Source organism: Acinonyx jubatus, chromosome E2, assembly GCF_027475565.1.
Source record: "Acinonyx jubatus isolate Ajub_Pintada_27869175 chromosome E2, VMU_Ajub_asm_v1.0, whole genome shotgun sequence".
Lineage (NCBI taxonomy): Eukaryota > Metazoa > Chordata > Mammalia > Carnivora > Felidae > Acinonyx > Acinonyx jubatus.
The window spans coordinates 34859039-35435754 of NC_069396.1; the positions used below are offsets into that span (position 1 = coordinate 34859039).

General features: G+C 40.8%; 5 protein-coding genes, 4 long non-coding RNA genes and 1 pseudogene across 17 annotated transcripts in view; 7 read left to right on the forward strand and 3 right to left on the reverse strand.

The window, feature by feature from the left end:
• LOC128313215 (uncharacterized) overlaps positions 1-7975 on the reverse strand; it is a 12906-nt gene extending 4931 nt beyond the window's left edge. Inside the window, exon 1 of the long non-coding RNA XR_008293586.1 lies at positions 5449-7975. This is a non-coding gene — a long non-coding RNA (uncharacterized LOC128313215). The remainder of the gene's footprint in view (positions 1-5448) is intronic.
• The window catches only part of LOC128313216 (uncharacterized), a 26905-nt gene extending 5502 nt beyond the window's left edge, over positions 1-21403 (forward strand). Inside the window, exons 2-3 of the long non-coding RNA XR_008293587.1 lie at positions 1037-1137; positions 21037-21403. This is a non-coding gene — a long non-coding RNA (uncharacterized LOC128313216). The remainder of the gene's footprint in view (positions 1-1036; positions 1138-21036) is intronic.
• A 25277-nt stretch (positions 21404-46680) lies between these two features.
• SIAH1 (siah E3 ubiquitin protein ligase 1) lies at positions 46681-77492 on the forward strand. Of its 4 annotated transcripts, none has more exons than XM_027044423.2 (3): positions 46681-46815; positions 74912-74989; positions 75538-77492. In XM_027044423.2, exons 2-3 carry the CDS (start codon positions 74977-74979, stop codon positions 76386-76388), a joined length of 864 nt encoding a protein of 287 aa, XP_026900224.1. In that variant the 5' UTR covers positions 46681-46815; positions 74912-74976; the 3' UTR covers positions 76389-77492. The 4 variants fall into 4 exon arrangements, with proteins under 4 accessions (XP_026900224.1, XP_053066489.1, XP_026900225.1 ...); XM_053210514.1 differs by lacking the exon at positions 74912-74989 and adding an exon at positions 70944-70993 and having other exon boundaries at positions 46682-46815; XM_027044424.2 differs by lacking the exon at positions 74912-74989 and having other exon boundaries at positions 46682-46815.
• A 4926-nt stretch (positions 77493-82418) lies between these two features.
• LONP2 (lon peptidase 2, peroxisomal) lies at positions 82419-185474 on the reverse strand. The gene is made up of 15 exons (XM_027044422.2): positions 185128-185474; positions 178440-178674; positions 174470-174601; positions 173004-173126; positions 167658-167821; positions 166254-166348; positions 160574-160832; positions 151829-151970; positions 130757-130907; positions 127728-127854; positions 118621-118754; positions 96648-96790; positions 86524-86731; positions 85919-86109; positions 82419-82831 (listed from the first exon to the last, which is right to left on the reverse strand). The coding sequence occupies exons 1-15, from the start codon at positions 185358-185360 to the stop codon at positions 82610-82612; spliced, it is 2559 nt and encodes an 852-aa protein (XP_026900223.1). The 5' UTR covers positions 185361-185474; the 3' UTR covers positions 82419-82609.
• On the forward strand, positions 174738-181260 carry LOC128313232 (uncharacterized). Its single transcript, XR_008293622.1, has 2 exons — positions 174738-175178; positions 176424-181260. It is a non-coding gene; the product is annotated as an uncharacterized LOC128313232 (long non-coding RNA).
• Positions 182269-251053, forward strand: ABCC11 (ATP binding cassette subfamily C member 11). The gene is made up of 30 exons (XM_015084035.3): positions 182269-182827; positions 191762-191904; positions 193690-193826; positions 196817-196975; positions 201344-201491; positions 203641-203874; positions 208270-208443; positions 209294-209441; positions 209599-209747; positions 211077-211184; positions 214803-215063; positions 216284-216355; positions 218749-218873; positions 220713-220785; positions 222467-222670; positions 224180-224314; positions 224401-224497; positions 226237-226326; positions 228865-228968; positions 231447-231644; positions 233911-234137; positions 234258-234395; positions 235840-236026; positions 240512-240601; positions 241978-242167; positions 243538-243697; positions 246533-246611; positions 247284-247397; positions 250271-250435; positions 250563-251053. Exons 2-30 carry the CDS (start codon positions 191806-191808, stop codon positions 250653-250655), a joined length of 4158 nt encoding a protein of 1385 aa, XP_014939521.2. The 5' UTR covers positions 182269-182827; positions 191762-191805; the 3' UTR covers positions 250656-251053.
• An 8245-nt stretch (positions 251054-259298) lies between these two features.
• ABCC12 (ATP binding cassette subfamily C member 12) lies at positions 259299-353090 on the forward strand. Of its 6 annotated transcripts, none has more exons than XM_027044470.2 (30): positions 259299-259490; positions 278434-278602; positions 288299-288454; positions 292441-292588; positions 292877-293110; positions 294371-294544; positions 295002-295149; positions 298343-298491; positions 300906-301013; positions 303016-303291; positions 307446-307517; positions 309912-310036; positions 321923-321995; positions 323752-323955; positions 327370-327504; positions 327613-327688; positions 327772-327843; positions 330659-330748; positions 331464-331567; positions 333520-333717; positions 334493-334719; positions 338490-338627; positions 341272-341458; positions 345507-345596; positions 347467-347656; positions 348091-348250; positions 349273-349351; positions 350338-350523; positions 352039-352203; positions 352308-353090. In XM_027044470.2, exons 2-30 carry the CDS (start codon positions 278484-278486, stop codon positions 352398-352400), a joined length of 4176 nt encoding a protein of 1391 aa, XP_026900271.1. In that variant the 5' UTR covers positions 259299-259490; positions 278434-278483; the 3' UTR covers positions 352401-353090. The 6 variants fall into 6 exon arrangements, 5 of the variants coding, with proteins under 5 accessions (XP_026900271.1, XP_014939522.2, XP_053066336.1 ...); XM_015084036.3 differs by having other exon boundaries at positions 350338-350451; XR_008293584.1 differs by lacking the exon at positions 352308-353090 and having other exon boundaries at positions 348091-348240; positions 350338-350451; positions 352039-352064.
• Positions 353091-362225: 9135 nt separating this feature from the next.
• Positions 362226-377025, forward strand: LOC128313257 (uncharacterized). Its single transcript, XR_008293700.1, has 2 exons — positions 362226-362443; positions 376617-377025. It is a non-coding gene; the product is annotated as an uncharacterized LOC128313257 (long non-coding RNA).
• Positions 377026-424187: 47162 nt separating this feature from the next.
• On the forward strand, positions 424188-425701 carry LOC106985842 (dnaJ homolog subfamily A member 1-like). Its single transcript, XM_053210340.1, is given in 2 exon segments — positions 424188-425105; positions 425108-425701. Coding segments are annotated over 2 exon segments (1185 nt in total). The 5' UTR covers positions 424188-424294; the 3' UTR covers positions 425482-425701.
• Positions 425702-483891: 58190 nt separating this feature from the next.
• LOC106985843 (CYFIP-related Rac1 interactor B-like) lies at positions 483892-485184 on the reverse strand (annotated as a pseudogene).
• Positions 485185-576716: the final 91532 nt, after the last annotated feature.

Consider the following 576716-nt stretch of genomic DNA (forward strand, 5'->3'; position numbering starts at 1 on the left):
CACTTTTTTGGAATTTCTTAGCAAGGTAAAAAAAAAAAAAAAAAAAAAAAGCAACAAAACTGAACCCATGGAGAGGAAAAGGGGGCTAAGTCTAAATCTAAAAAATTCTCTATGTGAGCATCCAAGTAGACTAGGAAGTCTTTCAGTTGCCTCCTGCTGGGGCTGGGGCTGCCACAGGGAGAGGAGGGGAACCAAGGTGAAGGAGATGGTCTACTGGGCCAGAATGCACAGCATAGCCATCTCAGCCATATTCTCTCTGGGGATTGACTTTTTGCAACATCATTATTCGATTTCCATACGATTTTACAAGATGCAAGGTAAATATTGGTACAAGTACTTCTTTGCAAAAAGTAGTCATTTAATTTGATGAAATATGGTTCACGGTGATGGATGATGTTTGGACAAGCCAACTTCTACAAAGTCAACATTTATGAGACTCAAAGCAGCTTCCTCTGCTAAATAAAGCCATCCTGCCTCTGCTTAGCTTGAACATCCGTCAAAGAGAGTCAGAAACAGAAAGGGGAAGAGAAAGGCCCATCCATAAGCAGCTTGGAGTTGAAAAACCAAGGCTGAGAGCAGACACTCCCTGCCCCAGTAAACCCTCACCCATCCGGCTCTCCATAGTGGTTGCTCAAGAGTTCATGTTCATGATCAATCCCTCTTCTTGCTCTCCACCTCATGTGAAGGCTGAGCAGGGGGAAATATTCCTTTGCCACCCTCCTCAGGAAACTCTTCCTTCCTCCTCCTCCTTCCTCTCTGGCTAGGGATATTTGCTTTAAAGAAAAACACAATGCAAAAACATCAGGAAAGGTGTGGATGTGCAGAGAGAGGGGTCCTTGCTTTCTACTCCACCTGTTCAGGGGAAGGAGAAAGAGGGGTACAATGCTGCTTGCTGCTCACCACTCCCCCCCAGCTGTCTGCATCTGGCACCAGCATCAAGCCTGAGGCCACAGGTCAGGGAGCATCATTTGGATACTCATGGAACCAAGTCTGAGTGGCTCCCACCCACCTCCTCTACTCTGTCCCAACCCAACAGAACTTCCCAGCTTGTTCGCCTCCCAGGAGTGACTCAGTGAAGACCTGAATGCTCCCCTGACAGATTGTCATTCTCTCGCCTCTCTGCGCCCCTCCACAGTTGTAAGTTTCTCCTGTGCCCACGTGCAGTCTATACTATTTCTTAAAAATCAGCTTTATTAAGGGGGGGTGTAGGTGGCTCAGTTGGTTAAGTGTCTGACTCTTGATCTCAGCTCAGCTCTTGATCTCAGGGTCATGAGTTCAAACCCCATGTTGGGTTCCACACTGAGCATGAAGCCTACTTAAAAAAAAAAATCAGCTTTACAGTTTATATTAGAATTCACCCTTTTGAAGCATATAGCCTGTTTGTTTTTCAATTTAATTTTAATTATACTATTTTCTTCTCTATTTAGCTTACTCCTGATTCATACAATTTGCTGTCAAAAATAGCAACTCCTGGAGTGCCTGGGTGGCTCAGTCAGTGAAGCGTCTGACTCTTGGTTTCTGCTCAGGTCATGACCTCATGGTCATGGGATCGAGCCCCACATCAGGCTCTGCACTGACAGTACGGAGCCTGCTTGGGATTCTTTCTCTCCCTCTCTCTCTGCCCCTCCCCTGCTCATGTGCATGTGCACGTGCGCGCTCTCTCAGAATATTTTTTAAAAAGAGCAACTCCAACCTTACTATGCCTTTGAGTTTCTCTTGTTTTTTTTTTTTTTTTTTTTTTTTTTTTAACTGGAGTATAGCTGACATACGTTACATTAGTTTAAGGTGTACAACATGTGATTGGACAAGTCTACGTGTTACACTATGCTCACCACAAGCCTAGCTGCCATCTGTCACATATGATGCTATTACAACACCACTGACTACGTTCCCCATGCTATACCTTTCATTCCCATGTTTTATTCATTCACAACTAGAGATCAGATTTGACAAATACACACAGTATGTAACCACCACTGCAATCACGTTGTATAGAATGTTTCATCACCCCAAAGTCCCCTCCTGTCCCTTGCAGTCCTGCCATGCCCTCACTCCTGGGCCCTGGCGACTGCTGACCTGCTTTCAGTCCCCATCGTTCTGCCTTTTCAAAGTTTCTGATAAGAGGAATCATGCAGCACCTAGAGTTTTGTGGCAGTTTCTTAACCTAATGCTTTTGAGTTTCATCCATAATGTTTTATGTATCAATAGTCTTTCTTTTTTATTGCTGAATATGGATTCATTTTAATTTGCTTATTTCTTCACCAGCTGAGGACATTTGAGTGGCTTCTAGTCTGGGGCTATGAATGAAGCCACTATGAACATTGGGTACAACCTGTACTTTTCTTTATTTTGCATCTTTCTTTAAATTACATTTGTCAAATGAAAATTATTTAAAAAAAATTTTTTTTAGAGACAGAGAGAGAATGTGTGTGGGTGAGGGGCAGAGGGAGAGAGAGAGGATCTTAGGTAGGCTCCATGCTCAGTGCAGAGCCCAGTGGGGCTTGATCTCACAGATTAGGATCATGACCTGAACCAAAATCAAGAGTCGGACAATCAACCAACTGAGCCACCCAGGAGCCCGAACAGCATTTTAAAGTGAAACTTTCTATCACTACCATAAATGGAAAACCTTTATAGTCTACCATAAACCAACCAGATAAAAATAGGATAAAAAGTCAGTAAATTCTAGCTAGATCCTGTTGCCTGCAATGTTAGATTCTCTACAATTAAAGTGAGGAATAAGGACTTTTTTTCACAAGTGATTTATTGAGGGAGGAATCTTGATGAAGGGGGAGGGAAACAGAAGCTAAGCAAAGGTGTGGGTTCAGCTGAAGGCTAGCCTCAGCCTGCTCCTGTGGTGAGGTCTGGAACATGAATGGTACCTCGCACTTGAACCATCTTGACATATGAACGCTTTTGTCTCCTGCGTTAGTCATTGCCTGCAGAGTGTCCTGGGGTGGGGGGCGGTGGTAGAATCTCCTACCTATTTCCAGGTGAGGCCATGCCCAAGAGATGGCTGTAGCTGTGAAGTCTTAACAGCCAACACTCACAACAGCTGGGAAGTGTGTCAACTGGATAGAGAGGTCTGAGCAGGCCAACAGCATCTATTACACCAGCCAAAAGCTTAGACCTGAGGTCTTTAGAGGTTAAAGACCTATTGGCACCAAAAAGAGACCTTCTCTGTAATGCAATCAGATGATTGGAAAGTGAATTGAAAAGAGACAAGCTTGGGGCGCCTGAGTGGCTCAGTCGCTTAAGCGTCTGACTTCGGCTCAGGTCATGATCTCACAGTTCTTGAGTTTGAGCCCAAAATGGGGCTCTCTGCTCTCAGCGCAGAGCTCACTTCAGATCCTCTGTCCCACTCTCTCTGCCCCTCCCCCACTCTGCCACTCCCCACTCTTTCTCATGCATGGTCTGTCTCAAAAAATAAACATTAAAAAGAAAAGAAAAAAAAAAAGACAATCTTTCTCAGTCCCTAATAAACTGTCGCTTGATGCCCTGCCTGGTCCCCTTGCCACCTTCCTCCCTTGCCACCTTCCTCAGCTCCTGTATCCCACATGGTGTCTGTCACACATTGTGGGACACACTACTGTATGGCTTCAAATGGGGGTCTAGCCCCCATTCTGCCTGCTTAGCTCCCTTGCTCCTACCAGTGCTTCCCTGTTTCCTAGCTGGGTCATCTAGTAACCTTGGTTTGTTGGAGAGGTACTCATTATTTGCTCCCTGCCTTTCTATTGTTCTCTGTATTACAGGAAACTGCATCTCCCAGGTTCCCTTGCTGACTGGCTTCCAGCTAATTTTGCCCAACAGGAGAAGTTAGTGGAAGACTTGAGGCTTGCAGGAGGGGAGAATAGTGGCACTTCTCCCCTCCTCTTCTGCATTAGGGGGCACTTTCAGCAGTGGCTGTGTCTCTGCTCTGTTTCCACCTCTCAAGAGGACAGCCCTTACGTGGCTCCAGTTCCTGCAGGCAAGCCTTCCCAGCATGTGGCCAGCTCCCACAGGCAGCCCCTGCTCCCGTCAGGCTTCTGCCCGCCAGGACTAGCACTGACTCTGAACTTTCCCTCCTCAGTGGGCGGGGGGAGGAAGAGGCTTCCTGTTGTTGCTAATGCTTTCCTTTACCTTCTCACGTCTTCCATTTTCTCTCTCTCTCTCTCTCTCTCTTTTTTTTTTCTTCTTCCATTTTCTGTGTAACCAATTCCTGGTATTCAATTCCCTCTGTTGAAAGATCTAGAGCAGTTTATGGACCCTGACTGATAGGGAGAAGCAGCAAGACAGCAGTGAGCTAACCAAGTGTTTACAAAGTTACCAATGATAAGTTCTGCACAAATAGGCTGTCAGGATCATTTGGCTAGAAAGTTGCCCAAGGTTAAGGCCCCAGTTTCATCCCTTTGAAAACTCAGATATAATATAAAGGGAGAAGGAGGAAGAGGCACAATCCACTGTTCACAAGCCTCCAGAAATTCCCTGTGTGTAAAAAGTCCTGGCCTTGACCTTCCTCCATCCCTTACTTCTTCCTCTCAGCTTAGCGCTAGCCCTTCCTGGCTTCCCTGTTTATCAGGACTAACTCCTTTCTGCTGGCTCTTCAAAAACATTTTTATCTGCCCAGTGGGGCCTCTCGTTAACAACCACGGTATAAAGAAACAGAGATCACACAGTGGGACTTAATTTAGAGCCACATAAACAGATGGTTTTAAGAGACCTGATTCCCTCTGTTATTTCCAAATGGTGCCACTAGGGATGTGGAGGCTTGCGCGTGGCTCTTACTTAACAGAGGTAGGGGGAATTACCCTCCAGGTGGGAGAGTCAGGGATGGAGATGATGTGTCTTAGGGAGTAAGGCCCAGACTGGACCCCTGTGCTTTGCCCCCTCAACTCTTGCCACTTTCCCCTTAGAAATGGCATGATTAGCAAGAGGGCCAGAAAGGAGTTCGGGGAGGCAAGCCAAAGAACACAGCAGCCTGGTGCAGAAGCAGCCGTGGGTGCTGTGAACACCCTTTTGCTTTGGGCATCTTTGGCTTCACCGTCTCCCTTATTGACAGGGACCCTCCAAGCCTGGCACACAGGAGGGGCTCCAGAAAGCAGGACATGTTCCATGCCCTCAGAGTCTTCCCATTTGTGACATATCTTTAAAAAGAAAAAAATAACACTGTGTAGGTTTGTCACTGTCTATGGATTTCACCCCCAATTGGGCAAAGACAACCAGATGACATTGGACAGGGATCCCACCAGCAGCCCACCCTCCCTGGGTCTTGGCTTTCTGAAGGGCATGGCTGGTCAGATGAGGGATGGCAGTGAGGGACAGCTGCAGTATTGCCCCAGGCAGGACTTAACAAACAGAGAAATGGCAAATATAGGTCCAGGAGTAAGTTTGGGGAACATGAAGAAACAATGGACTAAGGCCGGGTTTCTTCCCTCTTTCTATTTCTGTAAGCGTTCATTGAATACTTACTGTGTATCAGACCACAGTGCTTGGCCCATCTCATGCCTTCGTTCATCTGATCTTCACAGCAGCCCCGGGAGTCAGGTGACCCTCACCAGTGAAGAACTGCAAGGCTCAGAGGGGTAAAGTAGCCTGCCAAGGTCACACAGCCACCTGGGGCTTGTGTTGCAAAAGCAATGTTCAGACTCCTCAATCCTGCAGGCAAAACAAACATCTGGAGAGGCCAGGTCAGCTGCTAGAGAGGCAGAGGGTGGGCCCCAGCCTGGGGACGGTGGAAGTGTGCCAAGGAGAGAGGCCAAAATAGTCAGATGAGAATCGAGGAGAGGGGGCAACTGACCGGGTGTGAGCTCTGCAAAACAGATGATTGCTGCTTTTGGAAGCAACAGCAGTGTTCCCCTTTCATCTGGACCTTTGACCTGGAGGCTGTCCCAGGAAACCTCACTTCTTGTTTACCACGGACCCGGACCTGATGAAGATGAAGCGCCTGCTATCCCCCTGAGGCTTACTGAGTGATATGGGAGACACAATATCAACAAGTAGGATCTCTGTCCTCAAGCCCACAGGGTAAAGAGAAGAGGGACATGTATCCAGATAGAAATTACCAAGCCATGCCTAACGAGAGTGCGCAAACTGTGTGAGACACAGAAAGGAGGGGAATCAGGAAGGACTTAGAGCAAGTGGTCTTTGAGGTGGACCCAAAAGGTGGGCTGGGCTTGCAATTGTTGGATTGAGAGGAAAAGCTAGCTCAGGCTGAGGAAATAGCCTGAATGCAAAGGTGCTCTGAGTAAAGGGGATGGGAATGGCCAGGACAGGTGAGGCGCCAGATGTGGCTGGAGCATGAGCTGTCAGGGCTGGTGCAGGGAAGATGAGCCTGGAAAGGTCATGCAGTAGGTTAGGAAAGGTCTTGCCTGCACCTCCCACATGCCCATTGCCTACCCTCAAAACACTGCTCTAGGGCAGGGCTCAGCCTCCCCAGGTTTCACTTGTGGAAACCAGGGATTGTGGCAATTCTTATGACTTCATACTTCCTTCCTCCTCCATCATTGGCAGGAGGTCTTCCTCAGAGGGCCCCTCTGTCCCCTTGAGGACAACCTATGCCATCCACAAGGTCCGATGACTAAGCATAAAATTGCCGTGTCCCCAAGGGAGAAGCCACTCCAAGAAGCATGGTAAAGGGAAAGGGGCACCAGATAGGGAGACAGGATATCTGAATTCCAGTGTGAACTCTGTCACCGACTGTGTGACCTTGGACTCCAGTGTAAACTCTTGTCACCGACTGTGTGACCTTGGGCTCTAGTCTGAACTCTGTCACCAGCAGTGTGACCTTGGGCAAGTCACTTCCTCCCTCTGGGTCTTGGTTTCCTTATATCTAAAGTGAGGAACTGGACTAAAGATTTAGCAACTCTTGGCATCCTTGAGTAGTTACCTGCGGCCCAGGGACACAGAGGGACAGCATGGAAGGGGCATGCATTCATTCTGTGGAATTGTAGGAAATGTCTGAACATAAGAGACTGCATTTGAAGCTCCGTTTTCTTTCCCAACTGATGAACTCTCGAAATGGGCCAGAAGTAGCAATTGTCTTGCAAGGCAGTTGCTCATAAAATTTCAACAGGGCAACTGGCAATCGAACCATAAGGGGACAGTAAAGTTAATTAATGCATACCAGGGACAGTTTCATTTGATAGCACTGGTAAAATAATCAATAAGATTAATCAGAAGTGGCTCAGCCGCTCAACACCAAATTCACAGGGGTTTTTTTGTTGTTGTTTTTCCATTTCTTTATCTGAATCATATAATGACTCCTTCCTTCTCTCTCATAAAATGCCCTATGTGAACCAGACACTTTCCTGGTTATCCTAGAAACTGTGCTCCTCAAACAGTAATTCTGGGATCCCAAATAAAGGCCTTTGTTCCTTTTTAGTTTCTCCTAACTTTCTTGGTTGATAATTTTTAGGTTGTTGTTTTTTGTTTTTGTTTTTGCTTTTTCTTTTGCTTTGTTTTGTTTTTGAGTGTTGACTAGGCAGCATGCCTTATGCCAAGGATGTGGATATAAAGTGCGTAAATTCGGGTCCCTGACATCCAGTGATGGAGAAAAACAAGTGAGATGCAGGGGGCAGAGGTATTGAGAGCAGCAGGCAACTGTAAGCCCTGGAAACTGCTGGGCTCAAAGTTAGACTTGCAAGTGTCCAGGAGAGCATCACAAAAGAACCATAGCTTGTGCAGCCATGTGAAGGATGGGTGTGTTCTGCCAGCTGGACAGGACAGCAAGGGCCTACCAAGCAGGAGACAATGTGTGGACAAAAGCAGGAAGGCAGGTGACAGTGTGTGGCATCCAGACAAGCACAGCTGTGAAGAGGGAGCAGAGTGAGGAGGGCCCAGGAGAGAGATGTGGGGCTGGCTGGAGGGCTCAGCAGGGCCTCAGGACCAGGGAAGGAGTGGCATGCTTAGGGCTGCCTGCTGGAACCGTTACTCTGGTCAGTGTCTGGTGGAGGCTGACTGATGCCCAAAGTGGATCCATGTAGATCCCTGAACAGGCCCCCTGCCCTCCCCTGGGGTCCTCACCTCCTCATAAGTGATCAGGCAGCGGTGACTCACCACAGACTGCTTCCTACTTGGGACATCAAAAAGGACAACAGGGCTTCCTCCTTTCTGTGGAAATTACAGAGGGCCTCAATAAGCGACGGGTGAAGGAAACGAGGACACACATTCTCCCAAGCTGCAGCTTGAGCGCACACAACGTTAAAACTGTTATCTGAGCCAAAGAGAATGAAAATTCAGGCAGGATGAATTCAGGACTCAAGGCCATCTCCCAGGGCCCACGCCTCTAGGCCAGGCATGTAGTAAACATCCAATAAATATTTTATTTTGTGTATATGCATTATTCCCACCAATAAGGCTTGGCAGCTTTATGAGGGTAAAACAGTATCTTTGCTATCTTTTATAGTCCCCACAACCTTTGGCTGCCTGCTTTGAAGTTACCCATAAAGGGTTCCAAGCCATCTGAGCTACTTCCTTTGGGGTGATTTTGACAAGCCACTCACCCTCTCTGACTCTGAAGACTAGGCAAGATCATGCCAGACCAGGGCCAATTATTATTGAAAAGATTATCAAGGGTGCATCTGTGAAGTGACTCCCACTCTTAGGCCCTCCATGGAGATTATTGCTGCTGCGATCTTGAATGGATGAGGAAGTAAGATACTTCCTCACTCTGGCCCTTGGTTTCTTCACCTGTAAACAGAGCCACTCAACTAGTTCTGCTTGGAACATCTCAGTGACCAAGGCTGTCGTAGACTCTAAGTCTAAGGTTCTCTCTTGACCAGCAAGAGAGCAGATGCAGGATTAAAAGCAAGAGATGGCTAATGTCCAGGAAAAGACAAGAGCCCCAATTAAGGGTCTTTGCTCCATTTTTATGAGGATCAGAAGGCTTACAAACATGGTGATAGACGTGCACAAAGAAACAATGAAACTGTAAACATTAACTCATGGACGTGAGGGAAAGGGGATCTTGAAGATATTCGGGTTTAGGGGTTTGGGTTAATACAAAACAAAGTCCTGGTGCCAGGCGGATGGGCAGATGGTTGTTAACAGCAGACAGGAAGCGCCGTGTCTGTTTATCTTAGCTAGCCTGGGGGATAGGACAGATAGAGCTCGTAACCTCAGAGTTAATAAGGCACCTTTTCTTTTGCTAATCAGCTCTGCTCTGGGCAGCTTCACCTGCAGCACAGGGGTCTATACCCCTATTTACCTGTTTACCTAATTTGGTCCCTCCTTCCTATGAAAGCAGCTTTCTGCTATAGTACTAAATTGGCGGGCGCTTTTGCCCTGAATACCTAATCTTGCTTACCTCATATACATTTGTATTGGGGGCCTTTGCCCGCCCCTCTATTCTGGGGGACTTAGCCCCCCTTCTCTATCCTTATTCTCCTAATCTTGTTTACCCAAACTTGGGTGTGAGCATCCTATGACTTTGTAATTGTTTATACCTTGTTAACCCATTGGTGCAAGCCCAGGGAATTTCTAAGCTTATCCCCACACAGGGCTCTCCGCAAGAGGAATCTGCTCGCTATGAGCCTCCCAAGTAATTCTCTTGCCCTAGGACCTACGGAAATGCTAGAAACATAGTGGACTTCAGTTCTTCAACTCTAAGACCTGGAGCAAGATTTCATGGATCCTTCCATGGAGGGGCCTCAGGGGCAACCCAGGAGCCTCTTAATTTCAGTACAAAATGCTTTAAGAGTATATTTTCTAGGAGGAAGGTCCATATAAAATGCCTTGTTAATTCACAAATCAGTCTACAATTCAAAAGCATCCCTGAGGATTGGACTGAGCTTCCACTACTCAGCACAATGTAGATTTTATAGAGCGAAATGTATGAACATTTGTGAATTGATATCATCACCTAGCTGTGTGTTTTGTCCAGGTTGTGAAGCAAATTAAAGTAACTATTCAACTTCACGGCAAACACCCAATAATTTTGAGATTACAACATCCTATTGTTTATTGAGTTTTATGCGAATTCCCATACTCCCCCCCCCTACCCATACTTCCCTGGAGCATAGTCCCTACAAAGGCTGGTGGGTATAAACTGCTTTTTAAAATATAAGGTTGGGAGATGCCTGGGTGGTGCAGTCAGTTGAACAACCAACTCTCGATCTTGATTTGGGTCATGATCTCGTTCATAGGATCGAGCCCATGTCTGGCTCTGCCTTGACAGCGTAGAGCCTGTTTGGGATTCTTTCTCTCCCTCTCTGCCCTCCGCCCCCCCACCCTGCTTGCACTTGTGTTCTTTCTCTTTCTCTCTCAAAATAAATAAGTTAATAGATAAATAAATAAATAAATAAATAAATAAATAAATAAAGTTGGGGTGTCTGGGTGGCTCACTCAGTTAAGTGTCTGACTCATGATTTTGGCACAGGTCATGATCTCACTGTTGTGAGAGTGAGCCTGGAGTCAGGCTCCAAGCTGGGTGTGGAACCTGGTTAAGATTCTCTCTCTCCCTCTCTCTCTACCCATCTCCTGCTCACATCCCCTCTCAAAAAAACAAAAACAAAACAAAACAAAAACAGTAGGCTCAGTAGAAAGAGCATGCAACTCTTGATCTCAGGGTTGTGAGTTCAAACCCCACATTGGGTGGGTATAAAGATTACTAAAAAAAAACAAACTTAGGGGCGCCTGGGTGGCGCAGTCGGTTAAGCGTCCGACTTCAGCCAGGTCACGATCTCGCGGTCCGTGAGCTCGAGCCCCGTGTCAGGCTCTGGGCTGATGGCTCAGAGCCTGGAGCCTGTTTCCGATTCTGTGTCTCCCTCTCTCTCTGCCCCTCCCCCGTTCATGCTCTGTCTCTCTCTGTCCCAAAAATAAATAAACGTTGAAAAAAAAAATTAAAAAAAAAAATAAATAAAACACAAAGTAATAAAATTAGTTTTGTTTGGAGCATCTTTGAGACTCTCCTAGAACTCTTAAAAGCTGTATATGCTTTTTAGAGCCTGTGTCAAGATCTTACAGCCAGGACCTTTCTAAAATCAAAAGATCCTTTAGGACTTTAGTGGGTCTGGGTGACTTTAGAAGAAATGGCAAAGAATCGCTCTATCCATGAAACATCAAAATTCTCTACTCAGCTCCACTTCAGCCTTTATGGATTGATTGCATCATACAATTTAGTACTTCTTTATTGAATAGGGTTTTTTTTAAGTTTTATATTATTAAGATAATATTTCTCATGTGGTAATAAGTTGAATAGCTCAGAATCACTGATAACAACAGTCTCCATTCCCACTCCTGCCTACATCAGAAGCAATGCCCTTAACTACTAGTGACTTCAGTTTTCAGGTGGCTAACACCACCTTAGGGGACATCTACTGACTCATGCCATGAAACACATGACTGTCCCTCACTCCCTCTACCTCCCCTCCACTGGGCTTCTCAGTGTTAAACTGTTCCAGTGTTACTTTTATTCTGTCTATTGGTTACCTTGGTACACTTATTTTTAATGGTTGTTTATCTATCTATTTATTTATTTATTTATAGATCACAAGTAGGGGAGGGGCAGAGAGAAAGAGAGAGAATCCCTAGCAGGCTCTGCACTGTCAGAAGAGCCTGACGCAGGGCTTGATCTCATGAATCATGAGATCATGTCCTGAGCCTAGATCAAGAGTTGGATGTTCAATCGGCTGAGCCACCAAGTCTCCGCAGTTACCTTGGTAAATTTAAATATTCAGGACTTTTTTTATTATTTTTTAAAAAATTACTTCTTAAGATAAAGATATCAGCACTCTTCACCATTTTTTCCATTCTCCTTCTCCTACCTTCCATACTTCTTCTTTTGTCTGGTACACTTAAACAGGAAGAAAAAAACAATCACATGTGAGGTAAGCACACACATTATGAGTACAGTGGGGTGATTTTTCATAAACCAAGTACTGTGTAACCAGAACCCAATCAGACACCACAAATATTCTTTGTGGTACCAGAAGAGTCTAAAGCTGCCCCAAACAAATCAAGTTTTCATACATGTTTTTATTTATTTTTTTAATATGAAATTTATTGTCAAATTGGTTTCCATACAACACCCGGTGCTCATCCCAACAGGTGCCCTTCTCAATCCTCATCACCCACTTTCCCCTCCCTCCTACTCCCCATCAACCCTCAGTTTATTCTCAGTTTTTAAGAGTCTCTTACGGTTTCATACATGTTTTTAAAACCAGTTTATATCCATCAGCATATGTAGGAACTAACTATGAGGTATGAGGAATACAGAGGAATTATGAGAACTAGCATAAAATTAGATAAACAATAGGGTTCTAGAATTTAAAAAATCACTGGGATTTGCCATGGAATGGAACATGGTTACCCTAAATTCATTTTGGTTTGCTTCCAGTTTGGACTATAATTTTCCCATACAACCATTTTTCTCCTCTCCCTCTCAGAGTTTCTGACTGGCTTGGGGTTTTTTCCTTGCATGATATGTCTTTATCATATTCTTACATTAAAAAAAATATCTCAACTAAAATCCTCCATTTTTCCAGAAGCCTCTGTCCTGAACCCCTCCATCTTTCTGCTCTGAGCTGAAATGGTTTCCTTTTTGGCAATACTGGGTCTTGCATTCATTGCTTTCCTGAGTTAAAGATACACTGCTTTCTGGGATCCCATTTTCCCCTACTTATTTATTTACACGACCTCAAATAGTTTTCTATGAGAGGGAGCACATGGGAGTTACATTTTCTGAGACCTTGCCTGTTTGGAGAAAGTTTTTTGCTTCACTCTCTTACTGGATAGATGTTTGGCTGGGTATAGAATTCCAAGTTCAAAATGCTCTTTTTCCTCGTAACTGTGAAAGTATTTATTATGTCCGGAGTTGTTGCTAAGCAGCAGTCAGAAACCAGACCAATTCCTGTTCCATTCCAGCTGACTAGCTTTGACTCTTTGGAAACTTTTGGGACTTTCTATTCCCTTCATATTGTTGCATTTCACTAGGATATATTTTTCATTCACTGTGGGCTCTTTCAATCAAAATTTGGGTCCTTATTCAACTCTTGGAAATTCCCTTCCTTTATTATTTCTTTCTCTCCATTTTTCCCTTGTTTTCTTCTTTCTATTTAGTTCTCTCTCTCTCTCTCTCTCTCACTTGCTCTCATAGTTTGACTCTTTATCAAAGTTTACTTTTTATCCTTCAATAATTCATCTCATTTTGGCAGTAATTTCTCAATCCTTAAAAGCATCCTTATTCTCCAATTGCTCTTTCTTCTTGACATCCTCTTCTTGTTTTATTGATGTAATATTGTTTTGAATCTCTCTGAGAGTATGCATTAGATGGTTTTTAAAATAGCATTTCTTTCTAATCTTTGAGTTGTCTTTTTTTGTTGGTTTGCTTGGGTTTTTAATCTTTGGCTAGTCCCTCTCATGCTGCTGCTTGCCTCAGAAGCCTAATAACCCATGACTTTGCCTTCATATTTAAGAAAGAAAGGTCATCAGTGGTGGATTCTGCTGTTGGTGGGAGTGATGGGCTATATCCTCTCCAGAGAGAACCTCTTTAGGAGGTAGTTGGGTGTATTAGTTTCCTAGGGCCACCATAACAAAATGCCGCAGACTGGGTGGCTTAAACAACAAATTTCTTTTCTCATAGTTCCAGAGGCTGGAAATCTAAGATCAAGGTGTCAGCAGGATTGGTTTCTCCGGAGGTCTCTCTCCCAAACTTGCAGATGACCATCTTCTCCGTGATTTCACATAGCCTTTTCTCCATGTGTACGTACTCCTGGTATCTCTTCTTCCTCTTCCAAGGACACCCCTCAGTCCTAATGGGACAGAGCCCCACTCCTAGGAATTCACTTAACTCTAATTACCCCCTTAAAGGCCCTATCTCCAAAGATAGTCATATTAGAGGTTAGGGCTCCAACATATGAACTGAGGTGGGGGAGGCACAATTCAGTCCATAAAAGTTGGGCATACATGCTGCTGCAGACTGTCAGATTTTGCTTCAGGGCTAACAGGAAGAAAATCAGCTCTCAGGCAGTTGGGCCCCAAATGTTGAATGAGCAGGTATTTCCTCTGAGACACTGCTGTGTCAGTTAGGAATGTTTTCAGTAATGCTTTTAAAAACACTCAATTAGCAGGGGTTTTATTTTTCCAGGTAAGAAATCTGGAGATAGATAGTCAAGTGCTGCTGCAACAGCTGAGCAAAGTCTTTGAGAATCCAGGCTCTTTCATCTTTGTTCTTTGCTATTTCAGCATTTTGGCTTTTTGTCATCATGATTGCAAGATGGCCCACAGCTCCTGGTGTCCCATATGCACTCAGGACAGGAAGAGTGGGGAGGGGCTGGCACCACCAGGGCTATCCAAGTTATTAGGGAAGCCGAGCATGGCAGAAGCTCTCTAACAGTGTTTCCCTTTGCCCAGATCTGGGCCACAAGCCACAGCTACAAGGGAGGGGGACCCTGGGAAATAGAGTGTCTGACAATGGAAACAGAAGCAATCATATATCTGTGCTGAGGATGGGCACACAGGCAGCCCCAAACAGAATTGGGGTTTGATGAGGAAGGAAGAAGGGGGAGAATAGTTTTGGGGTAGATAATGAGTTGTGTCTACCATGGACATCCACACCTATACCAGAAGTGCACACACTCCTCTGAGAATCATATACCTTCCTGCAACACCTGCTCAAGCAGAGTTGAGAGGCTTTCCTCTCTGCTCCTGTGGCCCCTGTTGTTGGCATTAATTCACTGGTCTGGAAACTGCTTAGTCACTGTTTTCCCTCAGGACTGTGAGCACCATGCAGGAAGAATTGCATCTGGTCATCTTGGGATTTCCTAGAGCCTGCAAAAAGCCTGATCCAGAATAGGGCCTTTGATACATATTGATGAAGGAAAGGAGGGAGGGAGAGAAGAAGGAGAATGGGAAAAGGGAAGAGGAAGCAAGGCAGAAACAAGTAGCCTTTTTATTCTTCTTCTGGCTCCTGATGACAATGTCTATAGATTTGGGGTTCTAGAGATTTTAGTAGAAGATGATCTAAATTGAACTTCATAGAATCTCAGATATGCAAAGAATACATGGCCTCTTTGGGTTTTCAGTGTCTGATGAACCCATATCCTACCAAAGAGTAAGAGTTGTGTCCAGGCTAGTCTAGCAAATGAGTTGAGAGCAGTAATTTCACACCTTTGAGGCCCATGTCCCTTCTCCTCCCCAAGATGTGCCTTGGTAAGAGGACCACTGAGTCCTGAAGATGGAAGAAGAGTCACCTGTGAGTGCTCACTGGTCTATAAGGCTGGGTATCTCCTTTCCCCGCCCTCAGGACTAGCAGCCCTTGAAGTATGACTGTGCACCTGGCCTCCACTACTAATACCCATGGCTTCGGCCATGGCGGCCTCTTCATCAGACACAGACCTCTGAGGGTTCACAGCTTTTCTCAGGCTCTCTGCGTCCCTCAATGGGACATAGGTTCCTGAATGCCACACCTTGGAGAGCCAAGGTATTCTGCCATAAGCTAATAGTTGCGGTTGCCTTTGACACCACAGCCTCGCCATCTCGCCAATGTCATGTTTAAAATGGTGCCAGAGGATAGGGTTCTCCTCGGGGCTGGCAGGCATCCCTAGACTATGTTCCAGGAAGGAGATCATGACCTGTGTTCTAAGGGTCCCCCATCCCCAACTGGATGAGCCTAAAACTCTTACCTCCTCACTTAAGGGACTTAAAATAGTTTAACTCCAATTGCAGACGTGGTTTCTGCAGGGAAAGAAGCCAGTCCACAAATACGGGAACATAAATATTATTTTTAAACATCACGCTGATACAAAACTGATCCACATAAATTTGCAGAGGAGAAATATTTAATATAAATATATAGGGATCTCACGTGGACCCCAAGGCAAGGAGTGAAGCAGAAATGGCAGGATATGACTGTTTCACCATCCCTTACAGTAATTAACACATTTCTCAGTGTCAAATACAGATGCTCAAGAGAGAAACTGATCGCCCAACTTAAGTCCTGACCAGGTACATACATGGCTTCTAGGGGACTACCTATATGACAGAGGACACTGTGGGGGAATAGTTTTTCTAGAAGGAGAAATTGTTTATGGGTGTGGCAGACACCTCTCAAATTGACTACTGTGATGGAGACCCAAATAACTGATGAAAAGGAACTTAGAGTTGTTCTCAGAGCAACACCTCATTAAGTAACAGAATTGCCTAAAAAAAGATGTGTTTGTAGCCAATATTCAGTACAAATATGTGTTTTCCAAATATTTTCTTCATAGGAAGATAAATTGACCTGCCATCTCTTCCATGTTAATTCTTTTGTGAGACATTTATATGTTCTGCCTCTCTTGCACACGAGTCATAAGGTGATAGTGATTCTTAAGTATGACACTAAAAACACAAGCAATGACACAAATAAATTGAGCTTCATTAAAAATATAAATCTTTGTACATCAAAGGACATTATCAAGAAAGGGAAAACACAACCTAAAGAATGGAAGAAAATATTTGCAAATTATATATCTGATAAGGGTTTAATATCCACAACATGTAAAAACAAAACAAACCCTCCAGAAACTTAACAACAAAGAGACAAACAACCCAATTCAAAAAGTGAGCAAAGGACTTGAATAGATATTTCTCCAAAGAAGATATACAAATGGCCAAAAAAAGCACATGAAAGGATGCTCAACATCATTAATTATTAGGAAAATGCAAATCAAAACCACTATGAGTTACCACTTCACACCTACCAGAATGGCTACAATTAAAAAACAAAAGCTGAAAATAAGTATTGGTGAGAATATGGAGAAATTAGAGCCCTTGTGCATTGTTGGTGGGAAAGTAAAATGGTGCAGTCACTATGGAAAACAGTTTAATATTGCCTCAAAAAGTTAAACTGAATCACCATATGACCCATAAATTCTAGTCTTAGGTAGGTACTCAAAAAAAAGAAAAAAAAATGGAAAGAGGGACTCAAAAAGATACTTATACCCAATGTTCATTACAGCCTTATTCGCAATAGACAAAAGGTGGAAATAACCCAAGTGTCCATAAACAGATAAATGGATACATAAAAGCGGCATATCCATACAGTGGGATATTATTTAGCCATCAAAAGGATTGTGTCCAAAATTCTCACACCTGCTTCATCATGGGTGAACCTTGAAAACATGCAAGTGAAACAAGGCAGATACAAAAGGACAAATATTATATGATTCCACTCACATGAAATATCTAGAATAGGCAAATTCATAGGGACAGAAAGTACATTAGAAGTTATGAGGATGTGGGGCACCTGGGTGGCTCAGTTGGTTAAGCATCCAACTTCAGCTCAGGTCATGATATCATGGTTTGTGGGTTTGAGCCCCATGTCAGGGTCTGTGCTGACAGCTTAGAGCCTGGAACCTGCTTCAGATTGTGTCTCCCTCTCCTGCTCACACACACACACACACACACTCTCTCTCTCTCTCTCTCTCTCTCTCTCTCAAAAATAAATAAAAATTTAAGAATTCTTTAAAACAAAAACGAAGTCATGAGGATGAGGAGAATGGTTTTTTCCTCAGTATTTACAGAGTTTCTGTTTGTGGTAATGCAGAAGTTTTTGGAAACAGATAGTGGTGATGGCTGCACAATGTTGTGAATGGAATTAATGCCATTTAAAAATGGTTAAAATGACATCTTTTATCTTGTATATTTTTCACCATACACACAAGAAAAGTCATGAGGATGATGGATGAGAATTCTCAGCACTATTTTGTGCAGAACTGCCTTGAACCCCTAAACATGGGAGCCAGGTCTGCTGGCATGACTGTACCATTAACTCTGTTTGCTTCTTTTGTGAGAAAAAAAGAAGAAAAAAATGTAAAGAGAAGGAAGAAGGACATTGTTATCTGTACCCTCTCTCATCTTAATTGGAATGGGGAAATATCATACTGTAATTACCATGACATATCATTGAAAGATATGGCAAGTGGGGTTAGTGCATGGCAGTGTTCTCCTTTAAGACATGTGGATGCTATTTTTTGTTTATTTCTGGTTGAAAATGAGAGCTTCACCCAGGTATATCAGCTAATGTGTATGTCCACATCTAAGGACGTATACATTATGTTTGGGTGGTTGAATTCCCTGGATGGAAGGAAACTCACCATATGACAACTAGAGTTGATAGACAATGAGATTCATGTCTGCTGAATGTTGAAGATACCATTACTATGTTCTTATAAAATGATTAAGTTTGACCCAGCAATTCCAATCCTAGTTATGTACCAAAGAGAAATGAAAATGTACATCTGTACAAAAACTTATATACATTCATAGCAGCATTATTCATAGTAACCAGAAAGTGGAAACAACCAAATATCCATCAACTAATGAATGGGTAAATAAAATGTGGCATAGACACACTATGGAATCTTGCTCAACAATAAAAAGGAATGAGGTACTGATACTTGCTACACTTTTTATGAACCAAAACACTATGCTAGTGAATGAAGTCAAACACAAAATAGCATATATTGTAGGATTCCATTCATGTGAAATGTCCAGAACAGGCATATCCAGAGAGACAAAAAATAAATTCATGGTTGCCTGGAGTTAGACGGATGGGGGAGTAAGGCAGTGACTACTACTGGGTATGGAGTTTCTTTTGGTGATAATAAAATTGTTTTGACAAATGGATTGCAAAGATCATTGCACAATTCTGTGAGTAGACTGAAAACCATTGAACTGTACTCTTGAAATAGGTGAGTTATATGGTATGTGAATAATATCTCAACAAGACTGTTAAACAAACATACAGACAAACAAACAGAAGTGATCTTGGCTGACTGGCCATGAGGACTAAGGGAAAGGAAGAGGTCCAAGGGTATTTCTGAGTCTATTCAACTTCACATATAATTCCCTATGGGTTATACAATGTCCTAGTTTTTAAAAAGTTGCTATTAGCATATCATTCCTAAGATGAAAACATATGCATTGAATTAAACAGAACCAAAAACCTAAATTACAAAAACTGCATGTAGTTTAAAACGAACGATTAGAGCTTTATTGAGATACAATTCACATGCTGTACATTTCACCCATTTAGAGAGGTGCAACCATCACCACAATCTATTTTAGAATATCTTATTTACCTCCCAAAAGAAACCTTATACTCTTTGGCAATCATGCCTCAGTCCCCTTACCTTCCCCCAGCCCTAGGTCAGCATCAATCTTTCGGTCTGTGTATATTTGCCTAGTCTGAACATTTTGCATTCAGAGGAATCATATAATACCTGGTCTTGTGTGATTGGCTTCTTTGCTTAGCATGATGTTTTCAAGGTTCATCATGTGTGTATAGTAATTTGTTTCTTTGTATTGATGAATAATACCCCACTGTACAGATATACCACATTTTATTTATCCATGTATCAGTTGATGGACATCTGGGTTGTTTTCACTTTGGGGCTAGGATGAATAAGGCTGCTCTGAACATTAGTGTACAAGTTTTTGTGTGAACATAGGTTTGTTTATTTATTTATTTATTTATTTATTTATTTATTTATTTATTGTATATATGTAGGACTGGAATTCCTGGTCATAGGTACTCCCCTTTTGAGGCACTACTAGACTGTTTTCCAAAGTGGCTATACCATTTCACACCCCTACCAGCAGTGTGGGAGGGCTCCAATTTCTCTACATCCTGGCCAACATTTGTTATTTTCTTTTTAAGATTTTATTTCTACAGAGTCTCTACACCCAATGTGGGGCTTAAACTCATAACCCCAAGATCAAGAGTCACCTGCTCTACCAACTGAGCCAGTGAGGCACCCCTGTCAACACTTATTATCTCTCTTTTTTTTGTGTGTGAAAGCCATCCAGTGGGTTCGAAGTGGTATCTCACGATGGTTTTGATGTATGTTTCCCTGATGGCTAACAATGCTGAGCATCTTTTTGTGTGTTCAGTTGACGTTTGAATTCCCTCTCTTGATTCCTGTGCCCTTCCTTGGCTTGTTTAGACACTTGTCATCTCTTCCCTGCCTGGTTTGCATGCCTCCTAACTGGTCTTTCCATCTTGCATTCCACTCCTTAAAATGCAGTCATAGACCCTATCACTTTTTCTTTTAATTTTTTTAAGTTTTATTTATTTTTGAGAGAGAGAGACAGAGACAGAGACAGAATGTGAGTGGGGGAGAAACGGAGAGAGAGAGACACACAGAATCCGAAGCAGGCTCTAGGCTCTGAGCTGTCAGCACAGACCCGATGAGGGGCTCAAACCCACAAACCGTGAGATCATGACCTGAGCTGAAGTCAGACACTTAACCGGCTGAGCCACCCAGGCGCCCGGACCCTATCACTTTCTGCCTAAAATCATGAATGACTCCCGATTGTCCACAGAACAGAACCCACACTGCTGAGTGTGGCATTCAAGGCCCTCCACACTATTTCCAACCTATCTTTCTATGTCCCATCCCTCTCTGTTTCCTCCTGGGAAACTGTGCTATGCCTTTGCCCATGCTGTTCCCTGTGTTTGTCATCCCTTTCCTGAAATGTCCACCTGGTCAGCACCTACTTGCTTACTTACCCTTTAAAACTTGGCTCAAATATCAACTTCTGCATGGATCCTGACAGGACCCGCAGGTCGCTGCACAACTCAAAGGGATGCCGTTCTCATTGTAATCTATGTCAGGGGCCAGCCAAGTAGAGCCCTGGGGTCAAATCCAGCCCACCACCTGTTTTTGTATAGTGCGTGAACTAAGAATGATGTTTGATGCTTTTTAGTGGTTGAAAATAATTGAAAAGTAGAATATTTCATGACTCGATTTCAGTGCTCATAAAGTTTGACTAGAATGCAGCCATGCTTATTTGTTTACATATTGTCTATTGCTGCATTTGTGCTACAACAGCAGAGTTGAGTAATTGCATCAGAGACTGTGTGGCCCACAAAGTATAAAATATTTACTATCCGGCCCTTTACAGAAAAAGTTTGCCAAACCCTAGTCTGTGTGAATGGCACCCCAGAGTTAGGCAGTGTGCAACCTGTGTGGATGTGCTCCAATAGCCCTGCGCCCAGGCTTCCCTGCAACTGTCTTTATACCTCCACCCTAATATCTATCACATGGTGTAATACTTTGTTTTCTTCTCCTGTAGACGCTGTGCTCCAAAAACTGAGTCTGGCTCTCTGAGTCTTTCACCTTTGTATCCCCTGAGTGTAGCCAGGGTCTGGCACAGAGAAGGACCTCCATCAGTGTCTGTGCCACTGCATTGCATTAAAGCTTTCCCAGACACTGAAGGTGAACTAATAAAACACTGAATGGTTCAGGATTAATGTAACTCATAAAAATAATAGCAGCGAGGCGCCTGGGTGGCTCAGGTCGGTTCAGCGTCAGACTTTGGCTCAGGTCATGATCTCACGGTTCGTGGGTTGGAGCACGTCATTGGGCTCTGTGCTGACAGCTTGGAGCCTGGAGCCTGCTTCATATTCTGTGTTTCCCTCTCTCTCTGCCCCTCCCCCTTCGCACTCTCTCTCTGTCTCTCAAAAAAGAATAAATGTTAAAAAATAATAAAAATTTTTTAAAATCATAGTAGCATGCTGGCAAAACTCTAGCTGTGTTGTTTCTGACTTTTAAAAACATTCGCACACCAGCATACTGTATGAGTTGAGCCTCTTGTCTCCTGGAGAAGCACTGCCTGGTGTATTTCATTGAATCAAAATACATTTCATTGAATAGAATATATGGTCGGTGTTGGTGCTGGGGTGTTGGAGAGGCTACAGCACCCCTATCCGGCTGGAGATAGCCCAGGCCGCACAGAGTTGAGAGTCAAGCCACTGGAACATGGTTCCAACTAGGGTAGGTTAAGGTCGGGAGGTTTGCCTGGCGAAATCACAGAGATCTGGGTGAAGAGGAGGCCTGGGCGGTAGAGTAAGAACCCTAAGTTGCTACACTCACAAACTATTTGTGGAATTCAGGGGAAAGGCGCCAGCCCATGCTTTTGTGCTGTGTACCTTGGAGAGATGGCCTCTGGCCTCCCTTGTCTCATTCGGTCCCTGAGAAAACAGATTTCTGAGGGCACAGCCCCAGAGAGGAGAGGCTGCTTGTTCATCATTGCGCTTGCATCTGGCCGGCCCAGGCCTCAGCACCGCCCAGCCTGTGCCTCTCTGTCTCCTGTAGGCTCCAGGAAATCACCAAGTCCCTGCTTTCAGCGAGGGCCTTCCACAGGCCTTCCTTTGTTACTCTCAGTTTCTCTTTAGCTGCCTGAAGAGTCCTACCCTCCCAACATGAATTAGAAGGCCTTTCGAGAACTGTCCTGTGTCTCCACCATCCACGTCCTCCTTCAGTCTCTGCTCCCATCCCTCACCACATGTCTGCAGCCAGCCCAACAGAACTGTAAAATAATAGCTAAGATTTACCATGTGCTTACCATGTACACTGTCTCATTTATATCCCATGAACTAGGTGCAGTCATCAGTCCTGTTTTATAGATGAAGGAATTGAGCACAGAGAGGTTAAATAACTTGCCTAGGGTCACACAGCCTGTAGGAAGTAGAGTTGGAATTAGAACTCAATGTAACTTGAGAAATCTTAAGGGCCTAACCAGTATGTTTGTCATCTCTTGCAGATGCCGTTTCTGTTCAAGTGTTTCAGTGGGCTATCCTTTGTCTGCCTCCCTATCTTTACACTTGCATTTCCCTTTTCCTAATGTGCCCTCCACCTTGCCTAACTCTACTCACTCTTCAGATCTCAGCTAAAATACCACCTCCTCTGGGAAGCCTTCCCTGATTCCCTGGTTGGTTTGCTGCCCAGCTGGTTGGTGCTATCCTATAGCACCCTCTGATCTCCTCCATGTCCTTAACTGACATAGCTGTTTATAGGCCTGCCTCCCCCACCCAAACTGTAGGCTCTATGAAGCCAGGGAGCATGTTTGTTGTGTGAACAGTGACCCAAACTAGGCACTTCACATGTATTTGTTGGATGAACAAATTTAGCAGTGAACTTCTCAGCAAAACCTTTACTGTGGGTAAGCCTGAAGGTGAAACTCAAATCACATTTTCAGGCTACTTGTACGATCTACATGTTTGGGTGGGGGGAGTGGCGGGTGGAGGGAGGAGAAAGAAAGAGACAGAGAGCTGGAGTCAGCCTATTGCTGGCGGCATTCACAGACCTGCTTTCGTTCACCTCCATAAATCACCAAGAATTAGTTGTATTAAGTTTATATGTTTTTAGCCCTAATCAAAACCACTGGCCCTCACCTTCAACCATGCAGCCATTCCAAGAGTCGTTCCATCCAGGCCAGAGCCAATAAGCAGCCCAGGGACGCACTGGCGGTCACGCCACCTTGCAGCAGGTGGAGCAAGGGCTTTTGACTCAACTTCAGGTGAGGAGTGAGGTAAGGACAGTGGGGCCACATGGCATCACTTGTGTAAAAAGGAGGGGCCTCCACATGGCTTGGTTCCCAGAAACAAACATGCCCTGGGAGACTGCAGGACAGGAGTGAAAGTATTCCTTTTTCCTTTGACATGGGAAAAAAAAAAATCCCTTTGAAATGCTGGAATTTCACTTAGTTTTTTACTATGGGCATGTGTTGTCTGTTTAAAAATAACCAGAATGTTGATTTTTACAATAAAAGTATGTAGTCATAATACTTGCAAAGTTCCTAACTCAGGGATCCTGCCCTCGGAGACTGCGAGGAGGCGGCCCTGGCTGCTGGCCCTGAGCACATTCAGCGGGTTTGGCTAACTGGGCAGCTCAGCCTCACAGCCTCCCCACTCCTGACACTGCAGTTCCTGCACCTTCTTAGAATGGCAGACTCTCTCAACTTTCTCCCCAGTGACTCACAGAGGGTGTTTCCCAGGCCCTGGTTGTCTGCTGGCAACCCCAGGCATTTTAGGGAAGGATACACCACGTTCAGGTCCCAGGTCTGGCCAGTTTAGACCACCTTGGTAAGAGCCCACATGGAAACATGGGGATTAGGAGGGGCTCTTGCTTTCTAGAGCTTCTTCTTTTTTTCCTTTCTTTTTTATTGTTTTTAAAACTTTCTGTATTATTTGAATGTGTACAATGTGTACGTGTTAACTTTTGCAAAGAGAAACATTTGAAGGCATAAACAGTGTGTGGTGAACTCGTGGTTGCAACCAGTCCCCGTTGCAACCAGTCTGCTGAGGACCAATCCTGTGTCCTGTGGGAGAGGCCCTGGCCCTAAAGATGAGTAGGGAGCTGCCTGCATCCAGAGGGCTTGCTTTTGATTCAGAAGCACAGCCAGGTTAGAACCAGTGCCTTAGGCAAGAGGGACCACTGACCACGGTGAGTTTTAAGTGAGGCAGGAGAGTACCGTTCATGGTCTGCTCGTGGTAAGCTTCTTTAAATTTCTTATAAGCATTCCAGACTTTGATTTTTCCCATTCCATGATGAGTGCCACCTCCCACCCTCCCTGTCTTTACCATCCCAATAAATAAATGAATTCACCGGATGCTCCAGCAGGACACAGAGGTGTATTTATCCTTTTCTCTCCGTCCTTTGGATTTCCTCTCCAGAAAGTATTTCCAGTTCAGCCTCTGCTCTCTACACTCAAGCCCAGACCACTCCCCTCTCCCATCACTGCTACAGCCTCTCACTGGTCCCCTGACTCCACTCTTGCCCCTCTGCCCCTCTCCATCCCTCTCAAACTTAGCTGCCAGAGTGCTCTTCCTCAGATCAAGTTGGTTACTCACTTGTCTCAACTCTCTGATGGCTCCCCAACACACATAGAATAAAATAGAAACTCTTTGCAGGATATCCCAGCATCGTCCCAGAACTCACTGCCTGCTCTTTCCCCCACATGCATTCCACCCTCCACATGGACATTTATTGGCAATTTTGTGGATGGATTTTCATGCAATTTCATGTCTTTGCATGTGCTTATTCTCCTAGGATCTGGATTTCTTCACAGTAATCTGTTCCTTTGCTCTCCCCAACCCTCTCCCAAAATTATATCCACTTGATCCTATCTATACTTACTAACAACAACAACAACAAAAAGTCAATATTTGATTTCCGCATCAAACCCTCCCCTTCTCCTTGATCAATCGATTAGGTCCACTTAAACTTGATAAATCACCTGGCTGACTTTTTTTTTTAATTTTTAAATTTTAAATATTTAAAAGCATTGGTTTCAGGAACAGAACCCAGTGATTCATCACTTACATACAACACCCAGTGCTCATCCCAGCAAGTGCCCTCCTTAATGCCCATCACCCATTTAGCCCATCCCCCTTCCCACCTCTCCTCCAGCAACCCTCAGTTTGTTCTCTGTATTTAAGAATTTCTTATGGTTTGCCTCCTTCTCTTTTTTTATCTTATTTTTCCTTCCCTTCCCCTATGTTCCTGTTTTGTTTCTTAAATTCCACATATGAGTGAAATTATTTATTTTTCTCTGATTTATTTCACTTAGCATAATACACTCTTGTCCCATCCACATTGTGGCAAATGGCAAGATTTCATTCTTTTTGATTGATCTGGCTGACTTTTTTAAAAAATTAAAGCAAGTTAAGCTCAGAATTCAAATTGGGAGATATCATTTGACAGCTCCTAGGAGGGATTTGAGAAAGGGTGTCATGCGTGCGGAGAGGGTGTCTTAGTGCTGAAGCACACTTCAGGAAGGCAACAGCAGCCTGACCTGCACTCTCTGACGTCATGGTCACACAACCACTACCGTGAGGGCTGGTGTTGAGCAGTGCGGGAGGTTTTCCCCCTGAGTCATCTACTCATCTGGTGTAGGGCCCTTGTATAGTAATGCTAGTTAACTAACCCCCAGAATATCACATCTACCACCCACCTTCGCTGAGCAGGCTAACTTCTTCGACCACAAATATATTTTTCAGCTGTTTATTCTCTAACCCAAAGTTTACATACTTGTTTCCAACAAAGACACACATTGTTACATTCTAATGACTCCACATTTGAAGACCTCTGGACAAGACTGGGTCACAGATGGTTTTGGTATACAGCTTGAGGTAGGTAATTTTCTGAAGGAGGCCAAATTGCTTTGATCGCTAAATAACAATTTGTTTTTAGTGGCAAAATTGGGCGAGGTGAGGCTTGTGCAATTGTGTCCTCACCCTGACTGCCTACATTTTTAGTAAGTTCATTTCCATCAGCAGAGACTGCCATGCACCTTGCTGAGCAGTTGTGTGCAGACATACGCCCATAATGGGCGTTTAGAGGAGCAGAGCCATGTCACGAACTTCTTGTATGAGTGCCAGGAGGGGGCAGGTCAGATAGAGGAGACTTCTGGGCTGACCTGGGAGCTCCAGTGGCTCACCCGTGTTGTCCATCCTCAAGCTCCGAAGGGCCTCATGGAAACCACCTCGCTGACTCTTCAGTCTCCACAAAACAGGAGCTCCCAGACAAGACGGGAGGGGGTTCAGGAGAGGGGAATGCACTCAGCTACTTTGCGGCCTTTTTTCAAGTTAATGTTTGCACCATGACCCCTGGCCTATTTCTGATCTGTTGTTACACGTTAGGTAATTAGTATGTGGAGCAGCCCAGTTGACTCACCAAAGTGACTGATAAACCCTCTCTCTTTGCAGTAAGGTGAAGATTTGAATCTACTTTGGGAAGAAAGGTATGTGAAGTCAGTTTAGAGTATTTCAGGCCATGTGGAATATCTCTTCTGAGAAGATCCTCCTACGTTCCACCTAATAAACACATTTGTCTATTTTGTTTTGTTAAAAAAAATGGGGAAAAAAAGGTCTTATTTTTACCTTCTAGCATTGTAAGAATCATTGCCCAAACTTAAAGGACCACAAATTCAATTTTTAAAAATTACATAATAGGGGCGCCTGGGTAGCTCGGCTGGTTAAGCATCTGACTCTTAATTTCAGCTCAGGTCTTGATCTCAGGGTCATGAGTACAAGACCCACATTGGGCTTAAAAAACAAAAACTGTATAATAAATAAGGGTCTGTGGAAATGAGATCCGATAGCCATGGAAGTTTCTCCAACTCTAACTTTTTAAAATGCCATGAATCCCAGAGATTTGTGCCACTCAAACCTGTTCAGCAAACTTGAATGAAGTTGACATACCAAAATGTAGGACTTAAGAATTCACTCAAATTAAAAGAATCTGTGACTTAATTGAACTGATGCCCTGAAGTAAGAATCCAGGTGAAGGACTTCTGTTAATCCTGCCTTCAGTAAACCAGCTGTCTGTGACTAGGGAAAAAAGAGCAGGTTTCCTGAGGTGGAGGCGTTTCGTAGATGCCCTGGCTTCCGATCTGCCCTGTTCCCTTTCTTCTATATTTGCCTTTTCCTTCACCGTGACTTTCAACCTTCCAGCAAGTCCCCATTCTTCCATTTGTCACCCTTGGATGGCCTTCTGTTTGGCAGCTTGAGTCCACACATTCACAAAAGCCGCCAATGAACTAATGCAGTCCACATTTCTTAGGTATTCAAGCCCAATCTGACTCTAATGTATGTGTCGAGAGGCAGCTCCCCTTCTCGCCAGCTAGGACTCTTGCCCAGCACTCAGACCTCTGTGCCCCTCCAGCATGCATGGCCCCTGGGGGTGGGAGGGGGGGGGGGGCTTGTCTCCCCGCCTAGCTGCTTCCAGCCACATGATCCAGGTTAAATGCTGCTATTTCCATCAAGATGTGCCCCCTACCCTGCATTCCTGCAACTTCCGGGGCATGCCTCACCTTTGCTTTTATTTAAATTATTTGTGCACAAGGTAGCTCCCTCATAACACGGTAAATGACTTTAGCGTAGGGAATGGGAGCTGGTACATTTTTCTATTTCCCACTGAACTTACTACAGATAGGAAAACAATATATATATTTTTAAATGAGTGAATTAAGGTTTGAAGAACTTCTCTTTGCTCTATTTAGGTCCAGTCATTGCTTTCCCCCAACAGAACAAAGAAACTAATCTCTTTATAAAATAAAGGAGGAGAGAGGACTAAGACTCCAAGTGTTTAACAGGCTCTGAAATTTTCTTTCCTTTTATTTGATATTGGAACTTACTTTTGTCATTATAATGAATTGTATTTTTTAGTATTTCAAATCTTTTTTAATTGTAAAGTCATATAGCTAATTGTAAAACAGTATAACAATATACAAGTACACAGTTACCCCTCCCCCAAACCATGTTATTCAGGATCATGGAAGGGAAACCCCATGGTGCCATCCAGTGCCTTGAACAGAGAGCAGTCAGCTGACACAAAGTCACAAAAGGATCAAGCAAGGTGTACAATAAGCTTCATGCTTTCTCCTCTTATATTTGGTGATGTTGCAAATTGGTAACATCTTGATTCTTATAAACATCTCAGTACTAATGAGATTCCCTTATAGTATTATAAATAAGTTTCTAAATAAACTCCCTGGCAATTTTCTATCCCAGAAAGAGCACAGACTTCAGGGTTGCTGTAACTCTGTGCTGTCACTGACGGCTGGAGCATGAGTGAAGCAAAAGTGTGTCACCTGGAGCAAAGTTTGGCTGTGGGCATCAAGAATATGAAAGGTAAAGGTTTGGGCCTTTACCTTACTTGCAAGTCAACTAGTTAGCCTTCCACAATTTCATGGATGTTGCAAGAAAACATGAGACTCCTGGGTCAGAGGCAAAGGACTTTATTACTCATAGCAATAGCAGTAGCTCTTGTGTCAGCAACGTCTTGTGTCAGTTCCCCAAGTCCTGTTCCCAGGGGTGATGTGGAGAGGACCAGGTGGCACTTGCAACTCACAGTGGGTTGCATTGCTGCATGTATTTGGGCATTCACATCTTTTATAATGGGCAGCGAGCCCATTTCCTCCATCTCCAGATCAAGCCATTATCTCTCTCTCTCAAGGCTGTCCAGCAAACCTGCTCTTTGCTCTGGAGGGAGGGTACTATCTCTATCTCCAAAGGCTATTCACTACACAAACACCCTTGAAAACGAGTGAGAACAAAGGCAGTTGTGCCTCTGTTCTGTTTAAGAGATCCATGGAAAATTGCCTCCAAAAAGTAGGCTTCCATTCCTGATGATGCTTTGAGTTAATCAACAAGGATCAGAAACAACAAATGGCAGAAAATCCAAACAAATCAAGTATTTACCATGTGCTCCTTAGTAGGGGAGCTAGGGTGGTCATAAAATAAATTAAGAAACAAATTAAAAGGGCTCTTTAAAGACATGACAAAGGCTGAAGTCAGATTTATTCAGTCATGTGACCAAGGGTAAGAGAGGTAGGCGAGGGTCAGATCATGTAGAGCAGGAGTTTGGATTTTATTCCAGTGTGGTGAGAAGCCATTTGGAAGTATAGCTGTTCAAAGGGGCATCTCCTTATGCTGGCATCCAAGGCTTTGGTTCATCCATGTGAATAATGGAACATTCAGCCAAAGTCAGTTAAAAACCCAGTTTCCAGGGGTGCCTGGGTGGCTTAGTCGGTTAAGCACCAGACTTTGGCTCAGGTCATGATCTCACAGTTTGTGGGTTCTAGCCCCACATCAGGCTCTGTGCTGACCGCTCGGAGCCTGGAGCCTGCTTCGGATTCTGTGTCTCCCTGTCTCTCTGCCCCTCCCCTGCTCATGCTGCGTGTGTCTCTCTCTGTCTCTCAAAAATGAATAAACGTTAAAATATTAAAAAAAAAAAAAACAGTTTCCAGTGAGTCCTCATGGAAAGGCAGAAAGATGTGGCCTCTGCCTGGAAGCAGGTGGTGCCCCCTGTATTTGCAGAATGGGCACCCAGAGAATAACTGTGGGACAGAAGGAATTGAACTGACATCCAATTTGCAAGTCCTGAACCACTGGCTTTTTAATAGTTGATCTTGTCTGGGTTATGGACCATGCACAGTGCTAGGGGAATGACCCTTTTGTCTCATCAAAGGGAAGTTCTATAGCCTAACATATCAGACCCTCTGGACTCCTATCTCAACCTAGCTGTGCCGCCCCTGACCAGTTACTTAACCTCTCTGAGTCTGTTCTGTCCTCTGAGACATGAGATAACGACAGAACCTATATCAGAGGGTTGTAATGAGGGTCAGAGGAGTAATGTGAACAGCTCAGCACAGTGCCTGCTGCAAAGTAGGGTTCAACTCATATTTTCAGTCAAGTCAAGAGAATGCAGTGGCCCAAAGATCAAGGTTGCTGGAGGACAAAGTCTGCAAGATGTAAACACAAAGCCAGACTCTGAAGGCCTCCCAGGGTTACAGAATGGCTTCATCTGTGATTTCTATCAGGTTTTCCAGGGCTGGTGACTTATAATAGAAAGTGGTAAAGACATAAAAGGTGATAGGGAGCAGAGTGGTATAAAGAAATGGACTTTGGACCCAGACAGACCTCAGGGTGAAGGCTGGTGTATGCCTGCCTGACTTTAATGACCTCAGTTATTATATTTCCCAAACCTAATTTCCTCATTTATAAAATGGGAGAAACAATTGACAAAACGGACAAATCCTACTTGAGTTTTGAGGATTAAGTGTTAATAAGCAGCTGACACATGGTAGCTATCCAGTAAATAGTAAGTCTTCTGAGAGCTTTTTTTTTTTAAATAAAGATTTGCCTCTCCACACAGAATTAAAGCTGAAAAGTTTCTAGAACAACACCTTCACTTCACAGATGGGGAAGCACAAGTTCTCAGTAGGCTGGTCGTAGGGTTCTTGTTCAGCTTCCTGGCCATTGCTTTGCCCGTGTGACCCAGCTTCCCCAAGTGAAGGGAGGCTATCTGAGATCCCCAACTAGGAAACGAGGTGGGGAAACCTAACCCAGCTGGGACTTTTGTCAGCTCTCCAGCAGGGCCTGCGTCAATTAGTTTAATGGACTCTTTTGTGCAGCCCTGGCCAGGGGGCAAGAGGGGACAGTATTTATTTGCTTTTTCCTTTCACTACCTTGGCTTCACCAATGCTCATCCTTATATTGACTTAGAGGCCTTCAGCATTTGGAAATCTATGCTTACCCATCCCTGTTACCGTAACAACGAGGCCCCTAATGGTGCCAGATGCATAATGTCCTACCTTGTTCTTTAATACCCAGGAAAAAAAAATGTGACCACTCTCAGATCTTATACTTTTTCCAAGGGGGAGAAAAAGCCCCCTCTGTTGTTAACATAGTTTTAAAATATCAAAAAAAAAAAAAAATTGGGGCACTTGGCTGGCTCAGTCGGTGGAATGTGTAACTCTTGATCTCGGGGTTTTAAGTTTGAGTCCTACACTGAGTATAGAGATTACTAAAAAAAAAATAAAATCATTTAAAAAATCCACCCCCCAGCCCCCTGACCAAATTATCTGGAAGCTGCTGAGCAAGGTACTTACCTACCCTGGCCGTTTGCTTCATGTCTCATCCTTGGCTGCTCTCTACCACGGCCTTCAGGTCTTGTAATACTTATCAAGCTGGCAAAGGACGCCTGGAAATCTGACAATTCTCCCTGTCATCCCTGTACCAAGGGTCCAAGTTCAATGGCAAGAGCTCAATTCTTCATTATACGAATAACTTCACTTTCCTGGGCCCAAAATTTAACAACTTACTGGGGATTCAACACCCTAAACGCATTTCACATAAATATTCAGTGCCTTTCCACTAACTCTGATTCTATCAGGTGGGTGTGGGCAGGAAAAGTTGCATCATTACTTACAGGAGGAAACCAAACTGGGTAGTGGAACCCAATTTTTTTGTTCTTTTTATGTTCACAAAATCATTTTGGTTGGCATGTTTGGCCAGCAAGAGGCGCTCCGGGAATTATCTGCAAATTGGAGCCTTTTAAATTCTGGAATCTCTTAAAGATAACCCTGACACAGTGATCTCTGTTTTTATATTTCTAGTCTGTTTTCATCCTGTAACTTCCCTTCAGGGAGTCTAAGAAAGCGTGAACTCCAAGGGAACAAAAATGGACACATATTCTAAGGAAGGTGCCCAAGACAGAATGAGGAAGGAAATGTTTGTTAAAGGTGTGGGTTAGGGTACCAGAGAGTCTGTGTTCCGGCATAGCCTTGATTGCATAGATGACCTCTTTAACATCCCTGCTTTGATTCCACCAACAACAAGACCACTCAGAGACATTGTACACATCACCAGCCTGAAATTGCCATCAGGACTCTAGAGTTAAGTCCTGTCTCCTTCCATTTTTCATCATACTTACTTCCCTGCCTTCCTTCACTGAAAACATTTCTATCACTTTGCTGTCTGTTATGGGAAAACTAGAGAAGTCACAATGCATGTGTGATTTAATGACAGAGACAACACGTACAAACAGCTAACAGAGAACAAAAATGAGGAGATGCTGGCCAAATTTTGTCTGCCTGCTGAAAGGGGATAGAGCATAAGGTTAGTCACAACACAGCTGGGAAGATTTTCCAGAAGGGGCACCCTTTGGATTGGCTCTTGCAAGACGTGAGGAGGTGGATTGTTAGAGAGGTGGCCTTCCTGATAGGGAATGCAATGAAGTGTAAGGGAAGGAATAATCAATTGGGAGTTAGGAGAACTTGGGGTTTGTCCAAGGTCTCTTGATGTGGGATCTATTTGAGGGGGTGGGGTGGCTCAGCGTCCTCAACACCATTTTCCAATGCTAACAATCTCTGATTAGGCTATGATTCTGCGATGGGTCAGGAATACAAGAAGGGAGGAATGAACCTCAGCTGTCAGCCAGCAAACAAACAGGGATCTCAGTCCTGTAACTGCAAGGGAGTGAATTCTGCCAACAACCTGAATGAGCAAGGAAATGGATTTTCCCCTAGAACCTCCAGAAAGGTAAACAGGCTGCCAACATCTTGGTTTTAATCCTGAGATCCTACCTGACTTCAGGTGGGATCCTACTTGTCTTCTGACCTACAGAACTGCAAGACAATGAATTTGTGTTGTTTTCAGCCACTAAAGTTTGTGGTTATTGCAACAGCAGTAGGAAAATGATGCACTACCTGTAACAGACCAGCTTTGGTCCTCCTCTGGCCATGCCCCTCAGGTGTGAGGAGTCTAAGAGACCAGAGAGAGGTGCCCACCTGAAGCTCCCTTCTGGACCATGCTTCAGTGAGTGGGGCCTTGGAATCTCTGTTCAACAGCCCTGTTCAACTCCTAAGGCTTTGGGCACCTCCCCCTACTTTCTCTCCTCCAGGGGATGGACAGAACCTTAAGAGAACACCTGCTTAGGCCTGTGTTTGGGAGTGGGGTGAGGCCAGAGCTGGGATACTGGGCTACAATGTCCACTCAAGCACAGGTGAGTCCCCTTGATGTAAGGCAGAGTGAGGGTGGGGGACATGTGGGGAGAAAAAGGGGTCAGGAGGAGGGCTAAAGGTTGAGCTGGCTCTCTCTATGCTGCTGTGTTCTGGTGTGGGACTCTGGGAAGGCTGCAGATTTTAAATTCAGATCATGTATTCCAGGTCTTTATGGGGACATATTTCCCACATAGGATAGTAGAACATATCTTCATAGTCTGTTAGCTTGATTTATACTTCTAAATACTTAGACATATGTCTGGGGCTTCCATCTGTGCCCTTGGTCTGTCCCTGCAATGATAGCAGCAGGCCTATTGTCTACCCCATACCCATAGTCATACCCTGCCTCCCATCCCAGGAATCTCCCCATTACCTTGTTTTATTTTCTCCAGAACACCTAATGCTGTCTGAAATTATTTATGTGCCTACTTGTGTCATCACCACTGCCTTTCCCCATTAAAATGTAAACTCCAGGTCTGTCTTACTCAATGCTGTTTAGCCAGTACTCAGATGAAGTAGGTGCTTAATATTTGTGGGATGAGTGGATGGGCAAATGCACTGAGGAGAAGGAGACTTGCAGGGGGGCAGAGGTGTTTCACTGTGTGTGGGGAATTTGGAAATGTGTGTCTTTGTGTAAGCTCTGCCACCAACCCTTCCCCACTCTGGAGAATTGGAATAAGAGTCCCTGTGGCCTCTTTAGGTTTTATGTTTCTAAGATATTCCAGGAAAGGGGGAAACCCTAGTGGTTCCTGGCCAAGAGGCTCCTATTGCTAACTTTATTAATTATCTATTGGTGTCTATCAAATTACCCCAAACTTAGCAGCTTTGAACAACATGCATAGATTATTAAACAGCTTTTGTGGGTCAGGAATCTGGGAGTGGCTTAGCTGGGTGATTCTGATTCAGGATCTTTCATGAAGTTGTGGTTTCATGGGCCTGGGCTGCCATTACCCGAGGGCTCACCCACAAGGCCATTGGCTGGAGGCGTGGGGTCCTTGCTGGCTCTTGGTAACAGGCCTTGGTTGCTGACCATGTGGACTTCTCCAGAAGGTCACTTTAGTGTTTTCATGACAAAGTGACTGGACCCCCTAGAGCAAGTGATCCAAAAAAGGGAGAACAAGAGGAAAACAAATGCTTTTTTTTCCCCCTGTGTTGGAAGTGACACACCATCGCTTTTGTCTTATTTGCTGGAAATGAGTCACCAAGTACAACCCATGCTGAAGGACTGGGGGATTAAGGTCTACTTTTTGAAAGAAGGTGTATTTGTAGATATGTTTTTATTTTTAATTTTTTTACTTTAAAAAAAAGTTTATTTTTTGAGAGAATGTGCGTGAGCATGAGCAGGGAAGGGGAAGAGAAAGGGAGAGAGAGAATCCCAAGCAGACTCTGATCTGTCAGCCCGGGGCCTGATGTGGGGCTCTAACCCACAAACTGTGAGATCATGACCTGAGCCGAAATCAAGAGTCAGATGCTTAAACAACTGAGCCAATATGGTTTTTTTTTTAATTTTATTTTTTATTTTTTAAAATTTACATCCAAATTAGTTAGCATATAGTGCAACAATGATTTCAGGAGTAGATTCCTTAGTGCCCCTTACTCATTTAGCCCATCCCCCCTCCCACAACCCCTCCAGTAACCCTCAGTTTGTTCTCCATACTTATGAGTCTCTTCTGTTTTGTCCCCGTCCCGGATTTTATCTTACTTTTGTTTCCCTTCCCTTATGTTCATCTGTTTTGTCTCTTAAAGTCCTCATTGAGCCGATATGTTTTAAACCATCGTACTGGCCGAGACAGGTATGTCTTACTTCCAGGTCTAACCTTCCTCTCTGCTTTTTTCATCATCACCTCTTGTTTGTCTGGGCCTTTGAATCTTTCCCTATTTTCTCTTTACGTTGCTTCTCCTATTTTCTCTGGCCACAGAAGTACACAGATTGCTGGCATTCTCAGAAGTCCCTTTCACTCCTAGTTGTTATCCCTACGTTCTAGGATGCATCTCCCAAGAGGGTCCCTCCTCCTCCTGCTCTCTCTCTCTCTCTCTCTCTTTTAAAGTTTATTTATTTATTTTTGAGAGAGAAGGAGAGAGAGCTCGTAAGTGAGGATGGGGCAGAGGGAAAGAGAGAATCCCAAGCAGGATTTGCGCTGTCAGCATCAGAGCCTGACACGGGGCTTGAAGCCATGAAAGGCGAGATCATGACCTGAGCCCACATCAAGAGTTGGACGCTCAACCAATTGATCCACCCAGGCATCCCCCCTCTTTTTTTAAAGTTTATCTATTTGTTTTGAGAGAGAGCACACATGCATGAGTGGAGGAGGGACACAGAGAGAGAGAGAGAAAAAAATCCCAAGCAGGCTCCACACTGTCAGCCTGGAGCCCGGCATGGGGCTCAAACCCACAAACCTTGAGATCATAACCCAAGCTGAAACCAAGAGTCAGATGCTTAACCAACTGAGCCACCTAGGTGCCCCAGCCCCCTGCTCTTTTGGTCTCGCTCCTCCTGCCTTCCTCTCTGAACATGGGCATTCCCTGATACCCTCTTGTTTCAAATTGACCTGTTTCCAGGGTACCCAGTCCCATCTTTCCTGCTCAGCATGCCCAGACCCATGCTAGTACACCAGGGCTCTGAGTATGTTACTCTCCCTGCTCAGAAAATTTTAAGAGCTTCCCTTGGTTTCAGACATAGGAATGGACTTTTCAGCTCAGCATCGCTAGTCTCACAGTATGTGAGGTTATGGTGCTTTGATGTTTAACCTGCAAGGGGCTTGAAATCCCAAGATCTGAGGTGAAATCCTACATGTGTCACTTACTCCTGATGTGACCCTGGGCAAGTTGCTTCACTTGAATAAGCCTGTGTTTTCTTGTCTCCTAAAGCAAAACAGCATTGTTTCCAATCAAGTATCTTGATTATTAAATTAAATAATATATATGAAGTATTTGTTCACATTAAATCATAAGCTACACTGTAGCTGCTATCATTATTATCCCATATAAAGGCGCTTAGCAAAAAGTGCATGGCACAAAGTAAGTGCTCAACAAATCAGTGCTTTCCCAAGGCGTTGCTTGAGTGTGTCCTGCTGGTGTTACTTTTATTTTAAAATGATTTGTTCCAGTTGCTTTTCATTTATAACAAGTGACAGGACTTCCAGATGTATATGTTAATGCATTTACTTTATATCTGAGATTGGCAAACTTTTTCTTTCTGTATAGGGCCAGAGAGTAAACATTTTAGACTAGGTCATGTATGGTCTATGTCACAACTATTCAACTCCACTGTCACAGCACAAAAGCAGCCATAGACCATGTGTAAATAAATGGGCACGGCTGTGTCCCAAAAAAACCCTTTATCATTGGGCACTAAAATCTGGATTTCATATAGTTTTCACAGGTCATGTAATATTATTCTTCTTTTGATTTTTTTCTCAACCATTTAGAAATATAAAAACTATTCTTAGCTGGTGGGCTATACAAAAACAGACGGTGGGGTAGTTGGTCTGTGGGGCCATTTTTGACCCCTGATACAGTGTTCATTATATTTACATAGGGGTGCCTGGCTGGCTCAGTTGGTAAAGCATGTGACTCTTGACCTTGGGGTTGTGGGTTTGAGCCCCATGTTGGGTGTAGACATTACTTAAAGATAAAATCTTAAAAAAAATTTACATAACACAGTGAGCTGATAAGGAATGACGTGGAGTAGAGTACAGATGATATGTGGATCTGGAGAATATTCAGACAGTGGTACAGGAATAATCTAAGTTGTGGCAACACATCAACAAGTGTTCAGCCCATAAAGCTGAACAATCTGGTTCAAAGCCGTCCATCTGTACTTCTTTGAGGGCCCAGCCAAACGGGGCTTCTATTTGCCCAAGCACACCTTGCACACGTCCCAGTCTCTTGGTATGGAATACCCTCTCTGAATTGGTTTTACTCACAATACTTCTGACACCAAATGTGTGGGATTTTTCCACTGGAAAAACCATTCCTGGCTTTAGGAGACAAGAAAACACAGGCTTATTCAAGTGAAGCAACTTGCCCAGGGTCACATCAGGAGTAAGTGACACATGTAGGATTTCACCTGAGATCTTGGGATTTCAAGCCCCTTGCAGGTTAAACATCAAAGCACCATAACCTCACATACTGTGAGACCAGTAATGCTGAGCTGGTCTGATACCAACTGGATGTCCCACAACTCAATTCAATTCTGACACTAACTCCCTGGAGCCAGCATCAGATTTCATAGGTTTAAGGGCTCAGTTCCACAAGGATGCCCCCAATTCAGATACCAGTTGCAAGGAATGGGTACCAAGGTACCCACACTTCTGTCTGACTCGGCTGAGAAGTCATGGCTTCCCACAACCCCTCCTTTCAGGTTCAGTAATCTGCTCAGATGGTTCACAAAAGTCAGGAAAGTGCTGTGCTCACCATTCCCAGTTTACTATAAAGGATATTATAAAGGATACAAAAGAACAGACAGATGGAGAGGTACACCGAGTGAGGAATGGAAGGGTCTGGAACACAGGTGCTTCTGTCAGGGACAAGGACCAAATACAATTCTTTTATATTTCTTTTTATATATTTATTTGTATATCATGATGTCACACCTTCCCATTAGGCTCACTAAAATCACATCCTTTAAAGGCTATATTAAATGCCACCTCTGTCAAAAACCTGCCAGTGATTCCTTCCTACCCCCTACAAATGCTATGTTCCCTTCTCTTCACGCCCTTTTCTCTCAGCAACAGCTTGTTGGCACCTCCATTATTGTATTATAGTTATTTGGCTATTTATCTTACTTAAAATCAAGGTTCTTGCAGTCTGGGACCTTGTCTAGCTAGGATCCCACAGTGCCTGGCACACAGCACGCACTCAGAAAGCATTTCTTGAGTTTTGTTTCCTTGAATTGAAAATGGGCTTTGACATTATTGTGTAACTGACATAATGGAGTGAAAGAGATTAGCTAGTCAAAAATATAGTAAATAGAGCAGGCCTGGTGGGAGGCTGAGGAGGGGAAAGGCCTTTGGAACATGGGGCTAACAGAGAGTCTGGCTCCCTCTGCAAGATGGCATGGCTGGTCTATGTTATTGAGACCTTAGGCAGGAAACGGGTCTGAACAGAGAGAAAAGTAGGGCTTCCTAGAGCTTCCCACGCATCTGAGAGGCTAAGCAAAGAGCACAGAGAAATTCAGTGGCTGGCTCCCTCTGGGCCTCAAGAGAGCTGAGGTCTGAGAAGGCCTCATGATACACATCACGCCCCAGTTCCGCGGAGTGAATCAGTCTCTGAAGCAATTGGCAATCAGCCTTAATCACGAGCCACATCTCGCAGGTTCGGTACAGACGAGCTTTGTCATTTCTCTGAGGGAATCACTGCCATTTCTCTTCCAGGCTCAGAGCAGTTCTCCCTGCCCCATCTAGGCCTGATGAGATGGCAATTTAAAGCGCTCCGATTACCAGGTTTCATTAGGTAAGAAGGACCGATTAAGCAACAGTGGCCCAAATAACCTTAGGGGTACAGACACTTTTTCAAAGCCAGCGGAAGTCTTGCCAAATTAAAGGATGTCAGGATGAGATACTATGAATATCAGTTTCCTTCTCTTGGGCAGTGGAGAGGATTAATTAAATGCTTGTGAAGTGCTTTGAAAGTTTAAGCTGTTAAGAATTATTGTTCTGTGTAATAGGGAAAAAATAGAATTCTTGGCTCATTAAAGCTGTAATGTTGTAAGCCTGAGTGCTTTTCTCAGGATATCTTTGAGAGCTACATTTTTATTAAAAGAAATAAAGAACAAAGAAAAGAAATGTCTATGAATACACATATACACCTGGAAAGTCAGTCGGGTTTATCAATGTTTCTGTTGATTAAGGGGTGAACAGCAAGAAGCTGTTTCTTACTGACTACCAAAGAGACAGTTATGAAGAATCAATTGTTCAAATGTGTAGGGACAGTCGCACTAAAATATTAGCAGGCAGGCATTTGCTTTCTCTTGAGGGACTAAAAGGCTGTGAGATTCCCTGCATGTAAACATGCAGCTCAATGAGCTTTGATGGCCTCTTCAGTCCTAACGTCCTGACTAAACCAGGAAGACATCCTTCTGCCTTCACTTTGTTGGCTGATTTGCCCTGGGACGGTTTTTGCTTTGTATCCAGATGTTCTGTGATATTTGAAAGGGTGCCATCCTAGTGGGCTGTCACTTCTGTTTCCATCTTTGTTGACTGAGGGCTTATACTTCCTTTTGTGTCTGTGCTAGCTTCCTAGTGCTGCTGGAGCAAATTACTCTAAACTCAGTAGCTTAAAACAACACAAATGTATCTTCTTACGGTTCTGGAGGTCAAGAAGTCTAAAATCAGTCTCACTGGGCTAATGCCAAGGTGTCTGCAGAGCTGGTTGCTTCTGGAGACTCCTGGGGAGAGTCTGTTTCCTTGCCTTTTCAGCTTTCTGGACTCCACCTGCTTTTCCTGCTCAAGGCTCTTTCCTGCCACCACTCTGATCTCTGCTTCTGTCCTCACATGTCCTTCTCTCTGACTCTCTTCCTCCCATCTTCCTGATTAAAGACCCTTGTGATTACAAGGGACAGTCCAGGATGATTTCCTCATCTCAAGATCCTTAACCCCATCTGCAGAGTCCTTTTTGCCCTGTAAGGGGACATAGTCACAGTGCTGGAGATTACTTGTGGGTGTTTGGGGGGCCATTATTCTGTCTGCCACAGTGCCCATCCCCTTGCCCCTTTCTGTTGTGTTCTCTCTACCCCAGCCAGGCCTGGCCTTAAATGTTTTACATGGATTAACTCATCTAATATTCACAACTACCCTGGAACAGAGGTCTCTTACTATAGATGAGGAAACGAAGGCAACAAGTTTAAATTACTTGTCGAGGGTCACTAATTTAGTACTCAAGTCTAGAATTCACAGACTTTGGACCCACACTGGGCTCCACGCTGGGCATGAAGCCTGCTTGGGATTCTCTCTCTCTCTCTCTCTCTCTCTCTCTCTCTCTCTGTCCCCCACCCCTTTTGCCCCTACCCTGCTCACGCTCGTGCTCTCTCTCAAAAACAAACAAAAAACTAAACTCACAGACTTTGTCTTTAAAGACTTTTTGTTGTCTTTATTGTCTTTAATTATAAAAGCAACACAATTCAGGTGATTAAAAATAATTCAAATGAAAGTCATTGTCCCTCTCCTTCACTGGGTCTTTATCTGGAACCCCCTTTCCTAGTGGCCATCTGCAACTTCAGTGTTTGTGGTAGTCACCACTACACCCTACCAGTTACACACATTCCTTAATTTTTTTTAAGCTTATTTTTGAGAGAGAGAGAGAGAGAGAGCGAGCATGTGGGGAAGGGGCAGAGAGAGAGAGAGAGAGAGAGATTGAGGATCTGAAGCAGGCTCCACAATGAGAGCAGAAAGCCCAACGCAGGACTTGAACTCACAAACCTTGAGATCATGACCTGAGCCAAAATCGGATCCTTAACCGACTGAGCCACCCAATTCTCTCTTTACACCTTAATTTTTTAATTAATATAGATAGTTGTATGTAGTTGTCCAGATAATATACCATAAACTTTTATTAATTATAAAATTATTAAAATGCAAATCCTGAACTTGAAAATAATTCATGTGTAAACCCTTACAGATCAGCACAACTTAGTTGGAACACACAGGCACGGAGCAAAGAGCAAAGCCTTTGGAGTCCAGTGGACTTGAATGTTAACTTTCACTCCACCACTTACTAGTGTCCTTGGAAAAATCACCCTTTCTTGAGTTTCAGTTTCCTCATCCTGAAATGCACCCTTCCTACATATTCCTAATTTTAAATTAAGTAGTGTGTAAATTTAAGCATGTTAGGAGTTCAACAAATGCTAGTTCTTCTAAGAAAGAAGGAAAAGATATCTGCTAATAATGAGTGAAAGCATGGACAAGAAAAACAGTAAATAGATTCCATCTACAACCAGTTTTTAATCACATGGTTCTTGTCTAATAGTCTCCATTTGCTTAACGAAAACTTTGAGGGCCCTGTGCTAGGCACTGCGTTCTTAATGGGGACACAGTGGTGAATGTGTCCTGTCCCTGCCTTTACTCCTTAGCACATAACAGGAAATCAACATATAATTTTTTAAAAGGGCTAAATCCTGATTATAAAGAAAAGATTTGGATCGTTGGAAATGACTATGTGTGTACTGGGGGTGGGGGGAGCAGTGAGGGTGGGCAGGATGTATAGCAAAAGCCTCAGGACGTATACTAGCTGCATTTCAATGATTTAAAGACTGACCTTTGGAAAATAATTGTTAATATCATGTTCTCCCACAGACCACCAGGTGCATATAGGCCCGCAAGATTTTCTAGCTTGTTGCAAAATTTATTGACTAGCTTGTAATCTTTTTCCTGAAGAAATAGATTAGATGCAAGGAGAAAGAAGTTGTGGGCTAATGCATTTTCTGATCATTTGGGCTTTCTGGAAGTTTCTACAGTTAGTCCCGGTCACCTTTTTAGACATTCATGGTGTATCTCCAATTTCTTCTCTACCATGTTTGGCAGAATTCATTTTGGATGCTGTTTAATACAGTCACTAACCCCAGACAGAGAATGACTTGCAACAGGTGTGTCTGATAAAGAAAACATTGTTTCTGCTCTGCTTCAGGCATGTCTGACATGTTGGGGACCTGCTTTCCTTTGCAAAGCTGATAGGAATCTATTTGGGAGGGAGGAGTGCCTCCCAGTTTCAGGCCAGAAAGCCTCTCCGTTTGGCTAGCAGCAGAGTTAAGCTTGGAAGGAAATGCTAACATGTCTTCAGAGCTATCCTGAAGGAACTAAGCTGAATGATAAATGGGTATTGATGGTCTAACATAAGAGGAGTTAGCAGTCATTTCCTGGGCAGGAGTTCTCTATGACTGCCTGGAAGCAAACAGGCCATCAGTGATTACAGAGTGATGGGTTTGGTCGTGTGAACTGGTCCATAGTAAAACAACTGTATTGACAACTTTGACATTATCTGAGATTGTGTATAATCCATGCAAAGGACAATTTGCTTTGACTACAGGACAGCCTGTGTGCCTTGATATTAATGCATTCACCAAATTAGTCAGTGAACTAGTAGAGGCTTGATGGAAGAGAAATTTGAAATATGGGCCTTCTAAAAATTCAGGGATTGCAGAGACCTATTCAGAAACCCACTAATTAGAGCAGCACCACGCAAGGACTAAACAAAAGCAGGATTTGTGCTTTGGGAAAAGGGCAGTGGTGACTGGGGGGAGGGAGAGCTATGCTAAGAGAGACTAAGGCTTTGAGCTTTTGGGAGCATTTGGAAAGTTACTATAGCATTGTATTGTATTGGAGGGATGATATGGAGTATATCTGAGTATAACATATAATATAACACAAAATATTTGTAATTTGACTATATATAATTTGAACTCATGTTTCTTAAATTAAGCACACTGGTATGCCCAAAGATCTGGCTAGACAGATGTGTCCAAGTGCTTTTAATTAATAGAACCGTTTAAAAATAGTCATGTAAGGGAATGTGGGGTGAGGAAGAATGTGTGTGTATGTGTGTATTTTTAGAGAATTCCCATGTGAAAGAAATAATGATAGCTAATGGTGAACACGATTCAGTTGTTAAAAATCATGGACCAATGTAGTAAAACACTTTCTACTTATTCTACTTGCTCCTACTTCATCTCTTGGGTAGAATCTCACCAGGCATCATGAAAAGAACAGTTGTCTTTGAGAAGATGCCAGTGAGTTGGTATCTGACCCATATTAAATATCAGGTTATTATGAGTTCATTTAAGATCCCAAAGTGTAGATGTGTCATCAGTGTCTTCTTTATTCATAAGTAGGAAAGAGGAAAGTCAAGTTGCTTAGTATCACCAGAGCAGTTACTAGGGGTCAGCTACAGGCCTAGCACTGTATGTTTCATTGGAGTAGATGGAATTACCATTTGATGTGATTTGAGGGGAACAGGATGTCTCCCTACCTTGAAATATTTTCCCTGCATGGCCTGAAAATATTCAGCACTCATCCTGAAATACTATCAGGTAGAGCACTAGTGGGGTTGGCTTTACAGTTTACAAAATGATTTTCTACAGATTAGATGTCCTGGAAGGAGAGTTGTCTTTTTTTATTTTTTATTTATTTTTTAAAATTTTGATATTGTAAGTAGACTTCACGTCCATTGCGGGGGCCCAACACGGGATTTGAACTCATGACCCAAGATCAAGACCTGAGCTGAGATCAAGAGTTGGAAGCTTGACCAACTGAGGCATCCAGGCACCCCTACAGTTGTCTTTTTATTCAGAAAAGGATGCCTAATTACTTCACAGTTGGGCTATTTTCCTTCAAATGTTTAACATTGATAGTAGTGATGTTTGTGTCTCACCTATCAGCTGTTCATACTTCCAATAGGAATGAACTAAATCAGACGGAGCCCCTTCTAGATCTGGTTAAGATTAGTACAGATGAAATTAATCAAATGAGATTAGTTTTGCATAACCAGGAAGCTGGAGAAGGAAGAAGTAATTTTGGCTCTTCTAGCTGAGAGCAGACACGATCAAAGCCAAGGAAAGCAAGTGCTAGAATTCCAGGGGCAGAGTTGCTTCTGAGTAGCTGAGGTAAAAGTTCCAACCCTTTGAGATTGCTGTGTGGTGTCTCCAGGGAACGCTTTGTCCTGGGAACCCCTGTGGCTTAAAAGAGTCCACCAGCTAATAAGGTGACTTCCCTCCTGTCAGCAGTGGGCCAGGTGAGACTGCTATTTTCAGATGGACAAAATGCTGTTGGATAGGAGACTGGTCAGGGACATAAGGGGGCCAGAATTTGATTTTGGCAAACCCGGGTGTGTGGAACTTTGGCAAGTTTCATATTGGCAAGTTTTCTTTGGTTAATGCCCATTGCACTCTTAGCACAGGCCAAGAGGTCCTGAGGAGCAATTTCCCAGTGTTGCTCCTCCCCCTTAGGGCCAGAAAGTGACTGCTTGCATCCTTTACAAACCAGTATGAAGCCACGTGACTATTCCCAACACATCACCTGTGAAAATGAAAAACTTACCTCCAAGCTGCAGTGAAACTGAACTCTGTTGACCTTATAACAACTCCCCACCTCCAAAAAAATGTGAGAGGAAACTGCAGTTTAAATAATGTAAAATTATATTTTATGTAAGTAATGTTGGGCATCTATACGTACATATCTGGTATGGGATTGTATTAACAGACAATGTAGGCTAATTTATGGGCAATTTAAAGGATTTTTAAGGGTTATTTTGATTACATATATTTTTCTTTATGGGTGGAATTTAGAACCTAATCCCAATAAGAAATGACACCTTGGCTCTTGGCTCTTCCTCACATCCTATCCTCCCCTAAATCCAACTGATTTCACTCCAGATCCAACTGTCTCTTGAACACCCTCCTGAACATGTTCTTTGCCATCTTTTGGTTCAGGCCTTCGTTTCTTTCTTAGACAGATGTGTTCTCCCTGGTCAGCCTTCACTCATTTTGGCCAATCTCCTTAGTTGAGCCCTACATCCCTATCATGTTCAGTTCTGGACATACCATTCTTTTTTGTGATTATGGCTTCCCATATGTTACCCTAGCTTGGAAGGCCTTTTCCATCTTCCTCTGGACAACTCTTACCCTTTAGCCAAAGCCCAGTTCCAACTTTATCCCTCAGTAAATCCTTTCTTGGCCTCACCAGTCTGAGAAGTATTGTCTATTACATAATTTGGATACCTTGACCCACAAAGCCAAGATCTGTCCTGATCTCACTGACTTCAGCATTGTCTATACCACATACCCATGACTTGTGCCCTCTCAGTCCCTTCTCCATCCCTCCAAGGGAAAAAAAAACCCACAGTGGAGATTGTTTTTCAGTTCCTGCAACTGGGCAGGCTTCTTAGCATGCAAGGCTTTCTGCTGAAAGGCTTTTCTCCTTTTCAAGTCTTCCAGTTACCCCACAATGTGGTTAATTCCTTCTAAAACTTCTGTTCTAACTCAATCACCTATCCTATATTATCTATCTGGCCTGTTATGTATCTTCTTGGCATCAGATACCTTTTTCTTTTGTAACATTTTCCACAGTCCTAGTGATATATTTGTGAGATTAATATTTGTGTACCTCATTAGATTGTATGCACTCCATGAATGCAGGGCTACTGTCTCTATTCTCAGAACTATTCCACTGCATCTGTCATTGATGGAATGAATGATTGAAGAATAAATGAGTTAATGTCTTCCTGACTAGGTAAGCTCCATGCATGTCCAAGCACAGTGTATGACAGAACATATTAGAATCACTATGTAAATACTTATTGTTGAATAAATGAATGATATAACATACCAATAACTGCACATAACTCAACCAAAGTTCTTCATCTGACTTTTGGGCTTTGGGGACAAGCATAACAGAAATATATTAGTATTATAGCTTGCAGCTAAGAACATGTGGTCTTTTACTTTCCCAACCTCAAGAAACACTGGATGTGATAATGGTTCCATAGAAAGAGAGCAGCCACAATAAGTATTAGGTTGAAAACAGAAGTAGAAGTATCAACACACAACAGTCTACAAATTTGTTGAGGGAAGCCAGAAATTAGCAGCTTACCCCAGTACCTAAAATAACTGTGTCTTTGGCTTTCGATCTGAAACTTTCAGTTTGTTCTCAGTAAAGTGATTGCATAAAAACTTACCATTCCCAAAGCTTTCCTATTGGTGAGGAGTTTGGAGATAATGGGGAGACTACTCCCTGGATATTTTCTAATACCCCATGTAAAAAGTACCTTCTTAGTTTTCGTATAGAATAGTATTTTTATGGAGCATCTTACATGGAAACCCAGTTTGTAAATGTCTCAGACACTGGCTTTTGCTCAGATATATGCATTGTACCCATCAAAGAACTGTTAATGACTTTTCATTTTTTATTTAAAAAGAAATGCAGTCCCATGAGTGGGACTTCCAGATGAGGAGACACATGGGGAAAGGCGTGCTTTCCACACTACCCACTTTTCAGCTAAAATAAGCCTTTGAAACTCATCCGGGTTTTGCTGAAGAGCTGCTCAAACCAAAGGGAGGGGCTTGGACTTCTTGTTTAGGGGTGGCGTCCCGGTCGGTGGGCGCCGCAGCCGGCTTCTTTTCCTTTGGCAAAGAGTGGAGTTGGGAAGGGTCGGTGGAGGCACTGCGTGAAACCAGCAAACCCGACAGGAGGGGCGGTAAATAGGGGCGAGGGCGCGGGACTACCCCTTGGGCCGCGCGCGAAACAAAGCCCCGCGGGGGACGCTCGACCACGCGGCAGGCAAGCGCTAGCTTCCTCCGGGCGGAGACGGTTGCAGGCGAGAGCGTGACGTGCCCGCGTTTGTCGGGCGCGCGCTGTTAGTAGCAGCAACGGTAACCGAGCAGCCAGAGCGCCAACCGCCACCCTCGGAGACCCGCACCACGATGCCCACGCAGCTCGCCGCCGGCCGGACGAGTGCCTCTGCGCCTGCGCGCCCGCGGGAAGCCCCGCCCCCTCCGGGCTGCCGGCGCGCGGGGCCGCGCCTCCTCATGGCGGCCGCCGCAGTGTGTGGTATTTAGCGGGGGCGCGCGGCGGGCTCGAGGACGCGCGAAACGACGGCGGCGGCGGCGGCGGCCAGGGGGGAGCCGGGACAGCCGTTGCGGGGCGCGCTCTCGAGCGGCGGCGGCGGCCCAGGGTGTCCCGTCGGTGCCGGCACGGGGAAGAGGCGGTGGCACTGCCCGCGGTGGCGGGAGTTCGCGGCAGCGACGGAGCGCGTTTGAGCCAGGACCGGGGTCCGAGGCGCGCTCTCCGCCCACAGGTAAGTGGGGCCCGGCCTGGAGGGAGGAGCCGGCCGCCAGGGGCTCTCCGGGAGGAGGACGCCCAGGCCCGGTAATGGCGGCGGGCGGGAAGGGCGGCGGGGCCGGGTCGCGCCACTCGGGCGGGGACGCGGGTAGCCCCTGGCGCCGGGCGCCTTTGTCTCGGCCAGAGCCCGGCCGCTCGGCCGAGCGCCGCCCCCCGCCCCTCCCCTCCCCTGCTCGGCCCAGCCCGCCGTCGCGAGCCGGCTCGCCCCCGCCCCCGGCGCCCCGGGCCCGGCAGGCCCGCGGTGGGGGTCGGCCCCGTGCGGTCGGGCGAGGGCGGGGAAGGGCCTCCTGGCCGCCCGGCCCGGCCCCCCTGCTCCCGGGAGGCGGGCCTGGCGGGGGGAGGCGCCGGGCGCTCCCCGCGCCCCGGTGCCGGCCTTTGTTGTCAAGGGTCCCGGGGTGTGCGGCCAACATGGCGGAGGTCAGCTGAGTGCGGGCAGTGGCTGGCCCTTCGCTCCGGCCCCTCCCGGTGCCGCTCTGGGCCCGGGGGCCGGCCGGGGCGACTTGGCCGTCCTTGGCCTCCTCTGCCTGCCCGCGACCCCGGGAGCGGCCGTCCCCAATGGCGCTGCGTTCTTGCTCCCGCTCCCGGCCTGAGCCTTCATTGTGCGGTGGGAAGAATGCAGCCTCCTCCCTTGTTTATGTCTTTAGAGAGGAGATCGCGTGAACGGCTTGCCAGGGATGCCCTAGTTTTTATTGTAAACCTTGGTTTTCCTAGGCTTCATTTTTCGGGTAGTTTGGGGGCCTTTCTTGAGTCTCTGAGATTATAACTTAGGACTGTGGGAAACCTGGGCCACAGTGTTGCGTAGGTTTTTCTTTTCTCCATTCCTGGAAAGATTCAGAATTTGTTTGCTCTGACATCCAGAGAAGTCCCAGTTTGTGTGTTCAGAAAATCAGATTGTGTAGCTGATTTGTCAAAGTCACAGAAGCCGTGAGTCTGGATATAGGGCAGCGATCAGACTGCCTGTTCTAGCAGTTGAACATTTACCATTTCCAGATAAGCGGCTGTCAAGGGTAAATTGTTAACTCTTTAAAGCAGTTGAATGTTGGGAGCACAGACTCGGAAGTCGTACTGCCAGCTTTGGTTCCATCCTGTCCCACCCGTTTGTGACCTTGGGCAAGATGCTTAACCTCTCTGTGCTTGATTTTCCTTATCTGCAAAATGGGTGTAATGACAGTATGTATGTCCAGTAGGATTGTTGGGAGAGTTGATAAGATGATAATAGGTGAAGGGCTTAGAGCAGTGGGGTTAGTGGTTAATAAATGTTTGCTGCTTGGGCTCTTGTTCTTTAATAATTAATGAGTTCATTTTGGCATGATGGATATGTTGGAAGTACACAGACCAAAATATGTGAGCTCACATTGTATGTTGTTAGTGCTTTGGTTTTTATTTTACTGCATTTTTTTAGTTAACCAAAATGAACAGAGGTTTAGATAGTAGATTGACAGGCACTCTGAGATAGTGGCATTTGGAAATTTATATAGTAAGGAATTTGGATAGGTCTTGTGTGGTCTGGAATTATAAAAAAAAACAACAAAGTGCTTAAGTGAGATTTCCTTTTAGCACTTTCACATTTATGGATCAGTTCACTTCCAAGGGCTTGTGTTAACTAACTTGGAAGAGTGGAATAACGAATCCTTTTGAATGTTAGGTGTCTATGGTGTTACCACCCCTTTTAGGCATAAGGGAAGAGCAAAGGGTAGTATGGTTATAAATGTAATGGTCTGGGGGCACCTGGGTGGCTCAGTCAGTTAAGTGTCCAACTTCGGCTCAGGTCATGATCTCAAGGTTCAGGAGTTCCAGCCCTGTGTCAAGGGCTCTGTGCCAACAGCTCAGCCGGCTTCAGATTCAGTGTCTCCCTCTCTCTCTGCCCCTCCCCTGCTCACTCTCTGTCTCTCTCAAAAATAAAGATTTAAAAAAAATTTTTTAAAAATGTAATGGTCTGGTAATTTTATCAGGGAAATATTGGTTCAAATTGTGGAGAAGAGGATATTGGTAGCTGTTAGGAGAACTTTATGATAAGTACATTTTGAGACCTAAAGTGGATTATACAAATTGTGTAATTTTTCATTCTGGAAATTACAGAAACTTGTGATTTGGAATGGTTAAGTGGCAACCCTAAAGTTAGTTTTGCCAAAATCTTTTCTTAGGTATATTATAGAATTGGTTCAGGTGCCCCCTGTTGGGATCTTTTCAGCATAATTTAGTAACATTTATTAATATTTCAAACTGAAGTACAGTATAATTAATAGATGTTGAACTTTTCAGGATAAGTAGTACACAAACTACAAATTCAGAAACAAACTTAATTCACTGTTCATTCTGAGCTTTGGGAAGCTCTTACAAACCTGATGTAGAGCAATATTCTTTAATTTCTGTAATTATAATTAGGCTAAAGTTAATTGATATTACAAAGGAAATATTTAGCCAAGACAGCAGTGACATAATGTGAAGACTAGGATTTTATTTTCAGTATATACGGTGTTCTGAAAACAAGTCTTACATAACCCTGCAAAGTGACCCCTTAAATTGTGTTTTAAAGCTTTGATTTATTTAGTTTCCAAAAGATTGGAGGTTTTTCTTTTTTTGCTTAAAGAGATGTTACGGACTTTTGGTTATGATTATGGAATTTCTGTACACATGTTGTAAATGTGTAAATTCTGAATATTTTTGATATACACCACCTTACAAATAAAATCAATATATGAAAGCCTCAGACTTCCCATCCCACCCTGCCTCCCTTCTTCCCCGCAAAACCAACTGGAGTTATTTTTTTCACTTTATAATAGTATGATCCTTAATCATTTCTTTTAAATAGTGTTTTTTCTAATGCCCTTTAAATTATTTGGTTTTCCATGGCTGTGGCTATAGTTATTAGAGCACCTGATGCATAAGGGCAAAATTGTGTTTTGTATTCCTATCTCCTCAGTGCCTAACACTCAATACTTATTTGTTTCCTGACCTACTCCTATCTATAATGCTGATAACCCATGTATTATCCTCTTGCCTGCAGGTAATTTTTTTTAATGAATTTTTTTTTAGAGCAGTTTTGCGTTCAGAGCAAAATTGAATAGAAGGTACAGAGATTTCCCATATTCACCCAGCCCCAGTGATATCCTTCCCCATTATCAACATCCACCACCAGAACGGTATATTTGTTACAATATGATCTACCTACATTGGCACATCATCATCACCCAAAGTCCATGGTTCAGTCTTGGTGTTCTGTATTAGGAGTTTTGACAGATGTATACTGAGTGCTGTGTATTCACCACTGTAGTGTACAGAAGAACAGTTTCTTTGCCCTAAAAATCCTCTCTGCTCCACCCACTCATTCATCCCTCCCCCAAGCTGATCTTTTTACTGACTCCATAGTTTTGCCTTTTCCAGAATGTTGTATAATTGGAATCATACAGCATGTAGCCTTTTCAGATTGGCTTCTTTCACTTGGTAGGATGCATTGAAGGTTCTTCCATGTCTTTTCATGGCTTGATAGCTCAGTTCTTTTTAGCACTAAATAATATTCACTGTCTGGTTGTACCACTTTATCCATTCACCTACCAGAGGACAACATCTTGGTTGATTGCAAATTTTGGCATTTATGAATAAAGCTGCTATAAACACCCTGTCAACTCCTTTGGGTAAATAGTAAGCCACAGGATTGCTGAATCTTATGGTAAGAGTATGTTTAGTTTTGTAAGAAACCTCCAAAGTGCCTTTTATAGTTGCATTTCCACCAGCAGTGAATGAGAGTTCCTGTTGTTCCACATGCCCACCAGCATTTGGCGGTGTTGGTGTTCTGCATTTTGGCTGTTCTCCTAGATGTGTAGTGGTATCATCTTGTTCTGATTTGCATTTCCCTGATGACCGGTGATGTGGAGCACCTTTTCATATGCCCATTTGCCATCTGTATATCTTTGGTTAGGTGTCTCTTAAGGTATTTGGCCCGTTTTTAGTTGGGGTTGTTAGTTTTATTGTTGAGTTTCAAGAGTTCTTTGTGTATTTTGGGTAACAGTCCTTTATCAGATAAATCTTTTACAAATATTTTCTCCTAATCTGCAGTTTTTCTTCCTATTCTCTTGACAGTGTCTTTCCCTTCAGGTCATTTTCCACTTTTATGTACCAAGGTATACTTAAAATTTACATGTCGAAAAGTAAAACCTTTATTATTTCCAACTGTCCAAGGCTCTTACCCCCTATATTCGGTTAGTCTTAAGGTCCTGACTTTTCTGCCATCTGGTTATCTCAAATATGGCATTGCTTCTCTCACTCATTTTCACATTTGCATTCAAGTCTTCTACCTTCCACGTGGTCTGTCTGCATTTGGTCTTTGCCTCTTCCCTTCAGTTCTTCCTATTGTAGTTTAAGAGAGCTTTCTAATGTAGGTGACTTACAAGAACTTCAGTATAAAGTCTAAAATTCCTTGATGGATGATAGTACACAGCCTTTCCTGAGTTTGCTCTGGGTACTTCCCTGCCATTTGCAATTATATACTTATAAGTGCCTATGTGCACCATATTCTCTCTCTCCCTGCTAAAGTGTGTAATCTCAGCCTAGACATCACTTAGCTGAGACACTGTTCCTGGACTTCCCACCCTGAGTTGGGTGTCCTTTCTTTATGTTCCCATAGCACTCTCTGCTTTGCTCCACTCTAACAAGTATCCCTCTGAACTGTGAGTGTTCTGTACTGCTTTGCTCCCCAATAGACTGTAATCTCTGTGAGGACTTGGTCTTCATCACTCTTGTTTGTCTAGAGTTTAGCATTGTTTCTGGCATGTAGTTGGTGCTCAGTAAATATTTATCGCATGACTGATAAACTAATACCTCACACTGTTCTTAAAATGTGCTAGAGCCATATCCTCCAACATTTCCTCTTGCCCTACCTGGTCAAGCTGGATTCTTTTTGTTTCTTGAACGCTTTCTGTACTTTAAAGCTCTGTGCCTTAGCTGATGATTGTACTTAATCTCTCAAATGTCTACCTGTGCAGCTTTGGACAGATGATTTAAACTCTCCAAGCCTTAGTTTTCATTAGCATGTGAACAGCCAATTAAGCACATTGCTGCTTCCCCCATCCCAGATATCCTAGTGCTAGAGTGGCAGTATAGTTGAAGGGTTAAGGAGATAGGGCTCTGAAGAATCAGATCTGGATATGTCTCTTGACTGTCACTTACTAGTTGTGTTTGTGACTCTAACCTCCATGAGAGCAGGGACACTGCCTACTTTTGTACCTTAAAAGCACATTGCCTATCCATAGAAAGTGCTTAAATAATTTAAAAAAAAAAAAAAAGTTTTTGAGTAAGTTACTTAATTTCTCTAAATATTACCATTTACATTCTAGTGAGGGAATAAACAGAATTACAGATTGTGATATGTAAAGATCTTCCTCCACTTACTATGGGGTTATGTCCTGATAAACTGTTTGCAAATTGAAATTGTTGTTAAGTTGAAAACACATTTAATACAGCTAATCTACTGAACATCATAGTTTAGCCTAGCCTACCTTGAACATGCTGAGAACACTTACATTAGCCTACTGTTGGGCAAAATCATCTAACACAAAGCTTATTTTATAATAAGGTGTCGAATATTTCATGTAGTTTATTGAATACTGTACTGAAAGTGAAAAACAGTAGTTATAGGTGTATTGATTGTTTATCCTTCCAATTGCCTGCTGACTGGGTGCTATGGCTTGCTGCTGCTGCTTAGCATCATGAGAGGGTATCATACTGCACATTGATAGCCTGGGAAAAGATCACAATTCAAAATTCAAAGTATAGCATATCGCTTTTGCACCATCATAAAGTGAAAAATCATAAGGGAAACCATTGTAAGTTGGGGTCCATCTGTACTATAAAGGAGTTAAAAGTGCTGAAGTAAAAAAATAATGGCAGTAGGAGGGACACCTGCTGTCAAAAGTGGTGACATTTAAGCTATGATACAAGCTAGCTCTTTGAATGAGGGAAGGGAGAACCTCTCAGAATGAAGGAGAAGCAGAGGTAAAGGCCCAGATGCTGGAATGAGCATGTACTTACTGTTCTAGAAGTTGAGGGAAAAGAGTGTTCCTGGAGCAAACGGATGATGGGGAGAGATGGCCAGGGATCAGATCCTGCAGAGTCAAAGCAAGGAATGTGAGTTTTTTTTTAGGGGTACTGAGAAGCCATCAGAAGGATTTAAGTAAAGGAGTAGTATAATTCACTTTTAACTTTTAAGATAGCTTTAGCTGTTGTTTGGAGAATTGATTGGTCAGACAGGCTCTTTCTTTATGACCTGGATTAAGGTGATGGCAGTGAAGATGAAGAGAAGTGGATGGATTTGAGATATATTTGGGAGACAGAATTAACAGGATTTGTTGATGGATTAGATGTGAGAGGTGAGGGAAGGAAGGAATTAGGTGGTTTCTGGCTTGAGCTGCTGTGTGGAACATGGTGCTGTTTACCAATATGGGAAAAACTAAAGGAGGGGATGGGACAGAAGGATAGCAATAAACTTCAAAGTTGTGATACGTTGGATTTGAGGTTCTCTATGAGACATCTAGAATGATTCGGTGCCGTGGAAGGGATATCAGGGGGATGTGGTCTTACAGAAGCCAGATGGGAAATATTAGAGCATGTTTAGGTGTTAGGGGGGTGGTCTGGTAGCAAAAGAGGGAGGAATTGATGTAAGAGGAAGGGATAATAGAAGGGGTGTGAAGTCTGAGTAGGTGAAGGGATAATAGAAAGGGTGTGAAGTCTTGAGTAGGTGAGAGGACAGACCCAAGTGCAGGGTCACTTTATTCTAATGTGAGGGAAGGAGGTGGTAAATCAGTATTTGATGGCTTCTCTGGTATTTTCTGAAGGAAACATGGGTGAAGCCATCAGTTGAGAATATTTGTAGTTAGTGAATACCGGATGGTGGTAGGTTAAAGGTGTAATAGAAAAAGACATATTGAGAAACCGAGCAGAGGGAAAGAGAGGAGAGATGCTGTGATCTATTAGCTAGTGAGAATGCCTGATGCTGTTTCAGTAGATTCTAGGAGACTATCTAGAGCAATAGTATTTTTGTTTCTTTTTTAATTTTTTTAAATGTTTATTTTTTTGAGAGAGGGAGACAGACAACATGAGCAGAGGAGGGGCAGAGAGAGAGGGTGACACAGAATCCAACTCAGGTTCCAGGCTCCGAGCTGTCAGCACAGAGCCTGACATGAGGCTTGCGTTCATGAACTGTGAGATCATGACCTGAGCTGAAGTCAGTGCTTAACCAACTGAGCTACCCAGGCGCCCCAGTATTTTGGTTTCTAAATGTAAACTTTTTTGTTGAAGTATAGCATAAATAGATAAAGCAAAGTGCTCAAACTATACCTATAGCTTGATGCATTTTCACAAAGAGAGCACCCTGTTGGGACCAGCTCTCATGTGTCCCAATTACTTTTACTTTTTTTTAAGTACCTTTTTTTTCTTAATGTTTATTTGTTTTTGATAGAGTATGAGCAGAGGAGGGGCAGAGAGAGAGGGAGACACAGAATCCAAAGCAGGCTCCAGGCTTTGAGCTGTCAGCACAGAGCCTGATGCGGGGCTTGAACTCACAAAGCGTGACATCATGATGTGAGCTGAAGTCAGATGCATAACCCAGGTGCCCCCCCAAAAAGTACTTTTTAAAATCTTCAGGGACTCTAGGCTGAATAATACAGATAAAATAGTCTGTTTTGGTTCAATTTATTCCTTAAGCTTGAGCCACAATGAGCAGAATGATATTGACGAAGACCTTTCATTAGGTCTGAGCTTGCCCAGTGGCATTGAACTTATTTGTGGGTTTTATTTTTAATTACAGAGGTTGTGGGGAGCACATGGGAGGAACTAGAAAGAGAAGGTTGGAGGGAAAACCTTTGGACAACTAATCTGTATTTTTGAGGTAGATATTGGCAGTGAGAAGTATTTTCTTAAAAAGTTAGAGGAATTTAATGCCAGTCTTGAATTTTATAGGAAGCATTATACTGTCCTTGTTATAGTTATTTATTATTGTCATGTTGACAAGCGTAGCTAGTGATGGTTGTTACAGTGAAATTTAATGTACATTGGCTTCTTTGCAAACACTCTGCCTTGGAAAGATTGCTTTAGTAGTTGGTTTAAATAAATTGAATAATCTCATTGTTCAAAACTTGCTTTTTTCTTCTTTGCGTTTTACCTTTTGCTCTTTTGAGTTTGGTTAAAGCTCAGGCTTTGTGTGTGTGTGTGTGTGTGTGTGTGTGTGTGTGTCAAGGACCCTTTGTCAGGGACAGCTTCAGATGTTTATATAGTTGTGAATTAATTTCTGCAGACTGTATTCTTTTGGTTTTATTAGGAGAGATGATCGAACATGTTATTTTGTCTTATAATTTTAAAATGGTAAATTTTTATAACTATAAACTAAAATACGTATATATGTATATGAAATATGTGGATTTTAAAAAAAATACTTACTTTGAGAGAGAGTGTGTGCACGTGTGTGCTCATGCAGGGGAGGGACAGAAAGAGAGGGAGAGAGAGTCTGAGCTGTCAGCACAGAGCCCAGCTCCGTGGCTTGATCTCACAAACTGTGAGATCATGACCTGAGCCGAAATCCAAAGTCGGATGCTTTACCTGGCACCCCTGAAATATGTGGATTTTTATGTGAATGGGGTGTTTCAAAAATTTTTTCCCTGTTAGTACCCATATATTTGAGTCATTTTAAGAAAGAAAGAAATCAAAGAAAAAAAGCCATCAAGGCAGGTAGACAGAATTAGCTCTTGGTTTCTCAGTGTTTCAATTTTTTTTTAAACTTTTTTTTTAAGTTTGTTTTGAGAGAGACAGAGGGAGTGTGAGTGGGCGAGGGGCAGAGAGAGAGGCAGAGAGAGAATCTCAAGCAGGCTCCTTGCTGCCAGCGCAGAGCCCAACCAGGGCTCAAACTCATGAAACTGTGAGATCGTGACCTGAGCTGAAATCAAGAGTTGGGTGCTTAACCGACTGAGCCACCCAGGTGCCCCTCTCATTGTTTCAATTTATATATGAAGTCACCAGCAATTTCTTAGCAGGTAAGTGTGGGGACACAAAATATGCACTAAAATTTCCCTTTTTATTACCAAAATAATATATGTGCTTTAATTTGAGGAATATATACAGAAATGCAACCCTAATCTTCCCTATGATCATTCATAATCCCGTATTAGACATTTTGGCATAGTTTCTAGTCTCTGTGTGCGCGCTACACTTTTTTTAAGTCAGCAGGAGATATTTTAAAGTTAATTTCTTTGATCTGTTGTAAATCCTTGTAGATATTTTCTTGAATGATTACCACTTGTCAGTAACTACATGTTTGAACTGTGTAATTCCAAATGATGATGTTTGTGCTTATAGTCTGTACCCTGCAGTTTTTGATATTTTGTGTACCTATAGTTCAGTGGTCCCATGTCTGATCTCTGGTTTCTGGTTCTAAACTTGACTTGCCTGTCTTCTCTCCTCCCTCACTTTAAGTCTTTAAACCACATTTTGCAGTTTGGATGCCCCTCCAGTTTCTTTTCTGTCTCGTTACATGGAAATACATGCATAGAGACAACAGCCTTGTAAGTGTATATATTTACTTCTTGTAACATAAATAGGATTATGTTATGTGACTTTTTTTTTTAACCCACTCATTTAAACAGGTTGATTCTTATATTACTAGATGAGTCCATCTTCTTAAAAACAAGGCAGCATAGTGTTGTGTTGTGTGGACTATATTTTAGTCACTCTCTTAAGATAGGGCTTGAATTTTCAGTTTATTTGCTGTTACAAACAGGATTTCTATAGGCATCCAGATACATACACCTTTGCCAACATGTAAATTAGAAGAGGGACTTGGAAGAAATTTCTGGGTGAAGAGTATACACTTACATTTTGAAACAAGCTGTCAGATCTTATTAGAAGCTTCCACGGTGGACATTTCCAACAGTGTAGTTAAGTCTCTTTCCCGACATCTTTGCCAATACTTGGAGTCAAATCTTTGAAAATAAATTTCTGTCCTTTCTTAAGTAACATATGCAATTTGTGACATTTCTTATATCAAGTCTTTGAACTTCTTTTTCCTTTTTTCTAGACTTTTACATGCACCTATAATTCAAAATAAAATATTCCATTAGCTTTGTGTTTTTTTTTTGATTTATTTTTTTAATGTTTATTTTTGAGAGAGACATGAGCAGGGGGAGGGGCAGAGAGAGAGGGAGACACAGAATCTGAAGCAGGCTCCAGGCTCTTAGCTGTCAGCACAGAGCCTGAGTGGGACTTGAACTCACAGAGAGCGAATCATGACCTAAGCCGACGCCAGAGGCTTAACCACTGAGCCACCCAGGCGCCTCTAGGTTTGTGTTTTTTTTTTTTTTTTTTTTGAAGAAAAATTCCCTGGCGTTACTTCTCTCCAGGTGTCCTTTGCCAGAGGCAACTATTTTTGCTGAGCTGATTATTTTTGTATTTACCATCTTTGTCTCTAACATGCTTCTATTGTTAAGTTTTTTTTTAATTTATTTTTGAGAGAGACAGAGAGTGCGAGCGGGGGAGGGGCAGAGAGAGAGGGAGACACAGAATCTGAAGCAGGCTCCAGGCCCCAAGCTGTCAGCACAGAGCCCAATGTGGGGCTCAGACTCCCCAACCATGAGATCATGACCTGAGCTAAAGGCGGCCGTTTAACCGACAGAGCCACCCAGGTACCCCTAACATGCTTCTATTGTTAAATCCAGATTTCAATTTTAGGCGTTATCTATTCAGTTCCTGTTGTAGATTTAACTTGTCTTCCTGCCTCTGTCACATGTACAGACCTTCCCATTTACATACTCCTTTAATTTAGTGACATCATAATTTTGTATTTGCGTTATTATTATGAAAGTTATTCACAAATTGAGCTATATAGTAAGCTGTTGTGACTTTTTTCCTTGTACCGTTTAATTGGAATTTGTATATGTCGCTAATATTTGTCCTTTTTCTTTTTTCTTTGTTTTCTCTGTGCTTACTGCTAATACCGCCCCACATTCCTTAGTACTTAAGTGTTCAGGTTGCTTGCTGCCTCATGTTGCCTTCTTCGCTAACGTAAAGTTGTCCTTGTCTGTGTTCCCTGTACCTTTCTTCTGGGTTAAGTCTTACTTAACTGTAGCCATGTTGTCCTTTTTCTTGGTTCATTCCTTATCTATGAAGGGCTTGTCCTCCAGGAGCCTCCTGAGAACATTTCCAGGGGAAGTTCAGTTTTGAAACTTTGCATCATTATTCTGCCCTCAACACTTTTAGGATAATTTGGTTGCGCATAGAATTCTAGAACAGTAATCATTCTCTTTGAGGATTTTAAAAAACATGGTGCTATTGCATCCAGCTTTGGATGTTACTACTCAAAGTCCAAAGTTCTTTTGCTTTCTGATTTATGTGTTCAGTCAACAAATAATTTTTTGAGTCTGTGTGCTAGGCACTGTTTTAAGTGTTTTGAGATACATCACTGAGCCTACCTTCCTACCTTCCAGAGTTGGGGGGGGGGGCTACTACAACGAGCATAATAATTCAATTGTGTAGCCTGATAGAGGGTAATACATTCTGTGGAAAAAAGTAGAGTAGAAAGGGAGGAGGGAAAAGGAGAGAAGAGGAAGAGGCTGGTGGAATGGGTGAGGATTAGGAGTGCATAGTGGAGGGTCAGTGGGCAGAGTGCTGATCACTGTTTGCAATAGAGGGGACAAGGTAGGCCTCATTGAGAAGATAGCAAACAAGCAAAAATAAGAAGGAGGTGAAAGAATCCGTTATTATGTACATCTAGGAGGAAAGTATGTTAAAGCAGAGGCCCCAAGGAACAGCTTAGTTTTATGGAACCAGGAGGCTAGTGCAGTGAGTGAGGGCGAAAGAAGTGGGAGATGGAGTCGAAGAGTGATCACCATATTATTTAGGGCCTTACAGGCTGTTCAAGATTTTTCTGTTACTTGGATAAGGGTTGCCAATGGGGAGGGTAGTGAGCAGAGGAGTGACATAACCTGATATAAATTTTAACAGGATTTTTCTGGTTGCTATGCTTAGAACATACTGGGATGGGTGTGGGAGACAAGGATGGGAGTGGGGAGACTGTTTAGAAGGATATTGTGGTAATTCAGATGAGTGATAATGGTCGCTTGGAATATATGATATGGTAGTGGTAGAGGTGGTGAGGAGTGGCTGGATTCCGGATATATTTTTAAAGAAGATACACTAAGATTTCCTGGTGGTTTTATTTATTTTTATTTTTTAAGTTTATTTTGAGAGAAAAAGAGAGGGAAAGAAGTTGAGTGGGGGAGAGGCAGAGAGAGAGGGAGACAGAGGATCTGAAGCAGACTCTGCTGACAGCAGGGAGCCTGATGCAGGGCTCAAACTCACAAACCACAAGATCATGACGCCAGCTGAAGTCAGATGCTTAACTGAGCCACCCACGTGCCCCCTGGTGGTTTTAGGTATATAGCATGAAAAAAAGAATCAAGGATGACTTCAAGGCTTTTGAACCGAGTAACTGGAAGGATGGAGTTGCCATCAAGGGAGGGGAAGGTGGTGGGTGGAATAGTTTGGAAGATAGGGAGTTCAGTTCTGTTCAGCACTTTCCCCACCTCTGCCCCCAGGGATATCTAGGAAGCAGTTGGATGTACAAATCTTGGGTTTAAGAGAAATCTGGAGGGGTTTTTTGTTTGCTTTTTTAGTCTGGGCTGGGCATACACATTTTTAAGTCCTAGGAATGTTGGTGGAATTTGAAAACTGCAAGACTGAATGAGATCAACAAAGCCAGGAACAGTGGACCATGGACAACTCCCAATTTGAAGAGTTTGGGGAGAAGAGCAGGAATCAGTAAAGGCAGCTGAGTTGCTGGTGAGCTAGGAAAACTATGTGTGCAGGGTCAGTGAACAGAGTTTATCAGGCAGGAGCCAGTGATTGATCAGTTCTGTCAGATGCTGGTGACAGATGAAAACTTGCAAATTAAATACAAACAAAACTGCAAAACCAGTGAAATTCAAATCATTTTACTAAAGCATTGGGTCCTGTCTGCTAAATTGAAATCTTGAAACAAAATGGCTTATAGAATTGACTATGGTTATGCTGTAGGTTCTTTTTGAGTTAAACATACCAAGATTGACCTGCATGGTGTGGTCACCATGTTTTGCATTTTCTTACCAGCATATAAATGCTTCAGGGAAAAACCATGATGCCACTGGGCTTTTCTTCACAGAAATGCATCAATTGCATTTGAGGTTCCCTTCTGCTTTTGTCTTTAGCCTGTCATTATTAGAGTATTGTAGTACCGACTTGGAGCCAGCGTGACCATAAATGTGAATGGGAGCATTCAGTTATTTGGCTACCGTATGGAGTCAGATGATTCGTAATGTGCTACTACTGCTTTTTAGATTATTAAAAACAGGAAAATAAAACATTCAATTTTTGTAGAGAAATGTAGATCTCCCCCTCTTCCAAGAATAGAATCTTAGGTTGAGGAAATTTTTTCTAAGTTTGTTTATTTTGAGAGAAAGAGCGAGCAGGGGAGGGGCAGAGAGAGAGGGAGAGGATCATAAGCAGGCTCCCTGCTGTCAATGCCCAGCCCCATATGGGGCTTGAACTCACAAACTGTGATATCATGTCCTGAGCCGCAACCAAGAGTCAGACGCTTAACTGACTGAGCCACCCAGGCGCCCCTTGAGGAAATTTATTTTATTTTTTAAGTTTGAGGAAAATTTGAGTATGTTAATTCATGTATTATATCCTTATGTGAAATAACAAATTATTTGGTTGGAGTTTCAAGTACAATGCTTATGAAGATAACAAATTATAACAATTTCAGTGAAATATGATTTAATTTGAAAAGGATCCATGAATTTTTTGATATGGCATTTCTTTCCCATAAATTCCATTGTTTTTCTACTCTTTTACTAGTAAAGAGCTACCTACCATATGTCATGTTAAGACTCTGTAATTATGATTTTGCCTCATTTCTTTAATATCTTCTGTCTCCCAAGCAGTGTATAGTTTTGTGTTTAGCTCAATATCACCAACTCTTTATAGATTACTGCCAATTTTGATCTGCTTTAAAATTTTTGGCCAGTGTGTGTGTGTGTGTGTGTGTGCGCGCGCGGGGCGGGGGGGAGGGTGGTTACCCTACCATATTTGTCAGGTGGAATGTGGAGTTGAATGGGTTGTATGTTCTAGTGTAGAACTGGCTAACATAGCTTAATGCCAAGACAGAGCAAAAGAGGAAACATCTATTGGAATGTGTGATAGTTTTACATCCTGAAAGAATATAAAACATAATCATGGTAGTAAACAACAGTTGTAGTCAAACTTGGACACAACTAAGTGAATATTGGACAGTTTTTTCTGGATGCTGTAGGGTTTGGTTGTATTACAGTAGTGATTGTCTTGTAATCATGACTGATACAGTTTTGATAAGTTCAGGTGTGTTACGAAAAATTTTGTTAGCAATATGTGGTATCAAATAAAAATGTTGAGAAAGCCTGTTTGACCCTCTTTTGACTCTCTTTCTGCTTACTCATATTTTTGTGCTCTTGCCTCACTTCTTGATACTTGGATTTAATGTCTAATTGTTAATGACAAACTCAGATTATCAGATTCTACCACTTTGATACAAAAAATTACAAAAGCAATACTTGTTAGGGCTAAAGGTTTAAATAACTTAGGGAAATTTTAATTTTTTGGCCAATTTTGTAAATATTGAAAAGGTGTGTTGGTTGCTAAATTAAATATTCTGTCCCAGTACGAGGTTTTCCAGTTTTGAGGGTTATTTGAAAGAAATGAGATTTAGGGACAAAGCAGACAATGTGGTTCTGTGCTTATTCTTTTTTTTTTTTTTTTTATCTTCAGTTTCCTCATCTACAGTATGAAGTTATAACTTACGTTATGAAGCTTAAATAAATGGTGTGTATGAAGCTGACACAGTGCCTGAAAAGTTGATAGGTGCCCAGTTTATGCAGCTTTGTTCACAGCAAACTCTAATCTTTATCAGATTTCAGATACCATCCCAAATTGAGGTTATGAAAATGAACACAGTAGTTTGAAACAACAGTTTCCAGCAAAATCCTGTATAATCCAGGTGTTTTTTATTTAGTGATTAATTGCAGGGTTCATGGTATGATTCTATAAACATTACCAGTGGTTGTATTGTTAATAATTTATCAAACATTACCGTGTATTTAATCTGTTAATGTCCAAAAATCTGTTGTTGTTGGTTTTATCATTGTACAAATGAGAAATTTGAGACCCAGAATATTGTAATTTTGCTCAATGTCAAAATAATTAGTAAGAGCTAAAGTAGGAGTTCAGGTTTGAGCTTCTGATTCCAGTCAAAGTCATGGTTCTTTTCATTATACATAGGCAACCTTCTTGAGGTATGTTATCATTAGGGCATTACTAAGAATTGAGGTTACTGTCTAGGAATTGATGGGTTTATGGAACTCTGATGTTATGAACATAAACATTTTGAAAAGTTAGAGAAGTGGTATGGAAGTACATCCATTTCTTTTTTCTTTTTTAGATTCTGTTTATAATGATAAAATTATTTCATACAGTGTTTCTTTTTTAAAGTAGGCTTTATTTCTTTAGGGCAGTTTTAGATTCAGTAGCAAAACTGAATAGAAGGTACAGAGATTTCCCATATTCACCCAGCCCCAGTGATATCCTTCCCCATTATCAACATCCACCACCAGAACGGTATATTTGTTACAATATGATCTACCTACATTGGCACATCATCATCACCCAAAGTCCATGGTTCAGTCTTGGTGTTCTGTATTAGGAGTTTTGACAGATGTATACTGAGTGCTGTGTATTCACCACTGTAGTGTACAGAAGAACAGTTTCTTTGCCCTAAAAATCCTCTCTGCTCCACCCACTCATTCATCCCTCCCCCAAGCTGATCTTTTTACTGACTCCATAGTTTTGCCTTTTCCAGAATGTTGTATAATTGGAATCATACAGCATGTAGCCTTTTCAGATTGGCTTCTTTCACTTGGTAGGATGCATTGAAGGTTCTTCCATGTCTTTTCATGGCTTGATAGCTCAGTTCTTTTTAGCACTAAATAATATTCACTGTCTGGTTGTACCACTTTAATCCATTCACCTACCAGAGGACAACATCTTGGTTGATTGCAAATTTTGGCATTTATGAATAAAGCTGCTATAAACACCCTGTCAACTCCTTTGGGTAAATAGTAAGCCACAGGATTGCTGAATCTTATGGTAAGAGTATGTTTAGTTTTGTAAGAAACCTCCAAAGTGCCTTTTATAGTTGCATTTCCACCAGCAGTGAATGAGAGTTCCTGTTGTTCCACATGCCCACCAGCATTTGGCGGTGTTGGTGTTCTGCATTTTGGCTGTTCTCCTAGATGTGTAGTGGTATCATCTTGTTCTGATTTGCATTTCCCTGATGACCGGTGATGTGGAGCACCTTTTCATATGCCCATTTGCCATCTGTATATCTTTGGTTAGGTGTCTCTTAAGGTATTTGGCCCGTTTTTAGTTGGGGTTGTTAGTTTTATTGTTGAGTTTCAAGAGTTCTTTGTGTATTTTGGGTAACAGTCCTTTATCAGATAAATCTTTTACAAATATTTTCTCATTCTCTTGACAGTGCCTTTTGCAGAGCAGAAATTTTTAATTTTAATCAAGTTCATGTGTTTGGTGTTGTTCTTGAAAAGTCTTTGCTAAACCCAAGGTCATCTAGATTTTCTCCCTTTCTAGGAGTTTACATTTAGGTCAGTGATCCATTTTGAGCTAATTTTTGTGAAGGGTGTGGGATCTGTGTCTAGATTCATATTTTGGTGTGTGGATATTGAATTGTTCTAGCATCATTTGTTGAAAAATCTGTCTTTTCTCCATTGCCTTTTGCTCCTTTGTCAAAGATCAGCACAGATCAGCACACTTATTTTAAAGTGAATTTTTAATCTCAGTTGTGAATTCTCTTTGTGAATTCATTTAAGTAAATGCATTCTACTTGTAGGGACACCAGGGATAAGTGAATTCTGGTTGTATACATATGCCATTCCTTCTCCTTGGAATCCTTCATGCTGTTTTACTTGATTTAGTCATTCCTTCAAGAAATATTTAAATTATCTAGTCTGGGCTTGGTACTGTCCTAGGTGCTGGAGACATGAGAGTGAACAAAACAAACAAGGCCTATTCTCATGCAGTTTCTCAGTGCAGAAGTTCTGAACCAAAAGTGAATGGTTCAGGGATCCTGGCAGTTCTCAAGGTCCTTTCAGGGTCAAAACTTTTTTTTCACAATAATGAGACATGAGAGTACAGTGGAGTTTCCCAGAGGGTACATGGCATGTGGCATCTTAACAGATTAAATGCAGAAGCAGATAATGAATATCCAATTGCATTTTATTGCATCAGACATTAAGAAGTGCAAAAATGTGAAACATAGACATTCTCCCTATGAAAATATTTTTCATAAACATTTAACGTGTAATGGATTTTTACATTAATTTATAATGATATTAAAATAAAGAAATACTTAAAAATTTATTGGATGGAATCTCTAATATAGTAGAATAATATATTCTAATATAATAATATATTAGAAATATGTAAATATCATACATATAAACCACATAGACGAAAAGCTCTTTTGGGGGCCTTAATAATTTTTAAAAAGTACTGAAAGTACTAAGTAATAATTTTTTAAAAGCAGTGAAGACTAAGTTTTTTTTTTTTTAATGGGCAGGTAGGCTTAAAGGGCTTAGAAGTCACAGGGTCAGCTAACTGCTTTTGATTCTAAAGCAATTATTGGCAATATGTAAATGAAAGGGTGTGACTATGGTCCAGTAAAACTGCTTACAAAAACTGGCAACTGGCTTGCAGTTGTAGTTTGCCAACCATTGATATAAAGTGTTCCTGATACCAAAAACCTTGAGAATTACAGTTGTGAGTAAAAAGTTGGTGGTGTAGTTGGGAGGGAATAGGGGAGAGAATAGACAATAAGTAGTTAGAATTTCATTTTTTTCACACTGTTTTAAAGTTTATTTTGAGAGAGCACATGTGTGCGTGTGGGCAGAGGAGGGGCAGAGAAAGGGAGAGAGAGAACCCCAAGTTGGCTCCATGCTTTCAGCATGGCTCCAACCCACAAACTGTCGAAATCAAGAGTCAGATGCTTAATTGACTGAGCCACCCAGGCACCCAGTAGTTGGAATTTCAAATGGAAATAGATACTGTGAAGACAATGAGAAGAGTCATTTGGCCTTTAGATAAATCGATCAGGAAAGGCGCCTTAAAGAGCTGACTTTAGTTAACTGGTTACTTGTTCAGGACTTGACTAGGTATCATCTCTTCTCCTTTTCCTCCACCTCTTGCTTCCTCCTTCTCCAAGTTTAATTTATTTATTTTGAGAGAGAGCACAAGCAAGGGAGGAACAGAGAGAGGGGAGAGAGAGAATCCCAATCAGGCTCTGTCTGGACTGTCAGTGCAGAGCTCAATGTTGGGCTCAAATCAAGAGTTTGATGCTTAGCTGACCTGAGCCACCTGGGTGCCCCTCATCTCTCTTTTTTGATCTCCCCTTGTTAATTAGGGATCCCTTTTGCATTGGGAGGCAAAGGAAAAGATAGTTTAATTAAGTATATATATTTTTATATTGAATGTTATTAGACTTAAAGATTAATTTTTCAAGTTGAATTATAAAATGTCTAAAGCATATTTGCTTTAAAAGGATTGAGGAAATTATACAGCCTAGCTTAGAAAATTGACCTAAGTTACGTGACATTAAGCACGTTATTTCTTTATAATTCTTCTTTTCTGAAATTGAGAGTTGGTTAAATTTCTTCCAAGTTTAAAATTTTCTGGTTTGTTTGGTTGCCATTTGTCTCCCTTCCCCATCCCTTCTAAATCTTCCCTGATCAGATAAGCTCCAGCTTCCATCATTTACTAATTAATTCTATGATCTGAAACCTTTAATTTGTAAATTTATTTTCTTATTCTTGAGGTAGGGGATAGATGCTTAATTTGGAAGTTCATTGAAATGGTTAAGTCACAGTTGTATGTAAACCTTTGAGGACAATACCTGGAACATACTAGGTGTTTAATAAATGTTTGGGGCAGCTGTTTGAAAGAAAATGGAGGAAAGTCTCTACTTTTCCTTATTTAGCTTGCTGACCCTAGGGCTCCACTGAGACTGGCAAGCTCCAGTGAGAGGCATGAAAATTAAAAATGAAAACTGTAGAGGGGTTAAGGAAGTACAAGAGCAGTATAATCCAGATTTATGTATCCATTCCAACTTTAGGGAAAGGACATGGAAACAGCTATTCCTGCCATCAAAATCTCTGTTCCCTTGTTGAAAAATGCTTTACCATATCAAGACATAAGTAATTTTATTTATTTATTTATTTATTTAAAATATTAATGTTTATTTTCTGAGAGAGACAGAGTGTGAGCAGGGGAGGAGCAGAGAGAGAAAGGGAGACACAGAATCTAAAGCAGGCTCCAGGTTCCCAGCTGTCAGCACAGAGCCCCATATGGGGCTCGAACTTACTAACTGTGAAATCATGACCTGAGTTGAATGAAGTCAGATGCTTAACTGACTGAGCCACCCAGGCACCCAAGACATAAGGTAATTTTAGCAAAATCAAATTCATGAATTAGAACTTAATGAGTTCTTTTGGAACGCAGTGCAAAAACAAAGATTGGAATTATGAGGGGAAAAAATATGTGATTGGAAGATAGATCCAGCAGAGAGAGTCAATATCAGAATTAGGTGCAGAAAAGAACCGAGTAGATGGAAAGGATTAAAGAATAATTGGAAGTCCACAAAGGTGAAAGATTTGAGCATTTGGATTGAAGACTCACCTAGCATTTTGTTCAGCAAGTGCTGATGGCACATATTTAGATGTTTTGGTGATAATTTCTTTCAGAGACCAGAGCCACCTGTCGGGGGACATGTTACCTGCAAAGGAATAAGAAAAATGGCATAAATTTTTCATCTACATCATTATATGTCATAAGACTGTGAGCAGAATTTAAGAATTTTTATAGTTCTTAGGGGAAACGGGTGTGTGACAAGAATGGTAAACTTGTGCAGTTTCTGTAAGAGCTTCAGATTGCCAGGCCCTGAGGCGGTTTCTGCAAACTTTCTTGAGGTGTGGTGGCTGTATCAAAAAATGAACCATAATTAAGGATTCAGGGGGAAAAAAAGATAGGCATTTGCCTTTTTCTTTTTTTTAAAGTTTTTATTTTAATTCCAGTTAGTTAACATGCAGTGTTATATTTCAGATGTACAGGATAGTGATTTAAAACTTCCATGTGTCACCTGGTGCACATCACAAGCACAGTCCTTAATTCCCAAGGATGGGCATTTGTTTTGTGATGTAATTGTGAGAAATGAAACCAGAATTGTTGCAGTTAGGTTTAAATGATTGTTTTGACACAGTTTTGAAGTTTCATACAATCTTTACCTTGGCAGGTGGGAAAGGGGAAGTTTTACTATTAGCCTGTTAAAAGCAGGCTTCCCTTGTTTTGCAAGATGTTAGTACTTTCATTCTTGATGTTAATAAATTGTAGGTTTGATATAAAATGAAAATATGATAATTGCTAGTAAAATAGAATTAGGATGTAGAACCAGGTGTCCGACAGAACTTTCTGCAGTGAAGACATGGTTGTACTGTGACCTCCCCCACGCTCCCACTAAAAGAGGATGCAGAGACCTTGTTGAGAAAATGGAAACTCTCAGATTGAAACTTTCTTAACTTTCAGCTTCCTGAACTAGACATCTTCCATCTTCTCTGTTCTTACCATGGAGAAAGTATTTCTTCTAACGAAGTCTAGTCACTCTGTCTTGAGTTTTGAATCCCTCGTCACCAAAAACTTTATTGTTCCATTTTTTGGGATTATCCTCTTTTCTGGACTCATCATTCACTATATCAGCATTCACTATATTCTGGTCCCTCCCATTTCAAAACAAAGAAAAAAGAAAAACAAAACAAAAACAAAAACAAAACCCAAGCAGATAACTACCCTGGACCTTTCAGCTACTTCTTAACTTGCCTCTTTCTATAGCCATGCTTTTTAAATTTACACAGCATCCTGTTCAGTGTCTTTTGGTCTGATTTACACACCGACCTTATTTCCAAGGTTGCTTTTGCAGAGGTCACCAGTAACTTCCATATCGCCAATCCACGAACACCTGTTCGGTCTGATCATATTTGACCTCTCAGCAGATTCCACATGGTTGACTGTGCCATTATTTTTACTACTTCTCACTGTAGATTTTTTATTGTTTATGTAATTGCACTTTGCCAAAGTTTATACTGTTTGCATTCTAATTTGTAATTCTAATGCCTATGGTTGGTGGGCTTATTTCCATGTTTAAATGGAGCCATTAACTAACTTTAATCCTTTTAAAAGATCACCATTTCTAAATTGCTTATTTTGATTCATTGCTTATTTTAAATAAAGTAACAAAGGTTCATGGGTGCTATATTCTATGAGTTCTTGAATGTTTAAGCATGTGTGCTTATTACCTTTATTTTTTTTTCTGATTACAGAAATAGTACAAGCTCCCTATAAGTATATAATAAAGCATAATTTATTCTAATATTTGTACATGTATCAATAGATCTTCTTCTTAAGTCTGTACCTTCCCTTGACTTCTGAGTTACTGCCCTTTCCTCCTCAGTTCTTTTAGGCTTTTGCTACTCATGTTAGCCTCAGCCAGCAATTGGCCACACCTACGGTTAAAAATTTAGGGTCTCAGGCCCAGCCTTGGCATAATTCTGATTCTGAATCAGAACCTGCATTTTAATAAGATCCCTAGATGATTAGTGGGCACAATAAAGTTTGAGAACTGCTGCAGGCTAAGGGCCACTGCCTCTCTTTAAGGAACCCTTCCATCTTTAAATCTTGGCATATGTCTTGTTTTAGGCGGGCTCCTCATCTCTGAGACTTTAGATGACATTGTATGTTAATCCTCCTCATCTGCACCCTGAGCTCTTCTGTCAACTGCTTTTCTGCTTAAACATCTCACTCCCACTTTGCATGTCTTCTGTTACTGCATTTCAGTATCTAGCACAGTGCCTAATGGGTTCTGATTCAGTATGTGATGCTTTTTACTGGGGTGGAAGTCTCAAAATAGAGTGATTTCAGCAGTAAAAAGACAGATGTGTAAAAAGACAAATGTGTACTTTGCTTTACACATTTGAATTAGGGTTTGCACTTTCTTCTCCATTTATTCGGCTGTATCACCTTTGTTCAGACTTTCTGTTTTTCCAGCAGCCTTTTACCAGGTCTTTGTCCTGGGCTTTCCCCATTTCAAATCACCAGTCTTACTAGACATATAAATAACTCTTCTTTTGTAGCAACAGAGTTTTCAGAGTTATCTTCAGGAAAATCGAGCTTTTAGGAAAATACATACAATTTAAGTTCCTCTTATTACTTTGCTACAGTTTTGGAAATTAAAATAGGTTGTTTAATTTTTTTCTTAGCATCATTGTTTTATAACAGTGTTTGAATTTTTTTAAATTTTTGGCCTTTTAAGCTGTTAAGTTTTTAAGGAGACTTGTGTTAAGTTTAATTTTGTCAATATGTGAGAAGTAAATCTTAAAAAATGATTTTTAACATAACATTTTCTGCATATACCCTTTGCAATGTCAAAATATAGAAAGTACCTCTTTTTCAAAAAGGAGTTGTAATTATAAAGAAAGGAGGAAAACACTTAAATGTTTGAATGGAAGAGTTTTATTTAACTCATTGATTCCTAACAGAGCAAATACATAATCTGAACCTGTACTTTATTTTTACAGTGAGTATTATTATATTTATTATTAATTATATCAGTTCTAGGAATAGTTTTTGGAGAAGTAAAAGAGGTATGGTGATATTTGCATCCTGTCTTTTTTACTAAATTAAGAATGCAAATTTTACTTATTTTGACAATTGTTTTCACTTCACCACTCCCAATCAGGCTAATCTTGATAAAGCGGTTTATTTATTGCCCCCTCTGAAGAAAAAAATGCCAAAAATCACACATCCATATCATGACCCAGCCGGTACCTCCCATGTATGTTGTGTTTGAAACTTGCTTTACAATAATACACTAGTCGTTTTTCCCTGTGTGACTACATTTCTCCATTTTAAATGTTTCCTTTGAAAAAAGTAACTGTATTAGCTTCCTGTTACTGCTGTAACAACATTTCCACAAGTGTTAGGATGCAGACATAGTTGAGAGGGGCATTATTTGCCTGCTGTAGTAACATTTTGTAAACTGCAAAAGGTTGTTATATATTAATTACTAAGCATGAGGTATGACTAATCAGAGAAATTGTTCATCAGCCCTTGATAAAAGGAAACTAAGATTCTCGCATGAAATTGATAATAAAAGTTTAAATCCAGGGGAGCCTGGGTAGCTCAGTCAGTAAAGTGCCCCACTTGGGCTCAGGTCATGATCTTGCAGTTCCTGAGTTTGAGCCCCACATGGATTGGGCTCTGCACTGATGATGCAGAGCCTGCTTGGGATTTTCTCTCTGCCCCTCCCCCACTTGTGTGCACACGTTCTCTCTCTCTCTCTCTCTCTCTCTCTCTCTCTCTCTCTCTCTTTCTCTTTCTCTGAAATAAGTAAACTTAAAAAAAAGCTTACATCCATCTACTTTTTATAGTATGTTAATGTGACAAAGTAATGGTTAAATGCTCTGAAATTACTGAGATAGCATTAAAGGCTGATTATAAAATATTTCGATGTGGATTAAAATTTATTTAAACTTTATACCAAACTGGGCTTGAGATGTAGGCTTTAGAAAGTATAGGTAATACAGGGGATGAATCACTGGAATCTACTCCTGAAATCATTATTGCACTATATGCTAACTAACTTGGATGTAAATTAAAAATTAAAAACAAAAGAAAGTGTAGGTAATAGGTCACTCTTGCTAAATTTTGTAACTTTTTAACTTTGTATTCTGTGGGTTTGTCTTAGTGTAATGTAGTTTTTGTGAAATTTTCAGCTCTATAAAACCAGTGTAAATATTCTACCTGGTTGAGCAATTCTATTAAGGTTTATTGTGCTAAAAATTAAATTGCAGTTGATCTTTGGCAGACATGGTTGATCACCTTTACAAAGTAAACGTATCTTTTGGAACCCACACTTTCTAGGTTTCTTGTTGATGAACTCAGGCGAGGCAAGAAACTTTGGGAGGTGTCAGGTGAATACTTACGTATTTTGGACTATGTACCATCTATGATATACATAAATACCCATCTCCCTTAGTCCAGACAAAAGCTATGTGAGGCTGGAAATACTGTCCCAGTTTTACAGCTGAGCAGGTGGTGAAGACTAGGTTTGAATCCCAAGTGTGTGTAGATGACTCCAGAATGCTTCCTCTTTTATTGTCCTGACTCACTTGTTGAGTGGTTTGTCTGTAGATTAATGGTTTTCAGATGGTGCTGTAAGGCTCTGTACAGATCCTTGGAAGTTTGGGAAAAAATGATTTTTTTTGTTTTTTTTCTTGAGGAATCAGTCCTTCCCTTTGACTTGTTTTTTATATTTGGGTTTGGAAAGAGTTGCTCTGCCTAAAACATTTGAAGCTTCCTTCCCTAGAAACCTGAGACCTATCTAGAATGAATATGTATCAGAAAATAAAAATGTAAGTAATAGTAATTTATATTTGTTAGCAAACAGACTGTATCTATTTTCAGTGATCTTTCTATTCCTAATGATGTTTTGTGTAGCTTAATGTTAAAATAAGTTTGAAGTGATCGAATGTACTATTAATAGGGTGGGGAAGTGATTAGAATTAAAATTTGATGTGGAAAGTGGGTAAGCTACAATTTACTGCACAGGGTTCTCTTCCCACTACCAGCTCCTGCCGTGTTTAAAGGCTGCCCTATAAGCATGATGTAATGACAGGTTAAACCCCTGAGTGTACTACCTGACGCAGTGCAAATCTGAGGCCCAGGACTTTATTGGGGCACGGGTAATGCTTCTTTAAAAACAAAACAAGCTTCTCTGTTTAATGAGGCCATTTAAGATGCTTTTCCCAGAGTGGGAAGAGAATATAATCTCCGTTTGGAGGTTGAAGAAGGAATTTAATATGGTTATGTGTGTTTACTACTCTCACTGTAGTTTTTTCAAAGGGAGAGAGGGTGTTTTAAAGTATGGTGCCAACAGGGGTAGAAGTGAAGTGAGTTAGAAATTGAGGAAATATGGTAGTTGACATCTGGTAAATAGTTACTGAATGAAGAGAGGAGAGTGCTTTCATTCTATAAACACTTAAGTGTTCACGGTTAACCAGCCACCGTGGTGGCCATATATTTCCCAAATACTCTCTGTAGGTCTTAGTTTGAAATCATACCAAATCGTTAGTATCTGTTTTGTTCTACAAAAAGGCATGTTTCTGCCTAAATGTAAGCTGGTGGAAATATGCTGAGGTGTGCACATTGTCTTTGGGGGTCCAGGGGTGGGTCTGAGTTGCACAGCGCAGTGTCCTAGAGCAGACCCAGAGAAGTCCTGAGCTGGGAGGGCGGAGCTTGTGGGCGTACCCACCGCGTCCGCCCCGCCCCAACAGCCCCGCCCCACGCTAGCTGCGGCTGGGCGCTGCGAGCCTGAGGCTCGTTGGCACTGTGGACTGGAGCAGGCTTTCCCAGCAGTAGGCAGGCCCCAGCCCCGGGCTCCGCGTGGATCTCCCCGCGGGCCGGACCCTGCAGTGACTCCAGAGCTGACTCCAAGAGCACGCTTGCTCCAGCCTCCTCGCATCCTAAGGCCCTGTCCTTCCCCGGAGCTGGTTAGCTAATGAATCAGGGGAAGACAAACTTCCAGGACCGACAGTTTAGGGCCCAGTAGAAGACGGCTCGGTGATGGCGCCCATTTTTGGAAACACAGGCGAATTTGAGCTCGCATTGGAGGTGTGGTCGATTCCTGTTGGGACGGGAAAGGCTTCATTTCTCGGCTGCTGCGGTAGCCTGTGCTTCTGAAGAGTGAATGGAGTGTTACAGAGCAGGGCACTTACCTTCGCTTCTTGAAAACTTGACATCGGACATGGTTAGGAACAGAAGGTGTCCAGGAGGAGCCTCTGTTACAAATCGTATTTGCTTCTGGGGGAAAGGCTGTGAGCTGCCTGGCTTCTCATGACCGGGAAGTCTACCTCACCTTTTCTGTACTCCTGGAGAGGCATCTTGCTCACATGTTTACCTGCAGCTGGGACAAGGAAAAGAAAAGGTATTGACATTAAGAGACTGACTGGGTTTGCTTAAACTATGAAATGGGAAAGTTGTTGTAAGCCAGTGGAATCTGGATCAGGGAGTGGCTGCAGCATAATTGAGCTGGAGTTTGCAGTGATGTTTCTTTTGATCTGCTGTACTTTTCTCTGTTTAAACCAAGCTTCAGGTTACGTCATCACTCCTGCAGGGTTGTCCAAAGTCCCTTTAGTCCTTGATTCCAACTGCAGGGCTGCTGTAGGGTCAGGATTCTTTTTGTTGGAATTGGGTTCTACCTTTGGAGTTTGGGGAGGTTTTAGCAGCTGCTGTCCTGTAATATCTCCATTCACGAGAAATACTGGCCTCACTTCACTTGTTTTCATGCTTTAGATATGGATTTAAATCCAGCTTTCTATGGTGTTTGGGAGAATAATAAAGATACATTGTAACATAAGCCTGAATGATTGATGGTCAGTGTATAGCTATTTTGCTAGGTCAAGAAATAAAGCAAATATTTTTCTTGCTTATATTTTCCTAGTTGTATTAATGTTGAATACAAATTGAGTTTATAGTCCCTTGATGTAATTAGCTGTTTTGGTTTAGGGATTTGAAAAGGCATTGGTAGATTAGACTGTTTTGTGCTCAGGGAACCACTTTCCAATTTTAATGTTGCTCACTTAAGTGAGCAGTATAAAATAGGCCATGAAAACAAGCATACAGCATATATAGGGGGTGTTTTGGCAATGCTAAGCCCATTGTTTCACAAGTGATGGAAAATGCACACAGATCATCATATGCACAAAGAATCTTACACCTGGGTTATACAGTGCTTCAGATGAGAACTGATTTCTGTTGTCCCTAAGTGCATGTGATAAGACACATTATGATGGAATTCTGCAGTTTTATAAACTCTTGAATTTTAGAATATTAACTTTAGTGACTGTGGGATTAATTTTTTTTTTTTTTTTTTTTTTTTTTGCCACTCTGAGCCCTCCATTGAGGTGTCTATCCTTGAGTAATCTGGAACCCCAATTGCATTTATATGGTCACATTGGTAACCAGCATTGGTTTTTCAAAGTTTAATTCTTTGCAACAGAATAATGATTATAATTGGGAAAACATTAAATTTCAGACAGTCAGTTTTCATTTTGTAGAAGTAAGGCTTATGCAGTTTCTAGGAATATACTCTTAGGACATCAGTAGACATCTTTTGTTACCCCTGAGATAAATAAGACCTGGTATCGAGCAAAGGTAGATTCATGGGAAAGGTATTTGCTTTATCTTTCATTTAGTCTGACAAGTTAGTTATATTGTTGTCATTTCTTCAAGATGACATTTATCTCTTTTTAAAAAAATTTTTTTAATGTTTATTTTTGAGTGACAGAGAGAGAGACAGAGAACTAGCAAAGGAAGGGCAAAGAGAGAGAGAGAGAGAGAGAGACAGAATCCAAAGCAGGCTCCAGGCTCTGGGCTGTCAGCACAGAGCCCAATGCAGGACTCGAACCCACGAACCATGAGATCATGGCCTGAGCCGAAGTTGGAAGCTCAACCGACTGAGCAACCCAGGCTCCCCGACGTTTATGTCTTGAATAATTACTGCTGTGCTGATAAATGCTTCCACAACACTGGTAGGGTACAAGGAATTCTTAATCTCTTGACTATACTGTCCCCAATGTTGTGTCTCTCTCTGGTGCTTTTATCTTTATTTACCTTCTTTTTCTTTTTTGACTCTTCTTCCCCTTTGCATACTATATGTGATTTATATTGGGGAATGGAATTAGACTGGAAAGATGTACTTTCTCTAAGTACCAGACTTAGAACTTTTGAAGATGGCCCTCCATTTCTCTTCTCTTCCCCCCACTTTTTGAGGTGTGGGGCACTGATCAGTGGGAAACAAGGTTAATACCTAGCTGATGTTAATGTTCTAGGGGAAGACTTACTAGAGGAAGATGGATGATGGGATGGCAGCAGACCCCCTCCATTCCCCAAATCCATGTCTAAAGCAGGTAACTGTTTACCATTAGGCGGTGTTAACCAAAGCTAGTGCCCTGGTGACCCTTTGGATCACTTGTAGCTCCCTGTAGCTGCTGGTGGCTGACTCAGAATGGGAAAGAAATAGACTGAGCAGGGGAATTGAACACAGAGACAGAGGGAGGAGAAAGTCCAGTCAAAACTGATCTGATTGGGCTTAAGCTACTTAAATGGTGTTTCTTAGTAGTTTATGGCCCAGTTTCTGTTTCAGCATTTATTCCATGTCGTCTAGTCCATCCAAGGAGATTTTTAATAGTTCTTAAAAAGGAATTCTGCATGTGTTCTGGAACATTTTGATAAAGAGCTTTGTCTGGTATACAACTCCTGATAATCAAAATGTGTAATTAGTGTAATTTATGGTTTTTAAATCCGGTGTCTGTGTTCCTTTTATCCTTTTGCTCACAGTACGTTTTGCATGAAACTTAAGTATTTCTGGCATGTAAACATTATTTATGAAACAAATGATAGTTGTAGTTATTTTTCTCCTGCCTCTTTTTATTTTTATTTATGGTTTTTGTTACAGAAATGAGCCGCCAGACTGCAACAGCATTACCCACTGGAACCTCAAAGTGTACGCCGTCCCAGAGGGTGCCTGCCCTGACTGGCACAACCGCATCCAATAATGACTTGGCGAGTCTTTTTGAGTGTCCGGTCTGCTTTGACTATGTGTTACCACCCATTCTTCAGTGTCAGAGTGGCCATCTTGTTTGTAGCAACTGTCGCCCAAAGCTCACATGTTGTCCAACCTGCCGGGGCCCGTTGGGATCCATTCGCAACTTGGCTATGGAGAAGGTGGCCAATTCCGTACTTTTCCCTTGTAAATATGCCTCTTCTGGATGTGAAATAACTCTGCCACACACAGAAAAAGCAGACCATGAAGAGCTCTGTGAGTTTAGGCCTTATTCGTGTCCGTGCCCCGGTGCTTCCTGTAAATGGCAAGGCTCTTTGGATGCTGTAATGCCCCATCTGATGCATCAGCATAAGTCCATTACAACCCTACAGGGAGAGGATATAGTTTTCCTTGCTACAGACATTAATCTTCCAGGTGCTGTTGACTGGGTGATGATGCAGTCCTGTTTTGGCTTTCACTTCATGTTAGTCCTGGAGAAACAGGAAAAGTACGACGGTCACCAGCAGTTCTTTGCAATTGTACAGCTGATAGGAACACGCAAGCAAGCTGAAAATTTTGCTTATCGACTTGAGCTAAATGGTCATAGGCGGCGATTGACTTGGGAAGCGACTCCACGATCTATTCATGAGGGAATTGCAACAGCCATTATGAATAGCGACTGCCTAGTCTTTGACACCAGCATTGCACAGCTTTTTGCAGAAAATGGCAATTTAGGCATCAATGTAACTATTTCCATGTGTTGAAATGGCAATCAAACGTTTTCTGGCCAGTGTTTAAAACCATTGCATTCAGTTTCACAGAGAATAAGGCACCCATCTGCCTGCCAACCTGAAACTTTTGGTAGGTGGAAGCTAGACACATGAAGGTAAATAAGAGGAAAGGCTGTTAAATACAGGAAACAGTTGCATGTAGTAACACTAATATATTTAAAAATAAGTCAACAGTAAACCACTGAAAAAAATTATATATATACACCCAAGATGGGCATCTTTTGTATTAAGAAAGGAAGCATTGTAAAATAATTCTCAATTTGTGTTGTAGATTGAGTGTACTGTTGAAAAATACCGGGTTTTTGTTTGTGTGTGTGCCTGCAAGTTTGTGTGCGTGTGTGTGCGTGTGTGCGTGTGCGTGTGTGTGTGTGTGTTTTTCTTTAACCGACAAGCCATGTTGCGTGGTCTTGGGCCACTGCTTTTCCCTTTGTGAGTCAATACATAGTGCTGCTGTGTGTGTATATTTTTTTGTGTGTATTTGCTAATTTTTATTAATTCTAGTTTTTCATTAAATAAATTTGACTTTCTTTTCTGTAATTCAGGTTTTTCCTCACTTTATTTTGTACCTTTTTAAAGTTAGTGTCTTTTTGATATGCATAATTGTTTATGGTAAAATTTATACATGTGTGTTCAGTACGTATTTTCCTTTCCCTCATTAATCAGTTCATTAGAAATATTTTCAATTCAACTCTTTTGTGAAGATATGAATTCCAGAAAGGAAAGGTAACATCAGAATTATCAGGAGGTATTTAAAGCAGTTATAAGATGGTCTCTGTCTCTGTCTCTTTTTCTCCACTTGAGTCATATCTTTGAACTTATTCTTTAAAAGGTTAGGGAATACTGATTTTTTTTTTTTTTAAATTCTGGAAAAAAAATCAGGCTTTTTTCTTCCAAATATCTTGGACAAATCACTTGTTTAAAATTTGTTCTTGTATTTATTGGTTTTGCAAAAGAAGGCATCGTCTTAGACAGTATTTGTAATCAAAAGCAAATCATTTGTTTAAAAAAAGGCAGTTTGCAAAAAATGTTTTTGGTCTTTTATAATTCTCATTAAAAGAATATCTGGCAAATTAAAAACTCTTAACGTGTCTGCTTTAGCTCTAAGTTTGGTTAAAATCCAAATAGTTTTCCCATTCAATTCTGTACTTCATAACTGAAAACAGTGTGCTGCATTTTGAAGTGTGATAGAATTATTCTAAGCAAAAGAATAAGTATATGGCCTCCGTTACACAGTCTTGTTTTTCTTCCCTCTTGCTTACATTTGTATTCTCACAATTCTGTTAGGAGACTAATTGTGATTAGTTAAAATGCTGATCACTTTTTCCCCCTTAAGAAAAAGAAACACAATAAAGATGAGTTAGTATTTCATAGCAAAATGGTTATGAGCCTGGGCTCTACAGCTGACTTCCAAGGACCTACATGCCGTTCTAGTTCTACTGTACTTATCAGCCATGGGACCTTGGGCCCCAGTTTCCTAATGTGTATGATAGGGTTAATTATGGTAGCTACCCCAGAGGGCGAGATGTGATACCAGTAAGTTAACCTAGAACAGTGCTTTGCACACAATAAGTACCCAGCAAATATTAGCTGCTGTTATTATGCCTTTAACCAGAACTGTATCTTTAACTTGCAAATTACCCTGAGGCACCTGACAGGATTCTGAAATTGCCTTCTGAATGGCCAAAGATCATTTTGTGTGGTTTTTACAGGTGCACTGAACTTAGAAAGTCAGTTAAAATTAATTTGGACTACCCCCTTATCCCACCACCAATTCTGGATACCAGAATTTACTTCTGGTAACCATTTCCAGGAAATGAGATTTGTGTAGTCTCTTCCCTCACATAAGCATTATTTTTTGAATTGGTTGTAACATCTGCTTGTATAGCCATTTTTGTGGTGAAAGGTCAACCACAAAGGTGTATCTTGGTCTATTCCTGTTAGCATGTTTTTAGAAAAGCAGTTTTCCCTCCTCATTTGATGTATTGAATACTTTGGTGGAAGTGTATCATTTTGTTTTTAAAATATTTTGAAGTGTTTCTCGGATTATGAAAGTAGTGTGTCCTCAGTGTAGGGTTTGGGGGTGAGAAAATGGCACATGCAAGAGAGAGATGTAGGCGTCCATTCAGAGATGACTGGGAACATTTTTATTTTTCTAGTCCTTTGTGTATTTACGTGTGTTTTGATCGTTTATAACCCCTTCATGCCCGCACACATAACACAGCCAATGCATAATTTTAGACACCATTTTGGGAAATGTTTGTGAGGATTAATTATAATTTTATCCAGTTTCCTGATGTTAGATACTGCTTTGTCCAATTTATCCATGTAAATCTTTTCTGGCTATTTATAAATAACCTGTGAAATTTCTATATGTTTCCTGATTCTATCCTTGGGATCCTTTTTTTTAAGATCTTGTTACTTTTTTTATCATCATTTTCTGGAGAGGTTTCAATGGACACAGAGTAGCAGTGTGTAGGATTTTCTCTTTCATTGTAACCTCATGTTTTGCTATTTTATGCAAATTAAGATAGTAAATTTTGTCTACTATAGTAAACAAAATGTAATTTGACAGCTATAAGGTTGATATCTTAATCTTAACTATATTTTAAGTCATCTTCATATTCTTGGTCTAGAGGGATGATGATGAGATCTATAGCCATTTCTTGGTCCACTTGAGATTTTAATCATCTTTGTTATAATCAGTGTTCTTTCTCCTATTAATGCCCTGCCCTGTCATTTGGTGTCTTGGTGTTTTCTTTCAGGGACTTGTATAGGGTGGGATAGGTGATCTTCTTAAACTTTGTTCTTTTGCGTTTATACATACATGTATTTTTTAATGTTTACTTTTGGGAGAGACCGGGGGACAGAGGATCCCAAGTGGGCTCTGCACTGACAGTGAGTCCAGTGTGGGGCTCGAACTCCATGAACCTGACATCATGACCTGAGCTGAAGTCTGACACTCAACCTACTGAGCCACCCAGGTGCTCCTCTTTTGCGCTTACATTCTTAAACTTGAATTTGTTCTGTTGGGTTGAATCATGGGCCAGTTTTATATGTTGATTGTTGGAGAACAGTTTTTTGTTTTGCTGATTTTTATTATAATGATTAGTTTTTTAAGGCCCACATTTCTTTCTGTAAACTACATGTATGGGAGTGGCTATAGAAAAATCGTGTCCTCCTGCACTTAATTATGGGAAAGTTTACTTCATTTTAGTGGTTCCTAATTGGAAAATACGAAGTCAGCCTACTATACCCTCAGCACTTGATTACCCCACAACATGGATGGCATCTAGTCCAGTGAGCTCCTGGTGGCGTAGACATCACTAGGCACGGTGTCCAAAGATGGGTGTCCGAATCCTGTGCATTTCAAGCAGCCACTACCAGAGATGGCACTGGAAATGAAACCCATTTGCATCCCACTCTTACGAAGAGAATTTGTGCTATGAGCAGAAAGCAAGTCTTGACTGATGTCAAGGAAGAGAAGGAAAGAAGGAAATCTTTGTGTTTCACTCAGCACACACACATTTTTGCCCCCTCTCTTACACTAAAAAAATTCAGGTAGGTTTAGCAGCCTTTAAATACCACTCATATAACCAGGAGATCTTATTTGTGATCACAGATTTATAAACTGTTAAATACTTTATGATCAGATGCCATTTTTCACTGTAATCTAAAGCACTAAAAACCTCTGCCCCTGATAATATGGTTAGTGGTCAGGTTCAAACAAAAGAGGCAGAATCAAGTAAAAAATGTGTATTCCTTATGTAGACCATATAGAATTTCTTGATTACCAAGACACCTAAAGCTTTATTTAGTTTTCGTACTTGAAGAGTTTTAAAAGCTCATACGTAAAAGGCATGCAGAGTACTGGTTAAATACATCCCAAGGCCTCTCTAGCCCTACTGAATTAGAATTTCTGAGTTAGTCAACATTTTCAATAAAAATCCCCAGCTGGTTGTGATAAAAAGGGTGTTTAGATAACACTTTAAACATAATGCTAGGGAAAAAAACCATCATTAGTCATTAGGGAAATGCAAATCAAAACCAAGAGATGCTACCTCACACCATGGGGATGGCTATTCCCAAGGTGGAAAAGTGGTGGCCAGGAGTGGAGAGACTGGGATCTGTGTGTATTGCTGGCAGGAATGGCAGATGGTGCAGCTACGGAGGAGAACAGTTTGGTGGCTCCTCACAGTTAAGCATGGACTCCTCCTAAGAACAGCAAGTCTACTACTGGGCATATACCCCAAAGAATTGGCCAGCAGGGGACATGGCTAGTCGTACACTCATTATTAGCAGAACTCTTCACAACAGCCAAGAGGTGGAAACAACCCAAAGTTTCAACAGATGAATGGGTAAGATGGGGCTCGTGCACACAGTGTCATGTTATTTGAAGAAATGAAACTTCTGATGCATGTGGTCAGCATGGATGAACCCTGACAACACACTAAGTAGGTCACATACGAAAGGTTACATAATTGGCAAATTCATGGAGAAAAGGGGTGGCTGGAAGACGGGAGTCATGGTTCAGAGGGTAGAGTTTAGGATCATGAAAAAGCTCTGGATAGTGCTCGCTTCGGCAGCACATATACTGAAAAAGCTCTGGATATAGATAGTGGTGATGGTTACACACCATTGTGAATATAATTTCCCTGAATTACATACTTAAAACTGGCTAAAATGGCATATTCATTTGTCACAATAAAAACAAGTGAATGAAATGAGAAACCAAAACCAATCCCAGAGAAACAAAGGTCATACTGTTGAATAATGTCCTACACACCTGGGTTTTTGCCATTGGCTCTTTAGAAAGGGGTGCGTGCTGAAGCAGGGGGCGCCGGGGATGCCCTACTGCTGCTCAGATGCGTACAAAGCTGTGTGTTCAGGACTCTTAAGGAAGAACATGGGTTAAGTCCCACTTTGTGTTCTTTTGCTACTTCTGGGTGTAAGGAGTCAGAGCGATCTGGGTATGGATCAGCTCCCTCTGGTTGCTGACAATGAACATTGTATTTTCCTCCCCCGTAAGGATGGCTGAGAAGTGTGAAGTCCTGACAGTGAGAGGATAGTTCGTGAAATGTTTTTAAATGCCCTGATGCTTGCTCTCGCACCAGCCATAAAGAACGCTAGATCTGGATGTGGGATTCCAGAACACATTACTGGCAGGTATTTAGGTAATTTGCAGACCCCATGCTCTTCTGAGGCATTCCCCAGTATCTACATGTGTTCCAGCATTCTGTTAACACAGGACTGTGAACGTCAGCATTGTTTGAACCTTGCATTCTCCTCAATCTTCACGGGAACACGGACTTCAGTACTATTGCTTGCATTTTACAGGTAAGGAAAAGCTAAGTAATTGGAAGAGCCCGACTTCCTTCTCCAGAGCCCAGATTAAGTCACAGGAGAAGGGACCATGGAAAGTACTGGATCTGGGAACTGGCACAGCAGACCGGGAACAGACGGGAAGTGACAAGAGTCAGAATACCAAGTTTGGGGACCCTCCCAGGGTGGATGGCTGCCTCTCTCTGGAAACCGGACTTCTTTTTAACATGATGTGTACTAACATGAGCCACCAGCCTGGTGTAAACGATCACTTTCTGACTGCCCCTTCCTTCAGCATTAGTGGCACCAGTACCAGGGTGTGTAGACCTCACCACAGCTTCACCTCATTGAATAGTTGCCACAAAGACTAATGGTGATATTTTCATCTTTGCCCAGTACCCCTTCTATGTTGTTTTTGGGATTTGATAATGTCTCCCGGTGACTCTGCTAAGGTCTATACCAATGGTTCCTGATGTTGACTGTGCATCAGAATCCCCTGCAGGGCTTCCCAAAGCAGATTTCTGGGCCTTCACCACCCAGAGTTTGATTCAGGTCTGCTGGTGGGCCTTGAGAATTTACATTGCTATCAAGTTCTCAGTAGAGATGCTCCGGTTCAGGCATCACACCGAGAACTGATGCTCTGTACCTCTCCAAGGCCAGTAATGATTCCACTGAAGACAAGAATTCAATTTTTATCAATCCGTTTATTCAATTAACATTTTTATAATCAACACCAGCCATTTGAGTGAGGTTACTGTCGTGATCATGTTCAAAGATTAGGGACACCTAGCCTACCTCTACTGGTATGAACAAAAACCTTTTCTGTGCCCTTTGGCACTTCATAACTTGCAATTCTGAAAAGTTGGGATTTGGGCCTACAGTTTGCTATTTAAGAGACCAGGTCTGGTCTTGACAATAAAGCCACCATCAAAAGCTGCATTAAGAACTTCATCCAGGCAGCTTGCTGTAACAAAACTTAAATCCTGTCGTACATTGCCCGGGATTTCTTCAAGGTCTTTTTCGTTCCTCTGAGGAATAATGACTTGCTTCAATCCTGCTCTGTGTGCCGCCAGCACTTTGTCTTTAATCCCACCCACCTAGGAGGAGAGAAGAAAGTTACTCAGATTTCTGGACATCCTCCGGCTGTGAAAAGATCCCTGACCCAACTTTTTTTCACAGCTATTTTAAAACGTCTAAATCATCTTCCATTTTGTTACAGCATGAGCTAGGAAAGCCATTAAAAAGGTTAATAAACAGTAAATTGTTTTACATTTCGTGTTCAGTCCTTTTAATGGGGGAAAATTCTAAATTTTCAGTAATGACCACCTTTTATGTCCATGATCCCTTTTTGCACTGGCAAGGTTAATATTTGTATTCCATTCTGTAATCAAAATCTTATCTATAGGTTCATTCTGAAAAAGCATTACATTATCTTGACCACAAATACCATTCCTATAGAGCTTAGTTGGGTGCCAGGATCTCTCCTTCTGTACAGGTTTAAAGCCATAACCTTTGTGCCACTTGATGAAGAAAATCTATCCCAAATGATCTAGGCACTTAGGTGGTTTTAAAGTATGTCCACAATGGTCCCTTCATAAAAGGTGGAGTCTAATCCCCCTCCCCCTGAATGTAGGTCAGGCTGAGTGACTCATAAATGGAATGTGGGGGAAGTGATGCTGTATGACTTTCAAAGTTAACCCATAGAAAATGAGAGTTGCTGCTGCTGCTAGATCGGTCTCTCTTGGATCTCTTGCCCTGGAGGTAGCCAGCTGCCATGTTTGAGATCACCCAATAGCCCCCAGAGAAGCCCTAAGGTGAGGAACTGGGGCTTCCTGCCAACCAGGACCAATCTGCTAGTCATGTGAGTGTACCATGTTGGAAGCAGCAGATCCCCAGCCCCAGTCAACCTTAAGATGACTGTGACTGGGTTGCTGTCTTGACTGTATGATGGGATCCGGAAGCAGAAGAGCTCAGCTAAGCCTCTCCTGAATTCCTGACCCACAGAAACCATAAGAATAACAAACACTATTGTTTTGGGTGGTGTGTTATACAGCAATAGACTCCAAATGCAGCTCTCAGTCATACCACCCAGAACACATAAGCCCTGGAGACAGCTCTCAGAGCCCTCCAACCACCTGCACTGACACTGGCTGCTCCAGGCCCTACTGCACAGCTGTCCTCCTCTTTCTAGGCTCTTCGGTATGCTGCTGACATAACACCTTCCAAGTACCTTCTTCACAAAGAATCTAAGACAAACAGACTCCTTGCATGTATGAAAATAACCATTTTACTTTCACATTTTATTGAAGGTGTATACGAGACTGGACTTCAAGTCATTTTCCATCAGAATTTTGAAGGGACCGTACATCTGGTGTCACAGGAGAATGAGAGAACTTTCTCCTTGGTTACCTGAAAGGCTTTGGGGACGACCTCTTTCTCCCAGCTGGTGTAGACCCTTTCAATCTGAAGATAACCTTCAATTCTAGGAAACGTTCAATTCCATTTTCTGTCTACTAGAATGCCTGATAGCTCAATGTTGGATCTGCCTGCTTTTTCTATTATTTTTTTCTGAACAGTTCTTTGACTAATTCTAAAACAGTTTTAAATCCAAGTTCTGTCTTATTCTCTGTTCTTGAATGGTCTTTGCCAGCGTTAGCAAGCCTTTCTCTTAAATGCTGCTGCTTTTCTTCTGTCTCATGGGACAGGTTTAAAACTGGAGGCTTACTCAAACTTTCCCCATGGGGCTGGGAAAGCCTGGACCTGGTTGAGTGCAAGTGGAAGAACCACTTATTCTATGGAGATTTCTATGAATCCCCTCATTTTGTTTCCCATTTCTTTCCTGCTCTCCTGGTCTGTGCTTTCTGGTTATGAGCCCTTGCTTTTCCCAGATTCCTGCTGGGACGACTGTCTCTATCTCCAATTGTTTCATCAGCCAGGATACTTTCTTCCAGAAGTTGGCTGAACTCAGCTGCTGACTCCCCGCTCATTTCTGAGTGCTTGTATTGCCTTCACTCTGCTTAGTCTACCATCTTGAACTAGGAGGTTGAAGAGTTCATGGTCTGTAAAGTATTTACATTTCCTATTACTAGCACAGCTAGTATTAACCACCGTTACTGTCTCTTGGAATGCAGTTAATTCCTGGGTAAGGTAGAAGAAAAGGGATCAGACATTCTTTTTGAGTAGACCTACTAATGTATCATAAGAATAGGGTTTAGAATATGGTTGAATTCCTGGTTGAATTTTAAAAACTGATATAAGTTTATTTTGAGAGAGTGTGAGAGAGGGTGCACGTAAGAAGGGGAGGGGCAGGGAAAGGGAGAGGGAGAATCCCAAGCAGGCTCGGAGTTGTCATTGCAGAACCTGATGTGGGGCTCAAGAGATCATGACCTAAGCTGAAATCAAATCAGATGCTTAACTGACTGAGCCACCCAGGTGCCCCAGTTTTGGTGATCTTAATTTGTGATTATGATCTACTTTCACCATTACCTCATAAAATAAAGGTGCTCTCAGAATAAAGAACATAAGTTTCTTTTCTCATTGTGCTATGAACCTGCCCAAATTCTGTTATAGACTGGTACTGGTAATTAATGACTTAGAACCCTAAATGTTCACTCAAGTTCTCTGCATTTTATGTGTTTTTAGAAGTAGTTTAGGGTATGGCGGGGAGCCCCAAAGCTCCATATATATAAAGCTTTTTGAGAATTTAGCCATTAGACAGGGCTAGTCTTTGTTATAGTTTCCATTTTATACTTATTTTTCTACAAATCTATCAACTACAGTAATCTAAATTATCTACAGGAGGTCTCACAGGAACTTAAAAGGTTGAAAAATTCGCTTAAAGTTTAAAACTAGCTGCTATCCTGTTTTACACAAAAGCTATCTAGTTAACAATTTGCTAACTACAACAGTCTCAAATTCTTCACCTCAGTGGCTGACATCGCCGATGACCAGACTGATACTTTTTTTCCCCTCATGAGTCTTCTTTCTTAGAAGGGAAAATATGGGGAAAATTGTCAGCTTTTCTTTTATTTCATCAATATTGAAAAATAGGAGCTAGTTACAAAGTATAAAAACTTAGTGTTTTTTTAAACGAAGGTATTTTTAGGAAGAAGGCAAACTACTATGAATTTAAACTTAAAATTAAAAAAATTGAAAACCATATAAATCACTTTCTTAAGACTTACTGGAAGAACGAGACCCCGCAATGTGATTTCTCCAGTCATGGCTACATCCGAACGCACCAGCCGCCCACTAAAAAGTGAGGCGAGACAAGTTACTATGGTAACTCCAGCAGATGGTCCATCTTTTGTGACAGCACCAGCTGGGAAGTGCAGATGGATGTCTGTGTTGTCAAGAAGATCAAAACTTCCAGAAGCTTAAAAAAGGAAATAAGGATTTTAATGTAGAAAAATTAAACCTGTTTTTTTTCCCTCTTAAAAAATAAAAAAGATAAAAATGACTGTTGTGGTTAAATGAATCCCTCAAAATATTAATGGGCAGTGTAATCAGAGTGGGGGTCTGGAAGAAGGATTTCATTCTACTCTGAGTGGAGCTGAAAACAAACCCTCGGAATTAGTTCCTAGTTTAGGCACTAGCCAGATAGTCCTAAAATGGGAACTAGAATTTTCTAAGGGCATTTAAGCAAAGGTTTATACTTTACTGGAGGTGTAACTGTTAATTTAAAGCTCATCTTAATCCTTGTCACAGAACTGTGAGATGCCTCCCGAATCACGATCCAACGGCTCTTCCTTGCTACGGCTGTACCTCTTGCCGGGGCTAGGCCGCTCACCATTGGTCAGATGGTATTTCTTCGCGTTGCTGCGGAGCCAGCTAATTGCGAGATGGGCAGACTCCTTCATGACATCTCCTAGCTGGCCAGTCAGAGTCAGCTGACCTTCGCCATCCATTCGGCTTGCCTCCACGAACATGATTTCCCCACCTAAGGGGGTCCAGGCCAAACCTATTGCCACTCCTGGTTGACTCAACCGCTCAGACACCTTGAGAGAAAGGAGAAAAATGATCAGTTCAGTCAACAACAGCCATTACTTCCCGGCTGGCTAATCACGTTACCAGAGCCTACTTCTTCAGTTTAAACTGAACTCAAAGCTTCAACTCAGAGTACTTATTACTTCACATGATTTGAAGTCACCACTTAGGATGTGTGGCTTTTCCTCCAGAAGAAAAACTAAACTTCCTGTTTGGCATTTATCAGAAACAATTTTACCTTAGAATATGTTGAATAACTTTAAGAGCCACATCTAGTTCCTGCCCTAATTTTGAAGGAACAAACCCAACTGTTTTATCTATGAATATTTTTATTAGGCTACATATTTATAAATACTCCAGAACCTACCTTCATTTGTTTCAGAAACCAGAAGCCCTTTCTCAAATATACGTTTAAGAACCATTAGCTCCAGAAGACGAGTGTGAAGGTAGATATTAAAACCCTTAGATCTTACTTCTCTGCCACTTTCCTTTCTCTGTTACTGCTGCAGAAACACTATAAAATATTACTTCATGATGCCCCAGATCCTTTTGCATGCGCTTAGAGGCCTACTGTGTGCCCTCACTGCCACTGTAAACTGAACGTGTCCACTTGCCCGAAACCACGAGCCAGGTGATGAAGCCAAACAGTTCATCCAAGTTATGAAAGCACATAAAACCTAACAGTACAGCTGAAACACAATCACCCTCTGAGCCTCCACATTTCTTATACTACAGAAGTTATCCGTATCAGGAATGGGGCACATGTCAACCCACTGCTAATGCAGATATGAAATTCTTCCACCAGAGGGAACATCCTCACTGAGAGCAGCAGGATCAATGATCTGAGTTTCTGGTTAAAGGGCTGGGTTGATGATTTTATTCCTTTTCCAAGGGGCTTAGATGGTGAAAATCTTGACTTTAGAATACTTCAAAATCATGTGAGGCATTCACGAAAGCTTTTGGGCACTTATATTTAGTGGTAAGCCGTATAGCATTATTTTAAAAGTTTGTTTCATATTTACAAATTTAATTCTAATTAACTTCATATTTGATAAGTGACAGAGATTTGGAAGTCCGAACTATAGTATTAATTGAGCCGATACTGTGTACTGGGTTTCACTTCTCTCCGCTTTGCATTTGTGTAAACCTGTTCTAGATTTACTTGAAGAGAAAGACAAAAGATCAATATGCAAAAGATCAGTGTTATTTAAAAAAAGTTCAACGTTTATTTTTGAGAGACTGAGACAGAGCACGAGCAGGGGAGGGGAAGAGAGAGAGGGAGACACAGAATCTGAAGCAGGCTCCAGGCTCCGAGCTGTCAGCACAGAGCCCGATGTGGGACTCAAACCCACAAACCAGGAGATCATGACCTGAGCTGAAGGTGGACGCTTAACTGACTGAGCCACCCACGCGCCCCAAGATCAGTGCTATTTAAGAAAAGTGTAGAAGCAACTATTTAGAAAAGTGTTCACAAGGCTTGCTTTCTTTCTAATACAAATCACTTCTCTATACCTTCATGAAATCTACCTTGGGTGGGAATTTGCCCACGGTTCCTGTCTTACCACATGGCTCTTTTCGAGAGCAGAGTGAACTTATCCTAGAGAATTATCCTCAGTGCACTGAATCATGTGTTAACTTAACAGAAAAAGCCATCTGGCAGAATTCTGTTAGCCATAACAAGAACTATCCCTTTCTTATAGCTCAATCCTCAAAACTCATTTGTCAGAATAATACCAAAAATGTCCCCACAGGGTCAGGAGTAAGGTGCTTGTTGATTACTATGTCACTTTGAGAAACCAAGCCAGTTTTCCAATATTCTCCATCTGCTGGGAGGCCTGGTACTTGGGGTTGAGGAACTGATGCATTGCTAATTGAAAGCATGGGGGGCAGGTAAGTACAGAAGGCCAAACCCGAATCACACAGGCCCACAAGCACTGTATTCTGACTTGATGGTAAGTGTTCTCATGTTAACCTGAAGATGGGAAAATGACAAATCTGTGATTTAACAAAACACAGGCGGGAGAACTGACGGGCTTGATTACCAGCAAACCTAGCACCTCTGTGATTTAAAGCTAATAGCAGTTATCGAAGAGGTAAAGAATCTTTAATTCTTAGACTTGGAATCATACTTTTTTTTTTTTTTAAGATTTTATTTTTTAAGTACTCTTTATACCCAACACCAGGCTCGAACAACCCCGAGATCAAAAATTGCATGCTCTACCAACTGAACCAGGCAGGAGCACCTGGAGTCACACTTTTTGAGGGCATGTGTTCTGAAACTGTAACAATCAAGCATCAGGTTTCTATTTTTCCCTCAGAGATGATGGGAGTTCAAGTAAATGTGAATGTAAGACACATGCTCCTTTTCTGCTCATTTTATTAACCTCTTCTTACACAACAATTTGTTTTCATTTTTTTAATTAAGAACATTTTTTAAATGTTTATTTTTGAGACAGAGAGCGAGCGAGCGAGCGAGAGAGCACATGCGCGAGAGCAGGGGAGAAGCAGAGGGAGAAGGAGACACAGAATCCGAAGCAGGCCCCAGGCTCTGAGCTGTCAGCAAAGAACCCTACATGGGGCTCCAACCATGAAGTCATGACCTGAACCGAAGTCAGACGCTTAACCAACTGAGCCACCCAGGCACTCCAATAATTTGTATTTCACAGCACTCCTTAAAAAGTGAATTGATACGGGGGCGCCTGGATGGCTCAGTCGGTTAAGCACCCAACTTAGGCTCAGGTTAATGATCTGGCTTGAGTTTGGGCCCCGCATTGGGCTCTGTGCTGGCAGCTTGGAGCCTGGAGCCTGCTTCGAGTTCTGTGTCTCCCTCTCCCTCTGCCTCTCCCCCATTCACGCTCTCTCTCTCCCTCAAAAACAAACATTAAAAAAAAAAGTGATTTGACACAATAATTTCAAAACTATGTTTATCAGTACTTTTCTATTACTTTCTAATTCCATTAGTAGTCTGTGGAATCATCAGTTATATTAGCCAAGATGACCCTCGGCTTGAAGTGGAGAATGCTTTCCCCCCACAGATGTCAAAGTGGAACATGAGCATCTCAAGTTCACTTCTGTCATTCAATTTCCCACCTGTATATTTTTGTGCTTCCATTATCCTGATCTGTTAACTGCATCTTGTTCAACAAAAATGATCAATTTCTTCTGTAATAATTGTGCAATCATGTAAATCAATCATCTAAATATGCAGATTGAAGAAGTGTTGAAAATATTTAATGAAAAACCTAATTAATGGTTGCATTCTTAACAGCTCAATGGACAGGAGTGTTTAAGGAGCACTTGAGTACTTACTAATCATGGCCAGTTTCCCACTGTTCATCCCCCTTGATTAACCAGAAAGAGTGATAATTGATTGAAACAGTAAATACGTACAACTCTTTGTGACTGTTCCAAGCCCAGATAAATGCTCACAGCTTTATTACCTTATTTACTACTGCAGCCTCATGAGAGGGATCAAGAGTTTTACATTCATTCAACAGTGCTTTACAGAGCATCCTGAGCTAGGCTCCATTACAGACTGAAGGGGCAGGATATCAAAGTGAATACCTCTTAGAACTGACAGACTACTTGAGGACATTAGATGAAGGCACAATTCTACTCCAGCACCGAGAGAGGATGACAGAAGACCTACCGAGTGCTTTCATCTACAGAGCCTTGAAGAGGCAGGAATCCCTGTCTGGGAGCTGGGACAAGGTTATGGAAGAGGCTGAGAAGAGTCTTAAAATATGAGTAAGAGTTTGCTGGGCAGAGAAGGGCCAGGAAGCTATCATAACAGAGAGGCCAACAGGCGCCAACGACTGGATAATTCCAGGGGCCTCCTTTCCAGGGACAAACTCAGTACCGCACTGAATGCACAACCCGAGCCCCCAGAGGGTGGTGGTCCATGTGCAGGCTGGTTAAGCAGTGACACACTGTCGACTGGTTTCTCTCAGACCTCAGAGAGCGTTTCTGCTCCCGCAGGGCCGTCACCGCAGCAGCTACCCATCTGCCAACTTCTTTAAAGTCTTTGTATTGAGATCCTAAGCCTGCAGTTCATGAATATTTGATTTTTCTCCTTGTAAATTGGTTTCCGTTGCGTTTACAAAAGGGAAGGTCAGATCCCGTTTGCTTTGGAGAGTGGCTGGGGTCCATGACTGTCCGCTCTCAAAGCCGTGTTAAATAGCCCCCGTCTGGCCTGATGCCACACTGCAGAGAGCTGGCTGCTTTCAGAGCCCGTCAGTAGAGCCTTTTCTCGGCATAACCCATCCGTGGTGAGCGCTGGGCCAGGCCGCGTGTGCAGCGTCGGTGCTGTAGTAAACAGCATGTTTAAATGTGGAACCAAGAAGTAATTTACCACTGCGATTCTTTTGGGCATTTCATTAGTGTTTACACTCTGCCCACTTCTAGCACCTGATTTTGTCTGTTTGAAAGATAAGCTGATGGAATCTCCTGGAATTCACCTTTGGATGCATTCTATTCAAGATGTTTTAAAAAATCTGCATGTCTATCTTCTTTCCTTTAATATTATTTTTTAAATGACCTTCAGATACGGACTTTTTGTACACCACTGCAGGAAGCCAATACTGAGGCTTTAATACAAAATATGAACAGAGTCAGTAATATTCAGATATCTAACACAATCTCAGGACTAGCAGGATGGACAGAACGTAGACATTTAAGGCACGGATGACTGGTTTTCTGAGGCTGAAAATTAAATTTACCATAAAGACTAGAGCTTACCTGTTCTTCTGTGTCACTACATTTACAATCTGAGAGTTTAAGACTGTAACCCCCCGGAGATATTTAGTCAACTGCAAGACTGGCCAGCTAGGATATGTACCCAGTGATGTGGAGGCTTCTCCTGCTTTCACTGGGGTGCAAATGAAAATTGTAGGATTCTCATTCCCTGTCCCGTCCCTAGGGTATTCATGTAACCAGTAAGAGTAATTACAACTGAGCTGTTATTAATGGCAATCTCCTAACTGACCAGATTAAATAAGATTAAATAGCTGTGATTTGATTCTGTACCTCGATGTGGCCCAGCCCGTGCTTCTGAGGAAGGACTCTAAAGTAGCGTGCCCCATGTCAGCACACATGGCATGCAGGCCACCTAGGCTGCTGCCGACACCTGCACCCATGCCTGCTCCTTCGCACCTTTTCTTCCAGTGCAGGGAGATCTTTCCTTTCCTTTTTTAAAGTGCGTTTAATTGAACTTGTTTCTTTAGGAAATTTCCTTGTATTGGAAAAGGTGACTATGATACTGTCCCTAAGTTTGAAATCTAGACTAAGTTCCCAGAACTCATTTTCCCACCTGTGTAGGGAATTCTAAAGGAATGTTAACTGTTAGTAAAAATGTGCCATCTTACTTTCTCCCTCACTGTTCGTTTGTTAGGTTGGTCACACCTTTGGTAGTAACATATTTTTGCAGATTCTTTTTGATGAGAGTAAGTAGTTAGGGGTGGTATAAGACTATTAATTGCAGGTATAAAATCAGGACTACAAAAACAGTAAAAACAACATTCTTTTTAAAATATATGTATTTTTTTGGTGATTGGGAATGGTCCTGTTAGTTTTTACAGAGTGCAGTGGTTGCAGGAACTAGCATTGTTTTTTTAGCATGTACCAGGCACTATGTGGGTGTTTTATATACATTACCTCACCAAATTCTAAAATCCACCCAAACACATACATACAATTACCCCCTGTGTCAGATGAACACATCACACTCGGGGAGGCTGGGCTCATCACCAGGTGAGGGACAGGCCTCCCTGCTCCTCTCTGACCTTCTTCCTCCTTCCTTTTCCTAAACCCCTGTTTACTGCAGCTGGCTTTCCCACATTCATTCCCTTCTCCCCATTTTCTGCTTTCAAACACTATTCTCCTTCCTCACCACCCCGCATCCTGCCATCATCTATGTCGTGCTAGCATCCACCTCCGGCTATCACCTACGGTGTCCTCAGAAAACAGCTGATGCTCTTCTGCTTCCTGGATTCTCTGAACACCTCCCCAGTTCCAACAACGGTTTCCTCACTGTAACTCAGCCACTCTCCTCTGGGCCCTTATCACTAACAGATACCACATCACCTCTGAAATCTGAATTTTAACCCTGCCATCCCTGATCGTTTTCTTCTCCTTCTAGTTCGCTTGTCCTCGAGACCATTGCTTCTGCCACCTTCACATCATACACTTGCTCTGTCCTAGCTTCAGTTCTCTCCTTGTGTGACAAATGAACCTGTGTTCCAACATTATAACCATTTTCTTGTGAGGGACTCACTATTTGTGCCCCTTTCCTCATTACCCCCACAAAGGCATCCTCATCACACACATGCCATTTCCTGCCCTTCACTCTCGGTCCCACCCCCAGCTCACCTTCCCAAAGACTCTGTACCCGCTGACCCTCTAGCAACACCCATCCTACTCTCTCTACGGGATCGCTGTTATCAGCAAACAGGGCTCCGTTTGGAAACATTCTTCTTGTGGCCTCCACACTCCCTTTGAGCCACCTCATTTCTCTGCAATCATTCACAGCTTCTGAAAAGAGTTGCCCACACACTAATCCACTTTGCTGTCACCTCCCACTCTTTGTCCAACACACTCCCAAATCGACCATGCCCACCACTCCCTGTGGACCGCCTCTTTCGAGGTCATGGACTTCCATGTCAAAGCTAATACACAAACAGCAAACACATTTGGATGTCCCCTCCTTCATGAGGGTTTGTTTGTTTGCCATGCTCCTTTTGTTTTCATGGCAGCATAAAACCTATTTCCCTCTTACCTGCCTGTTACTTCCGAACTTTTTTTTCCCCCCAGGGCTCCTCTTCTTCTCCATGACCCTAACTGTTGGCATCTTTAGGGCCTGCCCTGAGGCTACTTGCTTTTTTCTAGGTATACTTTTCCCTCTGGTGACCTCAACATTTCTGGGACTTTAAATATCCTCTCTTTTCTGACAGTTCTTTAATTTATACCTCCACCTTAGACCTCTCCTCTGAGGGACAGGCCTGCATGTCCACACGTCTCCTTTCCTGTGCCTCGGACATTTCACACTTAACATGTTCACAACGGAGCACCAGCCCTTGCCCTCCATGCCTGTCTTTCCCGCCTCAGTAGATGGCACCGCCATGCAAAGATCCTGTTGCTCCCACCTGATGACTGTTTCCTTTGTTCCCTGTCCATCATCCACCAGCAAGCCCGAGTCTACCTATAAAATGAGCCTCCAATGGTGCTGGAGCAGTGGACCTGACGTCAGTCCTGCCTGTGTGCCTTCCTTACAGTACCACCCTCAACCTGGAATTATGTGTTAACCTGTTCATTTTCGCTATGAAAGTATCATGAAAGGAGAGACTGAATCCTGCCTGTTCACTACTGTATTTGCCAGCAGCTCCTTAATGACTATTTACTGAACGAATGAAACTCTAGAAGAAAATGACAGACCCTAGACTTTTATCTTTATGGAGAACATAGGCATTTAAACCAAAAAAGGTGCCTTATAACACTGTGGGATCACCTCTACACATACTCCAACATTCTTAGTGTAATGTCTCTGCAGACTTTTTACCTGGGAGTGCATGAAGAGTGACAAAGACTGGCCACTGTGAATCCCCTGTGAGAACCAAGGCCTGCCCAGGTGCTGGTGCTCCATCTCTCTCACGTGAGAGACAGATCACACCTCTGGAGTCAGGCCTGAACCAAATCTCAGTTCTGGCAAAAGATGTGTCTTCTTGCAAGTTATTTAAACACTCTAAGCCTGTTTCCTCATCTGTTCTTGGAAAGAGGCCATAACTGAGGATTCAAAGATGTCTTATTTTTGAGAGGGTCTTCGGTGGTGCCTGATACCTAACAGATATACACAAAAAGTAGCCAAGAAACCCATCCCAACCTCTCCCATTCCAAAACACAGCACTACATTTGGTAAGAATATAAACAAAAATCTGACGTAGAGCAGATGGCATTTTTTTTTGGAACTGCCATACTTCAAGCCATTCTCTTTTAGCAGAGAAGGACAGGAATTAGCTTGGTCTGACACAGTATTGAAGAAGAGCAGAAAGAATACTAGACTTGCCATCAGCTGGTTGGAGTCTGAATACTGACTTTGCCATTTGTACCTTATGGATTTAATCTCATTTGATCTCTTCAAACTTCTTCCCTGGTGTAAAATGGAAGACTCCCAGCACAGTCATGGCCCTCAGGGACAACAAAGAGATGTTCCATAAATCTTAATCTTGGAGATGCAAAAGCTCAGGCAAGGCTGATTAAGAAGTTTGGAGCTGAAGGTCATCAGACCACTAGAAGCAGACAGAAACCCCAGGCTACAGGGTGAAGCCTCTCAAGTGTGGAAAAGATGAACGAAATGTTCCAAACTCCCAAATACCAGACCTACCATTCTAAGATGCTATTTATAAAGGCAAAATGGCCACTGGACTCTACCTTTCAGATTCATGTTGGTGAAAGTGCTCAGATGCCCAAGGGGAAATACAATGAGTTTCTCTAGAGCTGCTGAACAGTATTTGTGACATTTCTCATTTCTGTTCTTTTCCTCTTTTTTTTGGTCAAAGCTCCAAGAATGTCAACAATGCTTCCAAACCTAATAGCAGAAATGGCCAGGAGAGAAGGGTATATGCAACAGAAACACATATCGATATTTTGTTTTTATCTGTTGCTCTAGTTTAAATTCCCAAAGGACTGCTGGAACGTACTGTTCCAGAAAGCTTAGAGAAAAAAGCCCACTGGAAATGCAGGAGTCAGAACCTGTTTACATCTTTACTCTCAAGGCAACTGCATTCTCTCAGAACAGAAAAGCAGGTTTTGTTCACTTTCTCCACCAAAGAAAGTTTTGCTCCATTTCTTACAACATTTCAAAATTTAAATCCATGATAACTGAAGAATTCAAATACCCAATTTGCCTCTGATTCAACTGTTCAAGACTAGATTTACTGTTGAGAGTACAAATTTCTATTCTTGTAACGGAGTTTTACAGAGAGGCTCATTAGCTTTAATGCAGCTCAGAGTTTAAACAGATAAACAAGATGGGTTTGGGGACTATTTTTCCTTTCCTCAGTTTTAAGACTTGAGGAAAACCTTATCTACTCGTGATTTTAAAAATCAGATGAAGAGATTATCTTCTGCATAATTTATCAGATTTATTCTCCTGAAAATCTTGTTTTTCCTTAAACTGAAAGGAGGAGGTGATGGTAAAGCTTCTGAAGAAAGATGCTATGTTCAGTAGTGTAATAAAATTATTTTCTAGTAACTGACCCATAAATTAAGCTCACATAAGAATCCTCTGAAATGTATTAAAATCCCTCAGCAGGCATAGATTCAATACCTCTCCATCCAGCTGCCTCAACTCAGTCTTAGGGCTCAGGCCTTTCTGACTGGACACTCTGCTGTGAGGGACAGTTAGGGAGAAAGATGGAAATAGGGCTCGTGGCTCTGACCTAAAAGAAACTTAAAACTTATTAACAATGAAATGACAGATATTTGAAAGATACCATCTGGGTCTGGACAAAGATACCATCTGGGTCTGAAGCTAACGCTAGGCTCATGTTTTCAGATATTCTGTACTAGTCTGTTTGCCTACCTTTGTCTCCCAAGCCTTTGATAGCACACACAAAAAAATCCTTAATTAGGAATTAATAGGAATATAGAATTTCTAAGGAGGAAAGTCAGACACTGTTCATAAAATGGAACTAGAGGGCAGAGAATGAGCTCAGATCGAGTTTCCAGAAGAGCATATGGACAAGGTCCCTGGCTCTCTAAAAAAGCCTTATTATCACATAAAGCACTAAAATTCAATACCATAGAGAAAATAAGTTTCCAATCTCTGGACAAAATTCAGCCTCCCAAACCACCCGGTTCTACCTCTCTCCCAATCCATGAAGCAACTATCAGAATAAATTGGTGGGTATCAACAAAGGAAATGAGAATGATCACCTCCATTTCATACATTGGGGGCCCAAGGATGTCTTTCAGAGCATGGAAATCAATCAAAATCGGCATTTCGGGTGGTAGGGCTAAGTCCGTAGTGTCATTGATAGATTCAGGTTTTGCATCTTCTAAGATGTGTTCTTTACAACCTAAGAGAGAAAAATGTATTTAGAAATTCTCAGAGATCGGCAGCTTTGCAAATTCATTAGCAGTATGTATCAAACAGAAGCAAAGTAGACTTTAACAGATCAGTCACCTTTATGTATTTATTCAGGCACAAAAATTCACCTTGTGATCTGTAGAACTCAGGCAGAGAATCAGTCTTTCAAGAGCCCCTTGAAGGTGATGTAATGTGCTGTCTTGTTCATTTATTCAAACCTGTTTGTCCTCTACCCCTCGCACTCCATGTAAGCTCCAGGAGGGCACAACCCCGCCTGTCTTCTTTTTAACCATTATATTCTTAAGCCAGGAACAATGCCTGGCTCTGTTCAACTTTAGAAAACCGACACTGAAAGGCCAAATGCAACAGATTATTTTGTATAATTTCGTTAGATCAATGGGACACAAAGTTTCCAATTCCCTCTTCAGAGGAGTTCCATCAGGTGTCCCATTTCCTGATAGGCAGCATGAACTTGGAAATGACAGATCCCAGTATAAGCAATGCTTCTTTTTGTAAACACATAGTTCAACTCCAAGATTATCATTTTCCAATAAAACAAACATCATGGCAGTGCTAGGGTAAGAAAATATGAAGCCTGGTCTGAAATCCCTATAATGAAGGACTATTTCCTTTACCTGCCTAAGAGCCTTGGTTGCTAACAACTAGTCAGAGTACAGACTCATTTTGGTTTGAGCCTAGACAAACAAGGAGCAAGAGCCAACTGATCTATCAGACCACTTTCTACTGGTCTCTGTAATTCCAGTTTGAGGGAAGAAAAATGTTACTTAAGTCTGTAGCCAGAAACCTAAAATGAACAGATGTTTACAAAATGTATGAGGGGCCCCTGGGTAGATCAGTTGGTTAAGTGTCCAACTTCGGCTCAGGTCATGATCTCACAGCTCTGGAGTTTGAACCCCACATTGGGCTTGCTGCTGTCAGTGTGGAGCCGGCTTTGGATCCTCTGTCCACTCCCCTCTCTGCCCCTCCCAGCTGGCACTCTCTCCCTCTCTCTCAAAAATAAATAAAACATTAAAAAAGTGTATATAATATTTGACTGTATTCATCCTCATTTCTAGTTTTGCTTTTCCTTTAGCTTTGCCATACATAATTCTTCCAGTTCTTGTACTATCTCATGAAATGTTTTAAGGCATCTTTCTGGAAATGATTACTGTATGTAGTAACACACAACATACAGTCATTATAAAGTCACCACTGTCTATTTTATTTTTGTTATGATTCTTCCACTCTCATATCTCATGAAGTTAAAAGAACTGTCTCCTTTCCTTCCAAAAGTGATTCCTGAGTATGTTTAACAATATTAGACCCTAATTTTAGACTCTAATGATAACTGGAGACATCCTAGGATGTTCCTAACTGAGTCCCGTGCAGAACAACCTTGCTATGACCTTCACAGTGAATGGCTCTCTTGGTCTGCTCTTCTGCAGGGCCCTACGAGGGCTCCTCTTCAAGACTGAATCACGAGAGATACAGGACAGAAAGCAGACAAGAGCTCAGCTTTTCTGCCACTTGCTGGCTGTCAGACCGTAGGCCCAGCATTAAACCTTGAGCTACCTATCTCTACAGAATTTAGGAGAAAATCCTCTGTAGATCACAAAGTGAAATGCACGTGTTGTACCTGAAACCAAGTCTGGAGTTACATCTATTCTTATAGTCATTTCTTCATAATGTCATTTCATCTTTCAAAGTTTGGATTCTAGGAAGTTTTCCCTGATCTTTACAACTTCTCACAGCACTTTTCTGTCTCACTAACTGCAGTGATCACTGGGTTACTCAGCAGCTTGTGGAAATGGGAGGTTTTCTGCTCCGTGTGCAGCCTGTCTGAGCAGTATCAGTGACGAGGGTGGGAAGGTACTCCAATGGCCAGATGAGCTCCATTAGATTTCAAAGCAGCACAGAAAGCAGGTGTTGCTGCTTAAAATTAATGCACAGAAAGAAAAGCATCACCTGTGTAAGGTTACTGCTGTACCCTAAAAATGAAGGGTTCTGAAACTTCAGCCAACACACAGAAAGAGGCTGCGAGGCCCTTTTGCCTGGTGTGCCGCTGGATGGGCTTTCCTGAGATCTAATTACTGCTGCCAGCCTGGAACTCACGATCACAAGAGGAAGTCATACTGGATGGGTGAAAGCCAATCCACAATTACATAACCAATGCTTCAGGACATCCAATCCCTTTCCAAGTGGGGTAGTGAACTCAGGGCTTGGAGCACGGAGGGAGTGGCAATGGGGAGAGAGATTTCTAACACAACTAGGCCTTGTAAGATAAAAGATGACAATTTATTTCAGGCTTTAGGAACAGCAACTGCGTTATGAAGCATTCAATACACTTAGAACTAATCTGTGCTTGAAAATGTTCCGCCATTAGAATGCAAGCCTAGAGAACTAAAACTCAAACCAAAAAGATGGTACTGGCTAATCAGGAATGATAGGCCAGCACTGGATTTTAAGAGTCATCCACTAGGATCTACATGTACTGCAAAGTGAGAGTAAGGAACTACTGAAAATTCAGAGAACTCACACTTCTATTCCTCATTAAAACAAACAAGCAAAACATCATCTCAACAAAGACGCCATTGAAGGCATGAAGCCTGGGTTATAGATGAAAGCCCTGTGTCCTATGCATGAGCTTTCAAGCACTCAGCTCTAGTGTCATGTCCCCCTCCCTGCTCTGGCCAGGGGGATTAGTACCAAGAGAAGACTGTGGCAGGGTCCCAACAGTTCACTACCAGCCTTGCCCCAAGCAAGGTGGGCTTTTTAAGGCAAGGCAAACAGCAACAATAAAAAAAAGTTTAACCTCTGTTGCGTGCCCTGTCCCATGAGTGCTTCCTAACAAATGGCCAACAGTCACATGAAAGAGGATGGTTTCACCAAGCAGCAAAGAAATGTAAATTATAAAAGCAAGATACCATTTGCTGGCTACCAAATTAAACTAATGAGCACAGAAGTTTAAAAAATGACAAAGATCGGTGTTAAAGAAAGTGAAGAGGTCTTCCCAAACACCGAGCTTATGGAAATACAAAAAGTGATTCAATCTTTCAGAAAAGCCATTTATCAATACACTGAAAGCCTCCCAGACATCCCTACTCTCAGACCTAGTGGTCCAATTTTGCAGAAACCTATCCTTAAGGTCACAATCAGAGGTGCAGACAAGTGTTGTGTAGGCAACAGTTTAGACAACAAACCTACCTGTTGCAGCACTGGCTATAATTAGATCCAATATAAATACTCAAATTGGGAACATGGTTAAGTAAACTGTGGAACATCTATCCAATAAAATACTACACAGTCATTAAAATTGTATCCCAAGTGTTTTTAAGTAACATGAGAAAATTGTTTTGAAACAATGTCAATTTGAGGAAAGAGGAGGGTATCCACTCTCACAAGGCACAATTTTTTACCAATGTAACATAATATAAATATACCTGAGTGTCAGGCTCTGTGCTGACAGTTCAGAGCCTGGAGCCTACTTCAGATTCTGTATCTCTCTCTCTGCCCTCCCCTGCTCACTCATTCACTCTCTCAAAAATAAACAAACATTAAAATAAAAAAAATTGGGGCACCAGGGTGGCTCAGTAAGTTAAGCATCTGACTTCGGCTCAGGTCATGATCTCATGGTTCGTGGGTTTGAGCCCCATGTCAGGCTATGTCCTGACAGCTCAGAGCCTGGAGCCTGCTTTGGATTCTGTGTCTACCTCTCTCTCTGCCTTCCCCCTATTCACGCTGTCTCTGTCTCTTTCTCTCAAAAATAAACACTAAAAAATAAAATAAAATAATATACATGAGAACAAATGACATGATACAGTCCAAAATGTTAAACTTATTCCCTGAGTTATGAGATTAAGATTACATGATGAAATAAATGGTCAATAAAAATCTCCAATCCTGGCTCTGACTTCCTAGTTGGCCTTGAAAAACGTTACTTTACCTCTTTGTATCTGGTTTCTCTAATCTGTAAAACCCTAATAATTATAGTAACCCTCACAGAGTCGCTGGGAGAATATAGCAATATTTAAAGCCAAATATGTATAAATGGGAGGAAGTGAATTATATAGTTGGGAGAAATATTTTACACAGACTCTGCTAGGACTCGCAGGTCTTACTCCAGCTACTTTTGTTAGCAGAAGACAAAATGCAACCTAATTCCACCCAGGGCCCCAGAGATAGGGCTTTGACCACAGTCACAGGACAGCTGGGAATCACATAAATTTAACGTATGTAAGAAAAAAGAAAAAGATATCAAAACTCAAGATTCTTCTCTGTGCTATAACATATATGACTATTACTAAATAAAACTGTTCTAAAAGTGGGAGGGACCTGAAGTTCTTCTTGTTGATCTACTCTGCTCAGAGATGTCTCCAAGCTCTTCTTTCATCCATGTTATCAGCCTGTTTTAACAGTCTAATTCAGGACACAGCCAGGATGGTCAGGGAATAACCAAGAGTTTCACAGCATGAAGGCAAGAGATAAGGGAGGAGCACTCTGGGGCACGGCGGGAAATGCACTCCCTCTGCTCAACAGCGGCCCCCCTGCAGTACAACAAACAGACATGTGCTGTGGTGATGGCTGCTGGCAAAGCAAGAGTGCAGTGGGGGCTAAGCTGGGCTCTGGAGTTGATGTCACACGGTTATTAGGAAAGGATATTCTATAGCTACAAATGTCTCATGAGAAAGGATTAGGCTTTCCTGAGCAGCTGTCCCTGGGACACGATTGAGTGTTTCTTTCCACCCACTTTTCCTCTCTCAGAGGAGCATGACTTCAATGAAAGCAGGCCCAAGAGCCCAAGAATCACTGTGGGAAGGAAGGAGAGAGGAAGACATTAAGAGGGGAAGTAAAGAGGAAGAGTAGAGGGCTATCATACCTCTGGAAACACCAGTAGCTTTGTGTTAAAAAAAAAAAAAAAGTTTCTTATTTTCTGAATAAATCTTGTGGCAAATAGTGTCTCTTGAAAGGTGATCCAACCAATGGAAAGTAGCAGAGGCCAGGAACACAAAACAGGCTACTAACATCAACAGTTCCCCAGAATGTGGGGGAAATGAAAATCGAACAAACCACAGACAGCCGTAGGTTTTCTACAATCATCTCTACTGCAGACAGAACATTTTAGTTATCACTTATTCTCTATATCCTGCTTAGCTTCAAGTATGTACTACAATCTCAAGTGCCAGCTCATGAGTTCAAAAGCTACATTTTCTGGCATAGTGATAGTAGGAACCCTTTCATCTCGATTATGGAAGAAGTGTTCATTTTCACAAAGAGTGGGTTTTTAATGCTGGTGGGGTAGGGTTGGAGGAGGGAAGAATGGCATGTAGCAGAATCCCCAGGACCCAAAACACAGGGTTAATTCGTCAAAGAAATGAATATTACCTGTTTGTGTCATATTAATACAATGTCCATGGGAAACAGTTTCTTGAAAATGTGTGGGTCTCACTCTGAAGATTAGCAGAATTCAGGAAGAATCAGGAATTCAAGAAGCATAGGATAAAACCATGATATATAAAATTTCAAAGGCCAGGCAGAAAGTCAAAGATCTGGCTCAGCTCTCCATTTTATACTCAAGGAAACTGAGACCTTAAGTGCATAGCAAATCACAGACAGTACCAGGATTCCTGGCTCCTGGCCAAGGTCACCTTTTTGGTCCAGTCTAGAAAAACCACCTAAAGTTCAAGAGCTCCTTGACAAAACAAGGCAACCTGGTGGTAAATTTAGAGATTAGATTATTTTTTTCCTAACTGGAAATAATCAACCTAAGTGGTATTACAGACAAGGATTCTCTTTTATGAGTTTCATAAAAGAAAAACAAACAAAAACAACCTATGAAAGACTTGGAAATGAGTGGAAAGAGATTGCTGTGTATCCTGTCCAGTGTATCCTTCCAGCTGGTCTGTGTTTTACTGCTTTTAAGCTATTTTTCAATTCTGTATGCTATAGTAACCAGAAAGTAATGCAAATGATGCTCGTCCATAGAAACGAAAGTGAACTTTGTCATGTACAGGTACAGTGGATCCTCTCCCTTTCCCAAGGCGCTAGTTTTGCACATTTCAGCATTCCTGACTGCCTATGTACATACGTGTGTACTTTCTGGATCTCCACTGAACCAACTGTAACATGTCTAATTAATAAGTTAATGAAAATCTTTTGATGCATCATTTTATATTTATATGACAGTGATGATTTTGTTATTAAGAAAAGAGTAACAGATCTTCCCAGCAGACAACTCTTACCCATTTTGAGTAGCTAATATTTTTCGATTAAAAAGATCTTAGGGCCTCAGACAGATATACAGATACACCAAATCGCTTTAGGTACAAAAACATGAAACATCCCATTTTCAGTATTCTTCCCTTTGGGTAGATCCTTGGAAATATACAGTAGAGGTACAACCCACCTTCCTTACCTCCAAGACGCCTTGGAGTCAAGAAAGCCTGGGTTTGTGGTCCAGGTCTTTCCACCTGGTAAGCTCTAGGACTTTGGGAAATTCCCTTAACCTTTTCAAAACTTTTCATTATGGTAAAATGTGTATCACATAATATAGATTTTAACCATCCACAAGTATACAATTCAGTGGAACTAAATACATTTGCAACGCTGATATAACCATCACCACCATGTATACCCAAAACTACTTCATCATCTCTGTATAAACTCTGTGGCCATTAAATAATATCTCCCCATTCTCCCTCCCTTCTATTCTACTTTTCTGTCTCTATGAATGTGCCTATCCTAGGTAGCTCATTACATGGAATCACAGAATATCTGCCATTCTGTGTCTGGCTTATTTCATTTAGCACAAGGTTTTCCAGGCCTAGTTATGTTGTAGCATCAAATTTTCATCCTTTTTTCCCCACTGTATGTATCCACCACATTTTGCTTATCCAGTCATCTGCTGATGGACAACTGAGTTGTTTGCGTCTTTTGGCTATTGTGAATAATGCTGCCAAGAACACTGGTATCTGTCTGAGTCCCTGTGTACCACACCCTTTTGGATATACACCTAGAAGTGGAATTTCTGGGATATATGGTGGTTCCATGTTTAACTTTTTGAGGGACTGATGAACCGTTTTCCACAGCAACTACACCATTTTATGCTCCTTCCAACAATGCATGAAGGTTCTAATTTCTCGACATCTTTACCAATGCTTTTTATTTTCCTTTTTTTTTCTTATAGGCATGAAGTAGTATTTCATTATGGTTTTCATCTGCACTGATCTACTGACTAGTGATGTTGAACATCTTTCCATGTGCTTATTGGCCATCTGCCTATCTTCTTTGAAATGTCTATTCAAGTCCTTTGGTCATTTTTGAATTGGGTTGCTTTTGTTGGTTCAAGTTGTAGGAGTTCTTTATACATTTCTGGATATCAATCCCTAATCAGATCTATGATTTGCAAATATTTTCTTCCGTTTTTTTTTTTATTTTATTGTGTCTTTTAGTGTCCTATCCATATCACTGCAAAATCTAATGTCATGAAGATTTTCCCCAATGTTTCATTTAAGAGTTTTATAACTTAAGCTCTTAAATTTAGGTCATCGATCAAATTTTAGTTAATTTCCATATTTATTTTAATTTTGTATTAATTTTGTATTTATGTATTTGTTTTGTAAGGGCCCAACTTCATTCTTTTGCTCGTGGATATCATTTTCCCAGCACTATTTGTTAAAAAGACTTTCCTTTCCTTATTGAATGGTCTCGGTATCCCTGATAAAAATCAATTGACCATATATGTGAGCCTTTATTTCTGTGCTCTCTATTCTATTCTACTGGTCTATATGTCTGTCCTTATGCCAGTACCATACTGTCTTAATTAATGTAGCTTAATAGAAGATTCAAAGTCAGGAGGTGTGAGTCCTCCATTTTGATCTTTTTCAAGATTGCTTTGGGCAGCTGGGGCCCACGGCAATTCCTAATGAACTGAAGATCAATTTTCCCATTTCTCTGAAAAAGACTTGAAGTTCCAGAAGAGACTGTACTGAATCTGTAGACGGCATTGAAACGGTAGATCTTAACAATGTTAAGTCTTTCTATCCATGCTTCCATTTACTTAGGCCTTTTAAAATTTCTTTCCAGCAATGTTTGGTATCTTTTACCTCCTGATGAGATTTATTCTTAAGCATTTAATTCTATTAGATGCCATTGTAAATGGAATTTGCTTTTTCATTTTGTTTTTTCTCATCAGGTAAGTATAATCTTTAATACCCATCCCCTATTTCTCCCATCTCTGCCCCTACCTCCCCTCTAGTACAACCAAAAGTTTGTTCTCTATAGTTAAAAGTCTGTTTCTTGGTTTGTCTTTTGTTTTCTTCCTTTGCTTGTTTTATTTCTTAAATTCTGCCTATGAGTGAAATCATACGGTATTTATCTTTCTCTTATTTCACCTAGCAAACATGTTGTTGTAAATCACAAAATCTCATTCTTTTTATGGCTGAATAATACTCCATTGTGTGTGTGTGTGTGTGTGTGTGTGTGTGTGTGTGTGTGTGCGCGCGCGCGCATGCGCATACACCGCAACATCTGTATCCAATCATGAATCAATGGACATTTGGGCTGCTTTCATAGTTTGGCTATTGTAAATAATGCTGCAATAAACAAAGGCGTGCATGTACCCCTTTGAATTACTGTTTTTGTATTTTCTGGGTAAATATCCAATAGTGCAATTACTGGATTGTAGGGTAGTTCTATTTTTAACTTTTTGAGGACCTTCATACTATTTTCCTCTGTAGCAGCTTGCATTCCCACCAACAGTGCAAGAGGGTTCCTTTTTCTCCATCCACATCCTTGCCAACACCTGTTGCTTCTGTGTTTTTGATTTCAGTCATTCTGACAGGTGTGAAGTGATATTTCATCGTAGTTTTCATTTCCATTTGCTACCGTAAACAGAACTGCTTTCTTAACTTCCTGTTCAGATTGTTCATTTCCCTTATCATCTTAAGCTTCCACTTCCCCATCTGAAATGAGAGAAATCGTATCTACACTTCAAATGGTTGTTATAGGGACAATGGACATAGGATATATAGGAATAATGAAAGCACAGTGTAGCCCCTAAGTTTAGCCTAGGTTAGAATCTTGACTCTGACACTTACTGGCCTGTAAACCCTGCCTAGAGCAAGTCAGTTAGCACCATTTTCCCTAAAGCATTTGAGCACTTTGTCTCTGTGCCACATTTCAGCAATTCTCACAGCATTTTAAACTTTTTCATCATTATTATATGGTGGTCTGTGATCAGTGATCTTTGCTGTTACTATTGTAATTGTTTTGAGGCACCACAAATCACATCCATATAAGAGGGCAAATTTAATCGATAAATGTTATGTGTGTTCTGACTGCTCTACTGACAGCCATTCCCATCTTTCTCCCTCTCCTTGGACCTTCCTGTTCCCTGAGACACGGCAATACTGAAATTAAGCTAATCAATAACCTTACAATGGCCTCTAAGTGTTCAAGTGAAAGGAAGAGACACACATACACTTTAAGTCAAAAGGTAACAATGATTAGGCTTAGTGAGGGAGGCATGTCTAAAGCCAAGAAAGGCTGAAAGCCGGCCCTCTTGGCCAAACAGCCAAGTTGTAAATGCCAAGGAACAGTTCCTGAAGGAAATTTAAAGTGATACTCCAGGGAACACATGAATGATAAGAAAGTTAAACAGCCTTACTGCTGATATGGAGAACGTTTGAGTGGTCTGGAGAGAAGATCAAACCAGGCACACAATTCCCTTAAGCGCACATTCCCCCAGAGCCAAGGCTCTAAGTCTCTTTAATTCTGTGCAGGCTGAGAGAGGGGAGGAAGCTTCAGAAGAAAAGTCTGAAGCAGGGAGAAGTTGGTTCATGAGGTTTAAGGAACAAAGCCATCTTTATAACATAACAGTAAAAGGAGAAGCAGCAGTGCTGATGGAGAAGCTATAACAGGTTATCCAGAAGATCTAGCTAAGGTAATTAATGAAGATGGCTACAGTAAAAACAGATTTTCAATGCAGATGAAACAGCTTTCTATTGGAAGAAGATGACATCTAGGACTTTTACTGCTAGAGAGGAAAAGTCCATGCCTTCAGAGCTTCAAAGGACAGATGACTCTCTGCAGCTGGTAACTTTAAGTTGAAGTCAATGCTCAGTTACCACTCCAAAAATCCTAGGGCCCTTAAGAATTATGCTAAATCTACTTTGACTGTGTTCTACAAATAGAACCACAAAGCCTGGATGACAGCACATCTATTTACAACATGGCTTACTGAACATTTTAAGGCCCCTGTTAAGATCCACTGCTCAGAAGAAAAAAGATTCCTCTCCAAATACTGCTGCTCATTGACAATGCACGTGGTCACACAAGACCTCTGATGAAGATGTAGGAGATTAATGTTGTTCTCATGTATGCTAAAACAATATTCATTCTGCAGCTCATGGATCAAGGAATAATTTTGATTTCTGAGTCTTATTTAAGAAATACATTTTTGTGAGATTATAGCTGCCATAGATAGTGATTCCTTTGATGGATCTGAGAAAAGTAAACTGAAAATCTGGAAAAACTGAAAATCCATTATGGATCGTATTAAGAACATTTGTGATTCATGGGAAGAGGTCAAAATATCAACATGTACAGGAGTTTGGAAGAAGTTGATTCCAATCCTCACAAGTGACTTTGAGGGGTTCAAGATTTCATTAGAGGAAGTATCTGCAGATGTGTAAAGGGTAAGAGAACTAGAATTAGAAGTGGAGCCTAGAAATGGGACTGAATTGGTGCAATCTCATGACAAAACTTTAAGGGATGAGAAGTTGCTTCTTAAGGATGAGCAAAGAAAGGAGTTTCTTCAAATGGAATCTACTCCTGATGAAGATGTGGTGAAGATTCTTGAATGACAACAGAGGATTCAGAATATTACATGAATTTAGTTGATAAAGCAGCAGCAGGGTTTGAGAGGACAGGCTCCCAATTTTGAAAGAAGTTCTACTGTGGGTAAATGCTACCAAACAGCACCACATGCTGCAGAGAAATCATTAGTGAAAGGAACAGTCGTTGCCACAGCTACCCCAAACCTTCAGCAGCCACCACCCTGAACAGTCAGCAGCCATCATCATCGAGGTAAGATCTTTCACAAGCAAAAATTATGATTAAGATCACTGAAAGCTCAGATGATGATTAACATTTTTAGTAATAAAATATTTTTAAATTAGGGTATGTATATTATTTTTTTTGACATAATGCATACTTAACAGACTACAGGATAGTGTAAATATAACTTTTATAAGTACTGGGAAACCAAAATAATTCACTCGATTCACTTTATGTGGTGTTCTGGACCCAGGCCCTCAATATCTCCAACGTATGCCTGTACTCATGTTCTTCACTACTTGCAAATGAATCTTTCTAAATCATTGCTCTGATTACATCACTTCCACGTTTCCTCATCTTTACTGGCCTACATCACAAATTAAGCAAATTCCTAACTTCTAGAAGTTGTGTTCAAGATCAACCACAATAGATACCAAACCACTTTAAAAAAAAAATTTTTTTTTTTTCAACGTTTATTTATTTTTGGGACAGAGAGAGACAGAGCATGAACGGGGGAGGGGCAGAGAGAGAGGGAGACACAGAATCGGAAACAGGCTCCAGGCTCTGAGCCATCAGCCCAGAGCCTGACGCGGGGCTCGAACTCACAGACTGCGAGATCGTGACCTGGCTGAAGTCGGACGCTTAACTGACTGCGCCACCCAGGCGCCCCCCAAAAATTTTTTTTTTACATGTATTTATTTTTTGAGAGAGAGAGGCAGAGCACAAGTGGGGGAGGGGCAGAGAGGGAATGAGACACAGAATTCGAAGCCGACTCCAGGCTCTGAGCTGTCAGCACAGAGCCTGACGTAGGGCTCAAACTCACAAACTGTGAGATCATGACCTGAGCTGAAGTTGGATGCTTAACCGACTAAGCCACCCAGGCACCCCCCAAAACACCTTTCTCATTGTAGTTCCCACTATTCTGGAACACCTTTTAGGCTGAAGGGAGTGAACAGCACCCAGACCATAATTTGACAGTTATGGAGCAAAACCTTGTCTAAGAAACTGGGCCCTATGTTCCTTATCTGCAGAAGGAGAGTCAGCCTAGATGAGCTCTAATCTTGCCACACCAACTCATCACAGTGCCTTACACAATACAGCTCTTTAGTTATGCCTGTTGAAATAAATCTTTGTAAAATCTCTGGACGAATGACAAATCACCAAAACAATGATTACTTTGATCTGCCAAAAGATTACTGTTCTCAATGCTGACTTTCTGGGGTAAACATAAACATTTTTAATTAGTGAAGATTAATTATGTAATAATATTATTACAATCATGCTGGGCTCCTGAATTCTGAAGCAGGAACAAAATGAAATTCATTTGAACTGTTATTTGTGTGCATGGGTGCAGGAGGTGTGTTACTAGGTGTGTCAACAGCTAGTTGGCAGACAGGTTGCCCACGGACCAATGAAGGGGAATACTGTTTATATCTCAACTCTTTAGTGTGGGTATGTATATATGGATCCAGACTGCATTCAGGCCTAAATAGAAAGATTTGTATGGTTGCAGTTATAAAAACAACTAAGTTTTGTTTTGTTTTGTTTTTTTAACTGAGTCTGCTTTAAAAAGTGAGATGAGATGCTGAGATTATAACCGGCTTTGTCATTTCTTACAAGATAGTACAAGTATGTGCCTCATAGCTAAACTGACCATGGACACAATGCTTCTGAGAGCTTTCTCTTGGGAAGGCAGAAAGGGGAAAACAAAGTATCTTAAAAACAAATCAGAAAAACCTGAATATTTCCAACTGTATAATTTGTGCTGTCAGTTTCAGGTTAATCTTTTCCAGAAAACCATGCTCCCAGCCAGAGGAACTGTGCTAAATGCAACTGAGATTCAAGTTACTGACTGGGGCTGCCAAGGCATTTGTGCCTGCATATTTTCAATCTTTTTTTTTTTTTTAAAGGAATTAGTTCTAATGGAGAAATCCGTGGTTCAAATGCCCAGAAAAACCCTTATGCTAGCAACAAAATCTTTAACATCCTTTCTGCCAGTATTTAATTCATTACTTTGGGGATGATGATCACAACCTTAACATGACCAAATACATTTTCTTTCAAATTCACCTACTAAACATTTCTACATAGTAAATACTGAGATATTGATGGAAATTATGATTGTGAACCATTTCTCAATTTTAGAAGTAGTTATCTGTTCATGAAAACAAAGAATATTAAAATAGAATATCTGGAAAACATATTTTCCCATCTATTTATCCATTCCAATTAATTCTGAGATGTAAGCAAACGACCATTTTGTCTCAACTTACTAAAAGCAATTTCAAAAAGCTACAATATCTATAACAAAGCTTTCAATGATCAATTCAGTGCCTCACAGCACTTTTTTAAAAACTTTTTTTTAACACTTATTTATTTTTGAGAGACAGAGCATGAGTGGGTGAGGGGCAGAGAGAGAGGGAGTCATAGATTCTGAAGCAGACTCTAGACTCCGAGCTATCAGCACAGAGCCCTACGTGGATATCAAACTCATGAACTGCGATATCATGACCTGAGCCAGTGTCAGATGCTTAATCGACTGAGTCACCCAGGCACCGCCCCTATTAGCACTTTAAACACTGGCACAATGCTTGAAACATCTCACATCTAAAAATTATTTTTTATATATCTACTTCCTCCAATGGACTAAATATATTCATTAGAGGAGTTTTCCTTCATCTGCTTCCCAGGAACCAATCTAGAACCTGGCATACAGTAAATGCTAGCTGAATCACTGACTGAATGAGATACTATACAAGGGTCCAAGACACAGGGTCTTAACTTTGTACCAGACAAAGGAGCACGGACCACTGTCTCCAAGAAGGTTTTGTGCATGAATAAATCTCATTTCCTGTATTAGAGACTCAAAAAATAGTCTTGGGAAACTTTAGATTATCAGTTAAAATGCAGAGGCCATGTGTAATATTAAAAAAAAATGCTATTGTTATTAATATCTTGCAACTTAAAAGGGTGGTTTTGATCACATGAGACAATGAATGACACTTAAGGCCATGACATCTTCCTATATGATTCATTAAATGAAACAATGGCTTTTTAATTTGTTGACAATATTTGATTTTCCTGTCCCAAAATAGAGTTTAAATAACAAATATTTTGTCTCCTATCATACGTAAGTAGGGTTTTTCCTTCATTGCCACTTCCTTCCAGTCTACATAGGCAAACAAATCTTTCTTAAACCAGGCCAATATTGATGAGGGAACAATGAATAAATTAGCGTAAATGTCAGAAAAAAATATTAATATATCTTCATGACACTGGCAGTACATGCCAACATGATATTTTCATTTCAGCATTAAAACATCACTTGATTTTACATGTTTGGACACAACGTGCTGCCTAATATCCCTACAAATGCAAAGTATTAAGCATACAAACTCTTATTCTCTAGATTTCATTTTTCTTTTTTTCTTTTTTTTTTTTTTTTTGTAATCTTGGTTTGTAAAACCCAGTTAGCTGTAACAGAACCCTACAAATCTCCAAAGCTTTAGAACCAGCAAGCCAGGTGCCTTGGGACTAATACTCTCTCTTTAGTCCATCTTCCTCCACAGTTAACCTTAGTTCCTTTGACTATTAAAAAATTTTATTTGTCCTGAGCCCTAACACAATCAAAGGAAAGATAAGCAAGAACAGGTGAAGAAAGGCTTTACATACTGAAATGCAAAGCTGAATTAAAACTTCTAAGCCCTGTTTATGTGACCTGGATCTCAGATAAGAAATCAGCTCAAGTATGACGCGTGGATCATGATCAACGGCATGGCATGTGCCATGATTCAATGGCACAGACTTCAGTGTTGGCTTGGAAAAATCCTTCTGACAAAGAAGTTTCTTAGACTGTGATGGCTGCTAAATTGCTATAGCTGTTTAAATTGGTAAATTCTGTAATAAGAAGAAATATTCAAAGTTGTGTAACTTCAGGATTAGGAAAAGGTAGGGCCAATTTAAATCCAGTGTCCATAAATACTAAAACTGGGACTTGTTACAAGGTGCTCAAAGACCTCTTACCCATCAGACACAGGCATCTCCTCAGAAATGAAAAATCTGACTTCTCAGTATTAAAACAATCTAAAATAAATAGCCAAAGCGTCTGGTGTACAGTTTTCAGGTTCAGAGGCACACACCCAAACTATTCTCTCTTTTTTGTTCTAACACTAGCCAGAAAAGAAGATACAGGATTCCGGTTCAGACAGTTGAGGACGTTTACATGTGACTGGAACCAAGTGACAGCAAACTACTCAATTATCCTTGCTTCACTAAAAACAGCTAACAACGTTTTTATGTCCCCAAAGAAAACAAACAAGAACATCAACAAAATCCACACTGAAAGCTGACAAAAGTGGTTGCTAAAGAACCACTCATTTGCCTGCGAGTCTTATTAAGCTCTTCTCCCCCAAAGGCCCACCTAGCAGAGTAACACAGCTACTCTTAACTGTTTCTGCAGCACAGAAATTCCCACTCTCTATTAACAACCAAACCACAGGTTTTCTTTAGAACTCTGAACAAACTATCTCAACTCTCAGAAATGGGGGCTGTATTAACAGACATGAGATGTATAAAAGCCTTCTTTAAAATAAAGAAAAAAAAGAATCTGTGAGAGCTAGTCTTCAAGATGACCCCCAGCAATCTCCACTTCCTAGGTTTCACATGCCTGTGTGGTGCCGTCTCTCACTGTACCAGAGTTGGTCTGTGTGACCAACAGAATGTGGGAGAAGAGATGACTACATCAGATTATAGCTTCTGTTCTAGACTCTCTCTTTCCCTTTCACATATCACTCTTATGGGGGAAAGCCAGTGGCCATGTCGTGAGAGTAGGGAGAGCCTTATATGGTGACAGACTGAAGATCTGGCCAATAGTCAGCAAGGAACTGAAATCTGCTAACCACCATGGAGGTGACGTTGGAAGCACATCTTCCCTGAGTTAAGCCTTCAAGTTGGCTGACAGCTTGAGTCTAACCTCATGGGAGGTCTTGAGCCATAACTCCCCCAGCAAAGTTTAAGCTGTTCCTGGATTCCTGACCCACAGATACTGTGAGATGATAAATGTTTGTTAAATGCTTTAATCTACTAAATTTTGGTGTAATTTGTTACACAGCACTAGATAACTAATGTAAAATCCAAAAGATAGGGACAGTTCTTGCAACAAGTACAAGACGGCTCCAAGAAGTCAAAGACAAAAGAACTTAGCAAAAAGTTACATAAAGCTCAGAGGTCACTTCCTAAAAACATTACAATGTTTTCTCCATTGTACTACTTCAATTACAGTATTCTCCACTGATACAAGAAATGTATTCATGACATTCATGACAGCAGACGAGTGACGAGAGAATTGGTAGGATTCAGATTTACAGAGGACTGATTAAAAAAAAAAACAGCTGAAAGAATCAAAACACTTGATTCTCTTGCAGGAACAGCTTCCTGTTTTGGTTACAAAGGAGCCACACTTAAAATAACTATCATAAAGGATACTCAGGGCCTGAGAAGTCAATGGCAGGAAGCCACAACAAAGAACACTGAAGGTGGCCCAACAGAAGAGGATTCCTCCCGGAAATGGACCCGAGAAAGGCTAGGAGAAGAGCTAGCCTCGAGAATGAATGGCACGTACAGTGACAAAAGCACAATAAGCAAGGAGCAGGCATCCAAACTCCCTCAGCACATGGTTCTTCCCACGGCCTCTGACCCACTGGCTCCTGGCAATACTAAGCAGATGTGCTAATGCAGCAGGGTACCTGTCCTCCCCCAGTCAGTCGTGGGTGCACTGGGAGAATTAAAGTTAACAGATGAGGAGAACTGGTGCCGTAAAATTCAAATATTTTATCTTGACGCATTTTTAACTGTGAAGTTGTCTGGAAGGGACATACCAAAAAATTAAGCATATTATGTCTACCTTCTTCCACTTAATATTTGGTCGATTTTCTATCGTACCCAAGGCAAAGGTACCAGAGAAACAATACGTGTCAAAATACAACCCAGTCAAACAGAGATCCAAACCGAACTACAGAAATTGTCAGAGTCTGACCTGTGGTCAGCAGGGTCCTCAGGGAATCTATAATGGGAGGACAGGCATGTTTTCACGGACATCAAATCCTACTGCTTATGACTCATACCACCCAACCACTCAGCTTTTTCTCCCCCAACTTATAGCTTCTATTTTCTTGGGGACTGGGAAATAGCCAAGTTTATAAAGATGCATCAGCTAACAGAATCAAATAGGCAAGGCACAGTGTTTATCGGGGAATGTTGTGAAGGGATATGAATTGAATCAAACTAGACAGCTACTGAGAATCCTGTACAAATGAGATTTTATCATCAATTAGGTGAAGAGTGGTCGCCTGAGGGCACAAAACAAAGGTTATATAGGCTGGTAATTTCTTCACATTTTTTTTTTCCTGCCTACTTTGGGTATTACCACTATATCTATTCAACATCCTCTTGAAGGTCTCAGCTAGTACATCAGGGAAGACATGAAATAAAAGGTGTAATAACAGCAAAGGAAGAAGTAGAAACTGACATTATTTCCAATTTTGATAACTGATGGTGTACACAGAAAATCCAGAAGAATCTATAGTTAGAATTAATAAGTCAATTTGGCAAGTTTGCTGAATAGAGGTCAATGTAGTATGCCCACATGGTAGTAGCAGAAAAAAAATAGAAAATAAAAAATTAAAAATACCATTTACAATTATATACATGCACAAAGATCCAGCAACTAGGAATATATCTAAAGAAAGAATATGCAAAACCTCATCACTGAAAACTATTAAAACACTTAAAACATTTATTAAGACTTAAATCAAGCTAGTCATAAATTAGGAGACATGATAATATCAAATTGTCAATTCTCCCCAAACTGATTTACAGATTCAATGCAATCAAAGTATCAGGAGGTTTTATTTACTTATTTGTGGAAACTGACAAGCTGATTCTAAAATTTATGTGGCTAAAGGATCTACAGCGGCACCTGGATGGCTCAGTCAGTTGAGCACCTGAATCTTGATTTTGGCTCAGGTCATGATCCTGTAGTGTCTGGGTTCGAGCCCTGCACTAGACTCTGCACTGATGGCTTGGAGCCAGCTTGGGATTCTGTCAGCCTCTCTCTGCCCTTCCCCTGCTTTGCTAACAGCACAGAGGCAGCTTGGGATTCTTTGTCTCCCTCTCTCTCTGCCCTTCTACTGCTTCCTGTCTCTCTCTCTCAAAAATAAATAATCATTAAAAAAATAATAAAGGACCTACAATAGCCCAGGCAATCCTGAAGAACAAAGCTGGAGCACTTACCCTAAACTAGCTATCAAGACTGTCTAGGACACAGTCATTCTTGAACCTGTGTATGATGCCACCACTGGAAATTTCATCCCAGGCCCCAAGTACCCATTCACTCCTTACACGTTCCTAGAAGTGTTTATATGTGAGTTCTATAACATAAACACAGTATTCCTTTAAGTGATATTTTAAAAGCTTATTTATAATGGCATCTTATATACCTCATGAATAACCATTAAATCTGTGTTATTTCTTTTTTTTCTAGCTAATTTTTCAATTCTTTCTATGAAAGTAAGAGACTAGCATCTTGAGGTTAAGTTTAATGTAGCTTCACCAATAAATACTATTATTTTTCAAAAATAATTGAGAATGTTCCATATTCTGAAAAACTATAAGGATTGATTAGAACACAAATCATTTCCTGAGGATCATTTTTGAAGGGAAAATCTTACTAGATATTAAATGGACACATATGATACATAAGTACTGGAACAAATGGACATTTGCCTAACTCTTTACAGAGAAACATCCAAGTATGCAAAATTGAGTAAATCAGACATGTGTGTCCATAGCTAAAGGCAGGCAAAAAGGAGAATAAAACTTTAGCCACCTATTTTTTTTTTTAATCTCCCAACACAACCAATATCCCGGAAGGAAAAAAGTACAATTCAGAATACTACAGTAACATGCGAAAAACACAGGCAGTACTGCTTTTATGAAATAATTCCCATACTTCATGGGTAAGTGACCGAAACCATAAATATTCCTCCTCAAACGCGGATCAACTATAAATCTCACCAGGCTTTTAAATTCCGTTATTATTTGTTCCGTTTAACTGCCAGTTCAGACCCCACAAATACAAAGACAACTGTTCACAGACCAGTGTTTCTGGGCCTACTCCAGAAAGTGTGTTCGATACACTGGAGGTTTCTGCCTGTTTTGAAGCTTGTGGCCTGAAATTACTTTTCTTCCTGGCAGTAACTCCAAGTCCAGCAGTATTTTAACATTAAAAATAACTCCCTCACTGCATTCCTTGAAGTTTCTAAAACAACTGTTCTATTTTATACTCTGATGTTAAATAATTCATTTCTTAATGAGGAACTTTCAGTTATTAAGCTTGCACCATTTGAACTTTCTGGCATAAAAACCTAGTATTAACTCTTTTGTAGAAATGTTCCTTTTGGATTGGTTGAGCTGATAAACACTAATTTCAAGACACCTTATAATTATCTTACTAAAATCTGGAGGAGAGTCATTTATAGTAAACTCAAGGGTATCTTACAATATTTGAATCACTGTAGAGTCCACAGGCATCTAATGAGAACCACAACCAAAATCACCATCAAGAGACAAGTATTTATCCTAATTATGTATCTAGATGACCTAGGTAGTATCTTAACTACTCAAATCTGCTTAGTTATGTTATCATTTAGGGTTTGTTCTGTGAATCATGGATTAAGAAAAAGTAACCAAATAAATGTTGCCATGAAAAAATGCATGTTCCCATACAGTTCACAAGCTGTTTGAACAAGTTCTTGAATATTTCAGGGTTATCCTTAAATAGCTAATATGATCACAGACATTGTTAGAAATATGCTAATGGACATATATATAAACGTTAAGCACTGCATGACTACAGTAAGCTTCCTTTGGCCTGCAGGCCACAGCACAAAGGGAGTGTTGCAAGAATAAAAAGGAGGAAATTCAGGAGGATCTAGGTCTTACATTTAGAAAGAGAAAAAGGGGGAAAACACCTCAGTTCTCCACTGTCACTGTCAGCTACACCAGTGATTCATTCCATTCTTGATAGGTTACCACTCATTTAGGGCATTTTTTAAAAATTCAGATTTTTGAGGGGCACCTGGGTGGCTCAGTCAGTTAAGCATCTGACTTTGGCTCAGGTCATGATCTCACAGTTCGTAGGTTCGAGCCCCGCATCCAGCTCTGTGCTGACAGCTCAGAGCCTGGAGCCTGCTTCAGATTATGTGTCTCCCTGTCTCTCTGTCCCTCCCCTGCTTGCACTCTGTCTCTCTCAAAAATAAATAAACATTAAAAAATTTTAAAAGAAAATTCAGATTTTTGAAAATAACGGTCTGAACAAGTGTTTATCTTTAAACTTCCTCTCCAAGTCCTACTAAAATGACAATTAAGAAATTAAGAAAGTATAAACCCTTAAGGACAAAAAGAATTAAGACAGAAGACAACAGCTAATAAGAGATGCTGACAGTATTATGGAAAACAGCAGGTGAACAGGAAGTAACAAACATTTAACCTAGAGAAATGAGAAGCCTTAACGTCTGTGGGGGAAGGGGAGTTGTCCATACAATCCTACAAAAGCTAGGGAATTCGAAGTACCCCTGAAAATACTGATGGGTAATGTACAGTACTAACCATAAAAATGTTAAAGTCTGCGTAAGAAACAATTAGAGCTCAAGATCCCTACCCCTACTCCACAGAACCAGGGCACTATCCTCTCTAGTTGAACAGAAATGGGAAGTTTATGCCCTGGAGAAAGCAAACCAGGAAGGTTCTGGCACAGTAGGAGCAGGGGTGGAAGCATCATACTGGAAACAGGATGATTATATGAAAGTCTACTCTTTTGATGATAACATGTAAAATGTACTGTGCTTAGCAACACAAGGAAAAACAGGGAAGATTTTTACATCTGTTCCACTATGTGTCTCACAAATTACAGTTCTCCAACCACATTCATCAAACTCCTTTCTAGGAAGAGCTATGGAAATGGTAGGACATCTAACAAATCTTTTTACTATAAGAGAAAATTCCAATTCTCTTCTGCTCAAGTCATGTTTTGTTAAAGCAAGTTTTGGCAAGCTGCATGGGATGATGAACTGAGACCCTGTACAGGTCTGGGGCAACAAATTAAAACTTGCAAACCGGGAACCAATGGAAATGTCCACATTTGATTTAGTAATAGAACGCTTCTTTTTTTTTCCCATCACCACCTCCACCATTATTTAAGAAAAAAATAATTTAAATTACATTTTAATTGTATACCTATCAAAGAAAATGTGTAAGACAAACAAATTATTATATATAAAGCTCTTCCAGAGTACAAAGATCTACCCGTGAGGTATTTGGACAGCTTGGATTTTTTTAACTGCTGTAATAATTTTCTATGGTATAAATACTGAAAGACTCAACAACAGTGTGGATCAAAGGGAAAAAAGAGAACACCAGAACCCATACGTAAAGCTTACCATCATAAATCTGGAGAAATTTATGATACCCTTAAAGCATTAATACTGAGTATTATTCCAGCCTAAACTCTGTACTATTTGTAAAAGAGAATCCTCTTAATAAAATACATCAATGTTAAGTTATTACTTATTCACTGGACGTCTTTACCGGTGGAGTATTATGTGCCACTGCTCCAAGGACTATCCAACACCACCCCTCCACATCCAACTCTTTTTTGCCATGGCCTCCTCCCACCAAGCCTGAGAGTACCAAATCAAAGTCACAGACCTTCTCCCTCAGCCACATCAGAATGGTCCAACTTGGCTTCTTTATGTTGTCCTTCTGCCACCTTCACAGCAACAGCTCGGCAAATGGCTCCAAACTTCCTATCCAGAGAGCGAACCCCTGCCTCTCTGGTATACCTGTCATCAAAGAAAAATATTTTATTTTGGCTAAGCACCACCTGTAAAAATAGAAATAATATGATTAAAATTTATATGAAAGAGTGTACATTTAAAAGTTCATTACATTTTTTTAAGTCTTTTTATTTTATTTAATTAATTAATTTTTAATATGAAATTTATTGTCAAGTTGGTTTCCATACAACACCCAGTACTCATCCCAACAGGTGCCCTCCTCAATACCCATCATCCACTCTACCCTCCCTCCCATCCCCATCAACCCTCAGTTTGTTCTCAGTTTTTAAGAGGCTCTTATCTTATGGTTTGGCTCCCTCCCTAACTTTTTTTTTTTCCCTTCCCTTCCCCCATGGTCTTTCATTAAGTTTCTCAGGATCCACATAAGAGTGAAAACATAGGGTATTTGTCTTTCTCTGTATGACTTATTTCACTTAGCATAACACTCTCCAGTTCCATCCATGTTGCTACAAAAGGCCAGATTTCATTCTTTCTCAATGCCATGTAGTATTCCATTGTGTATGTAAACCACAATTTCTTTTCCATTCACCAGTTGATAGGCATTTAGGCTCTTTCCATAATTTGGCTATTGTTGAAAGTGCTGCTATAAACATTGGGGTACAAGTGCCCCTATGCATCAGCACTCCTGTATCCCTTGGGTCAATTCCTAGCAGTGCTATTGCTGGGTCATAGGGTAGATCTATTTTTAATTTTTTGAGGAAACTCCGCACTGTTTTCCAGAGCGGCTGCACCAGTTTGCATTCCCACCAACAGTGCAAGAGGGTTCCCGTTTCTCCACCTCCTCTCCAGCATCTATAGTCTCCTGATTTGTTCATTTTAGCCACTCTGACTGGCGTGAGGTGGTATCTGAGTGTGGCTTTGATTTGTATTTCCCTGATGAGGAGAGAAGTTGAGCATCTTTTCATGTGCGTGTTGGCCATCTGGATGTCTTTAGAGAAGTGTCTATTCATGTTTTCTGTGCATTTCTTCACTGGATTATGTTTTTTGGGTGTGGAGTTTGGTGAGTTCTTTATAGATTCTGGATACTAGCCCTTTGTCCGATATGTCATTTGCAAATATCTTTTCCCATTCTGTCGGTTGCCTTTTAGTTTTGTTGATTGTTTCCTTTGCAGTGCAGAAGCTTTTTATCTTCATGAGGTCCCAATAGTTCGTTTTTCCTTTTAATTCCCTTTCCTTTGGAGATATGTCAAGTAAGAAATTGCTGTGGCTGAGGTCACAGAGGTTTTTTCCTGCTTTCTCCTCTAAGGTTTTGATGGTTTCCTGTCTCACATTCAGGTCCTTCATCCATTTTAAGTTTATTTTTGTGAATGGTATAATAAAGTGGCCCAGTTTCATTCTTCTGCATGTTGCTGTCCAGTTCTGCCAGCACCCTTTGTTAAAGAGACTGTCTTTTTTCCATTGGATATTCTTTCCTGCTTTGTTAAAGATTAGTTGGCCATACTTTTGTGGGTCCAATTCTGGAGTCTCTATTCTATTCCATTGGTCTATGTGTCTGTTTTCATGCCAATACCATGCTGTCTTGATGATGACAGCTTTGTAGTAGAGGCTAAAGTCTGGGATTGTGATGCCTCCCGCTTTGGCTGTCTTCTTCAATATTACTTTGGCTATTTGGGGTCTTTTGTGGTTCCATACAAATTTTAGGATTGCTTGTTCTAGCTTCGAGAAGAATGCTGGTGCAATTTTAATTGGAATTGCATTGAATGTGTAGATAGCTTTGGGTAGTATTAACATTTTAACAATATTTATTCTTCCAATCCATGAACACGGAACGTTTTTCCATTTTTTTATATCTTCTTCAATTTCCTTCATAAGCATTCTATGGTTCTCAGCATACAGATGTTTTACAACTTTGGTTAGCTTTATTCCTAGGTATTTTATGCTTCTTGGTGCAATTGTGAGTGGGATCAGTTTATTTCTTTCTTTTGCTTCATTATTAGTGTATAAAAATGCAACTGTTTTCTGTACATTGATTTTGTATCCTGTGACTTTGCTGAATTCACATATCAGTTCTAGTAGACTTTTGGTGGAGTCTATCAGATTTTCCATGTATAATATCATGTCATCTGCAAAAAGTGAAAGCTCAAATTCATCTTTGCCAATTTTGATGCCTTTGATTTCCTTTTGTTGTCTGATTGCTGATGCTAGCACTTCCAACACTATGTTAAACAACAGCGGTAAGAGTGGACATCCCTGCTGTGTTCCTGATCTCAGGGAAAGCTCTCAGTTTTTCCCCACTGAGGATGATATTAGCTGTGGGCTTTTCATAAATGGCTTTTATGATGTTTAAGTATGTTCCTTCTATCCCAACTTTCTCGAGGGTTTTTATTAAGAAATGATGCTGAATTTTGTCAAATGCTTTTTCTGTATCGATTGATATGATCATATGGTTCTTATCTTTTCTTTTATTAATGTGATGTATCACATTGATTGATTCGCGAATGTTGAACCAGCTCTGCAGCCCAGGAATGAATCCCACTTGATCATGGCGAATAATTCTTTTTATATGCTGTTGAATTCGATTTGCTAATATCTTATTGAGAATTTTTGCATCTATAACTTGGCAGGCCAGAAAGGAATGGCAGGAAATATTCAATGCAATGAACAGAAAAAATATGCACCTGAGAATCCTTTATCCAGCAAGTCTGTCATTCAGAATAGAAGGAGAGATATAGGTCTTCCCAAACAAACATAAATTGAAGGAATTCATCACCACTAAACCAGCCCTACAAGAGATCCTAAGGGGGATTCTGCGAGGAAATGTTGCAAGGACCACAAAGGACCAGAGATATCACTACAGGCATAAAACCTAAAGACACCACAATGACTCTAAACCCATATCTTTCAATAATAACACTGAATATAAATGGACTAATTGCTCCAACCAAAAGACATAGGGTATCACAATGGACAAAAAAAAAAAAAAAACAAGACCCATCTATTTGCTGTTGACAAGAGACTCATTTTAGACCTGAGGACACCTTCAGATTGAAAGTGAGGGGATGGAGGACTATTTATCATGCTAATGGAAGTCAAAAGAAAGCCATACTTATATCAGACAAACCAGACTTTAAATTAAAGGCTGTAACAAGAGATGAAGAAGGGCATTATATAATAATTACAGGGTCTATCCATCAGGAAGAGCTAACAATTATAAATGTCTATGTGCCAAATACGGGAGCCCCCAAATATATAAAACAATCACAAACATAAGCAACCTTATTGATAAGAATGTGGTAACTGCGGGGGACTTTAATACTCTACTTACAGCAATGGATAGATCATCTAGACACAGGATCAATAAAGAAACAAGGGCCCTGAATGATACATTGGATTAGATGGACTTGACAAATATATTTAGAACTCTGCATCCCACAGCAACAGAATATACTTTCTTCTCGAGTGCACATGGAACATTCTCCAAGATAGATCACATACTAGCTCACAAAACAGCCCTTCATAAGTATACAAGAATTGAGATCATACCATGCACACTTTCAGACCACAAGTCTGGAAAACCTTCAAAAGCATGGAGGTTAAAGAACACCTACTAAAGAATGAATGGGTCAACCAGGCAATTAGAGAAGAAATTAAGAAATATATGGAAACAAATGAAAATGAAAATACAGCAATCCAAACGCTTTGGGATGCAGCAAAGGCAGTCCTGAGAGGAAAATACATTGCAATCCAGGCCTATCTCAAGAAACAAGAAAAATCCCAAATACAAAATCTAACAGCAAAACAGCAAAGACACCCCAAACCCAGCAGCAGAAGATAAATAATAAAGATTAGAGCAGAAATAAACAATATAGAATCTAAAAAAACTGTAGAGCAGATCAATAAACCCAAGAGTTGGTTTTTTGAAAAAATAAACAAAATTGATAAACCTCTAGCCAGGCTTCTCAAAAAGAAAACGGGAACACCCAAATAGATAAAATCATGAATGAAAATGGAATTATTACAACCAATCCCTCAGAGATACAAGCAATTATCAGGGAATACTATGAAAAATTATATGCCAACAAATTGGACAACCTGGAAGAAATGGACAAATTCCTAGGCACCCACACATTTCCAAAATCAAACAGGAAGAAATAGAAAACTTGAACAGACCCATAACCAGTGAAGAAATTGAAATCAGTTACCAAAAATCTCCCAACAAAGAAGAGTCCAGGACCAGATGGCTTCCCTGGGGAACTCTACCAGACATTTAAAACAGAGATGATACCTATCCTTCTCAAGCTTTTCCAAAAAATAGAAAGGGAAGGAAAATTTCCAGACTCATTCTATGAAGCCAGCATTCCTTTGATTCCCAAACCAGAGAGACTCAGCAAAAAAAAAAAAAAAAAAAAAAAAAAAAAAAAAAAAAGAGCGAGAACTACTTATTTTATTTTAGAGAGAGAGCGTGTAGGTGAGCAGGGGAGGGGGGTGGGAGGGAATAGACAGAGGGAGGGAGGGAATGAGGGAGGAAGAGAGAGAACCCCTAGCAAGCTCCACACTCAGCATGGAGTCCAACAAAGGACTCAATCCCACAACCCTGGGATCATAACCTGAGCTGAATTCAAGAGTTGGAGATGTTTAACTGAGCCACTCAGGTGCCCCAAATGTTCATCACATTTTCTTAAGTACTAAACTTCCTCACATTTAAAAATTCCTCATTATTGTTATTTCTTAAATATTCAGATGTATTTTCAGCTATAACTTTCCCCTTTATATAGATTTTATCTTGAATAATTATCCTATACTTAAAAATGAATCCTTGGTTCTTCAATTTACATTGCCAAAGTAAATCTGGCAGCAGATAAGACATCATTTACTCCTTGATGATATGTTAAGAGCTTTCTAAACCAAAATTTGTCAATTTAAGAAAATTTAAGATGAATTTATCATACTTGAAAAATTGCTGGAAGAATCAGAAAAATAAAACTTTTTTCCAACTAAAGCAAAAAATAATCATAAATAAAAATCTGGGTTTTTTAATGTTTATTTATTTATTTTTAGAGAGACAGAGACAGAGACAGAGACAGAGGCAGAGACAGAGAGAGAGAGAGAGAGAGAGAGAGCACGCATGTAGTGGAAGGGCAGAGAGAAAGGGAGAGAGAATCCTAAGCAGGCTCTGCCCTGTCAGTGCAGAGCCCTATTGGGGGGCTCGATCTCATGAACTGGGAGATCATGACCTGAGCCGAAATCAAGAGTCAGACGCTTAACTGACTGAGTCATCCAGGTGCCCCAACAGAAATCTAGAGTTTACTAGGAACTGAACTAGTCACCTCTATTCAGTGTATTTTCAGAGACTTCTAGAGAAAGAAAGTATGCTGATACAAGCACCGTGAATTTGCGAAGAAGATTCTAAATGTGGTTAAGCAGAGCCGTCTTAAAAAACTTATGTTAGATTTAAATTCTATAAGCTACTGCATAAAACATTATCTGGCACAACCATTTTTGGCCTCCCAACTCTGGATGGATTTGAATAGTATCAGGTAGAGAATATAGATTTATCTGAAAAACTGGATTTGATTAGGCAGTCACACATATATTCTAAACTTTAGGGAAGCAAATTTCAAAAGTTTAGGGGCACCTGGGTGGCTTAGCTGGTTGAGCATCCGACTTTGGCTCAGGTCATGATCTCACGGTTCATGTTTGAGCTCAGTGTTGGGCTCTGCGCTGACAGCTCAGCGCCTGGAGCCTGCTTCAGATTCTGTGTCTCCTCCCTCTCTCTCTGCCCTTCCACTGCTCACGCGCTTGCTCTCTCTCTCCCTCTCTCAAAAATAAATAAACATTGGGGTGCCTGGGTGGCTCAGTCGTTGAGCATCCGACTTCAGCTCAGGTCAGGATCTCATGGTTTGTGGGTTTGAGCCCCGTGTTGAGCTCTGTGCTGACAGCTTGCTCAGAGCCTGGAGCTTACTTTGAATTCTGTGTCTCCTTCTCTCTCTGTCCCTCCTCTACTTGCACTCTGACTCTATCTGTCTCTGAAAAATAAATAAATATTAAAAAAAAAATTAAAGACAAAAAACAATAGGGGCACCTGGGTGGCTCAGTCGGTTAAGTGTCTGACTTTGGCTCAGGTCATGATCTCACGGTTTCGTGCGTTCAAGCCCTGCGTCTGGCTCTGTGCTGACAGCACAGAGCTGGAGCCTGCTTCAGATTCTGTGTCTCCGTCTCTCTCTCTCTGCCCTTCCCCTGCTTGCACTTGGTCTCTTTCTCTCAAATATAAACATAAAAATGTTTTTTTAAAAATTAAAAAAAAATAAAATAAACACTAAAAATTTTTTTAAATTCAAAGTTCTGAGAAAAGACAAAAACTCTTGGCCAAACACTCTAAAATAAAACTCATTTGAATCAAAGGGATAGGAAGAGGTAAGCATAAAGTCCATTATTATACAACTGCATATAATTTCAGTAAGGAAGAAAAAAGAGAGGCATGTTAAAACTAAACAAACCAACATGTAAAAACAAAAACAAAAACAAAAACCCAATGTAGCTTCCTAGACAACCAGCTGATGAGCTCAGATTAAGGGGTCTGGACAAAAGATGAAAGAACAGGGATTGCAGAAGCTTACTGGGGAATGGCACGAACACGTAGAATTGGTACCAGGAAGTTCAGAATAAACTGCCAGAAATAATGACAACCATAGCAATACAAATGAAATACTGCCTTTTTTTTTTTTTTTTAAGGTGGTCAGAACAATAACAGGCTAGGAGCTAATGGAGACAATATAACATTAACAACTGATTGAAAGAAACTAGACACACTATCCCTATTTAGTATTTTTAAACCAGAAAGGGAAGAATGACCATTATCAAGTGAGAAGTGGCTGATGTTTCTTATCTATGATATGAGTATGAAGATGCTACCTATGCCAATTTCCAGAAGACATAAAACTAAAGATAATCAAGATAAAAAAAAATCAATTTGCTGCAATGGTAGCTGAGACCGACAACAAAATATACATAACTACAAACTCCTCTCCCTTTGGGCTTTATAAAATTCAACCCTATGAATACAGAATGAGACAGACTGAACTCAGAAATTCATATGAAAAACAAGTGAAGATGTTTGGTAACTGTAAGTGCAATATGCAAGAGAATAACCTAAGAAAGCTGTATCTTCAGATACAGTCATAAAATAATATAATCAAAATAAGAAAACCAGCAGTCTTATACCACAAATTGTTTGGGCTACGTCTGAAATACTGAGTTCCACTCTGGGTGTTTAATTTTAAAAGGGACATTGATTTCACAGACATCATCCAGAAGATGACTAATCAGAAAGGTGAAAAGTCTTGAAAGTGGGTCAAGAGGAAGCATAAAGAGAATAGGAATGTTTAACTTGAAAAAGAGAACATTTATGGGAAGTGGACCTGACTTTTTTTTTTTTTTTAATGCCAGAGGGGCTGTACAAGGGAGGAATTTATCCTTAGATTCCAGGTGCTTAAGGCAGAACTAGGAAAATATAGGGAGGAGAACATAAAGATTATTTTATAACCATTTATTTACTTACCAAAGAGTAGACAGCAGTGAGCCCTCTAGCACTGGAGGAGCTCAAGTAGGCTAGTTATACCACGAGGGAGGTAGGACTAGATGAGATCTGAGATCCCCTCCCCTCCTCCTGAACATTATGGGTCTCAGACTAGGACACACACAAAGATGAAAAATACATCAAAAGATGAAAAACTATATCCTAAGCTTGGTAGCTCACTAAAAAATAGCCAAAACTTGCTTGGAGTAGCAAATACCTACGCTGTTTTTAAATATATTAAAACTACTCAGAGACATTTCCTAATGTCCATAGCTTTTAACATTTGATGTTTTGGGCAAACAAGTTTATAAAAAAGAAATAGTTCTCGAAGCAACAATTGGGAAATACAAATAATGATTACTCTTCAAAATCATTATTATTTTGATCCAGATATTTTTTTTTTCTTTCACTCATATTTTACAGATGGGGAAGCTAGGAAAAAGGTTAAGTGGCTTGTTGAAAGTTACGCAAAGGCATCAGGGGTGTTATCTGGAATAATATTGTTGGAAGACTTTGGCATATAAATCACCTATTTTATTTCCCCTGGCATTATCCACACCATGAATCACAAGTTATGAAAAGGAACTCCCAGGTCAGATCTAGTCTTGTGTATAAATTTAAACAGACTTCCAAATAGACTTCCATAAGAAGGCTGGCTTAGATCAAAAAAAACAGTCTGACTGGCCAAACTCTAAGTCAAAGTTTAAAATGGAGAGATACTTTGCTTCTGCTAAAAAAAAAAGCAGTTACTGCGAGAGGGCCGCGTGAGGAGTGTTTGGCAGCTCAACACAATTTGCCAGATGATGCAATGGATCTGTAACACTGAGCCAGGAAAACTGTAAGAGGCTGTTGCAGATATAAATTCTCAACAGGGTATATTTTCCATTCAAACATGCAATCTATAAATCAGATGAAGCAATACTCTATTCAGATAATTTAGGTACTGCTGGCTACAGGCTTAAGCACTTGGTAGCTAACTTGGGAAAGCACCCTCTCTATTGTTCTGGTGTTAATTCCCAAGATGAAAATTCTAAGGATGTTTAAAATCTCTCAAAGAGAAGAAAAGAAAATCTGAATAACTTAAAATAGGTATCTGAAAGTAGCATCCCACCTCTTAAGAGAATTTAACTTTTAAGGTCCTGGGGCATATAAGGTGTCTCAATATTTTCCTTGTTTTTGGTTCTTAATTTATCAAATTAATCCCTTACACTGCTATTGTGAAAAAGTTGAAATTCTGGCTCAACTAAAGTCCTCAGCTATGAAGATACTCTAAATGCTTTCCCTATGAATTTCTGCCTAATACAGAGCTCTATGTAAATCAAGTTGTGGTAATGCTTGCTGGGAATCTGATGGGGAGAGAGAAATGGATGCTATGAGTTGCCAGTAAAATAATCTCCTTTTGAGACTCAAACATTACAGAGGCCTCAGGATGGCTGACTAACCTGGTGATGATGTCAAGAGTAGTAACCTGTGGGATCTGAATCTGCTGAGGAGTCAGCCCATGCTGTTCCAGCTGCTTTGGGATCAAGTGCCTGTGGGCAATCTCGATCTTCTCTTCTTGTGTATACCCTGGGAAAAAAGTGACCTTTGATTACAAAACGTAATCATTCACACAGCTTCCACGGTGCCACATTTTTTTTTAATGAATCAAATGCAGACTCAATGGATCTTCGATTCAGACTGAATTTAAGTGTTATTTCAACTAAAATTATAATCAGAATAAAGAAATTTAATCTCTAGCTAATAACCATTAATATTTCCAACTCTGTCCACAAACAAATAAAAAAAAACATTTACTGAGCATGGTTTGAAAGTCTCTTGATTAATAATACCTCTCTGTGGGAATGCAAGCTGGTGCAGCCACTCTGGAAAACTGTATGGAGGTTCCTCAAAAAACTAAAAATAGAACTACCCTATGATTCAGCAATTGCACTACTAGGCATTTATCCACAGGATACAGGTGTGCTGTTTCGAAGGGACACATGCACCCCCATATTTATAGCAGCACTATCAACAATAGCCAAAGTATGGAAAGTGCCCAAATGTCCATTGATGGATGAATGGATAAAGAAGATGTGGTATATATATACAATGGAGTATTACTTGGCAATCAAAAGGAATGAAATCTTGCCATTTGCAACTACGTGGATGAACTAGAGGGTATTATGCTAAGCAGAATTAGTCAGAGAAAGACAAATATCATATGACTTCACTCATATGAGGACTTTAAGAGACAAAACAGATGAACATAAGGAAAGGGAAACAAAAATAATATAAAAACAGGGAGGGGCACAAAACAGAAGAGACTCATAAATACGGAGAACAAACTGAGGGTTATGGGAGGGGTTATGGGAGGTGGGATGAGATAAATGGGTAAGGGGCACTAAAGAATCTACTCCTGAAATCATTGTTTCACTATATGCTAACTAATTTGGATGTAAGTTTTAAAAAATAAAAAATAAAATTAAAAAAAAATACATCTCTCAAAGAAGAGGAAAAATCTCAGTCAAATCTTATGAGGTAATTATCTCCTTAACTCAAATGCAAATTTTTATTATTTAAAAGGCAAATAATACATTTCTTTTCTTTAGCATAATTTGATACGTAACTGGAAAAATTTACCACATCAACAACAACAAAGACTTCAATTAAGTAAGTGATAGGTTCCAAGGGAAGAGATGCAAAGGAGCTATTTTCAGAACGCTGGCTATAAATATTAACAACAAAACAAAAAATAAGACATTTCCCTAAAATTTTTTTCTCTGTACATTTGGAATTATACATATAATTGATATAGTTAAAAGACTTTATGTTCTTATTTATTTAAAGGCCTTCTGAGCATAGACTTTGCCTTTAAATCCTGTAAGACAAAATTCTCCCTGAACTAATTGCCCCCTTTCCATTTAATAAGCAAAATAAAAAAGAACTGATAAGACAGCTTTTGAGTAGAAAAAGGTAGTAAAAAATGCCAAAAAAGTAAGAGATAGGATAACTGAATCTACAGGAAAAGAATGGCATCGTATGTGTCTACTTGTGCAGCAGCTGTCCTGATGATTTCACTTCAGATCATGTATCTTATGGATTCTCTGCCTTAATTGGGAGTTTCCAGGCAATTGGATCTCATTACTTATTTATTTTAGTCTTATAAATATGCACACAATTTTTTACTCCACCATATTTTAAAACTAAATATTAGAACTTGCAGCACTTACAGATAACTAAGAAATCCAATTATCATTCACTTGATAATAAAAATTTGTTTCAGATTATTATGAAATACATATTTAGATTCTATTTAGGATCAAAATATATTTAGATTCTTCTCTATTTTCATTTTAACAAATACCCACTTGTATTTCAATCACTTCTAGAAAAAAAAATACTTCTAAGCAATTAAAAGAAGGTGAAAACACTGGGGTTTATTTAGTGTTAATAACTGAAGGACTTTATTTTGCACACTTCAGTGAAGAAGACATGGTAAAAAAAAAAAAAAAAAAAAAGGTAACTACTTGACAGATCCAAAAAGAAGAATTTAAAAGAACCCTGTGCTTTTATGTAAAAGTGAGGCCAAATGCTATAAAGAGAAGTTCAGCTACTCTTTAGGACCTAACTCTTAACGAAAATAAATGATTACACTTTCTTCAACAATAAAAACTTCAAAATCTGATGGACAGAAAGCTAAATTGATCATGGAAAGATCTATTTTTGGGTTTTAGATACTCATTTTGAAAAAATAAATTATTGGGGTGCCTGGGTGGCTCAGTCAGTTAAGTGTCTGACTTCAGCTCAGGTCATGATCTCATGGTTCATGAGTTCAAGCCCCACATCGGGCTCTGTGCTGATGGCTCGGAGCCTGGAGCCTGCTTTGGATTCTGTGTCTCCCTCTCTCTCTGCCTTTCCCCTGCTTGCTCTCTCTCTCTCTCAAATATAAGTAAACAATTAAAAAAAAAAAAAAAAAAAGAAGAGTACACTTAGAAAAAGTAAATTATTTAAAATTATTTTTATGTATGAGTTTAGAAACAGTTTTAAAGAATGTCTTGTTTTCCAAGACACTGGAAAACATTCTTTAATGCTAAGTCTAAAACTGTTACACAAAATTTATTCTTGACATCTTACAGAACATACACGTAATCTTATGTCATGATTAAAACAAACAAAGTTTTGCTGTTCTAGACTTTGAATCTACATAAAAGCTGGTTTAATTTTTATTTTTTCATTTTCTTATTTTTAACTAGGCTCCACGCCCAATGTGGGGCTTGAACTCACGACCCTGAGATTATGTGTCACATGCTCTACAAGCTGAGCCAGCCAGGAGCCTCTGTATAAAAGCTGGTTTATATCACACTTACAACTCTGAAGATCATCCACTGGCAAATCAACTTTTTGTTCAAAACTCCACAGCACAACTTCAAGGGTTATGTTCAGAAAGGCAAAAAATATCAAATAATGATTTTATTTATGAATCAAGTACCTGGGACCTGAATGATCTCCATTCTGTCCAACAAGGCAGGTGGAATAGTAGCAGTTGTGTTGGCAGTAGCTATAAAAAGAACTTGGGAAAGGTCAAAGGCCACATTTAGATAATGATCTGTGAAGTTATGGTTTTGTTCAGGATCCAACACCTGTGAGAGAACAATAAACATTTAAATACAAAGTTCCAACAGAAAGCTGTATAAATTAAAACACATATGATGTGTTAGCAAGTTCAATATTTCTGCTCAATATAGTTAGTTTGAAAAACATGGGTATAGCACTAAAACCTGAGCACCATTCTTACATTCCTCACATTCTAAATAGTTTAAAAAAAAAAAGAAAGAAAAAAGAAATGTGTTCAATGTCAAAATTTTTGAATATATATAACTGTACAAGGAAGCAAAAATTACCCTTTCAAGCTCTGTTCTTAAATCTATTTATTAATGAGTGACTCTGTGGCCATAAATAAGTTACCAATCCTACAGAACCAGTTTCATTTGGTAACACATCCCCTCTTAACTGCTTTGGGCATATGAAGAAAATGTGTAGAGTATTTTGAAATTCTCAGGAATAGGTAAAATAATTAGTATACTTCTCAAACATTATCAGAAAATCTGGTTATAAAGTCTCTAACTGAAAGGAGAATTCTAAAGAAGAGAAAACTAGTAAAAATTACCATGCTACTATATTCTGATACAGCACAAGGAAAAATTCACTTTTTAAAAATGCCTTAAAGCAAAACTTGTTTTAAATGAGCAAAATATCAGTATCTCTTAGAATATTTTAATTGGAAAATTATGTAATTTATCAATTAGATTCTTAAAACATTGAACAACTGGGTATGAGAGAACATCTTCTTTAGGTTACTGTTCAAATGCTCCCAGTCACAGGCACTCACTGTGGAGAGGTCTACATAGGACTTTGTGCCTTCTACCTGTTGTAAACCTTTAGTATGTTATTAGTTTCATTTACACTAGACTAGTATAAATATAAACAGGGTTGACATACAACATATTCAAAAAGGAAGTAAATGGACTAAAATGTTTACCAATCACAATTTTACCACAGAAGCTGCTTTTTCTTGGTTCTGATTCCCTTTGTAGGCTTTACTTATTTTTAAACATATCTATAAGTTAGTCTTAATTCAAAGCCCTTTACAGAGAATCGTGAATTTGGTAAACACTCACTATTGGAAACTCACTGTTTATCTAGAATACAATTTTCAGAAAGTTCTACTCTTCATGTTTTCACAAGATTTAATAATGTTTAACATTATTTAAAAAAGGTCTTTTTTCAAAGATCATACTAATTGTGATCAGTATAAAATTGGTTCAGAGTAATCTTACTATCAATTATCTGAAAACTGTTAATCAAGGTATGGAAAATAAGGTAGTCTTAAATCTCTTCTTTAATGCCTCTAATTAAATCTAATACATACATGCTGGATAAATTTTAGAAATGGCTGTGGGACCTGACCAAGTGATTTTTTCCACTTAAAATTTAAAGACAAGGGGGTTTAAAGAAAGTAGGAAAATTAGTAAAGCAATAGTTATGAGAAGAGAAAACCAGTAATGCCCAATTTGCTTGCCTCCATCTTTTATTTAGGAAAACACAAAAGAATGTCGAGTTTAAATAGTGTCAGAAATACTGATGAACAGCCAGCTAAAAAGAATTTCTAGTAATCACTATTTAGATGAAATCTTCAGGTAAATTGGTGAGTCCATGGAGAGATAAAAATCACAGTTAGAACTTTTTAGCCATTAGGGGCGCCCAGGTGGCTCAGTCAGTTCAGAGTCTCACTCTTGGTTTTGGCTCAGGTCATGATCTCACAGTTTCATGAGTTCAGGCCCTGCAAAGGGCTCTGTGAAGACAGTGTGGAGCCTGCTTGGGATTCTCTCTCACCCTCTCTCTGCCCCTCCCCCCCCCTCAATGCTGTCTCTCTCTCTCAAACATAAATAAATAAACTTTAAAAAAAAAACAAAACAAAAGAACTTTTTAGCATCAAATCTCTTGCTTTTTTCCTCAACTTTAGAGCCAGGGCTTCCATGGACCAACTCATCCACATACAGGAGCTGTTTTCAAGAACAGCTAGAGCTGTTTTTTCTCTCTTTAAAAGGTTCTTCTACATCCATCCTAGGACTACAATTCCTACCTACACAGTATGACTGGTTATGGAAATAGCCATGATATGACACCTTATTCTTAGGATCATGAAATCAGAGGTGGAATAAACTATGGGGAGGGGTGTATGCTAAGAATTGTTCTTCAGCCATAATTTCTGGCAAGAGAAGAACTACAGATGTTTGCAGGCAATCCAGGAATACACTCCACTCATTAGAGATGACAAGGTAACTGTCACCTTCAGTATAATTATATTTTTAAAAAATCTGTATGTTTTAGAGATAAAGACTAAATACTTATGAAAAGACATGACGTCTGAAATTTGATTTAAAACAAATAGAAACAGTGGAGGAGAATGGGTAGGAATAGATAAAACAAGATTGGCCATGAGATAATTGTTAAACATGAATGATGAGTTTACATAATTCATTATACTACTTTAATTTTCTTATGGTTGAAATTTTCCACAACAAAAAGTAAAAATAAATAAAGTAAAATAAAATAGCTAAAATCAACCCTGGAAGCTATACGTAATTAATACTATAGAAATTAAGTGGTAAGGACAAACTTGAAAAAAATGTCCAGAATATTGGAGAAAAAGGCACTAAAACTATACAGGGGATAGGTATGTAAAAAATAAAGACATCTAATTCATAGCTAATTGGCATAGCTAAAGAAAAGGTCTCAACAAATGTAAAATACAGAATAATTAAAGAAATAATCATGAAAATATTCTGGAAGACTCAACACTACACATCAAAAAGCCATAGACTCCTCTTGTACAATAATAAATGACAGGCTATTATTATTGAAATACCACCTACAGAATTTTCAAGCAAAATTATGACTAGCTTAAAATCTTTTTAAAATCTTTAAAATACAGAATATATGTAACACATGTAAGATATGAAGCATACCAAATGAACACCCATGAATGAACTCACTACCCAACTACTGATGACATTTTGTTTAGACTAATGTCCACAAAAGTGGATGGTTTATAATGACCTACTAAAGTGCAAGTAGAAAATATTAGCCTATATAATCTTTATACACTATACATCTTTATCCATAAACACCAGAAAGAAATTATTTTTTTAATGTTTATTTCTGAGAGAGAGAGAGAGAGAGAGAGAGAGAGAGAGAAAGGTAGCGCACAAGCAGAGTAGGGGCTGAGAGAGAGACACACAGAACTTGAAGCAGGCTCCAGGCTCTGAGCTGTCAGCACAGAGCCTGATGCAGGGCTCGAACTCACGGACCCAAACTCACGGACCGTAAAATAATGATATGGGCCAAAGATGATGGTATGCTTAACCGACTGAGCTACCCAGGAAATAACTTTTTAAAATACTTAATGTACAGAATGGAAGTAATGCCCTCACTTGGCACAAATATCACATTTTGGGATATTCCAGAAGAGTGGAAACTCCACAGTGTGCAAGGGCTGGTTGTGTTGCACTCACTACCTGCTTGCACTGTAGTTACAGAGGACTGTAGTCCATGTAAGCCTGATTAAGTGTTTTTACAGATTAAAAATGAGGAGTAAAAGGAGTAGTTTTAAAAGATTTTTGCCAAGTATCATTAAATAGAGGCAAAGATGTGAACAAGAAAATGACAGAGACACTTTTATTTCCTGAATAAGCTTTGATAGTCACATCATGAAATAAAAACAATTATATAACTAGAATATGTTGTTTTCAATGAAAATGTAATTATCTTTTAAAATTTATTCTGTTACATATGTATGTACATAATATTAGTACAGTGGTACATACATGTTATATTATATGTATATTCTTTGTTATGCATTGAATTGTGTCCCTTAATGTGACTGTATTTGGAAGTAGGGTCTTAAAGGAGGTAATTAGGATTAAATGAGGTCATAAGGGTGGGGCCCTAATCCATTATGACTGGAATCCTTTATAAGAAAAGAGAGAGACAAAGAGACCAGGGAGGCAGAGGCACAGAGAAAAGACCATGTAAGGAACAGTGAGACGGCAATAGTCTGTAAACCAAAGAGAAAGAGACCTGAGGAGAAATCAAAACTGCCAACACTTTGATCCTGGACTTCCAGAGTCCAGAGCTGTTAAGAAAATAAATATCTGGGTTTTTGTTTTTGTTATTGTTTTTTTAAAAACCACCCAGTCTATGGTATTTTATTATCATAAACATTTGTTTGTCACATATATTTGTATATAGTGGGATATATTTTCAAAATTTTGTGAACAAAGCATATGGAGATTATTGGTGCAGACAACAAAGACACATTAGTAAATATAAAAGGCCTCAAAACATTACCTACAAACAAATCCTTGAAAAAAGTATTCCATCTAAACAATAGATTAATCATAAAAAAAGGATCAGAAGCGATGAAATCATGTAAGCACAGAGTTAAAACTAAATGTCTGAAACAGCACTTCTAGAATGGCAGTGTAAGGAATTATGAAGATCTGCTCCTCCCTAAAAGCAATGAAAACACTAGTAACAATTGTCAAAACAGGTTTTTGAACTCTAGAAATTAATTTGCAACAATCTGTGGAGCGTTTATTCATGAAAAACTGATGAATCTCAGCAAATAAGGCCAGCTCTGTGGTATTTTAACTTGCTTTTACTCTCATCCTCTTCTCCCAAATTAATGGTAGCCTTGAAAACCAACAGCCTCACAACCACAATAGCTGTGAAATACAGTAACCTAGCAACCGCTGTAGGGGGCAGAATAGGATTAGAACTCCCCAAAAGCCCTTTCCCAAGAGAATTGTCAATATTTGGCATGTTGGGCAGTTCCGTGGAAGAGCTCTGTTCTCAGGATTTATCTTTATTTGATCTGACTCAGAAAACACAATGTGTGAACTGCCCTATCCCTCGGGCATCTGTCAAAAACAACCAGTAGCAATTGTTCAACACTGCAGCTGCCTCAGGCAGCAATACCAGTTGGGGCTAACAAGAGGCTTATCAAAAATTTAAAAAGAAAAACTGGGGAATGAGATACTCATGGGGGCCTTTGAAAAGCTCGGAAGTTTTCCAGGGAATCCTGAAGGTCATGCAAATATACAGGACTGTAAGTATGACAAGAGAAATGGTTCTAAAAGTTCACCTATGGCAGACACTGAGGCTGTGTACAAGCAGGAAGTGCTAGCTACGACAGAGTTGTAAAGTATCTGCCCAAAGTTAAAGGCATGCCTCAACAAACACACACAGAGCCTTTGACAGAGTGGAAGACCTTTGGGTTTAAGCACTTAAGGATATCTGCCCAAAATCATTAGCTGACTACTAAAGAAACTGCACAACTTCAGCGGCCACATACAAGAAAGAATAGACTTTAAAAGAATGAGATCAGGAAAATCACTAAACAAATAGCAACAGTAACAACAATTCTTTGGTATGTGTGTGTGGGAGGGGGGCAGGGTCTTATATTATTTAAATATAATTGCAACACTTTATATGTTCAATTTCAACAAAGAAATTATGAGACACATAAAGAAACACTAAAGTATGACTTAATAAAAGAAAAAGAAAAAAAGAACAGTGAATAAAACTGTCCCTGAACAAGCCCAGATGTTGGACTTCTTAGACAAAGATTATAAATCAGCTATTATAAATATGTTAACAAAAACTAATGCAACAGCATGGATGAATATTTAAAAAAATTTTTTTAATGTTTTATTTATCTTTGAGACAGAGAGAGACAGAGCATGAGCAGGGGAGGGACAGAGAGAGAGCAAGACACAGAATCCGAAGCAGGCTCCAGGCTCTGAGCTGTCAGCACAGAGCCCGAGGCAGGGCTCGAACTCACAAACCATGAGATCATGACCTGAGTTGAAGTCGGACGCTTAACCAACTGAGCCACCCAGGCGCCCCCACAGCATGAACACTGAAGACAGTATGCAATGCAAAAGACCAATTATGAAAAGATAAATACTAAAGGATTTTCCTTATAAGGTATATAGATTAGACAAAGTTACAGAAACAGAGAGGAGAATAGTAGTTGCCAGCGGCTAAGGGAGAAATGCAGAATAGCTATTTAATAAGCACAGAGTTTCAGTTTCTCAAGATGATAAAGCTCTAGATATTGGTTGCACAATAATGTGAATATACCTAACACTACTGAAATGTACACTTAAAAATGGTGAAGATGGCAAATTTTACCAAAACTAAAAAGCTAAAGGAAATCATGCCGAAAGAATTATAGGAAACTATGAGAATGATGCCTTAATAAAGAGAAAATATCAATAAAAAGACAGGAATTATATTAAAAAAAGGAGCAAATAGAAATATGAGAGTTGAAAAATATAGTAACAAACAAAAAATTCACTATGGGGGTTAAATGTAAATAGCAATTTCAACTGCAGAAATTAGAATCAATGAAGATAGGTCAACTGAGTTTATCCAGTCTGAGGTACGGAAAGAAAAAGGAATGCAAAGAAATGAACATTGCCTCAAAGATGTATTGGATGCTATACAGACTACCAACATACTCATAATGGTAGTCTGAGACAAAGAGAAGAAAGAGAAAGGGGCATAAAGCATATCTGAAAAAATAAAAGCCACCACTTTACCAAATCTGATGAAAACCGTTAATCTACCACATCTAGATAGGCTTATAGTACATATATATATATACACACACACACACACACACTATATATGTGTGTGTATATATATATAATGTATATGTATGTATATATATGTATGTGTACATATATACATATGTATATACATATGTATATGTATATATATATAAAACAGATACTAAGTAGACTCAGATCCTACATCCATCACAAACTGTCAAAAGCCAAAGCCAAAGGTTAATCATTTAAAGCAATAAAATACTTCTTTCATGAAGTATAAGGGATCCTCCATAAGATTAACAGCTGATTTTGCATTAGAAACCATGAAGGAAGGAAAGCATTAAAACTACCCTCCAAAAATGAAGTAGAAGGGGTGTTTGAGTGGCTCAGTCAGTTAAGCTCCCAAATCTTGGTTTCAGCTCAGGCCATGATCTCACAACTTGTGAGATTGAGTCCTGGCATCAGTCAGCACAGAGTCTGCTTGGCACTCTCTCTCTCCCCCTCCCCTGCTCACTCTCTCTCTCTCAGAATAAACTTAAAAAAAAAAAAAAAAAAAAAAAGCATGGAGAAATTAAGGCATTCCCAGATAAAAAACACTGAGAGAATTTATAGCCAGCAGGCCAGACTATAAGAAATACTAAAGGCTAAATAAAGTAAAAGGACACTAAGCTGTAACCACAGAAACAAAGAACACCAGTGAAAATAATTACATTGGTAAATATAAGAGACGGTATAAACGTATTTTTTCTTTGTATTTCTGACCTCTTATTTGATTCAAAGGACTTCCAAGCCATAATTACAGTTGTTTCTCATTATTCATGGTTTCTGCATTTGCAAATTCACCTAATACCTAGAATTTACTTATAACTCCAAAATTAATACTTTGTGTGCTTCTGTAGTCATTTGCAGACATAGGACAACTCATGGTCCAAGGCATATGTTTCCAACTGAGGTCAAACAAAGTGATGCCCTGCCTTCTTGTTTCAGTTCTCATACTCTAAATAAGTATCATTCTTGCAGTCTATTTAGTGCCATGTTTTTTGCACCTCTATGCTTTTTGTTAGTGATTTTGCTGTTTAAAAGACTCCCAAAAGGAAGTATTGAAGTACTGTTTAGTGTCAGTAAGTGCAAGGCTGTGACAAGCCTTATGGACAAAATACATGTGTTAGATAAGCTTCATTTAGGCATGAGTTATAGTGTTGATGGTCATGAGTTCAATGTTAATTAATGAACAATATATACTATATAAGGCAACTTTAAACAGAAACACAGCTAAAACAAAGTTATGTATTGATTAACTGACAAACTGACTCTCAAAGAAGCCTATTTCTCCCAGGAGCAATAATTCAGTATTCACTAATTCAGTGTTTGCTACAATTTTACACAACATAACTATGGCAAAATGAGAATCAAGTCTATGGATAGGCTTACAGTATATATAGATATATTTTATATGACAATAACTTCCCAAAGGAGGGCAGAAGGAAGGGGGACTTACTGAAGCTAAGTTTTTATATGTTATTTATATGTCAACTTGGGGAGTGTTTTTGGATGAACATTTAAATCAGTGAACTTTTTAAAAAAATTTTTTTGTTTATTTATTTTTGAGAGAGAGAGACAGAGAGACAGAGTGACAGGGGAAGGGGCAAGAGAGAGGGAAACACAGAATCTGAGCTATCAGCACAGAGCCCAATGGAGGGCTCAAACTCACAAACCACGAGATCATAACCTGAGCCAAAGTCAGGTGCTTAACCGACTGAGCCACCCAGGTGACCCATACATCAGTGAACTTTGGCTAGACTGCCCTCCACCTTGTGGATGGGCTTCATCCAATCATTTGAAGGTCTGAATAGAACAAAAAGACTGGCATCCTTAAGCAAGAGAAAATTCTCCAACAAACTGCTTTTGAACTTCATCTGCCCATCATTTCTCCTGGGTCTTGGGCCTGCCAGTCCATACCACAGATTTTGGAATTCCCAGACTCCATAACTACATAGGCTGATTCTTTATAATAAATCTCTTTACATGGATATATCTAGATATCTATACATACACATACACACAGATATAGACAATCTATATCTAAGTCTTATCTCTATATATCCAATAGCAGGTAAAACTAGGAAAAGATCAACAAAAACATAGAAGACTTGACAATACTATAATCAATTAGACATAATAAACATCTAGAGAACAATCCATCCAACAGCAGCAGCAGTATACATATTCTTCTCAAGTGCACATGGAACATTCTCCAGGACAGACCATAAGCAAGGCTATTGAATAAACATATAAATTTCAAGGATTGAAATCATACCAAGTATAATCTCTGACCACAATGTGATGAAACCAGAAATGAGTAAGAAAAAAATTTGGAAATTCACAAAAATATGAAATTAAACCCTAAATAACCAAAAGGTCAAAAAGAAATCACAAGAAGAGTTGGAAAATATTTTGGGATAAATAAAAACAAAAATGTAACTTACTACTAAAACTTGAGATGCAGATAAAGTGTTGCTTATAAAAATATTCACAGCTGTAAAAGCTATGTTTAAAAAATTCATATCAATAACCTAACATTCCACCTTAAGAAAGTAGAAAAAGAATTGCAAACTGAACCCAAAGCAAGCAGAAGGAAGAATATAATAAAATTAAAGCAAATAAACTAAACAGTAAAGACAAAAACAAGTAAGAAAATCAAAACATCAAAACTTTGTTCTTTGAATAGTTCAACAGAATTGACAAACATGTAGCCATAGTGACTATGGAACCATATTGACTACAGGGAGAACACTCAAATTACTAAAATCAGGAATGACTCAGTTCACACTGCTATCACCCTTACAGAAATGAAAAATATATGTGTATACTATGAACAACAGTACACCAACAAATTTGGTAACATAAGTGAAATGGAAAAATTCCTAGGAAGATACAAACTATTGAAAGTAATTTGTATCAAGAATTAATAGAAAATCTGAACAGATCTTGACATTTCTATTAAATATTATACTAGAGCTTCTAGCCAGGGCAATTAGGGGGAAAAATGTATCTCTAGGCATTCAAACTGGAAAGAAGTAAAAATATCTCTACTTGCACATTATATGATCTGTATATGGAAAAACCTAAGGAATCCACAGGAAAAAAAAATATTAGAACTAATAAAGAAGTTCTGAAAGGTTACAGGATAAAAGACTAATATACAAAAATCGACTATATTTCTTTATATAAGCAATGAACAATTTGAAAAAGAAATGAAAAAAGTTCAATTTCCAATAGTATCAAAAAGAATAAAACATTTAAGAATAAGTTTAACAAAAGAACTGTAAGACTTATATACTCAAAACCCACAAAACATTGTTAAAATAAATTAAAGAAGACCTAAGTAAATAGGAAGATTCCTATGTTCGTGGATTAGAAGAATTACTATTAATATGGCAATACTCCCTAAAGGGATCTATAGATCCAATGCAATCCCTATCAAAATTCTAGTTGCCTTTTTTGTAGAAAGTGATAAACTGATTTGAAAACTCATATGGAAATACAAAGGACCCACTATGGCTAAGCAATCTTGAAAAACAACAAATCTGGAATATTCACACTTCCTGATTTTAACAGCTTCTACAAAATTAAAGTAAGCAAGATTATGTGATACTGGCATAAGGACAGAAATATAGATCAATGGAATAGATTTGGGAGACCAGAAATAAACACCTGCATTTACAATCAATTGATTTTCAATAAGGGTGAGAATACCATTCTATGGAAAAAGAAAAGTGTTCAATAAGTGGTGCTTGGGACAACTGGATATCCACATGCAAAAGAAGGAAGCTGAATCTCTATGTTTTACACCATATATAAATATTAGGTCAAAATCAACTGTAGATCTAAATGCAAGAACTAAAACTGTGAAACTCTTAAGAGAAAATGTTAAGAATAAATTCTCATAAAAAAAAAAATTCTTATGACCTTGGATTAGGCAATGGTTTCTTAGATATACCATTGAAACCACAAACAACGAAAGAGAAATATAGATAATTTAGACATTATCAAAATTAAAAAATTTTGTGCTTCAATGAACACCATCAAAAAAGTGGTAAGAAAGCCCCCAAAACTGGTGAAAATATCTGCAAATCCTGTACCTGAGAAGGAACTTGTATCTAGAATATGTAAAGAATTTAACAGAAAAAGACAAATAACCCAGTTAAAAATGGGCAAAGGATTTGAATAGATATTTCTATAAAGAAGATATACAAATGGCCAATAAATACATGAAAAGATGCTCAACTTTATTAGTAATTAGGGAAATAATAAAAATCACAATAAACTATAGCTTCACACCTACTAAACAAATGGATGGCTAAAATAAAAACGATGGATAATAACAAGTATTGATGTAGATGCAAAGAAATTAGAACTTTCAAACACAGTGAAAAACTAAAATGGTATGGTCACTTTGGAAAATAGTTGGTAAGTTTCTCAAAGTGTTAAATACAGAATTTCCATATGACCCAGCAACTCCACTCCCAGATAACAAGAGAACTGAAAACCTATTATACACACAAACTTGCACATAAATGATTACAGCAGCATTATACATAACAACCAAAGGTAGGAACAACCCAAATGTCTATTGACTGCTGAATATGTAAAATGTACCATGCTAATGCAAGATGTTAAAAAAGAGAAAACTGGGGTAGGGAGGGTAAAAGGTTATATGAGACTCTCGGTACTTTTCACTCAATTGTGCTATAAACCTAAAACTGTTATAAAAAAAAAGAAAGAAAGAAAAAGAAAAGAAGAGGGGAAGGCTATTAATTTAAAAAAAAGAAATAATATAAAAGTCAAAAATGGTTTCTGATCAAAATAATGTAAAAAATGAAATCACTTAAAGTAACCAGGTAGTGAGATAAGGATGTGGTGGATTACTGTGTATTATTTCGTTTTGATTTAATAAAGGGAGGAACAATATATCCTATTTCATGTATGATACTGATAGAGAACCTGAGATGTGTGATTTTTTTTAACTTAAAAGTATCACACGTGATATAAAAAACAGAATAAATGCCTTCTGAACAAAGTGTCCATATAGTTAATAACATAATTCAAAGAAAGTAACTAGGACTCCTTAAAAAGGGTACAGAAAACAACTAAACAATAAGATGACAAAAGGCTCCAAACCTGAGTTAGATAATAATACAAAAAAAGCCTACTGAATATTAGAGACTTCCAGATAGTATCAAAAGGTAATCTAAAATTTGATTATATGAGATACTAATAAAACATAATACTACAAGGTTAAAAGTTAAAAGACAGAAAAAGCTATGCCTGATATATATTAACAAAAAAGGAAGGAAGAACTGTACAAATATTAGTAACCCAAGTAGAAACTGAGGTTAGGAACCATGAATGGAACAAAGGGCTGTGCCTAGATAGCAGAAAATATCCATAATGATGATATAAACAAATGAATACTCTTAAAATGTAATTTAAAAAATTCATTAGAAATTACAAAATGAAACTGACAAAAACTATAGTGGGTAAGTTTAATGTATATCTTAATGTGCAGAAAAAAGACCTAAACCTAGAGAATAGCAATCTTATAACACTTACACACATATAACTGTTATAACATTGCTGTTCTTTAGGTGTATGTATAGTATGTGCAAACACATATGCATGCTTATACAAATATACACTTCATCATGGATATACATATATACACTTCAAAGGTCAGTATGTTACAAATAAACTGTCTTTCCTAAAATCTACAGAATATTTATGAAAATGGATCCTCAATAAACTCTAAAATTTGAAAAAATGAAGTTGCATACTTGGGCAATATATTATACATCAAAATTATAACAAAAACATAAATATTTAGAAATGTAAAACAATAATCCTTTAAACTCTTAAAAAATTTTTTTTTAATGTTTTTATTTATTTTTGAGACAGAGAGAGAGACAGAGCATGAGTGGGAGAGGCTCCAGGCTCTGGGCTGTCAGCAAAGAGCCCAACGTGGGGCTTGAACTCACAAGCTATGAAATCATTGTCCTGAGCTGAAATTGGACGCTTAACTGACTGAGCCGCCCAGATGCCCCAAATCTTTTAAACTCTTGAGTCAAAGTGAAAGTCAACATTTTAACTACAGGCTGTTTAGAATAGTAGGTTTTACAATACAGAGAGCCTGACTCCCTCCAGCAGAAATAATAATGGACCTTTCTCTGAAAATATCAACTGTTCAAAGAAATATGATCTATAGTTCCTGAAATTTGAGGAACCCATTCCAAACTTCTCACTGTGTGGTAAAGCTTACAAGGTGTCACCTTGCATGTGCACACAAAACTTTTAATAATCTTAATGTTATACATTATATATACAAAAGGACAACCAAGAATCATCAAAGATTGGAGGAAAGCCCTAACATAAAATACAGGGACCAAACAAACAAAAAAAGGCTGAAAGAGAAAGGGACTAGAATAAATGAATGTAGGATATGATGTCAACACACAAAATATAAATCGTACTTTTTATTAATACTAGCAATAATCAGAAATTGAAATAAAAAAATAAGCAAGAATTATGAAATAATTTGGGATAAATATGACAAAGTACAATATGCATGTGCTGAAAGTGCTAAAATGCTGCTGGAAAGTAAGGGAGACCTAAAAAAAAATGGAGAGATATGCAATGGACGAGAAGGCATGATATTTTTAAGACGACAATTCTCCCCAAATGAAGTACAAATTGAAATGAAATGTCAATTAAAATCCCAGTAAAATATGAGCACTGTTTTATAGCAAAGATTCTAAAATTTATATGGAAATGCAAAGCATCTAGAATAGCCAAAGTTTTCCTGGAAAAGAAAAGCAAGGTTGGAGAACTAACACTATATAATTTCAAGACCTAATATAAAGCAACAGTAATCAACTTGGTATGGAGGGTACTAGCATAAGCATGCATTGATGGAACAGCATAGAGAACTCAGAAATATAAAACACAGCCAGACAATCTATCAACTAATATTTGACAAAGGTATCTAGGGCAATTCAAATGAGAAAAAGATACTTCTTTCAACAAATAGTACTGGAACAATTAAGTACCCATATGTGAAATGGGACAAAAAACCAAAAACCAAAAACCAAAAACCAAAAAACAAACCTAAGAAAAGAAATGGAAATTTGACATTTACACCACACACTGAATACAAAAACTCACTGAGCATGGGCCACAGACCCAAATGTTAGAGCCAAAAATATAAAACTTCTAGAAGAAAACACGAGAAAATCTGTGTGACCTTGGTTTAGTAAAGATTTATTAATTACAATGCAAAAGAACACACACACACACACACACAAGAATCAATGAACTGGACTTTGAAAAACAAACAAAAAACTTTTTGGGCTCTCTTCCAAAGACGTTGTTACTAAAATATTTGAAGAGGGGCCCCTGGGTGGCTCAGTCAGTTAAGCATGACCTTTGGCTCAGGTCACGATCTTGTGGTTTGTGAGTTTGAGCCTTGCATCAGGCTCTGTGCTGACAGCTCAGAGACTGGAGCCTGCTTTGGATTCTATGTCTCCTTCTCTCTCTGCCCCTCCCTCTCTCTCTCTCTCTCAAAAATAAATAAACATTAATAAAATAAAATATTTGGAGAAAATATCTGAAAAATATGTAACTGACAAACGAAATCTGTCTAGAACATATAAGGAATTCTTACAACTCAATAATAAAAAGACAACTCAAAAGAAAAAAAAAAGAGCTAGACATTTTGCAAAAAAATACAGGATACAGGCAAATATCACATACAAAGTTGCTCAACATATCATTAATCATTAAGGAAATGCAGATTAAAACCACAATGAGATAATACAATACACCTACCAGAATGATTAAAATTAAAAAACTTACTGCATGTCAAATACTGGCAAAAATGTAGAACTGGAACTCTTATACACTAGTAGGAGAAATGTAAAATGGTACAACCATCATTTTGGAAAACAATTTGGCAGTTTCTTAAAAAGTTAAGCAGACACCTACCATTTGACCAAGCCATCCACTCATAGGTATTTATCAAAGAAAAATAGAAGTATACATCCATAGAAAGACTTGTACATAAGTATTCACAATAGCTTTATTTGTAATAGCGAAAACTTGAAAAATCCAAATGCTGATCAAAAAGGTTTATGGGTATACCAACTGTTTTTCTCTTGGTATTTTCAAAGTTTTCTATTTTGTCTTTCAGGATTGTTATTATGATATCTATCTATGGATTTCTTTGTGCTTATTTTACATGGAAATTTATCAAGCTTCACAAATGTGTAGATTTATGTTTTTCATCACATTTGGGAAGTTTTCATCCATTATTCCCTCAAAAACTTTTTCTGCTCCTATCTTCCCTGTCCTGTTCAATTAGGCATACATTGTTGTGCTTAACAGTATGCCACATTTCCCTGTTCATTTTAGCCACTTTGTTTTCCTGTTCTTCAGACTGCATAATTTCTAGCAACTGATCTTCAAATTCAAAGATCTACCAGTTCTAATCTACTGTTGATGCCCTCTAGTGAATTTTTTGTTTCAGAAGTAGAACTTCTATGTCTAATACCTTGATTATAATTATGGTTTCATGATTAATACACATACCAAAATTAAGCTGTACATTTTAAATACACCCACTTTACTGTATGTAATTATACCTCATTGACACATTAAAAAATTAATAAAATATATTTAAATAATAATTTTTAAATAGGGTCAGCTGCTTTAGTTTAATCAGAGGCAAACAGCTTACATCTCACTATGAATGCCTATTTCTACTTCTGTCTTAAAATGGCCCAAAGCTGATCAAACATTTTTAGAACATTCAAATTTCATTTATTTCTTTTTTGGCAAAACAGGATCATTAATATAAAAGAGATGTCTCTAAATTTGTAAATATTGCCTATTCATATAAAAAATAAGAATATATAATCAATTTAATACTGGTAAAATGTTTCCCCAAATGAACAAGATATTTTGAAAAGTACTTGCTCCTGAAAACCTGGTATATAAAAACTAAACCCAACTCATCATTATTTCTTAATTTATTAGTCAAATTACTATTTCTCAACAATTTGCTGCCTATACTTCTCTCAGGTGGTTTTTTCCTTTTCTTAGCTTACTACTGAATCCAGTAGTAGGGTCCTTGCCAAGACACATAGCCAAGATTTGGGCCACAGGTTTGTCTAATGATCCCCTCATAGAGCATCCCTGAGGATGGCCAAGAGAGGAGAAGAAAGTCTTGGTGATTATCAAGTCACAAATTCATAACAATAATTCCCTCAACCCACTCCAAAATTAATTTTCAGGTAAACTTGACTACACAATCTAATCACCACCAAACTCTACTAACAAGAGTGTTAAATAGGGTAGAAATGAGAAACAGTTAATTTTGGTTGCAAATATAGCTAAGGGCTGGAGGGCTGTGGACAGTCAGGTGGCAGCTTGTACATGTGTATGTGCTTGGGGGAGAGTGGGTGGGTAACAAGACAAAAAATGGGAGCAGGGTATAAAAAGAAAAATGCTAACATAGACATCAAGACATTTTTGTGTAACTTGCAAGTATGCCTTGGGCGCTGGTGACAGGGTTTGCCAGCACTAAAAAGAAATGATTAGTAGGTTTCCCTAATGTAGCTTAGTTTAATCATTAAATGGCAGTATCCCTCTTAATCAGAGATAGTAAAGAGGAAATGAAAGCTGAAAAAGGTGTCTTCAGCCACACCTCTCTGATAACATCAGTATTTAAGACATCTTTTACTCTGGTAGGTCTTAGAATTTACATTGTAAATACAGCATGTGATGAGATAAAAAATTAAGGTAACATCCAGAACCTCAAAATTTTCCTTAATAAAAGGAAAGTCCCTCTCCTTGAAATTCTTTGACAATAGTTGTAGAGCTTAGATTAGAAGACCCTAGGTCTGCTGTATCCAAGTAGTAAATCTACCAAACTCACTCTAATTACTAAATGGATCTAATTCTAATTAAGAATGTCAGTTTTAAAAAAAAAGCTTATTATGTCTAGATTAGGGACTTTTCCACTTTGGGGATTCTTTCTATCTATCTATCTATCTATCTATCTATCTATCTATCTATCTATCTAGAACTGTAAATACTGTTTATATAGAAAACTGGTAAAGTATCCATGCATTTTGTTAGCCCATTCACATTAAAAGTGTATTTCAGAAATACACATATATTTTATAACAAAGTCTGGATCTTGCATCAATTATAAATATGATTGTACCTACCTGATAAGAATTCTATAATTTTCTTTTGAGTCTAGTAATTACATAAAAGGACTTTCCTTGTATCTGACATTTTAATACTATTCAACAACAGACCTGTCCAAATTCTGTCTACCAACATTTGCTTATCAATTAGTTACATCTGTTTTTTATTCTTCCAATAAATTTTCAAGAGGTTATCTAAATTTTGAGTAAATATTCCTTTGTTGACAACAGTAACTGGAAATAGGCATCTCCACCATGAATAAATATGAAGCTGAGAAGAATCTATAGATAGAAAAAGCATATTCTTTAATTTATTTAGAGTAACCACTCTATACTTATTATGTTCTTTATATCTAATATATAGAGGCATAATATAAATTAGCTATAAAATAATCTCATATGACTATATCTTATAAATAATATCTAGAAATCATTTAAGAGTAGGCTTTCTATGTGGGAACATAAATCATACTCCTGGTATTTCCGGGTTCTCAGTAACATTCTACTTTAAATATAAGGTGTTTCTTTTTTTCATTTAGGTGGGTCTAAAGGTAATGGAAACAGAAAGTCGTTTTCAAACTGGATATAGATGAAACTGAGTGGACATTAAATTAAAATAACATGTATAGAGTACTTTACGGTTTCCAGAGCACTTTTACATATAACTCATTTAATTGTTTCAACAACCTCTGTGATAGAAGATGTTTCCACCAAGGACTGGGGCACGTGGGAGGGAGAAGGACATCAGGTACCAAGATACTCATTTCTTCTGTATATGTATCTTGCTTCACCCTATGGAATCCTAGTCTCAGGGCGCCTGGGTGGCTCAGTCGTTTAAATGTCCCATTCTTGATCTCAGCTCAGGTCATGATCTCGTGGTCATGTGATATCAAGCCCCCAGTGGGGCTCCATGCTCAGCATGGAGCCTGCTTGGGATTCTCTCTCTCTTCCTCTCTCTGCCCCTCCTCTGCTTGCATTCGGTCTCTCTCAAAATAAATAAAAAACAACAACAAAAAAGAACCCCAGTGTGTAAGGAACTGATGTTACTCATAACTAAACTACAGTATAAGTATGTGATCCCAGGTATCATTTACTTTGAGGTATCATTTGAGGCTTTAACACTTTTATTTGGAATATTAATAAATCAATTGCCAAAAAAGTGAATACCAACTTCTATATCAGACAATGAAATATCACTATGCCAGCTTCTTATCAAAGGTCATCTCAATCCAACAAATGTTACTAAATCATTACAAAGCACTACGGTGAAGAACTAAAACACACTGTGTAATAAATAGACAGGGATTAATTATCTCCTACTACTTGTGAAGCTGTCTTTTGGTGGATTTGTTTTAGGACTCCCACAAACAGTATACTGAGAAACCCAAGTATCAGGGAATTACTCTCAAATTCTTTTCAAAAGAGTAACTATAACTGTCTAATGAGAGAGTTGGCCAGATTACCTGAAAAATGCGCCAATATAAATTACACTGAAAGTCTAAAGTAATCATCTAAGAAGCCACTAAAACCTTCAATAATGTTCACTATTTTATTGTTTGTAGTACTAATGGGTAAACCAGTCATTGAGTCAGAACTGTTCTACAATAAAAATAGGCAAAACCAAACCAAGTGAAACTCTTATCTCCAAGTTCTGTGGCTTTTAAATATGGCAACTGTACTTTTTATGGTCCAAACAGGACCCACTTCTGAGACCAGAAGAGAGTGCAATTGATAATTAGGCATAAAATGGGATTGTCCCAGGCAAACCAGAATGTATGGTCTCCCTGCTTACAAGACACATGTCCCAGGATCATCCTGTTCTAAGAAGATTACAAAAACGAAAACCAAAAAAGGAAACAGGAAGCCAGAAGGAATTCAAAGCAAGGAAATAAACAAAAAAGCCAAACTCACAAAGCAAGTTTTTCCTCAATTCTACAAATCAGTTCGAATAGTAATATTTTACTTAAACCAGGGTAAGTAAACTGGGGGAGCAGAGGTAGTAAACTAAGGAGGACTGGTTAAATTATATTTATGAAGCAGTCAGGTCCCAGATCCCTTCCCCCATCCCAGGAAAACCTGGAAGTTTATTTTCTTAAGAACATAAAACAGCTGTTCCCTGCCCAGGTGACCCTGGGCACAGCTGAGCAGAGTATGTACTCTACTGAAAACAACAGTTTAGGTGCATGTATACATCCAGGATGCTGAATGCAGTGACAGTCCCCACTTTCTCCCCACTGCTTATTTCCCAGGAAGCTGGCAGCCAAGCCTTAATTCTAAAGGCAAGAGACTTAGGGAGCCCTCTCTGAGAAATTCGACCTAAAGTTACTGACATAAGAGATTCTTCAACCAAATGGCCCAGCCGACCCTATTGTGAAACTCGGTCAATAAACCGTCCTCAGATTCCAATCAGCATTCTGTTCCTCACTATTAAATACAAACAAACACAAATTGCCAGACATCTAACAGAAGACTCTAATATAAAAGACAGAGACCAAAAAACAAAACAAAACAAAACAACATATATAACAAATAGATAAAAGCAGCTTATAGAAAAGGAAAAAGAAAAAAATCTAGTAGGGTATTTCTCACAGAGATAAGAGGACATATTACATCCATGTAATGAGAGCAAGATACTATAAAAAGAACAAGCAGAGAAGTTAAGAAAAAGATCTTTGAAATAATAACTTCATAGAAGGATTACTAGATAAAGCTAAGAAAGTCTTCATAAAAAAATATAGCAAAAAACAAAAAAGATGACTAACAGAAAAGATAAGAAGATTAAAGATCTCAAATCCAATTGATAGGAGTTCCCCCCAAAAAATGAAGAAAAAAATCATCAAGAGAATTCAAGAAAATTTTACAGAAATAAAGGACAGGATTTTCCAATTCAAAGAATCTTCAAAGCATCAGCAAAAATGGAGAAAAAGAGACTGATGCCAAGGCAGATTACTGTAAAATTTCAGAAAAATGGGATAAAAAGTAGATCTTAAAAATTTTCAGAGTAAAACAAGTCACAAAAGACAAGACTTTGGTCTTATCAACTGCAACACAGGAAACTGGAATACAATGGAGAAATGTCTTCAAAATATTGCAGGAAAATTATGTCTAACTAGAATGCAAACTACCAATCAAGCATGAGGGAAACATATTTTCAGATATACAAAGTCTAAAAACATCTCCCACCCATGCAAGCTTTCTCAGGAAACTTCTGGGAGATTAACACCAAGAAAGTGAGAGAATAAAGCAAGAAAGCAGAAGGCATGGAATATAGGAAACAAGAAATTCAACATGGCGGGAAGTGAAGGGCGATCTGAACAAGACAGCTAGGTTCCATATGTGGACAACGACTAGCTCAGACTGGAGGAGTGAAGAAGATAAAACAGACGTAACACTTAGAAAGTGTGTCCACGTCTTGAAAGGAGACTTAACACAACTGCTGGAAGTAAACAGAATAAACAAGACAATTATTAACCCACAAAGATTTTTTTAAAAATGTACAGGAAAACAAAAAGGAGGGGCAGGAGAAGAAAAGTGATCAGTTTACCATTTGTCACATGGCTCAGCTGTGAAAAGCACTTACATACTTGTAATAATGTTAAGTATTTGACAGTGACATAACAAAATCAGGATACAATTTAGATTGGGAGACTGGGAGTATAAAAATGATATAGTAGGGGTGGAGGGAAGAGAGCAAGAAAAATCCTCATCTCCTACAGAGGGTAATCAACAAATGATGTCAGAAACTGTATATGGTCTAATTAACTAAAAGTTAAAGAGGTCAAAGTGTAGAAGCGGAAATGGGGGATCCCCAGGGAGAAGACAACTTGCTTGCTGTGTTATGTAATAATCTTCTAGAATTACTGGTCTCTAAACAAAAAGCATGTATAAAATTTAAAATATTTGGTAAAAAGAAAAAAGAAAAAAGAAATGAGAATTATTAGAAAAAGAAGAAATCTCTAAGACACTTCAATTTAGATATTAATTTGCTTTCAGATTTTAGTCCATATAACATTTTTTCCCATGACCACACCCATATCAATGTATATGCTACTGAATACAATTATCTGCTCTCAGATAACTGTGGTGATCACAGACCAGGAAGTTTCTGTATCTTACCTCAAGCAGAGCTGCTGCAGGATCACCCTGCAGACTTTTTCCTAGTTTGTCCACCTCATCTAATAGGAACACTGGATTGTTAACCCCAACAGTCTTCAAGCCATTGATTATACGACCAGGCATACTGCCAACGTAGGTACGCCTATAGAAAGCAGACAGCAAGTTAACAAGACATCAGGAGGCAAGAGGAGTATCATTTAGAAATCAAAACTCAGGCCTGCGAAAAAGTCATTTAGTTATCACAGTAACACAGCAAAGAGGTACTATATATTTAAAAAGTTCTTTGATACAACCAGGAAATTCAACATGGCGGGAAGTGAAGGGTGATCTGAACAAGACAGCTAGGTTCATTCAATTCTTGAATTGAATTCAAGATACAGCCAATGCTGGCTGTAAGTTACCCATAATACTGGAAGAATTGTAGCTCGTTTCTGCCATTTAGTGAAACTGAAAAACATTATACTTAAGCATATGATTGTGATTCTTACTTTTCAGGATTTCAAAATGTCCAAAGGAGCCTCCCCACACTCCCTCAACACAAGCATCTTTTTACACATTGAAATGGTTGTCCCAGGGCTAGTGAAAACATCATCATCTTCATGAAGGAAATCAGAATTGGTTCAAATGGCCACTCAAAACGTAGACCAAAAAGAAGAAAGAAAAATTCCTAATTCTTTTATTTTCAGAAGCAATAGTCTGTAATTATAGTAAGATTTGGGGTCAATAGTATGTATATCAAAATTCCATTAATTCTGGCCTTTTGAATAAAACTGTTCATCCTATATACACTGTTATGCTCAAGTTCAGCCAGATATTTTGTTATCCATTAAAGTATTAGAGGTTCCTTTATTATATTTGAACAAGAATCATCTACATAATTGTGACAGATGTAGAGGGTGGCATGAATAAAAACAAATATGTTTGTCAAACTGAAAAATGTGCCTTGTTTACAAAGCCAGCAAAACTTTAAGTAGCAATTTACCAATTTTAATTATAACCTTGTTGCCTAGGCCATGTGCAAAGCAGATGCTGTTTGTGAAAAGGCATAAAAGGGTGACTGCCTACAAGAAACTAATCAATGGTAAGTGTAACAGCAACAGTTATCTTATGATCTGCACAAAGCCGATTCCTGGAGCAGGCCTAAGTTTTACCACATGACTGGTATAAAGCAGGACAGAATAAATACAGTGACCTTTGAAAAGACAAGAAAGCCTTAAACATATCGTGGGAATGCCTTACATGGAGGGCGGGTGACCGAGGCCCTGGAACCAAATACAATAAACACTGTCCTGTTACAATAAGGAGTTGGCACATTCAAGATTTCAGAATGGGATACAGGAAGGACAAGACTCAAAATTAATAAAAGCCTCTCAAATTATTTCTCTAGAGAACTTATGAATTTGCCAGTATCCTGTGAATAAGTAGGTAAGGGAAATTAAAACAAAACAAAACACAAAGCCTCTAAGGGTCAATTTTACTGCATCAATGTCTTTCTTTCCCGTAATGTTTTTGACAGGTAGATTTCAAAAACAGGTACTAATGACCTAAAGTCATGGAGAGAAAAATGATATTCTAAGCAGGGACCTTTCTAAAGAAGCGGAAATATGGACACTAGTCCATAAACAACTTCTCCTAAACCTTCCACTGCTTTCCAGAGCCTACAGCATAAAGCCAAACTCCTCTGTCTGGAATTCAAGGCTCTTCACAATGCAGTCCCCACCAGCCTTCCTAACTTGCTGCCATAATGCTCTTGCATTATCCACAATCACAATCCTATTATACTCCTTATGTTTTTCAACTTTTGTTAATATGTTACCTTCCTGCCCTGAATACTCTTTCTACCTATGTAAATCCAGGAATTCTAAAAAAACTTTTCCTGACCACCTCTCACAAAGTGATCTTTCCAATAATGCAACATCTACAGCATTTACTGGCCCTACAATTCATCTGATGCAGTTACAACTTAGTTTCTGGGTACCTCCTCTAGAGAGCCAGTGAGCACTCTGATGACAGAGAGTGGGTCTTATTACAGAGTAGATCCGCTGGATATAGAGCTATCAGACTGTTCCCTAAACAGAAGCTTGTTTTTCCTATTTATTTGATGACATCAGGTCAACCATGCCAGCACCCGAAGTATCACCACTGCAAAGGCCATACAAGTCTTTGAATACTGCTTTGAACAAATAACTTGATCTAAGTCTCAGTTTCCTCATCTGGAAAATGGACATAGTAACTGCCAACCTCATAGATTATATGATTATGAAAGCATAACAGGTAAAGCACACAGTGTAGTGCCTGGCACACAGTAACCTTTCAAAAGATGTTCATTGCTGTTCACATCTTTCATAGCACCAAGCATACTCAATGTCCTTAGTGTTCCTCAATAACAGATGACGACATCCCCTGAATATGTAACACTAGTCTACAGGTCAAACAAAGAAGAGAACCATTACAGAGGGCCGATAAGCTGTGGAAAATATCTATAATGTGCTACATCCTTTACCAGAAGGTATAATAGCATGCAATTCACTGACTAAAGATACAGAATATACTTTGAATAAACCTTTGGAATATGAATCAGATGGTGGAAAGTGCAGCAATACACAAAATAAAAATGTTCTCTTTCAACATCACCCAATATAAATCACTACTTTTTTTTTTTTTTTACAATTTTTTGTTATTTATTTATTTTTGAGAGAGAGAGAGAGAGAGAGAGAGAGAGAACATGAGTGAGCAAGGGACACAGAGAGAGGGAGAGAGAGAGAGAATCCCAAGCAGGCTCCACATTATTAGTGCAGAGCCCGAAGCAGGGCTCAAGCTCACCTGAAACGGGGCTCAAGTTCACAAACTGTAAGATTATGACCTAAGCTGAAGTTGGATGCCTAACCGACTGAACCACCCAGGTGCCCCTATAACCACTTTAAAAAAACAAATTAGCATACCAAAATATCCTCCTGAGAAACCACATAAGTAGGAGATTAATGAAATTAATACTCTTTTACAAACTATTAACCTTTTTGAGGGCAAAATACATACTTTGCCATGTCCTTCCTCATGAAACAACATCTAGGAAGCAACATAGCACAATACAGGTAAGTTTGCAAAGAATGTATCTCTTCAATTACTTACTATTCAGCCTAAATACATGATTATGTAGAAGTTTTTTTTTTTAATTGAAGTACATGAGTTAATTTTAAAAATACATGAATTCATATTTTTCTTGTGATTGGTATAGGCAGTTCATAGGTTTATAAGGATTAGCATATGAAATACACAAAACCAAGTATCTACATGGTTCAAAAATTTAAGTTACAAGATCAGCATTTGTCATGTTCCAAAATATAGTCCGGTTTATGCTTCAAAAAACTACAGACAATATCCTCTATTTATAGGAGCTCCATGGTAAATCAATTACTTTACTACTCTGTGCCTGGACATCTTCAAATCTTAAGCCAAAAGGCTGGTCAGCCTGTCACTGCCACTAACAGTTTCTAAATATCAGGAATAGGAGTGCCTGGATGGCTTGGTTGAGCATCCAGCTTCAGCTCAGGTCATGATGTCAAAGCTCGTGAGTTCGAGACCTGTGTCGGGCTCTGTGAGCCTGCTAGGATTCTGTGTCTCTGTCTCTCTCAAAAATAAATAAACATTAAAACATTACTCACCTCTTTCCCGATACTTAAAGAAGGGGGGGAAACAGTCATTTTACCATCACCTTTTCACACCTACTCAATTAAAGAGCTCTAATGGGTTACGATGCAAACTACTGAAGTGACATTTACAAAGAATCTGTAATATAAAAATTGTATATTGTAATATTAAGTCAAAAGAGTAGGATTAGAATTGCTTTTTAGAAACATGGCAAAAGCTGCCCATTGAAAAGTCTGGCAAGAAATAAAATGTTAACAGTGATAATCTTTGTATGGTAAAAAAAATAAACAAAAAAAGAAAAACACATGAGAATTTTTTTCCTTTTTAAAAACTATTTCTAAATTTTCTACCAAGGGTGTATATATATATCTCTCCAACTGGGAGTAATAAGCCTTAAAAGAGATCCTAATGATTTCAAAAGAAGAACAGTCTTTAATATAGCATATCTAAACAAATCAAATTGTTATTCTTCCAGCAGTCATTCCTAAATCTTTTCGTGCACTCATTTGTATGGATGTACTCACTTAAAGGACCACAAGACTTACAAAATATAATTATGTTTTAATCTTACCTGAATTCACAAAGCATTTAGAGAGCCATGTTTGGCACTGTGCTATACAGCATAGAGTGATAAAAAGGAGAATAAGATATGCTAAAAACCCTACTGTAAAGAGCTTATACTTGTTCCATATTTATGTCTTATCTCTACAGCAACGTATTGCATATGCCAGAGGCCTATATTATTTATTCATTAAAAGAAAACAATAGACAGTAAGTGGTCAGTTTAGAGAAGAGTAAGATCATAACTGACTGCACCTATATTAATGGAGAAATCCTTGAATTGGGGCCTGAAAATGAAACTAAATTTTAAAGAGGCAAAGAAGAGCTACATGCAAATACAGGTTATAAAGAGTATGGTGAGCAAACCATACATGTCTGGCATACTATGCTAAAAATACATTAAAGGCTTGCCGCTTTGGTTATTTTCCCCTTGTGGAGACTAACAATGAAATAGCTAATTTATTTAAAACATCACCATTTCTGGGGCGCCTGAGTGGTTCAGTCGGTTAAGCATCTGACTCTTGATTTTGGCTCAGGTCATTATCTCATGGATTTGTGAGTTGGAGCCCACACTGGGCTCCATGCTGACAGAGTGGAGCCTGCTTGGGATTCTCTCTCCCTGTCCCTTTGCCCCTCCCCTGCTCTCTCTTTTTCTCTTTCTCTCTTTCTAAATAAACTTAAAAAAAATGTTTATACATACAAAAATATATCGATGTGTAAAGCAAAAGATTATTTTGTTCTCAACCTGTTTGAGCCAAAGATTCCTTGCAGTGATATAATTTGATTATCTGAACAAACAGCTGGCATACTACTTCCAAAGAGTTACTATCAACAATAACTTGAGATACAGCAATATTTCACCAAGAAACAACTTATGAAAAATGATTATGGAAACACGATTTCATAAAACTTCATCCTAAAAGAAGTTGTTATATTTAATTTCTATGAACTGATTTAAATTCTTTAAAAATGTAATATTTAAAAATATTAAGTTGTAAAAACTGATAGGAACAGAGCTTCCTAAAAGTGGACAGAAAAGTCTCAATGGAGACAGACCCAAATGAGAAATGTAGAGAAGACTGAAAAGCTGCATTAATAAACCTGACTCTTCTTTCTTTAAGGCACTCAAAATTAACAGAAACAAAAACAATGCGTCAATGTAAAATCAGATCACTATTTTTCAAGTTTAAGATTTAAATGTGAATCAAGTCTTTCTTCCCATCTCTCACTTCACTACCACTGAACTCTAAAAAACACATCTTTGTTTTTTAAGATCAGTTCCTAACTTACTAGCACCTTCCTTCACATAAACAGGTATTTCTAGTAAAAGGATAGAGTTCCAAGCATGGGAAAATAGAAAAAGTGAGTGACAAAATCAAGAGCACAGCAAGGAAGATAATATAAAGCAGCTCTGTTTTTTCTTGGCTATTTTAAGACTGCAGAACAGTGGTGCCTACTCAGAGGCTGAGGAAAAACAAAACTTTGCATGAACTCTAATTGTGAGCATGTGACCAGTACTTAAATGGCAAGACCTGGGTGTTTCCAAAATGTTTCAACTGTTACATGGAACCACTTGTTCCCACGAACTCCACCCCATGGTTGTAGCTATTAGCTACTGTTCTTCCTCCTCTCCTATTCACCTCCAATTCATAGCTCTGAACTAAGCCCATACTCTGCTCTCAATCTCTGCTCACCTTAACCCCACTCTCCACCTACTTCCAAACGGGCTTTCAAATACATATTTTCTCCAGGCTTTGATAATTTGGGAAGGTAAATGGGTAATAAGGCCCCAGTAGCACAAGGACAGGTTGCTGTAGTGTTTAATGAAACATCTGGTACAGTGATGGCTAGGCAGTACTTAGTAGCAGCCATAGTAGAATGATTCATAGACTAAACCACATTCCTTTTATTTGGCAATGATCACAGCCTCTGTGCATACGATACATTTCTAGAAAGCTTTATTTACACATATTTTTTTAGGCAAATACATATCCTCATTTTACAAAAGACGCACAGTAAGTTCAGTTTTCTTAATGATAGCTACACATGTGAAAGTATACTCATTGAACAAATTTTGTTATCTATCAATATCAGTAAAGACTGAAAACAGAGTTCTGCTTAAAACCAACAATGTTCACACAAAATGGTGAGAACTGTGACTTTATATACTGCCCACTAACACACATCACAGAAATACATTTTCCCACAATTCTGCTACATAAATTAAATAATAATGCTAAGAATAGGATATTTTAAGTACTATTTAAAAATCAAATTGGGGCACCTGTGTGGCTCAGTTGGTTAAGTGTCCGACTCTTGATTTCGGCTAATTCGTGGTATAGAGCTCCACATTGGGCTCAGCATGGAGCTGACAGCGTGGAGCCTGCTTGGAATTCTCTCTCTCTCTTTCTCTTTCTCTCTTTCTCTCTCTGCTCCTCCCCTACTTATGCTCTCCCTCTCTCTCAAAAATAAATAAACTTTTAAAAAGTCAGATTGAATTTTATAAAAACTCATTGACGCTGTTAAATGTAAACTTGTCCTCCTGAGAATTTAAAAGTAAGTAATAATTAAAGCTATTTTTTATTGAATGCTCACTGTGTGTCAGGCACTGAGTAAGTGCTTTCTAAGCCTTACTGAATAAGCAATACTAATGTGGCAAGAAACAGGACAAATTGCCCACAGGTCATGTGCTCATGACATTAATTCCATAAATTCCTCTCTAAATTCCATCAAATGCTTACACAATACAGTGCTACAGATACTAAAAAAAAAGAAAGAAACTAAAAAAACTTTGAATGCATGAATCAAGTCACTTGAGTGGGAAATATCTCCCCAAAGCTCTCTAGTTAAAATAAAAAAATTCCAGTCCTAGATTCAGTTTCTCCAAGATTGGTAGAAGGTGCCAATTTCTTTACAAAAGCAAACTACAGCCTCTAGTGGCACATGTGAGAATAAGCAAGTCTAGGTGACAAAAATATTGTTTGAAATTGCCAGAAAGAATGACCCAGATCAATTCTCTGATCTAATCGGCAGCCCTCATTGCTTATTTATTAAAATCTTGGAATGATTTTTCTTTAATGCATAAAAATTGTAAGTCAGAGAAAAAGAATCACTTTTCATGGAAAAGTTTCTAACAGTGTTTTCCACCTCGCCTAATGCCAATGATCTCGTGAATAAGACAAATGGAAAACAAGATATTATAAAAAGCATCATATTCTTTTTCCCCTACAATCCAAGTTTAATCCATACTCACCAAACTGTAAATATGCATTTAAATTACCCTTGGCCATTGGCAGTTGTTCACTGCCTGCACTGGCATGCTTTTCAAAGCCTTCATTTATAATTTAGATTGCTTTAACAACTTCAAGACTGATGGTATGACCTTGAGGAGAGAAGTTTTATCTTCAGTTTAATAACTTTCTATTGGAAGTTAAGCAGATTCTTCAAAAAAAATTTGGGGAGGGGGGCACCTGGGTGGCTCAGTCGGTTAAGCATCCAACTTTGGCTCAGATCATGATCTTGCAGTTTGTGAGTTTGAGCCCCACAATGGGCTCTGTACCAACAGCTTGGAGTCTGGAGCCTGCTTCAGATTCTGTATCTCCCTCTCTCTCTGCCCCTCCCCTGCTTGCACTCTGTCTCTCAAAAATAAATAAAAAATTTAAAAAACTTTTTTTTAAAATTGAGGTATCACTGATGTTAGTTTCAGGAATACAACGTTATATTCTTTTATAAGCATTCATGATTTCTACATTTTTAAATATTCTACATTTTAAAATGCATACACTATAGGTATATGTTTTCTCACAACTTGCAACTCTTAGGAACCCTTAAACCTTGAAACAGAAGTTCATGCTTTCCCAAAGCATCTTCTAATCTGAGCAACAGAGACCACAGAGAACATAAAACAATTAATGTAACATGCAAATCTGATTCTAGTAATGTCAGATACACAGACACAGTTCTCACAGTTTAATGTATTTTTATAGAAAGAGGGCCAAAAATGCAAGGACACATCTTAATAATTACCTTGAACTTTCTCATTATTCATATGTATACTGAAAACCAGCCTCCTTAAAGAGTTTAAACTGCAAACATAAATTTGTTATCAAAGATTTCGTACCTTCTCCTACCTCCCCCAGCTGTTGTACTTTATTTTTTAAACTCTAAGAGTTAAGGGTCATTATGAAATGCTACCGGGCCAAAGTGCATGTAAAAACACCGTAATATCTAACCATAACTAATTTATAATTGCACTCAAATGAGATTCCAGAAAAGGCGAGGCAGAGACTCACTATCCATTGTCATACAATTACCAAGGTTAGTTTGGGTATACTATTATGGTAGAGGCTCTAGGTTAGCTATAAATGTCCTACAGATGTACCATAAGTAAGTACTGTAAATATCCTTTTGATCCACGGTATTACAAATATCCCTTTGAGAAAAAAAATATACATACATATATTATGCCTTGGCTTTTGAGGGGCTCTAGTCAATTAAAACAGAGAACCAGAGATTGAGCTGAGAGAAATATCTTACCTGTGTCCTCGAATGTCGGACTGATCACACACTCCTCCAAGTGCAATCCTGTGGAACTCTCGACCAAGAGTCTTGGCCACTGATCTTCCCACACTTGTTTTACCAACTCCAGGAGGGCCAACAAAGCAAAGAATGGGGCCCTTCAGGTTGTTTTTCAGCTGTCTGACAGCCAGGTATTCCAGCACTCTTTTCTTCAATTTTTCCATAGCATAGTGATCATTATCCAGAAGAATCCGGGCTGCTCGAATGTCCAGACGGTCTGTCAAATAACCCAACAGAAGCACTTTTTGAGATGCTTGAGATACTTAAAAATTTTTATTATTTTTACAATATTTATTTATTAATTTTGAGAGAAAGAGAGCATGCACACATGCACTAGTAGGGGAGGAGCAGATAGACAGAGAGAGAGAATCCCAAGCAGGCTCCACGCTATCAGCACAGAACCTGACACGGAGCTCAATCTCACAAACCGGGAGCTCAATCTCACAAACCAGGAGGTCATGAACTGAGACGAAATCAAGAGTCAGAGGTTTAACCAAACGTGCCACCCAGGCACCCAGCACATAGAATTTTTAAATGCAAGAACTCCTTTCAAGGCTGAAAAGAGTCAAAATATGTTTTAGAAAATAAACATGACAAGAACAGAAGTGGATCTTTCTACATGAGTCTGCAGGGAGACCTGGCTTTTTTGCTTAAGAGAATTTAGTATCAATAGAACTAGTAAGCACTACATAATTAAAAATTCAAGGAATTAATACTCACTTAATTTTCTAGATACACATTATTTATATGGAGACATAATTTCTACATATTCTATTTGTGCTGGCATTTGTTCCTTCTTTTTTAAAGTTTTTTTTTTTTTATTAGAGAAGTAATGTATGCTCATTCTAGAAAACCCAATGACACGAATTAAAAAAAAAAAAATGAATACAGTTACCCATAATCTCATGTCTTCAAGAGAGCATCTCTACCTTCACTTTGGTATGTATTCTTGCAGGTTGTATGTATATGTGTGTGTATGTGTATATATGTGCTTTCAGACCGATTTTTCAAACTGAGAGTATATGATGCCTTCAAGTTTTGTTTTTTCACTTAATATATATTACAGATACCTTTCAGTGTCAAATGTATTTTTTAGTAATACTTTAGTGGTTACATAATATTCTATTATTTAATTATCCATACTCATTTAAATAATTCCCTATTGCTAAGCATTTAGGTTATCTACAAATGTTTACAGTTATAAAACAGGCTTTGCAGTGCATCCTTGTAATTAAATCCCCACATATATCCCTAATTATTTCCTTCAACTAACCTTCTATAGACAGAAATGATGGATCAAAAAAAAAAAAACATTAAGATGTAAAGAACTGTCACAGTCTCACCAGGAAGGTATGAATTAGGTTTGTTTCTATAGCCAAGCTTTCATCAGGTTTACTGATGTGCTTTACTACTTAAAATACTTATAGATTAAATCATTAAATACTCATGGATGCCAGCATGAATTCATCATCTGCATGACACCCGGGGTAATACATGGCTGCATAATCATACTGATGGTGAGAGGAGAGGCTGGGAAAGAGAAAACACACACAAGCCTACTCTTTCAATCCATTATTTGGAACTTGCTCTGCATTTTTCCTGCAGAGGAAAAAAAAAAAAAGCTTTAATGGTGGTTTGGTTCCCAAGTTAGTCTGAAAAAACCTAGCTAAGCAGTAATATATGTATTTTAATTACAGTACTGTTGCTTTTACTTCAGGCTGAGTGATTTGGAAAGGGAAAAAAAAAATTCTTCCCCCTTTCCTAGCTTCAGACTCCAACTAACAAACACATGAATAAATGACAGGAAGTTTTCCAACTGTTAGGCACTGCTAACCCAGACTCTAAAAACCTACCACAGCAAACACAAAAGAAAACTTCAGACCAATTCCATTTTGTATAGCTCTAAATATTAAAATGCTAATAAATCAGATCTATTAAGAATAATCTACTAAGTCCCAGTGGGATTTATTTTAGTTATGCAAAAAAGTTTAACATTATGTTATCAATATATTTATTACATCACCATGCATAAGAAAAACTTTCCATCAAAATGTCATTTTGTACCATTTTGTCACTTGTTATAATGTAACACTCACCCCTAATTAACATTTACTAGTTTAAGAACAGAATTCCATGCAATTTAGAAAAAAATGATGATACTCTGAAGGAAGTTTTTCTAAGAAACATGCCAAGTGAAGACAATTTTTAAAAGTTCCTCAAACTTTTAAGGAAGACAATTTCTATGCTATATAAATTATTGTGTCTTTTCTATATAGGATACGTTTTTTTCTGATTATTCTTTTTAATGGCTCAGAATACATGCTTCCTATTTTAAATAATACATGTAAAATAATACTTGTAATAATACATGTAAAAAATTTAAAACTTACCTGAACATATATTTCTCTATTTACAACTGAAAGACTTAAATAGTATCTACTGGCTCTTTCTATTCAAGATGGGAAAATTAGGAAACTTCTTTCCTTCAAATCTTTCCTTTCTGCTTTTGAGGATTGCTACTTAGGTAAGCTTCTCTTTCAAAAATTATGAAAGACATTTTCACGGTTTTATAACCACACTCATAATAATTATTTAAATCTAATTCCATACAGAAATGGTTTAAAAGTTCAATACACTTCCTTTTTTTTTTTTTTAATTTTTTTTTTCAACGTTTATTTATTTTTGGGACAGAGAGAGACAGAGCATGAACGGGGGAGGGGCAGAGAGAGAGGGAGACACAGAATCGGAAACAGGCTCCAGGCTCCGAGCCATCAGCCCAGAGCCTGACGCGGGGCTCGAACTCACGGACCGCGAGATCGTGACCTGGCTGAAGTCGGATGCTTAACCGACTGCGCCACCCAGGCGCCCCACAACACACTTCCTTTTATACCACAATTTATGCATCTTCAGTTCTCTGCTGGAATACTAAACGATGAAAAGTATTTTCACGTGGGGGTACATGAGTGCTATGCATCTCTAATGCTAATACACATCCAGCAGAAACTCTCTTGAGTTTCTGGCATGTGGGTGGCCTCCTTCCCTAGTTGTGAAAATAATAACAGCTTTGTCCCATTTTTATATTTTGTTTATTTCAGTAAAGGAGTCAGCACTCTTGTATTCAAATAAACATTTTGCTCCGAAACCTATACAATTATACTGTATAAGCTTGGTAAAAATTCCTGATTATTAATTAAGTTCAGTTTTTAAATAGGCAAGTGGAGAGGGGAGGAAGCTGGAAGCAACTCACTAAGCTACTAATGGCAATTAATCAAATCTGCAATTTTAATATTCAGGCCATTATACTGTATCTACTATATGCACCCTGCATTTCTCCTAAGTCATTAGTTAAAATAAATCCTGAAGCACAGAAAAATGTTACTGAGAGAATACCAAAATTTCAAAATAAGGCCCCTAGGATTACCAAGTTATCTAGATGCTCTTCAGACTGTGCACTCATCCTACTGTCAAGAAAAAATAGCAGGGTTTGAAAATTGTCACGACTGCATCAATGACAAATACCTATCAAATATGTATCAACATGGAAGCTTGGCAGGTGAAACAAAATGGCAGCAGTTAAACAACACAAAGTTGAAATGTAACTTTCTTTCCCAGGTCTAAACTAACAGGCAGCAGAGCCCTCTCCAAATCTCACAGAATAGGACCACTTCACTTAAAAAAATAGGCACCGAGTGAGCAGAAGCCTACCAGAAATAAAATGGACCTCCCCACAGCCCAGCTAGATCCAGACCAACAGCTGATCTCAAATTGATCATGTGGCACAAAGAGAGGCTGATTCAATGGGACCCCATGCTCTCCGGCATTCATCTCACTATGGAGTTTCCAAAAAATACAAAAAATATTTTTGAATTAAGAATTAAACCAAGAAACTCAGCTGCAGTTTGGTAAAGCACTTTCAACTAGAAGGCAATGTTGTTAGGCAAATATGATATAAGAAATAAATTTATTAGTATGGTAACATAACAGCTCTATATATAGGAGCCAAAAAACTGGAAAGAACCTCAATGTTCCTGACACGTAAACGCATACACAAATTATTAATCTATGCAGCAACATGGATGAACCTCTAATGTTGAAAGAATCAGAAAAAGCGAGTACATGCTATATCATTCCATGTGTGTAACAGTTTTGAAAATATGAACTGATCTATAGTGGTTGTTTGGGGATGAGGACGAAAAGGAGGGAGAGAGGGAGGAATCAGGGAAGCATGAGAAAATTTAGGAGGCGATGGGTATGTTCACTATCTTAATTACGGTGATGGTATTACAGATACATACATATGTGAAAACTTATCAGAATGCACATATTATAGATGTACAGTTTACTGTTTATCAATTATACCACAATAAAACTGGAAAGTAAAGCAAAATTGCTTCTAAAAAATTTCTTCTATAGTTCACTAGTGCAACCTGATTTAATCTAGTGAAAATTTACAGATTCTCAGAATTTAAGAGAGAACAAAGATGAATTAGCTTTTTAATTTTATAGACAAACATTCAAACAGAGAGAAAAACTTAGGAAAAAACCCAAAATCTAGAGAATGGGATAAACACAAAGTTACGGAGTATTCATGAAGGAATAATTAGCATAACCCAGAATGTAACTGCTTTCTACAACAAGAACCTAAGAACTGTAATATGATTGAAATCTAAGGGTAGTCAAAATAAAAGAAAGATGATTAGGTCAATTTCATCTTAGTACCTAGTCATACACATTAAAAATGTGTTAGATGATCCTGTCCAAAAAAATGATTAAGAAAGGAACTACTTTAACCTTAACATCGTCCTGGCATAGTTAATCTAACACAAAGGTGCTTTATTCTGGGCCCTCTTTGAGGGGAAAATTTTTTTTTTAAGTTATCAATACCAGAAAGAATGGTCCTCTGTAGGTTAATAAGCAAGTATTTTTTAATATTAAAAATTCAACATCCTGTAATCTGGCATGTATAGCATATCTTATGTGGGGGCACAAATGTGTGTTTTAGAGCTAACATTTAAAAAAATCTCTAGTGTCTTTTTTAAATGTAAGAATTTTACTAGCCAGGATAATAAATCTTTAAATTTTCACAAGTCAATCATACAGCTACTCCTATGCCAACAGCAGTTCAGGTAATCAATCCACTGTTGAATTCAGCAGACCTTGTATGTAAATTTAACAATAGAGCATCTAAATACAGTGTATTTCTCATCCCAAGATAAAACAGCAAATACACAGGAAAGAGAACAAGTCTAACGAAGGACAGAAGGATAAAAAGAGTTTAAATTTAATAGGTTTTTATATGAGAAAAATAAGATTCCAAATGGTACAACTGTTCTAGTACGTAACTATATGTAACTATTTCTTTAGATGTAAAAGTTTATCTTCTGATTGGCTATTGGTATTGAGAAACACTTACATCACTCTTATAGAAAATCCTATTTTCTCTAAAATCAGGCAAAAGGCACTTTCATGTAGCACCTTCTTTTCCTGTTTGATCCCAAGACCTAGATGACACAAGTTCACTGCCTAAATACATCTAGAACTACAGTAACAGTAAGATAATCAATGATATTTCAATAGAATCTACATGAGCTTTCTGAATGACAATCAGACTGCAAAGGCTGTTACTTTGTTGGCTTACCAGTTGTACTTTTGTTCCAAGGAAGTTCCACCATAAGTTCTAAATAATTTCTAGTCAGAGCATATTCTGGCATCGACTGAGGCATTTTTTTGAGTCTATGGGGAAAGAATACATAGCAAAATGTTACACAACATAGAAGAATTCCATAAAAAACACAAAAATCCAGCATATATATCTCCGTTTCTGGGTCAGATATATCATGAATAATTGATTTAAGAAATCTGGCAACATTAAAAAAAAACTAGTTATTTTGTTTTGTGAAGTACTTATGGAACAAAATTAAACAGATCCCTGCAAACTGGGCAAGTGGGGAAGGGAACACTATCTGATTCTATCCTGGAAATTCAACCTTATCAGTATCAGTATCTCGCAGGGGGAGTCTCAAGTCACACTTACCTGATTTACTTCTCACAGTAAGAGTTAAGTGCCTAATCATGCATAACACAATAATTATTTACTTTTTTTGGAATCAGAGATAAAATTATCTTGTAAAAACAAGCTAACATCAGATATTTAACTAAAAATACAACTTCCATAATATATGCAGTATTTAACAAAGTATTTTGCCCACAAAAGATGTTCCTCATTTATTAACCAATGCCAGTGAATATAAAATATCCCTCAACTACAACTAATCTTATCTGTGAACCCAGAGTCCAATCTTTTGTTACTGAGCATTCAATTAGGTTCATTATAATTCACTAATAAAAGAAAATGCAACAAAATTATAATGTTTCAAGTACATAAGGAAAAAGTTGGTTTTCTATTTACCCCTGAGATTATTCATGTACCCTATGATGTCATCAAGGTTTCTGCGTACTTTCTTATGCAAAGAGAAACTGACAGTCCCTGCCCTCTAGGGTTTACAATCTTCTTTCTAAAGAAGAAAAAAGTGACATGTGAAGAGCACAGTGCCAACTGAACATTGTGTCTAAACAAAGCACAGCCCATATTTAAGACAATGAAAAAGCAGTTAACAATAGTAATCATACTGACAGCATATGAGGTGGAAGCGATGTACCACTTAACACTCAGCCACTGAGAAAAAGATTAGGGAAGTTGATGTTAATTCAGGAGTATTAAGAATCCTTTAAAAATCAGTTTCCAGTTGAGGAATGAAGAGGGATAACCTGAAGATTCTACAGATCACAGCTCTAATCTGACAATTTGGAAAACCATGAAAGATAAGAATTGACAAAGGAAAGATAAAATGAGTGGTGATTTATGACTATACTAAATATAAGAAAAGGAGAAAGATCAAAGAATATAAAACAAATAACTCAGCTTTCAGTTTGTGATCCAAAGAAGCAGTTTCAAGTTTCCATGACCAATAATTTTTAATATTTATTAAAAGGAAAATGAAAGTGCCAATGAATGAATAGCTTCTTTTTAGCTTCAATTTACCTTTTTATCTCTTTGACACAGACTTTGTGGGCCTGCTCTGGCATACTGGATGTTCGTATTTTTTTCTCTAGCATGACAATGTCATCATGATCTTCATCCTCATCCTCATCTTCTAAGGCACCTGGGATGTGTGTAATCCTTCTAATAGGACGTATTGCTATAACCTAAAGTAGAAAGTAGAAGAGTAAAACTGTGTGTTAAAATAAACTGGAAACGAGGTACCTAGTTACACACAAGATTATAACTGGTGCCGAATAACATTTTCATGGTTAGGGTCTACATCTTTAGGAACTAAGTTCAGAATGATAACTAAGAGACACAAGCACATATGGAAGCAGCAGAATTTAAAAAGTGGATCAACATAAAATGGACATGATTCTTTAGTATATGCTTATATTACAATATAAGAAAAAATTCAAGAGCTGGCTACTAGAAATAATGAAAACATCTAGGAATTATTTTTCTTTGAGCTACTGTTATAGCCACTACTTTCTTGATTATATTACTACTTACCAATCAGCAACAGAATAAATTCCATTTTTCCTCCTAGATTACAAAATTTCTTTCTAACATCTTTAACGTTTCCACCATTGGCTCTGTTCTCTTTGTCTCCAATACACAGAAAAGTCTTCCTCCTTTCAAATACTTTATCTTACCTATATCACTTACCTACACACTATTTACATCCCTTCTTGCGAAGTTCTGCTTTTCCAACAAGTGGCTTTGACCACTACTTCTCCATCCTCATGAATTACTTCCATAATCTCTATTTTGTACTTTGGCCTTTATCTCCACTATGTTGAGAAATTGTGCTTTGAAATCCAATAACCATCTTCTGTGCCAAGTCAAATGGTTTTATTTTGTGTTCTCTTTCTCCATGATCTATATCATATTTTAAAACTTCTAAAATGCTCTTTTGAAATTCTCAACTCAATATCATGAATAAACACCAGCCATCACTGGAGCAAAATGATACACTGGTATTTAATTTAAAAGCCTGGGAATTTATTTTTTAAACTATTACTTATTTAATACATTCAAATATAAAACATTAAGAACACAAATAAAAATACAACTTTATAAAAACAAAAATATTAAATATATACTTTTAGCTACATAATAGCAGACAAAATATTTTTTAATGAAATATTAAATGAAAATAAAAAAAAATTTTAAATGAGAGTTTTAAAAAGCACATTAATTTTTTCACCATTGAAACAGAAGTACTTTTTTGTGCAGTTTTTTTCCCAGCTACAGGAAAGTGCCTTTCAACTCTTAAGGGAATAGGCAGAGAAAGTTTTAGGCTTAACTCCAAATATCACCCTCTGATTCCTACATTTTCAAGTAACTGTCACCTGGGTGATCATTTTCTGGAGCAATTCTGAACACTTGTCTCCTTAAGCAACGGTAACACTTAATAGATAAGAAGCTGCAGTTCTCTGTGTCTGCCAAGACAGAGTGTGCACTGGTTTGTCTTTCTACACAAAATGGATAACTAAATTAATGATCTGATCTCAAACCAGAAATAATTCACATTTCTGCTTTTTGTTTTAAACGGCATTATACCATTATGTCCTGAAACACAAACACCAGACAGGCTACTCCTGTTTCTGTCCTCGTTCTCCTCCAGCCTATTTTCTGCTCCTTTCCTTAGTCCCATCAGTGAGGAATCCTTCTTTCTCAATAATGTATTCTTTCTGATGAAGGAACACTTCTGAGCTGATGACCATCAAATCTAACATTATTCTCAACCTTTCACTTACTTTCCAACAGCCTTCAGAGAACTATCATTTCCACTCTTGTCCACATCAAATATATTTTCTTGATCTTAACTCTGCCCACACATAACAAAAGTAAAACTGACAGCTCAAGGTAGACTTCAGACAGACCTCATATAAATGTAATGTATGATAATGAATGTATCACAAATCAATGGAGAAGTGAAGAATTATTTATAATACTGTTGAGTTAAAAATCAGTAAAAGGTAAACTAAAAGTGGGTATTTGTCAAATCACTGGAGGATAGAGGACTCTAAGCTTAGAAGACAGAAAAAGACTTACATAGTTGGACTAAATGAAAACAAAAATTTTTATAAGTTAAAAGCAAAAAAGTCAGCTAAATTATGGTAAAACATAGTGATACAGTCCTCCTAGGAAACAATTTTGTAGTATTCTTAATACTATTTTTTTTTAAGTTATAGATCATTTCAGTGGATGCAGAAAAGGCATTTGTCAAAGTACAACATCCACTAGTGATAAAATCTTTTAACAAAGTAGGTCTGGAGTGAACATACCTCAACATAATTAAGTCCATACATGAAAAACCAATAGCTAGTATCATCCTCAATGGGGAAAAACTGAGAGCTCTTCCTCTACAGTCAGGAACAAGACAGGGATGTCCACTCTCACCATTTTTATTTAATATAGTACTGGAAGTCCTAGCCACAGCAATCAGACAACAAAAAGAAATAAAAGGAATCTAAATTGGCAAGGAGGAAGTAAAACTTGCACTATCTGCAGATGACATGATATTATACATAGAAAAACTGAAAGACTCTACCAAAAAGCCACTAGAACCATGAATGAATTTGGTGAAGTCACAGGATACAAAATCAATGTACAGAAACCTGCTGCATTTCTATACACCAAAAATAAAGCAGCAGAAAGAGAAATTAAGGAATTAATTCCATTTACAATTGTACCAAAAACCGTAAGACACCTAGAAATAGACCTAACCAAAAAGGTAAAAAGACCTATACTCTGAAAACACTGATGAAAGAAATTGAAGATGACACAAAGAAATGTAAAGACATTCCATTCTCATGGATTGGAAGAACAAATATTGCTAAAATGTCTATACCACCCAAAGCAATCTACACATTTAACACAATCCCTATCAAAATACCAACAGCATATTTTCACATAGCTAGAAAAATTTTAAATTTGTATGGAATCACAAAAGACTCTAAATAGCCAGAGCAATCTTGAAAAAAAAAAGTGAAGCTGGAGGCATCACAATTCCAGACTTCAAGTTATATTACAAAGCAGTAGTAATCAAAACACTATGGTACCGGAACAAAAACAGACACATAGATCAATAGAACAGAACAGAAAACCAGACATGAACCCACAACTATATGGTCAATTAATCTTCAAAAAAGCAGAAAAAGCTGTATAATAGAAAAAACACAGTCTCTTCAAAAAATGGTACTGGGAAAACTGGACAGCAACATATGAAAGAATGAAACTGGATCACTTTCTTATACCATATATAAAAATTAATTAAAAATGGATTAAAGAGCTAAATGTGAACCCTGAAATCATAAAAATCAGCAGTAACTTCTTTGACATCTGCTGTAGCAACTTCCTTCTAGATATGTTTCCTGAGTCAAGAGAAACAAAAGCAAAAATAAACTACTAGGACTACGCCAAAATAAAAATCTGCACAGTGAAAGAAACAATCAACAAAACTAAAAGGCAATCTATGGAATGGGAGAAGGTATTTGCAAATGACATATATGATAAAAGGTTATTATCCAGGGGCATCTAGGTGGCTCAGTTGGTTAAGTGTCCAACTTAAGCTCAGGTCATAACCTCACAGCTCGTGAGTTCAAGCCCTGCATCAGGCTCTGTTGACAGCTCAGAGCCTGGAGCTTACTTTGGATTCTGTGACTCCTCTCTCTGCCCATCCCCTGCTCACTCTCTGTCTCTCTGTCTCTTGAAAATAAATAAATATTAAAAAAAATAGTAATAAAAAATAAATAAAAAGGGTTATTATCCAAAATAACTTATAAAACCCCAAAACAAATAATCCACTTAAAACATGGGCAGAAACACGAATAGACATTTCTACAAACACATACAGATGGTCAACAGACACATGAAAAGATGCTCAACATCACTGATCAACAGGTAAACGCAAGTCAAAACTATATGAGAGTGCAATGAAGGTGATGGCCGGTGCTGCTCCCTGGCTGAGGTAGGATCCTGAGGACTCTCCAGTCCACTGAGGGCATACCACCAGCCCATCTAGCCTGCTGCACCAGGGAGGTGAAGTGTGAGAGCCCAAAAAAAACAAAAACAGAATCAAAAACAAAAACAAAAACAAAAAACCTCCAATGAGATAACACCCTACACCTATAAGAAGAGCTAAAATCAAAAACTCAAAAAACACCAAGCCATTGGTGAGAATGTGGAGAGAAAGGAACCCTCAGGCACTGTTGGTGGGAATGCAAACTGGTGCAGTGCAGCCACTGTGGAAACAGTATGGAGGTACTGCAAAAAGTTAAACATAGAACTACCCTAAGATCCAGCAACTGTGTTACTAGGCATCTACCCAAAGAATACAAAAATACTAATTCAAAGGGATAATTCAAAGGGATACATGCACCCTGATGTTTAAAGCATCATTATTTAAAATAGCCAAATTATGGAAGCAGCCCAAGTATCCATCCACAAATGAATGGATCAAGAATTTGTGTATGCATACACATATATACATAGGCATATACATGTATACACATATATATGTATACACACACGTGCACACACACAATGGAGTATTACTCAGCCATAACAAAGAATGAAATCTTGCCATTGGCAATGACATGGATGGACCTAGGGAGTACAACGCTTAGTGAAATACATCAGTCATAGAAAGACAAATACCATATGATTTCATTCATATGTGGACTTTAAGAAACAAAACAAACAAACAAAGGGAGGGGAAAAAAGAGAGAGAGGCAAACCAAGAAACAGACTCTTAAATGATGGTTAAAAGGGGGAGGTGGTGGGAGGGATAAGGGAAATAGGTGATAGGGATTAAGGAGGGCACTTGTTGTGACGAGCCCCAGGGGACTGTATGGGAGTGGCAGCGAATCACTGTATTGTACACCTGAAGCTACCATTACACTGTACATTAACTGGAGTTAAAACAAAAACTTTAAAAAAAAAAAGAAATGTAAGATGTACAACTCCCCCCTCCAATTATTTTCAAAGACACTCATCAGTTATTTAGCTTTTAAAATATAGAAAACATTGGAAACAACACACAATGTTTGGCAAAGAGAAATGGCTTAGTAAAGTATACCTTTCAATGATTACCCAAATTTACCAAGAACAGAAAATGAGAAAATATGTTAAAAACAAAATCCAGACATGGAAGAGGACTAGAAACACACACCAAATTCAAAATGCTATCCGTAACTTGGATGCTAAGAACCAATGAAATTTTTTCTTTGTTCCTTTCTTTATTCCATTTTTTTTTTTTTTACTTCAAAAAAACTGAATCTCACATCACATAAAAACAACTGGAAACACAAAGAAACAATTAAAGGACATATTTACCCTCTTATCATCATCTTGCTTGTGTTTTCTGGTTTTCTGAAGCAATTTCAGGCCTTCAATTTGTCTGACAAGCAGCGGTATGGTCATCTTGAACCGCTCCTCTAGACTCACAGCATCTAAAATCTAAGGGGACATGAGTCGATTAGCAGAATCTCTCAGAAACACAAGCTCCCAAAACAAGGCAGTCAGAGTCATGACTTAAATTATTAAGTAAGAAAGACAAATATCAATACTCACAGCTAACTTAGGGCCAACACACCAAGATTAATTCTATTAAATCACTAGAATCCTAAAAAAAAAGGAATCTTGACTTTTCATTTAAAAATGAGGCCATGTGTATTGTTCCAACAGCAAGGACACACATTTTTTTTTTAAGTTTATTCATTTGTTTTGAGGTGGGGAGGGACAAAAAGGGAGAGAGAAAATCCCAAGCAGACTCTGCACTATCAGCACAGAGCTTGATGTGTGGCTCAAACTCACAAACTTTAAGATCATGACCTGAGCTGAAATCAAGATTCGGACACTTAACCAACTAAGCCACCGGGCGCCCCAAAACACACATTTAATGTGAACTCTTTCTGGCATTATTCTCTTAAAACCCAGATAGTTGTCTACATATTAGGTTTAAACAGATTCTAGGTTGAAAATATTAAATTTTTACATTCATGAAAGAACACGAGTACTCTTAATCAACCTCTGCTAATGCTCTGAGTAACTAACACTTTCCATTCCCCCAAACATCCTTGCTGACGTCCACAGCCAGCTTACTCTCTGGTACCCCAGCACTCTTCTGCTCCTATCAGTTGAACAGAATTTTTGTGTTTAGAGTAGGTGTGTATACACTTTTCTTTGTTTGGTGCACTCACTATTATAATTTGCTAGATTTGCTATATAACTGTTAAGACATAAATGCATAAATTGATAAAGGACGTTTCAATAAAACTAACTTAAATGTTCTAGGAAGATTCAAAACAGACTACTTAAAAATACTATAAAAGTAAGTATGCAAGAAAACTTACAACTTTGGGGGAAAATGCAGAATCTAATGAGTGCAGAATGAGTGTCTTTACAACTCATTTCACTCTAAAGAAATAGAAACTGAAAATCATAGATACTGCATCACAGGGATGCTTTGTATAAGAAACATCATGAAGAATTCTAATAAAGCAGGCAATTCACAAAGAAAAGGTCACAGCTCCACATGTTTAAAAATAGACAAAATATATATTTACCATTTTTAAAAATTATTCTTCACTTTAACTTCTTCCATAAATTAACAAACTACTAGTACTGACAATGTGAATAAAAGACTTGCTTGAGTATATAAAAATATAAAGCAATCAGTAAAAGTCAATTTTAGGATAAGAACATTTCAACTACTGTGAATCTCCAGTATCTCTTACTGAAGGTCAAAATTTATTGTCTTGAATAAAAACAACTTAGTATTAAAGAAGGGAATATTGTACCTGGAGCTTCTCTTTGTTGCTTGTTCGAATAATTGAGGTCAGAATGTCTGGTAATGCTTCCCTTGGAAGACTATCTAAAAGGCGTCTCAATTTAGCAACTGCAGGGACAGACATATCCAACATTTCCACCAACTACAAGGAAAAAGAAGTCTTTTTAATGAAATTTGGTATTATTTGTGAATTTAAAATGTCAAGTTGCTATATAGGTTTAATGTTCAGGCCTCAGAGTCTTTGTTTTTGAAAGATCACTGATTACTAGAAATCTAGGCATTTTACTGGCCTCAGAGGAAAAGAGAGAAGTACATTCAAAATATCAATCAGAACTGAAAAGCAAAAATGGTCCTCAAATGTGTATAATACAAATGTTTAAAAGGTTTTACAAATTTGTGATTTTATTTTTTATTTTGAAAAAAATAAAAATCTACAGAAAATTTACAATAGTACAATATCCTTTTTCTCTCTAAGCGTATGCACACACACACATTTTTGCTGAACATTTTATTTATTTGTTTTAAACATTTATTTGTTTTTGAGAGGGTACGTATGCACAAGCAAAGGAGGGATAGAGAGAGAGACACAGAATCCGAAGCAGGTTCCAGGTTCTGAGCTGTCAGCACAGAGCCCAACTTGAACTGTGAGATCAGGACCTGAGCCAAAGCCAGACATCCAACCAATGGAGCCACATAGGCGCTCCACTGAACATTTTAGAGTAAGTGGCAGACATCATGACCCTTGTTCTTAAGAACAAGGGCATTCTCTTACATAATCAGTGTAATTATCAAATTCTGGAAATTTAACATAGCTGATGCTATTATGCTAACCAGTTGAAATACTGTTTTTTAGTAGAACACTTGGATTAAGTAGAATCTGAGCACTGACTGTGAATGGTTTTTATAAAAACAACTTCCAGGGTATATCCTTGAAAGAAATCTTTAGGTTACTGACAAAAATTCCACTTTTCTTCTGGGTACGTGGCAGGACTGCTCTTTCTCACCTCCTCTGAATACAAATGAGGCTATGAGTCTTGCCTTGATCCATGAAATGGGGGGCGGGGGGAGAGGGAGTGACAGCTCCTTCTGGGCAGAAGCATTTAAAACCACTGAGAGATCTGCCACATTTCCTTTTCCAGCCTCAGCATGTTTTGAGATGAATGTCTACCCCTCTTGAGTCCCTCAGTGACTCTAACAGGTAGATCACCACATGCTCTAGTTTTAGGCATAAAGCATGAATGAGAAATATACCTTTGTAATATTGTATGCTGAGATTTTCGAGTACTTTATGCAGCAAAACTTAGCCCACAGTGGCTAATTCAAAGATGACATGCCAAATCCTCATTTAGTAATAACTCTGGTACGATTTCTTAGGCCAGTAGTAATCAAATCTTTCTAAAGGCACTGTAATTTAAGAACCTATCCATTGCCTGCCTAGAATCAAGGGAATGAAAGCACAGTTATGATGAAGTTATTCAAGTGGGAGAAGTAGATAATAAAATTTAAAGACCCTTTCTCCTAAGAATTCATCTTAAGAAAATAAAAGTTAAAACTTATTTCGCAAGCACTTACTGAGCACAAACTACTTGTTAGACACAATTTACTGCTCAGTATGGGATGGCTACAGCAGGGATGAATTCGAGTTTGGTAGGGGAAACAGACCTAGAAGATAAATTTCAATACAATGTGATAAGCATCATATAAAGGACTGTGGAAGCACAGGCAAAGGAACACTAAGAGCCCACAGGAGTTGGGAAAGCGTAAAATCTGAAAATTCAGAAAAGGAAGAGCACTCCCAGCAGAGAGAACAGAAGGGACATGAAACAACAAACTGTGAAGCACTCTGATGAACAGTGTGACTAGAAGATGGTTAAAATGGGATTAAATAGAATTAGGAAGACCTTTAATGTTATCCTAAGAAATTTAAACTTTATCCCATACTCATTAAAGTCTTTTTTTTCCAGGGGAAAGGCAGGTCTAAAACTTCATAGAACTGATGGGTCAGAGAAAAAAAAAACCAGAAGGAGACTGGTCAGGAAGTTATTGAAGAAGTCTACCAAGGAGGGCTATAAAAGGAAATGTAGGAGATGAAAGAAAAGTATTAATTGGAAGCAACCTCAATGTCTAAAAAGAGGAAGGATAAAATTATGATACCCTAACTCAATGAAATTTATAAACATACTTAATATGAAAATTAGACATGGACAGGAAAACAAAACATGACTTAATTTGGACTGAGATCAGAAGACAAGCCAAAAATTAAACTAGATGCAGGATAGCAGTAAAATTATGTTTCTCTCTAAATATTCCTTTAATGTCATTATAAATCTTTACCTGTCTAAATTTTTTCTGTTGATTCAAAGTGAGGAGAAGTAAAAAGCAAAGTTCAATCTCTATGAAGCTGTGTCTAACAGAAGAATGAAGACTCAGGGAGCATAACCCAGAAAAAAAAAAAATTGTTTCTCCCTCTACCTCCTTCCTTTTTTTTCATTATCAGGTTAGTTAACATTCAGTATAGTCTTTCAGGAATAGAACCCAGTGACTCATCTCTTATATATGACACCCAGTGCTCATCCCAAGAAGTGCCCTCCTTAATGCCCATCACCCATTTAACCCACTTCCTTCCATCAACCCTCAGTTTACTTCTGTATTTAAGAGTCTCTTATGGTTTGCCTCCCTCTTTGTTTTTATCTTATTTTTCTTTCCTTTCCCAATGTTCATCTGTTAAGTTTCTCAGATTCCACACAGGACTGAAATCATACGTCTTTCTCTGACTTATTTTGCTTAGTATAATACCCTCCAGTTCCATCCACTTTGTTACAAATGGCAAGATTTCATTGTTTTTCATTGCCAAGTAGTATTCCATTGTGTATGTATACCACATCTTAATCCATTCATCAGTTGATGGACATTTGGGCTCTTTCCATAATTTGCCTATTGTTGATAGTGCTGCTATAAAAATTGGGGTGCATGTGCCCCTTTGAATCAGCATTTTTGTATCCTTTGGATAAATTCCTAGTAGTATAATTGCTGGGTCACAGGGTAGTTCTACTTTTAATTTTTTGAGGAATTTCCACACTCTTTTCTCCCTCCATCTCCTTCTTAACTGGCATAATCACTTATTCCAGTCTTCAAAATGAAGTTTCTTTGTTCAGAGTAGGTTGTACCTTTCAGTCCTCATAGAAATTATAGATTCAAGTTTTTTATCTTCCTATTGTGCACCATACTAAAAGTGTGTTGCTTCAAATGCCACTTCAGGTACAAATGCCAGACACTGTGAGCACAGTCTTTTCAATGACTAAGACCTTTAGACTCTGCCTGATCCTCACAGAGCCAGTAACAGCCACTAGATGACACCAACAGAAAGTAGAAGACTACATTTTATGATATATTTCAATAAGGTTCCAAATAAAATGGGGTGAGGGGAGGAGCTTTCTGTTCAACTGAAAGTTAACCAAAACACTCAAACCTAGAATTAAAAAGTCAAATATTTAATGCACCCCTAATATGTGCTTGCCTTCCAGCATTCTAGTTAATCAAGGCTTGAACCATTTTAGAAATCAGTCTACCATAGACTTCATCTTCCATAGTTACTGCCAATCTCAGTGTGGCCTTGACTTCTGAGCCAACAGTTATATAATTTGCTACCTAGATGTTCTTGTGACAAATAGCTTTTGTGCAATATTTTAATTTTTAGCATTATTTAGATTTAAGAACCATCTGGTTTGGAGGCACTGCAAGTTATAAGGAAAGCTCTAGAAATACTCTTTGAAAAAACAGACAGGGTTGGCTAGTATTTCCTAGAATGATTTAGGTACAATCACAGACACAAGCAAATTGAAATCAATATATTATATTACTAAAGCATTTAAACATATGCTGCCCTAAAACTGCAACCACTCAATAGATTCATCATGTCTTAGGGCAGCAAAGAAATTGAAGAAAATGGAGTTTTAAGGAAAAAACTAAAAGCAACTCACCTGTACTGCATATTTGTAAAACTGTTCTGATAGTTCTCCTAGCTCCTCCCTAGTTTTACAGGTGTTGGGAAATTCCTCAAGCCGGTCCAACTGTTCCACTTCGGCAACAGGATATGGCTTCTCCTTCAAGACCTGCACAATCTGGAAACGGCACAGGCCTGTAATCAGCAAAGTATAGTGGGGCTTGGGCCAGTTGCTGCCTACAACCTGAACCGCCAGGGCAGCCGTCCCAATCCTGAAAAACACACAAAACAGCAGCATTACAAATGTTCAGTGTGGTAAAACTGACCCTTGCCTCAAAAGGTTGCCTTTGTTGAGAAATCCTTTAAAGAACAAAGAACATCTGAAGTGGAAATGATTTCTCTAATTTAGCATCCAGCACATGGTCTATGAAGTCATTACCATGAGCAGGGGGGGCAAAGCAGGCCATCTCATTCTAATTACTACCTCCTTTAAGATTAGGTAGAAATTCCTAAAAATAAAAATGTAAAAGTAGTTGACAATTACATAGCTTAAATTCATTTTGCTAGGAATTAGGCAATATTATACCAGAATACTAGCATTTTAAACAGACTGAAATATAAACAGCATGATGTTAAACCAACCTAAGAAATCTGTTCTAATAACCAGTTTTGCTAACAACATCAAGCCAGGTTTTTTTACAGAATCAATTACTGAAACTTCCACTTATCTACCTTATCACAAACTGTCACCAAATCTGAAAATTAACATCTATGTCCATGAATATGAAATTTCTAAATGTGGGGACTAAATATTAGAGGGCACACACTGTCATGAATGATTAAAGTTATAAACCTAAACCTAAGTGGTAAACACCCCATCTAATACTAACTAAAAAAGTTCTATTTAAGTCTTAGCTCCTTATCAGAACATAGAATTCTGACCAAGTCACATATAACCTTAATTCATGGAAAGGAAGTCTCACCCAAACTAAGCCAAAATTATACAAAATACAAAGCTCCACATTCAGAAGACACGTCTAAATCCTAAACTAAAATTATATCTTCTCCCCTCAGCCACAGGAAGGGTTGCAATTTCAGGAAAGAAACGAAGTAAGGTGACTAGAACTCCCAACACCCTGGGGAAATGGTAATCCTGGAATATCGCAACTGCCCATCTCAAACATACTGAATCACACACAGTGTGAATATTTCAGTGAATTTGCTTACTTCTATACACTATTTATTCTTGACTACTTCCTTATAAATTATTCATTCCATAGATTATGTGGAACTTTTGGCTTCCCTCTGCCATTCAGTTTATTTTGAGTGATGTCCAACTTTCCTTCACCCTTTCAGTCATATCATGTGTACATGGATAAAAACTGATTCAAATGGTATCCAAACCCAAAAAATCAGGAAGATAATTTGGTGGGAAGAAAAAATATGATATACTTTAAAAAACCTAAGATAATTTGGCAAGTCCCTATTGTTTTATTTGTGTTGTGGCTGCTTTTCTTCAGTCATAAATGGTAGTAGGCTATACCTCCCACTTCCTGAAAACCAACTCAGATTGCCTGAGAAAGTTAGCAATACCTGAACTGATCAGAGACCAAAACTACAATTCCCTTCGGATGACGACCATCAATGCTTGCGCAATGCAGAGAGGTCACAGTTCTGTCTGCCAGCAACATTAACAGACAACAAACAAACTGGATCCGTGGCCTAAGGAGTCTGCAAACTGGAAACCAAGGAGAACCCAAAGTGATATGAGACAAGTCCAAACGTTCAGATTAGGAGATAAATTTTCATTATTTGAGCCATGTCCTTGATTAAAGTGAGACTAAAAATGAGTTTTCTTACAAAGCAAGCAGAATACTTTCACTAACTGTGAAAGGAAGATGTTTCAGACTGAAAAGAGATCGAGTTGGATTTATACAATGCCTCTCCTCCTAATGAGATAAAATATATAAAGGTTTTACATTCGTTAATTGGGTTTTACTTTAAATCACTTATAGCTGACTAGAATGTACCCTTTTTAAAGAAAAAACATGATCTGTGAAATGATAGGTGGTTAGAAAGAGTATCTGGTGAAAGACATTTTGGGTGGAAAGCTCTTGTGAAAAAGGACCATGTTTAATGTTATTTTAGACAAGTTTTATTGTATTGGGGCAATAGTTTATACATATATAGGTAATAAGTAAATAAAATATTTAATTAATCTAATATGTTCCTACTATGATAACAGGCTTTGAATTAAATCAGTCATCTTTCTAAATATTCTAGTTCTTCTATTAATATTTGCTTTATTAGGCTTGACCAAAAGGCAACATTCTGATTTTCATACATTCAAATGAGTAGTGTTCCTTCCCTTTAGGTAGTAGGCTCTGTAAATCCACACTTTAATTACTGTGATATTTTATAGTTCAAAGAATTTTTGAAAGTCCTAACTGGGACCTCCTTTCAGAGTTGTAAAATATTGTTTTAATCCAAACAAAGTCTGATTAGGATGGGTATGATTTATGTACTTTGAAAACGGACTTAGATAATTTAAGAGTTCCAAAAATATTTGAGAACTATCAACTGTAGTGGTGGGAAAACCTAAAAGCAGCACTACAGTTTTCTAAGATGAGTGTTGTGTAAATACCCATACTCTGGTTTATATGCCAACCACTTTCTTTTCTTTTTTCTTTTTTTTTTTACTTTAAAGCTCTCCACCTTTATTGGAATCTTCAATCTTCCAAATCTTTTTCTGTAATGACACTAGTTTAGTTCTGGCCATGTTGAAAGAATATGGGGCCTCCCCCAATCTCCATTTGTGAAACTTACATATAAAACTATACCTATTTGGGGAAAAATAATACCTCCAACATACAGCTTCATTGCTTTGTAGCCTTTCATAAGTATTATCTCATTATATACTGCCTTTCACTATTGTGAAGAAGGTAACATTATTTCCTTATTATAAATTAGTAACAGAGATTCAAAAGGGTAAACAGATTAATTATCCATGATTACAAAGATACTGCATAGGCAATACTGCATAGGGGGCCTGAATTAGGTTTTAAGACAAATTTTACTTTAAGCACCACAATGGACACTGTAAATTTGTACCAATAAGAAGTACAAATAAATACTTATTAACATAGCTTCTAAGTAGGTAAGATACTGGAAAGCACAGCTATTATTTAATATCTCCTGTTTACATCTTAATTACCCTTGATTCATCAAGGTAAGCATTTCTACCAAAACTCTGGAATCAAAAGTTATACTTCTTTGGGAAAGAACAACTGGGACATCTTTCTAGTTTTCGCTTGTCTTCACCCTACTTATCTTCTTGAATATTTGTTAATTTTGGGCAAAACTCATCATCATGATTAATAATTTAAAAACAAGAAGTCTATTAGGATAGCTCCAAGTTCTACAACAGACGAGACTTCTGCTGCTACAGGACTTTGGTTTTCACTCCTTTATTAAAACCTCGTTTCTGGGGGGTGCCTGGCTGGCTTAGTCAACAGAGCATGTGACTCTTGATCTCAGGGTTGTGAGTTCAAGTCCCCACACTGGGCACAGAGATTACTTAAAAAAATAAATAAATTAAGAACTTCATTTCTGAATTTAAGAAACGCCACTTATAGACACTTTCCATAAAAAGAATAACTGCAGATTAGGAAAATCTAAGTGGAGCTATCCATTACATAGTTGCTAACATAAAAGATTAAATTTTAAAATGTTAGGATCATCAGGTAATATTTCCTAAGAATACCTAAGAATGCTAACAGATAAAAATAGGAGTAATGCCTGGACAAAGAGTTGACCCAAAATAAGAAACTGTACATCTGCTATATATAAAGCATTCATTTCTTGTGAGACAAATGCCAGTGAAACTAATTTGCAGTCTCAGAGGAAGAAGCCAAAAAATGAAGAGGGACTGAGAAATCAGCACTCTGAGGAAGTGAAGTCACATATCCTGAAGAATGTAAGGCTGGAAGGAAACTGGATGACCATCTTGAAATGCACGAAAGGACAGGGTATAGGTAGTGCTAAGTTATAATCCATCTTCACTAAGGAAACAATGGCTCACTCAAGTCCAGTCAAGCAGGGTGCCCTGAGGCGGCATAAGAGCCAAATTCTAAGCTGTATGGATAATCCAAAGCTCCTCCTTTAAAAAGGCTCCTGTGTCAGGTAACATGCCCACATACTAAGATATAGAAAGGGACTGTCCTATTCAAAACAGTAAAGGAAGTTGTTCAGGTAAGTCAACATCTGGCTCTGCTACTTTGTGTGACAAGGAACACAAGGGAACAAATTATTTCTGCTGCTCCTTGAAGACTGAGGCAATGTCACCTGGATGGTCTCAAGGAAACAAGAGACAGGAGTAGAGCACCTGGCCTCCCCTTTGGGTACTACTAACATCTGGAAAAGCAGGTAACTGAGGAAGGACAGATTTATGTATTGAAACAGTAATGTTATGGGTAACTCAATATTTGCACTAGTGAGGCTTTTAAAATTTTTTAAAGAGTGTTGAAAAGTCATATTAGAGAAAAAAGACCTTGGAGGCTAATGCTAAGGAATGCAGTACAATCTTTCTAGATAGATTTTTCAAGTAGCAAACAATATTTCTAGGATAACAAGATGGTCCTTATAATGCTAGAATTCTAGGAAGAATCTTCAGTGTATGTTTTATAACGTAAATAAAACAATATTGCTATTAATTTAAAACAAAGGCAGCAATTTGAACATCAAGGATCATATTACATATCATCTGAATATATTAATGATTACTTCCAAGCAGGAAAATTTAGTTATTGATGTTTTGGAGGGATTTACATAAAAGAAATTTAAAAACATCCAAAATCTTCCCAGAATATACCAACAACCTAAAATATGACTAAATCTACTTTTGAAATTCAGTGTACCCATGGGTAATCACCATACATATGTACAGAAATAAAACAAAAAAATCTAATCATGAGCACTCTTCCCTCAACAAGCAATCAAATTGCCTGGGCAGAGAAAGCAAAAATTGTGGTATAACCACAGGTTTAAGGATGGGGTCATATGTAGGGAAAATAGAATCCAACACAATTTATCAGAGTTTAATGAAACTTGAAAAGTATCCAACTCCATGCAAGCAATAACCAAAGCAGCAGATCAGATGGAAGCCAAAATGTTTTTGGTGCTTGAGAAATGCAAGGTTTTTACAATATGGGCTAATAAGAGACTGTTACAGGTTTTTTGTTCGTTTGTTTTGCTTTGTTTTGGGAGAGGAGAGATATCAGTCTCCTCTCAGAGATGCAGACAGTTATGGACTCTCCTTTTAAACATATATATAGTCAAAAGGTTTTAGATAAAAATAAGGCATTCCTAACATTCTCAAAATCGTTCAGTCTGCAATCCCTAACTTTAAAAAGGAGTAACTGCAAGTAGGTAAACAAGGGCTCTAAATTAAAAACATCTCAAGAAGAGTTAAGGATAGGAGGCAGGGGCTGGGGAGGTGTGTTTAAAGAGAATAGCATTTGTTGAGCATATACTATATCCCAGCATTATCCAATAGAAATATAGTATGAGCCACATATGTAATTTTAGTAGCCACATTAAAAAGTAAAAAGAAATGGGTGAAATACTAAATTTTATTTAACCCCAAACAGCTAAAATGCTACCATTCTAACATTTAATTGATGTATAATTTATTAGTCAGCGAAACATTTTCCACACTAAGTTTTCAAACTCTAGTGTGTATTATATATTTAAAGCACATCTGTGGTGACTAACCACAAAATCATACTGGTTTATCTGGGACTCAAGGTGTTTCCTGGGAGACAGGACTTTCACTGCTGGAACTAGTTCAGTCCTCAACAAACCGGGACAATTGGTCACTCTAGTATCTCAATTTGGACGAGCCACATTTCAAGTGCTCTCTAGCCACATGTGTTTAGTGGCTACAGTACTGGACTACTATCAAGCATGGCACAAAGGTTATTTCATTTAGTATTCATAACACACCCAAGAAATGAATGCTGTTAGTTTCCAAAATACAGAGGAAGAAATAGGCACAGGTTGTGTGTCATAGTCACACAATTAAAAAAACAAAAACACAAAGTCACACAACTAAGGCCATGGTGTAGGGCAATCTAGTGGCAAGGCTGGGGTATCCGAAATGAGAAGCTATGAGAATATGAGAAAGTTTCAGAAAGGCAGACAAGGGAAAACGTGGGTAGGAACTGAGGGGAAAAGACAAGAGGCAGACAAATAGTGTGGAAGAGAGGTACCCCAAAATCAATGAAAAGGGTAGTGCAGTTTACGATAGCACAGGAAAAAGAGAAAGCGTGTGGAGTACCAAGTGTCTCACTTAAGAGGGTAAAAAAAAAAACCCAAAAAAACAAAAAAACAAAAAACCCACCACCACCACCAACAAAAACGACGAGGAGTAAGGGAGGGAAGGATAAGAGGAGGGGGCCCGGAAAGTTAAGAGCACTGGCTTAGGAGTCTGAGGATCTGGGGGGCGAAGGGGAGAACCTAAATTAACAGCGGCAGCTAATGGCATAGTCTTCACTACTTCATGGGTCAGACATCTGTCATCCCCATTTCACATGGGAGGTGACTGAAGAGATAACCAAACCGCGAAGGCTGCCCCTGCGCCCCGAGGCCGGACCGGGCCTGGGCCGGAGTCCAGAGAGGAGGCCACGCCGCCCGCCGCCGCCACCGCGGGAGGCAGCGGGGCCTACCTGTGCAGTGGCGGCAGGTCCTGCGCGTCGCTGGCCGGGTCGGGCGTGTTGGGGATGACCCCCAGGATAGTACTCTGCAACGACGTGCCCTTGAGCAGGCGGCTCCGCACCAGCTGCAGGTTGCGGGCCGAGTCCACGCTGGTGCGCATGGTGGAGCCGGGGAGCAGCACGCCCTCGTGGGTGAGCAGCAGCGGGAGGCGGCTGGGGATCTGGATAGGGCTCACCGACGACATGGCGACGGCTATTCGCGCTGGGGGGGCGTCAAAGGGAGCAGGACGCGGCAACCGGCACTAGCCCCACCGCCCCAGCCAAAGCTCCCAGCCGTCGGCGCGCCTGCGCGCCGCTGCTTCCGGCTCCGCCCTACGGCCCGCCCCCGGGCTCAAACCCCCGCAGCATCGCACCGCCCCCTCCCGGAGTCGCTAGGCTGGTGCGCGGCGTGAGTGTACAAAGAGAGGCGCACTCCAGCCCCGTGAGACCTTCGCTCTCCAGGCTTGCTCTAACAGTCTCTCCTGAGGCTCAGCCACAGGGCTGTCCCCGGTGTTGAAGCTAGAGAGAAGATCGTGTTTAAATTGTATCTACTTGAAATGTTTTTAATGTTTCATTCGAATTGGTATTAGATTTTTTTTAAACGTTGCAATAAAAAGTTCCCACCGTTCACTTATAATAATCAGAAAATTAACATCACTGTTATCTAATGAGTAGAGCTTATACAAATTTTGCTGGTTTTATCACTTATGTCCTTTTTCTGGTCCAGGATCCCAGAAAAATCACTTTTCATTTAGTTGTGATGTCTCCTTAAATGTGTGTGTGTGTGTATATACATATATATATATATACACACACACACACACATATATATGGATAGATAGATATATCTGTATCTATCTATCTATCTATCTATCTATCTATCTATATGTATTTCTTTTTTCTTTTAAAACCGTGATACTTTTAAACAGCATTGGTCCATTATTTTATAGAATGTCCCTCAATTGGGGTTTATCTGATGTTTTCTTGGCATCAACATTATACATTATTTTTGCAGAAAGACTACAGAAGAGATGTGGCCTTCTTGGTGATACATGATGATTGAAATGTATTATTAATGGTGATTTTAACTTTGATTACCTGGTAAAGGTAATATCTGCCAGGTTTCCCTATTGTAAGTTAGCATTTTTCTCTTTATAAGTAATAAATATGTTGTGGGGAGTTAATATTATGTGTATTAATTGTAATTCTGTAAGAAAAAGCTGCACATCTCCCTCATTATTTACCTATTCAATTTTTTTATGTTTGTAGGAGTTCATGGATTTTTTAATGGGTTATAACCCAGTAGTATCATGTGTTTCATTGCTTGAATTGTTTCAAATTTGGCCATTAGGAGCCTCTTCATGTTGGGATTTTACTTGGGTTTGGCTGTAGGTTGCAGATGGAAAATTTTCTCTGACTATGAAGTCCAGCACTGCTCTTAGAATCCAAGAGAGAATTGAAATTTCATTCAAATCAACAAACATTCACAGAAGAACTGCTAAGTGCAAGGCCCTGGGCTAACTGTGGAGAGTATGACATAAGACAGGTTTATACCCTCACGCATCTCTCGGCCAGGGGGACAGCCCCATAGAAGGCTGAGTGTGATACAGGGCAGGTGGAACTATATGTTTCTGTGTAAGCTGCAGATAAGGGAAAGCAGAAGGCAGGTGTACAGGCTGCTATGGTGGAGACAGAAATGCAGGAACTTGAACACTCCTGCCCACAGCTCTTTCTTTGACATTATCCTACCTTCTTTCATACACTCACTAAGCAATATTAGAATACCTACCAGGTACTAGATTCTACTTTAGGTGCTGGGGATACATCAGTGAACAAGACAGACAAGGTTACTGTTTTCATGGAGTTGAACTTCTAGTGAGGGAAACAAACAATAAGCAAGGAGAATAATTTCAGATGGTGATAAATCCTTTAGATGGTTAGAGAAGGGCTTTCTGGACAGATGACATTTCAACTGGGCCCCATGCTTGGAGAGGTAGCAATGCAAACCTCAGGGGGTGAGGGTCCAGGGATGCTGTTTCAAGGCCAAAGAAGCAACACAAAGACTTTGTGGCTGGAATGAATTTTGGATATTTGCAGAACCTTCTCCTGAAATTCAGTGAGAGTGAGGGTTTGTGGTATGGATAACAGAAGTGGGCAGGGTCAGGAGGGCAATGTAAGAGGAAAAAGATTCGTTAGGGAGTCTAGAAAGAAGTCAAGGTCTTACTTTAAGCCTGACATAAGCCACTGGCAGTTCCAAGTTGCAGAATAACTTTTCCAGTTTATGTTTTCGAGAGACCATTTTGGCTGCTGTATGCCGTCTGTGAACGCTCCGAATTTTACCCATCAAGTTATACTCCTAATTATACAGAATCCTATGAAGATGGTTGTGAGGTTTATCCCACTCTATTAGAATATGCTCAGGATTTTTTTTGAATCATTGGACAGAGAAGCCTGGCAGTTTTAAACTGAAATTAGGCAGTTTGCAGAGACCCTGAATGGCTGGGTTAGATTTTTTGAGGCTCTTAGGGTTTTAACAAAGAAATTTAAAAACCATCTGATAAACTTTGTGATAAATATCTCAGACACTTATGTTTAATGCTTTTAACTTGCACACATATACTCCTACCCCCATAACAAGAATAACACACAAAATTGGTATTCTATTCACATAATCACTGAATTTATCTTTTTTAAAAAAGTTTATTTATTCTGAGAAAGAGAGAGAGAGAGCATGTGTGAGCAGGGTAGGGGCAGAGGGAGAGCCAAAGAGAATCCCAAGCAGGCTCTGCGCTGTTGTTGCAGAGCCCATCTTGGGGCTTGAACTCACAAACCAAGAGATCATGGCCCTGAGCCAAAATCAAGAATTGGACACTTAACCGACTGAGCCATCCAGGTGCCTCAAGGATTTTTCTTTTTAAACAAATTCACACTGAACTATAGAAACTGCAGTGGGAATAGGTCCATGTTTAAATTGCTTGTTTGATGAATATTTTCTTTTAATCCTATGATTATATTCCTGTGATGGATGTCTCAGCCCACCTGGGAAAGCATCAGGACTCTAAATGTGACGTCTTTAGTGACTTTGTGGCTTTCCTGGCTCCTTCTTTGAAAGACTCTACATCTACATTGTTTATTTATCTATCAAAATATTTATTTATTATTTTTAAATGTTTTAATGTTTATATATTTTTGAGTGAGACAGAAGAGCATGAGTGGGGAAAGGGGCAGAGAGAGAGAGGGAGACACAGAATCCGAAGCAGGCTCCACTCTCTGAGCTGTCAGCACAGAGCATGACGCAGGTCTCAAACCCACGAACCATGAGATCATGACCTGAGCTGAAGTTGGATGCTTAACCTACTGAGCCACCCAGGCACCCCTCCATCAAATATTTATTAAGCATCCGCTGTATGCTGAGCACTGTGCACTAGATTCACAGATACATCAATGAACAGACAAACACGGTCCCTGGTTTCAAAGAGCTTGCATTCTAGTGAGGTAGGCAGAAAATAAATAAGCCAACAAAGAAAGAAATGGCCATTTCAGAAATTGATAAGTAAGGGAAATGTAATAGGAAACTATGTAGAAGGTGATAGGAGGAGGACTTCAGTGTTCAGTAGGGAGGTCTGGCAAGGTTACTCCCAGGAGGTGGTGTTTGACCTGAGACTGGAATGGTGAGAATGGACCAGCTCTGCGAGGAGCTGGAAGGAGAATGTTGTTGGTAGAGATTAGGACTGGTGCAAACATCAAGGTGGGGAAGAGCTTCCTAGTTGCTGGAACAGAGGAGAAGGCCAGGCACTGGGATGTGGGGATTCAGCAGCTGGGAAGATTTCCTCCAGAAGCTATTGGAACTAGCAAAAGGGAATAAACCTTGGCGCAGAGAAAGTTGACTAGCACAGGGTGTGAATGGACTGGAAAAGAGAGGTATAGGAGGAAGGTCTAATCATCTAAACCTCTTTGGGGCCTGGCTTGCAGGTGCCTCTGCTCCTTGCCTTGGGCACTTCCCTTACCCACTGGTGTATCCTCTGGCCTTAGACACTACATCCTGCTGGGTACGTGGGAAGCATAATGAGGAAGTAAGTCAGTTCCTCCAGAAAGCTCTTGCCACAGGTTACCTTGCTGCTGTGCACCCCCCCCCCCACTGCCTTGTTCCCAAACTGTTTCATCATATGCAAATGGCCCATGTCTAAACCAAGTTCCTAATCATGACTCTCCCATCCCCCCAAGAAATGGGGAGAATACAGGGCTGGAAACATCTGTTTCCTCTCTGTTTTTATTCCCATCACATCCTGGTCCCTACCCTGACCACAGTGGTGGTCTCGCCACTAATCAGAGTGAATATGCTTCCACTCTGGTTCTTCCCAAGAGGAAATTGGGAGGCCAATGAATTCTCAAGGACTGCCAAAGAAAGTTCTGGAGAGAATTCCGCCTGGCCAGTCAAGGAAACAGAGGTGGACCTCATCACATTGGAGGGTGGCCCATGCTAATGTGTGGCAGAGGTCCAGTTACGTTAAGATGAACAATTTGTGTTCTGCAAACATATATCCATTGTACACGTTTGCATTTCATTAATTTCCATTTGGTTTACTTTTCCCTGTTTTTAGTTTCCTGGAAAAATGCTGTGTAGAAAAGGGTCACACCTTTGAAATCCTCAGTGTATCTCTCTGCAGGTGTTTAAAAATAAAACAGATTGGCAGATCATACTAAGCAGAAAGGTGACAGAAAATCTGATTTATTTATTTGAGAACATGGTTCTTAGAGACCAAACAAAGAAATTAGGTGTGACCCTTTTCATACATCTTGATATTTCATTTTCCTCTTACTTATTAACATAAAGCAAAATGTCAAGCTGCATTCATGTTGGAGCTACGCTCATTCACCAATTGCAATGGTAGCTTGGTACAGACACAAACATTTATTGGCACGCCAATGATGCAGCCCCTTGCCAGCTCATGACTTGCAATCTAGAATTTGTTGCCTCCACTCCCTGCCTCCTGCCATTCCCTCCCCTGGAAATCTTTAGGTAGTAAATGAACTGTACTGCAATACACTGTGGTCTGATCCACAGGGACTTCTATTGAATTATACCAATTTTACTGTAATGTGTCTGTGTTCCAGGCTGGTTCATGGCAGCCAGAAATCTTGTTTCTTCCCAGAGTCTTAAACAAATTGTGTGACACTTTCTCTTACCCAAAACATGTCCTTCTCTCTCTTTGTTCATTTCCATCATCCCTGAGAAGATTCACTTATAGCGTCACATGGCAAGTATATCTCATACCCTGATGCTCCCCGTCTGGGGACCCTGTCTTGCATGGTCTCTAGCAGAATTCCAGAAATGGAATCCACCAGTTCTGGTTGTGATTTGCTGAAAGGAAGTGGGATGGGAGGGAATGGAATAAAGGCGTTTGGAAAATTCTTCTCCCAAGACTGGGTAGTGTGCAAGTCTACTTACTCGAAGCACAATCCAATATTTCAATGTCAAGAGCTGTATCTGAACGCTAAGACAGGCTCCATAATTTGCAGGATCCAGTGCCAAATGAAAATGTGGGACTCCTTGTTCCAAATTATTAAGGATTTCAAGATAGTGACAGTAGAGCCTTAGCTAAGCCTGGGCCTTTCTGAATATAAGGCTCTGTAAGGCACTGGTCATACCCCATGATGCTGGCCCTGTTGGTCATACTCTGGCCATACCCTGTTATATACTCTCTTTTTCCATTCCTTCAGAAATATTCTTAATTGCCATCCCCTCCCCCAACCCAGGCACATGGGTGTTCTGGAAGTGAGTCACATACTCAGAAAGGTAAAATGGAAAGCATTTTAATATATTTTATTATTTTTTTCTTTTTAATGTTTATTTTTGGGAGAGAGAGACAGAGCATGAGCGGGGGAGGGGCAGAGAGAGAAGGAGACAGAATCCGAAGCAGGCTCCAAGCTGTCAGCACAGAGCCTGACGCGGGGCTCAAACTCACGAACTGCGAGATCATGACCTGAGCTGAAGTCGGATGCTTAACCCACCGAGCCACCCAGGCGCCCCCGCATTTTAATATATTTTTAAAATACCTTGGGTTATTTAAGATTCCTAAATTATGTCCAGCTCCAATCCCCTGATTCTGTGAAAACTGAGAGTCAGAAAATGGCAAAATTGCATTTTTTAAATTTGTTTACTCATCCATTTATCCTTTATTTACTGAGCACCTGTGATCCTTCTAGCACTCTCCCAGTCTCCAAGGATTCAATAGTGAGCTAAACAGACATGTCCCTGTCCTTGTGAGGCTCTCTATTTAGAGCGGGAAATGAACTCTGAACAAATAACGATTCACACAAATATTTAATTACAAACTGGGGTAAGAGAAGAAGCATGGTTCTATGAGCAGGCTTGGCCCTAAGTTGTAGGGTTGGGAGTGGGTGATTAGAAAATGTTTCCCTAAGTGATCTTAAGCCTCAGTAGATGTTTAAAAAGAGGGAGCCATTCCAGGAAGAGGGAAGAGCAGGTGCTGTGTCAGTGGCCCAACCTTCTGCATGACCCCGGCACACTCCCTGCAGGGGGATGTCCCCCTCTCCTGACTGCTCAGGGCTGAATCTAAGCTGCTCTTACCTGCTGCCTTTTCAGATTTTCTGATTCTTGGAAAAGAAGGATTGGCAGAAGAGCTGAAAATGACCAGGAAGAGGATATACTGGGTCCCCAGGTCTTCTGGTGGCCTCGTGAATCTCGGCATGGACATGAGCAATGACATGGTTTCAGGACTCAGCTATGTAAGTAGGTCTCCTTTGCATCAAAATACCAGGAAACTGAATTGACAGGGTATTCTCAATGGTCATGAATTAGGTTAGAAAATTTTGTCCCATATTTATTCAACCTTGATTTCTTTTAATGGATCTCAGGCTTCACAATTAGATGAATTGTACTCCCTGGTCATGACACACCCTCTTGGTCTATCTATCTACCTATACCTATCTATCTATCTATCTATCTATCTATCTATCTATCTATCTATCTACCTATCTATTGCCTATTTATCTATGTATTTACTTATAATAATACAATAAGCACCTGTAAACCCATCAACAACTCACCACCTTGGACCTTAACAATCACATCCAGCTATTGATCTTCTCCCCGACTTCATTCCCCAGCTTTCCCTACCTGAAGTAAACACTGTCCCAGATCTTTTCTCATCAATCCCTTACTATGCTTCTAAAATACTATTATTTATCCTATATGAAGCCCTAAAGACAATAGTCTTTTTTATTTTAGTTGTTTCCCACTTTATCAATTTCTAAAAATGTTTATTTTTGAGAAAGACAGAGAGAGAGAGAGAGAGAGAGAGAGAGAGAGAGAGAGAGAGAGAGACTGAGCACAGGCAGGATAGGGGCAGAGAGCGAGAGATACAGAGTCCGAAGCACGCTCCAGGTTCTGAGCTGTCAGCACAGAGCACGATGTGGGGTTCGAATCCAAGAACTTGGAGATCATGACCTAAGCTGAAGTCAGCCACTTAACTGACTGAGCTACCCAGATGCCCCTGTTTCCCACTTTATCAAAAGGGTCACATGTAATGTTTGGGGCTTACTTTCTTACTTATTGATTTCTTTTTGGTAGGTTTACTCTCAGAGGGCAACTTGGTCTCACATTGTGTGGGTGACTAACTATAGCTCCCTTTATTCTTGTCTACACTGTGTACCACAGATAAAAAAATGGGGAGGTAGAGTGACCTGTCCAGAGGCACCCAGTGAATGTAGGGCATACCCAAGGCTGGGACTCAGTTGTCCTAACTCCTGGCCCACTGCTTATTCCCTACCCAGCAACCTTTTTTTTATTTAAAAAAATTTTTAAATCTTTATTTATTTTTGAGAGAGACAGACAGACAGAGTGTGAGCAGGGGAGGGAAGAGAGAGAGGGAGACACAGAATCTGAAGCAGGCTTCAGGCTCTGAGCTGTTAGCACAGAGCCTGACTCAGGGCTCGAACTCATGAACTGTGAGATCATGACATGAGCCAAAGTTGGATGCTTAACTGACTGAGCCACCCAGGCGCCGCTCTTTTATTTTTTTCTTTAAATTGAGGTATAATTGATGTGAAACTTACTAGTTTCAAGTGTACAACATTTATTCAATATTTACATATAGTGCAAAAAGGTCACTACAATATTACTTCCATCATCACATATAATTACAAACTTTTTTCTTGTGATGGGAAATTTTAAGATCTACTCCTTACCAGCTTTAAAACATACAAGGCAGTATTATTAACTGTATCAACCATGCCATACATTATAACCCCATGACTTATTTATTTTATAACTGAAAGTTTGTGTCTTTTCATCCCCATCACCCATTCTGCCCACACCCCACCCCTGATCTGTTCTCTGAGCTCTTTGTTAGTGTTGTTTTTAAGTTCCACATATAAGTGAGATCATACAGTGTTTGTCTTTCTCTGACTCTAGCAGCTGGATGTGGAAAGATCCATCATCCTTGGGTGGCCAACACTCCAGGACAGTATGAGGTCAGGAAACTGATGCTCTTTTGGTTTTTCTTTCCCAAGAAAACTTACACCCTAGAAGACAGCCCCTGGAGCCAGCAGGTGAGGAAGCCTGAGACACGAGGGGCAGCAACAGAGCTCCATTGGGGGAAGTATGATGCTGCCTGGAGAACCATGATTCCCTTCCGTCCCAAGCCACAGTGAGTTCTGAGGGGGAGGTGAGGGGCAGTACCCATTATGACAATGTTCCTCAGACACAAACACATACATCCCTCCCAAAGATGTCTGAACATTCATGTCACCACCACAGCCAAATAAGTCTAGAGCAGCCTGAGGCACATCAGAAGGCAGAGTCAGATCATTCATTCATTTATTCTTTCATTCATCTATTTACTCATCCAACAAAGATTCATTGAGAACCTACCAGACACTGTGCTAGACCTCAGAGGAAAAGTACTAAGCAAGGCAGACATGATTCTTGCCCATCATAGACCACGCATTGGGGAAAAAGACAATAACAAGTAAACTCATAAATAAACATGTGGTTACAAGCTGCTTGAAGACAGTGCTATGAAGTTTGGGGGAGGGGGGAGGTGGGCGGTGCTGAGGGACATTGAAACAGTGACAACTTGGTAGGTGCTTGGTACTTAAGCTGTGCTCTGGAGGATAAACATGATTTTACCAGGCCAAAGTAAAAGAAGGATGATCTGAGCAGAGGGAACAGCATGTGCAAAGGCCTGGCCTTGAGGTGAAAGGAATACAACATGATGTGTCCAGGAACTGAGGAGGCCAGCATCACTGGAATCATGTGTGATGATGGGCATGGCATGAGATGAGATTGCAGAGGGACATAAGTCTCCACAGGGCACATTAAATATGTTAGTCTTCATTCTAAGAGAAATGCGGAGCTGTTAAATGCCCTATGATGGTACCCTTAAACTTATGAGTTAAAGAAATTCAATGTATCCTTCTCCAGTAAATCAAAGTTTAAAATAACCATTCCCAAATGGCTTTCTGACTTATACAATCTTGCTTTCAGGGTCCTGCACAGAATCAGGTACATATTCATTTATTCATCGTCTACGGACAGGACCTTAACATTCTTCTAGAATGATTCTAGAATCATCCTAGAATTGTCACAAGGACTCTGTTTTGTATTAACAATCCCCTCTTCTCTCTCACATGTTTGCTAAGATTTTATCAACGAACTGGAGTTGTTTTCCTATTTTTTTTGAAAACCTGAGCTCCCATCACCACATCACTCCCACTGAATTGCTCTTATCTCCACCAAGAATAAATAATGTGGGTGCTTAAGTGCGCCCAGGCAGCCTCATTGAGAGAAACATTCTGCTTCTACCAGACCTTGGGCATAGTGGCACCAGCTCATAGATTCTTGCCCTTTCTCTGCAATCACACATGCCCCACGTATCTAGTGATACCTGGTACAGACTCCCACCTTCCTAGCCCCTTCTCTCTCCAGCATGTAGACAAAGGTGTGGCTAGCCTTGCCGAGAATGCACAGCCTCTGGGGCTGGTGGGTGGTGAGGCTGGGAAGGGCCAGTGAGTGGAGAAGAGGGTGTAGCCCAAAACAAAACAAAAGCATCCCGTTTGGCATTTTGTATTCTCATCTCTCGCCCCAAGTCTTTTTTTTTAATTGAATTTTCTTCATATTGAAACATACAGCATTAAAGGCAACTTTGGAAAAAAAGAAGTAGAAATTATATACAATCCCAACACCCTAGTCGAATCATTATTTCTGTATTTGTGAATCATTTCTAGGAATATGACCTTGTCATTCTAGTTTATTTACTTTTTATTCCATTTTTTATTTTTTTGAAAATTACATAAGCAAAATATAGAAAACATGAAACAGTGAGAATCTCTTTTCTTTACCAATTCTAATCCCTTTGTCAAAGTCAACCACTATTAATAATTTGAAATAAATGTATGTATAAATATATAAATGTGTATATATAAAAATGTAAATGCACATGTACATATAATACATAAGTATGTAAATGTGCATATACATAAATATATAAATGTGTATATACAATTGTTAATAGTGGTTGACTTTATATATATAGTTTTGTCTGCTTTCTCTCATTTCTTGCTTTTTTAAAAGTTTATTTATTTATTTTGAGAGAGAGAGAGAGAGAGCACATGCATGTTGGGTAGGGGCAGAGAGAGAGGGAGAGAGAGAATCCCAAACAGGCTCTGTGCTGTCAGTGCAGAGCCTGATGTGGGGCTTGATCCCACAAACCCTGAGATCATGACCTGAGCCAAAATCAAGATTCAAATGTTTAAGTGACTGAGACACCCAGGCTACCCCTTCCTTTTCTTTTTTAAATGTTTATTTATTTTTGAGAGAGTGAGCATGTGCGTGTAAGTGGGGCAGGAGCAGAGAGAGAGGGGGGGACAGAGGATCCAGAGCAGGCTCTGTGCTAGTAGCACAGAGCCTGATGCAGGGCTCAGACTCACAAACCGTGAGATCATGACCTGAACTGAAGTCAGACACTTAACTGACTGAGCCACCCAGTTGGTTTTTTTATGTAAGTAAAAATACTTTTTACTTTTTTTATGTACATAAAAATATGATAAATTTCTTGACCCACAAGTGGCCTTTTTTTCCTTTCTTACTATGCTCAGAGCTCATTTCATGTTCTACATATAGGTCAACTCTATTTGTGGATGCTTGTGCATTGTTTTCCACATATGGGTATACCCTATTTCTTTTCTTTCTTTTTAAGTCATTCCCCTAATAATAGGTGTTTTTGTTGTTTCTGTTTTTTTTTAATTATTTTAAGTTTATTTATTTATTTTGAGAGAGAGAGAGTGCACACAGCAGGGGTGGGCAGAGAAAAAGAGAAACAGAATCCCAAGCAGGCTCTATGCCAGGGCTCAAACTCAAAAACTGTGAGATCATGACTTGAACCGAGATCAGGAGTTGGATGCTCAACCAACTGCACCACCCAGGCACCCTTGTTGTTTCTGGTTTTTAACTATCACACATAATAGAGTAATAAAAAAAAAATGCTTTTTTTTTTTTTTTTTGTACATCCAGATGACCACACTGTGCTTTTTACATAGTATATAATTCATTCCTGCAAAATCTTGCCCTTGGCTTTATTTTATGTCTTTACAGCCCTTATCATATGGGCAACTATATGACCTGTGACCTCTCTGCTAGGTTTCCTGCCCCTCAGCCCATGGATGATGCTGGCCTCTTCTCCTACTTCACGTTGTCATGGCTCACCCCACTCATGGTCCTAGGTTTGCAGAGACGCTTAGATGAGAACACCATCCCCCAGCTGTCGGTCCATGATGCCTCAGACAAAAATGCTAAAAGGTAAAGTCTTATTGGGCAAACCACTGGGTTGGTTAAAGACCATATCTTGTGGGATTGGTGACCAAGGATGCTTAAGAGTAGCAGGTAGGGTCAGTCTTCAGACAACCAAAGAATATTGACTCTAGCAAGAGGTCTCACTATACTTCATGAACCCCCTGAAATGGTACTTACTTTATATGTATAGGCTGGAGACCTTTGTCTGGAGCAAGGATTCACATCTTTTACCTGATTTGCCTAAGGGCCCAAGACCCCAAGAAAGTTAGAAATTGCTGCCTATTGTCCCTTTTGCTTTTTCTTCTGGATCAGATGTTTACCTATGTCACTCATCATTAAATTTTGGGTTAGTGACCAGTCTCCGAATCCTTAAGTCATCACTAACTAGGTGTGTGGTTAAGGTTCCTACACAACCTACTTCACAAGGTAATATGAGGATTAAAGGGGGGGGACGAATAAACGACTTCAAATGTTCTATACTCATGTTCCTACCTCTAGCTACTTCATGAGAGACACCAGGTAGAGAATCACATTATCCAAATGTGCTCCAGGAAATGGTAGTCCCTGGAGAGCTTCCCAGAAGAGAGCATTCTGCGGTCAAGTGAGTCTGTGAAATGTGGCATACTTATTGCCAGGTCTCAGAGATTTGTTTACAAAGCAAATTAATGTACTTAAGTCACTGAGAAAACAGAAACTGGTTTAACTTTGACCCATTGCTTCTTGGAATTATTCAGTAAAGAAAAAAAAGTCTTCCAGGAACACCAACCTCTTGCATAATGCCAGATGTTGATCAGAATCTCACTGGCTACCCGCTATGATGTCAGGCAAGTCATTTACCCTTTCCAAGACCCTGTGTCTTTATGTATAAAATAAAGGATTATAAAATTTATCTCATGGTCCTTCACAGAATTGTTGTAAGAATCAAAAGAGATGGTAAATTCAATATGAAGCACCTGGAAAAATGCCTGGTGCGTAATAGACAACCAAAGTGTTTGTTTGTCCTTCTGTGACCATTATGAGCACAGGATCTCCTGATCTATGTCTATTCACTTAGGGCTCACTGATTCTGCCGTTTTTGTTCTATAACTCACATGAAAGTGTCCACCAATACTTTTTTACAAATCACTCCACTTTGGGATTTTTTTTTTTTTAAATAATTATCCACGCATTCACACCTTTACAGAGGCTTCTTTCTCTGTGTTCACCACTGAACCAGCAGGGTTCTGGGGTGCATCTTCCCTAGTCCTTCAGGAGAACTACTTTGACTTCTGTGAGGATTTGCTGACAAACTGCCAGCCATCAATCGTCACTACCACTCACATCAGCCACAGCAGCAGAGCCACCATTGTCACCACCATCACCTTCATTATTACTATCACAATTCGTATTTCTCATTTGCCCATCCAGCACCTCCCATGACCATTACAAAAGGGTTATGAAGTAAATAGGAAAGATGCCATTTCCCCCATTTACACTTGAAGAAACTGAAAACTCAGAGAAGCAAAATTATGTTCCTTGAATCATAGTTAATGAATGGAGGAGGTGAAGTTTGAAACCATGTCTTTTGAAGATTTTTTTCTTAATTTACCTTAATGTTTGTTTATTTTTGAGAGGGGGGGAGAGGCAGAGAGAGAGGGAGACACAGAATTGGAAGCAGACTCCAGGCTCCGAGCTGTCAGCATAGAGCCCGACACGGGGATTGGACCCATGAACCATGAGATCATTACCTGAGTCAAAGTCGGACGTTTAACCGACTAAGCCACCCAGATGCCCCTGAAACCAAGTCTTTTGAATCTGGTAATCATGGTGAGAAATTGATACAGTTGCTAAGAGAGTTGAGAGCAGGCTATGGGGAAACTTGGATTTGTTTAGTCAAAGTGGAACAAACTCCAGAGCTTTTTATCTCTGTGGATTGGGTTACATGTGGGGATAGAGCTGGAATGAAGGGAGGTGGCCCCAAAGTTTGGCCCATGAATAATGAAATCCTCTAACACATATGGGTGTCATTTTTGCTTTACTTACCGAGGGCCCAGACCCCCCAAGTTATCTGGCCCACACAGATGGGCATGGGATAGGAGAGTTGTTTTATAAATTCAGGGAGGAAAAAGCAGCCTAGAGTTTTGATAGCAGATGAGGGAAGGTAGGACAGGAAAATTCTCATGATGTTTGTTTCCTGGCTTTAGGCTGGGCACAAGTGTCCGTGGCTATAGGAATGAAGGGTAGAAAGTACTAGAACTGCCTGCCATGAGAGCCTTAGTGACATAACATGCATAAGCAGTGCTGCTCTCAGGCCCTGAGCACAAAAGTTGGCTCTCCATGCTCCTGCTCTGTAAGTAGTCCTGGAGCCCCTGGGCATAGTCCTTGATGTTCTCACTATGGGCAGTGGTCATTGCCTTCCAGAGAGTGGAACATGATGGAGCAGGAGCCAGGAAGTAAAAGGGCACGTGCCAACATGATGATTGCAGCTGAGAGGCTGGATTGTGGATGTGTGGGAGGCATCCTGGGCCACATTAAGACTCTGGAAGCTGTAAGCACCACAATGGCTATTTTCCAGTCACCAGCTCCTGTATCAAATATAATACAAAATAAAAGAGAAATATGAGAGAGTCAACAAAATTCTTAATTTCTGTCATGATAACTTCTTTGATGCTTTCTTGAAACATTGCTTTTCAATTTTTTCCTCCAAAGAAATGTTTTTGGTGTTCTTGTGTTGCTGGTGTCACACAAACAGCCTAGACATCATTCACTCAGATTGGCAAAATAAGGGCACATTTTTATATTTATTTATCTATTTTTTTAAGTTTCTCTTAAACTTGAGTTAATTAATTAATTAAAATGTTTATTTAGTTTTTGGGGGGGAGAGGAAAACAGAGAGGGGGACTGAGGATCTGAAGCAGGCTCCATGCTGACAACAGAGAGCCCGATGCAGGGCTCGAAATTACGAATCATGAGATTATGACCTGAGCAGAAGTCAGACACTTAACTGAGTGAGCCACCTAGGTGCCCCTAAGGGCACTTTCAGTTAGGTGGTCCAACATTGGGTCACCCTTTAGGGGGCTTTGAAATAAGTGGAGGTCATAGTTTTGGGTTTTATGAATCTTAATCTGTGTATAAAAAAAAGAGTGACATTATTCGAAGTCTTAGGCTATTTCCTCAACTAAATGTATTCCAGGATAACAAAATAGTTGGTGAGATAAAGTTATTTTTTATAGAAAAATTCAAACTACTACATACAGAAGGAATGCCAGAATTAGAAATCACAATTTTGCCAGCACTAATGGAAGTGGATCTAGGCAATGGTCATCAATGATGAGGAATGAATGGCGGTGAATGAGTCAGGCTGATACAACTTAATCCACTGATACCCTGAACATTACTAATAATGGGACAGCTGACCCTGTGTCTTCTAATGTTATGCAAAAGAGGTACACTACATCACCTATTAAATATTTTTGTCAGCTGACCTGAATTCTGAATTTCATTAAGCCTCTAGATCTAACTAAGAATTTAATAGATACAGAGCATAGAAGGTCATGTTAGACAAGACAGGGATGTAATCAGTCAAACCCAGAATGTGGGAAATTCTATGGGATAAATGACCCAATTTCTTCAACAAACAAATGGCAGAATGTGCAGAGAAGGGGAAACTGCTACAGGTTAAAATGAGATGCAAGAAATCTATCAGATTTGTGTTTTAAATGCAATGTGTGTGGAATGCCTGGGTGGCTCAGTCAGTTAGGCATCTAACTCTTGATCTCCCCTCAGGTCTTGATTTCAAGGTTGTGAGTTTAAGCTCCATGTTTTGCTCCATGCTGGGTGTGGAGCCTACTTTTAAAAAAATAATTTAATGCAATGTGTGGACCTTGTTTGGATCTTAGGCAGACTGACTATAAAAATGTGTTTTTGATGTAATTAGAGAAATTTGAAAAAGACTGTGTATTAAATGCCATTAAGGAATTTTATTTATATATGTAATTAATATATTCATATATAATAATTAATAGCTATAATAATTAATAATCATTAATTAATAACTATTATAAGGTCGCTGTAGGGTTTTTTAAAGGCCTTATCTGGAACAGATACATCCTGAAGCATTTGTAGATGAAATGATATGTCTGGGATTTGCTTGAAATTCTCCAGCCAAAAAAAAAAAAAAAAAAAAGAGACAAACAGGAAGAGAGAGGAAACACTAATGTCATATATCAATCATTCTTGAAATGGGAATGGGTATTTAGGGAGATTCCCTATGTCCTCTCTACTTTTGTGAGGTTTGAAAACTTCTGTAACAAAGCTCGCAGGCTTGCAAGACATATGACATGTGGGTGACATATGCAAAGAAACTTCACTTGGTTCACTTTTCCTCTTTTCAAGGCTCTGCCTCCTTTGGGAAGAAGAAGTCTCAAAGCATGGGATTGAAAAAGCTTCAGTGCTCCGAGTGATGATGAGGTTTCAAAGAACAAGGGCTATTTTGGATGTATTTCTGTGTTGCTGCTTCTCTGCCATGAGCGTGCTAGGGCCGGTAAGTGGCTGACTTCATGAGGTTTGGGGGACTCCAGGCTTTAGAAATTAGCACGTTAGGGGTGCCTGGGTGGCTCAGTTGGTTAAGCGCCCGACTTCAGCTCGGGTCATGATCTCATGGTTTGTGAGTTTGAGCCCCGTGTCTGGCTCTGTGCTGACAGCTCAGAGCCAGGAGCCTACTTCGGATTCTGTGTTCCCCTCTCTCTCTGCCCTTCCCCTGCTCACACTTTGTCTCTGTCTCTCTCCAAAATAAATAAACATAAAAGGGAAAAAAAAAAGAAACTGGCAATTTCAAGTCCACACCAGGAGTTGGGGACAGTTTGCCTCTCAACTGCTACTCAGAAGATAAAGAACTTTTGGAGGCAGTAGAGCTAGTAGTTAGGAATGTGAATTCTTTTTGTTTGTTTGTTTTAATGTTTATTTTTGAGAGAGGGAGAGAGTGCACATGCATGCAAGCTCGGGAGGGGCAGAGAGAGAGGGAGACAGAGGATCTGAAGTGGGCTCTGCATTGACAGCAGAGAGCCTGATGTGGGGCTAGAACTCATGAATACCATGAGATCTTGACTTGAGCCAAAGTTTAACCGACTGAGCCACCCAGGCACCCAGGAGTGTGAGTTTTGCAGCCATCGCTTGGGTTCGAACCTTGGCCCTGCCACTTAATTGCTGGGTGACTTTAGGTAATGTGTTTATCTTCTCTGTGTCTTAGTTTCTTCAAGGAACCCCAAGACACTCGTAGTGGTTGACCTCATGGAAACCTCCATGTATAAATTGGATGGCATAACATTACCTGCCTCTCAGGGTGAATTTAAATGAGATAAATATATAAAGCACTTAGAACACAGCCTGACTCAGTATGAGCTAGCTGCTTTGAGAAATGGCTGAGCAGCTCTGGGAATGTAGGTGGCAGGAACTAATGGAGGACCAATGTACCATGGTTGGGATGAACTAGCTTTATTTCCTGTCCTCCAGGTCTTCAGGCCAAGATTCTAAGTGCAGAGAGTAAGTCCCATTGTCCCAGCTGGGGTCACATGCTCACCAGTTAGCCAGCAGAGCATAGGGCTCTTTGACAATCTGGCCTGGACTGCATGCCATGGGACAGGTGCAAGTCTTTCCAGATGAAAATGGCAGTGCTATTACCAGCTAAGAGGAGAACGGATGTAGGTCAGGAAGGAACAACAGCTGATGACACACAGAGATATATGACTAGGTGACAGTGTGCTGGATATTCTTCATTTGTCCCTCTAGCTCCATCTTCCACCATTGCCCATGCTGCCCTGTGCCCCTAATGCATGGCCTGTATGGATCACATTAATGGGGTCCCCCTGCCCTCTGGCTTCTGGTTGGGTTGGACCAATGGAAGACTACAATAGGAGACTGCAGGGAAGGAGAAAGTGAAGGCAGGATATTTATTTCTCTGACTGCCTCCTTCCCTGACACTGGAGGTTGGGGACCAGACTTCTGGGAGGAGCCCTTTCTGTATGACTTTCTCCTTCTGGATTCCAGTGACCTAACTCTACCCTGTCCCTCCAGGTCTGGAAGGTAACAGTTCCCTGCTGTCACTAGCTTCATGTGTTCTGCCATTCCTTGTTGGATTTCCCAAATTCTGCCCACACCTTCATAAATAGTCACTTCATCAGCTCCTGAGTTACCCCTTTTAGGTGTGTGTTCTGTTTCCTGTCAGACCAAGCTATGAGGTGGCAGAGCCAGGATTCAGATCTGGGTCTGTTCAACTCCTGTCTCCTCCAAGGGGACTGTGAGCTTGAGAGCAAGGTTATGTTTCAGTTAGTTTTGATCATTTTTAAAAGTTTTTATTTTATTTTATTTTTGAGAGAGAGAGAGAGAGAGAGAGAGACACCAAGAGAGCATAGCAGGGGAGGAGCAGAGAGAAAGAGGGAGACCCAGAATCTGAAGCAGGCTCTAGGCTCTGAGTTGTCAGCACAGGAGCCCAATGCAGGATTCAAACTCACGAACTGCAAGATCATGGCCTGAACTGAAGTCAGATGCTTAACTGACTGAGCTACCCAGGTGCCACAGTTTGGGTCATTTAATTAGCTCCCAGTCTTGACCTGAGGACCTCACACACAGCCCATGTTTATTATGCCTGAAAGGATGGAGAAGTCTGAATAATTCAAACTCCTGTTTCCTTCTAGATGCTGGTTATACCAAAGATCCTGGAATATTCTGAAAAGCAGTCGGGGAGTATTGCCTATGGAGTAGGCCTCTGCTTTGCCCTCTTTCTCATTGAGTGCATGAAGTCCCTGTGTCTGTGTTCCTGCTGGGTCTTCAACCAGCGCACAGGCATCAGGTTTCGTTCTGCTGTTTTCTCCTTTGCCTTTCAGAAACTAATGCAATTTAAGTCTCTAACACACGTCACCACAGGAGAGGTGAGTGTCTGGGACTGGATACTGGAGACCATGCTTGCCTAGCCTTCCTCCAGACATCCCTGCTCTGGGGGTGGGGAGAGGGAGGAAAAGGAGTTAGAAAATGAGGAATAAAGAGAAAAGAAATAATTCCTAGGATGAATGTTGATAATCACCAAGAATTACCTCTGGAGACAAGAACAGGTCAACGGTAACCCAGGGGGATGCCACTTCCATTTAGAGGACTTGAAAGAGATTTATTGAACCCATAGTTACTGAGGTCTACTCTGTTCTAGGCCCTGAGGATACAGCAGTGAACAGAAAGACACCAATCCTCAGTTTAAGCACACTGGAAAGTGTATCCCCTCACCCAGCCTGGGGAGGAGGGTAAGGGAGGGACATGCTCAGGGAAACCAAGGGAGGAGCGATTGTAGATTATCTCTCAGCGTGTTAATTCTTGTCTGTGAAAGAGGAGTACTTAGAGCTGCCTGGTTACCAGTTCCCTGCTCTTGCTCTCCTAACAAACAAACAAACAAACAAACAACAGAGATTAGAAAAAGATGCTCCAATTTATGACTTTCAGTCATGGGAGTATTGGAACTTTATATATTAATTTCATGTTCCCTATTTTTCAGTTGCTTACGGTTACCTCGAGGAGCATGGATTGCTTTTATATTCAAACAGACATTTGATGGGACACCTGGGTGGCTCCCTCAGTTAAGCTTTTGACTCTTGATCTCGGGTCTTGATTTCAGGGTCGTGAGTTCAAACCCCACGTTGGGCTCTGCACTGGGTGTGAAGCCCACTTAAAAAAAAAAAAGGAAAACGAACAAACATTTGAATTTTTGGAACAGGCAGTGCTTCTTTGACTTCTTCCCTTTGCCATCTGGCATCAGCAACTGTCCAACCTCACCTACTTTTGTCTCCACTCCTCCATCCCCAGGTTGGTTTCTTCCCTTTGGCCAGGCCTGGCTTAACCTACAGTTCTCAAACACACCAGGCATTTCTACCTCCAGGCAACGTTTTTCACATCACCCCTGCCCTTCTATAATCCCATTCATCCTTCAAAGCCCCATTAAGGTGTCCTCTCCTTCACGACAAAATTGCTAAACCCCACTGTCTACTCCCACCAAGCACAAATCTGGCTGCCCCGTATGAGCCCCCTTCAAAGACATAAACCCTTTCAGATTCACTGCTCTATGCCTCAAAATGCCAATGTTTGAATTACACAGGACAGATGTCCAAAACAATGTCTGCTAAATTGACCACTGCCAGGTGGATCTTTTTCTAAACTCAATAGCAAACATAAGGTATTTGTTATCATTGTTACCATTATTCTTCACCATTTTTTTAGTCTTGGAACCTTAGGCAAGGTTCCATGCAGTCTCTCTGAAGCTGTAGAATAATAATAAGACCCGCCTTACAGGATTGTTGTCTCATTGGATTAAATGAGTTAGTACATACAAAGCATGTAGGAAGGGGACAGTGTTTTAGAAGTGTTAGATTGTATTACTAATTTCTGTTAGGCCTTGAGCATGGGGGCTCCCTGTTGTCCTGCATTTGACTGAAGTTGAAATCCATGGCAGTCCTTCTCCCTACTGATCTTGGGAGACTCATCATAGTAATTGCTAACTTCCACTAAGCCAGACGTTGACCCCAGGGCTTTACCTCATTAGCTCAGTCAGTCCTCTGACAACACTCTTATGTGGTAGTTTCTGTTATTGTTCCCATTGTCACAGAGGTAGAAACTGAGGCAAGGAGGGAGTAGGAAACTTGTGCAAGGTCACGTGATTGGTAAGCAGCAGAGCCTGGCTGCAGGGTCCAGGCTCTGAACCAGGGCACCTACCTGCCTTGCCAAGGAGACCTTCCACATTGAGGCCAGCTCTCTTTCCTTTTCCATGTGCCTCTGTTCCGAGCACCTGCTGTGTGCAAGGCCGATTTCCCCAAACAGCCTCACAGAACATAAGACAAGACAGCCCACTCAGAAGTGGAGATGGATGTAGCTGCTCACCTGAGGAATCCTAGAGTTGTTTCCATAAATTTTACTTTAAAAATAATTTAAAAAACACCTGCATATGTTCTCCTTGGGCACAAAATAGAATAGATGACTCCCTGGGCCCAGTCACTTCCCTTATGCCTGGAGGTGACCACCATTATCAATTTGGCTTGTGTCCTTCTAGACTTTTTAAAGTGCATTTAGGTACACATGCAAGTTACCCATGGAAAACATACTGTATCTTGGGTGTGTGTGTTTTAAGTTTATTTATTTATGTATTTTGAGAGAGTGAGAGAGAGTGAGAGAGAGCGTGATTACACAAGCAGGGGAGGGGCAGAGAGAGGGGGAGAATTCCAAGCAGGCTCTGCACCATCAGCACAGAGCCTGATGTGGGACTTGAATTCACAAACCTGAGCCCAGATCAAGAGTTGGATGTTCAACTGACTGAGCCATGTAGGCGCCCCTGTGTGTGTGTGTCCTTTTTATATAAAGGATACTATATTTTACACAGGGTTCTGCCACTTGGTTTTACCAATAGAAAATGTATGATACAATTTTTTGGGTGAGTTTTTTTTTTTAAGTTCATTTATTTATTTTTAGAGAGAGAGAGAGAGAGAGAGAGAATGAGTGCATGAGTAGGGGAGGGGCAGAGAGAGAGGGAGAGAGAGTCCCAAGCATGTTCCATACGGTCAGTGAAGAGCCCAAGGCAGGGCTCCAAATCACGAACTGTGAGATCATGACCTGAGCCAAGATCAAGAGTCAGATGCTTAACGGACTGAGGCACCCAGGTGCCCCTTGGGTGAGTTTTTATGTCAGGGGCACTACATTGTTTGTGTTGTTTTGTAGCTTTTCTTCCCTCCTCATTATGTCTTAGCTTTCCATGTTCACACATATAGATCTTCCTCATTCTCTTTCAGTGATGCTTACTTAGAATGGTGGCACTTTCTTTTTTCCCCATTTTTATTGAGATACAACTGACACATAACATTGTATTAGTCCAAGGTATACAAGGTAATGATTTAATATAGCATTAATATAGCATTTTCAATATGCCAAAATTAAGTGTTTTATATGCACTATCTCATCAGTTGTCACATCAATGCTATGGAGTAGGTTGTATTATTATCCCCATTTTACTGATAGGCAACAAGGCTTAGAGAGACTGGGTAATGTGTCTTTGGCTCCACAGCTAGTAAATGACAGATCTGGGACATAAACTCTGACCAGTTTGCTCCAAGACCCAATATTATCTGATACACCTTGAGTGGATGCTTTAGCTTTTCCCCACCAATGGACATTTAAGGTGTGTCCAGGGTTTTGCTGCTATAAGCACAGCTGTATTGGATATTCTTGCGTGCGTTTCCTCTAGCACATGCAAGTGTTTCTCAACAGAGAAATAAAATAGCCAAGTCATGGGGTTTGTGCAATTATTAACTTTAAAAGATACTGTGAAACTCCTTTCTAAAGTGGCTATACTAGGGGCTATGCTTCTCATACACTTTCATCCTTCTTTAAAGATTCAGCCTGGGGCACATCCTGGGAACTGGAAGGAGGTCAGTTTAAAGTTAAAAGGAAATCACATTTTAAGACATTCAGATTGCTCATTCTGAAAGACATTCATGATTTGGGTCCATAAATATTTCTTGATTTGGAATGTCAGCTTTTATGTTACAGCTGGACTGGGCAGTATATATTGGGGAGCAGGGAAGTGGACAGAAGATTCTATAGCAAAAAATAAAAAAGAAAGATAAAAAGAATTAGTTCCTGCCTTAAAAAATTCAGCCATTGGGGCGCCTGGGTGGCTCAGTCGGTTGAGGGGCTGACTTCGGCTCAGGTCATGATCTCGCGGTCCCTGAGTTCGAGCCCCACGTCGGGCTCTGTGCTGACAGCTCGGAGCCTGGGGCCTGTTTCGGATTCTGTGACTCCCTCTCTCTGACCTTCCCCCATTCATGCTCTGTCTCTCTCTGTCTCAAAAATAAATAAACATTAAAAAAAATTCAGCCATTATTATTAGTAGTAATGATTCATAATAATTCATTTATTAGAATGAATAAAATAGGCTAGGAGACTAGAAGCAAATCTCTGGGGAATCTGGATATTAGAAATAGTAGCAATAGTATGGTAAAATATAACTTTTATTGAGTACAGTCTATGTGTGCAGATCCTTTATATTTCATTGACGTTCTCACAACAACCATATGAAGTGGGTATAATTATTCCAGCTTCACAGGTGAAGAGGCTAAGGCTCAGAGTGGTATAGTTACTGGTCCAGGGTTACACAGAAAGTAGCAGGGGAGATTGGTGTTTCTGCCTTTACCACCTTGCCTCTCAAGCCTTGCTGTCACGGGCAGTGTGGCCCCTTGCATGGGCAGTGTGGCACCTGGCATGGTGATACCTATGCTCACGGGCTTGCTGTCTTACAGGCCATCGGTTTCTTCGCCAGCGACGTAAACTACCTGTTTGAAGGGGTGTACTATGGCCCCCTGATCTGTATCATCTGCTCGTTGCTGATTGCCTGCACTGTCACCTCATACCTCATTCTTGGACCCACTACGCTCTCCGCCACTGTTTTCTACCTCCTGATTTTACTAGTGGAGGTAATGTCTTTCTTTGACATCCATTTGATGTTGGATATCCCCGCAGAACTCCCAAGGCTCTGGAAGCTGGGGTACTCCTGAGGGGAAGTATTGACTCTTACTGACTATTCATTGCATTGTGGTTAAGTTTCAGCTTCAATTTCTGCCTCAAACCATTCTCTGACCACAAGGTTGGCCAAAGAAATAAGAGGTGAATACGACATGCCAAGTCCATCTTGTAGGCTTCTGGGAGGGTTTATCTGCCTCACAGACTTTCCTTAGTAGATATCCTCCATGTTAAGCTTTTGTTCCTTCTCTTCTACCTAGAATGTTGTAATGGACTAGCCTGGATAGCATTGAACATTTGTCTGAGCACAGTATAATGGGGGAAGGGAAGCAAATTTGCTGACAGATTCAGGTGAAATAAAATTGGGCAAAACAGGAAGTGACTCGTGTTATGTGTGCTCTGAATTATTGAAATCAATTGTTTTCCTCCCTCAGTGTAGATATTCTGACCAAAAGGTGATTGTAACTGTTGGCAGGTTTAGGGTTTCCAAAGGCAAAAGAGTAATATTTGTTTAGTTAGCCACAGTAATATTTGTTTAGTTAGCTTGGGACACAGGAGAGAAACACCCCTAGGATGTGGGAGGCAGGTGCTCTCAGGCATGATGGAGAGATTTCCATTGGAAAATCTTCAGCAGGGCCCTGGAATCTGTAGAGTCACAATGGATTCAAACAGTGAAGAATCAAACTCAGGTATTCAATCCACATCTGGATTTTACCTTTGGGCATACTACTGGTTGCCATACTTCTGCTGGGCTGAACTCTCCTGCCCTTGTCGAAAGAAGCTCTTGCTGCATTCTGACTGCAGGTGTTCCTGAACAGAAAGATTGTCAAGATACACAATCACACATCTGAGGTCAGTGACCAGCGCATCTGTGTGACCAGTGAAGTTCTCACCTGCATCAAGCTGATTAAAATGTATGCATGGGAGAAACCATTTGAAAAAATAATTAAAGGTACAGAAAATCTGGTTTTCTGTTCTGAGCCTTGGGATGTCATGGTGGGCCAAGCGTCTCACCTTTTGGGGAGTTCTTTCATGCTCTGGGGGCTGTTCAAAGCTCCAGAGAATGTTGTTATGGTTAATTCCAGTGCATTGGGTTTTTAATCTCTCAGACCTCAGAAGGAAGGAAAGGAAACTATTGGAGAAGTCTGGAGTCATCCAGAGCCTGACCACTGCAGCCTTGTATGTAGCCCCTACAGCGGCCACAACAGTAATGTTCCTCATCCACACGTGTTTACAAAGGAAACTCACAATTTCACTAGTAAGTGCTTGGGATGCTTTGTTTTCCTCCCATACTGATGGGGAATTTTCTTGGGTGTTGTTTCATAGACCATGCCCTTCAAAGATCTGAATGAAGATTTTGCAAATAGATAATTGGTGTTGATTTTGACTTTCTAGACTTTTAGGATGCTCAAACTTTCTTCCATCTCAACCTGTCTGAGAAACTGACATACCCTCAGTAGCAACTGTGGGAGTGAGGGATGATAAAGTCATCCGGGGATGCAAGGGAGGTGGAAGGTGCTGTAAAAGCCCCAATGATTCTGCTTACATACCTTGAGAATCCTAAATTAAGGAGTTTCTTCAAATCCAAAATGGAGCGCTGAAAATATGCTTTAAAAGGAAAGCTAGAGCTTATTTTGCCTTGTCTTTGTGGTCTGACCCTGGCCCAGAAAAGTAGCAGTTGCCTTTTAGGGGTGGAATCCCAGTTCTCTGAGGAGAAAAGTCAGGGTGCTGCTTTGGGAGAGTGGGAACCCAGATGGGGCTTGGGGCAGGACACTGCATCCAAAACAAGATAGGGAGCATTTGAGAGTCTGCAGCCAAGGACTTATTTGTGCTCCAGACAGCAGGCACCCCTAATTGGCCCAGGCACACCAGAGAAGCACCCCTGAAGGTCTGAGGGTGGATGCAGGGGCTTTTATAAGGAAAACTCTCAGCAGGAGTTTAGGGCCACACTGCACTCACACAGTGAAGGATGAAGAAAGGAGTAGAGGTGGGGCACAGATTGGAAGGTCCCCAAGGTACTAGGGGTCACATTCTGGGATCCTGAGAGCTGAAGATGGTCTGCTGTAGTCAGGAAAAGTCTCCAGGACAGAGTGAGACATGGATTAGGTTTGAAGTGCAGGGAGATTTTGAATATTAGAAAAGAATACAATATCTAAGGCAAGGAAGAATAAATATGATTGTAATAGCAATAATAGTATCAAACCTCATTGACAGTAGACAAATTCACATATACTTTCTTAGTGTTTCCTCAACTTTGTTCCTGTGCTCACTTCATGATTTTGGTACTATGCCAATCAGAACACTGAGCTTGTTGGGGGAGGGGACCTGACCGAAGTTTGCAGAATCACCCAGTACCAAGCTACACAGGAGCCAGGCCTACAGACATGGAGATCTTAAGATGAGTGCTCCTTCTTCACTTTTTCCATTATCCCCAAAATACTGGCTTGGCCCCTGCCAAGTGAAGGATCTGCCTGTCAGAAGCTGTAGGGTCTGGCTTTGTGGTTTCTGGCTCAGGGATGAGGCTTTAGGGAGCAGAGAGAGCAGAACAGGGATGTGACGCTCACCGCCTACTCCCCTCTTCATACAGGCCTTCACAGTGATAGCCACCATGAATCCCATGCGACTCTCAGTGTTCTTTTTGCCCTTTGCAATAAAAGGTCTCGCAAATTCCAAGTCTGCAGCAGAGAGATTCAAGGTGAGTTGTCAGAGGACTGTTTGCACGGCTCTCTGCTTGGGTGCTCATTTGCCTTCAGTCACCACGATGTTCCTCCTGAGCATGACCCGAAGCCAAGGCAGAGTCCAGTGTCAGTGGAGAGGGATTGGCTAACTCAGTGACCTCCCGTACGGAGGCTGGTGTGGGGGCTGGGGAGACTGATAAATCAGGCTCTGGGGAGATCTTAGGATAGTATACACAAACCAGGTCTCAGACAGGAGGTCTGCAGACCCTGTCCAGTTTTGTATAGGGTTACCCCGATGGTTTTGGTTAAAAAAAAATCATATTTGTTGTTTGCATTTAAAAACTGGAAATGTTATGTAAAAATCGATTTCTGGATTCCCCTGAACAATCAGAAGATCTGGGAACACCAGACCCACATTCTCCTGTGGCCACAAATGGCTGGAGCTGAAGTGATAGCTGCCCTATTGAGATGAGGCCCTCAGATACAGTTTGCCACAGCCTCCACTGTGTCCTATTGTATCTCCAACACTGGGGCTGTTTTTCCTACTATTTATCATCTTAGCAATGGTCTATGTGACTTCTTTACATAGTTGGTCTTGCACCTACAGCATCTGAGTTTAAAAACCCTAACCCAGGGGTGCCTGGGTGGCGCAGTCGATTAAGCGTCCGACTTCAGCCAGGTCACGATCTCGCGGTCCGTGAGTTCGAGCCCCGCATCAGGCTCTGGGCTGATGGCTCAGAGCCTGGAGCCTGTTTCCGATTCTGTGTCTCCCTCTCTCTCTGCCCCTCCCCCATTCATGCTCTGTCTCTCTCTGTCCCAAAAATAAATAAAAACATTGAAAAAAAATTGAAAAAAAAACCCTAATCCAAACTAATTTTAAAAAGCTTTTTTGTAGTCATCTCATTTATTTTATTTTATTTTTAATTTTGAGAGAGGGAGGGAGAGACAGGGAGAGAGAAAGAGAGAGAGAGAGAGAGAGAGAGAGAGAGAGAGAGAGAGAGAATCCCAAGCAGGCTCCACACTGTCAGCACAGAGCCCCACATGGGGCCCAAACCCATGAACCACGAAATCATGACCTGAGCTGAAATCAAGAGTCTGACGCTCAGCTGGTTGAACCACCCAGGCACCCCTAGTCATCTCATTTAAATGCATGTAGTTCCCAGCCTATATCATTGACTCACACATTTATTCATTTATTCAAAAAAGTAGTTATTGAACCCCTACTACCTGCCAAGTACTAAGACTAAGAATACTATGGTTAGCGTGACTGACAGGGTCCCTGCTCTCAGGGAGTTACAATCTGGTATTAAAACAAGACAACTAGCACGTGAATTAATGGTCAAAGGAGATAACATCAGAAGAGCTATGATGCCAGTAAAACAGTGTGATGTTCTAGAGAGTACGTGAGGGAGGGCTGGGGCAACTTTGGGTGGGCTGGGCCCTGGAAGGCCCCTCTGCTAAGGTGACTTTTGCTCTGAGTAATGATGACTCAGCTTCAGGAACAGCAAGTACAAAAGCCCTGAGGTTGGAATGAACTTGGCTTGTCTGAGTAAGGACAAGACAGTCCTTTAATGCCCCAGGAGCTCCACCCCCACCCCAACACCCTGACTTCTCTGCTGCTGATCAGGGCCCCCTGCTGCCTTCTCCCTACTGGCATGCTAGGCTCTCCCATCCTCCTCTCTATGCCCATTTTCACTTGTAGGGTGGGCAGAAATGAAGAAGCTACAGTCTGGACGCTGAAGGGTGGGCAGGAATGTTTGAGGAAAGAATGCCAGGAGAGACAGCTTGGAGGTCAGAGTTTTTGGCCAAGGATGGGTGTAGTTATGGTGGGAGAAGGGTGCAGAAAGGGTGAGGGTCAGGGCAAAGCTCTTGAACCCTGGGCTGCCCCTCCTGGAGACATTTAGGGGCTGGAGTTGCATAAGGCTGCCCCTTGGATGGGCACTAGCTCTCCAGGTCCCCTCACTCATCAGGGCGTCTTCAATTCCTTCTTCAGTCACTGAAGTTTTCTATCTGGCCATGTAGGCATTTGACTTTGAGACCCCCAAGCTGGAAGGGGGAGGAATGATCCCTTCCTCTTCCTTTGTGCCCCCTGGTGCTATAACCCACCTCCCAGCCTGCTATGCCCTTTGGCTTTTGAAATACGGGGTGCCAGCTTTCCAGGGCAGGGAGAAGACAGCGGTGAGCCCTCAGGGAGGACCCCTCCTTGCAGGTGGACACAGGTAGGAGGTGAGCCAGCTGCTGCAGCTGTGGAGACCTGTATCCTGAGGCTCTAGAGAGGGTGCCCCAGTGGGCACTGTGGTAGGGGTCTCCAGACCATTTTTTGTCTGTGCTGTTTGTTAAAAACAAACAAACAAACAAACAAACAAAAAACAAAACAAGACAACAGCAACAAAAAACTGAGAACTGAAAAGCACTGAATGGCATAAACAAAATTAGAGACTGAATATACTTAGAACATTTGGGGGTAAGAGGATCCCATGTTTCTGTTCGCATTTGTTCATATCTAGATGTGTTGTTGTCATATTGACTCATTAAACCAGTATATCACTCAAAATTTATTTAACAAAATTACAATATATGTAATAACAATTTTTTTGTAAGCAAGGGAATGAAAACCACAAAATTTGGGACAGTGGTTATCCAGTGGGGAAGGCATAGAGGGTTTGTCCACACCAAGCAGGGGAATAAGATGAAGAAGAACCCCACGGATAGGTAAAAGTTATGGATTTGGGGTTCAGTGGTGGACTTATGAATATTCATTAAGTTATTAAAAATACCTAAACAAGTAAGTGCCCAGCTGACTAACAAAGAGGTGCATGCAATTCCCAATGATGACTGTATGTCTTAACCCACATGTTATAATTAATCCAATTCAATATACTTAAGGTTCAATTATAAAAAGAGACCACCTTTTTTTCTTGTGAAAATAGCTTTTTGTTTGTCTTTGTAAAATACTCATTGTAAAAGATTCAGACAATGCAAAAGTTGCAGAGAATAAAAACCGCTCAATCTCCACTACCTAGAGATAAAACCATTGTCCAAAATGTCAAGAAATCTCTTTCTCGATCTCTTTCTAAGCAAATATCCAGGGAGAGATGTGTGAATATAACTTGACTGCAATAAGATTATACTTCCCACCCACCTCTTTTAATGCTAGAATTCATGTAGTTCGACTCATATTTCACAGTCAGGGAGCTGGAGACACAGGGAGAAGTGACCTGCTCATGGCTACACTTTGAAATGGATGGCCCTGAACAGTTTCCCACAGCGTGCTATGTGGGCAGACCTTCTTACTTTTAATAGTTATAAATGAAATTTAATTAGAAAAATGGCACATCTATATGATGATTCAGCAGCTGTTCTCACCCGTCCAAAATGAAACAGAAAAGAACTAAGAGTGCTGGCAGTTTGCAGGTATGAAAGAGTGGCCCAGTGGTCTGAAATTTGGAAAACCCTGATCTAGAACTCTCACAGGTAGGGCCCAGCTTCCTCTTAACTGGTGGTGGTTCTTTAAACTTTTACCGTTTACTAGAAGTTTATAAACCAGATCAACAGGCAGGCCGGCAAAATGGGCACACATTCCTATTAGACTAAAGAACTGAATTCATCCTTCCTTTTTTCTTTTGTCTCTACAGAAATTTTTCCTCCTGGAGAGCCCTGTTTTATATGTCCAGCCATTGAAAGACCCCAGCAATGCACTGGTTTTGGAGGAGGCCACCTTGTCATGGCGAGACGCCTGCCCTGGGATTGTCAATGGAGCCTTGGAGCCGGAGAAGAAGGGGCACATTCCCGAGGGGGTGACCAGGGCTCAGCCACCTCTAGGAGCCCTCAGGCTAGAGGACACAAAGGGCAGCCTAGCCCCAGAGTTGCACAAGTTAAACCTTGTGGTGTCAAAGGTAGCTTTATCGAGGCCACACAGGCAGGCCGGCTGCCAGACTTTTGGGGCCTAAGGCCCGAGCTTCCTGCCACCATTTCCTTGGCTAAAAACTGCCCTCTCTAAATCCCTCTTTTAAATACCAATTATTCCTGGAGGGCAAGCACAGGAAGTCTTTCATGCTTTAGTGGGAACCAATTGATCATCTACAATTTGTTTTCTGATAACAAGATCCAGAATACTATGCTATATGTTGGGAGAGAAGGGGAAAGAGACCAACATTTATTAAGTTGCTAGTATGTGCTGGGAACTACCCTACACGTTTCCATTTGGTTGCTCTGTGAACTCACCTTACCTGGTTTCTTCTCTGACTAACATTTGCAAGGGCTAGCTTCCCTTCTTGTCCAAATTACGCCTCTGTACCTTCCTCCTGGAAGAAACTAGGTGAGGCCCCACCCACATCTCTGACCTCTTCTCCCACTCATTCCTTCCATACCAGCTACACTAGCCCTCTCATAGCACTTTGGCAGCAGACCTTGTTCCTGTCTCACGACCTTTGCCCCTGATGTTCCATGGTTTGGAACCACCAGATCTTCCTGTGTCTGGCTCTTTCTTGTCATTCAGGTCTCAGCTGCAATGACAACTGCTTTAAGAAGCCTTTGCTGGCCAACCATCTATAATTTGCTTCGGTCACAGCAGCAAATTTCATTTTACTTAAATCACTTATCTTCATCTGATATTATTTGTTTGTTTGTTTGCTTATTTATTTCATGGTTTATCTCCCCTTCCCCCATCAGAATATGGAATGAGAGTTCTTTTATTCATTACTTGGTACCTAGGAGAAACTTAAATACCATTTAATGGATGAATGAATGAATAAGTGTATGTATGCATGAATTCTGTGAGGCTGACTTCTCTGTGCCCATTTTATACATGAAGAAACTGAGGCACAGAGAGGATAAATGACTTGCCCAAGATAATAGAGCAGAAAGGTACAGATCTGGAATTTGGGTTTGTTGCCTGATAGGACCACCTATCCATGAATTCCTCTCTGTCACTTGCATGTGACTTCCTTCCTTTGAGATTGTGACATCCTACCCTCTTGAGCTTTGCTAGTCTGAGAGGCCTTGGGGTGGATGTGGTTATTTTGTTTTCTATTTGTCATTTTGTGTTCAAACAACAGACCCACCCTGGGTGAGTAGGAGGGTTGTGCTGTCCCAATGTTCCTCCTTGGCTTTGCAGGGGACCTTGTTGGGGGTCTGTGGCAACACCGGAAGTGGCAAGAGCAGCCTTTTGTCAGCCATCCTGGGGGAGGTAAGTGACTTGTGACTGCATGCATGCCCATCCACAGGCAGCCCAGGGACTCCCAAGCTTGAGTTCCCCCAGTCCACCTCACCATCACTTTCTTGCTTGATGGGATCTGAGCCAATGCAATTTTTATAAATTGAGAGCAGTTGGGCATGCACCGAGGGGGAGGTGTGTTATAAATGTGCCTCCTTCTCACCCTCCAGGAGTGCTGCCTCTTAGCTCACCCAGAGATCTGCCCTCACCAGTTCTCTGTGCTTTCCCCACCCTGTTTGTAATCAGTCAGCTCTCAGGGTGATGATACAGGGTGTCCCAAAATTTAATATGATAATAAAAATCATCTCATGAAGCCAAACTCAGAGTGAGACAGGTGTCCTTTGTGAGAGGACATCAGGAGAGCAATGTGGAAGGAGGGAGGAGGAGGAAGAAGGAAGGAGGGGCAGGGGAGAGGAGGCCCTCCTGCATGGGATGGGACAGGACAGTCTTACACTTACACTCCAGCAGTGGAATTTACATGCCTGATGGGTGCCCCTGCCCCTGAGATCCAAACCCTCCAAGTCCAGTCTGCAGATACTCTTGAGGTCTGCTTAGTCTGCAGCCAGGCAGACATGTGCCTCAGCCTACCCTTCTTCCAGTTTCCAAAAAGCCCTAACCTGTTGGTTTAAAACAATTGAGATCACATTGCACACTTTTCACTGAACAACACTTTAAAACAGCCATGGCATCTGGTATGAATTTATGGCCATCTCCCCAAGGGGGTTCTCTTCAGTACTTCCCCGCTCAGCCCCAGCCGCACCCAGCCCTGGGCTGCTCTCTCTCTCCCCTCCTTTCTTTGCCCTCCTTCCAGGTTGTTGGGAGGACTCGCAGTTTCTTTCTTTATCTAGCTCTTCCCTCAGCTTTTCCCAAATGTTATAGTCAACATCAACACTTCCTTGGAATGTGGTCATATTGTCCATGGAACTCTCTCCCGACAGCTCATCTGTTCATACTCCACATTTGATGGCCTTGCCCCAACTTCTTGGAAATGGGGAAGATAAGATTCTACTTAAATAAAAAATAGTAAAAATAGTTTGAATAGTACTTTCATGCCAGGCCCTGTGCTAAGAGCTTCCTATTTTCTCCTTTAACTTGGAAATAACCTCATGAGGAAGGCAGCCATTATGGCCAGTTTATAGGTGAGCAAATGAGGTTCAGAGAGGTGACTGGTCCAAGTCACACCACAGGTGAGGGAGGAGCCAGGGTTGAGACCCAGGTCCACTTGATGTCAGAGCTTCGCTTTTCACAATGGCAACGTTTCCTTGCAGCCTCCATCCAAGGCCACCTTTCTGTGTGGCCAGTGGTTTGTCAGTTTCCTCTTGAAATGAACCAGTCACTTCCCATCTAATAAAGGGAGACAAAAAGATGTCATTTTAAAGTTTTGTTCTAATTAATTAAAGCCTGGTTCCAAATCAGAAGTAGGAAGCACAGGATCATAAAGAGAAAGGAACACAGGATGATGATATCTTATGCTGGGGTGGTGGGGATGGGGGTTACAGTCTTTTTTTTTTTTAAGTTTATTTATTTATTTTGAGAGAGAAAATGCGTGCACAAGTGGTGGAGGAGCAGAGAGAGAGAGGGAGCGAGTGAATCCTAAGCAGGCTCCATGCTGCCAGCACAAGCCTGACTCAGGTCTTGGTCCCACGAACTGTGAGATCATGACTTGAGCTGAGATCAAGAGTCAGACATTTAACTGACTGAGCCACCCAGACACCCCTCCCCCCAGCTCTTTTTTAAAAGGGCTTTTAAATTTACCAAACAGAAAAGCAGAAAGACACTAAACACCCATATACCTACCATCTAGATTCAACAGTTGATAGCATTTGCATTTTTGCCACATTTATGTAGAAACACATTTTGTGGAACTATTTTAAATTACAGAGATTGTGAGACTTTTCCCACTTAATACTTCATCGTGATGTCCCCCGAAAAAGGACTTTGTCCCATCTACACAGGATTACATTATCACATCTAATGACATCAGAAATAATTCTGTTGATATCCAGGGATGGTCAGAGATGACCTAGAACATTCCATCTCACCATGAAGACCATGGAAGCACCACTTGCTAGAGAATGGGACTGGAGAAATAAGAGAAAGAAAAAGTATGGGGTGGCTTCAAGGCAGACCTTGGATTTAGTCACAGAAGGAACTGGCCTGGTTTAGCTCTGGCTCCTGTCCCACATCCCCAGGACCTTCCCTCAGACTCACTGGTGGGCCTGGCAGGACCACGTTAAAACTCCCATTTACATTGGAGAGCCCCGAGGGTCCCAGGGGGTGGTGGGTCACTGGACACTGTGGCTGCTGAGCCAGACAGGGTCCTCCCCTGTTCCACCCGGTCCTGAGGCTGACTCCCTTTGCTGCAGATGCACTTGCTGGAGGGCTCAGTAGGGGTGCATGGAAGCCTGGCTTATGTCCCCCAGCAGGCCTGGATCATCAGGGCTAGCGTCAGGGAGAACATCCTCATGGGAGGCCAGTACGACAAGGCCCGGTAAGCTTCTGGGAGGGCCCCGGAGGGACACAGGTGCGTGGGGCTGGTTGGGGGGAGGGATCCCCAGCTGTGAATAGTAATTTGACAACTGCCAACACTTGCTATGTGCTCACTTCTATGCGTCAACATATTTCCTCCTTGCTGTGAAAGAAAGATTATTATCATATCATTTTCTAGATGAGTCAGTTGAGGCCTCAAGAGGTGAAATGATTTGCCTAAAATCACAGACTGTGGAGTATATGATAGAATCAGGATCTGAACCCAGTTGCTATCAGAAATTCCATGCTTACCTGTTATATTATAGGAGTCAAAATAACCCTCTCCCTCCAACAACGGTACTTTAAAACTTCATTTGTATTAATGAATTCCCCACCTCTAAGTCAAAAGGTAAAGCAAATAGGGTGATGAGGTTGTGGGATGTAGAAGAAACCAGTACTGGTGAGCCACCACCACCATCCTTGCCCTTTGTGGCCTCTATCTCCCGGTCTGGGGTTTACCTGCTTCAGACATGCACTTGGAAGTTAGGAGTGAAGTCTATTCACCAAAACAGCCCTCAATGCTATAGCTGTGCTTCCAACTCTGGTGGACCCTGGCCTCCTTTGACCATTTGCTTGATTTTATAATCTGCCCCCAGTAGCAATGTTGAGGGGGATGGATGTACAGGTGTACGAACTGGTCACCTCCAGCTGGCTGTCCTGTGGGCTCCTCAGTGTCAAGTCCAACACCAGCTCATGAGCGCCCTGCTTGCCCAACCCCCATCCTGCCTGCTTCTCTTCCCAAGTTGTCCAATGTGGTTTAATGACATCAGTGAACTGTGTACCCCAGCAAGACTGATGCCTCGTCTTTTGATGCTGCACATCTAATTTGTCACTCACATTGGACAATTCTGTCTCCTATATATCTCTTGTATTTGTCTCTTCTTCTTCATCTCACTGCCAGTTCTTGCCTGCTATCTCTTGCTTGGACTGTTCCCGCTGCCCCTGCCCTTGGCTCCTTGTCTCCAGTCTTCTGCTCTTTCCACCTTGTGTCCTGCCTGCAGGGCAGCCATCCCCAAACACAACTCTCATCTTGTCATTGCTCTGCTTTCAGACTGATATAGCTCACAGGGCAGTTTTTTTTAAATATATGAAATTTATTGTCAAATTGGTTTCCATACAACATCCAGTGCTCATCCTAAAAGATGCCCTCTTCAATACCCATCACCCCCCCTCCCCCCCCCCACCCTCACAGGGCAGTTTTCAGGTATCTGGTCCAAAAGAAATGCACCAATTCTTAGACTCAGCACTGCTAGGTGTTTAATGTATAGGTAGTATCACCCATGAACACAAAGGCCCATATACCAGAATGCTCATATTACACATTGTTAATAGTACCAAAAGACTATAAAGAACCCCAATGTCCATCACAGGGACAGTGGTTAAATAATTTATGGTGCAGCCATATAATGAAATATTATGGTGCCATTAAAACAACACAAACCTATATATGCTGCACACAAACATATTTGACCACATTATTTCTGAATGAATATGTAAAAAACTATAATAGTGGCCGTTTCTGAGGTAAGCAACTGAGAGTCAAAGATGGGAGAGGCTTGCTTTTCATGATATCTTTTGTTGTTGATGTTGTTCTGTTCAAATATTTACTAAATGCACATATCAGATTAAAAGAAATGAAGGGAGGAAGGAAATGCAAAAAGCCTCCCATGCTTTACTGTTAAATGCTGGATCAAGTCCAAATTTCTTAACATGGAGTGAGAGACCTTTCCCTTCCTGACTTGGAAAGGCTGCAGGGCCTGTGGCTGGGCCACCTGTCCCTTCAGTTCTCTGTCCTTTGCAGGTACCTCCAGGTCCTCCATTGCTGCTCCCTGAACCGGGACCTGGAAATTCTGCCCTTTGGAGACATGACAGAGGTGAGTGGGAGGTGAGCACCCCCTGCCTCTGCTGTGATGGTGCCTTTGTAATGGTTTTTCTGGGGTCCTCATGCTGCCTCCCTGGGTATGTAGAGGAGGGATTCCAGCCCTTCCTTCCCAAAGCAGCTCATGGCCCTGTAGCTGCTGCCTCAAAGCCTTCCCCACCCAGAGAGGGAATTGGGGCTCATCTTATAGTGAGAGCTGGCAACAAGTCTACCTTACCCCACAAGGATGGGGAGCTGACCTCAAACTCCACCTTTGGAGCAAGAGCAGTGGAAACTCTGTGAAGATGAGAAACCTCCCATCCATTCCTCTTTCCTTTCCCTCCGCTCCCTCCCTCTCTGCCCCCTCTGGCCAGCTCTTCCTTTGCCAGTGGGAATAACAGCCATGGCTTCCCAATGGCGATATGATTCACATTTTCGTGATAATTGACCGTCTTTCACATCTGTAGCCACTTTTAATCTGCATAAAACCTTTATAAGATAAAAGGACTATTATTGTCTTGATTTTATGATATATTAATAGCTCAGTCTGCTGATCACCAGATGCAAAATTGTAGCAACCTGAATGCATTGTCTTAAGTGAACCTCAGGTAACTCTAGGAGGTTAGTGCTTTTATTATCCTTCTTTTAGAGATGGATACCCTTTACCCTGTAAACCCTTGAGAGCATAGAGCTCAGTTGTCTTATTCAGGGCTATCTCTTCAGTAGAAAGAACAAGTTCTGGTTTGTAGAATGGCGTCAATAAGAGTATGGACCTGGTCAAGCTTGAGGTCTAGATGAGCTGATATGTACGAAATGCCGTGAATAGTGCCCAGCTAGAGCAGGCGTTGGTTTATCATCACAGCACAGTAGGCACTTAGTAAGCATTTGTTGAGTGATGACTAAATGCAAACTAAGCCTTTGACTGGGTGAAGCAGTCTGTCCCAGGGCACACAGTGGTGAACTAGAGGCAGAGCAGTGACAGGAGGTTGCCCTGCTGCTCTTTAAACTCTGCTTCTTTTCTACAGAGACCATAAGAGTTCATGGTAGAGCAGGGATGGGGACTTAGGCCCTGGCACCCTTGTCTGCAGAGATGACTGAGGGACTGGCCAGCCAGCAGGTGCTGGCATGCTAGTCTGCAAGGGGACCCAAAACATGCTGTCCAGTAACTCTGGTTGCCTGTTACTGTTAGTAACTCCTGACATAAGGTGTATAAGGTACTCCTTCTCTTGACAGCAACAACAGAGCCCCCTTCTAGCCATTGCAGCTCTGTCCTGTTGAGCAGCTGTACACCATGCAAACAGTCTTAGACAGAGAGGGCTGATGATGCTGCAAGTCGATAGTCGCTGTCAACAGAAATTTAAAACCCAAATAAGACATAAGGAGGTGCTCTTCCTTAGGAATAATTTGTTTTATTAAATAGAGTTTTAAAATGCCACCTTAGAAGTTGACAGGTTTAGAAACATTGTATCTAATTATGAGTTATAAAATTTTAATTAGCTGAAAAATCAGTTTCTTCATTCCCTATTAAGCAAATTTTGAAAAATATTTAAAAAAATACCAGGGGTGCCAAATCACTAGGTGTCCAGGAGCATGCACCGAAGAGGTTCATTGTGTCATATGTGCCTACCTGGCTAACTTTGAGCATACCTGGCTGGGCTTGTTCTCTGGACACAGTGCCTTTGGCTGTCTATTTGCAGATTGGGGAGCGGGGCCTCAACCTCTCTGGGGGGCAGAAGCAGAGGATCAGCCTGGCCCGCGCTGTCTACTCTGACCACGAGCTCTATCTGCTGGACGACCCTCTATCTGCTGTGGACACCCACGTGGGGAAGCACATCTTTGAGGAGTGCATTAAAAAGATGCTTAGGGGGAAGACTGTCATTCTGGTGACCCACCAGCTGCAGGTGATCACCCTTTCAGGGCTCTGGCCATGATTGATGACTAATGTAGATCTGCACATTTTCTTTCTTTCTCTCTTTGTTTCTTTCTCTCTCTCTCTCTCTCTCTCTCTCTCTCTCTCTCTCTCTTTCTTTCGAGAGCCAGGAAGCAAGCAGGGGAGGGGCAGAGAGAGGGGGAGACAAAGGATCCAAAGTGAGCTCTGTGCTGACACCAGAGAGCCTGATGGGGGGGGGGGGCTTGAACTCACCAATCATGAGATCATGACCTGAGTTGAAGTCAGACGCTTAACCAACTGAGCCACCCAGGTGCCCGATGCTCACGTTTCTGCCATTGATTCAGTAACAACCTCACAGCAGCTACCTCTTCCTCTCAGACTAGACCTCAAAACTTGAGGAGCATTGTAAAAAACTTGGATGTCTTCTGCTTTCCCCATGGAGAGGGTAGGCTGGTAAATGGTTTCTGTGGCTGGTAAAAATTGAAACCAAATTTTAAGTTTTCCTTCAGATTTGATGGATTGACTTCTGCTTTTGAAGTTACAAAGAAATCTTTCAGAGAAGAATTCCCCAAGTCTCATGTTCTTGGATGAAGTACAGTGACCATGCTAGGTGCTGCCTCTCATAATGCCTTTGCCCTAGATATTCCCATACTTGGTTCTGGCCTCAAGGCATTATTATTATTTCTCCCTCTACTTCTATTTTGGCCTATTTTTTTTTTGGTACAAAATATTTAAGACATAAGAACAGTTTATTAAATAGTCTAATGAAAACCCATGTTTCTACCACCCAGAAGACACAATTGAACATAGATCCCGTCTCTGATTGCATTCTGTCTCCTGCCTCTTGTCCTCCTCACTTTCCTGTTTGTCATTCCTGTGCAGGCCTCCACACTCTTACAACACATGTAAGCACCTCTAGACATGGTAAAGTTCCCTTTTGAATATTTTAAAGCTTTATATAATTGATATTTTACTTCCTGCGTCCTTTGGTAATTTGCATGTTTTACCCAATATTGTATTTTTGAGATGTCCCATGTTGATACATGCAGCTTTTTAAAATTCTCACTGGTGTAGCAGTCCAATATCTGCATACAGCAGAATTTATTTCTCTGGGATCGACATCTAGGTTGTTTCTCATTTTTCATTTTTACAAAAAAAAAATGCTTTGACGTACGTCATTTCATATGTGTCTTTATGTATGTTTGAGAGTTTATTGGGATTAGAGTTTTAGGCATCCAATTGTTGGGTCATAATGCTTAAATATTTAATTTTACTAGATATTATCATGTTGTCTTCCACAGTATTTGGACTAATTTACAACCCCCTACCTTGTACGAGATTCCCTATACCTGCAGTCATCACCAATGCTTGCACTTATGCAATGTTTTAAGATTTTTGCCAACCTGAGGGGATAAAATAATATTTTATTATGATTTAAATTTATATTTTCCTTATGAGTGGTGAAGTAGGATATCTTTTTGTATGCTTACCAAAGGCTCTATTTCTTCTGGCTCTTCAGTATTTAGCATTTTGTGACCAGATCATTTTGCTAGAAGATGGGAAAATCTGTGAAAAAGGAATTCATAGTGAATTAATACAGAAAAAGGGACGATACGCCCAACTCATCCAGAACATGCAGGGAGAAGCCACACAGGTGATTTCCAACCCGCCCTACACTCACTGCCCATGTAGAGGAGCACCTCCTGCCCCCTGCATTCATGACATGTGCTTTCTTCCCAGGACCCACTGCAGGACACAGCAAAGACAGCAGAAGACTCTCAGGTGCAAGGGCAAGCCCAGACCACCTTCCAGGAAGAGTCTGTCTATGAAAATGCTGGTAATGGTGCTGGGCAACAGGGCAAGAACACCTGTGCATCTGCCTGGGTCCTCTAGAGGACCTAGCATTTCCTCCTGGACCCCAGACAGGGCCATGTCTTTCACTGGCCAGGATCCTAGACCACGTGATCCAAGTAGTTGAGGGTGGTGGGGTTCAGACTGTGCTGGTCAGGAGGCCTGAAGATCTAGGAAGTAAATGTTGTGGGGGGCAGAGTTGAGAGTGTGCAGAGGCAGACACAGAGTGTGGGTAGCTTTGGCCTGGAGTGGCATAAATTTAACTGTAAGGCATTTAAACCTTCAATCATTACATATTTGTTGAAAGCAAATGTTGAAAACAAAGGTATTAGAAATCAGAAATGAGGGACACCTAGGTGGCTCAGTCAGTTAAGTGTCCAGCTCTTGATTTCGGCTCAGGTCAATGATCTCACGTTGGTGAGTTCAAGCTCCGTGTCAGGCTCCATGATGATAGTGCGGAGCCTGCTTGGAATTCTCTCTCTCCCCTCTCTCTCTGCCCATTCATTGCCTGTGCATGCTCTCAGAGTAAATAAACTTAAAAAAAAAAAACAGATATGAATTGGGCCCAGTCTTGGATATCCAGAAGCTCACAGTCTAGCTCTTATCTGAAACAGGGCAGCAGGGCAGAAAGACCTTCATTTTTAAAGTAAGACAGTTCTCAATTTGAATTCCAACTCTGCTGCTTACAAAGCTGGGTGATCTTGGCAAAGCAACATAACCTCTCTGAACCCTCATTTGCAAAATTTAAGGTAACTAGTGCTTACTTTGTAGTGTTGTAGTGGAGATAAAATGAGGTCATGTGTAGGGAAGCCCCAGGATAATGCTTGGCCTATTAGAGGCTCTTGTCACCAAAATCATCTTTAGCAATGAAGCAGCCCGATTTGGGCAGAAGAATAATTGGAAGATCACAAAATGAAAAGTTGAAGAATCACTCTTCAGCAATTTTGAGCCATAAGTGGCAGGAACAGGTGCAGAATCTTTTTGAAGAAAATCTACTCTAAATATTTTCCATAATAGTGTGATTTCCCTCAAAATTCAAATTCCAGGAAGAGAGCCCTTTCCCCAGGGGAAATTAGGGCATTATTAGAAGAAGGGAGAGCCTTAGGCAGAAATGACAGATACCCCCACAGTGCTGCTTCCTTTTGTTGCTACTGTCATCAGTAGCATCTACTGGGACTTCAGGAACTCATCTCTCTGCCCTGCTCTAGGACAAGAGTCTAGACAGCTGTTTTTTTTTTTTTTTGAGGACTTCTCAGAAGAATATTCCTGCAAAGCATCTTAGCAATCATCTATAGGCTTGCCAGTTGTCAGACGAGGAAACAGAGAAGTTAAATGATTTGCCTAAGCTTGCAAAGTATTGCAATGACCATTCTGGAACCCAGTTTTCTGGTTCCATATCATTGCTTTCTTCATTCTCTCCTGCTGCCTCTCCCAACCCATCAAGATCTTGGGAACCCCTGGACACCAAGGATTATTGAATGGCTGGGGTTGAAACCCCTTTGCAGGCTGTGGAATTCAGGTCAAAGTTACCTTTGGCAGAGTTTTCCAAGGAAAACATGCTGGTTAGAATCAGACTTGGATGGGGCACTGCAGTTGGAAGATGAGGTCTCTGGAAAAGGGTGGAAGTCAGGGGTGGAAGGCTTCATAAAAAGTCTTCTTGACCTTGGAAGGCCATGCAAGTGATTGAAAGACACATCATTTCCTTGTTCTCTTACTCTGACCCAGTGCTGGAAAATCAGCTCACAAGGAAGGAGAAGATGAAAGAAGGGTCCCTGAGATGGAGTGTCTACCACCACTATATCCAGGCAACTGGAGGTACTGTATGTCAGCTGCCATGCCAGGCCTGGGGCTCTCTCTCTGATTGGACCTGACTGGAATGTGTGCAGTCATGCAAAGTAGAGAGGCACAGAGGAGTCATGCCATTCACGGGTTTGACCTGCAAAATTCCAATCTCAGCCACGCTCAACTACCACCATAGTCAGTGCTGGAAGTTAAGTTTCGTATTGTGTTAAAATGTACCTGAGATTTATTTTAATCAGGTATGGTAAGACGTGCAGGCATGGAAATTATTGCCACAAAGGGAGAAGTTTATGTTCACAGGACCCTAGGAACAGGAGACAGGGTATGCCATGCAGGGCCACATTGGTCAGGAGGCAGAGGGAAGGCCCCAAGGCCTTATTGGGGTTTTTGTGGGAAGGAGTGGGTGTGACAGGGTGGGTATGCTGAGTAAGTTTAGGATTATATAATTTGAATAATTGGGGGGGGGGGCTCTGGGCTATAGGACTGGTCCCTAGTTATTTGGAACCTGGACCTGGGGTGATTTAGGGCAGGAATGTTGGTTGGGTGTGTGAGTTTGATGCAGGATGAGGTTGGGAGTGTGGCTGTGGGTTGGTTGATTTGTACATCCCAAGTGTGCTCACAGGGAGTCATTTGCTGTTTCTAGGAATCAGCCCTGGGAAGAGCAGTCTCCTTAAGATCAAGGCCCAAGCTGCCATAGCACCAAGAATGGAGAAAATAAGAAAATGTAGTTCATACAGTACTCTTTGAGTGTTTTTCAAACTTTATGTCCTGACCCACTAGTGGGTTCTGAAATCAGTTGAGTGGATTTTAAGCAGCACTGAAAGAAATCCGATAGAAGAGAATAGAAATTGTCTGCTTCCATTTCATACAGTGACATTGGTGAAGCCTTTATCCTGGTGTGCATTCAAAATACATTTCTGATGGTGGGTGGCAGGCAGCTAGAAGTTTCAAAGCTACTGCTTTATTAAAGGGTATACATTACCAAATTCATATAAATATAACTGTACAATTTTATAAACACAAAACCAAGTATATGATACTGTACTTTTTAAGTAATTTAAGATATTTGTGAGAGTAACTGGGACTCCATGCCAAATTTTTACTTTTGATTGAATTTGGAACCTAACCCCATGTAAGGTGTATCTTCTTTCTACTTGTCTCAAGGAGGAAGAGGTAGGCTGTGCATAGATCACCATCCCTATTCCTTCTACCATGGGTAGCCCTGCAGGGCATAACATAGTGCCTAGCCAGAGAGGGGAGCAGCAGATGCCTGCAAATGCATGAATGAATCCAGCAACCAATTGATCTGTATTTACAAAGTACTTATTATGGGCCAGGCACTGTGCCAAGCTCCAGAGGAGAGGGGGGATAAAGGCCTCCAAGGGCCAGTCATGGAATCTAGCTGGAGAATTATGACATCTGCATTACCCAGGTAGTAAGAAAGATCTCTGTGGCTAGGCACAGTCTCAGATGTCATCAAAGAAGGGGTGACACTTGAGTGGAGCTTAAGGAAGGGTTGAATTCAAAAGAAGAAATATGGGCAAGGGGTTCCGTGGCTGGCTCATTCGGTGGAGCATGTGACTCTTGATCTCAGGGTTGTAAGGTCGAGCCCCATGTTGGGTGTAGAGATTACTTAAAAGTTAAAATCTTAACAACGCACACAAATATGGGAACGGAGCACAGACTGAGCAGGTGGGGAGAGTGCTGGGGGCAGGGACGTCTACAGAAGGAAGAGATGCACCCTGGGTTTTCCCATCCTTGGCTTAAAAAATTTTTTTTTAACATTTATGTATTTTTAAGAGACAGAGCATGAGTGGGGGAGGAACAGAGAGGGAGAGAGGGAGACACAGAATCTGAAGCATCCTCCAGGCTCTGACCATCTGCACAGAGCTTGACGCAGGACTCGAACTCACAAACCCTGAGATCATGACCTGAGCTGAAGTTGGATGCTTAACCGACAGAGTCACTTGGGTGCCCCGCATCCTTGGCTTTTTTGAATCCAAGCTCTACCACTTGCCAGCTCTATGACCTTGGGCAAGTTTCTTCCCTTCTTGGATACTCAGTAAATGGGTGCATGAATTCCAAATTCAGAGATAATGTCTGTGTTTAGTACTATGCCTGGTGCATAGTCCATAGTAGCACATACCACATAAAAGGTAGCTGATGTCATTTTTAAGACTGAATCCTCAGGACCTGCATAAGGGAGACTACTCTAGAATATTTCTTTTGTGCCAGGCACTGGGTTAGGTGTTTGGCACACATTATCACATATCCTCTTCAGAGTGATCCCATGCGGCTGGTATGACTACCATCACAATTTCATAGGTAAAACAGTGGAATGACTTTTGGTACTTTGCTCAGGCTAACATAGCCTGTAAGTAGTAGAGTCAGGACTTGACTACTGGGCTTCCTAACCTTGGAAGTCCTCCAAGGTGTCCAAGGTGGATGGGGGTCAAGGAGATCCAAGGGATTGGGATGGCTGAGCAACTTTGTCAACCATTATCCTTCACCTTTTTATGGCACCTGTGTGTTACCCCTTTCCTGTCTCTCCAGGTTACATGGCCTCTGCCATTGTTGTCTTTCTCATGATGGGGATTGTCTTCTTCACGGTCTTCAACTTCTGGTGGCTGAGCTATTGGTTGCAGCAGGGCTCAGGGGTAAGTGTCATGGTGGGAGTGGGGTGTGTTTCTGTGGGCTGATATGGAGTGGAGCACCACTCCTTGGGCCCCACGAGGGTCAGAGCATGGGTCAGGGAACCCCATGGCAAGCCTGAAGCCTGCCATTGCCAAGTTGACAAATGAAAAAGCTCTAGAGAGGACCTCTGAGAGCCAGACGTGGGGCTTCCCTCCCAGCTCTGACCCCCAGTGTTCATAGAATGAGCGGTCACCAGTGCAGTCTCGTCAGGACAAAACCAAGAGGTTTATGTCCCCAGACAGGTCCTCAAGAATGCTTTACATTCCATGGAGTGATCTTTCCTTTGATAGCCCTTTTGCCTTCTCATTCTGCTTTATTTAAAATGTGCCTCTGGACTCCTTGTTGGGGGCTGGGAGGACACATCACAGTTAAACACAGCTGATGTTAGTGAAAGCAGGGAAAACACATTTTACTCAGTCACTACTAATGGCAGGGGAAAGAGCTGAAAGTCATCCGATTTGTGCACAGGTGATTTGGGTGTTTTAAAGGGAGAATGAATGTGGGGACTGAATAGAGGCAGAGGAGTGAAATTTATCCAGGGTTGGTGAGTGTGAATGTGATGAGGTCAGCTGTGTCCATTAGCTGGCAGTTATCAAAGTTAGGACTAATCTCCCACAGGGACTAGGAGACAGAGGCCCTATCCTTCATGGTGATTACATTTTAAAGACATGGTCCCAGGTCCTTGGGAGAGATGCTCTGAGTTGTAAGAGCTATGTATTCACAGCTGTAAGCACTTTTTAGTGAGGGCTCCGAGAAAGGGAGGTCAGGGGCATGCTGTCAGGTGTTGGCTAGAACAAATGGTAACTTTTCCTGGTGGTGGTTGAGATTCCGCAGGCAGGCATTTTGATGGGGGGCGGGGGCTGGGGTCCTCCTAGGGACATGCCTTAAGCCTCTAGAAGCCATGCTGAAGTTTGGTCAAGTCTCTTAGCACAGGGGTTTGGTTGGAATTATTTTGTGTTGAGAGACCTGCAGTTCTCAGCCATTATGTGCCTGCTTAATTCATTCATCTTCCCAACCACATTTGGAGGTGGGTTCTGTCTCCATTTTATAGAGGATAGTGTGAAAAAGAACCTTCCCTGGGATGTGAAGTCCCCTGCTGGGACTTGAACTTGGTTCTTGATTCCAAGCCATGTTTACCCAAAGGAGTACTTGGTTAACTTTTTAAAAATATTCTTTTTGAAATGTTTATTTATTTTTGAGGAGATTTATTTATATTTGAGTGGAGCAGTAGAGGGGCATAGAGAGAGGTGGGGGGCAGAGGATCAGAAGTAGGCTCTGCGTTGACAGGCTGACAGCAGTGAGCCAATGTGGGGCTAGAACTCATGAGCCAGGAGATCATGACCTGAGCTGAAATCAAGAGTCTGCTGCTCAACCAACTGAGCCACCCAGGCGCCCCAATATAGCACAAATTCCTAATCACCATAGAGTGAATTTATCAAGCCTTTTCTACCCTGGCAGCCTTGCGGGTGCCTGATTCAGATGATCTGCCTCCCCAAAGAAAGAAAACTCACTATTTTGCTCTATTCCCACACAATGCTTCTGATATCTATTGTGCAGTTTTTTTCTGAAAGCAACCAACTCTCTAATGCTCTGGACAACATCTGTGTGTCCTACAATTCAAGTCAGTCTGACACCACCTGGAGTTAGTGCAGACTCCCCAGGTTAAGCACTCAGTCCCACAAGCTTGTCCCTGCTTCAGATGCCAATCACGAGTCTAGACCTCCTATAGTTCTGGCAGACCAGGTGTCAACTGGGGGTTCTCATGACCTCCTTTTTGGATTTGATCATCTGCTAGAATGGCTGACAGAACTCAGGGAATACTTTTACCAGTTTATTATAAGGGACATAATAAAGGATAGAGATGATTGGCCAGATGAAACAGTACATAGGGTGAGATCTAGAAAGGCTCCAGGTACAGGAGCTTCTGTTCCTGTGGAGTAGGGGTGCACAACCCTCATGCCATGTGAATGTATTCACCAACCCAGAAGCTCTCTAGACCCTGTACTTTAGGGATTTTTATGGTGGCTTCATCTTATAGGCATGATCAATTATTAATTCAACCTCCAGCTCCTCTCCCCAGCCAGATGGAGGGTGGGGTGGGGTGGGGTTGAAAGTTCTAAGCTTCTAGTAATGGCTTGGTCTTTCTGGTGACCAGTTCTCCATCCTGACGCTATCTAGCCCCCTCCTCACACCAGACATCTCACTGGCTACGAAAAGACACACTAGCTACAAAAAGCAATTAGAGATTGCTCCAGAGACTCCAAGGGTCTTAGAAGATTTTATGTCAGGAATCAGAGTCAACGTCCAAATATTAGAACAAAAGATGCTCCCAGCACCCCTATCACTTAGGGAATTACAGGGATTTTAGGAGCTCTGTGCCAGGAACTGGGCACAAGACCAACTATATGTCTTATCAAACCACACTCTGTTCTCTTTTGAAGACCAATAGCAGCCAAGAGAGCAATGGAACAATAGCAGACCCAGGCGACATACTGGACAACCCTCAGCTGCCAATTTACCACCTGGTGTATGGCCTCAGTGTGCTGTTGCTAATCTGCACGGGTCTCTGCTTCTCGAAGGCCTTCACCAAACTCACGAGGAAAGCATCCACCGCCCTGCACAGCAAACTCCTTAGCAAGGTATGGGCTTGGGTATTGGCTGCTGTTGCAGGCTGAGCCCTAGCCTGTCCCGCTTTTCTTTCTTTTTTTAATTACTAGACTTCATTTTTTGGAGAAGCTTTTGGTTTAAGAAAAATTAAGTGGAAAGTACAGAGTTCTCATATGCCCCTTACTAATCTCCCAGTTTCTTCTGTTATTAACATCTTGCATTAGAGCAGGATGGTTGTTACAATTGATGAGCTACTATCAATACATCATCATCATCATCATCATCATCATCATCATCAGTCCATGGTTTATCTAAAGTCTTCTTTATTCTGTACATCCTATAGACTTGGACAAATATATACTGACATGTATCTGCCATGCAGCATCATACAGAACAGTTTCATGCTGTAAAAATCTTCTGTGCTGTACCACTCATCCCTCCTTTCCCCTCAAATCCTAACAACCACTGATCTTTTTTTACTGTCTCCATAGTTTTTCCCTTTGCAGAATATAGTTGCAAGTGCACGCTGGGCCACTGGGTGGGTGGGAGCAAGCCACAGAATGAGCTGGGTGCCTGGAAACTATCCTGCTGTCAGCAGTGTGATTCTAAAAGGTAGTGTCCCTTGCTGGAGGGCCGGGCACACCAATGTTGGCCTCTGTTGGCTGAATACTGTCACATATAGTGTTGCTTATAATTGTCCCAAGTTCCTTTTCAAGTGGTACTATTATCCTTATTTTACATACAAGAAGTCTGACATCCTTGTGTGTCCTGATGAGAATGTATTATGGTTAAAATACCAAACTGCCTCTTGGAAATATCATTGCTCTCCCCCTCACCAGATGTTACTATGTGCAGGTTCTATGGTGGGCATTGGGCTTACAGTGGTGAATGAACAATTCAGGTATGGTTCAGACCATCATGGACTTATAGTCTACTGAGGGAGACTGATGAGAAAATAGGCTTGTTGTAACATAGTATGTAAAATTACCTACTGGGTGGGAGCCCATGGAGTCCTAAGAACCTAACCCCAGCATGTAGGTGATGGAGGGAAGGATGGAGTCCAAGCAGCCTTCTTGGAGGAAGGGACCTCTCTGCTATGACCTGAAGGGTGAGTCACATTCAGCCAGCTTAAATTAGGGGTTGAAGAGAAGCAGAGCATTTCTGGGAAATTTTATGATGCAAATAATTATTATTTATTAATAGTCAAAATGCACTTTCCTTCTCCCTCCCTCCTCCTTTTATTCCTTCCTTTACTTTTGGCCTTAATAGATAGGATTAACTTCTATTTATGTTTTGTTCTTGTGTTACAGCTTGAGAAATACATGGGGAAATGAAGTGGTCAGTTGGTCAGTTGCTCAGTGCCACAAACCTTTAAGAAATGCCTTCTGTAAAGAGTGTGGCTGTGCTGGGGCAGGGTGGTTGGGGAGCCTTGGGAGGTCTGGTCATGGTGTTGCCATTAACTACTTGGGTGACCTTGAGCAAATTGCTGAGCAACCTTCCCTTCTCTGGGCTTCAGTTTTCTCATCTGCAAAATGAGGACATGAACTAGATGCTTTTGCTAGAGCCCTTCCAGTACGAAATGTTCTTTGATCTCCAAAGGCCCTCATGTCCACTGCTTTTAGAGACCAAGTTAGGACACCATCTTCAAGAAAGGGCAGTCATGCTTAAATTCTACCCAAGACAACAAGTCATGTGCAATCGCAGTAGTATTACTGCTACTAATCTTCGGTAATCCTGATGAAAATGGTCCCATTTGTAGAAAATAATAAGTGCTGGTATTAATGGAATGCTAATTAGGATGCAGGAACTGTTCTGAGACTTTTAGTGTGTTACTTCTTCCTCCCTCTCCCTCCCTCCTCCCTTCCTTCAATCCTTTCCTTCCTTCCTTCCTTCCTTCCTCTCATAACAGGTTTATTAATATATAATTCATGTAATTATAAAGCTCACCCTTTTAAGCTGCATATCTCAGAGGTGTTTTTAGTCTATTTGCAGACTTGTGCAATCTTCACCATAACTCAGTAAAGTGTTGTTATCATCCCCATTTTACAAATGAGGACATTGAGACTCAGAGGGGTTAAGTAACTTGCCCAAAGTCACACAGCAGTAGGTGGAGGAGTTTGCTAACACTGGAACCCAGGCAGATTGACTATGGAGCTCATGCTTTTAGCCATTGCTCTAAACTGCCTCCCTTGCACACCCTTTAGGCTGTATCCTGCATCTCTTCAGGGCTGAGTATAACTGACATCTTCATCAAGTTCCAGAACTATCTCTTGATCTGGGTTGTTTTTGTCACTACAGGTTTTATGCTGCCCCATGAGCTTCTTTGACACAACCCCAACAGGCCGACTCCTGAACTGCTTTGCAGGGGACTTGGATCAGCTGGACCAGTTATTGCCCGTTGTTGCTGAAGAATTCTTAGTCCTGTTTTTGATGGTGGTCGCCATCTTGTTGGTTGTCAGTGTGCTGTCTCCATATATCCTGCTGATGGGAATCATATTAGTTACTGTTTGCCTTATTTATTATATGTAAGTGGGTTCTTTGTGCTTGTGAGCTGGGTCTGTGACTTGGGATACCAGGCTGGTATGTAGAACTGGTTGGTCCCTGAGGAGGACTGCCCAGGTCACTCACTCTCATTCTTGATGCAGGAAGTTTAAGATGGCCATCAACATGTTCAAGAGACTGGAGAATTATAGCCGCTCCCCTCTGCTCTCCCATATCCTCACTGCTCTGCAGGGCCTGAGCTCCATCCATGTCTATGGAAAAACTGAAGACTTCATCAGCAAGTGAGTCCTGTGCTGTCATCTGAGGATGATGGGGCAGTGGGGACTGTGGGAAGCAGGAAGGTGGCGAACAGAGGATCTGGAAATAGTGTTCTCTTCACATTATTTTATTCCATTTATTTCTGAGCTTCCAAGACCTCATCTATAAGATGATGCATATAGGAATAAGAAATATAAGTGATGCAGGAAATATTTGTAAACCTTAAAGACCTGTGGATATTGCATACACATATTAATATAATTAATAGTAAGAAGTGTTGCTGGGTCAGCACTTCTTGCATTGTTCTTTTTCTTTCACTTCCAAACAGGTATCTAATTTTAATAAAATACACGAAGCAATAGCTTTCTAAATAACAGAATTTCCTTCACTATTCATAACTATAGGTTTGTATTCTAAATGCTTGTTGATACAAACAAAAACACCCTATGATTGATGTTGAGCCTTAATTGTATCATATGAACTTACCCATTTGTAAAGATCAATCACACATGATCTGCCTTGAACTATAAGAGGCTCACAGTCTGGTGGAAGACAGGAGACACATACACACATTTTTGTAATAATACAGGGTTAAAAATGACTAATAACATAGGAGAAAAGCAGATAAAAGTCCATAAGGGTTCAGGGGGAACTTTAAAAAAAGGGGGGATGCCTGGGTGGTTCAGTAGGCTAAGCTTCTGACTCTTGATCTCAACTCAGGTCATGATCTCATGGTTTGTGGGATTGAGCCCCACGTCAGTCTCTGCACTGACAGTGTGGAGCCTGCTTGGGATTCTCTCTCTCCCTCTCTCTCTCTGCCTCTCTCTCTCAAAATAAATAAATAAACTTAGAAAAAAAAAGACTTCAAGGGGGAAAGAGGTGGCATTGAGCCATCTGAAATGGGTTTGAAGCCTGGTAAGATTTGAGTGTGGGAGACAGTGTATGTCTGGTTAATTGGAATAATGGATGAACCATGGAACCAAGTCTCTCAGTGGGACTAGAGAGCACTCAAGGACTGTGCAGGTGCTGGGACTGAGGGCATCTTCAAATGATGCATTCATTCACCTACTGGGTGCTCAGAGCCACAGGGAAGATGGTAGTGAATAAGACAGACACAGCCCCTTCTCCAAGGTGGATAGATACTTGGAAGGGGTTGCTTCCCCTCACTCATGAGTAGATCCTGACATTTATTCACTCTTATTGTCCTGGGTAGGGAACTTCCCCTAACTGATGATCAAGGCCTAGGGAAGAGCCTGGGCTGATAAGTCAGTCAGAGCCTACTCCTAGATCTGGGGTCAGGTCAACTCCATGACCGAGAAAGGGGCAGGGAGAAGGCCCCCAAAGATAATTCAGGTTCCTTGGGTGGAGTGGGGAGCCGGATGCTGGAGGAAGCAACCAGTGTCCACTCCCAGGAAACTCTGGGTTAGACAAACACATGTTGTTTTCAGGTTGTCCTTTCTTTCTCAGGTTTAAGAGGCTGAGTGATATACAGAATAACTACATGCTGATGTTCCTGTCTTCCTCGAGATGGATAGCACTGAGGCTGGAGACCATGACCAACCTGCTGACCTTGACTGTGGCCTTGTTTGTGGCTTTTGGCATTTCCTCTGCCCCATATTCCTATAAAGCTATGGCTATTAGCCTCATCCTGCAGGTGAGGGAGGGACTCTCAGATAGTGGGGTTTTGGCTTGTGGCCTGTGGACAGACTCAGGGGTTCATGGGACTTTGATAACACCTTGGGTTTGGCCATTTGTGGCTTTATGAGTTGTGTGCTTGGCCTTCTGAATCTTCTGATTTCCTGTTTTCCTGTCACCTCTGAACTGGGAAGTCTATATTTAAAGCTATTTAATGGAATCTTAGAGTATTGGGATTGAATGGAACCCGCAGGCAGTCCAGTCCAACCCTCTTATTGTGCAGATGGGGACATTGAAGCCCAGAAAGGGAAATATTTGTCTGAATGTATAGAGCACTAGAAGTAGAGCCAGAATGGGGCACCTGGGTGGCTCACGCAGTTGAACATCTGACTTTGGCTCAGTTCATGATCCCATGGTTCCTGTGTTCAAGCCTTGCGTCGGGCTCTGTGCTGACAGCTCAAAGCCTGGAGCCTGCTTCAGATTCTGTGTCTCCCTCTCTCTCTTTCTGCCCCTCCCCTGCTTGTGCTCTGTCTCTGTCTGTCTGTTTCTCTGTTTCTCTTTCTCTCTCTCAAAAATAAATAAACATTAAAAAATAAAGAAGTAGAGCCAGGGTAAGAACCAAGACCTGCTATTTGCTGTCTGGTATGTTTTCACTTTACTATCATTCGTTGAGTTAGCTATCAGGCTTCCTTCAGTTATCTAAGGAGTCATCCAGTCCCTCCCCTGAAACAGATCTTCTCAGACTTTAAAGTGCACAGGACTTGAAGCAGAACACTTTGCCCCAGCCTTGCAGGAATGTTCGGCCTGGGCACTGGTACAACTGACAGGAGGACCATGCTCTAGAGCACAGCCTTGGGTTTTCAGAGTCAGGTCCTGGGTGGGTAGGGTCTCGGAATCTAATTTTAAAAGCAGATTCTCTAGGGGATTCTGATGTAGCAGCCTGCAAAGCTCCTGGCCTGAGTTCCTCCATGTCCACTACACTGGGGCATGAGAGGGTCTAGCTGGCCAAGTTCATGTCTGCAGGGTCAGTCCAGTGGAAGGGCTAGCCACAAGGGCTGTGAGGCCAGAGGCTGGCTTTGCAGCCACCTGGGGGAACACTGGTTACACAGTTCCAGCTCCCCGAGGGGGTGCTCATTAACTGCCTTCTCTATGGTCATGTGGCTTTCTCTCTAACTGGCTTTGGGTCTCATGTGTCCCAATGGTGAGGCATCTTTTGGGTATGCCAAGGGGCTCCATCTTGCTCCTTGTTGAGCCCCTGCAGCAGGTATATATTTGCATAAATATGCAGTCCTGTACATGCACAGCCATGCCTATGTGTGTGGAGCCTTCTGCAGGCACCCAGGCCATGCAGGTGGCTGTGCCGTGCTCACACTTGCAGACAGCTTACCAGTGCAACAACATGGAATGTACTGGACACTTGCACTGAGCTAGCACTTTGCTAGGTGCTTGTTGCACTTTCTTGCATTGAATTCTTACTACATTCCATGAGCTATAGCAAAATGGTTAAGATTGTGTGCTTTGGAATGTGGGTTCAAGCCAGGCTCTGCCCATTATTAGCTTTGGGGAAGCCTCTTACCCTCCTTGTACCTGGGGTTCTTCATTTTGTAAAAAGGAGATAATACAAGTTCCAAAATTACAGATTTGTGAGACATGTATAAACATGAGGATTAATGCATGTTGAACACCTAGAACAGTGCTTGGCCCAGAATAAATGCTCAGTAAATGTTAGCTGTTACTGTTCCTCACTTACAGGTAGGAAGTCAGAACTTCAGAGTTCCGTAACTTGCCCTGGTTCCCACAGCTGGTGAGAGATAGGTTTGTCCCTAGTGGGTCACACTCCTCTCCTCTCTGTCTTCCTCTCTCTGACAAATACACATATGTGCATGTGCACGCACACACACACACACACACACACACACACACACACATGCATGTGCCAGTGCAGAGTTGCCCCCAAACCTTCCAGAACTCAGGGAGAGGTACCACACTGGTGTCAAAGGGGATCTGGAGTCACCAAGGCCAGATATCCCTCCTGGTTCCTATATGACATGGGCCAGGGGGGCAAAGCTTGGGGCAATATTATCGTGTGCTGGCCCAGGCAAGAGGGGCGGGGTCTCATCTCTCCCAGGGTGCACTGTGCACATGAGGCACCTCTCAAAGGTCTCCCCAGCTTGTTCCATCACAGGAAACTAGTTAGGAGTTCTGCTGGAGGCCTGACTGCTTCAAAATGGCCCTGAATTTATTTTTTCTTCTCCACGTCTGCTGTCCTATTCAAGTGTCTCATCTCTATCCTAGGTAGCAACCTCGAAGCCTCCTCTCCTCCCCTTGAAGCCCCTCCTGTCTACCTCCTACATCTCACCAGATTGACCTTTAGTTACAGTTTTCCTGATGTCACTGTCTTGTTTAGAGCCCTCAGAGATTCCCTGTCTCCTTATGCTAAACCTAAGCTATGGGCCGTGCCCTCAGGCCCCTCAAATCTGGCCCTGTGACCCCAGCATACATCTTTCCTCTGGCCACACTGGTGCCTTGCTGACTTCTGCATGCACTCTCAATGAAATTATGTTCAAGCTTTGGGTGGCAGGAATCACACACCATGTTGCTTTGCAACCTTAAGAACTGTAAATAATTGAGATGCTCCTGGCCTCCAGCCAGCAAATGCTAGAACCAGTTCAAAATGGCCTTGGCAGTTTGGAGGCTTATTATGTGATGTATCCAGAAGGCTGGGGTAAGCTCTTCTTTGTTAATTTAGTGACCTAGCATGAATCCATGAGCATTCTATCTTTTTGCCCTGGCATCCACATCCTGGCTTCATCCTCAGGATTGTCTATTCAAGGTCACAAAATGGCTGCTGCAGCCCCAAGCAACATATCCTCAGCAAATAACCACCAAAAGTTAGAAAGGAGAAAACTTTTTTCATGTGCCCTGTTTTAAGAACAAGGAGCAGCTTCCCAGAATACTCCCATCTGACTCTTCCTCATGCTTCATTGGCCAGGATTGTAGCATGGCTCACACCTTAAACCTATCAATGACAAGAGGAATGGAGTTAACCAAGTCTCCCTGGAGCACCAGGCTGCCAGATGCCTGAGCATAATGGAGGTTGTGCTAGCAAGAAAGAAAAAAGGGACCGGCTACTAACAAGGCAACCAGCCATGTCTGATACACTGACTGGAGGAAAGGCAGTCTCCTTGGGCTCCTTTCCAACTGTCAGTGTCATTTCATTATGGCATCCACCTTCTCTGACTTCTAAAGGGCTTTCCTTCCCCTTCCCATACTCTTTGTTCCAGTCATAGCCGAATGGCATGCAAGGCCTTGAATATATCCTGCTACTTACTATTTTCAGGACTTTGTCCCCTCTCTATGGAGTGCCTTTCTCCACCCATTTTTAACCTGCTAAATCCCACCTCTCCTTAAAATGAAACTCCTGTGCCAACTGCTGCAGGAAGACTTCCCTGTGGCCCTTGTCTGGGGGGACCTTGTCTGGGGGGTTCCTTAATGGCTCCCCATAGTGCCTCCCAGGGTGAAGTACATCTGCTTGTGCTGGCATTCTCTGTTGACCCATCTGTCTCCCCACCTGACTGGGAGCTCCTTGAGGGCAGGGCCTGGGTCTGTTGCAGTTTGGGGCACAGATCCTGGCTTGGCACATGGCATAGAGCCCTCAGGGAGTGTGCTGAATGAATTCATAGTGAACTTATTGTCTAGCACTTTCTTCATGGCCTGTTTGCCCACATCTTGGACCAGGGGGATGGGGAGTATGAAGATTGGGTTCCCCATCTCAGCTCTACCTCCAGGTTCCAGGTGATTCTGTGTATGCTATTTCCACTTTTGGGCCTCAGTTGTCCTCATCTCTGGTGCTTCCAATTCCTGAGCATCCCTGAGACTCCTTAAAGGCAAGGCCAGAAACAAGGACTTGGGTGTAGGCAGATTATTTGAGATGTGCTCCTAAGAAACATGACTGAGGGAGCAGGAGAGAGAGAGGCAGGGAAGGAGAAACTCTGTTATGGGCAAGTGTCATTGAGATTGCTGTTTCTGGGTCACCACCTCTCAACTCTACTGGCACCTTCTGAGAAGCAAATAGGATGCTCCCTGGATTGTCCCCCAGAGACTGAGGGACAGGAGCCTTCATTTACTGGCTCCTTTCCCCATTAGTTGAGGGTTTGCCCACAGCACTTTCACTCCCCTGTGTTTTGGGGCTGCAACTGTGCATGGACAGAAGGGGCTCCTGTGGTGTGAGTGAAGGTTTTGAGCAGAAAGCAGAAATACACACAAAGGGTACTTGAGGTGGGATAGTGTCAGTGGTGTCTTGCCCAGAACTGCACGCCATCACGCAGCTAACCTCAGAAGTGGGCTTGGGGGGCACCAAAGGTATCTGCTCCACTCTTGTAAGGAAATTGTCTTAGTTTGAGAAGTCACTCAGGAGGGGTGGTGATGAGTGTTTTTTAGGGGCATTGAAATCCTAAGCACACCCCTGTCAGTTTCTTGACCTGATGCTTCTCCTTCACTCCAGCTGGCATCCAACTTCCAGGCCACTGCCCGGGTTGGTTCAGAGGCAGAGGCGTACTTCACTTCTGCAGAGAGGATGCTGCAGTACATGAAGGTGGGATGCAGGTCTGGGTTCGGTGTGGGGAGCTCAGGAAGTTTTCACACCCATGTCTGGGGTTCAGCTTCCATGGCCTCTGCAAGCTCCAGCACCCCAGGGATCCTGAGACTTTTTCAAGAGGCAATTGCAGCCCCTCCCCATCTTCCCTGGACCTGTGGATGTCATTTCTTAGAAACCCTTCCATACTCTATGGCCCATTTTCATCACATCCCCCACAGCTTTCCTGGATGTAGAGAGAATAATCTGCCCTTTTTAGAAATGAGAGTTTTGCTCAAGTATAAAAACAATAATAATGTCAATAATAATTGGTATTATTATTATTATTGCTTCTATTTGTGTTGGAGTAGTTAAGAACACAGGTTTTAGAGCCAGATCACCTGGGTTCAAGTCCAAGCTTTGCCACTTGAGTCAGCTGTGTAAACTGGGGACAGGTCACTGTATCTACTTCATTGGGTTATTACAAAGATTAAATAACACAATATGTAAAGCACTTAGTACAGTGCCTGGCTCACAGTAAAGGCTCAATATTTTTATATATAGATTATCTCATGGAACCACAAAACACTTTTATAAGGTTGATTGAATTATCATCCCCCTGGAAGAGGAAACTGAGGCTTGGCCAGGCTCAGCATCTTGCTTAAGATTGCACAGCCGGGGACTGGCAGAGCCTTTAAAACCAGTTCTCCAGCCCCTGTTAATAGGAGCAGAATTTGTGAATCATAGAACTTTGATTTAACATGAAGGGATGCTATTGTACATAGCACCTGTGGTGAAGGTCTGTGACTTGTGGATTGTGCTTCTTTTCCATCATTCAGGCCTCAGGACATACCCAGCTGTGCTTGATTCAGTTATGAGCTTGAAGTCAGGCAGTCCTGGTCTGAGTTCATAAGCTCTATGATCTTAAATAAGTCATTTAACCCATTTGAGACTCTATTTCCTTGTGTGTGAAATGCATTTAAAATTACCTACCTCATTGATAAGGATAGAGGGAGCATAAGTCTGCACAAGGCCGCTGAGCTATAAAACATGCCCCAAAGGGGTCAGTTAGCTCTGCTGCCTTTATTGTCACTGTTCTAGATTCTATTTCTTTAGAGCCTCACATAATAAATTAGAATAAGTTCTCTATGTTAATAACAGGGGGGCTAGCCAAATGGTCTCTCACTTTTTGGGGTTAAAATTATGTGCATGTCAGGTAAGTGGAGCAGGATGTTCCTCTTGGGGTGCTCCTGCAATTACACAGCTGGTGGCTTGAGCCCAGTGTGAGACAGGCTGGGGTGGGTTACACACCCAACAGCTGGAAGCCAGTGGGTCAGCAGGAGATAGGCAGAGATTAATGATAACTATTTATTTCTTTTTCTTTCTTCAAAAATGAGATGTGTGTCCCTGAGGCTCCTTTGCACATAGAAGGCATGAGCTGTCCCCCTGGGTGGCCACAGCATGGAGAAATCACATTCCAGGATTATCAGATGAAATACAGAGACAACACACCCATTATCCTTAATGGCATCAACCTGACAATTCATGGCCAAGAAGTGGTGGGCATCGTGGGAAGGACAGGCTCTGGTGAGTGGCATGTCCTGGGGCACCCCCTGTCCTCAACTTTGACCTGTGGGTGTTGGACCTATTTCCAGGCATGTGTTTACTCAGTGACCCCACAGATGTTTATTGGGCCCTCACTTTATACCATGCACTAGTAAACAGAACCCAGGGTCCTGCTATCATGGAAAAAGTCCTGCTTTTCCACTGGAAAAGATAGGTGTTAAGTCATCAAATTAGGAAATAAATAAGGTAATTACAGATTGTGATGAATGTCATGGAGGAAGTAAAAGGGTGCCATTAACAGAGTAATGGGGCTGAGCTCTGGTGAGCTACAGTGGCCTGGGCTCTGAGGCCAGCATTTTAGCTGAGCCAGGAAGGATGGATAGGGTGCAGGGGAGGAGTGTTTCAAGCAAGGGGCATTACAGGGCTCTGTTAGGGCGAAGAGCAGGTCCAGGAGTGAAGTCCAGGTCCTGCTTCTCCTTCCTTCTTACCATTCCTAGACCTCTCTTATCAGCCTCCTTCTTTGTCCTCTCCGTTATGACTTCTTTCCCTCCCTTCCTCTCTTATTACTTTTGGGAGGTCTGGTCTAAGTGTAGCTCCCTCCTTTTTTACATTGTTCAAAGACGCTCCTCAGACTTGATTCTTGCCCCACTCTTGTGTGCCTAGGAGCTGCCTCCTCCAGGTAGACCTCTAGGAAGACAAGAACCTTCATGGGTCTCCACTTCCTCAGGCCCCCTGCAGGCCTTGCACTCCTGCTAGGTGAAGAGCTTCTACCTGTGTTCTTTGGTGTGTCCTTCCCTTTCTACTTCTTGCCTGCAATTGGCCTGAGAGGGCTGCAGTCTGACGTAGAGAAGCTACTATGGGTCTAGGATGTGATGAAGAAAGGTGAGGAGGGCAGAATGTTGAACTGGAGAGGACTGTTCTCTCTCAAGGAAGCAGCCGCACTTAGCTCCTGCTGCTCGTTATGTGGGAGGATGTGGGACTAGTGTTGCCAGTTCTAGGATTCAAGAAGAGCATGCTATTTGAAATTTTGTACATAGGAAAAAAAAAAAGAAATTTTGTACATAGGATCTTTGGATTTTTTAAATGCTGGCAAAAATTTAGAAAATAACAGTAGCACTGTGTGTGTGAAACAGAATATATGAATGGCTGGATATACCCAGGGGCTCCAGTTGTGCCCTCTGATCTAGGCTGTAAGAAATCTGCTCATGGTTTGGGGCATTAGTTGGAGCAGAGACTCCACTCCTCTTCTGCTCTCTCAGGGCTCAGGATGACAAAGGATGGGCCATGGAGGGAAGCAGGTCAGGTGTGAACTCCAGGTGTGGCCTGTGCTGCTTCTAGTGCAAATCAGGAAACTGCCTTTTTAGTGCCCCTGCATATTTCTTGCCCAACAGGGAAGTCCTCCTTGGGAGTGGCTCTCTTCCGCCTGGTGGAGCCTGCAGCAGGCCGGATTCTCATAGATGGTGTGGACATCAGCAGTATTGCCCTGGAGGACCTGCGGTCCAGGTTCTCAGTTGTCCCTCAAGATCCTGTCCTGCTTTCAGGAACCATCAGGTAAAGCAGAGGATGGGGTCCTGGGAGGGGTGGCAGGACCAGGATGCCAGGGCTGGGCTGTCTTTGGTTAGCTGGTGCCCAGTGCTCCAGTTTTGGGGCCTCTGATCTCTTGGCAAGCTGGGCCACTCACTGGGACTCACTGAAATGTTCCTGAAGATTGAATGAAGCCCTGATATACACAAGAGCACTTTGTAAACTATAATGTGGTAAACAAAAGAAAGGCATAATTTTTAGTTTTTTAAAAACTGATGGGATTGGTCAGATTTTAGTTCACCATTAAGCATTTGCATTATGGCTACCACTTTATTCTTTTATGTCTAGATGTGGTTTATTCTCTTCTCTCCTCCCACTGGATAAAGCTGAAGGAGGCATTTAGGCTAGATGTTAGGGAACATTTCTTCACAGGATGCACATTCCAGGCAGAGGAGAAGTGAACAAGAATCCAGGCAGTTCAGTCAGCAAAGCAGATGGAACTGGATCTTTCAGCCTCTTCACCTTTCTATTTCCTCAGATGTCAACTCTGGGACTAAACTTTATCCAGATTCATACTCCTACTTAACAGTGCACATTAAAGCTATGTTGGAACATTAAGGCATGGAGATTGAGGAAGTCTAATGCATTAAAGATGAAGCTAGATTCATTTTTTAGGGATGTTTAAGGGGCATTATCAGAGGCAAGAGGATAAACTGACCCCTAGAGCTCCATTCAATCATTTATTCATTTACTCATTATTACTTCCTCCCTTTCTTCCCCTCCTTGCTTTCTTCCTCCCTTCTGCCTCTTTCCTTCTCTCCCTCCCTTTCATTTCTTCCTTCTCTCCCTCCCTCCCCTTCCTTCCTCTGTTCCTTCCTTCCTTCCTTCCTTCCTTCCTTCCTTCCTTCCTTCCTTCCCTCCTTCCTTCCTTCCTCCCTCCCATTCCTTTCTTTCTTCCCTCTCCTTCCTTTCCTCCCTCCCTTTCCTGCTTCCTTCCTTCCATCCTTCCTCTCTCCCTCTCTCCCCCCTCCCTTCTTTCATTCATTTAATTTACCTTTTCTGAGGCTTTCCTAGGTCCAGACATTGTACTAAGGCCTGAGGACACTTGGATGAATGATCACTGCCTGTACTCCTCCTGAGGAGTTCAGAATGTAGTCATGGGGTGGGTGGGTGGGTATAGAGACATAAGAACCAACAGATTATAATACAAGGGGATATTTACCAGATCAGAGATATGAACAAAGTGTGAAAGGAGCCCAGAAGTAGGTCAAATAGCCCTACTTGGGTGAATCCAGAAAGGCTCCATAGAGGAAAGGATATTTGAGCAGAGCCTTGAAGGATAAGTAGGAGCTTGTCTGGAAGAAAAAGGGGAGAAAGACTTTTTAGGAAGAGTGCATAGTATGTGCACAAACAGGGGACTTTAAAATGGTTGTGTTAGGGGAATGAGATAATATTTAGTGATAGATCTCTGTGTTAAGCTAGAACCTGGACAAATCTATTGTGCCTTGGTATAGGTGTAATAAAAATATGAATTAACATTTTTTGAGCATTTATATGTGCTAGCCCATGCTTTAATGTTCTGTCTCATTTAACTGTCACCCCAACCCTATGAGGTAGGCACTACTGTTACCTTACTTTATAGGGGAAGACACTGAACTTAGACAGGAAAAGTGACTTGTTTCAGGAGACACACAAGTAAATGGTAAAGATGAGGTATAACTCCAGGTAGTCTCATGCCTTAGCCAGTGATATTCCCCCCTTGCAGCAGGGAGAAGTGTGAACTAGAATAGAGGAGACCTGGGTTCTCTATCCATTACAGTTTCATCTATCTCTGAGTGTCTCTGATTCTAGCCTATCTCTCAGACTGACTTGTGGTGTGACCTTGAACAAGCATTTAACACTGATAAGCCATAATTTCCCCATCAACCAAAGGGGTATACCCATCCCTTGAGGGGAAAGGGTGTCAATGAGTCTGTCTATGAAAATGTTTTGGAGACTATCAAATATCATGCAGATAAGACATTTTACCTCCTGCTTTAATACAATCTAGCCCTACACACAAAATGTGTGTGTGTGCCAAAACTGGGGACAGATAAAGCAGAGATTAAGAATAGGTTTTAATCAGAGGTGCCTGGCTGGCTCAGTTGGTTAAGCATGTGACTTCAGCTCATGTCATGATCTCGCAGTTTGAGAGTTTATGAGGTTGAGCCCTGCATCAGGCTGACAGTTCAGAGCCTGGAGCCTTCTTCAGATTCTCTCTCTGTCTCTCTCTCTCTCCCTCTCTCTGCCCCTCACCTACTTGTGCTCTCTCTCTCTCAAAAATAAATAAAACATTAAAAAATATTTTGGAGAAAAAGAATAGGTTTTAATCAGGACTGAGTGGTTGCATAACGCAGGAGAATTAATAATGTTGCCTATGCCAAATGAAAGTGAAAACTTTAATGGGTATAAAGTCCAGGTAGATCCCAACCTGATGTTGCTTGGATGATCGATTAGGATTTTTTTCACTGCAAAAGACAGAAAAATCAACCCCACCACAGTGAGATACCACTTCACTCCTACTGGGATGGCTATAATGAAAAAAGAAAAAGGAACATAATGAGTGTTGGCAAGGATGTTGAGAAACTGGAACTCACGTTCACTGCTGGTGGGAATATAAAATGGTACAGCCTCTGTGGAAAACAATTTGGCATTTCCTCAAAAGTTAAAAATAAAATTACCATATGATCCAGCAATTCTTCTTCTAGGTAGATACTTAAAAGAGGTAAAAGTGGGACTTGAGCAAATATTTGTATATCAGTGTTATATAGACTGTTCAATGGTTGCATGTGGTTATGGAACACTTCTCTTCTTATACGGCAGATTCAACCTAGACCCCTTTGACCGCTACACAGATGAGCAGATATGGGATGTCTTGGAGAGGACATTCCTGAGCATGACAGTAAGTAGCTCCAAGACCCGATTTTTAGTTTTAGCCTGCCTCTTCAACAGCGGTGCCTGTTGGTCCTTTGGGGCTCATCTCGCATGATATTCCAGATGCTGCCATTTTGGGGCATAGATAAAATAATCTCATGGAGATGAGATGATTTTGGATTCCTAAATAAAGTCTGATGGCACTCAGACACTAACAGTGAACCAGGCATGTTCTAGGCTCAGGGGACACAGCAAAGGCAAGGTAGGTAAAGTGTTTGCCCTCCTGGTGCTTACATTCAATGGGAGATAAACACAACAAATAAATGGACACATGAGATACTTTCAGGTAGTAACAACAGTTACTTCAGTCAGGGAGCAGCTCTTTTATGTGGAATGGCCAAGCTAGGCCCCTTTAAAGATGGGGCATTTGACCTGAGATCAAATGTTGAGGGGGCAGTAGGGTACAGATCTTCAAGAGAACATTCCAGCACAGGAGCTAGCATATACAAAGACCCTGAGATGGTAGTGAGAGAGGCACAGATAAGGAAGAGAAATATCAGCGATTGGAGTATAGACAGATGAGGAGTGTTACAAAGTGTGATAGGGGAGGTCTGATGGGGTCAAGTTAGGTCTCACCCCACAGTGGCCTGCATGCCCACATGCCTATGTAGTCTATATCTCATTTTCCCTGATATTACAGATCTCAAAGTTACCCCAAGGACTGCAAGCAGAAGTTGTGGAAAGTGGCAGAAACTTCTCTGTGGGGGAGAGGCAGCTGCTCTGCATTGCAAGAGCACTCCTTCGCAACTCCAAGGTGAGACCACAGATGGCGCCCAGTTTGGGTAACCACACTGGCTATTTCTCCCTCCATCTCCACGGGACAGTGGGTGCTATGCTATACATTTTCCCACAAATACACAACAGGCTTCCTCATGTCACCGATTGCTAATCTGCCCATATCTTGAGTGTGGGGGGCACTCACGCTGGGCTCTCTCAAAACTCTGATACCCTGCAGCTAAGCTGAATGATCCACCACTGGAACTAAATCATGATGCATTTCCCTTAAAAAAGTTAAAGTTGAGAAGCTTATTAATTTAACAGTTTTCTATCATATATTCTTTTTAAAACTTGGGTATAAGACATTCCCTTGTCTTTTTTTTTTTTTTTTTTTGAGAGAGAGAGAGGGCACAAGTAAGCAAGGGGCAGAGAGAGAGAGAGAGAGAGAGAGAGAGAGAGAGGGAGATGGGGCCCACACTCACCTAAAGTGGGGCTTGAGCTCACTTGATGCAGACTTGAACTCATAACTGTGAGATCATGACCTGAGCCAAAGATGCTTAACCAACAGAGCCACCCAGACGCCCTCCCTTGTCTTTGTTAGAGCTGGAAATCAGATGATAGCTGTTCCAGAGCTAATTAATTAATTAAAGTTTCAGATGTAGAATTTAGTGATTCATCACTTACATACAACACCCAGTTCTCACCACAAGTGACAAGTGCCTTCCTTAATACCCATCACCCATTTAACCCATCCTCTTACCAACCTCCCCTCCAGCAACCCTCAAGTTTGCTCTCTATAGTTGAGATTCTATTTTCTGGTTTGCCTCTCTTTATTTTTTTCTCCCTATGTTCACCTGTTTTGTTTCTTAAATTCCACATATGCATGAAATTATATGGTATTTGTCTTTTTCTGATTGATTTATTTCACTTAGCATAATACTCTGTAGCTCCATCCATATCACTATAAATGCAAGATTTCATTCTTTTTGATGACTAATATTTATGTAAATATAAATATATATAAATATATAATATAAATAAATATAAATACATATATATATGTGTGTGTGTGTATATATATATATATATATATATATATGCCAAATCTTTTTTTATCCATTCATTGGTTGATGGATATCTGAGCTCTTTCCATAGTTTGGCTATTGTTGATAGCACTGCTATAAACATTGGGGTACATGTGCCCCTTCAAATCAGCACTTCTGTATCCTTTGGATAAATACCTAGTAGTGCAATTGCTGGATCATAAGGTAGTTCTACTTTTAACTTTTTGAGGAAACTACCTGTGCTAGTCAGGAGGAAATTTTCTCAAATTATGTCACACACAGGTACTCATATGTACACATATATCCAAAAGATACAAAAATATAGATTTGAAAGCGTAAATGTATCCCATGTTTATAGCAGCTTTATCAACAATAGCCACACTATGAAAAGAGCCCAGACGTCCATCAACTGATGAATGGGTAAAGATTTGGTATATATATATACATTGGAGTATTACTCAGCAATCAAAAAGAATGAAATCTTGCCATTTATAATGATGTAGATGGAGCTAGAGTGGATTATGCTAAGCGAAGTAAGTCAGTCAGAGAAATACAAATACCACATGACCTCACTCATGTGGAATTTAAGAAACAAAACAGATGAACATATGGGAAGGGGAGGGGTAAAGAGAGAGGGAAACAAACAATAAGAGACTCTTAATGATGGACAACAAACTGAGGGGTGATGGAGGGATGTGGATGGGGGATGGGCTAGATGGGGGATAAGGTATTAAGGAGGGCACTTGTGATGAGCATTGAGTGTTGTATGTAAGTGATGAATCACTAAATCCTACTCCTGAAATCAATATTGCACTGTATGTTAACTAACTAGAACTTAAATAACAATTAAGAAGAAAAGCTGGCAGAGCTCAGTGGGGTTGGAAGCTTGGGGGAAGGTTTCACAGGAAGAACTATTCCCCTCTTTCTAGCAGAGATGAAAGACAGAATTTGCAACATGCATGTAGCAATTTCTTAACTACTTAGTTTCTAATTTTATGGTTACTAGGCTACTGGTGCCAAAGTTGCTTTCTCTATATTGTTTCCCAAATTTGAGTCATCACTTTATGACTTTTGTCATATCTACATACAGTCTCTCCTTTGACTTATCTGCGATGCTCCCCCCCCCCAATTTTTTTTAAAACAGCCTTATTCTAGGGGCTCCTGGGTGGCTCAGTCAGTTGTGTCCCAACTCTTGATTTAAACTCAGGTCATGATCTGAGGGTTGTGAGATCAAGCCCTGTGTCCAGCTCTGTGATGAGTGGGAGCCTGCTTAGGATTCTCTCTTTCTGTCTCTCTCTCTGCCTCTCTTGCCCACTTGCATGCGCTCTCTCTCTAAAAAAAATAATAAAACCAAAAAAAGCCTCATTCTATACAGTAACAGTTGTGAAATCATATTTCTGTGCTAGTTATATTTTTCTAATGCATATAGTTAATAAAATAAAATAAAAATGTTAAAGTAAAGAGAATGTTTATCCATATACTAGCCACACCATCTCATGTGCCATCCGAGGGTGTGCATATGCCTCACTTTGGGAAATGCCGGTCTGTGTTAATTCAGGCAAATAGGAAGGCAGTTCATAAAACAAGAAGTTGTGACTGGGACATTTTCATTTTCAAGAACTTAATTCTCTGGTTACAAAAAAAAAAAAAAAAAAAAGCTCTTGGTCAAGACCTAACCATTCTCTTCAACATAATGGACAATTAGAGCTCAGAGTTGGTTTTAAACTCAATCCAAATCTTTCCATCTTTCACCTGAGGGACTCAGTGGATTAGTGGTAGACCCAGGTCTAGATCCAGGGCTCAGGGCCAGAGGAAGCTGCCTTCACCCCTGTTTTGTGTCCACCAGATCATCCTTATTGATGAAGCCACAGCCTCCATTGATGTGGAAACCGATACCCTGATCCAGCACACAATCCGTGAAGCCTTCCAGGGCTGCACAGTGCTGGTCATTGCACACCGCATCACCACTGTGCTCAATTGTGACCGCATCCTGGTCATGAGCAACGGGAAGGTGAGACTTGAGTCCCTGGGGCAGTGGGAGGACGGGTGCTCAGGCTAGCACCCCAAGGAGGCCTTTGGATCCTTCAAGGCTGAGCTCAGTGGTGTCCCTCCCCTCTCCTCCTTTCTCACTCTCCCAGGTTGTAGAGTTTGACAGGCCCGAGGTCCTGCAGCAGAAGCCTGGGTCTGTGTTTGCTTCCCTGTTGGCAACAGCCAATTCTTCACTGAGCTAAAGGGGACCGGTGACTGCGTGGAGGCTGATGGCACAGCCAAGTGCAGCTGTGAGGCCTGCTGTCTATGACCTTCTTGTGTAGAGATGGCTACTTCTCTTGAAAGCAGGGCTGAAACATGCTCAAGGGTGCTGGTAATGGGACAGAAAAGAAGATTGAGGGGAGCAAAACCTGGAATAGGCCACTCTGTGGCTCCCCAGACCTGAGAACGCCCGCACACCATTTGAGACCATGTGGACAAATCATCATGTGCCTCTTTTTAACTGATATGTTGAGTAATTTCATAATAATGTGAAACTTTATTATGGTTTCTGGATCTGTGTGAAAAGTATTGAAAATGCTGTATTGATTTTGTAAAAAAAAAAAAAAAACAACAAAAGAAAAAGTTACATTGTCTATTCTGCTTTTTTGTTAAGCTAGTACTCCATTCAGCTGCAGGGAAGAGAGATTCCCTCAAACTGACTTCTGGAAAAGGGACTTCATTGGTTAATGTAATGGAAAGGTCCAGAGAAAGTTCTAGGTTGGGAGCCAGTACCTAAAAGACATCTGCCCCGTGAACTCTGCCTCTTCTTCTCTCAGTGATACTCTTCTTTTGTGGCCTTACTCTTTGACCTTGTCTCTCCTCATGGTGGTAGCAAGGCTGCCAACAGCACTAGCCTCACGTCCTACCAGCTTAGCACCCTGGAAAGAAGTTTCCCCAGATGATACCAGGAAAAGTTTCATGGCTAAATTTCATTGGGCCGACTCGGGCCATGTGCTCATCCTGAACAAGTCACATGCTAGGCTGCTAGATACAGTGACTGCTCAGGCCCAAGTCACCTGTCCACACCTGGACCTGGGGATGGGGTCAGCTGCCCTGAATCATATGGACTGAGAATGGAGGGGGTTATTTCTCCAAAATAAATTTGGGGTGTTCTTACTACATGAAGGAGAAATGGATATAGAAGCTGGGCAGGCCCCAAATAGTAGTTGTCTACCATGTTTATTTACTGATTAGAGCATAAACGGGTGGAAAAAGGGTTAGTTTATAACATGTGCCAACTGGAAAAAAGATTACATATCTCCCCACTCCTCCAATAGCAAAGGTAATTATTTTCAACTTACCTCTAAGAGGAGCTCATTGGTGGGAGCAAAATGTTTCAAAGTATTTCCTTTTTGTTTTCAGATTACAGTGTTTGATTTGGTCAAAAGAAAAATTGACTCAGTGGGGCACCTGGGTGGCTCAGTAGGTTTAATGTCCAACTTTGGCTCAGGTCATCATCTTGCAGTTCGTGGGTTTGAGCACCGCATTAGGCTCTGTGTTGACAACTTAGAGCCTGGAGCCTGCTTCAGATTCTGTGTCTACCTCTCTCTCTCTGCCCCTCCCCTGCTCACACTCTGTCTATCAAAAATAAATAAACATTAAAAAAGAAAAAGAAAGGTTGACTCAGTAAGCAATTATATCCTGCTCTGTTTCTTGCCCTGGGGTGGGTAGTGCGGGTGTAATGATGTCCCTTTGCTCATGGAATTTGGAATCTTATGAGAGTGAACAGTAAACAGATGGTTCCAGAACTGAGTGGCAGGAGGCAAGGACAAGGTTCAGGAGATGTGCACAATTAGAGCAGGCTTTCGGGTAGAAGCAAGATTGTGGTTTGCTGAGACATGAAAACTGAACAAACATTTGCTGGGGCAAGGAAGAGTGTTCTAGGCAGAGAGAACAGCAAACAAATCCCCATGAGAAAGAACTGTGACAAGGTGATGCAATCTTTGGACCAGAGGACAAAGCTTGAGTCCCAGAGTTAGTGACACATATGCATCACCTTCTATTCCCTTCCTGGGGTTTTTAGGTAGCCCCTGCTTCTCTTTTTAAGGCCATTCCCAGGTGAGTGTCTTTTCTCTCTTAAAAATCCCTTTGCCCAGTTTATCCCTTTCTCCTCTGCCCTTGCCTTTATCTTCTTAGGCTCTGAAGAGTGCCTGGGAGCTCCTCTTTCTCCTCTCCATTGCAGTGCTGGGGTCACAGAGCTGCTCATCTGCAAGTTGAAAGTGACTCTATTTACCCTGCTCTGCCCCCTCCCAGAGCTGCTATGGGACAACTGCATGCACCACTTGTGAGAGGGAACTCCATAACCTGAGTGCCACTCTGCCATGCTACTTCCCTAACACCAGATTTAGCAACCATATTTTCCTCAAGTTAGCCAGCAGATGGCAGACTCTTCCCAAAAATGAGAGGAGAGACTGCAGGTTTCAGATATAGATCTACTGAAGTCCACCAGGGGAAGTGTGGACCCCTGAGGTAGAGCACAGAAGCAAGAGCCCATTTCCACTCTGTCTTCAGGGCCCCATCTTACCTTCCCCTGAAACAGCCTCTCTTCCTGGAATGGTTCTCAACCTTGGCTGAACATTGGAATGACCTAAGGAATCTTTAAAGCACTGATGTCCAATTGAGGTTTTGATTCATTGATTTAGAATGGAGACTGAGACTGGGGATTTGTAAAGCTTTAGGAATTTAACGTGCTGCAAAACTTGAGAACCACTGGCTCAAAGCAGCAATAAAACAGAGCTTTTTGAAAAATTATATGTGTATTTTAACAATATTGGTAATATTTTATTTTCTAAGCTGAGTGGTTAAGTATATGACTTTGTTACTGCTAGAACTGATACATGAATTCAGCAAAGTCAGGGTACAAAATCAATGTACAGAAATTCGTTGCATTTTTATACACCAATAATGATGCAACAGAAAGAGAAATAAAGAAACTGATCCCATTTACAATTGCACCAAGAACCATAAAATACCTAAGAACAAACCTAACCAAAGATGTAAAAGATCTGTATGCTGAAAATTATAGAAAACTTATGAAGGAAATTGAAGAAGACACAAAGAAATCGAAAAACATTCCATGCTCATGGATTGGAAGAATAAATATTGTCAAAATGTCAATACTACCCAAAGCAATCTACACATTCAATGCAATCCCAATCAAAATTGTACTGGCATTCTTCTCAAAACTAGAACTAACAATCCTAAAATTTGTATGGAACCACAAAGACCCCAAAAACCCAAAAAAATATTGAAGAAGAAAACCAAAGCAGGAGGCATCATAATCCCAGACATTAGCCTCTACTACAAAGCTGTAATCATTAAGACAGTATGGTACTGGCACAAAACAGACATAGAGCAATGGAATAGAATAGAGAACTCAGAATTGGACCCACAAATGTATGGCTAACTAATCTTTGACAAAACAGGAAAGAGTATCCAATGGAAAAAAGACAGTCTCTTTAGCAAATAGTGCTGGGAGAACTGGACAGCAATATGCAGAAGAATGAAACTAGACCACTTCCTTGCACCATACACAACAATAAACTCAAAATGGTTGAAAGACCTAAATGTGAGATGGGAAACCATCAAAACCCTAGAGGAGAAATTGGGCAACAACTTGTTTGACCTCAGCTGCAGCAATTTCTTGCTCAACACATCTCCAAAGGCAAGGTAATTAAAAGCAAAAATGAACTATTGGGACCTCATCAAGATAAAAACTTCTGTACTGCAAAGGAAACAATCAACAAGACTGAAAGGCAACCAACAGAATGGGGACAGATATTTGCAAATGACATATTGGATAAAGTGTTAGTAACCAAGATTTATAAAGAACTTACTAACCTCAACACCCAAAACACAAATAATCCAGTGAAGAAATAGGCAAAAGACATGAATAGACCCTTTTCCAAAGAAGACATCCAGATGGCCAACAGACACATGAAAAGATGCTCAACATCACTCATCATCAGGGAAATACAAATCAAAGCCACACTGAGATACCACCTCACACTGGTCAGAGTGGCTAAAATGAACAACTTAGGAAACTACAGATGCTGGCGAGGATGTGGAGAGACGGGAACCCTCCTCTACTGTTGGTGGGAATGCAAACTGGTGCAGCTGCTGTGGAAAACAGCATGGAGCTCCCCAAAAAATTAAAAATAGAGCTATCTTACAACCCAGCAATAGCACTACTAGGAATTTACCCAAGGGATACAGGAGTGCTGATGCATAGGGGCACATGTACCCCAATGTTTATAGCAGCCAAATCTTGGAGAGAGCCTAAATGCCCATCGACTCATGAATGGATAAAGAAGATGTGGCTTATATATACAGTGGAATAGTACTTGGCAATGAGAAAGAATGAAATCCTGCCATTTGCAACAACATAGATGGAACTGGAAGGTATTATGCTCAGTGAAATAAGTCAACCAGAGAAAGACAGATATCATATGTTTTCACTCATATGTGGATCTTGAGAAACTTAACAGAAGTCCATGGGGGAAGGGAGGGGGAGAAATAGATACAGAGAGGGAGGGAAGCAAACCACAAGAGATTCTTAAAAACAGAGAACAAACTGAAGGTGGATGGGGTGGGGGAGAGGGAAAATAGGTGATGGGCATTGAGGAGGGCACTTGTTGGGATGAGCACTGGGTAAGCCAATTTGATAATAAATTATATTTAAAAAAGTATATGACTTTGTTTTCTTTAATTCTTAAATACATATTTTTGGGCATCTGAACTATTTTGTAATAAAATTTTAGAAATTGCTATTTGATATTTCAGAAACAATGCAAAAATAATTGTCATGAGAGAATGTAGAACTTGGTTCCACTTCCTTATATTTATTTAATGGTTTGCTGTTATATGTATTTTCAATTACATCCCAGTGGAGAGGAGACCAGAGTATTTTTGGTGCCCAGGTTTTTTTTTCTTTAAATTTGAGTCCCTAATTAAATTAATTGATTGTTGTTGTTTTAAGTTTTTATTTTAATTCCAGTTAGCATACAGTGTAATATTAGTTTTAGGTGTACAATATAGTGATGCAACACTCTCATACATTACCCCGTGTTCATCATGACAAGTGTACTCCTTGATCCCCATCACCTATTTCCCCCACCTCCCCTTTGGTAACCATCAGTTTGTTCTCTGTAGTTAAGAGATAATAGTGTGGGCAGAGGATGGATGCACTGGACCCTTTGCAGAACTCCTAGTTCTGATAGCTGGTCTACCCTTACCGAGTTCTGGCCACTATTGCAGCAAGTGTGTGCAGTATCATTGCAAAACCATTTCTCATTACAGAGAAGAAAAGTACAATTTTCTGTTTTAAATGTTTATTTATTTTTGAGAGAGAGACAGAGCATGAGTAGGGGAGGGGCAGAGAGCGAGGGAGACACAGAATCTGAAGCAGGCTCCAGGCTCTGAGCTGTCAGCACAGAGCCCGATGGGGGGCTTGAACTCACGGACTGTGAGATCATGACCTGAGCCGAAGTCAGATGCTCAACCGACTGAGCCACCCAGGCGCCCCAATTTTCTGTCTTAATAATGATATTTCTTGCCAGATCCTTGGTTCCTGAGAGCTTTGTAATCTGAGCTGAATTCTAGCAATGATTGTACTGATCCAGAAGCTTCTGTTCCAATATGAGGGCCCCAGTCCTATTTGGCACTCATTGAAATGCTCCCCACCTCTTCACCTCATGATCCTGGGGTTGTGCCTGGTTCGTGATTTAGAGCTTACAGAGCATTACAGAGCATTCCACGGACATCATTTCCCACTAATGCATGCCATAAGGCTGTATACCATTAGAGATAGCTGAAAGTTTTCACTCTGATCTCCTTAATGATTAGTGAGAGGAAGGAAAGATGTATTACAAGATCTTCACAATTCAATCATTTAAAGAAAAAAAATTAAGTTGTTCACAATAAAGCCAAGTTTTCCTGGTCCGGAGAAGGAAGGGCCACCTTTCCCGTGTGTGGGCTTTTGTGTTCACAGGCTCAGCTCTGAGCCAAGGGGCTTGCTCAGGGCTTGCTCAGGGCTTTAAGATCTAAGTGATGAAGTGGAGGCCAGAACTCCCGTTTTCTGCCCAAGAGCATGTTTCATCCTTTCTTGGGGAGCCTGTTCATGCGTTTCTGCTTCACTAACCTATGTTTGTTTGAAATGCCCATTCAAATTCTAAATTACTTCCCAGATTCATTTGACATCAACCTTGTCTGGTCTTCCTCCTATAACTCTTTCCTTAGTTCATAAGGCAAACAAACAAAAATAAAAAACCCAAACCCCTTCCTTTGTTGTGTACTTCCACTGGACAGATTCCAACAGTGACCCAGAAGATAGGATGCTTATTTCTCCTGAGATCCTGCTAACTAAAAAAAATTATTATTCACAAATAATAGTTACCATGTATTGACTGTTTACAATGGGTAAGACACTGTATTCAGCACTTTCCTTACATTACCTAATCCTCAATTAACTTACAATGCTTTGAAGTTAGTGTTCTCATTTTGTAGTTGGAGAAATTGAAATTTAGAGGTTTGAACTCAGATCTGATTCCAGAGTTTCTATTCTTAACCACTCTACTGACTATATAACACTATAACACTATACTGACTCTGTAACACCATGCATTGATTTCTGTGTGTATATCTGTCTATCAATCTATCAATCATCTATAATCTACCTATACCTGTATATACACCTATATGTATGTATATATTGTAAAAAATTATTTACAAAAATGTTTTTGAGGTTGATTGAGCTTATGTCTTTTATTGTTTATTGAAGACATGTTGATAAAAGTAGAATAGGGAGAATTTCAGACAGAGATTTGCTTTGGAATAAAGAGCTGGGGAAATTCTCAAGAGGAGTGTTTCTGAAGTTTTCCATCCAGCACCACCATCAGTATTTGGGCACACAGACTCCTGATACATGCATATATATTTATTTATAAATGATGTGCAGCATATGCGTGTATATCACTGTCCCATTATATTCATACACAAAAGTACCATTTTAATAATGATGCGGGGAGCCACCTGAGTAGCTCAGTAGGTTAAGCATCTGACTTCAGCTCAGGTCATGATTTCATGGCTTATGGGTTCAAGCCCCACTGAGCTGTCAGCACAGAGCCTGGAACCTGCTTCAGATTCTGTGTCTCCCTCTTTCTCTGCCCCTCCCCTCCCCTGCTCTCTCTCTCTCTAAGATGAATAAACACTAAAAAAAAAAAATGTATAATGATGCAGAAAAATATGGAAAGGATTTCTAATATTTCCTTCCTGTACTTCAAAGGGTTCTCCTGCCCCCCTCATCCCTGGGCGGGGGTGTCTATGCCCTGCTCAGTGGCTGGCCTTCCAGGGTGTATGCGCTGCCTGGGACAGGGGCTTGTCTGCTCGTTTCTTCAGGCCCCCTTGGGCAGAGACTGCACACCCCCCTCCATCATTTCACTCTGTTGCCTGACAGGCCAAACAATCGTCTTTATGTAGTACCAAAATACTGTGTCCCAGTAGAGATCCATCTCTGCCAGACCTTCTACGAACTTGGAGAAAAACCACTCATCAATCTGCGATGAACTTGACAGCATTCAAATCTGTTTGGAAATTGTGAAAGTAAGTCTAGGCTGTGTTTTGGAGACCTCCCGGGGTGGTTGTGAAGATCAAGTGATAAAAAGGAAGAAGAACTTCAAGACACACAAAGGGCTCTACAAATGTCAAGTGATATTATTAGCAGTGATTTGCATTTATGGAGGAAGGAATGGAGACAAACAAGAGGGAATATAGACCTGCACAAAGGGAGCCTCTGCAAGGCAGCCCAACCCCGAGGCCAGGGAACCTTCCTTGGGGATCTATTTTTCTACAGGGCAACCTGTGTACAGACCCTCCCCACTTCCCACCTCCCTTTTGGGCACGAAGTGAAGTACCCTGTTGGGGGGTGGCAGCCTCCTCTGAGAACTATATCCCAGGAGGTGGAGGAGCCAGAAACAGCCAGCAGGGGGAGGGATTGACCAGGATAAGAGTAGGAAGAGGCTTCTCGCAGGGTTGGAATACTATAGTAGAATGTGACACAAAATCTGTGGGAGTTAGGTGGAGGAAGTCTTCTAAGGTGTCTAAATGATTCTTAAAAATGAATCAAGATGTGTTATTTCTGAATTCAGAGATTTGCCTGCTCCCAGCCATTCCCTGGCCACCATGGAATCCTTCAGCCAGCTCTGACCAAGGCCCCATGGCCAGGCACTTGAAGGATCTCAAGATGCTGGAAAAGACCTGCACCCCAGAGTTTGCAAAGCCGCGAGTGAGATAAACCGGAAATTTCATATGTAAGAATCAGCAGTCAGTGCCAGTTTCTGACTTACTTTTCTTGTAATTCAAGAAAAAAAAAAGAGGTCAAAACACCTTTTATGTTTGGTTAACTGAATGGAGAATACATGAATGAGATTTTCTCTGTTTTGAAGGTCAGATCCACGCCCCCCACGCCCCCCCATCTCTTGACCTCAGAGTTGCTTCATCTTTGCAGGATCTCAGAGAGGGAAATGCATGCTTTTTGGGAGAGAGGTCCTGACTGGGAGTCAGGAGACTTGGCCTCTGGTCTCATCCTTGCTCCAGGCCAGTCATGGAAGATCTCTATTCCTTATTCTCCTCACTTGTAGAATGGGGTTAGTGGGGGGCATTTTTTCTTTTATTGATACAAAGCTGTGATATGACAGGCTTGGAAGGGTGGCCTTGCAAGCACACTGCATGAACTTGGCCGTCAGTGAAAGAGTAGGATGGGGCTACAAGTCCATCTGGGGAGGGGGCAGTGCCCTTTAACATGACAGAGGGAATGTTGGCCCCTCAGAGTTCCCTCCATAGGCATGGTGGGAGCGACAGTTGAATGGGGCAGTTGGAGAGGAGGGCTCCAGACAGGTGGGACAGGGAAGCCAAATCTAAAGTCTGTGGAAAGAAGAAGACTCAGACAACAGGCAGCAGGCAGTACCTGCTGAACCTCATGAGTTTGGACCCTTCCTCCTCATCCATTCCTCCTCAGGACGCTAGTGTTTCCTGCCCAGGTAAAACTTCTCTCTCTAGCAATCAGCCCTGGGTGCCCTTGTCTCCATCCCCAGGACTGGCTGTGGTGAGTGACACCACATCAAACTGTGGCTGCCCACGCAAGAATAAGCAGGGACCGAGGGCATCCCAGAGCAGAGGGGAGGCTTAGGGCTCTTCCATTTTTGGACCCACCTGGTATGTAAAAGAAAAAGAAATGCCAAGCCAGGGTATCCAAATCTGTGATACACAAGAGCCTACACTGAATAAATGAAGTCTCTTAACACACCCATATACACACTGTAGTATTCACAATTTTATTACAGGACTTATTGTTTTAAAGAAACTTAAATTCATGGTGCATTCCTGTGTGGTTCAAACAGATCCAAAATGGGAGTTATCATTGTCCTTCCATGTTGTCAGAATATCTCTGTGATTGAATGGGAGACCTCACTTGGAAACATCATCACAGGCCACTGTGTGGGGCTTTCTGGAAATGAGAAGCCTTGGGCAAAGCCTCTGCCCTCATTTCTGCACCCCAGGCTTTGCATCCTGTCACCCTTGTGTGCTTTCTTCTGCTCCCTCTCAATTTCCTTCCTCCCTCTCCCAATAACAGTCCCTTCTTGGGGGTCTGGCTACCCACTTGAGTGCTGGGACAACTGGACAGAGTTTCTCCTCTGAGCTGGAGGCTGGTCAGGGCCTGGAGGAAGGGGCTATGGGAGCTGGGGAGAGGGCATGGGACCATTGGATCTTGGTAATTTTGGTGGCTTGAAATTAAGAATGGATTTATCAAGAAAGCCACAGGGGGCACAATCTCTTATCTCGGAAGGATTTTATGATTAACAGGGTATCTGCATTTGATTGATGCAGGGAGTCCTAAGGAAAGACTTCCATTATGGGCACCAAGGAAAACAGAATCCAGTTCTCAAACAAGAATAAATACTTGTTAATTTTCTGGGTTAGAGAGGCAGAAATGGAATTTAATTGAGCAAAGTGAGTAGGTGTGGAAAATATTGCTACTTGAAATGCCCTGTAGCTATCTTTTGCTCTCCCCCTTTGGAGAGCAAGGATAAGGAAAAATGAATCCACTATAAGGAAATTGCAGTGCCAATGTGAGGATAAAGGCAAAGTTCCCCAGATCCCTAGAGTCAGGGAGGCAATAAGGAGAGGTAGGGATTGCAGCAAACTAGAGCATGTCTGCCCTGCCAGAAAATGGTTGCTGCTGCTCAGTGTGAGGTGATTGTGGCCACACAAGCATACAGAGCTCTCTGATATTTTGTCACAAGCCAGGGCCTTTTTTTTTTTTTAATATGTTACCTGCTAATTCAAATTCAGAAAAATTAAACTGTGCAGACCAAATAAAGCGGACCTGAAGTTGTATGTGGTCCATAACCCACCAGTTTGTGTCCCCTGCTCTAAATGGAGACCTTCCTGCTTCTGCCTTGTCAGGCCCATTGAGGTCAGGTTGGGGATGTCTTGCCAGAAAGCAGAGGGATGCACCAGGGACCTTTTCCCATCCCCTGCCAACCCTCAGATGCTCTGAGTGGAGAAAAGCTGCCAGGAACAGAGTCATGGTGGCTGCAGGGGCCCTGGCTCGGCCGGGTCTCTGCTCCTGTCAGCTCCTATCAGGGCCCACCCCCACCCTCTGGCTGCCAGCAAGCAGATTTGCCACTCCAGGCAGCTCCTCGCTCCTGGCAGAGGATAGCATGACAGACGGGGATAGAGACGTTAGCCAAAGCAGACTTCCTGATTTAAAAAGTCTCATTTTCCCTCTGGGGCTGCCAAATTTAGCAAGGTGCCATTCTTGCTGCAATGCTTCCAAGCCGTCTTAGGTAATCATAACTCCACATTCCCTGTGGAGTGCTCAAGGAAATTACCTCCCAGCACCAGTTTCCTACGCACTCTGATTACTTGAACAAGGCCAGGGAGGCCTGGTCTCCTGTGTTTGGCATCTTGGAGTCCGGAACCCTTAAGACAAGCTGATGACAGCTTGCTGTCAGGATTCTTTGCCTTTAGGAAAGTGAGAAAAATTATAAAGGTCATAGTAAGCATTATTCATGGATGGTGAAGCCCACACTCTTAGGGAGAGGATCCTGATCATAGGGACTGGGGCCATTTAGTTTGGACAAGAGAGAAATTGCAGATGGGTTACTGGGGGTGAGCAGAGAGAAACAGTGATTGTTCTCACGCATCTGAGGGCGCATAAAGAGACATAAATGTAGCCTGTGTGGCACCTGAGTGCAGAGCGACTGTTGGCAGGAAAATCACTTTCAGTTCCACAGAAAGAAAACAATTCATTCCCTTTAGGGCTATTTCTTTAGAAAAGGTTTAACTTTTTGTTTTGAAATGATTTTAAACTACATAAAAATAACAATAATAACGCTAAGAAATTCTAACTACCCTTCACTCCGAATTGCAAATTAACATTTTGCCACATTTGCTTTAACATTCTCTGTGCATAATTATTATTTTTCTGACACATTTGAGAGTAAATTGCAGACATTTTGCTCCATTATCTCTAAGTGCTTTAGTATATACTTCCTAAGAATAAGGACGTTCTCTTGCATAACCATAATTATCACAATTATTAATTGTCAAATTGTACAATTATCAACATCAGAAAATTTTACTTTGATATAATACTGCTATGTACCCTACAGTCCATATTCTACTTTCCCAAATTGTCCGAAAATAGTGTCCTTAATTTTTTCTTTTTGGTCCAGGATCCAATGCAGGGTTGTGTATTGCTTTTAGCTGTCACGTCTCTTCAGTTGCCATTAGTCTGGAATGTTTCCTCGCCTGTCTTTGTCTTTGATAATATGAACAGTTTTAAAGAGTGCAGGCCAGGGGTTTTGTAGAATGTTCCTTTGGGTTTGTCTGATAATTTCCTCATGACTAGATTCAGGCTATCTGTTTGCTGAACTACACACGAGGGCCTTCTTGAGAAGTGACTAGGGTCTGTTGCCAAAGCTTGCTGAGTCATGGTCTGGTTGGCCGGAAGGAAATTCTCACTCAAGACACTGAGTTTTCTACAGCTAATGTCTTCTTGGATTCTTTTAATTCTTGGATTCTATGATTCTCTCTCCCCCAAATAATTTCAATTGGGTTTCAGAACTTGTAGTGGGCTCTTTCTTCTCTATCAGCTACTCTGCTTTCTACCTCTGCTTTGCTCAGACTAACCTTCTGTGCAGCCCTCAGGGGACTGCAGGCAGGGGAAGTGGCCCAGAGACAGTGGGAAGCCACATACAACTGGTCAGTGACCCAGCTTAGCTGTTCATGCCCATATTGTGACAGCAACGGGAAGGATAGGAAGGCGCTAGAAAGACTCTGCATGCAAGATAATGCCCATGACCAGATTTCCCTCCTCCTGTCTCTCTGGCCAGAGCTGGATTACATTTATTCAAGGAGCCAAGGGCCTATCCAAGGATGAGAGGCCAGTTTTCTTTACTTTTCTCAGTTTGATCATCCCTGAGCATCCCCCTCCATTGTCTTCCTGAAGCAAATCTGGAAAAGCTGAGGGGTGGGGGCGGGGCATGATGCTTTGGGTAGAGGAAGCTGTGAAAGACTTTCCAGTACACTGACAAAGGGAAGGCCCTTAGGGTGGGAGGGGGGACTTTGCCCTGGGTTGGGTCTATGCAGGGGCCAGGAGACTGATGTCTAGGAAGAGATCTAGAGCACTTCACTGCTGTTCCCACCGTTGTCTCTCTTGACTCTTGCCAGAGCCCTTGCCCAATGGTGCCCTTAAGAGCCCTACTGTGCAGGTGCCACACACCCCATATCAGCTGGATGCCTCACCTGGGCTTTCTCTCAAACTCTCTTCCTTGCCTCTCCTCTCTTGTCTAGCCACCAAGCTCCAGTGTCACTTCCTATAAGAGGTTCTCCCTAACTTCAGCCTCCTCCCACACTGTACTGATCTCTCCTTCCTCAGAACTTGGGTAGCACAGGTGGTCTGCATTACTCAGTGACACTGAACACAGACAGCCTGATTCCAGGGTTTACATTCTTTTTTTAATAATGTTTATTTATTTACTTTGAGAGACAGAGAGAAAGAGCATGGGGGAGGGGCTGGGGGAGAGGGAGAGAGAGAATCCCAAGCTGAGTGTAGAGCTTGATGTGGTGATCAATCTCATGACTGTGAGATCATGACCTGAAACAAAATCAAGAGTTGGGCCTCTTAATCAACTGAGTCACCCAGGTGACCCTCCAGGGTTTACATTCTTAAATATACAATTAAATATTACAAAGTCATGGGGCAATCCCTGTATAACTTCCAGATCTCACTGCCACCAGATGTAGCCATCATCTTGAAATTGGTGTATATTTTCTCACTAATTTTAAAAAAGTAAACTATTTTTTAAGGACAACTTTAGGTTACAGAAAAGTTGTGAAAATAATATGGAGCATTCCCCTGTTTTTGCATCTTACATTAATGTTAATACCTTACATATGTGTTAAGATTAATGAACAAATATTGACATACCATTATTGACTGATATCCATACTTAATTTAGCTTTCCTTAGTTTTTGCCTAATGTTCCTTTCCCCCCCCCATGATCCTAGTTATCACATTTTCTTAGGCTCTTGGCTATGACATTGTCTCAGGTTTTCCTTGTTTTTTGATGAGCTTGACCGTTTTAAGTAGTACTGGTCAGGTATTTTGTAAAATGTCCCTCAGTTAGGATTTGTCTAATATTTTTCCTATGATTAGACTGGAATTATGGGTTTTGGGGAGGAAGACAACAGATGTAAAGTGCCCTCCTCATCCCATCATATCAACATCCCAGTAGCAAAGAATACACCTAGTACCTGTATCTTAGTTTCTAATACTATTCTCCAATAAAAGCAATCAGAGTTACTTGGAAGAGTGGAATTTTCCTACAAATATAATTATCAGTAAATGAATATATTGTTTTGCAAGTATGTGAACTTTTCACAAATGGTTATCATAGTGTATGTATTTTCTTGCAATGCTTTTTCCCCTTTCAATTTATCACATGGAATATTCACATGGATTGATGTGTGGATTGACATTCATTTTTATTTTTTAATATTAATATACAGTATTCATATTAAACAACACACCCATTTTCCTATTGATGAATATTCAAAATATTACAGAGATGCTACAAATATTTCTATAGAGGGGCCACTGAGATATTTTTGCATGAGGTTCTGTCTTCTGTGGATTGTTTGCTCATGTTTTTCGAGATTGAAATTCAATGTTGACATTAGTGAATATGACTGAAAAGAGGCTAGCAGAGGTAGGAGAATTTGTAAATACAATAAAAAGAAGCATACAAAGTTTGTGGCTACTCTGTATGGGATTCCTTGAATAGACAGAATTGGTTCTGACTATTTATATACCTAAGGAGGAGAATTGCTGGCTGTGATAGTAAAATAATCTTGAACTTGATCAGATAATGCCAAATTGCTCTGCAAATTAATTGTACAATTTATACTCCTGTCAGCAGGGTTTAAGAGCTACTGTGATCCATATATATGCCAAGAGTTAAAAATTTCAGACTTTTAAATATTACTTATCTGAAGAATGAGAAGTAGCTTTTATTGTGATTGTGGCTTCAATACATACCTCCCTGATACTCAGAGATTGAGCATTTCTGTGCCTGTTTATTTGGCTCATTTGTGAATTGCTTATTTATGTCTTTATACTTAAAAACCATCTCTCGTAGGGAGCATATCATTGGGTCTTGCTTTTACCTCCAGTTTGACAATCTCTAGTTTTTAACTGAAGTGTTTACTCCATTTATATTTAATGTAAATATTGATGTGGTTGGATTTAAGTCTATCAGCTTGTATTTATCTTCCACTTATCCCTCTGTTTTATATTCTTCCGTTTCTCTTTGCCTATCTTTTTGGGTTAATCTACTATTCAATGCTCCATTTTATTTCTTTGATTGAATTCTTAGCTTTAAGTCTTGGTTTTCTTTTCGTGTGTGTATGTTTTTCCCTATAGCTGACACTATGCTGTGGTTTACATTTTATGTGTGTTATTGTGTGCTTATTTCTCCCTTTCTGGGGAGAGGAGTTGTACCTCAGGCTTCTTTCATTCTTATCATTATTCATGCATTTATTCATTTCATTTTTCATTCAATAAATTTGTGTTAAACATCTACTATATACCAGGGACTGTCTAAGTGTTAGAAATGCAGCTGTAAACAAGACAAATGTGAATCCCAAAGTCTATTTGGGGAAATAGATAAGTAAGTAGGGGAGTTTTCCCAGAGGAGAAAATATCTGAATTGAGCCTTGAAGGCTGAGCAGGAATTGGTCAAGTGAAGGAAGGGATGTTAGATTGTTCCAGGTTGTGGCAGTGGTGTATGCAAAGACCCAGAGACAAAAGTAATTGGCAATTTGTTCAGGCAGCAGTAAGACATGCAACATCCTGGAGTGTAGTGTTAGGTGGTGCAAATGAAAGGTGGACTGTGGAATACAGTGCAGATTGACAAACATTCAGGGAGTTCCTATTTGAATTAGGAATTTAGAGTTGGATACATTGTTTTCATGTCATCAATATTCATTAATTGAATGATAGAAGAGATTTTGAGCAGAATTACTGACTACAAGACATCTACCCCCTCCGGTTGTTTATAATTCCTGTTTCCACTTTGGAGGGTTATCTTTTTGAGGTGAAGGCACTTTAATTTTCAAATTCTATTGTAAGAAAGAATATATTATTCCAGAGGAGGGATTTTTGTAATATAAGCAAGGGTTTTCTAGGCTTATTGGAAAAAAAAGGGCGTGTTAGTTTCTCTGTATCCAGAGTGCCCCAGATGAGACAGTGCCACTCATTTTAACCTTACTTTCTCCATGGCTTTGTTGAGATATAACTAACATATAATACAACTTGCTGTATTATACATGGGGAGGTGTACAACACATGGATTTGATAGACTTTATTGTGAAATGACCACCACAGTAACATTAGTTAACACCTCCATCACATCACATACTTACCATTTCTCTTTTGAAGTGAAAATGTTTAAAATGTACTCTCTTAGCAATTTTCAAGTATATAATACAGTATTGTTAACTATAATCACCATGCTGTACATTATATCCCCAGAATTTACTCATAACTAGAAATTTTTACCCTTTGAATGACATGTCTCTATTTCCTCTACCACCCAACCCCTAGCAACCACCATTCTACTCTCTATTACTATGAGTTCATCTTTTCTAGATTCTTCATATAAGTGGATATCATACAGTATTTTTCTTTCTCTGTCTGACTTCACTTAGTGTACTTCCTTCCAGGTCCATCTTTGTTGTCCCAGTTGGCAAGATGTCCTTCTTTCTCAAGGCTGAATAATGTTCCATTGTATATGTACACTACATCTTCTTAATCATTCATCCATAAATGGACACTTGGGTTGTTTCCATATCTTGACTATTGTGAATGATGTTGCAATGGATGTGAAGGTACAGATATCTTTTCAGGATCTTGATTTCACTTCCCTTGGATATCTACTCAGAAGTGGGATTGCTGAATCATATGTCAATTTTATTGTACATTTTTTTTGAGGAGCCTCCATACTGTATTCCACAGTGGCTATACCAATTTACATTCTCACCAACAGTGTGGAAGAATTTTCTTTTCTCTATGTTTTTGCCAACACTTGTTATCTCTCATCTTTTTCTTTTCTCTATGTTTTTGCCAACACTTGTTATCTCTCGTCTTTTTGTTTTTTTATTTTAATTTTAATTTTATTTTTATTTTTTTTCAATATATGAAGTTTATTGTCAAATTGGTTTCCATACAACACCCAGTACTCATCCCAAAAGGTGCCCTCCTCAATACCCATCACCCACCCTCCCTTCCCTCTCACCCCCCATCAACCCTCAGTTTGTTCTCAGTTTTTAAGAGTCTCTTATGCTTTGGCTCTCTTCCACTCTAAACTCTTCTTTTTTTCCTTCCCCTCCCCCATGGGTTTCTGTTAAGTTTCTCAGGATCCACATAAGAGTGAAACCATATGGTATCTGTCTTTCTCTGTATGGCTTATTTCACTTAGCATCACACTCTCCAGTTCCATCCACGTTGCTACAAAGGGCCATATTTCATTCTTTCTCATTGCCATGTAGTATTCCATTGTGTATATAAACCACAGTTTCTTTATCCATTCATCAGTGGATGGACATTTAGGCTCTTTCCATAATTTGGCTATTGTTGAGAGTGCTGCTATAAACATTGGGGTACAAGTGTCCCTATGCATCAGTACTTCTGTATCCCTTGGGTAAATTACTAGCAGTGCTATTGCTGGGTCATAGGGTAGGTCTATTTTTAATTTTTTGAGGAACCTCCACACTGTTTTCCAGAGTGGCTGCACCAGTTTGCATTCCTACCAACAGTGCAAGATGGTTCCCGTTTCGCCACATCCTGTTCAGCTCTGTGGTCTCCTGATTTGTTGATTTTGGCCACTCTGACTGGCGTGAGGTGATATCTGAGTGTGGTTTTGATTTGTATTTCCCTGATGAGGAGCGACGTTGAGCATCTTTTCATGTGCCTGTTGGCCATCCGGATGTCTTCTTTAGAGAAGTGTCTATTCATGTTTTCTGCCCACTTCTTCACTGGGTTATTTGTTTTTCGGGTATGGAGTTTGGTGAGCTCTTTATAGATTTTGGATAGTAGCCCTTTGTCTGATATGTCATTTGCAAATATCTTTTCCCATTCCGTTGGTTGCCTTTTAGTTTTGTTGGTTGTTTCCTTTGGAGTGCAGAAGCTTTTTACCTTCATGAGGTCCCAGTAGTTCATTTTTGCTTTTAATTCCCTTGCCTTTGGGGATGTGTCAAGTAAGATATTGCTGCGGCTGAGGTCAGAGAGGTCTTTTCCTGCTTTCTGCTCTAGGGTTTTGATGGTTTCCTGTCTCACATTCAGGTCCTTTATCCATTTTGAGTTTATTTTTGTGAATGGAGTGAGAAAGTGGTCTAGTTTCAACCTTCTGCATGTTGCTGTCCAGTTCTCCCAGCACCATTTGTTAAAGAGACTGTCTTTTTGTCCATTGGATATTCTTTCCTGCTTTGTCAAAGATTAGTTGGCCATACGTTTGTGGGTCTAGTTCTGGGGTTTCTATTCTATTCCATTGGTCTATGTGTCTGCTTTTGTGCCAATACCATGCTGTCTTGATGATGACAGCTTTGTAGTAGAGGCTAAAGTCTGGGATTGTGATGCCTCCTGCTTTGGTCTTCTTCTTCAAAATTACTTTGGTTATTCGGGGCCTTTTGTGGTTCCATATGAATTTTAGGATTGCTTGTTCTAGTTTTGAGAAGAATGCTGGTACAATTTTGATTGGGATTGCATTGAATGTGTAGATAGCTTTGTGTAGTATTGACATTTTGACAATATTTATTCTTCCAATCCATGAGCACGGAATGTTTTTCCATTTCTTTATATCTTCTTCAATTTCCTTCATAAGCTTTCTATAGTTTTCAGCATACAGATCTTTTATATCTTTGGTTAGATTTATTCCTAGGTATTTTATGCTTCTTGGTGCAATTGTGAATGGCATCAGTTTCTTTATTTGTCTTTCTGTTGTTTCATTATGAGTTTATAAGAATGCAAATGATTTCTGTACATTGATTTTGTATCCTGCAACTTTGCTAAATACATGTATCAGTTCTAGCAGACTTCTGGTGGAGTCTATTGGATTTTCCATGTATAATATCATGTCATCTGCAAAAAGTGAAAGCTTGACTTCCAGCATTGCCAATTTTGATGCTTTGATTTCCTTTTGTTGTCTGATTGCTGATGCTAGAACTTCCAACACTATGTTAAACAACGGAGGTGAGAGTGGACATCCCTGTCGTGTTCCTGATCTCAGGGAAAAAGCTCTCAGTTTTTCCCCATTGAGTTTGATGTTAGCTGTGGGCTTTTCATAAATGGCTTTTATGATGTTTAAGTATGTTCCTTCTATCCCGACTTTCTCGAGGGTTTTTATTAAGAAAGGTTGCTGAATTTTGTCAAAGGCCTTTTCTGCATCGATTGACAGGATCATATCGTTCTTATCTTTTCTTTTATTAATGTGATGTATCACATTGATTGATTTGCGAATGTTGAACCAGCCCTGCATCCCAGGAATGAATCCCACTTGACCATGGTGAATAATTCTTTTTATATGCTGTTGAATTCGATTTGCTAGTATCTTATTGAGAATTTTTGCATCCATATTCATCAAGGATATTGGCCTGTAGTTCTCTTTTTTTCCTGGGTCTCTGTCTGGTTTAGGAATCAAAGTAATACTGGCTTCATAGAATGAGTCTGGAAGTTTTCCTTCCCTTTCTATTTCTTGGAATAGCTTGAGAAGGATAGGTATTATCTCTGCTTTAAACGTCTGGTAGAACTCCCCTGGGAAGCCATCTGGTCCTGGACTCTTATTTGTTGGGAGATTTTTGATGACTGATTCAATTTCTTCACTGGTTATGCGTCTGTTCAAGTTTTCTAATTCCTCCTGATTGAGTTTTGGAAGTGTGTGGGTGTTTAGGAATTTGTCCATTTCTTCCAGGTTGTCCAGTTTGTTGGCATATAATTTTTCATAGTATTCCTTGATAATTGCTTGTATCTCTGAGGGATTGGTTGTAATAATTCCATTTTCATTCATGATTTTATCTATTTGGGTCATCTCCCTTTTCTTTTTGAGAAGCCTGGCTAGAGGTTTATTTTTTTGTTTATTTTGTTTATTTTTTTGTTTATTTTTTCAAAAAACCAACTCTTGGTTTCGTTGATCTGCTCTACAGTTTTTTTAGATTCTATATTGTTTATTTCTTCTCTGATCTTTATTATTTCTCTTCTTCTGCTGGGTTTAGGCTGTCTTTGCTGTTCTGCTTCCATTTCCTTTAGGTGTGCTGTTAGATTTTGTATTTGGGATTTTTCTTGTTTCTTGAGATAGGCCTGGATTGCAATGTATTTTCCTCTCAGGACTGCCTTCGCTGCATCCCAAAGCGTTTGGATTGTTGTATTTTCATTTTCGTTTGTTTCCATATATTTTTAAATTTCTTTTCTAATTGCCTGGTTGACCCAATCGTTCTTTAGTAGGGTGTTCTTTAACCTCCATGCTTTTGGAGGTTTTCCAGACTTTTTCCTGTGGTTGATTTCAAGCTTCATAGCATTGTGGTCTGAAAGTATGCATGGTATGATTTCAATTTTTGTATACTTATGAAGGGCTGTTTTGTGACCCAGTATGTGATCTATCTTGGAGAATGTTCCATGTGCACTGGAGAAGAAAGTATATTCTGTTGCTTTGGGATGCAGAGTTCTAAATATATCTGTCAAGTCCATCTGATCCAATGTATCATTCAGGGCCCTTGTTTCTTTATTGACCATGTGTCTAGATGATCTATCCATTTCTGTAAGTGGAGTGTTAAAATCCTCGTCTTTTTGTTAAAAAAAATTTTTTTTAACATTTATTCATTTTTGAAAAGCAGAGAGAGACAGAGTGTGAATGGGAGAGGGGCAGAGAGAGAGGGAGACACAGAAACAGAAGCAGGCTCCAGGCTATCAGCACAGAGCCCGATGCGGGGCTCAAACTCACGGACTGTGAGATCATGACCTGAGCCGAAGGCGGCCGCTTAACCGACTGAGCCACCCAATTGTCTTTTTGATAATAGCCATTCTAACAGGTATGAAGTAATATCTTTTTGTGGTTTTGACCTGCATTTCCCTAATGATTAGTGATATTGAGCACCTTTTCATGTACTTTTAGGCCATTTGTATATCTTCTTTGCAGAAGTTTCTATTCAATTCCTTTGCTCATTTTTAATCAGATTTTTCTGTTTTGCCTATTTTGATTTTGAGTTGTATGACTTCCTTATATATTTTGTATATTAACTCTTCATCAAGGGGTACCTGGCTGGCTCAGTCAGAAGAGAATGAGAATCTTGATCTTCGGGTTTGGAGTTCAAGCCTCACATTGGATGTAGAGATTACTGAAAAAAAAAATAAATAAAAGGGACTGAAATTAACCCTTTATCAGATATGATTTGCAAATATTTTTTCCCATTCTGTAGGTTGTCTTTTCATTTTGTTGATTGTTTCTTTTGCTGTATAGAATATTTTTAGTTTTATGTAGTTCCACTTATTTTTGCTTTTTATTTTGCTTGTGCTTCTGGTGTCACATCCAAAAGATAATTGCCAAGACAAGGAAATTATCCCCCTGTTTACTTATAGGGACTTTATGTTTTTAGTTCTTATGTTAAAGTCTTTAATCCACTTCAGGTTAATTTTTGTGAGTGGCATTAAGACAGGAGTCCAATTTTATTCTTCTGCATGTGATTATCCAGTTTTCCCAACACCATTTATTAAAGAGAATATCTTTTCCCATTGAGTATTCTTGGATCCATTGTCAAATATTAGTTGACTGTATTTTCAAGGGTTTATTTGTAACCTCTCAATTTTGTTCTATTGGTTTATGTGTCTATTTTTATGCCAGCACCATTGATTACTGTAGCTTTGTAGTATAGTTTGAAATCAGGAACTGTCATGCCACCAGCTCTGTTCTTCTTTCTTAGGATTGCTTTGACTATTCAAGGTCTTTTGTGATTTCATACAAAATTTAGAATTGGTTTTTCTATTTCTGTAAAAAAATATCATTAGAATTTTGATGGGAATTGTGCCAAATCTATAGATAGCTTTAAATAGTATGGACATTTTAATGATATTAATTTTTCTGATCCATGAACACAAGGTATCTTTCCATTTGTTTTTCTCTTCAATTTCTTTCCTCAAATTGTTGTAGTTTTCAGTGTACAGATCTTTCACTTCCTTTGTCAAGTTTAGCCATGAGTATTTTATTTTTTTTGAAGCTGTTGTGAATGAGATTGTTTTCTTTATTTCTTTTCAGATATTTTATTTTAGTGTATAAAAACACAACTGATTTCTATATATTGATTTTGTATCCTGAAACTTTACTGAATTTGTTTAGTTCCAAGTTTTTCATTTAGTCTTTAGGATTTTCTCTATATAAGATAATATCATCTGCAAGCAGACAGTTTTACACCTTTCTTTCCAATGTGTATATCCTTTATTTCCTTTTCTTACCTAATTGCTATGGCTATGACTTCTAGTACTATGTTGAATAAAAGTGGTAAGAGTGAGATCTTTGTTTTGGTCCTGATTCTAGATGAAAACTTTTCAAACTTTCATCATTGAGTATAATGTTAGGTGTAGGCTTGTCATATATGTCCTTTATTATGTGACAGCATATTCTTTCTATACCCAATTGGTTGAGAGTGTTTTTTAACCATAAACATATGTTGTATTTTATCAACTGATTTTTCTGTATCTCTTAAGATGTATCTTAATGTATTAGATGTATCATTTCTCTGTATTTATTGAGATGATCATATGATTTGTATCTTTTATTCTAGGAATGAAGTGCATCATATTTGTTGATTTGCATATGTTGAAGTGTCCTTGCATCCCAGGGATAAATTCTACTTGATCATGGTATATGATTTCTTAATGTGTTGTTGGATTCAGTTTGCTAATATTTTGTTGAGAATACTTGCATCTATATTCATTAGGGTATTGGCCTGTAGTTTTCTTGTTATGTCTTTATCTGGCTTTGCTATCAGGATTATGCTTGTCTCATAAAATGAGTTTGGGGATATTTCCTCCTCTTCAATTTTTTGGAAGAGTTTGAGAAGCTTTGGCATTAATTCTTGTGTAAATGTTTTGTAGAATTCGCTGGGGAAACAATTTGGTCTGGGATTTTCTTTTTTGGGGATAGTTTTGATTACTAGTTCAATCTTCTTATTGTATTGGTCTGTTCAGATTTTCTATTTCTTCATTAAGTCTTGGTGAGTTGTGTGTTTCTAGGAATTTATCAATTTCTTCTAGGTTATCCAATTTGTTGATGTACATTTGTTCTAGTAGCCTCTTATGATCATTTATATCTCTGTGGTATCAGTTGCAATGTCTACTCTTTCTAATTTTATGAGTCTTCTCTTTTTTCTCTTAGTCTAGCTAAAGATTTGTCAGTTGTTTATTTTTTCAAAAAAAAAAAACCAGTTGTAGTTTCATTGATCTTTTATACTATTTTTCTAGTCTCTAGTTCATTTATTTCTGTTCTTTGTTTTATTTTCCTCTGCTAACTTTGGGCTTGGTTTGTTCTTCATTTTTTGGTTCATTGAAGTGTAAATTTAGGTTATTTACTTGAAACCTTTTATTTTTCTTAATGTAGGCATTTATCATTATAAACTTCCATTTGGGGACTACTTTTACTGCATCCCACAAATTTGGTATGTCATGTTTCCACTTTTATTTATTTCAAGATATTTTTAAAATTTTCCTTTTGATTTCTTCTTTGACTCATTGTCTGGTCAGAAATATGTTGTGTAATATACACATATTTGTGAACTTCCCATCTTTTTTTGTTATTGATTTCTAGTTTCATACCATTGTGGTCAGAAAAAATACTTGGTATGATTTCAATATTCTTAAATTTGCTAAGCTTTGTTTTGTAACCTATCATGATCTATCCTGGAGAATGTTGCATGTGTTCTTGAGAAGAAGAACACATGTTCTACTGTTTCTGGATAGAATTTTCTGTATATGTTTGTTAGGCCCACTTGGTCTAAAGTGTAGCTCAACTCTAGTGTTTCCTTATTGATTTTATGCCTGGATGATATAGCTAATGTTGAAAATGGAGTATTAAAGTCACCTACTAATATTTTATTATTAGTGTTTGTTTAATATATTTAGGTGCTCCACCATTAAAAGATGACTATAATTTATCTATCATCTATCTATCTATCTATCTATCTATCTATCTATCTATCTATCATCTATGATTGTTATATATTCTTGATTACTTGATCCTTTTATCATTGTGTAGTGATTTTGTCTCTTGTTATGGTTTTTTTTCTTAGAATCCATTTTGTTTGATATAAGTATAGCTACCCCTGCTGTCTTTTGGTTTCCACTTGCATGTTTCCATCCCTTCACTTTGAGACTATGTGTATCTTTAAAGCTGAAGTGAGTCTGTTGTAGGTAGCATGTAGTTGGGTCTTATTTTTTTCATTCAGCCAGCCACTCTATGCCTTTTTATTGAAGGATTTAATCTCTTTGCATTTCACATGTTTATTGATAGGTAAGGATTTATTAATGCCATCTTATTGTTTCTGGCTGTTTTGTAGGTCCCCCATTCCTTTCTTCTTCTTTTGCTGCTTTCCATTGTGAATTGACGATTTTCATAGTGGTATGCTTTGATTCCCTTCTCTTTATTGAATCTGCTGTAGGTTTTGTGGTTACCTTAAGGCTTACATAAAGAAATTTATAGATATGATGGTCTATTTTATGTTAACAACAACTTAATTTTGATCGCATACAAAAACTCTACGCTTTACTCTCCCCCTTTTATGCTTCTGGTGTTGCAACTTGTCTTTTTATATTGTTTACTTATTAAAAATTATTGTCTTTTAACCTTTATATTAGAATTGTTAACACACTACCATAATACAGTATTAGAGTATTCTGAATTTGACTGTATACTTACATTGTTGCATATTTTCATGTTACTAATTAGTGTCAGTGTGTTACATATTTTAATGTTACTAATTAGTGTCCTTTAATTTCAGCTTGAAGAATTTATTTCAGTATTTCTTGTTAAGGCAGGTCTAGTGGTGATAAACTCCCTCAGCTTTTGTTTGCCTGGGAAAGTCATTATCTCACTTTCATTTCTGAATGATAGTTTGCTGGTTAGAATATTCTTAGTTGGTAGTTTTTTGTTTTTGTTTTTGTTTTTTTTCCCCTGGAACTTTGAATACATCATCCCACTCTCTTGGCCTGTAAGGTTTCTGCTGAGAAATCACTAATAGCCTTCATGGGGTTCCCTCGTAAGTTAGAAGTTTCTTTTCTCTTGCTGCTGTTTGATCTGTGAAAATTTTATTCTAATGTGTGTTAGAAATTATCTCTTTGAGTTTGAGTTTCTTTGGTGACCTATGAGCTTCATGAACTTGGCTATTCAAATCTCTACCTAGATTTGGGAAGTTCTAAGCCATTATTTCTTTAAATAAGTCTTCTGCCTCATTCTTCCTCTTTTTTTCCTGAAACTCTAACAACTTGAAATTATTTCTTTCGATGGTATTCCATAGATCACATAAGCTTTCTTCACTCTTTTTAAATTCTTCTTTCTTTGTTCTCCTCTGACTGGAAAATTTCAAAGTTCTTGTCTTCTAACTTATAGATTCTTTCTGTTGTTCATACTCTCTATTACACTTTTCATTTTATTTACTGTATTCACTTTCATAATTTCTGTTTGGTTCTTTTAATAATTTCTGTCTCTTTTTGGGGTGCCCTGGTGGCTCAATCAGTTAAGCATCTGACTTTGGCTCAGGTCATGATCTCAGGGTTTGTGAGTTTGAGCCCCATGTCAGACTCTGTGCTGACAGCTTAGAGCCTGGAGGCTGCTTCAGATTCTGTGTCTCCCTCTCTCTCTGTCCCTCCCCAGCTTGCACTCTGTCTGTCTCTCTTTCAAAAATAAACATGAAAAAAATAATTTCCCTCTTTTTTTTTAAACTTCCCATTTTGTTCATGTATTGTTTTCCTGATTCATCTGAATTGTTTTTCTGTGTTTTCTTATAACTCATTGAATTTCCTTAAGACAGCTGTTGTCAATTCTTTATTGGGTTAATTGCAGATATACATATCTTTGGGATCAGTCACTGAAAGATTATTGTTGTCCTTTGGTGGTGTCATGTTTCCGTGATTTTTTATGTTCCTTGAAGTTTTGCATTGCTGTTTTCACATTTGAAATATCAATTACCTCCTCCAATCTTTACTTACTGCCGTTGGGAGATAAATACCTTCCATGATCCTTGCTAGGGAATCTAGAGCTTTCTCAGACCTTCTGTGGGTACACCTGATCCATGTTCTTGCTCTTTCTTGTGGCAGAATTCTTAAGCCTATATGCTTTCTTTCAATCTTGCAAAGCATCAGGTTGGGTGCTGACAGCCTCCCCTTTTGTTTTCCCAAAAGTGCAAGTTTGTGGTCTCTCCCTAGCCCATAAATTTGGTGTGGTTTTCTGTGCATACTCACTAGTTGTCTGTCAAAGCTTCCTTTCACTGCTGCCATTGGCAGCATGCACAGGGAACTGGCCACAGGATGGGTGTGTGTGTAGGTGAGGCATGTAGAATGCTGAGGGTGCCTGTGAACCAGTTGGAGGCATGTGTGAGTGAGGTATCCCCAGCAACTCATATCAGGCTTCTTAATTTAGTCTCTAATGCAGTTAATAGGATTCATGTTCCTTTAATTCCCTCCAAGAGTCCTACTTGCCTCTCTCCTAGCCTTTTCTTGCCCTTATCATGTAGATCAAAATTTAGTCCTCTGAATGCGGTGAGAGAGAAATGGGCTTCTTTGTCAGCATCCTGCACAGCTGGATGCCAGCTTTGGAAGCCAGCTCTCACTTTACCCTGCGAGAGAAATCATGGGCTGAAAAGATGTCTTTTGGCCCTAAGCTGTGCTGCCTTGGGGATGGGTGATGTGAATAAAGTCAAACTATTCCTCTTCCCCTCTCCAATTCATCCAAACTATTTGCTCCGATAGTATGTTGGAGATTCTCCACTGGGAACCTGAACTTCCCCAAAGGTTCTCTTGTCAATAGTGATTGTCTCAAGTGATATCTTCCAGGGGCTCCTGGACCATGGCCAAGAGGGTTTGGAGCCAGGTCAGGGGCCACTTCAGGGCACACAGCCAAGACCAAGGTCTGTACTTCCATTATCTGATACATGGCAGGGCAAGACTCCTGTGTTTCTTGGCATATGGTGCTGGATCCCACAGCTCCCAGAAGGGCACTTTTGCTTGTAGATAGACACCAAATTGTTGTTAGGAGCAGGGGAGACACGAACAAAGGATATCTTATTCAGCCATGATACTAGTGTCACTACTACATATACTCTTGAGGAAGTCCCTTCCCTTCTTTGGGCCTCTGTTTCTTCTTTTATACAATGAAAAGTTTGTAAAAGATTGAATCCAAGAACACTTCCAGCTTTGTCATTGGTTTATCAGCCATTAAAACCTTGATGGGAATTGGTTTATTTGATGTTTCTAGAGATGAAAACTTCCTGAGAAAATTCATGGGACTAGGACCCCCATGTATATATAATAGTGAGGCCTCTGGTTGCAAGTGACAGAAACCAACTCAAGATAGTTTGGGAAAAAAGGGAGAATTCATCCCCAACATATAGGGAGGGAGAAGTTATGGAACCCTAGGGAAAGAATAGAGCTGGGTCTCAGGAAAGAACTGAAACTAGGAATAGGAAAACCTTCAGGGATTTTTCTCTACCCATTAGGTTTAGGTGATTGGTAAATGGGGTGGTTGGTTTATGGCCTGGGCAGACACTCCAAAAGGTGTTCTCTCCACCTACATTGTTGGGTTTTTTTAGAGGCAGTGCCTCCAGAAGTGGGGGGAATGTGGGCTTGTCCAGATGTGCCTGGTCCTGAGGGGTGATCTCATTGAAAGTCTCTAGCCCTTGAGTATGGGGCAATGTGGTTACATAAGTTCCTAGGTATCTGAGAGAAGCAGGAAGAAAAAGAGGTGTGTGTGTGACAAAATTTAGTTTGTGTGAAACAAAATTTGTGTGACAGCAAACCCACCTTACTGGAGCTTTTTTGCTGGTCTGGGATTCAGTGTTGGCCACAGACTGGCTCCCAACAGACAATCCACAATAGGCTTTCTGCTCCCAGTCAATCTAAAATGGGAAAGAAGAGGCAATGAATGTCCTTGCTAATAAGGAAATCTCAGAGTGGAGTTGAGAGATGTGGCAGGGTTTCTGGCCACACCTTAATACCCCCCACCCTCATCTACCCCATAAATATAGAAATCTAACTGGTGAAAATAAGTCTGAGGGTTTAGAGCAAAGAAGCTTTTCTGGGTAGAGTATGAGTGGCACAGGGACTGCCTAGTCCCATTCCAGAGTGTTCTCATTTCTCAGTGACCTTCCTCATCTCTGTTGCAGAGTGAAAGCGTCCCTAGGCCAACATCTCAGGGCTCCAGGCTTCCATCAGGATGGTGGGTGAAGGCCCCTACTTTATCTCAGATCTGGATCGGCGAGGCCAGCGAAGATCCTTTATAGAAAGATATGATCCCAGCCTAAAGACCATGATCCCAGTGAGACCCTATGCAAGGTAAGCCAGGAGAAGGTTTGGAGGGCCAGGGTAGTTTCTAGCCCATCAAGAGAGTAGGCACTTGTCCTGTTCCCCCATGCTGCTGCTCTATATGCTTGTTCTTTTGTTATCCATCCATGCATCCATGCATCCATCCATCCATCCATCCATGCATCCATCCATCCATCCACTACTTCCTTACTCCTTTTGTTCTTTGGTGAGAGGGAGACAATAGCCAATGTTTAAGGAGAGCTTTCAATGTGCTGGGACCTGTTCAAGTACTTTATAAACATGGCCTCTTTCACTCTTCACAACCACCATGGAGGTATTGTTATTTTATCTGATGGGTGAAAAAGTGAGGCACAGAGAAGTTAAGTAATTTGCAGAAAGTTCATCAGTTAGCTTTTTCTTTGTAACACACAAACTTTCTGACTGCTAACACTTAAAAGTCTAAAACAATTGCCATTTAATTAGCTTACAATTTTATGGGCGGGCCAGCAACCTAGGCTGAACTTGGCTGGGTGATTCATCTTGTTTTGATTAAATTTACTTACAAATATCCTGAACAGCAAGGTGGCTGTGCTTCACAGAGTCAGTTGGCTGACAATGGGGCAATTGGGGCAAGTGAGTCACATGGGCTATCAACCTCCAGCAGGGTAGCCTGGGCTTGATCACTTAATAGTACAGTAGCCTGCCAAAAGGATGAGTTGAAAAGTATAGCATTTCTTGGGACTCAGGCTCAGAATTGGCATACCATTTTTTTCATAGCATTCTATTGGCCAAATTAAGTCACAAGTCAGCTCAGATTCAAGGTGTGGATAAATAGACTAAACTTACTGGTGGAAGCAGCTGCAAGTTCACATTACAAGGGGCTGTTATACAGATGGAGAGAGAATTGGGTCCATTGTGAACTGCAGGATAGTAACATATGCAGGCTGACTTTTAAGCTCACACTCATAACTATAACATTATATGATATGCTATTATTATATTAATCATAATATTTTAAATGCTGCCTCTTCTACATAGAAAGGGCCCTGTGTCCTGTCCTCTGAAGAGTAGAAGGCCAAGTGGCATCTCTATAGTGAGGTGACACGGCACTGCTCTCTCCTAGAATCTCTGCACCAAGGAATCACCTAGAGCCATCTAAAAGGAGAGGTAAATGTTGAAAGCTGAGGGAATAGGTTACCATAATTAGTCCCAGGCAGGAAAGTGCTAACTACCCACTGTTCTGGTTAAGTTTATAATTGCTTTGTGAACAGGCAATGTGGGCTGCTGCTTAAGAGAGAGATAGGACCTTGGAGTTAGCAAGCAGTGGGTTTGAATTCATGCTGTACCACTGTAAGAGTTTGGATGAGCACTTTAACTTTTTTTTTAATTTTATTTTTTTAATTTGCATCCAAATTAGTTAGCATATAGTGCAACAGTGATTTCAGGAGTAGATTCCCTAATGTCCCCTACCCATTTAGCCCATCCCCCCCCATCCCCTCCAGCAACCCTCTGTTCTCCATATTTAAGAGTCTCTTATGTTTTTTTCCCCTCCCTGTTTTTATATTATTTTTGCTTCCCTTCCCTTATGTTCATCTCTTCTGTGTCTTAAAGTCCTCATATGAGTGAAGTCTTTCTCTTGTCTGACTAATTTCGCTTAGCATAATACCCTCTAGTTCCATTTACGTAGTTGTAAATGGCAAGGTTTCATTCTTTTTGATTGCTGAGTAATGCTCCATTGTATATATGTACCACATCTTCTTTATCCATTAATCCATCGATGGACATTTGGGCTCTTTCCATACTTTGGCTATTGTTGATAGTGCTGCTATAAACATTGGGGTGCATGTGCCCCTTCGAAACAGCACACCTGTATCCCTTGGATAAATACCTAGTAGTGTAATTGCTGGGTCATAGGGTAGTTCTATTTTTAACTTTTTGAGGAACCCTCCATACTGTTTTCCAGAATGGCTACACCAAGCTTACATTCCCACCAGCATGCAAAAGAGATCCTCTTTCTCTGCATCCTCGCCAACATCTGTTGTTGCCTGAGTTGTTAATGTTAGCCATTCTGATAGGTGTAAGGTGGTATCTCATTGTGGTTTTGATTTGTATTTCCCTGATGATGAGTGATGTGGAGCATTTTTTCATGTGTCGGTTGGCCATCTGGATGTCTTCTTTGGAGAAGTGTCTATTCATGTCTTTTGCCCATTTCTTCACTGGATTATTTGGTTTTTTTGGGTGTTGAGTTTGGCAAGTTCTTTATAGATTTTGGATACTAACCCTTTATCTGATATGTCATTTGCAAATATCTTCTCCCATTCTGTCAGTTGCCTTTTAGTTTTGCTGATTGTTTCCTTCCCTGTGGAAGCTTTTTATTTTGATGAGGTCCCAATAGTTCATTTTTGCTTTTGTTTCCCTCGCCTCCGGAGATGTGTTGAGTAAGAAGTTGCTGCGGCCAAGATCAAAGAGGTTTTAGCCTGCTTTCTCCTCGAGAATTTTGATGGCTTCCTGTCTTACATTGAGGTCTTTCATCCATTTGAGTTTATTTTTCTGTGTATGGTGTAAGAAAGTGGTCCAGGTTTGTTCTTCTGCATGTCGCTGTTCAGTTTTCCCAGCACCACTTGCTGAAGAGATTGTGTTTATTCCATTGGATATTTCCTGCTTTGTCAAAGATTAGTTGGCCATACGTTTGTGGGTCCATTTCTGGGTTCTCTATTCTGTTCTATTGATCTGAGTGTCTGTTCTTGTGCCAGTACCATACTGTGTTGATGATTACAGCTTTGTAGTATAGCTTGAAGTCCAGGATTGTGATGCCTCCTGCTTTAGTTTTCTTTTTCAAGATTGCTTGGGCTATTCAGGGTCTTTTCTGGTTCCATACAAATTTTAGGATTATTTGTTCCAGCTCCGTGAAGAAGGCTGGTGTTATTTTGATAGGGATTGCATTGAATATGTAGATTTCTTTGGGTAGTATCAACATTTTAACAATATTTGCTCTTCCTTTCCAGGAACATGGACTCTTTTTCCATTTTTGTGTGTCTTCTTCAATTTCTTTCATAATCTTGTATAGTTTTCAGTGTACACATTTTTCATCTCTTTGGTTAGATTTATTCCTAGGTATTTTATGGTTTTTGGTGCCATTGTAAATGGGATTGATTCCTTGATTTTTCTTTCTGTTGCTTCTTTGTTGGTGTATAGGAATGCAACCGATTTCTGTGCATTGATTTTATATCCTGCCACCTTGCTGAATTCATGAATCAGTTCTTGCAGTTTTTTGGTGGAATCTTTTGGGTTTTCTATGTAGATTATCATGTCGTCTATGAAGAGTCAAAGTTTGACTCCCTCCTGGCCAATCTGGATCCCTTTTATTTCTTTGTGTTGACTGATTGCAGAGGCTAAGACTTCCAATACTATGTTGAATAACAGTGGTGAGAGTGGACATCTCTGTCTTTTCCTGACCTTAAGGGGAAAGCTGTCAGTTTTTCCCCTTTGAGGATGATGTTAGCAGTGGGTCTTTCATATATGGCTTTTATGATCTTGAAGTATGCTCCTTCTATCCCTACATTCTTGAGGGTTTTTATCAAGAAAGGATGTTATATTTTGTCAAATGCTTTCTCTGCATCTATTGAGAGGATCATATGGTTCTTGTCCTTTCTTTTACTGATGTGGTGAATCACATTGGTTGTTTCATGGATATTGAATAAGCCCTGCATCCCAGGTATAAATCCCACTTGGTCGTGGTGAATAATTTTTTTAATGTAATGTTGGATCTGGTTGGCTAATATCTTGTTGAGGATTTTTGCATCCATGTTCATCAGGGAAATTGGTCTATAGTTCTCCCTTTTAGTGGGGTCTCTGTCTGGTTTTGGAATCAAGGTAATGCTGGCTTCATAGAAAGTTTGGAACTTTCCTTCCATTTATATTTTAAGAACAGCTTCAAGAGAATAGGTATTAACTCTTCCTTAAATGTTTGGTAGAATTCCCCTGGAAAGCCATCTGGCCCTGGACTTGTTTTGGGGGAGATTTTTTTATTACTAATTCGATTTCTTTACTGGTTATGGGACTGTTCAAAATTTCTATTTCTTCCTGTTTCAGTTTTAGTAGTGTATATGTTTCTAGGAATTTGTCCATTTCTTCCTGATTGCCCATTTTATTGGTGTATAATTGCTCATAATATTCTCTTATTATTGTTTTTATTTCTGCTGTGTTGGTTGTGATATCTCCTGTTTCATGCTTAATTTTATTTATTTGGGTCCTTTACTTTTTCTTTTTGATCAAACTGGCTAGTAGTTTATCAATTTTGTTAATTCTTTCAAAGAACAAGCTTCTGGTTTCATTGATCTGTTTTACTGGTTTTTTTTTGGTTTCGATAGCATAAATTTCTGCTCTAATCTTTATTATCTCGTGTCTTTTTCTGGTTTTGGGTTTTATTTGCTGCTGTTTCCAGCTCTTTAAGACATAAGGTTAGGTTGTGTATCTGATACCTTTCTTCCTTCTTTAAGAAGGCCCGGATTGCTATATACTTTCCTCTTATGACTGCCTTTGCTGAATCCCAGAGGTTTTGGCTTGTGGTGTTATCATTTTCATTGACTTCCATGTACTTTTTAATTTCCTCTTTAACTTCTTGGTTAGCCCATTCATTCTTGAGTAGGATGTTCTTTAGTCTCCAAGTATTTGTTATATTTCTAAATTTTTTCTTGTGGTTGATTTCGTGTTTCATAGCATTGTGGTCTGAAAATATGCATGGTATGATCTCGATCTTTTTGTACTTGTTGAGGGCTGATTTATGTCCCAGTATGTGGTCTATTCTGAAGAATGTTCCATGTGCACTGGAGAAGAATGTATATTCTGCTGCTTTAGGATGAAATGTTCTGAATGTATCTGTTAAGTCCATCTGGTCCTGTGTGCCACTCAAAGCCATTGTTTCCCTGTCCATTGCTGTGAGTGGGGTGTTGAAGTCCTCTACTATTATGGTGTTACTATCAATGAGTTTCTTTATGTTTGTGATTAATTGATTTATATATTTGGGTGCTTTCACATTTGGTGCATAAATGTTTACAGCTGTTAGGTCTTCTTGGTGGATAGACCCCTTAATTATGATATAATGCCCTTCTTCATCTCTTGATGCAGTCTTTATTTTAATGTCTAGATTGTCTGATATAAGTATGGCTACTCTGGCTTTCTTTTGTTTACCATTAGCATGATAGATGGTTCTCCATCTCCTTACTTTCAATCTGAAGGTGTCCTTAGGTCTAAAGTGGGTCTCTTGTAAACAGCATATAGATGGATCTTCTTTTCTTATCCATTCTGTTACCCTATGCCTTTTGCTTGGAGCATTTAGTCCATTGACATTTAGAGTGAGTACTGAAAGATATGAATTTATTGCCATTATGTTGCTTGTAGAGTTGGAGTTTCTGGTGGTGTTCTCTGGTGCTTGCTAGTCTTTGTTGCTTTTGGTCTTTATTTATTTGTTGTATTTTTTTTCATCTTTTCTCCCTTCAGAGAGTCCCCCTTAAAATTTCTTGCAGGGCTGGTTAAGTGGTCACAAACTCCTTTAATTTTTGTTTGTCTGGGAAACTTTATCTCTCCTTCTATTTTGAATGACAGCCTTGCTGGATAAAGAATTCTCGGTTGCATATTTTTCTGAGTCAGCACATTGAATATATCCTGCCACTCCTTTCTGGCCTGCCAGGTTTCTATGGGTAGGTCTGCTGCAAACCTGATTTGTCTTCTCTTGTAGGTAAAGGACTTTTTGTCCCTTGATGCTTTCATGATTCTCTCCTTGCCTTAGTATTTTGTGAATTTGACTATGATATGGCTTGTTGATGGTTGGCTTTTGTTGAATCTAATGGGAGTCCTCTGTGCTTCCTGGATTTTGATGTCTGTGTCTTTTCCCAGGTTAGGAAAATTTTCTGCCATGATTTGCTCACACAACCCTTTTACCCCTGCTTCTCTCTCTTCTTCTTCTGGGGCCCCTATGATTCTGATGGTCCTTTTTAATGAGTCACTGATTTCTCTAATTCTTAAATCATGCTCTTGCCTTAATCTCTCTCTTTTTTCCTGCTTTATTATTCTCCATAAGTTTGTCTCGTATATCGCTGATTCTCTGTTCTGGCTCATCCATCCTTGCGATCATGGCATCCATTCGAGATTGTAGCTCAGTTATAACATTTTTAATTTCATTCTGGCTATTTTTTACTTCTTTTATCTCTGCAGAAAGGGAGTCTAATCTATTTCTGACTCCAGCTAGTATTCTTATTATCATGATTCTAAATTCTGGTTCAGACATCTTGTATCTGTGTTGGTTAAGTCCCTGGGTGTCGTTTCTTTGTGCTCTTTCTTTTGGGGTGAATACCTTCGTTTCATCATTTTGAAGGGAGAAAAGGAATTAATGAGGTAAAAAATTAAAATTTAAAAAACATTAAAATTAAAAAAATTAAAAACAAATAAACAAACTCACACACACACAAATCGAATAAATGATGCTAGATCCTAGGTGTGTTTTGGTCTGAGTGTTCAAAGTGGCTTGATAGATTAGAGAAAAAAGGGGAAAGAAAGAACAAAAAGGAAATCATTTCAAAATCTGAAAAAAATGAATACACGGAAGTAGACTAAAATGAAATGATGGAAGTAAAATAGAATTTGAAAAAAAATCACACAAAAGTAAAAATATAGTAAAAAAGTTGAAAAGTATTTTTAATAAAAATTGAAAATAAAAATGAGTTTTTTCCTCTTTCTGTATTCAAGAAAAAGAAAAGAGACAAAAAAAAGAGAAAAAAGGAAAAAAAAAAGAAAGAAAATTGAATAGATGTATCAGTGAACAAACTGAAATATGACTGAAATTACTTCATTTTCCCCTAGAAGTCAAACTATGAAGCGCTTTATAGTCCACAAACTAAGCGTGTGGAGAGACTTGTGTTCCTGAAGAGCAACGTTGGCCCAGTTGGGCGGGGCTTGGTGTAACGGCTCCGTTCTCCACCAGACGGTGCTGTTTAGCTTACTGGGGTGGATTGTTGTGGCGCTTGTAGGTGTGTATGCACATGCACGGGAGTGGTGAAAATGGCATCACCCAGCTACCCAGTCTCTAGTATCAGAACTCTGTTCTCCCCGATCAGCAATCATGCACCTGTCCTTTGTCTTTGGCTTCCATCCACTCCCTGCTTTTACACAGTCTGTGACCAAGCCCCAGGCTGCACCTCCCTCCTGAGTTTTGTCTCAGATGTGGCTGTTTTTCCAGATCCCTTACTTCTGAGGGACTGCAGATTTGACCCATTCTGCCCCTCTGTGGAAGGGTCTCACCGAGCAATGGCCAGGTGCCAGCCACACCCAGGAATGTTTGCGGGACCGTGCTGCTGCTGATGCCCAGAGACTGCGGCCGGATGCCAGACTGCCCCAGAAAAAGTTTGTGAGATAGTTTAGCAGCAGCGTTTCAGGGATTATGGAAAATCACAACACACATCTGGCACCAGCCTTCACCCTTAACGACCTTGTTCCAGCACCAGCAAATGTGGTTGTTCTCCCAGGTTCACTGGGACCTTGCCTTTGAGGGACCCACACGGCCTCTACCAGGTGTCCTCTCAGCAGGGGAACCAACTATCCCCATGTGGCCCTAAGACCTCTGGACTCCTGGAGATTCACCCTTCCCACCAGAGCACTGCCAGATATTGAGCTGTGGAGTTTCAGACTCTGTGCTCCCCCTGTTTATAGAGTCTTAATGGAATTTAAACCCTCTCCTTTCTCCTTTCTCCCTTTTTGGTTCAGTCCCTGTGGCTGTTTACACTTTTTCACTTTCTCTCCAGCTGCTTTGGGGGGGGTGCTTTTCCTGTACTCTCCCCCATCTCCATCCTCTCTCTGCATGCAAAAGTGGCTCCCTGCCCTCCACAGCTTCTCTCTCCCCTAGTTTACCTCTCTGCGTGAGTACCTACTGAGTTCTGTGGTTCAGGTTGTGCAGATTGTTGTGTTAATCTTCAGATCAGTTTTCTAGGTGTGCAGGAGGTTTAGTGTTGGTTTGGCTGTATTTCATGGATGCAAGATGCACAAAAAACTTCCAGCTGTTCTGCCATCTTGTCTCCTCTCCTCCAAGCACTTTAACTTCTTTATGCCATGATGTTCTTGTCTATGAAATGGGATCATTATACTCACCTTCTGCACTCCCACTTATTTGTTGTAAAATTATACAAGGTAATGCAAGACTGTATCATAAAAGCCATATTTTAGGAAATTTAATTACATGCTGGGTACATATTACCTTGTTAATAATATCTTAGCTTGGGTTCTCCAAAAGCAGAGCCTGAGTCAAGAATTTGGATGCAGGTAGCTCATTTAGGAGGTGATCATGGGAGCAGGAGGGAATATTTAGGGGAAGTGAGGCAGGGAATGACAACAGGTGTCATCAGTGTCACTGCTGTAGGAATGGGGACTGGATTCTACTACATCCTCCTGAGAAAGTGCACAATTTTCCACCCGAAGGATGAGGGAGTGCATTTATCCAGGGGTTCCTATACTCCATTAGTTAAGATTTGTCCCTGGGGGCATCAACCCCCTGCAATTTTGAGCTGCACTTATGCTTCTGAGAAGGCACTGAAACAGGTGGTGAAATGAGACACAGCTTGCATTTGAGATGGGACACTGTCAGCTTGAGCCTTAGCTTGCATGACACTGTCCCCTATAGCTGAGATCAGGGGTACATGTGACAAGAGGCTGTGACCCAGGACATCCTGACAGCATCTGCTACAAATATAGAGCTGTTGCAGGGTCCAGAATATACTAAACATTCAGTAACCAGTAGATACTACTTTATGTCTCTGACTTTGTTCTGTCTTAGATGGCTAACTTCTCAAGGGCAAACACTAGTTTTTTCCTCCTTTATTTCCTCTTCCTCTTCTTTCTTTTCTTCTCTTTTCCTCTAATGTTTGTTCTTTCTCCTCCTTCTCTTTCTTTTTCTTTGCTCTCCTTTTCCTCCTGTTCCTTTCCATTTCTTTTTTCTCCTCCTCTCTTTCCTCTCTCCCATCCTCTTTTACCTACTAGCTAATATTTATGTATCCATAACATTTTAAATGTATTAATTCATTCCATCATCACAATAAATCCAGAATTTGCCTCCAGCATTTGTCTGTTTAGGTAGCCTCCCCCCGACATGGTGGCATGTCCTATTCTGCACCTTCCCCATCTTCCTGAGAGCACAAGACATGCACCTGACTTCTGATAATCAGCTTATAGGCCTTAATTTCCTCATGACAAATGGATCAGGTACCCTCTTTCTCATGGTCATGAGGCTTGAAAATTGATAAATGTTCAACACTGGCTCACTAAAAAAATTCCCTGGGTTTGTAGCATTTATTGATTTTTATGGTGTGAATACTCCTACCATTGGCAATTTCAAGCCAATGTGATGCTGCTGAATGCAAAGTTGGGAAGGGATGTGCAGTATCACACTGTTATGTGGTATTTCTACCATACAGATAAAATAGATTTACATGATCTAAACAGCATAGATACTAGTAAAATCTAGTAAAATAATTAGGAAATTATGAGTTTCAAATAGTTATTACCTTTGTCCTTAAGATAATTTAGGACTGGTTCCAGTATATACCACTGCTCAAAGGGTAATGGGTGGTAATCATGGATTCTAAGTGTGGCTGTGGTTATTACTATAGTTAAGAACTCAAGTCAGGGACTCAGGAAAATGGCAACTATGCCCTGGAATGCAGAGTGTCTCATTTGTCTTAGGCTGGCACCCAACCCTGTGGATGATGCAGGACTGCTCTCCTTCGCTACATTTTCCTGGCTTACACCAGTGATGGTTAGGGGCTATAAGCATACACTGACTGCGGACACCCTGCCCCCGATGTCACCATATGACTCATCAGACATCAATGCCAAAAGGTACGAGGATTCACTTGGGTTACCTCAGGAGAGGAGCTCACCCTATGAGGAGCCCTTTGTGTGCACCCATTTCCTGGGTGTGGAAATGGACACCTCCAGGTCACTGGTGGCCCTCCTCAGTGGCTGCTCTGTAAAGCAGGATTGGGCTGACTCAACTTATTTGGGGAGGCAAGAATTGGGGAGATTTGGTGTGTAAAAAGGATTGATTGAGAGCTACAGCCTGAGGCTCAGGACCATGCTGGCTGGGTTGTTGGTGAATTGTAGGAGCACTACAGCAGGATGAGGGTGACCAGAATTTCACTTCACACTAAGCTGGCCAGACCCACCTGGGCTGCTGCTGCAGGCAGCTCTAGGCATTGCATTTTGCTTTAAAAATCATTTTTGGGATTTTGGGGCACTTGGGTGGCTCAGTCAGTTGAGCGTCCAACTTCAGCTCAGGTCATGATCTCACAGTTTGTGAGTTCAAGCCCTACATCAGGCTCTGTGCTGACATTGTAGCCTGGAGCCTGCTTGGATTCTGTCTCCCTCACTCTTTGCTCCTCCCCTGCTCATGCTCTGTCTCTCTCTATCTCAAAAATAAATAAACATTAAAAAATCGTTATTGAGCTTTTATATTGCAAAATATGTTTAGGTTGAACCAAATGAAGCCACCAATATTTGACAGTTTTGACTTGCAAAAAATGTAACTTTCATTGATTCTACCTAATTAATATTCATTCTAAAAATGTTAAAGCAACAAACATTTAAGAAGTGGAAGTATCCCCACCATACTCCAACTCTGCTCCCCAGAGGTCAGCATTGTTAAATGTTGTTGTTGATGTATCCAAAATTTTTTCTACTCTGATTAAGCACACTCTGTGCACTGATCTGCTGATCAGTACCTCTTCTTATTCCCCCTACTTACATGTCATGGGTTTTTTCTTTAAACACAGTGAAGCACACTATATAATATTTAACAGCTTTGCTGTTTTTAGTAAGCATTTACAAACACTTTTCTATGTCAGCATAAGTATAAAGACATTAATTCTTTCTACCATCTGCACTGACCTTTAATGTTGCTATGAATCATAATGTCTTAATGGAAAAATTCTCAAAGCCTTCTTCTGCACTTGTTTCTTCTGGGAGTCTTCTTATCTTTGGCCACAGGGGGTAAAGTGCAAGGCATTGCCTGAAGTGTGTGCTCACAGGGATAGGAGCTTTAATCATGGTCTTGCAATTGTTTCTACAATTGTGCTTTCCCTCATCTATGTGTTGTATACATTTAATTCAATGGAAGTTTCCCAAAATCTACACTCCAAAGCAAATTGCTAGTGAGCTCAGAGAGAAAGGGCTGGACTGGACCAGTGCCTGTGTAGTATTGGATTTTCCTCCTATTTCTCTGGACAGTACTTCCTGTCTGTTTTTAATGTTTCCTTCCATCTACCCAGCATCAATTTGGATCCTCTTCTCTTCCATTCTATGCCTGTTCCTAGGTGAACTTACCCACTTCAAAGACAACACCATATGCAACATTAACAACAGGCTACTTCAATCCATGCATCTCTTCCAGACTCTGAATTCATATGCCCCGCATCCAATTGGACAGCTGCACTTGGATGACTCACAAGCATCTTATATCTAAAGCTGTGTTCTTTTTTAAAATTTATTTTTATTTTTTTTAATTTTGTTTTTTAATTTACATCCAAATTCGTTAGCATATAGTGCAACAATGATTTCAGGAGTAGATTTCTTAATGCTCTTACCCATTTAGCCCATCGTGCCTCCCATCTCCCCCCCCAATAACCCTCAGCTTGTTCTCCATATTTAAGGGTCTCTTATGTTTTGTCCCCCTCCCTGTTTTTATATTATTTTTGCTTCCCTTCCCTTATGTTCATCTGTTCTGTGTCTTAAAGTCCTTATATGAGTGAAGTCTTTCTTTTGTCTGACTAATTTTGCTTAGCATAATACCCTCTAGTTCTGTTTACATAGTTGCAAATGGCAAGGTTTCATTGTTTTTGATTGCTGAGTAATGCTCCATTGTATATATGTACCACATCTTCTTTATCCATTAATCCATCGATGGACATTTGGGCTCTTTCCATACTTTGGCTATTGTTGATAGTGCTGCTATAAACATTGGGGTGCATGTGCCCCTTCAAAACAGCACACCTGTATCCCTTGGATAAATACCTAGTAGTGCAATTGCTGGGTCATAGGGTAGTTCTATTTTTAACTTTTTGAGGAACCCTCCATACTGTTTTCCAGAATGGCTACACCAGCTTGCATTCCCACCAGCAATGCAAAAGAGATCCTCTTTCTCTGCCTCCTCACCAACATCTGTTGTTGCCTGAGTTGTTAATGTTAGCCATTCTGATAGGTGTAAGGTGGTATCTCATTGTGGTTTTGATTTGTATTTCCCTGATGATGAGTGATGTGGAGCATTTTTTCATGTGTCGGTTGGCCATCTGGATGTCTTCTTTGGAGAAGTGTCTATTCATGTCTTTTGCCCATTTCTTCACTGGATTATTTGTTTTTTTTGGGTGTTGAGTTTGGCAAGTTCTTTATAGATTTTGGATACTAACCCTTTATCTGATATGTCATTTGCAAATATCTTCTCCCATTCTGTCAGTTGCCTTTTAGTTTTGCTGATTGTTTCCTTCCCTGTGGAAGCTTTTTATTTTGATGAGGTCCCAATAGTTCATTTTTGCTTTTGTTTCCCTCGCCTCCGGAGATGTGTTGAGTAAGAAGTTGCTGCGGCCAAGATCAAAGAGGTTTTAGCCTGCTTTCTCCTCGAGAATTTTGATGGCTTCCTGTCTTACATTGAGGTCTTTCATCCATTTGAGTTTATTTTTCTGTGTATGGTGTAAGAAAGTGGTCCAGGTTTGTTCTTCTGCATGTCGCTGTTCAGTTTTCCCAGCACCACTTGCTGAAGAGATTGTGTTTATTCCATTGGATATTTCCTGCTTTGTCAAAGATTAGTTGGCCATACGTTTGTGGGTCCATTTCTGGGTTCTCTATTCTGTTCTATTGATCTGAATGTCTGTTCTTGTGCCAGTACCATACTGTCTTGATGATTACAGTCTAAAGCTGTGTTCTTGATCCAGGGCCCCAACCTGATGATGCTCTTCTCTTCTTCCTCTTTTCCTCTTCTCAACAAACTCCATTCACACAGTTGATCAAGTCAGAAAGTTGGGATCCTTAATCCTCCTTCCCTTTTCTTCCACATCTAGTTCATCAGTGCATTATGTTGTCTCTGTTCATCTTTCCCAAAATCCACTTTTCTTAAATCCAGGCCACTTCTCCCGGGATGTCACAGTCTCCTGCTGTGGTCCCCTGCTTTATCCTTTGCTCCTCCCTATTATCCAGTAGTCTCACAGCTACCAGAATGATCTTTTAGATGTGTAAAATATCTTATCACTAGGGCTTAAAAACCTGCAAAGCCTTCCTTTGCTCTTGAAAAGAAACCTAAACTCCTTTCTCAGAACTACGGGTCCCACGGGGTTTGGTTCTGCCTCGCCTCCCAGTATCATGTCAGTCCTTCTCCTTCAGCACACTCCTGTCTCATTGCCTTTCTTTCAGATCTCTGAGATGGACAAACTCCTCCCTGTCCTAGGGAAGATTATTCTTGTCTTTCCTCTGTGCCTCTTCCTTTCTTTCTTTCTTTCTTTCTTTCTTTCTTTCTTTCTTTCTTTCTTTCTTTCTTCTTTCTTTTATCAGAACTGGTGTTGTGCCAGAGATGGGCACTAGGAGCAGGAAATGAAGGCCTGGAAAGTGCCCAAGTGTTAGATACCAGCCTGTGCTTGTGCCAAGGCTTTGCCCCCTGCCCCTCCTGTATCCCATCTGCCCTGGAAAAAGAAGAAAGGAGAGTCACTGTTGCTTGTGTGGAGCCACCACTGCCAGGGATGAGGGTTGTGCTGAGCACCTTTGCGAGGTTTGTCCATCGAAGTAGCTTCAAACAACAAGTGGAAATGTAAGTCCCTTTCCTCCTTCCTGTTCTTTCATCACAGATTTCGAATCCTTTGGGATGAAGAGGTGGAAAGGGTGGGTCCTGAGAAAGCCTCTCTGGGCCGAGTGGTCTGGAAATTCCAAAGGACGCGTGTTTTGATGGATATTGTGGCCAACATCCTGTGCATTATCATGGCAGCCATAGGGCCGGTGAGTGAGGGTGGCCCTTCTTCTGCCTTGTCAAACAGGTCCCCAGACTGACAAAGAATGTCATTAGCTACTTTCTCTATGAGCTGGTGGGTTTAGTACATTGTCATTATCTTTGAGCTCCTTGGGGAAAATTTTCATAAAGCTAATCCTTGTCAAGCACAGCAGCAACCACTGAAATTAATTAAAAAGTTTGCCTCATAAAATCAGTTTGCTGACATTATCTGAGGCTTCCCATACCAACCTCAACCTCCAGCGGCCCTCTCCTCTCTCCATTGTGCTATTTTACAGACGGTTCTCATTCACCAAATCCTCCAACAGACTGAGAGCATTTCTAGGAATGTCTGGGTTGGCATTGGCCTGTGCATAGCCCTTTTTGCTACTGAGTTTACCAAAGTGCTCTTTTGGGCCCTTGCCTGGGCCATAAATTACCGCACAGCAATCCGGTTGAAGGTGGCCATCTCCACCCTGGTTTTTGAAAACCTGGTGTCCTTCAAGACGCTGGCACACATCTCTGTTGGAGAGGTAAGCTGGTCCAGAGTTTAATTTTAGAAAACGAAATCCTAAATCCTGACTCTGAGTGAGATGTACTTCCTGGATAATGCATATGACTTCCTTCTATTTTTCCAATGTCCTGCCCATTATATTCCATATCCCTGCTAAGTGAAGTGAGGAAGACTCAAAACATGAGAGGAATTCAATGAAGGGAGGGCTCCATTCAAGCTGGAGAATTTGGAAATTCTTCCCTTTTCGAGTTGAGGTAGGGTTTCGGGATCACCTTACCCAATCCCTTTGATTGTTAGTGAGGACACTGAGGCAGTAAGGAACACGTCACAGGCATTTAAAGAAAATGAATGAACAATGGATCCAATAATTCTGATTGTATAGTATTTAGGGTGTCAAAGTCATAATAAAGACTACACTTACTGGACTTCAGAACTTATATATTCTCAAGCCCTTGAATCTTAGTGTTAAGATTCTTAGCATTTACACAATAAAATTTTCTTAGTCAAGGGAATCCCAGGTGGCATGAGGTAAGGGACTTGCTTCTTTCTTACAGTTGCTCTTTCAGTATGTCTAAAGCATCTTATGATGAACTCAGCTGCATAGAACAAGAAAATCCAAAATAACAGTAGATTAAGCAAGATGAATTTATTTCACTCTCAAAAGGAGTCTGGACCAGACCAATTCAGGGCTGGTATGGGGACTTCTGTATCTTCTTATCTTTCTTTGTCACTATCCTAGCACATGGCTCTCATAATGGTTCAAGATGGATTTTGGAGGTCCAGTCATCCCAACCATGTTTCAGATAGCTGGTAAGAGGAGGGAGAGAAGAGCAAAGATATATGTCCTCTAAGTTGAATTGCTTCCCTTTAAGAATTAATTCCCAAACTCCCATTTGACATGTGTTACACAGTCACATGGCCACATTCTTTCCACAAAGGAGGCTGAAAAATGTAGTCTTTTAGCTGGGCATGCTACTGCTCTGAATAAAGCAGGAAGAAGGAGAGATAGATAAAGGTTAGGCAGCTAGCCATTTCTCCAGTATGCTTTTAGAGGGCAATATTACTCTTCACTGGGACTCTCTGTCCTAAAGATCAGCCTCTCCAAGATCAGATCAGAATGGAACCACAAAACTTATCATGTTGGTCCCCTGGCAACACCCCTCTCCATTTAAGGCAGTTTTTCTTCTCTACTCAGACACCTCAACCATTCTGAAAGCCTTCAGTTGAGGAAATGTTTGGGTGACACTTCCAAAGCTGAACCTTTGTGCTTTCTTTCCAGGTGCTCAATATACTATCAAGTGATAGTTATTCCTTGTTTGAAGCTGCCTTCTTTTGTCCCTTGCCAGCCACCATCCCGATCCTAATGGCTGTTTGTGCAGTGTATGCCTTTTTCATTCTGGGGCCCACAGCTCTCATTGGGATATCTGTGTACATCATATTCATCCCCATCCAGGTAATGACAGGTCTTTGCAACTATAAACTGTTGTATGCTTGTATTGTGCACACATGTTCTCACTCAATTGGATAGAAGGCTTTATTTCCAGGGTGTGGACCTGAAGCCTGTGTCCCCATTTTGTGCCTACAGATGTGCTTTCTTTTGTTGGCATATTGCATTTTTTTTTTAAGAACTTGAATTTGAATGTGCTGGGGGAGGGAGGCATGGCTTTCAGTTTGTCATAGTCTCCAGCACTCTCTTTGCATACTAGCAATTCCTGTGTTTATATCACTTGCCTGATCCCCAGTGGTGTCCCCTGGTCCACATCAGCTACCACAACTCAAGGCAAGGATGACTGAGAATCTCAGTCCAGTTTCCCTTAGAACTTTCCCTGGCACTTATACTCCAATCTCTGGATTTTTAGGCCAACTGCAACTCAGCAATTCTCTCTGAACACTTTGTACCTTGATTTCAGATGTTTATGGCTAAGCTCAATTCAGCTTTTCGAAGATCAGCAATTTCAGTGACAGACAAGCGAGTTCAGACAATGAATGAGTTTCTGACTTGCATCAAGCTGATTAAAATGTATGCCTGGGAGAAATCTTTTACCAATACCATTCAAGGTAGGATGCGCAGGTCTTGAAGAACCACTTACCCTGTAGAATGTACTCTTCTAAGGAGTTCTTAAGGTTCTGGGGGCCAGGAATTCCAGAAGGGGGGATGTGGGGCCCCTCTAAGCTGCTTTTCAGGCTTTTTAAGGGATTACAAAGATTTTAATAGACCCAGGCTTCTGTTCTGGTGAGCCCAAGGACGTAGCAGGTGAATGACATATGGTTTAGCCTTTAAAAAGACATGTGGATGCTGATACTGACCAGTTACCTCTTACAAAAATAATACACTAAAACATTATGAAGAGAGGAAGAGCTACCTCAAGCTATTTCCTCAACTTAGAAGATGTCTACACACACACACACACACACACATACTCACACTTACATATATAGCTCCTTGCCTGCAGCAACTTCATCATGATTGAATGACCCCCTGACTCGATATTCTTTCCACAGATAAGAGGATACATATATAGCTTTTTTAAAAAAGATGATATTAAAACCATTTCAATCAAATATAAATGCAAATCTAATTGCAGGAACATTTACATAATTGCTGACATAGACTCAGGTGGTTGGCCGGTTAATGATCTGAACCACTGTTACAATTGACTCTCTGGATCTACAATTACACTTTTAGACCAGCATGTAATTGGGCCTGAAGCTGTATATCCGTGTTTTAAGGAGTGGCTTTAGAAAACTTGCTTCTGAGCTTGCCAAAGGAAGTGTCGCAGGTTGGGATGCTGGCAGCCCTATGCGAACTTCCTTGAAGACCCAGACACACTTCCTCACACATTAAACTCACTGTAGTAAAATGATTTGATTCCATTTGATTCCATTTGACTTCGTTCAATTTAATTTGACTCAATTTAACCCGAGTCAGTTTAATTCAATAAATATTCACGAACTTCCTACTATGTACAAGGTCATGGGAGATGAACAAAAGGATTAGAAAGAGTCCCTGCTTTTAAGATGATGGGAGTTTGAGCTAACTAAGCTCAATAATAGCTATAAGTTTGTTGGCTCTACCTTTAGAATATATCTGGAATCTGTCTGCTTCTCTTCATTCCATTGTCACTCTAGTGCAAACCAATATTCTCTCCCTTCTGGACTATGGAAAGAAGTTTTAGATGCAACACTTTCTTTTCTCCTTCCCCCTGAAATCCATTATGTTCTCAGAAGCCAGTGTGACCTTTTAAAAATGTCAATCAGATCCTGCCCTTCCCTGCTAAAAATATTTAGTGGCTTCTTATTACACTTAGATTATTCCAATTTAGGACTTTTGATTTAAATCAAATTCCTTTAAATGGCCTATTAGATCCAATGTGATCTGGCCCCTGATGACCTCTATCAGCTCATCACATCTTATCCTAACCCTTGATAACTCGTGTGAGCCCTGTGAACCTCCTATCTTCATTCATGCCTCATGATCTTTGCAGTTACTGTTTCCTCTGCCTGAAATGCTCTCGTGATGGATGTTCATGTTGACTTTGTGCCTTCTCTCGATGTCACTGATCAAAGATGCCTTCTTGACCACAGTCCTAAGCAAGTTCATTCCCTACCAGTTCCTTTAATTCACTTTATCCTGTTCATTTATTTCATATCACCCAACAAATTTGTAATGATAGAATTTGTTTATTTCTTTATTGTCTGTCTCCCTACTGAAAGAGAGCTAAAACGCTGTTTACTCCTATACTTTCCAACACCAAGCACAGCACCTGTCCTACAGTAGACATCAGGTTAAAATTTGTTGAATTAGTGAACATGGATTAACTATAGGTTAAAATCGGGAAAAGGCCATAAGGGAAATGGAGAGAAGCTCCAGGGGGTGAAGGGGTGAGCATATCAGGTTGGAGAGATCAGGAAAAGTGTCATGGTGGAAGTGGCATTTTTTAGAAAGGCCTTGAAGAATAGCAAGGATTCAGACACAAACAGAGCTGGGGAAGACCCCCAGTAGGAGCAAAGGCCTAGAGAAGGATATGCAAGGGTGTGCTTGGGGAAAAGGAGGTGTCTGCGTATTCTAGAGGTAAAGGGCATATGGACACCAGAGTTTTGGATTGCAGTAGAACTGGTTTCCAACTCTGCCTTGACTACTTAAAAGGCAAGTTACTTAACCTGCTATGACTTTCCTGTCCTTCCAGAGAGCATAATAGCCTCTTTTTTCACATGGTGATGAGCGTGATCTATGAGAACACTGTGCAATGTTCAGAAGAGCACTCAGTAAGAATGGCAATGGTGTCATGTTGCTAGTGTGAAAGGGTTTTTGCAGAAGAGTCTGGAATTAGAGTAAATAACTTTAAACACCAGGAGAAGGAGGCTTGAATTTAATTTGTGAGCAGTGCAGAGGCATGGACCCCAACTGGACTTATGAAAGGGAGAAATGCTCTTGGGCTTTTGTAGATGTTCCTGGGATACAAGACAGGAGCCCCAATCTGGCAGCCTTCAGGCTGGCACATGTGCTTTTTATTTAAAACTTTCAGTTAGTTCCCAACGTGTCCCACAAAATGTGGAAACGTGTCCCACAAAATTCCAGATCCCAGACTTTAGAACAGTTGAAGATCTGGTGACCCTGGATGCTCTGCACTGAGAGGTGGCTGCCCCTTTCACTGAGGCATGTGATCCCCATTTTGCCACATTCCACACCCTCCTTCTGGTCTTACTCTATGTCCACTCCCTTCATTTACATTACTTGCCTGGCATCTGTAGGCATCCAAGTGTATGAATCCTGACACAGATTCAGGATTGCAAGAGACCTCAGACACCATCCAATATGGCAGCTGACAGACACTAAGCTTCCAGTTTGTTCCCAGAGCTTTCTGTGCTTACTCTAATTTAAACTTCACTACCAGAGTCCTTAACACTCACTTGCAGGAGGATCAGGCAAAGGTAAATACATTTCTTCTCCTTCTTTTTTAATGTTTATTTATTTATTTGAGAGAGAGAGAGAGAGAAGAGAGAAGGAGAAGAGAAAGAGATAGCACTAGTGGGGAGGGGCAAAGAGAGAAGGAGAGAGAGAATCCCAAGTAGGCTCCACACTGTCAGCAGAGTTTGACATAGGACTCAAGCCCACAAACCATGAGATCATGTTTTGAGCCCAAATCAAGAGTCGGATGCTTAACTGACTGAGCCACCCAGGTGCCCCAAGGATAGATGCATTTCTTAGTGCTGCAAAATAAGTCCATCATGGACCATTTTCTATTTACAGATATAAGGAAGAGGGAAAGGAAATTACTGCAAAAAGCTGGATTTGTTCAAAGTGGAAACTCAGCCCTGGCCTCCATTGCATCTACCATAGCCATTGTATTGACATTCACCTGCCACATCCTCTTGAGACGCAGGCTCACCGCCCCAGTGGTAAGAACCATCTCTAGAGCTGGCCTCCTTCACATTCCAACACTGGACAGTGCCAGCTGGGAAGCTCCTCCTCGCCTTTGCCCAGCACTGGCATCAGAGTACTCAATCACAGAAGGGCCAGAATTCTACCATGACTTTTAAAAACAAGTGCTTGGACTGACAAGGAGCCCAGGAGAGCCTAACGATGACTTTCATCCAGTCTAAGTGCAGGGGCAGTAGTTAATATTGGAACACAATTTTACATTTGGAAAACAAAACTGAAATCAAATGATCACTGGGCTATTTTATTCATAATTATTCATACATATTACAATAAGGAAACTTTGTGGGAGTTTTCTGGGTGGGAGCAGTCATAGGTACTGGGAGACATAGTGTGGTGTTAGGGTCAGAATCCCCCTTGTTTAAATCCCAACTGTGTTACTATGACAGAGGGCAATTCATTCAACCTCTCTTGCTTGGTTTTATTATCTGTAAATGGGGTTATAATAGTCCCTGTGGTTGTGAGGACTGAAGGAGCTCTTTTATGTAAGGCACGTGGAACAGCGCCTGGTACATTGTAAATGCCATGTAAGTGTTTGTTGTTCTTATTAGCCTGATGCTCACCCAGCCCAGGATAATTTGGGCTGAAAGCCTCAGAGGGAGAGTTAGAATAAATGTGAGATACTCAGGTTTTTTATAAGGGGGCCTGTGCATTCAAAGGTAAAGAAACTGGGCTAGATGGGAAACAGCCCCTGGCTGAAATAAACAAACAGCTGAGATATTAAATCCAGTGTCTGAAGGGTAAGTGAATGGATGGAAGTCAATAAAAACAAGACAAAAAAAGAACAAAACCCAGAGAGAATGAAATAAGCAAGTGTGCTCACAGAGCAATAGTTGCACCAAAAATCATGGATCTTGAGGGGAAGGGGGATGTTTGAGAAGGCAAATGCTTTTGCTAGGGCATCTGTTGTGAGGCTGTCAGTCCTGTTACTGCCCTGTTTTTCTTTGTGAGGTGCTTTTATTTTTTCAGGTTCTTTACACAGAGTTTAGTCACACACTCTGGGGCTTGAATTCAGTCATGAACCCAAAGCCAGAATAAATGGCAATGACATACCAAAGTCTCAACAGAATGCTTCTCAATTATTGTGACTATGTTCTATGATCCCAAACAGAAACAATTCTTTCCTCAGGAATGCACCGAAGAAAATTTAAAACCAAACTGATTGCACATGGTTAATATTTTCAAAAATGATGATTTAGAAGAAATCTAGAGGAGGAACAAGATTCCCCTGAATTCAAGGCTCATACTTCTTCAAATTCAGAATCCCTCACCTCCTCTGTCAGGGCCACATCAGTAGGAGGTCAGCCCCCCAGGTGCTGGCTCACATCAGGCAACCTGAGTGTTCTGTCGACCAAGGCCTGGGCTTTCTGAGCCAAGATAGTACTCTGGGACTTGGGGGAGCTGAGTTCTCTTTGGAGATGGATTTGGGACCAGATGTGATGAAGGGAGCATTATTCATTGTCCCCTTACAGAACTAATGAGGATTAGTTGAAGCCCAGGGCTCTGTCCATGGGGCCCATTCAGCAGCAGGCAGGATCACTCTGTATTTGTTGATGGAAGTTGTGTTATTAATTTCTTAAATGGGTGGTTAGGGAGAAGCTGCTAATTACAAGTCAGGCAGATGAGAAGATGAAATCTGGGAGATGAGATCATGCACCCCTGGGGTACCAATGGAGCGAGGAAACTTGTCTTCATTGAGGCTGTATGATGTTAACCACCTACCAGGCAGGACTCAGTGAGAAAGGCCCTAGTGAAGAGGGAAGATGGTTTTTGGGAACACCAGTTGAACAGAGATTTTTACACTTGTCCCAAGTGTGTGGGGAGGCAGGGTGTTAAGGCCAGACCTCGGGGGTGGGAGAGTCAGAGGTCACTCTCCAGTAGCTAGCATGGGCCAAGCAGGTCCTTCCAAGAAATTTCTTCCTTCGTTCCTGGGGCTAAATATGGTATGGAAAAGGAGGCTCTAGCTCTGAAGGGTCAGAGGACCCTGAAGCAACTGGGGAAAGAGGATAATTTAGGACAATCCATGGGTTTTGAGTGAAAAGTCTAGGCCAAGTAAGGACGTGGATGGAAAATTCTAGACATTCAGTTAGAGACCTTACTCAGACATTATCACGTTATATTCTCTGGACTTACAGAGGCAAGGGTGTAGATCTTCCACCGTTTTGATGAAATTCCAAAGCAAAATAGATTAAGATGTTGCTATCCCTACTTTGCTAGACCATGATTTGGGAGTCATGAAATGAAAAAAATGTTCGTCAGAATTCCAATTATGTCACCGTTTCTCATCTCAGCAATTATAATTTCCATGGATAGAATGGTTCAGAGCCAAGGCAACACCTCATCCTAAACCTTCTACCTCTCTTTTGTTCTTCAGGCATTTAGTGTGATTGCCATGTTTAATGTAATGAAGTTTTCAATTGCAATCTTGCCTTTCTCGGTCAAAGCAATGGCTGAAGCCAATGTCTCTCTGAGGAGAATGAAGGTATAACTAATGCTGGGTGAGTAGGGAAGAGAGATCTTGTTTTTGGGTGGGAAAATTCTCAGATATGGGAAAGCTGTGTCAACCCATTGGAGGGCTGGGTCATTGGTTTGGAGAACATTGGGATAAGGCCCTGCATTCAGAGTTGGATCAATAAATGTGCATTAAGGAGGGTACAAGCAAAACTTTATAAGGTGGTCTGCCCTTTGATTAAAAATGAAACAGAGTCTCCATGCATGGAGATGATGTTCCTGATCCCCTACTCTTTTTCCAAGTCATAAATCTTAAGTTGTTCCAGGAGTAGGGTTGAGTTTGCACTGAGCTATTGCCCTATGATGCGTGCGGTGATGGTAATGATGAAGAGGGTAGTGGGGCACCACATTTATGCACTCAGTTGCTTTATTCATTCATTCATTCATTCAGTCATTCAGTCATTCATCAGAGATGTACTGTGTGCTTCCTATATTTAAGGTATTGTAGGAAATGCAAATAAAAGGAAGAGAGAGCTTTTACTCTCAAGAGCCTCCAGTCTCGTGTAGGACCAGGTATCCCAGTCATTGCTATACACAGTAAGGATATGTAACATGCAAGAAGGCATAAAGTGGTTTTGAAGTTCAGGCAAGGGAAGGAAAAGGAGGAGGGTGTTGAAGAGAAGAGAACAGCATGTTTAGACATGTGTGAATTAATTGAATGATTTTATTCACTCAGGCCAGCATTCTGGAAGTCACCTTAGGCATCAGAGATGCTTGTATCCCTTACTATTCACATTCAACTAATCAAGGGCCCTTTTGAGACACTTCCTGCTCACTGTGTTTCCTCAATTTTAAGAGGCACTGTTTGTAAGATTGAGTCGTAAAGTGGTATTATCAAGTCATCACTTTCTGAACAAAACCCAAGAAAGAACACCATCATATTAGCTGTATATATTATGATATCAGATAACTTAGACTAGAGAAACAATGCTATTTCTTGACTCCTCAACTTCTTTGTCCCTGCTGCCATCACTGAATTATCACGGTGACTTATGAACCAATTTCCCTTTTCTGTTGTTGTTCTTCTTAAATCCTCATTGCACTCAGCCCCCAGAGAGCTGTTGAAATTTTGGTCTGACCACTGATATTCACCTGCTTGAAACCCTTGAGTCCTTGTTCCCTCCAGGACTGAACCTGAGCCTTCCATCAGCAGGTCCTCAGTTATGTCTCCACCTGATTTCCTATCCCCTTCCTACCTTGAGCTCTATGGTAATCCTGAATTGCTTGTTTCATGTCCTCACCCTAATAAACCATGCTGTTGAATGTTTCCTTGCCTTTGCTAATGCCATACCTTTTGTTATAAGGCTCTCATCTCCTCTTCCTTCCCTCATTTTTGCCTGTCAGCACCTGTACAGACTCAGCTCAGGCACCAATACATAGACCTCAGGATGGGGAGCCAAGTGTCCCTTCTTTGGCAGTTACAGTGTTTTGTTCTTGTCACGTTTCACTGAAATGATTGTGTATGTTCCCATCTTCCCCTAGGCTGTAATCTATTTAAGGACAAGAATCATGCCTTATTCATAATTTCATTTCTTATGTTTACCACAGAATTTGGCACAGGGTAGACACTTGGCAAATGTTTTGTTGAACTGAGCTGAGTGGGTACTAGGAAGAAGGCATGGCAGAGGCTAAGCATGTGACCTTGGTTTAATAAGCGTTAATGCCAGGCAATGAAGCCACCACCCAAAGACTAGAAAAAGCTGATTACCTTGGGCATGAGGAAAAAATGTAGCTGAGATCAGCATTCTCCAATGTGGGTGACCCACATAGACTTTGTGGATAAAGAGGCATCTGTCCTAGATAGCATGAGCTAGTACACTATTTCTGCTGCAGCTTCTCCTAGGGGAATATCTTCCCTAAATATCCTAAGTAGAATTGCCAAGATTATGGTTTTGGGTCATTAGAAGATATATTGGGATGATTCTTGTAAATGCATAATGTCTGCCCAGTTAATTTTGTCTCTTTAATCTTAGAAAATTCTCGTAGATAAAAACCCCCCATCTTACATCACCCAACCAGAAGACCCAGATACTGTCTTGCTTTTAGCAAATGCCACCTTGACATGGGATCAAGAAACCAGCAGAAAAAGTGATCCAAAGAAAGTGCAGAACCAGAAAAAGTGTTTTCTTAAGAAACAGAGGCTAGAGACATACAGTGTGAGATCATCAGCCCAGGAAGTTGCTGGCCCAGAGGAGCAAAGTGGTAGCCCTACATCGGTTCTGCACAATATAAGCTTTGTGGTGAGAAAGGTGGGTATGTGTTCTATAGGTATACCTTCTATCTTTCCTCCTTGTATCACACAACTATACTTTATCAAGACCTAACATGATTTGTTTGAGCTGGAGGTGGTGTGGGGATGTCTCTAGACTGTTTTCTTTCCCCAATTTTAAACTTAAAAAAATTTTTTTAATGTTTATTTATATTTGAGAGAGAGAGAGAGAGAGCAGGGGAGGGGCAGAGAGAGATGGAGACAGAATCTGAAGCAGGCTTCAGTCTCTGAGCTGTCAGCACATAGCCCAGTGCAGAGCTCAAATTCATAAGCTGTGAGATGACCTGAGCCAAAGTTGTATGCATAACCAACTGAGCCTCCCAGGCACCCCTCCCAATTTTAAAACTATGTACATGGGTAATGAAGACATTCTCTTCAAGCTGACAAAACATGGTAGTTGTAACAGTACTGATATTTAAACTCCAAAGGAGCCAGTTGCAATTTTGAATGGACAATCTATTTCAGGTGGCTAGGCTCAAATTGGCTATCTTTTGTAAATCTTTTTGGATTTGTTCTTAATTTCACATTGGAGTACTATGATAGATAATAACTGACAATTATGAATACTTATTATTTACCAGGTACACAACTAACTCATTTAACCACCCCAATAAGTACCTAAGAGATAGGTACTATATCTATTCCCACTTTATGATTGAGAAAACTGACACAAAGGGAGGTTAAATAAATCACCCAAGATCATACTGCTAGCAAGTGGCAGAAGACAGCTTCACATTCAGGGCACCTGGCCCCAGAGCCTGTGCTCTTAAGCACCATGCTTGTTAAAAGCAAGTAAGATCAACAAGCAACCCAGCAAAGGAAGCCAGACAGAGCCTGTTGGCTTCTCCCCTCAGGAATGGGGAATAGAGTCTTTAGACAAAGCTCTACATTTAGGGAATGTTTGGCTTCTCTTGCATGTGATTCTCTTGCACTGGGAACTCAGCAGCAGTGCTCCTGGGATGGCAGTGTTTGCCGATTTTGCTGCTGAGGGCTCAGCATTAATTCTATGCCTAGTATTTTAATTTCCCATCTTGTTGACTCACCCTTTCTGGTGTGGAAGGAGAGGTTCCTACTATGGAAGGAGAGGTTCCTACTTATTATGCAACGCTAAGCTCAATAGCTGGTGTAGAGTAGTATTCAGTTGGCTGGGTGTAATTGATCTAGGTTCTCTGTTAAGTCCTACTGGGTGCAGCCCACTTTGCTTTCTCATGCCCTTCCCCCTGCTTATGATGTGCAGCACCTGGATTGTTCCAACCAGGCCTTTGGAATTGCTCCAGAGTGGCTTCAGTGAACTACTCTTGTGTTTTAAAGAAGCTGCCTTTTAGCCCCCTAGTGACCTTCCTTCTCATTATGTCAATGACTCTTGCTTGGGCTTGTGCATCAAGGACATGGTCAATGTTTTCTGAAACAAGTTGAAGACAGTGGGAACAACACAGTGTTGTGTGGATTAAGGTTATGCCTCCAGAACCTGATGTACCTGGGGTCCAGTCCCAGCCACTTGCCAGCTGTGTGACCTTGAGTATATTGCCTAACCTCTTGGAGCCTCTCTTCCTTTATGGGCTCAATGGATATTTTAAAAATAGCATGACTTCACAAGGTCGGTGTGAGGACTGAAAGAGATACTATACAAAAATGCTAAGCCCATAGTAAGTCTCAACTTATGTTAGCTATTGTCGCCTTTTTCCTCTCACAGCCAAAAATCCAGCTTAAGTGTTGCCCTTAAATATTCTAAATTCAGAGCACCCATGTTTTTTCCAAATTTAGTTCTAGGATTCCATTGGACTATAGTCTCCTTGAGGTCAGGGTGTGTATCTGTCTTGTTCACAGGTTGTGACCTTATACCAAGGCAAGTGCCTGGCATGCATTAGGCACCCAAAGGTGTTTTCTGAATGGACAGATGAATAATCAGAAACCCAGGGGCTGCAAGTCTCATGGGTTTTCTCCTGAAGACAAGGTTGAATCTAGAAGGCTAGAGACCTGGCCCCAGGTGGTGGATAGAATTCAAAAGAGAGTCAAATGCCTAGAATCTGGATCCAGACCCATGATCTCTTTGTCCCAAACTCTTTGTAATGCACCAATTCCTTAAAGACCTTTTAGTGGAATTAAAATGGATCAGCTTTGGGACACTTGGGTGGCTCAGTCAGCTGAGCATCCAACTTTGGCTCAGGTCATGATCTTGCGGTTTGTGAGTTCAAGGCCCAAGCCCCACATCGGGCTTGCTGCTGTCAGCGCAAAGCCCACTTGGGATCCTCTGTCACCCTCTCTCTGCCCTTTCTTTGCTTGTGCTCTCCCAAAGATAAATATATATGGATCAGCTTCACTTATCTGCAGCATCAATGATAATGTGGACTGCATAAGGCAGGGATCACATCTGTCTTGATCACTACTTTATCCTCAGTGCCTAGCATGATGCCTGCTGTTCCATAAAGTCTTGTCAAAGAAATTCATGATGACAGGAAGCTATCTTCATGTGCTGAAGGTGGCAGACAGGCGATGGGAAAGGAGCTGTATCTGGCTCCATCATGGGCATCTTTGCTCTAAGAGATCACGGAGAGCAGGTCTTAATGAGAATGCTCTTAGTTGTTCCATCTGCAGCACTGCAGTATTTGCTTGAACACAAGAGTGGTCACATGTCCGCCAAAAGTCTCCACATGGATTCTTGCTCTGCCTGCCCTGGTTTCCCTCCAGAGATCTACATGGTTTACTACTTCACCTCCTTCAGGTCTACTAAAATGTCACCTGTAGCAAATACTGTCAGTGACCCACCTGTGTGTCCTAGCCACCTTCCAACTGCCAAATCTGTATCTATGCCAGAGAGCCCTCCCCATCATCCAAAAAGCACCAGGACATTGACAGCCAGGGGAGCAGCTCTCAAACACTGTTGACTATACTTTACTCCCTCAGCCGTTGGAGTGGGAGGGATAGAACCACTCTAAGTTTCCCAGAATTTGTTAGCAGGATTGAACTTCATTTGCCTCCCATGGGAGCTAAAATAATTGTACACCCTTGATGGGTCACCTTCCCCCTCCCCTGACACCTCGCAAACGAACTACCTTCATTCAAATCTTTGATTCAGGGTCTGTTTCTGGGAGAACTCAAGCTAAGGCATTTACCTTTCTAGTAACGTTCCCCCCATCCTCATCTCCTCCCTACCTCCCCCCTACTTTATGAGTTTCCATGGCAGGTACCTGACATACTCCATATTTTACTTACTTATTTGGTTGACTACTGGTCCCCTCAACTAAAACATAAGCTTCATGAGGGCAGACCGAAATGGTTGTCTCTCATATTCATTACTCTGTTGTGCTGTTGCTACTGTCCAGAACAGCACCTGGCACTTACAATGATTTGTGGCAGAATTAATAAATCTGCAGCTGTAGAATAATCCATGAACCCAAAGTGTTGGAATAGAATAACTGCTTAGCAATTTCAGGTTATGCTTCAGTGTGGTGGAAGGATACTTTAAATTATTTTTTAATGTTTATTTTTGAGAGAGAGACAGAGACAGAGACAGAGAGACAGAGAGTAGGCTGGGGGAGGAGCAGAGAGAGAAAGGGAGACACAGAATCCAAAGTAGGCTCCAGGCTCTAAGCTGTCAGCACAGAGCCCGACTCAGGGCTCGAACTCACAAACCACAAGATCATGACCTTAGCTGAAGTTGGATGCTCAACCGACTGAGCCACCCAGGGGCCCTAAGTGGAGGATACTTTAAAAATTACTTTTGAGAAGCACTCAACTCTCTGTACTTCAAAGGCTACCTATGTCCCTCTGGGTTGTGCAGCCTTTAAGTTCTATTAGATTTGCTTTCCTGGAGTGTAAGCATGGGACAATACTCCTGTAAAGTCCTGTGTGTCCCAGACCAGCACAAGGCTGTTTTGCGTCAGTGCTTGTATGTGATTTCTAGAAGTCCTCTGGGCACTCTGCTGTGCTGTGCCAAGGAAAACACTTAATTAAGATGTAGGTTCCTGTATTGTCCAGGCTGTATATTGGGTTTGGGGTGTGAGACTGTAACTGCCACCTTTTAGAGCCAGCAGTGGCCCTTTGGCCAGCAGAGTTTGGAGGCAACACTTTCATACCAAGACCCTCTAAAAACTGGGGAAATGACTGTGTCTTTTTTTTCTGTTTCTCTGATAGGGGAAGATCTTGGGAATATGTGGGAATGTTGGAAGTGGAAAGAGCTCCCTCATTGCAGCTCTCCTAGGACAGGTAAACTGTGAAGACAGATCATTGACATGACACTGAAATGTCAGGCTCCCTACCTGCCGTGTTTGGGATCCTCTGAGAACAGTGGACCCAGTGGCTGGGCTCAGCTGCACTGGACACTGTGAAGACAGTTGATAGTGATTTTCAGGGGGTTAATGTTCTCAGTGGCTCCATGCCTCTTGTCCATGTATGGCTGAGCTTTTCACACACTCTTGGGTTTGTCTCCTAAGGACATGTGTTAAACACTGACTGCTTCCTTGCCTAGAACACCACCTTTGTCAAAGGAAGAGGAAAGTCATTAAATCCATGTTTTTTCCCATGACTTGGGCCATCCTGATTAGAAAGGCCAGTAAGTCAACTTGGTAGGGAAGGACCAAGAAACCTAAGACTCACCATGACTCTAGATCTGTTTTTCCCTTTGTCCATCTCCATATCCCCAGTGTCTGCCCACAGCAGCAGCTCAGTCAAGCCTTCTTTGATGGAGTGGCTGAATGCATGCATCAACTAACACAGCAATGTGCCCTCAACTTCTCTGCAGACCTCATGGTAGGCACAGGGAGGAGCCCAGGGGTCTTGTCCTTTGTCTGCTACTTCTAGCTGTGTGACCCCAGCAAAATGCCAGGCCAATTATTGTATTCACAAGGCTCTAAATTGATATAGTTTCTCATCCCAAATGAATGAATATTAAGTCCTCTTTCTTCCCACCCTGCTGTTCCTAGAGAGAAGCTTGGGTGCCTGTAGTTGGGAGAGGAGGAACCTCCGAAGAAATGAGGACACCAGGCTCAGAAGAACCTGCTAGAATAGGGTGACTTCTTTTGGCCTCAGCTGACTCATTTCTAGAAAGAGTGACAACTCCTTCCCTGTCCGAAGGAGGAGGTTGGGGGATTGGGGCAGAATCCCATGAGCTCCTAAGGTTACTTATGCCCTGGGATTCTGTTGTGTGTGCCTGTCATAAATAACCCTAGAGTCAGCAGGTGTGTTACAGGTGACCCATCCCAATTGTCTATTGAATAACATGAGGCTCTCCACAGAATCCCATAAAAGATGAGCCAACTTCTGCTCAGATATCTCCAGCAATGGAGAACTAATTATTTCACAGCCAGTTCCCTCTTTGGAGAGTTTTGATATATGGAAGTGGAGTTTGCCTCCTTTTAACTTCTACCCTTTTTTCTGCTCCTTTGGAATCTCTCAGAGAAAAGAGAATCTATCTCCCATGTAACAGTGGTGAGATTAGATGCCTCACCATAGTCACTGGGATAGGGGGTGGCAGGGTGGCTGATGAGTGGACTCTAGACTGCCTATGTTCAACACCTGCCTCAGCCTCATGCTCATTATTTAATCTTGGGTAAGTAACTGAGCCTCTCTGAACCTCAGTTTCCTTGTCCATAAAATGGGGCTTAGGAGGGTTGTGGTGAGGATTAAATAAGATAATGTATATAATAGTTATAGGATAATTCCCAGGGCCAATCATGGTGACCAGCATTTTGTATGCACTTAACCCAGTGCCTGGCATAGCCCCTATTTATTTTGCCTATTATTACTACCATTATTGTCATTATCTTTTTCTCTTCTCCAAGTCTAATGTTCTCTGTCTCTTGGGACATTCCTGAGGTGAAATTGTGTCCCATCCCTTGACCTTGGCTATCTTCCTTTCCTGTCCACAACACACAGCTGCTGCTGCATCAGCCCTGAGCACCACGGCATCTCTTGCATATGTCCTCTCCTGACAGCTTTGAACATGGCTTCACCACCAGCTGTCAGATGCCCACAGTGTGGTATCATCTTAAGCGCACTTATGTACTTGGGGTCACAAACTAGAGCACATGCAAGTTTTTAATTGGATTGTTCAATGTGCTACATGAAATTGGATTTCCACTCCTCTTGAAGAATGAGAAATTCTGGCTGCACCAGGCCTGCATCCTTGGCACCAGGCCCTGCACCAAATATGCAGACTGAATCGAGGCTGCTTCCTTGAGACAGAACACATCAGGACCACCATCCATAGCCATGTAGGCTATGCCCTGCCCCTGGGGCCTGGCTGAGGGGGGTGGGATGTAGCCAGTGCACCTGCAAAAGGAAGCCTTTGTGATGTTGAGTCCTCTCAGAGGCATCTTGTTCTGGCTGCACCAAGGTGCCATGTGGCCTCTCCAGCCTACAGCAGGACTCACCACTGCCTCTTCTGTGACATTCCTCCCTGGCCCCTTGTAGGTTTTTGACTTTGAGACCATCATTCTACACATCTGGTCTTTGCAGTATGTGGACAAGACATCTTGTTGACCCTCTTGCGCCATCATAATTAATGTTCATAGAATAAGTGGGTGGCAAGTGTGCAGTGGGTCCCTGAAGAGAAGTCTGTGAGGATTGGCTTCTGAAGGCATTCTGGTCTTGTTACTCCAGATGCAGTTACAGCAAGGGATCGTGGCACTCAATGGGACTGTGGCCTATGTTTCCCAGCAAGCATGGATCTTTCATGGAAATGTGAGAGAAAACATACTATTTGGAGAAAAGTATGATCACCAAAGGTAATATTAACTTTGAAAGCATGAGGCCCTTCAGTATTTGATTCCTTCTGCTACAGATGCCTATGCCATTGGTAATGATTGCTAAGTGGGTTCCTTTAATGAATTCTGATTAAACATTCATCACAGCCAAGTGGGTGTTGGTTTTTCTCTTCCTAACCCAAGAGTTCAGGAGAGGCGTCTTCTGCAGACCTGTGATTACACTCTAAGAAATGGATGGAATCGGCACTTCATTCCCAGCACACAGTAGCATATGTTCTGAGGTTCTCTGTGAGAGTGCATATGTTGTCTGACTGGAGAAAGATATATCTGGCAATTTGCTTTAGGCCAAGTAACAAAAACTGCTCAAAATTGTGAGCAGCAAGTACACAATTAATCAGCTCTGAAATTATTAATTGACATCAGTCAACCACAAGAATATATTTCTGTTAATGTCCTCAAAATTATCTAATGGAATAAAAACAAAGTTCATGTCATAATTTTTGTATACACTTTGTGCCATTATCTTTAAGCTCTGGAAAATAATAGCTTTCTATGGTTCTCTTCTGGGTTTGGTATGCTGCTGTGTACATTCTCTCTCTAATGAGAATTCTATAAACACCCATTTAGGGAGATCCTGGCATCATATCCCCATTTTACAGATGAAGAAGCTGAAGCTTAGAAGGAGAGTTGACCTGCCCAAGGTCAAGGCTATTGAATGGCAGTGATTGAGTCCTGAATGCCAGGGCAACATCATTTATTCTCACTGGTGTTTCCTGACATCTGGGTCCCCCTGAAACCTCCCTAAGCTCCATGATGCTGAAGTAAAGACCAGTGGAGTTGGCTTTCAAAATCTGGCTGTCAGCTTTCCAGTCATGGTCTGGACTTTCATATCTTATTTTTTGAATGCACAAGCTGTCCTTGCTGACTGACATTGGCCAGCATGTGTGAGTTCCCAGCAAGAAGTCTATTACTTCCTGTCATCTTCCCTGGCCATGGCATCCTGCTGCCAGGAGGCTCAAGAGTGGCAGGAAGTTCTGATCAGTGCAGGAGTCCTTGGCACCAGTTGCACTGCTCTGCTCAGCATTTCCTGGCCTGACTTTACCTGTGCCTCTTCCCTGCCCCACCTGGAATTGCTTTTCTTTCTTCAGTAGCAGGCTAGTAGGAGGTATTCCTATCCTTATCACTTAGAATCTCAGGGCAAATATTTACAAAATACCTGCAATATGCAGGACCATGAAGGATTATGGGGGACAGAAGGGTGTCTCAGATGCGTCATTGCCCCTCAGATGTTCAAGTCCGGGAAGGGGCTATAAGAGATGTATAGAAATAACAGTGCACCAAGAAGGAATGTGCCAAGTGGCAGGAGGCTGTGCTGGATTGTTCAGTGACAGCAGAAATCATGAGAGGGAAGAGAGGGTAGTGCTTGAATTGGGCCTGGTAGGGTGGATTAAGCATCCTTTGTATGTGGCATCTCTAGCAGAGGCTTTGCTCCTAGGGCAAACATAGTGGCTCTCAGGCCCCAGGAAGGAAGGAAGGTGAAGGGAAGCTTAAGAAGGGGGGTGGGGGTGTCAAAAGGATGAAGATGTGCTGAGCACTCTGAATCTCATAGTTAAAGATTGGCAAAGGTAATAATATTAATAGTAACCATCAATGATGGAGAATTTGTTATGCACCAGAAATTGTGTTAATGGATTTACATATGTGTTCTTGTTTCCTTCTTACAACACAATCAGAATTATTAGCACAATTTTATAGAGTGGAGAGTGAAGATCAGGGAGGTACAGTCACTTCTCCAAGGTTATCCAGCTGGATTCAAATGCAGATTGTTCTGGGGGTGCTTGGGTGGCTCAGTCTGTTAAGTGTTGGACTTTGGCTCAGGTAATGATCTCATGGCTTGTGAGTTCGAGCTCTGCATCGGGCTCTGTGCTGACAGCTCAGAGCCTGAAGCCCACTTTGGATTCTGTGTCTCCCTCTCTCTCTGCCCCTCCCCCTGCTTACTTTCTGTCTCTCTCTCTCTCCTTCAAAAATAAATAAAACATTAAACAAACAAACAAAAAACCCACCAAATGCAGATTGTTCTGATTTTAAAGCCCCTGGTTTTTCAAAAAAAATTTTTTTGAGTATAGTTGACACACAATGTTACATTCATTTCAGGTGTACAATATAGTGATTCAACTTCTCTGTATGTTATGCTATGCTCACCTGAGGTGTAGCTACCATCAGATACCATGTAGCTCTATTACAATATCATTGAGTAGATACCCTGTGCTTTACCTTTCATCCCCATGACTTATTTATTCTGTAACTGGAAGGCTGTATCTCCCACTCTCCCTTCAGCCATTTTGCCCATTCCCTCCCCCTCCAGCAACCATTAATTTGTTCTCTGTATTTATGTGTCAGATTCTGCTTTTTGTTTGTTTATTCAGTTGTTTTATTTATTTATTTATTTATTTATTTATTGTCTTTGTCTATTCATGCACCAACACCAGTCTTTCTTTCTTTCTTTCTTTCTTTCTTTCCTTCTTTCTTTCTTTCTTCTTTCTTTTTAAATATAAATTATTGTCAAATTGGCTAACATACAGTGTGTAAAGTGTGCTCTTGGTTTTTGGGGTAGATTCCCGTGGTTCATCGCTTACATACAACACCCAGTGCTCATCCCAACAAGTGCCCTCCTCAAAGCTGATCACTCATTTTCCCCTCTCCCCTACCGTCCCCCCCCATTCCACCCTCAGTGTGTTCTCTGTTCTAGGAGTCTCTTATGGTTTGCCTCCCTCCCTCTCTGTTTGTAACTATTTTTCCCCCTTCCCTTCCCACATGGTCTTCTGTTAAGTTTCTCAAGATCCACATATGAGTGAAAACATGATATCTGTCTTTCTCTGATTGACTTATTTCACTCAGCATAATACTTTCCAGTTCCATCCACACTGTTGCAAGTGGCACGATTTCATTCTTTCTCATTGCCAAGAACTATTCTATTGTATATATAAACCACATCTTCTGTATCCATTCGTCACCTAATGAGCATTTAGGCTTTTTCCATAAATTGGCTATTGAAGGTGCTGATATAAACATTGGGGTACATGTGCTCCCATAAATCAGCACTCCTGTATTCCTTGTAGTATCTACTTGTAATTAGTATCTACTTGTAATTCCTAGCAGTGCTATTGCTGGGTCATAGGGTAGTTCTATTTTTTTTGTTTTTCTGGTTTTTTTTTGTTTTTTTTTCAATATATGAAGTTTATTGTCAAATTGGTTTCCATACAACACCCAGTGCTCATCCCAAATTGTGCCCTCCTCAATACCCATCCCCCACCCTCCCCTCATCCCACCCCCCATCAACCCTCAGTTTGTTCTCAGTTTTTAAGAGTCTCTTATGCTTTGGCTGTCTTCCACTCTAACCTCTTTTTCTTTCCTTCCCCTCCCCCATGGGTTTCTGTTAAGTTTCTTAGGATCCACATAAGATGAAACCATATGGTATCTGTCTTTCTCTGTATGGCTTATTTCACTTAGCATCACACTCTCCAGTTCCATCCCAGAACTAGACCCACAAACATATGGCCAACTAATCTTTGACAAAGCAGGAAAGAACATCCAATGGAAAAAAGACAGTCTCTTTAACAAATGGCGCTGGGAGAACTGGACAGCAACATGCAGAAGATTGAAACTAGACCACTTTCTCACACCATTCACAAAAATAAACTCAAAATGGATAAAGGACCTGAATGTGAGACAGGAAACCATCAAAACCCTAGAGCAGAAAGCAGGAAAAGACCTCTCTGACCTCAGCCATAGCAATTTCTTACTTGACACATCCCCAAAGGCAAAGGAATTAAAATAAAAAATGAATTACTGGGACCTTATGAAGATAAAAAGCTTCTGCACAGCAAGGGAAACAACCAACAAAACTAAAAGGCAACCAACAGATGGGAAAAGATATTTGCAAATGACATATCAGACAAAGGGCTACTATCCAAAATCTATAAAGAGCTCACCAAACTCCACACCCGAAAAACAAATAACCCAGTGAAGAAATGGGCAGAAAACATGAATAGACACTTCTCTGAAGATGACATCCGGATGGCCAACAGGCACATGAAAAGATGCTCAACGTCGCTCCTCATCAGGGAAATACAAATCAAAACCACACTCAGATATCACCTCACGCCAGTCAGAGTGGCCAAAATGAACAAATCAGGAGAATATAGATGCTGGCGAGGATGTGGCGAAACGGGAACCATCTTGCACTGTTGGTAGGAATGCAAACTGGTGCAGCCACTCTGGAAAACAGTGTGGAGGTTCCTCAAAAAATTAAAAATAGACCTACCCTATGACCCAGCAATAGCACTGCTAGGAATTTCCCCAAGGGATACAGGAGTACTGATGCATAGGGGTACTTGTACCCCAATGTTCATAGCAGCACTCTCAACAATAGCCAAATTATGGAAAGAGCCTAAATGTCCATCAACTGATGAATGGACAAAGAAATTGTGGTTTATATACACAATGGAGTACTACATGGCAATGAGAAAGAATGAAATATGGCCCTTTGTAGCAACATGGATGGAACTGGAGAGTGTGATGCTAAGTGAAATAAGCCATACAGAGAAAGACAGATACCATATGGTTTCACTCTTATGTGGATCCTGAGAAACTTAACAGAAACCCATGGGGGAGGGGAAGGAAAAAGAAAAGAGGTTAAAGTGGAAGAAAGCCAAAGCATAAGAGACTCTTAAAAACTGAGAACAAACTGAGGGTTGATGGGGGGTGAGAGGGAAGGGAGGGTGGGTGATGGGTATTGAGGAGGGCACCTTTTGGGATGAGCACTGGGTGTTGTATGGAAACCAATTTGACAATAAACTTCATATATTGAAAAAAAAGGAACTAGAAGCAGAACAATAAAGAAATCCCAAAGCCAGAATAAGAAGTGAAATCACAGAGATCAGAGTGGAAATAAATAATACAGAATAAAAAAAACCCAGTAGAGCAAATCAATGAAACTAAGAGTTGGTTTTGTGAAAAAATAAACAAAATTGGTAAACCCCTAACCAGACTTCTCAAAAAGAAAAGAGAGAGGACCCAAACAGATAAAATCACGAATGAAAATGGATTTATCACAACCAATCCCTCAGAAATATAAGCAATTTTCATATAATACTATGAAAAATTATATGCTAACAAACTGGACAACCTGGAAGAAATCGACAAATTCGTAGACACCTACACACTTAAAACTCAAATGGGAAGAAATAGAAAATTTGAACAGACCCATAAGTAGTGAAGAAATTGAATCAGTTATCAAAAATCTCCCAACAAATAAGAGTCCTGGGCCAGATGGCTTCCCTGGGGAATTCTACCAGACATTTAAAGCAGAATTAATACCTATTCTTCTCTAGCTGTTCCAAAAAAAATAGAAATGGAAGGAAAACTTCTGGACTCATTCTATGAAGCCAGCATTACCTTGAATCCCAAACCAGACAGAGAGCCCACAAAAAAGGAGAATTACAGGCCAATATCACTGATGAACATGGATGCAAAAATTCTCAACAAGATACTAGCAAATCGAATTCAACAGTGTATTAAAAGAATTATTCACTATGATCAAGTGGGATTCATTCCTGGGCTGCAGGGCTGTTCAATATTCACAAATCAATCAATGTGATACATCACATTAATAAAAGAAAGGATAAGATCCATATGATCTTGTCAATAGATGCAGAAAAAGTATTTGACATAACAGATGAACATAAGGGAAGGGAAACAAAAATAATATAAAAACAAGGAGGAGGACAAAACAGAAGAGACTCATAAATATGGAGAACAAAACAAGGGTTACTGGAGGGGTTGTGGGAGGGGGTATGTGCTAAATGGGTAAGGGGCACTAAGGAATCTACTCCTGAAATCATTGTTGCACTATATGCTAACTAATTTGGATGTAAATTAAAAAAATTAAATTAAAAAAAAGCATTTGACAAAACACAGCATCCTTTCTTAATAAAAACCTTAAAGAAAGTTGGGATAGAAAGAACATACTTAAACATCATAAAAGCCATATATGAAAAGCTCACAGCTAATACAATCCTCAATGGGGAAAAACTGAGAGCTTCTCTCCTGAGATCAGGAACATGACAGGGATGTCCACTCTCAGCACTGTTGTTTAACATAGTGTTGGAAGTCCTAGTATCAGCAATCAGACAACAGAATGAAATAAAAGGCGTCAGAATTGGCAAAGAAGTCACTTTTCGCAGACGACATGATACTCTACATGGAAAATCCGAAAGACTCCACCAAAAGACTGCTATAACTGATACATTAATTCATCAAAGTCACAGGGTACAAAATCAATGTACATAAATCGGTTGCAGTTTTATACACCAGTAATGAAGCAACAGAAAGAGAAATAAAGAAACTGCACCATTTACAATTGCACCAAGAACCATAAAATACCTAGGAATAAACCTAATCATTTGTGTTTTTTTTTTAATTGCACATGTGAGTGAAATCATATGGTGTTTGTCTTTCTCAGTCTGACTTATTTAATTTAGTATAATACCCTCTAGGTCCATCCATGTTGTTGCAAATGGCATGATGTCATCCTTTTTAAAGACTGTGTAATATTTCATCACACACACACACACACACACACCCATCACACCCATCACATCTTCCTTTTCCATTCATCTATCAATGGATACGTAGGTTGCTTTGATATTTTGGCTACTTTGAATAATGATGCAATAAAAATAGGTGTGCATATATCTTTCAAATTAGTGTCCTTGTTTTCTATGGGTAAATACCCAGTAGTGGAATCCCTGGATCACATGGTAATTCTATCTTTAATGTTTGAGAGGCCTCCACATTATTTTTCACAGTGACTGTACCAACTTACATTCCGAACAACAGTGTATGAGGGTTCCTTTTTCTTCACATCCTTTCCAACACTTGTTACTTCTTGCCTTTTTGATTTTAGCCATTCTGACAGGTTTAAGGTGATATCTCAGTGGTTTTGATTTGCCTGATGAATAATGATGTTGAGCATCTTTTCATGTGTCTTTTGGTCATCTGTATGTCTTTTCTGGAAAAATGTCTACTCAGGTCCTTTGCCTCTTTTTTTAAATCAGATTGGTCTTTTTGGTGTTGAGTTGTAGAAGTTCTTTCATATATTTTGGATATCAATGCCTTATTGGATATATCATTTGCAAGTACTTTCTCCCATTCAGAAGACTGCATTTTTTGTTTTGTTGATGGTTTCCTTTACTGTGCAAAAGCCTTTTATTTTGATGGAGTCCCAATAATTTATTTTTTCTTTTGTTTCCCTTGCCTTAGGAGACATACCTAGAAAAATATTGCTACAGCCAATGTCAGAGAAATTATGGCCTGTGTTCTTTCCTAGGATTTTTATGGTTTCAGGTCTCAGGTTTAGGTCTTTAATCCTTTTGGAGTTTATTTTTGTGTATGGTGTTATAAAGTCCAGTTTCATTCTTTTACATGTTGCTGTCCAGTTTATTAAGCACCATTTATTGAAGAGACAGTCTTTTACCTGTTGAATATTCTTGTCTCCTTTGTCATTGATTAATGACCATGTAAGCAAGTGTTTATTTCTGGGCTCTCTATTTTCTTCCTTTGATCTATCTATGTGTCTACTGTTATGCCAATACCATACTGTTTTGATTACTACAGCTTTGTATTATATCTTAAAATCTGGAATTGTGTTACCTCCAGCTTTTTTTTTTTTTTCTTTCTCAAGGTTGCTTTGGCTACTTGGGGTCTTTTGTGGTCCCATATAAATTTTAGTATTATTTGCTCTAGTTCTGTGAAAAATGCTATTGGTATTTTGATAGGGATTGCATTGAATCTCTAGATTGGTTTGGATAGTGTGGACATTTTAAATTCTTCCAATCCATGAGCACAGTGTATATTTCCATTTATTTGTGTCATCTTCAATTTCTTTCATCAGAATTTTATAATTTTCAGAGTACAGAACTTTCATTTCCTTGGTTAAGTTTATTCTTAGGTAGTTTATTATTTTTTCATACAATTGTAAATGGAATTATTTTCTTAATTTCTCTTTCTGCTACTTCATTATTAGCTTATAGAAATGCTACTGATTTCTGGGTATTAATTTTGTATCCTGTAAATTTATGGAATTCATTTGTTACTTGTAGTTTTTGGTGGGGTCTTTAGGATTTTCTATGTATAGTTTCTTTTTTAAATATAAAATTTATTGTCAGACTGGTTTCCATACAACACCCAGTGCTCATCCCAACAGGTGCCCTCCTCAATACCCATCACCCACCCTCCCTTCCCTCCCAGCCCCCATCAACCCTCAGATTGTTCTCAGTTTTTAAGAGTCTCTTATGGTTTGTCTCCCTCCCTCTCTAACTTTTTTGTTTCCTTCCCCTCCCCCATGGTCTCCTGTTAAGTTTCTCAGGTATAGTTTCATGTCATCTGCAAATAGTGACAGTTTAACTTCTTTGCCAATATGAATGCCTCTTATTTCTTTTCCTTGTTTGATTGCTATGGCTAGAACTTCCAGTACCATGTAAAATAAAAGTGGCAAAAGTAAATATCCTGGTCTTGTTCCTGATCTTAGAGCAAAAGCTCTCAGTTTTTCATCATTGAGTATGATATTTGGTGTGACTTTTTCATATATGGCCTTTATTATGTTGATATATATTTCCTCTAAACCCACTTTTTTTGGGAGTTTTTATCTGAAGGATGCTGGATTTTGTCAAATGCTTTTTCTGCATCTATTGAGATGATCATATGATTTTCAGCTTTCATTTTGTTGAGGTGGTGTATTATGTTGATTGATTTGCAAATAATGAACCATTCTTGTGTCCCCAGAATAAAACCCACTTGATTGTGGTGAATGATCATTTTAATGTATTGATAAATGGGGTTTGCTAATATTTTGAGGATTTTTGCGTCTATGTTCATCAGGGATATTGGCCTTTCTTCCTTCTCTTTCTTTCTTTCTTTCTCTCTTTCTTTCTCCTTCCTTCCTTCCTTCCTTCCTTCCTTCCTTCCTTCCTTCCTTCCCCCCTCTTTCCCCCTCTTTCTTCCTCCATACCTCCCTCCTTCCTTCCCTCCCTCTTTTTTGTGTTCTTTGTATGGTCTTGGTATCAGGGTAATGCTAGCTTCATAGAATGTATTTGGAAGCTTTCCTTTATCTTCTATTTTTTGGAATAATTTGAGGAGAATAGGTATCAACTCTTCCTTAAATATTTGGTAGAGTTCACTTGTGAATCCGTGTGGCCCTGGACTTTAATTTTTGGTAGTTTTTAAAAAATATATTATTACTGATTTAATTTTGTTACTAGTAATTGGTCTGTCAAAAATTTCTATTTCTCCCTGATTTGGGTTTGGAAGATTGTGTAATTAATTCTAGGAATTTATCCATTTCTTCTAGGTTGCCCAATTTGTTGTCATATAATTTTTTGTAGTATTCTCTTAGAATCTTTTGTATTTCTGTGGTGTCCATTGTTACTTCTCGTCTTTCATTTCTGATTTTAATTATTTGGGTCATTTCTTTTTCTTGATGAGAGTTTATCAATTTTGTTTATCTCTTCAAAGAATCAGCTTTTTGTTTCATTGATATTTTCTCCTGATTATTTTAGTCTTTACATCATTTATTTCTCCTCTGAGCTTTATTATTTTCTTCCTTCTACTCATCTTGGGCTTTGTTCTTCTTTTTCTAATTCCTTTAAGTATAAGTTTAGATCATTTGAGTTTTTTATTGTTTTTTAGGAAGGCCTGTATCACTATATACTTCTCTGTTAGAACTACTTTTGCTGTGTCCCAAGGATTTTGAACCATTGTGTTTTCATTTTCATTTGTCTCCATGGCTTTTTTGATTTCTTCTTTGATTGCTTCATTAACCCATTGATTGTTAAGTATCATGTTGTTTAGACTCCATGGGTTTGTGTTTTTCCAGAATTTTTTCTTGTGATTGGTAGTTTTATACCTGCTGTAATCAGAAAAGATGTGTGCTATGATTTCAGTCTTCTAAAATTTATTGAGGCTTGTTTTGTGGCCTAATATGTGATCTATTCTGGAGAATGTTCATGTGCACTCGAAAAGAATGTGTATTCTGTTGTTTTTGGATAGAATGTTCTTTATATATCTCTGAGGGTCATCTGGTTTAATGTGTCATTCAAAGACACTGTTTTCTTACCCATTTTCAGCCTGAATGGTCTATCCACTGATGTACATGGGATGTTAAAGTCTTCTACTATTATTGTATTACCATCAATTTGTCTCTTTATATTCATTAATATTTGCTTTATGTATTTAGGTGCTCCAATGTTGGATACATAGATATTTACAATTGTTATATCCTCTAGTTAGATTGATCCCTTTATCATTATGTAATACTTTGCCATTATAATACTGACATAATTTATCATTATGTAATACTTTGTCTCTTACTACAGTATTTGCTTTAAAGTCTATTTTGTCTAATGTAAATATTGCTACCTTGCCAAAGCCCCTGATCTTAACCACCATATATACCACTCCTAAAGGTAGCACGTGGGCATGATGCTCAGGGCTATGCCCAGCTTCTGCTCCAGGGTATTGAGTGCTGCCAGGGGCCAGTGTGCCAGCTGAAGGGTAACTATTCATGATCTGCCTGCTCACTCTCTTGCTGGTAACCTTTATTGGGAAGGTGTGTCTTGCAAAGTCTGAGTTGTAAGACTTTCCCATTGTCATGCATTGAGAAAGAGGATCCCAATGATGGTGATGATGGTAATGATATCAATTAACCATTAAATCAATTAGTCAACTAATTAACCTTTGTGGAGGCAGCAGGCCTTTCAAGTGGTACAGAAACCTAGGGTCCAGTGGCTGGAACTGGCTGCTCCTTGGATAGGGCATGAGTTTGAGCTCCAGGGAATTCAGAGCAGGAACCAGTTCCTGAAGAAGCTATGTGGTGTACTCTGGTTCCCTGGGAGAGATTCTATCTAGAGTGGGGGCAGTCTGAGTGGGAATGAGGTACAGAGAAAACCCAGGGAGAAGGGTGTGAAATTTTCTCATAGCTTGGGATCTGGACATCTCTGAGTTCCTGCCTACTAACTTATTGACTTTCCTGGATCCCTTGCTCTCAGTCCCCCAAGGAGAGGGACTGGGGTCATGCCCAGTAAGTCATGGGATCCTCAGCATGATGGGGGATCCTGTCCTTTGCAGGATGAGTGGCTGATCTGAGCATCGTGGCTACTGAGAGTTGGTTAGGGTCTTGCCCATTAGAGTCCCTACAGGCTGGCCCAGGGCTAGAAAGTGCACAATGCTGAAGGATATTCCAAAGGGCTGGGAGGTCTAAGGAACTGAGATCTTATTCCTGCTTGGCCTCTCTGCTCCTCAAGCAGCATTCTCTGTGCCCAGTGTCCAAAAGTGTCTCAGGTGGAGAAAGGTTGCTTTCTCCAACCTTGTAGGAGTTACTGGTGGATAGAGGACCATCCTGGCGCAGATGTCAGAGTCATCATTAGTAATCACCCCAACATCCTACTATTATACCCTCCACTAACACACATCTCTTCCATTCATGGTCTTGTATCCTTTGGGAAGCCTCCCACAGTGACCTTAGCCCACACTTGTCACTCTCTCCTCTGACTCCCAAGAGCAGTGCTAGCAGTTGGTGCCCCCAGTTTTTTTTTTCAGAGGTTCCATGTGCATTGATGTCATCTTCCCCTCAAGGCAGGAAGCCTGTGAGGGGAGGGGCCATCCCTGACTCAACTCCACATAAGGAGTGTGGGGGATGCCTATGAGTCAAGGGGAAACTGTCCTTGGACATCAAAGATGAAGCAACTGGCCACCTCCCTGCCTTACCCCATTGACACCAGCAATGCCTTTCCAGGCAACCCAGGGAAGAAATTGTGTCTTTTGTTATCACACTGACATTTCTGTCCACAGGTATCAGCACGCAGTTCGTGTCTGTGCCCTCCAGAAGGACCTGAGCAACCTTCCTTATGGAGACCTGACTGAGGTGAGCAGAGCTGGGAGCTCAGCTCCACTGCAGTGGCATGGCAGCATGGCTGCCCAGGTCGAAAGGGGGAGGCTAACAGGCCCCAGTTCCATCCACATTTAGATGCCCTGGAGGACAGAAAGGTCCCAAGAAATGTGGGACCAGCCAGGTTATACCATCCTGAATTCTCCATCTTGTTTTATTCTTAGGGGATTATTACAATGGATGTGGTACCATTGTATGTGGGACCATACAGGTACCACTGTATGTGGTACCATTGTATGTGGGACCATACAGGATGTGGTCCACCTGTGTTGGGTTCAGCATTGTCACTCCTGGGGCCATTCCCAGTCTGCCTATTATCTTAGAAAATGTTTCTGTTGGAAGCTGCTTCCTTATCTCATGCGCTGGCTCTGTCCTCCAAAGACAGAGGTCCAGGGGTGATGCATTGTGGCTGGAGTCTCAAGGGCCCCTCCAAACATTACTCCCAGCTGCTTGTCCCAAGAGCTGCCTGGGTCCTCGGTGGAGTCTGCCAACTCGGGTGACTTGGGCGGGGGGAAGTCACTGTGCCATCTTCCTGTCTCCCGACCCCAGTGTGTCCTCTGCTTAGTCTTCACACTTTGCCAACCACCTAAAGGATACCAGAGAGCTAAAGCATCTTGAAGAAAGACCAGTTTGGAACACACTGCATTTCTCTGCTGGTGCCCTTAATGTGCCTGTGTCAAGGAAATGGTCACCACAGCCATCCTGGCCTGGCATTCAGGACCTCTCTTGCTGCAGTCCTGGCCCACCTTCCCAGGGTTTGCTTCTACTCATCCCTCCCTGCCCACCTAAGTGTGCACTTGCTTTCCAGCTTCCAGACCTCTGTTTTTGCTATTGTTACCACCCTTTGAGTTCTAACCCCAAATCCACTCCCTGGAGGGGGAGACTTCCCTTTCTTGAATCTTGTGGACTGATGTAATTTGCCCCAGAATACTTGGCTTATGCTTCCCAGTTGGCATTTGTTAAATCCTGCTTTGCACCTTTATTATGTGTATAACTGACCAGGCCTCCACTTTCTGCTAATATGTGAGCTCACAGTAGATGGGAGACTTTTTTGGTCCAGCTTCATGTGTCTTTCCCCAGTGCTCAACCCAATGCCTGGCTGAACATAATGGGGGTTCACTTTGGGGTCAGTTGGACAGAATAACCTATAGTAGGCTATCTACCTTTTCATCTCTTCTACAAATACTCAATGAGTGCCTGCTCTGGGTCAGGTGTGGTGCCAGGCCTTACAGATATAGTGATGAACAAGGTAGACATGCCTTCTGTCTTCGTAGAGCTTAGAAGTCCTAGTGGGGGTTGGGAGTTGATCCACAAGCAAGCAAATAGAGAACCCCCTTTTCCATCTGCTCCCAACCTCTTCTCCCTTCTGTTCACCTGTCCACTCTCCCAGATCTTTCTGCTCAACAGTTCCCTTTGGTGTTAGTGGTCAAGACATAGCCCCTCCCTATGGTATATGCACCGGAATGGGGCTGTTGTAAGGTAGGTCCCCCCCACTCAACATTGGAACGAGTTTTTCCCCTAGTTGCCACTGTCCACCAGGCTTTCTGCAGAAGCAAATCTTCTACTTCCCAAGGCATATGATGCAGTCCAGGGTCCTTATAAGGGGTGGATGAGCTGGGACATAGTAATGATCAGAAGAGTCTTGAGAAGCTTCAAGAAGTTCTTGCTCCCTGAGGACTGCAGGGTGGGGTTGGAGCCTAGAGATGGGCAGTAGTATTGCTCCTGTCTACAGATTGGGGAGCGGGGCCTCAACCTCTCTGGGGGACAGAGGCAGAGGATCAGTCTGGCCCGTGCTGTCTACTCGAACCACGAAATCTACTTGCTGGATGACCCCCTGTCAGCAGTGGATGCCCACGTGGGGAAGTATGTCTTTGAGGAGTGCATCAAGAAGACACTCAGCGGGAAGACCATCGTTCTGGTGACCCACCAGCTGCAGGTGACTGGGACTGGCAGGATCCATGAGGCCCTAGGATGGGTGTGGCACCTAATGCTCACAGAGTCTTCTCTTCTGCCTAAACCTGCCTCTCCCATCCGAGGTTGTCTTCACCTGGACAGGGTCAGGGAGGGAGCAAGATGTGTAGGTTACACTCATGATTATCCCAAGCCATCCCATCTTTCATATAGCCCTGCCCGATCCTCTCTGTGCATGGCTCCTATTGGTCCTAACTTTGGATTCAGTGGGGCTGAGCCCTTTCTTTACTAGAAGGTAGATTCTCCAGGAGCAGTGGACTCCTATATATGGGGTGGACATAGGGCACCTCTTCCAGTTCTGGACTACTGATGGTAGGGAGATGGAAAGCCAGGTGGAAACAATTCAGACTCATCCTTCCTCCAGCAAGGGCTGGGTGGGCTGGAGGCCAGGAGGTCCTGGGAATGGGATAGGGGGCCCAGATGTCCCTGGTATCACTAACCAGGGGGAAAGGCTGGAGACTTTCAGGCTAAGGCAAGACTCTTCTCCTTGCTCAGAGCCACTCTCTCAGGCTTAGGAACATGCATCTTGCTGAGGGGTTACTGAGCTTGCCTTGAATGGCTTGGCAGGTTGGGGAAAGTTCTCACAATGTCAACCTCATCGAGGGTTATGAATGCCTTGATGAATCAAAGGAATCCAAAACTCCCCTCCACTCTGAGACAAACCAGATTTCCCCATGCCTCTTCCTCTCCACAGTGAGACCCTAGAGGTGTGTGGTATGTTCGTGTATATCTGTGTGTATATACATGTGTACATCTCCTGCTGGAGGAGAGATCCCACAGGAGTGACCTGCATTGAGAGGACTGTTGGAGCAGAAATCCTGCCCTTTCCTCTCCTACCACCTATGGGGAAAATGTTCAACAGGGGCCTGGTCTGGGGGTAAGAAGCAGACCTCATGGCCTTTGCATGGGTAAGTCAACCTAGGGAAGGGGGAGGCAAATGAGGTTTCCATGGCTACAGGATGTTCTGGCCAAATTTTCTAAGATCTTCTATCAGTGTCTAGAAGGGCCAGCTTGAGAAGAGGGAAATTTTTTAAAGACCTAGGAAAACTGTTTCTTCCCATTGCTGTAGCTCTGCTTCCAGCCTCTTTGCTGAGGATTGGAGTTCTCAGAATAAACTCCAAGCATCTGAATTTTGGGTTCCCTCTGAGTGGGCTCGATCACCTCTGGGAAGCATCCAGTGGAGCTGGTACAGACAAGTTCCTCAGCTGGCCAGTCATCAGAGTGGAGGAGAAGGTTGGATTTCTTCTGGACACCCATGAGGCCAGTGGAAATGGGGTCTCGCCCAAACAGGGTGCTAAATGTTGTTACCACAGCTCTGCACCGTGAAGGTCCAATTCTTGGAGACCACCTGTAGTGGGGAGGGCTGTCTTCTTGAGGGGTTCTGGGTATCTGGAGGGGGACTTGTGGCCCCTGACAAATGTGGGCCATGGCTGTCCTTGTAGGAGTTCTGACTGGAGAGTCATCACATCAGACTGTTGGAGTCTTTGAACCTTGATGACTAATAGCATGACCCCAGGCAAGAAATATCTTTTCCCCAGGCCTAAGTCTCCTCAAAGAGTCTACCTTTCTCCAAGGTCATTGTCCCTCACTTTTTGAGTGTTGAAAAATGCAAGCATCCACAAGATGGCACTGGAGTCTCAGTCCAGCTGTCCATTGTTAGGGAAGAGGGGGCTCAGAGCCCCTGGGCTTTCTAGAACATTTCTCTGCTGCTTTTACTCTTGGGCCCATAGCCAATCCGGACGCTTCCCAGGGCTTGGGCTGGACAATTGTTCTTCTACTTGAGGAAACAAATGAAATAAGAGATGCGGTTGCCACTGAAATCTAACCCAGGGTCAGATTTTGTGAGTTTGCAGAACAAAGCTGCTCAAATCATGCCAGATCTCACTGGTGTGAACTGGGGAGGGAGGGTGCTCACTAGCCAGAGGACCTTCACCAGGAGCTCCCTTGGCTGCAATGTGGGCCCTCACAGGTAGAAAAGGCTTTGGGGCTGTTGCAGGCCCCATACCAAGGTCTCAATTTCCATATCTGGAGAATGGACTGGTAACAAAGCTGTCACTTCCTTTACTGGCTTGTGGGAGATTGAGAGATAAAAGACAAAACAAGATCAGGCTTTGAAAGGTAAGAAGATGCTGTATAAAGGCTAGATGTTATTTTCAGGAAAAAGAATCTCTCAGAGAGAGTCTCAACTGGACATTAAAAGCCAGTCTCTTCCTGCTTTGGCTGTCTGGGAAAGTGGACAAGAAGCTGAGTCATTAGTCCAAGGGAGGCAGAAAGGCTGGAGCTGTGCAAGCTGTCAGAATGGCTGTCATTTGGCCTTTTGGGCACCTTCCCCATTTCCCCAACACCCAATGGGGAGAGCAATGACCAAATGTAGCCGTTTCTCTCAAGCTTCTAATCAAGTACATGAAAAGCTGATTTGACCATGGTTAGACCCTGGGTACAGGGAAAGACTTCTGGCCTGTATTGCAAAGGCTTCTTTGGGCAAAACTGTCTTAAATCTCATAACATCTTGCCCCTGTATGAGGGACTTTCTGATCTTAGATGGGTTGACCTGACCCTCACTCCAAATGCGAGGAAACCCCTTTTAGCAGAACTCTTTGATTTCAAGAGTGATATGCAAATGAAGGGAACTCAAACCAGGAAAATAGAAGTGCTTTGGGCAAAAAATGTGGGATGCCATATTAAATGTAGTTATATTTTTATTGTACAGATAAATCTGGTGTAAATTCCTGAGGCCAGGGGGTATGGCTTGGTGGCTGGGAACTGCTCCATGTTCTGCTTCTCGTAGGCTAGATGAGGATGATGAGGTGGGCTTGTAACTTTATAGCAGCAGAGTAAGGCTGTTGCTGGGGTCACATTTCCCCTTTCCACCGAACTTCGTCTTGCAGTAACTTGTCAATTTTATATTCCAAATTCCCCTGCTCCCCGATCTGATTTCTTAGCATGGCAGCTCATTTAGGGAACAGTAGGAAAGGAAGAGTCAATGTGCATCATAGTGACAACCAGAGGCTCCCTTTGTACTCGTGACACCAGTGTTCACTAGATCAGTGCTTCTCAACTGGGGGCCATTTTGCCATTTAGAGGGCATTTGTCAATATCTGGAAACATTTTTGCTTGTCACAACTGGGATGGGGGGTGCTATTGGCATCTAGTGGGTTAGAGAGCAGGGAGGCTGCTAAATATCTTACTATGCACAAGACAGCCCCCCCCCCCGTTCTGCCCCAACAACAAAGAATCATCTGGCCCTCAGTGCCAATAGTGCCAAGGTTGATAACCTCTGCACTATAGGAACTTGGAACACCACTGGATGGGAGTTTGGCACCACACTCTTCTCTTATCAGGCAGAAGTTCACTATAGGTCACTTTAATATCTCTGCAGTTTTTGGAGTCTTGTGATGAAGTCATTTTGTTAGAAGATGGAGAGATTTGTGAAAAGGGAACCCATAAGGAGTTAATGGAGGAGAGAGGGTGCTATGCAAAGCTGATTCACAACCTCCGAGGGTTGCAATTCAAGGTAACTCTTTATACTGGGGTGCAAGAGATGGGGTCCCTCCCTTGCAGTCTCCAGCCTGGGAGAAGTCCTGTCATTTAGCTTTCAGAAGGTATGTCATTTTGTCTCCAGGATCCTGAGCACATTTACAATACAGCAATGGTGGAAGCCCTTAAGGAGAGCCCCACTGAGAGAGATGGAGATGCTGGTACAATCTGAGTTCGAAACGCTCTTCTCTTATTGCCCGTGGCTCATGAGCAGACACAGATCTCTCTTTATTTCTCACCTTAGTTTTGGATCCAGGAGATGGGAAAGATGAAGAAAAAGAACCTGAAACGGACTCAGAATTTGTAGACATAAAAGGTATTTGCTATTCATTCCCTCAGTTACATAGTCGTAAATATTGGGTGAGCATCCACCATTCTTGATAGAGAAATGTAGGCACAGTGTATGTCCTTTTGGGCAGCTAGGATTATACAGTTTACCATCATGTGAGCCTAGGGGTTCAACTGCCTGAGTCCAAACCCTGACTCAACCACTTACTAGTTTTATGAGTTTGTGCAAGACACTTGGCCACTCTGAACCTTAGTTTCTTAATCCATAGAATGGGAAAATAATACTACCAACTCCTGGTTCTTACAAAGATTACATGAGAAAATGCAGATAAAATGATTAGCCCAGTGCCTGACATACAGTAACCCTCAAGAGTAGTTATTACTGTTATTAGTTAGAAAGGTCAAAGCACAGCACATAGATTGATTAAAGGCAAAACACACATAGGAGCTGTTTCACACTCTTTATGGGAAGCGTTGAGAAAGGATTTTGCAGCCGTGAAAAGATTAGGACTAAGTATTCTTCTCTGTGCTGGGCACCACGTTAGTCTGCGTGGACAAAAATATGCCCCTTGTCTCAAGACCTTATGGCCTGGTGGGGGTCACAGGACAGGGGATAATCAGGGGAACTGGACTCAGGGTAATGGGGTTTTGGGGTGGACATAACAAGTCAGGGAGGGGAAACAAGTTACAGAGGGGAAAACCTTGGGACTGGTCCCCAGAGTTTTCCGGGGTCACTGTCGTAAGAAGGTGGGGACTGGGGGGATTTGGAGTTGAGGGCAGGATAGAATTCTGGGAAGGAAGAGAGGAGAGATGTGGGAGATAAGCATGGTGAGGGTATCATCAGGCTGCCTCTTCTCATCCCCACCCTGCATCCATTCAACACTTGTTGAGCATCTACCGGGTGCGCTGCCCAGGGCTGGGCACCAAGCAGACAGGGGTCTATATCCACCACTTCTTTCCTCAAAGTGCCCATAATGAGGTGGCTTTCCAAGTTAGAGCTCTGTTCCTCAATAATGTGTAGCTGGAAAAAAACCCCTCAGTGTATTTAATCAAGTTTAAGATACCATCCATTTTAAGATCACCATCGTTTTATGTACCACTTAGAAAGAAAAATCTTTGCCAATTAGACGATATGGCATACTACAGAATGGAAGTCACATCCTGATTTCAGAGATGTTAAAATGTGAAAAAAAAAATGTGTCTTTGAATTGAAATTTGGCACCATTAATGGTGCTTGTGACAAATGCATGCATGTTTGGAAAGACAGCATATTTTTATCGCTCTGGAGGCTGCCAAGGCTGAAGTGAGGTACTTGCCATCTCTTTCGTGCCTTCTCAGGAAAGCTCCAGGCTGCCCAGGATGTGAGCTCCTGTGAACAGAGTAAATCCTGCTCCTCTTTTCTTTCTCATTCCCCTTCTCTGGAGGGGAAATCGAACATGTGAAATACTCTGAAAGTTATAGGAAGGGAGTCAGTTAAAGGTGGCAGTGCCCAGCATGCCTGGCATCAGGGCATTTTTTAAAGCACAGCAAGGTGAACAGAGAATCAGCAACATTCCAGGCTGGGCTGGCAGGCTGCAAGGGGATTTGACCAGTTCCTTTTGTGCTCCAGGATGCTGTTCGTTATGCTCTGCCAACCCACCTGGGCATCTCATTTTACAGGCCCGGGGAGAAACACAACGAAAGTCAGGCTGAACATTTCAAAGAAGCGCAAAGGTTCCCAGGCAGAGGGTACAATAGTAGCTTTATTCATGGAGGCACCTTTGAGGTGTGACAGCTATCCCTCTCAGAGCAAGATGCAGAGGGTCTGTGTGCAGGGGCAGCCTCGGGTCTAGCTCTATTTATCTCTGTTTATAAAAGCTACGTATGGTGTAGGATTCTGTTTTGGAGCTGGCATTTTCATGCTTCTCTATGAAAAAGAAGAATGGGATGAGTACTTGGTTCTGACTGCTGGATGTTTAGCCAAACATCCCTATACCTCTGGATGTGGTTTCCATGAGAATTTGATGGTCATTTTCCCTTCCCTTTGGAAAGTGGAGAGGACTTGGGGCAGCCACATGGATGGAATCAGGAGCCCATGCAGTGGCTGACCAAGGAGATGCCCTGGGTTTCTTCTTTGAGGCATGAGCTTTGAGAAGACAAGAGTTACCTGCTTCCTGGTCACCCTGCAGTAACTGCTGTGGGTGCCTTTAGCACTTCAGCCCATGTAGCCTGACTCCCAGCTGTATTCCTTTGCCCAGGGGCTCTCTCTGGAAACTGCCAGCCTCAGGTCAAGCTAGAAGTGCTGGCAAATTAACCCCCCTGCAGGGAGGAGCCCTCATGCAGTGGCCAATGGGAGTTGTAGAAATATCCCAGATCCCTCTGGTCAGGTGAAAAGCCTGCTCCACACTGGCTCCGACATTTCTCTACATGAGATTAAGCTCCAGTTGTCCACAGGGATCTCTGGCTTGGTGATCCCTCGGTGAGATGCCTTTTTGTTGCTGCCTTTCCTTCCCTTTCCTACTCCCTCAAGCTCCTGAATAAGCTGCATGCACTCATACCCTCTTCTTAGAAACAGCTTCTGGAGAACTAGACCACAGCAATCCATATCCCAAGGCTGAGCACATAGTAGGTGCTTAATAAACATTTCTTGAAAGATTGAAAGCCACTTGTCTTACAGGGCTGTGATGAGAAAATAACACGAGAAAAAGTGTGTTGGGAATTTCAAAGCATAGGATAAATGGAAGGAGGGGGTGGAACTGCCCCCCCTTCTGATGGTGGTGTGGGATATGCAGGAGAGGTGTGCCTGCCCCTCTGGGCTCCTGCCCTACCAGCAGGTGACACAGGACTTGTGTCTGTCTCTGTAGTTCCTCTGCACCAGCTCATCCAGACTGAATCCCCTCAGGAAGGAACCGTGACCTGGAAAACGTATCACTCGTACATTAAGGCTTCTGGAGGTTTGATATAAAACAACGGGTTTCTTGATTTAATTTGCATTAAAAAAATCCGTCCTCAAACTGTTGGGTTCACATTTTATAATTTCCTTGACAATTACTTCTTTTATGCTGGACCCATTTGTCAATGCTTTTATTCCCCACTTCCCCCCCTCTCCTCCTCCCCAGGCCTAAAAATCTGAAGTCTGATAATACAGCCTTTTAAATGGAATCACCCTTTATCTCCATTAAAGCTGCCAGATGCTATTTATTGAAACTGAATGAGCAGCAGCATGAACCAGCCATGGTTCTTCTGCACCTCACTGCCTCATGACTGAGTACAGCAGCCATCCACTCATAGACTGCCTTCGGTGCAAGATTCCCATCTCAGTGTGCAAATACCTTAAACTTTTATTTCTTGTCTCTCCCCAGCAAGACTTTTTTTTTGTTGTTTGTTTGTTTTTTTGTTTTTTTTTGAATAATACCAAGTTGCTTCTATTAAGGTGCATTTGGTGGTTTTTGTCAATATATTGGCAATTTTGACCCATTTTCCAACCAGGGAGAACACATGTCCCCATTGGGGTTCAGGGTCTCAACACCCAGACTTGTGGTAGCAGCCTGGAAGGTGGTTGCCAGGGGCGGGGGCCCTGTTCCTGCAGGCTTTGAATTTCCCATCAGGGTTGGACCTACAGCAGACTCCTCCTCTGTAACTCTCTGGACCTCTCCCCTCCTCTTGTAGGGTACCTTCTCTCTCTCTTTGTGGTGTCCCTCTTCCTCCTGATGATCGGTAGCTCTGTCTTCAGCAATTGGTGGCTGGGTCTCTGGCTAGACAAGGGTTCACAGGTGAGTTTCCCTTTGGCCTTGGAGAATGTTGAGTCATTTGATGGATAGTAGGAACACACACAATGAGCCTGCCATTGCCCCTTTCCATGAAGTTGAGATCAGCTGCCTACACAATTCAAGTCCTGAAATCCCCTTTGATTTTTCAAGACAAGCAGGGCATCTAGATTTCTCTGTGCCACCTTCAGATTTTAAAGGATTAGCTAAGAAGATTGTGGTTGTGCCAGGCAAACTCAGCATGTCTGTGGAGTCATGCCTGTGTAGGACAGAGACAGTCTTGCAGCCTCCACCGTGAGGCACCTCTCAGGAGGCCCTGGAGGGGCCCAGGGAAACCTAACATGGACTTTAACCTTCCTGCCTCTGAACATATACTGGCATCTTATTGTTGACACTGTGGGTTGTCTGAGTGTTCCTTCTCTTTCTGTTCTCCAAAGTCCCTCCACAGGAAAGGGATATGCAAAAGCCAGATTTAGTCCCTGGTTGTGCTGCAGAAGCACCATGTATCTTTCTGAGACACTGGGTATCTGCCACCCAAGGCTCTTCTCTAGACCGCAGCCCCACCTGGGAAGGACTGATAAGTCTGCTCTTGCTGGAGCTTGCTAAAAACTCTCCTAGCTTTTGGCCGATGGCTTCTAAGCTTTCCTGGAGCCCCTGGGAATGCTGTGGGTGCATCCTCCAAGTTTACATTTTGGTATAGTGCTGTTGCTATGACAACCAAAGTGAGAAGGCACTGGGGAGACGTAGGCAGGGGAGAAGTCACTACAGCTCTCACAGAGGTTGGCACAGCTTCCTGGGGTCATTCCCAAGGGGAGAAGCCAGTGGGTGCCTTGCACTGTGCAGGAAGAGAGCCATCTCTGGAATATTCCCCCAGATCCTCACTGGCTCATGAAGAGCCCAAGGTTTCTGGTCTGGATGGAACCTCCTCCTAGGTGTGGTGCTTCCCCAGTGAGCCGGTGCCATTGGCTAATTGAGCATGCAGCAGTGATGGCAGACCCAGGTGTTTGCCTGGCCCCCCCAGACACTGTGGGCACAACCTGATGCATAGTGAAGACTCCTCAGTTCAAGCTGGGCCTTTAATCAATTAGCTCCCTAGGGATGCTTTTGCTTTTATGGGTGTTCATCCATCAGCTGTCACCTCTGGTTTACGTTTCCGCTATTGCTGTAATCAGCAAAATGGCATTTAGAAGAAAGATGCTTGTTTGCTCCCCAAAGGCAGTCCTGACTTTCAGCACATGGCTCAGAGAAAAATGGAACCGCCAATTTCTCGGGAGGAGGAGATGGCTTCTCCCCAGAAATGTTAGCAAAAATGTGTGTTCTACGCCCCCCCACCCCCAGCAGGATGGAGCTGCATGTGGTCTTCTTGAATTTTCCTAGAGTTCTGTGGTTCACCAGTCTCCCTCCTCCCCACCAGAGACTTCAGGGCAGTGGAACAATGCCTTCCAAGGTGCCCCTTAAGGAAAGGAAAGGGAGGGGGTTGTGGAGCTGGTCCATCCTACAGAGAGACCCCCCACATCTCCCTAAAGGCCTGGTGGCTTCTGCCAGGCAGGTTCCTGATACCCTGTCCTGTATGGGCTGCCTGAGGGCTGTTCAGGTAGCCTCTTGGCATCCAGAGTTCCTGTGCTTCTGTAATCTTCCTGGCCCAATATCACCTCTTGTCTCCTGAGGTGTAGTTAGCTTCTGGGACAGAAACTATCTGTCTGCTGTGCCTGCCTGGTTTGTCTGTTTTGCTTTTCCCACTGACTGTGCTGAGACTTATAAATCAGGTACCCCTCGTGGGCTGACCACCCAACAGGAGGACCCATGCAAAGTTACGAGGCCCTCAGAGGGAAGTGACCTGATTTCTTAGCAATTATGCACCCCTTTTTAATTTCTTCTCTCTGGAAGGATCCTCTGGGAAATTCCCATTTTCCTGACAGTTTACCAATTCTTGGTGCTTCTTCTGTTTTTCTCCAAAGATGACCTGTGGACCCCCGGGCAACAAGAGTGCATGTGAGATTGGCGCAGTCCTTGCAGACACTGGGCAGCATGTGTACCAGTGGGTATATGCAGGGAGTATGGTGTCTGTACTGATGTTTAGTATCATCAAAGGCTTCACCTTCACCAAGACCACACTGATGGCATCCTGCTCATTACACGACCGAGTGTTTGACAAGGTACTGCTCTCAGGGCCTGCAAACGAATCCAGTTTTTCAGTCAATAGCTTTTATTGAGCACCTATGATACATCGGGTACTGAGCTGGGCTCTGGGGACAGACATGATGCTCAAGATGATTACAGTGATGTCTGGGAAGCTTCCTAATATGTACTATCAACTGTGAAGGCAACTCCAGGGGCTGAGGGGATGTGTCATGAGCCCTCAGGCTAAACTAGGGGTGGAGACAAATGTGGTCAGGAAGGTTTTCCTGAGACCACTGCATTGGGACAGACATGTACAGGCCAACAGGACATCTCCAGCTCCAAAGAGCCCTGAGTACACTGAGGGCCTTAAGAAGTCCTTCTGGCTGCCTTCTCATTCCACTGCAGCAGTAGCCATCAGCCACTATTGCCAGGGCCCTGGCCAGAGCCCAGAGGTGTGGCTCATAATTTGAGGGCAGACAGACACAGGGGCACTTGACTTTTTATTGCTCCAGAGCACAAAATCCCACCCTCCTCCACAGGTACCCCAGGCTGCATCCCAGGCTTGGAGGAAGGCCCAATCTTCAGGGGCTTTCCCTGGGGTTCCACACCGAGGCTGAATCTTTCCCACAATCCCTCTCATTCATGGGGGCCACAAGAATGGGGAGCATCCTCACCTTTCCAGGATGGCCTGGTACACTGGGTTGGGCCCTGGAAAAATGCTCAGGCTGCTCAAAATATCCCAGCCCCAGCAGAGTGGCCAGGCTTTACTAAACTCACACCTCAACGTGGACTCTCTGACTCTATCCACAGATCTTAAAGAGCCCAATGAGCTTCTTTGACACGACTCCCACTGGCAGGCTAATGAACCGTTTTTCCAAGGATATGGATGAGCTGGATGTGAGGCTTCCATTTCACGCGGAGAACTTTCTGCAGCAATTTTTTATGGTGCTGTTTATTCTTGTGATATTGGCTGCTGTGTTTCCTGCTGTCCTTTTAGTCCTGGCTGGCCTTACTGTTGGCTTCTTCATTCTTTTATGGTAGGTCAATGCACTATTTAAAAAGGAGCATATGAAATCTTGACATATTTGGTTAACTCTGCACAATGACTGGGTAGTGTCAGGTGATGCTGAGTCCCTGCTATCTTCTCTCAATGGGGGGGATCATATTGATTTTTAGTGGTGATGAAATGCCAGGTGCTATGCTCAGTGGTCTTGCATACATCTGGCATTTTAGTCTCAGAGCAACTCTGAAAGGTGGGCATGAATGGGGAGGTTAAGTCTGTGGTCCTAGGCGAGGAAAATAGTAACCATGCTTGTTTTCTGTCTGCTGTTATGCTCTTGACCATGGGGCTCTCTCTGGCATCCTGCTGCTGGAGAAGAGAGGTAAGACCAGTCCTTAGTCACTCTGAGCTTTGGGAACTAGCCCCCACCCTAATCACTGATATGGATAGAGAAAGGCCTCAGGCAGCTAGGCACTGGGGAGTCCTACTGAGGCTGTGCCTCATTTCCACTTCCTCACCCACATTGGAGGGAAGCAGGAGGGTGGATTGACCCCACCCTCAAGGAACCCAGCTCCTCCCTGTTCCTGGAGAGAGTTGGAGTTCTCAGCAGACAGCATGGTGGGTATTGTGTAAGGCCAAAGGCTTGGAAATCAGAGAAATTTGCACCAGAGCCCCAGCCCTCCTGCAAAACTAGCTGGAAGACCCTGGGGAAGCCAGAGAAATACTGCAAGCCTGTGTCTTCATCCCTAAAGGTAACCATTAAAATATACATCTCACCTATGCCAGGGAGTCTTGTGAGGATCAAATGAGACTGCAGAGCTATAAGTGGCTTACAAATTAGAAAGGGAATACAGTTGACCCTTGAACAACATGGGTTTGAACCACACAGGTCCACTTATATATGGATCCTTTTTATATATATATAAATACAGTACCATACTATAAATGTATTTTCTCTTCCTAATGATTTTTTAAATAGCCCTTTCTCTTCTTTATCTTACTTTATAGTAAGAATATAGTATATAATACATATAAAATATGTGTTAATCAACTGTTTATGTTATCGGTAAGGCATCTAGTCAACAGTAGACTATTAGTAGTTAAGTTTTGGGGGAGTCAAAATTGTTATAAGCAGATTTTCAATTGCATGGGGTGGGGTGGGGGTTGATGCCCCATCTCTTGCATTGTTCAAGAGTCAACTACACAGTGTTATAGAAATGTTTTCATAAAATTCAGCAATATGTTTATTCCACTCCTAGATGCACAAAGTCTTGGGTTGGATGCTGAGGGTCTTAAAGAGGGTCCCCTAGTTGTAAGGGATTCAGCTCCCAAATCCTAGACCTGCCTCTACCCATAAGCAAGGTTGTTTTCATCCAGGGACACCATGCTCAGAGCTGAGTTTTTAGAAATATCTTTTTCACCAGTGTGGAGGATGGATGGAGCTATGGAAAGATCAGGACAGGGCTATGGGATGAGAGACTCTTGAAATGTATGGTCTGAATGAGAGTTGAGACAAGTGGCAGCAGTGGGGACAGAAAAGATTTATGAATCATTTCTGAGATGGTCTTTGGGGTTGGGGAATGGGAAATGCCAAGGATGGGTCCAAGATGGGGAGTGATGTGAAGAGCGATGTGAAGGTGATCTGGGAAGGGAAGTGATTTGGGTAATCAAGATTGTGGGCTCACTGTTGGATATTTCAAGTTTGTGGGTCAAGTCCATAGATGGTGCCAACAGATAGTGGGAAAGGAGGGTATATCGGGGTGCATCGGGGCTGGAGAGGTGGATTCTGCATCCTTGGCTTCTGTGCAGGAGCTGGTGTGACCTTGGGAACTGGACCCCTGGGCTCTCTCTTTGGTCTCCCACTGTCCCCTTGGTGACTCCAAGAAAGGTCACATGACCTCACTGTCCAGCCTCAAGGATTTATTGTGATGACCAAGTAAAATACTTTCTGCAAGTCCTTTGCAAAGATAAAGCATGTCTTGGACACCGCTTCTTAAAATGGACTCCTTGACCTGGCGTTCATTTTTGTAATCCCTGTGTTTGTCTGATCGTTGTTCCTGTCTGTTCTCCTGTTTTATACTGTTGATTTACTTAGCAAAAGGTTTTTCTCTGCTTTGCACCCCTACGTCTTGCTACAAAAATAGGCCAGACCAGGGCTGGTTGTGACTGAATCACCCAAATATTTCCAGCTAACTCACTTGAACTCTGAGCTAATGAGGTTTTCTTTCCTCTTCCCTGGGTTTTAGATGAGAGTCTGGAGGGCAGATTAGACTCACTGTCATGGGCCAGCCTGCCAATGTGCATGCCTGTGGGCAGTAGTCTGGAACTCTGCAGGGTCCTGGAGCTTCAACACCCAGGAGAGTATCACCCTGTGGAGGAGTTTGGTTCTAAAGTCAGCAGCTGAGGCTATGATTCAAAATTACCTTTGAAAATGCCTTTAGAAAACCATGCATTGGAGTTGACACACCAGATATTCCACCAGAATTGGAACAGATCATTTTTTCTTTGGTTGGGTCCCAGAAAGTGGTTGGCTTGTATTAGAAGCTACACTGTATGAAAATTCCTGGTCTTCAAAGACTGGACCCACATCTCCTGCAGCAAGACACTCATGCTACAAGACACACTCAAAACTGAGACCATAGCAAGGAATGGCTTACATTTCTGAGAGACATTTTTCTTTTTCTTACTTTTTTTTGTAGTTTCAAGTTTTTATTTAATTTTTTAAGTTTTTATTTCAAGTTTTTATTTAAATTATTTTATGTATTTAGTTAACGTATAGTGTAATATTAGTTTCAGGAGTAGTGAAACTACTATGTACGTGTGAACTATGTAAGTGATTCATCACTTACATACAATGCCCAGTGCTCATTACAACAAGTGCACTTCTTAGTACCCATCACCCATTTAACCAATCCCCCACCTACCTCCCCTCCAGCAACCCTCAGTTTGTTCTCCATAGTTAACAGTCAGCTTTATGGCTTGACTCTTTTTTTTTACCCCTCTATATTCATCTGCCTTGCTTCCTAAAGTCCACATATGAGTGAAATCATATGGTATTTGTCTTTCTCTGACTGACTCATTTTGCTTTAGCATTATACTCTCTAGCTCCATCCATGTCATTGCAAATGGCAAAATCTCACTCTTTTTTATGGCTGAGTAATTATCCATTGTATATATATATATACCACATCTTTATCCATTCATCAGTTGATGGACACTTGAGCTGTTTCCACAGTTTGGCTATTGTAGATAATGCTACTATAAACATTGAGGTGCATATATCCCTTTGAATTAGTATTTTTGTATTCTTTGGGTAAATACCTAGTAGTTCGATTGATGGATCATAGGGTAGTTCTACTTTTAACTTTTTGAGGAACCTCCATACTGTTTTCCAGAGTGGCTGCACCAGTTTGCAGTGTAAGAGGGTTCCCCTTTCTCCGTAACCTTGCCAACATCTCTTTCCTGTGTTGTTAATTTTAGCCATTATGACAGGTGTGAGGTGATATCTCATTGTAGTTTTGATTTGTATTTCCCTGATGATGACTGATGAGCATCTTTTCATGTGTCTGTTGGCCATCTGTATGTCTTTTTGGGGAAAATTTCTATTCATGTCTGAGACACATTTCTGAGACCCCATCTGTCCCTAGGATGGTTTCTCCCAGGGAAGAGTGGCAGGCCAACCCCTTCATCTTAGTTAGATGGCACCTGTCTGACTTAAACTTTGTCTTGAGTGCATAGTCAGACCTGCAAGTGCTAAGGGCAAGCCCTCAGAGACCCCACTTTGTAGTCTTCTTGATTTTCCTACAGCATTTTCCATGGAGGAGCCCAGGAGCTCAAGAAGCTGGAGAATATCAGCCGGTCTCCCTGGTTCTCCCACATCACTTCATCCATGCAGGGCCTGGGCATCATCCATGCCTATGACAAGAAAGAGGACTGCATTAGCAAGTAAGTACTGCACTGGGCCCCTGCTCCAGGTCTCCCCACTTCACATCTAACCCTGAATGGGTGGTCCTAGGAACAGATGGCCTCTTTGACTCTGAGAAGGGAAGTCTGGGCTGCTGGGGACTCACCATAAGTGAATTGCTGTCAGAATCCAGAAGGAGTACTCTAGGGTACTAAGCCTTTCTTCCTAGTATCTGGGGCCCCAAAAGTGGTGAGTTCATTCAACGACAACCTCAATGTGTGATTTTACATGTTTTACTTTATGCAGCAGAAGTAAAATGTGCACAATTCAGGAAAGTAGGAGAAAGCAGAAAAAAAAAAAAAAGAAAAAAAGAAAAAAGACAAAAAAATCACTCAAAGGTCCCTAACTACATCCTATTAATATGTTTATATATTTCCTTCCAGTCTTTTTTTAAAATTTCTTAAGTATTTATAATCATGTTTGTTTCATTTTATTTTTAAATAACTTTTTAAACATTATATATCTTATAAAATTTTTTTATTTTTATTTTTTTTTCTATTTTTGAGACACAGAGAGAGAGAGACAGAGAGCAGGGGAGAGAGGCAGAAGGAGAGAGAGAGAATCCTAAGCAGACTTCACACTCAGTATGGAGGCTGATGTGGGGCTTGACTCTGGGATCCCATGACTCTGGGATTATGACCTGAGCTGAAATCAAGAGGTGGACACTCAACCAACTGAGGCATCCAAGCACCCAGTAAAAATAAAATTTAAAGGCCATATTATATTTCACTTAATGGATATACACCTCTTTTCTTCTTTTTAAAGTGTGGGGACTAGATGAGTAAATTTCTCTGGAGTCTTCCAGCTCCAAAGTTCTAAAACACAGTATAAATTGTATCGACCATGTAGGCTCACTGTAGTAGCAAAGACTTCCAAGTTTTAGGGACTTAACACAATACATATTTATTCTTCCTCAAGTCACAATTTAAAGAGCATCCATAGGGTAGGGGAAAGGGATTTTGTTCCACCTAGGGCTTTTGCATCCTGAGGGCTGTGGGGGGTCTTCTCTATGATCCTCTGTCTAACTGGAGAATAAGGTAGGAGAGGTGGGTGCAGGATCCCATGGGAAATTTTTATGGGTTAATTCCAATGAAGATACTTATCATTTCTGCACATTCATTGACCAGATTTCATTCACATGTACTCACCAAACTGCAAGGGAGGCTGAGAAATGTAGTCCAGTTGTGTCCATAGGAGGGAAAAAAATGGAGTTTGGTGAATCTATAGCAGTGTATGACACATAGGTGTTCCACTTTGTTTTGTTTTATTTTTTTTCCATATTTTTCTGCCTTAAAAACCTAACACAAACTTCAAGTTTGGGTCTAATTCTTTTTCTCTCTCTTTTCCCACACTTTGCCACCCAGGGTCTCAGTGTAAACTTGGCATCTCAACTTGCCTTTAGTTCAATCAGTGGCTGTGCTCTTCCTAGTTTAACCTATATGTCATCTGTAGAGAGTCCTGCATCACACATTGACACTTCCAGTGTCCTGATCATGAGGAAAGACTCCTGTCCATAGAATTACTCATCAACTTACTCATGACAAACAAAACAGATACAAGGTTTGTCTTCCTGCAGATTTTTGTCCAAGGTTTCCAAGGGAATCCTACAGGGCAGCTGAGTCCTACATGATTGATGGGGTCCGCTTCTTTTTAATACTTTCTTTCCTGTCATGGACTTTCCAGAGGGCTTGGGCTTCTGACATGTATTGCTTAAAAAAAAATTTTTTTTTAATGTTTTATGTATTTTTGAGAGACAGGGTATGAGTGGGGGAGGGGCAGAGAGAGAGGGAGACACAGAATCCAAAGCAGGCTCCAGGCTCTGAGCTGTCAGCACAGAGCCCAATGCAGGGCTCAAACCCATGAACTGCGAGATCATGACCTAAGCCAAAGTCGGACGCTTAACCAACTGAGCCACCCAGGCAACCCCTGACATGTATTGCTTTTTAAACAAAGCCTTGGGGTCAAATTCCAATTTGATCCCGGCCTTCTGTTTCTTTTGTTCCTGTGCAATCTGACCAACCACACAGATAGATAAGACCTCAGATGACTTCTAAGTCACTTAAACCATCATCTGAATTTGTAAGCTTTATAGCTGTAGGATAGAAACACCATGGTATTTGGAAGAATATTTTAACTAAGCTCTGGGGAAAATAACTTTGAGAGAAACAGAAGGGGGAGGGTGCTACAGGCCCAGCATGGTTGGTCAGAGGTGCTTCTAGACAGAATCTTTGGAGGATCATTGGAACAGGATGAAGCAGCAATGCCCAGAGATGTTCATGACTGTGCCAGTGAGGGGTTTAAACATTGAAGCCCCTTTCCCAATAGGTCAAGGGAACCTTCAGTGGCAGTTGAATCTGATATCTCTCATGGTTAGTTGTTAGTTCAGCCCACTCAAAATTTCAGTCTGGGTCAAGTTGACCCTTGAGCCATGCAGGTTTAGTGGCATCAACCCCCCCACACAGTTGAAAATATGCATATAGCTTTTGACTCCCCCCATACTTAACTACTAATAGCTTACTATACCAATGATATAAAGTTGGTTAACACATATTTTGTATGGTAACCCTAACCCTAGCTCTGTGGAAGTACAACTGACTCCTGTTTTGTATGATTTTTTAATTTTAGGTTTAAGATGCTAAATGATGAAAATTCCAGCCACCTCCTGTACTTTAACTGTGCTCTCAGGTGGTTTGCTTTAAGAATGGATGTCCTCATGAACATTGTCACCTTCATCGTGGCCTTGTTGGTGACTCTGAGCTTCTCCTCAATTAGTGCTTCATCCAAAGGCTTGTCTTTGTCTTACATCATCCAGGTAACACCTAGTATAAAGTTAGGTTTGGCCTGGAGGCTCTGGCATAGGGCATTACTAGGGAGGATGGATGTAAGAGAAGATCCAACTCAAATGGGTGCAACAAACAGGGAGAGCTTACTGGTTCACATCACTAAAAGGCATGACAGTTGTGTGGGCTTCAGGAATAGTTGGATCATAGCCCCTGGCTTTGTCCTTGTTCTGTGATGACTTCCTTCATGGTTGTACAATGGTGACTGGCATTCTCTGAGAGCTGCAACAGGAAGGAAGGAGGAAGAAAGTTTTTCCTACCCTAGTCACGGAGCAAAAGCCTTGAGCTTTACTCTTACAGGATTAGTTTAGGCATCCCGGAACAAATTAGTGCCTGGATAGAATTGGGATGATTGGCTTAGGTCAAAGGATGGAGTCACACACCATCCTACCCCCAAGTCACAGAACTGTCCCATAATAGAGATCAGGAAAAGGATGCTGGAGAGGCAGCCATGATGTCTATGACAAATAATACTGACTTCTCCTTTTGTTTGCTTTGGTATTTTTCTTTTCAAGAAAATAACAGTAATAGGAAAATAATAGTAATACAGAATAATAATAATAATCAGGAAATGCATGCCATTTGAGGTACTATTGTAAGTCATGTATGTGAATTAATTCATTTATTCCCACAACAATCGATGAGATAGTTTCTGCCATAGTCCTCACCTTATACATGATAAAACTTAGGCTTAGAGAGATTTGTCCAACATCACACACTTGTCATGTGTTAGAGCTAGGGTTTGAACCTAGGTCATCTGGGTCTGATACCTGTCTGAGTGTGAATCTTGAGGGTGTGTGTGTGCATGTGTGTGTATGTGTTGGCCTAAGGATAAAGTGTCCAGCTACGTCTGGTTGGGAGAAAGATGAGGACTGGTAAACAGATGGGTCTATAGACAGACTACTGATCAGTATTTCTGTGGCTCCTTCTCACACCTGGAGCCTGTCTGAGTTCTGCTAGATAGAAATCTCTGTAAGCCCTGAAACACATTCTGCCTCCTTTCTATTAAAAGGCTCTTCTTCCCTTTTCCATCTTCCATAAATCTGTGACTCCTTCGTTCAGTGCTATCTCTTCCCAACCCTCTTGCCCTTAAAGTTCTATTCCTTTTTGAAAATCTCTCTGATATCATTTTAATGGCATTTTAGGAAGGGGGAAGAACAAAACTATATTCTCAGATCTTTATCTTAAGTGGGAAAGAATGAATTTTTCTTGGGTAGCTAGTTTTCCTCATTGATGGATGTTTTTACTTGTTGTTGCCTAGTAAGATATAAAGCAGATGATATTGAATATATCCCCTTGGTCCAAGTGAAACAGCTTTCCTCAACTGAGGGCATGCTTTTTGGGGGATATCATCAGCTTTCTGTGAGATTGTTTTCAAATATTCCTGTAAGACTGGAGAATTTGCACACACTGGAGGACTTCCCAGGGACTTAAAGGGATGATACCCTTGAATTTAATAAAATGCACATAAGCCCTTTTTAAGGGCAAGGTTCATTCATTCATTCACCAGATAGCCACTGAGAATCTACTGTGAGCCAGGAATTCTGCTAGGTGCTATGGATTCAGCAGCAAACAATCTGGACAGGTCTTGTTCTCATAGAGTTTATGGGATAAAAAGAGATATAACATGGGATGGAATAAATAAGTGCACAAGCAAATAAGTGAGAAGGTTTCAGAAATTGTTTATTATGAAGATAATAAAACAGGGTAATGTGACTGTCAATGGGGAAGCAACATGAGATTCTATAGTCAGAGGAGAACTCTGCTAAGAGGTGACTTCCAAGCTGGTACATGAATGACAAAGAACCAGCCAAATAAGATGGAAGGGAGGATGCTCCAGGTTGAGAGGCCAGAGCAAGGCTTGGGGTAGGTAGGAGCTGGGTGCATTTGAGGCATTCAGAAGGTCATGTAGCTTGAGCAGAGTAGAAAATAAGGTCTGAGGTGTTGGTGGGGAGAGACTATGTAAGGCTTTGTCAGCCATGGAATATAAGATTGCTTTTATATAAGGGCTGGATGATCCTCTTTGTGAGAGGCTGTGCTATGTGTTATAGGATGTTAGCCTCCATGATCTCTAACTAGGAAATCCCAGTAGAACCTCCCTCCTCTAAGGTTGTGACAACCACAAGTTTCTTTACACATTGCTAAATGTCTCCTGAAGGGCATAATCACCCAGGTCAAGAGCCACTGCTCTAAGAGAAATAGAAAGCCAGTGGTGTGTGTTAAGCAGGCAGGCAACAAGGGAACCATGCAAAGGGTGTGGACCTACACCACTGCCCCCTGCCATTTACCTGCTTGGGCCACACTGCCTCCTTGTTAAGGTCACTTGCTGCTACTCAGAGCTACCCAAATCCTGAGTTTGCCTGGCGGACTTCTTTTTACAAATGCTTCTGCTCACACAGTTCCTTAACTGCCCTAACAGAGGCAAACCTCTCCCCCCCAACCTCCATTCTGACCATTCTTTCACATCCTGTTTTATTGGCATCTTACCTTTTCTTGAAATGACGTGTGTCTTATCCTGCCAGCCTGCTAGAACATAAGCCGTGTGACTGTAGGGGTTTTGTCCATCACATTCAGCCCTGGAAAACCAGCCCTTCTGTGACAGGGCCTGGCCCACAGTCACTGCTCACCCAGTGAAAGAAGACCTGGTCCTGCCTTGAGCCCACTAGCCCACTTGTGACTGAAGCAGGTGCTGTTGGTGCACCAACCTTCCAGGGCAGCCTGGTTGGCCTCCTGCTGCTATGAGAAGGTGCCCAGTCCAAGCCCAGGGCAGCCTGCAAGTGTGGGGAATTCCCTAAGCCAGAAGTGGCCCCAAAAATTGTTGAAGGGCATCAGTGGGGATGTAGCCCAGCTTCCTCAGGACAACTCAAGTGTGTTCCATGCAGTGTCCCAGAGCTTCCAGTAGGATCGAATTTTGGGTACCTACAAGTGAACCTCTCATGACTTTCTTTCTGTTCTGTACGTCACTTCTCCCAGCTCCCACTGGTACTTTTGCGGTCCACCTCCTGGATTAATTTCCTAGGGCTGCTATAACCAGTCACCATAAGCTAGTGGCTTAAAATCAGAGAAATTTATTCTCTTACAGTTTTGGAGGTCAGAAGTCCCAAATCAAGGTGTAGGCAGGACCTTGTTCCCTCTGCATGCTCTAGGGGACAAGCCATTCCTTGTCTCTTCCAGCTGCTGGTGGCTGCTGGCATTCTTTGGCATTTCTTGTATTGTAGCAGCATCACTCCAACCTTTGCCTCTGTCTTCATATCTTCTTCTCTTTTGTGTCGTCTCTTCCTCTGTCTCTTATAAGGATACTTGTCATTGGATTTAAGGTCCATCCAGGTAATCCAGGATGATCTCAAGATCCTTACTTATACCTAAAGGTCTTTTTCTTTCAAATGAGGTAACATTCACAGGTCTCAGGGATTTGGATGCATACATATCTTTTTGGGGGACCTCCATTCAACCTGCTTACACTCCAATTTCAGGGTTGGCTTCTGGGGGATTCTGGCCTAAGATAGGTGACCTTAGCAAGCACATTCCCCACTCTGAGCCTAGATATTCTCATGTCTGAAGCAAACAGATGGGCTAAATGATTTCCTTCTAAACATGATGATCTGTGGCAATGGGATTTCAGTGGCTGCTTGTCTGCCTGTTGGGTAAATCAGGGAGGGCATGGAAGTGAAGGACCATGCCAGATGGCAGCAAGGGGTGGATACCCAGCAGCTCTGTGGCCCTGGGAGATTCCAACTTAGACCAAGAGTGATCAAGTGGTACTGTGGTGGGATGGTTCATGCCATCTGGAGTGTCAGGGAAAATGTCATTACCCATTTGGTTCTGAATGCAGAGGAATATTTAAAGGCAAAACACTGCAGTGTCTTTACTTCTGGGCACTTGACTGGGAATGCAGGCATGTTTTTGTGTGGCTCTGAGTGAGGCTGGTGAGGGGTAATTCACAAGGGCTGCCCCTGAGGGTGGGCAGCAGAACCCAAGGGAAGAAAGGGATCTAACTCAGCTTTTGCTTCTCTACAATAGCTAAGCGGACTACTCCAAGTATGTGTGCGAACAGGGACAGAGACCCAGGCCAAATTCACCCCCGTGGAGCTGCTCAGGGAGTATATTTTGGTAAGAAATTAGTGCATGCCAGAGGAAGGGCTAGTTAACTCTGGCGGAATTTATGCAGGCATTGATTTTTTGACATTGTGAAAGGGGTCTTTTTAAAAACTGAAATTTGTTGGGGTGCTTGGGTGGCTCAGTCGGTTAGGTGGTAGACTGTTGATTTTGGCTCAAGTCATGAACTCACAGTTGTGAGACTGAGACTTGCATTGGGCTTCAAGCTGAATGTGGAGCCTGCTTGGGGTTCTCTCTCTCCCTCCCTGTGCCCCTCGTTGTGTCATGCACACACATGCTTTCTCTAATAAAAACAAACAAGCAAACAAACAAATAAAATAAAAACTGAAAATGAACCACAACCCTCTTCTTAAAGCCCATATTTACCATACAGTCTAAAGTACTTTAAGTTGAGGAAGAGATTCTTTTTTTAAAAAAAAATTTCCTCAAGGGCAGTTTCTGCATACAAAAATAGAAATCAGTGGCTAACTTTAGTTTCTAACGATTACCATTTGATTGACTAAAATTGTAAATTGAAAAAAAACAATGGTTGAACTCTTCTTTAAAAGCTTTTATGTTCAACTTACAAATCCTGCTATTCTTTGAAAAGTCTAGACAAGTCAAGCAATCACTTTTAAGGGCCTTTGAATAGCATTTGGTCTCATTTACAAACTTAATTAAACTCTTTAAAACATTAAACTGCATTTTAAAATTTAGCACATTCCATTTCCTTCTTAAGTATCTCGATTATCTGATTTAACAAACAAACCTTCCAGAGGTTATATAAATCTAATAAATTACACTTATAAATATAGTAAGCTTTAAATTTGCATAACCATCCCAATGCTGTGGATGAACAGTAAGCTTTTAACTTAAAATCATGTCTAAATAAATTATTCAATTATACATTTTAAATTAGAATCACAGGCCCTTATGTTACTAATATTATTATACTTGAAACACAAAATATGCAGATTCCTTAAACTGAAAATACTGTTACAATTTTGCTTCTCTTAAATATTCTCGTTATTAATTCTAGATCTCCCAGGGGTTAAAAATATTCACTGTGTAGGAATACAGATATTTTATCAGTTAATTGTAGTTGCTTATCACAGACTTGGACTCGCCAGCCACCCCACAGGGCACACAGGGGCCTTACTTCTCATGGCTCACAGGGACTTCAAAACTTTAGAGGAGGTGGTGTTCTAACACAGCCAAGTTGAGTAGAGCAACTTGGCTTAGACTTTGCATTTCTTAGACACTTGCAGATACTGAAATTGTATCTGACTGAACTCTGCAAATCTCAAGATTTGGTCTGGATTTGCCACACAGCTTCAAGGTCACAATGCTGACACTTGCCCAGGCCCACATGGCCCCGTATGAGCTGTCCCTTATAGTTGTCCATCTCTCTATTCACTAAGCTCCAGCCACCTAACTTTTCTTTCTATTCCTCAAAGTGCCCAAGCTTGTTCTGGCCCCAGGGCCTTTGCACTAGCTGTCTACTCTGCCTGGAAGGTTCTGAACTCAAATTTTCTTATATCAGCATTCTAGGTCTCAGCTTGAATCGCACATCCTCATAGATGCCTTCTTCAACCCTTAAGTTACTTTTACTCTGCCTATCCCTTTCACTACACACATTGTCTTCATTTTTATTTTTTTTAATGTTTTATGTTTATGTTATTTTATGATTTATTGTCTTTATTTCTGATTTTGTTTCTTATTTATTATCTGACTTCCCCATTGGAATGTGACTTCTTTAGTGGGTTTCTTGATCTAGCACACCATCACGAACACCAGTACCTAGAATTGTGGGAATGTGTGAATTAATTAAATGAATGGAAAAGTGAATGATTGTTAACCTGTCATTGGTTATTCTGTTTTCCAGACCTGTGTTCCTGAATGCACTCACCCCCTCAAAGTGGAGACTTGTCCCTGTGACTGGCCCAGGCGTGGGGAGATAACATTCAGAGACTATCAGATGAGATACAGAGACAACACTCCCCTTGTTCTTGATGGGCTGAACTTGAGCATTCAAAGCGGGCAGACAGTTGGGATTGTTGGAAGAACAGGTTCTGGTGAGGACAGGGTTGTTTTCTTTGCATTTCCACTGGGGGTGCTGTTTGAGCCACACCAGAGGGCTGTGCGTATGTGTGGTGGGTTGGCTGTTTTTTTCTCCCTCTAATCTCTTTACTGTAAATTAGGATTTCAGGTTGAATGGGCGTGTGGAGTTGGAAACAAACACACACCAGTTTTTGAATTAATTAAATGAGAATCGTTCTGGTGAAACGAGGCCCAGAGGATGAGTCGTGTGTTAACAGCCCCTGCAGGAACGGGCAGGTTAACCATGTCAGGGCAGCTGATTGCCTCCACAGAGTGAGGCCTTTCTGTCTGCACAGTCATCTGCACTGAGCCATTTAACTGCATTACAAATTCCCCTGATTAGATACTTGGATATGATAGAAGTACAAACTGATGTTTGATTTGCTGTTCTTGCTTTTATTATTCCCAGGAAAGTCATCCTTGGGAATGGCCTTGTTTCGTCTGGTGGAGCCAGCTGGCGGTACGATTTTCATTGATGAGGTGGATATCTCCACTATAGGTTTGGAAGACCTCAGAACCAAGCTGACTGTGATCCCCCAGGATCCTGTCCTGTTTGTAGGTACAGTAAGGTAGCAGTTTTTGATCATCGTCCATTCCTATTTTTTAGGTAGTAAAATCAGACCAGCCAGGAGCTTTGTGAAGTGCCCACAGTGGGCCTAAAGGAAGCAGCCATCCTGAGGTGCTCACAAGCACTTCTAGTACCTGTTCCTGCTGAAGCCTTAGGAAGAACCAAGGACTAGAGCCCTGAACATTGTCTGTATTTTATGTGCCACATCACAAATAAGCAAGATGCTTACACATAGGGTGAGCAGATATCCCAGCTGGCCCTGGAGAGCCCTGGTTTGTGCCTGTGTCTCAGCATCCTATAAGGTTTAACACTGGCCACCCTCAAAAGTACCCAGTTAGCGAAATAAAATAAGTGGTTACCCTATGTATGTAGCCTTCCATAGGGAAGTGCACCAATTTATTCCCATTGAAGAATGAACAGAAGTTGTTCAAGTACAAGAACAGTAGGGTTGCAACTTCCATGGGGCTCAAGATCTGATGTCAAGGGATAAGGAGAAAACCATTTTCTCATTTAGTCCAGGGCAATGGCTCCTCCTCCAATGAGAAGGACATTTCTCATATTAAGCGCCATTTAGAATTATAAGAAAAATGCATTCCATGTCTTGAGATACCAGACCTACATGGGGCACCCTGGGTGAAGTCCTGGGAGCCACAGCTGTACCTCTTGCTTCTGAAGGTAAAGTGAATCCCCCCACCACACCCTCTCTGCCTATAATTTGCATAGGGTCAAAGGTCTTCTGCTGCCCATGGCCACTGTGAAGACCAAATGTGTCTTCCTGGGTGCCTTGCTCAGTGCTGTCTCTCCTGTCTTGGTAGTCTCTGCCCCATCACAGAGCTGTGGGGCTTTGCTCACTTGGCCTGAGATTGGTAATTTTATGTGCCATTGTCCTGGGCTAAGCACTGCTTTTGGGGCCATGAAAATCATCACACACACCACCCCTTGCTCTCTCCCACATGCTGCAGAAAACATACTCCCCCATCCTGTCCTCAGAAATCTGGCTCCCTGCTCTTTCCTTTATTGCAGGTACAACTTGGATCCATTTGAGAGTCACTCAGATGAGATGCTCTGGCAGGTTCTGGAGAGGACATTCATGAGAGACACAGTAGGTCTCTGGGGTTGACCAGGATGAGTCCGTTTCCCAGCACCAGGGCCCAGATTTGGATTTGACAAGACCCCGGCCATCATTTGGCCCGGCTTATTTGCTGATGTCACATGTGTCAGGAGAATGTGATCCTTTTTTACTCTTTGTTAAAAGCAACAATAGATAATATTTTTAGGCCTCTGAAATCATCAGGACAAGAGCTCTGCATGTATGATCTCACCTCACCTGGTCCTGTCTTGACTGCAGCCTTATGAGGTTGGAACTCCTATCCTGATTTTTAGAGGTGTAGCAATTAAGACTCAGGGAAGAAACATGTGAAGCTAGTAAGTGGCAGAATGGAGACTTGAACCCAAATGCATCTGACTCTAGAGCAGATGGGGCATCCTGCTGCTCTGCCAATAGCCTCCTTTGCTTATGGGTACATATAAGGCACAGGAAGGTGAGAGGGGGTATGGCAGGCTCCAGGAATGTTTCCTGTGAGACAGGGTCCTGTCCTAGAAGAGCTGTGGGTGAGTATGGCCACCTCGGCAGCATGGAGGGGATTTTCTCCCCCAAGACTTGGTACCAAGGTGAGCATGTCCCAACATCACTGTGACTGGATAAATCAGATGCTTTCGTACCTTTCCTTGATGACTAGAAAACTCCCATCCCATGTGTATTTTGTCCACAGAAATAGGAACCCTGGAAGCCATTTACACTTCATTTGTGTTTCTCTGGACCCACATGTGTACCATTTGTCCTATTTTCGTGAGGAGTCTACAGGGTTCTATGAATCATACTGTGATTTTAAATTATTAATGTCCGCCTACTCCCTGGTCCTTCCCTGGTGCCTGTTGGCAATGTTGAAATGATTGTTGTTTTGTACTTTCTCTTCCTCAGTAAAATAAAGCCAGCTGATGAATGCATGAGTGGGGCAATCAATAGAGATGATGCAGGACAATTTTATAGATCATCAGCATAAATGTGGCATTTTCTGTGTTTTATAGATAATGAAACTCCCAGAAAAATTACAGGCAGAAGTCACAGAAAATGGAGAAAACTTCTCAGTAGGGGAACGTCAGCTGCTTTGTATGGCCCGAGCACTTCTCCGTAATTCAAAAGTAAGGAAACAGCACGGAAAAATGGATTGGTCAAATTTTGGATATTTCCCGCAGCGCCACTCAATCCAGGAGGTAGAGCTATGCGTTTGTCTTTCAGCAAAGAGAGGACAATTGAGCCATTTAAAAACCGATCAGTTTCTTTTAAGACAAAGTTGTAAGGGGTAAAAATTGAAAAATAACAGTCATTTACAGCAAGAGCACCTGCCTCCTCTGGGCCTCCCCCTGGGAAGACTTGCTTAGGTATTCTCTTTGTCTCCTAAGTGCTCTGAGTATGAGAAATCTTTCTCTTGACTTTTTTTTTTTGCCTTGTCCCTGAACAATTCTGAAGCCTGCTAAACAATGCCCAGGACACTAAAGAAGGCCTTCAGAATGCTAAGATATGAGAATTGTAATGTTTATATTCATTTTTCTTAGTGACTTAGTCATCCTTGGTTACTGATTTCAAGGAAGGGATTGCTGTTGCTTTAGAAATCCCATTCTCTGAACCCTGACCAAAGTGTAACCTAGCCTGTGTGTTGTGTAGACGTGCTAATGGTAGGAGAGGGAGCTGGCACCATCATGCATTCCGTGCTGACTGAGGCACTATACGCTGCTAAGTGCTTTGTGGGTTATCTTTGCATTTCATGCTCATAAGAAAGTATAACCTCCCTTTATAGAGGAAGGCACGGAACCTTTGGGGGCAGGGGTCAAGTAATTTAGTCAAGGTGAAGCAGAGGTGAGCTTAAGCCCTCTTACTTCCAAACCAGCATGGTGGTAGGCAGAATAATTCTCTCCCCCTCCAAAGATGTCTGAGTCCTGATAGCTGGAACAGGAGAATATACCACCATTTCTACGGAAAAGGGGCTTTGCAGATATGATTATGTCAAGGATTTTGAGATGGGGAGATTATCCTGGATTACCTGTGTGGGCCTAGTGCAATCATGCATGTCTGTATAAGAGGGAGGCAGGAGAGTCAGAAATAGGAGAAGCAATGTGACAATGGGAGTAGGTATTAGAGCAATACCAGGAAGGAGGCACAAGCCAAGGAACACAGGCAGCCCCGAACAGCTGCAACAGGCAAAGGAACAGTTTCTCCCTCGAGCTGGCAAAAGGGATACAGCCCTGGCAATACCTTGACTTTAGGACTTCTGGCTTCCAGAACAGCAAAGGCAATACATTTTTGTTGTTTTAAGCCTCTGAGTTTGTGCTGATTTGTTAATAGCAGTGATGGCAAACTAATACGATCACTGTTATTATAGCTCACACTGACTCTGGTTAGCACAGTAGAGAAAGCCTCCTACCACTTTGCAAGATTAGAATAAACCACTTAGAAAACAGAAATAAAGAACATACCACCTTATTCTTCCAGCCAGTCCCTCAGAAGGAGATGGAGGTGGTGTGAACTGACTTTTATTTTGCTGTTGTTGTTCTGATCTTTTGAGACGGGCCCTTAGCTCATGACTTTTCAGCCCTTCTTCTTCTTCTTCTTCTTCTTCTTCTTCTTCTTCTTCTCCTTCTTCTTTTATAATAAATAGAGCTAAGATTGTGAGTTTCCCTCAGGTGCAGCTTTGGTCTAGTATGGCTTTTACCATGTGCCTTCCTCAACAGATCATTCTCCTTGATGAAGCCACCGCCTCCATGGACTCCAAGACTGACAGCCTTGTTCAGAGCACCATCAAAGATGCCTTCAAAGGCTGTACTGTATTGACCATCGCCCACCGCCTCAACACAGTTCTCAGCTGTGACCTCGTCCTGGTCATGGAAAATGGGAAGGTGCAGGAAGTTGTTGGCGTCCCCTCCACAGAGGCTTCAACGGTTTGGGCTCTAGGTGAGTGGCTATTTTCTGCCAATTTCAGCTCTTTTTCTCTGACTTTCAGGTGATCGAGTTTGACAAGCCTGAAGTCCTTGCCGAGAAGCCAGATTCTGCATTTGCAATGTTACTAGCAGCAGAAAACAAAGTCCGATTGTAAAGGTCTCACATCAGCTGATTTTAGAGGAGGAGGAGGATGCTCCAGATGAGTTGGATGAGCCTGCAAGAGGAGGGCCAGCTATCTCTGCAGGCATCATAATCCGTCCCACCCCTGACACACAGGCTGAGCTGGGGTGGAGGGTGGTTTCCTGCCTTACCCAAGCCATGCCTCCCAACCTCACTGGTTGGCTTGGACCTGGTTCTGGGTGGTAAACAGAGGCAGAAGAAGCTAATGGATTAAAAAACTGCCCCCATCTCCTAAAACTCCAAGGTGCCCATCAATGAATGTGTCCCCATCAATACCACCTCAGTGCCTGAGAATGGAAACTTTCAGTGTAAGTGTAACTTTCAGTTAAATCTAATCAAACAGAATGGGAAAATGCCGAAAGACGGAATTTGTAAAAGGTTTCCTGCCTTCTCATCAAAAAGGAAAAGCGCAGAGTTTTCTCCCCATTGAACTCCTCTTCGCATCTATTTTGTGTGTGTGATAAGCAGTAACTACAAGGTCTGTAGCATGCAAGATTGATTACATTGTTTGGTGAAAAAAAATTTTTTTAAATCATATTATATGTTCTATTTGATCTATTCGAATAACGAGGGAAACAAAAGGTTGGAGTTTCTGTGTAAATGACATTTTTATATCATCTATATTGGTCATTAAAATGCAATAGGAGATTAAACTACCCTGAAATGTTGCCTTGCAATTATTATACTGAAGATCTTACATTTTCTGTACTGTTTCCTCTCACAGACCCTCTTTGCTTTCTCCATTGACTCAGTGATAAAGCCTCACAGCATCTCCCAAATAAAAGGCTTGCTTTCCAACCTCAAGGTTTGCTATGTCAGAGGCAGGAAAGATATGTTCCCAGTAGCCCAGGAGACTGAGTGCTGTTAATTCACAGCAAGACTGAAAGGAAAAAAAAAAAAAAAAGAAATTCCAAAGGGCTCTTCTTTGCCAAGGGCACACTCACAGTCTGTTTCTCTTCCCTTAGGACTGAAGGCCCCAATGATGTTTTAGTGAGGTTTTCTGGACTCACCTCCCAACTCCTAGGCTGAACTCTAAATGTGGCACAGGGCAGCGGTGGCCAGCAAAGCTCCTATTTGACATCTCCCAATTGCCTCCCCTTCTTAGTCTTGGTCACATACCTTTCCCCATCTTTACAAACATGGAAGAAGGCAGTGCCTGGCATATATGAGCACTCAAGAATGAGTGGCATGAGTACATGAAGTTAATTACTTAGCTACAAAAAGGAGGAACAGAGATTGTATTTGAACCCTAGCCAGGCTGACCCCAGGGGCACTGTTCCTAACCCCCCTGCAAGAGGGACCTATAGCAGGGACAGTGATGATTTTCAGCATTACACACAGGGGAGAGTGACTCCTGGAAAGATGGCTGTTGTTTGCATGTGTAATGACATGGAATAGTCTTAGTGAGCACCCCCCCCCCCACACCTTACTGTTACCGAACTGTCACCAGGGAAAGACTATGTTGAATAATAGTTACCAACATTTAGCCAGTAGTCCTCAAAACACAGGCTTAGTTACTGAATCCTTGCTGTATCCCTGTGGGGTACATACTAGTGTTATATTACTGATGAGGAAACTGAGGCTCTGAGAGAGTAGAATGACCAACTCAACCCAGGCAGGCTGACTCTAAAATGTGGGTTCTTCAGTTCTACATAATATTGTTGGAAACCTGAGATTCTCCAGGTGAGAAGGAACCCAGTATTTAGTGTTGTAAAACCTCAGCATTGGTCAGCATAGACTCAGTTATGCTGTGTAACAAAGAGCCCCAGATCTCAGTGGTTTATTTCCTATTCATTTACATACCCATCATGGGTCAGCTGTGTCTTTGCTTTTTATCCTTTTTACTCTGTGGCCCAGGCTGGTAGAGCAGTCTCTGCCTAGCACCTACTTCTGCTGGTAGAGGACAGAGAGACATGACAATCAGAAGTGACACATGCCACTTCACCCATGTTCCATAAACAAATCACATGGCCACTTCTGAGTTCAGTGATAAGGAGGGTATATAGTCTGCCTGCAAGGAGGGGCACGATAAGCACATGGGGAACTTGTCCCTGCAGGAAGTTGTATAATCTATCTCTTGGGAGAGGTAGCAGATATTCTGAATAACACTACAACCTACCACAGCCTGAGTATGGGTCTTGGTTTTGCTCCTAAGTGGCTATGTGATCTGGAGAAAGTAGCTTGCCCTCTCTGAGACTCCATTCTCTCATCTGTTAAATTTGGGGTTTAGACTGGGTGCTAAGGTTCTTTTCAGTCTTGACTTTAACTACAGGAGGGGAAAAAAAGGTGGCTATGAAAACACTTCCTAAAGAGTAGAATTTAGACTTTCAGGGGAATTATAGTGAACACTAGCTGTAAATATTTTTGGGAAAGGTTATATTTGTAGGTTGAACAAAGTTTAACCAAGTTCTGAGTCTTCCTTAGTGCCTCCTTTGATGCTCTTTGGACATAAGAACTTCTTTGAAATGTTATTCTTGTATTATTTTGGTGGCCCAGTTCTATCTGCCTGCCTATTTAGTGATCTTCTATGAATTAGAACCTATTGAATATTTTTTCTTAGATGCCAGCAGAGAATAAAACCACTTACAAACATTATTATAAATTAATAACAAATTGCCTGTGACATGTTTCACAGTCAGTTGTGTCCTGAAGCCAATTGTGAAATGGCTGATCTGGAACAGTGGTGGACAAACAATAGCCCATAGGCCAATCCCAGCCTGCCACCTGTCTTTATAAATAAAGTTTTATTGGAACATGGACATTCTCATTTGTTAATGCATTACCAAGACTGCTTTCACATTCCAGTGGTAGAGCTGAGTATTTGCAACCAAACGCATGTCTCCCAAGCCAAAAATATTTACTAAACTTGGCCCTTTACAGAAAAATTTTGATCTTTCTTGTTTAGGCATTTGTGTGTGATACAATTCAGGTTAATGAGATGTGAGAGGAAGTCAGCTGGAGGTTGGGGGAGCAGGTTCTGGAAAGCATTCTTTCCCATTGCCTGGTGTATATGTGGTGTCTGAAGCTGTGGCAGCTGTGTTGTGACCATGGAGGAAGTGGAGAGATGGACAAAGCATAGACATATCCTTGCTTACAACATTAATCTGCTGATTTACCAACCCCAACCTCACTCTACCTCTTGTCATGCCAGAGAATGCATTTTACTTATTGTTCAAGCCAACTTGAGTTGGCTTGCTGTTAGTTGCAACCAAAAACATAAACAATGCAGGAGACAGAGATGTCTTTTTTCCTAGGACATTGTTGATTCTGACCAGAAAGAGAATCCGGGTCCCTGATTCTCACCTGTCTTCTCCTACTTTAAGATGTGGCCCAAAGGAGCATTAGGTCACATCCAAGCAAGGAGGAGTTTCCAATTCTCATCTCTCCCTGAAGATTCATGCCGTATATGAATATTTCCCTCAACTTTCCTCCCTGCTGCTTAAGATCAGAAGGACTCAGAAAGAACTCACAGATTTTGTTCTTGCTATTCGAGTGAACAGATCTGAAAATGGCCCAGAATTGTCGGTAAAAATGTGAAATATTCTCTGGTAAGAATTGGAATCTCTTTAGCAAGAACAGCATGATTTAAAATGAATTGAAAAGCTCAGGAGGTCAGTTTAGGGTCAAATGGATGATCAAAGAAATCACTTTTCTTTTGGCCCTGTGTAGAAGGTCACCTCTGGGTGAGGCTAAATCGGGCACTAAAGCCTTCAAATAAATACTGATTTCCATAGAGAAGGTCTGCCTGACTTTACAATGTGCAAGTTCATGGTTCCTGCTGAAAAGCTTTCCCTCTGGTGGGACAAGCATTAAAGGGCCAGGCTGAGTGTGTTTCCAGGGTTTTTGCATGAAGCATGGTGGTAAACAGGCTGATCTTTACCCCCAGGAGCCCGTGGAACTCTAGGCTCCCTTCACCTAGCAGAAATTACACCCAAAGAAACCTAAATTTGGTTTTACGTTTCTTTAAAACATTTTTTAAATGATGTCAAAATACATATAAAATTTACCATTCTAACTATGTTCAAGTGTAAGACTCTGTGGCGTTAAGCACACTCACATTGTTTGGTTCTTTTAATGTTTCTTTTTGAGAGAGAGGGAGCACGCGAGCTACCGGGTGAGGGGCAGAGAGAGAGAGGGAGACACAGAATCTGAAGCAGGCTCCAGGCTTTGAGCTGTCAGCACAGAGCAAGATGTGGGGCCCAAACCCAGGAACTGTGAGATTATGACCTGAGCTGAAGTCAGTCGCCTAACTGACTGAGCCATCTAGGCACCCCAGCACACTCACATTTTTGTGCAGACTTCAACACCACCCATCTCCAGGACTTTTTCATCTCCCCAAACTGAAACTCTGCCCATTGAACAATAACCTCCTATTCCACCCTCCCCCAAGCCTCTGGTAACCACCATTTTGCTGTCTCTGTGAATTTGACTACTCTAGGCATGTAATATAAGTGGAATCCTATAGTATTTGTCGTCTTTGTCACTGGATGATTTCTTTTATCATAATGTCCTCAAAGGCATATGTCGGATGTTCATTCCTTTTTAAGGCCATCCTAGTAAGTGCAAAGTTGTATCTCTTTTATCTCTTTGTGGTTTTGATTTGTCCCTAATGTTTAGTGACACAGAACATCTTTTCATGTGCTTATTATCTATTATAGTAGCATGTAAAACCCTTAACAGAAGACATAGTATTCTACCACCTTGCAAAGTTCCTTCTCTTAATACAGCATCTTGAATGGATATTCGAACTGTGTCAGAATCTGGACAGGAACTTTGAGAATGTAATTATTAACTTCGGGCTAAGCACCTTATGTATATCATATCATTACATCTTTAAAACAGCTCATGAGGTAGAAATGGTTCTTCCTGTTTGCTCAGGGAAATCATGCAACCTGCCCCAGGTTACCCAGATGGTAGGTAGAGGAAAGCCCAGAGCTGACTCAGTCCAATCCCTTCACTTCACAGATTAGGAAAAACTGAGGCCCACAAAGCCTAAAACTGGTCTAACACCATCCAGAGAGTGGTGAGGAAGGATTAGTATTCTAAATTCCAACTTAGTGCCATGTCTATGGCACCACATTGATTAATGCACAGACTGTTCTCAAAAAGGCCAACAGTGGCCCAGTTCTGTGACCTGAATCATAAAAAAATAGAAAACAACAGCTCTTTTCTCCAGGAAGCTTATAATATTACTGGGGAGATGACTTAAAAGTGCCAAAGAGAATACCATAAAATGCAGCAGCATGGAGTGTAAGGTTAGATGTGAGCTCATTCATTCTTTCTTTCTTTCATTCACTCATTCATTTACCTGATTCTTCACTCCTTTGATCCATCCTTCCATCAAGAAAAAAAAAAAGAAGTGAATGAAGGTTGGCAGAAATGAAGATGATTCTGGAAACCACCAATGGCCCTTGTAGGACAAGCATGGGCCATGAAGGTGATGGGGACTGGGGATGGTGTTCCTGGTTGGGGAAATCATCCAGAGACCTGGAGATAAGGATTAGCCTCATTGAGGGAGACAGCAGGCAACTGTCTAACTAGGGCTGACAACTGTTTGGAAAATTGTCAGGTACTTCACTGTCTGAATCTCCAAACACAGTTGGAGACCACCAATGGCTTGGATACAATTGGTGATGGGAGAACAGTTTGTTGTAGAAACAATTAGGGCAGCACTGGGAAGAGGCCATTAGCAATCAGGGGAGTCTGGCCAAGGAAAAGCAGGGCTTCCACAATCCCAATGCAGCAGAGCCAATAAGCTATGGGGGACAGAAATGGGTTGGTTCTGACACATCACTCCCTTTCCCAGGGCAGGATGGGCATCTCAAGAAGAAATAGCCAGTAGAAGAAATTTGCCAGTTGGTCACATGTACCCTGCCCCCATTAGTAGGACACTCTCTTCCAGGTACGCAGGGAAAGAGGAAAGCCAAGTTCTTTCTGCTGCCTCCATTTCACATGCGTGCCTCTTTGCTTCTGCAATTGGTAAATCAGAGATCATCTGCATAGCAGGATCATTTAGGAAATGATGAGGCCACTCTGTGCAGAGAGCACATTTGTCTTGGCAACCAAAAGGATTCTTTGGGAAATGGTCATAATGGTGCTACGACACTAATCAAATTCCTCAGTTTTCTCTGATTTTGGGATTTTAGAGCCAAGTGTCTTCAAGCAAAGGCAACATGTTAATATCTAAAATGACAAACTGAGGACAGGGGCTCATGGTACAGAGAAACAAGGCTGGGCTCTAGGGTTCTAGGAAATGCTGTCAGTACTCTGCCCAGGTCCCTCCTCTCACTTGTTTGAGCATGCTTTTGGTTTATACCTTTAACTCTTCTTCTCAAGACTGCCTTGGGCTACTGGAGCCATTCATGAGCAAAACCAGAAAAGCCTAGAAGCGAACCTATCATTTCAAGTTTCCAGGACTCCCAAATCTCTTGGGAGACCATCACCCACTCTATTCTTAGCCCAGGACCTAGGCAGTTCAGATGAGGCTGACACCACAAATTACCTCTAGAGTGAGGCTGGGACCCAGGCCAGGCTGATATGAGTCACATCTCCATGGTGCTCTGAAAGCTTTGGGGTGGGCACATAACCCAAGCTGGGCCAGTCAAGATCACACCCTGGAAAATGAGGAGTTCTCTTTCTTGGACAACAGATCTCTTTAGCTTCAAGCTTCCAGGTGCCATTTTTGATATCACAAGGAGAGGGCCTGCCTGAGAATGAAGCCAACATAGAAGAAAGCATAGCTGACACATGGAGAAGATGTTACCATGTGTTCTGGGCATTTCTCATCTCCTGTGAGGTAGCACAGTCCCTCTTGGTGGACTTGCTGCTGATGGTCTGCCTGGGGTGCTGACCCCAGAGCTTCTTAACCCCAGAGTACCCAAATGTCCCCGCTGTGTCAGGACCATGATGTGTTGTGCCCTAAATGGGAAGAAGGCCCTCACCAGATGGCCCCACCAAGCCTGTGGGGGAAGGCTGGGAACTAGATGCTTTTCCAGACCCAGGCCTCTCCTGGACACACCTCCCCCTGCAGATCAGTCCCTGAATCATGGTCTCACAGAGGGAGGTCCTTCTGCTACCCTATCTTACAAGCATCCGGAAGCACATAAATAATAAGGCACTTATTTAGTACTTGCCATGTGCCACTGTTTCACGAGTTCTGCCTGACGACCTCATTTACTTCTCATAAGAGCTCGATGAGCACATGTGCTTATTATCCACATTTTACTGAGTCACAGGAAGGCTTAGTTACTTGCCCAAGGATCTTGCATTTTTTAAGTGCCATTTAAGTCTTTAAAATGATTTTACATCTTTAATCTATTTTTATTGCCACAACAGTTTCCTGAATTAGAATTATTATCCCTCATTTAGAATTATTATTATTATTATTATTATTTTAGATGTGGGGCTCAATCTCATGACGCTGGGGTCATGATCTGAGCCAAAATCAAGAGCCAGACATTCAACTGACTGAGCCACCCTAACACCCCCAGAATTTTTTTACAAAGCATAAAAAATTGCAATAAATTGCTGATGGTCAAACTATGAGTCTTAAGTCAGAGTTCATTCACAAAATCCCAGAAGCTCAGAGTTGGCAGAGACTACTAAGGACATCCAATTCTGACTGCTCATCTAATGGAGGGGGGAAGAGGCTCAAAGGAGAGAGAGGTTTGCCTAAACCCAAATTGGGGTCTGGACTCTTAATCTCCCAGTTCTTGTATTATACTCTGTTCCTTGGAGAGTGTGTGACTCTCTCTCTCTCTCTCTCTCTCTCTCCCATTGTCTCTGTATCTCTATATCTCTGTTTCTCTGCCTGTATGTTTCTCTCACACATACACACACACACTGTACCAACTCCCCCTCTCAGAAAATACTCCCTTCTACCCTCACCCCGCACGCCCTACCCAGGATGTCTTCTCTCTAAATTCAGAAGGAGCAGAGGGTCTGTGCTAGTCCTGGTCCCTCTGATAAGCTAGACAGTATTTCATCTCAAACCCAAATGGCATTATTTCCCTCAGTATGTGTCCTCAGTGTCCAAGGGACTTCCAAGTTTCCCTCAATTTTTAGGGGAAAATAAGTTGAGGGGGGAGGTAAGTACATAATGAAGGGACCAGCATCATTTAGTGTGGTAGGGGCTCCCATGCGACATGGCTGCTAAGAAGATTCTGATCTTCTTCTGCCCCCACAGACTGAGAATCTGGTCTTGGAGAGCCAAACAGGAGGAGGATGGAAGTGGAGCAGCCACAGCCAGCAGGCCCTGTGTGCTATCACAGCACAGAGAAGACATGAGGGAAACAGCCAAGGGGAGTCCATAGTCAGAAAGAAAAACCCACACAAATGAAAACTATCAACTGCACTTGAGCTATAATGAAGAGAGCAGATCAGCAGAGGCAAAGCAAATTCCCACTGCTAGTCTAGCCTCTTCCCTTTCCCTTCCAAAAAGCTAACATGTGCGGGTTGATGGATATCTCCTAAGTCCAAGTCAGCAGCACAAGTAGAATTAATGAAGGCAATGGCATGGAAATGCATTGTATTAATATACCCAAGCAGAAAACAGATTCAAATGACTTTCATAAATGAATCCAAGCTAAGAACAGAAAGAAGATGCAGAGGACAATAGAAGGTAGGGGAGGGGTCTCAAGAAGGGGTGGGAAGACTTTGAAAATGATTACCAGAAGTTATTTATTGGAAGCCCTTGGTGGCATCAACTCAAGAGATGAACTGTCTGATTAAGCTACAACATGAAAACATGGCAGTATTCAAGGTATTGACACCAAAGAGGAGAATGAGGATGAGCAGAGGAAAATTTGAAAATCAAGAAAGTAATGAGCATGACTCCCCAAAAGTACATGTGCAATTGTATGCAAAGTGGAGTCCATGGGGGCAGAGTTCCACCGGACATTGATGGATGAAGCGACAGAGAAGCACTGTTCATTGAGCCTCTGCCACCTGCATTAGGATGGAGCTCTTCTAATAGGGACTATACTGGAGAAGGTCAGGGATCAGTCAGATCTGAGCAGTGGTTAACATTTCCAAGGAAAGATGGATATAACATGAGCATTGCCTAAGACTTCAGACCTCATAATTTCCTGTGAATTTATTGTAGCCAAGACGATGGAATCTCAGGCTGGGGAGTGTGGGTTTGTGACTTTCCCTCAAAGATGCCTATTTTCTTCATCTGGTGAAGAAAAAACGATGGTGGGGATTTTAGTTTCTACCTGTAGCAGAGTCAGTGGGCTCACCAACATTCCATCATGCCTCCCCCCCCCCCCATTCCTGGCCCCCTTGCTATCTGGGAGAGATTTTTGCAATTCTCTTACAATTTTGGTTAACAGGTTAAATGGAAGTGACACATGTCAACATAAACTAATACATGGAAGAGCAAGTGCAGAAACCCTCTAGATATCTCTTTCACTGTTTTTGCCACATTTAAGATGGTATTCCAGATGGTGAAGCCTCCACCATCTTGGATCCTCGGGTAAGTATGTGAAGAATTTCCCCTTTCTCTTCCTTTCCTACCATAGACCTGAATAGATCAGGTGGTATGAGTGAGAAATAAATTTCTGCAATGTTAAGTAAAAGATAAACCTTTGTTGGCTTGAGATTCTGTTAGAGTATTATGGCCTAGCATACTCTGACTAATACACTGCCTACTGGGCACCAATCGCTATCCAAATTGATACTTGCCAAAGCACTGTGACATTAGTAAGCTGTCATAGGATTCTATTATTTCAATTCGACAAGCATTCATTGAGTACCTACTAAGTTCCAGGCATTGCGGTAGGCCCTGTGACTACTGAGATGTGGAAGACCCAGGGTTTTTCCATTTGCCTGGGGAGACAAACTCATGGGCACATAATTATGATGTAGTGGGTGAAGTTTTACTGCATTGTGTTCAAAAGTACCATGAGGAAACCAGCAAGTGAAGTCCCAGAAGCTGAGGTGGGGTCAGGGTGTCAGGAATATCCTACAGAGGTGGTGTCTGAGCTGAGCTTTGGAGGAAGCAAATGGATGTATCAGGTAAAGAAGGCTCAAAGAACACTCAAGTCAGAGAATTTAAGAAGATTAGAACACTTTCCTTTTGCTTCTCTTTTGGACCAACTTACCTTTAAAATCTTCTCAGGCATTTCTCCTTCTTGACAGCCTTTCTCACCTCTGCTCCCCCTCCCTCATCACCCACCACCACACACAGAACCTCAACCCTAGGCTAGGTTGCATAGCCCTTCTCTCCGTTTCACTAACATTCCAGCTCCTGGAATTACAAAACAGCATTTTGTAATACACCACCATCTTGTCTTCTTCTCCAGTGTGTTGGAACCTTGATGTCAGGTTCTGTCACTGTATTCCCAGAGCCCAACAGAGAGCTTACTCATCATACTCAAAAAAGGTTTTTTTTTTTTTTTTTTGAAAAGTAAATAAAAACCGGAAAAGTGAACAATCCAATTAGAAACAACTCAAGGTTTCATCACAGGCCTAAGGAAATCTGGCTTCTCTCTGGCTACAAGCTCTAGGTATAATGAGGAGAAGGAGATTGGAAGGGAGGGGCTGCACAAGACAGGAGTCTAGGGACCCAGAGAAAGTATGGTCCAGCTGGGAAAAATCATCTGGGCCAGGAAAGGACTGACCTGGGAAAAATAATCTGGGCCAGGAAAGGGCCAACCTTTAAAAGCAAAAGGTGGGGGCAGCAATTCAGTGAGGTGAGGTCATGGAGGTGTCATGAGCTATTGACTTTGTTCAGTCATTAGTATGCATTGACTGTTGACCAAACAATAGCATCTCTGTTTCCTACGATTTCTAATTTCTACAGGAGCCTCTCTGGCTTTCTGGAGTTTCTGTTAGCACATGTAAGCATCTCAATGGTAAATTCCAAGTGTCACAGATGTTATTGGCAGGCTGAGGTCTAAAGATAATCCTGCATCTGGGAATCAACAGATATTTGATAAGCCCTTGCTCTGGATGAGGTGCAGGGATAGGAGTGGGGAAGACACCATGACACACTGGACCTGAGTTCTGGAGTAGTTACAGTCTTCTGGGGAAAGAGACATGTTCTACCCTGTCAATTGACTCCTCAGGGTGAGGGTGGGGTGCAGAACACCCCCAGCTAACATCAGACATCATAGTGGTCCAGGGACTAGAGCCAGGCTGGGCTGGTGCTCATGCTGGAGGCTTAGGATAGGAGAGAGCCAGAAGGGGGAAAAAGCTGTTTCCTATGGATAGCAATAATCAATACCAGGGAAGTCAGCTTCTGTGCTCAAGTTCAAGAAAGAAAGACGGGGCCAAAAATGGAAGAATTATTGAAAGTCAGAAGTCAAGAAAAGATTAAACAGTAAAAGACTAGAGGAACAGGATGAGAGGAGAAAGAAGATCCAAGACACTTAGCTGTGAACTAGGCTGAAGATCCCAATGTCCATTTTTATTGGTCTTTAGCCATAACTTTTGTGGGTGGATGGATTTATTTGTAGACTCAGTGTCTGGATGTACATCTATGTAGTGCTTTAAGCCAGGACCCACAAAACCCAGTCCCAGGGTGAGTTAGAGGTCAAGAGAAACCACAATTAAGAGTAATTTTCAGGGACACCTGCATGTCTCAGTTGGTTGGGCATCTGAGTCTTGATTTCAGCTCAGGTCATGGTCGCAGGGTCATAGGATTGAGCCCCGCATCAGGCTCTGCTCTGAGCTTGGAGCCTGCTTAAGATTTTTTTTCTTTCTCTCTGTCCTTCACCTCCTGTTCAGACTCTCTCTCTCTCTCTCTCTCTCTCTCTCTCTCTCTCTCTCTTTCTCACTCTTTCTCTCTCCCCCCAAAATTAAAATTAAAATTAAAATTAAAAGAGTAATTTCAAAGCAAGTACTCCCATCTTTGATTTATAATTTTTCAGATGCAAAGGAGGGCATTGTTGACCTTTAACACATTTCTGGTTTTTTTCTCTCACCCACTTTGCTCATGTGCTATAGCACTCCAAAGTTATTATTTTCCAAACCACCCTGAAAATTTTCAGCCTCAGTCCTGCCTCCCCAAGACCTCTTGTATTTCCCTTCTTCTCCCTTTCTACAAATTCTGCACTACTGAGTCTAAAGACCTGGCCTGTTGAGAGGTGCCCTTCTCAGATGATAGAGAGTGGGCTCAGCCAGAATGCTCATTAGTAGGTAGAGGGTCAGGGAAGACTGGGAAAATTCATCTTTTAAATGTTATATCCCATCGTATATGTAACAGACCACCAAATGCCAAATGTGAAGCAATGCTTGGTGGAGGCCCAAGGATCTATGTGCAGGCTCAGACAGCATTCCTAAGTCTTCTGTGGAACATCGTGGAGATTTCCTGGGAGAGCACTGTGAAGTGTCCCAGGGAGAACATTCCAGTCCTTCTAGGGAAAAATTAGATCTCCCAGTTCATGCTAAAATTTAGAGGAAGTCTCCCTGTGCCTCTGTGATGGTCCAGATTCTAGATGTAGGTTTGGCCCAGCATTTCATGCTTGATTTCCCCCCTCATTGCTTCCACATTCTCAACCAACATTATTAAATGCCTGTGCTTTGATGGTAGGGCACACCTTAGATTTTCCAACTATAAAATGATCCTATTTTATAACACTGCAGGCACCGCATTGCTTGAATGCTTCTCAGTCCTGGAATCAATCCTGCTCAAGCCAAGTTGTTGAAAAAAAAACTCCCCAGCCATTTTCCATTCATCTCAAATGCTGAATTTCCTGACATAATTGCCCAATCCTGGGGTGTCTCTGCCTCTTCGTCTCACAGCTGGAGGAGATTGGTACCATTTCCTTGCAGATAGAAGCAGAGCAGGAGGGTTAGTTCCCTCACAGACAGTGAAAATGTAATTTTTTCATGAATAGTGAATTTTCTAGGAATTAGCCTAATCCACAAAATGCACTTAAAGTATGAGAACAGGAATTCAAAGCAGGTCCTGTAACAACAGATGAACCTGTTTGATGACCACGTCAGCCACTTGCCAGCAGAATGGGCCTTTGAGAGGGCTCTGTCCCTGAGGAGTCCTAATCTCAGATATTTCTAGGTAGCCAAATACTATTTCTTAGCCAGCATCTTTCCTGCCTCATGCTTGCATATCAACTTCTCTCCTTGCAACAACACTGTGACAGTTGTGTGTGCTGCCCAGGAATTAGAACAGGGCTTTCCAAAGAGTATTCTCTGGAACCCTGGTCTCTAAGATGAACTGTGCAGAAAGGTTCCTCAATTCAATACATTTGGGAAAGACCTCAGGCTATGGAGATTTACAGTGCAGATTGACTGTGTCTTAGTTTGAGCTCGCCAAGAGCATTTACTAAGATAAAGATTCCCGATTCCTGGAAGATGCAGAACAGAATAGGAAAAGCAGTAAGGGTGAGTTAGAGAGCCAGCTACCACTGTGAACTGAAGTTAATCCCACTGGGGACCTTTGCAGCCAGACAGAACTCGGATCTGTCATCTCACCTGAGGGTGGTGCGGGAGAGCTGGGGTGGCTCCACACCACCTCCATCCCTCTTTATTTGAGGGCTCTTCCTCAGGAGTGTTCATTCCTTGGCATTTCTTACTTGCTTTGGCTGAGGAAAGTGGGCTCCAAGGATTAAACAAGGGCTTCAGGAACAGAAATGTGTGCACTGACCATGGAAGTAGGGCTGGTAAGCACTGAAGGAGGGAGAGGGAAGGATATGGGTGGATGCTGATGGCGTCTGCCGAAGATTGTCAATTCATACACTGTGACAAATTTTTGACAAACCTAGCTCAAACACTTAGCAGGTAGACATATAAAACTGGAGCTGAATGTGGTGCTTCTGTTATGAGAATAGCAGACTTTTCAACCAGGGGGAAAGAAGATACTGGAGAGGTGGGGGTAGGTCTATTTTTTTTCCTGACAAGTGCCTCAGCTCTTTTTTATTATTAATCTTGGATTTTTCTTTCATGTTCTCCACACATCTTTGGAAGCCCTTCTTTTCTGGAAGCCAGTGGACAGATTTGGCTCAGTGAAAGGAAGAAGTGTAGCGGTTGGACCAGCCACCCAAAGGATGGATGAACAGTGAACTTCCCAGTCCTGGACATAGTCTAACAGTTTAAGGATTCCCTGTGTGTGTGATGGGGAGGAGGGGATATTAAGTGTGGGGACGTTTGTTAGAAGGCCAGACATTCAGACTCTTGAGTTTGTGTTGTTTTAAAGTCTTCATTTTGATTCTTCCTCCAGGATTGAAGGGCAGGGAGAGAGAGAGGGAGAGAGAGAGAGAGAGAGAGAGAGAGAGAGAGAGAGAAACCAGGACATTTACCCCCTATATCTTTGCTTACTTGGAATCTCTAGCATTAGCGGTGTCTCTCAGTGTCCCTTAGGCAGCCTCAGCCATTATTTGGTTTTTACTGGAAGGCTCTAACTTCTGAACTTCAGACAAAAGATGGAAGACTCAATTCTGCTCCCCATTACACATTTACCTGCTCCCCATTACACATTGTGGGGAAATCTTCCCTTTTTACAGAACTAGGGTAGGAGGTGGGTCAGGGAGGGTAATGACCTGAAGTCCTAAAGTCATGGCCTGCTGTGGCAAAGGCCATTATCTCTCTTCCCTTACCACCAGGTTAGAAGTACCACAAGAAACTCAGCCTGTGCTGAGATTCTTAACCACGTCTCAAGCTTCCAGATTGCTGAGGAGGTGGGGAACTTTTTGCATTCTTAATTCAGAAAGTTGTGCTTGTCTATTGATAAGAAATAATAGTTGTCTTTTGTTCAAAGAGTCAGAAAAATGGATTAGCCCCTTGGGAATATACAGATTTGGTTTAAATTAATCTTCCAAAGATGTATGGAGAACATGAAAGAAAAATCCCAGATTAATAATAAAAAAGAGCTGAGGCACTTGTCAGAAAAAAAAATTAAAGAAAACAAGGAAATCTAATTCCCCAAATCCCAGGAGCGATTGCCTTTCTGCTCTCTGTAGTATTTTGTATTCTAACAGAGCAGTCCTGGGTATACAGTGTGTTTCCAGGACCCTTCTAATTCAGTTTACCCAGTGCCTTCTGATACCTCCCAGGTAAGAGATGCCCTTTTGTATTTTAATTTGCCCAATGAAACAAAGTTCTGTGCTGGCCCCAGGGGAAACAAGTGCATTAGGAACTAGGGAAGGAGGCTATGCTTGTCAACTATCTGTTTGCTCCCAGATCCACTTCCTGCATTCTCTATCCCATTTGCTGTCATTGGAAACTACATTTCCCAGACTCCCTTGCTCCCTGTGTGGGGGTGAGAGAAAAAGAAAAGCCAAGGTATTTCTTCCCATCTCCCTCTGCTTATTTTGGTGTCTCTGGTAGTGGCTGTGTCACCTCCACTGTTTCAGCTTCCACCAGGCAGTCCCTCCCAGATACTTCCCAGCAGCCCCTGTCAAGGTTTTAATTCCTGCCAGGAGTCCTGGCTTCTGGACTCTGTAGACCCATCTCTTCCCATTGTCCTTCCAGCCCTTAGGTGATGGTGACTTGCCACTGTTGCTAATTTTGGCTCACCATACTGTCCTCTGCTTGGCATCTTGGTTCTGGCATTATCTGTGCCACAGTTTCCCCAAATCAAATTGCCTCTGGTTTGGAAGACCTGGACTGACTTTTGCTTTTCTGACTAGACCGTCATTATTATAGTGGTCTGTGCTGTGGGTGGGGGACAAAAATTCCCTATTACCCTCCATTGGCCAATGATATGAGAAGATGATTCTCCTAATTGAGGAGTGTGCTAAACAGAAGCTAGGCTACAGAGAACAAGGATGTGGGTCAACATTACTATCACATAATAGTCATAGAGGCCTCTCAATGCTGTAGTTCCCACAATTAGTTCCCTCTGCCCTGACCCAGAACATTCTAGGATTGTTACTATTACTTATTATTATTATCCTATTTTACAAGTATGTAAATTGAAGGCTAACATGAAAGGTCAGCATGGGGTTTGAACACAGGCAGTCTGACTCTGGAGCTAGTACTCCTGATCCCTACTTTGATGTCCTGATGTATTCTCCACATGGTCCCCAAAATAAGCACTGCCCAAGGCCCTCTGTTTCTGATCTTCTCAGACCTGTCTTGGTTTCTTTTGGCTTTAAATGGAAGTTGGGCTGAAGAAGAAATAAAAACATGTCCGATTTTTGCACCTTAGCTTTCATTTGACTTCTAACCAAGACAAGTCTTTAATCAACTCTGCCATAAAATGGTAGAAACAGCCCCTAGGTCCTGATGCTAAGGCTGTAACTATGGGAACCACTTCATAGATACCCACACTCTTTCCAATACAGCAGTAACAAGCCATCCTCCACACTCTCTTACCATCTATAGGAACATCTGAGGGCATTTTCAAGATGCTGAGTGAAGTTAGGGGTAGGCTCCACTCACAGAATGGACAAAGCTCATTACTCTATGAGGGGGCGGAACCATGACACCAGCCTCATTAGCAAATTTCTCTAAACTGGTGACAACCATTGATGTAAACTTCTTTTTCTTCCAAGAGTGTTTCAGGCCATACACTAAAAGGCTATGCACCTACCCATTCCCTGGGAGCCAGGCCTCATTAAGAAACGAACTTAGTTGTGTCCAAAGGTTCTTCAGAAAGACAAATTAACTAAGCTTTTTATAAACTGTGGCCTTGGGGATGAGGAGGAACTGGGTTATTCCCAGAGAGTCTGCTCCACTGATGCAGGAAGCCTGTTGTCTTGCAAAGAGCCCTTGAATGGAGTGACTGTGAAGGAACAAGGCACCTATTAGGGGAGAAAAGAATTTTCAGAGACTGAACCAGGGCTGACCTGGTTTCTTGTTGGGGAGCTGTTTGCCTGGTGCTGCAAGTAGAATGCAAGAGGGAATATGTTTCAGGTTTGTGTCATCATCACTATCATCATTGTCCCCATCAATGACATTATCATCCTCAACCCCAAACATTACTTATTGAGTCAGTTATTACTGCAGCCAAATAAACTTGGGATAATTATGAAATTTGGGTCCACATCTAGTCTCAAGCCACTCAGTCAAATATCTGTCAACCATTTTCCTACTACTTGTGTTGTGCTGGACCACTTGTTCCCCAGCCTGTCTGCACGTTAGAATCACCTGAGCCTGGGCCTCCCAATAGACCAATAAAATCTAAATCTCTGGTTGTGGGACCTAGCATTTGTATTTTTTTTAACATTTACTTATTTATTTTGAGAGAGAGAGAGAGGGAGAGAAAGAGAGAATCCCAAACTAAAAGTGCAGAGCCTGATGTGGAGCTTGAACTCATGAACCATGAGATCATGACCTGAGCCAAAATTGAGTTGGATGCTTAACCAACTGAGCCACCCAGGCACCCCTGGATTTTTTAAAAAGTGCCCCTGGAGACTCTAACGTGCTAGGAACTATGAAAAGATAAAACAAAACAAAGAAACAAAACAAAACACCTGACCTCTGGGTACTTACTGCCCAGTTAGGGAAATGTATACAGCTAAATAACAATGTATGTGTTAACTAATGAAATAAGACAAAAACTCAAAGGGACAAACAAGTTAGGAAGATGTGGAGGGAAGAGTGGTTTTGAGAATTTGTGAGAGCTTTGTGGAAGAATTGGAAATTGAGAAGGGACCTAAGGACAGTCAGATAGCAGTTGGGTTATTCCAAGCTGAAGTGGCCCAATAGTCCTAGAAAAGGAGATTAAATGTGTTATATTCTGGGAGCAGTGGCTAGATCAAGAATACATTAAATGGTGGGTTACTACGAGAGAAGATTAAAAAGGTAGGTCACCAGCTGGATTGAAGTCAGCCTTGACTAAGCTGCACAGCAGATTTCTAGAACTTCTTCATCATGCATAACTGACATTTTGTATGAATTGAACATAGTATCTACAGTTAACAATACAGTTTGTGCACTTAAAAATGTTAAGAAGATAGATCTCATGCTAAACATTTTTACCACACACACAAAAAGAACACAAGGAAACAATTAGAAGTGATGGGTACATCTATTACCTTGATTGTGGTGATGGTTTCTTGTGTGTATGCATATGTTCAAACTCATCAAATTGTACACATTATATATATGCATTTTTATATATCAATTATATCACAATAAAGCTGTTTTTTAAAAAGTTTATTTTTGAGAGAGAGAGCATGCAGAAGGAGCAGAAAGAGGGAGAGAGAGAGAGAGAGAGAGAGAATTCCAAGCAGGCTCTGCATTGTCAGCATAGAGCCTGACACAGGGCTTGAACTCATGAACTGTGAGATCATGACCTGAGCCAAAACCAAGAGTCAGATGTTCAACTGACTGAGCCACCCAGAAGTCCCGATAAAGTTGTTTTTAAAAAGAGAAAGGAAAGAAAATGGCCTTGACTTTAAGCTAAGGTGCTTGGGTAATGGAGGAATTATTGACTTCTGTGTAAGGGAGTTCAAGACACAGAGATTTTAAATTTCTGTTCATTGGGGGTTTGCATTAATAATGTAATGAAATGTAATATGGACTGGAGTGGAACAGAACGACCTGCAAAGCTATTGCATTATCTCAGGAATGAGAAATTTGACCAAGACAAAGGCTATATAGAGAGAGAAAGCTAGAGAAGAATCTCTGGAAGAAGAGTCACTGGGTCCTAGTGACCAATGGGATATTAGAGTTCCTGGCTTGGGTGACTGATTGTGTGGTGGTGATATTAACCAAACAGGAAGGCAGCCAGCCTGGTGTAGTAGAGGCTCAAACTTTGGGACAGCTGGCCTGAAGTTCAGCTGCAGCTCAGTCACTCACTGAACAAATGAGCTTAGACTCTGAGATTTACTTTCCTCGTCCACATAGAGGGTTTACAATATCTGCCTTTATGTTAGCTGGGAAGGTTAAAAATAGTGTATATGTAATGCCTACCATAAGGCCTTGCACAGAGTAGCAATGCAGTTGGTGTTATTATTTTTAGTATCATTTCAAAACATAGGGGAAGATGTTAGGATAAGTGGACATTCTATTGAGTTAAGCTTTAGACATGTTATACTTGCAGGATATCTCAGCAGAAAAGTCCAATAGGCAGTAGGTAATATGGGCCTTGTGCTAAAGGGAGGGTCATCTACTTAGAGGTGACAGCAGAAATTCATGGAGGTGGATGAGATTTCCCAAGGAAAGTATATACAGAAAGGGGGGTAAAGAGTGGGTTTGGGTTTTATATCAGTCAGGACTCATTACAGGTGATAGAACCCTAACTCAAGTGGCTCAAGGAAAAGAATGGAGAAAGGAGGCAATTTATCGACTCTAGTTACTGAAGTTACAGGAGAAGTTTCACACATGGTTGCATGTCGAATGCAGGTGCTTGGAAGATGTCATGGATGTCGTGAGGATTCTTTTTTCTACTCTCCTGGATGGAATCATTCTCAAATTTGTTTTTGCTGTCTTAGGGCAAAAATGGCCCCAAGGCTTTATTCTTTATCTTAGAAATACCAACAGAAAAAAGGCATGTCTTTCTCAGCAGTTCCAGCAAAGGAGCCAAGACTGATTCTCTTTAGCTCATTGCTCTTGTGCCCATTCCTGAGACAATCCCCCTGACTTTATCTGACTTTACCTGAGTCTGGGTTACATGACCCCTTCGAGCAGAGGAATGGGCTCAGGACCACCAAAACAACATGAACTGAGAGTAGAGAAGGTGTGTCTGCAACAAAGGAAAACTGGAGGTGCTGTTAATCCACTAGAACAGGAGTCCACAAGTCAAATCCTCCCTCTTACAGTCCTTTTTTATAAATAAAGTTTATTTGGAACAGAGCCACATCCACATGTTTATGCATTATCTACAGTGGATTTTGAGCTATAGCAACAGAGCTGTGTCATTACTACTGAGACCATCTGTCCTGCAAAGCCTAGAATATATACTATCCTACTGTCCTTATAGACTAACTCACATTTTCCTCCACTATCTAGAGCTCTGAGCTTCTCTCTGTGGGTATAACCTCTTCCGAGTCTTTGTAATAATCCCTGGGGGGAATTGTCTTGATTATGATATTAAAATTTAAAGGATATCCTGGCCCTTTACAGAAAAGTTTACCAACCCCTGCACTAGAACCTAAGTCCATAAGAACCAGAACATTGTCTGTTAAATGTACTGCTATATACCCAGTGCTGGCAGAATGCCTGATAGACGGTAGGTACTTAATGAGTATTTGTGGAATGAAAAGGGAAGTGGATGCTGGGTTCAAATAAAGATTGTATATCTACTACCAAACAATAGAGAGAATCAACACTTAATGAGGGTCAGCCTGAGGGACAGGAGGGAGAACAGAAGAGAGGGCATTCTAGCAGGAGCCATGTCTCTGGAGCTACATGAGGAGAATAGCTCAGAGAATCAGGCCAACTGCAGGAATGGGAGAGGAGGCTCATGGGTCTGAATGGTAAGAGGGCTCTCAACATGCTGAGTTTCCCCAAAGCTGGGTCAGTGGATGCAGCATGTTGAAGGGTGGGTTGAAGAGGTGGAAACGGTTCAGGTTTGGGGACTTGAACAGATGCTGAGCAATGAAGGGTCATGTGGGAAGGGGACAATCTTTCACATTTAGGTTGATAGGAGGGGAGGCCAGCATTCTTAAAATGCCTGGGTCCCTCAGGAATGTCTTTCTCTCCTGATCATGGCTTGGAAGTGAACTTCTGAGAACCCATCCTGTCTGCTCTGATATCCATCCTTCAAACAGCTAGGAAGCATGCCACACAAGTCCAATATAATACATGGTTAAAAGGATCTGCTGTCCCTTTACTGACTAAGGGACATTTTTCTCCAAGATCTAAAGCTCTAGGCTTTTCCCTGTTGGTTTAACATCTTCTGAGTCTTTGTAATAAGCCCTGGGGGAATTGCCCTGTATACAGTGTTAAAATGTAAAGCAGGAAGTATAAAGGCTAGGCTTTCTTCTTTTTTTCTTGACTTTAATTCAAAGACCCCTTCTACTAACTTTATTGGAGTCTATTAATCCATGTCAAAATCACCCATCTCAGAGGTACAAACTTCCAGTTACAAAATAAATAAGTCACAGAGATGAAAAGTACAGCAGAGGGAATATAGTCAATAATATTGTAATAATGTTGCACGGTGACAGATGGTGACCACACTTAACATGGTGAGCAATGACTAATGTATAGAATTATTGAATCACTATGTTGCACACTTGAAACCAATACAACACTGTATGTCAACTATACTTCAATAATAAATTTTAAAAAATCATCTATCTCAGTTTCAGTTGTATTTAAATCAATTCAAACATTTGCAGAGTCCACTGAAGGCAGGATTCCCTCCCGAGGAATTCTTCATATGCTGGTTTCCTCTGTGTGAGTCTGAAGTGAAATAAGGCTAGTGAAAGAAGCATCCAGCAGGGTTTCAGGACTCAGTAGGCATTCACAAATCCATTTCCCCCTTCCAAAGTGGGCCTGGGATGAGGCTGGTGCTTCCCACTGGCCTTTGATCCTAGGAAGGGGAATTTCAGAGGGCTTTGACTATTTAGTCTCCCTTCAGGGAAAGTAGTCTTCACATTAATTCATTACCCAGGGTTAGACATCCAAGGATGCCCTTGGTATGCTGCTTCAAATAAGCTTTTGCATTTAGGTTTTCCTTGAGAAAAGTTTCTTAAGATGTCACCCAAGCTAGGAGTTTCAGGTTTCATTAAGTCATTCCCTGGGAAGAGAAAAGACATTCTGCTGCTAAGGCAGGGCCCTCTCTCAAGAGTGCCATTATGCCTTCTTACCCTGGCTGGTGGTGGCCTCTCGTGTGGTTGTGAGGATAAAAACACAGATTGTGAGCCCCTGGGTGAGGCCTGGCCTGCCTACCCCTCATTCTTTGACAGCTGATTCTTCTGGACACAAATCAAGTCAGAGATGGGCCCCGGCTTCACAAGACACACTGGGCCAGTGAACATGGGGATTTGCTGAGAGTCACTCCCCGTCCTCACCAATGTCCAGCTCTGCACCCCCCCCACTCCAGGAGCTTGTTGATCTGGATGCCTCCCGGCCCCCTCCCCCGGGACCTCACACAGTGTCAGTGTGAACCTAGGACCAACCTAGGCCCTAAGAAATAAAATTAATGAGGGTGAGCAGGAAGGGTGGGGTGAGAATATTTCAGGCTCCTACTAACGTCTGGAGACGTATTTAGAATTCCGTTTGGGGATCCTTTTGCAATCCTGTGTGTTCCAGCTTGCTGCCACTAGGGGCTGCTGTTGTCAGGGAGTAGAAACAAACCGAGAACTGTTTACAAAGGGAAAAAGAAAAAAGACAAAGCAATGATTATTTCAGTTCGTGAATATTTTTGTGGCTGGGGTGGTGTGCTTGCCCTCTGCCCCCATTTTGCAAGTATGTGACTCCTTTCTTACCGAGTGGCCCTGCCAGGACGGCCCCATTAGAAGGTCCCTTCCATTTGATCTGTAGGCTTTGTGTTGACAGGTGCAGGCTGCTATGGCTGATCCAGGGCCAGGCTGGACTCCGTGCTTCATCCAACAGAGTACCTAGAGAGGAAAAGCTCTTCTGAAGACATGGAGTGGAGTTGGGTTTTCCATTATAAGTTGGGTAATGAATATGGAAGAGAGCAAACTAGATTGGGAGGCAGGCTGTGATCAGCCTATCTCCACAGATTCTGTAGTTCTCCACAGGGCTAACACCAAGATAAGGAACAGCCAATGCTTCAATTTAATCCTGCATGACTTTAATGGGCACCTACTATGTGCAGGATACCTTACTCTAGTTCAACAGCATTTATTTAAGCCGTCGGAAGAGCCAAGTTAGAAATTTGTAAGGTGGGGTAGGGGAAGAGTTGAGAGGCTTTTGAAGACAGCTCACAGGAGCAAGGAAAGTAAGGAAAACCTGTAAATTGTATTTATTTAATTTACCAGGAAACAGAAACTAGAAGAGGCAAACAGTGAATTAAAGGGTAGGGTGTATGCTTTATTTATTTCTTATGGCTAAAAAGCATGAAAGCTGGAAAAATGAATCCCTGCTGAAGAATGATTTCCTCCATATTGCTAAAAGGTCATGGTGGAATTGTTTTATTATTATTATTGTTATTGTTGTTGTTGTTATTCTTATCTTGGACATTTTTTGCCAGTGTGAGCAATTGTCTGCAAAGGACATGCATTGTTACTTGTCAATTTAGCCTCAAAAGAAAACAAAACAAATAAAAATCCATTCCTCCCTTATTGGAAATAGACCTGAAATTGACAGCATTAATAATGGGATCTTCCTGCTGCAGAATTTTGGTCTGGGCTTGAGCACTCTTATGGTTTGGCACTTTAGGCCCCAGGAAAGGATTTTTTATGAGGGCAGAATCCAGGCAGGACTTCTGCATTTGCTCTCTGCAGCCCTCCACCGGGAGCAGACAGCACTGGAGGGAAACAATGACAGCCTACAGCCATCTGTACTAGATTTTCCTCATGCAGCCAGGCAGCCACAATCCAGGCATGCTTTGGTGTCTGCCCTGGCCCTCCAGACACAGTGGGAGATTTCTGGACATAGAGTCAGGACCTATGTGTAGAGGGACAGGGGAGCAGTCAGGGAAATGTGTGCCTACTCCTGAAACCCATGAATATATGGAAACTTCTTTACCCTCTATTGCCTTATAACAGTGTACAATGAGTATGTGGGAAAATGTGTGGAATGAGTCTGGTCCATTGTCTTGCATGTAGTAGGTGCTCACAAATGTCATTCCCTCTTCTTCTCCCTTCCCTATGGACTTGCTCCCCTGCATCAACCATTCCAAGGATTCTGTTGAGATTTCTGTTGGTGTTTCAGGAATGTCCAGTGTGGTCAGCTCAAGGGGGGAGGGCAATTTCCCCAGACTCTCCAGGGCCAAATAGGAGAACAGCATCCAGGTGGAGATCTGGATGGAAAACTAGTAAGTCAAAAACACACCTAATGGAGAGGCTGTTGGAGGGCGAAAGACCTCATTTTGCTGAGAGTAACAGCAAGGGGCTTTAAGTGTCTATGGATTCTGCGTGAGTTGTGTATTTTCTGCTTGTAAAGCATTTGACAGGTTTTTAAATGCATCAAACTGAGCAGATTTGTTGTGAAATGCAGCACACATGTGCTGAGCATTTTAGTAGAATCATAGCCACCAGGAATGCTTTTCTTCTGGTGTGAAAATATAAAGACAAATGCCTCCTCTTTCCTTTGATCACAGTTCCCAGCACAGAGATCTCTGGATTTACATAAATAGAAAGATTAATTTGTATGTCTGAAAATCACACTCTACCAGATTTCTCAACTTTGTCTTTTTTTGTTGAAGGCTCAGCACTCAGGGACTCTTAGAGATGGAAGTGACCTACAGTCATTATTGACACTAACCTGTCTGAGAAGTTTCATCTATATCCTCTCTGTCTAAAGGGTGGTCCAGGAACAGCAAGCATCAGCATCACCTGGAAGCTCACTGACAATGGAGAATCTCAGCTGCACCTCAGACCTAAAGAACCAGAATCTGCATTTTAACAAGACTTCCACGTGATTCACCAACAACTGGAGTTTGTGAAGCGTTGTTCTCCTTCAGCTCTGACAGTTGCCACCCACTTCCCTGGAAGAGAGCCAGCTCTTCAAAATTTTTCTACTCATTAGCCATCATGAGCTTTCTGAAGCATGAGCTATCTGAAGCAGCATGTAGTATGTCAGCCCCCTCTTCTCCACACAAAACACTTAATTGACTCACCCAACAAATATTTATGGTCTGCCGACTCTGTGCTAAGTGTTCGTGGGGGAGGAAAGAAATGTATGTGAAGAGAGTGGCTCTGCACCCCATTGCCCTTCCTTCTCCAGTCTCCTGATGTATTCAGGTGGTTCTCAGATGATATGGCTCTCTGACCTCGTTGTTATTCTTCTTCAATTCATCCCAGGTGTCAAAGTAATTCTTTTAGCATCAATTCATCAAAAAATATTTATTGAATCCCTCTTAAAATCAGACACATAAACAAGACCATGTATTTCTTTTTTTTTCTTCTTTTTTCTAACCATATGATCCAGCAGTCCCACTTCTGGGTATTTATCTAAAATAACTGAAATCAGGATCTTGAAGAGATACGAGCACTCCCAAGTTCATTTCAGCATTATTCACAGTAGCCAAGATGTGGATACAACCACAATAGCTATCAGTGGATGCATGGATAAAGAAAATGAGGAAACGTTAGAAAATGGAACCTTAGAAAAGAGGGAAGTTCTACAATATGCAATGACAGAGATAAACCTCGAGGACATTATGCTGGGAGGAATAAGACAATCACAGAAGGACAAATACTGCATGATTTCACTTACATGAAGCATCTCAAATATTTAAATCCAAAGATTCAGAGTGGTATGGTGGTTTCCCAGGGTTGGGGGAAAAAGGAAATAGGGAGTTACTAATCCACAAGTACAAAGTTTCAGTTAAGAAAGATAAAGAAGTTCTAGAGATCTGCTGTACAAGATTGTACTTGTCATTAACAATACTGTATTTATACTTAAAAATTTGTTAGGGGTGTAGATCTCATGTTGAGTGTTATTCACCATAAAATTAAACTTAAAAATCACATATTTCCAGTATAACAAATTAATAATTTAGGGGGACTTCTGTAGTCTGTACAGAATTGTCTGGAGTCTCTAGTGTGAGTTCCATATCTACTACTAATTAGCTGTGTGACTCGGGGGCAAATTCTTTTATTTCTCTGGGCATCTTCATCCTCAAGTGTGGTTACTGGACTACATCACTAAGGTCCCTTCACATTCTACATTTTTTCAAGATACTATGAAAAAGAAGAAAAAGAGACACTCTGTCACATCACATTGCTTGGTGAGCACCACTTCCTATCCGCCATATTTGTTGAGCTCATCCCTCCCTCAGTGCCAGCACATTCCTAGGCCCTGGAGAGGTAGCAATGACTAGAGCAAACAGTCTCAGCCCTCATGAATCTTCCATCCTAGGAGGGACAGACCAATGAGAGAGGGCCCATGAATGAGCCTCTTGTCTAGCAGCTCTAGCCCACGTACTGCAGCTCAGGCAGAGTGCTGCTGGAAAGGCAACAGGAGGAGAGTCAGGAGAGGATTTGCTTCTTCTATAACTATAGCCCTCTCAGTTTTTCATCTGTTTTGCAAGCAGACTTCTTAAGACAGAGGGAATGAATAAAGTAAAATAGAAACCCTTTGTTTTTTTGCCAAACTGACTCTTTCATTTAACACTGACTCCCACCACAAGAACTATGTTGCCTTTCCTGTGCAGCAAGAAGAGGGAAAGAGGAGAGAAGCAAAAACCTATAGCATTAGAGAAGCAGTAATCTTTCACTTCTCCGGCCGCATTTTTCACTTCTTGGGCCGCAGGAAAGAGCCCATGAAGTGGGCTCTGAGGTGTGATTTACAGAGGCTTGCTTGCCAGGCCACTCCACTGGGCGCTCTGGAAGCAAAGATCTGTTATAAAATGGAAAATGCATGTTTACAGGCTGCCCTGGTGCAGATCCGGGGGTGAGTGCTTAAGAGCTGACTCACTGACATTTCCCGGGAAGGTTCTTTCAAGCATCTCTGCTGCAAACAGTGAGAAACAGAGGATGGCCTTTCTATAGGATGCCTGCCATTCTGCTGGTGCAGGGAATCATTTGCAGGAGGAAATGATGCCTTGAACAAGCTTGGTGATGGAGAGGCATTTCCAGAATGTTCCCATACAAAGCCTGTGTCCTTTCCCTCAGGCAACTCCAGCTGAATGCAGACTTCAGTCCTAAAGTCTCCCAGAAGCTCCTCTGTTTGGCCATGAACCCACCATTCTGGAGGCTCCAGGAGCTTCTCACTGATTAGACAAAGACTGTTGGGTATCTGCCATACTCAGGATCTGCTCATCCTTAGCTGCATGGCCCAAAAAAGACCTAGTCCTCTTTGCTCCCTTCCCAATTCCTTGACTGGCCGTCCAGGGTCTCAGTGACCAAGTAGGGTACTGGAGCTTTGAAAAGATTATAAGCCCTGCTAACCCCTTTGCATCAGTTAGGGTTCTGGGATGCATATAACAGAAAGCAAATGGGAAAGATATAACACGTCAGAGTTGTTCTGTCTCAAGTATGGATGCCAGGGCCACTACTACTTCCACCATTGCCATGACAAATGGCTCATCGTGGGTCGTTTACTTTTAAATGGTTTTACTTTTCCTTTCAGCACTTTTTGAAGACTCAAGTTTTGAAGAGAGAGCATCTGCTCTAGCTATCCTGAGGTGAATCTGGCTCCTTTAGTTTTATAATGAAAGGTGATCATCTGGAATTGTTTTTCACCAAGACTATCCCCAATGGGGAGGAAAGGAAATAATTTCCCAATGGAAAAGCGGTGGGCCATTAGGGAAAAGAATGGATGGCATGTAACCAAAGCTGATGGATATCCATGACACAGTTGGTCCAGTGTCCATTTTGCAAAGGACAACGAAAAGAAAATCCAGAGGAAGATGTCTAAACCTCTTCCAGTCTTATCCTCTTTGTCTTTTGAATATATCAGAGGTATCACATATGAACCCCCATCTGGATTGGCATGTAGGGACCTGGTCCCAGCCCCACGATGTCCCAGCTTGATGTCTTTGTCTGTAAAATGGGGCTAGTCTTGTCAGCTCTGCAGTGTTGCAGTGAACTGAATGAGGAAACGAGTGTACATGTTTTTGAAGAGCAGAGCTCATCCTGTAATTGAGAGATATTAAGCTTGCTCTGAATAGGCCAGCTGTGCCTGATCACCAGCTTTTCATTTCCTCCTGTCCTCACTGCCCCTTTTAATTTGCGTTTGCTCTGATTTATTTAGTTGGTTAGTTTTACTCTGCTTTATTCCTCAGAGGGTTTGGCTTTCAGGTAGCAGAATTTCCTCCTTCATTCCCTGGCAGGCTGGTTTTTGCTCACATCTCTGCTTCTGTGATTTCATGAGGGTGTTTTTTCTCCTCCTTTGGGTATCACCTGCAGCCTAGGAAGAGCTGGAACAAGTGTGGAGCTTACCCTTCAATGGACAGCCTCTCCTTGGCACCCAAAAAGGACCAGGGTACATTTTTCTCATGCAGGCTCCCACAGAATTATTCCCAATCTCCTGCCCCAACACATTTTCCTATTCCTCCTCTTCTTCCTCCTTTACTTTTTTCTTCTGTTACTGCATTGCGACCACTTGGACCCAACAGGTTGAGGAAGATACTGTCAGGATCTGTCAGGTTTTTGGGGTCTTGGTATAACACACCTTCCTAATCTGCTCTACTCCAACAGGATGTAATTTGGCTATAAATGCTGTAGACTGAAATTCTCACTGGAAAGAACCACAGAAAAACAACACTCCTGAGTCTTCTTGAAAAGAACACCCAACAAAATACAGCCAATTAAGAGAGAAGTCAAAATAAAGAAGCAGGGGTGGAGAAGCCATGGAAAGGGGCAGGTGCTGAACAATAGAGTCACTTAAATGTGAACCAGAACTAAGTAAATTGTGAATCATAATTATAGAATAGACTAAAAATGTCATAAACCTTTAAAATTAAGAAAAAATAACTGACAAAAATAGGGGGTAGGCAGTGCTGATGTCCATATATTCCATAGAATGGAGTTAAGTAAATATTATTTGAAATCGATATATATATAAACAACACCTAAAAATTGATATACATAGCTAAAAAAAAGCTTACACATTTTTCAAATTTTAATTATCACTTTATTGTAATCCAAGGGGCTCTTTTAGGAATGAATACCTCTGATGGTACATTAACTTTTACTTGAAATTTATAAATTCTTTTAGTTTAATGCCATTTTTTTTCCTCTAAATTCGAGTACAAGGAGGACACTCATTGGAATGAGCAATGGATGTTATATGTAAGTGATGAATCACTAAATTCTACTCCTGAAACAATCATTGCACTATGTTAACTAACTTGGATTTAAGTAAAATTAAAGAAAAAGAAATAGTACATGTAAGGTAAAATATCTGTATGCTGAAAACTATAGAAACCATATGAAATAAATTAAAGAAGACACAAAGAAATGGAAAAACATTCCATGCTCATGATTGGTAGAACAAATATTGTTAAAATGTCTATACTACCCAATGTAATCTACACATTCAATGCAATCCCTATCAAAATAACATCAGCATTATTCACAGGCCTAGAACAAAGAATTCTGAAATTTTTATGAAACCAGAAATAATCCCAAATAGCCAAAGTAATGTTGAAAAAGAAAACCAAAGTTGGAGACATCACAATTCCAGACATCAAGCTGTATTGCAAAGATGTAATCATCAAGACAGTACGGTACCAGCACAAAAACAGACACATAGATCAATGGAACAGAATAGAGAATCCAGAAATTGACCCACAAACATATGGCCAACTAATCTTTGAATATCCAATGGAATAAAGACAGTCTCTTCAACAAATGGTGTTGGGAAAACTGGACAATGACATGAAGAATGAAACTGGACCACCTTCTTACACCATATACAAAAATAAACTCAAAATGGATGAAAGACCTAAATGTAACACAGAAAACCATCAAAATCCTAGAGGAGAAAACAAGCAACAACTTCTTTGAACTTGGCTGCAGCAACTTCTTCCTAGACATGTCTCTGGAGGCAAGGGAAACAAAAGCAAAAATGAACTATTGGGACCTCATCAAGATAAAAAGCTTCTGCACAGCAAAGGAAACAATCAACAAAACTAAAAGGCAACTGATGAAATGGGAGAAAATATTTGTAAATTACATATTGGATAAATGGTTGGTATCCAAAATCTATAAAGAACTTACCAAACTCAACACCCCCAAAACAAATAATCCAGTGAAGGAATGGGAAAAAGACATAAACAAACACTTTTCCAAAAAAGACATCCAGATGACTAACAGACACGTGAAAAGATGCGCAACATCACTCATCATCAAAGAAATACAAATCAAGACCACACTGAGATACCACCTCACACCTGTCAGAATGGCTAACATTAACAACTCAGGCAACAACAGATGTTGGCAAGGACATGGAAAAAGGGGAACCCTTTGCCCTGTTGGTGGGAATGCAAACTCGTGCAGCTACTATGGAGAACAGTATGGAGGTTCCTCAGAAATTTAAAAATAGAACTGACTTACAATCCAGCAATTGCACTACCAGGTATTTATCCAAAGGATACAAAAATGCTAATTCAAAGGGGCACATGCATTCCAAAGTTTACAGAAGCACTGTCAACAATAGCCAAATTATGGAAAGAGACCAAATGTCCATCAACACTGAATGGATAAAGAATATGTGGTGTGTATATACGTTCATACAATGGACTATTACTCGGTGATCAAAAATAATGAAATTTTGCCATTTGCAACAACATGGGTGGAACTAGAATGTATTATGCTAAGTGAAATAAGTCAGTCAGAAAAAGACAAATGCCATATGATTTCACTAATATGTGAATTTAAGAAACAAGATGAACATAAGGGAAGGGAAGGAAAAATAATATAAAAACAGAGGGGGAGGCAAGCCATAAGAGACTCTTAAATACAGAGAACAAACTGAGGGTTGCCGGAGGGGTGTTGGGTGGGGGATGGGCTAGATGGGTGATGAGCATTAAGGAGGGTACTTGTTGGGATGAGAACTGGGTGTTGTATGTAAGTAATGAATCACTAAATTCTACTCCTGAAATCATTATTACACTATATGTTAACTAACTTGGATTTAAGTAATATAAGATAAATTAAAAAAAAAAGGAAATAGCACGTATTGGATCATTCACTTCGTAGAAATGTATTTTACTTGATTTATCTGTCTTCCCATCAGCATACATGCAAAAGAAAAAGAGGTATTTGGAATGATAATGTTATAATTTCAAAAATATTCACATTATTTTAATAATATCTATTTCTAGGGGTTAGATTTGGTATAATTTTTTTATACCAAAATTTTTTATACCAAATTTCTTCTTTGTAGATTCGGCATTGCTTAAAATCTTTAGAATAAACACAAACTATTTTTTTTAGCCAAATGCAATCATTACCCTCAAAAAAAAAAAGCATCTTAAAGGAAAGGACTCTGTGTTCACTGAAAAATCTGCTGTATAGATGAATAATTTAAGATTAGATTCTTAGGATAGCATACATGGTTACTTATGTTTACATAAACTTAGTATATCTTTAAATCCCCCTAATTTATAGTTCAGATACATATTTATTAAGCTTAAAGTCTTCCCATTTAGACATTTTTCTGTATGTTAATATATGGCCATGACATTGTTGAAGTGTGACACACCTTGCTGCGCATGTTGGGGTGCACAGCTGGAGATAAACCTAGGGCAGAGGGTGAAGAACTAGCTCTTGTTCTAAAGGCAAATGAATTTATTATGATAAGTACTACCAGAGCAAGGCAAAAAGTGAATATACGATGAATTAATGGTGTGAGGGAAGAGCTGAAAGGAAAGACTCCTGTCAGAGTGACAGCAAGCTTAACATTGTGACTTAAGGCCCTCTTTTTATGCCTCCAGTTTGGGCTTGATATAGAGACAGTCCCATGCTTTAAGATTCTCTCTTGTTCAAGTTATTTTTCCCTGGGTGGCAATTTTTCTGCTCTCAATTCAGGGCGAGTGAGCTAAGAGCAAGTGTGTTGCTAGGAGAAGCCTAGCCTGTGGAAATCGGTGAGGATAGGCTGTTTTTCCTAATCCCTAGCCCCTACTAAGGAAAAGCCCTGGGGAGAGTGGATCATAGTGCCCTCTGTAAAAGTGGGTGGCTTTAAATTTGAACTGGTCTGGGAAAATTACATTTCTCCAAATTTATGCCAACATTTGGACCCAAGCTCAGATATTGCTGCCACCCAAAGCATTGATGTTTATCTAGGACCGTCCAAATTTTACCAAAAAACAAGGAATAAATGATCCAAGTACTACTGAAACTGTGGGAAATCGTTGAAATTGCTTGCTATAAAAAGAAGAAATCAGACAATACATGCATATATTTTTACTCATGGAGAAATATGTGGCTTTCTTTCGTATGTATTTTAATATACACTGCATCATATTGAATATTTATATAAATTCATCTAAAAAGGTCTGCAAATCTCATCTCAACAATGGTGGCCTTTAAAGGGGAGGGAGGAGACCAAGTTTGGGCATGGGGAGCAGAGACCTTAGCCATGGGACATCTGTGATATTCTCACATCCCTCTTCTCTCTTCCTCTCTTTCTTTTCCTTCCTTTTGTTTATCTTTCTGAGAAATAGAGTCGTACTTTACTTTCACAACTAAAAATTACTTTTAAAGATTTGGGAATATTATTTTCCAGAAAAGTCTGGTTGTACATTTAATAATTTTCTAGTCAAATTGTTTGTTTTGTTGTTTTAAAAACCAATTTCTGCATAATAGCTATGTTTTGTGATGCAGCTGATTCCATATGGTCATTGGGATGAATAAATATATCAAAGATATGTTTTTGTCTTGTTTTTTATCTGAATAAAAATTCTTGTTGGATGGATGGATGGTTGGATGGATGGATGAATGAATTGGGAGTTGGATGGATGGGTAGATAGGTAGATGGTTGGATAAATGGTTGGTTGGATGAATGGGTGGATGGAAAGATGGATAGATGAATGATAAATCTGGTATGAGAGACAATTACTTGTTAGATTAGGGATGACCTTGTGCACAGGTTATAAATTTGAAAAAAAAATGAGTTAAAATACATTCTTATTTACTTCTGGCCATAACTAAATTTGATAAAGGCAGTATTTCTTGTCTTTAAAAAACTCAGCCACATAAGGGATTGGATGATGATGTAAGTCTAATACTAAGCTGAAGCTGAGACTTTGTAGAGATGCAGTAGGGAGTAATAAACTGTTTCTTCTCTCTCAGTGAAATGAGAAGAAAACATACAAATGAACACTGAAATCGTTTAGGAACATAGCAGGGTGATTACAGAAGTTATAGGGAGGACAGTAGTGCCCAGAGGTGTAGCAAAGCAGTCAGGAAAACTGAATCTGCCACACAAAGATGGGTTTTATTCCAAAAGAGAGAACAGAAGGAGACAGTCCCTGGCAGCCAAGTTTGCTCTCCACTCCAAATATGATACTGGCATTAATAATCTTATAGAAGGAAGCAAGAGACTCATCCTCTCATGGACCTTCAGTGAGAGGAGACTAGAAAAGTCCATTTTTGTTTGACCAGAGTGAGAATTATGCTTTTTTCTAAATGATCACCACCTATTCACTTTTCACTTCCCAGCTCAGGGTCACTGTCCACTCCCCCCACCCCCCAGCAGGGTCTCTATATTTTTGCAGATATGGATATGGAGAATAATGAAGACTGAATGTGAAGCATAAAACTTTATCCTGTTTCCTTTACTAGCCTATTCTGCCCCAGCCTATCAGGGAAAACGAAATCTTTTCTCGAAGCTCTAGAAGGCTTTCAGCAGACATCTAGCCAGAAAATGCCTCCTGGCTCACACAGCAAAGAATATCCAGGGCCACAGCTTGAAAAACTCAGTGTTGTACAATGGCCTGAGGCTGGTTGGTTTTCCTGGAGCTGCAGGCATTTTCAAAAAGGGAATGCCAAGGCAGAGAAACTGACCTGGAAATTAGAGGGAACAAGAAAGAAATGTTTGCCTATTTCATACAACCATCTAAAGAGGGCAGACTGAGGCTCTGGGTGCAAAGAAGAAGAAAAGAGAGAGAGAAAAAGTCCTCCTCCCTCCCTACTCCCACCCCACACAAAGGCTGGCAATGATTGACTTTGAAAGTGCCATATACACATCTCTGCTTAAAACACATGCTGTCAAACTTGTTTTTCTGCGCCTTGAAAAATTCTGTCAAATGCCATAAGCCATTCTGTCAAGAAATCTCTTGTTTTTAACTGCCAGATCCTTTGCCTTGCCTCTTTCTTCTTCAAAGCATTAACCTTCTTTTTGGGCTTTCGGCCAAATATCATGGAAGAAATGGATGCTCTAGTTGGTCATCCCAATGATGGAATGTACTATTTCACAATACACTAAGCCACAGACCTCAAACTCAAATACCTACAGGAGCTGGGCAGGTAACATAAAAGAACAAAGCAGGCCTGATGGTAAAGTAGACTATCTTCATCCTACCAAAAAGGGGAACCTTGTCCTGAGCTCTAGCTAACAGTTGACCTGCAAGTCTGATGTTGCCAGATCTGCAGATCCATTTCATCTGTTTTAGGAGCAATTATCTTACCTTTTCTATTTCTCTGATTTTTATGTTTCTTTGGGGGCTGCTGTTCAGCTTGCAGTAATGCTCCAGTGGCAAAGCTGTGCTACCTCCTTCCCACACCCCATCTTTTAAGGAATTGTTTTGTTTTCCTCTTATTCCATGACTCTAAAATGTGATTTACCAGAAGTTACTTCTGGTAGCTGCACAATAGCTGCACAATAACTACACAGTTATCTTCTCCAAAACTTTTCCAGGAATGGGCACCTAGCCCAAGCTAAAATGATTCTAGTTCCTCACCCTCCTGGCCACAGTGATTGGTCCAGGAGGCCTGGTCATGTGACCCAAGTTGGCCAGTTAGTATTTTTTCTCTCTTTCTCCCTATCCCCATTTCTTTCTTTCTTTTGTTGGATCTTGGGTGAAAGAGTATTCTTTTCATCGTGAATCTGGGAGGGTATCAGCTAGGAAATCTTTGGTGGCCCTCACTTCAACCTTGTGGAAGAATCTAGCCTTAGGCAATTATGCAAATACCAGAAATCAGAGAGAAAATCCTGAGGGCAGCCAGGTTCCCAGCCTCTGTTGTCTCAGAGAGCAGCTCCCTTCCTATTATTTTCCAGGATTGATTCATAGAAGTAAATAAACTCTTTTTGCCTAGCCAATTTGAGTTGAGCTTCTGTCACTGGTAAGTCAAAAAACCCTGACAGTTATGTGGACTCTGTGGCTGGACTGCTTGGGTTCAATCTGCATCTGAGACTTGCTCTGTGATCTTGAGGAAGTTTGTTAAACTCTTCATCTCAATTTCCACAGCTGTAAAATGGTATCAAAAATAGAAGTTAAATTGTAATGTTACTGTAAAGATTAAGAGAATCAATACATATAAAGCATCCAGAACATAAATGTTGTCATCAAAGTGTGATCAAATGGCAAAAAATTATTTTGAGAAAGAGAGGGACTCAATCAGTCTGTTTGCAACTGTACCCAAACTGTCTGCACTTCTGCTCAAAGAAAAATTTGAAACCTAAAAAGGTGATTCCTCTTCTATCAGGTTCTCACCCTTCAAAGAAATGGCCGAAGAAAGATGTTTCTCTTTTCCCTTCCCAAAGAGAAGGAAAAAAAAAGAGCTTTATAAAATCACATTTATGTTATATCAAGAAATTAGAAAACAAAGTAGACAAGAACTCTAGAACAAGGTGGAACTCATTAATATTCTGAGAGGGACAGAAAGTTGAAGAGAGAGTAGAGTCATTATAACACATTTAAACACCCACTACAAAGAGAAGTTACTAATGGGTGAGTGTAGGTATAATTTAATGCTTGCATTTATGAGAAAATCCAGGAAATGACAGGCCTGTAATTTTGACTTCAGAGAAGAGGTAATGGAAATGCTGCTCAGACTTAGAGCAGCAGAGTGCTGTGCAAGTTATTATTTAATTAGAAATTGTAAGCACAGATTCAAACAAGGGAAGTACTCTCATTTTGCATGCAGTAGGTTCCTTGGCACCCTGAAGAAATGAAGAGGCAGCAGAGAAGGGAGCTACTAACTTCTTCAAGAGGACCTATCTGAAATGCAGTCGAGGGTGAGAATCTGAGGTCATGAGTCCAAGAATACCTTGCAACCTGCCTTTACCCTCAAGGCCCTTGGTGTTTGTCTCAAAAGAAACAATGTCATCTTCAAGAACAAGAAAGAGAAAAATAAAGTTGGGTAGCAATTTCCATGTTTTAGGAGCTGAACTGAGAAATGAAGGGATTAAATGGCAAAGGAATTTCAGTTTTGATAGGAGAATCAGCTTTCTGAAGTCTAATGATAAAACATTAGGTTGAGGCTATGGAGTCAGAGTGTGGCATCTCCCCTTTTGGAGATGGTCAGAAAGGGATGTCATAGCCATCTGAAGACAAGAAAAGTGAGTGAGACAGGTCCATTTAGGGTGACTTTATGGCTATTTTACTCACTTCCACTGTCTGCTCAACACAACATATCACCATGAGTTATACTGACATTAACAGATTGTCATGGAAAGTTTCAGCACTAAATCTTTTTTAAATATAAACAAAGATTTCATGAAAATTTCATGTTACCTGGGAAGCCCTCACTGTTAAAATGGTGGGAGAAGGCAGTTAGAGCACTGAAGAAACTCATGGCTCTGTTTGACATCACTGTTTTTTTCAAGGTTGAAGAGCAGCCTTTAAAAAAATTGGTTATTTCCCCCTAAATGGCCATCAGTGGACAAAAGGATAGAAAAGATGTGGTCCATATACACTGGAAAATGATTCAGCCATAAGAAAGAGTATATCCTGCCATTTGTGACAACAACATGGATGACCCTTGAGCACCTTAAACTAAGTGAGATAAGTGAGACAGAGAAAGGCAAGTACTGTATGATATCACTTATATGTGGCACTCAAAAAGTCATGAAGAAAAACGGAGAGTAAAATGGTAGCTACCAAGGGATGGAGAGGAGGATAAGAGTGATGTTACTTAAGGGCACAAACTTGCAATGAGTAGTAAACAGGTACAGTATAATGAATACAGATAGTACTGTATTATAATTATGTAAGGTGATTGATATTGCTACAATGGCAATCCCATCACAATATATAAATGTATCGAAGTAACACACAATGTTATATGTCAAAATTATCCAATAATTTCACCCACTATGTCAAATTTTTCCAATAAAAATGATTATTTGTAGGTCAGACATTTCCTTCTAGAGGATCAGAAAAAGGGTGGATCATCATCCCCAACATTTATTTCATTCAGTCTTATTTAAAAAGGTTGAAAAAAGAAAGTAAATGACAGATTGACCTGGAGAATCCATGGAGAATGCATTTTATGGGTCAGTTTAATTGGTCCTAAAACAACTTAGCCTGGTCACAAAGCCAAGGGCCCCATTACTAAAAGTATTTTTAAATTGTCTCAGAGGACACCACTCTTAATTCAGAGAATAGATTTGTGTCTCTTAGGGTCTGAAGGCTCATCCCATCGCATAGTTGTCAGTTTAATCTCCAGGCTATACCCACAGGAGGCAGCCAAGTGCAGAGAAGCAATATTATTTCAACCAGATGACACAGATTCTTTTCTCAACTCTGGTTCTGATTCTAGTGACCTTAGGCAAGTCACTTTTCCTATTTAAGCCATTTTTCTTTACTATAAACTTAAAGAAATAAAGAGTGGTTGACTTCTAATTTCCCTTTCAGCATTAAAGATCTATAGAATAAGTCCTTTCTTTTTTTTCTTTTTTTTTTAACGTTTATTTATTTTTGAGACAGAGAGAGGCAGAGCATGAACAGAGGAGGGGCAGAGAGAGAGGGAGACACAGAATCTGAAACAGGCTCCAGGCTCCGAGCTGTCAGCACAGAGCCTGACGCGAGGCTTGAACCCACGGACCGTGAGATCATGACCTGAGCCGAAGTCAGATGCTTAACAGACGGAGCCACCCAGGTGCCCCTAGAATAAGTCCTTTCTAGAAAGAGAAACTGTAGTGTGAATTCTATGAAAATGTATTTTGGGGGAAGCAAATTTAATAATGAATAAAATGCTGACTGAGAAGGCTGGACAGAGGAAAGCCAGCACCAGGATTGCTTCAGACCAGGAAAGAAGAGTAGAGCATGTTATGGGGGAACATGATGGCAGGGAAAGGACATTACAAGCCTGGAAAGGCAAAGGCAAGACAGAATTAAGGAAAACAGGGAGCAGAGTCAATGCAAATGGCATTGGGTTCTACCCCAATCTCTGCTCTGAGTTTCATCCTTCAGGCAAGTTTTAGATTTATCTCCTTGAAGCCTTCCCAGGCCAGTTTCATTTATAGTACTCTGGACAGGTCAGGTTTCTCTCAGAAACCATCAAGTAGCTCCTCATGGCCTGGAGAATAAAGTCTCCATATCCTGTCTCTAAAATTTGTCTTCTACCTATCTTTCTAGACCTCTCTTTAACCTGCCCCTGGCAAATGCTAAATACTTTATCCTTTCTGGACTGTTCCTGAATGTCCTTCCATTGTTTTCACTTTCTGGAAGGCCCTTCAGCTCCATCACTACTGGTGGAAATACACTCATATTTCAAGATTTATGGTACCATTCCTGACTTCAGGAGTATTTTATCCATCAGGCCCTCAGAGTTTTCAGGAGCCTGTTACAATGTTTGAGATCTGCAGTGGAGGTGAAAAAAATAATGAACCTCAAAATATGAAAAACAAAAAATTAAAATAATATTTTAAAAACAAATGTTGACAACAAAATATTGTATTTAATCTGAGAACTGGGTGCATTTTAATATGATTACCATGTCTTGGAGTGGAGTTTTCAAAGGAAAAAGTACTTGGGGCTTACAGATGCTTCACAAGAGAAGATTCCTGTTTAAACTAACACCTAGAGGGCTGTCCCCCACTCCTTCCTGCTTCTATAGTGCTTTGGAGATGTATCCATCACACCACTAATTCACTCTGCTGTATGTCCATGTGACCTGTGTTCAGCCGATGCTTCTTGAAGGCAGAAATCTCCACCCGGGGGTCCCATGAGCCTATAGGTCAATAGATAAGTTTTTCAGATCAGGAGATTTCACCAAATGCCTGGGGTGGTTTTTTTTTTTTTTTTTTTTGGATTCTTTAAAAAATTTAGATGCCGAAGCCACTCCAGTCTCACCTTTGTGCCAAGTTATAGGTGACCAGAGCAGAGTAGGCAGGGCATGCTATCTCTTGTTTGCCAAGCTCTCCTGTGCCCACTTCAGCAACTTACATCAGAACCTGGCAACTGTAGGCACTGAATCTGGGACTCCTTGTTTTATTCCTTTCTGGGTAATTCCTCTTAGCCCTCATCATACCCAGCACAATGTCTTGCATAGTTCAGGGGGTTAATATATATTTGTTGAACGAATAAGTGATTACAGGGTTTGGGGCTTGATGTCCTCAGATTTCACTGTCAGAATCAGACTTTGAGATGCACAAAGCAAACTTTAGCCATATACTAATAACATGAAACTATTTTCCCTTTTCCAGCTGGTTGAGGAGGGAAACTAATAACAAGCTATGTGGAGTATAATTGGATCATTTTACTGAAAATGATCACAGCAGTAGCAAATTATATCTGTATGATGGATCTCCAGCATTACTGATTTTTTTGGTCAAATTTTCAGGCAAATTATTGTCTTAATTCCAAAATGATGTATCCAAAGATTTGTTAATGCAAGAGTGTCAGATGCAATGGAAATTTATAATGAAATATCAACCGAAAGCAAGATAAATGCGTGCCATCTAGTGCTTCTATTTTTCTTTTATTAAACAAAATTAGCCTTCTCCCCTAAATTGAAAAATACCCTTTACAAGATGAGAAATTCAGCTGAAAATTCTAGAGAAGCTTAAGCATTTAAAGAGATTTAAAGCCATCATTTCAGAAAACTGAATTTTTTTTTTCAAAATTTCAAGTTTGCTTCTGAGATCCAAACTACAGATGTCAGGCTGGAGAAACATGTTTAAAAACAGGCTATTCCATAGTCTCAGCTGGGGAATTTAAGGTGGTATTTTCAGTGGCAGTTTGACCTGACCCATATGTACACTCTAGTACTGACACAACTGGTCTATGTCAATATGAAAGAGCATCTCAAATTTCCAAACAGACACTAAGCTCCTTGAGTGTACGGACTGTCTCTCACCACTTTGCCTGTCTTCACTTCCCTGCTGCAATGCTCTGTGCATAACTAGTGCATAACTAGTGCCAAAATATTTATGATTACTTGGCTAATAAACACGGCCAACCCATTTGCCATAAAAGGCAACAAACCTTTATTCAATTCTCTTGGAAAAGTAGCAAGTCCTAAAACATGGGAGAGCTATAGAAAGTGAGTGGATCTATAAGGAGAGCTTTTGTATTAATAACTCATGCAGGGAGAAAACTGCAATTGAAGAACAGAACACTGCCAGGGCTCTGGGTAAGGTTCTATAGCACTGTAGTGGAAATGTTACCACCTTGGTAATAAGAAATGAGATTTATATGTTGGCCAGTTGCACCAAATCAGATGTAGTTGTTCAGTTTCAGATAGAATGTGACCTACAAAACACTCCAGTCAAGGAAGCAATGAGCTATTCAAGTAGTAGAAATCTATTGTAACATTAATTCACATATCAAGAATATACCTGGTATTATCCTTTAAACATGATATGTGTTTCCATTCCTTGACCAAATGGTCATAGAAACCAATAGTAATTGAGGCCCAGATAGATAAAATGACATGGTAGATTCTATTATTCTTAAAAGAGATATTTTATCCCATCCACTTCGTCCAATCTCCACAGGGGGAGTAAACTCTTCAGCTTCTTTTCTTTTTTAAAGTTTATTTATTTTTGAGAGAGAGAGCATGCACATAAGAGGGGGAGAGGTGCTGGGAGAGAATCCCAAGCAGACTCCAAGCTGTCAGCATCAACTCAACATGGGGCTTGAGCTCACAAACCATGAGATCATGCCCTGAGCTGAAATCAGGAGTCAGATGCTTAGCCAACTGAGCCACCCAGGCACCTCCTTCTTCCTGACTTTGAGCTAGGCCATGTGACTTGTTTCAGCCAATGAGATATTAGTAGATGGGACTGGAAGCAGAGGCTTGAGGTATGCTTGAGTGCTTGGTATACCTGCTTGTGCTTCTGCTATTGAATGGAGAAGATCATGCCTGTGTGGCTAATGCCTCCTTAGTCTATGCCTTGAACTGAGATCTGTGAAGCAGCAGCACCCCATATGTCTGTGAACATATAAGTGAGTGGCCATTTGGGTGAAGCAATAACTGTGCTGTGGTGCAGCAAAAACTAATCGATACAGGTGTTCTACCTGTTCAAGGTCAAACAATTAGTGGGTGGTATTTTATGTAATTGTACCAGGAAGCTTGAAGATACACAGCATCTCACTTTTCCATCTTACAGAAAAAGAGAAAGAGCATACACTGCTGGGAAATATCATCTTGGGGACTCAGAAAGCCAGTGGTAGGACAGAGAGATAGAGGCAGGTATGGATGTCGATTCTAGAATTCTAGATCTAGGTACCTTTCACACAGATGTGCTCTGAAGGAGAGTCTACATACACTGCTTTGAAAAATTCTATCACTGAAGGGTTACATGAGGAAAACAATGAATTACAGACCCCAAAACTCTGTCTCCCCCACTCTACCTCTTTCTCTCTCTTACCCTTTCTTTTCTCCTACTCTTTCTCTTTCTCTTTCTTTCAACTTGGGGATGGAGACAGTGTGGTACAGGTGACAGTACACTGGATAAAGAGTCAATAAAATTACCTTCTGAGGCTGTCTCTGCCACTGTATCTTTGAGACTTTGGCTAAGTTACTTCACCTCTTGGAGCTTTGTTTTCCTCATCAGTAAAGCACAGTTGGTAATACTACCTGCTTCTCAGAGGCATGGATGGGATTTATGAAATAACAATTCTAAAGTGCTCACGACAGTGTTTGGCTCAAGTTCTGCCTCTAGAGAGAAGCAGATATCTTTTCCTTTTATAACCTCCTGCAGCAAAAAAGGTTATATACTTCCCCCTTCTGTCAGGTAAAAATGTGCAGAGCCAGCAGATCTTCCTGTCAAGAAAATTGGCACAGAACAACTTCCCTGGCTGAACTAAACAGGTCAGCAGGGTCCTGTGCTTCTTCTTCTATAAGAATCCTGTGTTCTAAAACCCTCAAGTGAGTTATTCTTCATAGAAAAGTGATGCCACTCGTTCTCTAATCTGGTCTTTTGACATTACTTCCTGATACACACATCGAGCCCCACTGTTTCATTCCTACAGCCTCAGTTATATTTGGACCTCCCTAATCACCTTTATTCAGCAAACATGTGCCAGAGGCAACTCTCACCTGTAAGGCAGACAGAAAAATCCTTTCCTTGTCCTCGAGTAGCTCATGATTCTTCTGGGGAAAGGACTTCAAGTAGGAAGTGTTCATTTATTCAGCAGGTGTTTACTGAGCCCGTACTACATACCAGGCTCTGGGCCAGGCCCTGGGAATGCCGTAGTGAATAAAACAATGTTCCTGGAGACATGTAGTATGGGGCAGCTTTGACCAACAGAAATGGAATGTGAGCCATATATATAATTTTAAGTTTTCGAGTTGCTATATTAAAAAAGTGAAAACAAATAGGTGAAGTTAATTTTAATAATATATTTTATTTAACCTAGTACACCCAAAATGTTACAATTTTGACACATAATCAAGATTTTTACTTTCTTACTGGATTATATGGTAATTCTGTTTTTAATTTTGTGAGAAACTCCCATACTGTTTTCCACCCAAAGAAAATGAAAACACTAATTTTAAAAGATATATGCACCCCTGTGTTTATTGTAGCATTATTTACAATAGCAAAGATATAGAAATAATGCAAGTACCCATCCATAGATGAATGGCTAAAGAAGATGTGGCATACACACACACATACACACACACATGCACACACACACACATACACACAGGAATATTACTCAACTATAAAAATAATGAAAACTTGCCATTTGCATCTACACGGATAGATCTAGAGGGTATTATGCTAAGTGGAATAAGTCAGTTAGAGAAAGACAAATACTGTATGATTTCACTCATATGTGGAATTTAAGAAACAAAAAAAGTGAACAAATGATGAAAAAAAGAGACAAAATCCACTGTTAAATACAGAGAACAAACTGATGGTTATCAGAAAGGGAGGTTGGATGGATGGGTGAGATAGATAAAGGGGATCAAGAGTACACTTATCTTGATGAGCACTGAGTAATATACAGAAATGTTGAATCATTATATTGTTACCTGAAACTAATATAGCACTGGATGTTTATGACACTTCAATAAAAAAATAAAGAAGTTAAAAAAAGATTTTTACCTTCTTTATTCATACTCACTGTTTGAAATCTGGTGTATGCTTTATACTTACAGCACATCTGGATTTGAACTGCCACATTTCAAGTGCTGGGTGGCCTTATGTGGCTGTTGGCTACTATATGTAGGACAGTGAGGGTATAAAGAAATAGGTGAGCAATGGGAGGCCATGGGCACTGGACTGGGAAGAGGAGTGAGGAGGGCAGGAAGGACTCAGAGAGCAAAGGTGCTTTCTGAGGAGGCAGGTGGAGTCAGGCTGCAGAGGTGGGAAGTAGAGAGAGAGATGTCCAAAGCAATAGCAGATGAGACATCACTGCTGTGCCAGGAGTCAGCTCAGCCAGGCTGATGGGGGAATATTGGAGAAGAGAGTGAATGAAAAGTGCTGGAGGAATTCCAACTCTGGAGTGGCAGAAATCATCCCAATCACAAGAAGCATTCTGAAGGGAGAAAAACTAGCTGGGAGTACAAAGAGCCTAAACATGTGTTTGGTCTCTGAACATTGACTCATTCTTTTCATTCATGAACAAATATTTATTGAATACCTACTATGTGCCAGCGACTATGAATTAGTGTTGAATAAGATGGTCCCTTCCCCATGGAAATCACATTTTGCTAGAGAGGTAGACAATAAACAATAAACAAGTGATAAATACAGTTTCTGGTAATGGTAAATTCATGATGGGGTGGGGAAGAAACACGTGAAATACCCACTGATAATGGACACAGTGTTATTTGGTGGTGAGCTGGATAGTCTCCATTTGCCCTGCAGATCCATTTTCCACCTTCTCTGCCTATCCCTGTGTCCTAGGAGGCTGACCTCTGTGGAGTGCAGCAGCAGACTTGTCCTCTGGTTCCCTGTTGGGTCTGGCCAATAAGGAACATTGACAGGAGCTACAAGAAGGGGAGGGAAAGGTTAATATCTCCCAGGATCCACCTCTGTTGCAGCTGGGACCACAGTTTGGGCAGTGGCTGAGTGCCTTTATCTATGACTCCAACTCTTGCCAGAACTGTTTACACCACTTTCTCCTCTCATCCATCCAAGCAAGGGATTGGTAATGGCTCTTGTCTGGTTCATTCTTGGGTGCTTCACTCTTCCATCTTGATTCCCATAACCCATCTGCACCTCTGCAAAACACACCTGAGTTAAAAAGTCTCTTCAATACCCACTCTGAGTGCTGCCACTTCATTCTTGACCAGGGAGGTTTAAGCTTTGGCTTGAAGGACAAAGGTCAGCCAAGGTGATATCTATGCAAGAGTGCTCCAGGCATAGTGGGTGCAGGAGCAAAGGGTGTGCAGAGAACAAACTAGGTGTGTCATAGGAACAGGAAGAAAGCCAGAGGGACTGACTCAGCAAGAGGCAAGAGAGGTAGGAGTGGGGATGGAGAGTGAGGTCAGAGGTACACAGGGTCTCTTGTGCAGGGCAGGGGATAAGGGAGGAACTCTGGGACTTACTCAAAGTACAGCGGAAATGTGAGGGAGGGTTGTGGACAGTAACATAACCTAACTGAGGCTTTTAAAAGACACAGCCTGTGCCAAGAAAAAGCAAACCAAACCAAAATTAAACCTCAAAAAGGCTGGGGACACATCAAAAAGTTACAGAAGACAACCTGAAAAATCTCCCAATGGCCAATTGGAACAAAATAAATAATAATAGTGTTGGATTATCACCCAAAGATGAAAATATATATACATAAGTCTACACTGACACAAATAAATGATTGAATAAGTAAATAAATGGAGAAAATCTGACTCTTCCTTCCAGAAGAATTTTAATTAATAAGTGGAAAGGAGTGAGGGAAATAGAAAATCACCATTAGAGCATCACAGCAATCACTGCTGCAGGCAAGATCCACCAATAAATGCTAAAATTAATGAGGGAAAGTTTAAGGAGAAACAGGATATTTGCATAGCCTCAAAGTATCTCCCTTCAGATACATATTAATTACTGTGGTGGCTTTAATATATATCTACATGTTCTTTGACACTCCTTCCTCCAGCAGGCAGAGCTTAATTCCCTTCCCATTGAATGTGAGTTGATTCTCTGACTCACTTCTAATGTGGAGAGTACAGAAAGGGAAAATAGTAACTTTACAATGGACACCACTCTGTGTGTGCTAGTGATGCAAGTTAGCATCACCAGCAAAAAGACACGTTGCTCTCCCCTAGCCCCTGATGTCTCTGTGGTATACTTTCCCAAATCTACAACATCAAAGTCTAATCATGAGAAATCATCAGCCAAGTTCAAATTGAGGGACAGTCTGCAAACCACCTGACCAACTTTTGATAAGTTCCAAGGTCATACAGGACAAGACTGAGGAACTAATCACAGATCAGAGACTAAGGAAACATAATGACTAAGTGCCAAGTGGTGTCCCAGATTAGATCCAGGAACAGTAAAGGAAGTCTGAATAAAGTCTGCAGTTTAGTCACTATTATTGCATCAATATTAATTTCTTAGTTTTGATAATTGTACTATGTTAATGGAAGATATTAACATTTGGGGGAGGCTGGATGAAAGATATATGGAAACTCTATTCTCCTTGCAACTTTTCTATAGAAAAAAGTCTAAGCTTATTTCCAAATAAGCAGTTAAAAAAAATACATGGTTGTATTAGTTGTGGTTCTCCAGAGAAACAGAACCACTAGGATATATAGCTTTATGATCTATAACTATATCTATAGCTATTTCACCTCTATCACCTACATCCATATCATCTAAATTTATATCTGTCATTTATATCTTCTGTATCTATGTCTATATAGACAAGGTATTATGAGGCACTGGCTCACAGAAGAATGGAGACTAAGCAGTCCCACAATCTGCTGTCTGTATGCTGGAAAACCAAGGAAAGCTATTGGTATAATTCAGTCTGAGTCTGGAGGTCCCAGAGTCAGGCAAGCTGATGATATAGTTCTTAGTCCAAAGGCAGAAGACTGCTGTCTCAGCTCAAGCAGCCAGGCAGAGATGGACAAATTCTCCTTTCCTTCTCCTTTTGTTGTGTTCAGGCCCAGGACATCAGAGAATGCCCACCCACATTGTGGAGGGCAATCTACTTTACTGAATCCACTGATTCAAATGCTAATCTCATCTGGAAACTGCTCTCACAGACACACCCAGAAATAACAGTTAGCCAAATAGCTAGATACTCTGTAATCCACTCAAATTGGCACATAAAATTAACTGTGACAATGGTCCAAGATGAAAATTCATGTATCAGCAAGGAATTTATATTTAGTCATATCCACCAGGGGATCACCTGAGAAATGTTAGTAGCATCATTTTTACCCTGCAGACCCAACTTCCCCAGCACGTCTGCTTCAATTAAGAGATCATCCTCAGAGCTCTTTAACACAGGGACAGAGGGATGAATCCATCCCCACGCACCTTCCTCACTCTCCATAATCCCATTGAATTCAGGAGCTCAGGTTGTGCCCCTTTGGGCCTTGGTGGTTCCATCTATACAGTTTGGGCTGTAGGATCTCTAAGGCCTTCTGGGTTTAGGGGTTCAACTCTGAGAGCAGATTTGCTGTGTGGTAATCACATCTCAAGTCACTGCAGCCAGGTAAAAAGAATCAGAAAACATGTTCTCCTTCTTGAATAGTGGGTTTACCATGGTAGGAGGCAGTTGTAACAACTCTAAAAATAACTAACACTTGGGGTGCCTGGGTGCCTCAGCTGGTTTGGCTCAGGTCATGATCTCACAGTTCATGAGTTCAAGCCCTGCATCGGGTCCGAGGTGACAGTGAGGAGCCTGCTTGGAATTCTTTCTCTCCTTATCTCTCTGCCTCTCTCTTTCTCAGAATAAATGAAAACGTTCAAAAATAACTAACACTAGCTAAACTCTTACTGTGTGCTGGGTACTATTCTAAGTACTTTGCATGTATTTACATACTAAATCCTCAGCACAGCCACCACCACCACCATCACCATCATCATCATCATCATCTCCACTTTATAACTAAGAAAGCTGAGGCACAGGGAGACAAAGGCATAGCTAGACTTGAACTCTATAAGGGCATGAGCTGTTCTGTGTTGCACAGAGCAGGGATGGGGGCCCTAGGGGAAATGATGAAGTCCTGGTGAATGCAGGGACACAGTCTGTCTCCTATCCCAAAATGGGGACGGCACCTGCCAGCTGGTGTCCACCTCCACTCTTTACCCAGGACTCTGAGGAGCTACGTTTACAGGCCTGGCCTGGATCCTAGCACAGAAACACAAGGGAAGAACACTTCAGCAACTTGCTGTCTCTAGAAGCAGCTTCCTTTCAGCTGTCTCCCCAGGCACCTGGGAAATATCTGTCTCTCACATGCACTACCCCTGCCTCCTCCTTATCTCCTCCCAGCCTGGCTTTTTATGGATGGTGTGCACTCATGCATGCACACAGTTCATTTATTTTCTTTCCTCTGTTGGTTTTATAAAAATTACAACTTGATAAATACTAATTGTGAAATATTCAAATAGCACAGACATACATAATGGAAGAAGTTAAAATGCCGTCTTCCTTCCCCCATGCCTCTGTGCCCATTTCCAAATCCCACTCTCTGGGGGTAGCCATGTAGTTGCTATGAGCAGGCATTTCTTAGGCACATTTTTTTTTTTTTGGCCAAAAATAGGGCCCATGAGAACCGGACTGTTTGTCTTGTTCACTGTTGCAATCCCAGGACAGGGTCCAGGTAGGTGGCCAATCATGTTTGTTGAATTCTGGGTTAATGAATGATTTATTCGGCAACTTACTTGTTTTTCTCTCCAAGAAACATAGCTATCTCCCTACGTCACTTTTCAGGGACTGTTGAGAATTCCACAATCCAGATGTACCTTAATGTATTTAGCCATGTCCTTTTGATAAACAGTTGGGTATTTTGCAGGGTTTCTACTACAAACATGGTGCAGTGAGCCCCTTTTTACAGGTTTCTTAGTATGTGTGAATGAATGCTTCAGTAAGGGAGAATCTCTGTAATGTAACTGCTTGGTCAAAGGGTATGTAGGGTTCAAATTATGCCCCAGAGATGTGGCAGGGGTGCAGAAGGTCCACAAGGGCTGCAGGTGCTGTGAGGCCACTGCTGCTTCCTGACAATGGGTTAAATCAACATCTCTCTGCTCAGGAGTGGGTTGCAGCTTAGGAGGAGAGCAAATTCCTCTTTCAGAGCCCTAGCCAAGGAAACTGGCAATCTGCAGGTGGCTGTGGGGCAGACAGACAGCAGTCTCTCTACCTGGGCATTTAGGATTCTTTCTTATAACTCACAAGGTTTTATAAGTGCTTGCTGTTTTCAAAATACCCTCACTTGATTAGCTTCTTTGGAACTTATAATCCCCATGATGCATGCTGGATAGCCAACATCATCCTCATTTTATAGAAGAGGTGAATGATAGCCCAAGGTCACACACAGGTCAGCAGGAGTAAAAACAACTGCGTGCAGGGACCAGTAGGGCATTTGGAACATATTATCTTCCTAAAGCAACTTTTTAAAGATGAAAATGTCCTCAGGTTATTTGATAATCACCTTGTCTTGGGAGGAATAGAAAGCGAAGCCTATATGATATCAAATCTGCAACAAACCCTGTTGGCCCATGAATGAGGGTCTACAAACAGCTCCACTGAAGGGACTCCACAGTTAGAGAAAAGTCTTCACAAAATAGAAATAAGGTCACAGAGACATCAATAAGAAATGAATGTCCTTTGGATTTTCTCAGTTTGAGTCTTAGGGAAGTTGAAGTATTGCTTCATATAAAGATACTTAAAAGGCTTAAAAATTATTTAATTTTGTCAGGGTTGACTCTCAATTCAATTCAATCAATTTATTTAATTTCCTTATCAGAGGGTTTAAGAACAAGATCAACAGCAACCACAAGAAAACATGGCCTAAAATGGACACCATTTTTGACTGAAATCTCTGAGGCATCCTCCCTCGTTCTTCATCCAAGAGAAACCCCAGAGTCAACCCCAGGGCTTCTGTAGGAGTAATTAGCCAAAAGGCCAGCCCCTTATGCTCAGGGTCTCCCTATTGGTAGTTGATAAGTGTGGAGCTGCTGAAGCCCTCTCAGGGATAGGCTCCCTGAGAATGAAGTTGGTGTGGTAGGCAGGAGGCTGAGAGAAGAAGAGACATAGCCCCTGAATCTAGCTGTTCCTGAAGTCAAACTGCTCCTAAACTTTCCAGCCAAGACAGTCAATAAATGCCATTTTTGTTTAATCTAGTTTTGTCCCCATCACTAAAAGACTCCTCATTAATATTTACAAAATGTTGAGCACAAGTAGAATAATAATTGTGATTTTTACCAGTAACTTTTTAATGAGGGTATAATTTATACACAGTTAAATCCAGATCTTAAGTATTCAGTTCAGTGAGTCTTGACAAATGCATGTATACTCCTATCAGACATGGAACAATGTCATCACCCTTGGAAAATAAATCCCTTGTGGTCCTTCCCTCTGTCCCCAACTCTCACCTTAAGGGAAACTACTCAGTAAAATCATACAGCATGTACTCTTTTGTCTGTCTTCTTTCATGCAACAAAACAATTTAAGGTTCATCTACACTCTTGCAAATAACATCCAACATTTTCAAACCCTTCTGGTTCATCAGGCACTGTGTATGGCACTTCATATTCTTACAATCCTTGTAATAATCCCACGGTGTGTTATTATTTCCATTTTACAGCTGAGGAAACTAAGCTTAGAGAGGTTAAGTAACATGCTCAGAGCACATTGCTCTTCAATGGGGCCATCAGAATTTAAGCTGCTGTGTCTGACTCCAGAGCTTGAGGCCCGAAGCACATGGCACTCTTTCCCCCGTGCTGGGGAGGTCAAATGCCAGGGCTCTGTCCCCCATGCTATGCAGGTCAGAGGCCTGGACTCTGCCCCCAGTACTGGGCAGGTCAAAGACAAGGGCTCTGTTTCCCACATTGGGCAAGTCAAAGGCCCAGGCTCTGTTCCCCCATGCTGAGCAGGTCATCACAGGTCATTAACCACCTTACACATGCCCCTTTAGGCCTCTGGACTGCTGCTTCATCCTGTTTTCAATCTCCTTGCTGCTGGCCTGGAATCTCAGCTCTCTTCCACTCCAGAGGGGGTCACCTTCACCAACCCTCCATGGGAGTGAACTTCAGGAAGAGAGAACCAGGTGAGTGAAGGTGGCACGGCTGTTCCAGTGAGTTACTCCTCCATCTCCGTCCTCTGAGTGATGATTGTGTGCAAAGCCTGACCCATAAATACAGTTACATTTCTGGGCCTGTCTACAAAAAGAAAGATTATCTATAGCTATAAAAAGGGTAAGGTGCAGTTAAAAAAAAAAACAAGTGCCACCCAGATAACCCAAATTAAACAAAAGCCTTTTCTGTCTAAGGTGACACCTGATCAAAATGGAATTTGGGGGCAGGTGGGGAGCGATTAGTCCTGACTCACAGATAAATTCTAGTGTGAGCCCATCAGACCCAGGGGGCACACCCCAGCCCAGGGGCTGGGAGCTGATTGGGTGACTAGACATTCAGCGTGATGAGGAAGGGGAGCAGCCAGGCTGCTGGGGAAGCTCTCTGTTCAGAAGAGCAAAGTCCCTGCTCTAGGTCCCATAGACTTCCTTCCCCACCTTTTCTAGACTCTTCAGCCTAACTTCCTTGAGATCAAGGCCAGGAAAAGATCATTTGGGTTCTCAGGGAAGGGTGGGGTAGAGAGAAGAGCAAGCAGCTGTTCGCACATGAAATTGGGAGGAAATCAGGCCAATTAAATTGAGAAAATGAAACAAGATGGGCAACGACCCTTTTTCCAGGTCTTAAAGGACAGAGTATTTCCTTGCTGTGTGATCTTGAGCAAGTTGCTTAACCTCTCTGTGTCACTGTTTCCTTAGCTGTGGCTTGTGGATAATAGTAGTACATACCCTATCAGGTTGTTGTGAGGCACAACTGAGTTAATACATATAACATACAGAACATGGTTTTTGATGGAATAGTAGGCACTCGATATATGTGCATGGTATTGCTATTACTTCTGTTACTAGGACTGTGAAAAGAACATTCTGGACTGGGAGTCCATCAATGCAGATTCTCTCATAACTTGCTGTGTGGCATTGAGCAAGTCACTTCACGTTTCCGGGTCTCAATTTCACCATCTGTAAAGCCAAAGGCCCATTCTAGCTCACATATTTTAGAGTTTACACTCCTTGGAAAGACAGCTTTCAAGCAAAGCCCTCCAGTTCTCCTTCCTGTCCCCCAAACCCCTGTTCATCCCCAATATCTGAACCTGTCTGGAGATGTCAGCAGACCCCCTGTATCTCAAGATGGAAAGCCGGGACAGCTACAAACCTAGTATGGAACACTACCTTTTCCCAGAGGGCAAATGCATCTGTTGGCTGCTTCCCTAAGGATGATGCTTTAAGTCAAACTGCCCAAGTCCTTGCTTGGCCACTGACCAGCTGCTTGACATTCCTGATCCCCAGATTCCTCTTCTGTAAAGTGGGGGTAATAGTAACAGCAGTCTCACACACCTATTTTGAAGAGTAAATGTAACCTTACAATTGAAGAGCTTAGTACCATACCTATTGCAAAGTAAGTATTCAACAAATATCAGCCACTTTTCTAATACCGTGCTCATCACCGACTCCTCCTTTCCTATCCCGGTTCTCAGGTGCAGGGATCAAATAATCTGGGAACATAGCTTCCTCCTTCACTGCTCTTGGGAGCTGTCTGTTTTGGTACCCTCCATGTAGACACATGCCCACATACGTTCACACAAGCACACTCACATGTACACCCACCCACCCATCCCTCCCTTGGTCACCTGGCTCTAGGGGCACCTGGATTTGGCTGTCCTATAGGTGAGGGCAAAGGCAAGGAGCTGGCATGCAGCTTCTGGCCTGAACACAATGACTTGTAGGCTAAACTGGGGTATTTCTGTAGGTTCACCAGCAGTTTAGACTGCTTAATAAACACAGCCTGCAAATCTGGAGTCGGGTAAACTGTGTGCTCAGACCCATATTTAAGATCATCCTTGGACGGCAGTTGGCAGTCAGAAAGCCAAGTGTATAATTTTCATTAGCGCACTGCAAGCTTCCAGGTTTGCCCAGGCTACAACCTTCTGGAATGTGTTTTGTGACTGTTCATGGCCTAAAAACAAATGAGCCCTGGACTTTTGCAAGGAAGGAAAAATATTTCATATGTGAGGATCTCTGAGCACCCCACTCTGTGTTCTCAACATACATGGCCTCATTGTGTGAATAATACCCTGGTCCAATCCACACTGGGGGTTACTCACCCTGTTTCTCTCTGACTAGGGTGCCCCCTCTTGCTTCACTAGGGCACACCCTCATATTCCTTCAGACCTGGTTTTATTTACAACTCTATTTTGTCTTGCTTTGAACTCCCAAATGACCATCCTTTTGTACACATACTGATTTCTACAGTCTTTAAAAGCAACAAACGCCACAATGGCAACAGCAATAATGATGATCCTTATCAGTAAGAGGCCACTTTCCATACACCAAGCACTGTGCTAGATGCCTTATGAGCATTTAATTCATGAGCAGTCCTTGGGGGCCAGGTACTACAAACAGTCCCACCGTGTTACTGAGGAAATGAGGATTAGAGAAATGAACTAACTTGGCTGAAATCTCCCCAGCAGTGACTGGTAATCTTGAACTTGAACCATGTGAGTCTGATGCCAGAATCCAAGTTCTTAACTTCCATGCATCACTGCCTTAAAGAGTAACGTGTGGTCTTCAGCAGTAATCTTCAAATCTTGGCTCATGACCCATGAAGTCATTTTAGTGAATCACGCACCCTTTAAAACAGACTACACTAGGCTACACCAAGGAATATCAAAGTGTATCATCCACATTACAGACAAGTATTATTTCACGACATTTTTATTTTAATTTGATGTGCACAGGTGTACTTGTACCTGTTTGTCATGTGAAGTGTGTGTCCTAAGTTAAGTCACAACCAAAACCAGTTTGGAAGTCTCTGGTCTGTGGAGTTCCTCCGGGAAAATGCTGGATGTTTTGAGTTGAGGTCCTGCCCTCTCTCCTCCCTACCTTTCCTGATTATAATAATATTAACAACAATGATTTCTTGTGGCTCTGATGGATGTGAAATTGCTCAGCAAATCATAAAATCATAGGAAAGTTCCAGGTTGATTTTTACTGTTGCGGAGTGGTTTTGTTCACATCTCTGGCGGTGGATGGAGATGGATAGGTGTTCCGGGACCGTCTTCATGGGCTCCAGGGAATCTCCCATTTCACTGCCCTGTGGCTGCTGCAGCCTGCCGGCCCTCCAGGTACCATTCCTTCCAATTAGAAGCTCAATGCCCAGAGGTTAGCTGCGTAGGCGGCAGGGATGGAAAAGCTTCCAGTCCTTTGGGAAGTGTTTCTATGAGGATTTAGTTTTTCAACCTTTTCCCAGACATTGGAGGGCTAGCCAGGGCCTAAACTCACCCACCCGAAGCTGGCTGTCAGCTTCCCAGGGAGAGCTGGGCCAGGAATCTGCTAGTCCCACCCCCAAGGCCTTTGCTGGCTGTCCTTTCACAGGTTGATTGATTCCTAAGCAATCTCAGACTTCACCATCAGCGCCAAGAATCACACCAGTCCTATGGGTTTACACAGGGCCTTTCTTCTAACAAGTTCAAAGTAATTTCTTGGATGTTGGGCTCATTTTTTCCAAGGTCACTGTGGAAGGTGTGGTTTCACTGAGAGTTCTTAATACTGGGGTGGGGAAAAAGGCCTTGATTACCTGTGCAGACTGTGGGCTGGGGTTGGATTTGCCTGCAGCACAGCTTCCCAAATCTTCCCATCTGACTTTTGCTTTCTTAAATCCTGTTTTTATTAGCACATCCCTAAAGAGCCTTTTTAGACATTTTTCCCTACTTGTCTTCCACTCTCCCCAACACATACCATAGATACACTAAGCATCTATTTACACGTGCTGTGTGGATCTCTGTGTCCCTTGAGGGTAATTTTGCCCTGTTGGGAATGAATGCTGTAGAGAAATAGTGTTGGTAGTACCTAGCCTCTTTAGATCTCAGCTCCTTGTCTGTATACTAATACAGGATAACAAGAATACCTCCTTGTGGGGTTACTGTAAGGGTTGAAGGCCACTCTGCAAATAAAGTGCTTAGCACTATGCTTGGCACCAAGTAAGCACTCATAAGTGCTATCTCCTAATTATTAGTAATAATCCTAACAGTTAAGGTGTATTGGGGAATTACTGTCTGATAGGCTTTAGAGCTTTTCATAAATTCAGTGACTTAGTTCTCATAGCAACCCTGTGAAGTAGGGACTATTATTGTCATTTTGCAGATAAGAAAATTGAGGTCCAGACAAGTTGATTTACCCAAAGTCACAGAGCCAGTAAGTGACAAAGACAGCATTCGATTCCAGGGAGTCTGGCCCCTAAATTTACACTTTTAATCATGATGCTGTATATATTAGTAAGGTAAGCATAATGTTGGTAGAAACATCAGGATTGATCCTTTAACTTTTTCAACAGTGGCAAGTGGCCTCATTGGTACTATGGCTTCAAATAGGTTCTGGCCCATGTGGTCATCTTAGAACTTTGAAGTAAATTTTTCTGATTCTTCCATTCCAGGCACAGCTGCCTGAATTACTGATAAGGATCAGTTATTTCAGTTGCCACTTCCCAGCCTAGGAAAACTACCCAGGTATCCCATACGATGATTACTCTCTCTTTGGAATCAAGATGGCACCAAGTGTGGGCTGCTGCTGTGGAGATGTGTGTTGCTATGGTAGCAGCTCATGCCTCCTTCCTACCCTCTCAGAGGTGCTCTGACACAGGCAGCAGTTTCTATGGTAACAAGCCAAACGGAGGGTCCATGAAGAAAGGACTGTGTGTGCTCTGACATGTAGGGAATTGAAAATGAATCCTGGGCACTTGGAGGGCTACCCTGCCACGTGTCAAAGGCAAACAGCATCAACACTGCAGAAATGGTCCCAACAAGTGGAGTATTAGAGATATCAGGGTTTCTTAGTTTATTCTCTTTACAATTTCACCTTTTGCCTTTCTATATAAGGACAATTTAAGACTTCAGAAAATAAGATGAAGAGGAGGAAATTGTGGCTGAGAGTGAATTCTCAGGGGTGCATAATTCAATTACTATGCAGGCAACAGACCCACAAATAAACTTTTAAACATGGTTCTAAGCCTGTCAGTGAAGTTTCAAAGGATGAAGGGATCACTGCTCTGTCCTATTTGAAGCTGTTCAATGCCCTGCTGCAGAAAGCACTTCCCACTGATTGACAGCCCCCACCCTGCAGGCTGCCGAGCCCCTTTAGAGCCCACACGTTTCCTGCTGCCAATAAGGCAAGGCTACTCCACTCCCTTCCTGGGCCATTGCTACCTGCACCCTGAGATCAGGCCACATATCAACACCCTGTCCTTTGCATGCTTTCAAGGTAACAGGAGGTGTGGGAGGAAAGCCAAATTTGTGTCAGCCCAGTATTCTAAGAGCACACTCAGCAAGGAGAGACCATTTGGCAATGGCAACTGTTTTGCATTTCTTCTTGGATCAGCTTATGAGATATGTGATGGGACAAGCTCCCTGATACTTATTAAGACCTTGCTATGTGTTAGGTATTGTTCGAAGCAATCAACGTCTATTGACTCATTTAATTTTCCCAACAACCTGATGAGATAAATAGTATTGTTATCCCCATTTTACAGATGAGGAAATAAGCACAGAGAGTGTGAGGAACTTACTCAAGTTCTCACACTTAGTAAATAGCAGATCTAGGATTCAAACCACTCATTAGGACCCAGAATTTAGGTGGTAGCCATGGGAAGAAGCCAAGTTAGTATACTCATAGAAAGCTGGGCAGAAAGTGAGCCTGCTGCCAGAAAAGGTGGGAACCAAAGTTGGGCCCTTTCCGTGACAGAAATCCATCTCAGGCAGTCTTAAGGAACAAAATAATTTTAGATGCTCAAAATACAAAGATGCCTGAGGATGCACAAACTGCAAGCACAATGAATCCAGCTGGTGCTCAGTCCCTCAGCCCAGCCCACCCTCCTCTCCATTGGCTCATTCTCAGACTCTCCCCAGGTGGTGGCAAGGATGGCTGTTGGCAGTTTCAGACTGATGTCCTGCCAGCTTAGTAATCTCTGGATAAAAAGGCGACCTATCCCCCACCATTTCGACCAAGTGTTAGAATTGACATTGTTAATGTGATTGGTCACATGTCAACCCCAAACCAATCATTTGGTTGATACTGTGCTCACATTGATCAAACCTGGGTTATATGTCCAACTCTGTCACAATGTAAAGGTGTAAAGAAATGACATGTTCATAAGGAGAGATCCCAGTTGAAAACCAGGCTGCTGTGAGCAGCAGCAGAAGGGATGGATGCAAGACTGGCAAAAATAGCATCTGTCCTTAACCCTTGCTCTCTGGTATATACATAGACATGGTGAACAGACACCCAGCAACCAAATCCTGCATCCACTGCTTTATAAGGTGCTGATATGAACCGATCTCTCCCCAAGAAGACTGGCCAGACAGGAGCAGCTGTGCCTAGCTGGTCTCTGCCAGGCATTCCCCTTTTGCACCGAGAGGACACCCTGCTCTTCTGATACTCTCCCTCACCTGCACTTGTACTGCCTTATTACCTTTGCTTTCTGGGTCTCTCATCTCCCTCTTTGTACATTCACCTCACTGAGCTCTTTCATCAGAAATGCTTCAAATCTTTCAGCCTCCCCTCTCTTCCCATCCTTCTCCTGGCACTTTCCCACTGTCATTAAAAACCAAAGTCTCAGCTTCTCTACCACCTTCTGAGTTCTCCTTGTGGCCCCAATCCATGCACATAAGATCCAAGAACTTTTCTGGGTGGCTATCTGAAAATTTGGAACATGAGCTTCAAGGAACTGAGATTCTGTCAAATAGAGCATCTCTTGCCGGGGTTTCTGTTCCTGAGGGAGGGCAGTTGCTGTGAAGCCAAGTTTTTCCTCTTACACACAGGCACTTCCTTTAGGTTCAGTCCAAGCCATCCTTGGTTGTACATTTACTTCATCCTTGGAAGTATATTTACTTCATCCTACGTTGATCCTTTGTTTCTCCAGATTCCCCCACAACCTCATGGTTACCTTGGCTCCTAAGACCTATCTCTTGCTGTGGCTCCTAGGGTCCCAAGGTAATGGAAATTAAGACACATTTGTTTGCCTGCAGAATCTTTGGTGATTTTATTGTCCTTCATTTTAGGGGAATGAGTGTACAGAAATAAAGCTGGCTTTGAAAGACCACATGACAGGAGAGCACTATGATGGACTAAATGTTTGGAACACCCTGCCCCCTGACATGATGGGTATTTAGAGGTGGGTCCTTCAGAAGGTCACTAGGTTTAGATGAGGTCATGAGGGTGGTGTTGTCATGATGTGATTAGTGCCTTTTGCAAGAAGACTGAGACACAAGAGCTCTTTCTCTCTCCATAAGTGTGCGCTGAGGAAAGGCCATGTGAGTCACAGAGAGAAGGCAGCCATCAGAATCTTGAACTTACCAGCCTCTAGACTGGGAGAGATAAGTTTCTGTTGTTTAACCCATCTAGGGTATTATATTTGTGGCAGCCCGTGTAAACTAAGACAAGAGTGTTAGCAACAGAAGCTAGCCTTGCTCCTTTGTTCAGAGAGCTCACTTAGACTATGACCAAACTTCTTGCAACTCAGTAACAAACTTCCACAGCTTAAATTTTTGAGTTCATGTACCAGATAAGGAAGAAATATAAATTCATTACCTTTCCCATATAAGGTAGTCATTAGTGCTATTTACTAGACATTTCTCATTCTCCTGATACAATGTTGGATTCTACTGCATTATCCCCTTCGAGTTAGGTGTGCACATGTGACACCACTTGTTCAATAAAATGTGTATGGTCTCCTCCAGGTAAACACTGTAAGAGCCAGTGTGGGGTTGATCATGCTGTCTCTTTCTCTCTTTCTCTCTACCACAAGAACCAGCATTAAGATGCAGGCTGCTCCTTCAGCTTGGATCCTGGGATGAGGACCCATGAAGCAGAATGCCCTCCCCTCCAATCTGCCATGGACATGTGCCATGACTGCCAGTAAGCCTGTATCAATATACATCACTGAGATTGGAAGTTGCTTACTATTGTAACATAACCTGGTGTGCCCTGACTGATGGTTATGTCCTATTACAAGGGGCTATAAGTGGATCAAGGCCTGAAGGCACAGTTGTTTAGTGGGTATTTCCCAACTCTAAAATATCCTCCTCTCTACCCATCAACTCTTCATATGGCTCTGTTTTTATCTTTCGAGTCTTAGTTCAAATGTCACCTTTTAAGGGCAACTTCCCTGACTAGAACATGTTAAGAGACTCTTCCCAGTAACTTAATACCTTCATCCTTCATGGGACTTGTCAAAAACTGATATAATCTTGCTTATTTGCCTCCTCATCAGAATAAAAGATCATTAAAGTCAGGAACTTTATCTTGTGCACCACTGCATCCTCAGTCCTTAGAATCATGTCAGGCACCTGGGAATTCCATAAAGTTTGTTAAATGAATGAATAAATAAATGGGAAAGAAAGTGACCAAGAAAAATCTGTATGTATGTAGGTATGTACGTATGTATATGTCCTTAAGAGTTATTTTGGTTTGGGGCGCCTGCGTAGTTCAGTTGGTTAAGCATCTGACTTCAGCTCAGGTCATGATCTTATGGTTCATGAGTTTGAGCCCTGCGTTGGGCTTTTGCTGAAAGCTCAGAGCCTGGAGGCTGCTTCAGATTCTGTGTCTCCCTCTCTCTCTCTCTGCCCCTCCCCCACTCATGCTCTGTCTCCGTGTCTCTCTCTCTCTCAAAAATAAACATTAAAAACTTTTTTTAAAAAGTTATTTTGGCTTAAGATGCATCTTAACAAATGGGGGCTTGACAAAGTTTGAAACTCTTCTCTTTCCTTCAACCTCACTGTTAGTAGTATTTTTATATCAGACCTCAACAGAATTGGAATAGCTCATGATTTTTTTTTTTTTTTTTTTTTGCTTTTCCCATTGCATGCAGTAACAGGTGTTCACAGAAGGGACTGGTAAGCTTCCTGTAAACCCCATGAGCAGGGTTTCTGGGCTTCTTAGAGGAAAGATTAAGATTGGGGAAGGGAGATAGCTACCACTGATGTATAATACAGTGACTTTATTTACAAAATTTCTAAATCCCACATTACAACACTGAATAAAAATTTTTGTGTCGTGTTTAGGTGCATGAGATAATTTTAGAGTTAAAGTTCAGATGCCAGATAAACATTAACCAAATGAGTAAATGAACAAATGGCAAATCCTAAGATGGCATGCAAAATTAAAACCTTCTGTCTCATACACAAATGACATCAAGAAAATCAATTATACCTAGAAAGGAATATCTTAATTTTCTAAAACTCTTCTGTAACATCAAAATATTCTTCAAACAAAATCTGAAACAAATTGATTATATCCTTTGGTTTGAGATTTTGTTTGAAGTCCTTAGAAGTTCTTATAAGATGCTAGAATGATCCTGGTCACTTCTGTCATGATATTATAGTCAATCACTCAGTGCACACAAATGGTCCCCCACAGATGGTGCCTCAGTCAGTAACCATCCAGTGTTAGTGTTTTCCTCACAGATGAATACCTCCATGCTCTTCACATTGCATCACTTGTCTGATATAATCCCTGCTCTAACTGAGCCAGTGGGAAAGAAAAACATGTAAATGAATACTGATAACCAAAACATCAAGCTTCTGCCCATTTCTTCACTGGATTATTTGTTTTTCAGGTGTTGAGTTTGGTAAGTTCTTCATAGATTTTGGATACTAACCATTTATCTGATATGTCATTTGCAAATATCTTCTATTCTGTCAGTCGCCTTTTAGTTTTGTTGATGGTTTCCTTTGCAGTGCAGAAGTTTTTGTTTTGTTTTGTTTTGTTTTGTTTTATATAGATGAGGTCCCAATAGTTCATTTTTGCTTTTATTTTCCTTGCCTTTGGAGATGTGTCAAGTAAGAAGTTGCTGCGGCTGAGGTCAAAGAGGTCATTGCCTGTTTTCTCCTCTAGGGTTTTGATGGTTTTCTGTCTCACATTTAGGTCTTTCATCCATTTTAAGTTTATCATTGTGTATGGTGTAGGAGAGTGGTCCAGTTTCATTCTTCCACATGTTGCTATCCAGTTCTCCCAGCACGTTTTCTAAATAGACTTTTTTTCCACTGGATACTCTTTCCTGCTTTGTCAAAAATTAGTTGGCCGTACATTTGTGGGTCCAATTTTGGGTTCTCTATTCTATTCCATTGGCCTATATGTCTGTTTTGTGCCAGTACTATTTTGATGATTACAGCTTTGTAGTAGAGGCTAAAGTCTGGGATTGTGACACCTCCCACTTTGTTTTTTTTTTTTTTCAACATTAATTTGGCTATTTGGGGTCTTTTGTGGTTCCACACAAATTTTAGGATTATTTGCATTTGAGAAGAAGGCCAGTGCAATTTTGATTGGGATTGCATTGAATGTGTAGACTGCTTTGGGTAGTATTGACATTTTAACAATATTTATTCTTCCAATCCATGAGCTTGGAATGTTTTTCCATTTCTTTGTGCCTTCTTCAATTTCCTTCATCAGTTTTCTATAGTTTTCAGCATACAGATCTTTTACATCTTTGGTTAGGTTTATCCCTAGGTATTTTATGGTTCTTGGTTCAATTGTAAATGAGATTGATTTCTTGATTTTTCTTTCTTTTGCTTCATTATTGGCTTATAGAAATGCAACCGATTTCTGTACATTGATTTTGTATCCTGTGACTTTGCTGAATTCATGTGTCAGTTCTAGCAGCTTTTTGGTATAGTTTTTTCAGCAGAATACATGAATAGACACTTTTCCAAAGAAGGCATCCAGACGTCTAACAGACATATGAAAAGATGCTCAACATCACTCATCATCAGGTAAATACAAATCAAAACTAGACTGAGATACCACCTCACAGTGGTCAGAGTGGCTAAAATTAACAACTCAGGAAACAACAGATGTTGGCAAGGATGTGGAGAAATAAGAATCCTTTTGCACTATTAGTGGGAATACAAACTTGTGCAGCCACTCTGGAAAACAGTGTGGAGGTTCCTCAAAAAGTTAAAAATAGAACTACTCTACAACCCAGCAATAGCACTACTAAGAATTTATCCAAAGGATACAGGAGTGCTGATTTGTAGGGGCACATGTACTCCAGTGTTTATAGCAGCACCTTCAACATAGCTAAATTATGGAAAGAGCCCAAATGTCCATCAACTGATGAATGGATAAAGAAGATGTGGTTTATATATACAATAGAATACTACTTGGCAATGAGAAAGAATGAAATCCTGCCATTTGCAATAACATGGATGGAACTGGAGGGTATTATGCTAAGTGAAATAAGTCAGGCAGAGTAAGACACGTACCATATGTTTTCACTTATATGTGGAACTTGAGAAACTTAACAGAAGACCATGGGGGAAGGGAAGGGGAAAAATAGTTTCAAACAGAGAGGGATGCAAACCATAAGAGACTCTTAAATACAGAGAACAAACTGAGGATTGATGGTGGGGGGGGCAGGGGAGAGGGGAAAATGGGTGATGGGCATTGAGGAGGGCACTGGTTGAGGTGAGCTCTTGGTGTCATATGTAAGTGATGAATCACAGTAATCTACTCCAGAAGCCAAGAACACACTGTACACACTGTATGTTAGCTAACTTGACAATAAATTATATTAAAAAAAAACAATAACATCAAGCTTGATGTTCTCCTCCAATCAGAGGAGGCTACAAGTTTCAGTGGGCACCAATGAAAAAATGGTTAATTGCCTTCTTACAGTCCAGGAAGGTTTTGAGAGATGACTAAGCTGAACCTTGAAAGACCAATAGGAGAGGACATTCTAGCTCATGAAGATGATTGCAAAAACAGAAGTGTATGGAACAGCATGATGCCTTGGAGCCTTTCTGGGAACAGCAGAATGTTCAGCATTCCTGGGGAACAGAGCATTTCCATGCTGCTTTCAATCTGCTTTCTTCAAGTTTTTATAGTCTTGCCAGCATATAGCATCAAGAACACACACTCACATATGTGCACACACACACACCATCATGCACATACAAACACGCTTGATGACATTGACCTAAAATACACGTTGTGTGCTTCTTGTGGTCATGAAGTCTATTTCAAAGGCTTAAGATAAATATAGCAGTCATAGAATTCCTTGAATAATCTTTTTGGTTTTGTTGTTGTTGTTGTTGTTGTTGTTGTTGTTAAGTTAACACTCTGCCCTCCTCCACATCTTTTTGTTCAATCAAGTAATGTAGCAGTGTCAGTTGCTAGTATCAGAACTTCCCAGCTGCCTGAAGTCCAGACAAGAGCTGACTCCATCACCCTCTTCTTGGAAATAATGATTGCAAGAGCCATCGTAGCACACACTTCACCTGACCAATGATCAGGGGTCATTTTGAATGACAGTTTTATGTTTCTTCATATAAACTCATACGCTTTAAAAAGATAACAACTGTCAGGACCAGTGATACAGATCTGTATGTCATCTCAGCATCCAAACAACAAGTTCTTAACTCCTTTTTCTCAGCTTTGTACTGGTAGGCTAGTGCCACAGAAGTCTAGAGATGTAAAATGGGAATATGGCAGTGAAACCCCACATGTTGAAAGCCATCTCTTGATGGGCATAATGTCCCTGCTACAGTACTATCATTTTGGTTATAGGTAATAATTCTTGCCTTGTTTATTTTTTTTTTATTTTTTTAACGTTTATTTATTTTTGAGACAGAGACAGAGCATGAGCGGGGGAGGGGCAGAGAGAGAGGGAGACACAGAATCCAAAGCAGGCTCCAGGCTCTGAGCTGTCAGCCCAGAGCCCGATGGGGGGCTCGAACTCAAGGACCGCGAGATTGTGACCTGAGCTGAAGTCGGATGCTTAACCGACTGAGCCACCCAGGCGCCCCTTCTTGCCTTGTTTAAATACCAGGCACTTAATTTTGTTTTCAGCAAACCCATGAGCAGAAAGTGAACTGGCATGGTCGGGAGAGAAGGAAATTTGTCAAATACCAAGATTTAAAGCTTGTTGCAGGCAAAGGTCAAAAAGAATACCTTGACACAAACAGCCTCCCAATATCTCCATCTCACTGGATGCCTGTTGTGTTTTAAAGACCCTCCAATATGACCAACTGAACTACAAGGACCTCTTAAAAATATATACTCTAACTACAGGCTCCTGGGTGGCTCAGTCGTTTGAGCATCCTAGTTCAGCTCAGGTCATTATCTTGCTGTTTGTGCTCACAGCTCAGAGCCTGGAGCCTGCTTAGGGTTCTCTGTCTCCCTCTGTCTCTGCCCCTACCCCACTCACACTCTGTCCCTCCCTCTCTCTCTCTCAAAAGTAAATAAATATTAAAAAATGTATACTGCCATTAAATTACAGATTTATTCCCTTGAAAGTTAACTGAGTAGGGTTCATAGTCTGGTGACTAAACCATGGCATCAGTTATTCCCTAGAAAAGACAAGGATCTGAGGAATGGAATGCATGTTTGGGGGAACACCTAAAAGTCAAAGGGTGCCAGAATGGGCTTTGGGAAAACACACCAAGGTGGTTATAGGAGGGTAATGCCAAAGGAAGTTATGGGTTCATGAATGAGACATACCTCATCTATTTTATAACTGTCCAAGTCCATTTCTAAGAATTTTGTGAAAAGCAGAATATATATTTCTATCATTTTTTCCCAAGCCTTAAAAAACTTCTTCCAGAGCAATTGGCCTTCTTGAAAAGGTGAATCACATTTTTCTAGAAGTGCTTACAGATGAAATCCAGTGTACATACATGTCCTTTGAAATAGAAAAAAAAAATAAAAAAGAAAACGAAAGGAACACAAGACCAGAATAAGAGTTTGTCCAGACCTGTACAGCCCTGAGAGGAATGCTCAGCAAGTTGACATCATCAGGGCAGTTCCTTCCAGCAGAGAGAGCTGGCGGTTTTACTATAGCACCCAGTCAGAACACTTTAATTGTTTTTCATGCTGTACAGTCTCACGAATCTTACCTTCCCTCAAAGTCCAGCAGCCAGCATCCACACGATAGTGATTTATTTCAATTCTGCTTTTATTAATAGCTTCTCATATTTGGTAAAATCAAGTAATTTTGCTGCCATCCAGAATGTTAATGCACTGCATGGGCAGCACAGCTAGCTTGTCAGGATGTTCTCATGGATACACACACGCACTTATTTAAAGCCAAAGGATTTTATAAAATTTCACTTTGCACTCTTAAAACACCTTCAACATTTAGCTCTGAAAAATAAATGTGTTTCCATATGCAGGTCTATTACTCCCCTCCCTTTGTTTCTTTTGCATCTTTCAAAGCTCAAATCACCTTCTCCACAGTATTTTACATATTCTTTTTTCTATTTTCACCTCTTTGGGGGGATTTTCATCTCAACAAGTCAATTCCCTTTAAATGGGTTTTGATGATTTTTATATTTTAATAGCATATTTTGAAAAGAAAGGGATTTCTCAGCTTGTGGATAAGAATATTAGACACACAAATACAAAATATTTGGGGATCTGAAGGACAAAGCTATCATTTGTGCTTGATAGGTTTTTTCTACATGGCAAAGAGAAATAGGCTCTTGAGTTTTCGTTATTGAAATCCTGTCTTTGTTGATTACTTTGCCTCTGCCTGAGCCCTTGATGAAAAGCTCCCCAAAGTGGGAAAATGTGCAGCCCTATCTCCATTATCATCCTCCTTCAGCTGACTTGCTGAGAGTGTGTTGCATGGATTGGGGACCACACTGTGTCCGTTAGAAGCCACTTCCCCCAATTTCAGCCACACAAAGGGATTTTAAGATACACCTGTGATCAAAGCCTTTTTCTCTTGTTCTTCATGAGACCTACATCTAGACAAAAGACCTCCCTCTCATACTTGTGCATCTGCTCAGGCTGCTCTGAGTTATCTGTGCCGATGGAGGGTGGCAGCAAGGCTGAGGGTCCCACATCATTTCTACAAGGCTTTGGAAGAAATTGAAGGAACTTGGTTCAGAGGATGCCAATGTATTTTCTGGATTACTTGGCCTAATAGACTCCATGTTATTAAATTAAGGTCACACAAAGCAGGAGTGGTCAGTGATGGGATCCGGAAGGGGCAGGGAAGAGTCAGCCTGGCGTTAAAAGAGTTTCAAGCTCAGTTGCAAAGCTGATATCCAGAAAATAATTGGTAGTCTGAATCCACAGCAGCGTTGACCTTTCACTCTGAGATTTTGCGGAGTTGTTTTTGTTTTGTACTTCTCAAGACCATTTTTAAAGTTGTGGTAAGATATACATAACAAAATTTGCCTTTCTAAAGTTTTTTAAGTGTAGAGTTCAGTCGTGTTAAGTACATTCATAATGTTGTGCAACCAATCTCCAGAATTCTTTTATTCTTGCAAAATTGAAACTGTGCACACTGAACTACTACCCATTCTGCCTTCCCCAAACCCTGGCAACCACACTTCTACCTTCTGTCTTCTTGGGACCATTTTAAGTGCCTATGCTGTTAGAGCTCTTTTAGCCATAAGTAACAGAAGCCACTGGAAACTGCTAAAGCAATAAAAGAAATTTATAAGCTCAAAAGAGTCCAAGAAAGTGTTGGGCAGTCGGTCACAGAAAGTTAGGCATAGCCCTCAGGAGCAGATGGAGTGCAGCCCTCAAATGCCACCAAACTTCTGCATCCCTACTTCCTTCTACACATCAGCTCCATCACCCCCTCTCTGCAGGGCTTTCTCTACATGTCAGAGAACATGGTTCCATGTTAACTACAACTACTAGAGATGCATTGGATTGACAACCTCTGTGTTTCCAATATAAATTCCCAGAAAAGAGGATTATTGAATCAAGTGGGTCAGAGGCCCAATCTTGGACTGATCAGCCATGGCCAGGATGATTGGTCCAGATTAGGTCAGGTGCCCACCTTTTACCAATCAACTATCACTAAGGGAGGAGCACATAAGATCATGACAGAACCCATGGGTAAAAGGAGGCATTGAAGGAGTTCCCAGCAGAAAGTGCCAGTGGTGCTGGGCAGATAAAGCAGAAGGTATCCACTAGCATGCCCTTCACTTCTTTCTCCACCAAATGTCCATGTATTTCAAAGCCATTTATGCAATGTTTTCTCTGTCCCACTATGACAAGCCTTTCCTAGAATGTACCCCCTTCTCTACATCTTACTTCTTACTAGCAATAAGAGATAATGAGCTTATCATCTGCATCCCTGGCACATATGCAGAAATATTCTGTCTCTCTTTCCAACAAAAAATTACATGTTAGGGTCTTAAAATGTGATCCTTCCCAATGTATTCTTGTACTTTAAAAAGAATCTAAAGATCAAAATCTTCTAAAGACCCATTGCTCCAAATTCACACCTCATGGTGGAATCAAGGCATCTGGTCACCTAATCTCCCTACCCTAAGCCCACCCAGTACTACTCCCTAGTTGGAACAGCCTCAAAGCTGTTGGCAAGAAGACAGAGAGGCTTTCTCCTCATTCTTGTTATTATCCTAATTCCTTTGTTTTGTGACATTTAACCAAGCAGTCTCCATCTGTGTTTTATGTTGGTCAGAATATGCTTGCCTGTAAAGAATTGTCTCTGCATTTGTTTTGAGCAGATTTACAGGCGGGCAAACACTTCCTCTTCATAGTATATTAGCTGAAAAGCAAAACCTACTGTGTCCTGGGAAACCTTCTTCCCAGTTGAGCAGGGCCATAAATCTGACACAGCAGTGTCCCCACAGGGATCCCCAGAGAAACTGCTCACTGTCCTCTCAAGGGAGATCACAGACCCTGCATAGCGTCCACATGAAGGACTATTTAAAATAACACCACTGAGCATGGTCAGTGTATTTAAAAGACCATTAGCGGGGCATCTGGGTGGTTCAGTCAATTAAGCATCCGACTTCGGATCAGGTCATGATCTCGCAGGTTTTTGAGTTCTAGCCCCACGTCAGGCTTTGTGCTGACAGCTCGGAGCCTGGAGCCTGCTTAGAATTCTGTGTCTCCTTCTCTCTCTGCCCCTCCCCCTGCTTGTGCTCTCTCTCTATCAAAAAATAAATAAATGTAAAAAAATTTTTTTTAAAAACCATTAGCCCCACCTGAGAGTCTTCAGAGACACTTCTGAGGTCTGCTGCTCAGTCCGAGGCTGTTCACAAATTTGAACAAAATCAGAGAAATGTTTTAAAAGTGTTTATTCTATATTTCTGGCCACAAGTATTGCCCCAGGCCTTTCTGCCTAAAAAGCAAGATGGAATCATAGCATTAAGAGTCCAGGAGTTTTCAATAGGAATCATACTTGATGATAGCCAGGGTAAAGGGGAAATTATTTATTGATCACATGCAATGTACTCGCAGGGCTGAGATTGTGCTCAGAAAGGCATAAGTTGTGATCTCTGCCCTCAGAAGGCTTGCAGTCCATTTCCCTTTATGCCACCCAAAGAAATCTGATTTTCTTTGAGGAACCATCCCTATTCCACTCTCAGATTGTGTGACTTTTTAGTACCTTCCTTCTCAAATTCATAGATAGTCACATGACTCAGGATTAACCATAAGGCTTTTCCATCCCTCTGATTGGTACATAATGGGACATATCACCCAAGGTTGGCTCATCAGACTCATTTTTTGAGACTTTTACTGGAATTATTGGGAAAAAGATTTGGACTTTCTGTTTTTTCTTAGGATGATAAGATGGTGGTCTGGAGTGTCTGCTGGTTATATCCTTCCTCATTTTATGGATGAGATAACTACAACACAGAAAAAAGTAAGTAATTTGTCTAAGGTTGTAGATTCAGCTTGAGGAAAAGCTGGGATTCAAATCCAGATAGAATGGTTCTAGAATCCATACTCTAATAGAGTGCCTTTCATGCAATCCACATACCTGCCATTACCAGCCAACAAGGAACTCTTCACACTCTCCATAGCTCTTTCTTCCAGGAGGATATCCTTTACGGAAAATTTTCCCAGGTCTGCCAGAAGCGATGATCTCTGGCTTTGGGGCACACCATGGGATAGTAAGGCTGATATCTGGATGAAGAAATCAAGGACTATGAATGTAGTATTCAGAAGACAAATATTTCACTAGAAAGCCTAGACTAAAGATTCTTGATCTTCTATGGGTCCTTGATCTCTTTGAGACTTTGATTTCCCAAAAAAAGCTTGTATGCACTTGAAAGGTTGATTATGACAAGGTTCTTCCTATTGCAAGTGACAGAAACCCAGTTTGAATCAACTTGGTTAAAAAGGCTCACATGACTGTGATAAGAGCAAAGATGCAACCAGGCTCAAGGGACAACTAGAACCAGGCTCAAGGCTTGTAAGTTTTTCCCCCCACTGCTTCAATGTGTTGGTTTTATTCTTTCCGACCCATAGTAAACAACACTGTTGAAATTGAGTCTCATTTCACGTTGACAAGCCACATCTTTGCCCCAGCTTTAGTTCAAAAATATCCTAGTAAACTATTCTAATTGGCCACGGGTTATGGAAGCAAAGAACTGGGATCAGCAGCAGTTATCAACCAAAGAAAAAGGGTAGTATCTTCAGAAGAAGAGAGGATGTGGGCAGACAAAGCAAAGATAACCTCAGGAAAGAACCCAGTGGGACATTGAAACTAGAGCCCAAAACTGTGTCTAAAAAATAAAGTGGAAAACTGAGAAGATATATGAATAATTCAGGGAAACACTCATCTCAGGCTGTTATCTTAATGGTTCAAGAGAAATGTTTTGACCAAGATTAATCAGTATGTGGTCTCCAAATTTCCTTTTTTTGGTAAAGAATTCATAGCATAACCCATATTACTGTGCCTCATCAAAGGGAAAATTACTTTAGAAAAAAAATATAGTTTCTTAGTGCTCTGTTAGCATGAAGTTTCGTCTGTTTCCACATTTTGTTTATTTTTTTTAAGTTTATATTGAGACAGAGAGAGAGAGAGCATATGCAAAACTGGGGGAGGGGCAGAGGGAAAGAGAGAATTCCAAGCAAGTTCCATCAGTGCAGAGCTGATGTGAGGCTGATTCCCACAAACCATGAGATCATGATCTGAGTTGAAATCAGGAGTCAGATGCTTAATTGATGGAGCCACCCAGGAACCCATGTTTCCACATTTTAAAAGAGAAATAAGAGATGTTAAATCAGATTGGTCTTGTCCAGGCTGTCTATATCCAATGTTAATTGTGCAGAATATTTAGGGAACGCTCAAGTAGGCTTTTAAACTCTAGTCTAAGCCCCTTTCAGTCTGTCCTCTGCACAGATGGGCAATGTTTTAGTGTTTAGTGTCTTAAAACACGAGTTTGTCATGATTCTCCATAAATTCCTAGTGCTCAAAACTACATACAGTGGGGATCCAATCTCCTAAACCAATCTCATCTCCAAGTACTGTATCTGGGGTTGCTTCCTCAGTCCTCCAAAGCTTCATGATTATTTTTACCTCTGACATCCATATCCTTCTTTCAACTTATCCCAAATCTCATCCATTGTTTAAAGCTTGGTTTGATTCCCACATTTGTGGAGAACTACCAAGTGTCACTTACCTTTCGTTTTTCAATTCATTGCCACATTTTGCCTGTTCTGCTCTGTATGTAGGGAACTAATCCATGGAAACTCTGCTTCCTAGGCTCCCTTGATAACAGTGCTAACTGGTTTCCAGGTACATTCATCCAATAGGAGGTAAGAAGCCAGAGGACATCTTTGAGGAGTGGCATCTCTGATAGTGACTCGGCTCCTCCATGGTCAACTCTAGCCTCTGCAGTTGCTAATCTCTGGGCTGCCTCACTAACCCTGTTTGTCTTCTCATATCTTCCAAGCAACTTTATATCCTTGTAATGAGTCTTCCATATTAAATTCTCTTTATTTGGATACCTGGAATAGATTCATTTTTCTTGGCTAGAAAAATTTTTTTCAAACAGAAAACCACCTCATAATCTCTCTCTTCTCTGCTTACCCATAATAAGCACTGCCCTATCAATTGTTCAATAATGTTACTTAACTTTTAAATAGTAGTATAGCTTGAATTATTTAAAATAGTACAAAATAATAGACCATAAAGAGCTTCTCATCCTAGATGCCCAGTCTTCTGTTTAAGTATACACTAGTTAGAGCATGTTGCCAGACTAGGAAAATCCTGGTCCTCTGTCTTCCACAGAAACAATAAATTAACAACAATATATGGACCATGATACCCCTGTGAATACTCTGGATACAGTTGAAGAGCTATGGCACTCAAGCCAATGTAAATTCAAGAAAGAATTCCAGAGTAAGAGGTAGAAAAATTTATGAGATTTTGCAAAACTATAACCTCTCTCTACCCAGCATAGCAAGTCACAACATTCATCCATACCAGTACCAGAGATCTTTCCTAGGGTCTGAAACAAAATGGTGGACTGTGCATCCAACTTTCTGGGTTGTCTGGGGGATGACTGAGGTATTGGTTTCTGTATTGTCTGACTTACAACATTGATGGTACTGGTGCCAGAGTTTGGAAGCTGCTGAAAACAAAGGCAAGCATTTCAGGACATTACAGCTACAGTTCTGCATGCATACATAAAGGGTTACAAGACATCAGAAAAGGTTTGAATGGTCTTAGAACTTCTACTCAGGTTAATTATGAAATTCTTCCTCTGCACAAAGCCAGTACTTAAAGATTTGGAGAGGTAGCTGCTTATTCAAATGCACAAATCTCAAAAAAAAAAAATCACAAGGCATACAAAGACACAGGGAAACAGGGCCCAAAGGAACAAAATAAAACTTCAGACCTTAAATGAATATAGATCTCTAAGCTGCTTGACAAAGAACTTAACTGTCATAAAGATGCTCATTGAGCTAAAAGAGAACACTGATAGAAAACTAAATGAAATTAGGAAAACATTGCACTAACAAAATGAGAATATCAACAAAGAGAAACTATCAAGAAGACACAAACAAATTATGGAGCTGAAAATTACAATAACTAAACTAAAAAAATTTTCTAGTGAAGCTCAATATCAAACTTGATCATGCAGAAGAAGGAACCAGTGAACTTGAAGATATGTCACTGGAGATCAGCTAGAGAAGCAAAAAGAAAAAAAGAATGGAGAGAAGTGAAGAAAGCCTAAAGGACTTATAGGATGCTAGAGAGTAGATCAATAGCTGTATGATGGGAATCTCAGAAGAAGAAGAAAAAAGAGAGAAAGGGACAGGACAGAAAGTTTATTTGAAAAAATAATGGCTGAAAACTCCCAAATGTTGGGAAAGAAATTTTCATTCATATTCATGAGTTCATACATATTCGAGAACCTCAAAAATTCCAAATAGGATAAACCCAAAGAAACAAAGAGAGAATCTTGAAAGCAGCAAGACAAAATTGATTCGTCATGTACAAGGGAGCCTCTGTAAGATTATCAGCAGACAACTTACAGGCAAGAAGGGATAATATATTCAGAGTGCTGAAAGGAAAAAAAAATGTCAATCAAGGATGCTGTATCTGACAAAACTGTCTTTCCAAATGGAGAAATTAAGATTTTCCCAGAAAAGCAAAAGCTGAGAGAGTTCTTTACCACTAGACCTGACCTGTCCTATAAGAAATGCTAAAGGGAGTCCTTCAAGTTAAAAAAAAAAAGATGGTAGAAAGCAGCTTGAAGCTGTATGAAAATATAAGGTTCTCCAATAACAGTAAATATATGGACAATTATAGTAAACTGTACTGTTGTGATTTTTGGTGCATAAAATTAGAGGTGAAAATCCAGCAAAAAAAAAAAAAGATATAAATCGATGTTAATAGGTATACAACAAATAAGACATAATTTTTGACATTAATGACATGAAGTGGGGGGATGGAGCTGTAGAGGATAGAATTTTTGTGCATGATTGAAATTATCAGTTTAAAATAGAATGTTACGGGAACTTTCTAGAACGTTCAGTGAAAAACGGAGAAGCGGTGGCTGCCCGAGCTGCGCCCAGCAATGTGCTCCTTCCCGCTCCCCCACACTGACCTCAGCCCCCTCACCAGCTGTAGAAAATGGTGAAAGAAACTACTTACTACATTTTGGGGGTCAAACCCAATGCCACCCAGGAAGAATTGAAAAAGGCTTACAGGAAATTGTCTTTGAAGTACAACCCTGACAAGAATGCAAATGGAGAGAAGTTTAAACAGATTTCTCAAGCTTATGAAGTGCTCTCTGATGCGAAGAAAAGGAAATTATATGACAAAGGAGAAGAACAGGCAATTAAAGAAGGTGGAGAAGGTGGTGGTTTTGGCTCCCCCATGGATATCTTTGATATGTTTTTTGGAGGAGGAGGAACGATTCAGAGAGAAAGGAGAAGTAAAAATGCTGTGCACCAGCTCTTTGTAACTTTAGAAGATTTGTATAATGGTACAACAAAAAAACTAGCTCTGCAAAAGAATGTGATTTGCGACGAATATGAAGGCCAGGGTGGTAAGAAAGGAGTGGTAGAATGTTGTCCCAATTGCTGAGGTACTGGAATGAAAATAAGAATTCATCAGATAGGACCTGGAATGGTTCAGCAAATTCAATCTGTTTGCATGGAGTGCCAGGGCCATGGGGAATGGATCAGTCCTAAAGATAGATGTAAAAGCTGCAATGGAAGGAAAATAGTTCGAGAAAAGAAAATTCTAGAAGTTTATATTGACAAAGTCATGAAAGATGGCCAGAAGATAACATTCCATGGTGAAGGAGACCAAGAACCTGGATTGGAACCAGGAGATATTATCATTGTTTTAGATCAGAAGGACCATGCTGTTTTTACTAGGCAAGGAGAGGATCTTTTCATGTGTATGGACATACAGCTGGTTGAAGCACTGTGCAGCTTTCAAAACCAATGTCTATTCTTGACAACAGAACAATTGTCATTACCTCACATCCAGGTCAGATTGTCAAACATGGAGATATCAAGTGTGTGCTGAATGAAGGCATGCTAATTAATCGTAGACCATATGAAAAGGGTTGCCTAATCATCAAATTTAAGGTAAACTTTCCTGAGAATGGCTTTCTCTCTCCTGATAAACTCTCTTTGCTGGAAAAACTCCTACCTGAGAGGAAGGAAGTAGAAAAGACTGATGAAATGGACCAGGTAGAACTGGTGGACTTTGATCCAAATCAGGAAAGACAGCGCCATTACAATGGAGAAGTGTATGAAGATGATGAACATCACCCTAGAGGAGGTGTTCAGTGTCAAACCTCTTAATGGGGCCAGTGAATAACACTGCTGGCATTTTATATGCAGTGATGAATGAGTGAAGGACTATAATCATAGCTCACTACTTGCTGTTGTTGTTATTTTAATATTCAACTATAGTAGTGTTTTAAAAGTTAAATGAAGAGTAAAAAATACAAAAGCTCTGACTTTGCCCTGTATGTATGATGACTTCAGTGTGCAAGATAAGTTTAATACTTGTAAAAAGTACTTTAAAAAATAATCTCCCCATGAGGTCCCAATAGTCCATTTTTGCTTTTAATTCCCCTGCTTTTGGGGATGTGTCAAGTAAGAAATTGCTGCGGCTGAGGTCAGAGAGGTATTTTCCTGCTTTCTGCTCTAGAGTTTTGATGGTTTCCTATCTCCCATACAGTTCCTTTATCCATTTTGAGTTTGCTTTTGTGAATGGTGTAAGAAAGTGGTCTAGTTTCATCCTTCTGCATGTTGCTGTCCAGTTCTCCCAGCACCATTTGTTAAAGAGACTGTCTTTTTTCCATTGGATATTCTTTCCTGCTTTGTCAAAGATAGTTGGCCATAATTTTGTGGTCTAATTCTGGGGTTTCTATTCTATTTCATTGGTCTATGTGTCTGTTTTTGTGCCAATATCATGCTGTCTTGATGATGACAGCTTTGTAGTAGAGGCTAAAGTCTGGGATTGTGATGCCTCCTGCTTTGGTCTTCTTCAAAATTACCTTGGCTATTCGGGGTCTTTTGTGGTTCCATACAAGTTTTAGGATTGCTTGTTCTAGCGTCAAGTAGAATACTGGTGCAATTTTGATTGGGATTGCATTGAATGTGTAGATAGCTTTGGGTAGTATTGACATTTTAACAATATTTATTCTTCCAATCCATGAGCATGGAATGTTTTTCCATTTCTTTATATCCTCTTCAATTTCCTTCATAAGCTTTCTATAGTTCTCAGCATACAGATGTTTTACATCTTTGGTTAGCTTTATTCCTAGGTATTTTATGATCCTTGGTGCAATTGTGAATGGGATCAGTTTCTTTATGTGTCTTTCTGATGCTTCATTATGAGTGTATAAGAATGCAACTGATTTCTGTACATTGATTTTGTATACTGCAACTTTGCTGAATTCATCAGTTCTAGTAGACTTCTGGTGGAGTCTATCGGGTTTTCCATGTATAATATCATGTCATCTGCTAAAAGTGAAAGCTTGACTTCATCTTTGCCAATTTTGATGCCTTTGATTTCCTTTTTGTTGTCTGATTGCTGATGCTAGCTAGCACTTCCAACACTATGTTAAACAACAGCGGTGAGAGTGGACATCCCTGTCCTGTTCCTGATCTCAGGGGGAAAGCTCTCAGTTTTTCCCCATTGAAGATGATATTAGCTGTGGGCTTTTCATAAATGGCTTTGATGATGTTTAAGTATGTTCCTTCTATCCCTACTTTCTCGAGGGTTTTTATTAAGAAAGGATGCTGAATTTTGTCAAATGCTTTTTCTGCATCGATGGACAGGATCATATGGTTCTTATCTTTTCTTTTATTAATTGATGTATCACATTGATTTGCGAATGTTGAGCCAGCCCTGCAGCCCAGGAATGAATCCAACTGAATGGGAAAAGATATTTGCAAATGACATATCGGACAAAGGGCTAGTATACAAATCTATAAAGAGCTCACCAAAGCCCACACCTGAAAAACAAATAATCCAGTGAAGAAATGGGCAGAAGACATGAATAGACACTTCTCTAAAGAAGACATCCAGATGGCCAACAGGCACATGAAAAGATGCTCAATGTCGCTCCTCATCAGAGAAATACAAATCAAAACCACACTCAGATACCACCTCATGCCAGTCAGAGTGGCCAAAATGAACAAATCAGGAGACTATAGATGCTGGCGAGGATGTGAAGAAACAGGAACCCTCTTGAACTGTTGGTGAGAATGCAAACTGGTGCAGCTGCTCTGGAAAATAGTGTGGAGGTTCCTCAAAAAATTAAAAATAGATCTACCCTATGACCCAGCAATAGCACTGCTAGGAATTTACCCAAGGGATACAGGAGTGCTGATGAACAGGGGCACTTGTACCCCAATGTTTATAGTAGCACTTCAACAATAGCCAAATTATGGAAAGAGCCTAAATGTCCATTAACTGATGAATGGATAAAGAAAGTGTGGTTTATATACACAATGGAATACTACATGGCAATGAGAAAGAATGAAATATGGCTTTTTGTAGAAATGTGGATGGAACTGGAGAGTGTTATGCTAAGTGAAATAAGTCATACGGAGAAAGACAGATACCATATGTTTTCACTCTTATGTGGATCCTGAGAAACTTAACAGAAGACCATTGGGGAGGGGAAGAAAAAAAAAGAGGTTAGAGAGGGAGGCAGCCAAAACATAAGAGACTCTTAAAAACTGAGAACAAACTGAGGGTTGATGGGGGAGATCAAACTGATGGTAGGAGGGAGAGAAGGGTGGGTGATGGGTATTGAGGAGGGCACCTGTTGGGATGAGCACTGGGTGTTGTATGGAAACCAGTTTGACAATAAATTTCATATTTAAAAAAATTTAAAAAATAAAAAACTCTCCCCTGGCATTTCTTAGAGGGCTTACCTTGTAATTCAATTCAGCTCTATGTACATGAAATAGTTTAGACTGAAAATGCTAGGTATATGTATTGACTTCAGTGTATGATTCTTAATTGTTAAGCTATGAAGTTAAAACTTGTGTTTAATTGGCAACCAGAAAAAGAAATTGTAGAGAAGTGTTGGCCTGTAGTTCTATTGAGATTCATTGTGATGCTTCTGCATTTATTCTATTGCCTCAACTGTTACTTGAAGATGGCATGCTGTGTAATTTGGCCTGTGGTATCAATGGTGGAAAGGCTAACTTTCTAAAGAAGGGGTTTATCATAATCTGCTGTTTGAGGGCTTGCACTTGTAGAATTGCATTCCCTTCTGCTGTGCCATCTTTTTTTTTTAATATATATATATCCTGGTTACACTTTTATTCCTTCTCTCTGGACCATGATAAGCTTCAGAGTAGTGACTTCGGGAGCAGGGTAACTTAGGGTAAAGAGATATTTACACGGAAAAGTGAATTTGCATGTATGAGCTAAGAAGGTGTTTTTTAGGTATGTTACAGGCTTACTTTAAACCATTTAACTTACACTCCAAAGTAACTGTAATTCAATGTTGGTAGTATAGCAAATTATGATGTATAGCTTTAATTGTATGTTTAAAAGTCATGCTCACAATCTTAAATCTGGATATCAGAATTAAGCAATTCTTAAAATGTATGAATGTCTCCTTAATATACTGATTACAAAGCAAAAAAAGAGTAGAATGTTACAACTTTAAGATGTTTTATGTGATTGCAATAATCACAATGAAAATATCTACAGAATATTTCTACAGAAATAGCTACAGAACATATCTGCAGAATATAAACAAAAGGAAATGAGAAGGAAATCAAATCATGTCACTACAAAAAATAAATAAAACACAAAGGCAGGGAATAAGAGAGGAGAGGAGGGACAAAAAAGTTAAAAGATATACCAAAAAACCCAACAAAGTGGCAATAGTAAGTCCTTCCCTATCAGTACTTTAAATATAAATGGATAAACTTACCAATGAAAAGATATAGATTGGCTGAATGAATTAAAAAACAATATCCAACAATATGATGCCTACAGGAGATTCATTTTAGATCTAAGTACCCATAGGTTGAAAATCAAAGCATGAAAAAGATATTCCAGGCAAATACTAACCAAAAGAGAGTAGACAGACAAAATACACTTTAAGTAAAAAATTGTTATATGAGACAAAGAAGGATATTATATAATAATAAAGTGGTCAATTCACCAAGAAGGTATAGCAATTATAAATATATATGCCCTAAACCTCAGAGCTCTTGTAATAGAAAGCAAACTTTGAGAGAATTGAAGGGAGAACTAGACAGTGACACAATAAAAGTATGTGACTTCAATACCACACTTTCAATGATGGATAGAAAAAAAAGACAAATATCAATAAGGAAAAGAGGATGTGTACAACACTATAGGCCAATTGGATATAAGAGACATGCAGAACCCTCAACCAAACAATAGCAGAATATACATTCTTGCCAATGCACATGGAATATCCTCCAAGATAGATCACCTGTTAGAACACACAATCATTCAAGAAGCTTAAAATCATACAAAGTATCTTTTCTGATCCCAGTGGAATAGATTAGAAATCAATGGCAAAAAGAAAGCTTAAAAATCCACAAATATGCAGGGGCACCTAGGTGGCTCAGTCAGTTAAGCATCTGACTTCAGCTTAGGTCATGACCTCATGGTTCATGGGTTAGAGCCCCACGTAGGGCTCTGTGCTGACAGCTCAGAGCCTGGAGCCTGCTTCGGATTCTGTGTCTCCCTCTCTCTCTGCCCCTACTCCACTCTCTCTCTCTCTCTCTAAAAAATAAACAGTAAAAAAATTTTTTTAATTAAAAAATCCACAAATATGTGGAAAATACAACACATTCTTAAATAATCAAGGAGTCAAAAAAAAGTAACAAAGGAAGTTAAAAAATATTTTGAGACAAATAATAACAAAACAACATACTAAAACTTATGGAATAAGGTGAAAACATAAATAAATTTCATATTATTTACACCCTTTTTGTGTTTTGTTTAATTAATCTGTCAAATTTCAAAAGATCTTGATCAAAGACTCCCAATACTAATATGGTTTTATCAAATTCTTTGTTACATTTCTAAATATATACATTATACTTATTTCGCTGTTCATTTGTTTGTTGTATAAAATACACATCTCTTACTTTCTTCTTTGTGTAATATAATTTTTATTAACAAAAATTATTACCCTTTTAATACTTTTGGCCCTCTGAATTCTCTGTAATGACTATATATTCATAGCATAGGCTACTATATTTGTTTAATGAATATTCTATAGATAGACATTTGAATTGTTTCCAATAGTTTCTGTCTTCAATAATGCTCTTCATCCTCAACCTGTTTAGTCATACTACTTCCAACTATGTTCTGGGGAAGGAGATTAAGAAAAATATACATCAATGCATTTTAAAACATTATGAGATGTTTTTATTAGTCAGTATCTTAGGGATGTGTGTGATGCTTTTTAAGATCAAGCTTTCTCCCCAGTTGATCTACCTCTATAGTTCTAGACACTTGGGAATCAATTTTACTACAATATTATTAAAACTAGAGGCAGCAAAATAAATTATGTTGAAAATCTTCCTTTAAGTTAGAAATTTAATACTAGTGATAAATGTACAGAATGTTTCACCAGATAACTGAGAGCAAACTAAGAGTATTCAAAACAGAAGAAATCTTGCAGATGGTACAAAGACAACTTTGACATTTAATTCAATAGCATAAAACTGAATGAGATCAGAGGGACTTTGAAATTACAGTTCCATATGGCTGCTGTTATAGAAAATCACCAGGGAATGTTACGGAGTTTGTTGAACACTACTATAATAAAAAATTATTATCATCCCAGGAAAGAGGAAAAATCATTGGTTACAAAGGTAGGCACTCCATTGCTGTAATTCAGATGAAATCACTGGCATATTTGTCACACTGCAAAGAACATCACCTCTAGCCTTTTCCCATCGAATTATTAATGGAGGATTGGAAATTATTTGATAAAAGGCTGAAAGGGAGCTACACTGAGCAAAACAAGTGCCAGTGACACTCAGAGAAGCAGGTGTTGATGAATAAAACATCGAGGTCATGGAATACGAGGTGTGTAGATGATCTGGACATACAGCTTGTGTGGACTGATTTGAGTGACACAGAGCATTCTGTGTAAATGTAAAGTAAAATAAACATAGGCTTCACAAAGGATATTTCCTGCCAGGGAATCTATAAATGATTTTTAAAAATATGACATTTCTTTTATAGTGATTCCTGTCTTTGAGGTGCAACTTGGGTCAATAAAGGATTCAAAATGTGAATAGAAATAATCCTGGAGGAAGTGTCTTCCATTCTTATATTCTAGAATAAAATTCAATTAGATCCTCCCCTTGAATCAGAGACCCCCCCATGGGTCTCCATACTGAAAAGCTATCATGCCTGTAGCACATCTATCAGGTGGGAGGAACAGTCTTAAAGAGCTATTAGGACAACATGCTGAAACTCTCCTGCCAACCAAATTATTCAATGTTCAATGCCTTTGGTGGAAAGACATCTCTGATCTAGTGAAATCCATGTCATTTTCTCTTTAATGTCTCTTTTTCTTGGAGGGTTGTGTTAGCAGTAGTTTATTTGCAAGGCTTATGTGGTTGTGGTACCCCTTTAAATTGTGGACTATCATCGTGTAGGTACCAGCTCAATGCTAAGGCAGTCCCACCATCCCCTGAGGCCAAAGTTCCCCAAGTACAAAGAATGGGTGAACTGGATGGACTGTAAGGGCTCTTGTGGCTTTTACAGTCAACATAAATAAGAGGCTCCACCCTGTATAAACATCCAATTCTTATTAAACTGAACATGTGAATAACAAGCTTTCTCCTCTATCCATTATCAATGTTGAAAACTCTTGAGATGCTTTGGTCAAAGGCTTTAGATTTAGTACAAATGTCCAGGTAACTAGTTCTTTTCAGCAATGTTAGCATTGCTGCATTTCTGAGCAAAAATAAAAACAGCATGGACAGTAGTTGACGATTCACTTTCCTGTGTGTAGTATCTCATTTAATTCTTACCAACTCCTATTACTCCCATTTTTTTGGTATTGACAACTTAAAGCACTTATTGATCGATTGAATCATTGTGATAAAAGAACTTAACATGAGATCTACTCTTTTAGCATATTTTTAAGGGTATAATACAGTATTGTTACTTATGGGCACAAGGTCATGCAGTAGAGATTTAGAACTTATATATCTTGTATAACTGAAATTTTTTACCCATTGATTAGCAATTTTCCTTCTCTCCCTGCCCACAGTCCCTGAAAACCACCAATTCAATCCTTTGCTTCCATGAGTTTACCCCCATTTTATATATGAAGAAACCAAGGTTCTAAGTTGTAAGTAATTGTCCAGATCATATATAACCAACAGGTGGAGAAGCCACATTGACTCCAAAGACCAATATTTCCATGATGTCTCACTACTTATGAAAGGAGGTGGACTGTTTCTATGTGTCAGAAACTGTACTAATGGCTGTAATGCATCACTTCCTTACCAAAAGCTTGTTAAGAAAGTAGTGTCATTGGCTACAGTTTACAGAGAACAAAGCACACTTGGAGAGCCAGAAACTCAGAGCTGGGGATCAAATCAAGGCAAGCTTTTCAATCATGAAATCACTGAGCATTCTGCCTCCTTCCCAAGGTGAAGAGAAAGGAGACAGTGCTACCTGTTCCCAAAGTCCCTGCAGGCATAGTATTTACATAACATTATCCCCCAAAGAAAATTGGTGTTGTTCTCTCTGACAGTGTCCTAAAGCAATGCTACTTTGGTACCGACCCTGAGGACACAAGGCTCCACTGAGGCTGAAATGCCTACCTTAAAAAAATTTTTTTATCTTTATTTTTTAGAGAGAGAGAGACAGAGTGCAAGTGGGAGAGAAGCAGAAAGAGAGGCAGACACAGAATCCAAAGCAGACAACAGGCTCTCAGCTGTCAGCACAGAGATCGACACGAGGCTCGAACTCAGGAACTGTGAGATTATGACCTGAGCCAAAGTTGGACGCTTAACCGACTAAACCACCCAGGTGCCCCTGAAATGCCCACCTTATAGCACTATGCCTATAGCTTTCCCTTCTGAATATAACAAATAGTCTATCATACCTCAAGGGGAAAAAACACAACAGAGTTTCAGAACTTGTAGGGAACAATAGAAATGGAAACACAAATGATCAAAGCTTATTGAAGAAGCCTGGTGTGTAAGAGGACTGTTCAGTCAGAAACAATGAAGACTGAGCTGGATGGTGGAGGTTGCCTTGGTAACCAAATCCTGCTACAAGATTTAGGGGGTTCCCCAAAGCCTTGAAAGAAAGCCTCATTGTACAGTCTCTTTACTTTTGAGGAGTGTGCCTTCCAGTTGCAACACTCTCCATATCAGTTGGCTACACTCTCTATTTTTCAGTCATTTCCAGCCTCATTCATTGATGACTCTCGTATTTGGCTCAAATCAGCTATCATTTTGCCATAATCCACGCTGTCAAGATCCAAGGTCCAAATAGATCTTTCCATCTATGAAATTTTAAAATTTAAGTAGGGTCACTGAATAACCCCCCACCAGAACTGTTTTCCAACCTCATGGAAACCTCCAACCATTGACTCTTACTTTCTTTCTCCCTCTCCAGTCTCCTCCTCCTCTCCTTATGCCAGCTAGAATCTAAGGACCATAACTGGTACCTAAATTTCCCTTATCTTTTGTCCTTTCAAAGCACCTACTTGACTCTAGCCCTCAGTGAATTTGACTACCACTTTCTCCATGGCTGCCTCTGCCCATGGCATTTTCTCTATGGTTAACTACTGCTGGGCACTAATGGAGAAAATTATACAAGTGGGCTCATGGTACCACTGAAAATTCATAGTCACAAATCTCAACTGTCCAGAAAGTCTACTACTATGTTTTCCTGTCAGTTCACACTCTTATTATTTTCAATATTGTTATTTATTTAATTTATTTTTTAAATTTACATCCAAGTTAGTTAGCATATAGTGCAACAATGATTTCAGGAGTAGATTCCTTAGTGCCCCTTACCTATTTAGCCTATCCCTCCTCCCCCACAACCCCTCCAGTAACCCTCTGTTCTCCACATTTAAGAGTCTCTTATGTTTTGTCCCCTCCCTATTTCTACATTATTTTTGCTTCTGTTCTCTTATGTTCATCTGTTTTGTATCTTAAAGTCCTCATATGAGTGAAGTCATATGATATTTGTCCTTCTCTGACTAATTTCACTTAGCATAATACCCTCTGGTTCCATCCACGCAGTTAGAAATGGCAAGATTTCATTCTTTTTGATTGACAAATTCAACCTTTTTTTTATTTTCTTAAATCTGAGTCCTTTGCTTCCTCATTTACTGTATATCCTCAAAACCAAATATGCAAATGTTCCTGCACTAGCACTATAGCACCTGTCCTTGGGGTCCTACTGAGATCTTCTTTACAGGTAGGCACACCCATTCCCCAACTGCTGTGGAAGTTGGCAAACTAATGGCTTATGCCTGCACCCTTTTCTGGAAGATTGCCCTTGGACTGTGGAAGCTGCCTCACCCAGAGATACCTGGGAGGTTATGCACTCCATTCCACTTCCAAGATGGTAACCAAGGCTAATGACTGACTGATGCAGCCCTCAAAGACAAACTCGGTGGAAACAGTTCACATGCCAGAACTTCCTGAGGGATCAGACTGAGGCTGGATTTCTGAATCCATACCTCTGTCTAGCTTTGGCCTTGCAAAATGCTGCTTCCCATACTCCCTTACACATTTTTCTTGAGAAAACTCCTTCAGTAAATCACTTGCACAGAAACCCCCATCTTGGGATCTGTTTCTAAGGAACTTGACCTAAGATACCCATCAACTTTTTTTCTCCTTTCCTCCTACTGGAACTGAGTGATCCCTGCTCTTGTTCAAGGCCAGTGCTTCCTCCTGTGTTCTGGACCCCATGCTGTTCTGTCTTAGCAGGAAATTTCAGCAATCAATAATCCTTTTTCTTTTTCTTGGCTCCTTTCTATTAGGACAAAAACAAACTCAAGCCTCTCCCATCTTAAAAAATAAATCTTCCTTCAACCCCATCTCCTTTCCAGCTACTGCATCCCTCTCTTTTCTCTTTCATAGCCAAACTACAGCATTAAGTTGTTGGAGTTTTTAAATATTTTTTTCATAGTTACATTTCTTCCTCAAGTGTAGAAGATAAAGGGTCCACATTACGGAAAGATTAGAGATTTTGAAGGACTCAAGATATGGCCAGAAGGAAGCCCTTTAAGGATGTGCCTATCATTCTACTTGTTATTTTGAGATTTTCTGGCATATGAGCTGGTGAATGTCCCATGGTGTTGTGTTTACTTGTATCTCCTCCATTCCCTTACCTCCTACTCTTTTTGCAACCCACTCCAATCTGGTTTCTTCCCCCTGCCACTTTCCTTCTGACCTCCTTGTTGCTAAATCTAATGGACACCTTTCAGTTTCCATCTTACTTGATTTCTGTCCCTCATTCTTTTTCTGTCTCTTTGTATTGCTCCTGCCTGTCTGGCTGCTCCTTTGGTTCCTTTTTCAGGTCCTCTTTCCCTCAACACCCATTCAGTGATGGTATCTCTCAGAAATCTGTCTGGATCTTTTTATTTTTTCACTCTCCATGAGACCTAGGTGACGCTATGCAGTCCCAAAGTTTTAATCACCATCTCCATGCAATGCATATCCAAATATCCAGCCCAGGTCGTTCCTCTGAACTCCAGACATATATATTCAACAGACCTTCCACATCTCCGTGTGGATACTTGAAATATGCCTTAAACAGAATATGTCCAGGATTAAATGCACAGTTTTTCTACCCAAACTTCTCCATTGCAAGCTTGATAGCCTTAAGAAATGGCACCACCACCCACATAATTTCTCTAGTCAATAATTTATGAGTCAGTTGTTAGTCCTCTCCAACCTCATTTAAATCAATGAAATGAGTCCTATTAATTCACTATATTCAACCTCTCTCAAATGCATCCCCTTCTATGCATTCTCCCATGACAGTGTGTTACTTTAGCTATCATTTCTTGTCTGAAGTATTGCAATAATCTCTGTATCAATAATCTATAATCTCTATATCAATTGGAGGTTAGTTGCAGGAAGTAGAAATCACTTTAGCTTTTAAGTATAAAAGGATTTAATGTAGAAAACAAGGAGCTTTCACAATCTTCAATGGACTGGAAGACTCTGGGTTAGGCTTCCAGAAATAACATCCATAACAACACAACAGAATGAACCCATCAGGGGAACTACTTCCCTACCAGTCAGGAAGGTGGAGAACTAGGGAACCATCACTGGCACTGTTGACCTTAGACGTGACCTAGGAATCACAAACCCAGTGAAGCTGCCTCTTGTCACCACTTTGCTAGTTTTTGACACTGGACTGCTGCTTCAGAGAAAGTCAATGTCCACAACTAATCTTGCCAGATGAGAGCACTTTCTGATGTATGTACATATAAGATGTATGTAATTGATGGAATCTTATTTGCTCCAGAACCTGAGCTATAACCTGGTCTTCTGCAGCCTCTGCAGTACAGGAAAGCATGTTTCATGGAAACTGAATTGTCTGGCTTAAGACAACTCCCATATAGCTGCCACAATCTTCCCATTGCACCCCTCATATCTTATCTTCCCCTCCAGCCCCTTTTTCTCTCTGCTGCTATAACAGTGCTTTAAAGGCAAAAGACAGATCATGAAATAATTTTGAAAACTCACTGATGAAGGGGGAGGGCACCAGGGTGGCTCAGTCAGTTAGGTATCTGACTCTTGATTTAAGCTCAGGTCATGATCTCACTGTTCGTGAGATCGAGCCTCACATCAGGCTCTGCACTGTCAGCACAGATTCTCTCCCTCTTTCTATGCTCCACCCCTGCTCTCTCCCTTTCTCTCTCTCTCTCAAAATAAATAAATAAACTTAAAAAAAAAACCTTATTAATGGTTTCCCATTGCTTGCAAAATATAATCCAAATTCCTCATTGTGGCCTACAAAGCCATATATAGTGTTTATCCTGTTTATGTGCCAGGCTTAGCACTTATGAGCTAAGTGATTTTTGTGGATTATCTCATTTAATACTCAAAATAAGTCTATGACTCAGATGCATTAACCTTAGAGAGGTTAAGTAAATCCTCAAGGCCACACATTTGGGAATCAGACTTTCTGTGTAGTATTGTCTCCATCAACATAGGCTCTGGCAAAGTCTATAGCCTCATCATTGCTTACCATTTGTGGGAAATCAAATAGTTATGTCCTGAATTAGGAGATTATAGGGAATGCATTGCAAAGCAGAACACTGCTTTCTGGCCTTGCAGGGAAGGCTGAGAAAAACCATCATTTTTAGCCCATGGAAAACACTGGAAAAGTCTTACAAGGGGGAATTACCCAATTTTTTAATTTAGGTAGTTGGTAGAGGACATTGATAGAAAACAGTAGAGACAGAAATCTATCATGATCTAAGTAACATTCCAACACATATAGTCTTTACAGCCAACTTCTTAGGAAATTATCCCCAGGTGGGTTTTAATTCAATTGGGTACTGGTTTCTGCCGGCTCCCAGTGGAGATCCTGTGGCCAGAAATGGCTAGACCAGGGATTTGGAGGGCATCACATTAGGCCAATGAGGAGGAAACCTCACACAGAAGCCTTAAGATTGGCAGCCGTGCTAGTCACTTAGGTGGCTGTCCCACGCCCAAGATAGACAGCTTTGTTTAAGGACAGGAATAAAGAGAGAGCATCAAGTTTCTGCATCCTATTGCCATTCTGGCCAGCATATTAACTTCCAGCCAAAAGGCAGGCTTTCTCTTCCCCATAGAGTAGCCACAGGCTAGAGGATTGCAGCCTGAGCAATCAACATGAAAGTGTTCCAATAAGACCATACTTCTCAAAAAGCCCCTGAAATGAGAGTAAAGGAAGAAAAGAGAAAGTATTTACCAAGTTTGCACTGGGCCAGAGTCCAGATGAAAAAGACTTGAAACCTCGTAGCAGTTTTACTCCTATCGGAATACCCCAAAATAGATTACAAATTGTCTGTGTAGTGCAACCCTCTTGATTTCTGAAGTCCACACAACATGATGAGTGGGGGAAAGTATTGTTTTTTTTAATGGCTTCCAATCCCAAGGGGTCATTTCATATCCATTTCCTATTGCTTCCATTATCCCTTAGTAAAGGAGCTTTGGATACCATTCTCAGCAACACTTCATTTCGATTCCTTAAAGACAGTAAAAGGGAGGGACTCATGCCTAGGTTGATGTCCAGCAGTGGTAACGACAGGGATGTATGAAACTCCCCAGTAGCATATCCCTCTTGTAAACATTGCTGCATAGTCAATGGTTTATGTCCCTCCCATATAGGTATTGGCTTTAGCAATCGGAAGGAATAGGGACAAGAGGAGGCGGTGGAGGGAAGTCGTCCATTGTAGGAGGTGCTGTAGGAGAGGTGGGTGTTAAGCTTTCTTTTGTAATTTGTTCCTTCTCTGGAGATATATGTAACTGACATAATACCATACAGACTAAATTCCAGGTCACTAAGATGGAAGCGGGAATTTTCTCTCCCTTTTCATGTTTTCTTTTAAGATGTCTTCCTATTTGTTCCCACAGATCTAAATCAACTGTACCATGGTCAGGAAACCAGGGGCCGATGTCTTGCATTGTTTGTAACAATTTACTTAATTGATCTTTTGTAACAGTACAACAGTACAACAGCCTTTAAAAGCTGCTGTAAGGTTTTTAAATATAATAGCTGTTCCTTTGTCATTTGTTGGCCCATAGTAAAGAAAGAGAAAAGAAATACTCTCACTCAATACTAGACACATTGGAAACTATCCCAAGTAGGTACTGATGTCCCTTACTGGGATGTGTTCTGTTTGAAGTCCCAATGGTTTCATTTTCTTTTCCTGAATGTGGTAATTCTGCCACCTGAAAATCTTCATATGGAAGCGATCACTATCACGTTGGGGTCACCATTCGTGGGTTTGGCTTTTGGCTTTGTCCAGCAAAGCGGAGGGTGGCAGAAAGGATTACTCAAGACTTTATGCAAGTCAAGAGAGGTGAGAGGGAGGCTAAGGGAAGTCTCCCTAAGCTGCTCTCAAGCTCGCATATTTATTAAGTATACATTTAGGAAAACAATGCACAGTTCGTCAGAGGCCTATGTATCAGTAAGAATGTATTGAAAGCTTGCCAAAAAAACAAGTTAAGGTATTCCCAAGACTACAAAAGAGCAGATATAGAAAACGGGGTGGAAAACAAGATATGATAACATGGTCTAAGGAATTTATGAGCACAGGCAGGACCCAACCCCTAGATATACATTAACTAGATAAGCGAAGTGAAGCCTGCTGTTTTCAGCAAGGCCAGAAAGCAGTGTTCTGCTTTGCAATGCATTTCCTATAATCTCCTAACCCAGGAGATAGCTATTTGATTTCCCATAACCACTGCCTTCCTCACTCCCTAAGATCAGCCCAGGCTGGCCATTTCCAGTCCTAGATGTTGCCTCCAAAATTTTGAACTTATTGGTCCTCTTTCTGGAACATTCTAGGTCTTTTTTTTCTCTAATTCATGTCTGCTCATCCTTCAGGACACAACTCAACCAAATGCCCCTTCCTCTGAGGAGCTGCTCCCGAACCCTTGGAGGATACTGAGTCTGATGAGAGGTACCCCCTCACATTTCCTCTGTTGTAGCACTTCACACACACACATGGAATTATCCACTAAATTATCTAATATTCCTTTATTTAATGTTTGTCTTCCTCACAAAACTGCATGGTGTGCCATATGCCTGTTATTATAACTCTTTCCTGGGTACCTAGAACTTTGCCTCCTATAAAGTGGGTACTCAATATTTACAAACTGACTGACTTATTAGTAAAGGGAAATAATATTTTTAATGCTTATTTATTTTCAGAGAGAGGAAGAGAGCATGAATGGAGGAGAGAGAGAGAGGGAGGGAGGGAGAATCCAAAGCAGGCTCTGCACTGACATGGGGCTTGAGCTCACAAACTATGATATCATGACCTGAGCTGAAATCAAGAGTTAGACATTCAACCGACTAAGCTGCGCCCCATGGGAAAGAATTGTTTAATTTTTTTCAACCCAAAACTTTCTTTCTTTCTTTCTTTCTTTCTTTCTTTCTTTCTTTCTTCTTTCTTTTTATTTATTGTTTCAAGTTTTTATTTACATTCCAGTTAGTTAACATATAATGAAATGTTAATTTTAGGAGAATTTAGTGATTCATCACTTACATACAACACCCAGTGCTCATCACAAGTGCCCTCCTTAATACCTATCACTCATTTAACCCATCCCCAACCCAAATCCCCTCAGCAACTGTCAGTTTATTCTTTATGGTTAAGAGTCTGTTTTATGGTTTACCTCTCTATCTCTCTTTTTTTTTTACCCCTATGTTCATCTGTCTTGTTTCTTAAATTCCACATATGGGTGAAGTCATATGGTATTTGTCTTTCTCTGACTTATTTTGCTTAGCATAATACACTCTAGTTCCATTCATGTTATTGCAAATGGCAAGATATATAGATATATAGTTATAGATATAGACACACACACATACACACACACACCACATCTTCTTTATCCATTGATTAATCAATGGACATTTGGGCTATTTCCATAATTTGGTTATTGTTGATAATGTTACTATAAACATTAGGGTGCATGTATCCCTTTGAATCAGTATTTTTGTATACTTTGGGTAAATACCTAGTAGTGCAATTGCTGAATCATAGGGCAGCTCTATTTTTAACTTTTTAAGGAACATCCATATTATTTACCAGAGTGGCTGCACCACTCTGGAATTTGCATTCCAGAAATTTTTAAATTTTTAAAACTCATTATCTGAAATAAGGGTGACAAAAATAAAAACAAACAGCTCAACAAAAAGTATGGACAAACTCCCCTGTAAAAAATGAAGAGTGACTAAGGGAATTAAGAGCTATCTGCAGACACCATTGATTTCCTGAGTCCATGTAGGTGCAGAATGCAGGAGAGATAGAAATGGGGCTACAATGTGATTGGGTCCTTGTATGCAGCCCTGGTTCTCACTCCATGCCTACCTTGAAGCAGGGCTCTGCTGTCACACATTCCAGAATTAGATCTCAATGAAGGAGTATTATATTTCCAAGAGGTTGGGATGAGGAAAAGGGAGGTTAGATTTCACACCATGTGGCCAAACTTCATGAATATTTCTTTTAAACATTTCTTATCCATCCCCAAAGTCCTCTCCAGCTACTAGCCTACTGATATACTCTTTCTTCTCCAGAATGGTCCTTCCCACAGCTTTCTCAACAATGCTAGTCCCTTTCTATCAGAGACTACCCACATTTTGTGTGTCCTTGTCGTCCCTTCTTTGGGCAGGGCAGTAAGATTCACTCTCTCAGCTTCTCCTGGGAGCATCCTTACACTCAACCCCTGCTCAATAAGAAAGCCTACTCCTTGGGATCCACTTTCTCTAGAAAGCAGGGTGGATTGTAAATACAGTGAGGACATTTGGAGGGACAATAAAATAGTATAACTTTGTCCCCAATAATTCTTTGTTCCTAGTCATCGTGAGCACACACATCAAGAACCATGCCTGATAGGTTCAGATCATAGTTTCTTTTGTGGTGTAGCAAGAATGCTCCCTCTTCTGCTACTAAGTCTGAGCCATGAGACTCAATACTCTGGAGAATAGGGTAAGTGCTTTCCAAAGAGAAAGTGTGAAATAAAACACCCTTTTCACCATAGTGAAGTATGGGAAGAAGTAGGGAGAAGATGTTAGACACATGCCCCCACTACTCTCCTCATTGGGTAGAAGTTTTGCTGGAGTTGTATAAATAACCTGATACACAAGGGAGAGCCAATATTATCATGAAGCTGTGGTTGGAAGGTAGCATACTTCAGTGGGCATTGCCTGGAGGAAAACTACACATACATGGCCACACCCAATGTGGCACAGGAGGATACAGCATCTCAGTTTGAGAGGGTCAGATAGAACAGGTTCTTTCAAGCTTGTCTATGGGCTGCAGGGGACCCAGAGTTCCTACATATTTTTGTGAAGGAGACAAAGTTACAGAGAAGACTATTGGTATAGCAAAAGCTTGGGTCAGGAAAAGGAAGCTGTCAAGGGAGGGATTTCAGTGAGGCACAGTGATACCCAAGCAAACACCAGTTCAGCCATCAGACCAGCTCAGCCATCCTACAGCATATGGGACCATGGACAGGTGTCACAACCTTCATGCCGGGAGTTCTCAACACTTTCTCCATACCCAGAAGTAAGGAAGGAGAGAGAAAGAAGAAATGGCCCTGAATTAACCAAATATTTACCCAATAGAGACTGTTCTAAACTAAAAGAGATTCTTTAAATAACTCAAGTTGGAGAAACCATTATTTGGCAAGTTTAAAGTTTGTTATCTGCTTCCTACTCTTTCCCCACCTACCCTCAGCAAGGAAGTCTGGAGACCTAGGGGTTAGGCAGCACCAAGGGCAGCTGACAATACTTAGAGGGACCTCATCCTTCAGGACTGAGACATAAGTCATTGGGATAAATCCCAGAATCCACATGGTCTCCATAGGGATTGTGGAGGAAGCTATTACAGAGCACACCTCCTGACTTTACCTGAGTAGTCTGGTTATTAATGAAATAGCATGCTCAGATTTCTTAGTGTAGTTGCTGTAGTAGCTGAAAGGTTGTAAAAAACAAAAACAAAAACAAAAAAAAAGTCCAATTACATTTTGAAACCCACTTTATTTCTAGAAGTGAGCCCCTGTCTCAGGATAGGATGAGGAAGGTAGCTGGATACTATTTCACATGGAGAACACAGTCTGCCAAAGACACCCAACAGAAAAGGACAAACAGGTTGGAAAACCATCAGGCTACAGCCTGTCTGCACAGCAATGAGTGAAGACAAGTAAAGCAAGAATGAAGATCCCAGATATGGGCTCAATTTGAATGCTATTGCTGTGGTCTTTTGTTGTGGTCTTTAAAAAATGGTGAGTGATGGGGTACCTGGGTGGCTCATTCAGTTGAGCATCAGTCCCTTGATTTTGGCTCAGATCATGATCTCACAGTTGTGAGATGGAGTCCCACATTGAGACTGTCAGCATAGAGCCTGCTTGGGATTCTTTCTCTCTCTCCTTCTCTCTGCTGCTCTCCTGCTGGTGTTCGCTTTCTCTCTCCCTCTCTCAAAATAAATAAATAATATTAAAAAAAATTTTAAGCGGTGAGTGATGGTCAGGAAGGGAGAGAGGGTACAGTTATGAAGGGCTGAGCTGTTGGAAGGACAAAAGTGCCAGGAGCGGCAGCTTTGGAGTGCCACTTCAGCTGTTTAAATGCTATGGTTGGTTGTACAGAATGATTGTTATCTTGAGGCCTAAATTCTGCTGATTCAATTGCTCTTATTTGGATTTTCGAATTATTCCTGACAAGATAATAAGTCTCTTTCAAAACATTAAATCGGATAAATCTCCCGGCTGGAGATCTCTAGTTCGATTTAATTTTCTGCAGATATTCTAAGGGTCTAATGAGAAATCAAAACGAAAGGGCTTAATTAGAATTCCTCTAATTCCCCAACACAAGGTTTTGAGTTAAAGAACTTGGAAGCAACGGCCACAGCCATGTGTTTCCTTTCTCTTGCTCTCTCTCTCTCTCTCTCTCTGGGTCTAGCTGAGTAAGTCCCACTCTTGACCTTTAGACCATCTTGTTAAACTTCACAGTCTATGGATGGCTGAACATTAATTACAGAGCTTGATTTTTGCTTGTTTTTGTGGCCAATTTTAATATACTCCCAGTTTTCTCTAGATCTATTTAAGGCTGCATGTTATGTCTTTTGCTGAGCTGCATGGACATAGCAAATCAGATGTGAATTTTCAGAGCTGTTATTCTGCAGAACTTGGAGATCTGTGAACTGAGACTTAAAAGTCTTTTGAAAAATAGTTTGCCAACGTTTATTTCTTTGATTCTCAGGAGCTTCCCTGGATAAGTGTCTTTGGATGTTGCTACCCTCTATACTAAGTAGTGACCACCCCCTTTATTGAGCACTTGCTGTGTGCCAGGCACTTTGCTAGGCATGTCCATGTGTGTTTCACTTAATACATCTCCACACAACATCCCCATGAGGTAGATGCTATGATTATCTTCATTTTATATATGAGCAAGTAGGCTTTGTGAGAAGTCATTTATCCTAGGCCACACACTTAGTAAGGAGAATGTATGTGGAGAGTGGGACACAGATAGGAATCTAGATCTGTGTGTTTCCCAAATTTATGCTCTCATTACCCCAAGAATAGACCAGCCAAATTATTAAAAAAATCGTTTTTAATGAAGTTTCAGGAGACCATGGTATGGCTTTAGATAACAGAGCACAATCCTTGTCTACCATCCGTGCATAGAGAATAATTCTTCAATTGCTTTTAGGGCCCTTTACATAGACAGACAATGAGGCAGGAGGAAGGAAAATGGGGTATAATTTCCTTACCAAAAAGTTGCTGTCACCCAGACAGGGAGAGAGATTGATGTGACAGTACCTATTTTCATGTTCCTAGGATTGCGAGAAAAGACAGAGAAGTCACATTAGTTGCTCTTGGCAACGTTCTTACTTCATTAAAGATGATATTGGCCATTTTAATAGTCCTGGGACAAATATATAGAGAGAGTGCTTCATAGAAAATCAAGTCAACAGACAAAAGAACACCTTTCCACTGGCTTTATTTTCTCCCCTGCTGCTACCTGGGCTGACAACTCCACCTCCCCAGATGGCAGATACTTCTGTAGCCTGATATTAATGGCCATCCCAGATTAATAGAACCAGGAAGGTAAAGACCATCCAGCAACTGCTTTGACTGGTAATTTGAAGTGTGGAGCTTGCTCTCGCTCTATTACTTCTTGACTTTTATCACCAGCCATGGTGATACTGCAAAAAAAGAATGCTCTGGTCTGGACACTCTTTCAGACTGGGCTTGCTCACAAGACTTCACTATAAATATAAAATGGCCTGTGCCCCTTGCTCTTAAATCCACAGGCAGGGAGCACATTGTGAATGGGTGGAAGGAGCTTACTTTGACTTAATCAGCACAAACACTTTCAAAATAAAGAAATCTGTCAGGAAATTTCATTTTAGGGGACAGTGGCTTTCTCATAAATGGGTGGCTAAGACCTTGAAGGACTCAGCACGAGTGTCCGGAGCTGTAAGAGCAGACTTTTCCCAGTACCTCTATTCATCTATGCTCCTTCCCCTCCACCATCTACCTTACAACCCAGTTTTCATCCTTAACTTGCTTTGAAGGCATTTGAGATGCAGTGAGTAAGTTAAGGAAAGTCACCTTTGAAAAGTTTGACCAAAAGGCCTAGAATTTAAGCTCTTTGGTGGAAAGAATAGCTTCCCCTTGTCTCCTGTATCTATCCAAGGAGCAGAGAATGAATACTTCAAATAGTAACATCACAGCAAGCAAGCAAGGACCTCTGAGGGAAGGCACTGTCATTTATGCAGGTGCCATGATGCTGTGAGTTGTGGTGTGATATTGTTGGCATTCAGATCATGGCTGGGTTAAACTCCTTATGAGCCATTTATTATTTATACTCCTGACTACTTTCCAAAAGATGTGAGGTAGCTTACAGCAAAAGACACATATCCTGTAAAAACAAGACTCAAATGATAAGACACTGATAAATATTAAAAGAGACAAAACAGAAAATATTATTATATAAGCCTAGAACCGTGACACTGTAACCTGTACCTAGAACTGTACACTGTACCTAGAACCACAACACTGAAAGCTTCACTTTCGCATCTGTACCATGAGAGGGTTGAAATAGTTCAGAGGTTCTCAACTCCGGCTGCACAGTAGCATCACCTGAGGGAGCTTTAAAACATGCATATGCATGGCTCCCTCTATATGTAAATTAATAACTTTTAATTTCCTAGTGGTAGATCCCAGACACAAGTTGTTAAAAACACCTCAGGAGATTCCCACGTGCAGCCAGGACTGAGATCCCTAGATGAGATGATCTCTAAAAGACCTCTTCAGAGCCATGCTTCTGTAAAGACTTTCTTATTTTGAGGGATACCTCACTTAATGATTCCCCAGAGCATGAAGCTCTTTCTTGCAGTCAGCTAGGTTAAAAAGAACAAGCCAGAAAGGTCCTTATAAATCATGCAAAATGAGCTGCCTGCTTATGCAGCTGCACGACAAAAATACCTCAGTGCACAACGTCTATTTCTCCCATCTTGTTGATGATAAACAGCACCCCTCTAATGCAGAGCATGAGCTGCATCATCTATGACCTCAGTCTACCTTTCTGGCTTCTTCCTCTTTCTACTGGTCCCTCTTACCTCACTTACACTCCGGATCCTTCCCTCAGTATATACTGAGAAGGAGCTGACAGCAGGTCTTAACCCATAAGTGTTGGCTGACTGAACATAGATAAAACACCAAATTGTTACTTCAGCTTGCATTTTGAGTAAACATTAGTGGAGCATGTATGTGGCAAAGGGTGGGTTAGGCATGTCCACTTCCTCATTTTAAATATTTTACTGGCATTTGTAGAAAAGAGAGGATATTACCGTTAAAAGAATGGCAAACATCAGCCCAGCAATAGGTTTGGGAGTAGACTAGGTATGATACCCCAGGGGGCCCACTCAACTAGCCTCTTCCAAGTGGCTTGGGGGAGGGGGTTGAAGATGAAGTCTAACAGATTGTCTTGTCCAGAGAATTTGCAGCCAGTGGCTTCTCCCAGGACGTGGAGCCCAACTTCTCACAAGCTGTGGTTGACCAGTAGGCTTGTGCTCCAGCCCTTTTCCTACATTCCTCAAATAATTTGGTCACATTACATCTTACCCTTCTGTCCATTGGCCCACAGATTTGTGTCAACATTTTGCATCTCTTGGATCACTTGAAAATAACATTATGATATCTATATCCTGACACTTCCATCCCAAACTGACTTCCAGTGAAATGGGATAAGTGCTATAAAATACTTCTGGTAAGGATAGAATAAACGTTAAGTGATAGGGGATTGTGGTTTCAGTATGGAATGTAAGCATATAATGCCTGATAAACTAAAAATAATATAACCAACAAAAATTGTGTTGTGAAGAGAGGAAGGAGACAAAAATATAAGTAGGTTAATCAGTTCATCTACCACAGTAAAGACCAAAAGTCACTTCAAACAGTAGAATTAACAACAGAGTGAACTCTTAAAGTTTTTATATTTTCTTGACCATAGAGAATCTTTTGGGAATAAATGGTGTGTGTAATAAAAAAGTGTTTAATAGAAGTTGCGAAATTCTTTTAATTTGCATCAGTTTCTTTGCCTTGTATTAAATTCATACAAAATAAAATGCAAATGTTTTTATTTTTTTAAAAAGCATGTATCTTCACAGATTTCTCTCTCTTGCTCCATATGTACATTCATACAGGGATTTCTGGAAACATGTTCACCAAGTGTTAATATTAGTCATTTCTAGGCAGTAGGAGTTTAGTTAATTTGTTGCTTCAATATTTGTTCTTTTCTGTCTTGTGTGCATTTTTTTTTCTTTTTACCTTTTGACCCCCTTCATCCATTTATCCCATCTCCTACACTTCACTTCTGACATCATCAATCTGTTCCTTTTATCTATGAGCTTGGGTGGGCTTGTTTTGTTTTGTTTTGTTTTGTTTAGATTCCACATATAAAAGAGACCATAGGGAATTTGTCTTTATTTCATTTAGCATGATGTTTACATTTTTGCCATGATCATGTACTATGTTTAAAAACAAAATCATGACTAGGGGAGCCTGGGTGGATCTGTAGGTTAAGCGTTGGACTCTTGATTTTGGCTCAGGTCATGATCTCATAGTTTGTGAGTTCGAGCCTTGTGTCAGGCTCTGCACTGGCAGTGTGGAGCCTGCTTGGAATTCTCTCTTTGCCCCTCCCTTGCTTGTGCTCACTCTCTCTCTCTCTCTCTCTCAAAATAAATAAATAAACTTTTTAAAAAGTTAAAAAATCATGATTCAAAAAAAGGTCAATCACTATGCGTCCATGATGACTTCAAGATAATTCTGCAATTATATGCAATACTTTATGTATAATATGTATTTGAATTATTTTCTGAAAAGTGTGGTTATCAGAAGTGCTGATGACTCTAGAATGTAATTCTGTGCCTTCTAAATTCTTATACCTTCAGTTTTTAAGCTTCTGGCCGATAATACAGTTGCCTTCGACTATCAACTAAATGCCGGGTACTGTACCAAATACTTTATATATACTGTCTAACTTTATATAGTGGGCATTATCAATTCCATGTTGATAAATGAGAATCAGGGATGCTCAATAATTCGCCCAAGGTCACACAACAATCAGAGATAGGACTTATTAATCTGAACTGAGTTCTATCTTGGTCTAAAGTCTATGCTTGCTTTACAGCATTCATCTACTTCATCAGATAAGTTACCAGAAGTCATTCATCTGCCATTATTTGAGAGTCTACAATGAGCTGGCAATGCCTCAGGTGCTGGGGACACAGCAGTGAACACTGGACAAAAATTTTCACTTTCTTGGAGCTGATATTTTAGGTATAGCTCAACACAGTTTTAAAAATATGTTTTTATTGTTTCATTTGGTCATTAGAAGAATCCTGTAATTCAGGCAAAGGATTTCCAATTTTATTGACAAACTAACAAAACCTAAGAGAAATTAAAGAGTTAACCAAGTTAGGTAGCTATTGGATGATGGACTCAAAATATCAAATCTGACAAGATACTAAGTTTCATCTTTAAGTTTAAAATATACATATATTTTATAATCTGACCATATCTTAATAGCAAATAGTGGTAGTGATAGAATACAAAAATTAGAGGTAAAGTTTGTCCTCATTAGTGGCCAGTCTCACCTGATAAAGGTTATTGGAATTGCAAAACAGATTTTTTTCTTATTTCACTCCCACTTTCCCTTTCAGGGTCCTTCTCTTGACTCCCATGTTCCTAATTTGTCACCCATGGTCCTCATCTTATTCTCAATTGTTTAAATCCAACTATCTGTCCTAAGTGCTCCGCTCCAACCCTTAAAGTTAGGAGTCAGCTGATAATACTTAGCATGTCTTTTATATGTAGTCACTGAATACTAGGGGACGCTGAGCATGAGCAAGGATGGGAAAGTATGTATGTAAAGATATGAGACAGGTTCTCTCCCAACAGGGAGCGATGCCTGTACATGCATTTTAAACTGGGATTTGTTAAGCCTAAATGACTTTAAGGCCTAAAAAATAGATCTCAAAGGGTGAATTTTTAGCTTTAGTTAGTTAAAGTATAACTGACATACAAATAGTTTCAGGTGTATGCTATAGTGATTTGACATGTTTACACATTACAAAATGATCCCCACAATAGTATAGTCACCATCTGTCACCATTTAAAGTTATTACAATATTGTTGACTATATTCTCTATGCTGTACATTACATCCTCATGACTTACTGTTTTTTTATAACTGGCAGTTTGTATCACTTTATCCCCTTCACCTATTTCACCTGCCCCCAACTCCTCCCACTCTGAGAATCAATACTTTTTTTCTGTATTTACAAGTTTATTTCTGTTTTGTTTGTTTGTTTTTTAGATTCCACATGAAAGGGAAATTATACAGATTTTTTTCTTTCTCTGTAGGATTTACTTCACTTACCATAATACCTACTAGGTCCATCCATGTTGTCACAAATGGCAAGATTTCATTCTTTTTTATGGCTGAGTGACACTCCATTGTGTGTGTGTGTGTATATATATATATATATATATATACACCATGTCTTCTTTATCCATTCATGTATTGATGGATGCTTGGATTGCTTCCATATCTTGGCTATTGTAAATGATGCTGCAATAAACATAGGGGTACATACATCTCTTTGAATTCGTGTTTTCATTTTCTTCATATATACTCCCAGAAGTGGAATTGCTGGAGTATATGATAGTTCAGTTTTTAATTTCTTGAGGACCCTTTATAATGTTTTCCACAGTGGTTACACCAATTTACATTCCCACCAACAGTGAATGAAGTTTCCCTTTTTCCACATACTCACCAAATCTTTTTCTCTTTTATCTTTTTGATAATAGCCAATCTGACCATGTGAGGTGATACCTCACTGTAGTTTTGATTTGCATTCCATGATGATTAGTAATATTGAGGATCTTTTCATGTGCCTGTTGGCCATTTGTATGTATTTCTTGAGAAAAAGTCTATTCAAGTCTTCTGCTCATTGTTTAATTGATTTGTTGTTTGTTTGATATTAAGTCATATAAGGTCTTTACGTATCTTGGGTATTAACTCCTTATTAGATGTACGATTTGCAAATATCTCCTCCTATTTAGTAGGTTGCCTTTTCATTTTCCCGATGGTTTTAGCAGAAGCTTTCTGATTTCATGTAGTCCCATTTGTTTATGCTTGCTTTTGTTGCCTTTGCCTGAGGAGACTGGTCCAAAAAAATATTGCTAAGACAAACGTAATAGAGCTTACTGCCTATCTTTTCTTATAGGATTTTTATGGTTGTAGGTAGTATATCCATGTCTTTAATTATTTTTAATTTAGTTTTGTATTTGGTATAATATAGTGGTCCCATTTCATTCCTTTGCAATGTAGCTGTCCAGTTTTCCTAACACCAATTATTGAAAAGACTGTCTTTTTCTCATTACATATTCTTACCCCCTTTGCCATAGATTAATTGACCATATGCGGTGGGTTTATTTCTGAGCTCTCTATTCTATTCCATTGATCTATGTGTCTTTTCATGACAATACCATACTGTTTTGATTACTATAGATTTGTAGTACAGGTTGAAATCTGGGCAGTTTTGTTATTCTTTCTCAAGATTGCTTTGGCTATTCAGGGTCTTTCTTATGATTCTTTGTTCTGTTTCTTTGAAAAAATTCCATTGGTATTTTGATGGGAATTTCATTGAATCTGTAGGTTGCTTTGAGTAGTATGGATAATTTAACACTATTAATTCTCCCAATCTATGAACCATGGTATATCTTTGTATTTATTTGTGTCATATTCAATTTCTTTCATCAGTGTCTTATAGTTTTCAGAGTACAAGTTGTTCACCTCTTTAGTTCAGTTTATTCCTAGGTATTTTATTCTGTTTGATGCCATTACATTTGGGATTGTTTTCTCAGTTTTTCTTTCTGAGAGTTTGTTATTAGTGTATAGAAATGCAACTGAATTCTGTATGTTAATTTTGTATCTTATTTTCAGATAGTTTAAATGCTATATTCCACTGAATCACTTATAAATTATCTGGGACCTTGCTATAAATTGTATATTCCCAGGTTCTACCTTTGATAACTCCACAGTTCTGGGGTTGTGGCTGGGAATCTACACATTCTCCAAGCTTCCCAGCGTTCATGCACCACATTTTTAAAAATCGTTGGTAATGGGAAGAGAGTGCCTTAAGCACCCACTCCAGAAATCTCTGCATCATAGCTTACCTATCGTATTTCTGTCAAAGCACCTATCACATTCTATTGTGATTGTCTGTGTCTGCCACCAGAGCATGGAGCTCATCCCTATTCATTTTTGCATCCCAAGTTCTTGGCTCATAGTACCCTACCTAGAGATACTCAGTAAATATTTACCAAAATGTGGCAATGGGCCCAATTCCACATTAGTCATGCACACACACACACCCACTGTATTCCCATGTAAAAAGCTGGTCCTAACTCTGCACCACTACAGGGTGTCTGGGATGAGCACCTGCTTTTGCAATATGCTAAGAAGGAAGATTTAAAAAAAAAAAAGAAGGAAGATTTCATAAACCCATAGTTGACCTGGCAGCTGAAGAAAAGCAACAAGGCACATTACAAGAAGGAAGCTAACTTGTGACACATTCCCATGCCTAACTATCAAATAAAGGCACAAAACCTCTAATAAATCAAGTATCTTGGTGAAGATCACATAGAAAGTTGCTTAGATTCAGGACTAAAACCATTACTGTTTTTCATTCCATATCAAGTCCTTACTGCTCTGATCAAACCAAGAAATCCAAATATCTTTTATCTTTTACCACTATCAGTAAACACATAATGATATATTAGTAAAACCCAATTTATCATATTGTAGATACAATAAATAGAACTAGAATTTCTACTTCTGCATAACAAAGGATCCTCTTGCAATTAATCCAGAACTTCTAGACTGTATCAGCACTCTTAATTAAAACAGAAAAATCTAGGGGCGCCTGGGTGGCTCAGTCGGTTGAGGGGCCGACTTCGGCTCAGGTCATGATCTCGCGGTCCCTGAGTTCGAGCCCCGCGTCGTGCTCTGTGCTGACAGCTCAGAGCCTGGAGCCTGTTTCAGATTCTGTGTCTCCCTCTCTCTCTGACCCTCCCCCGTTCATGCTCTGTCTCTCTCTGTCTCAAAAATAAATACACGTAAAAAAACACCCCAAAAAATCTAGTTAGGGGGATAAAGGTGAAGGAAGCCAAGAATAGTATGCAGAAAGAAAAAAAAGAAAGAGAGGAAAGAGAGAGGAATGGGGGGAGGGAGAAGGAGAGGACAGAGGTAAGGGAAGATGTATGGATGAAGGGAGGGAAACAAGGAAGAAAGAAAAGAAGGAGAGGAGGAGAGTGAAAGGGAGAGAATTCTAAAGCCACACAGATTTTTTTTTTTTTTTTGGAAACCAACTGCATTATACACAGGATCATTTTATGATATTGTTATTTTAACTTGCAAGCAACAAGCTTGGCTTAGTCAAGGGAACATCAAGCTATTTCCCACATTTTCTTCATTCCAATTTACAATTTATTGACTTTGGTAAGACAGAGAGTAACAGTATCCCTCATTCATGGCTTCCCTGATTCTTGTGAGAGCCTATGAATGTTTTTATGGTCAATACCTCTCCATTCTGGAAAGCAGTCTAGCAGCACAGTTTGTTTTTCGCCATTCAGTTTCCAGGCTTTTGACTGAGATTCCGGCACAATGCAGCCCTGATAATAGAACAGTTAAGGTACTTATTATGTCTCAACTGAGACAATCCATTTGTGAACATGCCAGAATTTGTTTTAATAGAACTAAATAAGGTCAATGCTATTGTGAGCCCAGAGAATCCCTACAAGTGCTGAAACTCTCTAAAATACTTTGCTCTGTATTTCACATATTTGGAAAGAATTTTAAAGGTCATCTAGTCCAATCTCCAAATTATGAATTAAGTACTAAAAAACAAAATCACTTTATCTTTTAGGGGACCTTGGTTTCTTCATCTTCAACTTGTCCTGTTGAAGTCTAAGATTCATTCTGGTTCTAACATCTTGTAAATCAACAAGAATATCTAGCAGCAGTAAGCAGCCACAGACATCCTCAAACACGGAATATGGCAGATGATAGAGCATCATCAAACAAATTGAATAAGAAAGGAGAACTATGGCTCTCTTCTTAGCTTCCAAATATCAACTTATAAGTGCTAACTTTGAAGTGTTTAAAGGAAAAATTCTAGATCCTGAATTAGTACCACAATGAAATTTATGCTTGAATGTTTTTTTGGGTGCCTGGTTGGCTCAGTCAGTAGAGCATGCAGCTCTTGATCTCAGGGTTGTGAGTCCAAGCCTCATATTGGACATAGAGCTTACTTTTTAAAAAAAATCTAAAAATTTTAAAGGAAGTGTGGTCTAGCCTGGAAGATACATCTAGATACCTCTAGAAAAGTAAACCTTTTCACTTCTTTCAGTATGGTGAAGAGTTAATTATAGGCATTGAAGGATAACCTTTTATTCCCATGATTTTATCTAACCCCTTACCAAATGAGCAACCTCAATAGAAGTGTCAAAAGGGTAGTAAAGTTTCAAAAGCTAAGGAAAAAAAAAGGGCATGTCTTCTGAGACTTCCACAAATGCTAATTACTCATAATGACAAGTCATTACCCAAATCCATTTCTGGAAAGTCACAAGGACTCTACAGGTCAAAACAAAAGTGTCATTTCAGGCTCCAGCAAGATACTCTGCCAAATTAACCCTCAGTATACTTATATGTGCTACCCTCTTTTTCCAAGGAGGGAGAAACAAATATAAAGGGAGGTTCAGTACCTTGGAGAGAGGAAACCAATTCGAAGTATACACATGGGAAAGCAAAGGCAGCTACTGTGTGCCAGGGGGATAGGAGCTTATATCAAGGATGTCCTGCAGCACAACTATAACTACAGGCACAACTGTGGGGTTCTATAGGGGACAGGACTCACACAACAGACAGAAACATAGCTATGTGGAATTCAGAGGTAAGGATCTGGGAAGGTCAGAGCTCTTTGGAAAAGGACAGGGAGGGGCTAAGAGACTTGGCTACCTATAGCAATGGATATTGTAAACAAGTGCTGGTTCCATCCAGATTCCTATTAATAAATTTATTCATTATCTAATTTATGTATTCAAGCATGTATTTGATCAACAGATATTTCCTGAGGATCTATTTCTTGTCAATCATTGTTCCAGGTTCTAGAGATACAGTGGTGAATAAGATGGATGATAGTGCTTGACCTCCTTGAGTTTCCAGAAATAAGATCAACAGTAACTAAATAAACACACAAATAAATATATATAGTTGAGGCTCACACTTTATTGAGTATAAGGAAGAGAACAAATAGGGCAGGATGAGAGATTTGAACAGGATTACTTAATCTAGTCAGCAGAAGGTTATGGATAAGAAGGCAGGGTCATCCTAGCAAATAGGAGCTAACAAGATCAAGAATATGGAATAGTAGAATTCCAAATGGAAGGTACATTTTGTTCAAAGCCTTGATGATAATATAGAAAATAGAAAGAAGTGACAGTGTGGTTGGAACCCAAGACAAGTGTGAGAGTGGGGAGAGCAGAGCCTGGAGAGGTGGGCTGGGGGAGCATCTGAATTATAGGCTAGTTATGGACAGGAGAGGGGGAGCAGAAGAAGATAGGAGATAGCATGTTTCAAAATTCACAGGCAACAATATTCAGCCATTCAAGACTCGCTGTACTCTCTTGCTAGAAATTCCCTAAAGTCTAAACCCTGACACCTGACACACAGTAGTTGATAAATAAATTTTCCTCTGCATTCCGGGACAGCAATTTCCAATTCATCTGATGTTAAGACACCTGATTTCTTCCTACAAGGGCCCTCAATCCCTTTCATAATCTTGTTAGTTATAAATCAGGATACAGTGTATCATCAAGAATATCAGAAATTTATGGCCAAGCAAGGGTGCAACTAAAATTCAGGATCTAGTTCTGATTCCAGAAGCAGAACCACAGAAATTATAATGCAGAAGGTTGCAGTGGGTGTATGTAAGGATTAAGCAGGGTCAGAAGCTTGACACATCAAGCCGAATTACCAAATCCATTTACAAGTCTGGAAGAAAAGCTGCCAGAAGAGTTGGGAAATGCCACATTACAAAGTTCACATGCTGAAACCAGCTAAGACTTAAGAAAGAAGCCAGTCCTTAAGGAAAAGGAATCTTTCTGACAACCTTGAACACCTACTGGGTTCCTTTTTGCAAGAATAAAAATGGTAATCTCTGCCAAGCATCATGTGCCTTGTACCACTGTAAACTCTGTGTGTACAGTCTCATTTAACCTGTACAAAAAATGATTTAACTTTATTTCCCCCTCTTGCAGATGAGGAAACTGAGGCTTAAGAAGATGAAGTGACTTGCCCAATATCACATAGCTTTTAGGAGAGAAAGAAACTAGGAGAGGAGAGACAGGAAGAAACAGAGAGAGGTTGGGCTGGATCAAATCTAGTCAGTGTTGCTCATGAGCCACCATCTTAGCAATCAATACTACTCTCAGATGAGTCTTTGCCTTCAAGTCCCTCTAAGATTTCCTGACAGCATACATATACATTATAAAAATTAAAAGCAAGTTTATATTCATTTGGATTTAAACTGAGTTGAGTATTTTTGATGCCCTTTGATATGACTTGAGAGAACTCAGGATCGAGAACCAGAGCTAGGGGCTTAAAAGACCCCACAGATGGGGATGTCAGGATGCTTCACCCTTGAGCTCTCCTTGGAGAATTCAGTGTCTCCATTATAGCTCTGCATGGGGTCTTCAGCCTGCTGTCAGGCCTTGGAGTGACAAAGGGAGGAGAGCAGGGCAAATTAGAATATACACAAGGACAAGTCTGACTTTTAATTCTGATAAAAAATCAAGACACCGTAAAAATTCTATTTCTGAAGATTTATACTCCACTTAATGCTGTGAAGACTTGAGGTGGCTAAAAAAAATCTACTTGGAAAGCAAATAGAATTATTGGATTGTGAAATTGAGAGCTATAAAATTTAAAACAATTTTATATGAAACTTTAATATTTTTTGTATTTCAAAGTAAAAGAGTCAGATAGTATCAAGTGAATTTGAATCTCATAGGTTTACGGACACAAGGAAGAAGAGGAGCACAAGGTTTACCTTTGCTAGGTAGCAGAAAGCCTGCCATCAGCAAGAGGTGACTGAGGTTAAACACCTGCTCTGGGCTGGGGCCTACACTTGACCCTGATTCTTGCTGTATAAGATTTGTCCCCTGGAACTCTCCTAGTGTCTAGAGGATCCTCCCCTTTCTTTTTCCCTATGGAAAGTCTGTTATGAGTTCTGTGCCTACTTCAGCTTCTTGGTGAACACAGTACCTGAACTTCACATTTAATCACACCCTGTGAGGTATTATCTTCTCATATTTTTGCTTTGTGTTAAGTTTCTTTTCCCATTTGAAGAGTAAGCTCTTTTGGTTCAAGAACACTCTCTGATGCTTCTCATGTTTTTCCCCAATCTCAAGTGAGTGGCAGCTTAGTTCAGTGACTAAGATTTGAGTTTAAATTCTGAATCTGTGTGATACTGAATAGGTTACTTACTCTTTTCTTCTTCCGTAAAATAGGGATTAAGTGGGCATAAATTGCTCAACCCAGCACCTAGCACATATTCATTACCCAGTAAGTTTTATTTATGATCATTATTCTTTATTGATTGGGAGGAATGTCTTCAGGCCCTGACACACAGCTGAGGCCCTCTTGCGAATGATCTCTGTGTTCTTAGATACCATTCCTTCACTTTTCAAGATTAGGAGCTGAGCCCTCCTTTCACCATAATAAGGAACCGCCACCACCCCCACCATTACAGCTCCTCTTCCTCTGATTTGAGTGTCTATTATCATTTCATTGAGATTCCACTTAGACAAAGCCTTAAAATGTGGAGCTGTAGAGGGGGTCTGGGTGTAGTCTGGGGTAGAGTCCTGCTCCATTAACATTCAATCCACAATAGAGGCCATTATCTTGGCAGCAAAATACCCCAGCAGTAGTGATGTGAGGAAATGGGGGTGGGTTACCAAAGCAACAGAGAGACTTGAGCTGCTCTGTTTCTATGGCAACAGAGAGCAGGCATGAGCACTTTCCTAGTTGGAATGATGGTTAGTTAGACTCTCACCAACAGCATGGGTGACTTATCAGATGAATTGCATTGCAAAGGGTGGGTTAGTAAAATGTTTCTCTTAGAATCTGGGCCAGAATGAAGCCCACAGCAGAAATCTTACCCTTCAAGTGGAGCCCAGACATCTCTCTCATCAGACTCAGTGTTCTCTCCTTGGCTACTGACCAATTAATTACCTCCCAATATCATCAATTCTTATTTATGGCCTGCAATCTCCATGAGTGGCTTTCTTGAATAAAATCTATTTATGGAAATCCAACTCATCAGGCACATAAATTAAACAGTAGACATCTAAGTGCCCAAGCAATTTTCCCTTTTTCCCCTCAATTTTAATTTATCGAGAAATACACTTACATCATTAAAAAGTAATTAGTACTTAAAAGCTTATGAGAAAAAAATAGCAGTCCCCACACGTATAATATCTCCTCTCTCACCCCAGTTTATAGAGGCAAGCACTTTTAACAATTTTAGCTGTATGCTCTTTATTTACCTTAATATTTGCAAATATTTTCATATTGAATACAATTTCCTATTAAAGTAAATAGATATAGCTCTCTAACATCCTACCTCTCTTAAATTCAACCTCCAATATGATTATCATAACTTTTGAATAAATCCATATGAAGTGTTTTCAACATCAAGGACACATATTGGCTCCCTGCTGAGTCAGTCAGGTGACCACACCTGGGTAAGGGGCTAGAGGCCTCCGTATTTGAGGTGCAGACCTCCATCCAATCCCCTGGGTCTGGTCTGGCCCATCTGCCCTCCACTGTGCCTGTAGCTGGAGGCTTTCTATTTAATTTCTCTAGGGAATTACCTCCTGCTTCTTGGCAACATGAGTGGAGATCTGGGGGCTCTGCCTGTCCCTTATAGATTTTTACATAGTTCCCAGTTTGCAGCTGCTTTTTGCTCACCTTTTGCAGTAAGCTGGTGCCTTAGATTCCTGAGCTTTCCTTCTTTCTTTTTTTAAATTTATTTTTGAGAGGGAGAGAGGGAGCAGGGGAAGGACAGAAGAGAGGAGACAGAGGATCTGAAGCAGGCTCTGTGCTGACAGCAGAGAGCCCAATGAGGATTTTGAACTCATGAACCTTGAGATCATGACCTGAGCCAAAGTCAGATGCTTAACCAAATGAACCATTCAGACACCCCTCGTGAGCCTTTCTTTAGGCACTTAGGTTTCACCTTCCTCCCACACCTACTTACACAATGGGAGTTCTGAATTACAGATGTCTTCTGCAATTGTCCCAGATGCAGTTGTGTTTCTAGTTCTTATTTCCTTGTTGTTTAGGGGTGACTGTAATAGAAGAGGGCAGAAACACCTTTTTGCCATCAGAAATCTGGAAGTTTTGTCAAAGCACTTGGGTGCTTGGGAGGTAGCACTCGGAGTGATTTGGGGATGAGGCTGGATTATATGAAATACCTTCTAAATCTTACAGTACCATTATTTTAAATGTATGACCATCTAAACCCATCCAGAGAATGATTTGGTTTGAAAATATTTTGGTTAAAAAAAAAAAAACATTTTCTGTTCTGGTACATTGTAACCAAAGCCAGGCAATTTTACTTTTTGACCAATTGAGTCTCTATCCTAAGAAAATAATTTAAGATGAGCACTAAATGAAATCGACTATTGCTGTCTTAACTATAATGGTAAAAGATGGAAATTACCTAAATGTCCAATGAGAAAAAAACTGATATGTGACTGCAATGGAATAATACATACAGCACAGAAAATATGTCATTGTATCAAGAAGCTGATTTTATGCTCTGGATACAAGTGTGTAAAATACCCATTATAATTTCTTTGTGTCACAAATTTCCCATCTGTAAAATGGGATAGTAAGGTGGCTACTTCATAGGGGTTTCATGGGGTTAGAAGGAAAGAATGCCCATCAAGTTTGAGTTCACACCTTAGAAATAATAAACTTGTAATAGATGCTATCTCTGACAGCTGCTGCTGTTGTTTCACAATACAGTGGTCTGTGTGTAAAGGTTCTGGGATCTTGTGGGTTCCATTTCCATTTTTTTTCTAATATTACTCATTAAATAAAAAATCAAGACACCCAAAATTACCTCCGTAATAATAAAGAAACACTTATATCATAATGAAATTGTTGCAAGCATTGAGATTCTCTGACTAAAGAAGTGTGGTCATGGGACCAGCAACATCAGTGTCACCTACAAAGTTGTTAGAAATGCAAAATCAGACCCCACCCTACACCTTCTGAATAAATAACTGGGGTGGGGCTCAGCAATCTATGTTTTAACAAGACCTGCAGGGGATTTGTATGTATTTTAAGTGGTTCTAAACATTGGCTGCACGCTAGAATCATTTTAGAAGCTTTAAAAATGAATGACTGGCCCCATCCAGATCAGTTAAATTAGATGCTTTACGCATGGTGCTCAGGCATTGGTAATTTTTAAAAGCTACCAGGTGATTCTGATGTGCAGCCAAGACTAAGAACCACAGCTGTAGAGAGGTTACTATACAGGCTGGCCAAGATAGATGGAAGGGGCAAGTAGCCTTACTCAAAACATTTAAAAATTATTCCACTATCCTTTGTTTCCACAAGACCCTACCTATTCTTAATGGATTCTAAGTCCAGAGAGACTGGGGTGATTAAGAAGGCTCTTCCTAGCCTTCCAGACATATTGATAGATCTTGGAGATGAAATAGACATAGAATTGAGAAAGGTTTGATGTGGTAATGTGAGCCAGTAGAACATAAGTCTCTTTACCTCTGAGAAAACTACTGCTTTATAAAGTCAGGTCTGGGTGCATTGGTCTCAAGGTAAAACTGATATTTTCTTAGGAGCCATACCAGAGACAGCCCCACATTTCCTGAATTTGCCCACCCAAACTCCCCCTTTGAGATTCAAGTTGTGTCCCAACAGAATCCAAGCAAACACCCTCCAGGAATAAATTCGAATTCTTGGTTAAGTTTCTGGGTTTAATCTTGGAGATATACTGAAAAATTTATATCAAGAAATGACAAAGAAATAAACATCCTTGATTATGTTTTCTTTTCCCTTTACTCCAATTTTCTCACTTGTTTGTTTTTATCCTGTTGAATCTTTCATATTTTTATAATTCTCCCCAAATTCTTTTTTAGAATTTGGTGGGGTATAATAAATAGAAGCTATAAAAACCAATCAATCATATTTTGCATTTTCTTTTTACTGAATACTTCATTTATTCAACCAGTAAGCATTTATTCTGCACATTTTAAGAAATTTCTACTGAGAACCTCTAGATGCACCATGAAAGCTGCCAAAGAACCACAAGTTTTAATACCTTTCCTTTAAGAAATTTACTTACTATTGTTATTGGATGAAAAGAAAAACACCTGAACTAAATAAGAAATAGTATTGATAAATTACTGAGCTAAATACAATCAAATGTGAGAGAACTAACTTGTATTGAGTGTTTAATACAAACCAGGCAGTGGGCTACATGTTTTCCATGTTCCAAATGCAACCCTATGAAGTGGTAATTAGGATGGTCCAGCCTCAGGGGTCAGAGAGCTCTGGAGTCTGCCAAAGCAATTTACTTAACCATTCTGTGCCTCCCAGGTAGAATGGGGATAGTAACAATCCTACCTCAATGGGTTGTCATGAGTTTCAAATTATGTAAAGCATGCAGAGCAGTGTTCAATGAATGTGTCTTAATTACTTAACAAATTTCAAAGCCTGACACATAGAAGCTATTTACCATTGTTAGATGGCATTTTAATTCCATTTAAAAGATGAGAAAACTGAGGTTGAGAGAGGTTAATGACATCATATTGTTATATAGCTGGATATGAAAACCTGTCTGTATTTTTCTTTTTGCTTGTAAAATCAAGTGCCAAAATATTTACCCTAGATCCCAAGCGATTTACTATTCTGTTTGCATTATAAAAATACTTAACAAAGCCAAAACCAAACTCTACATGGTCAGCTTTATTTATTTATTCTTGATTTTTAATAAAGGGATATGTTGTAAGAAAGAGTAAGTGCTTCCTCTGGTAACAGAGCTACTCAGGCTCACCACAGCATGACATCTAACCCTCTGTGGGTCTGTTCACCTCCCACCAAGGCAAGCTCACTTCCTTACTTCACTTTTCTCTCACTGAAACCTGCTTCTCTCTTCTCCCTCCTTTTCCTCTTCTTTCCTATCCTACATCTCCACATATTTCAAGGCCCTGCCCAGGTCCCTTTCTCTGTGACCCCATCTCCCCTCTGTTCCCTCCTTCCCCATTCTCAGAACCCATGCAGTCATGATCAGTTCTTATAACTATAGCAAGACTTTGCTCACAGCACAGAGCACCCCACCCATATTATCTCAATGAATTTTCAACCCCACCTTGATTTGGTGATCCTCACTCTACAGATGAAGAAACTGGGCTTAGAGGGATGGGTAAGAAACATGTTGGAGGTCTCACATCTAGAAAATGGAAGAGGTAACTCTAAACCCAATTCTCTCACCTTATGCTGCAATACTCACATTTCATGTTCATTTACCCTGGCCCTTCCACCAGACTGTGAGCTCTTTGAATTCAGTGAGCACAACAATGGGACACAGTAGAATCAAGCATTAGCAACTAACTGAGAAGTCAGATGGAACACTATGCTCTGATAGAGCATTCCTTCCCATCACACTCCCAGCTTGTGCCAGTGAAGAAGCCCCAGTGGACACTTACTGACACCAAGGACACTAAAAAAACCTTCATGATAAAGGGCAGAAGCCACAGAATCCCCCAGCCACAAACCATACTTTGAGTAACTCTTCCCTTTCCTCTCCATTTTTATCCAGAATCTGGACTTCTATTAGTCATTTATTACTTTGAAAATATTTATTTACTGAGCAGTTAGTATGTGTATGGTCACTGTGCTGGGTACTGCAACATAATGAGCAAAAAGAAATACAGTCCTTATTACAGTACTTAAAGGAATAGAGCCAAGTAATGACAAAGAATCCCACAAATCCATTTGGTAAGTACTGTGACTGCTCTGAGAGCACTCCCTTAGGGAGACCTGACCTGTCTGTGAGGTAAGGGGAAGCCTTTCTTGAGGGAATAATAATTGAACAGAGATATGAACAAGAGTAAGAGTAAGTTATCTAAAATAAGGGAAGGGGTGCAGAATGCAGGGCAAACAGCATATACAAAGCCTAGATATGGTGACCTCATAAACAGGCAAAGGGAAGACAAAGCAGGAGGTGTGGGGAGATGGGTCAGACCAAGAATGACCTTATGGATGTACTAAGGTTTTAAGTTCTTATCTTAATATCAACTGGAAAACCCTGAAGCTTTTTGAGCAGAGGGTTAACATGATTTAATTTATGTTTTGGAAAGCTTACAACATGGAAGTCCCTTTGGGGCCAGGCACAATGTAGAGCAGTAGGCCAGAAAGATGATGTAGGACAGAGTGATGGTGGTTCGGTGCAAACAAATGGACCGATGTGCGATATTAAAATGATAGAATTGCAGTGATTAATGATAGAGTGGATAGGAGAGAGTGGTAAAAGACATGTCAAGGAAGATACTTTCATTTTTTGTTGAAGATTGGTGGATGGAGCTGCCATTCATGAAGATGGGAATCGTGGAAAAAGACAAACTTCTGAGGGGAATTACTGACTTTAGGTTTTAACAGGCCGAGTTTGAGAGGCCCTTGACACATCTATGTGAAGATGTCAGGAAGGTGGTAAGGCATGTGGGTCTGAGATTCACAGGACGTGTTTAAGCTCTTCAAACTAGAGTTTGTGAGTCATCAGCCCATTGGAGATAATTGAAGTCGTGTGCAAAGACAAAATTTATAAGAAGAGATTCAAGAATAAGGGAGCTTCCTCAATATTTCATGAGCCAAAATAAAGTTGTAAAAAGACAGACATAAGGCTCAGAGTGATAGGAATAAAATCAGGATAAGGAAGGGAGCATTTTAAGCATAATTTCACAATGTAGAGGTCATTGGAGCCTTAACCTGAACTTTGCAGTGGAGTGATACCAAGAGCAATAGAAATGGAATCTGTTGTCATCAGTGATTTTCATGGATGTGAATGCCAGAAACCCCATGTTGCAGTCCCTGCCAAACACTAATAACCTTGGTCTTGGTATTTGAGTCCAAGCCAAGGTGTATGAAAGAAGGCTGGTTTCATCCAACCTATTTCTAGCATTCCAATCCAGCAGAAAAGAAAAAGACAGGAGAATTTGAATTTGCTGATAATCTTTGAACTAAAGGTCAGGACAAGAAAGGAAGTAATTATCTGCAGCTGAAATCAAATCTCTCCACTAAAGGTGGTGAATTCCCAGGTGAATGCAATGTGCACACCTAATGAAGAGTCCATCTGTTACAAGATGAATTGTGGCAAAGCTCTGGGAGCATCGCAGCATCCTATGACAAGACCACTTTGTCCCTTCAAGCATGTTATAAAGATTTGGGAAAAGCTTCATTTTGCACCTGACATTAAAGCACCATTAAAGGATTGTGAATACAATCTCAAAGACAGGTAATTCTGAGGATGTCAGGAGTCATGAACTCATCCTATTACTTTTAGAGGGACAGGAAACATAAAAAAAAAAAAAAAAAGAACAAAGCTCTGTTTAAAGAACAGAGAAGCCTAGGAATAAAAGAGGGGAAATTTAAGTGCATGTGGAATCACAGCTTAAAAATAGCACATAGTGTGTCTGGTGTCCTGTGAAGGAGCAAAAACCATGAGAGCATCTGTGCTCAAACATGCTGGCACATGATGTGAGAGTTGAGCCCTCTTTCCAAAATTCTGGGTGCTGGCAACTGCCACTATACTGAAGTGGGCAGAGGGCTCTCTGGCAGCCATGTTCCCTTCCTAGTGTGTTCTGAAGCTCCACACTTCACACCCAATTCATACAATGATTAGGCCTAAGAGTGCCTCTCCCCTTTAGGTACCTGGTGAGTTCATCACCCAACATGGAGGAAGAACAGATGTCCCATGGTGGTGGTAGGAGGGAGACAAGGTTTGTTGCTGCTTCACAATGAAGAATGACACAATGGCTGCCATTTATTTTTTACTATTACTGTGGGCCAGAGGCTGTGAAAAGTACTTTGTGTAGGTTATCTCTAATCCTCACATGAACCCTGAAAATTAGGCACTATTCACCTCCATGTTACAGATAAGAAAACTGAGTCCAGGAAAGATTAAGTGATTGTCCATGCCTGGCTCCAAGGTCTATCCACCTTGGACTTTACCTCAGATTTCTATCTGATTGTGGATACAGTGTGTAACATCTGTGTATCCATCCAGGAGGAGGCATTAGAAAGTAAACCCAGTGAAGGAGATAGCCATTACTGTCTGTTAATCCAGTATCCATGGTCCCTTTTGGGATATTGTCTTTCCCCTACTTGGATAGAGATCCAGACACCTGTCTTCCACCATAGAATCTGTAGGACTACACTACAGATAGGTCCTTCTGCAGATCTGTAGGACTACACTACAGATAGATCTCTCTTCCATTCCTCACAGACAAGGGTTTGGCTCATGACCTAAGCTTGTCCAACCAGTGTCTCTCTCCTGGGATAGTGACTCCTGAGCTGGGGAGCAAGGACAGACTCAGTCATAGAATTCATTCATTCCAGCAACAGAACTCAAGAGAGACTGCTAAGCACTTCCTTCTTGTTCCAAGCTGATTCCTTAACCACTTCTTATTCAATAAATTCTCTACTCCTTGCAACCAATTTTTGTTTCTTACAGTCAAAGAACCCTAACTGAAAAAACTTAGCATATAAAAGAGTTCTAATATTTTATAAACAAGAAGGATAAAGAATTTGGGAAAACATTTCAAAGAACATATTAAGAGAGCATGGGGCACATGGGCCTTTGGTGGGAGGTTAGACTCAGTGTCTGCTATGACCAATAAAATATGGCAGAAGTGATGCTGTGTCAATTCTAGACATTGCCCTTAACTGGCCTGGAATCTTCCATTATTTAGTTTTTGGAAAACTTACTGATAAGATAAGCCACCATGCTATGAAAGTCCAATTCACATGGAGAAGCCCTGTGAAATAATCCAGTCAATAGCCCCATTGGAGCTCTCATCTGCCAGCCAGAACCAACTGCCATCTTGGATGTCTAGTGCAGTTAAGCCTTCAGATGACCACAGCCCCAGTCTCTATCTGATTGCAACAATGTAAGAGATCCTAAGTGAGATTCACCTGGTCAACCTGAAGAAGTGTGAGCAATAATAATAAATTGTTGTTTTAAGCTACTAAGTTTTGGGTTAGTTTGTTATGCAACAATAGATAACCAGAAAAGAATGCTTAGAATTAGGATTGCTGGATGGAAGGAAAGGTGCTCTTATGATTTTGAGAGATACTGTCAAATCTCCTTGAAGGCAGTACCAGTTAACATATCCAACAGGGGTAGATGATAATAAAGATGGGATTCTGTAGCCAAGATCCTTATGCTTTTCTTTTCATAGCTATAAGAAATCAAGAGCACTCATGTATCACCTACTAGCACTCATTATTTCAAAATTCTTGTCAAGAAAAATGAATGGAAGAAAAGATATTTGAAAAGAAGGGCAGGCTGTTCCAAATTCCTTTTAACACCTTGCAATATATTTTTGGTCCATCACTCAATTTACCTTGGGTCCTGACAGTAAATCATACTATCATTTGTGAGTAGGGTAACTAAGCAGTGGCTTTTAATTAAATTTTATTTGATATGACAAATGCTTACTGAAGCACTCCTCTGTGTAAAGCACTGAGGGGCTGTAGAGATGGCTGCAATAGGAATGGAGCAGAGTCTGCGGCATCTCACATAAATAAATCAGGCCTCCTTCCTCTTTGCTGCAAAACTATAAGCCCAACATTGATTCCGCACCTTGATCCTAAAGCTGGGTGGTTCCTACATGTGGTTTTCCTTATTTACCAGCCTTTGTCTACTCCAGGAGACCACCTCCAGTCCTGTCTCCTTTCCTGTTAGCTTCAATTCTTACTCCTTTATGACTGCAGGAAGTAGGGTTTTTCCTCTTCCTTTTTTACATCTCAATACATGTCCAAGATGGTTCCATTATCATAGTGTGTGTGTGTGTGTGTGTGTGTGTGTGTGTGTGTGTATGTGCATGTGTGTATGAGAGAGAGAGAGAGAGAGAGAGAGAGAGAGAGACAGACAGAGAGGAGTTTCCAGATGCTCAGATTCCTGGATCTCTAAAAGGAAACTGGAAATTGAAATAGTTGAGACAAGGAAGAAGATGAAGTCAGTGGGAGGAATGAAGAGAAGAGAGCTGGTCCCCGTATCAGAGAGCAGATGGTTCCTTCACCCTACACCAATGACTGGGACAGTGAAGGAGAGAAGTCTGTTTTACACATAATAATTAAACAATGTTGCAGGACCTGGATTATAACAGGCTCTCTCCTTGACCAAATATTTGGCAGACTCCTCTGATCCCACTTTTCCTTGAGAATTCCACCTTGGCCTCTGTCCTATCTTTGGCCTTCTCAGACCTGGCTGAACAAAAAATCCTGCTCTGTCATTCTTGACCTTTGATATCTGATCAAGTCCTTCATCTTTCCACTTTTGATGCCTGCTTTTAGCAAGAATCCTAGGAAGTCAGTTTAGCAAGATCCACCCATCCCTTAATGTCTCCTCTTATTAATTTTCCATCCATTGACCCTCTCACCTTTATTGCAATACTCTTATTGCAAAAGTCTTGAACAGTCTTCCTTACCATTTTAATAAGTGTCAGAATAACCTTTTCTTTAACTACACATTAAGACTGTGGAAGGTCTTATGCCCCCTAATGTACCTGGCAAAGTTTGATTTATCCTTGAATTCCAGTGTCACCTTGTTTTCCATTTTTCTCTGAGGACCCCATACCTCCTCCAACAGAATGAAAGGTTCCTGCAGTTTTAACATGTGTCACATGGCATTATGGTTGATTTTTTTTTTTTACATTTCTGTCTCCACTGCTATGAGCACCTAGAGGGAATACTGTATCTCTATGTTTTTGTATCCCCAGAGTCCATCACAAGCCTCACCCAGAGAGGAACATCACTTCAAGATTGTTAACTGAATTGCTTCACTGTAGAGTCAAATCCTTAAGATTTGCCGTTGGCTGAATGTTTGCATCCGCATAAATTTACATATTGAAACCTAATGCCCAGTGTGATGGCGTTTGCAGGTGGGGTCCTTGGGAGACAATTAGGTCACGAGGATGGAGCCCTTTTGAATGGGATTAATGCCTTTATAAAAAGAGATACTAACTGGAGAAATTACCTCTTTCTCTGCCTTGTGAAGACAGAGCAAGAAGGAAGCCATCTTGCAAACCAGAAAGAGAGCTCATCAAGAACAAAATTGGCCAGCTCATTAATCTTGGACTTCCCAGCCTTCAGAACTGCACGGATTTCTGTTGTTTAAGCCATGTAGTCTATGGTATTTCTGCTATAGTAGCCTGAACTAAAATAGGCTCACAGTACTAGGAGACTTTTCTGGGCTTAGAGAGGAATAAGTGGGGTTCAAGGAGGATGGAAAATATTCACTTAAGCACAGAGCAGTGAGAGGACACCACTGAAGCAGGGGCAGCATAAACAAATGCAGGACAGTGAAATAGTCATCATGTGGGGTAAATGGCATAATGTGGCATCTAGAAACAACAACTCACTCAAGATTTGAACAGTTTACTGTATATAAATTATAACTCAATCAAAAAGAGTATTTATTATAAGTTTATTTCCTGATAACAAGTTGAAGAAACATGGCCAGTTGTCAAGATGGACAGCAACAAGGACGTGGAATGCTGGCAAGATCACAGATCAAAGACATCTTACCTCTCCACACCTCACTTCCCTTGGATCAGCTTTATTCATTCCATCTGTACATGGTCCAGACTGGTCATCCCAACTCACCACCACAAGTCCCTCTCCATGTCCATAAGACCTTCCAATCTAGCTCTACATCTAAGTAGAGTCTCCATGAGAGCCCCCAGACCCCCTCCAGGTCCAGTCAGGTGTGGTATGGGAAGGGGGACATCTAGGGCTGCAGAAATCTGCTCCCATGGTGGTAGAAGGGCAATTTTCAGAGAAGGGAGTCTAGGCAAAACAGGAACTCCACAAGTGTATCAACTATAGGGCAGCTGGACCAGAATAGAGGGTTTGTGTTGAAAAGAATTTGGGATGGGGTTGGATTACAGAAGTTGAGCAGCGAAGAAGCCATAGGGTTATGTACAGTATCTTTTAGGCAATGGCAAGCCTGTACTGTAGAAATACTTTAGTATTGGGCTTCAGTCTCCCTGGGGAGGGGCTGGGGTGGTGTATCCTACAACCCCTCCTAGAAATGCCTTCCCAGGGAAGACGACCAGAGAGAGCAAGCCTATGAGATCCAGGGCTCAGTTGCGGAACTCCATTCTATGCAAAGAAGAGCTATTGTGAGCAGTTTAATGACCTGCCTCCTCTCATTATAGAGGCTACTCTTCCTCACCTGCCAGAGAAGTGGAGACCTCCCCATTCCTGACTGCAGTGGCAGCTGCACATCAAGATTTTGGACCTCCAGATTGACCTGTGCCAACTAGTCCTAATGGTCATTTTGAGAAGTGGAACAGACCTGTCTCATATTGAAGGCCCCACGCTGGGAGGTGGGGTGTATACCCCAGCTACCTCTCTTGGCAGAAGGGCATTAAAGCAATACCCAGAGGAGGGCACGAAGCTGGTGTAGTGAGCTGACAAAGACTAATCTGAGTACCTTTGTACAGGTTACAACTCTTCTGGTTACAATTACTGATCCTCCCTGGAGCTGGCATTGGCCAAGAGGAGAAAAAACAAGAATACAGAAGTGTCTTATAAAACCCACTAGGTTTCAGGGACTCAGTAATTGGATCCCTGTAGGGAGCTCAGGGTGTCCTATCTATTTTTTCAGCATGCCCACTTTATTCTTTTTCACCCTACTGAATAGCTAACTCCCCTTTCCTATCCACAAGGCAGAACAGCAGTCACCAACAGTCCCAAATTCACATGGCCTACTTTCAACAGAGCAATCAACTGAACCTGCCATCTCTTAATTTCAGTCTGTGTTTATTGGGGAGGACCTGACCGGCCAGATAGAACTGGCCACTGTAGATCAACCACCAATGGTAGCCTTCAGTGTGTGGCCATGCTATATGAACATGATTTCTCTCACTGGAAAAAAAACTGGGGTGCAGAGCAGACAGTTATCAGAGAAAGGGTAATTACATGGCAAACTAGGAGGCACCCCAAGTTTGTTCCCTATGCCCTCACTGTGTAGGGACCTAGTACACAAAATCCTATTCTTTAATGTCACCTGATGATTATTCTGTGTTTCCCAAGCTTCAATCACTCACAAACCATCTTGATAACTCTTGCCATCTTTAGTACCACCGCTCCTATTATCTACATAATTATTTATTTATTTATTAAAGTTCATTTATTTTTGAGAGAGAGAGAGGAAGAAAGCATGGGTGCACATATATGTGTGTGAGTGGGGAAGTGGAAGGGACAGGGAGAGAGGGAGAGAGAGATTCCCAAGCAGGTTCTGCACTGTCAGCACAGCCTGATGCGTAGCTCAAACTCACACCATGAGATCATGACCACAGCCGAAGTTGGATTTTTTAAAATCAACTCACTTGTTTTATTTACTTAAGTAAATTTTGGCCTTGGCCTGAGCAATAATAGTCACAAAACTCGGTTTGGTGTGTTTCTAAAATATTTTTTCCTGCACATATCATAGTAAGTGCATACCATTAAAATAAAAAAGGTTTGACCATAAAATTCTTGAAGTGATTTCACAACCCCCCGGTGATAAATGAACCTTACTTTGGGACTCTTGACCCAGAAGGTCCTAGAAAAGGGAATAGCAAAGGACGGTGGTTCTTGGAGCCAGACAGGCCTGAGTTCAATTCCTTTTCTGGGTTATTCAATCTTTGGCAAGTCACAAAAACTCTGTAAGACTCAGCTTTTGCATTTAAATTTTTTCAGCTGATTTATAATTGACATATGACGTTGTGTAAGTCTAAGGTGTACAACATGTTGATTTGTTAGCTACCACCTCTATCACATTACATGATTATCTCATATGTCATGAAAAAATTTAAGTTCTAGGCTCTTAGCAACTTTGAAGCATAACAGATGGATGGATAAAGAAGATGTTGTGGGGGATGCCTGGGTGGCTCAGTCAGTTGATACGCGACTCTTGGTTTCAGGTTAGGTCATCATTGAACCCCCGAGTTGGGCTCTGTGCTGACAGTGTGGAGCCTGCTTGGGATTCTCTCTCTTCCTCTCTCTCTGCCCCTCCCTCACACATGCTCTCTCTCTCTCAAAAATAAATAAATATTTTTTTAAAGATGTTGTATACATATGCAATGGAATATTATTCAGCCATGAATAACCTTGCCATTTGTGACAACATGAATGGATCTTGAGGGCCTTATTCTAAGTGAGATAAGTCAGATAGAGAAAGATAAGTACTTTCACTTATATGTTGAACTTAAAAGAGCTAAACTCATAGAATCAGAGAAAAGAGTGGTGGTTACCAGGGGCAGGGATTGGGGAGATGATACTTGAGGTTACAAACTTGCAACCAGAAGATGAACAAATTCTAGAGATCTAATTCACGTTCTGGAATCTCTATGCTGGAGATACTCAACATAGGGAGTATAGATTTTTGCATTTGTAAAGTGGGGATAAACAATACCCACCTCAACCAAGTGCTAGAAGGCTTAACGGTAGTGAGGTTTAGGAAGTGCTCCAGTGCTCCGTGCATGCTGCAGGAGCTCAAATCCACTAACGCTTTCAGGGGTATGCATGGCTCCTGAAAGACCACCATGGCTAGCTCTTCTTGGCACCATCTTGTACCCATACACCTCAGAAATCATCTCTCATCCCGCAAGGTAAACCAGGCTCCTGGATGAAATCCCCCCAAGAGACACAGGAATGGTAGCCCGGTGTAGTGGTTAAAGTGCTGGAAGTCTGCAATGCCAGATTTCAATACCAGTTCTGCCGTTTATTAGCTGGGTGACCTTGGAAAAGTGACTTAACTTCTCTGAGCTCCTGTTTCTTTGTCTATAAAAATGATGATAATAATACCTCCTCCGAAAAGATTTTTGTGAGGATCAAGGGAGAAAGAGCAGGCCTTTCATCTCCCTTTATTCTGTGTAACCACAGCAATCACCTGCCATTAGCCACCATGACTGTGACATTCCTATACATGCCTTGACAAGAGCTACTATTTCAGGGACGTGACAAGCTGAGCTGTCTGCTGGAGAGGGACTCCGTGGGAAAACAGGCCTGACCATCAGCTTCATGAGTTCTGACAGTAATGTGTCTAGCAATGAAAACAGTCATCATTTTCCACAGCAAAAAAAAGAGAAAAAAAAGCATCTCCCAAACCTTGGTAAATGAGAAATAATTCATGCATGAAGAAAGTCATTCCAGGGAGATATTATTAAAATTCTACCCTTTCTTGCTATTAGAAGAACAAAATAGGCAGAAATAACTAGGGGAAAGGTGTGGGGGGGATTATTTTCCCATATCTGCAACTTCAAAATAAATATAAAATGGCTTCTCTTTCAATTTTGAAGTGATGTCCCTTCCACTTGGGACCAGATAGAAAGGGAAAGGAATGGGAAGACTCTGATGTACTCATGGGGGCTCTTTCAAAAATGTTATTCTTTATAAAGCCACAGGGGAGGTGAGATTCTTTTTCTGTTCACATGCAAAGCTGACCCTCAAGGGGTTGCTTGGGCGAGGTTGGGGGTAGAAAACGCAACAGGAAGGGGTCATGTTGGGGGGGGTACCTTTAAAGAATTTGGGACTGGGACCCTACATTTAAATCAGGACTGCAAACGTGTATGCCAGCAGGGCTAGGCAGGTAATTTAGATAAATAAGTGAAGAACATAACCAACTGGAGAGTCTATTCTCTATCTAAAAGGGGACAGCTGTTGCTCAACTCAGCCAACTCCTTATGCTAGAAAATGGGCCCAGAATTGCCAGATCTTCTGTTTCCAGAAAAGCCAAAATTCTGGGTTTTTATTTTCAATTTCTTTTTAGTTCACAATTTAAATATTTTGTTTAAATGCTAAATTGGCCCAATAAAAACTTCACCCCACACATTTGTGGGCCACATTTGATCTAGGGGGAAATGGGGTATGACCTCTGATTTAAATATGTTTTCCTTAGCCTACTCTCTCGATCACAAGGGTGTTTCTAGACTGTTTTGCTAGTGAACAGTCACAGGTGTCTTTCGAGAAGCACTGTCTTGTGACCAACATGCACAGTTTTGAAGATGTCTACCCCATGTCATTAATGGAGGAAAATTTACATCCACACCTGCCTACTAATCTTCTCCAGAACATTTGTTCCTCAAACTACTCCATCTTTTGAGTAGGATGTGTTTTCAGCCAGGATGTTCTCTTTGACACCAGCATAATCTACTGTGACATCGCCTGCTTGCTTGACAAACGACAAGACAGGGACTTGACTATTGGGCTGGATTCCCAGCCACAGGCCAGGCCTATTGCTACCTGCACATCTTCTGGGGACACCGGAGGGTGCTGGCCACCCCTCATGCCCCTCCCAGGTTGCCTGATACACGGCTCTGCCAGGATGTCATAAATACAAGAGCTATATTTTTCTGTTTTAGTCATTTAAACATGCAGTCTTGAGATGGCTGCAGCCTCCTCAGAGGGTGATATGTTTTGACATCCATATTTGGGGCTGACATTAAAAAGCTCCTGGAGGAATAGCCCCGATGTGAAAACCCTTCTGAATGGAAGGTACATGGTGTGCAAATTGCTTCCTGGCTCAGCTTTTCATAAAGACTATCTCACTGAGTGTGAGACACAGGCATCATACAGAATACAAGCTATTTGAGGGCCCCATGTGCATCCACAACTGTAACAGTAAAGGGGGTGGGGGGTAGGAATGCTTATTCTTAGGGTCCTTACTAGTGTTAACTGAGAAAATCTATGTAATACGTATGGTTTTACAAAAGTAGATCAAACATCAGCTCCATTCAGTTTCTTATTTAGGAAACTAGATCCCCAAATCATTAGACAAATGGGGAGGGAAGAATTATATTGATTATATTTTAAATATCTTAAATATTTAAATATGAACACTTCAAAATTTATTATTAGATTTTACATAAGTATCTTTTCATAAAATCAGAATATCTTGGACTTGTCTAGCCTTATTCATTAGGAAGTTATCATAGTGTTATTTCAGTCGTTCTCACATAGTAACAGCTAAGCATACACCCTTGGGGGTGTCACTCACCTTGTCCAGGTTTCAGTTTGCTTATCTGTGAAGTGGGATAACTTAATGCTCCAATATGTGGGATCGGCCTAGAAAGAAATCTCTGGTAAACTATGTGAAAGCACTTTAGAGAATATGGAAGGCAATATATACAGTCAAGGTACCAGAGTGTGATCCCCCTAGTCCGAGAGCCCCCCAGTACCCTGTCCTCTTACACCACTGGTGTGATTCCAGCCCTGCTCCTCACAAGCTAAGGTTGAGTCCTTCCTGCTAACAAAGCAGATGGTGAGGCAGAGGGTGTGAGCCCTGCACCTCAGGGCTATAACAGGCCTGGCAAGGTGAGCACTCAGTGCCCCTCTGTTCCCTAACCCCCCTGGGCCCCTCTCTGTCTGTCACATCCCCATCCAGCCTCTCAGTGAACCCTCTCGGCTTCCCCTTCCAAATGAGTTCCACCATGGCCTTCTCACTAGTGTGAGTGAGAAGGCCATCCTTCACAAGTGTCTCCTCAGTGGTCCCTGATTCCACCTTTGCCCCTACAGTCTACTCCCCACACAACAGTAAGACACATTTAAAAAAATTTAGTGGCATAAAGCAACCATTTTATTTTTTATTTATTTAATTTTTAAAGTTTATTTATTTTGGAAGAGACAGAGACAGCATAAGTGGGGGAGGGGCAGAGAAATAGGGAGAGAATCTCAGCTCTATGCTGACAGAGGCTTGAATCCATGAAACCATAAGATCATGACCTGAGCTGAAACCAAGAGTCAGATGCTTAACAACTGAGCCACCCATGCATCCCAGACACATCTTTTACAATGTAAGTCAGACCAAGGCCCCCTCTGTGTTCTACTGGCAATCTTCCAGTGGTCCCTTTCCTCCCTGAAGACAAAGCAGGTCCTACTTGGACCTCATGGGTTTGCCTGAGCTGTCCTCTGCTCACACCAGGTGCATAGACCACGCAGCACCTTACATTTCACCTTCACACCAGCGGCACGAGGAGCAGACTCTGACATCATTTTACAGAGGAGGAAACTGAGGCTCAGAAAAGCAAAGTCATGGGGCACCTGGATGGCCCAGTCAGTTGAGTATCAGACTCTTGATTTCAGCTCAGATCATGACCCCACAGTCTTGAGATGGAGCCCTTGCATCAGGTTCCACACTGGGTGTGGAGCCTGCTTAAGATTCTGTCTCTCCTTCCTTCCCTCTTCCCCTCACCAGCTATGCGCTCTCTCTCTCTTTATCTCTCTCTCTCTTTCTGTCTCTCAAAAATAAAAAATAAAAATAAAAAAAGAAAAGAAAAGTCACTTGTCTAAGGTCACACAATGAAGAAGTGATGGGGTCAGAATTTGAATTCAAGCATCCCTTTATGCTGATCTTACTTATTTTTACCCTATTGTGTATGTTTTATAAATCACTTCAAATCCATATTGAAATAATCAGGGAAGGAAGGGAGGAAGGAAGGAAGGAAGGAAGGAAGGAAGGAAGGAAGGAAGGAAAAATTTGAGGCCTAGGACCAGCCATGTCTCTAAAGCAAGATCCTTTGGAGGCTTGGAGGCTAAAAAAACTATTAACTTGGTAAAAATCATTCCAAATATTATAACTTGGGTTTTTCCTCTGCTTCAGGAATTTCTGTAGACATACAGAAAGAGGGCATATTTCAACCAGCAGAAAAGTCCTGACTAACCAGGCTAGCATTTGAGTTAACTGCACAGAAAATGTAGTTGAGCCATCAGAAAATTGTTTTAATGTCTGGAGTTTCTTCTATTGTGCTGCCGTTAACATGATGCTAATGAAATGTAATAAAATGTGGCTTGAAAAGGAAACCCATCTGCTCTGAAACTTCAATTAATATGATTAAGATACAGCTTTTACGCAATAAACTTGCATCTGATGCACATTCTGCTCTTTATGGATTATTACAGCAGCACTATTGCAGTCATATAAAGTTAAGCTGTGCCCAATTAACATTTGCAGCCAGCTCTATAGCCCAGAGCCTTGCAGCCGGGTTGGGGGAGGGGGAGAGGCAGTGTCTTGGACTTGACCACTTCCCAGAATGGTACACCACCTCTATTCTCAGTTCCTCTGGACAGAGCAGCACCTGCTCTTCTCTGTCTCCTGCTACTCTCCCTTCATGGTATCTGACAACATGGGTTGGGCAGGGAAAGTGGCCATGACAATAGTCTTGTCCTGGAACTCAGAGAGGTGACTACCCTGTTCCAACTACAAGGGGCTGGAAGTTGCTTGGTAGGGACTGCCCCCTTTGCTTTCTTCTCTCAATATTCTACCATCAAAGTCAACAAGTTTTTCTACTTTTCTACACATCTTTTCTAGTTTTTCTACACATCTATTAAGTGTAAGTCACAGGGGGCAAAGAGAAAAGATACAAAAAAAAAAAAAAAAGGACAGACCTGATCCTCAGAACACATGGAGAGGTTTCTGGAGTGAAAAATGAGCCACTGAGCACAATGACATGGGTGGGGCTAGAGTATAATGCTAAGTGAAATAAGTCAGTTAAAGAAAGACAGATACTGCATGACTTCACCCATATAGGGCATTTAAGAAACCAAGCAAGCAAACAAAGAAAAAAAAAGACAAACAAAAAACCCCCAGACTCTTAAATATGGAGAGCAAACTGATGATTACCAGAAGGGAGGTGGGGGTAGTTTAAATAGGTGATGGAAATTAAGGAGGACACTTCTTGTGATGAGCACCTGGTGTTGTTAGGAAGTGTTGAATCACTATATTGTACACTCGGAACTAATATTACACTGTATTTTAACTAAAATTAAAATTTAAAAAGATATTTCTGAGGAAATAAAGCCTCTGCACGGAGAAGAAAATTCCTCAGAGAAGAGAGAGAATAACACATCCATAAAACAAGAATAGTATGTCATTAATAAACAAATTAATAAAGGAGTATTTAGAGGGGGGAAAACCACTTGGGGGGTGGAAGGGATCAAAAGGTACAAGCTTACAGATGGGAAATAAATAAGTCATAAAGATATAATGTACAGCATGGTGACTCTGGTTAATAATACTGTATTTCATATTTGAAAGTTGCTAAGAGAATAAATCTTAGAAGTTCTCATTACACACACACAAATTCCACCACTATGTATGGTGATGGATGTTAACTAGATTTATTGTGATCATTTTGCAATGTATACAATATTGAATCATTATGTTGTATCTCTGAAACTAATATAATGTTTTATGTCAATTATAACTCAACTTAAAAAACAAGAAAAAAAATGGGCCACTGTGTAAAATCTTATATGGATCCTCTGCTCACCTCTGTCCCTCCAAATTCCAGCAGACTTCAGATAGAGGAAGTGGAGAGAAGCCCAGTCCTCTTTTTCCTTCAGTGGCAGAAAGGTACTGCTAGAAATAGTAATGGACATCTACCTCAGGTGGAGTTCCCACAGTCTGGGCAGGACTGACCCCATCCTGCTCCTCTCTTTCCCAGGAATGGACAACCAGGGCAGTCCATGCCACTTACCACAGTAGTCAGCTGCACTTGATCAAATCAGACTTGTAAGAATCAAGCCCAGGACTTTCTTTGGTGATGATAGGAAAAGTACTTTCCTTCACTGTGACTGCTAAGCTGGAGAAAGTGGGCCAGAAGCTGCTGGGGGCTATGTTTGCCATTAAGGGGAGTTGAGGGGAAAGAAGGCCCTCAGAGGAAGGCAAAGCCAAACTATAGGGAAAAGCAGTCTTGATGACACAACTTGAGCATTTACATCCAGTTGTGACTAATGGCAGCTGATCTCTTGTCCTGCCTAGTTGTAGGGAGCGTGAATTCATCTTTTATAATGTAGTTTTTAAAAGATTTTCTTAATGTTTATTATTTTTTAGAGACAGCAAGTCAGGGAGAAGCAGAGAGAGAGGGAGACAGAGAATCCTAAGCAGGCTCCACACTGTCAGCACAAAGCCTGATGTAGAGCTCAAACTCACGAACCATGAGATCATGACCTGACTTAAAATCAAGAGTCGGATACTTAACCTCCTGAGCCAACCAGGCACCACTTAAAAGGTAGTTTTAAGTTTTTTGTTGCAGCTGAAGGAGTTCTAGCCAGTACAAAGGCAGATACCACAAAAGTACTAGAATTTCCAGGGCCCTGATACTGGTGGAGGGATCCTAGGGATGTTGCAGAACTGAGCTGGGATATCTCAGAGGCCAGCTGACTTCTGTGGTTAGTGAGGTCTGCAGAGGCTGCAGACTCACAGAGCCCACCCTCTTCTTTATTCCCTCCCTTCCCCACTCCTTCCTCTTCCCCAGCTCTCTCCCATGGAAATGTCCCATCAACCTTCAAAACTGTTGCAGGGAACTCGCTCCAGTTGATCTACACTTTGTGAATCACTGTGACCTGTGCGCTCTCACCTGAGTTACATTTTCAAGAAGTTCATAACCTGTGAACCCAAAGTAGAATTGGCTGCCTTCCTGGGCTGAGTTTTGCCCCAGGAAATATTTCAAGGAAGGACAATGAGGAAAGCACTATTCAGTGTATCAGAGGTGTTACTCTCCAAATTAATAGAGGTGGTGCCTGTGGGACCTTACGCTGAGGGCTGTGTCCTGGATTCATGGTTCCTACAACTACCTTAGATTTTACTTCCAAGCACACATTGATAGGCCTCAAAGCTGCGTTGGACAGGAGGATGTAGAAATGAGGAAGGAGAGTGGATACACATTTCTAATACTAGATAGACCTGGAAACAAATCCCAGTTTTGCATCTTATAACAGGGTGGCCTTAAAAAGTTACCTAACTTTCTCATGTCTCAGTTTCCACCTTGGCAAAACAGTAGTGTCTTCATGGGTTTGTTTTGAGGATGCTATGAGCTATATTGCTTCTCTCAGGCTTAATAATACTAAGCTTTTTGTAAACTTAGCTTTTATATTCCAGGCACCAAGCTAGGAGTGTTGGCATACTTCCTCATTTAATCATCACAAAACCCTTGTTAGGTAGATATTATTTTTCTTGTTTTTCAGGCAGAGGCTGTGCCAATTGGACAGTTAGTTGCAAAAAAAAAAGATTGGCTTTCTTAGACAAAAATGGAACTTAATGAAAACATATTGGGGATTCAAAGAATCACTGGGAAGTCACAGAACCAGGCTTGGGGGTGACTGGGAACCAAGGTCATGCAGGACCTGTCTGGCCCACACTCCTAATTGCATGGGCAAGGATAACACCTCCAGATGGTCCCTCTAGTTTTTACCAATTGGCAAGGTCATATAGAAAGGAGCAGCTGACTGACTGAGCTTACATCAGTAAGCTGCCTGTCCCCTGGCTAGGATTGGAGGTAGAGGGAAATTAGAGAAAGGACTGGACACCCCTCTTTCCCTGGCAGGAGGTGGGCAGAGGAACTATACTTCATCAAAAGTACACAATGGGATATTAGCCAAATAAGGCTATTAACAGGTTAAAGAGTGTTTGTTTCAGGACAACCTACAATTCTAGAGGATCACTGGAGAATATAGTTTTGGGACTATTAATGTCTTGGTCAAGTATTCTCTCTGTCTTTCTCTATTTCTCCCTCCCTCACCCCCCGCCCCCGCACACACACATGTACACACACACAGACACACACAGTTTTAGTAGAGACTGAGGATTTGCACCCATGTCTTTTGACTCATGGTCCTCTTTTTCTACTCTTCTAGAACAGAATCTCGTAAGTGTGAGGGGAGATATGGTGGGCAGAAGCACCAAAAAGAAGTGGATATTGAATATGGAAATTAGATAAACCTCACAATTGCAGAGGGAGAACCAAGGTTCGTCATACTGGACTAGCTAAGAGGAGGTAGGGAAGCTGTGTGAGATGGGCTGGGAGGGGATGGTGTCTTCTCCAAAGAAGGGAGGAAAAAAGAGGAAATGCTGGGGATGAAGTAGGCAAGCATGAGAAGAAGATCACTCTTGGGGTTCCAGGTCTGGACAGTAATATACCCTCACGTGCTCCCCAGGAGAGGCTAGGATGCCAGGACAGGTTGCCCTTGGGGTGCTGAGTCAGCACGGCCTGGCTGAGCAACTCCTCCAAACACAGGAGCTCATAAATCACAGCTGACAAGGCGGGGGCTCTCTGCTGTGCACACATTTTGTTTCAGGGACAGATGGTCACTGGAGCATGCATGTGTATTTTTTGTAGTTGGGGAAGTGCATGTGTATCCTGGAGTGGTTACTAGTCTAGAGAGCTAAAGTAAACAAGGAGATTGTTTCTGCCCCCACCCACCATGGACCACAAAGCATTTCCCAAACTAAAGCTATTAGAATATTAATTGTACTATTATTTAATAATGTTGTCATTTTACTTGAAGTCAATTTTTTAATCCTAATAAATATATTTTTAAAAGAACTTTTAGACTTTCATTTCTGGTCTAGTATGTAGACAGCTTGAAAACTGTTACTATGCTCCAGTAACAAGTAAAAAGCTAAACAGATTTAAAAAGCAATAGCTCCTTAGATCTGTCAGAAAAGTGAGGTCACATGGCAGACTGAAGTCCCTAAAGTTAAAGAGACGGACAGCGAATACAGAAAATCATAGCTTACTAGAGCAGAAACTTCCTTGGGAACCAGGACCCAGTCAGGAAAACCTGAACTATAACTGACATGTTGCTGGGAGCTCAGTGTGAAAAGTTCTTAAAAACTCCAGGAAGACCCAGTCATGGGGGCCTCCACACTTTTGTGAGTTTTACCTCTAAGAGCTCAACCAAGTTCTCACAGTAAATATTGGAAAAAAAATGTCCTCATGCTCCCAGAAGAGGGAGAAGGAAAAGAACCATTTTGAAATATGCCAGAGCACTTTGTTTTGTTTTGTTTTGTTTTTAACAAGGTCTACCCTAAAAACAAAAACAAAAAAACAATAACAAAATTTTAACAAAGCCTAAACTATTGGGGTTTTATCAGAGCCCAATCAACCTGGGGGAAAGGAAATACTCAACTCCAGCCCGCTCTAGCCATCTTGTCCCACCTAAGGAGGAAGAAGGGACTGAGAAGCATTTGTAAAGTTTCAAGTTCAAAGGCACAAGCTCATCAAAAGACTGAAACCAAATCAGAAGAGTACAGAACACTTACTTTCTCTCCCCCCCACAATATTAAAGACCTATTTACAACTGCTCCTTTACAATGGACAGAGATTGTCAGAAAGAACCAAAAAACAATACCCAATTATATGTTGTCTATAAGAATCCCACTTCAAATATAAAGACACATATAAATGAAAAGTAAATGGAAAAAGATATACCATGCTAACACTAATCGAAAGAAGGCTGGAATATCTATATTAATTTTAGACACAGCAGACCTCACAATAAAGAAAGTTATCAAGCATAAAGAGGGGAATTGCACAATAATAAAGGATCAATTCTCCAAGATTACATAACAATTCTTAATGTGCATGCATCTAACAACAGAGCATCAAAATGCATGAGGCAAAAACTGACTGAACTGAAAAAATAAGATGAATCCATAATTAAAGGTGGAGACTTTAACACCCCTCTATCAGAAACAGACAGATCCAGCAAGTAGAAAAATCAGTAAGGGGATAGTAGGACTCAACAACACCATCAATCAACCAGATATAATTGACATCTATAGACTACTTCATTCAAGAAGAGCAGAATACATATTCTTCTCCAGTTCAAATGGAACATTAACCAAACTACACCACATTCTGGGCATAAAGAACAGCTTAACAAATTTAAAAGAAGATAAATCATACCATGTCTGCTCTCAGTCCTCAACAGAATTAAACTAGAAACCAATAACAAAGAGATATCTGGAAAAATGAAAAGTACTTGGAGGTTAAGCAATACAATTCTAAATAACACATAAGAAATTAACACATAATAAATAACACAAAAAATTAAACATATTTTGAACTACATGAAAATGAAAATATAACTTATTAAAATTTGTGAGATGCAGCAAAAGCAGCACCTGGAGGGAAATTATAGCATTGAATGTATAAAAAGAAAAGAAGAAAGATAAAAAATCAATAATCTAAGTTTCTTCTGTAGGAAATTAGAAAAAGGAGAGCAAATTAAGGCTCTTAACCAAGAAGAATAAAAGAAATAATAAAAATTAGAACAGAAATCAAAGACATTGAAAACAAGAAGTCAATAGAAAATAATCAACAAGACTAAAGCTGGTTTTTGGAAATATTAATAAAATCAATCTTACTAAAAATAAGAAAAAGATGATACAAATTATGTATACCAGAAATTAAAGAGGAGGCATCAGTACAGATCTCATGGACATTAAAAGAATAATAAAAGAATATTATGAACAATTCTATGCCCACACATTCAATACCCTAGATGAAATGGACCACTTTCTTGAAAGACACAATCTTCCAAAACTGATATGAGAATAAATATACAATCTGAATAGCGTATATCTATTAAAGAAGTGGAAACAATAATTATTAATATTCCAACACAAAATACACCAGGCCCAGAAAAGTTCATTGGTGAATTCTACCAAAGATTTAAGGAAGAAATTATAGCAATTCTCTACAATCTCTTCCAGAAGATAGAAACAGAGGAAAGACTTCCTAATTTATTTGGTAATACCAAAACCAGACAAAGATATTACAAAAAAGAAAACTAGAGACCAATATCTCTCATGAACATAGATGCAAAAATCCTAGACAAAATATTACCAAGTGGATTCAACAATGTTAAAAAGAATTATATACCACAACCAAGTGGAATTTATCCTGGATACGCAAGCCTCGTTCAACATTGGAAATCAATTAATGTAACCCATCACATCAACAGCATAAAGAAGAAATAGCACATTATATTATGTATAAAAAGCATGACAAGGGGCGCCTGGGTGGCTCAGTCGGTTGAGTGGCCGACTTCAGCTCAGGTCATGATCTCGCAGTCGGTGAGTTTGAGCCCCGCGTCGGGCTCTGTGCGGACAGCTCAGAGCCTGGAGCCTGTTTCAGATTCTGTGTCTCCCTCTCTCTGACCCTCCCCTGTTCATGCTCTGTCTCTCCCTGTCTCAAAAATAAATAAAATGTTAAAAAAATATATTAAAAAAAAGGCATGACAAAATTCAGCACCTATTCATCATTTGAAAAATAACTCTTGGTAAATTAGGAATAGAGAGAAACTTCCTCAACTTGATAAAGGTCATCTACAAAACCTATAGCTAACATTTTATTTAATGATGAGAAATAGAAGCTTTCCCACTAAAATCAAGAATAAGGCAAGGATGTCCCATCTTGCCACATGTTTTCAAGATCATATTGGAAGCCCTAACACAGTAAAACAAGAAAACAAGATAAAAGGTATGCTGATTAGGAAGAGAGAAATAAAATTCTTTGCTCACAGATGACATGATCAGAAAATCCAAACTAATTGACAAAAAAGAAACTCTCCCAGAAGTAATAAGTAATTATAGCAAGGTTGCAAAATAGAAAGTTAATATTGAAAAATATATTTAAAGATTGAAAAATGTTGAAAGTCAATTACTTTTCTATGTACTATTAATGAACAAGAGAAATTTACACATTACCATTTATATTAACACTCCTTCAAATAACTTATTTATTTATTTTAGAAAAATGAAAGCTGATTTTTATTTTATCATCAGTAGCTATTCTTTAAATATGAACATACATATCTAGTATTCTACACATCACAGTTTTTAACATTAGTTTATGAAGGTTAAACATACAACATAAATCCTTACAAAAAAAGTCAAATGCAAACTTAAAAATTTAAACAAAAGTCTTACTAATTTAAACAAAATTTGTGTTGGGTACCATTTGTACAACACAATTAATTTAAACATTTTCATTTTGGCTGCACATGAAAAAAGCGGCAGTAGAAAATAAAATGACTGAGGATTTTCAAATAGCAGAATAAGCAATTTTGCCTTGAAGGAGAACAATATTAAATACCAGTTTTCAAAAAAAAATCCACATTTAAAAATATGTAGTTCAAGTCACAATATTTTTCTCAGTAGAGGCCCCTGAGATGCATAATTAACTGCCTTAGATGGCCCATTTGAAAGGACAATGTCCCTTCAGAGTATAACATTACTGATTTGGGCACAGAAAAGAAGTCTTGAGAATGAGAACATGATTAAAAAAGAGGGAAGAGGAATAAAAGAAAGAAATAAAAAGCAGGAGTAAAGTACATGAGATCAAAATTGCAATCACTAAAAACTGCATTCTCAGCCACTGCAGAATACTGTCTTCTATCCACAGCAGGCGCCTGCCCCAGAGCTGCTATTGCAGCATGGATCCGATTTGCTTGGAGATAGCCTCGTCATTCAAATGTTTTGTTGTTTACCTGAGAGCATTTAGAAGACTTTCTACACTATTGGGGTATTGGTCCTTAAGAACTTTGATACAACCTTTCATATCAATTTTTGAAGTTTTGGCAAATGCTCCCACTAAATTGTATGTGTCATAGAGTATTATGACACCCAACATTACCCTCAAGCAGAATGACACCGTCTCTTCGTTTGTAAATCTGCTTCTGTATTCTGGTGTTTCGAGCGTGACTCTGCATACACTAGCCGTGGTGCTTAGACAATCTGTGGTATTTTCTTTGGTAAATTTTTATTTTCTGATACAAATTTTGTTGTGGCATCATTTAAGGTTTTCAGCATTGAGACTGCCCCAGCATAAAACAAAGACAGTCGATTTGCCAATTTATTATTTACTTCATTTTCTCCTTTTGCTGCAACATTATTAATCCTCATAAGACTCAATGTTCTTCTATAATACAGAAATCATTCTGTATGGAGGGATTTGTCATCTTGAGTTTGTCCAACTGGAGTGTGAAGAGTCTCCGCAAACTGTTTAGCAAGAGCCTGCTCTCGCTCTAGATGCTGGGTGGAAGAGTATGGGGTACTTGTCAAGGCTCCCAGAAGATCTCTTAGTGCTTCTTCTAACCTCTAAGAAAATTCGTAAAATTTCTTTAAAAAATTTTTTTAATGTTTATTTTTGACAGAGAGAGACACAGAGCATGAGCGCGGGAGGGGCAAGAGAGAGCAGGAGACACAGAATCTGAAACAGGCTCCAGGCTCTGAACTGTCAGCACAGAGCCTGATGCGGGGCTCGAACTCACAAACCACGAGATCATGACCTGAGCCGAAGTTGGATGCTCAACCGACTGAGCCACCCAGGGGCCCCCAAATTTCTTTAATTTGCGTACTAGTGGAACAACTGCACCTCAAGCCTTCTCATCTGCTGGATGCTGGGTTGCATCTCGTATTTCATGGCCACCTCCTCTATGTTATTGCAAATCTTCCAAGATACCTTCTGCATCTTTTAATACTACATTCACCTGATTACAAATTTCCTTCTCAAACTCTTTAGGCTGGGCATTTTAAAACTCAAGGAAAAAATTTGACCCCTGCTCAACATCTGTGCATGTCAAAACTTTAAGATTCCTCATGTTAAGGTACCTCTTCTACTGAAAGAAATCTTCAGCCAGTGCTGGTGATTCTGTTTTTGTCATTCTATCAACTTGGTAACCTTGAATGAATTATTCAAACTCCAGGCCTCAGTTTCTTGCCAAGCCACCAGCACTCGCATAAAAGGAGGACACTTGCCCACACCACCTCCTGCTGTGTCCCATCCCCCTCAAATAACATATTTAAAGATAAATCTAACAAAATATGTGCAAGATATATACAAAGAAACTACAAACTCTGATAGAAGAACTCAAAGAACTAAATAAATGGAGAGATATTCCATGTTCATGGATAAGAAGATATTGCCAAGGTGTCAGTTCTTCCCAACTTGAACCATAGAGTCAATACAATCCTGATAAAAACCCCACCAGTTTTTGGATATCAACAAACTGATTCTTTCTATATGGAAAGACAAAAACAAAATCAAAGAAAAATATCCAACCCAATATTGAAGGAGAAGAACAAAGTCAGAAAACTGATACTACTTGACCTCAAGACTTACTATAAGGCTACATAATCAAGACAGTGTGGTATTAGTGAAAAAATAGACAAATAGATCAATGGATCAGAATGGAGAGTCCAGAAATAGACTCATATACATATTGTTAACTAATCTTTGACAAAAGTATAAAGGCATTGGAGAAAAGATGGTCTTTTCAACAAATGGTGCTGGAACAACTGGACCTTCACATACAAAGAACTGAATCTAAACACAGACCTTACATCCTTCACAAAAATTAATTCAAAATGGATCATATACCTAAATGCAAGATTCAAAACTATAAAACTTCTAGAGGATAACATAGTTTTCTCCTAATCTAGATGACTTTGGCTTTGGCAATGACTTTTTAGGTATAACACCAATGCACAATCTGTGAAAGAAACAAATAATAAGCTGGATTTCATTATAATTAAAAACTTCTGCTCTGCAAAAGACAATGTCAAGGAGAATGAGAATATAAGCCACAGAATGGAAGAAAATATTTGCAAAAGGATTATAAATACCTGTTAGTCAAAATATAAAGAATTCTTCAAAACTCAATGATAAGAAAATGTGCTCAATTAAATAATGGGAAACAGACCCAAAGAAATACCTCACCAAAGAAAATACACAGATGCAGGTAAGCATAGGAAAAGATGCCCCACATCATATGTCATTAGGGAAATTCAAATTAAAACAATGAAATTCCACTATACACCTGTCAGAATAGCCAAATCTAGAACACTGTGACAACAAATACTGGTGAAGATGTGGATCAACAAGAACTCTCATTCTTTGTTGGTAGGAAAGCAAAATGGTACAGCCACTTTGGAAGACATTTTGGAAGTCTCCTATACTACTAAACATACACTTTCCATAAGATCCAGCAATCAAGTTCTTTGGTATTTACACAAATTACTTGAAAATGTATGTTTACATAACAACTTGCACATGGATGTTTATAGCAGATTTATTCATGATTGCCTATATTTGGAAGCAAGAAAGATGTCCTTTCATAGGTGAATGAATAAATAAACTGATACATTCAAAAAATTGAATATTATTCAGTGCTAAAAAGAAGTGATCTTATGAAGCCATGAAAAGATATTGAGAAAACTCCAATTCATATTATTAAGTGAAAGAAACCAATCTGGAAAGCTACATAGTGTATGATTCCAACTATATGGTACCCTGAAAAAGGCAAAATTATAGAGACAGTAAAAAGATCAGTGGTTGCCAGGGGTTGGGGAAAAGGGAGGGATGAGCAAGTGGAACACAGAGGATTTCTAGGGAAGCAAAATTATTCTGGATGATACTATAGTGGTGAATACATGTCATTTTATGTTTGTCAAAGCCCAAGGAATGTACAACACCAATAAAAAGCTCTCACATAAACTATGAACTTTGGGTGATAATGTGCTAATGTAGGTTCATTGATTATAACAAATATGCTATTACATCAAAGGATTTTAATATTAGGGGTGGTTATGTGTAGTGGGGCAGGGTATATATGGGAAATCTGTGTACCTTCCACTTAATTTTGCTGTGAGTCTAAAACTGCTCTTAATAAAGTCATTTAAAAAGAGAAAATTTATTATATATATTCTGTAAATGAAAAATCATTATTAGCTATGAACAGAAAATAACTCTAGCTTCCTTTATTCCTTGCTTCCTTTCCTGAAAAATTCAGTCCAAAAGTCAGCAGGTGGTTCCAAGCAGAGTAAGTCTGTGTGGATTGTGGAGCAGCCCACTGTGAAGTGTCACAAATATCAAGAGGATAACATCCCTGCAACATGGGATGGGATACCAGAGTCTATGCATGGAGGCAGTGGTGGTGATGACCCAATGCAATGTGTCGAAGCCTGGGAAGAGTGAAGAATTTATCCATACATCGTAAAGGGGTGCATGTAAGGTAAGATGGATAGGGTGTAGGGCAGCAAGTGGGATGAAGAAGACAACTGTGTAAGACAGTATGGAGTTTTAGAACTCTAGCTGGGTAAAGATGGCAACCATGGGGTAGGGTGTCAGGTCCAGGAAAGATGAAGAAGAAAACTGTGTATTGAGGGGTGATGGTAGCAGCAGCCAATGCAGGATGTTGGAGCCTAGCAGGGTCAGAAGGATACATGTAATGGAGATACAAGAGGTATTAGTCAGTGTAAGATGCCAAAGCCCAAGTAGGGTGAAAGGGCATCTGTGCATGGGACAGTCATGATGATTGGAGACTGGCTATATATAAGAGAGTTGCTCCAAGAATTAAATAGATTGAAATAGATGGATGGTAATGGGAGCCAGTTTTCTCATTGTTGGAGAAGGGAGTTATAAATATAAAAGGGAAGAAAGTGGAATGAAACCTGAGGTGTTGGATTGAATTTAGTATGAACTTATGATAGTAGTGAGATAGAGAGATAGAAGAGTTAAAAATAAACAAGTAAACAAACAAACAAACAGAGAGGGCTTGGGAACAATGACATCCCAATACCAATGAGCACACATAATACCCAGACCTTGGTTTCTAAATACCATTCTCCACTAAAAGTAACCAGAACTCCTTAGGGAAATGGCTGATTCTAGGGCTATGGCTGAAGATCCTAGAGAACCTTGTGGTGGGAAGCAAGGAAGTGCTCAGAGAATGACTGGACATGTCAAAAGGAGAAAGGACATACTGGAGAGCTTCTTACTGACCAAACCTGAGACAATTTGAATACCAAAATAAATAATGATCTATAAGAGATTAGAGCCAATAGAATAAGATAGGATTTTATGAGTATACACAGACATAAATAATTTCATGGATAGAAAAAAAGTTTTTTTTTCTCTCAGCAAAAATGTTCATATAATAACAGAATGAGAAATTCACTGTTTGATAACCATCAGAGTAATGATTAATTCATCCAAGAAAGATCAATGGATGCTAAAATTAGTCCTTAAAATGTAACAAGGAACAGGATATTTACATAATATCAATGTATCTCCCTACAAAATACATTTATACAAAGTGTATAAATTACAAAAGATAAAAGAGCAGCTTTCCTTACAGTGGAAAAACTGGCAGACATCACCTTAATTAAGTAATCAGAGTTAACATTAGCAGTAATGGGACAAATCAACACATGTGCTCTCTGAGAGGATGCAGAGAGGAATGATATATCACCTCTGTGATATTTTGCCAAAGATGCATAATCTGGATCTAATCATGAAGAAATGTCAGACAAATGCAAATTGAAGGACACTTTACAAAATAACTCACCTGGGATCTTTGAAAGTGTTGAGATCATGAAAGTCAAGGAAAGACTGACAAACTGTTTCAGACTGAAAAAAAAAAAACTAAAGAGATATGACAACTAAATACAGTGAACTTAGACTGGATTATTTTGCTAGAAAAGATGTCTATTTTTGGTGCAATTGGTGAAATATAATTGAGGGCTGTGACTTATAGGATAATTGCATCTTGGCATTAGCTTCCCAATTTTAAGGGTTATATTTGTGGTCATGAAGAGAATGTGCTTGTTTGTAGGAATTATAGTCAAATATTCAGGGGTGATGAGCTTCATGTCAACAACTTACTCTTCAATAGGGAAAAAATATTATGTAAATTTCTTAAACTTATCTGTACATTTGAGGTTGGTTCATATTAAAGGTTATTTTAGTTTAAAAAGAAAGTGACTATAAAATAAGTACAATGAAAACAAAATGTTAAATACTACATTGGGTTGCCTGCTAAGGGCTGGGAGCCTGAAGTCTCCACTCTCTTTTTTAAATGGAGATTAACAAGTGTTTGGTATTAAGGACATGCTGATTAGGGGTGCCTGGGTGGCTCAATAGGAGCGTAGGACTCTTCATTCCAGCTCAGGTGAGATCTCATGTGAGATCAAGCAGCCTGCTTGGGTTCTCTCCCTCTCTCTCTGCCCCTCCCCTGCTCACTCATGCATGTGTGCACTGTCTCTCAAAATAAATATTTTAAAAAGGACATAATTATAAACAGATACTTTATTCTGCCATAAAAGAGTGAAAGAAATTAGAAAGGAAAATAACTTTCTCTTGATAGGTTTGAATGTTATATAACCTTCTGTGTTTACTTAAAATCATTTCCTATGTCACTGTAAGTGTTTGGTCTATTCTTTAGGAAACACTGGAATGCAGTGACCCAAATATATACTTAATAAATGCTGAGTAGATGTATAAGGGTAACCTGCTTCTTCTTTTTTTTTTTAAAGAAGCACTATTTCTTTAAAATAGAGGAATGTGGGCAAAAGAATATTGTTAAGAGAAAGCCCCAAATTATCTCTAGACTTCACCCTATTAACCAAGGTAATGTTTAGTCTCCTTTTGTTAATACTCAATCTCTGAAACCCAGAGTGTCCATAGAATGTTTTATAGAGCCCCAGTCCCCAGTATTCAGCAGCCTATTGACATGTTCACTTATATATCCTACCCATATCACAATGCTTAAATATTCAAAACTAAGCATTTCTTTTTCCTATCTCTATCCCAAGTCTCAGATATGTCCCCCTTCCCCTCATGTCTGCCTTAGTGAGTAACACTCTCATACAACAGTTTTTCAAACTAGGACACAGGGCATCGTTCTTGACACCTCTTTACTTCTTTTCACTACCCAGTAGACACTCTCCATAACTGAGTCCTATGAGCCTACCCTAGAATATATCATAGATGCACCCATGTTTCCCCAGAGTCACTGCCTCCATTCCAACCCAAACTCCTGACTGGCCATTCGACTTCCATTCCTGCCCTCTCCAATTTATTCTCCAGACTGCAGCCAGAGCTAATCTTTTTAAAAGATAAAACTGATCTTGTAACTCTCTTCCATAAAATCTTTCAAAGCTGCTCTAATGTAATAGCCAGCAGCCACATGTGATTATTAAATTTAAATTAATTAAAATTAAATAAAAGTAAACATTCAGTTCTGTGTTGCACCAACCACATTTTGTGTGTTCAATAGTCACCTGTGGCAAGTGACTGCCATATTGAACAGCATAGACTATAGAACATAGGAACATTCAATTGGATAGTGCTGCTTCAAAGGTTTCCCACTGCTTTTGGACAAAGTTCAAACTTTTGTGAATATCTACAAGGCCCCTCTTGACTGGATTTTAGCTCCTTTTCCAACTTTTTAAAATGCTTCTCCCCCAACCAGCCACCATACTCCAGTCATGTGGGATTTCTTCTCATTTCCTCAAATGGACAAATGGCTTGAGAGGGAGAGGTGAGCAGGGGAGAGGCGGAGAGAGAGGGAGAGATAGAATCCCAAGCAGGCTCTGCACTGTCAGCACAAAGCCTAATGTGGGGCTCGAACTCATGAACTGTGAGATTAAGACCTCAGCCGAAACCAAGAGACAGACACTTACCTGACTGAGCTGCCCAGGTGCCCCCCCCCCCACACATCAAGAAACATTTTTAAAGCAGTTTTAGGTTTACAACAAAATTTAAGAAGAAGGAACAGAGATTTCCCATATACCCATGCCTCCATATATGCATAGCCTCTCCCATTCTTAACATCACATGGTACAATTTTTTTACCAAGGATAAAGCTACAGTGACATGTCATAATCACCTAAAGTCCATAGTTTACCTTGGGATTCACTTTTGGTGATGTACATTCTATTGGTTTAAACAAATGTAAAATGTATAACAACATATCCACCATGATAATATCATACAGAGTATATTCACTGCCCTAAAACTCCTCTGTGCTCTATCTATTCATCTAACTCCCACTCCCTGGCACTGATCTTTTTACTGTCTCCATAGTTTTGCCTTTTCCAGAATGTCATATAATTGAAATCATACAGCATGTAGCCATTTCAGTTTGGCTTCTTCCACTTACTAAGATGCACTGAAGTTTCCTCCATGTCTATTCATAGCTTGATAGCTCAGTTCTTTTCAGTGCTGAATAAGATTCACTGTCTGGATGTGCCACAGTTTATGTATCCATTCACCTACTGAAGGACATCTTGGTTGCTTCCAAGTTTTGGCAAATACAAATAAAGCTGCTGTAAAAACATCCATATGCAGGTTTTTGTGTGGACATAAGTTTTCAACTCCTTTGCGTAAATACCAAGAAGCATGATTGTGGAATGTATGGCAAGAGTATATTTACTTTTGTGAGAAACTGCCAAACAGTCCTCTAACGTGACTGTATACCTGCTTTTCTTTCTCTATGTCATTACCATATTCACAATGGTGATACGTTTAACTCTGTGTTTATGTAATGTCTACTTCCCTAATTCTGTAAAGAAAGACACCCTAATTTTTGCTTACCACTCTATTTCCATTGCACAACAGTGCCTGGCACATAAAATTTACTCATTATTTTCTGAACAAGAAGAAAGTAATTTTATAGCAATGTAATGCTATAATCTACAGGTCTCTTTGGGGAATTAGGCTAGGTATAGGGTAGGTAGTAGAAATCAGGAAAACAATTTTCCACACATTTTCCTACCTTACTACTTCTTAACCATGAGTTCTTGTTTCCAAGACTAGTTTTTTCTACTGAGGCAGTCCAAGAAAAGACTTTCTCTATTCTCTTGTCTTCATAATTCAGCATTAGTTCCTCATCTGTGAAATGGGGATACATTTTCTCTGCCTGATATCTGGGGCCACACTAGTAGATCTCTTTAGAGACATTTCTGCCCCAGCCTATAATTGTGTAATCTCTGTCTAGAAGGCTGGTTTCTCCCATAGGCAAATTTGTGACTAAGTAGCTTACTGCAGAGGTTAATTGCACAGAAAATGTGGTTTGCGGACCATCAACTTTTTTCCCTCCCATGTTTCTGCTATTAGGCTGCAATAAATGCTTGACTTAAATAAACCCTAAAAATATCAAGAAGGAAAAGAAAACAAGGAGAAATCTAATACCTGAAACACCCATAATCTGGACCATTTGCTGTGTAAAAGGGAGAGTTGATATTGCCCTAGAGAGAGAGAGCATGCGCTAATTGGAGGCATTCCTACACAGCATGATGAGTGAAACAAACCATCTCTCTTATAGAAGTACCCACCCCCTGGCAGGAGAGAGATGGGAGATAGGTCTCCTTAACATCACAAAACAGCAGAGCTTGAGGGAATTTAGCAGACCTCAGGTTCAAGCACAAATGTTCACATTTGCAGAAGCAAGCCCTGAGGACTTGAACTCAGGTGTTTACACTTGCAATCCAGAGTCACTAAAAGGCAGCATTGCCACAGCACCAGATAATAGGGGGTTAAAGCTGATTGTGCATAAAGTCTCTTCACTGGCTCCTGCACCAAGTTTTCTGCATTAGGAGTGACAGGAAAGGTATATATGATCATGATGCTGTCATCAGGATGTCAGGGGAAAGGTTCAATCCACACCCGCCCTGAGGCCTAACATCTGAATCTTGCTTTGGATGCTCCATTTTTAAACTATACACCTACATCATGTCCTGAGTCAGCAAGACTTTTCTCTTACTCCTTTCCAAATGAGTGAGGGACTTAGGATCCTCATTTGGCCACAAATTCCTTCCTCATTACATATTTAATGCAAGGACCAGTTCTTTCCCTCTATGCCTTCAGGACTCTTAATTTGATGCCGGGGCCCAGGGCAGGAAAGTGACTCTTTCCTATCACCGTATCCATCCAACAGAATGATTGCAATTTACCTGATTTCCTACTTAGAAGCAGAGGATAGCCAAAGAAAAGACATTTCCTTCTCTTCCCTTCTCCCCTGGAATAATCAAGTTAGGCACTGGGGCTGGGGAAAGAAGGGGCTTGGGCATGGAGAAATAAATATCAAAATAACTTTTTTTCTTTTTAAAAAACATTCATCTATTTTTGAAAGAGAGAGGGAATGCATGCATGAGAGGGAGGGGGCAGAGAGAGAGGGGGACAGAGGATCCAAAATGGGCTCTGTGGTGACAGCAGAGAGCCTGATGCGGGGCTCAAACTCACGAACCGTGAGATCATGACCTGAGTCCAAGTCAGATGCTTAACTGACTGAGATGCTCAGGCACCCCTCAAAATAACTTTTTTTTTTAACTGAGATCTCATTCAGTCTGCAAATAATTCTGATACAAAGTGGAAAATTGTCACAGTTTCAAAAATATGGTTTGGGAATCATGGTCAAAAAAGTCCCTGATAAAAAGACCACACATGAAAAATCACTAATTAAACATCCTCTCTCTCTCTCTCTCTCTCTCTCTCTCTCTGTCACACACACACACACACACACACACACACACACACACACACACAGTTATTCTTACAATACATTGCAACCTAGGAAATGCCTTCTCCATTGAAGAAATCTAATGATTTTTCTCAAAAGAAATATACTAGAATACATGGGCCATGCTGAAGGAATAAAGATATCCTAAATTAAGCACAGTGTGGTCATGAATTCAATTCTACCTTCCAGGGTCACTGGCTATAAACAGACAACTAGTATTCTTTATTTTGCTACATAAACAGTGGCTTTTCATTGGATTTCCTGCTGCTAGTCTCTGAAAACCATTGCCTAGGCCACCAGCAAGGCTGCTAATTGAAGAGCTGAGCAGGTTTTTCCCCAAAAGTCAGGATGACATGGTGAAACTGGGCACATTGCCTCTGCTCCCCAAGCATCCTTTTGGAAAGCATGCTCTTCTAAACAGAAATGAAACTTGCAAGGCGCAGCAGACAGAAGGCTGAAGGTCAAGTGATAAATTCCAAGTGTTAAGACATGCTTTACTAACTAATCTTCTATGTTCCACCATGTCTCTGTGTATGTGAGGCAAAGCTGCCGGAGTGAAGAACAGAGATTCACAGGCTCAGGAAGAGCTAAAGAATTTGGGCCAGAACTGGAGGAAGGATGCTCTCTGACTAGGACCTACTTACTACTTGTTGAACACTTGCAACGTGCCAAGTAGATAGATAAATGATAGATAGATGGTACCAGATAGACATGTAATATTTAATTTCACAAAGTAATATACATTTATATATATGCATATATGTACATATTTGTGTGTGTGTCTGTGTGTGTATATATACTTATAAGAAAATCAGACTTCAGGAAAGTTGACTAAGTATATTGGTTTGTCCCCACATCAGAACTTGAGAAAAGATTTGAGTGTAGTTACTTTATTTTAAGGTGATCCCAGTAAACAGGAGTAAGGGAGTGTAATATGAGGAAGGGAGAAAGAGCCAACAGTGTTATTGAGCTAGTTCCTGCTGTGCAATGGGGCTCAATCCCACTACAGAGTCTTTGAAGAACTGTGTAGGAATGTGCCTCAGAATTGTCCCTTCAAAGAATAAGAGGCTGGGCATTAATCTTCTGGAATCTTCTGGCATTAAACTTCTGGAATGTTCCACATTTGAGCTGAAAGAGGTCCCCTAGCTTTGGAGGAGACCTTTGAGGCAGGAAAACTGATAGGCTGATTCAGCTGGCCTTTGAGAGAAATGTGTTCTGTATGTGTGTGGATCTGTATGTATGGCCATAATTACAGCTGAAATCAAAGCTGAGTGGAAATGATGCCAGTCACAAAAACCTGTTAGAGTTTCCAACCCGCCTGACTTCAAGACCCATGATCTTCGCACTCTATCATGGTATTTTTCTAGGACTGGGCATCAGCAGTGCCAGGACACCTTGTCTATTCTAGGTATTCATCCTGTAGCCCATTCCTACAGTTCTTACTCTTAGGTAGAAGTCAAGCCTTAGTTGAAGACAATACATTTTCCCCATGCCAGGAGTTCTTAAGGTTTGAGAGAGGATGCTAGAACAGCTCTTCTGAGGTATGCTAAATACATAGGTAATGAACTCTCCATCAATAAGATGTTCCATAAGCCCAGGGTGAATGACAGAAAGTCATAATGTGAATGTCTGCACCAGATGGTGAATTAGATGTTAAAGGAAATTTCAAGATTAAATTCCAGTTCCAGGATTCTACTCCACTTTTTCATGGGAGATTCATATCTATGCTTATATGTGCACATATGAATTATGTAAAATCACACTTATAAGGGAGCAAATTACAGTGTTTCACTTTTTTTTTTATCCAACAATATACCTTATGGATTGTTTTAGTCAGTTTGGGCTTCTATAACAAAATGACATGGACTGGCAAGCTTAAAAAACAAACATTTATTTCTCACAGTTCTGGAGTTTGGGAAGTCCAAGAGCAAAGTGCCAGCAGATTTGGTGTCTAGTGAGAACCCACTTCCTGGTTTGAATATGGCTGTCTTCTCATTGTATCTTCACATGGCAGAGTGCAGAGAGAGAGGAAGCAAACTCTCTTCTGTCTTTTTTTTATCAGGGCATTAATCTCATCATGTGGGCTCCATCCTCATGACCTAATTACCTCCCAAAGGCTCCACTTCCAAATACTATCACATTGGGGATTAGGCTCAATATATGAATTCAAGGGGTGGGGGGTGGGCACATTCAGTCCATAACACAGCTTAATCACTCTATATCAGCTTGTATCTATCTTAATATTTGGATATTGGCTCACTGTATAAGTAGTGGATGACTTATTTAACCAGGTCCTTCTTACATTTACATGGTTTCCAGTGTTTTGCTTCAGTGAACATCTTTACACATATATCTTTTGTGAGGTATATCTTAGGATAAATTCCTAGTAATTTCTGGGAAGATTGGTATATGCATTTAAATTGATGGATATTGCCAAAATTATCCTCCAAAGGGTGTCATACCAATTGATAATGATGTAAATATATGGCAGTGTGATATGAGGAAGGAAATATGTCACCAAAAATATGTCTCATCAATCTTTTGAACTCTAGGGAGACTTCTTTTTATTCTGATTATTTTTTACTAAGTGAAAAATGTTAGGAATTGGCATGAAATCATTGCTAGTCTTGGCACTGAAAATCACACATATGACCTTCATTTAGTGTCTGAACACTATTTCAGTTGTCTCTATATCCACCATCGTACCAGTTCTCTTTCAGTGTGTAAGAAACCACTCCTTAGTGGCTGGAAACAATAACTATTTATTTAGCCCACAGTTCTGCAGGCTGACAATTTAAATATGGGCTCAACTGTTTGTTTCTTTTATCCTGGATGAGCTCACTCATGTAGGTCATGCTATGTCAGCTCATCTCTGCTCCACATTGTCTCTCATCTTCCTGGAGCCTAGTTCGAGCTTGTTCTCATGGAAGCTAGCAGGATTTTTAAAGTGAGAGTGGAAACATGCAAGATGTCTTGAGGTTTAGCCTTAGAACTGGAACAATGTCTCTTCCATCACATTCTCTTGGTAAAAGCAAATCCCAAGGCCAGCCCAGACTTTTCCCATTGACCTTTTCTGATGGAAGAAGCTACAAATTCTTAACTCTAGAATGAAGCCATGCATGATTATCTTGGGAACTTCTTTTGTTTTATAAATGAAGAAATGAGATTCACAGTGGATAAGTGACTTTTTCAAGGTCACACAGCTTTTAGAGGATATACCCCATTACCTGTAGTGGGTGAATACAAGTAGACAACACAGTAAAGGAATAAAATCAGTGAGTCAATCCAATGAGGGGGGCAAGATGAGTTATTGGTGCTGAGAATAATGAAAATTTCTGTTTCATTTCCTTGCCCAGGGAAAGTCATGAAAAACTGCCCAGTCCATACTTCAAGCCACATTACTGCAGCTTTCCCTCAATGAGCCTATTCTTTATTAAGAATTAAATGATTTATAGCACAAAACCTGTAATTATAGGCATATTTTAAAGACCTCTTCAAGACAAATGGGGCAGGTATTGAAATTCTCTGCTATGAGCCAATTTGGGTTTTTCAAAACAGAAAAAGGACACAAGGGATAGCAATTTTCAGTAAAGTTGTCATTTTTCATTAATATACCAAGAAGAATGTGGCAGTTCACTGCATGTAATTCGTCTTTGTTCTTTTGCATACATTTTGATGAGCTTTCTTAAATTCCCTTGGTAAATAGCAGATATTATGGGATCTTTATTAAAACTTGGGAGCAGCTAAGCATAAAATGAAATATGACTAGTTTCCAACAAGCCCAACATTACCATTAATAGAAATGTTTCACCAACTCAGGTTGCACTTGTAGATTTTGCTGAGTTATATTTTTATACTTTACAGTTCTGATTTGAGATTAAGAAAAACAAGCTACCCCCATTAGACAGAGTACATAATTCATAACAAGAAACAACAAAGATCTTTTATATTAACTATTCTGCAGAAACTACAGCCTTCAGCCACTTTTGCATCTAACCTCAGTGTTGAAAAGGTGTGCGTGCCCAGTGTAGGCATGTTTTGCCTTTTTTTTTTTAATTTAAAATTGTATCTGACACCTGAATTCTCATGGTAAAACTTAATACAACGTACAAGTAAGAATAAATATTCAAAGTGACCTTCACCCCTACATTTCCAGCCCCATGCACTTCAAATACAACTCACCTCCTAAAAGGTAACCATGATTTGCAATTTATTTTTTTATTTTATTTTCTTATTTTATTTTTTTTGTTTTTTATTTGCAATTTAGTATATAACTTTCTAGATATTTTTCTATCTATGCCTTCACATTTGTAACATAAACATGCTTTTTTGTTTTACATAACAACACTCTTCTTGAAACTTTTGTACTTAAACTCACTTTTTCACATTTAATCATATGACATAGAGAACTTTTCATGCTATTATATATAATTGTACATTTCTTTTACTGCTACATAGTATTTCATAGCATGGCAGGATCATAATTTGACCATCCTGCTATTGAGGACCCTATAGATAATTTCTGATCATTTTTTTACTACTATAAGTAGTGCTACAGTGAAAATTCATGTGCGTGTATGCACATGCACCAACGCTTGAGTGTTTCTGTAGTATAACTCCTTGAAATGGGATTGCCTGGTAGAGGCATTAGGCATGTTAACGTCAATAGATTTTTGTCAAATTGCATTCTGAAAAGGCTGTACAAATTCTGTTCTGAGTTCAGTGCAGACAAGATTGGGCTCAGAAAGCCCTGGAGTCAGATAGGCAGATTCACATCCAGCCACCACCACTTTCTAGGTAGATTCTTTTTGCCTCAGGTTCTTCGTGCCTCCATTTACCCACTGCAAACATAAGACTTATGCACATCTTTAAAGGGTATTTGGGAGTTTTAAATCATAACGAATTGAAATGGAAGTTGTGGTCTAGGATGGGTACTCAGCTTTCCAAAAAACTAGTAATGTAGTTTTGAATAAAATATGCTCCAGAAAGCCAAACTTTATAGTAAGCCTGCCAGGGGATTTTGATGTAGTCTTTGGACCGCATTTTAAGAATCAACTCATTACTAGGTACGTCCCAATTATGCTGATGAACCATTCCTGCTGAAAAGAATCCACTTCATATATTCAAATAGACAATTTCCCCTCCTTATTCCCAGCTGTTTGTCTTTATGCTTTACAGTAAGAGAGAGTGAGTAAGTCAGAAGCAGGGATTGGCATATCTGTATGTGTAATTTCTTAACCAGGCCTAGAAACCCCATAGACTTTGAGATATTTTTTGTTTTGAGACAGAGAAAATTTTATACTATAAGTTTATAATAATGATAATTGGTCTTGGAGAGAAATAGCCCTGCATTAAGCTGCTGAAAATGCCATATTTAATCAAATCTAAGATGCTAAGAAAGAAAAATGTTGTCATTTGTAATTGTAAGATGTCTTCTATTGTAAATAGCATCCTAATTTCAGAGATGTTAAAATATGAGAAAATCTTGGTCTTAGAATTGATGAAATATAGAGATTTGTATGGGCTATTTTACATGCAAGGAGAGAAACACCAAATTATGCACAAGTATAAAAGATGATCACCAAACCGTCTTCTGAAGGAAGGAGTCCAGTGGAGGCCCCTTGTTTGCCCAGCACCCAGGTAAGTCTGGGTATACACACTGGGGAGTAGGCAGAAATGCTTGATGGAAGATAGAGAAGTATAAAATTCTTGGAGGAATACCAGGAAATGGAAGAAAGGTGAGGATTCCGGGCACTGCATGAGGAAGAACAAGAAGCTTTAAACACACAGACACATGCACATGGGTACATACACACACATGCCAGCACACGCATATTCATAAATACACTCAGATATATACAGAGTCCCTTTGTAATATTCCTTAGGTGTGGGAAGTTCAATAAAAATCCCTCTCTCATTCCCCTTGCCAGATCTTCAATAAAGTTAGCTTTGCTCATTTATACTCTTCAGGTGAGTGGGTTCTTTCAGGATATTTAGATTTTGTTTCCATCTTGGTGGTAAGCAAAGACAAAGAAATTGCTGTCGGCTAGTTATCAGCATTGGGTTTTAAATTAATTCATAGGTGAGGAAACTTCATCAGAAGAGCTAAGTGGCTTGTCTGACATCATTTAATGTATCTGAATCCCTGTTAGACAGAGTACGGCACCCCTTGAATCCCTTCTGCTTCCAGATGTTGTCCTCCTTCCAAATTTAGGAAGTTGACCCTTCTGTAGGCTATATCTAATGTTTTGTTCATTAAAAGTGACTGTTCATTAAAAGTGGGGCAGAAACTTCTGGACTCCAAGAGACCCAGGACATTCAGTAAGTTATTCTGCTGCTCTTTTTTTTTTTGTGTGTGCTCATACAATATTACATAATTTTTAGTCAGTCACAGTGGCTGCAGTCCTCTGAGATTTCTCTCTCTTTTCTCCCTATTGTCCATACAGGTATGTCCCCCCTGACCCTGGATTAAAGGTATGGGTAGTGATGGAAACAGAGTTTTGCTCACAACTGACTATCGTGTGTGAAGAAGGAGCAGCATTTTGAGCACTCTTCTGAGCCTCCCTATGCTAGAGGACAAATGACTAGCCCTAGTGAGAGTCAAGTATCAGTCTAGGCATGACTTCTCTGTGAATGGACATAGCACAGTAACTTAGATAGGCTGAAACTCCTGGTGCTTGGGTGCCCTCAGTTTAAGACTCCAGATCCATTGGTACTGATAGTGTGGTTCTCAGCATTCATCCCAAAGGAGCCAAGCCATCAAGAAAACCTGTTCTACCTTTGCAAATTAGAAGGAATACTTAATAGTTCACATGAGGCAAATACAAAACCTGTAAACAGCTCTTTCAGGTTTAACAAGCTGAAGACTTAGCTGAATGTTTTCTGCAACTTGACTATTAGAAGTGACATCCACACAATAGAGTGTCACTCTTCTTAGCAGATCCTTTGTTTTCTCTGCTAATAAATGCAAGTGTCACATGGAATCCACTTTTTGTTTCATTTTCTGCAGCATAATGTAGAACTAAATCACCAGCACCCCAGTAGACTGCTAACATACTGTCACAGGATGAATAGGGTCTCTGCAAAAGGACGCATTCCTCTGCGTACTGAATCCATTTTCTCACTGGGAAAATGGTGGAAGGAACAAGAAGAGTCATCTATAGACAGTCACACTAGTAGGTCTGTGCTGTTTGTTTTGATCAACATTATTGAGGTATAATGTACATTCAAAGGATTAGATCCATTTTAAGTGTTCAGGTTGGTAATTGACAAAAATATGCACCCACATAACCATGCAATCAAAACATAGGGCATTAGCATAACCCTAGAAATTTCCCTTCTATCTCTTTGCAGCTAATCCTCACAAGCAGCCCCAGAAAATCACTGATCTGTTTCTTTTGCTGTAAATTAGATTTCCCTTTTTTTATAGTTTCATATAAATGAAACCATGTCACACATATTCTTTTGTGTCTGTCTTTTTCCCTCAGCATAATGTCTGTAAAGTTTCTTCCTTTTTTTGCTAGCATTGCATGAATGTATCACAATTTGTTTATCTGTTCATTAGGTAATGGACATTTGGATTCTTTCCAGCTTGGATTATTATTATTAAAGCTGTTATGAGCTTTTGTGTACAACTGTTTGTGAGAAGTACGTTTTCATTTCTCTTGGGTAGTTATCTGAGTGGAATTGTTGGGTCACATTGTAAGAGCATGTTTAGCTTCACAAAATATTACCCACCTCATTTCCAAGATGCTTGCACTACTTTGTGGTTCTATATCAGTACTAACCCTTGGGAATTTCATTCTTTTTAACACCTCCTAGTGGGTGTGAAGAGGTATATCACTGTAGTTTTAATTTGCATTTCCTTGGAGACTAATGATATTGAACACATTTTCATGTGCTTTTTGGTCATTCTATATAGTATTAATTCAAATATTTTCCTTTTTTTTTTTTGAGTTGTATCTCATTATTGAATTGTAAGAGTTCCTTATATATTCTGGATGCAGCTACTTTGCCAAATACATTTTACATATATTTTAGCCCAATCTGTGACTTGTCTTTTAAAATTCCTAAGGCTTTTTTTTTTTGAAAAGCACAGATTTTTAATTTTGATTAAATCCAAAGGTTTTTAAAAAAAAATTGTGTAAAAGCATAGCATGCCTAAGAAATCTTACCCCAGGGTTGTGAAAACTTTCTCCTATGTTTTCTCATAGAATTTTCATAGTTGTAGCTCTCATGTGTAAGTCTGTGATCCATTTGGAAAACACTTTGGAGTTTCTTATAAATTCAAACATATATTTTCCACATAACCCAGCAATTCCACTCCTATTATTCAAGAGCAATAAAAATATACACCACAGAAAGACTTGAATACAAATATTCACAGTAGCTTTATTCATCACAGCCAAAAGCTATCAACATGCCAAATGTCCAGCAGTAAGTGAATTGATAAATAAATTATTTGTTATATCCTCATGTATATATTCAGCAACAGAAAGGAACAAATTACTTGTAAATACAATACTGAGGAATCTCATAGTTGGACTTAGTGAAAGAAGCCAGACACAAAAGATTAAATACTATACTATTTCATTTATGTGAAATTCTAGAGAAGGTAAAAATAACCTATAGTGATAGAAATCAGATCTGTGGTGGTAGATAGGCAGTTAGGATTTGGGCAGAAGGAGATTAGGAAGAGGTATGAGGAAAGTTTTGGGAAGATGGAAATGTTCCAAGTTTTATTTGTCATGATGGCTATATTTGTCAAATCATTGACTTGTATATTTAAAATATGTGAATTTTATTACATAAAATTTTATCTCAATAACACTGACTTAAATTTGACACTTCCTAAATTTTGTAATTGTATCAGTCAGGGTTCTCCAGAGAAACAGAACCAATAGGATATATACAGAGAGATGTATATATGAGATTTAATACAGGAATTGTCTCATTTGGTTATGGAGACTGACAAGTTCCATTATCTGCCATCTGCAAGCTGGAGAACCAGGAAAGCTCAAATCTGAAGTCTCGAGAATTGGGGAGCAGTTGGTATAAGTCCCAGTTTGAGTCTGAAAGCATAAGAACCATGTGCCCTGAAGTCCAAGGACAGGAGAAGATGAGTATCTCAGCTCAGGCAGAGAGAGCAAACTCACCCTTCCTCTACCTTTTTGTTCAATTCAGGCCATCAGTGGATAAGATAATGCCAACCCACATTGGGAAGGGCCTTCTGCTTTACTAAGTTCACCAATTCAAAAGCTAATGTCTTCTGGAAACACCCTCAGAGAGGTACCTAAAAATAGTGTTTCACCAGCTACATGGACAACTCTTAGACCAGCCAAGTTAACACATAAAATTAACCATCACACCTGTTTATTTGGAAGAATGCTATTTAACACATCTTCCTTTTTAGCCCTCAAGCTCTATTAAAGCCAAGAACCATGTGTATTTTGCTTACCACTGAAACTCCAATACAGTGACTAGCAAATGGAAGGTATTCAACAAAGATTTGTTAAAAGGAGGAAAGAGGAGGACCTTATCATCTTATTCAGGAGAAACAATACAAGTAGTTAAATAACTGAGTGCAGAGTTGAATTCAAGTAAAAGGGAATAGGAGATCTGGGACAAGAGAATAAATCTGTGTGTTTTAATGCAGTTGAAGAAGACACTTTGAAATAGGTGAGTTTGAAAAATTAATAGAATTTGGAAAATAGGAGTATAGGAGACATGGAATTCCTGGTGGAGAAAACATCATGAATAAAGACGTGGTGGTAAATGAGTAACAAATACGAAGGGAGCAGAGCTTCATGAATTTTCATCTCTCTCCCAGAATTTGCAGAAGAGACTCATCCTGCTACCCTAGACCCACACCGCAAATCCAGACCACTATCCTTCTCTGTCAACCTGTGCTGTGCGACCCCCCAGGTTGCTGCTGTAACAGAACATCCCACCCATGCTGAGAGTAGGATGACTTTGAACCTTTGTGCTGATAGTATGTGAGGCGCTGGTGCTTAATGGAAGTCCCAGGCTTGGGGCATGCAGTAAATGGGCTTCAGAGGGAGCATCTCGGGTCTTCTCCTCACTACACACACCGGAGACAGCAAATTACAAGCTGAAAATTCATTACATTTGTGAAAAACCTGAATTTATTTAGACAAAAGCAGATGGAGAGGATGGATAATCTCGTTACATTTCAGCACACTACACTTTATTCAGAAGAAATGAAACATAACGCATTATGTGTTCCTTTTTTTCCATCTGCTTTCCCTTCCCTAAGTTCAGGTTTATTATTAATATAATGAATTCATCTTGCCTCCCTCTCAATTCCATTAGCCCGTACTCCTAATTAAGTTTTGTTCACATTGTCCTTTTCAACAGCTCAGAAACTCTCTTTCAATGTAGCTATTTTCCCCAGACCTCAAATCATTTCTACAGATGAACTGCTGCTACCAGACATATGAAATGTCTTAATCAAATTATAATTTCTCTCAAATGTTAAGAAATTATCTAGGGCTTCTGTTTCCCAAAACAGATCTGACTGACTTGAAGGACAGATTCTTCAAAAGACTGGGACCAACTCTTGACTTGGGTTGACTACACTTGACCCAGGGAAGGGGAGAGGGGAGTCATCTTCCTTGGATTTCCAGGGTTTTGACCTTGGTCAGCTCACTATTAGCCAGAGCACTACTTTTCCCACTCTCCCCCAACCAATGCACTTTTTCCTCCAAATTTAATGGGTGCAGAAATTCTCTCAAGGAAAGTTCAAGCTTCAGGGACAGTAATGACAGATGAAAAGATTGTAAACCAGTGCTTAGAGGGACGTAGTGACTCAAAGACAAATCCCAATTCTGCCACACCTACTAGGGTGAACCTAGTCAAGTTAGTTTGTGGCTCCATTTTCTCAAGTGTCCAACAGGACTAATGAATCAAACCTACTTTCTACAATTACTGGGAAGAGTAGATGTAAGAAAGTATGAAAAGCACTTATCACAGTGTCTGGTACATGAGTGCTAAATAAATATTAGTTGTCACAACTATGGCAGTCATTATGACCAGGTTACTACACAGGGTAAAGTTCAGGTCTCTGGCATTTGACCCCAACTTGTGCCTGCACACTCACTTCTGCACCCAAAGATTTAGAAAGTCAACCTATAACTAAAGGCACAGCCACTTACACCAAACATTAAAGAGACCAGCATTTCTCTCTTGGGTCAGTGCCACAGTCCATCCAACTGAGGAGGTCCCTCTGATAGGTTTACTGAGGGAGATTCAAGTATTATGATGATCCTCCTCCCAGAAGCCAAATCCCAAGGGAATTACTCTCTTCTACCTTATTTCAACCTCCCTCCAAAACTTTATGGTTTTGCTCAGAATCTCTATCTTGGGGCATTGTATTTCTCAGACTGATAACACTAGGTTAGGCTGGTCTTTCATTTCTTTTTGTATCAAATCTTCAAACACAGGTTCAGGAAGTCTGCTACTGGCATTGTGAAAATAGGCAAATAAGATCTGTTCACCTCTCTTTATGGAACTAGTATATGGATCACAGAGAAGCCATCCCTGCCTCTGGTCTTTCATTCCAATTGACCCCGGGAGTTCCATCACTGACTTCTGAAGTTGCAACAGCCCCAACATTGCAGCCTTGATTAATGAACTTTCTTGGAACTCTTTAGTCACTACCTGTCTTGTGCCTCAAGCAAGACACCTCTCTGACCAGGTGCTGTTCTTCCTCAAAGCAGGGGCAGAGCAAGCTGCCCACTGACCTGTGAGGCCAGTCGCCCCTGAAGTCAGGGAACAGGAGAGTCACTCTCAACTTTATTACACCATTGAAAGGTTCCAGAATGAACCCACATAAACCACTGCTTGCTGGACTGGCGAGTGAGTTTTTTATGACTCTGTTGTTGGGCTCCTAGGAGAGAGCACATTTTCCCAAACTTAAATCTTCTAAATTGGAGTTGCCACCTTTAAAGGGTGAGCTGACCCAATGTCTTTGGTGGTCAAGGAAACTTCTAAGTGCAGAGGAAAAATTAACACCTTCCTTTTCACTCACTGGATGAAAAAGGCCATGTGTAGGTCAGAACATTGGCTCAAATAAAATTGTTGAAGTTGTTTGAGTTTATTTTTAGAGATAGAAAAATTGCAAAATGCCAGTCCCTTCTACTTCCTCCCGCTGCTGAGGTCTCTCACTCATCCATCAAGTAGCTGTGTGTTGGCCTCAGAAACCTCCAGGATGAGCCTGACTTCACCCCCACCCCTACCCCACCCCCCCAGGAATTGTCTGGCCACATTGGTCCAGAAAAGCCATATGCCTGCAAAAACCTTAGCTCCAGAAGGCAGGGAGCATGGACTGACTAAGGCAGGACAAAACATCACAGTCACTTCCCACCAGCACCTGTTCCTCTCTGCCCCCAGGATGTGCCCTCAGGCAGGCCAGCCCATTGCTCAGCAATAGCAGGCAAGAGCAGCACTGGGTGCTGTGGGAAGTAGAAAAAAGATGTAAGAATGTCTCTGACCTGGAAGAGGTGCTGTAAGGTGAGGATCCAGGGCACAGTCCTATGGAAATGACTTGAAGCTGCAGAAAATGATACAGCATGAGATCTGGGTCTCTGGAGCCAGACTCCCTGGGTTTGGATCCTGTATGTGCATGAAAATTGTGTTACCTTGGGAAGTTGCTTCCCATCTAAAACCTCATGAGGTTATTATAAGGACTAAAAATTAGAATATGTATAATGTTTGTTACACACTTGGCTAAAAGCTCTTATTGGAAAGCTTAATCATCTCACATCCTTCCTCCACCAGCTTCCTACCACAGAGGGAACAAGATCCAGTCATGCCTTACAAGTGCAGGCCCTGCACAATCTCACTCTGCTATCTCTGTAGCCTCATGTCCCCCACTCTCCTACTGTTCACTCAGCCCCAGGCACACTGACCTTCTTGTTGTTCCAATACAGAGACTTCCTCCCACCTCAGGGCCCTTGCTTGGCTGTTCTTCATCCAGATTGCTCTCACCACCCCACCCATCCCCCATGTTCTCTTGGCTTATTCCTTAACTTCATTCAGCTAAGCCACCTCTTCCATGATCACTTTATCTAAAATAAAAACATGCTGTCCCTGATGCTCTATCCCTTTACCCTCCTTTTACTTTTTTCATAGTACATCCCAACCTGAAATTATACTGTTTATTTATTTTGTACTATTCACTATAGTATCCTTAGAGTTGAGTCTAGAAGAGTATTTGACAAAAAGACTCTTGATGAGTGTTTGTTAATGAATGAGAAATAAATGATATGTAAGTACTCGATAAATGTTAGTTTCTTTTATTACTCCTGCAGCAGGTGCCTTGGCTATCCTGCTTCCCATTGCCCACTACATCTGGTTTCAGCCACAGGTGGTGGATGGTCTTATGGCAGCCCTGACTTGTCTCTTGCCGGCTCTCACCTCAAGCACTCACAGATTTTCATTCTCTCCCAGGGTCTTCTCCCATACTCTGGGATTTCACTAGATCAGAACACAAGTGTCGACCCTGGTATGAGATTAGTGCCCCAGGGGCAAAATACAACTAACAGAGGCAGTAGCCTTTACTGCTCCCTTCACCCCACATGTCAGGCAGACATCCCTGGAAGGTGTTCTGCAGGTTATTTGGGAGGTTCTGGTGGAATCCACCCCAGTGCACATAACAATGATCTCAGTCATACATTGTCATACTGTCTTTTCCTTATCTCCTGTCTTGCTCTCACTAGTGCCTTACATGTGATCCCTGGGATCACCTCCCAAATGAAGCACCCACTCCCAAGTACTTGCCTCAGGCTCTGCTTTGGGGAGAATACCTGACATGGAGTCTAAAAGTGCCTTCAAGTGGGACACACAGAACATGACCAGGCTGTGGTAGATAAGCAGAGAGGGCTTCCTGGAGGAAGTGAGCTCTCAATTTAATTTCAGAGAAGAGGAATATGAATTGTCAAATCAAAACAACAACAACACAAGTGAACAAACAAACAAAAGAACCCTTTTGGGCTGTAGAGATTGAACTCCCAAAGACTTAATACCAAAGAGCAGACCACAGACCACGAGGATTTTTCCTCTGGGAAGATAGTAACCATGGCTGCCAGTTTTCATGCTTTTCCATCTTCAGCCCTTCTTCATAGAGACAGAATTTATAAGAATGCTTTTGCCTTCCTAATGAAAATTTAGCCTTTCAGGTCTTATTAACTATAATGGGGAAAAAATACCTCAATCTCTTTTTTTCTGGAGGTAAGAGCAATGATATTAAATGATCCAATTTACCCATTTCTAATACCACTCTGGTCACTAATGAAGATGCATCTGCAGCATAATGTGTGGTTCACACACAGGGCATCACTGCTCAGACAGAGAGCATATTCTATGGAATAAGGAAACCGTGGATGCAAATTAAATTTTTGTGAATCAAATATTGCTTTTCTCTTGATTCACAGGATTGTTTAAGAATCATAGTTTCTAACAAGCAGGGCCTACGTGGAGGGCTTCCCCCCCTACTCCACCTCTCCTCACTGCCAGGTGGCTGACGGCCCATAAAGGAAATGCATGCACAAGGGGAGAGCACCTTTGTCAAGTTTGATACAGTAATCAAAGCAGTATGGTATTGGCATAAAAACAGACACACTGACCAATGGAAGAGAAGAGAGAGACCATAAATAAACCTACACATATATAGTCAATTCATTTATGACAAAGGAGGCAAGAATATACAGTGGGAAAAGAACAATGTCTTCAATAATTGTTCTTGGGAAACTGGGATTGCTAGCTACATGCAAAACAACAAATAGTGGTTCACTATCTTACACCATATATAAAAATTAACTCAAATGTATCAAAGATTTGTATATAAGACCTAAACCCATAAAACACCTACAAAAAAAGTACAGGCAGTAAGCTCCTTGACATTGGTCTTAGTGGCATTTTTTTTTTCTTTTTGGATCTGACTCCAAAAGATAAGAGAAACAAAAGCAAAAACAAATAAGTGGGACTACGTCAAGCTTAAAAGCTCCTGCACAGTGAAGGAAATCATCAATAAAACAAAAAGGCAGCCTACTAAGTGGGAGAAGATATTGTCAAATCATATATCTGACAAGGGGTTAATATCCAAAATATATTTTAAAAACTCATGCAATTCAATGACAAAAAACCCCAGTAATCCTAGTTAAAAAATAGGCAGAGGGTCTGAATGAACATCTCTCCAAAGAAGACCTACAAATGGCCAACAGACACATGGAAAAATGCTCAACATTGCTAATCTTCAGGGAAATGTAAATCAAAAGCACAATAAGATATCACATTATACCCATAATAATGGATATTATCAAAAATACAAGAAATAAGAAATGTTGGTAAGAATGTGGAGAAAAAGGAACTTTTGTGCACTGTGGTAGAAATGCAAACTTGTGTAGCTACTCTGAAAACAGTATGGAGGTTGCTCAAAAAGTTAAAAATAGAACTATCCTATCATCCAGCAAGTTCACTACTAGATATCTATCTGAAGAAAATAAAAACACTAGTTCAAAAAGATATATGCACCTTTATGTTCATTGCAGCATTATTTATAATAGTCAAGATACAGAAAGAACCTCAGTGTCCATCTTTGGATGAATAAATATTTCTCGAACAACTATGCAATGCCAGGTACTGGTATATAATTGTCACCTTTGACTAGCATTCTGTAGTTGCCTCTTAATGTTACATGCCTTATCTCATGTAATCGCCATAACAACCTTATTCCTATCCCCACTTTACAGATGAGGAAACAGATATAAAGAGGTTAAGTTCACAGGCAAAGTCACATAGCTACTAGCTGAGGAGATGAGATTCAGCCACGTAGACCCCAGAGCCACCTTTTTTGCCTAAACTCTAAACTCCCTCCCAAGGAGAGCAACTAAAATTCAAACCTGAGTATTATGATTCCAAAACCTAAGTTTTTGCTACTATGTCACCCGGTGACATAAGATTCACAAATGATATTATATACTTAGATCTGTTTATACTAAATATAGAGTTGTGGCTGCATTAGTAGATGCTCAGAACATAACTAAAATGGTATCCGTCATTTTCACAATTGAAGTCATCTGCCTGGTCTAAGGCCCATCACAAGTGAGAATTCTGACACCATGGTGTTTATGCCTCCTTGTTCCACTCACCCTAGAGGCATGCTGGATAAAAATTAAGACAAAATCCTGGGAGAAAAGCCCAATACATATGAGTCAAGAGTATATACCAAAACTTTGACCTGCTCGGAGACACTGGCTTGCCAGAGGGAGTCCAGTATCATAAGAGCAAGGCATGAGATATGAGGCAGCTTCTCAAACTCAGGCTGTATGCACTTGTCCCTGCCTCAGATGAATCTTGCTCCCATGAGACGTCCAGCTGCCTTTGTGGTTCTGGCTTTAGTGGGAGCTCTGCATATACTCCTCTTAAAATTAACATCTATATAACAAACCCCAAATGAGTATCATTTCAAATGCTAATATGTGAGGTGAACAAAATAAAGGAGATGAAAAAATTCATCTGTATATATTTATTTGTAATGATACATGATGTCTGGTGTTTCAGGGAAGCCATTTTCTAAAAGGAAGGCTACCCATTATAACGTGAGTTGTCGGACAGCTGACTCAAAAGCTGAAGAGGCATGGGATTTTTCTGCATATTAAATGCACAATCAAAGAGCCATCTGCCCCAGATGATAGTGATGGAAATTGACAGACAATTCCATTAAGTATAATCTTCAAATTGAGACTTTCAGGAACAGCATGCAAGAAAAGGGTATGTTAAAGATTTATTATGCTTATAAAATATTTTTGTATAATTATTCAAAACAGACTGAGAGTAAATTATTTCATGAAATGTACTTGAAATGAGTGTGTACATTTAGGCCTTTAAAGTGTATGCATTTATTAAAGAGCTCTTAACATCCTGCTATTTTATTTGGCATGCAGTTTTTGTTTTTAAACATCAGTTAAGTATGTCTTTGTTTAGAGATATTTTTCAAACATTTTTATAGGAAATGGAAAACAAAATATGGCTGCTAATTTGGTAAAATTACATCTGGAAGGACAATGAACTCTGGGTGTGTGCTCTACCTATTTTATAAACGGTGCTATATCAAACAGTGGAGGCAGTCCGTATATTTTAAATATGATGGGAAATAAGTAAGACAGGAACTAGTATCTTTATATATTATTTATAATGCCCTAATCTCATGCTTTCAGGAACTTCTAGTCACATTCCTGTGCCATAATTCAAGCTACACTTCATTCACTTTCATATCTTCTTCTTCAGTGATCTTTCTCATCCCTTTGTGTCTCCAGGCAGATTCTGACACTTCTCATTACCTCATCCATTCCATCACTTTGTTTGATCTTGTAGGACTTGAGGGTACTGGAGCCTATTTCTCCTTCCTCTGAAGAGCTAGCTCTGAAATATTTGGATTTGATATATACAATTATACTCTTGAATCTGGTCCATTGTGTGCCTTCTGAGAGCACGTCCCTTTTCATGGAGGGAAGACCAGTGCCAAGGAAAGAGAAGTGCTGTGTGCTGTTCCTGTTCTATGGCCAAGCAATCCTTAAGAGTCTCTTATACCCTTCCTGTCTCCAGCTCTTGCATTCTCGAGAAAAGGAGACACAGTTCTCATGAATCTGTCTTCTGGCAAACCTCTTGGAGGCTTACCACTAGCTATTAAAATAAATTCTCTTAGAATCAAATATCAGCTTAACTAAGAGAGAATGAAGAGGAAATGTGAATTAGGAGTTGTTGTACCACCAGAGTCAGCCACGAAGAGTGAGCCAGATTATTAATATTTTTTGTTTAATATTTAACAAACCAAGGTTCTCCACTTGCCAAAACTACTCCCTGGGTATAAATCTGGCCCAGATGGAATGAGAGGTTTCTTTTCCCTACTGCAGAATCTGATTTTTATTGTCCTCTTTGCAGTCCTATAAATTGTCCTATGCTCTAAATTTACTCTCTTCTCCATCCCAGTATACCAAACTCAACCTGTCCTTCACTTTGTCCTTGAGTTAAATAAATACCCAGTCATTGAAATAGTTAGGAGCATTTCCTACAGAGCCAGCAAGTCCTTTGCTGTTTTTTCCTCCTCTGTCTCATGGTGACTTCAGACACAGGGAAAGAATAGGAGCTTGTGACCAAATCAGAAGGTTAGAGCTGATAGAATCTTTGTAGATATCAGCTGGGAAAACTGAAGCCCAGAGGGGAAATGACTGAGCCAGGGTCACATGGCCAGCATGACCTGGGGCATATCTGCCAATATGGATGCATTAACTCTGGGATCTGGCTACCAGAGATCTAAGCTTGGTTCTACCACTTGCTAGCTTAGTGTCTTCTTGGAGTCTCAGTTTCCCTACCCATAATTTAGGGATAATAACTGATACGTACCTGCTATAAGAGTTCTGTGGTATAATATAGGAATATAGGAAGAATCCAATCACAGTCCATGATTATTATTAAATGTAGAGTGACTATCCATTTCATTAAAAAAAAAACTCTTTACCCAAATGTTGAACTCAATTTTCCTTTTTACCACCATGGGATTTAGCATACCCATTATAGCATTCTGCCTATAAAATTTGAGAATAATTGCTAAAGCAGCAATCTGCCATTCCTTCTGCCCCAGGTATTCCCAAATACATTAAATAATGTTCTTTCTTGCCCTTGGCAACTTGACAAACATGCAAAAAAAAATGGGATACAGTCAAGGAAGAAAGGGAGAGGGAAATGAACTTCATAGGAGGGCAGTAGACAGAATGGGGAGGGAAGGAAAAAGAGAGCTCTACAGGAGCAGACAGAATTCCTTTCTGCCTAGAACTTAAGAAATCATCTAATCCATCCACTCACAATACATTTGGGGAAACTGAGGCACAGAAAGGGGATGCATCTCCCTGGGGCAAAGGTAGAATACAAACTCAGGATACAGTTTTCCAAATGCTCTTCCCTCTGCCTACAATGCTTCTCATTCTGCACCACTGTCCCCATACCACTCTCTTGCCTAGTCAATGCCTATAAATTTTAAAATCTCAGCTCAAACATCCCTTCTTCTGGCAAGTGTTCTCTGACTTTCCCGCACCGCTTGATCCAGGCCCCGCTATGCACTCTCATAGCACCTGCTAACATGTTTCTTCCCCACCTCCCTATTCTCAACCCACCACACAGGACTGGTAATCTGCACTCCATAAACACATGAGTCAATTAGGGAGCAGGAAACACAGAGCATGTGCTCCACGTAGGATGCTTTTTACTACATCAGAGAAACATCTCCATATAATTCATTCATAAAGCAACAGACAGAAATAGTTTCCATTGATGCATCTTTCAATAGCAAGGTTCACATAGGATTCATTAAAGGAGAGTGTTAATTGTGATGTTCCCTCCTGAGAGTCAATGTGACTCTTTTTCTCTACCCAGTTCCTTCTTTCAAGGCAAGCAGTGCTAAAGAGAACAAGAACTAATAAGCAAATCCATCAATTGTTCTAGAGCTGTATTTTTTTTTCTAACACTTGCTCTTATCACCCCAGACATACTTTATGTGGAACAAATTGATTAAAACATAAAAAGAGGATTCACTTTCTGTTAGGCTCTGTGGTATGTAGTTATTGGGATGTAAAAAGATCCAAGTGGCTTAACTAAATCCAAAAAAATCCATCTCCTACTGTCTTATCTTCAGCTGTAAAGTTTAAGCTCCTTGCTGAGAAGAGCAGAGGAAGAGAACTGACATTTATTGAGTTTCTACTACATGCTAAGCACTGGGTAAGACCATGTTCATCATGATTATTCAGCTTGAATATTGCTCAACAAATATTTCGATATAGGCACTGTCATAGGGACTGGGGAGTCAGCAATGAAAAAACTAAAGTCCCTGCCATCGCTGAGTTTCCAGTCCAGTAAGGGGAGACAGTAAGCCAAGGAAAACATGATATCATGTCAGATAGGAATGATTTCTATGTAGAGAATTGAAGCAGGTTGAAGACACAAGAGTGATGGGAGATATTTTGAGTTGAGGGTGTCAGGAAAGGCTTTCTGAGGAGGAAGCCCTGAAACAGTGGCCTGAATGATGTGAGCAGCAAGTCTCATGACTATTGGGAGGAAGAGCATTCTAGTCAGAGGAAGCAGCCAACACAGAGAGGTCCTGAAGTGAGACTATGTTTGAGTGCTGGAGAAACAGGGAGCAAGGCAATGTATGCCTAAGAAGCAAGACAATAAAGATTTAGAGACGTGGACAAGGGCCAAATCACGTTGCCATGTTAAGGACTCTGGACTCTATTCCAAACTTCACAACAGTCTTTGGAGGGTTTTGAGTGAGGGCATGCCATGATCTGATTTACTTTTGACATGGTTGTGTGTCATTTAATCTTTGAAATAACCTTAAGACAGAAGTAGCATTAACATCACTTTATAGAGGTAGGATTGCGGGATGGGGAGATTAAATATCTTACCCAAGTTGGTACTGTTTGTTAATGGTAGATTTTCGACTCCAACTCACAGTTCTCAACTCAAGGTTTTTCACACCTTCCCATATAATCTGAGGACAGGACCTGTGTCTTGAAGGATTTTGAAACATGGTCAAAGCACCCAGCACAAAGCCACTGCCTGGTGGGTATTTCCTAAATGAATGCAGAAGACTCAAACTACCAAATTCCTGAGAAAGCTGGGTGTTTGGGTCATTGAAGAGGTAGATAGGGAGAATAAAGGGATTTTTACAATCAAAAAAGAGAATGAAAAACATTAAGATGTGCTTATCTGTTCTCTATTTCAGGCAATACCGTTCCATGGAAGAACATGATTTTTTTTCAGGGCTTCAGTGTTTACTTCATTTGATATTTAAACTTCTGTCTTCTACATACAGTTCTGTGTATGCGCGCGCGCGCGCGCGCACACACACACACACACACACACACACACACACACACCAGCTTTAAACAGACAATTGCTTGCTGTTCAATCCAAAGGTCTACTGGAAATGACATCATTAAGATTTGAGTTTGCTCCTGATGGCTATTCACACACATCTATCACGTCTAAATGAGTAAACCATGACTGGATGGTGTGCCCTCCTTTGTCCATCTAACCCACCATAGAGTGGCTCCTTTTCCATCCTTTTCCCAGGGTAACTGAAAGAGAAAAGACCATTTTCAGGTGAGTACACATTATACATCCCACCTCTGACTCAAACCCACACTGAATACCCCAAGGCTAGTCCCTCATAGTTGTCCCTGCAATAAAGATGAAGAAAAATAACTCCTGGGGTTAGGAACTGTCCTTGGTGCAATGCTAGTGAGCTAGGCTGGCTGCCCTTGCTCCCAGGAGACCATGGGCTTGTCTGGGGCAGGAGGCCAAACACATTCTCACACAAACATTAAATGGAAATGTGGAAAGGCACCAAAGGAAACGAACCAGAAATTCTAAGAGCTTCCAGCAGGGCCCTCACCCAATCTGGAGTGAAGGCATGGAGTGTTCTCTGATGAATGGCTTACAGAGCACAGGAGGGCATTAAGAAGATGAAGAGAAGAAAGGAGGAACAGTCCAGGCTGGGGGCTTTCTTGGAGCTCTGAAAAGGGCAGCATCAAGGGATGCGGGAGGAAGTGAAGAGGGCTATTGTGACTGGGTACAGAGACAGCACAGGAAGACTTCCAAAAGGAGGCAGGGACTTTCAGGGTTTGATCTCAGCATTACCTTTGCCCAGACTGAGTGTTGACAAAGCCTCCAGGTGAGACAGCACAATAAACAAGCAAAAACAGGTTCAGGGAAATCCCAAAAGCTTTTTGGGGCATCTAGACACAGTGGTTCTCCAATCCCGTAAGGAGACAGGGGGTGGAGAGGAATTTGCAAAGAAAGCCATTAATAGCACCTCCCCAGGGAGAGGATCTCCAGGTGAGGCTCCCAGGGAACCTGGCCATGAATAGTCGTTTACATCCCAGGGCTCCTGGATGAAATGAGAAGCAGTCATTAGCACAGCAAGCAACCCTCATCCTTCCTTCTCCATAATAACACTGTCACCAGAGGACGGAAAATTACCCTGATGTCTCTATATCTCTAAATTGCACTTTGGAGACAGACTGCGTAAGGCAAACAGACCCTGAGTGAAAACCTCCTGGCTAGACTTCCAAGCCAAAGACTAATAAATAACCCTGAAATATACAATCTGACTGCAGCTTTGCTCTGTAGCTCGTGGCTTCTGCCCTAGGGAGGACCATGAATTGTGGGGCCTGACAGAAGAGTCAGAAATGTGGTGTCTTCCTGGTGGGTGGAGGACCTGCAAATTAACCCCAAGGTGGTGCCTTCAGAACAAATTGGCCCGTTTAGGCAAAGACTAACCTCTACTAGAGGAGCAGGCATGGAGGCAAGGCCCCCCGGGCATGAAAGGATCAACTCCAGCCCACAAAGTGCAGGATGAGACATCCTGCCTGAATGAGGGAGCTCTGTGAATCACAGAATGGAAGATTTTTAGCAGTGATTGAAAATGCTCATTAGGGGAGAGCCTGTGCAGCATTAAGTGAGCCCAATTGAAAGGTGTGAAATTTTCATAGTCTGTGTTTTTCTTTCTCAGTCAAAAACACTCTCAATTTGCCAAAGCACTTTTGCAATCATTTGTAAATTGGTCTGCCAGGGTCTCCGTGAGAATGTTAAATGACAAGAAAAGAATCAATATCTCATCGCTGACTTGAGAGTAGGCATCCGTGTAAAAAACAAGATGCAAAGCACCATAGAAGGATACAAAGATGTCAGTCTTCTGGGATGAAAAATAGTTAAGCAAAAGGTGCCAAATGCCAAGCGAGAGAGAAGGATCTAAATAACTAATGCAAGTAAATCCAGCATAAGGCACCTATAAATGTTGAGGCTTTTTTTTTTAATTTGATTTTGTCAGGCACTACTGAGAAGAATTACATCAAATAAGGATATCAAGAATAAATTGACTCACTGCAAAAAAATGTGATGTAAATTATAGAGAAAACACATGAACAACTTTGGAAACAGGAAATTTACAGAGAGTTAGGACAAAATCTGTTTCCTGGAAGAGGCACTGCTTTTGGGGTGGGGGCTGCTATTTGGGAGTCAACAATTGTTAACATTTGTTGGGTGTTAAGTACATACCCTTGTGGGTTTTTTGTGAACATTCAACAAACCCTATGAAATATGCAGATTATTATCCCTGTTCTGTCAATGAAGAAACTGTGGCACAGACAGGCTAACTATCTTATCCAAGGTCACACAGCAAATCAGGCCTGGGATTCTAGTCTCAGTCCCAGACTTGTTGCTATTCAAATCTACTTTTCATAATTTCCTAACCATTTGGCTCAGAAGAAAGGGAATATTGGAGGGACTAGCCGACATTCCCACAAGAACAAGAAAGGAATAGTTAGATAGCTTTACCCAAGCAAACTGTTTTCTGAGGGGAAAAATGAAATGCCTTTGTGAAAAGACTGGCATTGTTTTCAGGCATGGACATCACTGAGGCTTTTTCCTTCCCCTCCATGCCAGTGTAGAGGCTTCAAGATTCTGGCTGGAACTTCAAAGATAATCCTTTGTTTTCTCTAAATGCAGTTATATTTAGCAAAATAAATATAAATTGGAAAGCAAGAGAGAGAAGTATTACTTATACATGTTCTTCTCAAGCTCCTTTAGGAAAAGGAAATCAGCATAGTAATCATTTGAAATATTTTTAAATAATTGCACAATAACAAGGCAAGAAGCCAGAACATCCTCTTCTTTTTCAAGATACTATGACTCCTTCTGCATTTCTACTTCTTGGGATAACAAACCATTGTCTCTTTTTATTTCTCTTCTATTTTAGAAAAGCTGTACAAATGCCTCTCAAGTTCATGTCATACTCTTCTAGCAAATTATCAATGTCTCCTGAAATATTTCCTCAAACACTGTGAAGGCTGGTAATCATATTCTTCAAAAATAAACAGAACTTTTTTCTTTCTTTTTGGTTTATGGTTTTATAGCACTAGTGTCTTCTTTTTCCTCCAAACAAATTATGAATAAACTTCTCCATGACCATTTACACATTTTATATCAGAGGGAAGGTCTGGAGTGATTATTGACACAATTCAAGCCAACAGCCTCTACCAGTAGATGCCAATGGTTCTGTTTTTCTATGTAGTTAGCAGCCACATTGCTTTTTTTAATGGCTCTTTTGTTATGCAGACCTGCTTGGCAGTAAAGAAGGGCATTAAGTCAATTAATTGTGTTTGGATGCTGTGGGTCTTGTATTCGGTGAGCCAGCAGAGGATTATAAACTTGGCTGGGAGAAAAGGGTCTCAGAGAGGGGGAAAGAGGATTAGGTAGTTTTCTGGGGAAGGTACTGAAAGACAGCCCACTGCCCAAGTGACCCAGGTGTGAATTGAATGGTGATGGGGAGAAGACAGACCTGCCAGAAAGAGCAGCCCTGGCTCCATGGGGATTTTCCTTCCAGCCAGCAACTAACTCAGTGCCTCCTTCAGGAGATCATGGGACACTCTCTTTTCTGGGTCTTTCTCTTTTGTTTCCTTAGCCATTCAGAAAACCTTCTCCTTCACTCCCTCCTCTCCTTTTCTCCCCTCCTCACCTCCTCTGTCTCTGTCTTCTTCTCTCTTACCTTTCTTTTATCACTAATGTTTTATAGGATATACTCCAATTGCCTGGCATTCCCCCCCTCCCCTAGGAGTTAATGTGCAATCTTTTGTTCTTCCAAACTGTTTTTGTTTCCAAGAGACAAAATACCTACCTTGTGTCATGTTCTCTTGTGTGTGACTAATGATAACAGAACAGTTATGAGCTGTATATATTTGTATTCTTGGAAAGCTTAAATTAGTACCATTTTTAATATAATAATTATATTAGCATAAATTGCTTCTAAAACAAAACATTTGAAAGCAAGTTAAATGGCTTAAATTATAGATGTCCAATGACTACTAAACCATTATAAAATAAAGATTTGTAAGTCTCAGTCCAAACTGTGGCACTATTTCTATTACTTAAATGTTTACAAGATGACTTCTTCTGCCTTCTAAGAACTAAAGCATATCTGAGTGGGAAGAAATAACAAATGTCATCAAGGCCAATCAGTGCACCTGTTCTCATTTCTAATATTTATTTTCTGTGTTTTCTCTCTTGATATTTTTGATATAGCAATTAATATTAGTCATAAGATAAAAGGCTTTTTTAAGCTATAGATTATTGACATAATTGAACTAACTTTTAATAAACATTTACCTGGTGAATGAATGAATGGACGAGGTAGTTGGGTAGATGAATGGTGGCGGACAGATGGATGTATGGTGAGTAGATGGCTGGCTGGCTGGCTAGTAGATAGATAAAGGAGGATGGATAGGGGGATGGATAGACGGATGATGGATATAAGCAGACTCTTCTAGTCAAATCAGATCAATTAAGGAACACTACCATTAGGTTTGTTCGTTGTTCATCAAATGAGTCCCTGCTTTATGCAAGACAAAAAGATGGTGGGTGTTTTGACACAATATGTAGGAGACATCATCTAAGCCCTTAAAAAAGCTGCACTCGAATTCAGAAATAAGACAATATATAAGTTACAATACAATTTTAATTAAATGCAAAATTAGGTGGTATAAATTGTTCAGAGAAAACTTAGGTGGAAAAAGCAAAAAAGAATTCCAAGTAAAGAATGAAGTATTCAAAAAAAACAAAAACAACAAAAAAAAAGAATGAAGTATTCAGGGGAAGCCTTATAGAAGAGACCTAATCTGAGCAAGAGTTTAAAGGACAGATTAGGTTTGGACAAGTGGGGAGGAAAGGATATTTCTAGGAAGTAACAAATGAAATTTGGTGGCACCAAGTCATTTCTCTTCTACCGGTAGTTTTCCTGTTTAAGGGCTTTCAGCAGGAGGCATTATAACCTTGTATTTTCTTTAATTGTACACTCAGTCCCTAGCACAGTATCTTGCACACATTAGGATCTCAGCTGATATGGAGTGAATGAATGATGAAGAGATGAATGAAGAGCTATACCCAAAGTCCCCATCCAGGATATGATCCCTTGTTGGGATTCTTGACATAAAACGAAGTTCAGCTATACCCTAGCTAGCATGGATTATATTTGATTAGACTCTTCCTGCAAAGAAGAGCCCTGAAAGCAAGTTTACAATATGGATTGACAATAGATAGATTAAATAAAATTTGTTCTCAGTAATAATGGAAACAAATATTTTGTTTTACATTTTTCCAACAGGAAACCTTTCATATTTTAGATGAATAGAAAAAGGCCAAAGGGAAAAATAGAGCCATGCTTTGACACAATCTTAATTAAATAGCCTCACTCCCAGCTTCTTAGAAAAATCAAATCTAGTAATATTTTGCTCACGGATTGTTCTTCAAGAGGATAATAACAAATCACTCCACTGGCTTTAGCCTTGCAACTGGCAATGTGCAGTAATTTAATTAGCTGATGTGCTGTATCAGCAATTTAGAGACCGCAATTGACTACTCAGACCTAAACAGGAAGCTTGACAGGGAAGTGGTAGGAAGTAATGTGGGGAATTTGTTAAAGACTTCAAGTGTTCTTAAGTAGTTGAACCTTGGATTCCCTAAAGTTTATTTCTTCTTGAAGTCCCTTTGAGAACCTTTAACTCCAAGACTGGAGAGAAAATTGAAAAAAGGAAAGAATATTGTAGTCTCCAAGAAGATCCTGGCTGCCTCAGGTTCTTGGCATTGACCATACCTTCTGTTTAGAAGGTTCTTCCCACAGCAGCCGGACTTCCCTCACTTCTTCACTTCCCTCTGGCCCCTGCTCAAATGTCACCCCAATAGAGAGATTTTACTAGGTCATCGTATTTATTTTAACATTCCCTCTCCTTTCTCTCCTTCCTGATCTCCTTTATTCTGCATACTCCTATACTGCCTTATGTTTTTTTCTACAGCACTTATTACCACATGATATAAAAATTTGTTTGTGGTGAGTTACCTCACATGAGAATAGATGGAGTAAAGACCTTGTCAGTTGATGGTTGTATTCAATACTTAACCTTCACTCAAGGCTAGAAGGTGCACAGAAAGCACTAATAACTGTTTCAGGACTAAAGGAATAGGTGCCTCATTAGCACAGTAGGTAGCGCTTCAGTCTCATAAGGACTAAAGGAGTGAATTCATTGCATTTTTGCCTTGCATAGTTAATCTCTTTACAGTGCTAAGTTGAAAGCAATGGCTCTAATAAGACTTGAAGTTAACATTTCTTGAATACCTACTGTAAGTGAGGCCCTGGGTTAGTCACCTCACATTCATTAGCTCATCCAATCTTCACAACAAATTTATACCCTTTTATAGGTGAGTTCACTCCTGCCACACAAGAGGAATTATATTTATGATCATCCTCTTAGTAGCCCATGTATGTTGAAAGTAAAGAAACTACTTGGACTGAGTGATGATGATAAGCTGACATATAAAGTACTCACTGTGTCTGGGCACTTTTCTGAGCACACTACATTATACTGTACATCGTTAATTCATTTAATGTTCACCAAAGCCATATGAAGTAGCTCCTGATATTGTCTCCATTCTACAGATCAGGAAAATGAGCCAGACAGAAATAACTTGTTCAAGGTCACACATTCAAACACAATGTCAGACTCCAGTACTGGAATCTGAGTCAGCTCCACAGATTCACAAGGACTTAGCAGGTGCTGTCAGAAGGGGTTTACAAAGGATCCAGAGACCAGAGCATTACTTTTCCCTGAATAAGCTTATATGATATTTACAGAAAAGTGTTCATTGAAGAGACCAGTAAAGGTGGAATCTTTTACCAAAGGGGATTTTTATACCTAATAATCACTAGATAAGTGAAAAATTCATGCTCCATGGAGCTAAAAATTCTCTCCCAAGGGGAATGGAAAAAGCAGTCCCTAAAATAAATAAATAAAAACAGACATGTAAGATAATCTTTATGCTAAATAATGTACATGACATAAAACACAGGATCTCCCAGTCCCTTGCATTTAGCTCAAGACTTTTTTTTAAATGAGTTTCTTTTACTTGCATCTAAGAAATTTCTTTTTCCACTTGAACTGCTGCAAAAAGCGCTAGTCAAAAAGAAAAGTTAGTGGGAATGAATTCAATAATATTTAGGGAGAAGTGAAATTAAATATTATTTGATGTCTCAATTCCTGGTTGGCCATACATAAGTTCCTGGCAGGGAGCTTACTTAGCTAAGCCTCAGGAAGCATGTTCAATGGGTTGTGATTTCACACACACACACACACACACACACACACACACACGATGAGGGAGGAGAGATAGAAGGGAAAAAATAAAAAGTCTGAGTTCTCTAGTAGCATCAAGCATGTGGCTCAGAGACTATAGCTCAGACTTTGTGTCTATATTCATGTCACTCAGCCTACTAGAATCTTAATAACTTAAATATTAGTAGTTATTTGTTGAGCACTTTCAATGAGCCCAGAACTATGCTAGGTGCTTTCTGATTATTATATCATTTAAATTCTCACAAGCCTGTGAAAGAGATGAAGAAATTGGGGTCTAGAAAGGTGAACAAGATTAACCCCACCTTACAGCTGGTAACAGGTGCAGCTGAGATGTGCACTGTGGCAGATCTCACTCAAGAATCTGAGTTATCAGCAATGCCACAGTAGTGGTTAAGAATCCTTTTGGGGTAGCTTTAGCTCTCTTTAAATCCTACTCCCAAACCTCACAGAATGAGGTCAGATGAGAAACAGCTTTTCAAAATGAAGAAGTGGGCTCTTGTACCAGAATAGGTAATACTGGGAGAAGTGACAGATCCTTTCCAGCAGCTGTCAATTATGCAAGTCATAGATTTGTTTAGCAGGTCACTGGCCCTGAAATGATTGAAGAATAGTCAAGGGACACCATCCAGTTGTGATGACCTCCTGATAGTCCTAGGCATGGGTGTTCCATCTCAAGGCACAACAACCCTAAAGACAAGCCTCATGCTGCTCAGTGATGCTCAAGGCCACTTCTGCAGTGAAAGGAATGGCTTGTCACCTGACTTCTTGAGCATCACCAGAGATGTGATCTTGGAGGACACTGGAATAAGAAATAGCTGCTACAGAGTCTTTCTGTCATTTCACTTTTGGGATAATTCAAGCATATTGTCTCAGGTTGAGCTTCTCCAGAAACAAATCCTGAGATGATTATTTTTTCTAAAGTTCATTTATTTATTTTGAGAGAGAGAGAGAGAGGGAGAGAGAGATTGAGAGAGAAGGAGAGGGACAGAGATAGAGGAAGAGAGAATCTTAAGCAGGCTCTGCACTGTCAGCATGGAGCCCGACATGGGGCTCAATCTCACAAACCACGAGATCATGACCTGAGCTGGAATCAAGAGTCAGATGCTTAATTTACCGAGCCACCCAGGTGCCTTGTGAGATGATTATTTAGTACAGTCACTTATTTGGGAGGTGATCCCAAGAAAACCAGGAGGAAAGCGAAGGGAAGGGAGCCAATGTGGAGTGTTTATGATCAGGTCCCACTGGGGTCAGCTGGGATTCAATCCTGCTGAGGGCCTCAGACATCGCTTAGATTGTGCCTCAGATTCAGGGTATTTATCCACCAATTCCTGTCCATCATATTTTGAGAGCTGCTCCCAGGGGAAGCCCCCTGACATTTCTGGCCCACCCTGTAGGTATGTGGAGAATGTTCAGGTGGCCAGAGAAACCCCAAGGAAAAGAAGGACAGGTCAGAACAGTCCCAAGTTGTCTGGCTGGGGTGTGTGAAGACAGAACAGGCCCAGAGGAAGCAGGCCAGGTGCCAATGATGCCTGCCATAGGCAGGAACGGAATACTAGTTCTCTGCTATGCAAAAGGCAACAGACCGCATGTCAGCGAGAAACTGTAAGAGCTACTTAGCTCCAACCAATTGTTGGCCATGCAAGAATATGGACCTAGTGTTTAAGAGAAACTACAAATCTAAGTTTTATTTGAAATCTTTTCATTTTCAAATATATCGCTAATTAAAAAATTTAAAAAACACTATGCAGGCTAAACAAAGCTCATCTGCTGGTCCCAGTTTATAACTTCTGATACAATAGGTACCTGTCACCTTACAAGGCCTTTATCACATCCCAGGAAAAAGCCCATTTTGAGGGAGGTTCCTGTATAGAGCACATCTCAGAGTTGTCCGATCTATTGATACAAAGCTTTGTCTTTTTCCCCAAGCCAACCAATTGTTTTGTGACACTACCACCTCCTGCAGGTGAGCCCCCTCATCAGAAGGATGGCAGCCTTAGATCAGGAGCTTCTGAAAGAATGAAGTTTTCCTATTCATTTTTCACCCACCACACAAAGATGGGAATTCTCAAGGGCAGTGACACCATCAATTGACATCTGCTTTCATAGCCTTTCAACACTGTTATTTTATTTAAGTAGGTGCCACTCCCAGTGTGGAGCCCAATGCGGGGCTCAAACTCATGACCCTGAGATCTGATCTAAGCTGAGATCAAGAGTCAGACACTTGACTGACTGAGCCACCCAGACTTCCCAACACCATTCCAAAAAGAAGGGTTCAACAATCATCATGTGAATAATAAACATGACAGTTGTAATAAAAATTATTTTCCAGGCACCTACATACCACCATGCACCTCTTTAAATTTTCAGAGAGGCCATGATCAGGGAATGAAGGCCAGACTTATTCACTCATTCAACAGATAATTATTAGTGCCCACTGTGTTTCAACACTGTTCTGGGTGCAAGGCTGAACAAGATGGTTGAGCTCTCTTCTCTCATGACACTTACATCTTACTCAGAGGAACACACACCTACATTGGAGAAGTTGAGAAAGCATCCCCATTAACTACCTATGGGACCTCCTTGATCAGGAGAGAGTAACACCCCCTGACCTGTTCACCCTACATATCTGTGTCTAGTTCAGGTGAGGTCATGGGTGTGGAAGGAGTTGGGAAACTGAGGACAATGGAAGTATGTTCATCACTTGCCTGGTCTATCTCCTCAGCCTCTCCCAGGTATACCTTCTGATCACACAGGAGGAAGCCTCTCCCAAGTATACCTTCTGATCACACCCATTGGGTAATGTCTCCAGGGTTTACCCAGAAGTTACACCTGGGTTAGACAGCTGCTGTATCAGTGTTTAACATTCACAAGACAACTGACTCCCCTCCATAAAGATTCACTGTTTGACAGCAAATTAAGGTATTTTACCCTAAAAATTAGTTTTGGGGAAACTTCAGGCTTGGGTTTAGATTCTTATAAAAGTGGGTTTAGGAAATTTTAAAGGTATTCAAAGATGAGAGTCTGGAAGTGTCATCTTGGCCAATCCCCATTTTACACCTGGGAACATTGAGGTCTGGAGAGAGGACCTGACTTGTCAGAGGTTGCCCAGCTGGTGAGAGCAGAGAATAGGACCAGGACTTAGTCCAAAGCACTCTCCCCCGCAAATGGAAAAAATGACCTTCTATGTGAAACATCTCACTCATTTAGTACATTCCTACTGAGCACCTTTTGATACACAGTCCTTAGGTAAGCACTCAGGACAAGAGATTTCTTAAAATAAGTTTCTCTGGTGCTTTTGCAGGGATTCTGATTCAGGAGCTCCAAAATGGGGCATGAGAACCTGTATTTATAAAAAAATGCCCCTGAATTATTCTGGGAGCCAGGCAAGCTGCAATACCAGCCTATCTTAGGATGTGGTTCTTATCCAAGCTAAACATGACCATCTTAAAGCACACATCCCTGGGACCCTCTCAAGTGACACTTCATAACAATTTCATTTTATCTAGATTTTCTGGGTGAGCCTGATGCACACCATGTGCCCAGGAACTCCTGACATCATAGGTAAGACCACTGCTACAGAGGCCATACATCTGGATTCAAATCCCAGCTTCCCAATTACTGGCTGTGTCACCTGGGGTAAATGCACTTTTCTGTTGCAAACCACAAGGAGAAAGGCAATGGAACCTGTCTCTGAATGCTCTTGTGAGGATTAAATGAAATGATTCACATTGAGCCCTTAGAGCAGCGTCTAGCACGTGGCACACAATGAATGTTAGCTATTATTTTATTTTATGTAGTCTGACAAGCCTACACTTAGCCAATAGCTAAAAACTCCATGTGAAGCTACAGTTCCATGGCCAAATGAAGACAAGTAAGGTTGGAAGAGAGCATGTAACCAAAATTTAGTACTAAGCCAGAAAACAAAAGAGCTCTATACATATGGACTTTCAATATTGAACAAAGAGAACCTATTCTGCATTGTGAAGACTTCCCTTCTCCACATCTAACTGCCAGTCTTTCTGTGTGTCCCCCCAACTTAGGGATGTGATCTACTACAAGCATTCCAGTAAAGGAAATGTTTGGAGTAACCTTTGCACTCAAGGCAAGGCACACATTATGGACTTCTCAGAAAATCCTCAAATCTTTCAAGGTTACCCACGAACACTGTTGAAGTGACAGGGATGCTCTGAATCAGGCCACTTTTTTTTTTTTTTTTTTTTTTTTTTAGCAACTGTCCTGATCAGGGGTTACTGAGAACCATCCATTTGGTGTTCTGCAAAGAGACTATTCCATTTCAGGGAATAAAATTATTTCAAAGGAGCTAAGAAAATAAACACACTTTTCCTGTGTTAAAGCCTCTGCCTTCTTTGAACTTCTCATTTTTAGAATATCTCCACTGATAAGGACAAATGCAATTTTCACCATCAGTGGATCTGAACAGACAATTACATTAAGGCAAATAAGACAGGGTGAGGCCAATGATGTAAATCACATTGTGTGCATCTAATGTGCAAACAAACCCTCAGATAAAAATGAACCCTCAAAAAGCAGTCAACAATTATTATTCTTTTCTTCATCTAATCAGGATGCAATTTGCATAAACATTCCTCTACCTACCACCTCCAGAAAATCATTTGCTGGCATTGGAGGTCTGGGGAGAAGGTAGAATTCAGCCAATTTGCAAAAGATTTTTTTCTAAGGAAACTGCTCAACCCCCTGGGAAGGTCTTACACAGCTAACAAAGAGAATGTCCTCGCTATTACAGCATTTCAGGCCCACAAGTCTTCCCCTTCGGTCCACCCCACAACCCAGTGAGCTTTATAAGAAAGATCTCTTATCTTTATAATGGAAATAAAGCCAAGGTCAGGAGTGGTCTCACAGTAAGTGGCAGGACCAGAATTAGAGTCTTACTTTCCACTGGACCAGGCTAGGGCTGTCTCTAAGTCCATGCCCAGGGGATGAGCATTAGCTCATCTAGTAGATTCTCCCAGGCCTGATGCTGCTCTGACCCCTCAGCACAGAACCAAACAATGCTATAGAGTTAAGCAAGGAACTTGGAAAGGGGCAGCAAAAACTGCACTCAGCGTCGCTAAGATTTACATTTTTGCAAGTGGCGTTTGAGCGAGCCAAGCGGGGGAAGCAAAAGGTCAAGCTCACAGAATAAACTCGTGTTGAGCTTTTGTGTTGCCAGAGAAAGGGAAAGAAATGATATTCAGGAAAAAGAGTGTCAGGGAAACCACGGGGAGGATAAGATGGAGCAAAGCATGAATGCACAGGCAGAGAAAGGCAACTGCCTGCTCTTTAAAACTCCCCAGTGCCTGGCATGAGAGAACAGAGACCCAGGCTGATATGCTTCTGAAAGGAAGCTGGAAGCTCATGGGGTATTTTTTGCAGGGCTTGCAGGCATGGAAGTCAGTGTTTGATGAAGTTCTGAGGTGCCTAGCAAATGCTGGGGTGCACCAGTGTCACACAGAGTGTAGTCTCTCCACAGCCCATCCCACTGCTTGGCCTCCAACATGCTTCTGCATCTGCTTGGTTGCTGAGGACACTTTTGCTGCTTGTCTGTGGAAGGGCCAAACATGAGGGTGCGCATGGGACAGAGGGAGGAAGGAATTGGGGGAGAAGTTTCCAGCTTCTTGGGAGATTTGGCTTTCCCAGAGAATCCATGAAAGGGTTCAGCCAGAGCAACCATGCTTTCTGCGGCTTTGTGTATCATCCCCAGCTTTAAAAAAGAAGAAGAAGAAGAAGAAGAAGAAGAAGAAGAAGAAGAAGAAGAAGAAGGAGGAGGAGGAGGAGGAGGAGGAGGAGGAGGAGGAGATGACAAAATGGTATCTATCATTTGTGGGGGAAAACAATAGCTTACAAACAACTGCCTATATTCTTACTAATGCCCTTTCCAACTGTAAGATTCTCCCCTTTCCAGCAAAAATAGGTCTGCTTCATTCTTCAGGAGAAGTGGGAATTAACATATTATCTGGGATTTTACATGATACTTGGAAAACATTGTTTAAAAATTATGCATTTATTTTAAAGTGCTATCTCATGTTTATAGCAACTGATGCTGGTTCTGCATTTATGATAGTGATATGAAATGCCATTTAAAGGTGAGTCACTTTCATTATTCAGTAATTATTAAGTAACAGTATGCATTGGACTTGGAGTTGGCAAAAAAGCATGCAGTCTGATTCCCAGCAGCTGGGGACTTGCTGTGCTCACCCTATCCATGGAGTGAGCTCAGCACTGGCATGGAAGCTAGCAGAGTGTCAGGCAGTCCACCCAGACCCACTGAGAGTCCTAGACCAAGTCACTGTGAAACAGTGACTACCATGTGAGAATTCACAACTGGCCACTGCACACCTCCCATCCCAAGGACAGGGACAGGTTAAGACATGAGTCACAGGATGAGATAGCAAAGTCAAAGATCCTGCCCACAAAGGGTGGAGTATGGGACATTGTGAGAGAAAAGAACAGATACCAACCTTTTGTGAGCTTACGTCTAACATATATTCTGCCTTCTAGCCAGGCTGGTCTAGCACTGTCCCATAACCATGCTGTTTATTTGCATCCCCATACTTTCATGTTTTCCTGCCAGAAATGACCTCTGCTCTCCACTCTGTCTTTCAGAACTCACATTCTACATTCTCCCTGAAACCTTCCATGACCATTCTAATACTACAAATATTCTGGTGCCTCCCTTTGGCATTTTCCATGCACTTATGTGTATTGCTCAACCTGCTTTCCCCCAGCAAGAAATGCACACTATTAATGATATGTTAGATGACTTAAGGGTAAACTGACTCAACCTCAAATAACATTAAATCACAGAGTGAGAAAGTTGATTCCTTTTTGTTTCTATGTCAGTGCATCTGATTAAGTCAAAAAGAAAGTCTTGGTGATACTAATATGGTTTTAACAACACTTGCTAATCTTCCTTTTTAACAGAGAGGGAGCTCTGGATGAGAACCTTCATCTTGCATTAATATCCATCTAGAACTTAATAGCATTATTTTGTTTTTATTGTATCTGTTTTTGTTTTGTTTTTTACATTATGTCTGTGTTTAATTAAAGCAAAGTTATTCTGCTTTTTTTGCTTGGAATCATGATTTCTAAATCAATGTATTTAAATAAAATCTAATCAATTTGAAGAAAATATTGTGGTAGCACATAACAATGCATTTATACATAAGGTGCCATGTGGACATGGAAAATATTTGGGAGTGCTATATCAAAGACTGAAATTTGGAAAACACTGTCAAATTTTTCCTGTGAACATCTGTTAATCTTCACATGGCAGGGGTCAACCAGAATGAGCATAAGTTAGAACTTGGCACCAGCCTGTCCTGGCCTCTTGATCCATTCCTTCATCACCTAGACACCATGGTCCACAGAATGTTCTCTTTCCAGTTCCAAAAACACCTCACTCATTCTTCTGTTAGGAATAATTAGGGTGCAGGTGACAGAAACAACCACCACCAACAAAACACAAACTGAGAGACAACAAATATACTGGAAGGAGAATAGGGACTTATAGAAACAAGAGATAGTTTCTAATTAAGGCAGCCCCTGAAGACCAAAAAGAGGAAGCACAAGAATTTCTGGAAGAATGAAGCCATCACTAACATGAAAGAGTCTTAATGGACCACACATCAGTGTGTCCCTCCCTCAAGATTCATAGCCTGGTGGTGGGTTCTAACTGGCTGAGCACAAGTCACAAGCAAGCCAGTGCACCATCTGCCAGAGGGAGGGAAGAAGAAAAACATTTCCCTCAGCTTCCACAGCCAGAGGCAGGGCACTGCCTCCTCCAAGACCATACTCAGTGGGGGAATTTCTCCAGCACAGGAGGATGGCTAGAAGCTGAACACCCCAAACATGGCAAATGTTCATTAAGACACACACACCCCCTTGCCTATGCTCTGCATCTCATCCCTGTCCCACTTTGTAAAGTTCCTCTCTCTCTCAACCACCCTTTCTCTTGCAAGTATATTTAATTTCTCCCTCTGGTGGCCCTTTTCCTTTAGCCTATAAACATGTTTGAATCTCTCCCATCATTAAAAATAACTCCTTTACCAATTAACTGCCTATAATCTATTATCACCTAATCTTTCCCTACCAAGAGTTGAAAAGCCATTCACTCACCACCTACACTTCCTCACTACCCACTCACTGCTCATGCCCTTGTAGTCTGACTTCTGCCTCTTTCACCCTGGAACTTCCCTGAAACTACTTTCCAGAGTCCATGATGAACTTCTAATTATTCAATCTAAAGAGCCATTTCCAGTCTTGATGTCTCCCAGGCATTGATCACTCTCTGCTTTCCTGAAACACTCTCCCACCTTGGCTCGGGGGCACCTTCATCCATTTCTGCATGGAGTAACTGTGCATTAGTCATCACTACACACCAGAACAGGCACTGAGGTCAGAACTGGGGACTCACTAATAAGCAGGATACCCAGAGTCCGGCCCTGAAGCCACTAAGAATTCAGTGGGAAGACCAGTAAACAGGCCAATGTCATAACACTTGACATTGAGGCGGCAGATTGGGTTGTTGTCCCCAACTTTTCACTCTCTTCCTATAATGGAATTGTATGTATGCCCATGTGCTTTGCCTTATGAATATGTGCTGTGGGTATTCCCTGCCCTCTGACTTTGGGCTTGACCATGTTGTTTGGTTTGGCCAATGGAATATGAGCAGACATGAGGAGGTAGAGTCTTTAAATGTGCTCACACTGCTTGGCTTCTTGTACTTCTACCACCTGCAGTGATAAAGAGGGTGTCTTCGAATGAGAGATATGAAGAACACATCTTGCCAACTTCAGTCTGTAGCAAAACTGCCCTAGATAACACCTCTACCCATGAGTAAGGAAATTTAATATTTCTGTGACTTGTTGAGGTTTGTCAGTTTGTTATACAACCTTGTAGTAGAAACCTGGCCCTCTGTGTGAAATCACTGACCCAATGGGAACACAGAGGTGGAACCCAACCTTATTGTGGTTGATCAGGGAAGGAAGTGTTGATAACTAAGATGAACATGTAAAAGCTGGTCAAGGGAAAGTTGAATGGGGGATGAAGGCAGCAAATGCACTGAGATGAGGGAATTCAGCAGGCTTGAAACATACCCATTGTTTGCTTTGGCTAGAGCACGGACTGCAGTCTTGTCATCTACTTCTCTGGGCAATCTTAGCTAGTCCTGTGGCTTCCTTTATCATTTTTGTGCTGACTTTTAAAATATATCTCCAACTCAGACTTCTCCAACTGCCACTTCAAATGGGGCTCTCAACAGACAAATGAAAGGTTGCTCAACATCACTCATCATCAGGGAAATACAAATCAAAGCTACACTGAGATACAACCTCATACCAGTTAGAGTGGCTATAAATAGACAAATCAGGAAACTACAGATGCTGGCAAGGATGTGGAGAAACGGGAACCCTCTTGCACTGTTGGTAGGAATGCAAACTGGTGCAGCCATTCTGGAAAACAGTGTGGAGGTTCCTCACAAAATAAAAATAGAACTACCCTTCGACCCAGCAATAGCACTACTAGGAATTTACCCCAGGGACACAGGAGTGCTGATGAATAGGGGCACATGTACCCCAATGTTTATAGCAGCACTTTCAACAATAATCAAATTATGGAAAGAGCTTGAATGTCCATCAACTGATGAATGGATAAACAAGATGTGGTTTATATATTCAATGGAATACTACTTGGCAATGAGAAAGAATGAAATCATGCCATTTGCAGCAACATGGATAGAACTTGAAGGTATTACGCTGAGTGAAATAAGTCAGTCAGAGGACAGATATAATATGTTTTCACTCATATGTAGATCTTGAGAAACTTAACAGACCATGGGAGAAGGGGAAGGGAGAAAATAGTTACAAACAGAGAGAAAGGGAGGCAAACCACAGGAATTCTTAAATACAAAGAACAAACTGAGCGTGGATGGTGGGCTGGGGGAGAGGGGAAAGTGGGTGATGGGCATTGAGGAAGGCACTCGTTGGGATGAGCACCGGGTGCTGTAAGTCAATTTGACAATAAATTAAATAAACTAATAAATAAATTTTTTAAAATGGGCTTTCATAGATACCATGTCCTAAGCTTTCTTTCTCAGCCCCCTTAGGTCTGCTTTTACTGTGCTCCTAATCTCATCAATAACCATCCCAGCCAGGGGCCTTGGCCAGAAAGCGTAATCTCATCTCACAGTTACTTACCTCTCACCCAAGCCACATCCAATAGAGGATGAGGTTCTATTAAACATGGGTCTTTATCACCCACATTTGCTCCTCACTTTCCACACATCTTTCCACTGCCAATATTCATAGCATTGGTGGACACTTTTACCTTGTTTCTGATTGTTACAGGTGGCAAAACTATCAAATTGAGGGTTTTCCTTCTATTCTTAGCTTACTATGATTTTTTTTATATAAAACACATAGGTGTTGGTTTTATAAATTGTTTTTTTCCCCCTGAATTGATTGAAATGATCACATAGTGCTTATTCTTTAATCAGTTACTGAAGTAGATGTCTTGGGGCATTCATCAACCATACTTGGTCATGATGTAGTATACCTTTAACTCAATGCTTAATTTCATGGAGGGGTAGGTTTTGTTATCATTCCTGCATTGATTTCCTCCCAGCCAACAACTCCAGCTCAGACTTTTTACATGCATGTTCATGGCCCATATAGACTTATGTCATTCATTCTTTGTAAGATTGTATATCACATGAAATATTTTAATAATACTATGATAAATTCAGACAATAGGTTAGAACCTTTTATACCATTTTCTATAATCCTGAAAGTGTGTGTATATGGTTAATGGCCACTGCATATGAATAAAAATAATGACAGAAATTACCCATTCTTTAATGACTTAGTAGAACTCACTTACTACATTATACTAGTATACTTTTAGGGATATATCTCTCATTGCCTTCCCAATTTCTTGCATGATTATTTGTATTCTCAGGTATTTTTTTAAATCTCTACTCAATTTGATCTTATTAATCAAGTTTCGTTATTTTCTATCTCATTAATAGAAATTAATTTTTACTAATTTTATTTAGCCTTTTAACTTTATTGGTTTATTTATTGTTTTTTATAACTTCCTGTGTTAAATATGAGTTCATTAATTTTCAATATTTCTCAGTTTCTAGTGTATGCTCTTAAAGCTACACATTATCCTCCGAGTACCATACTGGCCATCTCCCATTGTTTTTTATTTGTAGTGCTTTCATTGTCATTCATTAGAAATGGCTTGTAAACAATTTGGCAAACCATTTCTCATTGTTTTTGGCTACTTTTGGGTATTGACATTATGCAATAGGTAAAACTTTTTAAGTTTCCTATTGTAATTTTAATTGAGATTTTATAATTGAGAGTTTTTAGTTTAATTGGGAAGAATTCATATTAGATTTCCTAACAGTATGGTATGTATTGGGGCTCCTGGGTGGCTCAGTCGGTTAAGCATCTGACTTCAGCTCAAGTCATGATCTCACAGTCCATGAGTTCAAGCCTCGTGTTGGGCTGTGTGCTAATGGCTGGGAGCCTGGAGCCTGCTTCAGATTCTATGTCTCCCTCTCTCTCTGCCCGTCCCCTGCTCATGCTTTGTCTCTCTCTGTCTCAAAAATAAATAAAAATATTAAAAAAAATTTAAACAGTATGGTATGTATCTCATTTATCTAGGTCTTCTTTAATGTCCTCAGTAAATTTTAGTGTTTCTCTTATGTAGAAACACTAAATATTCGGTTTGTTCTTGCTTTTGTGAATGAGACCCTTTCCCCTTTATGTTTTTGAATTGTTTTTTTTTTTAATTTTTTTTCAACGTTTATTTATTTTTGGGACAGAGAGAGACAGAGCATGAACGGGGGAGGGGCAGAGAGAGAGGGAGACACAGAATTGGAAACAGGCTCCAGGCTCTGAGCCATCAGCCCAGAGCCTGACGCAGGGCTCGAACTCACGGACCGCGAGATCGTGACCTGGATGAAGTTGGACGCTTAACCGACTGCACCACCCAGGCGCTCCTTGAATTGGTTATTAATGATATAAGGATAACAATTTTTGTGGTGTTTGTATTTGACCATATTACCAAACACTTTTGAGAATTAATAGTTATTTGGCTTATTATCTTGCATTTTCTTCCAGGGAAAAGGAAATCAAACTATCTGCAAACTATTGTTCAAAGCAAGTGCTCAATAAATATTTGTGAATTTTTTTTTAATCCCTAAGCAAGTTTATTTTTTTTTTATTTTTTATTTTAATATATGAAATTTATTGTCAAATTGGTTTCCATACAACACCTAGTGCTCATCCCAAAAGGTGCCCTCCTCAATACCCATCACCCACCCTCTCCTCCCTCCCACCCCCCATCAACCCTCAGTTTGTTCTCAGTTTTTAACAGTCTCTTATGCTTTGGCTCTCTCCCACTCTAACCTCTTTTTTTTTTTCCTTCCCCTCCCCCATGGGTTCCTGTTAAGTTTCTCAGGATCCACATAAGAGTGAAACCATATGGTATCTGTCTTTCTCTGTATAGCTTATTTCACCTAGCATCACACTCTCCAGTTCCATCCATGTTGCTACAAAAGGCCATATTTCATTTTTTCTCATTGCCACGTAGTACTCCATTGTGTATATAAACCACAATTTCTTTATCCATTCATCAGTGGATGGACATTTAGGCTCTTTCCATAATTTGGCTATTGTTGAGAGTGCTGCTATGAACATTGGGGTACAAGTGCCCCTATGCATCAGTACTCCTGTATCCCTTGGATAATTTCCTAGCAGTGCTATTGCTGGGTCATAGGGTAGGTCTATTTTTAATTTTCTGAGAAACCTCCACACTGCTTTCCATAGCGGCTGCACCAATTTTCATTCCCACCAACAGTGCAAGAGGGTTCCCGTTTCTCCACATCCTCTCCAGCATCTATAGTCTCCTGATTTGTTCATTTTGGCCACTCTGACTGGTGTGAGGTGATACCTGAGTGTGGTTTTGATTTGTATTTCCCTGATAAGGAGCCACGCTGAACATCTTTTCATGTGCCTGTTGGCCATCTGGATGTCTTCTTTAGAGAAGTGTCTATTCATGTTTTCTGCCCATTTCTTCACTGGGTTATTTGTTTTTCAGGTGTGGAGTTTGGTGAGCTCTTTATAGATTTTGGATACTAGCCCTTTGTCCGATATGTCATTTGCAAATATCTTTTCCCATTCCGTTGGTTGCCTTTTAGTTTTGTTGGTTGTTTCCTTTGCTGTGCAGAAGCTTTTTGTCTTCATAAGGTCCCAGTAATTCACTTTTGCTTCTAATTCCCTTGCCTTTGGGGATGTGTCGAGTAAGAGATTGCTATGGCTAAGGTCAGAGAGGTCTTTTCCTGCTTTCTCCTCTAAGGTTTTGATGGTTTCCTGTCTCACATTCAGGTCCTTTATCCATTTTGAGTTTATTTTTGTGAATGGTGTGAGAACGTGGTCTAGTTTCAACCTTCTGCATGTTGCTGTCCAGTTCTCCCAGCACCATTTGTTAAAGAGACTGTCTTTTTTCCATTGGATGTTCTTTCCTGTTTTGTCAAAGATGAGTTGGCCATATGTTTGTGGGTCTAGTTCTGGGGTTTCTATTCTATTCCATTGGTCTATGTGTCTGTTTTTGTGCCAATACAACGCTGTCTTGATGATGACAATTTGTAGTAGAGGCTAAAGTCTGGGATTGTGATGCCTCCCGCTTTGGTCTTCTTCTTCAAAATTGCTTTGGCTATTCGGGGCCTTTTGTGGTTCCATATGAATTTTAGGATTGCTTGTTCTAGTTTCGAGAAGAATGCTGGTGCAATTTTGATTGGGATTGCATTGAATGTGTAGATAGCTTTGGGTAGTATTGACATTTTGACAATATTTATTCTTCTAATCCATGAGCAGGGAATGTCTTTCCATTTCCTTAAATCTTCTTCAATTACCTTCATAAGCTTTCTATAGTTTTCAGCATACAGATCCTTTACATCTTTGGTTAGATTTATTCCTAGGTATTTTATGTTTCTTGGTGCAATTGTGAATGGGATCAGTTTCTTTATTTGTCTTTCTGTTGCTTCATTGTTAGTGTATAAGAATGCAACTGATTTCTGTACATTGATTTTGTATGCTGCAACTTTGCTGAATTCATGTATCAGTTCTAGCAGACTTTTGGTGGAGTCTATCGGATTTTCCATGTATAATATCATGTCATCTGCAAAAAGTGAAAGCTTGACTTCATCTTTGCCAATTTTGATGCCTTTGATATCCTTTTGTTGTCTGATTGCTGATGTTAGAACTTCCAACACTATGTTAAACAACAGTGGTGAGAGTGGGCATCCCTGTCGTGTTCCTGATCTCAGGGAAAAAGCTCTCAGTTTTTCCCCGTTGAGGATGATGTTAGCTGTGGGCTTTTCATAAATGGCTTTTATGATGTTTAAGTATGTTCCTTCTATCCCAACTTTCTTGAGGGTTTTTATTAAGAAAGGATGCTGTATTTTGTCAAATGCTTTTTCTGCATCGATTGACAGGATCATATGGTTCTTCTCTTTTTTTTTTTGTTAATGTGATGTATCACGTTGATTGATTTGTGAATGTTGAACCAGCCCTGCATCCCAGGAATGAATCCCACCTTGATCATGGTGAATAATTCTTTTTATATGCCATTGAATTCGATTTGCTAGTATCTTATTGAGAATTTTTGCATCCATATTCATCAGGGATATTGGCCTGTAGTTCTCTTTTTTTACTGGGTCTCTGTCTGGTTTAGGAATCAAAGTAATACTGGCTTCATAGAATGAGTCTGGAAGTTTTCCTTCCCTTTCTATTTCTTGGAATAGCTTGAGAAGGATAGGTATTATCTCTGCTTTAAACGCCTGGTAGAACTCCCCTGGGAAGCCATCTGGTCCCGGACTCTTATTTGTTGGGAGATTTTTGATAACCGATTCAATTTCTTCGCTGGTTATGGGTCTGTTCAAGCTTTCTCTTTCCTCCTGATCGAGTTTTGGAAGAGTGTGGGTGTTCAGGAATTTGTCCATTTCTTCCAGATTGTCCAATTTGTTGGCATATAATTTTTCATAGTATTCCCTGATAATTGTTTGTATCTCTGAGGGATTGGTTGTAATAATTCCATTTTCATTCATGATTTTATCTATTTGGGTCATCTCCCTTTTCTTTTTGAGAAGCCTGGCTAGAAGTTTGTCAATTTTGTTTATTTTTTCAAAAAACCAACTCTTGGCTTCGTTGATCTGCTCTACAGTTTTTTTTAGATTCTATATTGTTTATTTCTGCTCTGATCTTTATTATTTCTCTTCTTCTGCTGGGTTTAGGCTGCCTTTGCTGTTCTGCTTCTATTTCCTTTAGGTGTGCTGTTAGATTTTGTATTTGGGATTTTTCTTGTTTCTTGAGATAGGCCTGGATTGCAATGTATTTTCCTCTCAGGACTGCCTTCGCTGCATCCCAAAGCGTTTGGATTGTTGTATTTTCATTTTCGTTTGTTTCCATATATTTTTTAATTTCTTCTCTAATTGCCTGTTTGACCCACTCATTCATTAGTAGGGTGTTCTTTAACCTCCATGCTTTTGGAGGTTTTCCAGACTTTTTTCTGTGGTTGATTTCAAGCTTCATAGCATTGTGGTCCGAAAGTATGCATGGTATGATCTCAATTCTTGTAAACTTATGAAGGGCTGTTTTGTGACCCAGTATATGATCTATCTTGGAGAATGTTCCATGTGCACTCGAGAAGAAAGTATATTCTCTTGCTTTGGGATGCAGAGTTCTAAATATATCTGTCAAGTCCATCTGATCCAATGTCTCATTCAGGGCCCTTGTTTCTTTATTGACCGTGTGTCTAGATGATCTATCCATTTCTGTAAGTGGGGTGTTAAAGTTCCCTGCAATTACCACATTCTTATCAATAAGGTTGCTTATGTTTATGAGTAATTGTTTTATATATTTGGGGGCTCCGGTATTCGGCGCATAGACATTTATAATTGTTAGCTCTTCCTGATGGATAGACCCTGTAACTATTATATAATGTCCTTCTTCATCTCTTGTTACAGCCTTTAATTTAAAGTCTAGTTTGTCTGATATAAGTATGGCTACTCCAGCTTTCTTTTGGCTTCCAGTAGCATGATAAATAGTTCTCCATCCCCTCACTCTCAATGTAAAGGTGTCCTCAGATCTAAAATGAGTCTCTTGTAGACAGCAAATAGATGGGTCTTGTTTTTTTATCCATTCTGATACCCTATGTCTTTTGGTTGGCGCATTTAATCCATTTACATTCAGTGTTATTATAGAAAGATACGGGTTTAGAGTCATTGTGATGTATGTTTTATGCTTGTAGTGATGTCTCTGGTACTTTGTCTCACAGGGTCCCCCTTAGGATCTCTTGTAGGGCTGGTTTAGCGGTGACAAATTCCTTCAGTTTTTGTTTGTTTGGGAAGACCTTTGTCTCTCCTTCTATTCTAAATGACAGACTTGCTGGATAAAGGAGTCTCGGCTGCATATTTTTTCTGTTTAGCACACTGAAAATCTCGTGCCAATTCTTTCTGGCTTGCCAAGTTTCAAAAGAGAGATCAGTCACGAGTCTTATAGGTCTCCCTTTATATGTGAGGGCACGTTTACCCCTTGCTGCTTTCAGAATTTTCTCTTTATCCTTGTATTTTGCCAGTTTCACTATGATATGTCGTGCAGAAGATCGATTCAAGTTACGTCTGAAGGGAGTTCTCTGTGCCTCTTGGATTTCAATGCCTTTTTCCTTCCCCAGTTCAGGGAAGTTCTCAGCTATTATTTCTTCAAGTACCCCTTCAGCACCTTTCCCTCTCTCTTCCTCCTCTGGGATACCAATTATGCGTATATTATTTCTTTTTAGTGTATCACTTAGTTCTCTAATTTTCCCCTCATACTCCCGGATTTTTTTATCTCTCTTTTTCTCAGCTTCCTCTTTTTCCATAACTTTATCTTCTAGTTCACCTATTCTCTCCTCTGCCTCTTGAATGCGAGCCGTGGTGGTTTCCATTTTGTTTTGCATTTCGTTTAAAGTGTTTTTCAGCTCCTCATGACTGTTCCTTAGTCCCTTGATCTCTGTAGCAAGAGATTCTCTGCTGTCCTGTATACTGTTTTCAAGCCCAGCGATTAATTTTATGACTATTATTCTAAATTCACTTTCTGTTATATTATTTAAATCCTTTTTGATCAGCTCATTAGCTGTTGTTATTTCCTGGAGATTCTTCTGAGGGGAATTCTTCCGTTTGGTCATTTTGGATAGTCCCTGGAGTGGTGAGGACCTGCAGGGCACTTCCCCTGTGCTGTGGTGTATAACTGGAGTTGGTGGGCGGGACCGCAGTCCGACCTGATGTCTGCCCCCAGCCCACCGCTGGGGCCACAGTCAGACTGGTGTGTGCCTTCTCTTCCCCTCTCCTAGGGGCGGGATTCACTGTGGGGTGGCGTGGCCCGTCTGGGCTACTTGCACATTGCTAGGCTTGTGATGCTGGGGATCTGGCATATTAGCTGGGGTGAGTAGGCAAGGTGCACAGGGGCAGGAGGGGCAGGCTTAGCTGGCTTCTCCTTAGGTGATCCACTTCAGGAGGGGCCCTGTGGCAGCGGGAGGGAGTCAGATCCGCTGCCGGAGGTTTGGCTCCGCAGAAGCACAGAGTTGGGTGTTTGCGCGGAGCGAGCAAGTTCCCTGGCAGGAACTGGTTCTCTTTGAGATTTTGGCTGGGGGATGGGCGGGGGAGATGGCGCTGGCGAGCGCCTTTGTTCCCCACCAAACTGAGCTCTGTCGTCCGGGGGCTCAGCAGCTCTCCCTCCCTTTGTCCTCCAGCCTTCCTGCTTTCCGAGTAGAGCTGTTAACTTATGACCTCCCAGACGCTAAGTCGCGCTTGCTGTCGGAACACAGTCCGTCCGGCCCCTCTGCTTTTGCAAGCCAGACTCGGGGGCTGTGCTTGGCCGGTGAGTCGCCCCTCCGCCCCGGCTCCCTCCCGCCAGTCCGTGGAGCGTGCACCGCTTCGCCGCCCTTCCTACCCTCTTCCGTGGGCCTCTCGTCTGCGCTTGGCTCCGGCGACTCTGTTCTGCTAATCCTCTGGCGATTTTCTGGGTTATTTAGGCAGGTGTAGGTGGAATCTAAGTGATCAGCAGGATGCGCGGTGAGCCCAGCGTCCTCCTACGCCGCCATCTTCTGGAATCCCAATATTTGTGAAATTAACATTTGTTGACTTTCTGGGCTTGTCTTCCAGGCAGTATAGACAATCGTACACAATTTGGATGTCCTTTAAGAAACTTGCCCTACAGTAATCTTTCAACTTTTCTGAATACACTCTGAATTTTCTCCACAAATTCTTTGTACCTCTGTGATTTATTTTACCACATTACACAAACTATTCTCTGACTTTAAATAATTAGAAGAATCAGAATGTAAGGAATTCATGGAGCATTCTCACAAACATCGAAGCCTCAATGATGAATACTCTCATATTTCTGAAAGACCTTCTATATCATATCTAAGCATCAAAAGTGGAAGTGTCTCTATTCTTCCTCATTGCAAAAGGGAATTGTGGGAAAATGCTGCATCTTCTCTCAGAAAGCACAGAATGACCTTTTGGCTCTACATGCTCTTTCACACACAGACTCTTTCCATAGAGAAGGAGCAGAAAAAAGAAATACTGAAATTTACTTTAGTGGGCAGCACCAGTCCAGGAAGACTTGAAAGAGTTGAGAAACACAAACTGTCCTCCAAGAGACAAATTTGCTTTTTCTATATTTGATTTAAGCACTCCAAACTTTAAAAAAATCAATGAGGGTTAGGGAGGAGAAAGGAGGCAGGAAAATGAGTCCTTTGAAAATTCCTCTAGAGAGCCAGCTGAAGCCTATTAATATTAACAGGAGGCACCTCTACCCTTGGATGCATTTGGAGATTCATGGGCCGGCTCTAGGGAACCCTGCTGTGCATGGTTCTTTTTGAATGTTAGGAATGAAACCCAGAGCCTCTGAGTGAGACAGAAAAATGTCCATTTTCCTTTGTGTACACACGTTCTTAGGAAGCTGCCTGAGGCATAGAAAAGAAGAAGGAAAACAATGAGAATTTTTAACCACAGGTTGTTCCGTGGCAAGGAAAATCCTTATTTAAGAATCTTACAAGGTGAAGAATGAACAGGAGACAATTAAATAAAGTGCAAATTCATCTCAAAAAGTTATTTCTTTCTGAGATGGTCTCAATCACTGCTACTGCTTGGTGACTTACAACCATTTTTACCCAAAGCAGTACAGTGAAAGCAGAATGGAACCTCGGGCTATAGACAGAAAATGAGTGGAGGGAAGGAAGACTTTAAAAAATTGAAAGAAAGGAAAAATAAATGGTTCAGCCATTCTCTTAGATACCTAAGGTTGCTTAGTAAGAATTCAGACTTGACCTTGAACACAAACAGATTCTCACCACTAAGTGTCCAAACTCTTGGTCACACTGCTCTACTTTGAGTTCTCTGAAAAAGCCTGCTGTTTGCATGTCTCTGTCTGCCATGATCTCCCATTGCCTCTTAGCCTGCTAACTCCTACCAGTCTTTTTTTTTTTTTTTAGAAAGAGAGAGAGCACGAGTAGGGGAGAGGAACAGAGGGAGAGAGAGAGAGAGAGAGAGAGAGAGAGAGAGAGAGAATCTTAAGCAGAGCTCCATGCTCAGCACGGAGCTACATGCAGGGATCTGGTTGGGATCATGACCTGAGCCAAAACACTGGAATCATGACCTGAGCCAAAGTCAAGAGTCAGATGCTTAACCTATGAGCCACCCAGGCACAGTCTTTAAGATCAGCTGAGATGTCACTTGCTCCAAAAATTCTCCTCTAAAATTCAAGACCTCATGACTCCTTCTATTGTAGCATCTATCACACATGGTTATAATTGTCCACTTAGTTACCTGTCTTTTCTCCATAGACTCCGTGTCCATGGCACTGAATACTACTCACCTGAAACAGTGCCTGGTACATGCTAAGAACTCAATAAATATTTCTTGAATGGAGTATAGATCAGCACAGCATTTCTGGAGGCAATAAGTCACCCTCTCACCCTGGGGCTGCATTTCTGTTTGAAATGAAAACATTTTCAAGGTTAAATATATCCTGGACTCACATTTAATTGGCCAGCATCCAAAACACTAAATCATTTAGTTCCAGGAGGAAGATTTTTTTCTCCCTCAGCAAACATTTCCTAAAGAAAAGTAGACGAGGTGACTGTTGGAAGAAAATGAAACATTACCATGGAGTGTGCAAAGACGTCCAAACATTGCCAAAGATGTCCCACGAGTTTGCCCACTCAGGGAATATCTATAAATATTTTCCTCGGTTAGGCTATTAAGACAAAATTATCTTGAAAACATCTTCTAAACATTAAGTCACAAATGTTTCCTAATAATTCGTTGCCCTTCTTAAAACTCCTTTCAACACTACTCGGTGTATCTCATTTCAGGACTGCATTGGAAATCTTTGGCCTTCCTTACCATCTCTCATAAGAAAAGGCAAACTTGAACAGTTAAACTTTAGGGTTTGGTCAAAACAGCCTTTAACCCTTAAATGAGGTATATTACTTTGCTAAGGCTGCCATAACAAAGGGCCACAAAAAAGGGGGGGGCACAGACTAGGTGACAACAACAGAAATGTACTTCCTCACAATTGTGGATGCTCAAAGTCTGAGACCAAGGTGTCAGTAGGCTGGTTTCTTCTGAAGCCTCTCTCTTAGCTTGCAAGTGGCCACCATTCCCCTGTGTCATCACATGGTCTTCCCTCTGCACATGTGTGCATCCAAATTTTCTCTTCTTATAAGGATATCAGTCCTATTGGAACAGAAACCACCCTAATAATGTCATTTTAACTTAAATACCTTTTCAAGGTCTCTATGTTCAAATACAGTCACTTTTGGAGGTACTGGGGTTTAGAATCTCAACATAGGGATGGGGCTGGGGAGACACAATTCAGCTTCTACCTTCAGGATAGAGTTTATTTCCTCAGATATTTGTGGGCAGAAATGGAAGATACAGGAGCATAGATTCATTGGCTACATTTCTTCAAGAGTAAAAAAGGAAATGATCTCTGGTGGGAAGTCCCAAGAAGGGAAAAGCAGTGAGCTGATTCTTCCGTGATTTATCAAGAATAAGAATAACTCAGACATTGTTGACTTTTATTTTAGATTCCCCTTTTTTTCCATTTCCAAAGCATCAAGACTCTGAGAACAAAGGGTAAGGTTGTCAGGGACAAATGAGGGATGACCTCTTCCGGTCTGTTCCCCGTGACTGAGATGCCCATTATTAGCCCATCACTTTCCTCCAGGATTCAGGGTGAGGGTGAGGGGCTGGTCTTCCCTAAGGAAGAGAATACAGAATGAAAAGTGACTTTTGGAAGTTGCAAATCACATCTGCCTTGACTTTGATTAAACACACTGCTGACTGTTTTTAGGAGATAAACAGTGTTTAATAAGATAGCCTAAACATGCCATCACTCTTCACCCAGACATGGAGATTTTTCTGAGCAGATGGGAAAGCAGGCTATCATGAACATCACTTAGCCTCATTTGACAATAACAGGAAGACTTGGCAAGAAATGTCATGATGCCCAGAATGTGGCCCTGCAGTGGACATCTCTGAGTGCTACTTGTGCTCTGTCTACATGTTCAGAACACTGATTTTCCTTAGGGGAAAAAATCCCTGCTGTTCTTGCTCCTGAGAAATTGCCATAGATCCTGTCTTTTCAAAGTTTTTTCATAATTACTTAGATTTTTGTGAACTATTTACATCTCCCACCCAGATCTCTCTCAAACTCCACTTATATCCAACATAGGCATTTAGATAATTAGCAGACACCCAAAACTCCAATCTAGCTCCTGATCTTCCCCCTAAACGTATTCTGGCCACAGCCTTCCCTATCTCATTGGTTAGCAATTTGATTCTTCCAGTCACTCAAGTCAATGACCTTGGAGCCATTTGTGTCTCCTGTCTTTCTCTCACCCTCCACGTGCAACATATGAGGCCATCCTGAAGTATATTCAAAGCCTATTCAGAATCTAGCCCCTCACCACCTCCTGGCCACCATTATCTCTTGCAGGACTTATTGCAACTGCCTCATAATCGGCCTTCTCGCTTCTACAGCCTACTCTCCCAAAGTGTATCTTCCAAAGTGAAATTCAGAGCACATCACTCCTCTGTGCACACCTTCCAGGTTCACCATTTAACTCAGAGTGAAGCCCAAAGTCCCTGCCATGGCTGGTAAGGGCCCAAATAGTTTGGGGACTCCTTTATCTCTCCAGCCTCCTCTATTGCCACCCTCCCCTCTCTCTGCTCCAGCACATGGCTCCGTTTGCTGCTCCTGGAACATACCAGGTATGTGTCTGCCTTCAAGAGCTCTGACTGGCATGGCTGATGCCTCACCAACTTCAAGCACCCCTTCTCAGTGTGGTCTGCCCTGGTCACCCTGCTAAAAGTGCAACCCCTGACACTTGCTTTGCTCTACTTTTGTTTGTTTTATTTAACATCACTTCTCATATATCCTGTAACTTATTTTTCCTCATTGTTTACTGTCTGCCCAACAGCCCTTTCCCTTCCCCAGCAAGAGACTAAGTTCTATGAGCTCAGAGATCTTTGTCTGTTTTTTTTTCTTCTCTGAAGTACCCCAACACCTAGAATAATGCCTGCCATATATTAGGTGCTCAATAGTTTTTCAGTGAATAATAATAAAGCACATACCCTTCCAATGAATCCTTTTTAATTCAATCTAGCCCAAGTCTGTTACTGTTGCTTGCAGTTCAGCTAAGAGAGTACCCTGCTCTGAGCAACCTGGTCCAAAAAGAAAACCTGTTATATATGTCCATGTCTAAGAAAAATGATCAAAAACAGAAAGAAACTGAACAAATACATACTCTCTGCTTGTTTCTATATTGAATTCAGCTCTAACCTGAACAAGTGATCCTTTCTGCCTTCCATGTTGGTAAAAATCAGTGGAAAAATCACTGGACTTGGAAGCAGGAAGCTCAGCAGGGTGCCTTGACCCTGCTGTTTATAAATGGTGTGATCTTGGGCATCACCCAGCCTCCTTAGACCTTAGTTTTTTCTTCTGTAGGGCAGAGCTAATAATGTCTATGCCTCAGGGTTGTTGCAAAGATTAAATGAGATAATGCATGTAACTCACAGCACAGGTCCTGGGTCTGAGGAGGGACCCCTACTCTTTGCAGTCGAGCATCCCAGCATTGTAAGAGCATGAGCTCTGGGCCAGACAAGCCAGTTCAAATCCCACTTCCACCACTTATTGTGATCAACCCTGGACACATCACCTGGTCCTTCTGAGCCTCCATTGCTTCATCCTTCAAATGGGATAATAGAGTAACCTGCCTCAGAGGATGAGCAGAAGGGTAACTGATTCATGCCCATCAAGGATTGAGCACGATGCCCAACACATGCTCAATAAATATTTGCTGTTGCTATGGCTGGGGCTCAGGAAAGGTTCCTTTTCCCTCCTGTGATGACAGCTTCAGCACGTGAGCCAGACCATTTATTTCTTTTCTATCCTTTGATGCCAACAATGACACAAAACTTGCCCCAACAACTTGGCTCCCCTGGGATATTTTGATGGGATAACAAAAAATGTGTTTCTTATGCTTTCTAAAGCTACAGTCCTATGACTCCTGGCCCAGAACTGTCAAAATAAAATCGAAACACAGGTTTCATGCCAAGTCATCTTTGAGAGGGAGAGAGTTAGCATGCAATCCTTTCTTTCCCCCTGCACTGCCCCCCACCTCCACCCAACTCAGTTCTTTTGCCACAGCACACTGTGTCAGCCGTGCCTCAGAAGGCTGGTAAAACAATGGTTTATTTTAGCTCCCTTGTCAGAGCACAAGGTAGTGTGTGGAGAAGCCCCATGGATAGAGACACATGAGAACAGTTCAGAAATGCCTATGAGCTGCCGTTTGGCCACATCAGGGCACTAGAGACAAAGGTTATGGATGCTGTGCCCTCGTGACTGACTTGGAGTCACAGCTTATGAAAGCCTGCATGTTAATGAGGAATCAGAGCAGCTAAGGACAGACAAGGATTCCTGTCCACCTTGGAGAAGGTCTTGCAGGGCGATAAGAGTTGCCAGGGGCAGCATTTGGCTGCCAAACCATGTTGCCACATCATAATAGCTCTTTTGTCACTTCTGATTATGACATGAGTCCTGTAAAACGGACACCTTCTTGCTTCCTAAGACCCCAGAGTCAGGAATCTGTAAAACCAATTTCACCTCAAGCTCATACAAACACACCATTCCCAAGGCCTTTGCCCACCCTGTTTTGACCAGGAAGCCTGGACAATCATAGATTAACCCTCCACATGAATAAACCGGACCCCTCTGAAAGCCACTGTGTTCTATCCATAAATTATCAGCTACACAAATGCAGACTTGTGGTTGACACAGAAACCACTCATTCAAATCTCCAGCAAGCATGTACATTTAGAAATAACTCACTGTCTTCCTGAGGTCCTCATTCTCACTTAGACAGATTTATACTGGTCAGGACTCCTTGACTGCAGATGACAGAAATCCAACTGGAATTGGGTTAATCAAGGAAGGGGACATAGTGTCCCTGTGATGGAGAAGCTTAGTGGTAGTCAGGCATCACTGAATCAAAATGTCCAAAAACTACTGCCAGACAGGCATGGGTTTCTCTGATTTATTCCATGCTACAAAGATGGATCCCAGCAGCTCCCCTTCCCAAGCTTGCATCATGCTGGTAGAGCCACCCTGAGACAGAGGTTTTCTTTGCTAATATGTCAGCAAAAATCCCAGCAAAGAATGGCCACGGTTCTGATTGGCCCTACTTGGATGACATGCTAACCCATGAACCAAGCACTGTGGCTAGAGGCACATAATGTTCTCACACAAAGCCAAATCCCATTTTGAGAGCTACTATTAATTGTCTATGATGTGCCAGGACTTTAAGCACTTTATCTCTTTATCAGTCCAGTTTCAGATGATGAAACAGAATTAAGGAGGTTAAATAACTTACCCAATGTCATATGCTGAAAATAGAGAAACCAAAATTTAGCCCTGTTCTTCTGAACTCCTTATCAGAGCACCAGTCTCCTTGCTGCTCTAGAGCAAGTGAATGTGCTCACAGAATATGCATCCACTCCACAATTATTAGGCACATACTGTGTGCTAGACAATGAGCCACGACATCAGTTACTACTGGAAGACCGTGAGGGCACTTTACACTCCAGGCACCAACACTAGCTTCCTTGAGCCTCACATGGGCCCTTTCTGGGAAGTAAGCTGGTAGTACTAGGGTGAGACTAGGCTTATCAGGTACTCCTGGGTAGTAGGAATTCCCCAAAGAGGACTAAGTCGCAGTTTGCAACTTCTGCTCTTCCTGTTTGATTTGCCCTTGAGAGGCTCACCATCTTAGGTGAGACAGAAGTGAAAAAAGGGTCACAAACTGTTTGGCCATATTTTCCTCATCCTATGTGGTTTTTTTTTTCTACATTGATTTATTGCCAATATTAAAAAGACAGGATGTTTTGCATTCAATGCCACATTTTTAGCTTCTAAACCTATGAGATGCGGCAATAACTGGCCATATTCACACATGGTGACATTCAGTGAGAACTGGCCACAGCACTGGCTGCTGCTTTGGGGTAGGGCATGTGCTCTCTAGTTTGCTCTGGTCCCCTCCATTCCCTGCTTCCCTCCACCCAGTCTGCTTTACTCATTTACCTGTTAAGTGAGCAGAATGAATTAAATGCCAAAGAGCACAAACAAGAGTCTGTGGGCATGCAGAGAATGCAGCAATGGGTTCTGCGTAGAGAAGAAATCAAAAAGAGGTTCCAGGAAGAGGTCAAGTTCAGGCCAGGCCTTAAAGGACCAGTAGGATTTTAAACACAAAAATCCTTGCCATATGTAAGGTAGGTTGTTATTATTAGCATGGAATGATGTGATGGTGTGGGGAGGGGCATGGAGAAAGACACAGGCAGAATGCCCAGCTGAGATTTTGGGGAGTCCTGCCTACAGAAACAGTATTTTAGGAAATCAAACGATAGCATGCAAGCAAAGTGGAGACCAGCGGGACTGAATTCTGCAGCATGTCTACCCAAGCCTCAAAGGAGCATCAGAATAGTTGCGGGAGCTCATGGGTCCAGAGATGCAGTTGAGTCCAGCTGTCCAGCCCATCCTATGGGCCAGGTTAGGGAGCCATGCTCCAAACTCAGCACCACCCCATTAATCTGTATAAATGTGACTGTATCCTCAGCAGGCTTGACAAGTGTCTTGACCCACATTCTGTTAGGATCAGGATCTCTTGCCTCTCCTTCCAACTTCTTTTCTGGCCACCCTGGATGCTTCTAAACCCCTAAGATTCAGACACCTCAGCCCCACCACAGTGTCTCTCAGAAGAGAGAGAAGTACCCTAGCTGAATGTGGATTCCCAGGGTTTTGCATGGCCAGGGCCCTGCGAAGTGGATGAAGGCAGGGAAACAGGTGACCCTGTGCCCAGAACAGCTGGGTGATTTCTTCCAGTGCCCTTAGAGGGTTGGTAGGATTATCCCAAGTTTACAAAAGAGGATACTAGAGCTTGGAATGGTTAATGACCGTGACCCTGGGCACAGCCTCTCAGCTTCCATTTCATCCTCCAGATAATGAGGATAATTTACAAACCTTCCAGGTGGTTTTTGTGTGTGTGTGAAATTTAGAAATAGCATGTAAAGTTCTATCTTGATGCATTCATTTGTTTCAAATAATTAGGAAATGTCTTATACCCCAGGCATAGTGCTGGCACAGAGTTACAACACTCAACAAGATAGACACAGTTCCTGCCTGTAGGGAGTTACAGTCAGTATGTGTGTGTGTGTGTGTGTGTGTGTGTGTGTGTGTGTGTGTGTGCTGGGGTGAGGAGAGTGAAGAAAATGAGTGACAACCTCTAATACAGTACTTAAGTGAACATTGAGGAGTATTCAGGGATGATAATCCTGAATTTGGGAGTTCAGGAAGAATGTGCCATTTCAACATGGGGTTTACAAAACATTGAAAATCAATATGACTGGAGCAAAATTGTGCCTGGGAGAGAGGTAAGATGGGAGAATGGGAAGAAGCATGGGCCTGGGGGAGTTCAGGTGAGGCAGGACTTTGTAGATTGTGTTCAGGAGTTGTACTTTATCCTAGGAGAACTAGGCTGTTGTTTTAAGTGTGCTGGGGAAGGGAATGAGGAGAAATGGGTGTTCCATGTAATAATTTTCCAACTGGTCCTTTGCACCACTGTGGTTCATTTCAATTTCACAGGCAAAACAATACCATTAAAACGTCAGTAGGATCATGTCATGCTTCTGCTCAGTACTTTCCAAAAGCTCCCCATTTTCCCCTGTGTAAAAGCTGAAGTCCTCACAAGGCCCCCCATGTCCTGGCCTGGTACCTCGCCACTCACTTCAGAAGACCTTCCCTATAGCACTTTGCCTCTGGAGGCTGACTACACCTGGGATGCCCTCTCCACTTCCCCTCATGACCCTTACTTTCTCTGCACAAATCTCACCTTCCAGGTGAAGATCACCATGAACGCCTATTTAGTACTGCAATCTGCTCCCAGGGTACCTCTAATGCCCCTCTTTATACCTTGCTTTGCTTTCTCTATAGCACTTCCCTCCTAATTGTCTATGCCTTCGAGCAAAAGACCAGAAGGCTGAAGTGGGACATGCTCAGCTTGTCACTGCTGCAATGACAGACATGATATACCAGGGGAGCCATGGGAATCTCCTTTGGTGCAGAGCAATAAATCCAACGTGCCCAACTACACCTGTGTTCCCAGTGCCCTCTGCCTGTGGGACGCTGACAATATTACAGGAATTACTGGTTTGTTGTGTTTACTTTGTCTCTTCTAGTTTCACAAAGGTAAGGCTGTTCTGACTGTTCTGTTAACTGATATATCCAAGGGCCTAGAACAATGTCTAATACACAGTAGAAGCCGAATTTGTATTTGTTGAAGGAATTAACTAAGTAATCCAAGAACTGACATGAGTTGGTGATTGGTTGGGAAAGGAGGCAAAGAGAGGAGTTACAGATGGCACCAGACTACTGGCTATGGTAATGGGTTGGCAGGGGGGTGGGGGTAGGGGAGAGTGTCACTTGCTAAGATGGAGAAGACTGTAAGATGGGCAGGTTTTGTGGGTGGGTGTGGAGGCGGGGAGAAACTGACAAGCTTGAGCTATTTTCAGTCACGGAATCGTTAGCTCATCTTCCTGTGTCAGCCTCACCCACCTGCTTGCTGGGCTGCAATCGCACCCTTGTTCCTCCCAGGCATGCCTCAGTCCCCAGGGAGCTTCCCCAGCAGCACACATAATAACACAGTTGTAACATATGCCAGGCACCACTCTAAATGCTGGACACAGGGTATTTCATCTAGTTAACATACTTACGATTTTTAAAGATGAGGAAACCAAGGCACAAGGAGGATAAGGAAACTGTGAGTGGCCAAGTTAGGATTTGAACATGGATGCAGCAACTTGAGGCTAAAACACTGTGGGACATCCAGCAGCCATGAATTCAGATGCCAGGAAACAAGGCAGGATTGAGATGACATGGCACCAAGGCAAACTTGATTTTGGGGTGCAGCAAAGGAGGCTATTCTTTGTCTGTTAGGAGGGGGCAGTTTGCAACAAACACTACTCTGTGTCCCACAGGGAACCCCAAAGGCTGCCCAAAGCCCTCACAGCTGCTGGGTCTCATTCAGGCCTATCCTGCCCCACTGAATGAGTGAGCCCTGCTGGTTATGTAATAGGAAGGGACCAGTGCCTCTGACCCCATGCACCAACTGGGAAATTCATAAAAACTTAAAAATGAACCAAGCCCAGTCCTCTCCCCACCAGAGGAGAGCAGCTGAGATCTGAAAAACAAGGCTATTAACTCCATCAGGCACCCGAGTTGCCATGGACACCACCAACCTAGAATGACGCTTCTGCCCCTTGGTCCTGAAACTGCTTTGCGCTTCAGCCCTGACTCATGCTGGCAGAGAGGATTTTTCTCCCTTCCTCCCCAAAACTGGTCCCAAAAGTGCAAAAAGGAATTAAAGACTCAGATCTAGAAGAGCTTGTTCTATTCCATGTGATCTTTTAAATCACTGACTTCTTTCAAAGTCTGTTGTGCATGATGCTAGTTGCATTCACATTAACCCAAACTTGTGTGTGTGTGTGTGTACAACTCTGCTCTTACAAAGTATGCATCTATCTATTTCTACTAGAGTTGAAGATTAAATGCCTTGGAGGTCTGAAGAGAGGGAATGAAGAAGCAAATTAACTAGTTCAAATGTCAGTGTGTTTGCCTATTACAAAGATGGTCATTGGTGATCCTGAGGCTAAATTAAAATCACAGATATCGACACAGGAAAATGAAGCCAAACTTTGTCCTGGTTGTGAAGACTCTAAGTTCCTCCAATGCAGAGACAGTGATTCATCTTTGTGCCCCCCAGGACCTCACACAAAACTATGCCTATCACTGACATTCTCAATAAATATTTATCAGACAAGCATATTTGTTTTTTGTTTTTGTTTTTTCCTTAATTTGAGAGATAGACAGAAAAACAACATGTGCAGGCATCAGTGGGGGAGGGGCAGAAAGAGAGAGGGAGAGAATCTTAAGCAGGCTCCACACTCAGTGCAGAGCCTGACGTGGAGCTCAATCCCACATCCCTGAGATCATGACCTGACCCAAAATCAAGAGTCCTCCAACTCAACCGACTGAGCCACCCAGGTGCCCCCAGCTAAGCATATTTGAATGCTCTGTTAACTTATCAAAAATTCCTCATTTCAGTTGAACTTCACAACTACATGAACTCAACATGAAGTACTAGTGTCCGACCCCAGCCAAAATCAGTAATATAAATGATAATCATCTAAAAGTGTCAGAGTGGAACTTTACATGAAATGTGCCAGTCCTAAGTGGCTTGATGGATGCACAGAGGAATGATAGATTGAGAGACATCCGAACAAGCAAATATAGCAGAATATCAATGATAAAATGCCCGGATTGGACAAATCTCAAAGGTCCTTTCCTTCCCCTAAATTCTGGTTATATATTGATTTCCTCAGCACCCATCAGATATTTACTATAAAATGAAGATAAGTTGACATTGATCAGATAAGATCCATTTAAGATTGAGCTTTGCAGCTAATCAGAAAAAAGCCGAAGTGTATCAATCAGAGGCTAGCTTATGCTGTGCTAGTGAATAGCACTAAAATCTCAGGGCTTAAAACTACAAAGGTTTATCTCCCGCTCAGGCTCTGTGTTCCCTCCAGGTGAGCTGGGGGCTTTGCTTAGGCATCACCATAGACATTGTCATCTTTGTTGTTCTCACTCAGGGGTCAGTTGAGAGAGAACTTCTATACTGGCCTGAGGGAAAGAAGGAAGTCCAGCAAAGCACAGATGCCTCTTAGGCTCCTTCACATTTCATCAGCTAAAGCAAGTCGTGTGGGGCTATGTGACCCAGGAGGGGTGCACATCTGCTGCACAGTCCCACAGTCCTTTTGGCAGAGTAATGAACATGTTTTTTGCCCTTTCTCTCCTTATAGATTGTAAGCTCCTTGAAGTCAGTCTCCATTTTTCCTCCTAATTATGCAAACTGTGTCTAAAGAATTCCCACCTGTTCGGACACCCACTAATTGGCCATCGACAGAGACTGAATTTCTAATAGCTTTACTCTCTGAGGAAAGAGGCACTTCTTCCTGCGAGATACCCTTATTTTGCCAGCTCCAGGATGAAATCCTGTGGACAGTGTTCCAGGTGGGTCTTAGAACCTGTGGAACAAAGGCCTGGTCTGGCTTTCTTCACCTGGTTAAGATTAGAGGCAGCAGTGGGACTGTCTCTCCTGGAAGCTCTCAACCTGACACTCTGCTATTGTGCCATTGCAGCAGGGACCCGGGAGAGAGGGAACCATTTAAGGACCCCAGTGGCTCATGTGGAATTTCCACAAGACAAAGGTGATAATAAAAACTCAATGGAGTGGGACAACTGCAAGGAAGAATAGGATTAGCAGTCTGAGTGGGGGGGGGGGGGGGATAGGGATTAAAAGAAACCCTGAGGTTTGTTTCCAAGGCCAAGATGTCATCTCCCAACTTGTGTGGCCCTCTCGCCCCCAGTGACCTTTCTCTGGGCAGATGTCTTTGAGTCTATCTCATTGCAGTGCTGTCCAAGGCCAGGCCCCTCCCCAGAGGCCACTGAGCCAGATGATTCATGCTGTACAACCTGGTACATTCTGACACAGGCTTCTGTGAAAGCCAGCTTGGCTCTAAAGCAGCAAAGTACAAAGCCCTTTTCAGCAAAAAGCCAAACAGGTACATAAATGAATCAATACTCAACCACTCAGCACATTCACACATATTTACTACAGAAACACACTGGCCAAGGCCCAGTACCTAGGCCCCTAACTGTGCTAGTCAATATCACTCGTCAATTAAGAACTAAAGGAGTTTTATCCTTCCCCCCCAACACCCCAGACTCCTGGCTCATAAAATGGATTTCAAGTCAGTGTAAATAGTTTGCTTGCCCAGCAGCTGTGTTCCTGAAAAGTTTCTTGTAAATCAAATCCTCTTTTAAAATGCATGGAACTTTCTGTTTAAAAGGAACCCTGTGATTAATCCTTTTGTAAGGCAAAGAATCTTTCTGTAATATAAAAACACCACTACCACCTGCCCCCATCTCACTCTTCCTCTCCCTGCCACTCCGCTCCTCCTGGTGGTCACCTGCCCCTACCCACTCTATTCTGTAAGGTCAGCTCTAGGCATAAAGAACATTTTTAAAAGAGGGCTTATGTCTTTGTGACTTGGAAGCAAACCAAAGAACCATCTTTTTAACATGTATCTTACAAACATCCTGATAGAGAAGCCTGCAGAATATATATCACTTGTTTGCAGATACCACAATGTACAATCACCAGAAATGCTAATGAGCTCGGCTATGAAAGGAACGAGCTGATGTTCTCTGCAAGAATGCCTCATCATTCCTCACTCAGGATAAAAGTGAAGACAGCATCTAGGAGGACAGGTGGAGACATGGTGAAGTCGCCTTCATTTCCCCTCCCCAGCTCACCCCATACCTGCTCTTGAAGACTGAAAAACAGAATAAATCATGCAAAATATCGTGATCCAAATGTCGTTGGGGACATCAGTCTATAATTTTGCCCAAGGCTGAGGCCAAAGGGTTTGGCCCAGGGTTTCTCAATCTTTAGCTATTTGGGATCTTTACCATGGCCGTGTACCACCAGTAGCATGATTTACTAGATAATTTTAATTAAATTGACTCACTGCTTTTTACTTGGCCCCATGAGAAGCAATGAGATTCACGAATGCACAGGTTTAAGATGTAGGTATATTTTTTGGACACATTAAAATACATGTATAACTATTAAAAAAAAGTGTTCATCCTAGGTGCCACCTAAAAGTCACCCTGTGGGTCACTATTGATAAACACACCACACTTAGCCACTTTGCCAAGACTGGACTAAGTCTGGTTGAGTCATGAGAGTCTCAATTCCCTTACCTCTGTTTACATGCCTACGCCTACATGTGTTCAACAGGCATTACTGAGTATCTACTATATGTGGGCTCTGTGCTAGGTGTAGGTGACAAGAGGAAGAGCCTTGTGCCTTTGGGAGCACAAGTAGTGGAGGGAACAGGCTGAAAAAAGAGAGTTAAAACACAGTGTGTTATACAAAGAACTGTATAACTGTGTTATACAAAGAACAGACAAGGCGAAATGAAATCCCTGAGGATCAGGAGCCTTGAAGACAATATTTTGGGTGGGCATTGAAGAATGGATGAGACTCCCTCTGATGGGAAGAGTGAAGTAAAGGTATTCCAGGAGACAGAACAGACATGTGCAAAGGCCGAGGGGCATGTGACCGACAGTATATGGTTAGAAGGGATGAGTGTTCTGGGAGCAGGAGAGGGGGCAGGTTCTAAAATAAAATCATAGAGGTCTTTCATGTAGGACATTAGGTGATAATGTCCTCAAGGTTCACCACGTGGTAGCTTGTACCAGGATTTCCTCTCTTTTTAAGGCTGCATAGTATTTCCTTGTGGGTTGTTATGGACTGAATTGTGTCTCCCCAAAATTCTTATGTTGAAGCTCTAACTTCCATGTGACTACATTTGGATATTGGGCCTTTAAAGAGGTAGTTAGGGTTAAATGAGATCATGAGGGTGGAGTTCTGATTCACCCTTAGGTAAAGGGAAGAGACACCAGGGAGGCATGGGCACAGGGAAAAAGCATTGTGAGGACACAGCAAGCTGGCAGCCTTCTGCAAACCAGAGAAGCCTCAGTAGAAACCAACCTTGCTTGCACCTTCTTCTTAGACTTCCAGCCTCCAGAACTGTGAGACAATAAATTTCTGGGGGCACCTGGGGTGGCTCAGTCGGTTGAGCATTCGACTTCGGCTCAGGTCATGATCTCATGGTTGGCGAGTTTGAGCCTCGCATCGGACTCTTTACTGTCAGCACAGAGCCTGCTTCAGATCCTCTGTCTCCCTCTCTCTCTCTCTCTCTCAAAAGTAAATACTAAAAGAATCTTTAAAAAAAAGAAAATAAATTTCTGTTGTTTAATCCACTCAGTTTGTGGTATTTTGTTATGGCAGCCTTAGAAAATTAATACATATGTGTATACTACATTTTGTTTATTCAATCATTTGTCAGTGGACATTTGGGCTGGTTTCATCTCATGGCTATAGGAAATAATGTTGCTATGAACATAGGGGTACAAGTATCTCTTCAAGACCCTGCTTTCAATGCTATTGGATTTGTAGCTAAAAGTGGAATTATTGGATCGTGTGATAATTCTATTTTTAATTTTTTGAGAAAACTCCATACTGTTTTCCAAAGTGGCTGCACCAAGAGTTCTAATTTCTCCACATCCTCACCAATATTTGTTATTTTGTGTTTTGTTTTGTTTTGTTTTGTTTTGTTCTTCTAATGTAGCCATACTAATGAGGGTGAGGAGATCACTCGTACTTTTGATTTGCATTTCACTAGTGATTAGTGATATTAAAAATCAGGGAACACCTGGGTGGCTCTGTCGCTTAAGTGGTGACTCTTAATCGGTTCTTGATCTCAGCTCAAGAACTGTGATCTCACGGTTTGTGGGATCGAGCCCTGCATCAGGCTCCATGCTGACAGCAAGTAGCCTGCTTGGGATTCTCTCTCTCTCTCTCTCTCTCTCTCATTCTGCTCCTCCCCTGGTCACATGCTTTCTCTCAAAATAAATAAACATTTAAAAAAAATTCATGTTTTCATGTTAGACCATTTGTATATCAACTTTGGAGAAATGTCTACTCAAATCCTTTGCCAATTTTTAATCATGTTACTTGTTTTATGTTGTTGTTAAGTTGTAGCAATTCTTTATATATTCTGGATATTAGCCTCTTACCAGATACATGATTTGCAAATATTTTCTTCCATTCTGTATGTTGTCATTTCTGTTGATTGAGTCTTTTGATAAAGATAAGTTTGATGTAGTTCCATTTGTCCATTTTCGCTTTTGTTGCCTATGCTTTTGGTGTCATATCAAAAAAATCATTGCCAAATCCAATGTTATGAAAAATTTCCCCTGTGTTTTCTTCTGGGAATGTTATAGTTTTGGATCTATATTTAGGTCTTTAATCCATTTGAATTATTTTATTTTAATATGGTGTAAGCTAAGAATCCAATTTCATTCCATTGTATGTGCATATCAGGTTTTTCTAAAACTATTTTTCCTTTCCCTATTAAGTGGTCTTGGCACTCTTGTCAAAAAATCATTTGACTGTATGCACAGAGGTGTACTTCTGGGCTCTATTCTATTCAGTCATTCTATATGTCTGTCTTTCAGCTTTGTAGTATGTTTAGAAATCAGGAACCATGAGGCCTCCAACTTTATTCTTCTTTTTCAAGATTGTCTTGGCTTTTTGGGGTCCCTGGACATTCCACATGAATTTTAGCATGGACTTTTCTATTTCCATGAAAAGTGCCATTGAGATTTTGAGAGGGACTGCACTGAATCTACAGATTGCTTTGGGAAGTATTGACATCTTAAAAAATATGGAGTCTCTCAGTCCATAAGCAAAAGATATCTTTCCATTAATTTCTGTTTTCTTGCATCACTTTCAGTAATGTTTTGTAGTTTTTAGTGTATACATCTTTTATCTCCTTGGTTAGCTTTGAGTGTTTTATTCCTTTTCCATGCTATTGTAAATGGAACTGATTTCTTATTTTCCTTTTCTGATTGTTCATTGCTGATGTGTAGAAACATAGTTGACTTTTATGGGTTGATTTTGTATCCTATTATTTTGTTTAATTTATTGTTAGTTCTAATACATGTTTTTGTAGAATCTTGAAGGTTTTCTACATATAATATCATGTCATCTTCAAACAGAGATAATTTTATGTCTTCCTTTCTAATTTGGATGACTTTATTTATTTTTCATGGAGAATTGCTCTGGCTAGTAATTCTAGTACTTTGTTGAATGAAAGTGATGAGAGTAGGCATTCTTATCTTATTCCTGATCTTAGAGGAAAAGCTTTGGGTCATTCACCATTGAGTATGATGTTAGTTGACATCTTTTCATACATATCCTTTATTATGTTGAAGTTATTTCACTTTATTCCTAATTTGTTGAGTGTTTTTATCATGAAGGGGTGTAGAATTTTATCACTGATTTTTTTGGATCAATTGAAATGGTCATGTGGGGTTTTCCCCTTCATTCTGGTAATGTGGTATATTAAATTGATTGGTTTTTTTTTGTTGTTCAACCATCCTTGAATTTCAGGAATAAATCCAACTTGGTCACAGTGTATAATCATTTTAATATGGTGTTGATTTAAGCTTGCTAGTATTCTATTGGGGATTTTTGCAGCAGTAGTCATCAAAGACATTTTTATAAGCTTTTTGGATGTTTGGGGAAGTTTTATTTTTGTTTTTGCTTTTTGTTTGTTTTGTCTTAAGTATCTTTCTCTGGCCTTGATATCAGGGTAATCCTAGCCCCATGTGATGAATTTGGAAACTGCCCTCTTCTTCAGTTTTGTTTTTGTTTTGTTTTGTTTTTGCAAGAGTTTGAGGAGAACTGGTATTAATTCTTCTTTAAATATTTGACAGAATTCTCCAGTGATGTCATGATTCTGGGTTTCTTTGTTGGGAGGTTTTTGATTACTGCCTCAGTCTCACTAGTTTTAGGTCTATGTTGATTTTCTATTTCTACCTGATTCAATCTTGGTAGGTTATGTTTTTCTAGAAATTTATTCATTTCATTTAGATTATATAATTTGTTGCATTTAATTTTTCATGTTACTCTCATAATTATTTTTGTTTCTGTGGCATTGCTTGTAATGTCCTCTCATTAATTTTGATTTTATTCATTTGAGTCTTCTCTCTCTTGTATTAAACTAGCTAAAGATTTGTCATTTTTGTTGATATTTTTAAAAAACTCTAAGGGCACCTAGGTGGCTCAGTAAGTTGAGCACCTGACTTTGGCTCCAGTCATGATCTCACAGTTTGTGGGTTCGAGTCCCGCATTGGGCTCTGTGCTGACAGCTCAGAGCCAGGAGCCTGCTTCGAATTCTGTATCTCCCTCTCTCTCTGTCCCTCCCCTGCTCGCTCTCTGTCTCTCTGTCAAAATAAATAAACATTAAAGAATTAAAAAGAAAACCTCTTAGCTTCATTGATTTTTTTTCCTATTCTCTATTTATCCTTGCTCTAATCTTTCATATTTTCTCTCTTCCACTAGATCTGGGTTTAGTTTGTTCTTCTTTTTCTAATTCTTTGAGGTGTAAGCTTAGGCTGTTGATTTGAGAGCCATTTCTCTTTTTTAATGTAAGCATTTATAGCTACAAACTTCCCTTTCAACTTTGATTTCACTGAATCCATAAATCTATGTTGTGCTTTCATTTTCATTTGTCCTGAGATTTTATAATTTCCCCTGTCATTTCTTCTTTAACCCATTGGTTGTTTTAAAAGTGTGGTGTCTATTTTCCACATATTTGTGAATTTTCCAGCTTTCCTTCTGCTACTGATTTCTAATTTCACTCCACTGTGGTTGGAAAAGATACTCTGCATGGTTTCAGTTGTTTTAAAAATTTTAAGATACTGCAACGTCAATTAAAATTTTAGGAGTTGTTTTGTGGCTTAACAGGTGCTTGATCTGGAGAATGTTCCATACACACTTGAGAAGAATGTGTATTTTGCTGATTTGGGGTAGAGTGTTCTGTATGTCCCTTAGGTCTAATTGGCTCATAATGTTATTCAAGTCCTCTGTTTCCTAACTGATCTTCTATCAGGTTATTCTATCTGTTATTGAAAGTTTTCTATTATTACTCTAGCACTGTGTATTTCTCACTTCAGTTGTGCTAAGTTTGCTTCATATCTGTAGGACCTCTGATATTTGGTGCATATAGATTTATAATTTTTATATCTTCCTGGCAAATTGACCATTTTTGTTATTATATAATGCCCAATTTGTCTCTTATAACAATTTTTTTATTTTTTTAACGTTTATTTATCTTTTTTTAAATATATGAAATTTATTGTCAAATTGATTTCCATACAACACCCAGTGCTCATCCCAAAGGATGCCCTCTTCAATACCCATCACCTACCCTCCGCTCCCTCCCACCCCCCATCAACCCTCAGTTTGTTCTCAGTTTTTAAGAGTCTTATGCTTTGTCTCTCTCCCACTCTAACCTTTTATAACAATTTTTTACTTAAATTCTGATATTAGGATAGATGCTCCTGCTCTCTTTTGGTTAATATTTGCAGGGAATATTTTTCTATCTTTTCACGTTCTGCTTATGTGTGTCTTTAGATCTAAAGTGAATCTCATATAAATGGCATTTAGTTGGAACTTGTTTAACTATCAGTTCAGCCTGTCATGTCTTGTGATTAGGAAGTTTAATCCATATATGTTTAAGGTAATCGCTGATAAGGAAGGACTTCTATTGCCATTTTAATTGTTTTCTGTGTATCTTCCAGCTTTCATGTCCCTTCTTTCCTTTCTTACTTCCTTCCTTTGTATTTCATTGATCTTTTTGTGGTGACTCCCTTCTCATTTCCTTTTGTGTATATTTCATAGATATTTTCTTTGTGGTTACTATTGTAATTACATAAAACATCTTAAAATTATAGCAATCTATTTTAAGCTAACAACAACTTAACTTTAATGACACACAAAGACTGCTCTTCTACAGCTCTACCCTCACCCCATTTCAAGTTACTGATGTCACAAATTACATTTTTATCTATTGTGTGCCCATTAATATAAATTTATAATTGTTTTTATGCTTTTTAAAACTTATATATAATAATTAGAAGCAGATTTATGCACCCAATTCAAATGCTACAGGCTGTCTATTTTTTCAAATATTTACCTTTACCAGGGAACTTTACAGTCTCATGTAGCTTCATGTTAATGTCTAGCATCTTTTCATTTCAGCTTGAAGGATTTCTTGTAGCATTTATTGTGGGACAAGCCTAGTGGCAATGAACTTCCTCACCTTTTGCTCATCTGGAAAAGTTTTAATTTCTCTTTCATTTTTGAAGGACAGTTTCTGGATATAGTATTCTTGGTTGACATATTTTTTTTCTTTCTTTCAGTACTCTGAATATATCATCCTACTGCCTTCTGGCTTATAAAATTTCTGCTGAGAAATCCACTAATAATCTTGTGGAGACTCTCTTGTATATGATAACTCACTTTTCTCTTGCCAATCTCGATTGTCTCTTTGTTGTTGAAATTGACAGTTTGATTGTAATGTGTCTTGGTGTGGGAAATTTTGGGTTTATCCTACTTGAAATTATTTCACCTCTTGAATTTATGTCCATTTATTTTCCTCAAATTTGGAGAGCTTTCAGACATTATATCTTCAAGTAAATTTTCTAGCCCTTTCTCTCTTCTCCTTCTGGGACCCCCCCATATTTATCTGTTTGATAGTGTTCCCTAAGTCCTTTAGACTCTCTCACTTTTTCCTGATTCTTTTCTTTTTTTGCTTCTCTGACTTGATAATTTCAAGTGACTTGTCTTCAAGTTTATTGATTTTTTCTTTTGCCTGATCAAGTTTACTATTGAGCCCCTCTAGTAATTTTTTTAATTCAATTACTGTACCTTTGGGCTCCAGAAATTCTGTTTGGTTCTCTTTTACAGTTTCTTTTTGTTAATATTCTCATTCTGTTCATGCACCTTTGTTCAGATTCATTTAGTTACCCATGTGTGTTCTCTTTTATCTCATGCAGCATTTTTCAAGATAGTTGTTTTAAATTCTTTGTCAAGCAATTCAGAGATCTGGGTATCTCTAGGGCCAGTATCTGGTGATTTGTTTTATTCTTTTCATTTGTCTGAGTATCTCCAATTCTGTTTCCGTGTATCCTTTGTGATTTTTTGTTGAGGTTTGAGCATTTGACTAAACAGCCTCTTTATAGACTGATTTTGTACAAGGGAAGACCTTTACTAATCAGCCTACCTTGAGATCCTGGGAGCTCTCAAAACTTTTTGTGGTATCCATAGTCTCTGTGCTTGTGTGTGTGCCTTTGTTTCTGTACATATGACTGCTTTTAACTATCTTAATTTCTCTAAGAGTTTCACTCTGGCTTCTTCTCAGGAGTTTTTGTTTCTGCTTCTATTGTATTCCTTTGCCTGTAATCTCTTGTTCCCCTGATGTCTGCCTGTGGAACTTGAGACTCCCTCCTGCTCTAACATGCTACAGTGCTTGCCTTTGTTTTTCAGCATAATCTCCAACCTGGTATCTAAACAATGCTGCTATTGCCATCAGTGCTCCAAAGTATACAATAGAAATCAGTTCCTCAGGCAACCACCAGCCACGCCAGAATATTGGACACAAATTCAACTCTTTCATTTCTGTTCCCAGGGAGGAGGTAAGACTTCAGAGGTTTCTTCCCAATTGGGATGCACTGCATTGGGTGGGGAAAGGGCTAGAGTACTCAAAGTGGCACAAACTTTCCTCATATTTTCAGTCATTTTTTTCTTGGCTACATGTTCTCCTGGGTTCTTCAGCTTCAAAGCTGATTTCTAGAATATCCATAATAGTATTTTGTCCAATATATTGCTATTTATATAGTGTCTCAGGAGGGGTGGGAAATGATGGCCTGAAGCGTCTTACGCCACCATCTTGCTCACATGACCCTCATCTACTGTTTTTTACACAAAGGTGAAAAGGCAATTCAATGGAGAAATCATAGTCTTTTCATTAAATTGTCTGTACTAATTGGGTACAACAATTACATTATGCAATTATGTACATTATGCAATATGCAATATACATTATGCAATATGTACATTATGCAATTACATTATGCAACAATTCATTATGCAACAAAATGAATCTTTACCCATCCTTCATACCATGTACACAAATGTACAAATTGAATTATAAGCAAAATCATAAAACATACAATGATAAAATTTCTAGAAGAAAGGAGGAAAATCTCTGTGACCATGGGTTAGACAAAGGTTTTTTGGTATGATACAAAAACGTGATCCATAAAGAAAAATCTGATAAATTGGACTTCATCAAAATTTAAAACTTCTACTCTTCAAAAGAAAAGACATTTAATATAGTAGATTTTATGTAAATTAGAATGAATAGCTGATATTGGTGTGAACTTAAGGTTTTTAAATATATATAAATTAATATGGAAATAAATATAGATGCAAATGCGTAAATATAAATTCCCTAACTCATCACTGTGAAGGCCTAGGATAGTGACACCCTAGTATCAATAGTCACACCAGATCTTGGTTTCTAAATACCATTCTTCTATAAAAGGACCAGGGGTCCTTGAAGAAATGATTTATTTTAGGGCAGGATGAGGACAAGTACAAAATAAATCTAGGTGTTCAAATATTGATGGGGTCATGCCAAAGGGTCACGGAAGACATCTCAAAGGGGCTTCCACTCTTCAAATCTAAGATAATTAGTGCATCAAAATGAACAATAGTAACAGGTTATAACTAATTTGCTAAATAAGAGATCAACTAACCCATATCAATGGACACAATAAATGAAAGTTTGAAGAGAAATAAAATATCAACCTAGTCTCAAAGTATCCACCAACCAAGAAAAATTTGTAAGTTACACAGGGAAAAAGAATAACTTTATAAATCCTAATAGGCAGCCCTTTATTAAACAATCAAAGCTTACATCACCAGTAATGAGACAAGTCATCATGTGCCACCTTAAGGTACAATAAGACACACATATCCCTTCTGTCATACATAACCTGTCTAATCATGAGGAAATCAAAGATACATAACCTGTCTAATCATGAGGAAACGTCAAACAAACCCAGATCAAGGGACGTTTTACAAAATAAGGGGTCTATAATCTTCAAAAGTGTCCAAATCTTAAAAATCAAGAAAGGACAGGCACTATTACAGTGTGAAGAAGACTAAATAGACATAACAACTAAATACATCATGCAATCCTGAGCTTCATCCTTTCACTAAAAAGGATGCTGAAACAAACTGGGAAAACTTGAAGTCTGAGGATTAAATTATAGTGATGTACCAATTTTAATTTCCTAAATTAGATGGTTGTATTATAGTTTTTGCAGTAACCAAAATATTAAAGGGTAATGGAGCATCATATTAGCGACGTATTCTCAAATAATTTATATTGTTTTTACAACTTTATGAAAGTTTGAGGTTGTTTCAAAAAATGAAGGTTGACTGAATGATTGTTAACAGTTATTCAGTTAAGGCTCAATGAAAATATAAGCATGGAGTTATCAGAGCCTTTACCTGAAAGAGGACAGGTTGGGGAAGGTGAAAACTGGCAAGACTCAGAAACTGTTGAGATAAAGGGGCAGCAATAGAGGTTGAGACTAAGATGACTGTCAGTTTTCGGGCCTGGAAGATTGAGAAGATATTGGTGCCCTGTTAGAAAAGAGAAAAGTGGAAATGCTTAAGTCAGACAGAAGATTAGGGTTGAGTGAGGACAAGAATGAGTTTGCTTTTTGGATATTTTGGATATGTTGAGTTGAAAGAGTAGTTCACAGCCTGTTCAGACTCCAGGTTCCTCTGAGGATTTGGATAAGAACAGATGCTAAACACAATATGTGTGTATTGGAGGGGGTTAGATCAATGCTGGGCTTGGCTTGTTCTGGGTCCACCTCCAATAACTGTCTGAATGTGCTGCATTCCCACTTGAGTTATCCTCTTTCCCAGCACCCTGATTGTCCACACCTGTGGGGAATGAGCCTAAATATATAACTGATTATTCTTGGAAGGTTGCCAAGAGTAAAAGCTAAAGCCAGAAACTCCCCAAGCTGTCTCCAGAGCATAATGTATTTTCAGCTCACACAAATCCCCTGTTGCCAAATGATCCATCAATGGCCTGGATAGTTAAAGAGATGGAATGCATTTTGGTTACACAAATGTGTCCTTGGATAACCTTGCTGTTTAGTTTCCTGTATAAAGGCAACTTGTGGCCCCAATACCTTATCTTGGCATTTGAGAGTCTCTCTACAATTTTGTAGCCCCATTTCCTTTCCTTTTCTAAGTCCCTATTGCAACCAGCCTGTCTCCTTTTCATTGTCAAACTTGTCTTGCATTTTCCCACTTTTGAGAGTTTACTCATCTTGTGGGTTGAAATTCAACTCATCATGTCCATTGAAAACATTGTGCTAGGCACTCCAGAGGCACTGAGTCAATGAAACCATGACCTGTGTCCTCAAGGAATTTGTAGTTACAATAGAAATAGAAGATACTATATGAGGGAGAGGAAAATCTTCATGAAGGCAGATATGCCAGAGGACAGAAATATGGAATCAAGGATGGACAGATGCTTACTTTTACAATTTTATATGAAGACATCAAACCAACCTGTTCTGAAATCTCCCATTTACAACTGGCTGTTCCCACCACCTGGAGAGTACACATCATGTGCACCATCCTCACCACCCCTCATTCTTCATGCCTCAACTAAAAATAAACACTTTCCTCAGAGTAGCCATTCCTGGTCCACTCCTACCACCAACTACACTATGATACACAAGATCTACATTCACGCTTCCTTTCTTTCTCATCAGGGAAAATGGCCAGGTGCATTGTAAAGAATTGGAAGCAAGGGATTAAAAAAGTCTCAGAATCTCAGAGCCAGAATGGAGCTTAATCTTCCCAGCCCCTTGTGTGCAGATGAAGAAACTGAGGTTCAGATTGGGAAAGTAACTTACCATATTTGGCTTACCACATGGCAGTTCAAATGCTTTTGGTTGCAAGAAATATAAATCTCAACCCAAATTGGCTTACACAAAAAGAGAACCTATTGAATCATGTAGCCGAACCATCCAGGGGTATGTCTATCTTTAGATAAGACTTGATCTGGGACCCCAATGATGAGATTGATATCGGAATTAGTGTCTCTCTCTCTCTCTCTCTCTCTCTCTCTCTCTCTCTCTCTCTCACACACACACACACACACACACACACATTCTCTCCCTCCCTCTCATTCTCCGGCTCTCCTATTGTGGTACCAAAATGGACCCTAAGACACCCCAGAACCACAACTACATATTTCCCCACTGGATTCCATTTCCCCAATAATTCAACCAATGCTTCAGAAGTTGGTTTTATTGGCCACAGCTTGGCCATCACCTGGCTTGGCATGTAGTATACCTCTGAAACCATCGCTGTGGCCACTGCAATGGGATATGCAGACTTGTTTGAGGAAAACAGGGCCTAGCCCAAGAGCTGGAGGTAGAATCAGTTCACCCAAACCTCATGGCTGAGAAATGTTGGATGCTATTGTGAAGAGGAGAGAAAATCGATACAATCACAGTTGTCCATGACAGAAAGTTAATGGCAGAGTCAGGCCTATGAGCCTGATTCCCCAGATCTGTTTAATGATGTCATCACATTCTGGAAAAGCCAGCTAAGTTTCTGTGGCACCAAGACATTGCTACATAGCCAATGGAGCTTTGCATTCAAACAATTCTATACTGACTCTGGAGTAGCAATGCTGAATTCACCATTCTTCAGGCAAAGAGAGTAACCCCAGGACCTGAGTCCAGACAGAGATGAGGTACAAGAAGAAAAGAAGTGATTAAAATAAGCTACAGACCTAAATCAGGAATGAAAAGTAGACAACCTGGTAATAATTGTCCCACATGTGCTGCCAATGGAATTGAATCAGCATAATTGATTTGATCTACACAAAGTGAGACAGGTCTTCTGGAAAACTGCCCATGAGTAGATCAGCAAGACCTGTATTTGACATATTAAATGAAAATAAAGTGAGGCTAAAGGTGGAGTTCTTCCAACCTGAAATACCCGGAGCAGAGACTGGCTTGTTGGAAGAGAGCAGGAAGGATGGCAGGTGTGATTTATTCCATGGAAGGAAGAGAGCAGGAAGGATGGCAGGGGCCATGGTTCCCAGCTGGCTCCTTTGCGAATCTTTGTATATTGTATTAATAGTGAAGTTCACACAGAATACATTTTACTAATAGTAACATGCAATTTAAGATGTGCTTATTTCTTGTTTTAATCACGAAAATATTGCATCTGCTAATCCTCTTGGGGATTTCCAAGTCCCATAATGATAACCGCTTTTGGCACAAATACTATCACCAGATAAGCAGGAATGGCCCAAGTCTTTTGATAATTTTCATTTTCGTCATTCTTCAGTGTTCCCCTGGAGAGGAGGGCTATAGAGTTACAGGATAATTTTACCTTATGAGGACCCTTTTTTCTGGCATATACTCAATAAGAAGAAAAATTCCAATTATTTGGCAGATTAGATTCCCTAATCTAGTCCTGGCCTACCTTTTAAATTCAATCTCTCATTTCTCCTGTTCAGTCTCTATTGCAACAAATCCAGAGAAGAGTTTTATACAATTTTCATGTTTGTCTGATATGCTGTCTCATGCAGGCTGTATCCTTTACTGTTCCCACATCTATGGACTACATTCAGATGTTGGCCTCCAGTTTGTAATCTCTGGATTAAAATTCCAACTTTTTAGTGAAGACTCCTTTGGTTCCCAAGGAGAGGAGATGACCACTCTCTCCTTTGAAAACCTCATCATTTTGCCTCTCTCTCTCTCTCTCTCTCTCTCACCACTTGTTACATGTCCTGCTTGTGATTCACACATTCATCTTATTTTTTATGTTGATCTCTTGATTTCTAAGGCAGATATGACAGGTGATTCATCTCTGTAGTCCCATGATGCCTGGATGGATTTCTTGAAGATAATTCACAGGGCAGAAACTGTGTATATTTTATTAACTGCAGCATCTTGAACAAGTACAGTCAGATACCACATGAAGGATTTGAGGGTGAATAAATGGAGAGAGACCCTGGGTTCATTCTCTGATGGGACTCCATAAAACCTTCTTTTCATTGCCCCATCCCTGAGCCTTTCACTGTGAAGGCTATTTGTCATCTAAAACCCAGAAGAACCTTCACTTACTAAATTACCATGACCCTGGACAGTTACTAATCTGTGAGGCAATTTCAAGCCAACATTCTTGGTGGCACTAATCATCTAGAAAAGTTATTGTGCAGTGACATCCAGCTGGTAACATGCCCTGGAGTGGGATATTCCCAAGAAAGTTGTCTAGATTTAAAAAAAAGACTCTGAAGGCATCAGTTACGGAGTTAGATTCTGGTACTAGGGACCATTTGGGGGGTTTCATTTTGTTTCTTTCTCCTGTGCTCCTGCTACCAACTCACACCAGGACTCCAGCTACCCAAACTGTCCTACCCCTGTCCAAGGTGATAGTGCATCTCTCCAAAGCAAATGGCATACAGGAAGATCTGAAGACAAAAGACTCTTAGCTTCAGGCAAAACAAACCAGCAACCCATACGTGTCATTAAAATTAAAGTGGAAGAGCACCTGGGTGGTTCATTTGGTTAAGTGTCCAACTCTTGATTTTGGCTCAGGTCATGGTTTCACGGTTTGTGGATTTGAGCCCCATATCAGGCTCTGTGATGACTGTGTACCCTGCTCAGGATTCTTGCTCTCCCCCTCCCTCTGCCTCCCCCCCATTTCTCAAATTAAATAAATAAACATTAAAAAATTAAATTAAATTAAAGTGGAATTTAGTGTTGTGTTAACAACTAAAAATATGTATTCTAGAGTTAAGGTTTAAGGTTTAGAACTAGCTACCTTAATTGAGGGACCTTGAGAAAGTTATCTGACCTCTCTGAAGCTTCAGTGAACCTATCTGTAAGGTGATGACAGTGATAGTGTCTACCATATAGAATTGTTTTCAAAATTCAGTGACATCATGCAAGGAAAGCTTCTAGCACAGTACCTGGCACATAATGGCATCAAAAATGTTAGCTGTTATTTTATCTGCTTTTATTCATCATTAGTAGTAAATTTCCTTGTGCTAAAATTCCTGACTGATAGCTAAGAAGAACCATGAGACAGGTTCTTAACCACCATCTTTCCTGAAACTGAAACACTCATAGGACATCAGGACCCCTCTTCTGCCTGCAGGAAGGTCTGTTCTCACACATCTTTGATAGAATGTCCCTTATCTTTTTGTCAGGCCCCCCCTGATCTTTCATTCATAGATTCCAAGGATCAGAGCTAGAAATAACAGTTGGAAAATTGTGCCTCTGCATATTTTCAGGTATCATATACAGGATTGAACAAGAAGATCTTGAGAACTTTACTAACCCTAGGATTCAATGCTATCTCTTTTTTTTCACTCTTAATACTTTCTTACAGAAAAATGATTTGACATTGAAAAGCATCTAAAACACATTTCAGCTGGTGACTGCTTTGTGAAGCAGAGCATTCTGCAAAGCAAAAATCCCCAAAACTGTTATCTTTGGCTAATAGAAAAGGATTTCTAGTAAACACATTACCAACAACTATAAAACTCACACTTGAGAAGTCAAAGAAAATTCTATGTAGTAACTCTCATTTTAAAAAGGCATTCATTGAATTGCTTAGCTATATGCACCTTGAGCTGGATTAAGTTCAGAAGCAAATTATATTTTTTAAAAAAATACTTGCCTTCTGTCTTTTACTATAGCATGCCTTCTGGCTTTGGAATGTGTCTTTTATCTTCTGGGGAGGATAGAATCTCTCATCCTAATCAAAGAGTACTTATTAGATGCGGTGGTATAATAATTTGTGTGCTCCATGTCACAGTTTCCTGGAGAGAGCTTCCAAACCCTTGGGATTTCTTTTTTTTTTTTTAACTTTATTTAAATCCAAGTTAGTTAACATATAGTGTAATAATGGTTTCGAGAGTAGAATTTAGTGATTCATCACTTACATATAACACCCAGTGTTCATCACAAGGTCCCTCCTTAGTACCCATCACTCCTAGCCCATTCCCCACCCAACTCCCCTCCAGAAACCTGTGGTTTGTTCTCTGCATTCTTTTATGGTTTGCCTCTCTCTCTGTTTTTTTATCTTATTTTTCGTTCCCTTTCCCTATGTTCATCTGTTTTATTAAATTCCACATATGAGTGAAATCACATGGTATTTGTCTTTCTCTGACTTATTTCGCTTAGTATGATACATTATAGTTCCATCTACCCTTGGGATTTCTTAAGTGATAAGAGTGTCTTTGTTATGCTAATAAGGTGACTCCTGGTGGTTGCTTAAATAGCTTTAGGATGGAACTTGGTCACCATAAAAACCAGAAAGGTGATTAAAGGATAGTAACCTTGGGCCAGATCAATCTCTGGAGAAAAATATGGGCCTGGAGATTGAGTTCAATGACATGGGCCAAGAATTTAATCAATCCTTCCTATGTAATGAAACCAAATAAAAAGTCTGGATACCAAAAACAGCGTGGAGGTTCTTCAAAAAATTAAAAATAGAACTACCCTTCAACCCAGCAATAGAACTATTAGGAATTTACCCAAGGGATACAGGAGTGCTGATGCATAGTGCTGATGTACCCCAATGTTTATAGCAGTGTTTTCAACAATAGCCAAATTATGGAAAGAGTTTAAAGGTCCATCAGCTGATGAATGGATAAAGATGTGGTTTATATATATAATGGAATACTACTTGGCAATGAGAAAGAATGAAATCCTGCCATTTGCAGCAACATGGATGGAACTGGAGGGTATTATGCTAAGTGAAATAAGTCAGTCAGAGAAAGACAGATATCATATGTTTTCACTCATATGTGGATCTTGAGAAACTTAACAGAAGACCATGGGGGAAGGGAAAGGGGAAAAATAGTTACAAACAAAGAGGGAGGGAGGCAAACCACAAGAGACTCTTAAATACAGAGAACAAACTGAGGGTTGATGGGAGTGGGGGAGAGGGGAAAGTGGGTGATGGACATTGAGGAGGGCACTTGTTGGGATGAGCACTAAGTGTTGTATGGAAGCCAATTTGACAATAAATTATATTTAAAAAAAAAAACCCAAACTTCTGGATACCAAAGCTCAGTGGAGCTTCCTGGTTGGTGAACACATTGATGTGCCAGGAAAGTGACATGGCCTAACTCCAGAAGAGGGCATAGAAGCTCTGTGTTCAGGACCCCACCAAATCTCGCCCTGTATAATGAAGTTGTAATTGTAACTATAACACTTTCCTGAGTTCTAAGAGTCATTCTAGTGAATTATCAAACCTGAGAGTGTTGTGAGCACCCTCAAACTTATAGCCAGTTGGTCATAAGTACAGCCTGAGGACTTCTGAAGTGTGGCTGGGACCTCAAGCTCTGCTTTTCAAGTATTGTAGTGTTAATCAGATGTATTCTGAATGTGTTACCCAGGGGCCAGCTAAGGACCTGGATGGTGATCCACCACCAAAGTTCATTTCTCAAAGTAGTCAGTACACTATTTAAAACCAAATCCACCCATATGCATCTTGGAGGTTGGGCCCAGGAGCTCAACCACAACAACTTTGTGGGATCTCTTTCTCAAGCTTCCTGCTCTTTACAACTCCACACTCTCCCAGGAGCACATTTCTATCCTCTGACTAGAAATCTAGTGTTTTTGTCTCCCTAGAATGCTGTGCACTTCTCACCATTGGGTTTGCTTCCAAGGACAAATGGTGGAAGGACATATATAGAGAGAGAAGCAATGGATCCTCTCTTATTCTTCAGACACCAGTAGGGTTTGAGAGGAGGATTCATCTTCTTTAGAAGTTTAGATGCCTGCCTGGTCACTGATGCCACCATTGCCTCCACCAAATTTCACTTTCAGGATGGGAGAGAAAAAGAAAAAATACAGGAAGTTTCCCCCATTCTCTGTCTAATACGAACTCCTCTTCCTATGCCTCTGACAAAAAAGGAGAGCTTCTCTTAGAGTGCTTCCTATCCATTCAATGAGCTGCTCCAGGATTCTGATGTGTTGGAACCAATACCAGAATATACGGAGGAGGGAAAAGGCAGGAAAATCACCAACATATCAATCTTACTTCAAGTTCATGTTTTCTTCCTCAGTCAGCCTAATATCATTTACTTTTTGGAGTCCTCAGATAGACATGCCATGTATTCTGTCCAGGGCTTTTACTTAACACTCAGTGGGAGAAACAGGATGGAGTGTGTTTACCCCATTGTAACTAGAAATACTTTGTGTATTTCTAAATTTTTGTATAAATTGTACCAGACTGTATCATTCACTTAACTTAATATTTTATTTAATTGTATATTACCATATTATCTCATATACACACATGTGTTACTGCATTTCCTACCAATGAATGTTTGTTTCTAACTTTTTACTATTGCAGCATTGGAATGAACACTCTTGTACATATTTTCTTGTGTCCATTGTAAGAATTTTTCTAGAATATATGCCTAGAAGTGTCATTGCTGAGTAAAGAGATATATTCTATGTATTATAAAATACTCTCTAAAGTAGTTGTATCTGTAAGCACTCCTATTGGCAATGGATAGTCATTCTCTATTCTTCCCCCACATCCTTGCAAACAAATGTTATTAGATTTTTTAAATATTTTCCAGTCTGATGGGTGTGAAATGGTATCTTACGATTATTTTATTTTGTATTTCTCTTTTAAATCATTTTATGATTGCAAAAGTATATACATACATTATAAAAGTAATACAGTTAATGAAGAAATACAGAAAACTTGAGAGAAAATAAACAAGTATGAAGAAGGTTTTTTAAAAATCCGATACACCAAACTAATACAAGTGAAAATCTCAGAGGGGGAGGGCCGGTGCTTAGAACTGAGCACAGTGGTCAAAGGGGATTTAGCTCTTTTTCTTTTTTTAAATAAAAAGTGGTGTCTCCTGGGTATCTCAGTCAGTTGAGTGTTGGACTCTTGATTTCAGCTCAGGTCATGATCCCAGGGTCATGGGATCAAGCTCTGTGTCAGGCTCCATGTTTAATGTGAAGCCTGCTTACAACTCTCTCTCTCTTTCTCCCCCTCTGTCCGTCCCCCACTTAAGCTCTCTCTAATTTTTTTTAAAAAATGTATTTCTTATAATCAAAAATGAATTTACTATGTGTGGTGACAGATGTTAACTAGATTTAGTGGTGATCATTTAGCAACATATACAAATATCAAATCATTATGTTGTATACCTGAAACTAACATAACTTTATATGTCAAATAGATCTCAATTTTTAAAATTAATTGAAAAATAAATTGTGATTATTTTGTTTGGCTATCTTTCCATTTTATATGTTATTATATGTTATGTTATTACATAGATATGAATAGACTATATTTGTAAACTGAAATCTTGAGTTTTAGTAATCATGCCATAATAATTTATTTTTTAAAACTTTATAAATGTTTTTAAAAGTCTGCTAACAGAAGCTTTAGTTTTTAAGTTGAGACATAATTGACATTTAATAGTGTGTAAGTTTAAGGTATACAATGTGTTGATTGGCTACATTTATATGTAACTTTATGAATTTATATGTAACTTTACGCTACATTTATGCAACTTTAAAGAATATGCAACTTTAAAGAATATAATATACTGTGGTTGACTATAACCATAGTGCTAGGCATTACATCTCCAGCACTTAGTCATCTTCTAACACTGTGACCAACATCTCCCCAATTTCACCATCTCCCATTCCCTCATTTTCTATGATTCCCATGTAAATGAAATCATACAGCATTTGTCTTTCTCTCTGACTTATCTCACTGAGCATAATGTCTTCAAGATCCATCTATGTTGTCCCAAATGGCAAAATTTCCTTCTTTCTCATGGCTGAATAATATTCCAGTGTGTGTGTGTGTGTGTGTGTGTGTGTGTGTGTGACATCTCCTTTATCCGTTTATCCATTGACAGACACTTAGATTGTTTCCATATCTTGTCAACTATGAAGAATGCTACAAAAAAAAAACCATGGGAGTTCAGATATCTCTTTGAGATATTGATTTCATTTCCTTGGGGTGTATACTCAGAAGTGCGATTGATGGATCATATGGCAGTTTTATTTTACATTTTTTGAGGAACCTCCATACTCAAAAGGTTTTAAGGAACCTTTCCTTAATGGCTATAACAATTTACATTCCTACCAACAGTTCACAAAAGTTTCTTTTCCTCCATGTCCTCACCAACACGTATTGCCTCTTGTCTTTTTGGTGATAACTATCCTCACAGGTATGAGGTGACATCTCATTGTGGTTTTGATTGACATTTTTCCTGATGATTAATGATGTTCAACATCTTTTCATGTATTTGTTGGCCATTTGTATGTCTTCTTTGGAAATGTGTGTATTCACTTTCTCTGCTCACTTTTAAATTGGATTTTTGGGGTTTGTTGTTACTGAGTTGTACAAATTCCTTATATATTTTGATATTAACCTCTTATCCAATATAAGGTTTACAAGTATTTTCTCCTATTCCACAGGTTATCTTTTCATATTGTTGATAATTTCTTTTGCTATTCAAAACCTTTTTAATTTGATGTAGTCCCACTTCTTTATTTTTTCTTTGTGTGTACGTGTGTGTGTGTGTGTGTGTGTGTGTGTGTGTGTGCGCTTTTGCTTCCTAACCCAAAAATTGTTGCCAAGACCTTACGTTTTCTTCTAGGAGTTTCATGGTTTCAGATCTTATGTTTAAATCTTTAATCCATTTTGTGTTAACTTTTGTGAGTGGTAGATAAGATTGGGGTCCAATTTCATTCTTCTGCAGGTGATTGTCCAGTTTTCCCAACACCATTTATTTAAGAGACTATCATTTCTCCACTGAGTATACTTTGCTTCCTTGTCAAATATTAGTTGACCACATATGCAAGAGTTTAATTCTGGGCTCTCTATTACATTCCACTAGTCTATGTGTCTATTTTTATGCCAGTACCATACTGTTTTAATTATTTTAGCTTTGAAGTATAGTTTGAAATCAGGAAGTGTGATACTTCTGGCTTTGTTCTTCTTTCTCAGGATTGCCTTGACTATCAGTCTTTTATGGCTCCATACAAATTTAGAATTTTTTTCTATATCTGTGAAAAATGCCATTGGAATTTTGATAGGGATTGCAATGGAGATAGCTTTGGATAGTACAAACATTTTAACAATATTAATTCTTCTGACCCATGAACATAGGATATTTTTCCATTTGTGTGTGTCTTCTTCAATTTCTTTCACCAAAGTCTTGTAGTTTTCATTGTATAGATCTTTTGCTTCCTTGGTTAAGTTTAAGTACTTTATTGTTTTTGTAAACATCTTTAATGGTTGCACAAAGGCCCATCTGTGTATGTAAGTTATAATTTACTAACCATTCACTCCTAAAGAGCATTGGAGTTAGTTTCAGTTTTACCTCCTTGGCAGGGGAAATACCACTTCAAAGAACATCTTTGTCAACATTCTGGATAGTTTCCTTGAGTTAAATTTCCAGGACAGGAATTAACTTATTGAAGCATATAAACCTTGCTAAGGCCTTTGATATATTCTGCCTTGTTGTTTTCAGAAAGATTGGGTCGCTTTAACCAGCAGTACATGAGAGCAGCTTATCAGGATTGGGAGGTTTTACTTTTTAACAATTCTCTAATTTCTTTTTTTAGGTTTCTCAGAAAAGAATTCTATAAAATAGTTCTTTAATTTGTCTAAGATATAGCTTCATTATAGAAAGAAGAAAGGTGTGTGTGTGTGTGTGTGTGTGACAGAGACAGAGACAGAGAGAGACAAAGAGAGAGATAGACACAAGAGAAATAGCACTCTTCTCCCAGCTAATATAATGGCAGTGGGCAAACATTGAGTGAATCAGCTCCCAGGAAGGGCAGATAGAATAAAATCACTTACTTCTTGGCAGAAAGCTTTGTTTTTCAACTACATATTATTTCAATTGTCATGTTACTCTCTTAATCTGAGACCACCCTCCAAGCCCCAGCCACGTGTAGGCACAGAAACAAATGTTGTTGGTGTTGGCATCTGAGCTAAGTCCACTTGCTCCATCCTGCAGGAGAGTGGAAGAACCCAGAACTCCATCCTGTATGGGGAACTAACCTTTGCCCCAAGCAACACAGAACGCTCATTTTATTTTACAAGACATTTTAAATACCTTGAGAAGTGCTTTTATCAAATGGTTCAATTCAAAACATTGTTTTATATTGTATAAACAAAAAACAGCTTTTTGCCCCCCAGGAAACACACTCAAAATTGGTTTTTGTGGTGGTTGTCATTGCTGGCACCTTGCTTTTTTCACATAATAATGCATGCTAGCGATTATTCCATGACAGTACAGAGATGGAGACCTCATTGCTTTATTTAGAAGCACATTTTTATATCGAGGTAAAGCACACAGAACATAAAACTAACCATCTTAACCATTTTAACTGTATAGTACAGTAGTGTTAACTATCTACACATGGTTGTACAACAGATCTCTAGGACTTATTTATCCTGCAAAACTGAAATTCTGTATCCATTGAACAACAGCTTCCCTCCCCCTCCCCAGGCCCTAGTAACCACCATTCTACTTCACTACAGGTTATTTTTGAAACATTCAGATCATATGAAAATCAAGCATATCTAAAATGTAGTCACACAAAGCAATTCATCATTCTAGAAGCCAGTATAAACCATTGAACATAGACCCACTTTGCAAAGATGAAAATAATTTGTGAGTTTACTACTGAGAATCCTGTTCACAATAATACTTCCAGTTTTTCACTATGCATATTTTTAAGTTATTGAGATAATAACATTTAGATAATTTCTATCTTGCTTTTTTACTTAACTTTTTAATGGAAGCATCTTACCTGCCTATCATCACTCATCATAGTGCTATTTTTAATAGCTGCACTATATATTTTAATTTATTCTTTGTCTTTTGTTATCTGGAGCATTCCTATGAGGCAGGTACTTTGCTCATGTCCATTTTACAGATGAGACTGTTGCACAAAGTTTGGTATCCTATGTCAGGGATGAAAAAATTCATGATCTAAATAGTGATCCTTGACTGCAAACTGTGATTTCCATAGAAACTGAAGAGTCCAAATAATCATTGTTTTAAATCCTCAGTTACCTTGTTTTAGTCGAGCTCATGTCCATTTCCATGGAAACAGAAGTGATAGCAGCAGAGGAGTGAGAATTGGCTTTAGTGAGCGTCAGAAACAATTGCTGCCTGAGAGCAAGACTGTCGCTTCCTAAATTGCACCTGCCCAGCCCGCAGCATAAGCCACACAGCTGGAGTTTATAGATTATTGACTTTGGAAA

Bases quoted from the DNA above. Each gene is read 5' to 3' on its own strand.
- SIAH1 (XM_015084021.3), top strand. From the start codon at position 72,915: ATGACCGGGAAGTCTACCTCACCTTTTCTGTACTCCTGGAGAGGCATC. The intron at 73,006-75,537 runs GTATTGACATTA...TTTTTGTTACAG, and splicing joins TGGGACAAGGAAAAGAAAAG to AAATGAGCCGCCAGACTGCA.
- LONP2 (XM_027044422.2), bottom strand. From the start codon at position 185,360: ATGTCGTCGGTGAGCCCTATCCAGATCCCCAGCCGCCTCCCGCTGCTG. The intron at 167,822-173,003 runs GTAAATATGTCC...TTTCTACTTTAG, and splicing joins AGCAAGATGATGATAAGAGG to GTTATAGCAATACGTCCTAT. The intron at 96,791-118,620 runs GTCTGTGACTTT...TTTCTCTCTTAG, and splicing joins TGATGTGGCTGAGGGAGAAG to GTTGTAAAGAACACATCTTA.
- ABCC11 (XM_015084035.3), top strand. From the start codon at position 191,806: ATGACCAGGAAGAGGATATACTGGGTCCCCAGGTCTTCTGGTGGCCTC. The intron at 196,976-201,343 runs GTAAAGTCTTAT...CCTCTTTTCAAG, and splicing joins TCAGACAAAAATGCTAAAAG to GCTCTGCCTCCTTTGGGAAG. The intron at 203,875-208,269 runs GTGAGTGTCTGG...GCTGTCTTACAG, and splicing joins CACACGTCACCACAGGAGAG to GCCATCGGTTTCTTCGCCAG.
- ABCC12 (XM_027044470.2), top strand. From the start codon at position 278,484: ATGGTGGGTGAAGGCCCCTACTTTATCTCAGATCTGGATCGGCGAGGC. The intron at 330,749-331,463 runs GTTTGATATAAA...CTCCTCTTGTAG, and splicing joins GTACATTAAGGCTTCTGGAG to GGTACCTTCTCTCTCTCTTT. The intron at 350,524-352,038 runs GTAGAGCTATGC...CTTCCTCAACAG, and splicing joins AGCGCCACTCAATCCAGGAG to ATCATTCTCCTTGATGAAGC.